The following is a 548,022-nucleotide window of genomic DNA, read 5'->3' as shown; positions in this document are numbered from 1 at the left end:
CCAGAAACTAAACATGTGGTTTTCCCTCTTCCTCTTCGTGGTAGCGTTGATGGCTTCTCGTTTCCCTTCAGGGCCACCCAGGAACTCAGGTGTCTATAAAACCTGGATATCTTTTAATTTGGTCTGATTTCATTTGATTTGGATTATTTTGTGTTGGCAGAGTGGCTCAGTAAGAAATACTCCTAACATCTTGGAGATTCCCACCCGGTTGTTCCCCCCCCCCCCCCCCCGCAGACCCACGGCTACCTGTTGGAAATGCCCTTATTCCCCCATGCTCTCTGCCAGGCTAAAACCGGCTCCCAGGCTAGATCAGCTTTTTTCTTGCCTATGCTACTAGAATTTTGGGGGACCCGTTTGTTGATTTGGGGGCTTTTGTTGAAGACACGGTCCGCACCAAAAGCCTGACCCACATGGCGAAAGCTGAGATTTTAGCTGAGGTAAATTTTGTTTGTCCAGGAATGCCTGACATTCAATGTTCACAACCCCGTTTGGCCCAAGAGTTATTTTAGTGGACGCACTGTAATAGACTTGAGCCACACAATTGGACATAGACTTTTAAAATGGGCGCTTGCAATTCAAAGCCAGATCCGTTATCACCCCTGGGCTGCCTCTTACAAAATCTTTATAAATTGGGACTATCCGATACAATCTGTCCCAACCGGCTAATTTCTCTATTCCCTAAGATTTAGCCTCGATACGATCTTGACAATGGGGTGTGATGGCCACCAGAGGGAAGCCTTGAGTTTACCGCCCTCCAAGACCTAGAAAATGTTTGTCACCGGGGACAAATGGACAGAGCTCTCCTGTGTCCTTCGTTTTTGGGCACTGCGCTCTTGCCCCTCCCTCAGTAGCCAGTGTCTTCCGGCACCGGTTTTGGTCGCTAGGATCTCGACGCCTCCAGATTCCCGGCCATCTGGGAATTGGGATCCAGATAGTTCAGCCTTGACCACGCAGCCAAAAGCACTGGCCACTCCCCCACTCCCTGTTACCCTCACTACCCAACCCCCTCCTGCGGGGCAGCACTCTCCACATTCTCAGTTCCCACCCTCACCAACTCCCTCCCTAGCCAAACCAGAAGTTCAAGGTCATCTTTCCCCTTACCCACCTCCTACCTCCTACTCCACGTCTCTCTACCCTTCTACCCCTTCTACGCACTGGGTTAACTCCTCCCAATCCTCCCCCCCATCTCTTCCCATATCAGATACCACCATATTCCTGCCCTTCTCTGGCATTCTTAAAGTACATGTTCCCTTTTCTCTTCCAGATCTCTCTCAAATAGAAAAGCGGCTGGGTTCCTTTTCTGCTAATCCTTCTGCTTATATTAAAGAGTTTTGCTCTCTGCCCCAGGCCTAGGATCTATCCTGGCCTGCCGACTACGTCATCCAAGCTTCTACTCTCACTCCCGAGGAGTGAAACAGAATTCAGGCAGCAGCTAGACAGTATGCAGACCAGATTCATCCGGTAGACAGTATGGTCCCTGTGGGGGAAGTGGCTGTGCCTGCCACAGAACCACACTGGGACTACCAGCTTGGTCAAAGCGCCGACAGAGGTGGGGCATCATGGTACGTTGACTTCTTCAGGGTATGGAAATGGTCTCAAAAAAAGTAGTTAATTTCAACAAACTTTGAGTGATCACACAGCTAGCTGACAAAAACCCAGCCATCTTTTAAAATCGATTACAAGAGGCCATGGTCCCATATACCAAGCTGGACCCAGCCTCCCCAGTGGGAGCCACGGTCCTGGCTACCCATTTTATTTCTCAGTCAGCACCAGATATTAGGAAAAAAAGTTTTAAAAAGCTGAGAAAGGTCCCCAAACTCCTATATGGGAATTGGTGAAAATGGCCTTTAAAGTTTTTAGTGCCCTACAAGAGACAGCTGAGTCTTCCCGGCAGACAAGGCTGCAACAGGTGACAAAGCTCTAGGCTCAAGCTGTAGCAGCTGCTCTGAGACCACTGGGACCCCTAGAAGAGGAACAAGGAAAGTCAACCACAGGTTCCATCCAGGTGGAGCTCAGCCTACGTCAACCTCGCCGGCAAGCTGCTTCAAATGTGGTCTAAATGGCCGTTTGGCACGATATTGCCCTCGGCCTCTGTCACCTATGAGGCCATGCCCTATCTGCCAGCAACCTGGACACTGGAAATCACAATGCCCCCATGCAGGCTCGTCCTCTATGTCACACCATGGAGGTCCAGCCCCACCAACAGAGGCAAGTGAGACTGTGTCAGCCTTCGAACTTCTCGGCCTTGCAGAGGATTGATGCGGCCCAGACTTGGTGAGTCCCATAAACCTCTCTGAGCCTAGGGTAATGCTACAGGTAGTGAGTCCATTGCTTTTATTTTGGACACAGGAGCTGCCTACTCTGTTTTAACATCTCACTCGGGCCCTACGTTCCCCTCACCACTTTCAGTTATGGGGGTACATGGGACCCTTCTTCCCCCATTTAAAATTTTGCCACTGCCCTGCTTTCTTGCAGGACAATTTTTCTCTCATTCTTCTCTAGTTATACCTGCTTGCCCTGCACCTCTACTGGGTCAAGACAGTCTTTGCCGCTTCGGGGCCACACTAACTTCGGCTCCCCCACACTCTCCTGAGTCACACTTTCTTCTCATTTTAGCAGCCTCACAGGTTCCCACCCCAGACTGTCCTGTCCCTACCCTGATCCAGTAGAACCCCAAATATGGGACATTCTACTCCTGTGATCCATCGCTACTTACCACCAGCCAGTCTTGGTTCACCCTAAAGACCCTTTGTTCCTCCCTTCCAGACCCAAGTTTCCTATTTCTGAATCCCACCTCTGAGGCCTTAAGCCTATTATATACCACCTGTCTCCTACCTCAAGGACTTTTAGTTCCTATCCACTCACCCTGCAACACTCCAATTCTTCCCTTGTGTAAGCCCTCTGGTGCTTACTGCTGGGTTCAAGACCTCTGCCTCATAAATGAGACAGCTATTCCAGTTCACCCCCTGGTTAATAACCCATGTAATCTCCTGTCTAACGTCCCTCCTGCCACCTCCTACTTTACTGTTCTGGACCTAAAAGATGCCTTCTTCACTGTCCCTTTACACCCTGACCCACACTTCCTCTTTGCCTTCACCTGGGAGGACCTGACTCCCGGTCCTCCAGACAGCTTACATGGACTGTTCTCCCTCAGGGTTTTTGGGACAGCCTTCATTTCTTTGGCCAAGCTCTGGCTCGAGAGCTCTCAAACTTTGACGCAGGTTCTAGAGTGCTGTTCCAATACATTGACAACCTGCTTCTTGACAGCCCTACATTGTCTCTGTCCCAACAGGCCACCTCAGCTCTCCTGAACTTCCTCGGACCCCTGGGATATTGAGTCTCACCAATTAAGGCTCAGCTGTGCTCTTCTACATTGGTAAATCTGGATGTTCAACTTAGCCTGGGGTCTAAGACCCTCACCTCTGGTAGGGTCCAGGCCCTGCGGGATTTACAACCTCCAACCACAGGGGCTCAAATCCTCTCATTTTGGGACCTGCTAGGGTTTTTTTGCCACTGGATCCCTAACTTTTCCATTATAGCCAAACCTTCTTACCCGGCAGCCAGAGAGACCCCCACTGAGCCTCTCACCCACCCGGCCTTCGTCCGTCCCCACTTCTCTCCCCTGTGAGATGCCCCTCTAACAGCCCCTGCTCTTGCTGCAGCCGCCAGGGATCCTGCAGCATTTTTTTAATTTTTCCATTACACTGTAGAGGCTTCAACCTCACCCTGACTGGGTCTTCTGGAGCAGCCACTTACAGACCCCCAACTCACCCTGTTTGTTGATGGAAGCTCCCTTATAGATAAATCAGGAAACCGCCAGGCAGCGTATGCAGTGGTCACTTCCACTAACACGGTCAAAGCGACCGCCTGCCAATGGGAACCTCCTCACAAAAGGCCAAATTAGTTGCCTTGACTAGAGCACTCCAAATAGCCGAGGGCCAACGGGCTCATATCTGTACTGACTCTAAATATGCCTTCTTAACAGCCCATACTCACTCTGCACTCGAAGGAAAGGGGCTTCCTTACTACCAAGGGCACTCCCATAGTTAACAGACCCCTTATAGCCAACCTCTTGGAAGCCCTCCAGCTCCCTACAGAAGTAGCCATTATGCACTATGGGGGGGGGGGGGACACCAGTCCTCCAAGGACCCAGTGGCCTTGGGCAATGCCAAGGCTGACTCAGTGGCCCGGGGGCCTCCAACACCTTTGATTCTATAGAACATAATCTTGTTCTTGACTCCCTCCTATCAGCCCTGTTACCAACCAGAAGAGAGGGACGAGCTCATAAAGGGGGAGGGGGGCACAGAAACAAAGGGTGGATGGTTCTACTTAAATAACCATCTCATCCTTCCTCAAGACCAGGCATTGTCGATCATTTCAGACATCCACCAGACCTTACACATAGGCCCCAAAGCTTTGTTCTGCTTCTTGGAGCCCCTCCTTGACCCCACCCATCTCCGAGATCGTATTTCACAGGTTCACTCCTGCCAGACAAGTGCCAAGGCCAATCCACAGGGGGCTCTCCATATAGATCAGTCTCTGTATCCACTTCATGGACACCAACCGAGCCAAGATTGGCAGGTCGATTTCACCCATATGCCTACTCATAAAAAACTCTGTTATCTCCTAACATTTGTGGACACTTTTACAGGGTGGATAGAAGCGTTTCCAGCCTCCAGGGAAACAGCAGATGTGGTGGCTCATATGGTATGATATGGTACTCTGGACCACATCATTCCTTGGCGTGGCATCCCACGGACCATCCAGATGGACAATGGGTCAGCCTTCACTTCCAGGGAAATTCCACACCCCCTACTATTCACAATCCTCGGGAAAGGTGGAGAGGGCCAATGGGCTCATCAAACAACAGCTAATCAAGCTCTCCATTGAACTCAGGTTATCTTGACCCTCCCTTCTCCCCAGTGCCCTTACTTGCCTCAGAAACACCCCACATTCCCTTATGGCCTGAGCCCTTTTGAGCTGCTTTATGGCAGGCCCTTTTTCCTTAACCATCACCTCCCAGTCCAAACTCCTCCACTGGCAGTATACCTCCCTTCTGAGGTCCCTTTTCCATTCACACGCTGACAGCTGTCTCCCTGCCCCCACACCAGTGGACCCTAGTGCCCCTGAACCTGCCCTGCTCTCCCCAGGGGACAGAGTACTCCTCAAACAGCTAGTTCCTAGGTCTCTTGAACCTGGATGGACAGGACCTCACACGGTAATCCTCACCACCCCCTTGGCTGCCAAGCTCCTGGGACACCCATGCTGGTACCAGCTCTCCTGGCTCAAGTGGGTCCCTACTCAAGACACTTGGTCTATCCAGCAGTTAGGACCTTCCACCCTCTGGTTTTCCAAGATGCTACAATGAAGGGCCTACCTGCTCCTTAGCCTGGCACACTCATCTCTGGTGATACAAACAAGATGGGTAGTAAGAATATTTTTTCTCCTAGACACTTGCCTTCTCATGTCCCTCAAGAAACAGTGGAGATTTAGTGAACTTTTTTTTATCGGAGAGACTTTTTTTTCTTTTTCCTTTTCTTTTCTTTTCTTTCTTTCTTTTATTATTTATTATGTATACAATAGTCTATCTGTGTGTATGCCGAAGGCCAGAAGAGGGCAACAGACCTTATTACAGATGGTTGTGAGCCACCATGTGGTTGCTGGGAATTGAACTCAGGACCTTTGGAAAAGCAGGCAATGCTCTTAACCTCTGAGCCATCAGAGGCTGGAGAGAAGGAGAGCTGGAAATACAGAGTGCAAGACCTTCATGTGGTGGGTGAGTCTTCTCCCTCAGATAGATAGAAACTTATTCTTGAAGACTCTCAGCCGCGCAGTGGCTTTAATCCCAGAACTTTAATCCCAGAGGCAGGGGGATCTCTGTAAGTTCAAGGCCAGCCTGGTCTACGTGAGCTAGTTCCAGGACAGGCTCCAAAGCTACAGAGAAACCCTGTCTCAATAAACCGGACAGAACATTGTATACATAATAAATAAATAAATAAATAAATAAATAAATAAATAAATATTTTTTAAAAAAGAAAAAATATAGATGATCCCTTAAAAAAAAAAACATAAGCGGTTGTTATCTGACCCTAGGATTCTGTACCAGGAACTGAGGTTAGAAGTTCTTGCAAGATGTTAATTGATTAAGGAATTTCGCCAGTTTCGCAGTCTTGCCTGTTATCAACTGGGCCCTGCGATAGAAGCTGCCTAGTGTTTAGATCCCTCTGAGTCTAAAAGACTTTGATTGAGGCCGGGCGGTGGTGGCGCACGCCTTTAATCCCAGCACTCGGGAGGCAGAGGCAGGCAGATCTCTGGGAGTTCGAGACCAGCCTGGTCTACAGAGCTAGTTCCAGGACAGGCTCCAAAGCTACAGAGAAACCCTGTCTCGAAAAAAACCAAAAAAAAAAAAGACTTTGATTCAACAAACAAGACATCTGTGCCTCCGACCTTGAGTATTATCAGTGAAAAGTCTAGCTTGCAACCCAGGAACAAAGAAACTCAGTCTAGCTAATTGTCCTCAACAATTAAACAGGCTTCTATGTTTCTCACCATTTCATGGAACAAAATCTAAAGTATAAAGGTGTACCTTATTCACCAGAAGTACACAGGAAAGAAGGAAGTCATCCTCCTGTCAATTTACAGGAACAACAGATGAGGAACACCTGCCAACAGCATGGGAAGAATCCCACGGCTACTGTGGGGAGGATCATGGTGTCATACAAGAAATTTATAGGCGGAATCAATCGTGTCTTATTTATGACTTTACCCTGCACCAGACAAGAGCTTGGGCTGACTTATGAATATCAGTTGTCATCTACTGTGTATTCTTGCGGACTTCCGCACTGAGCAGTGCCCTTGGCCAAGAGAGCCATGGCCAAGAGAGAGGCACCTGCGGGGTATTGGGGCCACATTCCTGCCCTAAAACAAGGCCTTGTGTGTGATGTGGGAGGACAGTGAGGCTGTAAACTCAGTCAGCAGTCCTAGCGAGGAGTCTGCTTCCCTTTTGAGGACGGACGGCATTAATCATTCTGAACCCCTGAAACTGTGTCCCTACAATGAAGGAAGACCTTATAGTGCTAGTATCTGCTCTGGGTTCAGCTGTGGCCCTGATTATTCTGAGTTTGTGACTCCATGTACCCATGAGTAAATGGTCTCTGTGGATGGATCTGGTTACGTTCAGAGTATATGAAACTAGATCAGGGCAGGCCCCAAATCTAACATAGTGTCCTCGTAAGCAGAGGAAACACAAGGCAGCAAGCTCAGTTGTCAGCACTTGACTAACACGCCTGAAGCCCTAGGTTTGAACTCATGTACTAAGTCAGTGTGCTAGTTGCTTCTCAGTTGCTGTGATGAGACACCATGACCAAAGCAACTTTAAAAAGAAAGCATTTAATTTAGGCTTTCACAGCCCCGAAAGCGCAGAGTCTACGACCATTGTGGGGAGCATGGGAGCAGCCAGGCAGACATGGGTTTGGAGAAGTAGCTGAGAGCTTACATCTGATCCACAGGCACTGGGAATGGTGTGGGACTTAGAAACCTCAAAGCCCACCCCTAGTGACACTTCCTCCATCAAGGCCAGGCCTCCTAATCCTTCCCAAATAGTTCCACCAACTAGGGATCAAGCGTCCAAATATCGGAGCCTGTGGAGTCCACTTCCCTTCAAACCACCACACCTAGGCCCTGCACGTTCCTGTCAACCCAGCACTTAGGTAGTAGGAGCAGGTCAGATCTTCAAGGTCATTCTCAACTACACAGTGAGTCTGAGGTCAGCCTGGCCACAGGCAGAGATACAGGGCAGACTCAGGTGACAATGGGGACCATCCTGAGAGTAAGCAAGCCAAGGCAGTTGAGGAACATTGGGATGGCATTCTTGGTGGTCAACTGACTACATCTGGACTTAAGGAAAACCCCCAAGCGGGACACACCTGTGAGGGATTTTTACTTAATTTCACGTGGGAAGGTCCACTTCTAATCTGGATCTTTGAGGTGGAAAGAAACACCTTTAATACAGGACTTTTGAGGTAGAAAGACCTGCCTCGTGTATCTTAGTTTGGGTTTCTATTGCTCTGAAGAAACACCATGATCATGGAAACTTTTTGTTTTTTGTTTTTTTGAGACAGGGTTTCTCTGTAGCTTTGGAGCCTGCCCTGGAACTAGCTCTTGTAGACCAGGCTAGCCTCAAACTCACAGAGATCTGCCTGCCTCTGCCTCCAAAGTGCTGGGATTAAAGGCGTGTGCCACCACCGCCCAGCCTGATCATGGAAACTTAAAAAAAATTATTTATTTATTTTATTTATTTATTTATATTTTGTATAGTGTTCTGCCTGTATATATTCCTGCAGGCCAGAAGGGGGCACCAAATCTCATTACAGATGGTTGTGAGTCACCATGTGGTTGCTGGGAATTGAACTCAGGACCTCTGGAAGGTCAGTCAGAGCTTTTAACTTCTGTGCCATCTCTCCAGCCCCGGCCCCATGATGACTCTTTTTTTTTTTTTATTTTAAGTGCATTGGTGTTTTGCCTACATGTATGTCTTTGTGAGGGTTCTCTGGACGAGCAGTTAGTGCTCTTAACCCCTGAGCCATCTCTAGAGCCCTCCCCCATGACAAGTCTTATAAGGGAAAACATTTAATTAGGGCTGGCTGACATTCAGAGGATCAGTTTATTAGCATCACTGTGGAGAGCATGACATGGTCCTGGAGAAGTAGCTGAGAGTTCTACAACCCAATCAGCAGGAAGAGAGAGACACTGGGCTTGACCTGGGTGTCTGATACCTCAACGCCCCCCTAGTGACACACTTTCTCCAACAAGGTCACATCTCCTAATAGTGCCATTCACTGTGGGCCTATGGGGTTATCTTCAATCAAAGCACCACATTCCACTCCCTGTATCCCGTGGACTTATAGCATATCATAGTCCAAGTTCAAAAGTTCCCATAGTCTATCACAGTATCAACACTATTCAAATGTCCAAAGTTCAAAGCCTCTGTTGAAGACTAGCTTTCACAAGACTTGTACATTCCAGGATAGGAGCACTAGGATTAGAATTATTAGGCAAAAGGAACAAAGATAGGAGAAATAAGAGAGAGAAACACACAACAGCGTTGGGAGGGGCAGTCAGTGGATACTGAATCTGCCTTGTTTATTTTCTACACACATATATTTCACTCCAGAAGGGGAGGGGGGAATTAACAGACTTCATTAACTTGATATGAATTCTCTTGAATTCTCTGACCTTTGGTCCAGGTGGAGAAGATCCACCTCTATACTCAAAAGACTAATTAACTACACCCTAGGTCAGAATCTCTCGTTTGTAGCCACACCTGTTGTCAACAACTTTGAGAGAGCAAAAATAAACTCAAATTCTCTGACCTCCGGTCAAGGTGGGACAGGCTCACAGCTCTGTGGGCCCTCACGAGTCTCTTCTGAGACTCATGTAATTTCTTAACTGTAACCCTTGTAAAGTCAAAATGGGAAAGCAGAGCACATACTTCCAACACACACGGCTCAGGATGTACATTACCACTCCAGAAGGGAGCAGAGGGAGCATAGTGAGGAAATACTGGACCAAAGCAAGACTGAAAACCAGCTGGGCAAACTCCAAACTCTGCATCTCCGTGTCTGATGTCAAAATGCTCTTCAGAGGGGGGCTGGAGAGATGGCTCAGTGGTTAAGAGCACTGACTGCTCTTCCAGAGGACCCAGGTTCAGTTTTCAACACCCACATGGCAGCTCACAGCTGTCTGAAGATCCAGTTGCAAGGGATCTGAAACCTTCACACCAATGCACATAAAATGAAAGTTAAATAAACCATAAAAGTATTTTTAAAAATTCTCTTCAGAGAACCAACTCCTTTAGCTTTGAGGACTGCTACACACTGCTCTGTATTGAGCTGCTTTCATGTCTTGTAGGTAGCTTTCCTTGATAGGAATCCCATGGCTCTGGCATCTCTACCATCTTAGGGTCTCCAAGGCAATCTAGGCTTCACCTTCTAACTTTACACAATGGCCTCTGTGAGCCTCTAGGAAAGGACACCTTACGCTGTAGGAGGAGGCAGTCTGCTTGTTTGTCCCAGCCGCCCGCCTAGCTGAGCCCTGAAATAACCACACAGAAACTGTATAAATTAAATCACTGCTTGAACCATTAGCTCTAGCTTATTATTGGCGAACTCTTACATCTTAATTTAACCCATTTCTATTAATCTGTATATTGCCACGTGGCAGTGGCTTACCAGCAAAGATTCAGCATGTCTGACTCTGGCTGCTCTATGGCGTCCCTCTGAGTCTGCCCTTCTTTCTCCCAGCATTCAATTCTGTCTTTCCTGCCTTCCTAAGTTATGCCCTATCAACAGGCCAAGGCAGTTTCTTTATTCATTAATGGTAATTACAGCACACAGAGGGGTCTCCCACATCACCTCCCCTTTTCTGTTTAAATAAAAAGAAAGGCTTTAACTTTAACACAGAAAAAATATATATAACAAAAGAAGTATCAAGCAAGAATTACAGTTACAATATTTCTATTTACTTTATCTTTTTTTTAAAATATTTATTTATTATGTATACAATATTCTGTGTGTATGCCTGCAGGCCAGAAGAGGGCACCAGACCCCATTACAGATGGTTGTGAGCTGGTTGCTGGGAATTGAACTCAGGCCTTTGGAAGAGCAAGCAATGCTCTTAACCTCTGAGCCATCTCTCCAGCCCCTACTTTATCTTTTATTATAACCAAGGAAAACTATAATTATAACTGTAAATTCTTCAATTCCATTAAAGACTCCAGAAGGATATAATATTACCTAAGTAAATAGGAAGTACGTTGTAAGCAACTTCCAAAACTCTAGAATTGACAGAGACATCTTGCTGCCTGGACAGTCACCCAAAGTTCTTCTGTACCATTGACACATCCATCTTCAGCCTACAGGCCCATAGTATCCAGCAGACTTATCCATGAAGCAGGAAATTTCAAAGACAGGTCTGCCTTTATTGGCAGTTTGCCAGTCAGTTTCTTCTGTATCCTTCAGAATGTCCTGCAGACTGTTTCATGAAGCAGGAACCTGAAGGATCATCTCACTTTTAGGCAAGTTCAGCAGTCATTTCTCTGTGGGTCCTGCATGTCCAGTGAAGCAGTCCAGGCAAGAGCAGTTTCTTGCCCATTTGGCTAACCAACTCCATAAGGAGCCTCTTCAATGCCCATTATCCTTTTGAAGTAGGTTGGTGCTTCCAGGAGCAGATGTGTCTCATTGTCATGAAAAGTCCTAAATTTTTTAAACATTTAAATGCCATATTCTGAAGGTCTCTGAAAGATTTGAATAATACCTATCTAACTGAAATATATCTCTATATATCTAGAAAACCTAACTAACATGACTATAATCTTGACTATTATAGATGACTATCTATTAACATATATTTCTTAATTGTACATTCACATTTTAAATGAACTATACTATCATAATACCTTAATCAAGAGCAGAAAAATACATACATATATATATATATATATATATATATATATATATATCAAAATTGACCTTAAATTTGTATCAATAGAGCAAGGTCCATACCAATGTAAATATCTATAGCATATCCCCCTTTAAATATAAACAAACAATTATAAACAATATTTGGGAATATGGGTGTAGTTATTTCTCTCCAAACTGCTTCCTGCTATTTGGGGGTCTTTTTTTAAGATTTATTTATTTTGTGTACAGTATTCTGCCTGCATGCCAGAAGAGGGTACCAGATCTCATTACAGATGGTTGTGAGCCACCATGTGGAAGCTGGTAATTGAACTCAGGACCTCTGAAAAAGCAGCCAGTGCCCTTAACCCAAGATACCTTTATAATATACATGCTGGTTTAGCTTAGCAGCCCATACAATGAAATGCCTCTCTGTACTTAGCTGTCTCACAGTCGAAAAATCCAAAGAAAACACAATAATATACATAATCCAGACTCTCTGTGAATTTTCCTTTTTTTTTTTTTTTTTTTTTTTTTTTTTTTTTGGTTTTTCGAGACAGGGTTTCTCTGTAGCTTTGGTGCCTGTCCTGGAACTAGCTCTTGTAGACCAGGCTGGCCTCGAACTCCCAGAGATCCGCCTGCCTCTGCCTCCCAAGTGCTGGGATTAAAGGTGTGCGCCACCACCGCCCGGCCCTGAATTTTTTATTTTCATTTGGCTTATTTTTCTTTACTCCTTTTACTCTATGACTATCTGTACTGTCTCTTTAAAGACTTTATCTTCTTTAAACATTAACCTTATTTTATGACTCTCTATACTCTTTTTCTTCTCTCTCCCAAGCCTATGTACATCTATCCAACACTGTGACTCATTTAGAGGTCTTTTATGTCTGAATCTGTCCTCTTGTGAATTTCTAATTCTTTACTGCTCAGGAGTACTTCTTAAAATACTAACCACTTCTTAAAAACTTAAGTGGCACCATTAGTAGGGTTTATACAGCACTGCCTGCTTGCTCTGCACAGTCTAAAACTTAGGCGGCATCATTCCTATGATATATATGGTAGTTCCTGCTTGCTGTGCACAGTCCAGTATGGCAGAGTTGCTTGCATCATTGAGCCGCAGACACCACCCCACTTTCAGGCACACAGCTGGTCCATGCTGCCATCAAGCAAGCTGCAGCAGTCTGCTCACAAACACCATCCAAATTTCTTTCTCCCAAAAGAGCCAGAGGTCATGCTGGCAGCATAAAGTCCAGAAAGTCGGCATTTTATTTTTTTATTTTTATTTATTTATTTATTTATTTATTTATTTATTTATTTTTCGAGGCAAGGTTTCTCTGTGGTTTTGGAGCCTGTCCTGGAACCAGCTCTTGTAGACCAGGCTGGTCTCGAACTCACAGAGATCCGCCTGCCTCTGCCTCCTGAGTGCTGGGATTACAGGCGTGCGCCACCACCGCCCGGCCGAAAGTCGGCATTTTAAAATGGCTGCAGCTTTTTTCCTGCTATGGTTGAATCAGGAAAATCTCTCTCAAAGGAGCGATGCCTCTGCTTTATTCTAGCAAACAGAGCCCACCCATGAAAATGATGCTACCAAACCATGCTTAACTCTGTTCTTTTGTGTCTAGGATTACTTTTTTTTTTTGAACTTTTTTTTTTTATTTAACTTTATTATGTTCATTGGTGTGAAGGTGTCAGATCTCATGGAAGTGCATTTTCAGACAGTTGTGAGCTGCCACGTGGGTGCTGGGAATCGAACCCGGGTCCTCTGGAAGAGCAATCAGTGCTCTTAACCGCTGAGCCATCTCTCCAGCCCCTCTAGGATTACTTTTAAAGCTTTCTCAGGTTTTTCTGTGGATTTAGTTACCCACGCTGGAACTGTATTAATTAAATCACTGCTTGGACCATTACCTCTAGCTTATTATTGGCTAACTCTTACATCTTAATTTAACCCATTTCTATTAATCTGTATATCACTACGTGGCAATGGCTTACTAGCAAAGATTCAGCATGTCTGATTCTAGCTGCTCCATGGCGTCTCTCTGACTCCACGGCCCTTCCTTCTCCCAGAATTCAGTTCTGTCTTCCCTGCCTACTTAAGATCTGCCCTATTAACAGGCCAAGGCAGTGTCTTTATTCATTAATGGCAATTACAGCACACAGAGGGGACTCCTACATCAACATTCCTGACACATGCCTGTCCTCAGCAGCTTTCCTTAGTCTTGGAAGGAGATTCCATAACCTCTATCTTGCATCCTTGGCTCTAAAGCCAGAACTACATGGCTGAAGCTGCCAAGTTCTGCTGCTTTCTAGGGCTAGAACATGGTCCCCTCATTCAAATACATTTTCACAATTTCTCTGTATTTCATAGTTTCATTCAGTGCCTAAGCTTGGCTGTTCTGAAACTCGATCTGTAGACCAGGCTGGCTGTCAACCCTGAAATCTGCCTGCTCTGCCCCCCTAGTATTGGGATTAAAGGTGTGCTCTGCACCCCCTAGTATTGGGATTAAAGGTGTGCACTATTACTACCCAACTCTAAAATTTCTTTAATTCCTTTTCACAAGTTGGGAGATTAGCTGAGAGGGATCTTGCCCTGAGGTCACCACTCCCTTTATTCCTGTTAGGATCAGGCTTCTCTTTAATTTATCTCCTTTAGCACAGGACTTCGTTCCATTGTACTTCCTGGAGCCCCTTTCCCCCTCAAGCTATACATTTTTTATTCTTCCTTCCTTGGCTTGCTCCTTTTCATTACAAATCTCCACAAGTATGGCCACTAATAACCAAGCATCACGGTCAATACTAGGCTGGCTAGAATCAACTCTGCCAAAGCCATTAATCCATGGCTCTTCCATTTAGCCACAGGCAGATTTTTGGGACAAGGGCAGAAAACAACTCTATTCTTCACTGAAATATCACAAGATTGGTCTCTAGGCCACATACTAATACTCTTTTCCTCTGAAACCTCTTGAGCCAGGTCCCCACAGCTCAAATTACCTTTAGTACCACTGTCTTCCATGCTCCTACTAGTATGGCCCATTCAACCCCCCTTAAAAAGCTCAACTTCTTTTCTAGTCCAAAGTGCAAAGTGTTCCACATTCTTTCAGAAAGAAGTATGGTCCTGCTTATCACAACAGTACCCCACTCCCTGGTACCAAGTTCTGCTAAGTTTGGATTTCTGGTGCCGTGAAGAGTCACCATGACCACAGCAATACTTATACAGAAAGACTGGCTTGCAGCTCAGAAGTTTGGTCCAATATCAACATGGAAGAAGGAAGTTTTTTCTCTTTACCTGTTGTAGCAAGGAGCGGGCAAATCCACATCCTGCCACCTGGCTAGCTTAACCCCTGAAATAACCTCACAGAAATTGTATTAATTAAAACACTGCCTGGCCCATTATATCTAGCCTCTTCTTGGCTAATTTTTACATCTTGATTCAACCCATTTTTAGTAATCTGTGTATCATCACATGATTGTGGCTTACCGGCAAGAGTCTAACCTATGTCCATCTCAGGCAGGAGAATCATGGTGTCAGCCACACTTCCTTCTTCCTCTCAGAATTCTGTTCTGTATACTACGTCCACCTAAGGGCTGTCCCATCAAAAGGCCAAGGCAGTTTTCTTTATTCAACCAACACATAGAAAGAAGACCCTCCTACACCATTTACCTGTTTGCTCTGACTCTTCCTGACAAGTCCATTACTTCATGGGCCTTAGAACCTACTTCTTTGTGATTCTGTGGGAAAACTGAAGACCAGCTGAGACATTCAGCCTTGTGGACTGAGGAATTGCTGGATTCTTGGCCTTGCCATTCCTAGGCAGCCATTGTTGGATTAGCTGGACCTCGCCCTGTAAGCCATTCTAATAAATCTCCTTTTTATATGTATAGAGATTCATTCTGTAAGTTCTGTAACTCTAGAGAACCCTGAATAATAATACAACCACTGTACCTCCAGAAGCCAGGGGAGACAAGGGGAGCTCTTTCTCAACCCCTCTGAAGGCACTGACTCCACCAGCACCCCCATTGCACTTACAGACCCCAGAATAGTCAGGCAACAAAGCAGTTTGTTAGTCTCTCATCCCGGAACTTAGGTCATCCCCAGGAAACCAAACACTCTGCAATTTCCACAGAAAGACTTGGGTTTTGGAGTTCTAATGGGTTAACAGTCCAAGGCCAGCATGAGCACAAGGGATTCTGTCTGCCCTGCTAAAGGTCGGTGACATACTGGAAAGAGGCCTGAGGTGTGTTGCAGAGTCTGGACGCTGAAGCATAGCCATGCAGAGCTGAGGGTCATGGGAGAGGGGCCAGTTACAACTCATTATCTACAGGTTTGTGTGGAGGTATGTATATTTATCTTTGAAATAACTGCAGGGCTTTGCTTGTTTGGGGACAGGGTTTCCCTGTATTGCTCAGGACTGGATCATATTCCTAGGCTTGCACCCATGTTGCCTCAGCCTCCCAGATTTTGGGATTAGGGACATAAGCCACCATGCCTGGCTCAGCAGACTGTTAAAAGAGGTGAAATTTGAAGTCACTATGACCAAAGTAGTATCATCTTGTCCCTACTCCATTCTGTGTCTGCCTACTCACCTCTCAGCCCTCACACCCCTCAACAGCCATGTCTGCCTCTGAAACATTCTTGGGATTGTCTATGACATGATTTTTTTTGGCATTATTAACCCAAATCATTAACATTTGTATAAACTAAAATAATTGATAAAGGTATAGATCAAAATTCATTACCAGGCTGTGTTTGAAATAACTACCAAGTTCTACCCAAATAAATACTACTAGACAATTGTGGTTGCTCTGGTCCTGGTCTGAAATTGATATCACTGTGGTCTATGGCCTATGGTACATGCTGTACCACTGAACTTTCTCTACTTTTGGTCACAGGTCAAAATAAAGGCCTCCTTGTACTCTTAATTGTCTTTCATAAGAGTGGTGGTCTGCAACAATTTCATGTGGATTGTTTCAAAATTCTGCAATAATAAAATTAGCTTGTTTTGTGTATTTGGATTTTTTTTTTTTTTTTTGGTTTTTCGAGACAGGGTTTCTCTGTGGTTTTGGAGCCTGTCCTGGAACTAGCTCTTGTAGACCAGGCTGGCCTTGAACTCCCAGAGATCCGCCTGCCTCTGCCTCCTGAGTGCTGGGATTAAAGGCGTGCGCCACCACCGCCCGGCCATGTATTTGGAATTTCTTTTTTTTTTAAATATTTATTTATTTATTATGGATATAATATTCTGTTTGCATATATGCCTGCTAGAAGAGGACACCAGACCTCATTACAGATGGTTGTGAGCCACCATGTGGTTGCTGGGAATCGAACTCGGGTCCTTTGGAAGAGCACGCAATGCTCTTAACCGCTGAGCCATCTCTCCAGCCCCTGTATTTGGAATTTCTAAAGCCTTTTCTTGATGGCAGAAGTCACAAAATAATCCCACACTAGTTCAGAATTATGAATGATAAAGGTTTACTTATTTAGGGGAAGCTTACAGATCACCCTCCTAGATAACAGTCCTCTGCACAGGGAACAGAAACCGAGTCTAGCAGCCGGAAGCGACAACTGGAATCAAGAGAGCAAGAACATGCTTTACAGCCACATTTACAGTATAAGAGACCCCGCCCAAGTGGGCTGGTATCTTAAATGCTATTGGCTGAGGGAGCGGAATGTGCTCCTACAGCACCTCCCCCTTTTGTTTTCCTGGTGAAAAGCAATAGGTGTGTGCTGGCAGGTGATCCCACCTACTACAGTTGGCACATTAGGAATGTCCTTTGGTTGGTCTGTTGATGGGGGTTGCCTGGGTAGTCTCAGTCTGTGGTCTCTTTCAGAACCACGTATCGCCTCAGGGTAAACCACTGAGACTCAGGCCTCTATTGAGATGTTGGGCTGGGTGCCACACTGCCCAGGGTGAAGAGCTGAGTCCTGATAACCCAGCTGTCACTGCAGCCCCTGTGTGGAGACCCAGAGCTCTGTATGCCTGTCTTGGACATCAGCCTCCAGTTCTGAACGCTTGGAGTGTAAACCTCTAATTCTCAAGAATTAGAGCCACAATTTTTGGGTTTGGGAACACACATGGGCCGCTGGAAACTCTAACACTAAGAGAGTCATCTTCTGTCCATCTGAGAGTTTGTCCAGCCAAAGCAAAAGCGCCCCAGGCAGCCACTAGCAAAGGCACTTTTACATTCTTCTCCAGGGGTCCCTCTGCCTCCCCCAGTGGGAATGGGGACTTTCTGGAGGGGCTCTGTTCTGTATCACACAAGACAGTCATGGGTGGCTTTTCAGCAAGTTGTCAGGTTCTTGGCCCAAGGCTCTTGCTTTCATTGTCTCCAATAAGGGAGGTGTCTAAGCCCAAAGTTGAGCGGCATCTGTTGGGGTCCGACCTTGATGGGGTTTGCACATTCCAGGGTAGGGCCATGAAGCTTAGGAATATTAGGTAGAAGAAAAGTGTAGAAGAAAAGTGAATACTAAATTCTCACACTTTTATTTTCCATATGCCTTATATACCCCACCCAAAAGGGGGGAGGCAAAAGACTTTTTTACCAAGGTACAAAGAAGACACAGAGCAATTAACTCTTCAATACCCAAAACATTGTAAGTATTCTGCTGTTTAGGTGGGATCTGCAGCAACTACACCTTAGGCCAAGCACCCTGTAGGCAGCCACACCCTGGGTTGAACCTCTTCTCATAACCTTGAAGGAGCAAAAATAGCCCTGAACTCTCTGACCTTTGTTCAGGTAGGAGGAATCCACAACCCTAGGTTCTGACTGGAAGCAAAACAAAGGGCTTAGAGGGTCCTCCAGCACCTCTAGGAGAGTCCCCGGCACCACACCCTCCCCTAAGGCTTGTTTCTCCAGGGGCTGAGGAGCGACTGAGAATATCTCAGTTACTTTTCTATTGCTAGAACATGGCGTATAAAGGAACAGTTTTACGGGACATATGGGTTCCAGAGGGATGGAGCTTACGATGTTAGAGCCAGGACACAGAGCTGCGGGCTCACATCTTGATGTGACAGCAGGAGGCAGAGAGCACTGTGGATGGAATGGGCTTTTAAAACCTCAAAGTTGCCCCCCCTCCCCCGGTGACCTGCCTCCTCCAAAAGGCCACACTTCCTACTCCTTCCCAGACAGGTCCAACAACCGGGGCCAGGTATTCAAACATAGGAGCCCATGGAGACCATTCTCATCCAAACCCCCAGAGAGGAGGGAGGAGCTCACCAAGGAAAGACAGCAAGGAGCAGAGTAAGGCACAAAGCAGCTCCAGAGAACTGGGGAAGAGTTGGAGAGCTGCAGGGAGGAATGGGAACTTAGATCAGTTGCTAGAAGCCCTGCTTGCCATTCCCAGCACCGCAGAAAGCCAGGCGTGGTGGCACACACGTGTATTCCCAGCACCTAAGACATAAGCAAGGGGGGGATGGGGTGGGGGGGTGGGGAGGGTGGGGGAGTGGGGGGGGTGGAGAGGTGGCTCAGCACACAGACATATGTGCAGGCAGAACACCAGTGCACATGAAATAAAAATATGTTTTTAAATAAGACATATGCAGGAGAATCAAAAGCGCAAGGTCATCCTCACTGCTGTGGAGGTTTGAATGAGAATGCCCCCACAGGCTCACGTGTTTGAATCTGAAGAGCCCTGGAATGAGGGGGGAAAAGTGTACGCTTGTGGCCTCTATGCATATTTCTGGGTATATTAGGACTGATAACCACCTTGACCCTCTGCCCTGCATTCTGCCAGGCAGGGAAAAGACAATTTAAAGGAACGCATGACTATGTAAACGTTTTTTTTTTTTCCGAGACAAGGTTTCTCCTTAGCTTTTGGTTCCAGTCCTGGAACTAGCTCTTGTAGACCAGGCTGGCCTTGAACTCACAGAGATCCACCTGTCTCTGCCTCACGAGTGCTGGGATCAAAGGCGTGCACCACCACCGCCCAGCCTACGTAAACATTTTTAACTAACACTTTGTAAACAGAGGTAAGTCCCGGATCTCTGCCTCCCTGAAGCAGCAAAACCAACTCCATTTTGTGCTAGGCCCCAAGATGGGTATCAGCAGAGCAGGAAGTTCCCTAGACTGGAGCCCAGCTGCCCCAGGTTGATCAGCAGAGTGAAAATTTCCTAGACTGGAGTCAATCAGAGAGTCCACCCACACCCCTTATGCCCACAACAACAGATTTGGAGGGGGGTGTTGTTTTTTGTTTTTTGCCTTTATAAACCCTGCCTAGGAATCTTGGGAGGGACACCTCCTCTGACCCCCCACTGTGTTGATGTGCAAGAGGAGGTCCCTATCGCGATTTGTACTACAGGATTAAACCTTGCATTTGCATTTTTGTGAGTCTGTGTCTCTGGTGGTCTTTTTGGAGTCTCTGCAACTTGGGCACTACATGCCCATCTCAGAGGTGCCCACAGAGTGCTAGCTAAGAGATGCCTGAAAAACCATAAATTCCAATTTGTACTCTCTGCCTCCTGTATAACGTTTGACTATAAGAAGGAATTTGTAGCCCTCCCTCGTGGCTACAGGGTCAAATAATTCTTGGTAGTCCTAGTTAGGACTACTAGTTAGTTAGAAGCCTTTCTGTCCCCGCGGTGTTTTTGAATAAAGATGTTTCTGTTTCTGGTTTTTTTTTTTTTTTTTTTTTTTTTTGGTTTTTCGAGACAGGGTTTCTCTGTGGTTTTTTGGAGCCTGTCCTGGAACCAGCTCTTGTAGACCAGGCTGGTCTCGAACTCACAGAGTTCTGCCTGCCTCTGCCTCCCAAGAGCTGGGATTAAAGGCGTGCGCCACCACCGCTCGGCTCTGTTTCTGGTTTTATAGACTTCTGTGGTCTGTCCCGTTATTTACACAATTCCAGGACCCAAGAAACGCTTGATCTCCCCACCCTTGCTAGAACGTAAAGCTTTGGGTTGGGGGGGCACGACTGTGAGATTCCCCGAGTGTGGTTATTCACTATCAGTAACTACCGCCAGTAACCTAGGTGGACCTCCAGGTGGTGGGTTGGTGATCTCCATTTGCATCCTAGAGACCTGTAGACAGCAGTACCTGTAGACTCCCTGATGTCTTTCAGGTCCTTCTGAGGGTGGCCTCGGCCGGTCTAGGTCCTGGACACTGTCCAAGGTGCTGGGAGTCCAGACCTAGAGACTTGCACCTCTTAGAGCTCTCCGTCTCCTTGGACCGCTGTGGTTGGTGCACTCTGGGGAACCCTGGTGAGAATTCGAGTGAGATTCCGAATGCCGTGGGCGCGCCGAAGGCTGTAGTGGCCTCTCGGAAGGCAAACTAGGCTGGCGCCAACGGGCGGGGAATTCGCGCTAGGCAGAGCACTAGGGGCAAAGGGGCGGCGCCGGGCCCGTGATTCCTCACCGGAGCGGCAGAGACTGCGGGGCAGCGCGGACGCAAGGGCACTGCAGGTGCGAACCAGAGGCTTTCAGGCTCCTGGCGGCGGTACGGGGCTGGGAAAGGGATGCAAGTCCCAGGCTGTGATGTGAGGACTAGAATGCGCGATGCGGGTCTCAGGGACACCAAGAGTCCCCAGGGACCGGGATGCAAGGTTTTACTGGTCAGGGTGCCACGGGCCAAGGGTCCTAGAGGGGAGACCCGCGGAGCTTCAGATGCCGGTTCGCTGTGCGCCGATCCTGCTAAGGGAGCTGGGTCGGGTTGTGCATGGCCCCTGAGGTCACATTGCCGGAATGGTGCCGGCGTCCAGATGCGCCGGCGCCCAGTTGCCACTTCCTCCCTTTTCCAAGTTTCAGTTTCGGGTTCAGCCCGACCCTGCAGCGCCGACGCTTATCAACTCTAGGGCTGTGGGCCACTCGGTCTGCCCTGCTCCCCAGCACTCAGGCAACCCTCGCCCGGCCCAACCCCGCCAGCGAGCTCAAAGCGGTCCCGGGTCGGCAGCTCCGCCCCGGAATCCGCCCTCGCCAACTGCAGCCAGAACTTTTGGTAGTCAGGCGCTGCCTGGGGCGCTGATCTTCCTCCGGGTCAAGGCTGGGGTCAGGAGGCTGGGGAGGCTCCCTGTCGCTGGAGTCGCAGCTAGCAGTGAGCGGTGAGAACGCGATTGTCCGACTGATCGGTCCAAACCCATCTGCTTTTCTTAGTCTAGTCTCATGGCGAAGAACCCAGGAAGAGCCTCTTGCTGGCTGAGTGGAGAGGCTTTGATGCTGGCCGCTGGCTTCTGCGGGGCTGTCGCTAGTCTTAGCTGAAGCCCTAAGGTGCTTTGGAGTTTCCTGAGCAGCACTGGAGAACTGACTTTAGGTGTTTTGACTCAGGATTCACCACCCCCAAAATGTGGTAGGAGATAACATACCACCCCAAAATACACTTCTAAGACGTGGTTTCAGATCTGAGAAATTCATGGTTTGAGAAGCAGAACTTTTCTTTCCTTTTTTTTTCTTCTTGGCTTTTCGAGACCGGGTTTCTCTGTGTTTCCCTGACTGTCCTGGAACTCACTCTGTAGACTAGGCTGATCTCAAAGTTAGAGATCTGCCTGCTTTTGCCTCTGGAGTGCTGGGATTAAAAGCCTTTGATGCCCACTACTGACCACTACCTCCGGGCGAGAAGCCGAAGGACAGCAGGTTGGGGCAGACAGCATTGGTTACCTGTGGAAACCCTTGCACAGCACCAACACCTTGTCTAGCTCCAACCCCTCAGCACCCTGTGGTCCCAGCCCCAAGCCTCTGCTTTTTCCTGTAGTTCTGGTTGGCCATAAAAGCTCCAGCCTGAATTCTTCTCCACTCTTAGTTTGTGGGATTCCCTCAAACATAAACATACATAGTTGCTTTTATTTTTATTTTTTGAGACAGTGTTTTGCTATGTAGCTTTAGAGCCTGTCCTGGAAGTTGCCCTGTAGACCAGGCTGGCTTGGACCTCATAGTCTCTGCTGCCTCCAGAGGGCTGGTGTAAAAGGCACGCCCCTACCCCACTCCCCACCCCCACGCAAACACAGTTGCAGTCTTTGGTTGCTTTTTTTTTTTTTTTTTTTGGTTTTTCGAGACAGGGTTTCTCTGTGGCTTTGGAGCCTGTCCTGGAACTAGCTCTTGTAGACCAGGCTGGTCTCGAACTCACAGAGATCCGCCTGCCTCTGCCTCCCGAGTGCTGGGATTAAAGGCGTGCGCCACCACCGCCCGGCTTCTTTGGTTGCTTTTTTGTTTGTTTTGTAAAGCTAGCCTGGCCTGGCCTTGAACTCACAGAGATCCACCTGCTTGTGCTTCCCTAGTGCTGGGATAAAGACCTGTGCCAGCACCGCCCGGCTTGTTTTGGTTTTAAGGTAGAGTCCTCTCTAACCCTGTCAGGCCTTGAACTACTAATTGTCCCATCTCTACCTCCCAGGGACTGGGGTTACCAGGACATTGCACTATGTCCAATTTTGTGCACCCCCTATTTAGTGTATAGGCTAAACAAAGCATCTAGAATCGCAGGTCTAACTGTGATCTAGGCAAAGGTGGCTGCCAGGACAGGGGCTGGGAGGAGGGAGGGGCCAGCAGCAAGCCCAGGAGGGAGCAGTGGAGTTGGAGCCCACAGGGTTGGCACCTGCCCCTTCAGGGTGGACAATGGCAGCCATCCCTGAGGAGTGACAGTAATTGTGTGCTTGGATTTCTTCCCTTGAGCCACAGGCTCCCGGGTCAAGGACAAGAGCAGAGAGGTTGGTCCCCATCCCTCCCTGGAGTGGCCTGGAATCAGGGTTCCCATCCTATCCCTGGCCTGGACCACCCGTGTCCTGATTTGCCCTGGTTTGGTGCCCTTTGCTAGGAGCCCTGAGCAGACCTGGGCTGGCCTCGTGCTTCCCAAACTGCTCTCCAGCAAGGCCTCCACCATCATCTTCAGTTGCCTTGGGGTGGGGGCTGGGGGGCGTGAAGGACACAGCAGCAGGGCAGACTTTCTCAGGTGGCTGCCAGCCTGTCCTTAGGTCAGGGTCCTCAGCTGGCTGGGGCTCTGCAGAGTGCACTTTCCTCCAGTCCCCTTTCTCTTCACAGCCTCTTTTGAGCTTCCTTCAGCTTTAGTGGTGGACAGTGAAGCGGGGGAGGGGCAGCAGGGGGTTGGGACTTCCTGTTTGAGGGAGGAGCTGGAATGGGAGGTCTGGGGCTGGGTTTCGTTTACTCAGAACCTTCCTGGTCCCAATCACTTCACTTTCTTAGAAAATGAAACTGAAGTGGGCGGGAGTCACGTGACAACATTGAGCTTTATATTGTGCTGCCTAAGCCTCACTTATCTCTGTCCTGCAGGGCTGTGGATAACAGCATGGAGTGTCCTCACTGCAGGCATGTGTCCCGAGAGGAGTCACCCAGGTTCTGTAGCCAGTGTGGAAAGAAACTGTCTCCTACAGCTCCCGTACAAGGTGAGGTGGGGAGAGCACAGTGGGACTCCAGGATGGAGTAGGGTCCCTTCCTTCTCCGGTGGGCACTAGTGGCTGAGCTTTCTTGAGAACTTGTGTTTTCCTCAGAGTTGGCTGCTCTGGTTCCGGCTATAGTTGCCTACCACTTTAAAAGAAAAGTTGGTTTTGTTTTCAGTTCTTGTTGAGAGCCTTTGCCAGGAAGGAGCAGCCACTGTTGAGACAGGGACCCTGAGGATGGAAGCCTTGTCCAGCACTACGTGGTGAGGGGTTGGAGGGGGGTGTTCAAAGTTCGGGGTGACCGTGAAGTATCACCAAACTTGTGAGTCACAACCTGTGCCCACCTATCCTCAATAAGCCGATTAAAGGAACCAAATTGCAAGTGGAAAGCAGAGGGGCTGGAGAGATGGCTCAGCAGTTGAGGGCACTGGCTGCTTTTGCATAGGAACCAGGCTGGGTTCCCAGAACCCACAAAGTGGCTACAGCCTCCGGTGACTCCTGTTCCAGAAGATCTGATGGCCTCCACAGGGTCCACTGATCTCCACAGGGACCAGGCACACCTGTGACAAACAGACATACATGCAGGCAAAACATTCATACAAAAATGTATAATTTTATGCCATGTGTTGGTGGCTCACGACTTTAATCCCAGCACTTAGCAGGTAGAGGCAGGTGGATCTCTGAGTTACAGGTCAGCCTGATCGACAGAGATAGTTTCAGGATAGTTAGGGCTGTTATACCAAGAAACCCTGTTTCAGAAAACCAAAAACTAAACAAACAATACACACATGCACACACACACACACACACATTTTAAAAAATGTTTAAAGAGAAAATAAAGAGGCAGAAAAAGGAGATTCATTCAATGTGTCCACACCGGTAAAAGGGAACTTACCCAGTTACATAGTCAGAACCTGAGCCCTGTGCAGCTTGGGCCTGTGGTTCAGATCTTGCTGGCTTCAGTGTGGAGGGAACCTCGGGGTGCTGCTGTGGCTCCTTGGAGGAGTCCCTGCTCACAGGTTTGCAGTTGGCTGTTAGAGCTAAATATTATCATGAAGGTGAGGGACAAGTTCACATTTATCTTCTGTGATCTGGTGGTCTCCTGTTCTTTGTTCTTTTATTTTGGGTGAACATATTGACAGAATATGCGAGCAACCAATGCATTTGCCAGGAGAATGGGGGTAAGATGTGTCTGAGAGCAAGGGTGTGTGGCATTTCTGCAACATGCCAGCAGGTCTTCTCATGCTTGACTCCTTGCCAGGCTGTCCTGGCAGGTGGGGAGTGTGGCAGAGAGAAAGGTGCAGGAAGTTTTGTCTGCCCAGGTAGAAAGGGCAGCTGACCCTGGCTTGGTCACTGACCTTACGCCCTCACACAGGGCTGTGACTGTTTACCAGATTGGAAAATGAAACCAACATATACACAGTTTAGGGCAAAGTGCTAGCTAGGGTGCAGGAAGGCTGGGGTCATCCTCAGCACAGCGTGCCTAGAAAGAAGGAAACAGAAACAGAAACAGCTCCCTTCCTCCTAGCTAGCTCAGGCTTCCAGGGCTGGGGCAGCCTGGACGGACATGACAGTGAGGGACTCGTAGCTGGCTTGATCCCGGGGCTGAGATAACAGTGCTTTCTGTCCAGAGGCTCTTAAATGTTTGAGCTTGGAGGGGGAGCTATGGATGAAGATGGGGTTCCTGTGGGGTCCCTAATGGTGCAGAGATGTCTTTGTGAGGGTAAGGGCTTCAAGTGCTGTGTATCTGCGGTTGTCTATGTGCTGCAGGGATGTGGGTGTCCTGTGAGATTCCACACCTCCCCTCTCCCGAGTCCCCAGGCCCCTAGTAGGATACTGGAATAGTGGATAGCTCCCTTGATGGTAGGAGTGAACTGCTGGGCAGTGAGGACTTTTTTTGCTGTTGTTTTTAGTTTATTTACTTTTATTTCATTTGCATTGGCATTTTGCCTGCATGTGTTTGTTTATGTGAGGGTGTCAGATCTTGGAGTCAGAGACTTGTGAGCTGCAATGTGGGTGCTGGGAATTTAACCCGGGTTCTCTGGAAGAGCAGTCCGCGCTCCTAACCATTGAGCCATCTCTCCAGTTCAAACAATAGTTTCTTGGGGGGGGGGGAGTTTGAGACAGGGTTTCTCTGTGTAGTTCTGAAGCCTGATCTGGAACTCGCTCTGTAGACCAGACTGGCCCCATACTCACAGAGATCCTCCTGCCTCTGCCTCTCAAGTGCTGAGATTAAAGACATGTACCACCACTGCCCGGCAGTAAGGTTTTTATTTTGTGCATTTTCCATGTTTTCATGAAGGGCATATGCCTGTCCTGCCTCTGGGTCCCTGGATGGGTCAGGATCTCCACCTATAGGTAGCATAGGTGGGGTGAGTCCTTCTCCAAGGAGAGCACACGGTGGATACTGACAAACCTGCCAGACTTTCCAGGCATGGACTGAAGGAGGTCAGTCTGGGGACATCCTGCAGATAGATTCCCCCATGAGGGACTGGAGGGCAGATGTTTGCCCAGTGTGGGTGGGGCCAAGCAGTTAGTATTTGTTCCCCTGGCCTGAAACACAGGTGAACTAGGCTTTGGGGAACAATTGTGACCGAACAGTTCCAGCTTCATGACTTGACAGTTTGTCCCATATTGTGACCACCCACGTTCCCGGGGATGACATCCTTAGTGACCTCCTGCAGGACTTTCCCATTGTCCTAAGTGCCTCCCCCTTTAGCCACCGCCTCCCCTGTGTCTGTGGGCTGCTCACCCTTAGGACCTCTTAAGTCCCTCTGGAGTCACAGTGTCACCCTTTCCCCTCTGAGCCATGGCACTGCAGCTTTAGCCCAAGTGCGGGTGCCCAGATGCCAGCTGGCGGCTGACCCAGGAGCCTGTGGCTGGCGAGTGACCCACTGCCTAGCCTGTCCGCTGAACCTTGCTGGGCTGGCAGCAGGGCTGACCGAGAACAAATGCATCTTGTGCACCATTTTAACCCTTTCTGCTGTCGTGGTTTGGGGTTGTTCATGAGGCCTGTGCGGCCCTCACTCTCCTTCCCCCTAACTGTTGGGACCATTTGGAGTCCTGGCCTCCAGCTGCTCTTCCCTGCTAGAGATCTTTACTTTCCTTCTGATTTGAGTTACTGAAAGCTGTGTCAAATTTGTTTACCAGCTCTGCTTCACAAGCATGTGTTGCCTTGGTCTTGAGGATCAGAGGGTGCGGTTTTCACCTGTTGGCCCACCTGACTGTTGGGTATATAAGCTTCCAGGGTGCTATTGCATAAAGGGCTTCTTACTAGTGACTAGAGGTCTGTGTTTCTGTCTGTGGTTTCAGTCTCCAGCCCCTTGCCCAGTTCATGAACTGTATGTTAGCGCGTAGAGTGCAGACAGGCGTCATGCACTGCACCTAACCAGACTTTCTCAAGGAGAGTCAGCTTGTTGGGGTCCAGCCTGCCCCTTGATCTCTGCTGCTGGGGTGGGGGCAGAGGTTTCCTATGATTCAGCCGCTTGGGAGAAAGAGCAAGGATGACTGTAGCCTGTGCAAGAGAGGCGCAGCCAAATTGTAGGGCTAACATATTCACCAGATCTGAATTGATATAAAAGTTCTTTTGGTTTTGGTTTTCAAGACAGGGTTTCTTGTGTGATAACATTAGCTGTCCTGGAACTCGCTCTGTAGACCAGGCTGGCCTCGAACTCACAGAGATCCGCCTGCCTCTGCCTCCCGAGTGCTGGGATTAAAGGCCGATAGTGCTCCTGGCGGCTGGGACGTGGCTCAAGCAGTTTCCCGACACCCACATGAAGCTTACAACCATTCCTAAGTCCAGGTTCAGGGGACCCATCAATCTCTTCTAACCTCTGAGGGCACCAAATATGAATGTGGTGTGCAGACATACACGCAGGCAAAATATTCATACACACACAAATAAATTGAAAAAAGTTAGGAAAAAGAAAGTTTTTTTTTTTTTTTTTTTTTAAATATTTATTTATTTATTATGTATACAATATTATGTCTGTATGTATGTCTGCAGGTCAGAAGAGGACACCAGACCCCATTACAGATGGTTGTGAGCCACCATGTGGTTGCTGGGAATTGAACTCAGGACCTTTGGAAGAGCAGGCAATGCTCTTAACCTCTGAGCCATCTCTCCAGCCCCCAGGAAAAAGAAAGTTATAGGGGAGAGAAATAGAAAAAGCGAGTTCTCAGAGATTGTGCCCGAGAGGGGATGGGGTGACTTCAGGACTGTTAGAAGTCACCTGGCCTTGCTCTGAAGCTATCTGTGTGGGGTCATGTGAATAAATCAAAGGCCACTGTCCTGTTGGGTAGTAATTTTTACACCAGCGCGTGCCCTGCTGAGACTGGCCCTTAGCAGTGGGCTCTGCTGCTCGGCCGGCCTGTGCATCAGGCTGTGAGCGCCCCCCCGGTAGTCACAGGGGGGAGATTTTGCTTTTGGTTTTGCCTTTTTGTCTCTATAGCCTGGAACACCTGTCCCCCTTCCCAAAGTTCTGAAGCTTGTTGGAAGCAGGGCAAGGCCTGCGGTCCAACCCCACCCGTGGTGCTGTGAGTGGCCTGGAGGGTTCCCTAGTTTGAGTGTAGCTTCAACTGTCAAGAGGTAGTGTTGTGGAGAAAGGGCTCTCCCAGGCTCTGCTCGGTGCTGCTATTTCTGAACCCAGCTCCTGGCCTTCCAGTTGTCATACAGAAACACAGGTGGTGGTGCCAAATGGCCTTCCTCCTAGAAGGACACCTAATACCATCAAGTCCCCTCCTGTGCTCTGACCTGAGTCCTGTCACTCTGAGTTCTGAACTGGCAGGCTCACAAGTAGGCAGCATAATACACAGCACTGGGCCTCTCAGTAATGGGCCTGGGCACCTCTGGTCCCTAGAGACAGATGCTGGCTGCAAAGCTCATTTCCCGTTTCACCCTCCATGCCTTCTCCAGTGCTGAATTTACTGCTAGGTGGTGTCTGGGTTAAGGCCACAGCACAGCCCCTGGCATCCATAAATCCAAAGAGTCTGGAATGTTTTGGTAGAAGTTCCATCCATTCCCAAGTGCCTTACCTCTGGGAGTTCCCTCAATCCAGACACCACCCCCAAAAAAGCCCACTTAACAATGACCCCGGCTCCTCTCTGCTTTGCTGGAAAGACCTCCGGGAGGATTGGTATCCATTAAACCTGGGCTTTTCCTAATTCAGTTTGATTTGGTCTGATTCAGATTATTGCATCAGCAGAGAGGTTTATTGGTGGCAGAAACTTTTCAGGTAGGTGCTGGGCAGTGGGAATTGCTGAGCAAGGCTCTGGTTGGAAGAACTGGATCAGGGAAGACTAGCATCTTTTGGGTGAAGGTTCCTTGTGTTCCTTTGACTTTCAACTGCCTGAGTTTTACTTGAGAAGGTTGGCTACTATTCTTCTCACTGGCATCCATAGCCCCTGCCCCGCCCCTAGCTCAGCAGAGGTTTGGGGTTCAGGTGTGGGGTTTCCTGCTCCTTTCTCATCCACAGCTTTGCTCCCAGGCTGATGGCTGAATGGGCAGGTGGGTTTACAGCTGGATCTGCTGGCCTCTCAGGAATAGGAGGCCAGGGCCCTCCCATGTGCTTGCCTATTGGTCCTCCTTGTCTCTTAGGTTAGAGAGATGCCAGGTGTAGCTGGTCAGGCTAGCAGGGGTGGGGGAGGTGGGAGACACATTCATCCTGCTCTGTGGGACCATGAGTCAGCAGCTGTGAGAAAGTAGGAGCTGCTCTGTGTGGACTGCAGTCTCTGCAGCGTTTCCCCTTACTTGTATGTGTGAGCATGTGTGTGACTTTGTAAATGTATGTGTGCATAAGTATATGTCTGTATGTACACACATGTATATGTATGATGTGTCTTTGTAAATGTATGTGTGCATGTATCTATCTGCATGTGTATGTATGCACACGTAAATGTATGTTTATGTCTTTGTAAATGTGTTTGAGTTCATGTATATGTCTAAGCATGTGTGTATGCACATGTATATGTATTTATGTATGTGTCTTTGTAATGTATGTGTACAATACATCTGCCAATGTGTACATATGTACATGTATATATGTGTGTGTATGTATGCATGCATATGTTAGAGAAAGAACCTTTTTAGGACTAAAAGGGGGAAATGTTCGGATAATCTGTACACTGTGTGAAGATGTGTCTCGGTGTTACCTCACCTGCTTAAGGCACCTTTGACTGGTTGACTAGCTCAACGACTTTTAGCTATCGGGGCCAGCAGGATACGAACGGGGGTCCCTGATAAACCTATGGAGAGGAATGAAAGGAGACAAAAGACACGAGAAATGACGGCAAGACAGGATTTCTGATTAAGCCGTCCAGTTTATTTTTTCCTCTGAAGCTGTTATTTAGCAACCGGGCAAAAGGAGGGAAAGGAAAGGTATCAGGGAGAAGGGAAGGGTGTCAAGAAGCTCTTGTCTGCTGGAATTCAGGTCCGGAAATGTCTCTAGCTGATAAGTAAATATTGGGGTCTGTGATTGTTGACTAACAAAGGAAAATGCTAATGAGTTCCGGAGCCAGGTGCTTGCAGGTCTCTGTTAGGAGATAAGACTGTGGGTTGATTTCCTAGACCCTGCAGAGCTTAATATGGCTGTAAACAAAATGCAGATCTCAAAATACAGGTCTGCATGTGGACGGCAGTGAGCAGACAGTGTGAGGAGAAGGGGATTGGTAGGGGCTCAGGGAGGAAGTGGATCCACAGGAGCATGGGGCCTTGGAAGCCGGGCTAAGAGAAGGTCCCAGGCACCATGTGGTGTGAGGCAGAGCCAGAGCTCAGAGACAGCCAGGTTTGAAAGCAAACATTGTAGGTAAAATTCAGACTCAGGTTTGATGTTTGAAGTGAGTGTGTGGGACACAGCTCTGGACCCGTGCATATCTGATGTCACCATCACTGAGACACGTGACTGGGCATTGCTGGCCTGAGGACCCCTCAGAGGTCATGTGTGGATTATATTTAGGTGCAGCCATGTCCTTGACCTCTGCCAAAGCAGAGAGTAAAACAAAACAAGTGAGTGGCTGGGTGACACAGGGAGACAGGACTCATTCGAGGAGAGAAAGACAAGGGCCTGTGCAGTTATTGTCACAGAATTTGGGGGCTTTGAAGCTGCCTAACCTGTGTGTGTGGATGTGGGTGGGGCTTCTCTGAGGAGGCAGTGGGAGTCCTCAGAATTAGACATTGATACTGGTGTCCTCCTTGTTCACCACATCTCTGTCCTTGGATGTGGGTACTGTTTTCAGTTTGCCCTGCAGCTTGCAGTTGGACGGGAATGCTATCGGAGATAAATCACTGATCAAAGGGTGCAGTGGGTTCAAGACCAGCCTGGTCTACAGAGCTAGTTCCAGGACAGGCTCCAAAGCCACAGAGAAACCCTGTCTCAAAACCAAAAAAAAAAAAAAAAAAAAAAAAGGGTGTAGTGGGAGGTGGCTGCTTGTTGGTCCTGGCCTCCCAGTCACAGAATAATCACACAGAAACTGTACTTTTTAAATAACTGCTTAGCCCATTAGCTCTAGCTTCTTATTGGCTAACTCTCACATTAATTTAACCAATCTCCATTAACCTGTGTATTGCCACATGGCAGTGGCTTACTGGCAAAGTTTCAGCATGTCTGACTCTGGTAGCAGCTCCATGGCATCTCTCTGACTCTGCTCTTCTCTCTCCCAGCATTCAGCTTAGTCTTTCCCCACCTAGTTCTGTTCTTCCCTGCCAAAGGCTCAAAGTAGTTCTTTATTCATTAACCAATAAAAGCAACACATAGAGAGGACTTCCCACACTAAAAGGGATCCTTATTTACTCATAGGTCACATGGAGGCTGGACTCCATGCATGGTTCCTTGGGCATTTTGTGGGTGGTCTGGCTAGTGGTGCTGAAGCTTCTGAGTGTCACCAAGCAAGATATGCAAGGCAGGGAACTCCAAGCTATTGCTCAGAAAGGTGCTTGCAGTAGGGTCACCACCTAAATGAAGAGTGGGTGCGTTTGGTGGGGGAAGGGGAACAAATCATGCTGCGGGCATCCTGCATGCACTGGGAATCCACTGGTGTAGACATTGGGAGTGGGTGGGCATCCAGGCCATACAGTTTTGTTTTGTTTTTCCATCCTATTTGCCCCCTGGTGATGGAGGAAGGTCATTGGTTAATTAATAAAGAAACTGCTTGGCCCTGATAGTTTAGAACATAGGTGGGTGGAGTAAACAGAACAGAATGCTGGGAGGAAGAGGAAGTGAGTTCAGACGCCATGCTCCCCTCTCCCAGGCAGACGCAATGAAGCTCCAACCTAGGATGGACATAGGCTAGAATCTTCCTGGTAAGCGCACCTTGGTGCTACACACATTAATAGAAATGGGCCAGGCAGTGTTTAAATGAATACAGTTTGTGTGTTGTTATTTCGGGGTATAAGCTAGCCAGGCGGCCAGGAGCCAGGCTGTGGGAAGAGGCCCGCAGCTCTTACTTCAGAGATTCAGGTTCTGCAATCTCTGGTCCTGCCCTATAAATCTGGGAGCAGATAGAACACACAAGGTCTCAGAGAAGGTGGCTCTCAGGGGATATTGGTGGGGGCAAGGGGTCCTGTTTGCCCTCCCTGGAACTTGCTGCTCTTCCCTGGTGTGATCATACCTTCACTTGCCCCAACAGATTCTGAGAACAATGATTTCTCATTCTCAGAGGGGAAGACTGAGCAGGGGGAAGAGCGGAAAGAGGAGGAGTCCCCAGGCTCCAGCAAGGAGCTGGAGAACCCAGAGGAGTCTGATGCCTCCTGGACCATCCAAATGGTGAGCGAGTTACACCTGCTTTGACTGTCTAGATGCTTCTCGCACCCTCTGCTCTGCCTCAAGCTGTTTCCTGATGTGACCTCCTTGGTTCCTGGGGGTGGTTACCTCTCAGTCACTAAACAAAAGAACCAGTGAGTTCTGATCTTATCAGAGGACAGAAGAGATGACACAGGAGTAAACCCTAGACTCTAGGGTGTGAATACACTCAGAAGAATAGATGTGTGATCTCCTCACAGGGAAAGGAAGAAGTCCAAACCAAAGGCTGTCTATCTGTCACCAGAATGAGTCTTAAAATAACTAGAAAGCCTCAGTATGACAGCACACAGGAAGTGCAGCCTGGGAAAACTGTGGCCTGGGTGTGGCGGTGGCGCTTACCTGTGAGCTCAACTCTCCGAAGGCAGAGGCAGGAAGATGGAGCGTTCAAGGCCAGTCTTGCCAGCCTGGGCCACTGTGAGACTCTGTCTCAACCTCCTCTAAACCAGGTGCCTGTAGCAGCTGTGTGTGGTGATGCCTGTCATGCTGTCATTCCAGTGTTTGGAAAGAGACAGGACGCTGAGTCCAGATCAGCCCCAGCTACATAGTAACAGAAAAGACTTTGTATCAGCATCAAACCAAGCCAAAGGGGCAGTTAGTCTGTATTTATGAATTAGAGGGAAGAAAGTAGCTGAAGGAATCATTGTCAAACACTTGGCAAATTTGTTTTTAAAAACTCAATTTTAAGCTGTGTGTGGCTGCACACCTTTTATTCCAGCACTGGAGAGGCAGACACAGGCAGATCTCTGAGGTCAAGGCCAGCCTGATTGACAGGGCAAGTTCCAGGAGAGCAAGAGCTGCAAAGTGAGACCTTGTCTCAAAAAACAAAACAAAAAAAAAAAAATCCCAGCACCCACATGGTGGCTCACAATTGTCTGTAACTCTGTTTCTAGGGAATTGGATACCTCTTCTGGTCTCCATGGGCACAAGGCATACATGTAGCACACATACATGCATGCAGTAAAAACACCCAATACATAAAATAGTAGTAAAAATAACAATAGTCATAATAAATTAAAATGTAAAACCAACAAAAACCAGACTCCCAGAGGGAATGTTGAAGTGGTCCATGAGCAGACGGCCACACACGAGGAATTCTTCATTGTGTAACAGGCAGTTTCTAGCCAGAAAGCACAGAGTCGCAAAGACAATAGGATGGACTCTCCAAAATGAGAGAGAACAGTGAAGCTGTTCTAGAGAAATCCCTGTGCTGGAGGTGCAGCATAGGGCAGAGAGCAGTCCAGCCAGTATGCACAAGAGCCTGGATTCGAACCAGCACCACAGACAGTGCGCATTATCAACACCCCAGTGGATAGTTCCCGGATACCAACTATGAAGTAGGTGCCTCTCAGGAAGAGGGGTTGGTGTTGCCTCTGACTAGGTAAGGGGAGGGACATGATCTGGTTGGAGCTGCATCTTTCAGCTGATGAGAACGGGAACCTATTCGAGAGAGGTGGTGACCAACAGCACCATGACTGCTGAATCTCACGGAATTGGTCACTCTAAGATGGACGGGGGGCTGGAGAGAAGAATCTGCTTAGCAGTTAAGAGCCCTTGCTGTTCTTCCCAAAGACCCATCACCTACATCCGCCAGCTCACAACCACTTGGAACTCTTGCTCCAGGGGATCTGTGGCCCTTTTCTGGCCTCTGCAGTCACCTGCACACATCCCCCCCATAGGGATGGATATGCAGAATAAAAAACAAGCAAATATTTAAAAAAAAAATGCTTAAAAAGCACGAACGCTAGCACAAGTGCCTGCAATGCATGGACCAGGTGGAAAGCATGCACGTGGTTGCTAGTGGGGTCGGCTGGTGAATGGCTCGTGGGGCTTTCTGTGTGTGTTCCTACAACCCGTGGTCCTCCATTTGCAAGTGCGTTTTAAAGCTTGGCTGTCAGTGCTTCCTAAGTCCTGTGATGCTTCAGCGCTGGGCTCTGAGGCAGGTACCAGCAGAGATGGATTGATCTTTCCATGCTGGGGGTGGGCAGATCTTGTGGAGCCAGTGGGTGGCATGAGGTGCTCCACCTGCCCCCCCCCCCCCCCGCAACTCTGCCCAGTCTCAGAAAGCTCCTCCTGGAGAGATGCTCAAGATTACGGCTGCAGGGTTTTAAACGGCTACATTGCGATTTTCCTAGTTTCTTCTCCCTGTCTTCTCAGTCAAGGACCATTCAGAAACATTGTACTCATTAAAAAATCTGGAATTTTAATTATTTTTAGGGGGTAGGGGTGGCGGCTGGTAGTTCAAGACAGGGTTTCTCTGTGTAGCTTTGAAGCCTGTCCTGGAGCTTGCTCTGTAGACCAGGCTGGCCTGTGACTCACAGAGATCCATCTGTCTTCGCCTTCTGAGGGCTGGAATTAAAGGTGTGCTCCACCACTACCTAGTAGACTTTTAATTCTTAATTCAGCTTGGTTTGGTGTGCTATGACGGCAGCGGAGAGATTTAATATCAGGAAGGGAAACCTTTTGGCAACCGGTTTCAACTCTGTCTTTTCTTTTCTTTTTTTTTTTTTTTTTTTGGTTTTTCAAGACAGGGTTTCTCTGTGGCTTTGGAGCCTGTCCTGGAACTAGCTCTGTAGACCAGGCTGGTCTCGAACTCACAGAGATCTACCTGCCTCTGCCTCCCGAGCGCTGGGATTAAAGGCGTGCGCCACCATCACTCGGCCCGACTCTGTCTTTTCTGTGTGTAGCTTCTTCGTCCTAACAGGGTGCTCACTGCTAACTTTCCGCTTCCTCTCGGGCGAGCGGGTTTGTGCATCTTGCAGGAAGAGAAGGCACCAGGTGCCAGGTGCGTTGTGTGGAAGAGCCCTGCTAGCTCTTCCTCCCACGCTGCTCGATGTGAGGTGCTGCTCGATGTGAGGTGCTGGGTGCTGACTGCAGGGGAGGTATTCCATCTGTGTCTGCTGAGAGGCCAGGCTCTGGAGACCTGGCTCGGGTCTTTCTTTGGTGACCTACCTGTCTAGTATCCCTGAAGTATTCCATCGAAGCAGACGAAAGCCCCTGGGACCAGGCCCCAAGCTTGTTTACACTGGACATTGCCTGCCCATCAGTGCACCACGCAGACTTGTTCTGAACACCCTCAGAGCCCTTCCTTAGTGTCCCTGCACCTTCCGCCATTGGTGCCAGACTCTCAGAGATGCTGGAGAGCTGGGTTGGTCCCTGAAGGAAGTGGCCTTCCTGGGCTTTTTCCGAGGTGGAAGCTCCTTTGGATCTTGCAGGAGCAGAGCAGGAGATAACCCTCCCCTGTTTGAGAGGCGTCATATCTCAACAGGAAGTGGACCCTGGGATTTTTGTAGATGCTTCAGGGGACACAGCTGGTGGCCCAGAAGGTGCTCAGTGCCCTCCCAGAAAGAGGAAGAAGAAGGAAACAGCCGGGTTTGAGGTCGTGGATGCTGAGCAGGTAGCTTGAGCACACAGTTGTTGAATCACACCCCCATGACCTCCAGCATTTGGATGCTGAGTCGCTTCCACACTCTGAGTGCCTGTCTCAGACAGCTGAGGACGGCTGAGGAGCTGAGCCGCCCCTGGGTGTGGCAGTGCAGACTTACTTAGGGTGTGACTGCCGAGAGGGGCTGTTGACCAGGCGGGGTCATTGCTTGGGCTCAGCTCTGGGAGGGGGCAGTTCTGAGCTAAGGTGTCTGAAGTCAGGGACCAGATGCCATGAGGGGCCTACTGTACTATGTGTCTGTAGGAGTCTGACATTTGTGTCATCAGCCGAACGGGACTTAGGTAAGGAGACAACATCAAGTTTATTTGACCATTTGAACTTTTGGAAATTTTTTGGTTACAAACCACTGAGTAGCCAGCCGGCACTGGTTGAAGGGACTTGGTTGCTCACATCACTGGTACTCTGGGGTGAGACTTGCTCCAGATGCTCAGGACAACGGGTTTATGTGTGGCTCTGTCTGCTGTCTGCGACTCCTGGTGTTGGATGCCTCTTAGTCTCCCAATATTTGTGATTAGCCACCCTGAACCCGTTCTGCACTGTTCAGGGAACGAGTGAACGCTTCTTATGGTGGCCTCTCCAGAAGGAAAAAAAAAAGCTTCTTTCAAACCTCATGAGCTGTGATGGGTTTGGGAGCCTGACCCTTGATGGAGCAGCATCCCAAGGAATAGGAATCAGTGTTGTAAGCTCATAACCTACAAGGACTCATCCCAAAGCAAGAGCAGAGCCCCGTTCCCCACAGCACATGGCTGAGAGCAGAGAGATGTCAGAGCATGGATGTAACCCAAAACTGCTTGTTCCTTTCCCACCGCCCAGACTCAAATAATCACACAAAACTATATTAATTGCAACACTGTTTGGCAAGTGACTTAGACAAGTCCATACGTAGCTCTTACATCTTAAATTAACCCATTTCTGTTAATCTGTGTATCAGCATGAGGCTGTAGCCTACAGGTAAGGTTCCAGGTTACAGCATCTGTCTCCTTCGGCAGCTACGTGGCTTCTCTCTGACCCCGCCAACTCTCCATATCTGTTCCAGCCTGTCTATATTCTGCCCTGTCATAGGGGAAAGCAGCTTTATTCATTAACCAATAAGAGGAACAAATACTGAAGGACATCCCACATCACAGGGAGGTGGAGAGGGGACAGTGGACACACACTCTCCTGTAGAGTGCTTCCAAGACCTCTCCATTGATAATTGGTCGATGCCACCTTGTCTGTACCCTCGACAACTCTAGACCTGCTGTGTTCTATCTGTCTGCCTCTACGATGACCCTAGGACATAGGGACATCTGTCTCCACTTAACGAGAAAGAAAACTGAGGCATATGGTGGGTTAGTAAAGCATCTAGGGTCACCTGACCAGACTGTCACGAGCTGGGCGAGAACTGAGGTCCTCAAATTGCACCCAGATACCACTGTGTCCTTACTCAGACAAGGCATGACTAGGGCTGGAACAGCATGGCGCCTTCGCTGGGTCGCTCACAGCATGTGGCTGTCAGTGGGGACTGCAGGCAGCTCTGTGGCCGGATGACCAGGATTCACTGCTGCCTGTGTCCCCTTGGATACCTGGCCCCCTGTGCCTCAGGGCTAACATTTGTCTTAGGGACACCACTTGGTGGCAGTGTCCCACCTGCAGACCCTTCCTCTTGTAGACACTTGAGTACCAGGACTCACCCTCACAGATGTGCCATCTGTACAATTGAGGAAAGCCATCTTCGAAAGGCTGGTCAGGCGTGCGACCTCTGACTCTGGAGGAGCCTAGCCCAGAACAAGCCTCTGGTGGTGCCAGTTTGCTCAAAGGGAGGACTGCAAAGATGGCAGAGCAGAGAAGGTGGTTGGTGGAAAACAAAAGCCGGGACGCGGTCTTGTCTCTGAGGCTTGCCTCACGGGTTTTGCAGTCAAAGGCAGGCCTTGGCTTCATGACTTCCTGCTCCCCCAGAGGCAAAGTTCTGATCGAGCATGGCCCAAAGAACCTTTCTAGCTCATGTTCTTCTTTGTTGTCATCTTCTTCTGGTTTATAATTATTTTATGTGCATTGGTGTTTACCTGCAAGTATGTCTGTCTGTATGAGTGTGTCAGACCCCTTGCAACTGGAGTTACAGACACTTGTGAGTCACCCTGTGGGTGCTGAGAATTGAACCTGGGTCCTGTGGAGGAGCAGCCAGTGCTCCTAACCACCGAGCCATCTCTCCAGCCCAACCTGTCGTCTTGCATACCTCAGCCAACCATGAAATGGAAGATCTGGAGTCGAGTGTATCTCCACAAATGGTCCCAACAACATCTGGGGCCAACAGGACCCAAGCGGGGAAGGTCTGATTCAGTCATGGCGGGGTAAAGGAAAGTAGGGTAAGGAGGAGTGGACTCAGGAAAGGTATCAAAGATGAAGCCTGCTCCAGGCTTCCAACTTTGGACATGGCAGAAAGTGAAGGGGCAAGAAGAACATGGGAAGCCAGAATAGTGTTCCACACCTGTTTCTCCTTTAAATTTATTCTCTGAAAACTTTTTTCCCCTCCAAACTCCCTCTGTAGTTTGACTCAGTATGACCTTGAACTTCTGGTCCTCCTGCCACCAACTTCCAAGGGATGTAACTGCTGTGCCCAGGCTGCGGGTGCCGGGGACTGAAGCCAGGACCGATACTCCATTGACTGAGCTACATCTCCAGACCTGCTTCCTGTTTAGTAGCTCACAGTCGAGGATGCTGGTTCTCAGGCCAAGAATTCGCTCTTTGTAGTACCTGAGGTGCAGGCTCACTGGGGATTCTGGGGACTCACCCGGGTGCAGATGCACCCCGGTTTTTGTTTCCTTTTTACCCAGCTAGTGTAATTCACTGTCCAGCTGGACTATGCTAGGCCCTTGTCTCTTATTGTTGGGGTTCAAGGCGTCCTGAGTCACCTGATGCAGGGTCTCCGTCAATCTTCCAGGGCTTCAAGTCCTGAAACTGGGGTCCTGACAAGCAAAGTTCCTCAGGTTCTGGCCAAGTTACCGAGGTGGGAAGCCTTGCCTGGGTTAGCCAGGGAATCGCTGCTTCTCCCTCTCGTCCGTAAATTCACTGCCATTTTGTGCCGTGAGATGCCAAAGTGTCATGTGTGGAGAGCCTGTGAATGTTGCTAATCTCCAAGAGAGTCCCCAGGTGTATCCTATCAGAAGTGAGTCCAAGGGAGGCTAAGGCTCTGGCTAAGTGTATGGCCCTGCCTGTCACTTCTTGTCTCCATCCCCGTCCCTTTGTTCAGTTAGTATCTGCTCAAGCTAAAGATGTTTACCCAGTGGTTAGGAGCACTTGTTCTTGCAAAGGACCCATGTTCGATTCCCAGCACCCATGTGGAGGCTCACCTCCTTCTCTGACACCAGCACACATGTAGGCAGAATTCTCATACACAAAATAGGAATACAAAGAAGGTGTCAGTGCGATAGGTCTAAGGCGTGGTTTGGACCCCCAGCTCCACCTGCTTGAGGTTTTGGACAGAAACCTGGAGGGGAAGAGCTGGGGTATGGAGTCTAAGGGTAAACAAACATCTATCTGTTTAGAGTAAAAAGAAGAGGAAGAAGAAAAACCAGGGCACCACTTCCTCAGAGGTGGGTTCCTTGCCTTCCATGTCTTCTGGCCTCTGGAGTCTGGATATGCCTTCAAGCCTTGGATCCCAGGACTCAACCTTGGCCCAGAACCAAGTCCAGCAGGCTGGTGTGGGTAGCCAGCCTGGCCAGTCACAGCGCACGGTGACTATGCCAATGGAGAACGGCTGTGTGCATGCTGCAGGCAGCAGCCTCCCTCTGCAGGGTCACAGTGGGACAGGCACAGACAGTGGCATCGGAGGTGGGACTCAGAGGAACCCTGATCCCAGTAACCACACAGAAGTTAAGGGCCTCAGCACTTCTAAAGCTTCAGTGAACAAGGACCTGCCTCAAGAGGGGCACTGTGGCCCAGCTCCTTCTGCCTGCAAAGGCCCCTCTAAGGTTACCCATGCTGTCCAGAGTGCCCCATTGCCTGAATCTAAGGGGCAGAAGTCTGGACACAAGGAAGAAGGGCCTGTGGCTGCAGAGCTGGCTGCCTCAGAGGTGAGCTGCTGGGCGTGGTGGCATGGGAGTGGGGGGTGTCCTGCTCCCTGGACAGGGCAGGCAGGGCTCCCCTCTGAGTTACTCACCTTGTGGCTGGTACTGACTGAAGCCACAGACTCAGTGTTCGTTTTATCACTATGACTTAGGGTTTGGGTGATCCGTTTCTTCCAGCCAATTGATGCTACAGTCGAGGCAGCCAATCCAGAGGATGGGAGAGAAAAAAGAGACAATGGTCAGAAACAGAAACCATCCCCTGTGAGTCCTGCTGCCGCCAAGCACCAACACCAGGTATAGGCTTGACTTGCCAAGAGGTGTCCAGTATGCAGGGCTCCTGTCTGTCTGCCCTGGAGGTCCTTCCTCAGCCCGCCATCTCTCGATGGCTGCCCAGTGTTAATGGTGATGTCGTGTGGGAGGCAGAGCCTGTCTCCATGGAACTCCTATGCTAGACAGAGGCGGGAAGGAAAAAGTTCCCTGAGGAAACAAAGGTCTGATAAGGGTCCTGAGAGAAGGCAGATCCCTCCTCTTGGGTGGCTGGGTGAGACCTGAGGAGATGCTGTGGGAATAGAATCCAGGAGTGAGGGTTTAGCCACAGACACGGAAGGCATGACAGGGAATGGCATGAGCCCAGGCCCTAAGGTAGAATGTGGTGAGCCTGTTCTCAGAGAAAAGGGAAGTTGGGGAGGGATAGAAAGGCTGTGGACAAGGTTGAAGAGGGGATCCTGCAGGCCATGGTCAGCTGACCAGAAGACTGCCCAGTTCTGAGCAAGGACGGCTGTGGCCCCGGCTGCTGTGAGACCTGTCTTAAGCACTGGGATTTAATTGTTTGCTCTAGGAAGCGAAAGGCAAGATGGCTGATACTGGGAGGAACAGGGGTGAGATTGCGAACACCCCGGCAGAAGACCAGAAGAAGCCAGAAGAGAACAGAAATTACGCAGCTGCTTTGAAAAACCAAAAGGAGCAGAGAAACCAAAAGGCTGCTGCACCAGAGGCTGCAGTGAGGTGGGACGTGGCCTCCTGCAGCGCCTGTGTTACAGCTTTGCCAGAGCCATGCAGCTCCTGTTTTGCCCAGCCTGCATCTCTTCTCAGTGCCTTTGGCACGTTCATTTTTGGGAGGACAGCCCTGGGTGGGCCCACCCGGGACACCAGTCCCAAACCTCTTTCCTGTTGGTCCCTGGGTGCCTCACAGTCAGTGTGACCCTAAGGAGCTCTCCTGGATGACTCCTAACCCACCCCACCCCCTCGATCACTAGCACATTGGAGCTGAATGTTCTCCTTACTAGATGGGAAGCGGAGGCAGCCTGCTGGGGGCGCTGTGTCTGAGTCTGAATGCCTGGTACTTAGGGGTGTTGACATACATCAGAGAAATAAGCATGGTGTGTGTGCGTGTATGTGCACTTGTGCATGGGTGCTTATTATTCCTGATGTGTGCACGCACCCCAGCAGCTAGTGTTTCCTTCTCACTCTTCCCAGAACACTTAGCCCAGAGGATGGAGTCACCGTGTACTTCCACGCCATTGTCTCCCGTGACTTCTCATTCAATCCTGACAACCACAGAGTGTGTGTCAGAGGGGGAGAGGGGCTCGGGAAGAAACCCTGGACTGATGCTTGCGAGATGAACTACACCAAGTGAGTGTGTGGGGGGGGGTGGTGCTGTCCTCGTCAGTAGTCATGTGACCAAAGCAGTTGGGCGCACTTTCTTCTTCCTTTTCTTCCTTTGCTTTTTTTTTTTTTTCTTCTCCTGTTTTGGTTTGTTTGAAATAGAGTCTCACTTTGTAGTCCTGACTGCTTGGACTCATAGTAATCCTCCTGCCTCCTACCATGATTGGAAAATGAGTGGGGTTTTTTTTTTTGGTTTATTTTAACGTATTCTGTTTATTTTACCTTATTCAGTGTTCTGTATGAATGTCTGCTAGCAGGCCAGATGGGGCCACCAGATCTCACTAAAGATGGTTGTGAGTCACCATATGGTTGCTGGGAATTGAACTCAGAACTTCTGGAAGAGCAGCCAGTGCTCTTAACTTCTGAGCCATCTCTCCAGCCTGTTTGTTTTTTGAGACAGGGTTTCTCTCTGTAGCACTGGCTTTCCTGGAACTCGCTCTGCAGACCAGTTGGCTTTGAACTCACAGATCAGCTAGCCTCTTCCTCATGAAAGCTAGAATTAAAGGCATGAACTACCCCTGCTGAGACTGAAGGAATGCTTCAGACACATTCTCCTGCATGCATCCCCCTCCCTCGCATCTTAGTGTGGCTCCTTTGTCTGGGCTCTGGCAGGAAATCGTGTCCTGTTGTAAAAGCACTGTAGCCTCGGGGCTGGGCTTCACAACGTGTCCTCTGGTAAATGACACATTATGTTACTCCACAGAGACCTTCATCAGCTCGGGTCTCTCGTCGAGGGCAGCATGGTCATTCCCAGGCAGAGCCTGAACAAACACATCCCTTATAAGTATGTCATTCACCATGGTGGAAGTAGCAAGGATTCCGGAGACTACGAATTTATCTATGAGGAGTCAAAGAAGAAAGGCGAGCATGTGAACCGCAGTCTGTTGGTGGATTCTGCCTGCTTGGGCACTGGAGGAGGTAAGCCATCAAGTGGCCTGAGTGGGTCAGCCCAGCTCCTGGGTCTCTGGGTCCTCTGCTTGGCACTGCTGTCTTTGCCTGGATGCTGAGTAAAGCTGCCTTCGGGAGTGGGTTTGACTCAACCTTTTACTGTGTGAAGAGACCTGGGAAAGTCTCCCATCAGGGAGCTGGATGGAAGGCGCTGTATCAAGGGTTGGTTGTGTGGAAGGTGATTGAGGGTGGGGCAGGAGGGGCAGAGGTCTGCTTTGACAGTGACATTTAAAGCGTCTTTTCCATGTTCACGATCTGTCTTCATTCACGTACGCTGCTTATGTAACTCCATTTGGCTGGGGCATTTGGAAGGGCACCTTCATCCCCCTGTGTTCTGCTGTTCGCTGGCCTTGTCCTCCTGGGCTCACAGCGTGATGTCCTTCCATGGAAGGGCCATAGAACTATTGAGGACCTGCACAGGCACCTGCCACAGTTACCTCTTGTCCCTCTGTCAGAGGCAGAGCCCTGAAAGGGTTACTTTCCTCTGTGTGTGTGTGTGTGTGTGTGTGTGTGTGTGTGTGTGTGTGTGGTTTAGCTGCTGAAGCAGCTCCAGACCTGTGAGGGGCGGGTGGACTCCTGCCCCTCTTCAGACCGTCCTCCTGCCTTTGCTCAGTGTGGACTTGGTTTTTTCCTGGTACTGAGGGTGGAACCCAGGCTCTCAGCATTGACACAACTTTAGAAGTATTTTAATACATTGATTTGTACATGTGTGTAGTTTCTGCGGGCTTGTTGCTGCTCCCTTTGTGCGATCCCTGTTTCCCAGCAGGGGTAGGAAGACATGGAGGCCACAACACAGACTCCAAGAGATTCCAATGCAGAATTTATTTATTGTAAAAAACGTCGGGGCTTTCCTGGAGTTAGGGAAATTAAGCTGCGGCGGGAATGGTTCTGGTTGGTCCCTTTCAAACTGACGGTCGCTGCTGGTATGTGATTGGCTAGGAGCACGTCATCAGTTACTGCACTTTTGGTCCTCTGATAGGCTGTCCTAGCCAATTTCACTTCCTCACTGCGAGTTTGCATGTGCTTGCTCGTGCTTGCGCTGTTGCCCTGCATCACGTGCGAGTGTGTGTGCGTGTGCGTGTGCACGTGCCATGGCGTGCTTGTGGAGGTCAGAGGACAACCTTCTCAGCTGTGTCAGCAGGGACTCAACTGTCCCACAGCTCCCGTGATTTTGTTTTGGAGACAGGGTGTCTGTAACAGTCCTGCCCATTCTGGAACTTGCTTTGTAGAGCAGGCTGGCCTCGAACTCACTGAGATCTGCCAGTCTGTGCCTCCCAAGTGCTGGGATTGAAGGCGTGTGTCACTACCACCCGCCTTTCCCATCATTTTTTTAAGGCCAGGATTTGACTTGTTACCCATGTTGGTCTTTAAAAATTTTAAAGAGAGATTTATTTTTTATTGTATGTTTATGTGTGGGTACCTATATAGTATTTGTAAAAGGAAAATGACCAAGGTCATCAGAGCTAAATCAGGCAATGTGAACCCGGTATTCCTCAGATACCTTAGGATTAATAACCAAGAAGAAGGGTTAGGTCCCCAGAAACCTCAACCTTGGCTCTTTTGAGGTGCTGGCTCAGACCTCGATTGGCTTTGCCAAGTCCATTTGGACAAGGACCACAGAAGTAAACTTCCCTTTGTCCTCTCATCAGGGCCTCTGAGAAAGTTTCTTATCATGTCTAAACCCAAGGCTAGCAAGCTCCCTGTGATCTACATCCCAGGGCGTTATACATGCTAACAGCCCTCTCCCTCTGATCGATATACCAGGGTGTTATACATGCTAACAGCCCTCTCCCAGTGATCCCTCCCAGGGTGTTAGACGTGCTTAGCTAGCATTCTCCCAGTGATTCATCCCAGGGCTTTGTACATTCTAAAAGCCTTCTATCAGTGATCCATCCCAGCCTCTTAGACATGCCAACAGCATGCTACCAGTGATCTACACCCCATGGCATTATACATGCTAACAGCCCGCTCCCAGTGATCCCTCCCAGGGTGTTATACACACTAATAGCACACTAACAGCCCCGGCTGCACAGGCACTCCTTGTCCGAGCTGATAGAGCCTGATAGAGTGGGCTGATGACCTGGGCTTTCCTTTCTTCCTGCCTCGGGCTGCTCCCCCGACATTCCTGCCTTCCAGGGGAGGCCAGGCCTCAGGGATTTGGAGCTCGCCCACATGGGTGTCATTGTCCCCACAGACTGGCATCAGTATGACGACATAATCTGCATGAAACCTCCTGGGAAGATCCAGAAATTTTTTGATTCCTTCACTGATGGCACAAGAAAGGACCTGGTGAGAGGGAAGAAGACTGCCGCTGCGGTCATGCTGGACCGCATCCTCAGTGTCCTCCATCCCTGGAGTGCCATCAACCTACAGAGCTTCATGACCCAGTTCCTGCAGTTTTACTCCGTGGTCCGAGTGCCTATGGTCCATGAAGGGCAGGATAGGCGGCCATGGTCCAGTCTGCAATACGAAGAGAAAGAGGTACCCATTCCCACTGTCACCAGCAGCTCTGGAGTAGACAGGCAGTGTCTCTTGACCAACTAGAGGCTAGGTGACCCCTGGACTCAGTGGGCCAAGTACGGATGGGGGCAGGACGACGTCACGACATCTTTCTGAAAGGTTCCTCTGTGCCCTACCCTCAGCATGGTCCTGTGCTCTCCCAGAAGGGGTGGGCTCCTCGTTACACCTTACACTGGTGTGGCTGTCCATAGGATGCCTCCTCCTGTACCTCCACCCTGAAGGGCTAGAGACTGAGCATCTGTGCTTCAGTGGTAAAGCCCAGGAGAGAGGCAAGTGAAGCCCTCCCTGGTACTGGTTCCTTGGTCCCTGCCACGGTGCCCCAGTCCCTGGCACAGTGCCCAGCAGCTGAATGTCCCCTGCAGAGCTCACACATATTTCCCTCCTGGTACCAGGTGAAGGCGCACCTGTGGGAGCATGTGAAAACCCTCTTGGCACCTTTCCTGGAAGGGAAGAGCGGGGACTCTCTGCCTGCCGACTGCCCTGTGAAGAGTGGAATGAAGCTGGGCCTGACCGTCCTTTTCATGGTGGAAGAAGTTGGCTTTGTTGTCCTTAAAAATGACCTGGACACGCTGTGCTACCTCCTCACCCCAAGCACTGGCTCACCAGAAGCTCTTCACAGTGACCTGAGCCCCATCCTCAGCAAACCTCAAAAGTATTTCCTCTTCATTTCTATTTTATGTGTACAGGTGTTTCACATGCACATATGTTTGTATATCGTGTGCATGCCTGGTGCCTACGGAGGCCAGAAGGTGTTAGAGACAGGTGTGAGCCAACCTGTGGCTACCGCAAACAACCTGGGCTCTTCAGGAACATCTCTCCAGCCTCCGCACCATTTCTGTTTTGTGTTTGTTTGTTTTATGACAGTTTCACTACGTAGCCCAGGCTGCCCAGACTCGTGAGATTTCTGCCCTCAGCTTGCCGAGTGCTAGATTTGGGGCATGAGCCCCATACCTGCTCATGGAGCTGAGGGTCGAGGTGCCTGTCTGTGGTCCCTGGTATGTGGCAGGCCAATGTGGGAGAATCCTCCTGAGCCCATGAATTTGAAGCCAAACTGGGCATCTTGTAGTAAAGGAACACGCAGAGTGCTTCTGTACACGTGTCTTAGCATCTGTGGAAGCCCCAGGGATGTGTTCCCTCCAGCTCTGCCTGTGCCACACAGATTAGAAAGTGTGTTCTCACTATAGGGTCACAGTGAGTTTGGAGGTGACCTCTTTGCACCCAGTGACCTTGCCTTGTGGCTGGTGTGGTTTAGCAGCTCTTACTGGACACTGGCCTTTTGGCTTGATGTTTTAGACACCCAAGTGATTGATTCAGTTTGTGAAGATACTCCTCAGCTGTGTGGTGTAGACGAGATGACTCTGGCAGGAATCTGCTGTGGGGAGTCGTGAGGGTCCGCAGCTTGGGGCTGGGATTCCATATCTTTATTGTGACCCATCTCTTGGTGTGAACCCTGTCCAGCCACACAGAGTTCCCTGTTCTGTGCAGATGGTGGTCATGGACCACTGGGCCACCTTCCCCTCACTGACACCTCCGTTCCCTTCTAGATGGCGTGAATACTTGGTAAACCTATGCTGCAGGTGCATAGCCGAGGGTTTGAACAACTGGCTGGGCATCTTACCCATCCTGCACTACTGCATGCAACTGTCCCCACCCAGGAGGGTCTCTAAGAGCCAGTCCGAGGACACCTGGGCAGGCCTTGAAGGAATCTGCTTCGCACAGTTTCGGGAGAAAGCATCCACTAGGTGAGTTGAATAGCCACACTTACTATGCCAATTCCAGACCCTGAGGCGGTTGACTCTGGGCAGTCAGTCCCCTGCTCCTATTGGAGTTATTTCTGCTTTTTATTTACTAGGGGCTTCGATAACCATGCTTCTAACTCTGCCTAATTCTTTCGTGTGTATACATGTAGCTCGGAGGGCAGCCTCCAGTACTCATCCTTCCTTCTGGGTCTCTGCTCTTTTTTTCTGACTATGTATGCCCAGATGACTGACACATTAATTGTGGGTTATTTTCCTGTCTGGTCTGAATGTCCCATGTCCTCACAGGACCGCTGGGGTCACACATGCTGCTACTATGTGTCTTTTGTACGTGTCTGAACTCAGGTCCTCATGTGCACAGGAAGCATTTTTACACAAGCCATCTCCTCGTCCCTGCCTCGCCCAGGTACCTCCAACAGACAGCGCTGCTAGAGAGAAGGCTCTGTTGCCGGCCTAAGTAGACCAATACTGGGAACGTATTTCCACACAGGGCCTTCCCTCTGATAAGAAAGTCTTACCAGAAGTTCTGTAGAAAACTTAGATTCTAGGAGTGAAATCAGTACTTTTCCTTTTTTCTTTCCTTTCTTCCTTCCTTCTCCCACCTCCTCCCTCTCCTCCTTCCCCTACTTCCTCTTCTCCATCTCCCTTCCTCTCATTGCCTCCCTTCTCCTTATACTGGAGAGGGAACCCTAAGTAGACTGGCGAGCTGTGGGCACACTCAGGGCGCCTTCCCCTCGGCCGCACCACAGTTTGTTATGAACTCTGAGGGCCGGGGCTGCAAGAGCAGCGTGGCTCTGTGTCCAGCACCACAGCACTGCCGCCCCTAACATTTCCCCTGTCACCTCCACCATGTCCCCAGATGGCTGTCTTGTGACTCACGCTCAGGGTTGTCCGCTGGCTTGAACAGCTGGCTGATGGTGACATTCTGCAGTTTAGTGACATCTGAGGCCATGATTGTGGATCTGCGGAGGTCGTCGATGTGTACAGACCGCCACAGCCCTGTGAGGAACACAGTCACTGGAGCCCTCTGTAGCCTAGCTGTGCCCTTACGTCATTACAAGCCACATATGCCAGCCTGGCTCCTATGTCCATTTGTTTATGCCTATGTTTATTTGTTTATGCCTGAGCAAGTGTTCTCCCCTGGACCTCTACCCAGGTGCATGTGTGCCATGGGAACAGGCACATTTCAGCATCACGGTGCACTGCATTGTAACCCATCACGGTGCACTGCATTGCAACCCATATTGCAGAGTCTATTGCGATGGTTCATTTCCCCTCTGCTGTTATCAGACCACCTCGCTGCATCACGGGGGGCATTTCAGGCCAATAGGACTTCATTGTTCCTCCAGGAAAGGCTCATTCCTCAATGCTGGTGGTGGCAGGGAGGATTTCCAAGGCTAGAGTTTGATCCAAGGTTTGAGGAAAACTGTCAGCTAGTCGGGGCCAGCAGGAAATCCCTACCTGTAACCTACAAGAGTCTCATGAATTGAGTGAACAGATTCTTAGGGAAACCCCTGTGTGGTCAGGGTTGTAGGTAGCTCAGAGAGTGACAAGCAGCACCTGTCCTCTGTGGGAGTTGACCATTGAAAATACTGGAAAGTAGTACCATGGTCAGGCTTGGAGCAAGTCCTGTGTGCCCTGCCGTGATGCGCAGGTGGGCCTAGAGGAGGCTGCTATCTTTCTGAGAACTTTAGGAAGAAGAGTGGTGTGTGTGCTGGGGGGTGTCATGGTGAACCCTGGCCTCTGGAGGGGCAGGTGTGGGGTCTGGGAGTCTCGGAGAGACAGGAAGACAGAAGTGAGGACCGTGAGCATCCTACAGTGTGGGGGGACAGTAAAGAGGGGGCAGTTGAGAGCTAAGACAGTGGCTGGATGAGACCCCACTGCAGGCTGGGCAGAGAAACAGGGATGAGCCGATCTCTCTGGGACCTCAGATCTGAGCTTCTGCCAACTGAAGCCCTACAAAATTTTCAACTCCATCCAGCTCTGCCACTGCTCTCAGTGTGGGATGAAGGGGAGTCCGTCGGGGTCTGGAGGGAAAAGTCCGGCAGCCACCCCGCCCTTGCAATCCCTCCCTGCCCTCGCTGTCATTCTACTCCTGACCAACTTTTGTTTCCTGTGGGCGATCACAAACCTCAAATCAGATTGTGCAGCTCCTGCTTCTGTCCCCTCCATGTCAGTTCTGACTGCTGCAGCCTCACCACACCTGTGCTGTCTCCTCAGGAGCGGGGTTCTCCAGTTCATGCAGTCTAAGATGGCCCTGCTGCAGGTGAATGACTTCCTCTTCCGCTCCTGGTTCAGCCTGGTCCCGCTGGAAAGCTTGACTTCTTACTTGGAAAACTCGACAGAATACTTGAGTCTTGTGCCTGCCCGTGTCCTGGATTGTTTTCAAGGGGTTTCATACCGGCTTCGAGGGCTGGGGAGGATCTCCGACAAAAACCTAGAGGTGTGTTGTGGGGATCAGACCAGCAAGTGGTGTCTGAGCAAGAACAGGTTAACCCCTAAGGTGCTGGGAGTGGCCTGTGGGAGAGGGCTCACTTCATGTGTGGGTCTCACCCTCAGGGCCATGAGCAATGAGGGGGTGGGGAAGGACTGAGAGTGAGAGAGAGATTTATCTAGAGGTGGGGAGGTTTATGTAGCCAGGTGTGCTGAGGCTTTTTTAGACAGACGTGGTGACATTTCCTATACAGGCAAAGGCTGACTGGCCTACGTCTACTCTACTTCAGTAAATAGAACTTGGGAAAGTCAATAGCTTTTCTCAGTTCTATTTTAAGTATTTTACAGTTGTGCTGGGCAGAACTACAAGGCAGTTAGGGTGTGAGGTTGTTCCATAGCTGCTGTCTTCCATCCTTCCTACACGGCTTTAGATATAGAGACTTGTGGATGTTGGCCTGGGAAGATGATCATTTGGTAAAAGTGCTTGCCATACTAGCTTGAGGATCTGAGTTCAATCCCCGGAACCACCAAGAAATGCAGGTCACTGTGGCCTGCCCTTTACTCCCCAGGGGGAGTGGTGATGGGCAGATCCTCACAAGCCAGCCTAGTCCAATTGTGATCTCCAAGCCAGTGAGAGAAACTGCCTCAAAACAGGGTAAACAGCTCCCTAAAAGAGCACAGTCTCCACACATGTGTGCATGTGGTCATGTTCAGAAGACAGCAGTGGGAATTCTGTGCCGTGAATTTAATCATGAGAAGCTATTCTTCCCAAGAGCAGCCATGTTGATGGAAGGAAAGACGAAGCCAGTGCTCGTGTGCTCACAGGGAAAAACGAAGCCAGTGTTTGTGTGCACAAAGGGAAAGACGAAGTCAGTGCTCGTGTGCTCACAGGGAAAGACGAAGCCAGTGCTCATGTGCTCACAGGTGTTTCTGGCTCACTCACAGCGTGATCACACTTCTTCTATTGTCCTAGGATGTCAAGCAGGTCTTTACAACGCTGATTCACCTTGTGGACATTTATGAGACCACGTAAGTAGGAAGGCCAACAGCAGCCTTGGCTTCCACACAGCTCTGGGCGGCATGGTGGCTGCCTCCGGTGGCCTCATCTTCCCACACGTGCTGTCTCCGTGGGGAGGTGGAAACTAAGCCATGCTTTCCATGCTATTAGATGACTTGTCCAGCTTCAGGTCTGAGATTTTACCCATGGTCCCTTGCTACATCCCTTCACTGTACCTGTTACATCCGAGTCTGCCTTTAGCAAATCAGATCACAAGACAAATCAAACGTATTACTGTTTCCCTGGCTATGACCAGCACCTGACAAAGGCTGCTGGAGAAGGGTCTGTTGTAACTCAGTGTCGGGCACAGTCTATATTGTTGGGGAGCACAGTCCACACGGGGGGGGGGGGGGGGGGGGTACAGGGGAAGCCCTGGCGGCAGGAGTGTCAAGCAGGGCTTACATTGCATCTGAAGTCAGGAAGTGGAGAGAGAGGAGCCCTCGTGGTCAGCTCCCTTCCTACCTTTTCTTTAGTCTGCAGCTGCCATGAGCTGCAGTCCCAGGAATGTGAGGTATGTGAGGTGCTGGTCCGACCCCCGGGTCCTCCCACAGTGCAGCATGTGTTTTGACTTGACTGCTGAGCTTTATCCCCAGTCCCCCCCCTTTGTCCTTTTGCAGTACTGAGGACTGAACCCAGAGCCTCGGGTGCTAGGCAGTCAGATCTCTACTCACTCTGGCACAAACCCCTCACAGAGGACTTGCTTTTATTTTCTTTTTTACTTTAACCCCCCGCCCTTCTCATTTGTCAATTATTTCAATGATTTCTCCACCTCTCTTTGCGGATAGGATTCTTGGGGAGACACTGTTACAGACCTTCTTACCTGAGTGTCTGACTCTCCATGAAACTGTCTGCAATATCACAGCCTATGTAAAGTTCTATGAGGTTCCTGCCCTGTCTGCCGAGCTTGTCTGTAAAATGCTTCAACTCAAACCTGCAGGGGTAAGTGAGATTCGCACATCTGAATACACAGTACAGCCTGGGATCCTGTACTGGAGGGCATGGGCTTCCTGCAGACAGTGCAGCCTGGGATGCTGTACTGGAGGGCATGGGCTTCCTGCAGACAGTGCAGCCTGGGATGCTGTACTGGAGGGCATGGGCTTCCTGCAAACAGTGCAGCCTGGGATGCTGTATTGGAGGGCATGGGCTTCCTGCAGACAGTGCAGCCTGGGAGACTATATTGGAGAACCCAGCTTCCTGCAGACAGTGCAGCCTGAGAGACTGTATTGGAGAACCCAGCTTCCTGCAGACAGTGCAGCCTGGGAGAGACTGACATACAGACAAAGACACAGAGACAGCACCATGGGCATGGGTGTGGAAATCAGGACACCTTGTGAGAGTCAGTTCTCTCCTTCCCCCACGTGGGTCCTGGGGATCAAACTCAGGTCATCAGACTCGAGGGTGACCTCAGATTCTGTAATCCCTTTCTCGCATGCCCACAGGCTGCCACAGAGGGGCTGGTTGCTACAGATAATGAAGACTTGCTGACAAACATCTTCCAGGGGGTCCTGAGCACCACAAGAAACTGTCTGCGCAGCGTGTTTAAAAAAAGCATCTTCTGTACCAGTCTAGACACTCTCCGCTTTACCTATCCTGAGGAGATGGCGGTAAGGCTTCCTGGGAGCTGTGAAGCTGCCAAAGGCACATGGGTGTGGACATAAGGGACGGGGAGCCATCACTACCATCCCAAGAGCTGTGACCATGGCCTGAAGCCTAGCCACTGTGCTCCTTCTGTAGAGAAGGATCTTCTCAATCCGTGGCCATGTTTCTGTTCTTCACACTGTCATGTCTGTTTGAAACTTTTCAGGATAAATATTAGGGGACTCCCTTCTCCAAAGAGTAGTCACACAACTGGGAGGGTGGTGGTGACTTCATGGGCCAGAGTGGGTCATGTTGCCGACTCTCCGCCAGCACAATTTACCAGTGACACGAAGAGCTGAGAGCCCCACCATTCTTGAGGCTTGGTGCCCTTGCCCTTCACACTGCCATAATGGTTTGCCCCTTTCTTACTGCTCTTGAGACAAGGTCTTCCTGTGGTGTCCAGGCCAGCCCTGAACTCCTGGACTTCAATAGCCCTCCTGCCTCAGTTTCTCAAGTACCTAGGACCACAGACCTGTAACACCGCACCTGCTTGTCCACCTTATTTGTCCATGCTGTGGCATTAAGTCATTGCTGACGTTGTCACTTTTTGATTGTGCAGCTGTGGCGACGGCTGGTGGAAATCGACTTCCCCAGGAAGTATGGCTGGAAGGGGTCGCTGCTGGGAGACTTGGAAGGGAGGCTCAAGCAGGTACCTGAGGCCGGGGCACTCTTTCTGGGAGATGAAAGAACATAGAGGAGACCAGGCACCTTACATCCCTAATTGTTCTGTGTGGTTCACTTGAGGGCAAGGCTGATAATGGTGGGGAGGCAGGGGGTCAGCCATGAGTTTGGACATGTGTTCTGACTTGGTCTTTGTCTTTTGACTTCAGAAGAAAGTCGAAGGTCTTGTGTGATGCCCTTAGAAGAACAGGGACATGATGGGGACCCCAATCATATACGGGGAAGCACACAAGCAGACACCGCTCTGGCCACTTATGGAAATAGCATCAAGGGGGAAAAAACGCGCAGAAAAATGCTCTTTAGTGTCTAGCGACACTTAAGAAATGGCCACACTTAAGAGCTGGCAACACGGAAAGCCAACTTTACATAATAGGAATGCTTCCTATAAAACTGTCAGATAGATGTTAGGAAACCACAAGAGGAGGAAAATGGCTTATTTTTTTAAAAATTACCTGTCCTGCTTTCACAAGCTCCAGTGCTGGTGTTTTGTTTTAGTGTTTTTGAGGTGTGTGTGTTGTTTTTGCTTATTGTGGGTTTTTGTTGTTGTTTTTGTTTTTTCAAGAAAGGATTTCTCTATAGCTTTGGAGCCTATCGTCGAACTTGTTCTGTACATCAGGCCGGCTCCTAACTTAAGAGAGATCTACCTGCCTCTGTCTCCCAAGTGTTGGGATTTTTTTTTAATTTTTTATGATTTATTTATCTTTATTTTATGTGCATTGGTGTGAAGGTGTCAGATCCCCTCTAACTGGATTTTCAGACAGTTGTGAGCTGCCATGTGGGTGCTGGGAATTGAACCCGGGTCCTCTAGAAGAGCAGTCAGTGCTCTCAACCGCTGAGCCATTTCTCCAGCCCCGGGATTTTTTTTTTTTTCAGACTAAAACAAAAGGCTTTTTAATTTTTAAAATTTGTGGCAGGTTCTCACTCTGTGTCCCAGGCCAGTCCCAAGCTCCCAGCAATCCTCTTGCCTTGGGCTCTCTAGTGCTAGGACCAGAGGCATGAGCCACCATGCCTAGCTACAGAATCTGTTTTCATTAGTTCCTTGGATAGTGCGGTCCTTGTAGACGTGCTTAGTGCCTGTGCAGAGAAGCTCAAATCACGGGGTGGTGAAGACTCCTGGTTTTTCCCTGGCGTGTAGTAGTGAGGAACCCCACAGCCTTTACGTCTCCCTCCTTGAGCACACACAGCCCTCACGCCTCCCTCTCTGTCCGCAGGAGCAGCCCCGTTTTCAGATCTCCATCTTCTGTAGCAGTCAGTGGCAGGACCGTGGACTCCATGACAGCGTGGCCAGGAGCTTTGAGAAGTGTGTCATTGAAGCCGTGAGCTCTGCTTGCCAGGTCACTAGCCTTTCCTTGTGGGCTCACAGGGGTTTTCTGATATGGCCTCCCAAAGGCTGCTGAAGCCTGCTTGTTCTGAGACCCTACCAGAGCCATGTGCTGAGATCCAGAGTTCTCATCCAACTCCTTGAGAAGCAGTGTGGCTTCCTGTTTCCTGGGCGGTTAAATGCCATGCAACGCCACAATTCCTAGGCTAGGTGTGGTGGCACACACCCCTAACCCCAGTACTCGGGAGACAGAAGCTGGTGGGTCTCTGAGTTCAAGACCAGCCTGGTCTATGTAGTGAGTCAGACCAGCCAGGGTTACATGGTGAGAACCTCCCAGCTGCTCACACAGCCTCGCCCAGCATCTCATAGGCTGAGCCCCAGTCACCCCTGTGAGCACTGCTGCTGGTGGGCTTTAGTTTCTGTTCATCTTCCTGTGCTCTGACGGAGACTGAGAAAAAGATGCGCTTGGGAGAGGCACACTCAGCGTCCTGCTCCCTCTCGCTTCTGCAGGGTCAGCTCTAGCGAGGCCCTTCTTCCATTTGCTTCCCTTCTGAGGTAAAGGCCCCTGCTGAGTGGCCTGAGCACCGTGTCAGAGCTCTGCAGGTCACGTGTGTGATGAGAGGGCTCAACACATGTTAAGCTTTCTCCTATTAACGTTTTATTATGTTAGAGTATTGCGCCCTCTGTGTGTGTATGTGTGTGTGTGTGTGTGTGTTGGGCACGTGCATGGAGAACAGAGGACATCTTTTTTCGGGGGCTCATTTTCTCTTTCCACCACAAGGGTCCCAAGAATTGAGTCACGTTGATTGGTTTGGTACTAGCACCTTCACCCTCTGTGACATCTCTCTGTCCAGAAATAGCACAATTTCTATGACATATTTTTCCTTTTGTGAAGTGCTGAACATTGAACCAGGACTTTACAGACGCTAGGCAAGCTCTTAGCCACTGATTCATACCCCAGTGCGCATTTTTCCTGGTTTTTTGTTTTTTGAGACAGAATTGCTATGTGTAGTTTTAGGGCCTCTCCTAGGAGCCCTGTAGACTAGGGTGGCCTTGAACTCACAAAGATCCAACTGCTTCTGCCTCCCTTGCCGAGTGCTGGAAGTAAAGGCATGCACCACCACCACCTGGTGCATTTTCCTTAAAGGCTCTGTGAACCAGTTTGAATTGATTTAAAACATTATTGACAGAATAACTTTAAAAAGAAAAACTATAATATAAAAAGTTTGCAATTAAAAAAACCCCACAAAACCTCTCTGCAATGAAGCAACCCCAAAGACTGTAGAACTCAGAGAACTTGTCTTCAGTAAGAAGGGAATGGGATGGAAAGCTGCCGCTCTTCCCATGGGAGTGGCTATGCGCAGTCTCAGTATTTTCTGTGTAATGGAGACTGAACTCCTTTCCCAATGCTAGGATTACTGTTGTGTACACACCAAGATTTCACGATTCTCTTATTTTAAAACAAACTAAAACGACATTATTACATGTTATTTTTATTACTCACTTTCTTTATAGTCTCAGACCAGTGTCCTTGAGGGGCTCTCCTGTCAAGATCTGCAGAAATTTGGTACTCTCTTGTCTGCTGTGATAACCAAGTCCTGGCCTAAGCACAACGGGGAGGCTGTGTCGGACATGGATGGGATCCTCAAATACCTGCTCACGTGGCCAGATGTGAGGCAACTCTTCAAACTGTGTGGTATGTGCTGGCAGCTGTGGGGAGCGTGGGGAGGGTGCCCTCTTGGCCTCTGGGAGCAGAACAGGACAGAAGAACAGACCTGACATCCGGCTGGTCTGTGCTGATGTGGGAAGCAGCTAGGATGGTGCGACCAGGACCACGACAGGCATGGGTGTCTTGACAACTAAAGTCCAAGCTGACTGCGAGCTGCTGTGTCCTAGCTGCTCTGCTGCCATCCTGTGCCTGGCACTGCCCCCGATAGTCTAGTGCCTTAGCCTCCAGGAGAAGGGATGTGAAGTGCAGCGTAGACACTGACGGGCTTTGCTCTGCAGATGCCCAGAGCAGCAAGAATTATAGTTGGCTGGGGAGATGGCCCACGGGTACAGGGCCTGCTGAGTGGGGAGATGGCCCACGGGTGCAGGGCCTGCTGAGTGGGGAGATGACCCACGGGTGCAGGGCCTGCTGAGTGGGGAGATGGCCCACGGGTGCAGGGCCTGCTGAGTGGGGAGATGGCCCACGGGTGCAGGGCCTGCTGAGTGGGGAGATGACCCACGGGTGCAGGGCCTGCTGAGTGGGGAGATGGCCCACGGGTACAGGGCCTGCTGAGTGGGGAGATGGCCCACGGGTGCAGGGCCTGCTGAGTGGGGAGATGGCCCACGGGTGCAGGGCCTGCTGAGTGGGGAGATGGCCCACGGGTGCAGGGCCTGCTGAGTGGGGAGATGGCCCACGGGTACAGGGCCTGCTGAGTGGGGAGATGGCCCACGGGTGCAGGGCCTGCTGAGTGGGGAGATGGCTCACGGGTACAGGGCCTGCTGAGTGGGGAGATGGCTCACGGGTACAGGGCCTGCTGAGTGGGGAGATGGCCCACGGGTACAGGGCCTGCTGAGTGGGGAGATGGCCCACGGGTGCAGGGCCTGCTGAGTGGGGAGATGGCCCACGGGTACAGGGCCTGCTGAGTGGGGAGATGGCCCACGGGTGCAGGGCCTGCTGAGTGGGGAGATGGCCCACGGGTGCAGGGCCTGCTGAGTGGGGAGATGACCCACGGGTGCAGGGCCTGCTGAGTGGGGAGATGGCCCACGGGTGCAGGGCCTGCTGAGTGGGGAGATGGCCCACGGGTGCAGGGCCTGCTGAGTGGGGAGATGACCCACGGGTGCAGGGCCTGCTGAGTGGGGAGATGGCCCACGGGTGCAGGGCCTGCTGAGTGGGGAGATGGCCCACGGGTGCAGGGCCTGCTGAGTGGGGAGATGGCTCACGGGTGCAGGGCCTGCTGAGTGGGGAGATGGCCCACGGGTACAGGGCCTGCTGAGTGGGGAGATGGCCCACGGGTACAGGGCCTGCTGAGTGGGGAGATGGCCCACGGGTACAGGGCCTGCTGAGTGGGGAGATGGCCCACGGGTACAGGGCCTGCTGAGTGGGGAGATGGCCCACGGGTACAGGGCCTGCTGAGTGGGGAGATGTCCCACGGGTGCAGGGCCTGCTGAGTGGGGAGATGGCCCACGGGTACAGGGCCTGCTGAGTGGGGAGATGGCCCACGGGTGCAGGGCCTGCTGAGTGGGGAGATGGCTCACGGGTACAGGGCCTGCTGAGTGGGGAGATGGCCCACGGGTGCAGGGCCTGCTGAGTGGGGAGATGGCCCACGGGTACAGGGCCTGCTGAGTGGGGAGATGGCCCACGGGTACAGGGCCTGCTGAGTGGGGAGATGGCCCACGGGTACAGGGCCTGCTGAGTGGGGAGATGGCCATACACGAGCATCGGGGATGCCTTGTGGGAATCGAAGGGGTCAGGAGACCTGGGCTCTGAACTATGTGCTCTCCCTCTCATCAGGAAGCAACGAGAAAATCTTAGACAACATCACGGGGGAAGGCAGGCAGCTGATGGCCACGGCTGTGTCTGTGTTCCAAAAGGCTGCAGAGGAACTTGAGGATGGCGCCATCATGATCGGACAGCTGGAGTTGATCCTTGAGCACAAGCGTCAGTTTGTTGACATCTGGAACTTAAGTAAGTATGAAGTTGAGATACCGGGCAGCAGAATAGCGTCCAGAGGGAAGAAACTAGGGTATGGCATTTTGTGGGCAGGGTGTGTTCCTGGGCATTGTAACCGCCAGCAGTTCTTGTCAGCACATTGAGAAGCTGTGGTTTATATCTGAGGAGTGTCATGAGCAAGCAGTGGAATGATGGCTGCCAAGTACGTGAATCCACTGTCCTCACAGGCTGGCTGAGCAGGCGTCTTCCTGGTCCCTCCACTGTCCTCACAGGCTGGCTGAGCAGGCGCCTTCCTGGTCCCTCCACTGTCCTCACAGGCTGGCTGAGCAGGACTCTTCCTGGTCCCTCCACTGTCCTCACAGGCTGGCTAAGCAGGCGTCTTCCTGGTCCCTCGTCCTTGCCCAACTGCAGTGTGTGCAGAGCGAGGCAGCAGAAAGCGCTTACATGGAAGACAAGCAGGATTGTGTGAGCGGGTAATTTACTTTTCAGATAGAGTACGGCTGCCACGCCAAGAGAAGGCCTGCGATCTGGAGGACTTGCTGGCCAGGAGAAAGGATGATCTGCTGTTCCTCAAGCGAGAGAATAGACACGTGGAGAGCCTCCTGAGGCAGTTTGGGAGAGTGAAACACCTGGTGGAAGGTGCGCACCCAGGAGTGGTACTGAAGAAGTGTGGGGTCTCAGTGAGGGGCAGAGGAAGTGCAGTGTGATGACGGAGCACAGTAGCAGAGCTGGTGGCGCTTAAAAACAATTTTTAAAAATTTGCATGATATGGGGACGTAAGCATATGTATTTGCGCATGCATGTCAAGGCCTTGGGTAGATACTGGGAGTCACTCTTGAGACCTCTTTCCCTTTATTAATTTTGTTGTTGTTGTTTATTTTTGAGACAGGGCTTGTCTGGGTAACAGCCCTGGCTGTCCTGGAACTCATTTGTTGACAAGCTGAAAGAGATCCCCCTGCCTCTGCCTCTGCGGTGCTGGGACTGAAGCCCTGGACCACCACCACCCTCTCTCACCTCACTCAGTGGGACAGGTCTCTCAGTCAAACCCAGAGCTTGCTGCTGTGTCTAGCCTTGCCAGCCAGTTTGCTCTGGGGATTCTTCCATCCCAGTTTCTCCAGACTAGAAATACAGCCAGGCTGCCTTACCCACCTGACATTTATATGGGTTCCAGTGATCAAAAATTTTTAATCCAAACTCACTTGCCTTTGCCAGAGGGAATCCACATCACCTCTGTATTCCATGTCTGCAAGCATCTCTAACTTTTATGTCCTAGAACTATCCGCTGACACCCATCACAGGTTGTGACTCTCCTGAGATGGGCACCTCATCCTCATTATCACTAGATGAGTGAGCAGCCCTGGGCTCTCCCTTAACTCTGCTGGTTTCATCTGTACCTTTTCCTAAATATGTTCCCATATATATCCCTGCCCTCTGGCCCTGACTCTGCATCTGGCAGCCACAGCTTAGCTACCCTCCTGAGAAAGAGGCAGGCGCTCCCTGTCTGAGCGAGTGCGTGTCTGTCTGCCCTAGTTCCAGTGCACTGCCTGGCTGGGAACAGAGGGACATTGTAAGTCACTGCCTTAGGAACGATGCTGTACTCTGGGCTGTGTCTCTGCTGCAGCTGGGATGCCTGGGACTGTCCTGGTTACTGCTTCTCTGTGTGTGACATGTTTGCCCTCACTGGATGCTCTGTAGGTCAGGCTACCCTCAGATTCACAGAGATCCATCTGCCTCTGTCTCCTGAATTCTAGAATGAAAAGTATGTGTCTGGGCTGTTTCAGATTTAGAGATAAAATTCCTATTTTATAATTTGTTGGGCTTTAGAAGGGAGTGAGAGAGAGTAGGTGCCTGTTTCCCAACTGACCCTTTACCCAGAGTTTACAGTGTTTTCCTCTTTGAGAAAACTGACAACAAAACCAAGGTGGGAGGGAGGAAAGATGTGCATGTTCCACAGAGAAAATGAACCAAGTGGCTGTATCTGAGTTTCTTAGAGAAGCGACCAGGGAACGGGCTAAGGCTGTGTCTGTAGTCGAGCCTTTGTCTAATGCTGCAAGGCGGTAGGATCTGTCCCCAGTGACAAACAGAGGCCTAGTTCCCCATCCTGGGGCATGTCCACAATCCCAGACATTAGGATGCTGAGGCAGGGGGATAATTAGCTGAAGGCCAGCCTGGCTACATATTCAGACCTTCTTTCCCTTACTGAGAAAGAGAAGTGATGCCTGGCAGTGGTGGCGAGAGGCTGGGGCAGGTGGATCTCTGAGTTCAAGGCCAGTCTGGTCTTCAGGGTGAGTTCTAAGACTGCCAGGGTGACACAGAAACCTGTCTCAAAAAGAGAGAATGGGTGTGTGTGATCAAAGAGAAATTATATGCTACTATCATCGGAGGCTTAACATCCAACCTTTCATTCCTGTTTCCGTAGTGGAGTTTGGATATATTGAGGCAATACACTCTCAAGACCTCAGCAATAAGAGACTCAATGAAGCACTGATAAACCTACCTCACTCGTCTCCACACAAAAGGAAGACTCATTACTCCCTGAGCCCTGAGATCCGAGAAATTGCAAGCAAGATAGACTCCCTGAAAGACAGCCACATCTTCCAAGTCTTCTGGCAAGAGACAGCAGAGGCACTTAGTTCTCTGACTCAGGACCCCAGAAAGTTGAAATTATCGCTCTCAGAAGCCTGTGAATGCCTGTACCACCCCTGCTATGAGAAATTCTACATTTTCTATGAGAACCTCAAGTCAGGAGAGATCACCTTTGCTGAAGTTGACGACATCTTCAGGGACTTTGTAGATAAATATGGTGACCTGACTGTTGACCTAAACTTCATGTGCACTGTGGAACCCCAAGAGCAAAAAGGTTGGATCCCAGAGCGTGTGGCGCAGATCAAGGAATACCATAGCCTAAACCAGGCCGTCAGCTCTGCCAAGGTCATTGTTCAGGTCCGAAGCACTTTGGGCGTGACCGGTGACTTCAGTGTTCTTGACACGTTGTTAAACTTCGTAAGTTGTTTGCTGGCTCTCCTGAGGGGCGAGGACCAACTTGAATGAATGTTCTTGAGAGCTAGGGGGTTTCTTTCTGGCCTGTGGTGGGGTGGGTGTTGGTGATGGTGGAGCAGATGGAGAGGGTGGGTGATGGTGGAGCTGATGGATGGTGATGGTGATGGTGGAGCAGATGGATTGTGATGGTGATGGTGATGGTGGACCAGATGGATGGTGATGGTGATGGTGATGGTGATGGTGATGGTGATGGTGGAGCAGATGGACAGTGATGGTGATGGTGATGGTGATGGTGATGGTGATGGTGGAGCAGATGGACAGTGATGGTGATGGTGATGGTGGAGCTGATGGATGGTGATGGTGATGGTGGAGCAGATGGACGGTGATCGTGATGGTGATGGTGATGGTGGAGCAGATGGATGGTGATGGTGATGGTGATGGTGATGGTGGAGCTGATGGATGGTGATGGTGATGGTGGAGCAGATGGATGGTGATGGTGATGGTGGAGCAGATGGACGGTGATGGTGATGGTGGAGCAGATGGATGGTGATGGTGATGGTGGAGCAGATGGATGGTGATGGTGATGGTGGAGCAGATGGATGTTGATGGTTGATGGTGATGGTGGAGCAGATGGATGGTGATGGTGATGGTGATGGTGGAGCAGATGGACGGTGATGGTGATGGTGATGGTGGTGCAGAAGGTATGCAAAGCTTTCTTCCTGACTAACGTGGGAACTCCTGAGCTAGTCAGTTTCAGGCCATTCATTAGAGGATCAGCAGTTCAACAAGAGGAGGCCACGGTCTTCTTTTTTATTACTATGGAGATTATAAATACTCATTTCTCCCCTTTTCAACTCTCCTTTCTCTGTCAAACTCATGGCCTCTCTTTTGCCATGTTCTTTAACAACGGCTCTGATCATGGAAGGAAGGACGGACAGCTGTCCCAGTTGTAACTGCATCAGCTCTAGGGCAGCAGCAAGGGACACATCACCCCTGGCAGAGCTGAGATGGGACGTCTTTAGTTTCCATTTTGAGACAGTTTTTCTGTGTCCTGGCTGTTGCTATGTAGACCAGGCTGCCTTGAACTGACAGAAGAGATTCACTTGTCTCTGCCTCCAATTTCTGAAATAAGGTCTGCACCACCCCAGTCGCCTTTCGGCCTGTTGCTGGACCAGTAAAATAGAAGTATGTATGTAGAGAGAGAGAGAGATCTGGTTGTGCTAGGGAGAGGCACAGATTTCAAAGCCCATGTAATCTTTGCTGTAAAATGGGAGGTTTGAAACAAACAAGGAGGTGGAGGAACAAGGGCTACTTTGACCATGGAGGAGAGGGTCCTGTTGTTCTCCATTAAATGAGTCTTAGTCTTGCTGTGTGGGGTGGCTACCTGAAGACTAGGCTTGGCCAACCAGAACCAGTGCATGCTAAACTTCATCATCCAGGCAGATTCCTTCGAGGACTTTCGCCATGAGGAGCTGAAGCAGATCAGCCTAGAGTTCATTCGGGCCAAGAAGCTGCTCCAAGACATCAGCGAGCCACGACGCCACTGCCTAGAGGAACTCTCTCGGCAGAAGGAACTTGTGGACTGGCTGCATGAGGCCCTGGAAGGTATGGCCGGCCCCTTAGGCTTGACAGGGTCCTGCAGGTGGCACCTATGGTTCTCTATGAGGCTCTGATACTTAAGGAAATATATCCCCTGGGTCGACTGCTGTACAAAGGCCAGGAAAGTTGCTCCTTGCCTTGTCTAGGCAAACGGGCAGTGGCTATCTCATTCACTGGGGTTTATTTCACTCAGACAACGTCCCTCAGGCTCTTGTGTAGAAACTTTCCTTTGTCATTTCCTGCATGGTATTACTGCTGGCTGGGAATAGCTGAAGGTCATTCAAAATTTTATTTTCATTTTTTAGCAATTATTTGGTTTGTAATAATGTTTTCTTCATGTATGTATGTGTGCCAAATATGTGCCTGGTGCCTCTGTAGATCCAAAGAGGGTGCCATGTCCTCTAGAACTGAAATTTAAATAGGTTGAAAGCCACAAGGTAGGTTTTGGAAAAGAAACCTGGATCCCTTATAAGACCAATAATTGCTCTTAACCATGAGCCATCTCTCCGGCTTCCCCTCCCCACTTAACCTTTTCTTCCAGAAGACAGGACTTGCACAGAGAGATTTTCTATACTTGCTCATGAAGGTTTTCCATGTGTACCTGTTGAGTGGGCAGGAGCCTATGGAGGGTTGTCTCAGTTTCTCTCATTGTCAGCGTCTTCTTTTCCAGCAGAGCCCAGGTCTCTACGTTTGTGTGGTTTAAGTGACGTGGTGTAGTAGATTCAAGGCTATAAGGTGCACAGCAAGCCTAGCATAATGCCTGGGACACTGTTGTCTGATAAAGGGTAGCTATCAGTCAACAGATTTGCGATTATGTTCCATGTTCTTAGCAAAAGCAGAAAGTGGGTCAAACAATACATTACCTTGGTGCTCAATTATAGCTTCACTTAGGATTTCTGCCCCAAACTCAGCATGATCACGTGCTGACCTCCCCTCTTTCCTCTCAAGACATCAATGAACTCAAGGTGTTTGTGGACCTGGCCTCCATCTCAGCGGGGGAGAACGACATCGAGGTGGACCGGGTGGCCTGTTTCCATGACGCCGTGCAGGGCTACGCCTCCCTGCTGTACAAGATGGACTTGAGCGCAGATTTCTATGAGTTTGTGGATCATCTGCAGGAGCTCTGGAGGGCCCTGGACAATGACCAGCACCTGCCCAGTAAGCTGGTGAGTCGACTCGGGATCCAGTGCAAATATGTTGAGTGACGGGGCCTTGATGAACAAGACAGAGCACAGGGAAAACCGTGGGTGTGGGGCAGGGTGCGGGGCAACTGTACCCCAGCAAGAGCAGAGGTGGGGCCACAAGAAAATGGCTTCTCACTCCAGCCTGTTGCCTGCTTCTGTCCCAATAGCAAGATTCTGCCAGAAATTTGGAGTGGCTGAAGACAGTGAAGGAAAGCCACGGGTCTGTGGAGCTCTCGTCTCTGTCCCTGGCCACAGCAATCAACAACAGGGGCATCTATGTTATTAGGGCACCCAAAGGTGGTCAGAAGGTGAGCTGCCCAATCCTGGTGCAGTTTTGCATGGCCCTGTGGTCTTGTTATAAACTCACGGACTTGCACCAGAAGCTAACTTTCTAATGTGTGCTGCCTCCCAGATTTCCCCAGACACCGTCCTACACCTCCTCCTCCCGGAGAATCATGGTGCCCAGGAGGGGCTGCGCAGCTACTCCACAGAAGAGCTGAGGGAGCTGTTAAATAAGCTCATGCTCATGTCTGGGAAGAGAGACCACAGCAGCAGCACAGAGGTGGAGAAGTTCTCAGAGGTGAGCATTTGGGTTTGTGCCGCTGCCCCACTGGGTGGCTCTGGCCTCAAGCTGGCCCAGGTGCTTTCCTTACTGAGCTGTAGAAATGTCTGGATTGACACAGAGCTTTGCTCTGATACCCAGAGGGTGGTGCTGATGGCTCTGTATCTGAAGCAGGGCAGACCCAAGAGCAACAGGTCCTCATCAAGAGCCTCAGGAGGAGCTGTCATGAGCTGTGGAGATGAGGTGACCTTCCGACAGTTCTAGAAAGAAACCATCACTTTGCTTCCTGTATGAACTGGCAACTCTGTTGTGCGGCTGTTGAGGTGGTGGGATCTTGAGTTTGAGGCCTGCCTGGGAACATGAGACCCTGCTTTTACACACATAGTCACGACACACACGCATAGTCACGACACCCCCCCACACACACGCTTACAAGTGTGCACAGTCCATACATTAACATCCTTTTCTTTCCCTGGATGTGGTGGCACACACCTTTAATCCCAGTGCTCAGGAGGCGGAGATGGGGATCAGTTCAGTCAGTTTCCATAGGGAACTCATGGACAGTCAGAGCTACATAGTGAGAGTTGCCTCAAAAAAGCAGAAAGAGTGGCTAGAGAGATGGCTCAGAGGTTAAGAGCACTGACTGCTCTTCCAGAGGTCCTGAGTTCAATTCCCAGCAACCACATGGTGGCTCACAGCCATCTATAATGAGACCTGGTGCCCCCTTCTGGCATGCAAGCATACATGGAAGGAATGTTGTATATATAATAAAGAAATTTTCAAAAAAAAAAAAAAGCAGAAAGAGAAAAAGAAAAAAAGGAAGGCCTCTTTTTCAGCTGACCATGTAACTATGGAAGGAAGAGCTGTGTGTGATGGATATTAGGAAGATTTTTGTGAAAATTGTGCTCCAGTGAGACAGTGACCTGAGTCTAAGATCTTGGACTTGTAAAAGCAGCAGGTTTTGTAGGTTAGTGCGTTGGTAGGTGTGTGTAGGTTAGTGTTTTGATGGGTGTGTGTAGGTTAGTGTGTGGGTGTGTATGTTAGTATGTGGGCAGGTGTGTGTAGATGAGTGTGTCTTCCCTGCAGCCCTGTGCTATGCCTTAACCTCATGGCTCCCTTCCCCCAGGTCTTCAGCAGCATGCAGCGGCTTGTGCATGCCTTCATAAACCTGCACTGCGCGGGAAACATGCTGTTCAGGTCTTGGACTGCTGAGGTCTACTGCTGCCCCAGGAGGGGCATCTCCATCTGTATGGACTTTGGCTTGGAGCTGGTGAGCCAGTTGGCAGAGAGTGGTGACGTCATCGAGCTCCTGGGAGCGCTCTGCAGGCAGATGGAGGACTTCCTAGACCACTGGAAAATAGTAGTCGCCCAGAAGAGAGCCAAACACTTTTACCTCAACTTCTACACAGCTGAGCAGCTGGTCTACCTGAGCAGCGAGCTCAGGAAACCCAGACCCAGCGAAGCTGCCCTCATGATGCTGTCTGTCATCAAAGGCGAATGCACCGTCCATGACATCTTAGAAGTCACCAGTTCCTGTGAAAGAGATGCTACCAGACACTGCCTGAGGGAGGTGGTGGAAAAGCTGCCTCAGCAGCTACTTTCTGAGTCCAGCTTAATGGGCAAGCTTCGGGTTATCATGGAGCAATCCACAGAGTGCATGAGTGCCTTCCTGCCCAACTGTCTGGACCTGGATGCCCTGGGTAGATGCCTGGCTCAGCTGGCCACACTGCGTGACTGTCCTGTGGAGCGGCCACTCCCCAAAGGCCTGCAGGTTGGCCAGCCTAACCTGGTGTTGTGTGGCCACTCTGAGGTGTTGCTGGCCGCACTGGCCATCTATATGCAGGCCCCCAGGCAGCCTCTGCCCACCTTTGATGAGGTGTTGGTCTGCACCCCGGGGACCACAGTCGAGGAGGTGGAGCTATTCCTGCGACGCTGCCTCACGCTGGGCTCCCAGGAGCACAAGCTCTACAGCTTGCTGTTCGCGGACCAGCTGAGCTATGAAGTGGGCTGCCGGGCCGAGGAGCTCTTCCAGAGCCTGTGCGCACAGCGCCACCGTGAAGACTACCAGTTGGTGATGATCTGTGATGCTGCCCGGGAGCACTGCTACCTCCCCTCCACCTTCAGCCAGCACAAAGTCCCCCTGGTGCCCCAGGCCCCACTGCCGGACATCCAGGCCTACCTGGAGAACCATTATCAGGTCCCGAAGCAGACCCTGTCGGCAGCGGCTGTATTCAGAGACCGGATGTGTGTCGGGATCGTGACCTCTGAAAGAGCTGGTGTTGGTAATGAAAGAGTCTGGGGGTGGAGAGGGCCCCTCTACCAGACACTGCCCAATGACGCTTCCTTTTCCGGCAGGGACACTGAGATGAAGCCCTTCTTCAGGGGTCTGCCCCTCCTTAGCTGTAGACCAGTTTCCCTTCTCGCCTAGCTGTGAAAACTGGCAATTCCTGAGAGCCCATTCCCTCTGCTCAGGAGCCTTTCTGCAGTTTTACTTCCTCTGCAAACCCCTGGCCCCTTACGTCCAAGTCGGTTGTGGTTGAGCAGAAACTCTGATCGTCCTTTGGTTGTTGTCTCTTCCTTCATCCCGTCCACTCTTCCCTGAATCACTGTCCTGCTGGGAGAGTTTGTTCCTCCACGCTCTTGCTCTTGCCTTCACTGACTTAGGTGCACCAGCAGTAGCCAGGACAAGGCAAAGTTGGTCAATGGCGGTAGACAGGGAACCCGGAGACTCTAAGGACATGAAGCCAGTTGGCAGCGATGGTGCAGTGCATGCGTTTTGAGTTAAACAGAGAGTAGCTTCCACGACATCTCCATATTGTCTTCCTCTCCGTCTGGAGACTTGGGGTCTGATTTGCACATGTTCCCCTTGCAGGAAAGTCACTCTACGTGAACAGATTGCACAAAAACCTGAAAATAAAACTAAAGGACAAAACGGCGCCCCTGAAAACTATTCGCTTGACGGACCCTCACGTGGACGAGAGCTGGGTCCTGAGCTCCCTCCTGCCGTTCCTGGAGGACTCTCAGAAGCAGCCTATGATAGTCCACATTGATGTCAGCACTTCAGTAAGTGTCTGACATCACCTGCCAGTGACTGACACGGGCAGGAGACATGGTTCCTCTCTCCACACACAGTCCTGATCTACGTCATCCTGTCAAGGCTATACCCTCACAGTCCTATGTCTCCTGCAGGTCCAGACTGGGATTCCAGTCTTTCTTTTCAAACTCCTCATTCTGCAGTACCTAATGGATACAAGTGGGAAAATGTGGCTTCGGAACCCGTGCCATTTATATGTGGTTGAAATCTCACAAGAGCCCTCAGCACAGCCAAAGAGATCTTCTAAACTGGTGAGTACCAGAAAAACAAACACAAAGGTTTGCTGTGTTGATGCACAACTCATCCTGGTTTGTTTCTTGTCAACTTGATACAAGCTTGAGTTATCTGAGAAGGGGGATCCACAGTTGAGAAAATCCCTCCATAAGATTGTCTGTAGTCAAGGCAAGTCTGTAGGCCATTTTCTCTTTTTTAATTATTTAACTATTTTTAAAATTGTTTTTATTAAACTATATATTTTTCTCTACTTCCCTTCCTTACTTCCCCTCCCTTTCTACCTTTTCCCATGATCTCCATGCTCCCAATTTACTCAGGAGATCTTGTCTTTTTCTACTTCCTATGTAGATTAGATTCATGTATGTCCCTCTTAGGGTACTTTTTGTTGTCTAGAGATTGTGAATTGTTGGCCAATTTTTCTTTGCTTTATGTCTAAAAGCCACTTAGGTACATCTGATATTTGTCTTTCTAGGTCTGGGTTACCTCACTCAATATGTTTTCTAGATCCATCCATTTGCCTGCAAATTTCAAGATATCATTTTTTCCTGCTGTGTAGTACTCCATTATATAAAAGTACCACGTGATCTTTATCCACTCTTTGGTGGTGGTGTATTTAGGTTGTCTCTGGGTTCTGGCAATGACAAATAATGCTGCTATCAACATAGTCAAACACATGTCCTTGTGGTATGATTGAGCATCTTTTGGGTATATACCTAAAAGGGGTATTGCTGGTTCTTGAGGAAGGTTGTTTCCTAAATTTCTGAGAAATCATCACAGTGACATCCAAAGAGGTTGTAGGGCTGGACAGATGGCTCAGTGGTTAAGAGCATTGCCTGCTCTTCCAAAGGTCGTGAGTTCAATTCCCTGCAAGCACATGGTGGCTCACAACCATCTCTAATGAGGCCTGGTGCCCTCTTCTGGCCTGCAGGCATATACACAGACAGAATATTGTGTACATAATAAATAAACAAATCTTAAAAAAAAAAAATTAAAAAACAAAAAACAAAACCAAAGGTGTTGTACCTTTTTGTATTCCCAGCAGCAATGCAGAAGTGTTCCCTTTTCCCCACAACCTCTCCAGCTCAAGTTGTCATCACTGTTTTTGATCTTGGCCATTCTTACAGGTGTAACATGGAATCTCAGAGTTGTTTTCAGTTGCATTTCTCTGATTACTAAGGATGTTGAGCATTTTTTTAAGTGGCTTTTAACCATTTTAGATCCTCTGTTAAGAGTTGTCTGTTTAGGTTTGTACCTCATTTTTTATTAGATTATTTTTATTTTGATGAAAAATTTTTTTAGTTCTTTGTATATTTTGGAGGCAGCCCTATGTCCCATGTGGTCTTGGTGAAGATCTTTTACCATTCTGTAGGCTGCCATTTTGTCCTGTTTTAGAGAAGCTTCTTAGTTTCAGGAGGTCCTATTTATTATTTGTTTTTCTCAGTGTCCGTGCTGTTGATGTTATATTTAGGAAGTGGTCATCTGCGAGTGCAGGGCATTTTCTTAATTAATGATTGATGTAGCTGGGCCCAGTCCGTGAGCGAGTGGGGAGAGTCCCACCTTAGGCCTGTGGTTCTGGATGGCACAAGAAAGCAGGCTGAGCAAACCCTGGAGAACAAACCAGCAGGCAGTGTCCTCCCTAGGTGCTGCTTCAGTTCCTGCCTCCATCTTCCTGTCTGAGTTCCTGCTCTAACTTTCCTCTGTAATGGAGAGAGCTGGAAGATGAAATAAGCCCTTTCCTGACCAAGTATCGTTAGGTCAAGGGGTTTTATATCAGCAATATAAATTCTAATTGGGCCAAAAGTTGGTACCAGGTTCGTGAAACATTTCTGTGACAGGCCTGCCCATGTGCTCTGAAGAAAATTATGGTGACATGTGAACTCGAGTCACTGAGTGCTCAGAGCTCAGTAGACTATTTTCTGGGAGCTTGTAAGATTAGCATGCAGAGCCGGGCGGTGGTGGCGCACGCCTTTAATCCCAGCACTTGGGAGGTAGAGGTAGGCGGATCTCTGTGAGTTCGAGACCAGCCTGGTCTACAAGAGCTAGTTCCAGGACAGGTTCCAAAAAACCACAGAGAAACCCTGTCTCGAAAAACCAAAAAAAAAAGATTAGCATGCAGAGAGTAACACAGACGGTAGAGACCTGACTTGTGCTGTATAGAGGGAAGTAAAGACGCATCAGGGATGTCTGAGTGATGTCTTGATGTAAGCAGCTGTGGTTCTGGTCAGCAGGGACTGAAGAATTGTAAGAAAATGCTTCCTTGGTAAGGATGTGTCTTTAATCCTGTTCTCTAAAACAGCAGCAGGCAAAAGATGCCAGCCTGTGGAGACAGGGGAAATGCTTAAATCCCATGTAGACTTGGAAAGGTAAAACACAAAGGCACTTTTTGTTGCTGTGGTTGGTTTTTTTGTTTTTTATGTGCATTGGTGTTTTGCCATGGATGTCAGGTCCCCTGGAACTGAAGTTACAGACAGTTGTGAGATGCCAGCTCGGTGCTGGGAATTGAACCTGGGTCCTCTGGACAAGCAGTGAGTGAGTGTCTCTCCAGCCCCAATGCAAAGGCAGTTTTTTTTTTTTTTTTTTGGTTTTTCGAGACAGGGTTTCTCTGTGGTTTTGGAGCCTGTCCTGGAACTAGCTCTTGTAGACCAGGCTGGTCTCGAACTCACAGAGATCCGCCTGCCTCTGTCTCCCAAGTGCTGGGATTAAAGGCGTGTGCCACTACCGCCCGGCTGCAAAGGCAGTTTTTAACAAACTCACTGACAATGTGTTTCCTCTTTGCAGAATGCACGTGCAGCTCTGTCCAGGTTTCTTGACATCTTCCCCAAAGTTACCTGCCGTCCTCCCAAGGAAGTGATTACCATGGAACTGAATCCCAACAGGAGCCACAGGGAACCAGGAATGGACCCAGGGGAGTTCAGCAGTGAAGCGTTCCAAAGACCATACCAGTATTTAAAACGGTTCCATCAAAACCAGAACCTGGACACATTTCAGTTCGAAGAAGGCTCCGTGGAAGGCTCCCCTGAGGAGTGCCTGCAGCACTTCCTGATTTACTGTGGCGTGGTCAACCCTTCCTGGGCAGAGCTCCGGAACTTCGCTTGGTTTCTGAACTGTCAGCTCAAGGACTGTGAGGCTTCTGTCTTCTGCAACCCGGATTTTACTGGAGACACACTCAGGGGCTTCAAGCACTTCGTGGTAACCTTCATGATCTTAATGGCGAGAGATTTTGCCACTCCGACTCTCCACACTTCAGACCAAAGCCCCGGTAACCATATGGTCACCATGGATGGAGTTGCTGAAGAAGACCTAGCTCCCTTCTCTCTTCGAAAGAGATGGGAGTCAGAGCCCCATCCCTATGTTTTCTTCAATGATGACCGCATGACCATGACATTCATAGGTTTTCACTTGCAGCCCAACAACAATGGCTATGTTGATGCCATCAATCCCTCAAATGGGAAGGTCATCAAGAAGGATGTCATGACGAAAGAACTATTTGATGGGCTGAAGCTTCAGAGAGTGCCCTTCAATATCAACTTTGACAACCTGCCCAGACATGAGAAGCTTGAAAGACTCTGCCTGGCCCTGGGGATTGAGTGGCCCATTGACCCTGATGAAACGTACGAACTCACAACAGACAATATGCTTAAGATCCTGGCCATTGAGATGCGGTTTCGATGTGGGATTCCAGTTATCATCATGGGAGAGACAGGCTGTGGGAAAACCAGGCTCATCAAATTCCTTAGTGATCTCAAGCGTGGTACTGTTGAAGCAGAAACTCTGAAGTTGGTGAAGGTTCATGGAGGGACAACTCCATCCATGATCTATTCCAAGGTCAAGGATGCTGAGCGCATAGCCTTCTTCAATAAAGTCCAACACGAGCTGGACACCATCTTGTTCTTTGACGAAGCCAACACAACGGAAGCTGTGAGCTGTATCAAAGAGGTCCTGTGTGACAGAGCAGTGGACGGTGAGCGCCTAAAGGCGGACTCTGGCCTGCATGTCATTGCTGCTTGCAACCCTTACCGGAAGCACTCCCAGGAGATGATCCTCCGCCTGGAGTCAGCAGGTTTGGGATACAAGGTGAGTGCAGAGGAGACTGCAGAGAGACTGGGCTCCATCCCGCTGCGGCAGCTGGTCTACCGCGTCCACGCTCTGCCTCCAAGCCTCATTCCTCTGGTGTGGGACTTTGGACAGCTGAATGACTATGCTGAAAATCTCTACATCCGGCAGATCGTGCAGAGAGTGGACTTTGTCACGGAAGTCCACACTTCTGTGATTGTGGATGTACTCTCCGCCTCTCAGAGGTTCATGAGGAAGAGGGAGAATGAATGTGGTTTCGTCAGCCTCCGGGATGTGGAGCGCTGTGTCAAAGTTTTCAGATGGTTTCATGACCACAGCGAGATGCTCTTAAACAAGCTGCATGACTTTCTCCACGAAGCCAGTGACAGCAAACATACCTTTGAGAGAGATCCTGTTCTCTGGTCCCTGGTAATGGCCATAGGTGTGTGTTACCATGCCTCTTTAGAAGAGAAAGCATCCTACCGCAGAGCCATTGGCAGGTGCTTTCCAGAACCATACGATGACAGCAAGGTCATTCTTGATGAGATCACACTTGTACAAGATCTTTTTCTGAAGGGGGCACCCATTAGGACAAACATAGCCAGGAACTTGGCTTTGAAGGAGAATGTCTTCATGATGGTAATCTGCATAGAGCTTAAGATCCCCCTCTTCCTGGTGGGGAAGCCCGGCAGTTCCAAATCCCTTGCCAAGATCATTGTAGCGGATGCCATGCAAGGGCAGTCTGCCTTCTCCGATCTCTTCCGCCGCCTGAAACAGGTCCACCTGGTGTCGTTCCAGTGCAGCCCCCACTCCACCCCACAAGGAATCATCGGCACCTTCAGACAGTGTGCTCGCTTCCAGCAAGGCAAGGACCTACAGCAGTATGTCTCTGTGGTGGTGCTGGATGAGGTCGGACTGGCAGAAGACTCACCCAGAATGCCTCTGAAGACGCTGCACCCCCTGCTGGAAGATGGGTGCATTGACGATGATCCTGCCCCCTACAAAAAAGTGGGCTTTGTTGGCATTTCCAACTGGGCTCTGGATCCTGCCAAGATGAACCGGGGCATTTTTGTGTCACGAGGCAGTCCCAGTGAGAAAGAGCTCATCGAGAGCGCTGAGGGCATCTGCTCTTCGGACAGGCTGGTTCAGGACAGAATCCGAGGGTATTTCGCACCCTTTGCCAAGGCCTATGAAACAGTGTGTCAGACCCAGGACAAGGAATTCTTTGGGCTTCGTGACTATTACAGCCTCATCAAGATGGTCTTCGCCAAAGCCAAAGCTTCCACTCAGGGGCTTTCCCCACAAGACATCGCTCATGCTGTCCTCCGGAACTTCAGTGGGAAGGACAACATCCAGGCACTGGACATCTTTACAGCCAGTCTTCCCGGGGCCAGGTACAAGGAAGACGTCAGCACTGTGGAACTGATCAAGCAGAACATTCACAGCGGTCTTCAGGCTTCCAGCAAGGGGCTAGATGGGGCCGAGTCCCGTTACTTGCTGGTGCTGACCAGGAACTATGTGGCCCTGCAGATCCTGCAGCAGACGCTCTTTGGTGAGGGCCAGCAACCGGAGATCATCTTTGGCTCCAGCTTTCCCCAGGACCAGGAATACACCCAGATCTGCAGGAACATCAACCGGGTGAAGATCTGCATGGAGACGGGAAAGATGGTGGTGCTGCTGAACCTGCAGAACCTGTATGAGAGCCTGTATGATGCTCTCAACCAGTACTATGTCTACCTTGGGGGCCAGAAGTACGTGGACCTTGGCCTGGGTACGCATCGAGTCAAATGTCGAGTCCACACTGACTTCCGCCTCATCGTCATTGAGGAGAAAGATGTGGTGTACCAACAGTTCCCTGTGCCCCTCATCAACCGGCTGGAGAAGCACTACCTGGACATCAACACCGTGCTGGAGGGGTGGCAGAAGGGCATTGTGCGTGAGCTGCAACAGTGGGCCTGTGATTTTGCAGATGTGAAAGCAGACCAGCTCATTGCCAGGCACAAGTACAGTCCTGCAGACGCGTTCATCGGCTACCACTCTGATGCCTGCGCCTCCGTGGTGCTGCAGGCCGTGGAGAGGCAGGGCCCCAGGGACGTGACTGAGGAGCTGTACCGCAAGGTGTCTGAAGAGGCCAAGCTCATCCTGCTGGATTGTGCGACACCAGATGCTGTGGTCCGGCTGCGTGGTTCCACACTGGGCTCATTCACTGCGGAGCAGCTGTCGCGGGACTATTACTCCAAGCAACAACACAACTCCTTCGCAGACTTCCTCCAGGCCCACCTGCGCATGGCCCATCTGGAGGGCCAGGCTGTCTTCACAGAGGTGACCATCTTCCCACAGCCTCACACTCTGCTCTGTCATCCAAGGGTCCTAGATTCCTAGGGTCAGGAACTAAACCCAGATTTACACCAAACTGCAGGGTGACTTATAGGTAGTATGGGTATGCTGACCCTTGGCTCCCCATTATGTTCTGAGCACAGTGGGTAAGTTCAGTGTCCCTGGCCTCACACTGTTCTCTTGTAGGTCAATGTGTGTGGAGCTTAGAAAGGCGGTGTTCAAACAGGGTCAGCACCACAGGAAGTCTACTGTGCACGCGATGAGAGGACAGATGTGGCTTTCTTTAAGAGGCACCCCTAGGGCTGGCTGGGCACATGCAAGGACAAAGGGTCTGAGATTGAAAACCTCTGCGAGAATTCACTGGTAGAGCTTGAGGCTCCAAGCTGTGAGTTTTGTGTCCTGAGGTTGAGATGATCAGAAAGCTCCTTCAGGGGTCCTCAGTGGCTCTGCTAAGGAACTCGATCCTTCCTGCCAAGAGCAACACTGCAGGTGAATGTCGAGAAGGGCTGTGGCAATGGGACAACAGTGAGGCAGAGACCATCATGGAAGCAGGTCAGTTAACAGCTTCAGGATCAGGATAGTCCCTACACTCAGGAGGCAGAAGCAGGCAGATCTCTGATTTTCAGGCCGTCCTGGCCTACCAATGTGTTTAAGGACAGCCAGGGGCACACAGAGAACCCTTGTCTTGAAAAAGAAACAAGCAAACAAATGAAGAAATGGCTGGGTGGTTGGAGAGATTGTTCAATGGTGAGGAGCACTGGGTTCTCTTCCAAAGGACCTGGGTTCAATTCCCAGAACCCACATGGCAGCTCACAACCAGCTGTCACTCTAGTTCCAGGGGATTCAGTACCTCCTTCTGACCCCTGCAGCGACCAGACATACAAGGGGTGCACAGAAATACATGCAAGGAAAATACCCATGCACAAGGAGAGAGAGAGAGACAGACAGACAGGCAATGGTTGGGTACAGACCACAGGCTAATTACTGACTTCATGGAGGGGCAGTGGGCATGGGCATCTGCTGACAGGGCACTCCCAGAGCCCTCCTCACCCTCCTCACTTCCGCAGGCTTTGATTAGCAACACAGGAAGTTTAGGAAGGAGCATCAGGTTTGGATGTGAGGGAATCAGAAGCTCAGGGATCAGGCAAGGAAGTGAGAACTGGGGGCTCAAGTTTCAGCACAGCCTAAGGGATATTTGAGTTTGCGGTGTGGGCATGGCCCACTGAGAACTGCCCTGACAGGAGGAAGAGGCCAGAGGCTAACACCATCTGACAGCAGGATGTCTGTCCTGTGTAGGAAGTGACATTTGTGCTGGGTCCTAAAGAAATCTGAGACTCTCCCAGAAGGGTCCAAACAGGAAGGAGACCAAGCACCTGTCAGGGCACTTCTCTCGGGTGCTGTGAACCCTGTAGCTCCTCGTACCTCACCTGTCTTGTCTCTGGAGAGTCTCTGGGCCTGTGTTCCTCCTGGAAACACATATGCCCACCATGGTGGGGTTCACACTCACGTGTCTGGGCTCTAACAGCAGACGGCCTCCCCTTTGGCTTCTGGCCAACAGTTCGCCCCCTCTTTGCAGATTACGACCTTCTCCAGACTGCTGACCAGTACGGACTGTCAAGACTTGGAGTCTGAGCTGAGAGGACTGGCCTCAAGGCCTGCGGTCCTGTCGCTGCAGCAGTTCGACACTGAATACTCCTTCCTTAAGGAAGTCCGGTGAGGGCCCTGCTAGCTCCACTCTCAGGGACCCAGCCTGGCCTGGTGCCATGGCGGGGCTGTAGTAACTGGCACTGGCCAGTGAACTGAGGGTGGGGGCTTCAGTCTGCAGTGTCACGCCTAGGACTCCCGCTCGGCCTCTCTGTCTCCACTCCTCTAGTCCTCGCATAGAGCTTCCCAGCCTGGTCCTCTGTCTCCCAGGAAGCCTTGCTGGCCATTTGGAATTCTGCTGAGTCATCTGCTTACCTCACCAGGGCATCTCTGCATGCCTTTTCTGTGTGGCCCTGGCCTCACCCTCCATCAGGGAATTCCTTTATCCATATGCCGGGACAGGGAACTCACCTGGTAATTCCCTTTCTCCTCCAGCTCTTGCTTAATGAACCCAGCCAGGCGTAAAATCCTTGTCATCCAGACGGACTTTGACGATGGCGACCACGGCGCCCAGCTTGTAGCCTCTGCCAAGTATGTTTTCAGGGTTGTCTAGAAGAAACAACACAGGGAAGCAACACTCCCTCACAACCTCAGAAGAATCTCTCTCTGAAGCACTGCAGTGCCACGAGAAACAGGAATTAACAAGAAAATCCTGTGCAGCAGACGACTATATAAATAAATGAAAACAGCTGGAGGTCTAGGGACTAGTGCATTCCCGTGAGCAAGAGGACCTGAGTTCAATCCCCAGCGCCCACGTAAAGTCTGGGTGTAGCAATGCACACTTGCCGTACCGGTGCTGGGGAGACAGAGCAGATGATCCCTGGGCAAGCTTAGCCTACTCAGAGAGCCCGTGTCCTAGTGAGACTGTCTTGAAATCTCTCCTAAGGACTGATACGTGAGGTTGATCCCTAGGTTCCATGCTCGTGCACACACATGCATGCACATCCACACACACTGCGGGGAGAGCAAAATTGTAAACACAAGTGTAAACAGTAGGCCTTTAATGGGATGTTTAGCAATGGCCTTGAACGACGTTTGCGGTCACTCTAGCCATGGTTTCCAAATGAAATGAATTTATTGTAAGTTCAAAGCAGTAACTGAAGAGACTGTGGGGGGTGATGTGGAAATGGGGTGTGTGTTATGTTTATGGTTTGTACATGTGTATAATGTGTGAGTGTAGTGTGTGGTTCCTGAATGTGTGTGTATTTGGCTCTCTCTTTTTTGATATTTTCAGGGTTTTTTTTTTTGATATTTTGACATGGTTTTTCAATGTGACAACGTAGGCTGTCCTCAAACTTCCTTTGTAGACCGAGCTGACCTCAAATTCATAGAGATCTGCCTGCCTCTGCTTCCCCAGAGCTGGGATTAAAGGTGTGCACCACCACTGCCCAGCAACCTCAATTATGTTCATAAACCAGGTCTCCATCACTGAGCTACAACAGCCCTCTTTTTAATTTTTAAAATAATCATTTTGATTTTGAGGGCATATGTATGTATATGAACCTGGTACCTCCAGAGGCCAAATGACGGCATTGACTCTCCTGGAGCTGGAGTTGCAGGCAGCAGTAAGCCGCCATGTGGGTGCTGAGCATCAAACCTGGGTCCTCTGGGAGAGCAGCAAGTGCTCTTAACTGCTGAGCCAGCTCTCCAGCCTCTTTTTACTTTTCATTCTGCACCGGGTCTCACAGAGTTGTCCAGGCTAGCCTTGGACTTATAGTCCTCATGATTCAGTCTCCTGAGCAGTGTGACCAGCCTGTGCTACCAGGCCCTGCTTCTAAAGTGTGTGTGTGTGTGTGTCCTCTTCAACACTGTGCGCAGGGCTCCTTCGCCTGTGTCACAGCAAAGCAAAGAGTTGAGAGCACACGATTCTATGCAGGAAAGGAAGGGCACTCCTGAGCAGAGGATTCTGGGAAGAGGGGAAGTGAGCCCAAATCATCATGAGGTTGTGAAGTGCATTTTAATCTCCTGACACTGACTGAGATTGCCCGTCAGCTCCCAGGGCACGTGCCAGCTCCTAACACACGTTTGCTTGCCTGGCACTGATTTGTTTGGCTTTTTAAACAGGTATTCCACCATCAATGAAATCAACAAAACTCAAGGAACGAAGGACTTGGTCTTCATTTATTTCATCACGAAACTTTCCCGAGTGGGAAGTGGTACATCGTACGTGGGGTTCCATGGAGGTAGGACCACAGTACCCCAGGACAAGGTTCTCAACAGTGGGTCACATGTCAGATATCCCGCAGATCACATATTTATTTACCTTACGAGTCAAAACAGTAGCATGCTTATAGTTATGAATAGCAATGAAATCATTTTACGGTTGGGGTCACTATAACATGAAGATCTGTATTAAGGAGTCGCCACGTCAGGAAGGTTGAGAGCCACTGCTCTAGTGTGTGTTCCTTTATATAGTATTTGAGGTGTGGTCCTGTGTCTGGAAGTAGAATCTGAATCCCAGCAATACTTGTAAGTCACCGTTAGGTTTCTTAACCAGTTACCGAAGCATTATTTTTGGCCAGATATGGTGATTGCATACACTTCTATCCTAGATTTCTAGCTTTTCTCTCATTTCCTGTCAGTTTTCTGCACTGACTCTGGGAGAAATCAGAGTCCCCTGCTCTCTCCTGCTTTAAGACATGTCTATTCCCGAAATGGGAATAAGCAATGGATATTTTCATAGATAATGGAGAGCAGACCTCGCCAGTGCCTCACACGCCTTTACTAATGATGACGAGGTGGCTGCATTGGCACCCATGGACCCTTTACTAATGATGACGAGGTGGCTGCATTGGCACCCATGGGCCCTTTACTAATGATGACGAGGTGACTGTGGTGTCACCCATGGACCCTTTACTAATGATGACGAGGTGGCTGTGGTGTCACCCATGGACCCTTTACTAATGATGACGAGGTGGCTGTGGTGTCACCCATGGACCCTTTACTAATGATGACGAGGTGGCTGTGGTGTCACCCATGGGCCCTTTACTAATAATGACGAGGTGGCTGCATTGGCACCCATGGGCCCTTTACTAATGATGACGAGGTGGCTGCATTGGCACCCATGGACCCTTTACTAATGATGACGAGGTGGCTGCATTGGCACCCATGGGCCCTTTACTAATGGTGACGAGGTGACTGTGGTGTCACCCATGGGCCCTTTACTAATGGTGACGAGGTGGCTGCGGTCAGATATGCATGAGGAGTCCCGAGCTCACCATGGCACTTTGCAAAAGCTTACTTAACATTTAAAGAGTGCTTAGGTTGATCTTGTCCACAGATCTTGTAGTTTCTCCCATGTCTAGGAACTTAGACGTTGGGGTACTGATGACCCCATCTGCTGAATGTAATTAAAACTTGGGGTGAAGCGCGATTAAGAGTGTCGACTGCTGGTGCAGAGGACCTGGATGTGATTCCTAGCACCCACACAGCATCAGAGCCGTCTCTATCTCCAGTTCCAAGGGATCTGACAACCTCGTCTGACCTGCAAGGCACACACATGGTGTCCATATCTACTTGTTGGCAAATAATCAATACATAAAAATCAGTTAATCAATCTTCCAATAATATTTGTGTTAGCCCAGGTGGACAGAACAGGAGGTAAAGGCACTTGCTGTGAATCTTAACATTCTGAGTTCGATCCCCAGGCTCCACACAGTGCTATGGCACATGCGGCACACACGTACACATACACATGCACAGAAAAGTAATAATAAAATAAACAAATGGACATAGGAGCCAGGCTGGCATATGTGGCTTGTAATGACGTAAGGGCACAGCTAGGCTACAGAGGGCTCCAGTGACTGTGTTCCTCACAGGGCTGTGGCGGTCTGTACACATCGACGACCTCCGCAGATCCACAATCATGGCCTCAGATGTCACTAAACTGCAGAATGTCACCATCAGCCAGCTGTTCAAGCCAGCGGACAACCCTGAGCGTGAGTCACAAGACAGCCATCTGGGGACATGGTGGAGGTGACAGGGGAAACGTTAGGGGCGGCAGTACTGTGGTGCTGGACGCAGAGCCACGCTGCTCTTGCAGCCCCGGCCCTCAGAGTTCATAACAAACTGTGGTGCGGCCGAGGGGAAGGCGCCCTGAGTGTGCCCACAGCTCGCCAGTCTACTTAGGGTTCCTTTGCCAGCCCTTAGAGGCCTTGCCAGGCTAGGGAGCACCTGGGCAAGAGTTGGAGCTGATAGACAGGCACATGTTCCCTTTACTAGGGCCACCACTACAGATAGGGGCAGGGAAGCCGGGCAAGTCCCAGACCATGTGACACACCCCATTCTGGTCCTCATGGTAACTGGAGCATGTTTGCCTTGCCTTTTGTCTAACAGATGAACCAGAGGAGGCGATGGAGACAGAGACCAGCGAGTCAGGGGAAATGGCAGAGGAAAGAATGGAAGTGGAAGGTCCAGAGGAGCCGGAGATGGTATCTGACCCGGGAGGCTATGTTGTGAGTATTGCTTTTCCCATTGGCTAAGGGAGCTGCACCTTTGACCTCTCTCCTGGGAGTTATAAGAACCCTGTAGTTATGACTGGGGGAGGGTTAGCCTGGACCCTGTCCTCCTTCCACAGTGGATGTGTCAGTGAATCATTCCCTTCACTAAGTTAGTTCTGTCCCATTCCTCATCCCTGGCTCGCTTGCTAATGTTGGTCATGGAGGGATATGGCTGGTAGGCTGTAGTGCAACTTTTGCCATAATGACCACCAACTGGGGCCACATGGTTGCCAACACAAAACCATCATTTCACATGGGTGCCCCTGCCTTTGTCCAGACTGGAACTGGCAACTAGAAGCCTGTTCTCTTCCTGGGTGTGCACAGGTCCTGGACACCACCAGACTGCTGCGGAGCTGTGTGCAGAGTGCAGTGGGGATGCTCAGGGACCAGAATGAGAGCTGCGCACGCAGCACGAGGAGAGTCACCATTCTTCTTGGCCTCTTAAATGAAGACAACGCACGCAGTGGTGAGTGAGCTCTGCACCCTAGTGCCGCACCTTCCATCTCATGTGGAGAGGGTGACCTTTCAGGCTTCTTGGACTTGGCAGGAGCAGCAGACAATGGTAGAACCCATGGTAATTGGTCAGATTATGTAATAGAACTTTCCCGGCCAAAGGGTGGGCAGCTTTTCTCGTGGGTAAGGAGGGTCAAAAACTATGATGGGCCCTACCACCATGTGTGCATGAATTCATCAAGTCAGTTCCCATCATCTTCACAGCCTCCTTTTTGCGGGAATCTAAGATGCGCCTCCATGCTCTCCTAAAGAAGCAAGAAGAGAACCAGACTCCCACTCAAAAGCAGTGGGTCACCAGGGAGGCTGCCAATCAGGATGCCCTCCAGGAGGCAGGCACCTTCAGGTACAAGGGTAAAAGCTGCAGGGAGCCCTTTGTAGCTCTCCAGTGATGTAGTCTGCTGGTGTGACTCTAGTGATGTAGTCTGCTGGTGTGACTCTCAGTGATGCACTCCTGCTGGTGTGATCTAGTGATGCACTCCTGCTGGTGTGACTCTCAGTGATGCACTCCTGCTGGTGTGATCTAGTGACGCACTCCTGCTGGTGTGACTCTAGTGATGCACTCCTGCTGGTGTGACTCTCAGTGATGCACTCCTGCTGGTGTGACCTAGTGATGCACTCCTGCTGGTGTGACTCTAGTGATGTACCCCTGCTGGTGTGACTCTAGTGATGCACTCCTGCTGGTGTGACTCTAGTGACGCACTCCTGCTGGTGTGATCTAGTGATGCACTCCTGCTGGTGTGATCTAGTGATGCACTCCTGCTGGTGTGATCTAGTGATGCACTCCTGCTGGTGTGATCTAGTGATGCACTCCTGCTGGTGTGACTCTAGTGACGCACTCCTGCTGGTGTGATCTAGTGATGCACTCCTGCTGGCGTGATCTAGTGATGCACTCCTGCTGGTGTGACTCTAGTGACGCACTCCTGCTGGTGTGACTCTAGTGATGCACTCCTGCTGGTGTGACTCTAGTGATGCACTCCTGCTGGTGTGACTCTCAGTGATGCACTCCTGCTGGTGTGATCTAGTGATGCACTCCTGCTGGTGTGACTCTCAGTGATGCACTCCTGCTGGTGTGACTCTAGTGACGCACTCCTGCTGGTGTGATCTAGTGATGCACTCCTGCTGGTGTGACTCTAGTGACGCTCTCCTGCTGGTGTGACTCTCAGTGACGCACTCCTGCTGGTGTGATCTAGTGATGCACTCCTGCTGATGTGACTCTAGTGACGCACTCCTGCTGGTGTGACTCTCAGTGATGCACTCCTGCTGGTGTGATCTACTGACGCACTCCTGCTGGTGTGACTCTCAGTGATGCACTCCTGCTGGTGTGACTCTCAGTGATGCACTCCTGCTGGTGTGACTCTAGTGATGCACTCCTGCTGGTGTGACTCTCAGTGATGCACTCCTGCTGGTGTGATCTAGTGATGCACTCCTGCTGGTGTGACTCTAGTGACGCTCTCCTGCTGGTGTGACTCTCAGTGACGCACTCCTGCTGGTGTGATCTAGTGATGCACTCCTGCTGGTGTGACTCTAGTGACGCTCTCCTGCTGGTGTGACTCTCAGTGACGCACTCCTGCTGGTGTGACTCTAGTGATGCACTCCTGCTGGTGTGACTCTAGTGACGCACTCCTGCTGGTGTGATCTAGTGACGCACTCCTGTTGGTGTGACTCTCATTGACGCACTCCTGCTGGTGTGACTCTAGTGATGCACTCCTGCTGGTGTGATCTAGTGATGCACTCCTGCTGGTGTGACTCTAGTGACGCACTCCTGCTGGTGTGATCTAGTGATGCACTCCTGCTGGCGTGATCTAGTGATGCACTCCTGCTGGTGTGACTCTAGTGACGCACTCCTGCTGGTGTGACTCTAGTGATGCACTCCTGCTGGTGTGACTCTAGTGATGCACTCCTGCTGGTGTGACTCTCAGTGATGCACTCCTGCTGGTGTGATCTAGTGATGCACTCCTGCTGGTGTGACTCTCAGTGATGCACTCCTGCTGGTGTGACTCTAGTGACGCACTCCTGCTGGTGTGATCTAGTGATGCACTCCTGCTGGTGTGACTCTAGTGACGCTCTCCTGCTGGTGTGACTCTCAGTGACGCACTCCTGCTGGTGTGATCTAGTGATGCACTCCTGCTGATGTGACTCTAGTGACGCACTCCTGCTGGTGTGACTCTCAGTGATGCACTCCTGCTGGTGTGATCTACTGACGCACTCCTGCTGGTGTGACTCTCAGTGATGCACTCCTGCTGGTGTGACTCTCAGTGATGCACTCCTGCTGGTGTGACTCTAGTGATGCACTCCTGCTGGTGTGACTCTCAGTGATGCACTCCTGCTGGTGTGATCTAGTGATGCACTCCTGCTGGTGTGACTCTAGTGACGCTCTCCTGCTGGTGTGACTCTCAGTGACGCACTCCTGCTGGTGTGATCTAGTGATGCACTCCTGCTGGTGTGACTCTAGTGACGCTCTCCTGCTGGTGTGACTCTCAGTGACGCACTCCTGCTGGTGTGACTCTAGTGATGCACTCCTGCTGGTGTGACTCTAGTGACGCACTCCTGCTGGTGTGATCTAGTGACGCACTCCTGTTGGTGTGACTCTCATTGACGCACTCCTGCTGGTGTGACTCTAGTGATGCACTCCTGCTGGTGTGACTCTAGTGATGTAGTCTGCTGGTGTGACTCTCAGTGATGCACTCCTGCTGGTGTGACTCTAGTGACGCACTCCTGCTGGTGTGAATCTCAGTGATGCACTCCTGCTGGTGTGATCTAGTGATGCACTCCTGCTGGTGTGACTCTCAGTGATGCACTCCTGCTGGTGTGACTCTAGTGACGCACTCCTGCTGGTGTGACTCTCAGTGATGCACTCCTGCTGGTGTGATCTAGTGATGCACTCCTGCTGGTGTGATCTAGTGATGCACTCCTGCTGGTGTGATCTAGTGACACACTCCTGCTGGTGTGACTCTAGTGACGCACTCCTGCTGGTGTGACTCTAGTGATGCACTCCTGCTCGTGTGACTCAAGGGAGGTCTTTGTCCACTGTGACAACTGTTTCCTTCCTCAGCAGGTTTTAATCTCTTCTCTTCACATTCTCTGTATTAGATGCTAACACTAGATACCAGTCTACAACATTACTTAATAACTGTTTTCCTATAATCTTCAAATCAATTTTTGTCTTGGGATGGTGCTGGAGTCTTGGTTCATGGTATGATGATGCTTGCCACTGATTCATATTATAGTCCTCAGCAGATCAGCAGCGCAGAGTGATGTAGTTAACAACATGCTGTTAACCATGTAACCCGTGCTGTTAACCATGTAACCCATGCTGTTAACCATGTAACCCGTGCGGTTAAACATGTAACTCGTGCTGTTAACCATGTAACCCATGCCGTTAACCATGTATCCCATGCTGCTAACTATGTGACCTATGCTGCTAACAGTTGAGAGATCACCAACCACCTTCCCCATTCTTGAAAATACTGGCAAGCTACTGTTATTCCAGCTTTCATGTGGGAACCTCAGGACGAGAATGCAGAGGCAGCAGTAGTGCGTGTCGTGAGTACCCTAACCATATTGGGTTTCCTCTGCCCCGGTTGCAGGCATACCCTTTGGAAACGGATTCAAAATATGGTCACCCCCTTCCTGGCCAGCATGATATCTTACATGGACAGAGATGGCAACCTGGAGCTATTGGCTCAGTCAGATTCTCCAGCCTGGGCCCAAGATCTTTGGATGTTTATTTTCAGAGACATTAAGTTCCTGAACATCCCTCTTGTGGTAAACAACACAGGGTGAGTGGAAGCCTTGCTTTTATGGAGGGGAAGTTGAAAACAGAGCAGCACCGTGCTCTCTCCCCAAGCTAGTGCTGGTACCCTGTGCACCTGCTCAGTGCATCCTGGAGCATCACAGCAGCAGACAATGCTCACAGAAACCCTGAGAGGTCCTGGTCACTCTGCTGTTCCATCTGCCTACTCTGAGGGCACATGTGACGTTCAGCTCACCAGGTTCTATTGTGCACACAGATGCTGAGGTGGCAGAACCTCTGCTTTGCCTTTCCTGTGCTTCTCCCTTCCCCATGGCCTGACCTGTGGGGCTTGGACTCACAAAAACTTTGGCTCCAAAATGTAGACTATAAAGAAATACATAAAGAAGGGGATATTAAAAATTGTGTGGGTACCATGTGTTTGGGTGCCCATAGAGCCCCAAAGAGAGTATTGGATCCCTGGAGCAGGAGTTACAGACAATTGTGAGCCACTGAATGTGGGTAACAGGAACAGATCAGAGCTCAGGTAGAGATGGTTCCGTAGTTAAGCACCCTTAACTACTGAACCATCTCTCCAGTAATGGAATTCTGAACTGCTGGTGGGAGCACTTGATTAGAGTACAGCGTGCTGCTGATGTTCATGTAAGAAAGCTTCAAGCTTATGGTCAGACCTCTGCACAGGAGGAGTAGGGAAGGTGGAGGCTTCAGAGACTTGGTTCTGCCACAGAATTTTGGGCAACTAACTTGGCTCTTGCTGCCACTTTTCTTCTGTCTGTAAACAAGGGTTTTCCTTGAGTTCATATATAGCAGATTCCCTGACCTGGAAACCTACCTGGAGCTATCCACGAGACCTTAAACAGTAGTCTTTTAATTTTTTTTTAATTTTAAGAATTTATTGTGTGTGTGTGTGTGTATGCCCATATGTGCACAGGCATGTGCATTAGCACAGCGTATCTTCCTCATTCAGGGCAGACCTCTTGTTTTTATTTGTGTGTGTCTGTCTATATCTGTTTACATGGTTGTCATGGAGACCAGAAGAGCCCTTGGAGCTGGAGCTGCAGGCAGACATCATCCATGATGTGGGTGCTGGGAACTGAACTCAGGTCCTCTGGAAGAGCAACATCTGCTTTTAACTGCTGAGCCATCTCTCCCACGAATCCCTGCTTTTCTGAGAAGTTCTCTCATCTTGAAGCTTAGTATTTGGCTAGAGTGGCTGCACAGCCAACACCAGGGTCACTCCTCATCTCTGCCTCCCTGTCCTGGGATTTCAAGTGGATGCAACTGCACTCACCTTTTTTAAAGAGGGTGCTAGGGGTCCAAACACAGGACCTCATGCTTGCACACCCTGACTTGACTGAGACATCTCCCATCCCTAACATGTCTTCTCCTGCTCCTTGTCGTATGAGCTGCTGCCCAGGACCTCACCCATGTAGACAAGTGACCCATCACAGCCGTGCCCCAGTGATAGCTTCTCTCTCTCAGGACTGAAGGCTGCATTGTGCACACTACCTCATGGCTCAAGTAACAACTCACAAACCTCCCTCTCGCTCGCCTTGCTGCAGGTCCTCCATCCTGGTACAGAGCCACATGAACCTGCCCAAGGACGCCTGCAATGCTGTGCCTTTTAGCTGGAGGATCAGGGACTACCTGGAGGAGCTCTGGATGCAGGCTCAGTATATCACAGACACAGAGGGTGAGCTACCCCACAGCAGACTCAAGGCAATGCACAAACATTAACCTGCTCAGCCAGGCACAGGCAGCACACACCTTTAATCCCAGCACTTGAGAGGAAGAGTGGGCGGATCTCTGTGAGTTCGAGGCTAGCCTGGTCTATTTGAGCTAGTTCCTGGACAGGCTCAGAAGCTACAGAGAAACCCTGTCTCAAAAAAAAAAAAAAAAAAAAAGAATTTACCTGCTCAAGATAGGGCAATTATGGAGGTTTCAGTTTTAACACTCTGGTAGTAGAACAGCCCCCAGAATGGTGTTTGAAAACTTCTGTTGCAGAGCTGACGAGGTGGCTCAGTGGGCGTAGGCATCTGGCACCAAGCTCCAGATAATCTGAATTCAATCCTTGATATCTGCATGTCAGGAGGACGGAGCTGATTGGTACAAGTTGTCCTTTGACCTCCACACATGTGCTGTGATACATGAATACATGTGCATGCACACATACATGCACAAATACATGTAACCAGAAATCAAAATTCTGCTGAAAGCAGAAGTCTCCATCCAGGGCCATAAGTCTATAGGTGACGTGACAGGGTAAATCCTTTCGTCACTGTTTGGAAGCATGACAAATGGGCCATGTTACCTCAGGGAAGAGTTTGCTTCCAGGACTAGGAAGGATTTTCTCACCTGGGCTCCTGGACAACTCAGGAAATGTCCCCATTGTAGTAATATGAGCGGCGGGGCTGTGTCCCCAGCACCCCGGCTGCCTGGCTAGTTTATGCCCTGAAATAATTACATGGACACTGTATTTTTTTAAACACTGCTTGGCCCATTTCTATCTAGCCTCTTCTTGGCTAACTCTCGCACCTGGACTAGCCCATTTCTACTGTAGCCCACGAGGTGGCTTACCAGGGAGATTCTAGCCTACGTCCATCCTGGGTCAGAGGTTCATCACATGTGTCTGCCCAGGAGCAGGGAGCATGGTGTCTCTGCTCCAGAGCAGAGCTGTTGAGTCTGAGCTCACTTCCTCTTCCTCCCAGCATTCTGTTCTGTTTACTCCTCCCACCTATGTTTTAACGTGTGAGGGCCAGCCACGCAGTCTCTTTATTGCTTAACCAATGAAATCAACAGATTGATATATGACACTCCCACATCAGCCCATCATGGAATTTATCAGAGCAGAGCATCCTCCTCCATGTGGAGCCATCAGGTCCTCCACGTCACACAGCACCTTGCTGTCAAACATTAGGGATCTGGCCATTTTCCTGAAGACAGACCCTCTGCCCCTGCTGGTTCTGAGCAGCTGCGAGCAGAGTCGTGATGGAGGAAGGTCATTGGTTAAATAAAAAGAAACTGCTTGGCCCTCATTGGTTAGAAGATAGGTGGGAGGCGTAAACAGAACAAAACGCTGGGAGGAAGAGGAAGTGAGCTCAGACTCCACAGCTCTCCTCTCGGGAGCATATGCCTCAGAGAGATGCCATGCTCCCAGCTCCCAGGCAGACGCACGCTATGAAGCTCCGACCCAGGATGGACATAGCCTAGAATCTTCCCGGTAAGCGCACCTAGCTGTGCTACATAGAATATTAGAAATGGGCTAGTCCAGGTGCGAGAATTAGCCTAGAAGAGGCTACATAGAAATGGGCCAAGCAGTGATTAAATGAATACAGTTTGTGTGTTGTTATTTCGGGCATAAGCTAGCCATGCAGCCAGGGTGCTGGGGACGCAGCCCCACCGCCCCTATTTACTACAAAATGTAACGGCGTAAATGAATGCAGACAGAGTGTAAAAATATATATATCTATAGCTTTAATGTAGAAATAGACTTACAGAACCACAGTTCCTGAGGAGACCAGGAAAGCAGAAGCTAAGGCTGGGAGCACTGCTTGCCAAATTTATAGGCAGACATTAGCCCGAGGCGAACACGCCCCCCAAGGGGCGGGACTTATCCCTACAGAGTTGAGGGAAGCAGAGTGATTGTTGGTGTGGCCCCTGACCCCAGCCCCAGGACCAACCTCTGCTAACCCACCTATAACTCTAGACAGACTACAGACGGGGTGTCGCCCATGTTTTCTCCCTGGGCTAGCTTGGCTGTTCGTGACCCAGCCTTAACACTGCTTCTGCCTCTATGTTTTCCCTGGCTTCTGGACAGCGGCCAGGCAGCCAGCGCCACTCTGGGCTCCAGTTCAGCACAGCCACCCCTGCAGCCTGGGTCTCATGGCTCCTTCTTGGGGCAGTGACCTCTTTCTTCCCTAGACTCAGGGTTTCACCCGCTGATGCCACCCTCTGCCTTCTCCTGTAGGGTTATCTAAGAAGTTCGTGGAAATCTTCCAGAAGACTCCCTTGGGCAGGTTTCTGGCTCAGCTCCCTGTGGCACAGCAGCAGGATCTCCTGCAGAGCTACTCGAAGGACTTCCTGCTTTTGACCATGAAAGTGGCTTCAAGGAAGGAGTTAAAGGTAGGTATGGGTGATATGGACAGGAGCCCATTCTCACCTCGGCCAGTGTTGCCAGATTAGGACACCGTTAGAGCTATGGGACACTCAGGATCAAACCCCCAGCCTCCACTGTGTCTTCTAGAGGCAACTTTGTATCACTTGAAGGAGTTCTAAGATCTCTCCATAGCTGCCCTTATAGTGGCAAACATCTATAATCCTAGATAATCTATAATCCCTCCACTACAGAGATAGAGGCAGGAGGAACAGTAGTTGAAGACCAAAGCAAGTTCAGGAGCAGCCTAGGGTACAGGAAACCAATAGTAACAGTAATAATAAAAATAATAATTATAATAAATACAAAAATAAAATTCACTGGATTGATGCATTTGACTGCCCCAAACCTTCAAACCTCATTGCGTAGGTATAAATTTGGGAACATACTATAACCTGTAGGGTCAGAGGTTAATGCAGTTCTTCCTAGAATCATTATGGATCAAGCCTTGTTCGATTTGTGAGACTTAATAAACCACCTGCTGATAGAATAAATGTAGATGTCGGGATGGAATGCAGTGTCTAAGACCTTAAAAGAGAAATGGGGGAGCCAGGTGGTGGTGACACCCCTTTAATTCCAGCACCTGGGAGGCAGGGGCTGGGGGATCTCTGCAGTTTGAGATCAGCCTTGGTCTACACAGTGAGTTCCAGGACAGCAAGGGATACATAGAGAAGAAAAAAGAAAATGCCCTACAGACTTGCCTCCAGCCTGATCTTGCAGAGGTGTTTTCTCAACTGAGGCTCCCTCCTCTCCAATGACTCTAGCTGTGTCTAGTTGGCATAAGACTAGTGGGCATACCAGTTTCGAGTGCCATTGAGCAAAATGACCATAAAACTCCACCAGAAAGCAGCCAGGAAATCATCGTCCTGAAGAGACATGAGCTAACAGATTAGATCAACTTTTTTTAAAAACTTGCTTTAGAATGCTTACGATCTTCCACAGAAAAGCATGTCTTCATCATGTACAACTCTGTACTGAAATGCTTTTGTCTCCAGTTGCTGCAGATGGCCCTGTGGTCCTGTCTCCATGAGCTCCAAGTGACTTCAGGAACGCCTGAGGAAGGGCTCTCCTTGCCCTGGGTGCACCTTGCCTACCAGCACTTCAGGACGCGGCTGCAGAACTTCTCTAGAGTGCTGACTATCCAGCCCCGGGTCCTGAGAAGTCTCAGTGAAGCTGCACAGAAGCCGAGCTGGGCTGGGAGTGAAATGGTAGGGGTCCCCCCGGGGAGGGCCAGCTGGGCCTGCCCTCGGTGAGCGCATCCCATCCACCCTGTGAGCAGAGGGCTTATGGAGCCCTGTCCCCATAGGAGGTTCTTTATGGGCCCATCTGCAGTGTGATGGAGGAATAGTTGACAAGCCTGGGCCCACAACACACTGGGAATAAGGATGCAGGAATGTGTTGAATGGTGGTGATGGAGAAGAGGACCCTGCTGGGCAACTGCCAGTTCTCCTTGTTCCAGACACTAGATGCGCTTGCAGCAATGGCCTGTGTTGAAGTCCTGACGGGAGACATCCTGAAGCCGAGTCCCAAGGCCTGGTTACAGATGGTGAAGAATCTGGCCACGCCGCTGGAGCTTGTCTGTTCCAGAGAGTATTTGCGGGGCTGTGGGAACACAACCAGAAACACCGTCCAGGAGGTCAGGTGAGCAGCAAGAGCCTGCTCAGTGCACTCCGTGCTCACCCTGGGACCTTCCAAATCCTACAGCCTGCTGAGAGGGTGGGCAGAGAGACCTCATTGACCTGTCCTTGTGTTGAGTTTGCAGGACCACTGTGTGTTGAGGTATGGAACATGGCTTGGGTCTCCCATGGCCCTGGTGTGGGCAAGAGTGGGGCACTGTCTGGAACAGTGCTGTGCAGGGAAAGAGCCCTCGGACCACCTCACCTCTAGCTCCAGCCTCTGTTCAGCCGTGCTCTCTCCTCCTGTATCTCTGGCTCCCTGTCAGAGCTCATGGCTAACTCCTTCTTTGACAGAGCCCTGTGGAACCGCATTTTCTCCATTGCGCTCTTTGTGGAGCATGTTCTCCTGGAGACTGAAAGCCAGATTCCCGAGCTGAGTCAGCTGGTAACCCAGCATGTCTTCTTACTAGACAAGGTGAGTGCTGGGCTTCAGTAAGGTCTGCCCGACTCTGAGCAGTCTCCACACATGTGGACATGCACAGGTGACAGCTGAGGTTGTCTGTCCTCCAGGCTCCAAACACATGTAGACATGCACAGGTGACAGCTGAGGTTGTCTATCCTCCAGGCTCCACACATGTGGACATGCACAGGTGACAGCTGAGGTTGTCTGTCCTCCAGGCTCCACACATGTGGACATGCATATATAAGCACAGTCACAGAAACTAAGAAGACTCTTGGAGAGCAGTTCCACCAAACCTGATAATCCGAGTTATCTGAGTTTATACAGATAGAAAAATAAAATACTGTAATGATTTTTGGTTTTAATTTTTAAAGGCATTTTAAATGTGAGATTGTTTTTTTCTTTGGTTTTTTTTTTTTAAGATTTATTTATTTATTATGTATACAACATTCTGCCTCAATGTATGCCTGCACGCCAGAGGAGGGCACCAGATCTCAGTACAGATGGTTGTGAGCCACCATGTGGTTGCTGGGAATTGAACTCAGGACCTCTGGAAGAGCAGTCAGTGCTCTTAACCTCTGAGCCATCTCTCCAGCCCTTTTTTTTTTTTTTTTTTTTTTTTTTTTGAGGCATGGTCTCACTATGTATCTCTGGGTGTCTTAGAACTCACTATGAAGACCTGGCTGGCCTTGAACTCACCAAGATCTGCCTGCTTTTGCCTCCCAAGTGCTGGAATTAAAGGCAAGCACTACCATGTCTGATCATACTTAATTTATATTTTATGTGCATGGCTTTTCTGTTTTGCCTGCATGCATGTCTGTTTACCATGTGTATGCCTAATACCCAAGGAAGCCAGAGAGAGTGTCAGGTCCTTGGAACTGGAAATACAGGTGGTTGAGATTCAAACCACTGCTCTTAAATGCCAAAACACTTCTCGAGCCCACAAAACTCTCTGAACTTGCTAAGAGAAGCATCACAGGAGCCTAGTGTTGTAGGCGCGCTATAGTCAGGACGGGACTGCATGTCATCAGTCACTGAGACCATGGTGTTGAGTCTCAGGCCCCCTCACTGCTCACTATTGCCCTTCTCCCTCAGTGTCTTGAAGAGAACTCGGACCTCAAGACCCACAGGCCATTTATGGCTGTAATGAAGATGCTTTGTGAATGCAAGGACAAAGCCAGCAAGACATTCAGCAGGTGAGCTGTGCAGGACAAGACTCCAAGAGCGAGCTCTTCTACACCAGCACTTGGGGTGGAAGTGAGCGCTCCTTCCAGGCAGTTTTTCTGCTCTGCAACTGATTGTCTTCTTGGTTGTAGGTTTGGTATTCAGCCTTGTCACATCTGCCTGGGAGATGCACAGGACCCTGTCTGTCTGCCTTGCGATCACATATGTTGTCTACCCTGCATCAAAACCTGGCTCGTCCCGGGGCAAATGATATGCCCCTACTGCTTAACTGACTTGTCAGACCAGTTCTCACCAACTGTTTCCCGGGAACACAGGTAAGACGCCCTTTCTCCTAAGCTTCCTTCCTCTCTTTTTCCTATGCGGTCTCTGGAGAAGCCAATCTTCCTTTGGTCAGCTTTCCCTAGGTCCAAGGGCTGGCTTCAGAGAACTCTCAGAAGCAAGCCTTCCTGGACATCTGCCTCAAAATTCCTTTCCCAAATAAGACAGGCACAAACATGGAGCCAGCAAACATAGAGGAAATAAACCAGAAAATCATAAATAATGTGCTTGAGAGAAAATCAAGCATGTAGTTGTGGCTCGGCATCTTTTAGTGGGGAGGGTTGGAGCAATGCTGGGGATGGAACCCAGGGACTCATGCAGGCTCAGCAGGTGCCCGGCCTCTGACCCATACCCCAGCCCTTCGTCTGCCCTCCTTGTATGTATGTGTTCATGTGGTCGGGTGTCCATGTGGGTGTCAATGAATGTGAACATATGTGCATATAGAAACATCAGATTATTATCTTGATCGCTCTCTACCTTGACTTTTGGGACCAGCACCTCCCTAACCCTGCCCTGATCCTCATCTGTACTCTTGTTATTCTCTGACGGAGGATGAAGGCAGATGTAGCCCAGCTTTCTGGAGATGGACAAGCAGAGGCCTCAGCAGCCCAGACCCTGTTACCCTCTCCTCCTCCTCCACACTCTAGGACACCCAGGGGTCCAAACACTAACAGTCTTCCTAGAAGCAATATTGACACTGTTGCAGTCTGAATATCATTCTTATCATTGTAACTTTGATTCCAAACAAAAAAGCTAGCCTAGTTTTAAACCTAGCAGAAGGCTGATATAGAAGAATGGCCATGAATTCAAGGTCAAACAAGCATTAAGGCAAAATATTATACAATCTCACTCTGCCTGGAAGGGTTGGGAACAGACTCTCACAGACATCCCTGTGTCTTGAAGAGTTGGGAACACACTCTCACAGACATCCCTGTCTGGAAGGGTTGGGAACACACTCTCACAGACATCCCTGTGTCTTGAAGAGTTGGGAACACACTCTCACAGACATCCCTGTCTGGAAGGGTTGGGAACACACTCTCACAGACATCCCTGTCTGGAAGGGTTGGGAACACACTCTTACAAGTAATTCTTCACAACCCCCCCTTCCCCTCCCCCCCCTCCCGCCTAGCAAAGGCATCAAGAAGCATGCCCAGTTCCGGAACATGTGTAACAGCTTCTTCGTGGACCTGGTCTCCACCATGTGCTTCAAAGATGACACCCCTCCTCAGGATAGCGTGATTGACAGCCTGTTGTCCTTGCTCTTCATTCAAAAGGAACTGGGGAGAGACGCTTCCCAAAGTGAGTTGTCTGCTTCCCATAAATGTAAAACCCAGATTTCAGCTCAGCTGTGTACCATGATGTGCACCACAGCCCCTTCTCTGGTTGCAGAGCATCGTGAACACACAAAGTCTCTGTCTCCATTTGACGATGTCGTCGACAAGACTCCTGTCATCCGCTCTGTGCTCCTAAAACTGCTTCTCAAGTACAGGTCAGTGGCCCTCATCTGGATCTTTGATTCCCTTGGCCTTTTGTGACTGTGTCTTGGCTAATTACAGCTGGAAACTGTTATGGTCCGGAGAAGCTGCTTCTGTGTGAGCAAACCCAGCTCACTTGAAGGCTGTGTGCTTATAGTGAGCAGGGAACTGGAACTGAATCCAGCAGCCAAGGGACAACGCAGGCTTTTACATCTGTATATATAGTACATGTGACCACACCCAAAGTGAATCAGTATCTTAAAGACTATTGGCTCAAGGCGTTCCCACAGTACCCACAGGCCATGGAAGGGCCCAGCAGCAAGTGATACTTATGAAGAAGCCAGGGTGTGCTTCTGGCCCCAGCTCCTATAACCTAACTGTGGGACACGTGGCTTGCTGTCCCCCACTTCCTGTGCTCCACTGAATGTGGCTATGTACGTAGATCAGACGGAGTAGGATACATCCCTTCCTCTGTGCCAGATGTGCTGAGTCAGGGCTGCAGCTATCCAAGTGGCCACATGGTCCCAAGCCCCAACTCTTTCTAGAATCCTATCAGGGCACTCCCAGCCTTTTGGGTGCCTGCAGTGCGTCCTTAAGGCTGCTGTAGACAGTCTGGAGTCGTAGTCCTGGTTCTCTTCACCACTGAGCACACAGAGCTGTGGAAATACAAGTTTCATGCATTTGCTTTCCTACGCCATGACCCTTAAGGGTAAGAACCACTGTTCTGTGGGGCCAGAAGCGCTCATGGACCCCAGCGGCACAGCAGAGCACAGGGGTCACCTTAGAGTCACGTGGAGTTACTCTGAGTTAGGAACCAGCTGCTTGTTTCAGGTTGGTGGAAGAGCAGCTTCAGGAGCACAGAGCTGGGCCCACGGGCATTTTCCTGAGAACAGAGTGATCCTGTCTCAGCTAAACACTATGGTATTTGCTGCCAATAATACAGTTTAAATATTAAGTCAGAATTTAAATTTTAGACATTATGTATCCTCTACCACAAGCTGATCCACTTTCTGTGCAGATCCATGATGATATTAATTAATGACTCTATATTATGGGGTATTTTTTCCAGGGCATTCTACAATAAAAATGTACCAATAGTGCAAGAGTTTACAAATGACCAGTGCTTGGTGTCACAAATCATGTGTACTGTCCCCCCTCACCCAAAGACTCCAGGAATTAGGGATGCAGTTAGACAGAGTGCTTGTTTGGTGCATACTAGGTCTGGGGTTAGAGCTTACAGAGGGTGGGGTATGGGTTTCCCATAAACTGACATAAGCAGGAACCCTGTGTCTCTTTCCACAGCTTCCATGAGGTGAAGGATTACATCCAGAACTACTTGACCCAGATAGAGAACAGAGCATTCCCAACAGAAGATAAAACAGAGCTGTACCTGCTCTTTATCAACTGCCTGGAGGTATGACGGCTGTCTGTAAATGGAGCTTTCTCTCCTGCCTGCTCGTTCCCAAATAACCTTTAAGAGGCTTATATTAATTATAAATATTTAGCCGATGGATCAGGCTCACTACTAACTAGCTCTTAAAGTTCAATTAACCCATTTCTATTAATCTGTAATTGCCAGGCTTACCAGTACTCTGGCATCTTGCTCCTTGGGCATCTGCTGGCGTCTCTCGGACTCTGCCCTTCTCCTGTATCTCTGCTTGGATTTCCCACCTCACTCTATCCGGCTTGCCAACGGCCAAAGCAGCTTTCTTTACCAGGCAACGAGCGCAACACATATCCACAGCGTACAGAAAGACATCCCAAAGCAGCTGTCCCTGCATTTCTTTTGAAAACTGTGACCCACGCAGTTAATTCAGAGAAAGCATTTCTGAAAGCCAACAGGATGCCACTCTAGTCAGTACAACAGAGATGCGTCCTTCTGTGTGACTGCCCTCTACAGTGGGGGTACAGTCATGAGTTGCCTGATGGTCTGTCAGTACTTCCTATCCCTCAGGGGCCACTGTGGGGCGATAGCACTTAGTGATGTCCAAGCCGTCTTCATTCTGTAAGTGACTCTGAAGTTTGCGCAGCTGAGTTCCAGTGATGTATTTCCCAGGCGGTGACGCATGCACTGCCACTCACTACAAAGGACAAAAGCACCTCAGCCCGGAGTGTAGCACAGAACTGGCCGTGGTTCCCCTCAGCTCATCACTATGGACACTTTCTACCATCCCCATATTAATTTCACCTTTCCCCTTGTAAGTTTGCTTGCTCTCACCCATCTTGCTCTGACACAGACAGGAAGGCTACTTTTCCATGAGTCCCAAAAAGGTGCACTGCTGCTCTCCATGCGACTGCCTTTCCCACGCTCTACACGGGGCTTTGTGATGCAGACTGACGCCCTGCTCTCTGTATCCCTCACCCCTCAGGACTCCATCCATGAGAAGACAAGTGCAGGCTGTAGAAGTCACAAGCGGGACCTGAGAGAGGAAGGCCATTTCCTTAGGACATACTCCCCCGGAAGGCGAGGCCCAGAGCCTGCCAGCACAGCTTCGGTGGAGTACCTGCAGCAGGTGGCCAGAGTCCGCCTCTGCCTTGACCTGGCTGCTGACTTCCTCTCGGAGCTTCAGGGAGGCTCAGGCAAGTGTGCTCTACAGAGATGCTCGACCTCAGAAGTTCGGGATCTATGGAAACCTGTTCTTAGGATATTGCTGTCCTCTTCCACAAACCCTGTCCTCTGTGTTCTTCCACCAGGGGGTTGTAAAGAGCAGTCTCGGGGCCTCTGGCTGGCTTTCTGATGTCCTCCCACCGTCCTTCACCTGCTCTCTCCCCAACCCCACAGAGCTGTCTGAAGATAAGCACTGCTTCCTGAAGCATGTTGAGCAGTTCTGCACCCGCGTCCAGAATGATTGGCACCGTGTGTACCTGGTGAGGAAACTCGCAAGTCAGCGAGGGATGGAATTCGTGCAGAGCTTCTCCACCCAGGGCCATCCATGCCAGTGGGTGTTTCCCAGGGGTGTCATCGAACAGCAGGTGAGGAGCAGGGTCTTGGGCGTGAAGGGCAAGCATCTCACAGCCCTGTTTGCAGCAGACTCTGGCTGGACTGTGCTGATCACCTGAACCCTCCCCATCCAGATGGGAAATGGGCATTGCCTCTGCTTCAGCATGAGTTAAACCACCCTACAGCAGGGGATATTGGTGTGTGTGTGCGTGCGTGTGTGTGTGCGTGCGTGTATGTGAAGTTCTGGTGTGTTCAGGTTTGATTTCTCATGTAGCTGGATACAGAGAAGGTAAATGAATGTTTCTGCCCTGACAGAAAACTGTGTCCTTTCTAGCTCTGGCAGCTGGAAGAGAACAGGAAGGCAGAGCTAAGAGCGATGACTAAGAGCTTAGAGCCTGAGACACAAGGCTCTAAGGTCTCACTCTTGTGCCTTTCCTGGAGCACAGAAGTCAGTCCTCACTGTAATATGGCACTAACAATCCTGGTCTTCTTATTTTTATTATCATCATATTCATTCCCACTGGGGCTTAGAAGTGACAAACTTTTTGTCACCTGGGCTCGATGCAATGCTGCGAGTGGATAAAGCAAGCAGCTACAAAGTCCGCACAGGCCCCACCCAGACATCCAGGCTAGAGAAGACTCAGATAACTCCAAAGAGAGTCAGCAGGGGTCCCTCTTCAGCCACCTCCATGTTTCGGGGGACCATCTGGTGTTTTTGTCTGTCTAGAGTTCTTTGCAAAATACCTCTCATTATCCCACTGTGATTAACCCTCTGTACTTCTGGGATTTCAGAAGGACGACCCGAGCCAAATGGACCGGTACCTAGTACATGGTGACGAATACAAGGCTCTTCGTGATGCAGTGGGCAAAGCTGTGCTCCAGTGCAAGACTTTGGACATTGGGGCTGCTCTGACGGTAAGATGCGTCTGGACTTCTCTCTGGTACCCTGGATATTAGGGCTGACTGACGGTAAGATGCATCTGGACTTCTCTCTGATACCCTGGATATTAGGGCTGACTGACTGTAAGATGCGTCTGGACTTCTCTCTGGTTCCAGGAGGGACTCCCTGGAGGCCTGCATCTTCCTGCACATATGTCAAACAATAGACTGTGCAACTGAGCAGCCCCTAGAGTGACACTGCACTAGCAATCAGATGGCTGCCTCCTGCCCTACAAGGGAAGCCTATGGCTGGAACGTGTGTAGTGACACTTGAGCTGGCCTGGCGGTACCGAGACTCTGGTGAGCAGCTGCTCCAGGCTCACTCAGGACTGAAGGAGGCTGGCACTCCTCACAAAGTTCCTCTGGAGAGTCGTGGCTCACACATGCTCCTGACTGCTCTGAGGATGATGCCAGGGTTTTATTCCTACCTTCAAACTGTTCTCTCTCTGCCTGTGTCTCTGCTCACTCTGCCATTGTGTTGAGAAGGGAAATCAGACACTGTCTCTGCTTAGGAAACAGTCACCAAGGGGACAAATGCTGGCTGTCTAGCAATGTGCGTGAACCACGAAACCCCAAAGCTGTGGCCAGAAGATGCTCCCCTTCCTCAGATATGTTCAGGGTCAAGGGCCTGAGAAGAGCTATGTGACCTCTGAACCTCACTTGAGGTCTTTGTCTTTGCAGGCCTGCGGAAGCCCCGAAGCCCAGCAGAGGGCCTACTTACTGCTGGCCTTGTACAGAGAGGTGGCTTCTATGTACCATTCCCGCAACACCACCCTCCATCCAAAACCAGAGGTGAGCAGTCCAGCACAGCAGGGCTTTGTGTCTGCAACCTCATCTCTGAGAGGGATTTCTGAATTAAAGTCACAAACACAAATTAGGCCCATAATTCTCTATGATAGAGGTTTTCAACCTTACTAGATGGACGACCTATTTTCACTTTAACCCAAAGCTTGCAGAATTACAACTAAAATTGAGTTCAAAACTATAAGATAACATGGAACTGTTTCTATGTGAGGTCTCTTCTCTGAGGAACTGTCCTTCAACTGTGATCGTTCATCCACAGTTACCTTGATGTTTGCTATTAAAATGTGGATGATAAGGCACAAACCATGAAATTTCAGTGTTGTTCTGTGTTTTCTGCAGTCCTTGGGATGGCACTGTGCATGCTGGGTCTGTGCAGATCACAGCATCTCAGTGGGTCTGTTTTTTTTGTTTCTGTTTTTGAGCCAGGCCATCCTCAAACTCATGAACCTCCTTCCTCTCCTTCCATGTCCAGGGACTACACATGTGCATTATCACACCCATGTACAATGTTGGGGCATGTTGTTTCTTTGCTTTTTGATACAAGGTATCATGGAGTCTGAGCTAGTTTTAAACTTGAACTTCTGATTCTCCTACTTCTGCCTCCCAAAGGCTCACACGTGTACACTGTGCCCAGCCCTACAATGTTGTTTTGAAACATGTTAATGTTAAAACATCTTCCTCATCAGCAATGCGAGGCTATGAAGGAATTCATTGAGGAAAGCAAGATCCTTTCCGCTCCTGACATTGGCTGCTTTGCCAAGTCGCTAGTGGATAATGCTCTGCCCCTGCTGCGGACCAGCTCTGCTCACAGCAGCCTGGAAGGAACAGTGACTGAAATGGCCGTCCATGCTGCAATCATATTCTTGTGCGGACAAAACAGAGTCTTGGCGCCCCTGAGGAACTTGGCCTTCGATCCGGCCAACATGGCAGTAAGATCACTTCAGTTTTCCCTCTGTATCTTCAGGGCTTCGTCCCTGTGGACAGCAAACCTGTGGACTTGGGAACTATCAAACCCATGTGTTTTATTTTAATCCATCTGCCCACAGTGGGGGTGGTACCTTGGCTTCCCTCTGCTGTCTCCCCGAGACTTCTGAGCATTGTAGTATTCAGATTAGGCTGAAATAAGTGATACAGTCTGGGTAGTCCAACTGTGGCGGTCTTCACACTGGAGAGGCTGCGAGCTCCAGAGCTGCTCAGTTCATGAGGCCTCTGTAGTCCCAACCTGACACTGAAGGCCCAGAGGATTCCTGGGGAGACACTGATGTCGTTTACAGATGGCAGCAGTAGCAACAGGCAGATGAACTCTTCAATAACACATAAGCAGTAGATGAACTTGCCAGCACGATGGGAAGGGAAACAGCCAAAGAACAAAGCTTTCCCAGGACCTCCTCTCACATGGAAAGATGCCACTCACATTTCGTGTGGCTGTTCCCAGTTCAAATAACCTCATTATGAAAATCCCTCATTTGAATGCCCAGCGGTTTATCTCTTAGCTGATTCCAGATCCATCAGACTGAAGCCAAGATTAGCCACCACAGGCATCCCTGATAAATAGTTTTAGGCTGACAAATCAAGGCCTTCCTTGCTCTGGCCCATAGTTCTAAGGCCACATTGTCACTTATCCTGACCTGTCCTGATTTGGTCTTTCAGAATGCTTTCCTCCCAACAATGCCTGAAGACCTGCTGGTTCAAGCCAGGAGCTGGACGGGTCTGGAAGGTGTCCATTGGTACAGTAAGTGTTGGCATTGTGCTCCTCTGAGCACAGATGATCAGCCTGTGACTACACAGGCCTTGGGTTATGCTTGGGGTCCACAGTTGCCTTTGGTGATCTGCAGGACAACAGGGTTATACAGGATCCAAGATCTGCTTGCCATGTGGGCCTTACCCTCTTACATCTGAGTCCAGGCAAGGGGCCTTTTCATCGTACTTTCCAGAACATTCCATTTGGGAGAAGGGAATTGAAACATTGTGAAACTCATACAAAGACAGCATAATACAGCAGTTTCTGACCCAAAGATAGCTCTTCTGATGTACAGAACTGGAAGGCAAGTCACGTGACAAAAGGCTTTGTGTGAATTTTGATGTTGCTTTGAATAAATAATCTTTTAAAGTATTTGTAACGTTGTGGCCAATAACAATAATAAATTCGAAGAAAAGAAAGGAGGAAAATACTACCCACCATACTGCCAAGTTAACTACATATGAATCAGGAATCTAATTTCTCTTGGTTTCTAAAACTAAAGTCAGACATTTCTCACTACCACATGCATAATAGCACAGGGCACATGTCAGACGCGGGCTTACAATACACCGGGTAGTTCAGTTCCTACAGACACTCTGAGGTCGTATTATCCTTGGTCAGGATCAGAAGGGCATAGTGGGCCCCAGTGGGTCATGTGGCCCCTTACTAGCTAATGTGTGTCCTATTCTTTTAACAGATTGTCCCAATGGCCATCCGTGCTCTGTAGGAGAGGTGAGTTTTGGTGTTTGGCTGGGTGGAAGGTCAAAATATGCTTCCCCGTTCTGAGAATAGGTGGGGGGAATGAAACCTTGCCCTCTGGTGAACCACAGGCTTGCTCTGAGGACCACTCAGGGAATTCCAATAAGACTGACTGCTGAGGGCTGTTCTCCCATGGTCTTCATGCAGCACCGTGGACAGTCAGTCTCCATTGGGGGCCTGCTCTATGGTTTTCAGGATAGTCAGCAGCATTCTTGGCATCTGTGCAGTACAGTGCCAACACCTTCGGGAAGTGGGACAAGCTACAATGTTTCCAGACGTTGTCTCAGGGTCATGGACCCCAAAGGGCTGCTGATTGGCAGTCATGGCCTCCTCAGACCACACAACAGGGGTCACTGTACAGAATGGGAAAGACATCCAGGAGTAGGGCCATGGAGGAGAACAAATGTAATTGTCACCCGGGGAAATCCATGTCCATCAAGGCCCTGTGTGTGCTGAATGCCAGGGCTACCAGGTATTGGTGAGACACGTTCATTAAAGACGAGACGTGGAGGGAAAATCCAGAAGCAATTGCTCACCTTTTCTCAGATTCATGTACTTGCTTGTCCGTGAAATGTGGCAGAAAGAGGCTCTTCCCCAGGCTGCTCTGGGCTATGGAGAGCTACGGCTGCTTTAGTATGCTATGGGCCATGTCTTGTAGAACATATGCACACCACCTAAGTTGTTGTTGTTTTTTTTTTTTTTGATTTTTCGAGACTGGGTTTCTCTGTAGCTTTTTGGTTCCTGTCCTGGAACTAGCTCTTGTAGACCAGGCTGGCCTTGAACTCACAGAGATCCTCCTGCCTCTGCCTCCCAAGTGCTGGGATTAAAGGCGTGCGCCACCACCGCCCGGCCTAATTTTTTTCTGATTTTCCAAGACAGGGTTTTTCTGGTTTTCCTGAAACTCATTTTGTAGACCAGGCTGGCCTCCCAAGTGGTGGGATTAAAGGTATGTGCCACCACTGCTCAGTTCCTTCTAACTTTTTTAAGGGGTTAAGAAATATTAGGCTAATAAATATTATGGTTGTATTTTAAAAAAATAAAATAAAAATCTTCCCAGGCAGTGGAGGCGCACACCTTTAATACCAGCACTTGGGAGGTAGAGGCAGGTGGATCTCTGTGAGTTTAAGGCCAGCCTGATCTACAGAGCGAATGCCAGGACAGGCAGTAGAGGTACACACAGAAACCCTGTTTCAAAAAAACAAACAAACAAGAAAAACCCCAAACAAATAAATAAATAAAAATCTCCCATGTATATAAAAAATCATGCTGGAAACAAGTAACAGCCTGTATCCTGGTGTTAGTCAGTGAAACCCTAGGCTGAGTGCATACATCCAGGAAAGGGATAAAAAGCTGGATATGAGAAAGCAAAATGTGCTCAGGGTTTCCTAGCAGGTGCCAGTCCATTTGGGATTCAAACTTAAGTCTACTTTTGATAAAAAGTCTGCATTTGCCCACGGTTAACATATTACATAGTGTCCACCTTGTCCCCATATCACACCCCCGATATATACACACACAGATGAAGCAACCCCAGTGACCTCCTAAGGCTGAGCAGGGTTGCTACACAGCGGCAGTCATGCATGAAACATTACTGTTCACTCTAGTGCGGCAAGCCAATGGAGCAGAGCTTCTGTCCGGACTGCCGAGTTCCGATTGGAGGCCTTAATCACAGGCCGAATCCGGGCTTCCATCCTACCAGGTACGTGAGCTGCTCCTCCTCGTAACTGGCCCTGGGCTTCAGGACTGTTTCTACTCTTTCTCCTAAACTGTCACTCACTTGTGACAGTATCATACGTCTGGATCTATGTCATGCTCGCCACCAGGGCCAAGGTCCCTGTCATCAGGAAACCATAAGGTGCTGTCACTGGTCTTAAACACAGAGGGCCTGCACACTAATACTTGCTAATACAGACATGCTCTGTGGGTCCTTGGGCTTACTCGTTGTAGAGGTTTGTGTCTGTAAGCAGATGTCCTGATTCAGGACAGTAGCTCCAACCAACTGGAACAGGATCTGCCTGTCTCAGCACACGCTGCCTGACTTACACTGGAAACTATCCTAGTTCTCTCTCATCCCCTTCCCACCCACCTGTAGTTTGGGGGTTTAGTTTGGCTTTTATTTTATATTGTTTTGTTTTGCTTTTAACATAAGATCTCATACTTGGCAGTCCTGGTACTTGCTATGTGGCCCAGGCCTGTCTCAGCCTCTTGAGACAAGGAAATGTCACCACACCTGACTTGTTTTTGTTTTTCAAGATGAAGGACACATAATTGGACTTGTCCAATACTACCATGCCCTGGTCTGGGCGAGGGCTGAGTTTTAGGACACCCACACCACATTCTAAAACCCTTTATGAAAGTTGTCCCTTCTATAAGGGGGCACAGGAATTAAGAAGAATGACACCTTTCCCGTATGCTTGGCATCATCTAGATCGTCCACAGTGCCTGTCACAGTATGAGCGTTGTAGAAAGACTTGTCCTAGTGCACTGTTATGGAACAGGGACAAGAAAGCAAAGCTGCCTGGCTTTGGTTTATTGTTGCTTGGCTTTGAAGGGACAGAGGGTCTGTTCCAGCAGATGTCACAGTCTAAATAGCAGTCTGCTCCCCAGCTTCTGACGCAGTGCAGCTGGTCACACCCTTAGGATTGGTTGGTGGGGCTGATGCAGTCCATATATTCTGGTCCATCTGTGTGGTCAAAGCTTACAATACTCCAGCTGCTCATCTCCAAGACCTAGCAGAGTTCTCCACATGCAATATCTTTGCAACTGAGTGCACACACTGCATCTGCCACCCTCTACACATGATGTGAAATGGTCTGCAGACCTCGGATCCCAGGTTACGACTGGGGAAATGAGAAGAACGTGGAAAATACAAGCATGGGCACAAAATGTCCCCACTCCAGCTGCCCAGAGATGACGCCTGCTTCTGACCTGACGCCTTCTCAGGGATCAGCAGCCGTGGCCATTTCCTGTACCAATTTAAACAGGGTCCTGGGGTAGTCGGCCATCCAGAAGGCAGGTCTGAAAAGAAAATGATGCATAGGCAGGTGTCCCAGGCTAGAAAAAGGATTTTCAATGTTGTTTCCTCGGAGCATGGAGCCCTATCTCCCAGTCCTGAGGGTCTGAGATGCCCCTGTAGCTAGGAAGAGCAGCCTCTTTTAATCTCTCCCTTGTCTCTTCTCTTCCAGTATTAATGAGGACAGAACACAGACCGGCCACGTGCTGGGCGACCCACAGCCCAGTGGTGAAGCGGTGGCATGTGACCGAGGGCTGTCCCCAGTGGTCTTCATTCTTACCCGGCTACTCACTCACTTGGCTATGCTTGTGGGAGCCACTCAGAATCCCCAGGTACTTGTGATCAGCTGCTACACAGGGGAGGATCCTGCTGTTGTTTCCAGTCAGCCCTTTGCTCACCAGGGTCTGTGAAGTATGAGTGTGTTGTTGGTACCCAATCTGCCAGGTAAAAGAAACCTAACGTCTCCTAGCCTTCTCCACCACAGCATGGACTGGGATGAGTGCTTGTCAGATTATATAATATCCATTTCTTTGCTTTTCTCCAGACAGAGTCACTCTGTAGCCCTGGCTGTCCTAGAACTCACTCTGTAGACCAGGCTGGCCTCAAAATCATAGAGATCTGTCTATCTCTGCCTCCCAAGTGCTGGGATTATTAATGGCCTGCACAACCACTGCCCAGCAGAATTTTATTTTTTATTAATATTTTTTTCACAGTGCTCCAGAAGTCATAGTTCTATTACTGAAGCCCAGTTTATTTGAACTGATACCAACAATTTTCTACATTTCTGAGACTAGAGGTCAGCTGTACAGACATGTCAGCACAGATTCACTTTCCAAGTGCAGCATGGGGAAGCTACGGTCATCTGTGCTACAACTCCCTCACTGTAGCATTAGCCAAGAGGAGGGAAGTTCAAGGTTGAGGCCATCTACTCTCAGACAACACCACAGGCTGCTTTACCTGTTTGTTCCACCTTTGCTGATACATCACGCAGAAGCCATGCTGGTGTCCTTCTCCTCCTGGACTCTCCTGAGCTCACCACCTCCTCTTACACGAAGTGTTCTGAACTTTTGTTTTGTTACTCACAGGCCCTGATCAGAATCATTAAGCCTCAGGTCCAGGACCCACAAGGCTTCCTGCAGCAGCACATCCAGAGAAACCTGGAACAGCTAAACAAGATGCTGGGCAGGAGTGCAGACGAGACCACACATGTGGTACACCTCATCCTGCGCTGTTTGCTCCAGGAACGGCACCCCACGTTTGGCCAGGGTAAGCAAAGGGGCAAAGGCTAAGCTGGGCTGAGGGGTCACTTCCCATGGCTCCTGAGCGAGTAAACTAAACTTGAGCTAAGCACGGTAACCTGGAACCCTAGTACTTGGGAAGCTGAGGCAGGAGGATTGTTGTGAATTCGAGACCAGTATGGGCTTCACAGTAAACTTCTTTAATAAACAGAGAGGGGATGGGAGAAAAGCATAAACTCTTACTGGGGCAGAGAGGCTGCTCTGTTCCCCCATCCATCCACATACCTAACAAGGACCTCTGACCTCTGCTTCTCAGGACTGTTTACCGCAAGTAAAACCCACTGTATTGGAGACACATGTCCTCCAAAGCAGGCGATGTGTGTCCAAGAGTCAGTCACTGTCCTTGCTTCTGCTCATTACTAAAAATTCCATGGCTGTGCGCAAGCCACAGAGTTGACAGCTCACTGTTTCCACGTACACAGCGCACTCAAGACAAAGCAAGCACTGCTCCCTGAGCTGATGCGTCTGCCTCAGCCTCAAAGTCTACTAGGAAAGGCAGTAAATGTCACTGCAGATGGCATTATTTGTTTTTTTTTATTTTGTTTTGATTTTTTTTTTTTTTCAGTTTTTTGAGACAGGGTTTCTCTGTAGCTTTGAAGCCTGTCCTGGAACTAGCTCTTGTAGACCAGGCTGGTCTCAAAGCCACAGAGATACACTGCCTGTGCCTCCTAAGTGCTGGGATTAAAGGCGTGCGCCACCACTGCCCGGCCTCACTGTGCTACTTTATAATAAGGCAGCGACAATAAAAAGTGCCACCTGCAAACAGAGCACTCATTTCTCTGGGCCTCCCTCCCAGTCAGCATTGCAGGGAATTTGTTCCATGGGTTTTAGTTGTCCTGTGATTTCACACAAATGACGGAGTCCTAGAAGGCTCCACCACTCAGGATCTGCACCACCTTCATGGGTCCTGCCTGCTCTGCCTGGTGGTCTGAGGGGTAGTAGCTGGAGTAGCTAACGGTGGCACTGGCCTCTGTCACTGTTCCTGGGCTTGTGATTTTTAGGTTCTGTCCTTAGTACTCTTGTTCAAATGGCTTTGTGGTGGCAGCAATCAGTCAGAGGACATGTCTGAGGTTGAAATGCTGTCACAAAGGTGGGAACAGCAGAGACTGCGTCCGGGACAGTTCACATCCTTAGGGAACTCAGGAAAGGGCTTACTTCCCCCACATAGGACTTTCTAGTGGCAGTTACTTTGTGCTTGCTGTATGCAGGCTGCTACGGCTCTTGTTCTAGAGCAACCCACACGTTCTTATGTTATTTGTAGATGTGTTAAATTTTAATGCAGAACTGTCCACCAAAGCATCCAGAAACAACTGGGAGAAGCATCTTGAAGCTCTAATTCTGCCTGAATTGGAGGTGAGCTGTGACGGTCACTCAGCACTTCTCTAGGATAGGTAGGGGTCTCCCACATATCTGTCGAGCAATCCTTGCCCATCATCCCTGGGGAAGAGCTGCAGGAGCCTCTACCAAGGTTCAAATTTCAGTGTCCTCATCCTCCAGCTTGTTTATAGTAACTGTAGACAGCAGCATCTGAGGGTGGGAACCAGACATTCTATCCTGTAGAGACCTGCTGGGATGCATAGTAGTCGAGGATGAATAACCCTTCTGTCAGAGAGGAGCAATGCACAGCACAAATAAAGTGAGGAAAGAAAAGCAACAGGTGTGGTCCTCTTCGTCCCTGTGCACAGGGAGGGAACCCCTACAACAGGTACTGTTGGATCACAGCAGAAACCAACAACGGGACAGGCAAGACAAGGAGGGCAGCCACAGTGAGTTACTAAGTGTCCCAGCCTGTGTGCCTCAGTTGGAAAATTCTGTGCCATTTTCTTCACCCAGCATCTTGACCAAACCTTGGGAGCTGTAAATGCTCTTATCAGCCAAGATGAGCGCATCAGCTCCAACCCCGTGGCCAAAATCATATACAGGGACCCAGCAACCTTCCTGCCTCACTTGCCCCAAAAGAGTGTAGTTCATTGCTCGGAGATTTGGAGCTGCAGGAAGAAGATCACAGTGGAGTACCTGCGGCATATTGTGGAACAGAAAAACGGCAAAGAAACGGTGCCTGTCCTCTGGCGCTTTCTCCAGAAGGTACAAGTGATGCCCAGGTGACCTAGCGTTTTCTGTGCAAATGATTCCCAGGAACGAACAAGCCCTGAACCTTTGTTCAGAATAGTGGTTCGTAGGGTGGAGTTATGAGCAGCCTCCGGTGCTGTGGCTCTTTTAGAACATGAACAGCAGGAGACTCAAGGAGAGAGGGAGGTCTACAGCCCTGGCTTGCAGTCTCAGGCGGTCTGAAGCAGAGTCACACGTAAACTAGGTACAAGTTGGTCAGTGGTCACCTGAAGAGAACTTGAGGGCCAGGAGACTACTTGGCCACTCAGCAACAACACTGAAGGTACAGGTCTTGAGCCATGTCTCCTCCTCGTAGCTTGGAGCAGGTGACCATCTGAAGAGCCTGCTGACTGCAAATATTATTAGTATGTAAAACCTTCCTCCCAATCTGGAGACCTTTTAGGCACAAACTGAAGTGGGGATGTGGGCTGGAAGCAGGGTGAAGAGCTATGAGATGCAGCAATCCTGTCTAAGACCCAGAAACACTCGCAGTTCCTGTACCCACTGGGGTCCTTGAGCATAGTGGGTTTCCCCGAGAACCAGTGTTTGCAGATAGCAAGTGACTCAGAAACTTCTGGTGTTCACAGAAGAAATGTCCTCATGTCAAGGCTGTGACTTCTCTTGGGTAGTTTTCTTTGGTTGAGGAAGCTGGGGTTTGAAGCTTTGGAACAATAGCCAGTACTAACTTTCTCTTCTCTAATTTAATAATGATAACTATTAAACATAATAATATACATAGGTAAAGGGGCCTGTGGGACATTTCTATAGATGCACACAGAACACAGTGGTGAAGCCCCCTTTGCCAACCTTTCTACCTCCTCCATCTGCTGCTCCACAGATGGGCTGAGAAAGCGGTTACCCGATCAAATCCCCGTCTTTCTGTCCACATGGAGCGCTCTGAGGTGGTCCCTGGAGATCAGTGGAGTAGAGCAGTGATTGCCATCCTTCCTCTAAGTCAACTTCCCTTAGCCCGTACATATGAGTATCTGGTGCTTATCTTTCTGTATCTGACTTATTTCATTTAATAAAGTGACCTCCTGGGGCAGGAGAGATGAATCAGTCATTGAGAGCACTGGTTGCTCTTCCACAAGATCTGAGTTCAATTCCCAGCACCCATATGGCGGCTGACAACCATCTATAGTGGGATGTGACAACATCTACTGGTGTGCAGACAGCATGCACAGAGCACTCATGTACATAAAATACATAAATCTTAAAAACAAATAAATGTAAAGTGACCTCTAAGCCAACTGTATCCATTTTTGTGCTGATGGCAGGACCGTATCCATCCTATGCTCGGAGGCTGCCTGTCAACCTCGAGACATACACCACACGTTCTCTGCCCATTCATCTGCTGACAGGCATCTGGGCTGAGGCTGTCTTAGCTGATGTGTGTGCTCATGTGACCTCATTTCTGTGAGTGCAGAACCAGAAGAAAGGATGGACTGTGTGGTGATTAATGTTTAATTTTTGAGGATGCTCCATACTTTTTGCCATGATAGCTGTTCATATTTTTACTCTACTAGCAATGCTAATCCCTTTTCTGCACATCCTGGCCAGCATCTGTCCCTTGCTGTTTTCTCACTCACCTGCTGACTGGGTGAGATGGTTTTCCACCTGACTGGTGCATTTGGATTCCTGTCCAGAAACCACTCCTTAACCAGCATGTTTCCCTGTTTCTTCTGGAAGTTTTGGGTCCTACAGTTAGGTATTTCGTCTATCCTGGGTTGATGTTTTACTGGATGAGACAGGATGCAGTCTTGATGGCAGCTCTGTCCTGTTGGATTTTGGCACACAGGTTTGGCTCTGGGTGGGCTGTGTGTAGAACAGTGTAACCCTGCAAGCCATTTGTGGGTACTTAGTGAAAGAATGGGGTGTCCCTTACTTGTATTTAAATTCTAGGGTACATAACTATGTAAGATGAAACATTGACCAGATTGGATCAGCAGCACCAATCCCCCACAAAGAATACGTGTCTGACAGTATTTCTTAGATTAATCAGAGGCATCACTATTACCCATCTTCCTTTCTGCAGGAAGCAGAACTGAGGCTGGTGAAATTCTTGCCTGAGATCTTGGCCTTGCAAAGAGATCTAGTGAAACGATTCCAGAACGTTTCTGAAGCAGAGCACAGTTCCATACGAAGTTTTATTGGCAGTCACCAATCAGGTATGTCTCTGCCCAAGCTCTAAGAAGAAATCAGGAGGGGGCTGGAGAGATGGCTCAGAGGTTAAGAGCACTGGCTGCTCTTCCAGAGGTCATGAGTTCAATTCCCAGCAACCACATGGTGGCTCACAACCATCTGTACTGAGATCTGGCGCCCTGCTCTGGCGTGCGGGCATACATCAAGGTAGAATGTTGTATACATAATAAATAAATAAATCTTAAAAAAAAAAAAAGAAGAAGAAGAAGAAGAAGAAGAAGAAGAAGAAGAAGAAGAAGAAGAAATCAGGACCCTCTGTTTACAGAGGAAGGGACGAGGGCTCTGTTACAGGTGCCATGTGTCTTGAGCTTTCAGCATGAGGTGAGGAGACACGAATTCCAGCCAGCTCGGCTGCAGCAGGACAGCACAGAGTTGGTTCTATCCAGAGATCAGAACTTGTACTGTGTGGATCAGAACTAAGCTGTACTGTTGTCATGGTTCTCACCAAATGCTTTACTCAACAGATGGGCTGAGAAAGCTGTACCATGATCGGATCACTGTCTTCCTGTCCACCTGGAACGCACTGAGGCGGTCACTGGAGACCAATGGTGAGTGTCCTTCTCCCCCAGCAGAGTGTCACACAGGATGTGCTGCGCACCCTGCTCTGCATGGAGCTCTGTTACGCCAGCACCACGCAAGCTCTCTAGGTATCTCCATTTGGAGCCTGTCTTAGTTGGAGTGACAATTGCTGTGATGAAACAGGATGACCAAAAGCAAGTTGAGGCAAAAGGGGTTCATGTGGTTTACTTCTTCCTCAGTACTGCTCATCATCAAAGGAAGTCAAGACAGGAACTTAAGCAGGGCAGAGACCCAGAGGCAGAGCTGATGCAGAGGCCATGGAGGGCTGCTGCTTTACTGCCCTGCTCCCCAAAGCTTCCTTGGCCTTCTTTCTTATTCAATCCAGGACAACCATCCCAAATATGACAGCACCCACAATGGGCTGGGCTCTCCTCCATCCATCACTAATTAAGAAAATGACCTACAGCTGGATCTTATGGAGGCATTTTCTTAATCGAGGCTCCCTCTGGGAATCCAGCTGGTGTCAAGTTGACATAAGACTAGCCAGTACAGGATCTGAGAAGTATGATGGCATTAGAGCCTCCCTCTTCTTGAATCCAAAAACTGGGTTTCAAGAGAACTGGAATCACTGAAAACTTGCCAGCACATCTGGTAGAGGCAAGACCTTAATACCAGGTTCTTAATACCAGCAGTGTGTCAGCTGTTGGGACTGTATCTGTGAGCCTCTTTCCCTCACCTTGATCAAACAGCATGGAGCAAGCCCTATCTGGTTGCTAAGGAATAACCCTGTCATTTCCAGGTGAGATCAAGCTACCAAAAGATTACTGCAGCTCCGACTTGGATCTGGATGTTGAATTTGAGGTCATCCTTCCACGGCGACGGGGCCTGGGCCTCTGTGCAACTGCCTTGGTCAGCTACTTGATTAGCCTGCACAATCAAATGGTCAACACGGTGCAGAAGTTCTCCACGGAAAACAGCAGGTGTGTGCCCAAGTCAACAGAACTTGGTGCTTGTCCAGCCCTAGGCTTCTGAGCCCCTGCCAACTTCTGCTCTTCCATGGCAGACCCTCCCTTAGCCCCTCTCTCCAGAGTCCTGCGCAGACATACTGATTTCCCCTGCTCAGTTCACAGAGCCCGAAGCAGGGGTGTCTGCATGTGTCTGCTTTTGATATCAATCATGTGTCTTGTGTCCCTCAGCTATTCTGTAGATACCTCTGAGGTTACTGACCTGCATGTCATCCACTACGACGTGGAACGGGACCTGATTCCACTGATTGTCTCCAACTGCCAGTATCAAGTGCAGCAAGGTGGAGAAACCTCACAAGAGTTTGACCTGGAGAAGATCCAGCGGCAGATCAGCAGCCGCTTCCTCCAGGGCAAGCCCAGGCTGACCCTGCAGGTAGGCTGAGCCTCTGCTAGTTATATGCTTGGTGTGTCTGTCATGAGTAAGGGACCCTTATTCATGTTTTGAGGGACACCACAGTGCACTATGCCAGCCACAGTCTCTTCTGCTTCATCTCCTTGCCACCCAAAGCATGCATGGTCACAGCTCCATCAGCCTTCCTCCTGTGGTGATCTCAAGGCCTTTGGTACCACCCTCTGAAACTCAGTCTCCCAAAGGCATCCTCTGGTCTCAGTGGACTTAGCCTTCAGTTTTTCTGACATAGTTAAGGACATTACCAAAGAACTCTGCCACTGTTGCGCTGGTCCTCAGCACTCTGTGCCCGGGTACCAGTGTGCCTTCTGTGTCCTCATCCATTAACTGCCATCGCCTGTCATTTTAGCCATCTCTCCTGGCTCCCTGGATCCTCTCTGTATTTGATGCCCAGCATGGCATCCTACTGCCTCCCTTCACCTGGCACAGAAGGCCCTATGGCCTGCCTCCAGCTCAGATTTCCAGTTACCTTAACTCTATTAATTGCCTGCCCTCAGACATAGGATTCCTGCCACCAAGGAACACAGTGGCAGAGCCACATCTCTGTTCCTGATCTGGAGAGCTGGTGATCCAGTCTGGTCAGATACATTACTCTTGTGCGTTTATCCGTGTCCATAGACATCCATTAGTTTACCATGGAGTGTACAGTTAGGCTGTGACTTGGAGCCCAGAGTGTTTCTGATTCACTCTGACAGCTGTGCTGTCCAGAAGAGTGACCTCCTTGTCCGAGCTCTAGACGTAACAGTTACTGAAGAGCTGGTAAATGGGCTGTCCTCCTGCGCATGGTCCTCTGGGGCCCCGTGCATACTCAGTGTCGTGCAGCATCTATGTGGCTGTATCCCTGAGGCCACTGCAGCAAGGCTGGCACCTACTGTGTCACTGCTTCCAAAGACAGCATCTTCAGCAGACTTCCTGCAGCAATGCCGCCTTTCCCAGAAACACCCTGAGTAGCGGGGTCCCGCTGCTGAGGTACTGGGGGACCACTGTGGATTTCACCTCTAAGAACTTCTCTCTTCCAATTTAGGGAATACCCACCCTGGTGTACAGACATGACTGGAACTACGAGCATCTCTTCACGACCATCAAGAACAAAACGGCACAGGTGCTCTTGACAGCCCTTGTCCTTCTCTGGGAGGCTCTATCCACTCCAGATACCTCCAGCCTCATCCTGTGTCCACTGTGAGCACTAGCGGCTCAGTGTCTTTTCAAGAACCCCAGGACTCCTGTAAGCTGGGCTTACTACACAGGAAGCAGGGCAGCAGTTCACCAAGCTTTTCTGTTCTGTTTACACAGTCATCATGAGGAGCAGATTTCTAGTAACATATCACAGCTGTGTGCGCTGAGGCTAAACAGCCAGAGAACTTAAATGTGTCCCTGCTCATTCCTAGCAAGTCTGAGAGGGAGCTGAATGGCTTCCTCATAGGATTGTTTCTGTCTTGTTGATCTTGTTTGTTTTTCGAGGCAGGGTTTCTTGGTACAGGCTTAGCTGTGCTGGAACTAGCTCTGTAGACCAGGCTAGCCTCGAATTCACAGAGATTCATCTGCCTCCTCAGTGTTGGGAATAAAGGTGTGCACTAGCACCGCCTGGCTATAAGCTTTGTCTGAGGTTCAGTGAGTTTGTCTCCATTACTGTGGAGTCTGTAGTGCTGCCTGCACTTAGTGTGCACCAAGAATCAGCCATGTGCTTTCTACTCAGCCTGTCCCAGCTGTACCTTGACCTGTGACAAAGGTATACTCTTCCCTGTTGGTGAGAAACAATATGTCTACCACAACACAAACCTTGCGTTTTGTTCCCCAGAGCCCACTCACCAACTCAGCCATCAGTGCCATCAGAGGGCAGCTGCAGTCCTACAGCGATGCCTGTGAAGCCCTGTCTGTCGTAGAAGTCACCCTGGGTTTCCTGAGTACAGCTAGTGGGGATCCTGGCATGGACCTGACTGTGTACATTCAAGATGTCCTACAGATGGGCGATCAGACAGCGCAGATCTTAAAGGTAAGCACCAGTGCTGAGCCTGAAGGAATATCCCAGGAATCCCAGTACCCTGGAGGGTGAAGCAGGAAGATTGCCAGTTCCAGGTCAGCCTGGGCTACAGAGTGAGTTCCAAGTCATAGTATGCTACTAAGCAAGACCTCAAAGCAGAGAGGGGAAGGCCCATTGGAAGGCGTTGCATGGAAAATCACATGACCCTCCCAGAAGCTCCAGATTCCTACCTAATTCCACCATACATCCATGTCAGAAACCCAGAAAGGGGAACATCAAGAGCGTTCCTCACACAACCAGTCCAGCATGGACACAGCACACTCGAGAAGGAGACTGACCATCCAGGCTGTCACCATCTGTGAGCAGTGCAGATCTGCACAATGTGTGATGTCACAACTCTCTGCGGCAGAACTTGGGGACTGTGAGGGGTGGGTCAGCTCCTTTGTGGATGTGACCGTCTCATGACAAGGGAAACAGAATGAGTTCAAGACAGAAGTGGGGGGACGTGCCTATGGTGTGCACTTAGACTCCTTAGTGCACAGGGGTGACACATTGGGGCTTTGGCCTTCCACCGAGGTTCTGCTTTGCTTTCAGGCCTTAAACAGATGTCAGCTGAGACACATCATCGCCCTCTGGCAGCTCCTATCTGCACATAAGTCAGAACAGCGCCTGCGACTGAACAAAGTGAGTCCCACCTCTGCTTTCTGCTGTGGAGGGAGCAGCGAGCACCCAGGTCTTCCCAGGTCTTACTGTACGGCTTGTTGATCCTTCAGGAGCCGTTTCGGGAAATTGACATCAAGTACAAAGAGAACCTCAGTCCGCAGCACACAAGGCTCCTCAGCACATTCCTGAATGAGGCAGGCTTGGACACCTTCCTCCTGGAGCTCCACGAGATGATCGTGCTGAAACTCAGGGGCCCCCAGGCTGAGAGCGGCTTCAACCCCAATTGGAGGTAATGGCCTTGTACAGCTGCTGGCAGAATGCCCTGCTGTCCAGTGGCTTCCCCTAGACGTGAAGATACTCCCAAGACCCTTTTCTGCTAATTTTCCTTGCCTTTGCTATTTTGTACCTTTGGTTTGTTTTCAGATTTTTAAGACAGGATTTCTCTGGGTAGCTCTGGGTGTCCTAGAATGCTAGAGTTCTGTAGACCAGGCTAGACCCAAACTCAGAGATCCATGTGCCTCTGCCTACAGAGATCTGGGATTGGAGTGTGTGTCCCCCCCATTTCCAGGCATCCTTGGTTTTAATTTCTTGCGTTCTCTCTTTGGTTTTAGTCCCTTGATTAAAACAAAGCAGGAGGTTCCTGAAATGCCCAGCAGGTTTGCTTGTTGCACACGCTTGGGGACTTGTGTTTAGATCCCTGGAACCCATATTAAAATCTGGGTGTGGCTGCCTATGCCTGCAGCTCCAGCACTGGGGATGTGGGAGGGGAACAGGAGGACCCTGGGAACTTGCTGGCCAGCTGGAAAGAAAGTAAGTTCCAGGCTCAGTAAGAGACCCTGTCTCAAGAAATAAGGGGGGAAGTGAGAAAGTAAGACACACAATGCCGTCCTCTGACCACTGAACACACATGCACAGACATGTGCACACATTTACATACCACACAAAGGCAGGCAAACAGGAAGGAAGGCTGGGTTGTAGCTCATCGGTGGACTGTTTGCCCAGGATGCACAGAGCCCTGGGTTCATCCCTCAGTGCTACAGAGATGGAGCATGGTAACACACACCTACAATCCTGGCACTCGGGAGTTAGAAGCAGAAAAATCAGAAGTTCAAGGTCATCGTCAGCTACACAGCAGTTTGGGGCCAATGTGAACCACGTGGAAACGACAAACTCATATATTTCCCTTATATCAAGTACTCTTATTATGTCACACAAATATTCACTCTAGAGTTGGTAAAAAGCCAGACCAGTGTGTACAGGCTACAGAACACACTGAGCCATCTCTTCCAAGCATGTCAATACATGGGTCCAACACCAGTGTCTCCTCTTATCTGACACCCTGATCTGGAGACACACAGTGGCTGGGCACATTTTACACTCATCATCCATTTGTGAATGATGCCCTTGATCGTTTTTGCTTAACTGGGGACTGTTTATCTCTATTAAATTTTTATTGTATGTGTATGCTGTTTTGCCTGCATACGAGCCTGTGCATGACTTTAATGCCTGATTCCCTGGGAAGGTCAGAGAATTCTTATCCCCTGGAACTGGAGTTACAGAGATGTGACAAACTCTCTCTTATTCCTTGCTTTCACAGCCTCAGGGACACGCTAGTGAGTTACATGGAGACTAAAGACAGCGATGTCCTTCCAGAAGTGGAATCCCAGTTCCCAGAGGAGATCCTCATGTCCAGCTGCCTCTCAGTGTGGAAAGCGGCTGCCACACGAAAACAGGACCGTCAAGCGAGGTAGAGCAGCTCAGCCTTCAAACCTGGCTGGAGAGGAAGGTCCTCCCTACCTCCCTTCATAGCTCCCAACACAGGCTGTGCCTCTGCGTGAAGAAAACTGGGGGGCACTGCACTGGATTCCAGGCTTACACACACCATACAAGCTTTAGAGAGCCGAGCTGCTTCTGGAACACGCGCCTATCCCAAAACTTCCTCATGTGTGATGATACAAAATTGCCAATCAACTGCCTCTTGTACATTCCAGAAGTACAAAAAAGAGACCACATTCAGGTCATAACCAACTCTGACCCTCTGAAGACTGCCGGCCTCTTCCCTCGTAGTTCATGGCCAACACTTAACTGCAGAGAGAGTTAAAAAGCACAGGAGCAGTCATTTTTTCCTATTCTATTCTATGTGTACAAAAAAGAATTTATTCTTTCTGCGCATGTATAAGAATAAATGTACATGTACAATACGTACAGAAAGAAAACATTTATTCTTCTTTCTGTACATTTATTCTTCCTTCAAGTCCCTTAAGTTTTAAGTGCTACACACATATTTCTTGGTTTCTAAGAAGTATGAAAATTGCCACACTAGCACAAGGAAATCCAAGGTGCTTGTACAAGCTGTAAGGCCATATGAACAAGAGCTAACACTGACTCCACCATGAGCCACTGCCAAATTGCAAAGGGACAAAGTCAAACACTCACTGAGAACACTGGACTGGGGCAAAGGATGATGAATGAACTGGAGAGCAGGGACGATGGTGGCTGCTGGGGTACTTGCCTCCCATACACAGTGTCCTGGGTTCTCTCCCCAGCACTGCAAATGGGAAAGGGGACGAGGGAAAATGTTTTACAAGCCTTGGTCAGAGGTATCTGGGGGCTGGGACTATGGCTCAGTGGTGGAGCCCTTTTCTAACAAACCTGGTACCCTGGAGTTCAATTGCTAGCACGGTTGAAAAGAAAGCTATTCGGGAGATACTGTGGAGAGTTACTGACTGTGTAGCTGTCCAGTAAGGATTCAACATGACCTCTGCTTCCCTGAGCACAAACCAGTTAAAGAGAAGGCGGGAAAAGAGCCCACCCTGACCTCCTGCTGTCTTTCTCACTGGACTTGATGCCTCTTTGTGTCAAAATCTGCTCTGCTTCCCCTGATCCCTCTGGACTAATCCTATTCCTGGCATGCACCACATAAGAACAGCCGGTGTTCACAGCTGGAGGTCATTCCTTTCACAAAGACAGTAACTTGAACTCAAGGGCCCATGTGCTCTGAGCTGCAGAAATACAGACTGGTGGTCAGGAGCACATCCATGGGCACAGACCACCATCAAAGGTGAATCTGGACCACACCCTGTCCTGAACAACCTGCAGTAACTCATTTCAGACTGTGTTCACAGGAACAGTGATAATCTTACTCCAAACTATGAAGTGCACATGTCCCCAGATGTCTGTATTCCAAGTTTCCTGCTGAATAGATGTTTCAGGGTACAGGGCTCATTGAACTTCCCAACTTGACCTTGGATCTCCACTGATACCTCAGATTGGGGTTTAACTCGCCCTGGCCAACAGAGGGCAGCTAAGCCCCACACTGTTTCTTGCTGTGAAGGCCTTTTTTGGCTTCGACCTAGCTAGGCATTTTTTTTGTCATGAAGAATTTTAATTAAGATGTTTCATTTTGTATGCTATGCTTTAAAGCCTTAACTGTCTGTACAAAATGCTGTATGTACTGTCCATGAGCAAAATACACAGATAGCCTGGCAAAAGTGAACTGCCCTATTTTTGTCAGGCCCATTTTAATAAACTTGAGCTCTACTGCTGAGAGTCCTTCTTGTGCCGGGAAGATGGCTCAGTGAGGAAGGACACTCGCTGCCAAGCCTGATGACTCCAGCTGGGACCCTTGTCAGAGAAGGAAGGAACTGGTAACTTCAGTATACACACGTGTACACACACACACACACACACACACAAATTAATTTTTGAATGTTTCAATTCCTGATGGCAGAGTTTACATCTACAGCACACAGACCTTGGCCAGGTTTTTCGAAATGGTTTTGGGTTTCTGTGAATTTCCCCTGCTGTAGTATCCAGTAGGGTTCAGAACAGAAAACCTACAGTCTAGGACATGGGGTGATATTTTTTTCCTCGGAGTAAAAGGACTGCAGGACTCCTGTTTATGGCAGAGACCGCACTGCTGTTCTGGTCTCAGAGCATTCTGCTAGAGGAAACCTCACTGGACAGCTACCAGAAATGGAGATGAGCCCTGACTTCAATGAATCGGGCTTTGGATGAGGAAGATCCATGAGGAATAGCAAATATGGACAGGAAAAGACAAGCAGGAGTTCAGATTCTGTGCCTTCCATAAGCCATGCTAAGATTTGCCATTTATTAACTGAAATAGCCATGAGCTACTTCAGCTAAGAGAAAATTCCAGTGTTCTCACCTTGAAGAGGACTCGAGTGACCCAAGTCTGGGTATCCCCAGCCCACCAGTGGATGAGTAGCAACACTGTAAATGAAGACTGGTTGTTGCTTTCCTGGCTGCCCAGACCCGAATAATCACAGAAACTATATCAATTACAACAGTGCTTGGCCAATGGTTCAAGTGTATTCCTAGCTAGTTAGTTAATTCCTAGCTAGTTAATCTTAAATTAACCCTTTCCACTCATCTATGTACTGCCATGATGGCCTACCAGTAAGGTTCCAGCATCCTTCTACTTAGGCTGCTACAGGGCCTACTCTCCCCCTCTCTCCCTCTCTTAAGACTTCCCATCTGACTTAACTCTGCTAAGCCATTGGCTGAAACAGCTTTATTCATTAGCTAATAAAAGCAACACATATACAGAAACATCCTGAATCAGAACATCTCTCATGTGGCCCTGGACAGACGTGAGCAAATATCTATTCACCCCAGAAGAGACACTGAGAAAAGACCACAGTAATTACTGCAACATGTCTACCTTAGGGGCAGACGCATGGGTGCATCACTGAAATACTCAGCCGGGCTTGAGTAACAAGGTATCAAAGCCCTGCACCCCAAGGCTCACAGCTGTCTCTACAAGTGTCTGCTCCCCCAGCAATTGCATATATAACCTCGGGGACAAGTCTATAGGTCTTGGGACTCTGTGCTTTAAGAGCCCAGTGGGTTTCCCCTGAGCCCCCAGTGCCCTTCAGGAGCCAGTGTTCAGTTAGGAGGGAACAGCTCCACAACAGGTGGATAAAGTGTTGAAGGTCAGGCTGCAGAAGCAGCTGCGCCCAGAGGGGTGCTCAGTGGGCAGGAGACGCAAGGCCCTGGTTCTATACCAAGCAGGCAGAGAATAACATGTGTATAGCATTCTGCACTTTCTGCTCCCTCAGCTTGCTAAGTCAACCTGGGCGCGAGCATTCAGGATCCACACACAACTAGAAAAGGAGCACGAGGAATGCGCCTTTCTCCAGACAGCAACACCGGCAACTCACACCCTCTCTGTAGGCACGCTGCACAGCACACTAGTGTTTCATCTGGGCTAGAGTGGCGGGGGGGGGGGGGAGCGCAGCCTCTACAGCGGGGGTGGGGGGAGCAGGGTTCAGTCCCTACAGTGGAGTGGGGGACGGGGCGCAGCCCCTACAGTGGGGTCTCTTGCTCAGGTGCTGCTCCTGCTGGGCTTCCTTCCCACACAGAGGGACCCAGATCGGTGCTCCTTTCAGTCAGCACCTCAGCCACGACCTCCGCAGAACCCACAGCTGCTGCCCCATCTCCCCTGGCAAGGGTGGCTCCCAAACACCACATGCTTTCCCCGGCCACTCTAACAAAGCCAGGCTGGTGTACCTGAGTACTGGTGCTGGCCCTCCGGCCTGCCATTTGACCTCTCCACCCTGCAGCTTCCGCCTCTGCAAAACGCCTTCTGTGGGAAGAGAAGACAGGGCGGGTAAATAAAGCATAGTGCCTGTGCTCAGTGAGTCTGGAGGAACCGGGCTTTCTCTCCCCTGGAAACTGCTTTCAAGGTCCTGCCAGTTGTGTTAGAGGAAGCCTTTCCCCAATCACAGACTCAAGTTTGGTCTAACCTCATCTTTTCTATTTCCCTCGTGAAAGGTATCTTCAGACTACACGACTTAGGTGTACACGTCTGAACTCCCCTGGTGACGGTCAGCCCATGTCACCCCAACCTCAGCTGCTGCCTCACACGCCACCGCACTCCTACCCTGGGACATTTGTGCCTGTTGTCCCCCCTGTCTGCCACACTCAATCCCTCTCCTTTTATGAATTCTGGTCCTCTCATCCCCCACTACCCTCTCTCATCCCTTCCTCCCCAACTGAAACCCATCTCCCCAGCAAGTCTTCTCCTACTTGCCCGTGTCTTTTGTGTGTGGCTGCTTGCATGAGAGGGGGTAGGAGGTTATTTACTGAATCACGGGCAACTTAACAGTGGCCATGCCACTGAAGAAAATGACAATCCATGCCCAAGTCCACGGAGGAGTGGGGCAACCTTCAGGTCCCCTAAGTATCACTTCACACAGGCCACCCCACCTCCAGTTCCAAGTCTTCCCGAGTGTATTTACTATTGTCCCGCACACCAGCACAGCACAGTGGCAATGCCCTCCCATCTTCTTGTTCCAGCTCATCGCCAGCATCTACCACAACGCAGGAAGAGCAATGAGGAAGCACTGACCTGAGAAATAAAACAGGGACCGTCTATATCCAAAGGAAGTGCCTTAGATTTGCTCAGGTTCACCAGACCATAACTAAGCACGAAGTCCCAAGCCCAGCCCTTCCAGTTGGCACCTGCTTACATAGGCTCTTTAACTTGTCTTAAGGAAAACCAACAAAACTGCAGTCCAGAGCCGGAGAGATGATTCAGGAACTAAGGTGTGCACTGCTGTTTCACAGGACCCAAGTTCAAGTCCTAGCACCCATGCCAGGAGGCTCAGTCTCCTGTGACTCCAGCTCCAGGCTCTGGCTCCTTTGGACTCCACAGGCACCTGCACTCATGGCAGACTTCCCCAAATAAAAATAAATCTGTAAAAATCTCCAGTCTGCTGAGCTCATATCATGAAGAGGGAGGGACACACATTACATACGGTTCCGTGTCCTGAACCAACAGAATGGACATTTGGGTGAAAGACTCTGTACCAGACACAGGAAGCTTATACCCTCAAGTGCCCATCCCGTGGAGAATTAATGGGGCAGAGAAGTGAGGTTAGGAATAGAAAAACTACAGCTCTGCACCAAATCGTCAGGCATTAGGCAATTTTGGTTTGTTTTGGGTTGACTCCCTGGGGTGGCTACTCTTGGTTTTCATCTTGACTCTATCTGGAATCAACTAAAACCCAGGCAGCTGGGGAGATCTGTGAGAGATTTCCTTGACTGGATTATCCAAGGTCCAGAGACCCACCCTAAATCTGGACCACACCTTCTGGTGACAGCCTACATAAAAGGACAGAGAGGAAGGAAGTTATTGTGTTTGCTTGCTAACCCTCACTCTCCAGGGTCAGTTCTGAATCTCCTTTGTGTATTTTCATTTTATCTGCTCTGTTCCCCTAGAGAACCCTGACCATTCACACCCTGGTCTGGGTCAGCTATTTATGCCAACTCTGGCACAGGACAGCTTCCCTTGCTGCTCTCAGAGACCCCTGTAAGCCCTGCCCCTAGTGACCTCCTGAGGCCAGGCTCCATCCCTGACTGTTCTGCCCTGACCCCTCCAGAGGAAGAGCCTGAGGACTTCCGAAGGCAAGGCCCCTCCCCAGACTTCTCTAACAACCATTCCCAGCTCCTCTAGGGGGGAGAGAGAGTGGCCAGGCCCCTCCCTACAGAAAAATAAAAATCCAACCAATCCCAAAATCGTGATTGAAAGGAGTACCAACTTTACCTTGAACCTATATTTGCAAAATGGCGTTACAGCAGCTAAGCTGGGGTCTTTCAGTGATAGCCTCCCACGCCCCCAGAACCTCCTTATAAACCCTGTCTTCTGCTCATATCTCTGTTGCTTTTTACTGGAGCAGAGGCAGCTGCCCTCCTGAGTTTTCCCCCCCTTCCAATAAATCTCTTACGCGAGACTAGTTGTATAGTGTGACTCTGTGGTATTCCTTGGCTCCTGAAAGCCCAGGCTACCCCACTGCAAGTGTTATAGTTCTGCTCAGCCGCCCCCCTCGCCCGTATGCCTGTCGCTGTGGCTCCCTAAAACAGCGTCAAACACTTGCATTGGGGCGCATTGCCCTCTCCCCCATGGAGCAGTCATTCCCCTCAGACCTGTAACACTTACAGTCTGCAAGAGCGTTTTATGTATTTGTTTTTTCAAGACAGGGTTTCCCTGCGTAGCCCTGGCTGTCCTGGAACTCACTCTGTAAACCAGGCTGGTCTGAACTCAAGAGATCCCCCTGCCTCTGCCTCCCCAGCGCTGGAATTAAAGGTGTGGGCCACCCTGGCCCGAGAACCTCGCATTCCTTGATCTTCTGAATTGTTATTTCGGCCTGAGGGCGCCTCGCAGCCGACATAGCTGGGGAGAATCTACAGCAAAGGTGTCCCCTCCTCCTTTCCTCTAAAGGTTACAGAGAGGCGGTCTGCTCAGCGAGCTGTGCCCGGGCGCAAGTGCGGACCTGATGCAGAGGAACCGCGGCCAGAGTGCGGCCAACGCTGGCCTGGAGGGCGGAGGCGCGGAGAGCGCAGCGCGAGCACGCGAGCGGCGACCACGGTAGGGACAGAGGCCTGAGGCGCCCCGACGGCCGGCGCTGCGGGGACAGCGGCCCCTAGCGGCGGCCACCACAGCTGACGCGACGAACGCGGCGACGAAGACTAACCGGTCCGTGAGGGGCGCTCCGGAAGTGACGTCACGAAAGGCGATAGGGCCCAACCATGGCGCTAGAGCCCGCAGCACGGCCACCGGAGGAAACCCTGTTGCTCTGGGAACGGTAATGGAGTCGGGGCCCGCACGGGGGTGGCTTCTCCAATGACTTTCCGGCCTCACAGCCCCTGTGCAGCTTTGAAACCGAACACCCGGCTGCACCGCAGGCCTGGCCCTGGCCGCCACGCTGCCGGAAGTTGCCTCCTGCCTTTGTGGGCGCGGCCTGCGTTTCCGGTCCGCAGGTCGGGACGTGGAGCGCTTTCCTCTTTCATCCTGGCTTGATGGGCAGAAAGGAGATTGGGGTGGACTGGAGGGCGGCAGCCCGGAGGGTCGGGCTGTCCCGATGGTCCTGAGCTCGTTTCGATGTTTGTGCCCCGCTAGGGAACAAGCCCGGCTGAAGACGCGCGTGGTGGCCCGGGACACGGAGGCCTGGCAGCGGGACCCCACCTTCTCGGGCCTGCAGAGGGTCGGGGGCCTGGACGTGTCCTTCGTAAACGGAGAGAGCTCCCGGGCCTGCGCTTCCCTGGTGGTGCTGAGCTACCCAGAGCTCGAGGTAACCGCTTTCGTAGGCTGCGCACCCAAGGGTACTGGATCCCGAGACAGCGATCAGAACCTGGGTGCCGTTTTGTAAACTTTTTCTTCTCCACCTCCGCGCCCTTTGAGTTTTTTAGAATCTTTTTTAATTTTTGATGCTAAAGCCGACCCAGGACCTCGAACATGCTAAGGGATCAATAAACTTCCATTTCATTTATAGAATTTAATGTGTAGGTTGGAGTGTATTTTTAAAAGGCTAAAGCCTCAGGAAATAGTGTAACTTTGAAGAATCAGTGGACAGAGGGTTGGTGGGATGGTCAGCGGCTAAGTGGGAACACCATTCTTGCAGAGGATCCAGCTTCAGTTCCAGCTCCCACATCAGGCTGCCCCCAACTACACTTAACTCCAGCTCCAGAAGATCTAAAAGGACTTCTGGCCCCTGTGGGCTCTAGCATGTTTGTGGTGTATAAAAACTCCCACAGGCCCACACATACCTACACAAATTAAAAACATAGCTTGAGGATCAACAGACAATTCTAAGTCTGGGTGTCCTGGGTTGCTCCCTCAGTGGCCCACAGCATGCACCTCAGGTTGCCCAAGCAGGAAGTCTCAGCCTTCCTAGGGTGAAGAAGGCTCGTTAGAGTAAGTACTGTCTAAACTGGGCTCTAAAGTTGGAGCCAGCCAGGTGAGGATCACTCTAGGAGAGCAGGCATGAAAGGCTATCAGAACCCTGCTGGGGGATTTAAAGCCCTGAGGAACAGCGTTTAGAAGTGACTGAGGGCGGTGGTGGAAGGTGAACTAACAGGGTCACATCAAGCAGGGAACAGCACAAAACAGGCCTTGACGTCCAATTAGCAATGTGAACTTTATTAGCCTTCATCCCACAACACTGGAGTTGTGTCTCTGTGCCCTTTGACAGTCTCTGTCTGATAGACCAGAACGCGTCAGGCTGGGTAGCGTGTAAACAAGAGTGTTTCTCAGAGTTGTGAAGGCTGTAAGTTCTAGGTCAAGGAATCAAGTGAGACTGAGGTCTGGTGAGACCTCTGGATTCACATAGGCCCTTCTCCCTGTGTCCTCCCAATGCTTCCCACTTAATTCAGTCACCTTGTAGGTTAAAACTTAAAACCATAGCAACCCTGACCATAGCAGCTCCGACATACTGAAGTGAACTTAGCCTGTCCCCTCTCCAGAGTGTAAATTCTGATGCCATCACTTGCGTCTCTACATAGATCATGTGTGTGCACGTGTGAGCAGTCAGCCTGTGGTTCATCGGATCATGTTTGTGCACACATGAGCAGTCAGCCCGTGGTTCATCAGATCCTGTGTACATAGATCATGTGTGTGCACGCATGAGCAGTCAGCCTGTGGTTCATCCACACTCAGCATCTCAGGAAGCCTTGGCCACACCCCAGCCTTAGCAGTCCCATCACCTCTCCTCCAGAAGCCACAGACTCTTCCTGACTCTGGCTTTGTGCCTTCCCCTGATGACCTCTAAGTTTCAGCTCAACACAAATGCAGAGTGCCTGCCGCGCTTGGAGTGGGGTGTGTAGTGAGAAGGACCTGGGGCTCATGTCCCTATGGGTCCCTGACTGTTCTCTAGGAGTGCGGGGTAAGAGCAGAGACACCAGCACTAGGTGGCTCCTGTGGATACTCTGGGTCTCTGTCCCCACCCTACCCCTTGGGCCTCTTTCTCCGTCTGACCTCGTGAGAAAGATTGTCCTGGTTAGTTTTTATCGTCACCTCAACACAATCTAGTGTCACCTTGCAAGGTAGAAGAATTGCTTCAATCAGATTGACCTGTGGCCATGTCTGTAAGAGATTGTCTTGACCGATTATTGAGGTGAGGGCCCAGCCCACTGTGGGCAGCACTATCCCTAGGCAGATGGGCCTGGACTGAAAAGAGCTGAATGAGCCAGGAAGCAGCATCCTCCATGACTCTGCTTCAGTTCACACTTGAGTTCCCTGTGCCTGAGCATCCAGTTAGCATTTGCTTCTTGTAGTCTTAAGTCAGGGAAGGGTATTGGAAGAGTGTGGCCGGGTGGTTCCCAGTTGCTTGACTATGGCTCACCTGGAAGTTTGTGGGGCTGTTGATTGCATAGGCACGCTCCTGAAGGATGTAGATCCATGGTTACCTGAGCACATCAGTTACTTAGACATGACAGAACTACTTAAGGATTTATTTTGCTCATGGTTTGAGGTTCAGTCCCCTGTGACAGGAGCATGAGGCTGCTTGTTCACAGTAAGCAAGAAGCAGAGAAAATGGAATGTTGTTGTTTAGCGCTCGCTCTCTATTCGGTTCCGGACCCAGACCATGGAATGGTGCCACCCACTTTCAGGGTGGATTTTTCTTCATGAGTTGCTCCTCACCGAAAACATTCTCACAGATGTACCCAGAGGTTGTCTCCTGCATGATATTTTATTATTATTTATGTGTGTGTGTACTTTGTCTATGTGTATGGTCTGAACTATGTGCACCCCTGATGTCCACGGAGGCCTGACATCCATGGAAGTCAGAAGAGGGTGTTTGATTCCTGGAACTGGAGTTATAGAACATTGTGGTTGTGAGCCTCCATGTGGGTGCTGAGAGTTGAACCCAGGACCTCTGGAAGAGCGGCCAGTGCTCAGAGCCGTTAAGCTATCTCTCCAGCCCCTCGTAAGGAATTCTAAATCTAACCAGAGTTGATCATCACACTAAAGCTGAGCATGGTTTGCATGGGGTGTAGCTGCTGTCTAGGACCAGGATGATGTGTGGGGTGGAGGAAATGGTCTAAACTCAGGGTATGGGGCTGGAGAGATTGTTCAGCGGTTAAGAGCACTTGCTTTTACAGACGACCTGGGCTCAGTACTCAGCACCCACATGGCATCTCACAGCTGTCTGTAACTCCATTTCTAGGGGATTCCATGGCCCTCTCTGGCCTTCATGGGCACCACACACATGATATGTTTATAGACATGCACACAAAACACTCATACAATAAATATATATTTAAAATTAGATTAGAATGATAGTGAAAGCCTCAAAACTCACTGACTCGCACGCTTTCCCGAGGAGTTTTGTAAAATGTAAAGAGTATCGCACTAATGCTGCTAAACACAGTTCCAGAGCCACAGCCCATTTCCTGGGGAAAGCCGTCCCCACAGTCGGTTTCCCATAAGCAAAGCTTGGTTGGAGAATTAACAGTCCACCTTTACAGTCAGGAATTCTTTACTTAGTGTTCTTGACAGGTAGCAGCCTTATGGGACAGCCCCCACATACACAGCTGGCCTTCTGTAGCCAGCCTGTCCTTTTCCACAGGAAGAAGAGACCTCTCTGTCATTCGCTCATCGTCCACACAGCACACATAGAAGGAAGGTGCCTTCCCCGCCCTTCTACTCTTGGCTCCTTCCTGTTTGCTGTATCCTGAAGACCACCGTAGCTTATGCTGCCTCATTTGCTGGTGGCCCCTAGTGATGCTGTCAGCAGGGTCCATCTTCTGCACCTCGAACCTGGAGCTAAACACAGTCCAGCAATTAGAGTCCACCCCAGTGCAATTAGGCTCGTGAATCCATCTCAGATCAACACGTATTTGTCAAAGTGCAGCTTAAGACACTGATAGCGGCCAGGCAGTGGTAGCTCAAAGCTTTAATCCCAGCACTTGGGAGGTAGAGACAGGTGGATCTCTGAGTTTGAGGCCAGCCTGGTCTACAGAGCAAGTTCCAGGACAGTCTCCAAAGCTACAGAGAAACCCTGTCACACACCCCCAAAAAGGCACACTGTTAGCATTTTCTCTTAATTATTTTTCGATATTACACTATAGTTACAAATTTTCCTCTTTCCTTGTCCTCCCTCCAGGCCATCCCATCCCTCTTTTCCGCTCTCTGTATAATGTTAGGTTTTATGTGTATGATTCAGGGTTTGCCCATGGGTGTGCTCTTCCCTGGAGAAGACTCTCCTGCTCTCAGTGCTCCTCAGTTGCCTGCAGTTCTTTGTCTAGGGTTGAGGCCACAGCTTTCCCCATCCAATTTAGCGTGTCCGTTGGTGTCGTTCATGTTCAGGTCACTTAGGCAGCCATGATGGTGAGAATTCAGGGCTCCAGCTTCTGGCATTTCTAGGAGACACAGTCTCACAGCAGATGCCTTGTTCCTCTGACTCTTACAGTCTTCCCACCCCTTCTTCCATGGTGGTTTCGGAGCCTTTGGCACATGTAGGCGGAGACTGCTAATTGGTTTCCCAGTCGCCTGGATGCAAATAACCACACAGAAACAGTATTAATTGCAACACTGTTTGGCCAATAGTTCATGCATATTTCTAGCTAAGTCTTATATCTTAAATTAACCCATTTCTACTCATCTGTGAATCACCGTGAGGGTGTGGCCTATCAGTAAAGTTCTGACAGATACCTGGCATCCTTCTTTCTCCTTCAGCAATTACATGGCGTCTCCCTCATTCTGCCTACTTTCTCTCTATATCTCTGTTCGGATTTCCTGCCTGGCTTTATTCTACCAAGTCATTGGCCAAAAGAGCTTCAATAATCAATGGTAATAAAACATATTCATAGCATACAGAGTGGAATCCCACATGAGGTACAAGAGCGTGTTGCAGGTCCCAGAGCCCTAGGTGCAAGAGCGTGTTGTAGGTCCCAGAGCTCTAGGTGCAGGAGCGTGTTGTAGGTCCCAGAGCCCTAGGTGCAGGAGCGTGTTGTAGGTCCCAGAGCCCTAGGTGCAGGAGCGTGTTGTAGGTCCCAGAGCCCTAGGTGCAGGAGCGTGTTGTAGGTCCCAGAGCTCTAGGTGCAGGAGTGTGTTGTAGGTCCCAGAGCTCTAGGTGCAGGAGCGTGTTGTAGGTCCCAGAGCCCTAGGTGCAGGAGCGCGGTGCAGATGTATCTGTTGGTTGGGACTGGGATTGTGATCAGTTGTGCTTTTCTATCGTGGTCTCCATCTGTTGCTGGCTGAGTCAGAATCTGAGTGAATGCCTCACTTGGAGCCATTGTTGAAAATGTTAGGAGTCCAAGCCCCATCACCCACCAATAGCCAGTTCTCTAGGTGCACTTGGGTCCATGGGAATTGTGATCTGGACGTTCTCATCAAGAGCCTGGGCTGTGGAAGGTTCTGGAGAACATGGACACAGTAGGAGTGGGTCTCCAGGGCAGGCCAGTGAGTCTTTGTCACCTTGTGCTGTGTGCAGAGCCCTATCCTGAGCCGCATAGTGCTCCGTTGGGTTTTAGCTGGCTGCCTTCTGGTGCCCATAGGGGCTTTTAGTTTGGAAACTAGTATTTTTGCTAGAGAAGACCTAAGAAAGGGAGTTGCCCTTTATGAAGCGCTCTGGGGTCTCCCGTTTCTTCATAGAATGCACAAGGGCCACTGTCCTGAGTGCCCTACAGCGATGTATCGGGTTCAGTCTGTTTGTCTTCCTGAGCCCCCACTCTCTGGGGCTCTTGTTTTTGCGGCTTCCCTGACTCTGCAGGCTCCTGTCCTACTTGCCTGGCCTTTCCCCATGGTCCTTCTGAGGTGAACAGCCCAGGTCCACAGCCTACTCTCCCGGAGCCTTCTACTCTGAGCCTCCAACATCCATGCAGGTGGTCAGCTCACGCTGACAAGGAATGAGTCAGGAGTATGAGGGGAGGTAGGCCTGAGGCTGGCCATCACCTCAGCCAAGCTCCTGAAAGAGATGAGACGGGGGTGATGGTGCTCCTCATCCACACTACAGCCTACAGGTGTTCCCGTGTACACTAGGTCATGGTGCTCCTCATCCACACTACAGCCTACAGGTGTTCCCGTGTACACTAGGTCATGGTGCTCCTCATCCACACTACAGCCTACAGGTGTTCCCGTGTACACTAGGTCATGGGGGTCCTCATCCACACTACGGCCTACAGGTGTTCCCATGTACACTAGGTCATGGTGCTCCTCATCCACACTATGGCCTACAGGTGTTCCCGTGTACACTAGGTCATGGTGCTCCTCATCCACACTACAGCCTACAGGTGTTCCTGTGTGCACTAGGTCATGGGGGTCCTCATCCACACTACAGCCTACAGGTGTTCCCGTATGCACTAGGTCATGGTGCTCCTCATCCACACTACAGCCTACAGGTGTTCCCGTGTACACTAGGTCATGGGGCTCCTCATCCACACTACAGCCTACAGGTGTTCCCGTGTGCACTAGGTCATGGGGGTCCTCATACACACTACAGCCTACAGGTGTTCCTGTATGCACTAGGTCATGGTGCTCCTCATCCACACTACAGCCTACAGGTGTTCCCATGTACACTAGGTCATGGGGCTCCTCATCCACACTACGGCCTACAGGTGTTCCCGTGTGCACTAGGTCATGGGGGTCCTCATCCATGCCAGGTCCCAAGCAAGTACCTGTAGGATGAAATTTAAGTTGACTCCTCGCCACCCAGTTGCAGGTGAATCATTTTGTCCCAACTTTCAAACCTGGTCTCATTCTGGCCACAGGTGAGGCTGCCATGGGAGCCATGGGTAGGAGGCAGAGGGATGAAGTGGAACAGGTGGTTGTACCCAGTGTCCAACCTGTATCTATGGGCCTTGCTGTCAGGTGGTGTATGAGGACAGCCGCATGGTTCGCCTGAAGGCCCCCTATGTGTCAGGCTTCCTGGCTTTCCGAGAGGTACCCTTCCTGGTGGAGTTGGTACAGCGGCTGCAGGAGAAGGAGCCAGACTTCATGCCCCAGGTAGGTGCTTCCTAAGGTCAGAGAACCCCTTGGCTTGTGCGTGGTGGTGGTGGTGGTGGTGGTGGTGGTGGTGGTGGTGGTCGTGTAGGGTCCCCTCAGGCCACTGCCTCCCATAGAAGGAGAGAATGAGAGCCATCTGTTGTCATCTGCCCTTCTTGCTGCCCTGGCAACAGCCCGGCTGACTGACTCCTCTGTGACTCTGTAGGTCCTTCTTGTGGATGGAAACGGGGGTACTTCACCAACGAGGTAATCCTGAAGGAGGGTCAGAGAGGGTGCTGTGGGAGAGTAGGGGGTTTCCCCCAGAAGAGCCCTGCTGTCACCCACCTGCTTGCCTCCACAGTGCCCTACACTGGCCCATTCCCAGTACCTCTTCTAGGTTGACCTAGTGACCTAGTGACCTAGTGACCGTAGAGTCACAGGACTGAGCTCAGGTTAGCTCCGTTCCCACACTAGCAGGACTGAGCTCAGGTTAGCTCCGTTCCCACACCAGCAGGACTGAGCTCAGGTTAGCTCCGTTCCCACACTAGCAGGACTGAGCTCAGGTTAGCTCCGTTCCCACACTAGCAGGACTGAGCTCAGGTTAGCTCCGTTCCCACACTAGCAGGACTGAGCTCAGGTTAGCTCCGTTCCCACACCAGCAGGACTGAGCTCAGGTTAGCTCCGTTCCCACACCAGCAGGACTGAACTCAGGTTAGCTCCGTTCCCACACTAGCAGGACTGAGCTCAGGTTAGCTCCGTTCCCACACCAGTAGGACTGAGCTCAGGTTAGCTCCGTTCCCACACTAGCAGGACTGAGCTCAGGTTAGCTCCGTTCCCACACTAGCAGGACTGAGCTCAGGTTAGCTCCGTTCCCACACCAGCAGGACTGAGCTCAGGTTAGCTCCGTTCCCACACCAGCAGGACTGAGCTCAGGTTAGCTCCGTTCCCACACCAGCAGGACTGAGCTCAGGTTAGCTCCGTTCCCACACCAGCAGGACTGAGCTCAGGTTAGCTCCGTTCCCACACCAGCAGGACTGAGCTCAGGTTAGCTCCGTTCCCACACCAGCAGGACTGAGCTCAGGTTAGCTCCGTTCCCACACCAGCAGGACTGAGCTCAGGTTAGCTCCGTTCCCACACCAGCAGGACTGAGCTCAGGTTAGCTCCGTTCCCACACCAGCAGGACTGAGCTCAGGTTAGCTCCGTTCCCACACCAGCAGGACTGAGCTCAGGTTAGCTCCATTCCCACACCAGCAGGACTGAACTCAGGTTAGCTCCGTTCCCACACCAGCCCTGAGCTGCCAGTCAGGCTTTGTCCCTGCCCTTGCCAGCGCACTGTGGCCTGAAGAAGGTTACAGTAGCACTCCCAAGTGGGGCATGAAGAAGGGATTGCCTTCCTAACCGGCAGGTCTGGCTAGAAACCATGGACCCAGAGCCAAAAGATAGATCCATGCTAATCTAGACACCAATTCTAGGCCAAACAACTGTTAGAGATTACAATAAACTAGTCCCACACCAGCTCAGAATGGAGTATAATAAAGGTCCCTTATTTAGGGGTAGACTCACAGATCAGCCACTTAAGCCAGCCATTCAGGGTCTATGTCCCCAGTCACTGCTGTCCAGGCCACCTGACAGGACCCAGACCATAGGGGAGAGGCACAGAGGCCTGAGAAGAGCAGCAGATGGAAGAGGGTGAAGGGTTAGGAGAATGTGCCCTAGTTACCTGTCGGAGGAAGGAGCCTTCCTTCACCCCATCCTTAGCACCCATGTGATCAGAACAGAGCCTCTCATTCATAGTCCGGTCAGCTTGGCTCCCACTCAAGAGTCTGTGTGTTTGGATGAGAGATTCTGGTTGGTTCTCCATCTCATCCCCACCATCCAGCTCACTTCCTTGGTCCCTTGCAGGCTTTGGAGTGGCCTGCCACCTTGGTGTCCTTACAGATCTGCCCTGCATTGGGGTAGCAAAGAAGCTCCTGCAGGTGGATGGGCTAGAAAACAATTCCCTGCACAAGGAGAAGGTGAGGAGGGCCTCGGATTCCTGGGAGTCAAACGGTGTGCCCGTTAGCCCTGGGGATCATGCCCAGGGCTTGGCCACCTCCTGGGGGCACTCAGCACTCGCCTGGCCTGTTAGCACAGTCCTCACATCCCCGTTACCAGCGTACATGGAACCTCATGCCATGACCTTGGCACAGTTGACAACATACTCAGTGCTGCCTCTGAGGTGTAAACTTGTTACTCCTAGACACAATGAGGCCCTCTTCTCACTGCTTAGATTCTTAAATGAGTTTGCTGGACTGGAGAGATGGCTCAGTGGTTAAAAATATGTACTGCTTGGGCTGGGCAATGGTGGCACACTCCTCTAACCCCAGCAACCAGGAAGCAGAGGCAGCTGGCTCTCTGTGAGTTTGAGACTAGCCCGGTCTACAGAGTGATTTCCAGGACAGCCAAGGATACACAGAGAAACTGTATGTGTGTGTGTGTGTGTGTGTGTGTGTGTGAGAGAGAGAGAGAGAGAGAGAGAGAGAGAGAGAACAAAACAAAATGTACTGCTCTTGCAGAGGCCCCAAAGTTGGGTCCCCAGCACCTGTGTTGCTTAGCTGACAACCACATGTACCTCCAGCTCCAGGCAGTCTGATGCCTCTACGGGCACCTGCGCTCACGTGCACACACACAAACACCCCACACAGACACACACCCTAAAGAATGGCGCTGGCCTTCAGCCATTTCAGAAGGGATGGTGGGTTTGGGGATGGCTCAGACAGTGAAGTGCTTGTCTCAAACAAACACTTGAGATTGATTCCTGTTAGCCACGTGCAGAGTGCTGAGCCTGTGGCCCCTGCTTGTTATCCCAGCACCAGAGAGGTAGAGAAGGGAGGCTCCTTGGTGAGCTCCAGGCCAACAGAGACTCCTCAGAGGAGGAAAACGATGTTCCTAAGGACGACATACTCGAGCCCACCTGCACTTTTGTTAGGAATTTGTTTGGTTTTGATTTTTCTCTGTGTAGTCTGACTATACTGGAACTTGCTTTGTGAACTAGGCTGGCCTCGAACTCACAGAGATTCAACTGCCTCTGCTTTCCTTAACTCCGAGTGCTGGGATTAAAAGTGTGTGCCACTACCATTTGGCTGTTTGTTTTTGAGACAGGGTCTCAATGTGTAGCTGAGTCTGGACTTGAACTCACAGAGGTCTGTTCCTCTGCCTCTCTAGTGTGCAATATCAAGCCTGTTATTCACCCTTTTAAAGGGATATTTTTATAATTTTTTCTCCATTTCCCAGATTGTACTCCTTCAGGCTGGGGGAGACACGTTTCCTCTGATGGGCAACTCTGGTACTGTCCTGGGAATGGTGAGTGGCCCAAAGGCTGTGCCCTGTCCAGACTCGATGTCCACTAGCCACAAGGCAGCTCCTGCACACGTGTTTTTGTGCGCTGGACCCCATCCTCTGCATGTCCTGCACCAACCAGGGTACACTGACTGTGTCACGTCCTCCTCTGGCTACACTCACCCCGTGTGCCACCTGGAGATGCCTGCCCCCTGTGAGCTCTTTCCTGCCGCCCAGGACATACTCAGAACCTCCGCCCTGAGACTGGTCCTGCTCCACAGGAATGCACCCCAGCCATGCTTGACCTCCCTCCACCCACAGGCGCTGAAGAGCCATGACCACAGCACCAAGCCCCTCTATGTCTCTGTGGGCCACAGAATAAGTCTGGAGGTCGCTGTGCGTCTGACCCACCACTGCTGTAGGTTCCGGATCCCAGAGCCCATACGCCAGGTATGGGGACTGGGAGTGGGGGGTTGACACTGCCACCCAGTCTCACCTGGGGTGGGTCTCTGCAGGGATCTGAGGACAGGTCCGTAAGCCCCTAGCTAGAGAGCCTAGTGGAGCTAACTGGGCACTGAAGGCAAGAGTGTAGAGCAGAGGTTGTTTCCCTTGGGAATTCTTGCCACTTTGTGCCTGCTTCTGCCTTGCTGAGCCTCCTGCACCTGGCACAGCAGTGCAAAGAAAGAGCAGCTTGTCTTCCAAAGCCAGCACATCCCAGGCAGGACCAGTGGGGAGCAGCCCTTAGCCAGAGGCTCTCACAGCGCCCTCTGCCGCTGCACTGAAGAGGCTTGTGCTGGTGACAAGGACACCAATTAGGATGGACCCCAGGGCATGGCTCTGCCAGGTACTTGACACCCATGCTACTGTCGGGGCCCCAGAGGCTCAGCACTCTGATAGCCGGTCATCTCAGGCTGCAGGAGAGCAACATGCAGGTCACCTTCTGTGTTACCCATCACGTACCAGTGCCTGCTCAACAGTGGCCCGTAGTTGAGGACCCAGGAAAAGCTCCAGCCTTTTCTTTTTCTGGGTTTTTTGAGACAGGGTTTCTCTGTGTAGTTTTGGCTGTCCTGGAACTAGCTCTGTAGATCAGGCTGGCCTTGAACTCACAGAGATCTGCCTGTCCCTGCCTCCCAAGTGCTCGGATTAAAGGTGTGCGCCACCACCACCTGTCTGGAAAAGCCACTTTTTAGAGTAGGACAGTCTGGGCTCTGGAAAGACACTAGCAAAAGTCCCGGGTCGGGAGGAATTTGATGTTCAAGCAACTCAGCCAGAGGCAGGAGGCAGGAAGCCTTACCAACAAGGGACTCCGAGGAGCTACTGTCTCCCTCAGCTATAAGACAGTTTTTCAGGCCACAGCTCTGCACATTCAGGAGGCTGTGAGGTCTTTGCGAGGTGTGAAGGAGGCCATGCAGCAGACTGCAGACTGGACTCTGCTCTGAGGGAGAGCAGCCGAGCTGCAGATGCATAGGATGGCCTCTAGGGGGTAGCAGCAAGCTATGTCACCTGTGGTGCTCAACCCTGCTCCTGGAAAGGCTGCCCATACGTGGCCTCTGAGAATGAGTGAGCTGTTGGCATTCCCCAGGAAGGACCCTCTTTAACCTAGCTCACCCCAGCCCTCCCTCATCTAGGGTGTTACTTTGGTTACAGGTGCAATGATCTCTCAAACCCGTGAGTTCTGTCCCTAGTCCCAGAAAGCTTTTCCCCTTCCATCTCTGTGGTCTGAAGAGAGAAAGCCACTGAAACCCTCCCTTAGGACACACAGCCCTGTGTTATGCAGTCCCAGACCTGCTTTGCCAGCCTCAGGTTTTGACCATGCTTTTCCCCCAGTTACAGTGGTTTCTGCCCTAGCAGGTAAGGGGTGAGCCTCCTGCAAAGCTCCTTGAGTACTGGAAGCCAGAGCATGCCGAGCACAGGAGCCTGCCCAACCCTGGGTGCACATGGAGCAAACACATGGCTGCCTACCGTGGGGGCCCAGACTGGTGGGGGAAGGGAACAAGCCCAGCAAGACTGGCTGTGGCTCTTGGCTTCTCTTCTTTCCATTGGCCTCTCAACAGGGCTCCCCTCCCTACAATTCCACCTCCCCAAAGTTCTCCAAGAAAGGTTCAGTGCTAGTCTCTGGGGCCTGCCTTCCCTCTGCTCTAGTCCATACCCAGACTCTGCTGCGACCCAGTAGGGCTGTTGGTTTCAGGCTTTGCTGTGTTCCTTGTTTCCCAGAGTTCCACTGTAACTCTGGTCCATCCTGTGCCATCAGGATGTCCCACTGCCCACGGCCTACTTCCCTTAGCTGAAGAGGCGCTGTCTTCAGGATTAGCTGTTGCTATCTGTGGGTCATGTGGTCCCAAAGCTAAGCTAAACCCATCTGAGCTGGGATCAGGGACGAGTGTATATTCAGGCCTGAGTTCCACTGTATCCCCACACCTGTGGCCCACAGTCCTTTTTTATTATGGTAACTTGTCAGATGATCTGGAGATGGGCAGGTGTCACAGATGACACCCATCAGAGGGACAGACAGAGAAGACAGACACCTGGACTGTGAGTCAGAGAAGAGGGTTTAGCAGCATAGAGAAGCAGAGGCTGTGGACCCAGGGTTCACCGGTCAGTCAGCTGATGCAGGGAGGAGCCAGGACCCTCAGCCCACAGGGTCTCAGCATTTCTGCCAGCTGCACACTGGTGGGGCTGATGTCCCCACAGGACATGACGGGCCTGTATGGGCTGCCTCTGGAAGGGCATGAAGTGCTCCCAGCAGTTGGGGATGGGGAGATGTGCCCAGGGCCTGGCCACAGTTCTGTGTGTCTTCCAGGCTGACATCCGCTCCCGAGAGTACATCCGAAGGACTCTAGGACACCCTGGGTCTCAAGCACAAAGGCAGGAGAGGTGAGCGTGGGAAGGATGTCCGCGGTGTCCTGTGTGAGCCCCGCCTGCCCTTGATGAGACCAGGACTGGCAGGGGACATAGGAAGAGGTCCCGTGAAGGAAAATAGACCTCAAACCTAGTGGGAACCCTTGAGAAACCCCACTCGTGGCCCGGCTGGCCCAAGGCCACCTCGAAGCACGGCTGCTGTCCTAGTTAGGGTTTCTATTGCTGTGAAGAAACACCATTCCAAAAGCAAGTTGGGAGGAGAGGGTTTATTTGGCTTACACTTCACTGTCACTGTTCCTGGTTGGAGGAAGTCACAGCAGGGGAGAAACTGCTTCAGCGGGAGGGGAGCTGCTTACAGGCTTGCTCATCATGGCTTACTCAGCCTGCTTTCTTACAGAACCCAGGACCACCAGCTAAAATGGGCTGGGTCCTCTCCCGTCAATCACTAATTAAGAAAATGTCCCACAGCCAGATCTTCAGGGAGCATTTTCTCAGTCGAGGCTGTTGACATGAACCATTCAGCTGCCTAGCCTCTTCTGGTCCACTCCATCTGTCCAGGGGTGCAGGCCAGGTCTCCTCAGAAAGGATATGGTCTCTAGCGTCAGACATGTTCTCACACATGGCTGTCTCCCCCTCGCAGAAGCTCTGTCCTTCAGCCTCAGCTGTGGACACAGGGCTGTCGTGAATTCTTTACACAAACTACTATTACTAGAACAGACCTCAGGGAAGCCTTGTCAAGAAACAGGTACTGTGGTTCCATTTCATGGGTTCGGAAACTGAGGCACAGGGCATCAGCCACAGAGCATAGTGCATCTGGCAGCTTCAGTTTTGGTCCCTGCCTCCGGTGCTCCTCACTCCCAGGTGGCAGCGGCTCTGTCTTGTGTGGTGCGTGAGTAGTTAAGGATGCCCCCTCATGCTCATTCCCCTGTATCTGGTGGCTGTTCCTGAGCCCATGAAGCACTTTGAGACTGAGGGAATGGGCAGCTGGGCCAACTCCCAGCTTCACAGTTGAGCTCGGCCAGCCTGAGGGCAGAGTGGACCTGTCCAGCTGACAACTGTCTGCCCTTCAGGAAGGGAACTTCGGACACGCCTGGCTTTTTATGTTACCTCTTTCTTGGTGTCATTACCAGGAGCCAGAAGGACCAGGGGCCAAAGGCATGCCCCAAAGGTAGTCCAGGATCACCTGCCGACCAAGGCAGGCCCCCCAAGGACTGTGACAGAGGCCCCAGCACGGACCCCAAAGATCCCCATCCAGGCTTCCAGGAGCAGCCAAAAGCTCAGCAGTCAGAAGGAACTGGGCATCATGAAGACTCAGACCTCTGGCCTCCTCCAGCCTGGTTACAGTCGCCACCCTGAGAAGATGATCTTTAGGAGCTGTGGGAACCTCACCCACAGCCACAGGTCGAGCACCAGGCCCCCCTGCCAGAGGCAACAACAGCCGAATCCCCAGAAGGACACAGCAGGCATAGTCTACCTTGGGCCATGGCTGCCCAGCCGCCTCCATCACTAGCTGGTCAGTGTGGTCACCATGCTCCAGCAGGACAACATTTCAGACCAGGAAACACACACAGAGTATACAGGAGCTCCAGGTACCCAGAGGTCCTGAGATTGTCAGCCTGTGCCAGCACCTGCAGCTCTGACCGTCCCCCTGGAATACAGACCTGGTTCTGACTTGGCTCTGACTTCCGCTGCCATCCTGGCCACAGACTGTCCTTCAGTAGGCATAGCCAGACTGCAACCCCCAAGGTGCCTGTCCTTAAGCCTGGAGCTGAGCTTGAGGGACCTGCAGTGGGAAAGCCTCAAACCTGGAGCAGGCTCAAGAGTGGGTGTTGGGGAGTCAGCTCCGCAGAGGGTGCCAGATGGGAAGCCGGTTGAGGCCCATGGTGAGAAAGCCCCAGGCTCAGCTCCTCACTCCTCTTCCTGCCACCCTCTCACCAGAGGGAGCGTCAAAATTCCATCCCACCAAGAAAGCAGGTCTGTTCCTAGGCTGGGCCTGGAGTGGTGACTGCGGCAGGCCACAGAGGAGGCTGACGAGAAGCTCAGCTCCAGCACCCTGTTCTCCCACACACACTCTCCAGGTTCACTAGAGTGGCAGCTGAGGTGGGACACAGAGGTGACATACCTGTAACATGTCCTCTGCCTGCACCCTAATCCCCAGACTTCCTGGAGGAGAGGTGGTGGGCTAGGCTAGCTGCCAAATTCTACACCCGTAGGGGGTCAGTGGTGGAGGAAGGACAGCAGGGCTAGCTCTCCTGTCACAGCCAGTCCCATTTAGATTCAGCTGGGCCGCTGAGTCTCCCTTCTAAACCAGGTAGTAGTGACTGTCAAGATCCCTTGGGGGTAGGGCTGCTGGTTCCCACTCCCTGGGATTTTGGTTTGGGACACTGGGGAAGATACATGTGGTCCTGTCACCCAGTCAGTTCCCAGTAAATTAGGTGTGTGGCAGAGAGAGGCAACCTCCCCACCACACACCTGATGTAAGAACCTCAGGGACACCCATGGTGTCTGAGCAGGAAGTTAATCCCTATGGTGCCCACATCCCCCACCTTCTTTAGGGGGCTTGTGGGAAGGGAAGTGTATGCTTAACGAGGGAATCCCCCCCAGCTGTGGCCTCACTCTACCTACTGCTGAGTCAGAGTCCCAGGCTAGTACCTTGGATCTAACAGAGTGCCCCAGACTGGCAGGTTTCCAAGAGGTGCAGCCCCCACTGGCCCTCCCCTATCACTCACAAACACTGTACACATACATGCTTGCACACTCACACATATACGCATGCACATACACTCGTTCCCTGGCTTTCCTGTGGAAGCCAAGAGCTGGAGAGCCTGCAGCTGGCCCCACCATCTGTCTTCCTAATTTCTCCCTCCTCAAGCCTTGTCAAGACAGAGTTGTGGAGGGGAGTATTTTTTTTTGGGGGGGGAGTTGGAAACAAAAGGTTGGGGTTAAACTGTAGTGGCCAGAGTCCTCATGAAGAGCTTAGATGTTGAGCGGGGAACAAGGCCTGGCCAGCCTCCCATGCAGCTGGAAGGTGCCACAGGACAGGTGGGTGAGGGCTTCACACAGGGTCCAACACACAGATCCTCGGGTGAGGAAAAGCTGTTAGCTTAGAGAAGTTGGCTCCAGAGGCCAAGGCCATCAGTCTTTAAGGCCAGCCTTACAGATAACGAGAAAAACAACTTTAAAGAGTCCTCAATCCACACCTCACTTGAGCAGGCAGTCCCTCCCACTCCTGTGAGCCACCAGAGTATGGCTGGGAACCCAGTCTGGCCACCCCTGTCTCATCTGTTCCACTCCAGCAGGAGACCTTCCCGGGGACACACAGAAGTCACACACCTGCCCAGGACCCTGACACCACTCAGGCCCTCTTCTCTGTCACGGTGGCCATTTTCCCGGGGAGGGTGGCTCTCCAGGCTGCCAGTGCAAACACACAGTGAGGTGCAGGGCGGAGCCTGAAGGCAGCTTATAGGTAACTTTTGTGTGCTTTGTTCTGAGAGAAGATCCTTTTGGCTCAGTCATTAAATACAGCTTGTTGACTTCTGCAATATTCAATCCGGGTGTGCGCAGCTGTCTGTGTGGGCCCAGCCAGTGGGGAGCTTGAGACCGGAGGACCACCAGCCTGACCACACTGGCCAACAAAAAGAGGATTCGTTGTCTCATGCAGCTATTGCCTCTTTTGCCCCAAAGCATTTTCATTGTTATAAGGGAGCCCTGTGAGGGACCTCCAGTCCCCACCCTTCCCCACGAGAATCTGCCAGCCCAGCCAGCCCACTTGGTGTGTATAGGTCTGCCTGTTTCCAGGCTCCTAGGTGGGGTGCCACGTGTCCCAGTTCACTCCTCCTTGTGACTGCGCACTATTCTGTGGGGTTGTGCATCAACTCCCAGATGCTTTCCTTGTGCCTGTTTCAGGGACGCTAGATGCTGAGCTCCTTTGTGACTGTTTCCATTCTTGTGGGTACATACCTAGGAGGGACAGTGCCGGGTCCTGAGGTGGCCCTGTGCTTCACTTTATAAGAAACCCACCACCCCTAGGGGCAAAGGGCATAGCCCCGCACCTTCGGGCACTTGTTACTGTGTCTTTGGACTCTGGCCACCCAGGGAGTTGGAGGGGACCTCATGGGAATTTACTTGCCTTCTCCTAGTGATGAATGACTTCAGCGCCTTTTGTCCACTTTCTGGCTGTGTGTGCATCCTGGGATAAATGTCTGTTCACATCCTTAGTCTGTTGCTGTGTTGCTGTGTGTGTGTGTAATTGGGCTATTTGTAGTTGACTTTCAAGTTCTGGATTTTAGCGATGGGAACGTGTGTATCAAGGAATTAGTCTCGAATCTGCTTCATTGCTGATTTCTTTTTATACCCTGAGGTTACTAGAAACAGACCCACTTTGAGTCCTGCCTTTGGCAACCTCTGTTGTCTGGCCGGCCACAGCCAGCATGGGGTGGGTGGTTCTTTGGTGGCCTCCTAGAATGACCCAGGAGCTGTTCCTCACCGAGGACCCGCATGAGTCCCAAAATTGAAAGGAGGCTGCCACCACCTCTGCGTCACAGTCTTTTCTGCTTGTCCGCAAACCACCAGCATGGCCCTTGCAGATGCTGCTAGGAGTGGTGCTGCTCTCCCATGGAGCAAAAGTGTAGGGGCTCAGGACACCGTGTCGTTATCGGGGCCTGCGACAGGGTTGGGGTTTGGGGTGGGATGTGCCACGAAGATGCTGGAGCTGAGTGCACTGGGGAGCAGCCAGGCTTGGGGGTAGTGCGGGGCCACTGTACGCTTGGTGTTCGGGCAGTGCTGTGCTGCCCTGCACATCAGTGGCAATGGTGTGGGGCCCTAGCCCTCCAACCCCCACTCCGGCCCACAGTTTGCCAGGCTGAGCTGCTACAGGGGCCAGGGGGGTCCAAACTGAAGGAGTAGGGTAGGCGGAGCATGGGCTGTGGGCCAGTCTGGGGTGGGGTGGCCAGACACCAGTGCTTGAGGGCAGGGGGCCCTAAGTACTGTGGCGTCTCGGCTTCTTCCCACAGAACCTTAAAAATAGGGCCGTGGTGATGTCCATCTCAGCAGATCACAGCTCTCAAGAGCTAAGATATTCTTGAACCTCTTAATAATTCAAGTCCGATCCAAATAGATTTTCATTTTCATCTGCAGCTTCTGTGCCCCTTCCCAGCATCCTCACCTCTGTCCAGCAGCTGGGAGAAGAGGCTTCCAGGAGGAGGTAACCTAGCCCGGCCTCAGGGTCGCTAAGGACCCCAGCCATCCCATCCCTTGTGGCAACAGGAATAGTGAACACTGTCAGAACCAGAGTGGCCAGCTCTGGGGAGAGAAGCCCAAGCCATCACTACCTACAAATCGGGCAGGACAGGCAGGGAACCTTGACCTTCCTCAACACCTTACTAGGACCACTTGCTGTCTCTTGGCCGTTGGGGAGCTCACCTGCTCCCTAGACCCCATCGGCTGCTACCCAGGCCTCTGGGAACATTGTTGTATCTCCTCAGAGGAATCCTTGACGGGCTTTCTCTGGGGCTGCGACCTGGTGCGTACAACTATCTGACAGGGCTGCAGCCCAAGGCCTCTGCTCTCACACGCTGAGTGTGCCTGGTCGAGGTGGGTTTAGTGTCTCCAGAGTCAGTAGGGTGTCAGTCTACATGTCAGCTAAGGATCTGGTATCAGAAGTGAGGAGCATTGGGGGCTGGAGAGATGGCTCACAGGTTAAGAGCACTGACTGCTCTTCCAGAGGACCTGAGTTCAATTCCTAGCAACCACATGGTGGCTCACAACCATCTGTAATGGGGTCTGGTTCCCTCTTCTGGCGTGCGGGCATACATGGAGGCTGAACACTGTGTACATAATAAATAAATTAATTAATTAAAAAAAAAAAAAGAAGTGAGGAGCATCACCCACCCCAACAGCAGCCCAGCCCAGCAACCCTGCCACACCACCCTGACTAGGTCCAGCAAGGAATTTTATCTAATTATTAATTAAAGGCAGAGACACAGAATAAGAGGCACCACTGACATGCAGATGAATGGCCCAAGGGGTTGTCAGCTGGGTGTCACAGAGGTGATGGAGTGGGACTCTTCCCCACCCCCACACACAGAGCAGGCACCCGTGGTACCAGGTCCCTAAGGGCTCCTGGGAAATGGGAAGGGAAAGTGCAGGGGTCCAGACTCCAGGCAGAGGGACCCGGAGCAGGTTCTGATAGAGAGGGCTGTGCAGGGGTCCAGACTCCAGGCAGAGGGACCCGGAGCAGGTTCTGATAGAGAGGGCTGTGCAGGGGTCCAGACTCCAGGCAGAGGGACCCGGAGCAGGTTCTGATAGAGAGGGCTGTGCAGGGGTCCAGACTCCAGGCAGAGGGACCCGGAGCAGGTTCTGATAGAGAGGGCTGTGCAGGGGTCCAGACTCCAGGCAGAGGGACCCGGAGCAGGTTCTGATAGAGAGGGCTGTGCAGGGGTCCAGACTCCAGGCAGAGGGACCCGGAGCAGGTTCTGATGGAGAGGGCTGTGCAGGGGTCCAGACTCCAGGCAGAGGGACCCGGAGCAGGTTCTGATGGAGAGGGCTGTGCAGGGGTCCAGACTCCAGGCAGAGGGACCCGGAGCAGGTTCTGATGGAGAGGGCTGTGCAGGGGTCCAGACTCCAGGCAGAGGGACCCGGAGCAGGTTCTGATGGAGAGGGCTGTGCAGGGGTCCAGACTCCAGGCAGAGGGACCCGGAGCAGGTTCTGATGGAGAGGGCTGTGCAGGGGTCCAGACTCCAGGCAGAGGGACCCGGAGCAGGTTCTGATGGAGAGGGCTGTGCAGGGGTCCAGACTCCAGGCAGAGGGACCCGGAGCAGGTTCTGATGGAGAGGGCTGTGCAGGGGTCCAGACTCCAGGCAGAGGGACCCGGAGCAGGTTCTGATGGAGAGCTGTGCAGGGGTCCAGACTCCAGGCAGAGGGACCCGGAGCAGGTTCTGATAGAGAGGGCTGTGCAGGGGTCCAGACTCCAGGCAGAGGGACCCGGAGCAGGTTCTGATGGAGAGGGCTGTGCAGGGGTCCAGACTCCAGGCAGAGGGACCCGGAGCAGGTTCTGATGGAGAGGGCTGTGCAGGGGTCCAGACTCCAGGCAGAGGGACCCGGAGCAGGTTCTGATGGAGAGGGCTGTGCAGGGGTCCAGACTCCAGGCAGAGGGACCCGGAGCAGGTTCTGATGGAGAGGGCTGTGCAGGGGTCCAGACTCCAGGCAGAGGGACCCGGAGCAGGTTCTGATGGAGAGGGCTGTGCAGGGGTCCAGACTCCAGGCAGAGGGACCCGGAGCAGGTTCTGATGGAGAGGGCTGTGCAGGGGTCCAGACTCCAGGCAGAGGGACCCGGAGCAGGTTCTGATGGAGAGGGCTGTGCAGGGGTCCAGACTCCAGGCAGAGGGACCCGGAGCAGGTTCTGATGGAGAGGGCTGTGCAGGGGTCCAGACTCCAGGCAGAGGGACCCGGAGCAGGTTCTGATGGAGAGGGCTGTGCAGGGGTCCAGACTCCAGGCAGAGGGACCCGGAGCAGGTTCTGATGGAGAGCTGTGAATATAGTCTGGGCTTGGGTTGGGTTTTGTTTTGCTTTGAACAAGGTCTCACCTGGAGCCTCTGATCTTTGTGCCCCACCCCCCACCCTGCCTCCTAGCGGTGGGGTTACAGGTCTGAGCCACCCCACTAGAGCTGGGATCAAAGCCAGGCTCTGCATGCCAAACACGACCAACCAAACTACATCCCCAGCTTTGGGTTTTGTTTTTACTCCTTTAAATTTCATTCACAGTGTTTTTCTAATCAAAAGCCGTAAGCCTGCGCCGTTCAGGCAGTCAGACAGTTCTGTAAGGCTTGCCCTGAAAAGCTGGTGCCTCCTTGCCTGGGTCTCTCTCAGAGGCAAACTGTTATTCTAGCATGTTCTTTGGTTATTTACTTCATTCTTTAAAAAGTATGCTTGAATTCTGGGTGCCTGTGTGTGGGTATGTGCGTGTAAGCACAGCACTTCAGGAGCTAGAAGAGCGCGTCACATCAGAATTACAGACTGCTGGGCGCCACGAGTGAGCCCGTTCTGAACTCGGCAGCAAGCCCTTGAGCGCTCGTATCCTGGGTCTTTACCCCTAAAGACCATGCAAACATTGTTCCTTTCTTCCCTCCAGATGTTAGAAGTTGCCCATTGACTTCTTGCTACTGCAGTTGGTGTCTGTTCTTATGTTAGCCATTGCTCGTGTGCCCATGAGTGTGCATGCACACCTGTGCACTCCCACACACTCATTGTCTTACCTGTTACAGCTTCCTGTTTCTCCTGCTTCCTAGTTGCCTTGTTTAAGGGAGGAGCTGGTTTAGTTTCTCCACAGCTGTTACTAATTCCTCCCTTATCCCAGCAATGGAAGCCAAGGGTGTACATCTCCTTCAGGGGCGTTAGCATCAGAAGGTCGTGTGTGAGCTCGACTTTTTGGCACTTCTGGTGGCCATTCTCCGGGACAACCTAGTGGCCCACCGTCCTAGATTTATGTAGTTGCCTGGCACTAAGGTGATGGTGGGAGTGATTTCTTATTAATAAAGAAACTGCCTAGACCCATTTGATAGGCCAACCCTTAGATAGGCGGAGTAAACAGAACAGAATGCTGAGAGAAAGAAGCTGAATCAGGAGTCACCATGATTCTCCCACTCCAGGCAGACGCAGGTTAAGATCTTTCCTGGTAAGCCAGCTCGTGGGCTACACAGATTATTAGAAATGGGCTAGTCCAGGTGCGAGAGTTAGCCGAGAAAAGGCTAGATATAATGGGCCAAGCGGTGTTTAAAAGAATACAGTGTCCGTGTAATTATTTCGAGTAAAGCTAGCTGGGTGGCGGGACACAGCCCGCCGCTCCTATGCCAACACTAAGGTCACTTGTGTGCTTCATGAATGACAAAAGCAAGCAGGGACCATGCCCAACTTTCCGTTGTAGAACATGTGTGGCTGGTGCGCTCTCTCTCTCTCTCTCTCTCTCTCTCTCTCTCTCTTCCTCTCTCTCCCAATCCCCTCCTCCCCTCCTCTTTTATATTTTCAGCTGCCATGACACAAGCTGCTTTGAGGACACCATCGTGGAAATGTCTCTTCCACCCTTCAAGACTAGATGGCAGCACCCCGACTGTCACCACTGTAACCTCCTGAGACCCTGAGAGAGAGCCCTAGCCCACCTGGCTTCAGTCTCCTGTCCCCCAGAAACTGTGTGACACAGGGAATCTGATCCAAGGTTATCTGTTTGCTGAAACAGATAAGTGGTCCAGAGCTGTGCTTCCTCCCAGGCCCACCCACATCTCTGTTTGCTGAAACAGATAAGTGGTCCAGAGCTGTCCTTCCTCCCAGGCCCACCCATCTCTCTTGCCTTGTACCCTCCTCCTATGCCTGGGGATTTCTCATCATGACTCCGGGGTACAGATCTGTACCCCATAAATCCTCCATCTCACCAAAGTCCACATTTCAGTGCTACACAAGACCCACCCTTTCCACCCCAGAAGATGCCCCTGATGGCCTCTCTGCGGGGAATCTGGAAGGAGGCTCTTTGTTAAACTAGCATGAGTTTTTGTACCAGCAGGTGGTGTGTGACTCAGTGGGAGAGCACTTGCCTAGCATGGGTTTGATCCCCAGCCCTCACCCATACACCAAAACAGTTGCTGCAGTGCAGGAGCTTTGTCTGTAAGGTCCATGAACACCGTGATGTCAGGGGTCTGGGACGACCTGTCCCATGTCAGCTAGGTGAACACCGTGATGTCAGGGGTCTGGGACAACCTGTCCCATGTCAGCTAGGTGAACACCGTGATGTCAGGGGTCTGGGACGACCTGTCCCATGTCAGCTGGGTGAACACCGTGATGTCAGGTGTCTGGGACAACCTGTCCCATGTCAGCTAGGTGAACACCGTGATGTCAGGTGTCTAGGACAACCTGTCCCTTGTCAGCTAGGTGAACACCGTGATGTCAGGGGTCTGGGACAACTTGTCCCATGTCAGCTAGGTGAACACCGTGATGTCAGGGGTCTGGGACAACTTGTCCCTTGTCAGCTAGGTGAACACCGTGATGTCAGGGGTCTGGGACAACTTGTCCCATGTCAGCTAGGTGAACACCTTGATGTCAGGGGTCTGGGACAACCTGTCCCATGTCAGCTAGGTGAACACCGTGTTGTCAGGGGTCTGGGACGACCTGTCCCATGTCAGCTAGGTGAACACCGTGATGTCAGATGTTTGGGACTACCTGTCCCATGTCAGCTAGGTGAACACCATGATGTCAGGTGTCTGGGACGACCTGTCCCATGTCAGCTAGGTGAACGCTGTGATGTCAGATGTTTGGGACAACCTGTCCCATGTCAGCTAGGTTCTCCCAGAAATTTTGTGGAGCTGAGGTCAGCTTTCATAACTATGACAAAATACTGGAGAGACTCAAGTTAAAGAAAAAAAAAAGGTTTGCTGCTTTAATCCCAGCACTCAGGAGGCAGAGGCAGGTGGATCTCAAGTTTGAAGCCAACGTGGTTTACAAAGCAAGTTCCAGAACAGCTAGGGCTACACAGAGAAACCCTGTCTCAAAAAAAAACAAAAGTGTGGGGGGGTGCTAGGTTGATTCTGGCTCATGGCCATGGGTACCAGTGGTTTTGGAGCCCATAGGGAGGCAACATGTCTTAGGAGCTAAGGCTGCTATCATGATACCCAGAAAGTAAGAGAGTAAGGGGACAGGGTCATATGGTCCTGTGGGCTCCTTCAGGGTCATACAACCCCAATGCCTTAGGTAGGCCTCACCTCCTAAATGTTCCACCACCTTCCCACAGTGCCAGAGAAGGCAGGAAGCCTTCAACCCTTGGTCTCCAAGACCCTAGGAAAGCATGTGACCTTTGAGGAGATGCTGTCCTGGGGCTGAAGCCAAGGCTAGGGTCCCAGCGATGGGGTAGGGGACTGTTCTGTCTGAAGCTCTATCCCCCACTTCTGGCTCTCATGCCCTAGGGCCCTGGCACTGCAGCAGACAGAGCAAGGTCTTGCTTATGGGCTTCCCTCCCTCTAGGTCAACTGTTCTCAACCCGTGGGTCTCGGCCCCTTTGGGAGGTCGAACAAGAGTATCACAGGGTCACACAGCAGATAGTCTGCATATCGGATATTTACATTACAGTTCATACCAGTAGCAAAATCACAGTTACGAAGCAACAACAAAAATAACTTTATGGCCGGGTGGTGGTGGCGCACGCCTTTAATCCCAGCACTCGGGAGGCAGAGGCAGGCGGATCTCTGTGAGTTCGAGACCAGCCTGGTCTACAGAGCGAGTACCAGGACAGGCTCCAAAGCCACAGAGAAACCCTGTCTCGAAAAACCAAAAAAATAATAATAATAATAACTTTATGGTTGAGGAACTGTCGTAAAGGGTCCCAGCATTGGGAAGGCTGAGCACCTCTGTCCCCGCAGACTCCTCTCCAAAGGGTGCTAAGAGGAACAGTGGGCTGGAGTCACGCACAGTCCACCTGTGTGCGGTCATACTCCAGGTTCCCCGTGATGGACTCTAGGCAAAAAGGAAGCCGGGCCTGACGGCTCATGGGGGCAGAGTTGACCCTCTATGGGCTGACCACTTTGTTAGGCTTGGCTCTCCGACTCTCCACCAGGCTTCTTCCATGTGGGGACTCAGTGGCTCCGACAGCCCACACTTCTTCCCTATTTGCTGACCCCAGGCAGATGAGAGCCTCTATCCTGCCGGCCACAGCAGAAGCCCCTAGCACTGCCGGCTGGTGGTTCAGCCTGAGCCATCAGAAGCCAGCCAGAACCAGTTGCTGGATACACCTTCACTCATCTTGGGAGGAAGAAGATCAAAGCTCTCTTTCCAAAAGTGGGTACCTGGTGTGCAGAGTCTGAGGCCTTGGGATCTCGTGCAGCGTGGTCTCCAGGGTCCTAGGAAAACACCATCCTATCTCCCAGACAGTTCTTCCTCTGCGGGCGGGAACAGTATGATTAAGGCTCCATTATTAACTTGCCAATCTTATTTCTGGGGCACAGCAGCTAACAGCTTAGGGGACCCACTTGGCATATAACGAGGTCTCCATGACAAATTACTTGGGTATCAATTAAGTATCTAGGGAAATGTCAAGCAGGATCCATCATGCTGGCAGGACAGGGAGAGCCAATTAACCTGAAGCAGCCAATCCAATCCGGATTCCGCTTCCAGCAGGGCTGGGAATGAAGCAGAGGCTCCTGCAGGGGCCTAGAGGGGGCAGAGCCTTACCGCCATCCCTTCCTGACACGGGCTCTGCCCCTCTACTCATACCACAACCACCTGCCTTTCTGAAAGGGTCACAGTTGAGGGGTCCAGTGCTTGGGTTAGAACATTACTGGGGAGAGACACAGCCGGATGTCCATTGCAGGAAGCATAGGGGTGACAACAGCCTTGGCAAAGGGAGCAAATCACCCCTAAGATAAAGGGGTGGATGGACCCCAGAAACACAGCACCGGGGGCAGGTACTGCCAAGGATGGGCTGCGGCACACTTGGCACATGGGCCCATGGGCAGTTGGCAGCTATCAGTGGAACCCTCGTTCTGCCTCCAGTAACCTATGAGGCTCTGAGGTGGTTTCTGAGGCTTCCTGGGCCTGCTTTTCTCATCTGTGATACGGGAACAAACGTGACCCCCTGCAACTAGAACTAAATGTGGTTCCCTCCCTTGCTCTCAGATGCAGGATTGGCCCTGACTCCTGAAGGAAGTGCGTAAGCCACAGAGATGGAGGGCTCAGGGCTGTGGCGTCTGTGTAATCACCGCCTGTACCTGTGAGGGTTTGGCTTTGCTATCAGAAGAGACCCTCTCGCTGCCCACTCATAGAGCCGCTGCCCACACTGACCCACCACACCCCATGGCTTTGTCCAAGAGTCCCGGGCAACTCCCTCCCTGGTTTACTCAGCAACCAGTGATTGGCAGCTGCCACTTCCCAGCCCCCCAGCCTCATGCCTATTCATGACACTGACATATGGCACCTCGGTGGGGGGCTGGAGGGAGCTGCTCGTCGGGAGAGTGCAGCATGTCCCCATTCGAGCCCCACTGAAGCAAAACAAATGCAAGATGCGAGGAGAGCAGAGGCGGCCTGGAGGCGTGTGCGTGCCTGCCTGTGTGTGCCTCTGTGTCTGCACACTCGCCCTGCAGGGACGCTGCCAGGAGGATACAGGGTGAAGCGGGAGGCAGCAAAGACTAGGGCTTCAGAGCCTGCTGGTGCCTCCAGTTGTGGGGTCCTGAAGAATCAGGCTGTCCATTCACTGCCCGAGACAGGCTTGTACAAGCCATTTCTTTCTCTTACACTGGACACTGGGCTCCAGACCATGGACAGGCCAGATGTCTGCAGCCCCACAGATGAGCAGATCTTTGGGAATGTTCCTTTTGTAATCGATCATGGCGATCTTAACATCAAATCAGTTCAGAGGGCCCCAGGCTCAACCAGCCACAGGTGTATCCTGTTTCTATCTGTTCACTGTTTGCTTACTGGCAAAGGGTCTCCCCCGTAGTCTGTGACCTGCAACTCAGCCTCCCAGCTACACATGTGCACCACTGTGCTCTGGAGGTGTCATGGCCCCATGACCCCCAAAGGCCTTCTTCAAGCCTGGCTCGCCTTCCATGCTCCCAAGGCTGGAGAAGTCACAGTTGAGCCAAAAGTTGGGCTTTCAAGCATCCTTAGCAGGGATGAGGCTGAGGGCTCCTTTTCCCAACTGGGTGGGTGTCACCTGGCAACGCAGCTGGGTCCAGGAGCTGCAGCCACTACCCCTCAGGAGGTTCAGAACAGACTCTCCCAACCCTGCCCTGCCACCGGCCCCCACTGGTAAGAAAAAGCCAGGGTGAGGTTTGAGAGACCAGAGTGGCCTGAGCCTCCAAATGGAGACACTTGGGTGAACTCAGGCTATGAACTTGCCTGCAGCTGTGGAGAAGGCTCTGGGCCTCTGGACCCTCCCCACAGCATAAGCTCACACTTTGGGCAGCTTTCTTGAGGAGGAGCTTGGCTGCAGCCTGGGAGAGATGCCTCCATGCTGTGGGCCTGCCTCAGGAAGCTGGAGAGTTTCAGGGTGCTGCCCATCAACTTCCTCTCCAGAGCTGCAGATCCTGCAGACACTCCTGCCTCAGCCTTGGCAGGCCATCTGAGTGTCTTGACCTGCCTGACCTCACTGTGGAAGAGGTAGCCCAGCAGTGTTTGGGGAGCCACAGCCCCTGCCCTGACAGGCAGCTCTCAGGTTCGCCTGGGCACTGGGCCGACTATGTTTCAGGCACCACCGTGCCTCGAGGCATCTGCTGCCACCATCTCGGGGCAGATGGCTGCCAGTGAGCTAAGTGTGTGCGGGGGAAGGGGTGCCATAGGAACCCCTTCCCGCAGGGAGCCTGGGGGCGGGAGAGGCAGGCACCCGCTGGAGCGAGCAAGCAGCAGACCACATCCAAAGGAGGGGCCAGGACCACATGGACTCTGGTGGGATGAAGCCAATGAGCTTGTGGGACCCTTACCCATCCTTGGAGGACAGGTGGGAGGCAGGGCATATAGAGCAGGGTTGGCCTGTCTCATCACGCCTGGCTGGGTGGTCTTGGGTCCCCAGTGCCTGAAGGAAAACCATCTGCAGACATCTACCAGCTCCCAGACACTAAGCTTCAGTAGGATGCAGGTGTCACTGGCACACAGACACTTGTCTCTTGGGGAGGGGGGGCGGTACAGTGAGGACACACTGGCATACCCTACCAGGCTGGTCCAAGGCTCTGAGGCTGGGTGTTGTGCTGTGTTAGCTGAGGTCACTGTACAAGGCAGGATTCCTCACCAGCTGTCCACAGCCACACTGGTGGCAACCGGAACCACAGAGTGAGGGTCTGGTTAGGATTCTGGGCAGGAAACCAGCTGGGGTCAGAGGTCATCCCCCATTCTGTCTGTCCCCAAAGCCAAGTCTGCTGCACCCAGGACTTACAGAGGGAGATCCCGGAACCCCATTTCTCAAGGATGGGATAAACAGAGTTCATCCTGGGAAACTGGAAAAGCAGGTCCCCGAGGGGCATTAGGACCTGAGTGAGCAGGAACAGCCCAAAGCCACCAGCAGTCCTGCAGGCCCAAGTTCTACGACTACAGCCCAAATGTGTGTCCTGGAGACAGCTCTTTACTCCTACAGTCCTCCGTGAGTGGTTGTGTAGCTGTTGCCCCCCCAAGACCGAGCTGAGGAGGTCTGGGTGGCACCTGGGCCTGAGCTGCCCAATGCAAGGCTGGGGTGGGCAGCTGGCCTGCTCCATGCCAGCCCTAGTGTATGAACACTGTAGATGTCCCCCAGCGATGCTGCCTGGTGCCCCCAGAAGCCGAGGAGGGCGGCATGTGGATCCTCCACTCCTCCCCTTCCCTCTGGGCCTAAGGTGGCCACTCCTCGCTGGCCACATGCTCTCCAGCTCTTATCCATCCTCCCGCATGACTCAGCCCGGCTGTTACTCAGCCTCCCTTTTGCTGGCAGCTGCCTTTTTTTTTTCCCTTCTTCTTCTTCTTTTCCAAAGTATAATACTGCCACTGAGACAAGACAGGGTGTCTCTCACAGCACTTGCCTCTGCCTACGAGTGACCAGGAGTGGCCCTGGCTCATAATGACTAAGGTGGACAATGAACAAACACTGGGTCTAATTACCTGGGCACTAGAGACCTGGTCACCTCCAGAACAGGTGCAGGCCTCATCTGTGCCACCAGACTCCACAATCTCTGGGCCATCCTTCACCGGCCTTCCCAACTGCCTCATGATTCAAGGACCCAACATGTCCTTGATGTCATGGAGTGAGCATCAAGAGGTCAGAGTCTCTCTTGGAAAAGGAGAGGCCCAGAGGCCCAGTTTTCAAGGGGCAAGCAGAATCGAGAGTGTGTCCTGGAGAGGCGGGAGAGAGATGCTGCTGCCCATGGCTGCACTGGAGGGCTAATGAAGTAGCCTGGCCCTCCCTGAGGTTCCTGTATCCTGCAGGCTCCAGGCAGGGTGGAGTGGCCCTGATAGGAATGGTTCTATCCTGTACCGGGGCCCACAGGGCAGAGTAGTGAACAGAAGAGTGAAAGGGGCGGGGCACTTGAGCTTACCTTCCCTGTTGGCATCTCTTTTAATGATGCTTCAACAAGATGAGGCAGGAACAGCAAGAGGTGCACATACATCATACTCCAGCTGCAACTCTGCATCTGGGAGGGTCACAGCTGAGAGCATTTGCATTTAGGGAAGAAGAATCGGTCCGAACCAAGAGGGGACCTGGGGAGGAGAAAGGGGAAGAGCTTACAGTGGGCATCAAGGGACTGTCAGGCTTCTGTGACCTCAGAGAGTGGTCTGCTGGCAGGAGGGATGGGACACTTCTGCCTCCTGGACAGGGGATCCAGTATCCAAGGTGCAGAAAAAATAGGACCCTGGTGAATGGTGCTTTTATGGGACCTCATGGAAGATGGTGGATGCCTCTGTCTGGGGAACTACAAACTGACATGGGATTCAAATAACTAAGGGGGAAAGATGGTCTCACAGCCCAGTGTGGGCTGAGGCAGCCAACTCTGCCCAGCCCAAACCTTTCTTATCACCTGCAGTCCCTTCTCAGCCCCTCCCTCCTCTCCTGCTCTGTGCCTGTGTCTCATGCAAGGGCCTGGACTGTAGCCTCAGAAAGTTATGTCTGTCCAGAACCAATGACTGGGACCTTACATAGATAAGAGTCTACAGATGTCACCAACTTACATGCCTCAAAGACATGTTTCCCACCACTGGGCATGGACCCAGCAGCCCACATTTGCTGTCCTAAGAGTCAGGGCATTCTGCTTCATTGTTTCAGTGATGATCTGATAGGTGGGGAACTGAGAGGTGGGGAGGGTCAGCTACTAGCATTGTAGCTGCAAGGGAGTCAGGGAAGAGGAGTCCCCATATATGCCTACTGAAGGAAGGTGAGACCTTTTACTAACAAGGTAGCTGACACCTTTCACTCAAAAAGAAGAAAAGAAGCCAGATGTGGTGGCACACACCTTTAATCCCAGCACTTGAGAGGCAGAGACAGGCGGATCTCTGTGAGTTCAAGGGCAGCCTTGTCTACACAGTGAGTTCCAGGACAGCCAGGGCTACACAGAGAAACCCTGTCTCAAAAAACAAAACACAAAAGAGACACAGAAGGGAGGCCCTGGGAAGGCAGAAGCACTGGTGTACAAACAATATGAACCAAGGTCACCATCATCCCAGAAGCTGGAGCAGGACCTGGGATGGGTTTTGAAGGACCTATACCTCTGGTATCTTGATTTTGGACGTCTGGTCCCTAGAAATGTGAAGGAATTATTTCCTCAGGCACACATAGCCCTCCTTCTTCCTTTTCCTAGGCCAGGCTTACCAACATGACCTTAGAAACTAAGTATGAAATGGAGCGGTGGTGAGAGCAGACACACTTTGGGGTTGTCCACAACCCGCAGACCAGCTGTCTGTCCCTGCATGTGTCCCCATGACATACTTCTTGCTGACCTCCTAACTTGTAGAAGTGGAAACACCTGCTCCAACTTCCCAGCTCAGTCCATCTTTGCACGCACCCTCAAACCCAGACGTTTGCTAAGGATTTTGGCTGCCAAAGTCCTCTGTGGGGGAAGGGAGTAACAACCACCTTCCTCTTTGTGGGGTCCCACTTTCTCAGGTGGGACTGAGAACGCCGGCTCCCTTGCAGCTATAGTATCAGTAGCTGACAGTCTCACTGCTCAGTTCCCTGTCTCTCAGAAGTGGTCATTACCTAAGCAATGGAGCTGAGGACTATGGCTTTCAAGACAACAGATGTAAGCTGTTGGGTCCATGCCCAGTGGTAGAAGATACATGTTTGGAGCATGGCTCTTGGCTGTGTGGCCTCCAAGACCACCTCTATGCTTCTTTGGCTGAGTCAGCGTCCAAATGTCTTGCAGATCCTTTCCCATAAAGTCAGCCCAAATGAGTTCTGTTACTTATGGAGTGTGTAGGCTGAGGGGTGTCCTGGACATGGCTCTCAGCTCTGTCCGTTGGAGAAGGAGGTCTTGCCCAGAGACCTGCTCTTGAGTTCCCTGCCTTGCCAACCTGGCCAGATGGGAGGCCTCCTGGGAATGTGGCTGAGCAGCAGGTCTCAGAGTCAGCCTAGACTGGGAACACTGCAGGTCAGGACACTCCATGACCAACCAGGGAGCATGGGGCCTCTCCCACCACAGTCCCTGGCCCAGATGGTCCCCCTGCCCTCACACTGCCCTAGCCCCCTGGGCCTTCTCAGGGTTCAGGCCTCCCTCTTTCTGTCCATCCTCCTTCTCTGTGCTACCCCCCCCTTCTTAGAAATGAAGTCATCTAGAAAAATAATCCAAAATTAGAAAGGAAAAAAAACCCAAGAAAGTGGGATTTTTTTTCCCCCTTCAAACATTTGGTAAGACACCTCCCACACGGATGAGTGTCCACAGGGGCCTGTTTTGGTCCAAGGGAGACTGTGCCTCAGGCTGTGTGAGGCCGGGGCCTCTGGGCCCCATGATAGGGGTGTGTATGGGACCTCTTCTTTGCACCTGGCAATGGTCAGTCACCAATATCTGATCTTGGGAACCCTGCCCCTCTCCCAGAGCTGTAATCTGTGGGCAGAGGCCCAAGGCCAGAGATGGGAAGAGAGCCCCATGGGTGCCAGGCCAGGGAGTGGCCTTAGCTCCTAGGTGGCTCCCTGCCTCCTGTCTCTCCCTCTTCCCACCAGCCCACGCCCTGCTGCAGAGTTCTCGTTTGTTTATTTATAATTTATACTCAGCCTGCTTCCAAGAACGCTCTGAGGCCCTTGCTGAAAAGCTGTTTCCTGGCTCCTCTGTGCTGCTGTCGGGCCTGGCTGCAAGCTGTGCACACTGTCATCGCTCTCGAGCTGACTGCTCAGCAAGCCTTCCAGGGCCTCTGGACGGACAGATGTGGCCCCAGATGCAGTCTTCCCTGGCTTCAGGGTGCAGCATCCAAAGCCCAGGATGCCTTCTCTCCTGCCGAGACCCTTCCCCAGTCCCCAGTGAGAGTGGGGTTCTGCCACCTGATGGAGGCTGCCCCCCAAGACCGTGCCCTTTCCTGCATATACTACTGTCGGTAATGGGTGAGGGTGGCGGTCAGGATGATGCTCCTGCCATAGGTGCTCCTAGGAACTGACCATGGATGTCAGGTGAGAAAGGAATTTCAGGAAGGAAAGGCTGGAAGAAGCCACACCCTTGACCCTTGACCCAGAGCTGTGAACAGACAGTAAAGACTGTTTTCAGGACTTGGATGACAAGATGGTCAGGAAGTGGGGAAGGAGCCAGCCCAGTGAGGATGTGTATGGGGACAGCTGCATTTGGCAGTTGTGAATATAGCTTTGGAGATCAGGGAAGCACCTCTGAAGAGCCAGACAGTCCCCAACCCCAAGGGTTGGAGATAAGAAGTTCCATTCTTAATTTGGGGGTTCCTTGTTAAATTGCCAAAGCTAGTCACCCGACACACTTGGGACTGTAGATGGCACACACGACCCAGATAGGAAACCAACAACAGACAAGGTAAGATACCACCAAAGTCCACCTTGGTGAACCAGTGAGTTTTATTGGGGTTGCCGACAGGAATATGGGTGAGGCTCACTTACAGCAGCAGAGACAACTCCAAGACAGCTGCATCACCAAAACCACCCCAGCATGAGTGACAGCTCACAAGAGCTGGGGACCTGAAGCACACTGCACGGCCTGTGGGCAGCTCAGCAGGTTGGAGAGCATCCTTCCCAGGTAGACCAGTTAGCCTGAGCTTCTTGCAGGCAGCACACTGGTCTCTGCTTTTTCCAGGCAGGTGGACTCATCTTCCCAGCCTAGTGAATCCGTCCTGTTTCAGGGACTTCCTGAGCTTAAGGAGCTTTCTGCAGGATGGGCTGTTTTTACCTCCTCTTAGTATCCTGTTGCCTCACCCGTGAACATCCTGTGTCTTAATGAGTTTCCCTCCAAGATGCCATCAGATCCCATTTGTGAGAATGCCCAAGAGGAAGTGCTCTTGGATCCTAGGCCATTTCCTGGCAATACAGCCAAAGCTGACTCGAGGGAAAGAAACATCGTGCCCTCAGGAGGTTGAGGCCAGGGGGCAGCCAGGCTAGGTTGTTCCCATGACAACACAGGCCAGCCAGAGGACTCCTCAGAACCAAATCCTTAATCTTTCAACTTTTCCAGCTGCTTTGGGACCCCTTGCACGTCTTACTTCTGGATATAGAGATCAGCCTTGGTCCTGGGCTGGCCTTTCCTCCCTGGCTTCTTGGGGTGCCCTTGTCAGTACAGAGGCCTCCCCCTCACTACCTGTCTCTTCCTATCACAGGCTTACTCCTCTGCCAGATCTGTAGCTCTGCATTTGGCAGAGCAGGGCAAAGTCACTGCCAGCCACGGAATATGCAATGGGCTGCCCCTTCCTCCCCCATCCTTGAGTCCACATCCGTAGCGGTGACCAATGCCAGCTCCTCCCTCCTTTGGCTTAAGACACAGCCTGGAAGACAGGAAGGCCTGGCAGGGCAAGGCTGTGGGAATGGCCCTTGGGAGACTGGTGACAAGACAAGGTGCCATCTGGGGCATGCCAGGGATATTCCGCCACTTGGTGGGCCCACTGCAGAGAGTGGCCTTTCCCAGGTGCTGGCTCTGCTCGCCACCAAGCTCCACGGTGCCACACAGATGTCCTGGCTGTGGGAGTTGAAGCATACCAGCTGTCCATTCCTGTCCACGAGGCTCCATGCCAGAACACGGGAGTCGGCCAGACCCTACGACAGAGTCCAAGAACCTCAGATTCTAGGTCTGAGGGAGGCAGGGGCAGGTGGACATGAGTGATCCAAGCCTGATCCTGACAGAAATGCCTTTGGGAGCATCTTCTGCCAGAGTGGCCTATGCTGTGCCCACAAGGTCAGTGAGCATATGGCTGTCCTGGCTGCCCAAGCCACATGGCTACAAAGAACTCCTCTCAGTGCTTAGCCCCACAGGGAAGCCGTGTGTCCGGATGTTTGGACACAATGTTGGGCAGTCCCAGAACCTTGTCTGGCTTCCTGCCTGGGCCTGTGATCCTCCAGACACAGCTAGCAGCCCTGAAGCCATATTTCACACTTACTAGCAGTGTGGCCTGAGCCAGGAACATGTGTCCTCTTTTGTAACATGCTAGTCATATAAACCAGAGGCCACTGAGAGCCACATAGAGCAAGAGATGTGGTGGTTTGAGTGAGAACAGCCCCCAGAGGCTCGTCTATTTGAATGATTGATTCCCAGATGGTAAACTGTTTAGGAAGGATTAGGAAGGGAGCCTGGTTGGAGGAGGTCGCCCCATCTTGTTCTCTTCACCCATGTTTATGGGTCAGACTTAAGCTCTCAGATACTGCCCCTCCACCATGCCTTGCTCCCCGCCATGATGGTCACGGACTCACCTTCTGAAAATGGAAGCAAGCCCCCCAATTAAATGAGTTCTTTTTCAAGTTACCCTAGTCATTGTCTGTCCAGCAACTGAACGGTAACTGAGACAGATGTGACGCTCAGCCTAGACCTCCTCACCGGATGTGCTTTGTGCTGACCACACCCACAGAAATGGCCTTCTGTACTACTTACAAAGACCCACCTCCTCCTTCCCGAGCCTGGTGCACATCTGGCCTCCTCCAGCCAGTATGGCACCTGTCTTAGTGTGTTCCCTCCGAGAGGGGCCGCATGGATGAACTGCCATCTTTAGGCAGAAGTATCTGATGCATGGTTAATAAAAACTCAGACACTGAAATTGGGGTTCAACCTGAAGATCCAAAGAGCAAAGCAGCCAGCCACTGACTCTTACCTCAACCTCAGTCCAAAATGGCGATCCTGCCTCCAGGAATCTCAGAATGAAATTGACCTGAGAACTGTCTCCTCCCATTTTATGTTTCTCTCTAGGACTGGGATTAAAGGCATGCAACACTACCGCCTGGTTTCAATGGCAAAGTAGTGTGACTACTGGGATTAAATATATGTGTTATTGCTGCCTGGTCTATAAGGCTGGTCAATGTGGCTGTTTTGCTTTTCTGATCCTCAGGCAGGTTTTATTTATTAGAATACAACTGAAATGCCACTACAAGAATCCTAACCTGGGGTGGAAGGGTAGGACTGCTTGAGGTGCCTGGGCCTCATACATGAATTGGCTTTCCTTTCCAGAGACAGCTCTCCTGCTACCATGACAGCAGTCCTAGCATCCAGCGCTCCTGTCTTGATCAGCCTCTTCACCTCTTTCCAGGAAAAGAGTAAGTCTATGTTTACGGAGCATGTGCGTCGTCCCCGTGGTCCTCGCCTTCAGAGTCAAGATGTCAACTAAGTTGGATGGTGAGAAGACCAACAGAGAAAAAGAAAAACATGGCAGGGGAAATGATGGGGGTGGGGCACAGCTTTAAATGGGCGATCCCTACTCTAAAGAGGAGCAATTTAAGGTGGTCCTGAAAGTGAGTCACAGGATATCAGGCCAAATAACTAAGCCTTAAGTTCTGAGGCAGGGTGGAGCAGGGAGGTGAGAAAGCAGAGGCAGGAGGTAAGGGTCCTAGCTGTCACCGACGGGGACAAGAGAAGGGGCCGGGCCGGGCCTGGCTTGGCGGCTGCCACCACTGAAGAGGCTGAAGGAGACAAAGCAGGAGGCAGGGAGACCCTGGCTCAGGGCCTACGGTAGTGGCTGGGGGCGGTGGCCGAGCAGGTGGGAGGCGGGCAGTTCTGGACCTAGGGAGGGAGGAGGCGTCGCAGGCCCGGGCTGGAGGGAACGACCGCCTCGCCAAACCCCCAAAACAGACGGCTCCCTGCAGCGCACACACCCCGTGCACACACCAGGGCTGCTCCGGTCCTCGGCGAGAGGCGCCTGCGCGGCACAGCCAAGCCCGAGGCACTCGCGTCCGGACAGGAAGTCCCGCCCCACGGCTCCGCCACTCGGCGCAGGCCGCCAGTGTGCGAGGCCAACCTCTCGCGAATCCTGCGGCTCCGCCAATCAGCACTCGGCTGACCGCGTTGCCGTGACAACCGGCTCTTTTTCCCCCTCCAACCCCTCCCTCCCCCAGAGGCCTCGTCGTCCTACGTTCGAGTCCCGCCTGCGTGTGTCCTTCTGCCACCAGGACCCACGGGCACCCAGACAGCGATCCCACGTCCGCCTTTCCGGGACTCCGACTCCGCGCCTGCTCCCTTCCAACCCCGGCCGACGTCCTGCGGTGGAGGGGGTGGCTTGAGCTCTCCCTGTGGGTTGGGAAGCCAGGCCCAGCGTGCCAACGTCGACCGGAGGACAGTGACCGTGGAAGTGTCCAGGAGGGAGTCTCACCGCACAGTTGGCTGGGGAATTTGGTTTAAAATAAGGTTTAAGTTGCATAACACGCGTTTGGTGTAGATAACTTGAAGAAACACTTGAAAATATAAAAGTCCTTGACCTATGCCATATCGAACCATAGCGTCCTGGTTGTAGTTTTTTGTTTTATTTGTTTATTAATCTATTAGCAACTTCAGTCATCTGGGAAGAGAAAACATTGAGGGATTGCCTCCATTGCTTTACCTGTAAGCAAGTCTGTGGGGACGATTTTCTTAGTTATTGATTAACGTGAAAGACCCTACAGACCCCCTCCTCAAAACCCACAGCTAGCATGCTCCCGGGGGAACGTCCTGTTTGTTTTAAACAAATCTCCGGATCAGCAGCCAGCCTGCTCCCGTTAGAACATCCCAGGTGCCTGAGAGAACAGGAGATAGAGATAGGAAGACTGCAAGGCAAGATGTCAATAAGATAGGATGTCAACAAAGCAGGTTAGCTATAAGATAGGAACAGGATGATTGTTGCCAGGCATCCATACTGAGAGAGGAAACCTTTCATGCTCCCCGCCGCATTCCGATAACCACGCTTTTGCTTCTGTAAACTTGCTTTTTGCTCTTCCCTATAAAAAGCCCGCCCTCCAGTTGGCAGGTGCCCAAATCTTCCGAGAGATCTTGTTGCCCACAGGTACCTGTGTCTACTCAATAAACCTCTTGCAATTTGCATCCGTGCGGTCTCGGCCTGTTCCTTGGCATTGGGGAGGTCTCCTCCCGAAAAGAGGTCCTCGTCGAGGGTCTTTCACATGGAAGGACCCAGCTATTCCTGGGCAGGTGGTTCTAGGTGATAGAAGAAATCAAACTAGCCAGGCAGGGGTGGCACACACCTTTAATCCCAGCAATCGGGAGGCAGAGGCTGACAGATCTCTGTGAGTTCAAGGCCAGCTTGGTCTACAGAGCGAGTTCCAGGACAGCTAGGGCTACACAGAGAAACACTGTCTCAAAAATTAAAAATAGGGCTGGAGAGTAGGCCTAAGTTCAGGCATTCAAAGGGTCTTACGTCTGCCGGTCCCCACAGCCATGTGTCCGGCGGGACAAAGAGAGCCTCTGTCGCCACCCCACAGGCTCAGGAATCCTGCTTCCAGATGCCTCCACCCCCAGACAGAGCTTGCACTGTTCCCCCAAAATGCCTTCTTCCCAAATCACTTCCCACTTCTCTGTTTAAAACCATCCAGTGGCCTCCCCTACCATCCAGGAAAGCCAGTCTCTCTGTCCACACTGCCCATTGCTGTCCAGCCACAGTCTGGGGACTTAAGACAGGTCACTGATTCGCACGCCACACTGTGAACCTTGTGTCTCAGCTGGAGGAAATTAGACTGTAAGAACTGGACTTGGGAGAGTTCCAGGAAGACACACATGCTGCCATCAAGCCTTTTGGCTTCTGTTGAGAGTCAGGAGAGAATTGCAGCTGAAGCGCATAGTGCAGTGGCCACCCGTGAAGAGTGTTCACACTCTGTGTGCTGATCTCACTCCCTCTACTTCAGTCACAGTGGACTTGCCCGATGCCAGCATCCAGAGACGTTATTATTTTTTTTTTTTTTTGGATTTTTCGAGACAGGGTTTCTCTGTAGCTTTTGGTTCCTGTCCTGGAACTAGCTCTGTAGACCAGGCTGGCCGTGAACTCACAGAGATCCGCCTACCTCTGCCTCCCGAGTGCTGGGATTAAAGGCGTGCGCCACCACCGCCCGGCCCAGAGACGTTATTACCTCCAGGCCAGCTGCCAGTCCACATGGTCTGCCCATGGCTGCCCCTTAGCTCTACCCCATTGCATTTTCTCTTACTCATGCTGCTGGTACCTGTCTGGTTCTGACTCTATGCTGGCCAGTCCTGGTGCCTGGAGCCCTGCTGCTGGTTCCTGTCTGGTTCTGACTGCATGCTGGCCGGTCCGATGTCTGGAGCCCTGCTGCTGGTTCCTGTCTGGTTCTGACTTCATGCTGGCCGGTCCCGGTGCCTGGAGCTGGTACAGAGTGCTAGTTAGTTTTCTTGTTAGCCTGGTGTAATCAGGAGACACCGGGGAACGGGGCGGGAGCCTCAGTTGAGGGATTGTCTATAGCGGTTTAGCCTGTGGCCATTTCTGTGAGGAACTGTCCTGATTGTTGATTGCTATGGGAGGCCCCTGCTTACTGTGGGCTGTGCCCTCTCGGGGCAGGCAGGCCTGAGTTATATAAAGAACAGTGGTTGAGCACACCAGAGGAAGCAAGACAATGAGCAGCATTCCTCCATGGCCTCTGCTTCAGTTTCTATCCTATTCCAGAGCCTGCCCAAACTTCACTCATGGATGGACTGGATCCTGTGAGGTGACATAAACCCTCTTCAAGTTGCTTTTAGTCTTGGTGTTTATGACAGCAACAGAAAAGCAAACCAGGATACGCAGGGACTGAGTAGATGGCCCCTACCTTCTCTCCTCGCCTCCCCTTCCAGGTCAGACAACAATGGCAGCGCGGGGGCCATGCCAGCATGGCCTCTTTGCTCAGGAACACAAGTTGCCCTAAGGCCAGTAACCAAAAGTGGGTACTCAGCAGGGTCTCCCCTGTAGGGATACCCTGGAAAGAGCTCCTGGTGGGGACTCCTATTTTTTTTTTTTTTTTTGGTTTTTCGAGACAGGGTTTCTCTGTGGTTTTGGAGCCTGTCCTGGAACTAGCTCTTGTAGACCAGGCTGATCTCGAACTCACAGAGATCCGCCTGCCTCTGCTTCCCGAGTGCTGGGATGGGACTCCTATTTTTTGTAAGATTTGTTTTATTATTTTTAATTATGTGTAGGTGTGTGTGTGTCGCGTGTGGGTATGGACATGTGAGTGCCTTCCATTCTGTCTCTATGATCAGTGCAGTCCTGTGCTCCCCGGCCCCGCCTCCTCTCCTCCCTCTCCACATCCTGCCTCTGTCTTCCCACCACTGCGTCCAGATGACACATCAGTGCCTCCTGCTCCTTCTCAGGCCACTTAGACATCCTCGGTCAGCAATCCCACACTTTCTGCTGTGGGCATGGATGCTTGTATGACTGCAGAAGAGAGAGGGCAGCCTAGCAGCCACCGCCCCACCCCCCACCCCTACCCCTGCTTCCACTGTCAGCAACCTGGCTGCAAAGCTGTGGAGAACCAAGAAGCAAGAGCTCAACTCTGCCTGCCTTGTCCACCGCAGTCCGGCTCTTCTCCCACCACAGACATCCCTAGCTGGAGCAGGGCCCGCCGGCCACTCTGCATCGCCGCTTATGCTCCACGTGCTTCAGCCTTTACTCTTAAGGTAGAAGGACCTCAGCCCCTGACTAACCTGAACTACCACAGCCAGTGGGTGGCTTGGCCGTGGGATTAATCCCCACAGTTCTGGAAGTTTACTGACCGCTGACAGCATTGCTCTGTCCTGCCAGTATTAGGTGGCATTTGTCCCAAGTGCTGAGGCCACAGTCGTAAGGCACCACACATGGCCTGTTCATGTTCTTTTCTCTTACGGAAACGTCAGCCACGTTGAATTTAGAGCTCACTCCAATCCCATTCAACCTCCTCTTCACCCAATCCTGTTTCCACGGAAGCCCCCATTGACGGGTTCTGTGTGGACATGGATTTGGGGCAGACACTATTCAACCCAGTAGGCTCTGTCAACACGTAGTGGAAGTCCCATGTCCTGTGAGGAGGAGATGCCACACGCTGGACACCCCATCTACACCTGCTGTTCTGGGCAGCAGGTGTATCGGCGTAGAGCGATGTCGTTTACCAGTTAAAAATGGGAGCATGCATCAGCAGCCCTGACTCCAGTGTGCCTCTTTTTCCTTCTTAACCCTATACAACTTTCCTCTCCGTGCTCTGCCTTGCCTCGTCTCTCCCAGGGCATCTTGGGAACTATAGTCCCTTCTAAGTTCTAAGCATGGACAGACTCTGTTCTTGTCACCCTTCCTCTGGTCTGGACCCCTGGAGGCAAAAGAATCAGCGAAGCCATCGGGGGCTTTCCTCAACAGTCAGTCTGGCCTGGGAGTTACCCTGCTCCCATCATGTGCCAAAGAAACCAGCTCTTTTCCCAGGAGCATTTCTGTGGGTTTTTTCCCCTGCTTTCTGCATCTGTGCTGACATTCTGGGATTCTTAGAGAACCAATTCTGAAGAGCAAACTCAGGAGCCAAGAATCTTCAAGCCAGAACAAACTGCTATGAGAACAAACAGCCAGGGCCTCAGCCCACTGAGTTCACAGTGTGGGTGGGCAGCTCCTGCTGGCCAACCCCAGCTCCACTGGGAGAGGCTCCCCCTGGAAGGAGTGGAGTACACCGAGAGCGGGGGCAGGGGCCCGCGGGGTTGACTCAGGCAATGAATTTCTTGGACCTGACACCAAAAGCATGGGCAATGTGAGAAAACGCAGACGGAGCATCATCAAAATACAAAACTCTCAGTGTCTCCGGACACGAGAGCGTGGAAGGTGACACACACAGGAGCGCGGAGCATGCTGACAGTTGTAGAGGCCCTGACTGAGTTTCCTCTATCACGGTCTTGGACAGACTCAGCATCAACAAATGACTGAGTTCAAAGTCGGATAAAGGCTGGCTAGAGAGATAGCACTGGCAGCTCTTTCAGAGGAACGGAGTTCAGTTCCCAGCACCCACATCAGGCAGCTCACAACCACGCTTAACTCTTTTCTCTCTGTGTGAGAGAGAGACAGAGACACAGAGAAACCAAAAAAAAAAATCTTTTTTTGAAAAGATACTTATTTCTCCAAGGGGTGCCAAGTATGTTGAATACTGGACGCACCATGATCCCATTTGGCCTCATCCATGTTTATACATCAAGAAAATGTGCAAATGGCCAAAAAGCACAGGGAGAGTCTGGCTGTCGCTGGTCACCAGGGGAAACATTAACAGGACCACAGGAGGAGCCGCCGTGTCACACCCACTAGGACAGTTACAATGTCACAAGCCTGAATAACAAGTGTTAATGAGGGTGAGCCAGGGCCCCTTCTGGCCTGGGCCATGACACACTAACAGCCTGGATTGTCTCCGGGACCCACATATTAAAGGAATTTTAAGAGAAATCCGTCCAAACTCCCTGTGGCATGCACTACCAGAACGCAAACAAAACAAGTAAATAAAATAAAAGGTTCTTTTTTTTTTTTCAAGGGTAGGGCTGGGTGGAGGGGTGTGTTTGCTGTGTAAGCATAAGGGTGAGCTGCATGAAAGCTGGGTATGGCCATATGTACCCTAACCCCAGCCTTGGCAGCCCCCCAAGAGCTAAACATAGAATCACCGCAAGATCCAATAACCCTGCTTCTGAGAATGTATACAAGAGGATCAGAAGCGGAGAGTCAAGGGGATCTTGTTTGCCAATAGTCTGTTTCTAAAGATTGTTTGTTTATAATGTGTACGTGTGTGAGCCTTTGTGAGTTTTTATACTGTGTACATACAGAAGACAGCAGAGGCCAGAAGGGGATGTCAGATCCCCTGGAACAGGAGTTACAGACAGTTGTGAGCGGCCCTGTGGGTGATGGACGCCAAACGCAGTTCCTCTGGAAGAGCAGCCGGTGCTGTTAATCACTAAGCCATCTCTCCAGCGCCCGCGCCCATACTTATCCACATCATTCTCAGTAGTCAAAAGATCCATCAACAGCTACGGTGTGGGAAAGCAAAAATAAAAACCAGTTTCACCTCACAAAGGAAGGCAACCCTGCCACGTGCTGCAACAGCAAGGAAGAAATTGTTACGCCATGAGGGAGGGAGTCCATCATCAGAGACAAGCACCGTGTGCCTTTACTTTTGTGAGGGGTCTACAGCAGGCAGACGCCTAGAAACAGGTAGATTTGGGCCACAGGGCTGGAGATGCAGTTCAGTGGTTAGAGCATTTGGCTAGAATGGCTAAGGCCCCAGGTTCCCTCCTCAGCATCATACACACACACACACACACACACACACACACACACACACACACACCAGCACTCATGGGAGGCAAAGGCGGAGGTTGAGTAGAGAATGGAACCTTTTGCATAATGGGTGCAAAGCCTCTGCTTGTAGTCAAGAAAAGCTCTGAATATAGTCAATGGCAAGGACTATTCAACATTGTAAAGTCCATAGCATTGGATGCGCACTCGAAACAGCAAACTTAGTTATACATTTACAACAACATTGTGTGTGTGTGTGTATATATACACATAAATACATACATATATACATAGAGCACTCAGGAGGCTGAGGTGGGAGGGTCAGCGAGTTCTAACTCAGCCCTAGCTAAAGTGATACCCCATCTCAACACTAGACTTCCAGAGAGGGGTGGGGGCTGGGGCTGGCCAGACAGTTTATCAGGCAAAGGCACTGACAACATGAATTCGATCCCCAGGACCCACAGAATTGAAGGAGCGAACTGAACTCCACACACTAAGTGGCATGCACTGCCCTATGTAAAAGGAGGGGCTAGAGTTATGGCTCAGGGCTCAAGAGTACTTGCTATGTAAGCCTCAGGACTCAAGTTCAAATCTGCAAAACCCACAGGAAAGTGGGTACGGCCATGTGAACCTGTCACCCCAGGATAGAGGAGAATGGCTGCTCTTGGTATTTGCTGAACTTCTGGTTCAGTGAGAGACCCTCTCTGAAGAGAGTGAGACCAAGAGCTGCAGAAGACAATAGACATTCTCCTCTGGTCTCTGCATCCTGTCACACTTACACACACACACACACACACACACACAGAGAGAGAGAGAGAGAGAGAGAGAGAGAGAGAGAGAGAAAGACCCCTCACGTGTACTTTCTATGAAAAGTCCCTTAAGAGTCTTGATGCTGAAGACTGCCTGGATAAGACTTTCGCGGTCACCCACCTCTTCTGCCCCTGCCCTGCCCCAGCTCACTGGAGTCCCAGCTCACTGGGCAGCAGCACCTCTAGGCAGAACCCCAGCTCCACCCACCAGCACTGTTCTGTGCTGAGATCAGGCTCCCTTCTGAAGCCAATTTTCTGCACAGTGAAAATGTTTTCTTTGTGCCCACTTGAGCAGATGGCCCCCCACCTTGGCCTGAATTGAGAAGCGCAGAAATCAAACGGGGGACAGACGGCCTCCTTGGCACTGTCTTATGGGCACAGAGTGTACACACGCACACCGTCCCCCACCTCCCTGCCAGCGGCTTCCACTTGTTCCATGCTGGATCTGGTCCAGGTGCCTGAGCTGAGCCTCCAAACTTGGCTCCTTTTCTGCCTGGCGGCCCCGAACCCCACCAGAGCTCTTTGCTTAGGTGTCCGCTTGTCACAGGTGCAGAGGTGGTGATTCTAGAAGGAATGGATGGATTTGCTGTCCCAGCCCCTGCCCCTTCCTGAACGAGAGACCACCTAATGGACCAGGATGGTGGGACAGCACCTGGGCTCTTCTCACACGTCTCTCTGTGTGGGAACTTAGAAGCTTAAAGGCCTACCGCTGGCGTTCAGAAAAATGAACTCCTAGGTGGTTGGAAAAGAGGAGTCTGGACAGCAGGCTTGGAGAAGGACACTGGGACCCTCAGGAAAGGTGCCGTGTTGAAAGGGTTTGCCTGCTGGGGCAGGTTCCTCTGAGAAACACTGCTGTCCAGTGGACTGGGGAGGCTGAGCCCAAACCTCCAAGGAGAGCCAAGTATCCATGGGCACCATTCAGTCCTGCCCCATCACTATAAACCAGAGCCAGGATGAAGGAGCTCACTGTTCACTTCCCAGAGGGACTGGGTCAGTCTCAGAAGGTGCAAAGATCTTTCTCAGGGAGACAAGAGACAAAATGATTTCCAGATCTTTAGAATCACGCTGGTGCGTGGTGGCATACCCCTTTAATCCCAACATCTGGGAGGCAGAGGCAGGGGAATCTTTGTGAGTTGGAGGCCAGTCTGGTAAAGCCATCCAGGACTACATACTGAGACCTTTTAAAAAGGAAAACAAAATTCTTCTTAGCTGGGGCCTCATGCCTGTAAGCCAAGTGCTTGATAAACCACCATAGTGACTTCTAAGCCAGCCTGTCTCAGAACAATTCAGTAGAAACATTTCTAGGACCTTCTGTCAAAGGCAACCCGTGCTGGTGTCCTTTGCTTCCCGCTGCTGTGATAAGCACCATGATCAAAAGCGATCTGGGCAGGAGAGGGTTCTTCTGGCTTACAGGTTACAGCTCATCAGGAGAAACCAAGGCAGGAGCAGGAGAGCAGGAGCCAAGGACGTGTGCTGCTTACAGGTCTCTTAGGTCTGTTGGCACAGCTTGCTCAGCCTTTTGTTTTGTTTTGCTTTTTGAGACAGGGTTCTCTCTGTAGCCCTGGCTGTCCTAGAACTCACAGAGATCTGCCTGCCTCTGCCTCCTGAGTGCTGGGATTAAAGGCGTGCACCACCACCCAGCATGCTCAAGCCTTTCTTATACAGCTCAGAACCACCAGCTCAGAGGTGACACCATCCACAATGAGCTGGGCTCTTTCACATCAATCAGAAACTAAGAAAATGTCCCTCAAGCTGAGCGGTGGTGGCACACACTTTAATTCCTGCACCCAGGAGGCAGAGGCAGGCGGATCTTTGTGAGTTTGAGGCCAGAGTGCAGAGCAAGTACCAGGACAAGCCAGGGTCATATGGAGAAATTCTGTCTTGAAAAAAACAAACAAGAAAAGAAATATAAAAGAGAAAAGAAAAAAAGAAAAAAGAAAATGCCCTATAGACATATCTACAGGCCAATCTAATGGAGGCATTTTCTCAGCAGAGGTTCCCTCTTCCCAGAAGGATGCTATGTATCAAACTGACAAAACAAAACAAAGCTAACCGGCACAGGCGGTGAGTGTGGATGGAGCTGGTGGCACTTCGGGGACTGGGCTGGGTGGCTCGGCAAAGGCGGATCATCCTGCTCCTGTGGGTAGTGTTTCCAGGAGCTAGGGCTGTAGGGACCACCAGAGTGCGGGATGCAGTATGGGGACAGTTCACCATCCAGGGCCAGGGGAATGCGCGTGTTCCTCAGGCTTCACCAACAGAGAGAAACACTGGGACAGACCACCCAGGTGCCTTGTGGGACGAGACAAGGCAGCAAACGAGTCAGGGCTCCTGTACCCAGACTGCGATGGCATGAGGCTGAGTGCCTAACCCTAAACATGCGTGCTTGCCTGAGCACTGAAGGCTTAACACGGGCAGTGGGGCTGTGAGAGCCAGACTCACACTAGACCAGCAAGATGGGGCAGACTGCTTCCAGCTATTCCTCTCCCACTCTCCAGGTATTGGTCTAGCCTCCTCTGCTGCCCAGAATCTGATGCACATCCAGACAGGAGGTGAAGAAACAAGAGACCCAAAGACTGAGATTCTGAGGTCCTGCACGGGGAGGTGACTCTCAGGAGCTGGCCAGGAGCCGAGAACTTCGTGAGATGCCTGAAACTGACTCCCTTGGGATGTGGGGGTGTAAGGTCCTGCAGCCAGACCTCCGGAGGACTCAAACACAAGCCTCTCCTCCATTGACATGATGAAATAAAAACTAGGTAGTCTAATTACACAAAGGCAAGAAGTTAGGCAGTGGTGGCACACGCCTTTAATTCCAGCACTCAGGAGGCAAAGACAGGTGGATTTCTGTGAGTTCAAGGCCAGCCTGGTCTACCTAGAGAGTTCTAAACCAGTCAGATCTACACAGTGAGACCCTGTCTCAAACCCAAAACCAAAAGAAAACAAAAACAAAAGCAAGAAATTTACTCTGACTACAGTTTGGGAGGCTGAAAGTCCAAACATGTGGGACTGTGTCCCATGGTTGGGAGGACCCCGGTGGTAGCTGGACAAGAGGGAAAAATCACTATACCAACAGGACCCACTGTCTGGGACAGCACAGTCCCTTCCCAGAGCACCACCCCAGTGACCTCAGGACCTTTCCTAGACTCCACCTCCTAAAGTTCCAATCTCTCCACAACACTGAAGACCAAAGCTCCCGGCTCAAACCACACTCAAGTGTGAGCATCTCCAGGTTGGCACCAACTCTTATTTCTTCTGGGGTTTTCAGAATCCTGGGAGGGACCGGCTCATGGAAACAGCCAATGGGATAAGGGGAAACAGCATCCTGCCTTCCCAGAGCTGACAGCCTTAATGGGAGGAATCCCAGGAGGGCTCTAGGTGTGACAGTGAAGGGAGAGGGAGGGAGGGACCCAGCTACGCGTCCCTGCCTCATCAGCCAGCCCCCAGCACGTGCCTCCTCGTCCCTGTGAGCTGAGTCCTGTCGGCTGGTCCTGGTCAGGATGGAGCACTGCACTGGAGTCAGGACATCCTGGTTCTACTTCCAGCCCTAAAGCTGCGCAGCCTCTCTGGACCTCAATCATCTGATAGGTAGGGATGTCATGGTGTCAACTGTTGATGTGACAAAATATGGTATCACCTGGGAGTCTCGGCAGGGGACTGTGTGGATTAGGTTGGCATGTGGGCATGCCTGTGAGGGATTTGGGTAAACTGAGGTAGATATGCCTACTCTGTGGAACTATTTTGCAGGGCAGACCCTAGTGTGAGTTCAAAGGAAGAGGGTGCTGGGCACAAGCTCTCTGCTTCTTTAAGATTTCTCTTTATCACCTGTGATGTGTACTTTGTGTTTGTGCTGTGTGTGCAGTGCTGGTTGAGGCCAGAAGAGGATAAAGACCCCATGAAACGAGTTACAGATGGTTGTGACCCACCGTGGGGCGCTGGGAATTGAACCTGGGTCCTCTACAAGAGCAGCCACTGTTCTTAACCACGGTGCCAGCTCTCCAGGCCCCGCTTTGACTTCTTGACTATGAATTCAACATTACCAGCTGCCTAAGCTCCTGCCCCTGTGAGTACCTGTAGGAATGTATTACATCCTGGAACTGTGAGCTAAGATACTCCCAGGTGCTTTTATCAGAGTATTGTATTACAGCAACCAAAAAGAAGCCAAGACATACAGAGTTAGCTTAGATGCTCTTTAAAGCTCCATCGGTCATCTCCCAGAGGGGTTAGAAGAAAGGCCAGCTGCTCCAGCAAGTCTGTTGGGCTGCCTTGCATGGAGCCATTTGGTGAGCTGGGTGAGGATAGGGTAGTCCTCACTGGGAGGCATGGATGCCCCAGGCTTGTGGAGAGGTGGAAACTCAGCTCAGTTAAAATGGGAAATGGGAACGAGAGAAAACATGAAGTGGCCCAAGCTGTTTTGGAAACCACTGTTGTACGAAAACTCTGAGCCCAAGAAGTGTGTGCAACAAGGAGTTCAGCTGTGCCCACTAAAGACCATCTCAGCTGGGCTTGGTGACCACCCACACACAGAGGGGCTGAAGGGTCACAGGATGCTCACCTATGTACCCGTGGCTCTCTGCCACCTGTTGTATATAACTCTGCTCCAATTACAGGTGGTCTTGGGGAAGGCTCAAGTAAATAGCCCAGGAAAGACTAGAGGGACGGCCCATTCGTGTGGCTATGGAGAAAGCCTGCACCTCTGCTGGCTAGATTTTCCAGTGTGGCTTTTGGGTAGGTGCCCACATTCCAATAACCCCTCACCCCTGCTAATAAGCTCATTGGCTCCCCAGGGTGAACTTTGGAGGACTTACGATCAGTGTGTTGTTGAGGCCTGAGGAAGAGGGGTGGATCACATCTCCTGGGAAGGAACTTAGCTGCACAGGCTATCTCTAGTGGGTAATGAACCCCCATCTCCAAAAGTGTGCAAGACAAAAGAGCTTTCTGTATTCCAGAGGCTCCTGGGACTCCCTCTGGCTATGGGACCCTGAGCCCCTGGACCTCCAGCTGGACATTACACAGGCCTGTGCTGTTTTAACCTTCCAGTCAGGATACCACTTGCCAGTGTGCCAAGATCAGGTTTGACAGCTGTGGAAAGTTTGTTTCTAGGCTGTGGGGTTTTGTGGTTGATGTTTCTGAGACAGTGTCTCACTATGTAGCTCTGGCTGGACCAAAACTCCTTCTGTAGACCAGGCTGGCCTCAAACTCACAGAAGTCTGCCTGCCTCTGCACACCTAGCTTGTTTCTAGTTTTGAATGCATGTTTACAAAGGCATTAGGTAGGAGGCAAAAGTAGGTAGATCTCTGAGTTCAAGGCCAGCCTAATCTACAGAGTGAGTTCAAAGACAGTCAGGACTACAGAGAAACTCTGTCTCAAAACAAAACAAAAAAAGGCATTAGGGATGACCCATAGTGTGGCCTAGAGCTGCTCCAACCGGGTATGACCCTCCCTGTATACCTTGTAAGAGAAGACTGTGCCCACCACAGGCACCCTAAAGGCCTCCACTTTCTGTTTGTTTTTTTTTTTTTTGTTTGTTTGTTTGTTTTGTTTTGCTTTTGTTTTTTGATACTGGGTTTCTCTGTAGCTTTAGAGCCTGTCCTGGAACTAGCTCTTGTAGACCAGGCAGGCCTCGAACTCAGAGATCCGCCTGCTTCTGCCTCCCGAGTGCTGGGATTAAAGGCATGCGCCACCACTGCCCGGCTCGGCCTCCACTTTCTGTAGACTAAAGTAACACCTCTCTAGAGAGCCAGGGAGGGCCGTCCGCTTGGCATGCCATCAGGACAGACTCCCTCCCTCCATGTCTCCCTCACAATGGCTTGCACCAAATCACTGCTTCTGTGTCCTGGCCAGGGATTATAGGCACTGGCAGGAAACCCTGGGGAAAGCCAGCGAGTAGCCAGAGTGGCCAGTCCCTTCTGCGAACACAGTGTGTATCTGTGTAGGCATGGGGAGGGGGCAAGCAGATGACTCTTTTGGCTTCCATGGCCTCTGGCCTCAGGTAGTTAAGTATTCTAGGATCTATAATGTCAGGATACATGGACCGTTCAAAGCTCTGCATCTACCCAGAGTCAGGTTTTCAGGAATGGCCACTCTTCCCTAGGTTCAGGGCTCCCAAAGTCACTCACTCCCTTTATTTTGTGGATAAGAAAACACGCTAGCTGGGAACTTCAGATGCACACATGGGATTCATCCATTAGCGGGATATGGCAGAAGAAAGCAGAATCAATTCCAGGCCTGACTTCCTACCTGTATGCAGCAGGGATGGTGACCATGAATGGGGAGCCTAAGTTACTGGGTGCCCAGGCCCAGGGTAGTCATTTGTGGAGGCTCTCTGCCTCTGTGTCAGCTGCCTCCGAGAGACTCAGAGCCCTCACCCCAACATCCCAGGGGTTCTAGGGCTGTAGAGGGGCACAGAGTGATGCTAACACAGGCTGGAATCCCTCTCTTATAGATGAGGGTCACGTGTCCTGACTGACAACATTGGCAAGTTTTAGCAGGGCAGTCAAAGAACGGCTGGAAAGATGACTCAGTGGGTTAAGAGCTTGTTGCGCAAACATGAAGTCTTGAGTTCAGATCCCAGAACCCACGTAAATAGCCAGGCACAGTGGTGGCTGTAACCCCAGAGCTGGGGCAGGAGCAGAGGCAGGCAGATCCAGGATCTCATTGACCATCCAGTCAAGCTGAATTGGTAGTCTCCAGCTTCCGTGGGAGAACTTGCCGCTAAAAATAAGGTAGTGCAGGGGTGGGGGTGGGGGATGGAAAGATGACTCAGGAGTTAAGATCACTGACTGCTCTTGCAGAGGACCTTTAGCTCTCAGCATCCACACAGTGGCTGGCAACTTCGCTGTAACGCCAGTGCAGGGGAATCCGATGCATCCTCCTAGCCTCGAAGGCACACACACACACACACACACACACACACACGCAGGCAAGACACCCATATGTAAAGTGCAAACAAATCTTAAGAAAGAAAAAGGTGGAGAGGCATCGAGGAAGACACCAGTGTTGAGCTCTGGCCTTGGCAAGCACACGCATTGACCCCCATATGTTTCTGCAAACACACAGCCAAAGAGAGAGAGTCCAGGGAGACCACAGTCTTTCTTCACTCTTTACTGTGTAAAAATAAACTCAACAATTCATGTCATCTCAGCAAGAAAATGGGGGGGGAAAAAAAGCAAGGGTACCAGTATAAATAGTGCACTTTCAGAATGGCTGATGGTGGTGGTATACCCCTTTGATACTCAAAAGGCTGCAGATTGTATGAAAAATGTACAGCTTTGGTTAGCAAATAATGAAAAAGTAAGATACATCGATTCTTTCATATTTTACAGTATGTACATTGTAACAATATCAACTCTAGGGGGGGTTGCTCTTTTTGGCAAATAAGACAAAATTGGGACTCTAAGTATTGGGCTTTTGTTTCTCCTCAATGACTTGTTCCCCTTTGAACAGATTGCACATAAGTCCACTGCGTACAGAAGCAATACAATTCCCATCGTCAGCTGAGTAAGTTTACACGTTGTGTTTTAGATGAAATCATGATCACTTTCAGCCACACTCGGGTTACTAAGGACGTGATGCCCTTGTGTTTGCCAGAGTAGCCCAAGTGTCTTTTAGCAAGCTCAGAATTGGTATCCAAATCCTCATCCCGTCCCACATAACCAGTCAGCTCCAAGACAAAGAACCCACCATCAAAGGCTTTTTTTTTTTAAACCTCCTGGTCCCCAGCACACCCTCGAGACCCAGTGGCCCCTTATCAGAGCTCATTGGAATGACTGTGAACCTCAGGCCCGCCTCTCCTGCCCACATGACAACCCCTTGGTCTCAGGTCCCAGGGCTGGTGACAAAGTGATCTTTGCAGTCTTAGAAAAGAAGTTGGGAATCTACAAAAGGAAAAGAAAGCATACAAAAATGTATCTCTTTCTGCCAAAATACACGCTTTCAGTCCTACATTTTGGTGGAGCCTGAAAGTATTTCCAAGGGAGATATAGGTTGAGATAATTTATAAGTTTGTCCTATTCTTTCATAAAAATACTCTTGTTTGGTAATAAACTTTTTTCTTCTACAGTAAGAGAAATAATACTGTGTTATCAAAAGCAAGAAGGCTTACAATTCAAGTGGGCTCTCAGCCCCCTAGGGCCTGGGAGCCTCCGTGGCAGCTCTCCCACCCTAATGCCCAGGGTGCTGTCGGACACCATCGGCAGAAGCAAACACTGTCTCGACAGTGCGTTTTATCTCTTATTTTATAAAATGGCTTACCTGAGAGAGGCATGTATTATTCAGTGCAAGAGGGAACATCAATCAGATTACGGAGTCGATGGAAAGCATGTGGATCAGATTTGCGGCTGTCATTACCTTTCTCAGGGCCAGCAAAGTGCCAAGTGTGAACACAGTGACGGAGGGGAGGGGCTTGGCACAGACTCCAGTTAGGGGCAGGGCAAGAGCTAGGTGTCAGCTTCTGTCCCTGGCACCGTGGGTGCCGCATGGGAGAGGGGAGCTGGGAGATGAAGGGGTAGAGGCATAAGCATTGGGGTGTGCTCTGCCCTCTAGGCCGGGGCAGAGGATGGCTTGTGGTCCTGAACGGACAGCTCCCACCCCACCCATCTGGGTGCAGGTGGTCTGGGGTCCGCATTGGCAGGGGCTGGGGCTGGTGGCAGGGGTTGGCAGGAGTGCACCGGGCACAGCCGGCTCTGGGCCTTGCCTGGTGGTGGCTCCCAGACGGCTATAAAGTAAGGGTGGGGCTCAATCTGGTCTGGAAAGTTGATTCCAAGCTCACACTCTCGCTCTCTCCCACCATGGGTACCATTCAGACTTGTTCTCAACCTAGATGTTAGAGATGCTTCTTGCTATGTCTGGGGAGAAGGAGAGGAGAGAGAGATTGATCTCTCTCGTGACCTCCCCCAAACCCCTGGCTTGCTTACCCAGCCGTTTTTTTTTTTCAGTAACTACGTGGGTGATCACAGGACACTGGGTGGCACTTAGCACACAACACAGAACCAGAGAAGTCCATGCAGGCAAGGGAACACGCACTGGACCAAGGGAGCAAGGAACACACCACCCTGAAGAACATGCAAACACAGAAGATCCCCACAGATCCAAGGATGCCACAACCCGAAGGGCGCTGAGGAAGCACAGGAATGCAAGAAAAAGCCACTGCCGGACGACGCGTGGCACACCGCCTAATTCGCTCGCTCGGAGAGCGGTGCGCCACAGGGCAGTGACCGGGAACCGTGCAGACACCCACAAGAACAGTGACACTGACGGCACAGACGACACGGATGCACTAGGTTCAGACACAACAAAGACCTGTGTGGAAGGAGGAGACAGCAGGGACAAGCCCTGCTCCTGTTGAGGAAGCGACTGCAGCTGCAGACGAGCCAGGCAGTGCTGCGTAGGTTTCTAGAAAGACTTGCCCGCCTTTTGCTAGTCAGGCTACTGGAGACATAGTCCAGGTGTCCTTGGGCGTGTGCCCACAAAATGGGGAAACAAAGCAGGGTCCACCCCACCTGGACACAGCCTCCTCAGCGTTCGCTGTCATTCAACAGACGCGTGTGCACAGACACATTTTGTTCCCCTCCTCAGAAGGAGGTATGCATGCTGCTTCCATTAAGGAAAAGCCACAGGCCCGGTGGCAGGTTGGGGCTGCCACAGGGCTTGTGCCCCATGAGATGCAGGCGTGGATGGCAGGCCCCACCGTGGCCAGCAGGCTCCACCTGAGGGGTGTCTGAGCCCCTGGCCCCCGAGAGGGGTCTGAGCTAGCTCACCTGGGCCTGGGTGTGCTGGGAGGGGTATGGCTGTGAAAAATGCCATGGGAAGACATTCCCATAGACTGTGGGTCAGGTCTCAGTGCCCTCTGGAGTGAGATCAAGCACATGAGACTCCCCACTTGAAGCCCCTGGTCTCTCTACCAGAGGGAGGAGGGAGGGTGCCGAGGCCCCGTGTCCTGGGACTCTATGGGACACTCCCTTCTCATAACCACTGGGCTGAAGTAGCACAGCTTTGTAGGCCTAGAGGGAATAACAGGTCCCAGTCTTGAGTGATAGAAGGAGGCAGGAAGGCCAAGGGTAAGGTGCAGACCTGGGACAGAGCTGCTGAGTGGCCCACTCTACCCTCAGATGCAGAGAGCAGACAACCTGACTCGGGCTGGGGAGGGAAATGACGGCATCTAGGTGGTACCAGGACCACCAGCCTCCGATTTTCAGAGAATCCACTTATCCCAAATAAAAATTCCTGTGGCAAGGCCTCCCCAGCCTTAGCAGACTATTATAAGACTTACATCAAGAGCGGGCTATGTCACTCCCAAAGAGGTCTGCAAATGAGGATAAATGTCTGCGCTGAGAGAAATACCAGCCCCAAGACACACAAGCAGCTGACCCATCAGGAACGTACAAAAACCACAAAGAAAGGAGGGAACTCTCATTTTAAAAGAAAAGCCTCCCCTACACACACACACACACACACACACACACACACACACACACTCACACACACACTCACTCTCTCTCTCACCTAACTCTGCATTGTCAAAGCTGATGCTACCTGCTTTAGCTAGGCATGCCCGGGAGATAGTAGGGCTCCTAGGGAGAATGGGGGTGTCCTTAGGGCCAAAGAAGAGCCGGGACGGCTTCATGTGCACGGAGAGAACAAACCAGGCTGAGTGAGTGTGCGTGTGCAGGGGCCATGGCCTTGAGTCATTCCTGGGGGGAGGGGAGAAGAGACGATGGGTCATCACCGCACAAGCAGGGTGGGCAGGTGTGGGGCTGGGGGCTCAGCCTTAGCCTGAAGCCTTCAGTTGATCTGGCGACAAGCCTCGAATGTCCACTTGGTGGCTCCACCAAAGATCTCAATCTGGGACTCAGTCCAGGCGATGACGTTGCCGGAGAGGGCCTTGCTGCTGCAGGTGGCCAGGTTGTAGACCTCCCCGGGGGTCAGCTTGCGGTCCCAGATGTTGAAATGGGCCAGCTCACCCACAAACGCTTGGGTGGCGTCAAACCCTCCGCCTAGAGTGTCCTTTGGAGAAGAGTGGGGGATGGGAGAGAAGAAGGCGTTAGCTGGGTGATCCAGGAGTCTAACTGGGCAGCCCACTGCTAGGAATGAACCTGGGTATCCATGCCTCCCTCCACCCCATGCACTTAGTACTGTTTGTGCTCCTGCACCTGGATCTTCAAGACATTGTACATGTCCCTCCCTGAGAGGAGCCCTGGGAAAGGATCGGTGCCAGCCCACTCTGGATATGGGTTGTACCCCCTGCAAGCCTTGAGAGATATCACTTTTCACACAGTCAGTCCTCTGGGCAATAATGAGTGTGGGGGAGGGGGACGGTCAATGATCCTCTCAAACACCCTATCTACTGAAAGATGTCCCAACAGGAATGGAAGACTTGACTTCCTGTCCCTTCATCTCCCTCCCAGGTGCCGGTGCCCAGTGGGAGATGAACCACTTCACAGGAGCTAAATTATTCATCGCTAAAAGTGGAACTGGGCTTCCCATGCCAAAGAGGCCTGCTGCTGCAGTCTCCAAGAGCGCTGGGACCTGGGCCCACTCCCACGGAGCTTCCTCAAGCCTGCCGGGAGCACACACTCCCCCCGCCCCTCATCCTCTGCCCAGGTCAGTACCTGCTCCTGGCCCAGGACCAGCACACCCTGTGGTTTGATGGGGTGATAGGGAGCCAGGTTCTCTCCATTGCCACCCTGGGTACCGTCCTGATAGGCCTCCCAGACCCCATCGCGGGTGGTCCAGGTGACGCAGATGTGGTGCCATTTGCCGTCATTGATTACAAAGGGCAGCTTGGCCACCTAGGGAAGAGGACGACATGCATTATGGTGGCCACAGCCCAGTGCTACCCAGAGCCGAGGACTCTCACAACTTCCATTGCGATACTCCTCAACCCACTTTACAATTCTCGTTGGGCTATTAGGGAGCTCTTACAGCAGCATCACCACTGCAGATGTCCTCGGCATCTGCCAACCCCACTCATGGATGGACGGGCAATGGAATCCCATCAGAAACCAACAGGGTAACCAAGGAGCCCTTGAGACCCATCTGGACACACGCCACCTCACTCCTCCTCCCGCCCCCTCTTAGCTAGCCTGAAAACAAGCCACTAACAGCGTGTGTCCCTGGTAGCTAAGTTCACTACTACGGCCTCCCCACTGGGTCTCTTTCTCAGCAGTCCACTCCCAATTACTAGGTCCTCTGGTCTACACTGCCTGCCATCAGCCCCTGCAGAGAACCCGAGAGAGGCTGTAAGAATGGCTCGGACTTGTCTGAGCGGCATTTCAGACCCTCATCCACCCCAGACAGGGGGACAGTGCGTGACAAGTCCCATCCCACAAGGCCAAGGAACGTGCCGTGCATTCTAGGGTCTTTTGATCCTGTTCCCAGCCAGGTCTGAGTCATTCTCTCTACTGGTGCTGGAGTAGAGAGGAGGGGGTAAAAACAGGTAGCTAACTCCACTAACCCAGAGGGGCAGGGTGGAGCGCAGCTCGCTGGAGAGAAAACCGCCCTCTCCTGGTGGGAGGGGGCTGACCTCTTCCCGAGAGCAGGGCCAAAGTGAGACAGATCTAGACAAAGTGAGAGACTCTAGGCCGGCTTCACCCTCCAGAGAACCTAGTCACCAAATATGGAAAACTCCAGCCAGTCGCCCAGCCAGTGGAGGAGGAGCCAGAATATCAGCAGGACAGACTAGAACATTCCCAGGGCTGTCCTCTACCACCCTTCCTTCCTCCCCTCCTCCAGCTAAGTCCTCTTTCTGGAACATTCCGGCTCTCCTTGTTTTCCATTGAGAGCAGGTGAAGATGTTCCTCCCCATTTCTGATCGGCCTCAGCCTCCTCCTCCTCCCTCGGTCTTGCTGGGCAGACATTGTTTTCAGAGCCACAGCCTTGATAAGCACTCCACACCCCAAGATCTAGAAGGCCTGCCGTTGTCCACTAACTCTGGTGGGGTGTGGACACACAGCTCTGATGACATCCCAGGGTCCTGGTTGGGCCTCACCCTGCTGCCCTGGTCCTGCAGGATGGTGGTATTACCTTGTCATTAATGAGAATCTCCATGGGGTTGTTACCCCATTCAATGAGGACCAGCTCGTTGGCCTGCCCAGGCACAGCGTAAGAGAAGGGCGTGCCCACTCCAGGCGCTGCGCTGGACTTGAGCCACATGCACACGGTGAAGGCGTACATCTCCGGCAGGCTCTTCTTCACCTTGGCGTACATGTAGTTGGTCCGCAGCGGGAATGTCAGCTGGAATTTGTCTCCGGGGCGATTGTCTTTCTGACCTAGGGAGGACAAGATGAGTCCTGCCATCTTGACCAAGTGCTTATGGTACGAGTTGTGTTTGGTCCCCCCGTCAAGTCCCGTGGTGCAGAAAGGGCCAGCTGGCAAAAGAGCTGACCCAAGATATCTGCACTCTGGGCCCGGCCAGCTCTTGTTGCCACATGGTGGCATCTCTTGGGGAGGCAAGGGTAGGGAAAGAGCACAGGACAGGCTGCGAACCTGCCTCTGGACTGCAGAGTGGGCATGGAGAAGGCACTGGGCCTGCTTCAGGGCACACTGGCTGAAAGACTGAGAAGGTGTGGCTGCAGGGGAGGAAGGAACCAGGCTAGCTCCCTGCTGAGCATCCCCCGTGGGGGCCGACCTGATTTAGACAGGGACGGTGTTTAGGACCTCTTGATTATGTTGGGTTTTTCAATCTCCAGCAAAGACAGCCATCCCCTCCTGCCTGCCCCTTCTCTGAAGCCAGGACATGCTACATCCAGGCACACTGGACCTTCGCACAACTCCCTCAGACGGAGCTGCAGCTCCCCCGAGGATGCTGCCTGGAGTCCACTGAGGGAGGCAGGGCAGCAGGGGAAGTCACCCTCCTTTGGATCAGAGACCCCGGGGTGATGCTTTGAGGGGGTCACAGCCTCTGATGAGCTTCCTGGAAACTCAGGCCCCGTGCCTGGTTCCCCCATCCAGTTTCTTGACTGCTAACCAGTATCCTCTGGAAATGTCTTAACTCTCACCCCCACCTCTACACCTCCTGTGGCTGGCCCTGGGCCTGCTGTGACTGGCTCCCAGGAAAACAGGTCCTGTTGAGAAGTGGGTACTCACCCTTTTAGAGCCAAGGGATGCACCTGCCCTGCCAGCTCCTGGCTTTACCCCTGCCCCAGAGCCCAGGAAGAATCTGGTACCCAAATTAAGAGTGACTTCTAGAAAGCAGAGGGTCCAGGCCAGAAACACCCCAAAGCCAAGAGAACAAGCGAGCAGGGTCAGAGCAGGGTCAGTCCTGACTGCAGATCCCTCCCAAATCAGGCTCGTAGTTTGGGGGGTAAGGAGTACTGGCCTCTCTCAGAAGTGTTTTCTTTTCCTGAATCTCCCACCCCTCCCTTCTTAGGTCTCTTTTCCTTGATGTTTTTTCAGTTACATAACACGCCTTAAGATGGCACTGTTTAAATCCAGCCGGCACATTTTGCAGTCCGAGCAGGGTCACGTGTCCCTGCTCTGAGCTGGGTGCCCCCCTCCCCCTTTTACAACCTTGTTTGATTTCTGCGACTCCAGGGCACAACTAATCAGTACACCCAGGCAGGTGCTAGGGGCGGTCTGAGTTCACGACCAGGGCAAACTCAGCGGCATGAAAGATGGGTCACTGGAAAAAGAAAATCGAAAGAGGGGGCTCAAGGTGGAGAAAGGGACCTGGACCAGGACACCAGGGGCACTGGGCAACTGGGAGGAAAGACACTCAATGCCCCAAGAGGGCGGGTGTCCAGTCTTTGCAGGCGATACGTTCCAGCTGAAGCAAGGCTTTCTGAACACTAAGGAAAGCTTGGGCCAGACACAGCTACTGTGCAAAGTTACTGAAGATTAAACAAATCAGACTTGAAAAAAAATCCTGTGAGTGTCCTGACTGCACTGTGCAATCCGTTCTTAAGCTCCGCTGCTTCTCCAGGACACTACGCGGGAAGCTCTGACTGGGGAGGCTTACAGTGTGGGTCCGGGACCAGAGGCCAGGGCAGGGAGCGGGACCCTGGCCATGTCCCTAGAGGGAGCCGAGAGCATGCAGCATGTCCCCCTGAGCCCTTACCTTTCTCCAGCTCGCTGATCCGCTGATGCAGGGAGGTCAAGGCGCTCTCGATCTTGACCCTCTCCTCTGTGTCGTTCTTGGGGCCCCCTTTGCCCTCCTCCAGAGTGTTCACCCTAGACAGCACCTGCCGCTCCAGGTCATCGATCTTACTCTGCAGCAGATCCTTGAGGCTGTTGGTCTGGCTGGAAGAATTGAGGCGGCTGTACTGCTGCGGGGGCACAAGGGCAGGGGAAAACCACACCGTTAGGCATGCAGCCCGGACCGTGAGCGAAGGCCCGCGGCGCGGTCCCTGGGACGATTGCGGGGGCGGCCTGGCGGGGAGCTCCAGCGAGAGGCCGCCCTCGGCGACCCGCAGGGTCCGAGAAGCGACGGTCCGGCATCGCGCGCCGAAGAGACAAGGAAGGGGGTGGCGGGGGCGGATCGGGTCGGGATGGGGGTGGGCGAGGGCAGGAGGGCGCACAACGCGGAAGGGAGGGGGGACCGCAGCTCACGCGGACCTCGAGGTTCTCCAGTCGGGTTTTGAGAGATTGCAAAGTTTGCCCGAGTTGGCTGAGCGTCTCCGCGGCCGGCGTCCGGGACAGGTCGCCCATCGTGTTCTTGCCCGAGCCAGGCTGCTTGCGGCCGCCGCCCGACCTGGCTTCGCCGGGACCTGCGTCCAGGGTGCTCTGGCTCTCGCAGCGGCCAAGCTTGGTGGTCAGCTCCCTGATGGTCTCCTTCTGGCTGAGGATGGTCTCCTTCTGCTGCAGCACGGTCTCACGGAGCTGCAGCACGTTGCTCCGAAGCTCCTCCGCGCCGCCCGCGGCCACGGACGCGGCACACATGTCGGCGTCCACCGGCACCGATGTGCAGATAAAGCGGGTCGGCCCGAAATCCTGGGCCCAACTGCCCAGGAGGCAGAGGGCGAGCAGCGCACAGGTGCGCGCGGTGCGGCCGACCAGCATGGCTGCGGACACCTGGAGCACCGAGTCCGCTCGGCTCCAGTAGGGTTCGGGCTGGGACCGGGTTCGGGCTGGCTGGGGCAGTCGCTCGGCAGGCGGCCCGCGCTCTGGGCACCGATCTTCTCAGCCGTACGGTCTTCTCAGCCGCGCTCCTCGGCCCCCACTGCCGCCTGCGCTGCGGAGCCCGCGCCTTTTATGCAGCCGCGGGAGGGGCCTCGGCGCCGCCGACGTCAGTGGGGGAGGAATCCCGCTTTAATTGTGTGCGGACGGGCCCCGCGGCGCCGCGGGGGTCGCACGGGAGCGCGGCTGGAGCTACTTCAGCCCTCCCTCTCTCATCCCTCCCGGATTCGCCGCCGCCCCCTCCCACCGCCTCTGTACGCACGCCCCCGCCAGGGCCCGCGCCGCTTCCCCGAAGGCTCCCAGAACACGGCCAATGGGGAGATCAACCGTGGACCTGGATTAGATGCTGAGGCACCTACTCGGTGCTACTAATCTCCGACGGGGCTCGAAAGAGAAGAAAGGCTACCAAGATAAGCTCAAATCGCTGGGTCGCCCTGAATGCTCGCCAGGTTCAGGTTCTGCGCGCTTGGAGCCCTTTTCTCCCCAAGTCGTCAACCTCGGTGTGCCCAGCGTGCAGCTCGCCGAGGTTCGAGAAAAGGGGTAGCGAGGCCGCTCCACGGCTCATAGACGTCCGTTTGGGGCTGAAAGCCACGGAACACCCTGGGTCTGGGAACTCCCACGCCCTGGATCCCCGCCCTCCTGCATTCCCCTTTTCCCAATTCCTCCCGCCCCAGAAGAAGACCCCCCCCCCCATGCACTCATCAGGACTGGTGCCTTCTCGCATCTGCGGATCGAAACCTTCCTGCCTTCAAAGCAAGCCTAGTTCCGGGCAGGTGGTGCCTCAGAAGCTGGCTCGAAAGGGGCCACGGCGGGAGCTCCTTCCCTTAGAGTGAGGATGCGCTCTGGGCGTGTCCGTGTGTCCCTTTGTATGTCTATGTGTGTTGGGCTTCGTTCCACATGAACTCTGCCTAGCCTATTCCTCGCGCTCCGGGACTTCGGGGGAGGGGCCCCAGAGGTGGGCAGCGACTTCTTCGCATCTCTGATCGTTTTCTTATAGACACTAGACACCCCGACCAAGCCACCCCTATACCTACGCCTCTTTTTTTTTTTTCTTCTGGATAGCGGCACCGCCTGGCAGGGATTCCAGTCCAGGTTCCAGTGCCTTTGGGGACTATGGACAAGGGTCTGGGCTGCATCGTGTGCCCCAAGTCAGAACCAGAATTGGGCCTGGGAACTCATTTCAAGCTCCAATTATGTAGAAAGAGTAACTAAGGCAGGGAGAACACAAATCAGGTTTTAAAAGACTGAAAGAGCTCCAGCTACCAGCTGGCCTGGTTGGCCCCGCAGACCGCCCCCCATCTTTTCCAATAAGCCGTCGACTGGTTGCCCCACAGGCTTTTACAGGGCGCTGGTCCAGACAAGGTCCCGACCGTGAGTCCGGGATCCACAGGCAGCCCTCGGACAGTAGATCCCAGAAGTGGGCAGTGGGCATCGCCGGCGGTGAGAGTAGAAGCCAGATTGACAGAGAAGCCATTATCCAGGTCTTCTCTGACGCCTCCTCCAAGCCCCAAGCTCCAGGGGCGCCCCACTGCCTACGTTCCACATCTTCGCATTTAACCATCCGGAGTCCGGGCTGCGAGCCTCCGTGGCCCCTGCATGCCCGATGCATCATCGCTAGACCGCCGCTTCCGGGCGCCAGAGGGACCCCTCGGCCCGCACGCGGCCGTCCTGGGCTTGGTGCAAGGAGAGAGTGCGTGGCTCCCGCTCCCACGTGTCCACTGCCCTGCACCGAGCACAGGAATCCGCAGCGCCTCGCGCCCGGGCGCCCCCTAAATGCCCTCCTTGGGACCCAGGATTAGCCTCGTGCCTCTCTGGGCGGGACGTGCAACGGAGCCACACTAGCTGAGGAGGAACTCCGGAGGAATAACCAGGGGCGCTGCGCTGCTTGGAGATTAGCCCCCTATTCCCAGCCTAGTGCGGAGGGACGCGGGGACCCCGCGCAGGCTTAGCGCTTCGGCCCGGAGGCGCCTCCCCCACGCGTCTGACACGAAGCAGTTCCCGGCCCGGCCCTGCGGCGAGGCTATCCCCGCTCTGAGTGCGTGGGCGCGGGAGACTAGCCTGGCCCTTCCTCTGCAGGTGTGTAGAGGGAGCTGGAGTACTTAGCTCGATTTTGTGTCTTGAGGCCCAGGAGCGGACTGGGACTCCGATTTTTACCATCCTGGAGACCTCAGCGGCTTGGTACTTTTACACTTAGGTACTGAGGATGCGTAACCTTTTGACAGAGGATGATGGGAGCGGGTGGCTCAGAGGGTAGAAAGAGTCCCGGGCCTGTGACCAGGGGCGACAATACCTTTGGGATCTACGGAGCCTAGGCTAGGGAAGACAGCTAAGGGCACAGTCCACTGGGCCACCTTTGCGAAGTGTTCTGTCCACTTGGAGGCGCTATGCGGACCCCTACTGGAACAACCCAGCGCAGGTGGGCAACCACACTATAAGAGGCTTCTTTAAATCCTTTCCGGCCGTTCTCAGGATCCTGGGTAGGGAGAATCCACCCTGGTCGTTACAAAGTTGGCTCTGCTTCCCATTGTTCTGACTGTCTAGAAGCCCAGGGGGGCCGGGGAAAGGAAAAGGAAGTGTCTCTTACCCAAAAACCATCCGAGGGGAACCCAAGGAGCTCCTTACACAAAGACAGTTATTTCTCTCTGCCTGGCCCGGGTACCACATCCCAGAGCTTGGAATTGAGGTGAGAAGAGGTGGAGTAAATACCCCTGCGTGGGTCTGTGGACACAGTGCCACACCTGGGGCTGGGAAACCCTGGAGCTTAGCACAGCCTTACAGAGTGGTCCCATGCCCATGCAAAGCCCAGAGATAATAACGGCAGGAGAACAGAATGAGATGTATAAAATAATTAGGAAGTGATGCATTTAGAATCCTTAATTTCCACTATAATTATTTAATTGTAATTTTTATGTAATTTAAGCCTTCGTGATGGCTGGGTTAACCAACTTGCAAACTTCCTGAAGATTGAACAGCCGCCTGGCCTGGGCTCAGCACACCACGGAGGGAGGGAGCAGTTCTCACACGGCGTGGGCGGGGGTGGGGGGTGGGGGTGGCAGGTAAATTTTGTTTGCAAGCTGATGAAGCTGAAGGCTGGTGCTAGGGTGGAAAAGGTGGGTGTACTCAGGAGGACTCCACAAGGAAATCACACAGTATTATGAGGGCATCAATGCCTGGCAGGGCCTTTCCCCAGAGGAGAGTGGGAGCTCACACAGGGGTGGGCTCAAGCCCCTTCTTACAGCTTGGCTCCAGCAGTGCCAGACAGGGCACCAGCCTCCCCCAACCCCTGCCTCTGAGCCCTGCTAGCATGAAGATCCGTGCACCTCACACTTTAGAAAAAGCTATCCCCGCTGGGGAGAACCTGGGAGAGACTGAGTGGGTGGAGAGAGGCCTATTTCCCCCTTTCCAAGAAGAGAATCACAGAGTCTCACTGACTATGGAGACTCAGGGAAACTCATCACAGAGCCATGTGCAAACCTCCTGGGGGACCTGCCATAGCGTGCTGGCATCCATCTTGGGTGGTGAGTGGCTGTTTTTTTTTTTCCTTGCCCCCTATGCCTGTGTTGTTCCGGGCTGACTCTTTTCAGCCCTGATGCTGGCTGTGTTTTGTTTCTCCCCCTGAGCGGTGTGGGTGCCACTGGTACTTCCTATGTGACAGCATTCCCCAAACAAGGTTGGGGGACAGTATCCACAGACAGCCACCTGCGGGCTTCTTACTACCACAGGGACCAGCCTTAAGGACATAGCCATATGTGTCATATGAAACTTCCCCATAAATCACCTAGTGACCAAGGGGAGGGCGGTGGTGCTCAGACAGCAGAAAGCCTCACAGGCCTCTGAGTCACAGCCTCAGCCCACTTGCACCCCAGAGTCATTCTCCGCCCACCAGCCCTGTGACTTGCAAAAGACCTGCTCCCTGGCTGGGCTGGGAAAAGTCTTTCTGTCTGTCCCCTCCTTGGACATGTCTGTGGCCGTCACCCTATCTTATAATCAAGAAGTTAAACTCCTGCTGGGTGGCGGTGGCGGCGGCACACACCTTTAATCCCAACATCAGGAGGCAGAGGCAGGTGGAACAGAGCTCTGAGTTCAATGCCAGCCTGGTCTACAGGGTGAGTTTCAGGACAGCCAGGGCTACACAGACAAACCATATCTGGAAAAATCAAGTGGGGAGGTGTTGGGGAGAGGTTGGTTGTACTTTTGATACTTTTTAATTTAAAAAAAAATGTTGAGAAAAGGAGAAGAGAATATTTATTATTGGGCTGGAGTTGCTCAGAAGCTGAGAGCATGTTTTTCTCTTCCAGAGAACTTGAGTTTGGTTCCAAGCACAGATGGCAAGTGGCTCACAGTCGCATGGAACCCCAGTCCCAGGAGATCCGTGACCTTTGACCCCCATGGGCACCTGTAGCCATGTGTGTACAGGAACACACACACACTGAAATCTAGTGGTGAGCATTCCTCCCTGCTGAGCCCCTTACAAGACCCTGGTTGTCCTTTTTCAAGACCTCCTTCTGGATTTGCTCACGTGTCTGGTTAAGGCTTTGGCTACTGTCCTCACCATGAAGAGATGCACCAGAGGAGGTCTGGTGGGAATGTGATGGCCATCAAGCCCTAACTCCGTTCCAGTTAGGAGTCCTTGTCAGGGAAATGAAAGAGCTTGGTGTAGTAAATAGGGGTGGCAGGGCTGCGTCCCCAGCACCCCAGCTGCCTGGCTAGCTTATGCCCAAAATAACAACACACAAACTGTATTCATTTAATCACTGTTTGGCCCATTTCTATCTAGCCCTTACTGGCTAATTCTGATATCCCGATCAACCCATTTCTAATAAACTGTAGCACCGGTCTTACCGGGAAGATTCTAGCCTATGTCCATCCTGGGTCAGAGCTTCATAGCATGCGTCTGCCTGGGAGCGGGGCATGGCGTCTCTCTGAGGTGTCTGCTCCCGAGAGCAGAGCTGTGGAGTCTGAGCTCACTTCCTCTTCCTCCCAGCGTTCTGTTCTGTTTACTCCTCCCACCTATCTTCTAACCAATAAAATGGGCCAAGGCAGTTCCTTTATTAGCCAATGACCTTCCTCCATCAGCTTGGTGGGAATCGGGGCCCAGCACATCCCTAGCCACTGTGCAGGTAAGTGGGTGAGGCTGGCGGGGACTCTGGGCTCCAGAGCATCTCGCTCGTCTTCTCCATCTGAAGCTGGCCTTGCTCACTGCACCCACTGCCAAAATACAAGGGAGCGGGCCCTGCTGCTCTGGGGACCGAGTTGTCACAGGCAACTCACTCCCCTCCACTTTCTGAGGCCTCCTTCCTTTTGAGCCAGCCAGGAAGCTACTGGCCCAATCCTGCTGGGGACAGGGACCTGCATGGTCTCTCAGCCAGCCCTCCCCTCCCTGTCCTGCTCTGGGGCTGAACCCAGCTTAGGAGAGCTTGCACTGGTGACTTGTTTGTTGTCCCAGTAAGCATTCATTTGCAGGTGGGAATATGAAGCAGCCCAGCTCTTCCAAGCAGGGCTTTCAGATGCCAGCGAGATCTTGGGCACTTAGCGCAGTGTAAACATTCCTAGTGTTTGCTCTCAGCTTGGCAGACATTTTCCAGAGTGGTTGCTGAGGGCAGGCAAGGTGCCAGAGCCGGTGATGAACAGAATACCGACCCCCATCTCCGAGAGCTGTCTATCCAGTGCAGTAGGCAGATAAAGCACACTTTCCTCCCCGAGCCCCTGGGCACAGGTCAGGGCTACCATAGAGAAGTAGTGTCTGCTGACCAGGTGACATTGGAGCAAGGTCTGGAAGAGTGTGGGAGGCACAGAAGTAGTTTGTATGATCAACACAGGAACTGCATGTGTAGGTCAGTGGCAGGACGCTCGCCTGGCATGCACAAGGCCCTGGGTTCAATCCCCAATATCACACGCTCACAGACAACATTCAGCATCATGAACAGTGTAAGCAAGTGTGGCAGGGTGTTTACCTTGTCAGTCATGAAATGCTAAACGGGTGTCATATGGGGATGTGGTAGAAACAGACAGACAGACTTTAGGTAGATAGGGAGCCTGGCTGAGTGTCCGTCCACCTCTGAGCAATGGCAGTGGTGTGCTCTGTGTCTGGCATGCTCTGAGGTCCCAGACGAAAGGACTTAAGGGGCAACAGAGACCATGAGATTCCACTTCATGAAGGCTGTAGCAGAGGTCAGAGAACATTGGAACTTGAGGACATCTTAGGGAATTAATGATAGCCCAAGACATTTGGCTTTGGCTTGGGTTTTGAGCAAGAAGGATGGTAGGTAGAGGGAAGTTTCTGTCCCACCTGGTCCGGCAGCCGTTCAGTCCCAAATAAACACACAGAGGTTTATATTGATTATAAACTGTGTGACCTATTGCTCAGACTTATTACTAACTAGCTCTTAGAACTTAAACTAACCCATAATTCTTGACTATGTTTAGCTATGTGGTTTGGTTACATTTTCTCAGTAAGGCATTCTCATCTTGCTTTCTCTGCATCTGGCTGGTGATTCACTCTCTGCCTTTCCTCTTCCCAGAATGTATATTTCCTGCCTGGCTACTGGCCAATCAGTGTTTTACTAAACTAATATGAGTGACAAATCTTTACAGTGTACAAGAGCATTGCCCCACAGCAAAGGATAGACATTAAACTGAGAGAGCTTGGGCTGTCTTCCTCTTGGGGGAGTGAAGCATTGATGCTGCCCACAGGGGAGAGAAGGAAGGCATTGACTGGGTGAGCCTAGAGGAAGAGAGTCCATGAGTCCTTACCCCAGAGTCCCACCCTCCCTTGGTGTCGTATAGCAAAGCATCACAAGCTATGCTGGGCCCAAATACTCTGCAGGTGTTGGGGACATGAGGCGACCCTGCAGCCTGAGAATAAAGGTACAGCCAAGTCATGAGGAAAGTCACCTGGAAGAATGTGGTGTTAAAGAGAAAGCAGGAAGCTGGGCAGTGGTGATGCACGCCTTTAATCCCAGCACTTGGGAGGCAGGGACAGGCAGATCTCTGTGAGTTCAAGGCCAGCTTGGTCCAGGACTTACACCAAAGCTACACAGAAACCCTGTCTTGAAAAACCAAAAGTGAAAATAAAAGTAAATTAAAAAAACTAAATAAAGAGAACACAGGGGAAATCCAGCATTCAAAGGGTTCTAGTCTCTGCATTAAAAACTAATAAGAACCTCAACAATGAGTACACTGCCAGGCATTTGTACGGTGCTTTCTGAACTTCAACATGCCCTACATGGTTCACCTTGCAGCTCTTCTGACACTAAGCTCATAAATGCAAATGAGAGTGGCCTGGAGGAGCCATGTGGAGCCCCGCCCACATTCACTCTGTCCTAGAGATGAGATGCTCCTCTCCACTAACGGCATCTGGCTGGCCTGAAGGGTACCGGAGGGGCCCCGCCAGCTCGCTGTGTCCTTGCGCATCAATTTCACCATCTGCCAAACACCGGGAGAGAGCATATGAAATATAAAATGAGTGGAGGCATAAAAGTGTTTCAGAATAAAAATGGTATGTACCGGCGAGGGATTACAGCGACTGCAAGGTCTCTGTATGGACACCATCACTCATGCCTAGGAAAGGAAAAGCGTGGGCTCCTTCTAGCGGGAAGCAGCAGCTCTCACGCCTGTTCGCTGGGGGACGGGGTGGCCACTGGTTGACTTAGGACAGAGTAGTAGTTGGGGTGAAGTCCAAGGCCTCACAGGGGCCATTCACAGCACTAGGGGAATGACACGCATCTGAGTAAAGGCACAGCTCAAATAGACTGGATCCCATGCCTATGTGGGTCCTTCTTCTTGCTGCTCAAGGGACCTAGGAAGTAGCACAGCTGGTGGGCCCCTAGATGTATTTTGCCCATTTTTCGAATGAGGCAGTTGAGTAAACGTGCAAAGGAACAGGATTCCAGGAAAGCAGGAGCTGGCCACCAAATCTGATCATTCATCCGCTTACCGGATGAGCAGCCGTCAGGGGCCTGCTGCGTGCCAGGAACTCTCCTGAACCCTGGAGACACAGCGAGGTTTCTGGCTATTTTTTGTTTTAATTGATGGATACAATTTTCTTGGTTTTAAGTTTCTCTTCAGAGCACTTCGCTCAAGACATTGGCATCCACTGCCCGTAATTACCAGGAGATGTCTGTAAGAAGGCTCGGCGATAGGTCCGAAGCCAGAATCCAACGGCCCTGCCCAGAGTCCCCAGATCAAGATTTTTTATGGTGTTCTCCTTGGGCTCTTTGCCAGACTCTACCCCGAGTAAAAATGTCAAAAAAATGATACGATGGGAACTCTGTTCAAAGTGAAGCCGACGGCAAGCTGGAGCAGTGGGAGGGGAGAGGAGTACCGTGGATAAGCCCTGCGGTCTCTTCAGTTTCAGCTTGACTCTGGGTAGGATGTGAATTGAATCTGATGGAGGTGGAGAGGCACTCAGTGGCATGCGGGTGTCAACGAATCACTGTGGTTACTGCATGATGGTATGTTGTCGGCTCAACAGGGTCTCCATGCCAGGTTGTGCAGAAGGAGCGGAGAGACGGAGGAGACCGGCCCGCCATCCAAGCTGGGTGTCCCACATCTCTGCGCCTCCTGCTGACTCGGTGTCTAGCTCTCTCAGGCCCTGAGGGTCTCTCATCACTATCTTTCCTGGGAACTCGTGCAGATGAAGAGGAGCTCCTGCGGTGGGGAGTAGGGTCATCCTCAAAAATCCCCAAGTGGAGGGTAGAAAAATGGGAAACCTTAAGCTGCTTAAATAGCTGGAAAGAACGGGAGAGAAAAGGGAACGGGTCCTTGGTGGTGGTGGTGTGTTTAGGTCCCCAAGTCCTTTCTTGGGGGTAATTTTTGTTTCTGCTCTGACTGGAAAGACTTCACAGCAGAAACCTGTAGATACCTGGCAGCGGGCTAGCCTCAGCCACGTCACCTACTTTCTCTTGGACCCTCCTTAGGTCTCTTGTCATGCTGCAACATGGTGAGACACAAATCCCCAGCCCATTGTGCCCCTTCTTGCCACGGAGAGTCTCCAAGTGCTGCCCACCAGGAGAACACAGAATGGCGCTGCTCATACTCGGTGTGCAGGGAGAACCTGCCACTGCCGCCCCTTACTTACCTCAAGAAGGAAGTAGGCTAAACCAGAGGGGACTACAGCGTGCGAAGACCTGAAGGATGGAGGAGGCCCTTCCTGAAGCCCCCATCATTTCCCCAGGCTGTGGCCTCCTCCTGAAAAGGCAGCTTGGAGCTCCCAACTTCTCTGCATAGCCACACACCTTCCTGCAAGTGTTCTGGCGGGAGAGGGTGTCCACGTCTCTGACAGGCTTGGAGGACCAGGACTCTCCACAGGAATAAGCTACAGTTGCCCCAGGGTGTCCATTTTTTTTTAAATTTTTTATTGTTTTTATTGAGCTATATATTTCTCCCCTCCCCTCTCTTGCTCCCACCTCCCCTTCCACCCTCTTCCATGATCCCCATGCTCCCAGTTTACTCAGGAGATCTTGTCTTTTTCTCCTTCCTATGTAGATCCGTGTATGTCTCTCTTAGGATCCTCTTTTTGTCTAGGTTCTCTGGAGTTGTGGGCTGTAGGTTGGTTTTTCTTTGCTTTATGTCTAAAAGCCACTTATGAGTGAGAACATATGATATTTGTCTTTCTGGGTTTGGGTTACCTCACTCAATATGATGTTTTCTAGCTCCATATGTTGATTTCTCAGAAAATTAGGAATCAACCTTCCTCAAGACCCAGTAACCACTTTTGGGTATATATCCAAAGGATGCTCAATCATGCCACAAGGACATGTGCTCAACTGTGTTCATAGCAGCCTTGTTTGTCATAGCCAGAACCTGGAAACAACCTAAATTGTCCTTAAATTTTTATTTAATTTTGAGACAGGGTCTCACTACATATCCCTGACTAGCCTGGCACAGAATTGGTTATGTAGGCGAACTGTCCTTAAACTCATAGAAATCTGCCTGCTTCTGCCTCCCAAGTGCCGGGACTAGGTGTGCCCACCACACCTACCTTGCACTTTTGTCCTTTCAGTAGGCATCTGACACCCTAACAAAGTGACCTGTGGCCCCTTCCCAGTTCCTTTAGTATCTTGGGGTGGAGACAAAGGATGGTCTTGTCTGGACCTGCAAACAGACTCTAGTGCCAATAGAGCCTGGCCTTGGGCATGGGGGCCCAGGGCTGGGTATATAATGTACCAGGAAGCTGAAGCCCACTGTAGTAGCTCTGGTCTCAAAACCTTGAACAAGTCACTTCAACTTGGGAGCTTTTTATCTCTGAGAGGTACTATTTTCACTTCCAAGTAGAGGAACCAGAGAAGCCATATCTGAGTTGGAAAGGCCAGAGCACAGGGTGCTGATTTGGGGGCCAAGGGCCAAGAAGGGGCCTGTCCTCCTACTGTTCCGGGAGGCCTCCTGGCCCAAGCCTACCTGTTATCCTGGGAGGCTTTTGCAGACCCAGTGCCTGCAGAGGCCAGGGTGCAGCTCCTCCCAGGCCATGTTGTCCTGGCTGGGCTGGAGGAAGAACTAGAGAGGCTGTTGCTGGGAGGACAGTGATCTGGCCACCAGGAAGTTTGCTTTCTCCTGCTCAGAACCTGGCACCTGCACCCTTCTACCCAGGCATGGACCCTGCTCTCATGAAGGCCAAGAGTCCCTGTGGAGAAGGGTCATGGGTGTGATGCCCAGCTGGATACATTAGGTCACTCACACTCATGGCCCCTTCGAGTAGGTTCTGCTGAGAGTGACAGGAGCCAAGCCCATGGCCAGGGGGAACTGCTGCATTTTGCTGCAGTATCTGCTTGGAGTCTTAAATCCTCTTCTGTGCTCTCTCTTCTCTCTCTCTCTCTTTCTCTCTCTCTCTCTCTCTCCTCTCCCCCCCCAGCTCTCTCTCTTATTTTCACCCTCCCCCCCCCAGTACACACACCTCTTCCTTTATCGTTTCCCTTCTCTGCATACATCTTTCTCTCTCCCTCCCCTTTACCCCCTCCCTGCCCTGTTTCCCGACACCCTGGGCATCACCCTGCTCTATTTGGTTCTGTGAAGTCATCGCCTTCTTCCTGTGACTGCCATTGGAACCGACAACAATGAAAAGCGCCCGTTTTACACCCACTGGCCCAGCAGCTCTACAGAGGCGCAGAGCTTTGATGCCAATAATTAATTTGGCTCCATATTGCATAACGTCCTAAAAAGCTTTCTGGGGTGAGCTCCTGTGGGCCGGACACTGCAGTCTCATCAATATTGCACCACACGGGCACTACTCTGGTGTGGTTTCATTAAAAATTTAATTTGTGGTTTAGATCTACAGCGTTCTCCTTAAAAGGATGGAAGGGAGGCAGACAAGGGGAGGAACAGCTTTCAGATTGGGGGTGAGTAGGTGTGGGCGAGAGGAATCCCATGCCCCAGGGGAGGGGGCCTTCCTAGCTGGCAGGAGAGGCTACCCCTGTCTCATTGGCAAGTGTGTGCTGCCTGCTGCTGCTGCTGCAGGCTGGGTGATTAGACCATTCATAGAAAATATTTCTTCACGGTTCTTTCTATTTTTTTCTCTCTTTCTTTCTTTCTTTCTTTTTTTTTTTTCACTAGAGGGCTGCTCCTGGGAACCCAGGTTCTGGAGGAGGGCCAGGTGGCAGGGATGGCATTTTCCTCTGGAGACTGTGTCCTCTGTGACCCTCCAGATCCGAAGAGAGAGCCACAGCCCTGTACCCATGCTCCTGGCTGTGTGCCCTCGGAAAGGTTCTACATCTCTGAGTTCAGGGCACCCCACTACCCTGTAAATTGAACAAAGTGACTCTAAGGACAATGGCAGCTCAGCCCACGATCACCATCACCCTGGTGTGGCCATGGGTAGGCATGGGGTGACAGAACAGAAGACACCCACAGGAGAATGTTCAGAGGCTATAAGGTGGCTCATCTCATGTGGTCTCACACCCCTTGATGCTAGCCCAGGACCCCCACTCTGCTTGGTTCTGTTCTTTCCCGTTAGGGAAGAGGAACCATTTTGAGAGCTCAGGTTCTGGGGATAGGGAATGGAGATAAAGGCGGGGTGGGGGTAGCAAGCATAGGGGGACACTAGGGGACTTAATGAAGCTGTTTGGACTCTGCCCTGGGGACTCCCAGTCCAGTCAATTGTTTCCTTTCAGGAAGCGGGAATTTGCGCATCCCCGCCATCTTCTGATATTGTTCCAGAGTGATTAAGTTAAGCCTCCCGGGGCCAGCTGGGGGAGGACAATTGCTTTGCGGAATTGATCTGCTGCTGAAGCATTTAGCAGCTCATCCACCCTCAGATGCGCCCACCTTTTGAGGCCACTGCGTGGGTGCCCTCCCCTCCCCTCACTGTCCTTCCTCTCAACCCTCCCCTCCCCCCTCACTGCCCCACACAAAGGCTCCTATCTGGCACTAGTACTCAAGTCTCTTGTCACATATCAGAGGCCCTGAGACAGGGACACAGGCAACCTGGCCTTGGTACATGCTCGCTACCCACGGTCTCAGGCTGTGCAGACACCAGCTGAGGGTTGGCAGGGTACTGGGATCAGGAAAGGCACAGGAAAAAACCAATCTAGCCCTGGCCCAGGGGCTCCTGGCTCCTCTCTATCTGCAAATCCTCTGCTTCCTAATCACCAGGACAAGACACAGCCTTCTGTCAGTGCTGGCTTTAGAAAACCTGCATGAGCTGGGGTGACCGGGGCGGGGGAGTGGGTGGTGGAGCTCTGGGACCCATAGGCTGAGGCTGGGCCACTTAGGGAGTGAGCAGGTGCCAGACCATGGATCCTTCTAGATGCAAGATCTGCCCAGGATAATAAAAGACTTGGCCTTGTGGGTGAATTCCGATGAGAGAGTACTCTTAGTCATTGGGTGTGCTTTCCTGAGGAAACATGGGACTAGGGCCATGGGTGCAGCAGGCTTGGGTGTCTGCCTCTCCTCGTGCTCTCTTTGGCTTTGAGCCCCGTGCATCTCTCTCAGGCTGGGGCCCATCCTCCTCGCCTGCTCCACATCCTCAGACAAACACGCTGTTCTTAGAATGCTGTTTCGGGGCCAAAGCTGTGTTTTCCCTCCTTTGAGGAATTCAAGCACTGCCTGGGCTCTGGCAGCCCTAACAAGTCCGGCTTTGCTTCCCTCCTTAACAGGCCAGCTGAAGAGTCAAGCAATGCGAAGGAAGAGAAATTTCTTCTCTGTGGCCACATCGGGAAGAAGACCAAAGAGGCCCTTCAGTGTTCCAGGTCCCCTGCCCAAAGCCGTCGTTGGGGTTCTGACGTGAGGCTTAGGTTTGAATAGAAGCCAGAAGGATGCTGAGCCGTCTTGGGGCAGGTGCGGCCCTGCCCATCACTGACCCATCCTTATCTCTGCCCCGGTCTCTATTGCAAAGCTGTCTGACAAGTTGTCAGAACTGTGTAGGGTCATTTCCCAAGTGACAAGACCGTCTTCTGGCTGGCACCAGGCTCCAACCTTTCCCCTTTCCCAGCCAGAGATTCCCAGGGAAATTCCAGCTTCTTGGAGACCATTGTTTTGTAGCCCAAGAGCCGAATGGAGCAGTGCTGGAATATCTCATATCTTCGTCCCACCGCGATGGTCACGATACAGGGTTCTCTGCAGGCTCCCTGTGGCTGGTAAGGGAACAGAAGGAAGAGGATTCTCAGAGCAGCCCCACTGTGGGACCATTGCACACTGGCACGCCCTGTTCTTACTACGTAGCCCTGGCTGGCCTGTGGCTAAGTGGTTTTTTGTTTGTTTGTTTGTTTTTGTCTCTTTTTAATTTATAATTTAAACTCTACATTAGCTGCCTTAGTCATTTTTTTAAAGTCCAGTTCCATTGTCATGCAACCACCACCTCCATCCCTCTCAGGAACCCCATGAAACACCGACTTCTCACATCCATTCCCTAGCCCCCCCCCCCCCCCCCCCCCCCCCCCCGGCAGCTCCCATTCACTTCCTGGCTCTACAACGCTTACTGCTTCAGGGTCTCTGTGCAGCAGTCCACGCAGTACCCGTACACACCCACCTTTGACCTAGGGTAAATCCTCTCACGGGTGGGTGGGCCAGCCCTGGCTGTCACAGCAGTGACTGGCAGCCTCTGTTTGTTTCTCTTATGTGCACATTCTAAAGCAAACACGCTGGGCCACACAGTCCACCTGCTCAGCCCAGATGCATACGCGAAAGCTGCCTGGGACTCAGGATCTCATTCTGGGTCCCAGCCTCTCTGGCCTGAGTCTGCTGGCTCCTGGAGCCATGCTCTCTCCTGCCCAATTTTCTGAGCCTATTCACTGCCAAGCGTTTCCTGAAATCTGCCGGGAAGGGGAGCGTGGTGACGGGCACACCAAGCAGTGTCATTGCCCTTGGGAGGCAGGTGGGTCCCCTATGTGGCCAATTCTCCATCTCTTAAGACACCAGCTGAGGATCCGGTAGTCTACTTCAGTTATGAAATTAACTCCTTAGAGTCACTGTCGATCCCGAAGCTCCAGGCTTCCGTCCCTCAACAAGACTAACTCTCACATCAAGTTCAAATCCACAGACATCATTTGTGCTTGACCAGACTGTCAATCATAGAGCCTTGAACCCCCACTCAGCTTTGACAAGCGAATGGCTCCAGAGCTCCAGAAAACACTGGGCTGGTTGGTTTCCAAGGTCGTTGCTCAGGTGAGGGGCACCTAGCTCCTAGGTAGCCTCTCTTGTACCTGATATGGCTACCAACCCAGAAGCTCCAGAACCCATTATTTTGGGTCTTATGGGCGCTCCATTATATAGCTGGTGAAATCATTCCTGTGTCCTTCAATCCCTTTGGATGGCACTGAGTTACAAGAAGTCTCTTCTGGCCGAGGCTTTTCACATCTTCTAGGTGGCCCCTGCATCACTGAGGGGTTGCCCACTGACTGCGTGACCTAGGAGAGAACAAGAAGGCAAGCTTGCAGCTGGTCTCGAGTTTCTGCACCTGGCTGTGGCAGCCAGGACCATAACAGACCAGGGGTCCCCGACACTCATCGTCTGCTGCTTCCCAGATGCCTTTCCAACTAGGTCCTCTGATGGAACAGGGTCATTTGTCTATGTGTTACTTTCATTGGTTAATAAAGAAACTGCCTTGGCTTTTGATAGGACAGAAAATTAGATAGGCAGAGTAGACAGAACAGAATGCTGGGAGAAAGAAGCCTAGTCAGACAGACGCTATAGCTCTCCTCTCCAAGATGGACGCAGGTTAAGATCCTTCCCGGTAAGACACCACCTCGTGGTGTTACACAGATTAATAGAAATGGCTTAGTCAAGATGTGAGAATTAGCCAGTAAGAGGCTAGAGCTAATGGGCCAAGCAGCGTTTAAAAGAATACAATTTGTGTGTTGTTATTTCAGGTATAAAGCTAGCCATGCGGGCGGTCGGCTGGGCTCCAGGAATGCAGCCCGCTGCTCCTCACTATAGTCCTCATTGGTGTGAGCCAGCCCCAAGCGGTTTCTGTTCTGCCAACATCCACAGCCTGGTGGCGGAAGCCATTCAAGCTATTATAGACCTGCATATCAGTGGGGTGGTGCCTTGGCTGAGAGTTCAGGCAAAGAAGAGTGATATGGTTGTGTGTGTGGTGTGTGGAGGGCACAGGACTCCTTTGTGGACACCTTAAAGTGTAAGCGTTCAAGGCTATGTGTAGTAGTGCGTGCCCTTAATATCAGCTCTTGGGATGCAGAGATAGGTGGATAGATCTCTGGGTGTGAGTTTGAGGCCAGCCTGATCTACATAGCAAGTTCCAGGGCAGCCACAGTTACACGGTGATCTCTGTCTTTACAAAAAATAAACAGAAGGTTAGGAGCACCTACGACCCCTCTCCCAAGTCCTGGTTTGAGTCCTGGCAGATTCTCTGCTGTGAGCCCATGTATCTTATCATTTCTGAAGTTAGTGGGCACAGGACAGGTAGAGAGCTACCCAGGAAGCACAATCCACTATTGCACAAGATGGATTCTTCACCAGCCTTGGTTGGGCCACCTGCAGTGTCCACACGGTACCACGGCCACAACACAGTCTAGCCGGCAGCTTATGCCACCCGTTCAGCCCCCACAGCCTCTCCTTCAGCCCCCAGCTGCCTTTCTGCCCTCCACAGAGCTAAGTGTCTGCTCTTGAGTCTCCAGCTTCCAGGATTCCTGTGGTCAAGACCCCAGCTGTTTTCGATTGTCTCTGAAGTGTTTTGCTACTGGGAAGCCTCAAGTCACTCCACAGAGAGACATAAATGAAGGCAATAACTTGGCCGTCGGAGGCTTTGCACAGCATTTTCACCCCAGCACCTTGGCGCACTGCAAGGCAGCACTCAGCCAAGACGGGGAGGGAGGGGAATCTCCTGCTCTGTGTCTGCCTCAGACGACTCTGTGCTCCACAACAGGGGCCAGTGGCAGAGGGGGTCAGGCTGGCCTCGAGCATACAACACAGACCTTGGGAGGAAGCCAAGAGATCACTGAGAAGTGCTGGACCCCACACCCTATTTCCTTTGACTCTACCTGGTCACAGGCATGCAGATAAGGGCATCTGTCAGGAACCATTTCCCCCCAAAAATATTGCAGGGACCATTGTCCTGGGGAGTTTGCAGAGAGCCCCACACCCCAATGGTATTAAGAACTGTTTGTTGGCAGAGCCTACCCCACACCCAACTATCTTGAGAGCTATCTGTTAGCGGAACCCGCCCCACATTCCAACTATCTAGAGAACTAGGTGTGTCAACTTGCGACTTCCTGACCGAGGAATCGTGACCTGACCAATCGTAACCTCCTGGCCGACTCGCGACCGGCTGGAACCACCGCTGCAAGATTCCTTCCAGGCCATGCCCCTGCCCCCATCTCATCCCCAAATTCCTCATCCAGGGGCTATATAAGCTGCAACCATGACGCTAATAAACGGAGGCTTTGACAAGAACTCTGCTTGGCCTCCTTCCTTTCTCCCACCCATGTCTTTTTAGATAGTGCCTCTCCGGGACCCTGGAATAACCAGCCAGGCGAGTTACAACCCCTAGACTAACTAACTCGCCAAGACGGTCTACAGGCATCCAGGTATGTCTGGGCCAAGGAGAGGCAGCACCCTTTAGAGTGAGCTGCAGCAGACTTCACCACCCTGTCCCCAGTGACCAAGGTGGAGATAGATGCCCATGGCCTTGGCTCCTGGGAGCTACTCTCAGAGCAACCAGCACCCAAGCCCTCAGCCAAATCATGTCAAGATTGTCCCTCAGAAGCGGTGAGGTCCCATGGGCAGAAGGTTTCTCCTGCTACCCTGGAAGTCTAACCTCGCCCTAGGGCAAAGGGACTAAAACCCTGCCTGGTTACAGACCTCAGTGGGGAAGTGTAACTTTGAAGATTTTCTGCTCTGCAGTAGCACAGACAACTGGGGACAACCGAAACGGTACAGGCATTCACCAAAGACCCTCAGCTGTGACCTTGTGGAGCTGAGCAGGGTGACGTGCTTGGGTATTTCCCAGTAGGCTACAGGGAGCCTCTGAGCTGCAGACAAGACAGTGATCTGGAAGCATCCATGGGAAGCTGCCAAGGGGGAAGGGGGTCAATTCAGAGAGGACTCTGCAGGAAGGAGGGAAGAACTAATGAGGGAGGTGCTGGAGCCATGAAGGAGGGGTCTCTAGGGGGAGGGTCATATTTAGGACTGAGGGGGCCACATCTTCTGTGTCTAAGGGTTTGTTCCACCTCTGTGTTCCATAAGAACAGAGTAGGGAGAAGCAGAAATTAGGGCGGTTGAGGAGGTCCCCACGCAGGGTGAATGTTTCCCCTTCCCCATCTCTATCTGTGCTAAACAGGAAGGTTCTGTACCATTCTCCTGTCTCCTGCTGTCCAGTTGAAGTCTGCTGAGGATCCAAGCCCCAGGAGCTGGAAGGTAGGTCAGGCTGAACCAGAGCCAGCCAGCCCAAGCCACTCTGACCCAGCCACCTTCCCTGAGGCCAGAAGACAGACTCTCAGCTCCCTTCACAGCCTGCATAATTGGGTTTTACACAGGCCCGCGGGCTAACCCCAACCTATGTGTCCCAGGGCCCATCTTCCCTGCCTGCCTGTGTGCTTGACGGTCTGCGACCTCCAGGCCTCCCAACCTTCAACTTTATCAACCACCCAGATTTAACCCAGGGCAGGCTGGCACAGGGGAGTTAAGCTAGGAGTCAGGTACCTGCATGGTTAGTTCCTTCCCATTCTGCCAACCTCCAGGAATAGGAAAGGGCATCTCAAGGCAATGGTACCCCATATGGTACCCTGAACATCTGAGCCATTCCTGGGGAGCCAGAGCCTGTGTAAGCATTGACTGGACACTGTCCCTGGTGCAAGTGAGGAGGAACCAGGGATCTCCGGGGATGGACCCTTCACTTTCAGGATGGCAAACACAAACAGTACTTACTGCAAGATACAGAGGCTCCTGGGGGATGAACTCGGTGGGTACCTCAGGCACTGGCCTGGTGCCAGATGAGACTGTATGTCTGTCTGTCCATCCTCTGCCCTCTGGCCAATAGGACAGAAAGACAAGAAGGACAGTATATCCTTGAGTTTAGCAGTGTCTGGGAGACACGGACTATTAGGGTTCCCATTTTCAGCCCAAACTCTGAAGCCAAGAATGGCAAAGGGGCTTGCCCTGGATCCCAGATCTGTCCCTGGGTGCAGGATCTCCCTCATTGTCCTGTCCTCAGCAAGTCCCTTCCTCCGCCCTTCCCCCTGCTCCATCTGCGCTGGAGGCCTCATTCAGGCTCCAGGTGAGGGGATGCTCATTAGATTTGTATTCGGAGATTTCACGGAGGGAGTGGGGTGGGAAGGGGATGTAAGGTTCCCAGCCGCGTCCCTCAGCAGGCCATCCCTCTGGCATCTTCACCAGCTGTCTTCCCTGGCTCAGCGGGTAACAAAGTGTGTGCTTATTCCGCTCCTGACAGGTTCCAGCTTGTTTTTCCAGACCTTGCCAGTGGGGGCCCGCCAGGGAAGCAGGTGCTGTCTTTAATAGGGATGGCTCACCCTGTGCTACGCAGGCTGGGAGGGGCCACCCTGCCTTATTTCTGGTGACCCAGGCCCATCTCTCTGAAGGGGGAGCCTCCATGGCTGGCAGGGGATGCAGGTAACACTGTTTTTAAAATGAGGGCAGAGTGACCCGACCGAGGAAGGAGGTTTGGGAGATCCGGAGGGTGTAACATCAAGCTGCTGTTCTTCACCTGCCCCGCCCCACTGGAAACCCCTTGCCCTCCCAGGGGCCCCAGGCTTTGGCTGCAGCACTGCTTCTGCTAGGTGACACTCTCACAAGCACGAAAGCATGAGGCCTGCCCTGCAAGGCTGTATGAATAATAGAACTGAAATCAGCCCCAGATAAAAATAGATCTTCTTCTTGATAAATATTTCAAGGACCATCTTTAGGATATACAGATCCCCTGACTGAGGAGCTGAGGCAAACCCTGTCATCAAACCCAAGGAACATAGGGAAGGCTTAGAGCCAGTTCAGCTGTTGGGTTGGGTGTCGAGGCTCCTGCCTCACATCCACCCACTCGCAGTGACGCGTGCAGCAGATAACGCACACGGTGGCGGCGGCAGAATGCGTTGCCAGCAACAGCTTTGGGGTTGTGGGCCATGTTAGTCACCTGTGAATTGTGTAGAGGCAAATCAATTACAAAATGCCGTCGGCTGACGAGGCTTGGAGTTTAGAAAAGTTGCTTCCTGTGTCTCTGCTATGTGGTAAGACTTCCACCACAACGAGCGGAAGCCAGGGGGCTTGGGGACCCCAGTGGACAGCGAGAGAACCTGGGTTGGAAGGCAGGGGTCAATGGACTTTAAAGTGGAGGCCCTTTGCAGAAAACTTTGCAAACACAAAACAGTCTTGAAGGTCTGCATTAATTAGGATGTGTGATGTAAACAAGATAAATGATTTTGAATAATCCACAGAAATGTCACAAAGCCTTGACCCCTGCGCTAGACACAGGGGGTCCTTTGAGAAGAGGGAAAATGTCCCCACCAGATTGGCCTATGGTGTAATTTTTAAATGGGTAATTGGCTTGAGAGGGCCCAGCTCATTGTGGGTGGTGCTCCTCCTGGGTAGGTTGGTCCTGGGGTGTGGAAGAAAGCAAAATGAGCAGGCCCAGGCCAGTAAGCAGGACTCCTCCAGGGCCTCAAGGACTGCTCCTTCCTCCAGGTTCCGACCCTGTTTGAATGTCTTCCCTGACTTCCCTTAGCAGTGACCTGAGAGTTTTAAACCCAAACCAGCCCCTTTCCCCTTATGTTGTTTATGGTCATTAACGAGCCCTGGAAGATGGGCAGGCAGGAAGTGCTGGACACTGCCTGGCATGCAGACCTCTTCACGGTGATCCTCATTTGTAGCCCCAGGGGAAAGATGGAGTAGCTTTATTTGACAGACCAAAAGCCAGATGTTTCTTTTTATCCCACCTCAGTGGACATGGCTGCTTTCTGAGTTTCACCGTGCCACCCAAAAATGACAAGAGGAAGAAAGATGCCAGAAAGTCAGTCAAGAAAGACAGACCCAGTAAATAAGTCTAGGGCCAATGTCAACAAAACAAAACAAAACAAACCCAACCCAAAGGCAAAGTTCAGGACAAGCTCGTCAACCAAGTCCCAAAGCTACTTATGACAAACTCTGTAAGGAAGTTCCTAACTATGAGCTTATTATTCCAGCTGTGGTCTCTGAATGACAGAAGAATCTGGTTCTTTGGCCAGAGAAACCCTTCAGGGACAGATGCGGGATGGATGTGTGAATGGATGATGGATGGGTGGGTGCTGGGTAGATGGATGCCTGGTAGGGGATGAATTAGTGGTGGGTATCTGGGTCAATGAGGAAATGGATAGCAGTTGGATGGGCGGGCAGGTGGACGGATCGGTGTGTGGATGGCAGATGTCCGGTGGTGGTGGGTAGATAGTCAATACATGGATGATGGGTGGATAGGGGATAAGCGGGTGGGTAGGTAGACAGGCCAATGGATAGATAGGTGTAGGTGGGTGGGTGGGTGGATGGATGGATGGATAGATGGGTTGTAGGTGGATGTGGTGAAGAATGAGTGGGTGTTTGAAACATGATTAATAAGCACTCAGAGAGAAATTGGGGTTCAACCTGAAGACCTGAAAAGCGAAACAGCCAGCCACTGAGTCTTAACTTTGACCTCAGTCTGAAATGGCGATCCTGCCTGTCTGAGAGCTGTCTCTCCCCACCCTTCACTTTATATTCCTCTCTAGGCCTTGGAGTAAAGGCATGCACCACCCAATTTCTATGGCAACTAGTGTGGCTATTGGGATTGAAGGTGAGTGTCATTGTGGCTATTGGGATTAAAGGTGTGTGTTCCCCTAACCCGATCTGTATGGCTGACCAGTGGGACTGTTTTACTCTTAGATCTTCAGGCAGTCTTTGTTTATTAAAATACAATTGAAATGCCACTACAGTGGTGGATGGGTAGGTGGGTGGATACATAGGTAGGTAGATAGAAGGGTGGGTAGAAAGATGGGTATGTAGATAGGTCAATGGATTTATGGGTATGTGGACAAATGGGTGGGTGGTGGATGGATTGATATAGACGGTAGGTAGATGGGTCAGCGTGGAAGGATGGGTAGAGGGATGGACGGTGGTTGTGTAGGCACATGGGTGGGTGGTGGATGGATTGATATAGATGGTGGGTAGATGGATCAGCGTGGAAGGATGGGTAGAGGGATGGACGGTGGTTGTGTAGGCACATGGGTGGGTGGTGGATGGATTGATATAGACGGTGGGTAGATGGGTCAGCGTGGAAGGATGGGTAGAGGGATGGACGGTGGTTGTGTAGGCACATGGGTGGGTGGATTATAGGTGGGTGAATCGATGGGAAAGATTGAACTTATAGAACAGGTGAGGTGAGGAGGATGGTCAGTGGTAGGTCAAGGAGGAGAAGCCTGGCATTGCCCACTTGGCCTAGCTCCAGAGGTTCTGAAGACAGACTGTGGTGGCACCAGTGTCTTGCTCATCTATCGCAAGGAAGAAGTCTCATCACCAAGGCAACTTATGGCATTTATATTTCAGAGGGTGAGTGGGTCACCATCATGGAAGGTAGCAGCAGGCAGGCAGGCGTGGTGCTAGCTGAGAGCTTACGCTCTACATGAGAGAGAACTGAGAAGAGTGTAGGCTTCTGAGATCTCAGTGTTCACTCCCAAGCACACTCCTACGGTAAGGTCACACCTCCTAATCCTTCCCAAACAATTCCGTCAATTGTGGGGCAAGTGTTCAAGCCTCTCGGTCTATAGGGACCACTCTCTTGAAAACATCACAATTGGTAAGCTAGGAGTAGCTCAGGATGCTCCTAACACAAAGGTGGATGCTTGACAGGTCAACAGAACTCTGTTCACCAATGTCTCCTCAGCACCCACAGAGGCTCTACTGCGGTGGGGGAGGGGGAACAAGAGATTCTAAGACAAAAATGGCAGAGAGGATATGGAAAAAAGATCCTGCTATATCTACATTTGTTTTAGGTTTTTTTTTTTTTTGGATGTATGTAAGAGAAAAAAATCATGAAACGCTTTCATTTCTCTGTGACTGAGCATACTCTTAAAATATTAAAGTATCGCTGAATAATTGATTAGACTAACCTCAGTGGGGCCAATCAGCCATTTGGCAGGGTTACTTTAAACTTTTAGGGGCTTTTAGCCCCCCTGGCTCCTAACCTTCCTCTTGTCTGCTTCACTCAGGGCTGAGCAGACAGTTTACTCCTCTGAGCTTGTGATGTCACAGTGTTGCTATTGAGCTGTGGGGTGGCTGCCTGGGGCTGGATTCAGAGAAAGGAAAGCCCTGGCATGCCCATGTCTGAAGGAACGGTGAAAGGGAGGGAGGTCCATGACACTGTAGGCGTCAGGGAGAGGGCTTTGCGAGTCTCAGCTCCACTTACGTCTCTGGGCTGTGAGATGGTGGTTCTGCCTGCCCCGATGATGATTGTAGTCTGGTGAAATGACGGTGTGATTGTGCTAGGACCTCAGGTGAGCTGGGTGTAAAACTTGCCTGGTGGGTTGTAGGATTCCTACCTTTCTATGCCTCCATTTCCTCGTTTATAAGCTAGGGGTAAGACAGTGCACGCCCAGACGTTCTCAGGCAGTGTCTGAGGTGAAGGCCCTAAGCCCACACCCGTGTGCTCACAAACAGCTCCGAGAGGCTCTGAAGTGAGAAGCAATTATATAGAGCCTGGGGGTGTGCAGTGATGTACTCGCTCCAGCATGGTGGGGCCCAGGGTTCCAAAACACCACGGGGGAAACTGCACAGAAGTCTACAGACAGTGCTTGTGTGGAGAGCCACAGCTTCCTAAACGGAGCAGACTCCGGGAGATACTGATACATCCGGCTGCCCACAGCCGTGGTATGAAAGGTGGAAATAACTCAAATAGTTAATGAACGGATAAACAAAGTGTGGTCTCGCCATGCAATGAAAAGTGTCCAGCTTGAAAAAGGAACGGCGCTCTGGTACGTGATATGACACAGATGTTGCTTCACACCCTAAGACCTGTGAATGGTAAGTGACCTGGGCCAGACTCAGAAGGGCAAATAATCATGAGAGGTCCCCAGAATTCCCAAAATTTAAGACTGATGGGTTGGAGAGGAGGCTCAGGGGTTGCCATGGAAACGTGAAGACCCAAATTCTGAGAACCAACAAAGCTGAGTTCAGTCCTGGGAACACATGTAGGAGCGGAAGCAGATAATGGACCCCCAAAAGTTATCCATCCTCTGGCCTCCACACACATACCATGGCATGAATGCCCCCAGTATATACTCATACACAATTAAAAACAAATTGAGACCCTGTCTCAAAATGGAAGGTGAGACTGAGCCCTGGAGGCTGTTCTCACCGTGTGACCACATTCACATACATGAACGGGTCTTCACACACAGCATACAGAGGGGCAGAGCGGGAGCAGGAGGGAGCGGAAAAGAACACAAAACACAGGACTGCCAGGGACTGGTGGGGGTGGCCACACAGAGGGCAAGTGCATTTAGTGCCTGAATGGGGTAAGGAGACAAGGTTTATGTTGTGGATGCTTTACCATGATTAAAAGTGATAATTAAATGACAGAGCCTTCAAAGGCACATGATGGCAGGGTCCTATTGGGTGATAGGATGACATCACAGAGGCCCTGTTAGATGATACAGTGACATCACAAAGGCCCTGCTGGATGATAGGATGACATCACAGAGACTCTCCTGAATGATACGATGACATCACAGAGGCTATGCTGGATAATACGATGACATCACAGAGACCCTGTTAGATGATACAATGGCATCACAGAAGTCTTGTTGGATGATGTAATGATATCACAGAGGTTCTGCTGGATATTGCAATGGTATCACAGGCTCTGCTGGATGGTACGATGACATCACAGAGGCTCTGTTGGATGATAGGATGATGTCACAGAGGCTCTGCTGGATGATAATGATGACATCACAGAGGCTCTGCTGGATGGTACGATGACATCACAGAGCTGGGTTTCCTCCGCAGGACTTTGTGACTCACCCAACATGTGACCTGGATCAAAGCCCTCATTTTCACAAACCTCCATGACCTGTCCCCTTCCCCTCTACTTAAAATAGCATAGCTAGGGTCTGCCTTTTCCAGGGACTTTGGGAGACAGAGACTGGGGAAATCAGCTGAAGCATGGGGATGGGGTTGGGGTTGATGCTCTCACACTGAGAGTCATTGATTGTGTGGGTTCAGCCCAGCTAAGGGGAGCTCAAGTTGCTGCAAGATTGAGCCTTCTTTGAAGTCACATAGTGTGTTTATAAAGGTTTTAAAAAATCATTTGTGTTTGTTTGTGCCTGTGTTACGTGTGTTCAGGTGCCCTCAGAGGCCAGAAGAGGGTGTCAGATCTGTTAGAGCTGAAGTCACAGGCGGTTATGAGCTGCCCAGTGTGGGTGCTGGGGACCAAACTTGAGTCCTCTGGAAGAACAACCATGGCTCTGAACTATCTCTCATGCCCAAAATAAAGGGACCTGGGGGAAAACCAAACACTACTCCTCTGCTGAAGGAGCTCAGCAATAAAATGACTCCTAAGGACATTCCGCTGCACTCATGGGTCAGCGCCTTGCTCAGCCATCATCAGAGAAGCTTCCTCCTGCAGCGGATGGGAACAAAAGCAGAGAGCCACTGTCAGATGATGCACAGAGTGAGAGACCTTGGCGCACTCAGTCGGGGCTCAGGGAACTGTGGAAGAGGAGGCAGAAAGAGCGAAGAGTCAGCAGGGCTGAGGGGCACCAAGAAATCAAGGCCTTCTAGACACTACAGAGCCCATGTACGAATAAACCCACAGAGACTGAAGCAGCACACACAGGGTCTGCCCAGGTCTGCACCAGATGGGGTCCTAGAGGCGGAAGGTGAGGACACATGCCCCGAGCCTTAACACAGACATTAGCTTCAGTTGGTAGCCACTTGCAAATGAAAAATTTAGTTTTCTCCAAGAGAGCCTTACTGGGTAAACAAACCACTCTTAGGGATAGGCCCCAAGCCCAGCGGTGGATAGCCACAGAAAACAAAAATGGTATCTTTGGAGGGTTGTTTGTCTCCTAATGGTAAGTCATAAATCAGAGCTCCTTTCTTCCTTCCTCCCTTCCTCCCTTCTTTCCTCCTTCCCTCCTTTTTTCCTTCCAGGGAGGGTCTCACTGTGTAGCTCTGGCTAGCCTGAAATCCTATCTGAACCAGGCCAGCTTAAGTTTCAGAAAATCTGCCTGCCTTTGCCTGCCTTCATCTCAAGCAGGAATGCTGGGATCAAAGGTGTGAGCCACCATATCAGCCTTTACCTGTATGGTCTGCACCTGCTAGGATGGGGCCCATCCACATGAGCTGCTCTTCTTGGTAGCCACTGAAATAAATGTAAATCTCATCTAAAAAAACAAACAAACAAACAAACAAAAAAAAAAACCCAAAAACCGAAACACATCTTCAAGGCAACAGACAATGTTTGATCTAACAACTGGGTCTCTCTGGGCAGTGATGGTACACCTTTAATCCCAGCACTTGGGAGGCAGAGGCAGATGGATTTCTGAGTTCGAGGCCATCTTGGTCTACAAAGCAAGTTCCAGGACAGGCTCCAAAAACTAGAGAAACCTTGTCTTAAAAAACTAAAACAGGGGCTGGAGAGATGGCTCAGTGGTTAAGAGCATTGCCTGCTCTTCCAAAGGTCCTGAGTTCAATTTCCAGCAACCACATGGTGGCTCACAACCATCTGTAATGAGGTCTGGTGCCCTCTTCTGGCCTGCAGGCATACATGTAGACAGACTATTGTATACATAATAAATAAATAAATAAAATATTTAAAAAAAAAACTAAAACAATGAAAAAAAAAGAAAAGACAAAACAAGACTGGATCTCATGGCTTGGATAAGTTGGCACCCAAATTAGCCATCGCAGGGGTACACTCAGCATTCCTCCTCAGTAGTGCCCACGAGCATGCCACCCTGCTCCTGGATTGACCCTTGGTAAGGCGAGGAGAATTCCATCCAAAGGAAAAGGTCAGAAAGCCAGAAACTGACCTGTGACCCCTATGCTGAAGATGGCTTCTCCACCAGCTGAGATTAAACACGAGGAGCTGAGGGACTGCGGCCTCCAGAGAATAAGGAAGGTCCTGAACCCAGGGGCTTTGCGGGACTTCTGCAAGTCTGTCCCCTCTGAGGGACAGTCCCTGGCCCCTGCTGTGGCTACTTCTGATGAACAGCCTTAATAGCAGGCTTGGAAAGAGGCCCAGAAATCTGAAATTCTGTAACGATCAGAGATCATTTGGGTCCAACTCCCGGGAACTTCACGATGCTAAAATAGAGCTGGTCCGGTTCATCCCTGAGGTATGTGGCTGAGATACTCAGATCTTAATTCTGAATGCCGCGAGTCCCTGCTGGCCCCACTCCCGTCCCTTCTAAAGGGCGAGGATGCCGGACTTGCTTTCTAACCTTTGGTATTTACCCGCTGCAGTCAGCTCACTGGTCCTAGCGCAGATTCGCTCAAGAAAATGCTGTGTCCTTTTCAGAGAGCTGTCATTTATAACAAACTGCCACCGTGTCCCTCATTCCTGCCCCCAGTGAGCCCTTCAGGGGTTCTGCTGGAGGCTGCGCTCTGAGGATGAGCTCTGGAGCCTGGGGTAATGTCACCCACTCCTCTCTCGGGTGCTGCGTGAATTCTCCTGGGGAGACACGGATGAATGTCCTCACCCCAGATGGGCTCCAATGACAAGCCAAAGCAAGATTTCACTAAGGTCCTATTGGTGAAACCAATGACCTTATTGGGTTTGTGTATGGAGCACAGGTGAGGGGTTACTTATAGGGGCATGGGTGACCCCCAAACAACTGCATCACCGCAAAGTCCCTCCCATCATGGAGTCCCCTTTTCAATGAACCTTCCACTTGCCCAGTGTCTCCAAAGATCAGACTGTCACTGCTCTCTGGATGATGGGGAGGAGGGGGTGTCTTTGGCTGGTGAGAGAAGTGACTAGAAGCCCAGGCGAGGGTCTCCATTTCCATCAGCATAGACTTGGCCACTGTGGCATTCTGCTTTAGCTGTCACGGCTATGAGCAAAGCTGAGGGTGGCATCTTGCAATGCCCAGAGGTCAAAGGGCCATATAATACCAGGCCAGAAGTCCCCTAGATCTGGAGCTGGTTCCGTGCTCTGGGGATACCTAAGAGAACAGGCATCCCACCTCTGTCTGCAGGCTTCCATTACTTGGCAGAACAATGAACAAGGGAGGGGAGGACACTTAGACCCATGGGCTTGAATTAAGTTCCCCCCTCAGTCGAGTCCTCATCCAGAGGGAGGAGGTAATATCACAAGAAAACAAAAGAGGGGCAAAGAAGCCCCGTGTCCTTCCTGGTGTTGCAAGTGACCGGGTCTTAAGCACAGACCTCTCTCACCTTGGCTGGTCACTGCAGGCCGCTCTTTACAAAGTTGCTATTGGGTAACCCAGGCTCTCCATACCCTTCTGTCTCCACCTCTCCTAGTCTTGTCATCAAAGGAGAAAGCGGGGCCTCAAAGGTCAATCTCTCCCATTCAGAGGCCCCGAAGACACAGCTCACCCTCTGTGCCTCTCTCTAGGCATCTTTATCTTTTTGTAAGCTTATCTATTTGTTGGTAACCTTTTTGTTTATTTGAGACTTAAAAAAAAAAAAAAGATCAGCCAGGTGGAGGTGGCCACGCCTTTAATCCCAGTACTCGGGAGGCAGAGAGAGGTAGATTTACCTCTGTGAGTTTGAGGCCAGCCTGGTCTACAGAACTAGTTCCAGGACAGACAGGGGTACACAGAGAAACTTTGTCTTGAAAACCAAAAACCAGCCGGGCGGTGGTGGCGCATGCCTTTAATCCCAGCACTCGGGAGGCAGAGGCAGGCGGATCTCTGTGAGTTCGAGACCAGCCTGGTCTACAAGAGCTAGTTCCAGGACAGGCTCCAAAAACCACAGAGAAACCCTGTCTCGAAAAACCAAAAAAAAAAAAAAAAAAAAAAAAAAAAAAGAAAACCAAACCAAACAACCACAGTGAAAAGGTGGGGGGCACCATGCCCAGAAGATCTGATTTTTATAGCCTCTTAGGGTTGTTGGGAATGTTTTATAGCTCATGATATAGTTCGACATATTACGTCTGACAGAGAACATGGAAGAGTCAGTACTATAAATTGAGAACTGCCAAGTCACAACACAGACTGCTTAACTCTGTCTCAGAGAGAGCTGTGGGAGACCTGGCCTGACTCAGACTATGGGATTAGCTCTAAAGACGCAGGCTTGTTTCTTAACAGACTCCAGTGCAGCTTGACCTCAAATTCCTGTCTTCCTGACCTGCTTTCCGGGTGCTAATACCATAACACTGACCGTGGTCTTCTAAGGCTGTGGTTTGCTGATTTCATTGACGTCACTGCTAGGGGTTTGGTATGCCTGATACATTCTTGGGGCTGGCTCTCCAGATATGATTTTAATATTCCCATGTACTCTACAGGGTGGCTCCTTTTCTACTCTCAGGAATAAGCCATAGGTAGTCTGTGCTGCCTCAGCAGATGGAGGTCCACCCTCCAGGCACAGCCATTTTACACCCTCAAAGTGGATGAAAAAGCTGCTTATAAAATGAGTCTCGAGTAGGTAACCTTTAGTCCCAGCACTGGGGAGGCAGAGGTAGGGAGATCTCTGAGTTAGGGGCCAGCTCGGTCTACAGAGTTCCAGGATAGCTAGGGCTACACAGAGAAACCCTGTCTTGTTGTAGGGAAGAGGCCCCCTAGCTTGTCCTGGCCGCCCGGCTAACTTACACCTGAAATAACTACACAGAAACTGTATTAATTAAAACAGTGCTTGGCCATTAGCTCTAACTTCTTATTGTCTAACTTACATATTAGAGAGTTGGGATAGCCTGATCTCAGCAATCATCTGAATCACTGCTTCATAGGACACAGAGTAACAGAACTGGGATAGCCTAAGCTCGGCAGTCATATGAACCACTGCTTCACAGGACACAGAGTAACAGAGTTGGGATAGCCTGAGCTCAGCAGTCATCTGAACCGTTTCTTAGGACACAGAGTAACAGAGTTGGGATAGCCTGAGCTCAGCAGTCATCTGAACCACTGCTTCACAGGACACAGAGTAACTGAGAGTTGGGATAGCCTGAGCTCGGCAGTCATCTAATTATTTTCTGGCAAAACCTTATTGGTTCTAGAGCAGAATTTCTGCTTTGACCAGAAATTCATTTGTTCACTCATCTATGAATACACTCACCGATCCTCTCCTCATTCAACCACCCTTTTTGACCATCCTTCAATCCATCCATCCATCCATTCATCCATCCATCCATCCATCCATCCATCCATCCATCCATCACCTACTCCCATTCAACCATCCTTCAATCCATCCATCCATCACTTACCCATCCATCCATCCATCCATCCCCTACTCAGCCATCCATCCACACATCCCATCGACCTATCCACCCACCCACCTGCCCATTCATCTCTTTACCTACTCCTTTGCCCATGCACCCACTCACCTATCCCCCATCTGCTGAGCCACCTACCCACACACTAAGCATTTTAACTACCCACTTACCCCCATCTATTACACACACACACACACACACACACACACACACACACACACACACCTTCCATGTTCATGCTAAATCCTCCCCGCAGGTCCACCGCCAAATGCTGGAGACGAGACGTGGCCCTGGCTTTCAAGGGGCTCCCACTCTAGGATGTACCGTGTGCTATCATGGAAACTCAATTTCTCCTGCAAAATTCAGTCACCTTCTTCCCCCTAAAAACAGTCTGGAGACAGGCAAACACCAGGGCACCTGACGCCAGATTCCTTGGGCTGGTTTTGCAGTGTTGTGCCGGCTGGAACACGGACTGCCGAGATTCTGCCAGTATCACTGCAAGTGATGCCCGAGCAACCAGGGAGGGGAGCCAGGTCTCTCTGTGAGGTGGCACAGCTTCCCTTGATGGATGCATGGGTCTAAATGTCACCAAGGCTCCTGATCTATAGCCTGTATTCCCTGTGCTCTGCATCAGACCTCACTCTCAGAGTGAACTGAAAGCTGCTACTTTAGAACGAGAGAACAAGGAAGATGTGAGGGGTTCAGGCTGGGCAGTGCTCAGCTCTTGGAGGGGCAGCACACAGTGGCCACCCTGCCCTTTAGAGCTCAGGGACTGGGGAGTCGGCTCATGAGGAACCTGAATGGCAATGCTACTCCTGAGATGTGCAGCCTGACATGGGGTCTGGTCTGTAGGGAGTCATCAATCCTGGAGCCAGAGAAAAAAGAGGAGACCCTCACATACATCGCCTTACTTAAGCATCTTACAACAGACCCTGAAGAAACAGTGCCTGACGCTCAGGCCAGGTGGGCTATTCCAAAGTGGCCCAGATTGTTGGGGGATAGAACTGGTCCTGGATTCACATCAGGACTCCTTCCCAAGCCTTCTTCCCCTCCATCCAGCCAGTGACGCCCCTCGTCTTGGCACTCAAAGCTCCAGGTTTAGCTGTCAGACCGTGGAAGGGCCTGAATCCAGCCTCTCCACTGGGATCCAGATTACAGGCCAGGGCTGAGAGTCACCTGCAGAGGGAATTCAACTGCGAATATCAGTGCTCAGGAACAGTGGGGAGGAGCCAGGGCTCCAGGAATGTCAGCCATGGGGATGGGGCTGTTCTCCAAAGACAACTGCAGTCCCTTAGGTCCCCAAGCACAGGCTTGGGGAGTGCTCTGGCCAAAATGTAAGAGCAGAGCTAGGCTGGCCGCAGGTGATAGCACCATCAAGCACTGCCCAGGAACCGGAATGGAAGGTCGGAGGAGGAAATGCAAGGTCCGAGGAGCGTTGGCCAGCACAGCAGGGAGGTGGTCAGAAAAACCAAGGATAGAGTCCCAGTCCTGGTTATACCTCCACCCACCCTGTTGTCATCCAAAGTCCGTGACACACCGATGTGTTTGTGTCGTAAGGTTTTGGTGAGTAAGAATATGAGGATGACAGTCCTTCCCCGACTCAGGTCCTGTTGAGACTGGGTCATCTCAAGGTGCTACGGAAGAGTCTTCCTCCAAGCTCTCATGCATGTAGATAGTGCTTCAGGATCAGTGAGGACATCCAGCCACATGGACCTTTGCAGCAAGAATGTCTAACCTTTCGGCTTTTCAGAGATACATTGTCAGTTCAAGAGGTTGCAACTAAATGGAGAGACACAGAGAGAGACAAAGAGAAAAGAAGAAGAAGAAGAAGAAGAAGAAGAAGAAGAAGAAGAAGAAGAGGAGGAGGAGGAGGAGGAGGGAGAGGGAGGAGGAGGAGGAGGAGGAGGAGGAGGAGGAGGAAAATTGTAAAATGTTTAAATCAATTTTGTGGTTTGTAATGGGCCTCATTCGTAGCTACCCTTGGGTGCAGGCAGCATGGGCCATGGATCTGACACCCCTGTGATCATCTCAGGACCCATTAACTAGTGTCCTCAGAGCCAGCCAGCCCAAGGGCCAGAATAAGAGAGCGTCAAGTGGACAGTGGTGCCAGGGCTCTGTCCTGTCAGCTTGGCTGCTACCAGTTAGAAGTGCGTCATTCAGGGCAATGGTCACACAGACACAGGCAGCAGGAGTGAGGCACACCAGGCCTGCGTCAGCTCTCCCACCGTGACGAATGCTCACTGGGCACTTACTTTATGCCGGGGGCCGGGCCAAGCATGACAGAACGTGTATTATACACATTAAAACATTTGTATGTGCTGGGCGGTGGTAACACACGCCTTTAATCCCAGTACTCGGGAGGCAGAGACAGGTGAATCTATGTAGGTTTGAGGACAGCTTTGTCTACAGGTGAGTTCCAGGACAGGCTCCAAAGCTACAGAGAAACCCTGTCTTGAAACAAACAAATAAACAACCCTACCAAAACCCCTCGTGTTCTCTTCTAGATATAGCTATTCCAGTTAGGCTCAGCATGACTCAGAGAAGGTGAGTAAGCTGCTCAAGGACACACAGCCTGTGCTGAGTCAGCAAAGCTGATGGCCGAGCAAGGACTGCGGGCAGGATTCAGCGACTCAGGGCTGTTGGGTCAAGGCCTCCGTGAGTTCTGCATCACTGGCCATTCCGAAGAGCCTCTGAGGCCTGGAGCTCATATCCTGTCTCCTGCTAGGCTGGCCCTGGCCCTCCCTTGGAAGTACAGAGGTTTCAAGGGCGCAGCGGGGGGGAGGGGGGAGCCGAAAGTCCCATCCCAGCTGCTGCCCCCCCAACTCTTTCCCACTCTTTGCTCATCTGGTTTCCCAGATGTTTCCACACCATCAGCACCCAAACACGTCCCACCTGCTCCGTTCCAACTTTCCTGCAGACTGTCAGCCGGGACAGCCTGTTCTCCAGAGCATGTGCACTTGGCAGCCCTCTGGCTGCATCTGCAGATGTAGCCACGTGAGGTGGGCTGCGAGGGAAGGGGAGACAGGGAGACTTTGACTGCAAGGTCATAGTGTTGCTTGAGTCACTCTGACAGCGACTTCGTGAGCACACACCTTTAATCCCAGCACTTGGGAGGAGAGGCAGGTGGATCTCTGTGAGTTTGAGGCCAGCCCGATCTACAGGGCGAGTTCCAGGGTAGTCAAGGTTACACAGAAAAACTTTGTCTCGAAAACAATCCCTAAAATTTATGTGTGTGTGTGTGTGTGTGAGCACATGTAAGTGTGTATATCCTCGAAGTTCAGAAGAAGGCATTGGATCCCCTAGAGCCAGGGTTACAGGTGCTGGTGGGCCACCAGGCATGGGTTGCTGGGAACTGAACCCAGGCTCTCTAGAAGGGCAGCAAGTGCTCTTAACCACCGAGCCATCTCTCCAGCCCACAGTTGGCTCTTGAATCACTTCTGAGGATTCGGTCCAGTGGTCAAGCATGCTCCCCGCCAGCCTGCTCATTTTCCACACCTCCCTTCTCCTGCTCCCCATCCTCCCTCCCTCCCTTCTCCTGCTCCCCATCCTCCCTCCCTTCTTTCTCCTGCTCACGCAGCCATCCTGCCTCTGTCTCTGTGACCACGCTGACTGTAGGGACAGGCAAGAGTGGAGTCCTACAGAGGCTCTTCCTTGCACGTCTGGCTTATTTCACTCAGCACACTCAGATTCAGCCTGTCTCAGCCTGTAGGACTCCCTTCCCGTTCAAGGCTGGACAGCGCCCTGCTGTGTAGATAGGCCAGGCTGTGGCTTCTCCAGTCACCTGTAGAAGGCTGTTTGGGCTGTTTTGGTTGCTGTGAAGATTGTCATGCAAATATGTGTCCTGGAAGCTGGGGAAGCCAGGCTGCTGGAGACAGGGAGGGGAAGGTGGGGAGTGAGCAAGAGGAGGAGGGAGGATGGGGAGAGGGAAAGGCTGGGAAGAATAGGAAAGATGGGGATAAGGGAGGAAGATGGAGAGGAGGGAAGGTAGGGAGGGGGAGAAGAAGGAAAGGAGGGAGGATGGGGAGCAGGAGAAGGAAGGGAGGATGGGGAGCAGGAAGAGGAAGGGAGGGAGGAGGGCGAGCAGGAGGAGAGCTGTTGAAGGAGCAGAGTTGGAGTGAGAAGCAGGGATGGAAAATAGGGTTGTCATGAGACCTGTGACATCTGTCACTGTTTTCAAAATCCCTGTGTTGCCACATACTCTCCCCTCCCTCACTCAACCACTTCCCTGAGGCCCAGGACCATGATTTCCCCGGAACCTTCTCAAGGAGGCAGACAGATTTAAGGAGACCTCTAAGAGCTGTGAAGAGACAACAGGACCCCGAGTCCAGAACTGCTTCTGTGTCGTTAAAAAATATGGCTCCTCCGGGCTCTGGCGGAAAGAGACAGACGGTAGCACAAGGGGACAAACCCACTGACTGAAAGTGAACAGTGTCCTGGGTATGGTGGCACACTGGGGGCAGCAATTCTGCCACCTAGAAAGCTAAGGCAGGAGGATTGCAGGGTTGAGACCAGTTTGGGCTACATAAAGCAAGATTCATAATACACACATCCATACACATCCATATCCCATATAGTATATATATGCTTTGTGAAGTAGAACATTCTTCATCTGTCAGCTACTCTGTGTAACAAATAGCCCCACCTGAGAGGCTGCTCCCACAAGCATGATTAGCCTTTCTTAGCTGTTGACATAATATTGATGCATTGCCCATCAGCTCCACTCACAGGAGTAGGGTTGTGTCCACACATCAGGATACCTGAGTCAGGCAATCAGCTCAGCTTCACTGTAGGTGGGGTCCCCGTCCTTCTCCTGAAGGTGACAGCAGAGGCATCTTGTAGGTTGCACCGATTGCTGTGTTAGGGTCCTCAGTCCCAGGACAGGGGGCAGGGACACAGTGAAGAAGAAGGGACAACTGGACTGCCTTCTGGAATGTTCCAGAGGAAGCTGAGTGCCCCTTGCTCCCCCTTCCTGGAAAGCAGCATTGCTTTTCACACTCTTTGGTTCCGGACTTCATCTCCCACATCCTGCGATCGTCGCTGATAAACACAGGACACAAACAAGTCCACCCTGAATGAGGTAACCTCAGGCGGAATAGAAGCTGCATCTTAAGTGTCTCTTCCTCCTCAGTCTCCCTGGGGAGCAAGAGCGTCTGTCTGGGGCTGGTGGGTATTAACAGAGCTCCACAGGCTTGAGTGGAAACTCAAGTGTTTGTGGGGAGACTAAGCTAAGCTGCCGGTGCCCAGGCTGCCGGTGCCCAGGTTGTGGCTATGGGCTGCCTCCACTTCTAGACTTGCTCTTTCAGGGTGTGTATGCGTGTGTGTGTGTGTGTGTGTGTGTGTGTGTGTGTGTGTATGGTGTGCATGCACTAGTGATTTTGCGTCCTTTATGTTAGAGAGTGCTGCAAGGTCTCCTTGCTCCCGAATTTTGGATTACTGAAGAATATTCTGCTTACTTGTGTATGGACACTGCAAGCCTGTTTATCAAATTTTCACACGCTGTGTGATCTCCCATCTTGACTCTGAGTAGGATTTGTATGTCCCCAGATGAAGGTGAAAACCAAGAGGCCGCTTCACTCACAGGAGGTGGTGCAGCTTCTCAGGGCTTAACACACACTTAATACAGATGCAGAAGACAAAGGGTTGCTTTCAGCTTAAAGCCTTTAAGCCGAAGGAGCTTGGGAGATGGCTCAGAGGGCAGGAGCACTTGTCATGCAAGCTTGAGACATGAGTACAAGTCCTCAGAACCCACGGAAGATCTGGATGTGTGGTGTGGACATCTCTACATCTCTAATGCTGCGACAGGGTGGAATCAGACTCTGTCTCCAACAGAGAGGGAGCTGAGGTGGTCCTCTGACACACACACACACACACACACACACACACTCTATGCTTGACTACATGAAAATCTGCTTATGCTGGATAGTTTCATGCCAACTTGACACAAGCTAAAGTCATCTGAGAAGAAGAAATCTCAATTAAGAAAATGCCTTTATAAGATCGGGCTGTGGGAAACTGGAGTATTTTTCTTAATTAGTGACTGATGGGGAGGGCCCAGCCTGTTGCGGGTGGTGCCATCCCTGGGCTGGTGGTCCTAGGTTCTATAAGAAAGCAGGCTAAGGGGGACTGTAGCACAAGTAATAAAAGCCCAGAGGCAGATATTGAGGTTCAACCTGAAGGTCAGAAAAGCAAGACAGCCAGCCACTGGCTCTTACCTCTATCTCAGTCTGAAATGGTGATTCTGCCTCCAGGAATCTCAGAATGAGACTGTGTGAGAGCTGTCTCCTCCTGTTTTATAGTCCTCTCTAGTTCTGGGATTAAAGGAGTGCACCACTACTGTCTGGTTACTATGGCAAACTAGTGTGGCTACTGGGATTAAAAGTGTGTGTCACCACTGCCTGGTCTGTGAGACAGACAAGTGGGGCTGTTTTATTCTCTGATCTTCAGGTAAACTTTATTTATTAAAATACAGATGAAATCACTACAGGGGACCAAGCCAGTAAGCCGCTCCCCTCCATGGCCTCTGCATCAGCTCTTGCCTCCAGTTCCTGCCCTGTTTGAGTTCCTGTTCTGACTTCCTTCAGTGGTGGACTACAGACTTGGAAGCATAAGCCAAATAGCCAGCTTCCTCCCTGACTTGCTCTTGGTCATGGTGTCTTATCAAAACCACCTCAACTAGGACACTGCTCCGGTTTTGTTAAGGAGTCCTGACCTGAGGGGTGTGTGACTGTCATGGTAACAGGATTGGATTCTGGAACTCTTCTCCTTTGCCAGGCATGGCTGCTGTTGGGGACACACAAGTCCATTTAAGGGACAGTCAGAGACCAGTGTGCCATGCAGTGATTCTCAACTGGGTCATCTGGAAAAGTCCATGACAAGAAGGGAGTTTTCTTAGTCTCCTTTCTGTGGCCATGATAAAATTCCTTGACAAAACCGGCTTACAGGAGAAAGGGTTTATTTTGTTCACAGTGTGAGGGTACAGGAGAAAGGGTTTATTTTGTTCACAGTGTGAGGGTACAGGAGAAAGGGTTTATTTTGTTCACAGTGTGAGGGTACAGGAGAAAGGGTTTATTTTGTTCACAGTGTGAGGGTACAGGAGAAAGGGTTTATTTTGTTCACAGTGTGAAGGTACAGGAGAAAGGGTTTATTTTGTTCACAGTGTGAGGGTACAGGAGAAAGGGTTTATTTTGTTCACAGTGTGAGGGTACAGGAGAAAGGGTTTATTTTGTTCACAGTGTGAGGGTACAGTCCGTCGTGGCAGGGAAGTCATAGCACAACTTGGAACTCGAGGCAGCTTGTCACCTTGCACCTGTACTTGGGCAGGAGGCAGAGGGAGACAAATGCTGGGTCTCGACAGATCCCTTCTTTTTTTGCAGTCTATAAAAGGCAAACAATGCGGCTCCCCTATTAGGGTGGCTCTTCCCATCTCAGTTAACCTACCAGACATAATCCCTAATGCATGCCCAAAGGCTAACCTAGTCTACGGGTTCCCTCAAAGGCAATCCTAGAGGGGTGTCTCCTAGGAGATCCTAAAGCCTGTCAAATTGACCATCAACATGAACCATTGCAAAGGTGGCCTTGGCATCTAGTGAGCTGAGCTCACAGCTGCCCTCAACATAGAGATCATCCCGTGTGCTTTTCTGCCCTGTGAGAACACATGCTCCACCCCTTGGAAGGACACTGTGATTAAGGCATCATCCTAAAAATCTAGACTCCCACTAAGCATCGAACCTGCCTAAACTCAATCCACAGCCGTGAAAAATACATTTCTGTTCTATAAGCTACCAGTCTGTGGTGTTTGCTATAGCTCCATGAAAGAGAAGAAGGTTATAGCATGGATGAATACTGGAAAAGATAGGAAATAAGCCAGACCCCAAGGACAAACGCCCTGTGATTGGTCCCTCCCCAAAATAGTCGTCTCCAGGGACAGGAAGTCAAGTGCGGTGCAATGGATGGGCAGTTGGTGTTGACTGGGGATGGCTTCAGCTGGGGAGGAGGAAGCAGAGTGGGTCGTGGTGATGGCTGCCCAACGCCGATGTGCTGAGATCACCGAGCTGTGGTTGGGAAAGCGGATACACTGGGAAATTTTATGTTATAGATTTTCATTTTAGAAAACGCCACAATGCACAAAGGAATAATAAAGTGTCTTTTCCCTTGGTCCTGACAGACTGATCAGGACAACTCACAGGGAGAGGCTTTATTCTGCCCACAGTCCATCATGGTGGGAAGTTGGCCAGAAAGAGCCTGATGCAGGGGCCAGGCGGTGGTGGATCCCAACACTCAGGAGGCAGAGGCAGGTGGATCTCTGTGAGTTCGAAGCCAACCTGGTCTACAAGAGCTAGGTCCAGGACAGGCTCCAAAGCTACAGAGAAACCCTGTCTTAAACGTCTCCCCCTGCCCACCCACCCCTCTGCTTGTTCAAAACCCCAGTCCTGGGTGGTTTAGTCTTTGCCTCTGACAGACTGGCTCTAAGTTGGGTGTCTCCCTTCTTGAGCAGCTCCCAGCGCTCAGGGGAAGCCATCTGCAGTTGATTGTAAGGATATTATGGAAGATGCGGACAAAGAGAAGCACGGGACAGGGTTGGGGGAGGATGGGGTGTTCCTCCGCAGGAGTGTTCCTTGGGAGCTCCGCCCACTCAGCACTCCATGGGAAGCTCTGCTCCAGCCCTGCCCTTTGTGGATGGAGTCTTCTAATGCAGCTAGACTGGGAGGGGCATCCATGCAGGGCCTGCCTGTCTAGATTCTTCCCAGCGTTCCTGGAGCATTTCTGCCTCCTGCTTCTGGGGTAAAACCTTCTGGAGTGACACGGACCCAGCACCTACTCTTAGATGAGTAGGGCTGAATTATGAGCCAGGAGCTGTGGATACGAACCCCCAAATGTCTATCTTCCACCAAAAGCCTGGATCCTACCGTTGAGATCCCTGCCCCCAGGACGCACCTCAACTCTTGCACTGGCGACTAATGTTCAACAGGAGTTTTGTAGGAGACATGGTCATTGCAGGTACCCCCCCCCCATCTGAACAACTCCCATTCTTAGCTGGTACTAGCTGTCCATCTCTTTAAATCTGAACTCCTTGTTACAAACCACGGTTCTGATGTGGCAGGTGTGAGTGGGGAACACCTTGAAGCCTCTGTCTCCAGTAGGCAGCAGGATGCCCACCAGCGACCTGGGTCTCACATCGGTCGAACCAGGAGCATGGATGACTCTCTGTTTATACAGTTTCCTAGGTGCCATCCCAGCTCATCAGCCATTTTGTTTCCATCCCCATTCCGGGCTGCCTCTTGTCCCTTCCAGTCAGTCTTGGCCACCACATTTTACCTTGGTGTATAGCACTAAACGCTGACTCAGATTTCATGAACTCAGATGCTCGAGCTTCCAAAAGATTGTCACAATTGGGCTTGTTGACTGTTGACATTCACCCCTAAAAGGAGGGGATGAACGAGTGACAGTACCCTTTGAACCACTGCTCCCAACTGGTGGTAAACAGTTCTTCCCAAAGTGGACAGATGGCTTTTGAATCTCGTGAAGAGTTAGAGCAATGCCTCTCAGCCTTCCTAATGCTGTGAGCCTTTAACACACAGCTCATGTCATTGTGACCCCCAACCAGAAAATTATTTCGTTGCTACTTTTTAATTTTGCTACTATTATGAATTGCAATATAAACATCTGATATGCAGTATAAGATCCAAAATCCAAATCACACTCAAATGAAAGGATGTATGTGTGTGTGCATGCATGTACATATGTGTGTTTAGGAAGTAGATTCCTTTGGCAATAGTTTTCACTCGAAGAATGTTTTAAATTAATTTTCTCACTTTTATGCTGCATTGGTGTTTTGCCATGGGTGTCAGGTTCCTGGAACTGGAATTACAAAGAGTTGTGAGCTGCTATGTGGGTGCTGGGAATTGAACCCAGGTCCTCTGGAAGAGCAGCCAGGGCTCTTAATCACTGAGCCATCTCTCCGGCCCTCACTTGAAGAATTTTAAACCTATCCTGGCTGTACAGCTGTGCTCCTCGTTGCTACCAGCCACCGTGAGAGGCGTGCCCCGGGAGAAGGCAGAATGTTCAGTTTCACTCTTGACATGTCCCTCTGATTAAAATGTGGAGAAGAGAAAATATGGGCGGAAGAGGGAGAGTTATAGGGTGGGGAGTAATGGCTGCAACTATGGCGAAAATTGAGAACACAAATTACATTTACAAATTTCTCCCCAGATGACAAGACACCCAGCCTGAAAGGAATGGCACCGGGGAAGGTGGCCGGCTTGAATAATTCATGAAGGCGGGAATCTGGACTGGGCACAGAGTGTTCCCATGGCAAGGGCCTGAAGGAGCGAGCTGCTGCGAAGATGGGTTTTCTCTGCAACCTGCTCATTCTCTGCAGCCATCAGACACAGCCTGTGGTGAGACAGGCAGACCAGACGAGACTCAGCCTCAGCAGCTGGGCTGTCTGTAGCCAGCCACTAAGCAGCTCCACTGTAAATGGTAATTCCAGACAGAAATGGAAAGTTTTGTTCTCTTTAATTTTTTTTTTCCTTTTGCTTTCTGATATTTGCCTTCTGCGGGAGGAGAACCGTGATCCAGGTGGCTGACTGCTGGCAAGCACAGGGTCCCAAAATCCCTCTTGGTTATATCCTGTGGTGGCTGTACATTGTGTAACAAGTACCTTCTAATTTTTGGGGGGTCTGAGCTAAGGAGACGGTTCGGTGGTAAAGTGCTTGCCACGCAAGCATGATGACCTGAGTTCAAGCCCCAGAACACACACACAGATGCCAAGGTGATGCATGCTCGTAACCTCAGTACCAGGGAGGCAGAGACAGCTGGGGCTCAGGGACCTGCTGGTGAGCTCCGGACGAATGAGGGACTCTATCTCAAAGGAGCTGGACAGCCTCATTGGACACGATACCTGAGGCTTCCTCTGGCTGCTACATGCACACACACATATATGTATACCCGCATACATGCGTATATGCACACACACACACCCTCAAACAATTCCTAGAGGGCTCGGCATGCGCTAACCCGTAGCTCTGGCCCCTAGTCCCTTTACACCTGTTGTGTATACTACACTTCCTGTTTGCTGTGGAGATGCTGGGACTCCCAGACTTTCCTAAGGAGATGGGTACCACTTTTACTTATTAAAAAAACCCGGATTTTAAAACGATGTAAAATAATAAGACTTCCTGACCCTTGATCTGAGGAGGTAGGATGACACCAAGTCCTCCTGCCGCATTGTCTGCAAGTTGAAGTGACCCTTTTGGAAGCGATGTGTCTACTTTTAAAAGTTTTATTTTTTGTAGCTCAAAGGCAGACACAAAGGACCCCCCTTATGCTTGTTGCTTGTGGAATTGAATTTGCCTTATTTTAGGTTTCCATGGCTATGATAAAACACTGATCCAAAGCAACTTGGGCAAGAAAGGGTTTATTTGGCTCACATATCCTGGGCCACAATCCACTGAAGGCAGCCAAGGTGGGAACTCAAGGATGCTGAGATAACTAAGGTGTTGGAATCACCAAGTGCTGTACTGAACTACTTTGTGTCTGCTAAATGACTTTCCTTGAAATTGGAGGGTGACTGTCCCAGCACTCGGCATATCTTAACTAATATAAAGTGTCAGGTCCAAAAGAAACTCTGGACAAATGACCGACCGTGGTACTCTCTCTGCATCACGAATACCTGTTATGGAGTCCGTACTGGCATCCCAGCTCTTCTCACCCGCCCTGATCCTAACCGTCTCCAGCTAGCGGGCTTCTCTTTTCCCAGCTTCTTATTCCTGTCATTTTGCTATGCATCCCCTTTTCTCTCTCTCCTGGTCTTCCTGTCTTGTTCCCTGTCCTCCTCGTGGACTTCTCTCTCTCTCCTGGTCTTCCTGTCTTGTTCCCTGTCCTCCTCGTGGACTTCTCTCTCTCTCCTGGTCTTCCTGTCTTGCTCCCTGTCCTCCTCGTGGACTTTTCTCTCTCTCCTGGTCTTCCTGTCTTGTTCCCTGTCCTCCTCGTGGACTTTTCTCTCTCTCCTGGTCTTCCTGTCTTGTTCCCTGTCCTCCTTGTGGACTTTTCTCTCTCTCTCCTGGTCTTCCTGTCTTGCTCCCTGTCCTCCTCGTGGACGTTCAGTCTGCCTGTCATTTTGCTATGCATCCCCTTTTCTCTCTCTCTCCTGGTCTTCCTGTCTTGTTCCCTGTCCTCCTCGTGGACTTTTCTCTCTCTCTCCTGGTCTTCCTGTCTTGCTCCCTGTCCTCCTCGTGGACGTTCAGTCTGTTGATCATGTTTCATATACTACTTTCGCTCCCTGCTCTGGATTCTTCTAGATGCCGCTGACTGTACTCTCCCTCATATCTACAGCACAAATCTTCCCCTCAACCATGCTGTGGAGTGGTCACGTCCTCACTGACACAAGGAAGTGATCAGAGGTAGATGACGGCAAGGATGCTCCCCTGCTCCATGTCACCCGCCTGTCATGTGATGAGACAAAGTTGGTCTTTCGGTATTCACGTTATGATGGCTCGTGTTGGTTGATACCCAGGAAGAGAGAAGCTCAGCTGAGGAATTACCTCCATCTGATTGGCCTGTGGGCGTGTCTGTCTGGGCTGTCTAAGAAAGACAGCTGAACATGAGCCCGGAGACAGCATTCCTTCGTTTTGGCTTCAGCCTCCTTTCTTGAGGATGGATTATAACCTGTAAGGTAAAATAAACCCTTTCCTCCCCGAGTTGCTTTAGGTCATGGTGTTTCTATAGCGACAGAAAGCAAGCTAGGATACATGTCACCATGACAGAAAGCCAAGGATAGCATTGAGCTTCTGATCGCCCTATTTCCATTTCCCAAGTGCTAGGATTATAGGCATGTACTGTTGTGTCCGATTTATGCTGGGGTTCAGGCCTAAGGCTTCATGTACTCAAGGCAAGCCCTCCGTCATCCAAGCAACATCCCTAGCACCCACTCCTTCACCCTTTTCATTTGCAGTGCTGGGAACTGATCCTAGGGCCTCACATATGCTAGACATGCTCTGACCCCTGAGTAACAGCCTGAGCCTGTGTCATGTTTTCTTTTCTCCTAATGTGGTGTCCTAGGTCTGTGGTTCAACCTCCAGGGACCTGGCGAGGAAGGAGGCCCTGTCGGGGTCAGCGAAAAGCACCTTGACTCACGGGGCCTTGTCTGTCTAAGTCTATGTGGATGTATGTACACAAATGCACATAGAGTCTGGGAGAAGGCATCAGACCCTCAGAGCTGGAGTTGCAGGAGTCTGCATGGCACCCAGCTTGTTTCATGAATGCTGGGATTACACGACCCGTGCAGTTAACTAAAGAGCGATCTCTCCAGCTTCCCTGCTCTCTCCCTCCCTCTCCCCTTTTCCTTCCTTCCTTCCTTCCCTCCCTCCCTCCCTCCCTCCCTCCTTCCTTCCTTCCTCTTTCTTTATTTCTCTTTTTCTTCTTTCTTTGTTTCTTTCTTTTTGTTTTTGTTTTTCAAGACAAGGTTTCTCTGTGTAACAGTCCTGGCTGTCACAGAACTTGCACTGTAGACCAGACTGGCCTGGAACTCACTAAGATCTGCCTGCCTCTACCTCCCAAGTGCTGTGATTAAAGGAGTGTGCCATCACCGCCTGGCTCCCTCCCTCTTTAAAAAAATTTGAGAGGACTGGAGAGATGGCTCCCAGATTGAGAGCACTGACTGCTCTTCCAGAGGCTCCAGACATAAATATCGTTACGTTTTTAGGGGGTGGTAGGGAGAGAGGAGACAGACACACCAGGCTTGGCAGTCTGTTTTCCACTGAAGGTGATGCCAGACCTGTCACCCACTTCCCTTCCTCTTCTCACTTTGCTGTCAACAGAGCATCTGACCTGCAGGGGGAGGTGGCTTGGATTCTGCTAAAAACGGTAATGATGCCCAGACGAAAGCAAAGCACCTTGTATCTATTTTGGTTTCTTTTAAACTAAGCATAGATTTCTCTGGAAAGCCCTGGAGCTGGCTGGTATCCGGTACGGAAAACAAGAGCTCAGCGAAGCACCAGGTCTGCTCGACTTTCCTGACCTCCAGTCTTGCTCCTGATTCTTGATGACAAAACACATTCTCTGCCCTTGATTGATTTGGCAGAGCATCTGCAATATTGGAGAATGACTTGGCCTGGCCCGCCTGCAGGCCTGCGCACAGTGTCTTTGCTGGGATGGCCTTCTGCCTTGAGAAAACGGTCCTAGTTGCAGCAGGCCCCTGCCAAGCTAAGTGTGCCGAAAGGACAGCCACACCAGTTCCTTGTGGGAAGGCTGCTTGTCTGAGCCTCTTACCCAGACCTGCCCTGCAGGCACTGCAGGCCCTGTGGGCCCTCTTCTCTTTCCTGTTGACTGCTATTATGCATGACCAGCATCCCAGGGTCCTGTATTTGTCCTCTTGCTCACTTCACTGTATCTTTGGCATCATCAGGTTGTCAAGGACTCCAAGGACATGTGTGTGTGTGTGTTTGTGTTTCTGTGTATGTCTGTATGTGTTTGTGTGTGTACAGGTTTCTGTGTGTGTCAGGTATAGATGCTAGAGGCCAGAGGACAATGATAGATGTTGTTCCTTAGGTGCCTTTGCCCTGTTTTTGAGATAGGGTCTCTCACTGGCCAGTAGCTTGACAAATAGGCTATGCTGGCTGGCCTTCAAGCCTCAGGGATTTGCCTGTCTCTACCACCCCAAGCCCTAGGATTATATTGATGTATCTCTTCTCCTGCCAGCCCCCTTTTCTGAGACAGGGCCTCATTGTATGGCTCTGCCTGGCCTGGAACTCACTGTGTAAACCAACCGGGCCTTGAACTCACGGAATGTGCTGAGATTAAAGGCATGTGCTACTGTGCACAGCACATTTAAAACAAAACAAGACACAGAACACGCATATTGCTGGGGTTCAAACTCAGGCTCTCATGCTTGCAGGAGAAGCTCTTTGCTGACTGAGCTATATCCTTAGCCCAGCAGTCAATGTTTTAGGCTGGTGAGGGGTGTGTGGTCTACCACCATATTGCAGGATGAGGTCCCGCTCCAACTGTCTGGCAGGTCAGCGCTATTTCTGCTAGTTTGAGGTCAGAGCTGGGTCTCCAAGCCCTTCCTCTCTTTCTGCTTGAGTCTCATCCTGATACTGTCTGTCAGCTCTTGGTTTCTGAGGCACCCGGTTTGTAAACACCTTTATTCATGTAGGCAGGGAGTGTAATAGACAGGGGTGGGGTGGGAGGTTGTCCTCAAGCCCCATCTCCATGTTCATAGCTTGGTTCAGAGCAGATTTTACACAACTCTGGCAATGTATAGCGTACGTTTTCGTGATTGGATGGTTTCAGCGAGCAGCTTTATGGAAGCGGGTGTCCTTGCTGAGGAATGATGTAGGAGATGCTGAAATGGGAACCGAAGGCCCAAGTGGCCAGCTGATCACATGCCATGGAGACCGGACTGCCCTGGCAGAAATGTCAACCGTTTAGTTTTCTTTAGGTTGTCATTTGCTGCAGAGGCGCCCTGCCTTCTGAGAGCCTGGCAGGGCTTGTCTGAGACTGAATAGCACCTGGGACACACGGAAGATGGTTTCTTTTAAATGAAATAATCTAGCAGATTCTTCGACTTTCAGGTTGGAAGCCAGGCTGTCAACTTCTTCCTGATTTTTCCGTGAATCACAGATTACAGTCTGCACATGGGGGGGGGGGGGGAGACTGAGGGGCGGGGCCTTGCCAGCACCTGCAGGAATGGATGGGGCAGGAAGTGGTGGTGCACCGGGGAATTGGATGCTTTCATTCTTTTGTTTTTTGTTTATGTTTTCCTTTTTCTTTTTTTCCTGAGACAGAATCTCTTGTATCCTATGTTGGTCTTGAATTTTTCCTATAGCCAAGGATGGCTTTAAACTTCTGAACCTTCTGCCTCCGCCTCTCAAAGGCTGGAATTGCATAATAAACTACCACACTTATTTCCGTGTTGTGTGTTGCTGTATGTGTGGTGTGGATGTGTATTGTGTGTGTGATGTATGTGTATCGTGTGTATGGGTGGTATATGTGTTGTGTATTCGTGATGTCTCTGGTGTGTGGTGTGTGTGTATGTGGTGTGTGGGATGAAGCTCAGTTGTTGGAGGAAGCTTTGGAGAGAGTATTGTCTCCTGTCCATAGCTCTGACTGGCTTGCCTGAGTAAAAATTCCAAACCCCCAATTCTCTGTCTTCTTACGTCCCATGATTCAGGGGTCTAGGGCACCCCAAGTCTCTGTCTTCTTACATCCCATGGTTCAGGGGTCTAGGGCACCCCAAGTCTCTGTCTTCTTACGTCCCATGGTTCAGGGGTCTAGGGCAGTAGGTTCCTTTGCTACCTGATCTCTCATTTATTTTATTTTATTATTTTTTTTTTGTATAAGTTCACATTTTCTATGTGTGTGTGAGAGCGTGTGTGTAGGCTAGAGGTCAGTCTCGGGTGTTGTCCCTAAAGATGTGCCCACCTAGATTTTGTTTTTCAAGATTATTTGTGTGTGTGTGTGTGTGTGTGTGTGTCTGTGTGTATCTCACATGTGTGGGTACCCACAGTGGCCAGAAGAGTGTGTCAGATAGCCTGGAGATGGAGTTACCTGTTGTTGGGGGAGGCTGCTTGTTGGTTTCCAGGTGCCCGGCTAGCTTAGACCTGAAATAATCACACAGAAACTGTATTAATCAAATCACTGCTTGGGGCCGGGCGGTGGTGGCGCACGCCTTTAATCCCAGCACTCGGGAGGCAGAGGCAGGTGGATCTCTGTGAGTTCGAGACCAGCCTGGTCTACAAGAGCTAGTTCCAGGACAGGCTCCAAAACCACAGAGAAACCCTGTCTCAAAAAAAAAAAAAATCACTGCTTGGCCCATTAGCTCTAGTTTCTTCTTCTTCTTCTTCTTTTTTTTTTTTTTTTTTTGCTTTTTTGAGACAGGGTTTCTCTGTGGCTTTGGAGCCTGTCCTGGAACTAGCTCTTGTAGACCAGGCTGGTCTCGAACTCACAGAGATCCACCTGGCTCTGCCTCCCGAGTGCTGGGATTAAAGGCGTGCGCCACCATTGCCCGGCTAGCTCTAGCTTCTTATTGGATAACTCTTGTATTAATTCAACCCATTTCTATTCATCTGTATAGTGCCCTGTGGCTGTGGCTCACCGGGTAAAGTGGTAAAGTTCCCAACATCTGTCTTCAGGGGCTCCATGTCTTCTCTCTAACTCTGCCTTCCTCCTCCCATGCAATAGGCCAAATCATTAACCAATAAAAGCAACACATAGACAGAAGGATCTCCCACACCAACCTGCAGTTGTGTGCAGCCTGATATGGTGCTGGGAACTGAGCTCTGGTTCTCTACAAAAAGATCAAGTGCTCTTAACTGGTGAGCTATGGCTCTATTCACACCTAGTTTTTTGTATATAGAGTCTCTCACTGGCTTAAAACTTGGTAATTTGGCTAGGCATGCCGTGTGTGTGTATGTGTGTGTGTGTGTGTGTGTGTGTGTGTTTACATGAGTGAGTGTTGGTGCATGCATGCCATGGCACATTGTGAGCTCAGAGAACAACCTTGGGCATTAGTCCTTGACTTCCATCTTGATACCAGGGCCTTTTACCATCCACCACTGCATATAGCACCTTGTTATTCTCCCCTGTGTACATTAGGTTCATTGGCCTTCCAGTCTTCACCTCCTACTTTATGGTATGAATTGTTGCATGATTAACAAAAGCCTGGAGACAGATATTGGGGTTCAAACTTAAGACCCGAAAAGCAAAGCAGCCAGCCACTGGCTCTTACCTCTATCTCAGTCCAAAATGGTGATCCTGCTTCCAGGAATCTCAGAATGAGACTTTATGTGAGAGCTGTCTCCTCCTGTTTTATAATCCCCTCTAGGGCTGGGATTAAAGGCGTGCACCACTACCACCAGTTTCTGTGGCAAACTAGTGTGGCTACTGGGATTAAAGGTGTGTGTCACCTCTGCCTGGTCTGTGAGGCTGACCAGTGGGGCTGTTTTACTCTCTGATCTTCAGGCAAGCTTTGTTTATTAAAATATAAGTGAAATGCCACTACAGTGAGCACTGGGGTTACAGGCATGCACTATTACATCTGCCTTTGCATGCGTGCAGGGATCTGACTCAGTGGAGCAAGTGCTTTTCTCACTGAGTCATCTCCTCACTCAACACCACCTGATTCAGGATCCTGAACGCTGCTTCTGACGCTTGTACAGCCAATATGTCACCTACGGCTATTTCACTAGTCTATTGCTGTTTTCTTTTAGAATATCCAAAAGTTTGTGGGTTTCTCACAGTCTCACTCTTTACAGGTGAAGGAATAGATGAAACAGGTTTTCCAGGTCACAGAGGAACAAGAGGGCTAATACCACTGCTTTTCTCTAGCCGTGGCTTTCCGCAAAATGGCTGCAGGAGAGATCTCTGCTGCCCAAGGCTGGAGGAAGCATGTGGGTATGGCACCTGTGAGTGTCATGACTACAAAATAGGATAGAGGGACAAGGTGGTGACAGGCGGTGTGATTTCTGGGAGTCCTGAAGTCTCTGCTGGTGATGATCGGGACACTCTGTTGCCATGTATTGTTCCGAGATTAAGAGAAGAGGATTCTATGAGATACAGTAACCATATGGATTCTTGGGATAATGCAACAGGAAACACTTCCGATGTGCTGGTGAGAAAGATCTGGGATTGCAGCATGGACTCTCAGACTGAAAGGAACTCAGATGCTACCAGTACCAGGACTGTGGTAGGGACATGTTGTGTCCAACCATGGATCTACTCTGAGGAGTGCTGTCTGCAGGAGACTAACCTAAGTCATACGCTTGGCAGACTGCATTGGAGTTATTTATGGGACCAGTCAGTGCTAATGGGACTCAGGGGCAGCTTGTTAGGTTTTAGGCATCTTTGCTGTTTTTCATGACAGGGTTTCTCTGTGTAGCTTCGGAGCCTGTCCTGGCACTCACTCTTTAGACCAGGCTGGCCTTGAATTCAACAGAGGTCTGCCTGCCTCTGCCTGGGCACTGCCTGGCAAATCTTTTCTCCCCCATTTTATTCCAAGACAAAGGTTCCTCTGTGAAATGATCCTGACTGCCTTGGAACTTGACTTATAGACCAGGGTGGCTTTGAACTCGTGGAGATCCTACCACCTCTGCTTCCCCGGTTTTGGGATTAAAGGAGAGCGCCACACCTAGCTGGGGACTTTTTTTCCCTTTAAAAAGCAGGTTGTGGTACATATCTTTAATGGTAGGCAGAGACAGGTGGATCTCTGTGAGTTTGAGGCCAACCTAGTCAACAGATTGAGTTCCAGGACAGGTACCAAAGTTACAAAGAAACCCTGTCTGGAAAAACAAATAAACAAACAAAACCCCCAAAAACAAAAACAAAGAAAAAAGAAAAAAGAAAAAAGACAGGGTCTTACTCTTTACCCTGAGCATCTTCACAGCTAATTTTGTCCCTTCGGTACTACCCTTTAACATTACCGTTACAGTTTAGGATCCTTAGACTGAGGTAACACAGCTTGAAATTGGTAACACTGACTCCAACAGGGTTTCCTCCAACACCAAAGCTGATGGCAGATGGGAGACGGGCCCCTCTGCCCGTCTGAACTGTAGCTAAAGGTTAAGAGTGTCTCAATAGCAGCCTGGCTCCGCAAGGCTGACACCACATGCCACATTTAGTTTATATTCCCCATTGCACCAGCACAGTTCCCAGGATTTGTCAATAACCGAGATTTACTGAATTGAAACAGAGACGTAATGCATAAGGCTTGCTTCAGTGAACAGACACCGCAGTTTCGGTCGTTTGCACATGAAGCTGTAGCGAAATAAGAATAAACTGCCCAGAAAAAGGTAGATCAGACAAAAAATTCATAATCGATGAAAACTTTCCCCTTTAAAAGAAATATTAAAAAGAAAACTCCAACAGTCTTATGTGTCTACTATCAACGGTTTTTTTTTTGAGACTTTTTTTTCCAAACCACCTTTTAAAATCAGGACGAAACAGAGTGGTCTCTTTAACATAAAGGAACATAGCTTTGTTTGTAGTAGCGAAAGCTTTTAAAGATAACTGAACGGACATAGTTTCAATCGCAGGATTGATTTTTGTAACACAAGTCCACTGAGCTAGCAGAGATCAACTAAGGAGAAAGGACGTGGTAACCCCGGTAACGAAGTGGGGGGAGGGGTGGACGAAACTCTGAGCTCCCCGTTTTCTCTTGGGTAGAGCGGAGAGAACGCTTGAAGAGGTTTGGTTTATTGGACACGCCGTAGACAGCGGTGCATGCTGGGCCTTGGCAATATGGCGTCCTCCTTGACGCGCTGATGAGAGGAGTTTCACTGTTGCTCCAAAGCAGAGGGCAAAACTCCCCTGACCTAATAAACCCAGTTTTTCCGTGTGGACCGCAGGCCCGTGTCGCGCGTGTCTCGGGACTCGTTCCCGGGCGGTAGAGAACCACGAAGCCGAGGACCAGGACCGGCCAGGCCGCGCGGACCCGGGGCTGAGGAGCCGGCTGCGGACGGGCATGATGGGCCGGTCCTGGCTCAGGTTGCAGCCCCTCAGGCGAGTGCGGGATCCGCAGGGCTGAGAGCCGGTGGACGAGCCCCGAAGTCCCCCAGACTCGATTCCCCGAGGCCTCAGCCGGGTCAGCGCAGTCGGAGAACCCGCGCCGCGAGCGCCCGGTGGCGGCGTTGGAGGCCGAGAGCAGGGTCACCCCAGGCCTGAAGTCGCTCCCGCCGTGACAGTCCGGCTCCGAGCCCTTCCGGAAACCCACGACCTTCGGAGCTGCGGCTGGCTTGGGACTGGGGCGCGCGTGTGACCGCGCAGCTCTCGGGCTGCGGGGTGGGTGACCACCGGCTCTGCACCCCCACCCCGCCCCCTGCGACTTCCCGCTCAGAGTTGGAGATAAAGATCCCCGAGTGTTATTTTGCCTGGATAGGATCTTCGAACACTCTCCCACCATTTCCTTCCCCAACTCCTCGTTTTCCTGTATTTTATTTCACCAGTTCTGGTACACACTAGTTTTTAAGGCTGGAGGTTCTTGAGCGCTTGCTGCCAAGGACTCCCCTTCCCCCTCCCCCCCTGATGGAGTCGGAGATGCTGCAATCGCCTCTTATGGGACTCGGGGAAGAAGATGAGGCCGACCTTACAGATTGGAACCTGCCTTTGGCTTTTATGAAAAAAAGACATTGTGAGAAAATTGAAGGCTCCAAATCTTTAGCGCAGAGCTGGAGGATGAAGGATCGGGTGAGTGGATTCCCGTGGCATCTTTTGGACTTGGTAGTTTTTCCAACTAAGAAAGTTTCTGAGCAAGAAAAGCTTTGAGAAAATGCTGGTACCTCGAAGCCACATGTTGCACGTTAACTAAAACCCAAAAACTATCCCAGACTCCGGTTTTGGTTGAAAACAGATACGGCTGGTATGGCTAGACGTTACTCACCCGGTGTCGTTAGCCCAAACGAAGTTTTAATTTAGGAAAAAAAGCAGATTAGGAACAATTGTACTACACATGCTTATGCTTAGTAGCACTTAGAGGAAAGACAATTTGGGAAATAATACTTGAACCCATGCGCTTAGTAATCTCATTTTTAAAATAACTAGGCTGTTTGGTACAATGTGCTGGGAAGCAAGGTTGCTGGAAATGTTTAACCGATAACAAATTCAGCAAAGTTATTTGAAAGTTGCAGCAGGCTTCATCCCAGTTCTATAAGGAATTTGTCTGGAAGGGGGACCTCCCCCCAAGTATGTGAATTCTTGTTGCTGTAACTTGGAGACGGAATATCTTCAGTGGAAATTACGGCGTTTGGTGTATGAGAGGTGGGAACCAGGGTTCAGGTTTTAGGCATTTCTCATGGTGTTGGGGTGTCATGAGCTGTTAGTATCAGAGAAGACAGCCAGCCCAGAGAAGCTTGCCCTCCAGTCTATTTCCTGGTCTAACAAAAGGGTGGTTTTGTCTGTGTGCGCTCACTTTGTTTTTTAAAGTTGTTTACTTCTTCCAGGTTTCTTTCATTCATGTGAACTTTTCAGTATAAAAGAGGAAATTGGTGTTATAACGTCCCATTTGTTTGTGGTGTCTGTGTATGTTTACAGGAGGCCGCTGTTTTAAAAAGGTGTGTGCTGTTGAACACTCAACACAGTTCTAGCAGTTGTTGATTTGGCCGAATTTTAGGAGGATATAAAAATTCAGTCAAAAACAGTTTAGGTTGGGCATAGTAAGACACATCCATATTCCCAGCACTCTGCAGGCTGAGGCAGGAGGATCACAGTCAGTTCCAGAGTAGCCTGCACTACAGAGTGTAAATCCTGTCTCAAACAGGAAAAATAAAAGCAGTATAAGTTATAAAACTGATGGTGAGAGAGACTGCATAAAGTCTGTTTTATGGACATCTCTAGTACTAACAAAATAAAAATTTTTTTGTTGCAATGTATATATAAAAATAAATTTGTTTTAAGCAACTCTATTTTTTCCCCCCATTCTAGTTGGTGGAGTTCTTTCTCATTGAAAAAAATTTTTTTCTGTTCTTTTGAAAAGTGGTTTCTTTGATCACATAAACATGCACTAAAAATGTCTGAAACACATTAATGGGTGTCTTTTGACAATTTATTTTTGGGATGCTGGGTATTGAACCCTGGTCCTCTGGATGGGCTGCCAGCGCTCCTTACTGCTGAGCCATCTCTTCAGTCCCCATGAAAACTTTATTTTATTTTATTTTCCAAGACAGGATTTTGATGTGTGTGTAACTTTGACTGTCCTGGAACTCGCTCTGTAGACCAGGCTGGCCTTGAACTCACAGAGATCCACCTGCCTCTGCCTCCTAAGTGCTGGGATTAAAAGGCGTGTGCCACCACTATTTCCCGGCTACACTATTAATTTAACGTTGACATTGCTTTGTAGTCCAGGCTGGCTTGCCACGTAGTCAGGAATGACCTTGACTTTCTGATCTAGGGGTTACAGGTGTGCCCCATCATGTCCAGTTTTATGTGGTGCTAGGGAGTTTTGTGCTTGCTTAGCCACACTCTACAGAGTGTGTTACATCTCCAACCCTATTGTTGAAGTGTTTGTGTGTGTGTTGTTTTGCTGGGTGATGTAGTAAGAAGGATTGCTTGTTGGTTCCTAGCTGCTCGGCTAGCTTAGACTTGAAATAATCACACAGAAACTATATTATTCAAAACACTGCTTGGCCCATTAGCTCTAGCTTCTTATTGGTTAACTCTTACGTCTTAATTTAACCCATCTCCATTTATCTGTATATCGCAACATGGCAGTGGCTTACCAGCAAAGTTTGGGCATGTCTGACTGTGGCCGCAGCTCCATGTCCTCTCTCTCCGACTCCGCCCTTCTTCCTGCGAGTATTCAGCCCAGCCTTCTCCGCCTACCTAAGTTCTGCCTTGCTATAGGTCCAAAGCAGTTTCTTTATTCATTAACCAATAAAAGCAACACATAGAAGGAACTCCCATACCAGAGTGGTGCCTTTTAATCCCAGCATCCAGGAGCCAGTGGAAGGCTGATCTCTGAGTTCGAGGCCAGCCTGGTTTACAGAGAAACCCTGTCTGGGGTGGGGGGTGGGGGAATGTAAGTTTTTAGTAACTGCTGAGTTTCTATTTAGAAGATCAGGGAAGAAAATTTGCTGCCTCTGGCCTTTTCACATTGTTCAGTGAAGAGGAAAATCATCACCTAATGTTTTCAGTCAGTTTGAGAGACTTTGGCGCCACAGGGTCTCCCTGGGTAGAGGCTGCAAAATCAAATGATCACAAGATTGGAAGGTGGAAGCCAGGCGGTGGTTGCACAAGTCTTTAACCCCAGCACTCAGGAGGCAGAGGTAGGCAGAGCTCTGTGAGTTTGAGGCCAGCCTGGTCTACAAAGCCAGTTTCAGGACAGCCAGGGCTGTTACATAGAGAAACCCTGTCTGTGCTGAAAGGTGACGCGAATGAATGAATCTGGCCAGGTTTCAGAAGCGTGGGTCAGGCTCCGAGATGAGTGCAGCGGGTTGTCTGATGTAGCGTCTGGTAGCTTTTCCTCAGGTGCGTGGAGGTCACAGTCGATGAGGCATTTGGGCCTTAGTGAGCTCTTGTGCGTGCTTTCTTTGGGAAGCCAGAAAGTTCTTTTCTTTTCTAGACGGTCCTTGTTTTATGGTTGTGGCTGCTGCGTTACCCAGGCTGACATTGAACTTGCAGCGGTCTTCTTGCTTTAGCTCCCTTGATGCTAGAATGACAGATGTGCATCACCATGGCTAACTTTTTTTTTTTTTAAAGATTTATTTATTTATTTTATGTATAGAGTGCTCTGCTTGTATCCCTGCTTGCCAGAAGAGGGCTTCAGGTCTGATCCCATTATAGATGGTTCTGAGCCACCATGTGGTTGCTGGGAATGAAACTCTGGTCCTCTGGAAGGGCAGTCAGTGCCTTTTTCTTCTTTCTTTCTTTCTTTCTTTCTCTCTCTCTCTCTCTCTCTCTCTCTCCCTTCCTCCTTCCTTTCCTCCCTCCCTCCTTCCCTCCCCCTCCCTCCCTCTCTCCCTCCCTCTCTTCCTCCCTGTCCTGGAACTTGCTTTGTAGACCAGGCTGGCCTTGAACTCACAGAGATCCACCCACCTCTGCTTCCCGAGTGCTGGAATTAAAAGTTTATGCCACCACTGCCTGGCCCAGTCAATGCTTTTAATGACTGAACCATTTCTCCATCCCCTCTTTAAAAATGTTTTGAAGATAGGCTCTCATTGTGTTGCCCTGGCTGGCCTGATAACTCTGTAGACCTGGCTGGCCTTGAACTCCCACAGATCTACCTGTCTCTGCTTTTCACTGGGGTTAAAGGTGTGAGCCCAGTATGTCTGTCTTTTTAATTAATTAACTCATTTTTATATGTAAGCCTTTCAGTTTAAAATGTTGATCCTAATTCAGAGATTTTAAAGCAAAGCCTTCCAATACCAAAATCCATAAAAACCCTTTGGGGGAAGGTTTACCCAGTGAATTATCCATGTGTGATCTGGCAGTAATGGCCACTACTCTTAGCAGTCTGAGTCAGTCTGCCCTGATGCATGGGGGGTGGCCTTCTGAGAGCCCGGTCTTACACCTTCCTAAGAATGAGGTGCAGCTCTGTGTGCTTTAAAGACTTATTTTATGTCTATGGATGTTTTGTCTGCATGTATGTCTGCACACCAGAAGAGGGTGTCATATCCCATGGGACTAGTTAAAGATGGTTGTGAGCTGCCATGTGGGTTCTGGGAATTGACTTCTGGAAAAACAGCTAGTGCTCTTAACCACTGAGCCATCTCTCCAGTCCCTGATTTTATTTTTAAAGTGTATTGTATTAATGATTACTTATTAGTGTCCTATCTAGATTCCTAAAATTGGTACCAAAGGTGACTGCCAACTCTTTAGAGGTTTTTGCCGTCCAGTCACAATGCAGCCCATCCTCAGTCCAAGCTCTGCACCCCTTGTTTTCAATGAGGCTTGGTTTTTAAGTTCCCTGGTAACATTTTTTTTAGAAAGTTTGTTTTTACATGAGTGCTCTGTCTGCATGTGCACCTGCAGGCCAGAGGAGGGCACCAGATCCCATTACAGATGGTTGGGAGCTGCCTTGCGGGTGCTGGAATCTGAACTCGGACCTCTGGAAGAGCAGCCAGTGCTTGTTTCTTTCATTTTTCTAAACATATTTTTTTTCTTTCAAATTTTTATATTTTTTATGTGCATTGGTGTTTTATCTGCATGTCTGTGTGAGGGAGTCAGGTCCACTGGAACTTGAGTTACTGACAATTGTTAGCTGCCAGTGCTCTTAACTGCTGAGCCATCTCTCCAGCCATTCCCCCTCCCAACATTTTAATTTACTAAGATACTTTAGTTAAATTGTTGTTTGGGTAAATCTGTGTATAGGGAATGCTATCTATCTATCTATCTATCTATCTATCTATCAGTAGTGTTTGTGGAATACAATTATTAAGTAACTAGACACACACATGAATTAGAATTTAACATGTGTCATTCATGGACTGGTGGCAGAAGAGGCGTGTATTGGTCTCCTGTTGTGTTTTACTGTTGTACTTAATAGTTCTTACAAGGAGGCTGGAGAGATGGCTCAGCTGACTGCACCTCCCGAGGACCCCAGTTCAATTCCTAGCACCCACCTGGCAGCTTACAACTCTCTGTAACTCTAGTTTTCAGGAAATCCAACATCTTCACACAGACATGTGTGCAGTGCACATAAAATAAAAATAATAAAAAGTGGTTCTTACAATGTTCATTTTCCTGATGGGCAGTGGATGGGTGGGATCCTTGGTCTCAGATGGCTCTTGTGACTGGCGTATATGTGGGATGGAACCTGGGAAGTCTGAGAACTGGTGTCCTGAAGGAGGCATTGTTGCTCAGACCTGGGTATGTGAGTGCAGGAGTGTGCACTCGTGGCTGGCGTGGGCTGCACAAGTGAATGACTGGATTTCAGGCCAACCTGGATTCAAAAAAAAAGAAAGAGAAAAGAAAAGAAAAAAAGAAATCATTGACATGTATGCTGTGCCTATGTAGTGATACACACCGTCTAATGCATGTCGGGCTGTTGACCTGTGGCCCACAGGTGTAACTGCAGCAGGAGGTCCCTTGTGGTTCCCTCTGCCTTGCCTTGTTCACTTCCTAGAGCATCCCAGGCAGGCTCTGTTACTCCATGGGGGCTGCTGCTTCTGCTCATCCTTTGTTACTCAGTCTAAACGTCCTCCTCGTCCTCAGCCTATGTGACCCCTGCACACTTGACACAGTTGACCCCTCTGTGCACTTGGTTGGCCATCACTTGCTTTTGGATCTTCATGAAAGCCTGTTTTTTCCTCTTGGGTTGCTGGTGGCGGCTCCAGAGACTTCTTTGTTGCTTGGCACCTCAGTGGGGAGTGTTGTGAACTGATCTTGTCTGATTGGTGGTTTGAGTTCTGTCACATGTCCTGATCTCCCTACACTACGACTCAGTTGCCTCATTGCCTACTTTATCTTGGCCACAGTATTTTCCACCACTCAGTTGGTTGCAGAAGCAGCAAATGCATAGTTTAATTCTCTCTTTTTATCCTGCCTGGTTGCATCAGGAGGACCTGCGAATCACCTCACAGCCTGTCTTACATTAGACTGCCCTGCTTGGTCTGCCCTACTACAGTCCTGGTCCAGGCAGCTCTGTATCTTGTCTGGGTGATGGCAGTTACATGCTGGTTGGTTTCCAAGCATATCCACACACACCTCCTCTGCCCTGACCTCCCCCTTTTTAAGATTTATTATTTTTTTATGTACATCGGGTTTTGCCTGCATATATGTCTATATGAGGATGCTAGATCCCCCTGGAACTGGAGGCACAGTTAATTGTGAATGCCATGTGGGTTCTGAGAATTGAACCCAGGTCCTGTGGAAGAGCAGCCAGTGCTCCTAACCACTGAACCATCTCTCCAGCCCCTGGCCTGACTGTGTGCACAGTGGTCCAGGGCCCTGCTGAGGCTGAGGCTCTGCTGCTTTCTTCCTGGTACTCTTTGTGTTGGTTCCTACAGTGGTAGTGCAGAGTCCAGCCCAGCTCTTGAAGCCTTTGTGGACTGCCTGCCTGTTCTTCAGGAGTGATGCTTGGGATATTCTTCCCGCTGATCTTTGACCCGTAATTGTTCTCTCTCACGTCTTGGGCACTTTCTCAAAGAGGCTATCTGGATTGCTCAGTCTCAAGCAGCAACCCAAAATTCATGGCTATTTGGGGTCACCGTCTCTCTGATACTCTTCTCCACACTTCTTCAACCCGATGAAAGTAAACTTTTATCATAAAGCAGTGAGTTTGTCTTACCTTAGCAGTGCTAGGCGCATAGAAGGGACCCAGTAAATGTCCTGATGGAAGAGAGTAAGTAGTTTATCAAGGACTTCACATAGCTCTCTCTCCTAAGGCTCCGCTGCGCTGATAGTTACCTAGGGATTATTGTCTTCATGCTCTTGGTGAGGATACTGGGGCCCTAAGTCAGTGGCCTGCCTGAAGTCATACAAATGACGTGGCAGCAACGGAGTGAAGAAATGCTTGAAAAACAAAGCCCATTTCTGACAAAAGCAAGACTGAACCACATCATAACCTTCCCATGCTGGTTCCAGGGCAGCTCCCAGCAAGACTCCAAGGGTAGCTTGGTGCTGACGTCCTAGGAAGTGACAGGAGCTGTATGTGAAGTAGCATCGAGGGCAGTTCAGGAGCTGTAGCTTTCTACTGTGAGGCCAGGGCTTTCTCACCATAATGGAGGATGTCGTTGGCCTGGCACTGTGGTACAGGAGAGGAGGAAACTGTGGCATCTTAGCAGGGGCCCAGATGGAGCCACCTGAACCAGTGCTGCTGTCTGTTGTTCGCATTCTTTGCTGAGCATGTTAAAAGAATCCTGGTTTCACTTGAGAAGCAAGTATTTTTCCTTGGTAAAGCAAGAGACGTGATAATTTTGATTTAAGTTTAAATTCTTGAGCCTTTGCATATTAACTGTCTTTTTATTTTTGGAGACAAGGTTTCTCTGTGTAGCCCTGGCTGCCCTGGAACTTGCTCTGTGGCTTCCGAGGTTCATCTGCCTCTGCTTCCCGAGTGCTGGGATTAAAGGCGTACGCAACCACCACCCAGCTGTTAGCTCTTATGTGTCATATCAGACAAGTGTCTGCTTGGCAGGACAGGCCCAGAGGCCGTAGTTGGGGGTGCTGGTGGCCTTGTGGAGATGGCTGTGTGGAGGGGAATGATGACCAGGTGGAAGTGGGCCCTATGGCCAAAAAAGTGGCCATGTGTGTGTGTAGCCTGGTGGCCATAAGGGGTAGTGGTGGCTAGCTGGATGGCTGTTCTCTGACCAAGGAGGGCCTATTGGCTCTGTGTGTGTGTGTGTGTGTGTGTGTGTGTGTGTGTAGGGCAGGGGTTCAGCTGTCAGTGGTGAGGGGACAGGGACATAGCTCAACCCTGTTACTCCAAGTAGCCTGAGGCATTCCTCTAACCTTACTTAGGCCAAACTGGGATTTGTGGCTTCTATGCTGAAAAAAAAATTCACTGAAAAGGACTTTGGGAGTAGTCATTAAGGTGAAGTAGAGTGGAAGAGCTCCTGGAAGATGATTTAATACAGGTTCAAGCTTGGGTTCAGAGAGAGGAGCTCAGGAGAAAGCGAGACATACCCGAGGACATGGGTGTGCCTCTCAGAGAAGAGTTGGAAGCTGGACATGGTGGCACACACCTTTAATCCCAGCACTCTTCAGGCAGAGGCTGTCGGATCTCTGGATTCGAGGCCAACCTGATCTACAAAGTGAGTTCCAGGACAGACAGAACTACACAGAGAAACCCTGTCTTGAAAAACCAAAAATCAACCAACCAAAAAGAGTCAGAGAAAGTAAGTCATACCCCCAAATGGGCTCCTCATGGCTGAGTCATAATTAATTCACAACATCAGCCTTCTTGGTACCCCCCCCCCCTTTTGATAAGTGAGATAAGTAGGGTGGCTCTGGAAATGACTTGGATAGAATTAAAGTCTGATAAGGTAAAACCAAGAGCCATTGGGGTTGTGCAAGGAATTTCATTCGTATCCTTTCCCTGTAAGTGGGATTTTGGATGAGATTCCTAGAAAATTACAGGTTTATTGCTGGGAAGGGAGAAGGGCCATCAGCAGTTAGTTGTACTGGAATTCTTCCTGGCCTGATTCCTGAGTGAGGGTTTTCTCTCCCTTCCTCATGTTCCCAAGAGTTTCCCTGCCTTCCTGCTCTGCCTTTGTGGAAGGGCTGGGTCTATGAACACTGTGCCCTCTTTGGGTGTTAGGCCTGTGTAGTTGGAAGACATAATGTATTCTTGAAAATGGACCAAGTGAGCTGTCATTTTAAGGACAGCATCTGACAGTGTTTGTTGCCAGTGAGAAGATTTGAGCTTTCAAATGAAGATTAGAGTCTGAGAAACCTCTGAGCAGTTGGCAGATCCTAGAGTGCTCTAATGAGAGCATGTGCATTTTTTTTTTTTTTTTGGCTACTGTAGAATGGACTATGTCAACATTTGAAACATGTTATTCAGTGAACCAATAAGCCAGTGAGGGCTTGAGTGTGGGGTGTAGTGTCACAGAGGCTGTAGCCTCTGATGGATTCAACTCTTCTCAGAATACCACTTAGCAGCTGCTGTCTGTTCCTGGCATGTCTGGATCCTCCTGCCCTCTCTGGCTCTAGGTCTTTGTCCTGGGAAGGAGGTAGACACACTGTTAGAATGTATCTGTCCTCCCTGAAGCTGCCGGGTAAAGAAATTTACAAGAATGGAGAGCCTAGCCACTTGTCTCACTAGCAGTTTTGAAAATATACGTATTTTTCATAGAATGTTAGTTGCTTGAATAAATAATGAGTTTATAATTACTTTTAAATTAATTCATAATATATTGCATTTTAAAATGTTTTACCCTTTAATGCAGAAAGTGCTGATAAATGTAACTCATTAAAAAAAACCTCTTTGGGGGCCTCAGAGACTCTTTTTTCATAAAGGGGGCTACTAGCAAAATTTGAAAGATGTGTGGTCAGGAGGAGGACTAGGGAAGTCAGGCGGTGGCTTAGCTGACATTAGAGGAGGCCAAAAGACCTCGTCTGCTACCCACTCTAATATTCATTCATTCATAGACAGGGTTTCTCTGGTAGTCCTGGCTGTCCTGGAACTCCCAGATCCGCCTGCCTCAAAGGTGTGCACCACCACTGCCCAGCTCTCATTCTAATATCTTTTCACAAGGAGCCTTTGGGGTCTCTGAATTGGTGCTGGGGTGTGCTTTGCTTGTGAAGCATATGTGCTTGGGCAGTCACTGCCTGGCATGTAGCCTCGTAGCCATCCATGCCAAGGTCTCGCTCCCGTAGCTGTGTGTGTGTGTGTGTGTCAAATGGCATAACTTACTCAGGAGGATCTTGTTCTTTGAGGAGACCACAGTCGGCCGTCTCTGGGCAGGAGTCGGCCCTGTTAGCTGCCTTCAGTCCTTTCAGAAAGGTTCAGTGTTCACTTGAGCTGTACTCTGCCCCCTGAGCCTGCTACCCAAGATGATAGAAGACACCTAGTTACGCTGCACTGGTGCGTGTCAGTGGTGATGTTTAGGGATGAGAGTGACTTTATGTCACAAAAGTCACCCGTGTTGAGCCCTGTGTATGAGACAGGAAGGAACCTTTCACATTGACCAGCTGCTCCTGCATGGAAGCTGGGGATCTCACACCCAGATTTGTAGCTGAGGTGACAGCAGAGGTGGCCGGCTGTGTGGAGGGGGCCAGTGGGGGGGGGATCTCGGTGAGACTGAGACCTGAGTCCTTGAGGGTGGCAAATGAAGTAACTACGGCAGAGTGGAGGATGCTTGTGACTTCAGCTGACCTGGGGGAGGTAGAGTCAGGGAATCTGACTGGGATGTGGGGGTTAAATTCAGGCTTGTCAGGCATGTGTTGATTCCAGCGGTCAGGCCCTCTCTTTTTTTTTGGCATTGGAAACCATGAGATTGCCCCTGAGTGTCTCATGCAAATCTCAGGAGTCAGAGTATCATCCACTAGAGCTAAAAAAAAAATCTGCTTTAAAAAAACGTGCCATGTTTATTTTCAACAGTGTGCTGTGAAAGAGTCCCAAAATGGATGGAAGCGTTTCCTTCGTTTCCTCCTCTTTCTCACCTGGTAGGTTTCTGAACTGGAGTCAGCAGTGCTTCAGGCTGTCCGCTCACCCTCCTGCTACTCCAGACGTTAGGATAGCGTTTTGGATGTCAGTGATACTTGTTTCAGTAGAGCAGAAACTTGACATCTTTTTAAAGTCTAATTAAATAAATGGGAATGCCATTTCGATAACTTTTTGGCATTATATATTAATGCTGTAACATGTTCTTAAGCCCTGAGCCTGTCAGGCTCTGGGTGGTTTCACTGCAGGGAACTTGATGCCGTTAGAGGTGGAATAGGAAGCAGCTCATAGCTCACGGGAGACAGCCGCTTTTAACTGGTGTTCATTTTCAGTACTTTTTTCAGATGTCTTTTGTTCTCAGCTAATACCATTTTGTATTTTTAAATTTTGGCATAGACTTACAAAATAGGAGATCAGTGTGGTGAGCTCCCACATACTTTACCTCAGACTCGGCTGTTTCCTTTTCCCATGTACCTGGGGGTTCTGTTTATGTTCCCTTTACTCCCGTGTTTCTCCTAAGAACAAGGATGCTCTCTTTTGTGACCACAGCTGTAAGACCCAGAGCATTTGTCAGGTTTGGGTGAGAATGGCTCCTACATGTAGGCTCTGTTTGAGTATTTGGTCCCCAGATGGAACTGTTTGGAAAGGACTTGAGAATATAGCGCTGCTGGAGGAGGTGTGTCCCTGAAGTGGGCCAAGTTGTCCTGGTCACAGCGTTATGTCACGGTGTTAGAACAGTAACCAGGACATAGCATCACTTGCAGTTGACATGCAGTCTCTGGCTTGTCCCAGGAATTCTCCTTTATTAGTGATTTCTGTCCCTCCCCAGTCCTGGCTTTCTCACAGAGTGAGTGAATTCAAGATTACAGTACTCTTTGTAGCATACAAAGGAGCTTTTATTAGAATTTCCCCACTTTGGATTTTTTTTTCTTTTAAAAAAGTTTTAATTTATTTTTACTTATTTAGTTGTTTTTTACTGCGGTAAGATTTTTGCTATGTTTAGACACACAGTAACGTTAAGAACATTCACAGCCAGGCATGGTGGTGCACTTCTTTAATCCCAGCTTTCTGGAGGCAGTGGCAGGTGGATCTCTGTGTGTTCGAGGCCAGCCTGGTCTGCAAAGTGGGCTCCAGGACAAAGAATCCTGCCTTGAGCTCCCCTTTCCCCAGCACACACACACAAAGAACATTCACACTGTTGTGTGTGATCATCGTTAGCTAACTGTAGCAAATATCAGAAACGTCACTTAGGAAGAGAAGAGTTTTTGTAGACTCGTGGCTTCTGGCCTCTCAGTCTGTCATCCATAGCAGCATGGGATGTCTGGACACACGTGGGAGCCAAACTCCTTACCCTCTGGGCCCTGAGCGGGTGTAGGGCCTGATGTCTGCTATCTTGCAAGTGCGAGGCCATACCCTCGCTGACCAGAAGACTTCTCATTAGAGTCTGCTTCTTAAAATCTGCCGTCTCCTCCAAGTGCCAAGTGGAGGAGCAGATCTTTGCCATGCGGGCCTTGGAAGGACCTGAAGAGCCATTACCACCCCCACCTCTAGATCTCTTTGTTCCTCTCCCAGCCTAAAGTCTGTAGTGTTTTCTTCTCTTCCAGCCCTGGGGACCTCTGCTGGTCCTGCCCTCTGCCCTTTTGTCTGTGTTGCTGTGCTGCCCAGGCCGGTGACTGAAGCCATCCGTCTGCCTCTCCAGCTGCAGCCTCCTGAGGACCACCGTGCGCACTTCTGTGCTTGCCTTCGCCCCTGTCTATGAATTTGTTGACCTTGACATTTCTAAAGACTGCCTTTTATAGTGTTTTCGCTTTGTCCTCGTCTGCTTATGCTCAGCTTGAGGCTGTGTTAAGGGTGAGGTGGGCCTCTCTCAGTATGTATTTAGTAGAAGGCCCATGGTGTTGCTCTGTCTTGTTCTTCTGACTTGACTGCTTTTTTACATGTTACTGTGATTTTGGTTTTTCTGGTTTGTCGAGCGCCCCTCCACATTGTTCCTCTGCTGTTTTGCTGAGTGGTGTGGAACCTTTCCTCTCCTGCACAGCTGCAGGTTCCACATGTGCCCTGCCCACTCCTTGTTCGGTCTCAGAGTCTCCGCCTTCCTCTCAGGTCCTAGTTTCCATGCTGGCTGTGCACTTGGAGGTCTGTGTCTTGCTGGTGTTTATTTTGTACTGACATCTAAGAGGGCCCCTCCTGTGCCCTTACCTCAGGGTGTAGGCTGCTCTTCCCTCCACGAGTGACGAGCTGCCTCCTGATTTTCATTCAGTTAGAGAGTCTGGAGTTGCCAGCGTGTACCAGTCAGGAAGACAGCCCATTAAGAAACTGCTCTTCACCTGTGGTTTGCTTCTCAGGTGTGCGTCTAGGTTAGAGGCTGACACCAGGGGCCTCTGCTGCTCTTCCCTTGTCTTTTGAGACGGGGTCTCTCGCTGAACCTGGAGTTCACTGATTGGCTTGACTGCCTGGACAGTGGCCCCCAGGATTCAGCTGTCTGCCTTCCTAGTGCTGGGGTTACAGATGTAACCTGCTTTTTTATGTGAGTGCTGGGGTGTCTGATCAGACCTCATGCTTGTGAGGAAAGTGCTGGTTTTACCTGCTGAGCTGCCTTAGCCCCTTGACCTTGTTTTTTTTTTTTTTTTTTTTAGCAGATACATACAATGAAACACATAAACTGGAACTGTGAGCTTGTGCTATTAGAAAATAAGTATGAGGTTGTCGAGAATTTATGAGAAATCATTGTTTCTAAACATGTCGGCACCATTTCCATGTTTCACCTGGACTTGAGCCTAGCATTGTGTGGCCTTGAGGACCACGCACCTTATTTGAGATGTCCCTGGAAAGGCATCCTTGTCAAAAGTGACATGGCAGTGATGGAAGCATCTTGCGTACTGGGCACTTGAATGGGGTTGATGTGTTGTACAGGAGTCTGTGCCTTGTCCCGCGTTAGCAAAGCAGTGTGGCTGTGGAGAGGAGACTGCATAGGCCGAGTGGCTGGGGTGCTGTGCAGGAGAGGCAGTGAATCCTCACACAGGTGACAGTTAGCATTGAATGATTCAGCTCATGTTCATCAAGGGCCCTCTGGATACTAGGTCCTCCTAATTGTTGGGGATACATTGGTGACCAATTCCTGCTTTTGTTTTGTTTTGTTTTGCTTTTGAGACGATGCCTTCCTCTAGCCCAGGCTGGTCTCAAACTCACTGTAGTCCTCCTGCCTCAGTCTCCTAACTGCTGGGATTACAGGTATATACTGTCATACTTAGCCGTATTTATTTATTCATTTATTTGGGGACAGAGATTCATGGCATAGTCCTTTCTAGCTTGGAACTTTCTTCTAGCTGGCCTTGAACTCATGACAGTGCTCTTGCTTCTGCCTCTTCAGTGTTTGAATTCTAAGTATATGCTATCATACTGACTTTGTTTTGTGGTGTTGGGGATGAATGCAGTCCTCCTGCCTGCCAGCCTGGCTCTCTTCCTTTGAACTGCCCCAGCCAGGAAGTCATATTTGAACAGCATTCACTAGTTTATTGCAGCGGACAGTTGATCCAATACAGGTGGCAGGACATGGGGGTGAGGAAAGGCCTCTTCCCTCCTTCGTTCCTTCCTCCGTCCCTCCCTCCGTCCCTCCCTCTGTCTCTCCCTCCCTTTTCCTTGACCCCTTTCAAAGAGAGACTCTGAGTCTGCAGTGAGACAATAATAACCAAGCCAGTGATGAGAGGGGAAGATGCAGGCTGAGGGTGAGTCAGGGTCCTCCCTGGCTGTCGTGCTGCTTTCCTGGGGCCTCTTGGGAGACATTGTCCTGTGTCAGGCTGCTCTCTCTCCCCTGGCCACCCTTGTTATTCTGTTTTCTGTCACTGCACAGTCACCACTCGGTACTCCACCGTGGATTTGTTCTATGTGACAAGTGAGTTATACACAGAATAGGACTCGGTGTTCACTCTGGATCCCCAGTTGTTGCAGAGCGAGGAAAGGCTGTAGGTGGTCGGTAACCATTTGTGGAGCAAGTGGACAGGGAAGGAGAGAACCACGGGGCCTGTAAGTTTGGAGAAGGCAGGACTGAGCTAACAGGCAGGTTTCGTGTGTCTGCAGAATCTGGATTTATTTCACCTTCGGGAAAATTAAGGAAGGTTTTATTGTGTGTGCCTGTGTTGGGTGTGGTCCCCCACCCCCCTTCAGCTCTTTGAGCAGTGGTCTTACTGTGTAGTTGAAGCTGGTCTGGAATTGTCAGTTTCCTTGTCTTAGCCTCCTGGGTGGTAGGAGTGCTCCAGCATGCCTGATCTGAAAGTGATTCCTCTGGGTTCAGATTGGGTTGTGAGATTCCTGTGCATGAGACTATTCAAGTACTTTACACATAATGTGTGTATATATATGCATATTATTTGTATTCATTTTTGTATGTGGGGTGTGTATGTGTGTGTTGTATATATACGTATGTGTGAGGGCTTCTCTGTGTGCTGTATTTGGGAGAATTTTGTGAATGAGGGAGCTGAGGACTAGGGCAAAGCTGGTGGCATTTTGAGCTGGGGAGAAGCCAGTAACACAATTGGCTCCAGAACCCCTGAACAAGGGCGTGGCACTTGTCAGCTGGGCGTAGAGGGTGGCCTCTAGCATGCAGGCTTCTAGCCGCATATAAGAGAACAGGATGCTATGGATCCTGAGAGTGGGAAGGAAGTTTCCTTAGAGAGTTGTTTCCTGGCACTTGTTGGCAGCAGTGACTAACAGTGGCACACTTCTGTCCCCTGGTCTCTGTCCCTCATCCATCCTTGCGGCTGTTACGGGAGTCAGCGGGGGCCTTCATAGCTCACTGTACTGTGTGCAAGAGTGCTTCCTTGTAAAGCTTATCCTTGTTGGGCAGTGGTGGCGCACACTTTCAATACCAGCACTTAGGAGGCAGAGGCAGGAGGATCTCTAAGGTCAAGGCCTGCCTGGTATACAGAATGAGTTCCAAGACACCCAGGACAAACAAATCCTGTCTCAAAAAACCAAGGTGGGGAAAAAGTTTATCTTTAAGATCCTTCTTTCTTCTGCCCCCATTATCAATGGACAAAAACCAAATCTTTTTTTTTTTTTTTTTGAGACAAGGTTTCTCTGTGTAACAGCCCTGGCTGTCCTGGAACTCATTTTGTAGACCAGACTGGCCTCGAACTCACAGAGATCTGCTGGGATTAAAGGCGTGCGCCACCACCACTGGGCTAAAATAAATCTTAAAAAAGTAAAGAAAGAGGAAGCAAAGAAAAAAAAAGACATAATGATAAAAAATACAGGTATGTTGAGATGGTTCAGGGTTAGGAGTGCTTACTGCTTGTCCAGAGGACCTGAGTCTGGATTCCAGCCCCCACACTGGGTGACTCACAGCTGCTTGTAACTCCAGCTCCAGGAGATCGACGTCTTCTTCTGGCCATCCGCATACAGCACTTGTGCTCCCCCTACACCAATACAAAAGGAAAGACGCACAGAAACAAGTTAACTCAGACTCCATCCAAACTGTCACAGTTGATGTTCACCTGGCATGGGTGTTGCTAAGCCCAGGTCTTCTGTTCTTTGCTGCTGCACGTGTCCAGAACATGCTGTGTGTTGGCGCTTCATTGTTGAGCTTTCCAACAATGGGTTTGTGGTCTACATGGCCTCTCGGTCTATCTTCAAGACTTGGCACCACAGAATCATTTTGTGGTGGTTTGCTTCTTCTATAGCTCCTTTCCTGAGGTGGCCATTAGTGGGTTGGCAGTGTGACCATCTCCCCTCAAGGACTGAGAATGGTCATTACCGTGTGTCAGGTCCTTCAGCTCTTTCACAGCTGAGAAAGTGGAGGCAGGAGATTAGTGAATGGTTTGCCAGCGGTCATGTAAATTGTGGCTGTCTGAGCACCCACCATAGTGCCAGCAGTGACCTGGGAGTTTGCAGCTCCAGGACTCCTCAGACATGCTCTATCTTTCCTGGTTTATTGATCTTCATAAGTGCCCTCAGTTGTGGAAATGAAGACGGTGCAGAACCTACGACTCGGGGAGGAAGTGGAAAGGACCTTTGCACACTGGCTTGGTGCTGGATGAGACAGGAACTTGACCTGCATAGTGCCAGTCTTAACATGGGGCACAGCCAGGAGCCTGTGAGGGATTTTAAAAGGAGTTAGGTAGGGTCATGGGAGAGATGTGGGTGGCTGGGATGTAGAGAACCCTAGGCAGCTGGGAAGTGCTGTCCAGACTCACAGGAGGAAGGCTTTTACAAGTATAATGTGGGTGATGCTTTTGAATGGATTATTAAAAAAGGAAGCCTTTAAAGCTGGACACCGGTGGCCCACGCCCTTAATTCCAGCATTCTGGAGGCAGAAGCAATCAATCAGAGCTCTGTGAGTTTGAGGTTACAGTGCAAGTCACAGTGAGAGCCTGGTCTACTGAGCGAGTCTGAGTTCCAGGATGGCCAGGCTACACTGAGAAGCCCTGTCTCCGAAACAAACAAATAAACAAAACAACCCAAACAAAGACAGGAAACATTTTAAGGAAATGCTCAGTTTTTAAGTTCTGTCTTGAGATTAAATTCTCTTCGTGGGCTCTCTTGGTTGCAGAGAATCTCCCCAATAGAACCCTGAGCATCTGTGTTTAGTAAAGACCTTGCATACATCACAAGTTCTGGGTGAAGGCCACAAACTCCTCCCATAGGCTGAGACTCATGGTCGGGGTCTGCAAGTGAGGGTGAAGTGAAGAAACACCAAATGACCACTCCATCTTTGGGGAGATGTGCGAGAGAGAACAGCCAGAGGTGTCTGCAAGAGTCCTTAGCAGCCATGGTTACAGCCGATTGCCCATTGCCAGAACAGTCTCTCAGGAGTGGAGAAACTAGCAAGGAGAAAAGCAGGGGCAGGGGTGGGAGGGAGATCTTGCTGCATAAAAGAGCAGATTATAATCTGAAACAGTCTAGGAGCTAGCATAGTGGGGGAGTCTAGTCTGGGGGCTTTGCTTTTCATAGCAGGTGCATGTCACTGGTTCTAGGAGCCCTGGAGATTGTTAGCTTTGGGCTTTGATGCATATTACAGGTCTATGCCCAGCAAAGAGGCCTTTCTGGCCGGTGGAAACCCATTCCACAGGTTCTTGAGGAGCCCTGACTGTTGGCTTTTATGTTTCCATCAGCTATCCAAGCTGAGCCAAACTCTCATTTTGGGGTTATTGCCACCTTTTAGGGAATTGGAGTTCTCTTTTGTCATGAGTGTCCTAATTTCCCTGTGTGTTCCTCTCTACCACTGCCAACCTAGGATGCTACTTTCCTGGATTAAGAGGACATGTGCTCTTGTTTTGGGTTTCTTTCACCTGTCTCCCCCTCTCCCTCCCTCCCTCTCTCTCTCTCTCTCTCTCTCTCTCTCTCTCTCTCTGTGTGTGTGTGTGTGTGTGTGTAGTAAACCAAGGCTGCATAGAGGCAGCCACATCAGCAGCAGTTTCTTCCCATTGAGTGGCAGAGAGCCAGCAGACCAAGTTTCAAGCTGTGCTGCGCAGAAGCCCTAGGACTTCTGGGAGCCCTGTGTTGTGTCTTATCCATTTCAGCACGTGGCTTTCTTGTCCATCTGGTTCCTCCTTATCAAGACAATCTTGATGGGTTTTTCTGAGAATAAAGAGGCTTTAAATCTTAAGGATGGACTTTGGTGTCTTGGCTGATGTTGGTCTACGTTGTGGCTCTTTGGTTGGCTAGGTGTCTTCTTTGTTCTCGTGTCTGCAGAGTGGGTCTCAGATCACCTAACTTGAATGGGACAGTTGTGGAGGACCTGGTACTGCTTGACACAGACCAGGGCCAATAAATGATGTCATCTTACTATTCTGAGGGCTTTTATTATCTTGAGCCTTTTTGTATTTTTGTCTACGTGCTCAGTGTGGCAAAGGTAATGGCCCATTCTATTTTTGGGTGGTGGCTGAGATAATGTAAGTGACTGAGTAAGCTGGAGGGACAGAGCAGGCCCCACCCCCTGTCAAGGCATACTATGCCTGTGTGAGGGACACGAGTTGGTGGCTCCCCTCCTAGTAGGAATACCAAGCTGGATAGTTTAGGTTTGTGCCCCCCCCCCCCCCCCAGTCCCTGTCCTTTCTGGCCTAGGGCAGGAGTCCTGAGATCCAGCTCTATTAAAGTGTGTCGAATGGATGCTAATAAGCATTATAAACTTGTGACATAGTCCCCATAAGCCGGTGTGTGAACATTACACAGTGAATTGATTCTTGCAGATCATCATGGAAGTATTAGCCAATAATAGCTTTCACTGGGAGTAGGGCGGAGGCTCGCTGTGTAGCCCAGGCTGTCCTCACAGTTGTGATCCTTCTGCTTTAGCTAGGATTGTAGGCATGTGCCCCCATGTTCATTAAAACACTCTTGAGGGCAGGTATGGTGGTTTTGCTTTTAATACTAGAACTCAGCAAGTGGATTTCTGTGAGTCTGAGGCTAGTCTGTATAGTGAGTTCCAGTGAGACCCTGCCTCAGAAACAAAACAAAACAACCCCCCATAGTCTGAGTCTGCCAAACCAGATAGCGAGATTGTTATTGTTTCTTTTATCTACAAAGGTGAATTTTTTTTTTTAACTCTGGTCTGCGAGGTCTTGTGTTTGATAGTTACTGTGAGAAATGTTTAAACGTGCGTGTGTTCCTGAGCGTGCATGTGGAAGCCAGAAGTCGATGTTGGGTGTCTTCCTTGGTTGCCCTTTACTACTTTTTGGAGCCAGGCTCTCACACTGAACCTGGAGCCCACCGATTCATGCCAGGTTTTTTCTGGGATCTTAACTCAGGTCTTCGTTTTTGTCCAGCTGGCGTTTTAGCAACTGAACCATCTCCTCAGCTTCTGACCCAGGTTTCTAGAAGCCTCGAGGACATCTGGCCCAGCTCTCTTATTGAGTGGGGTCTTGGTGCCAACCTGGGAGCTGGGGCTTGGCCCTGACCACTGGATCCTAGAATTGGGTCTGGAGCCACATTGCCTAAAACCTGGGTTTGGGTCTTTGTTTCCTCACCCTGATTGCTGGGCTCCTTCATTGCCCTTTGCAGCAACTCCTTTTTCTGTAACAGAACCTATGACCTTGTTCCAGAAATTTGATTTGATTCACATCATTTGAATGTAAATTTGAGCCTCTCCTTGGTTTTGCCAGGGACTGTGGTGAAGGTGTCCAGTGATGTCCATGTGATCAGTGGCTAGATGAGTTATTTTTCTCATTACTGGGATAAAATCGCTGAAAAAGGAACTTAAGGAAGAAAGGTTTTGATTTGGCTCATAGGTTGAAGGCACACAGTTTGAGGGCACAGGCATAGTGGGGAAGACATATCTGCCGAGTGTGAGGCGGCTGATTGCGTTCCACAGCCAGGGAGCAGAGACCAGTGCTGGTACGTCACCTGCTTTCTGTCTGTTTTCTGTCCAGAGCCATAGGTCAGTGCTGTACACAACCAAAGTCATCTTCTCTCCCTCCCTGGAGCCCTTCACACACACACCTAGAACTGTGTCCCCTATTGATTGTAGATCCAGTCAAGTTGACAGTGACAACATCACAGCGGTGTTTGTCGCTGTGCTGCTCTGTGCACCACTGCCGTTGGGAAGCCCAAGGTGTGCTTGGAACTCACAAATCCCTAGGACTTTTGGTCCTGAAGAGCAGAGCTGCAGTTAGCTCTTTGTTAGTGTGAGTTCTGATGTCTGTGTGGAATGAGCTCTGTTGTGTCTATGTAATAGCTATAGTAGGGCCGTGCTAATGTCTTGATTGTTGGCTCTCCTGATTTCAGATAGCAGACTAGTTGGTAATCTGTTTATTACTGGGAATTACCAATCATTTTCACTCAGTTACATATCTGAGAAAGAAAGTCCAGCCAGATTGCCCCTGATGAGAAAGAATTTTGAGTCAAGTAGATTATAGTTGATTCTGTAGATTGTTTTCCTTCATTTGGTGACTTATGCATAGGGATGTGTTTTGAAAGTAGTATGAATATTTTCATAAGTGAAATGACTTTATGCAATTGTTTTTATACAATTGTGAGCCTAAATCTAGGAATAATGAATCTAAGGAAATATGAAAACTGTTTTTTATCCCGGTCCTTTATAGGAGTGTTTATTGCAGCATTCCTTCTCTTGGTTTTTCTTGAATTCCAATAACCTGCTACCCTTTCCCAGAGACGGCATTATTTAAATATGGTGCATTAGGTGGCAGCCTCTGTTCAGTGGTGGGGACAGCGAGGGCTGCGTGTTCCTGTGCGTCTGGGCACTTCCCAGACAAACAAGACTCAGAAGAGACTGCGTCTTCATGCATGAAGCAGCTGCTTGCCTATGGAAGAGTTTGTGGAAAGATAATTAATTAAGGGTAGGAAATAGAGATGAGAGAATAGTATTTGCGAAGCTTTATGTTTTCCTGTGCTGTAGGTTGTTGTTTGTTTTTGTCAAACATAGGCTAAAGAGCCTAGCAGATACTGGGTGAGTACTCGGCCCCTCACACCCCAGCCCCTAGGATTGCCTTAATATTTATTAGTTATGAAAGAAAAGGCTGCCTTAGACCTGGCCCTTGGTTACTTCCTGACCGTCTCAGACTTAGGACACCGTGTCTCAGACCTGGCCCTTGGTTACTTCCTGACTGTCTCAGACTTATGACACCGTGTCTCTAGACCTGGCCCTTGGTTACTTCCTGACCGTCTCAGACTTATGACACCGTGTCTCTAGACCTGGCCCTTGGTTACTTCCTGACCGTCTCAGACTTAGGACACCGTGTCTCTAGACCTGGCCCTTGGTTACTTCCTGACCGTCTCAGACTTAGGACACCGTGTCTCTAGACCTGGCCCTTGGTTACTTCCTGACCGTCTCAGACTTATGACGCCGTGTCTCTAGACTAGACCTGGCCCTTGGTTACTTCCTGACCGTCTCAGACTTAGGACACCGTGTCTCTAGACCTGGCCCTTGGTTACTTCCTGACCGTCTCAGACTTAGGACACCGTGTCTCTAGACCTGGCCCTTGGTTACTTCCTGACAGTCTCAGACTTATGACACCGCGTCTCTAGACCTGGCCCTTGGTTACTTCCTGACTGTCTTTCGACACTATGTCTTTCACTTACCACCATGACCCTGCTGCGGTTGTTATGGGACTTGCGTGACACCAGAGCTGCACAGTGGCAGCTTCTACCCCTCCATCTTTCTCTGTGGATAGTGTATTTCTTAACTCTTTATATTTTAAGCCCTACAATAATGTTAATAATTTATTATTAAACAGTTTATTAATTTTTAAACATTTAAAAACTCAGAAAGTGCCTTTTGTATTTCCTGTGTATTTCTGTGTTCAGGTTTCTTCTCTTTGTGTAGCTGAATTTGAATTTGAAGAGCTCTCAGGCCTGCCGTAGCACTCTGCAGCTGCTGTGGCTGGAGATGTCTTTGCCCTGCTTTCTGCTCTCCTCTTTGCCATCTCCTCTCCTCCTCTCTCCCCTCCCTCTCTCCTTTTCTCTCTGTTTTTCAGTTGGTGTTTTGGTTAGGATCTTGATATGTAGCCTAAGCTGTCTTTGAATTCATGGCAGTCCCCTGATTTAGCCTCTCAAGTGCTGGGATTGCAGGTGCTCTTTTGTTTTTGTAAGTAGTTTTTGATTGGTAGATTGATTCTCTAATGAGCTGTTCTAGACTTTCTTGGACCTAACTTGCCCTCAGTGGGGTTTCACTCTCTTAAAAATTTATTTTTATTTTATGTGTTTAAATGTTTGCATGTATGTATATGCAAAGTACATGTATGTACAAGTGTACCTGATATCTGAGGAGGCCAAAAGAGAGTGTGGGCTCTCCCTGGATTTGGAGTTAATGTAGTTACCATGTGGGTGCTGGGAACTGAAGCAGGTCCTCTGCCGGAGCAGCCAGTGCTCTTAACTGCTGAGCCTTCTCTGCAACCTAGGGTTTCACTTTGTAGCCTATAGCTTACAGCAGTAAAGTTTAAGATGGTTTGGTGAGCCAGGTCTGGAAGATTCAGTTCCTGGTTCCCAGATGAGGAGTGGTGGGTCTAGAGTCCATGCTCTACCTTCCTCCAGAGAGGAAGTGCCTGTGGGAGGGCCGTGTGTGTGTGTGTGTGTGTGTGTGTGTGTGCGCGTGCGTGTGTGCGTGTGTGTGCGTGTGTGTGTGTGTGTGTGTTGGGAGAGGTCAGAGGAGAGGTGGAGTGATTGTTGAGCACTCAGGAGGGTTTATGCTTTAAGACCTAGACCCTCTCTGGAACCGTGGCAGCTCTGGCCTGGACCCCTCACCACAGCCGCAGAGTTTGGGGTTTGCTCCATCCTCAGGCTTAGTTAATTGTACAGCTCGTGCCTGCAGCCCCAGCCCCGCTAGGATTTGCCCCAGCTCCTTTCACTTACCTGCTTTGTTTTAGAGTAGGGCTGCTTTAGCCTTACTTGGTTTCTTTTTAAAAAATTATGAACCAACTATTTTCATATCAACCAGTATTTATAAAAGGAACATTTGTGAACCCGTGCCGTCCACAGGAAAGGAGCCATCTCAGCAGCCGGAGGTCCTTGATAGCATCCTGCCCTGACTTCCATCACCTCCTCCCTCGGGGGCAGTCACCACCTTACTTTCTTGAGGCACTTGCACCATGGGCATTGAGTAACTGTGTCAGCTCTTTTCCATGCATACCTTCCGTGTATGTATCCCAGTCACCTGCCCTGTGCTGAACATTGTAGTGTGAGAAGCAGAGTGGGCTCAGGGTGACTCGGTACTGGTTAACTGTGCTTGTTCCTTTATTTTAAAATGTCTTCTCCAGTCTTTTGCCCATTTTTCTATTTGTTGACTTTTTTTTGAAGTGGCTTTAGGAGCATTTACATTTTATTCCGTTATTGGTGAATGACTTTGCATACAGAGCTTGGCCCTTCTGTCTTCATGGGCCCTTCACAGTCTCAGTTTTAGTGAGAGTGTAGACAGAAGTTTCTGTTCAGCGTGGTCTCGCAGCTGTTCATTCCCAGAGAAACGCACAGAGGCTTACATTAATTATAAACTGTTTGGCCTATTTGTTCAAGCTTATTATTAACTAGCTCTTACAACTTAAATTAACCCATAATTCTATAATTCTTTTTTTTTTTTTTTTTTTTTTTGGTTCCTGTTCTGGAACTAGCTCTTCTAGACCAGGCTGGCCTCAAACTCAGAGATCCGCCTGCCTCTGCCTCCCGAGTGCTGGGATTAAAGGCATGCGCCACCACCACCCGGCTAACCCATAATTCTTATCTATGTTTAGCCATGTAGCTTGGTACGTTTGTAGTGAGCCGGACAGGATTGCCATTACAAGATGGCGCCGACATCCTGTCTTGTTGGAAATAAACAACTCCATATTTGGCTAAGCCTTTGGGAGCTGCGTCCCCTGCTTCCCGCAGGCACCGTGGATAAGGGTCCTTGGGCCTATCCCGATGGCACGGTGGATAAGGGTCCTTGGGCCTATCCCGATGCAGTCTGGTGTCAGCTGATGGTGGCCGCCAATCACAGGGCGACCCGTGTGCCAATTCCCTATATAAGCAGCTGCCTTAGTGCTGTCGGGGGCCCCTCGTTTCCTGCCCCTCGTTTCCCTCGTTTCCTGCCCCTCGCTTCCTGCCCCTCGTTTTCTGCCCCTTCGCTTCCTGCTCCCCTCAACCAAGGGCACTCCAGTAAAGCGTGATCTGAGAAGAATCCTTGTGTGGTGGTTGTTCTTTCTCGCTGGTCGAGAAGTCCGCCGCAACGTTTTCTACGTTTTCTCACTTGAGACATTCTCATCTTGCTTCTGCATATGGCAGGTGACTGCAGACTGCCTTTCCTCTTCCCATAATTCTCCTAGTCTGGTGCCCTGCCTGTACTTCCTGCCTGGCTACTGGCCAGTCAGTGTCTTTTTTTTTTTTTTTTTTTTTTTTTTGGTTTTTCGAGACAGGGTTTCTCTGTGGTTTTGGAGCCTGTCCTGGAACTAGCTCTTGTAGACCAGGCTGGTCTCGAACTCACAGAGATCCGCCTGCCTCTGCCTCCCGAGTGCTGGGATTAAAGGCGTGCGCCACCACCGCCCGGCTAGTCAGTGTCTTTTTAAACCAAATACGAGTGACAAATCTTTACAGGGTACAAGAGCGCTATCCCACAGCAGTGAGGACGTGGACAGGTATGGTTCTTCCCTCCACCTTTGAAGGACTCTTTTCTTTCTGTATGTCCGAGGAGCTGCTTCTCCCTTCTGAGAGTGGCAGGGTCATTTCTGCATTGTCTTCCAGCTTTATAGTTTACCTTCCCTGTTGAAGTCATTTACACAGCCTGTGTAAGGTAGGGGTCTCATCCTTCTTGTGTCTCCTGATCCCTAGTTGTTTTAGTAATTTTTGCTGAAAAGTGTCCTTGCTCTTCCTGCAGTGTGCTTTCTGTGCTCCTGCAGGTGTGCGGGGATGGTTTCGTGATGCCCGTGTGTGTCGTGCGACTCCATGCTGACTGTGTGCAGACAGCCCCACTCCGGCTTTCCCTGGAAGCCTGGGCTGTTCTTGTTCTTGAACTCCGTGAACATTGCAGAAGAAACAGCTATATAGTCAGAGAAGCAGAGGCTGCTGCCTTAGGCTGAAATTGCCCTGGGCCTGTGACTCAGGGGGAGGGAGTGGGCATTGTGAACCATCTCTTGTATCGAGGTTGGATTGTTAGGTCTTTGATTCCCCTGAGTAGGTTGTAGGTTCCTTGCAGAGGAGTTGTCTATCTTCTATGGAAATTTATTTAGTCATACAATATAATCTTGGTAGTTTCCTAAACTATTTTAAAACATGTTTTTAAAAAATATGTCAACTCTTTAAAGTTTTAAAATATTTTTCAAGCTTCCACATATGTATATATTGTATGTTGAGTATATTCTCCCACACCTCTTCCCCCTTCTCTCCCTCTCACTTCCTCCCTCTCTCCCCCTCCCTCTCTCTCCTTCCCTTTCTCCCTCCCTCCCTGTACCCCTTCTCTCTCTGTTTTTTCCTCATTGCCCTCAACAGGTTTCAAAGCTGTTTTTCTTACTTTGCTGGCATATGAGAACACATTTGGTTTTGTGTGTTGTTTGCTGCAGCATTATTGGCACCTCCACCTGTACACAACCTGTGTGCATAGCTCTTGCCCCTCCCAGGTGTTGAGAGTGGGTAGAGCTGCTGGGGAGGTGAGGTTTGTGAGTGAACACATGCAAGTGGTTTCTTGTGGGTTTTCAATGGTATTATAGATCTACAAAGCAGATGGGTTGCTGACTGGCTCCCAGAACCAGCTTCTGCATTCATCTTGGGGGACATTTCCTATGTTCCCCATGGCTAGCCGGGGGCTGGGTCCAGCTTTTGCTTTTTTCTTCTTTTCTTTTTCTTTGTAAGATTTGTTTATTCATTTTTGGCTTTTTGAGATAGAGTTTCTTTGTGTAACCTTGGCTGTCCTGGAACTTGCTCTGAAGACCTTAAACACACAGAGATCTACCTGCCTCTGCCTCGCGAGTGCTGAGATTACCACTTCCAGGCTTTAAGATTTATTTATTTTTACTTTATGTTCATGAGTGTGTGCCTTCATGTAGTACGTGCTTGTACCAGATGTAGCACAAATAATAAAACCCAGAGACAGATATTGGCGTTCAAACTGGATATCAGAAAAGCAAAACAGCCAAGCCGTTTGTTCTTCTGATGTTGTATTTAGTTCTGGGAAGTTACTGCTTCAACTGTGTTCTGTATTTTCATATGGTGATGTGGTTGTCCACTTCAGATTATTTTGCTTTATATTTTGAATTAATTAATTAGTTATTTGAAAGTATTCTATTGTTGTGTTTTTAAGATGGGATTTCATTACATAGCCTGTGCTGGCCTCAATCCCAGGATCCTCTTGCCTTTGCATCCTGTGTATTGGGATTATCAGAAAGCACAGGCACACCCAGTCTGCTTTGTAATGTGTAGCATAGGTGAGAATTTCTAGGATACGTTTTGACTTCTTAATTGCTTGTTGAGGATGTCTGTGATTTCAGCAGGGTCCTCATCCTTGGCAGGTGCACTCCCGGCTAGGGCAGCTGTGGACAGCACTGTTACATGTGGATGGCGCCCCCTAGTGTTGGGGGTCAGCAGCTTGCTCTATAGACCACTGATACTGAAATTTGTCGCATGGACTTGTGCAAGATTAAGTTTTTAAATTCTGCACCCTCCTACAAAGTTGCTTTTGTCAGTGTTTCTGGCTTATGCTGTGTTTTGTCTGAGGCTGTGTTGTCAGGTTATACACTTACAGAGCCTCCTGGTCTCTTGGAGAGTTGGAGTCTGGGTCATTGGGAAGTGCCTGTCTTCACCGCTCTTTCCTTAGGGTGTCTCTGTCCTCATTAACACCAGGCACCACCCAGTTCCCCGTTTCCTGGGTTCGGGTTGCGTATTTTTCATCCCTTTATGTAGGTCAGGGTTTCTGTGTCCTTGTGCTCCATGTGTCTTCTGTAAACAGCTATCAGATTAAAAAACAACATGATCATTTTTATCTTTTTGATTTTTTTTTTTTTTGAGACAGGGTATCTCTTATATATCTTTGGCTGTCCTGGAATTTACTATGTAGATCAGGTTGGCCTCAAACTCAAATCCATTGGTCTCTGCCTCCAAAGTGCTTAAAGGGATTAAAGGTGTGTGTCATTACCTCCAGCTGAATTTTTTTTTTTTTTGGCCCTGGACCCCTGTGGACCAGGCTGGGATCACACTCAATAGATCTGCCTGCCTCTGCCTCCCAAGTGCTGGGCTCAAATATATGTGTCACCCATCACCACCCAGTAGTTTTTATTTTTTAATTGGAGCAATAAATCTTTTTATTTAACCCTAAATCTATCACCTTACTTGTATTTAAGAAAAATGTATTGAAAGTATCTACTCTTGTTCCGTTACTGTCCGAAGTAGCCTACTGCTGTCTCCTCTGACAGTTGTCCAGGTAGCACAGAGGGCCTGAGGAGTTACAGCACAAGGCTCAGAAGGAATTTCTTTTGTTTGTTTTGGTCTGGTGTCCCCCCCCCCCCCCCACTCTACTTCTTTTTGGCTTTCTAGATTTTGGTGGGATTCCTCATTTATGGAAGGGTTTTAGAATTTCCTCTTAAAGGGCTGATGTCAAGTTTATTACCCGGGAAATATCTTTGCTCAGTCCTCATTCTTGACGGTTATTTTTCCCCAACGTGGGGTGTCAGACTGATGTTCCTCACTGACTTGTGGATCCTATCTCAGGCCTTCTGTTGATGTTAGCTAGAAATGAAGGGCCTGCCTGGCTAGGCAGTTCTCTTCATGTTGGCTGCCTCTACTTCTCTCCACTGCTTTCAAGAAATTTCTTGTATTTTCTCTGGGTAGGGTCGGTATTTCTGACTATTTTACCTTTGAATTTACTGATTTTCTTGAGTCTGTGAATTATTGCCTTCATCAGTTTGAAAAACAAAAACAAAATAATCTGGGTTGGAGACGTAGCTGATTTAGTAGTTGTTAGGCCCAAATCTGTGAAGTCCCTCAAAAGCCAACAAGGATACCAAGTCCCTTATGAAAAAGCAAAGAGCCTTTATTTTATGCAGGTTTGCAAACTCAGTCTCTTTGCATGTCCAACGTATTGGAATAAATAGAGAGCCCCGAGCTCAGTTGGAGTTGGGTTTTTATAGTAGTAAAGGTGGGGGTGAGGGGTTTCTGAGGTTCAGAACCCCTGATTGGCTGACATTTGCCTAGGGGTGTCCTGGTGAGTGTGCACTGGCGAGTGATCCTATCTACAGCGGTTGGAACGTTAGGCAGTTCCTTTGGATGGTCTGTTCTTGGGTGGTGCTGGGTAATCTCAGCTTGTGGTTCTTCCTGCAACCAGGCATTGCTTCAGGGTAAACTACTGAGACGCAGGCCTCCATTAAACTTATCGATGGCTGGGTCCTACTCTGGCAGGTGATAATGGTTGGAAGTAAAGAACTTTGGGTGATCTGTTCATATTTAGCTTATCATGGCTGGCTCCTACAGTAGTGTTTGCCTAGGAAGCTTGAAGTGCTGGGTTTGAACCTTACCTGGAACACGGTGTGGTGGCGTATACCTAGGGTCTCAGCACTCAGGAAGTAGAGCCAGGAGAACCAAGAGTTCAGGATCATCGTTACAGGTCACATAGAACTAGGGATTAGCCTGCGTGCAGAAGACTCTGTCCCCAAACTCCCCACCCTGCCACCCAGATGTCCTCAGCCATTGTTTTTGAAGTTCTGGTTAGAAGTAAGCTTCCCTCTGCGCCTATTTCTGTGCGGCCTTTTCTTCTCTGCTCTGTTGTACTCTGTTGTACACGCCCTTTTCTGTGTCCAAGCTGCTGCTTGTTGTCGTCCGAATCTCTTCTAAATTCGAGATAATTTTCCCATTTTATTCAGTTTTTTTTTTATCATTTTTACAAATTCTGTTTATTACTAGTTTACTTAAAAACCATCCTGTTCCCTAGTTCTTTCAGATTGAGGGTGTGGGTGTGCACAGGCTTGTGGAGGCAGCGTTTGATTACCCGACAACTCTATCATCTGGCTTTTGGGTCTTCTGCTTGCTGCTTGTGTTGAACATCATCCCTGCAGTTATTTTATTCCTGTGCGCTGCTGCTTTTTCATATTTATTTATTTATTTATTTATTTATTTATTTATCCCTTCCTTCCTTCCTTCCTTCCTTCCTCCTCTTGAGACAAGGTCTTACTGTGTGGCTCCTGCCTCCTGAGTGCTGGCATTAGGTGTGCACCACTCCGCCCAGCTTGCTATTCTTCCTCTCTGTTTTTGTTGTAAATTATTTGTGTGAGTTTGGAAAGCCTGAAGAGGAGGTGTCTGTCTGCTTCTGCGGGCAGTTTATTTATCGCAGTCCGGGTCACTCTCTCAGTGACTCCTTTGCTGCTGTGTGGAGACACCGTGACCACAGCAGCTCTCAGCTCTCTTCCAGGAAAGCTCTCGTGTCAGGGGCTTAGTCCATATCGTCACGGGGAGATCGCACAGGCGGACAGTGCTGGAGAAGAAGCTGAGATTTCTAAGTCCTGATCCACGGGCAGCAGGAAGGAAAAGAGAGAGAGACTGGGCTTTTGAAACCTCAAAGCCCACCCCCAGTGACTTAATTCCTTCAACAAGGCCATACCCCCTAATCCTTCTCATCCTTTCAAATAGTTCTACTCCCTGGTGACTAAGCATTCAAATCTATGAGCTTAGATAGGCCATTCTTGTTCAAACCACCACAATCACCTTTCGTTGTTGTGTTGTTTTGAGACAGAATTTCTCTGCGTTAACAGTCCTGGCTTTCCTGGAACTTGCCTTGTAGAGACCTGCTTCTGCCTTCTGAGTGCTGTGCTACCACACCCAACAAAGGTTTATTTATATGTTTGTTTATCAGTGTGAATGTGTGCCAGGAGTGTGGGGACCTGAGAAGGCCAAGAAGAGGTGGTTGTGAGCCTTACCATCTCTTTTTTATTCAGGTTGGGATTCTAGCCCATGGAATAGTGCTGCCCACATTTAGGGAGTTGGGGTGGGGTGGCTCTTCCCACCTTAGTTAAACTTCTGGAGACACCCTCATGCCCAGAGGTGTGTTTCAGTGCCAATTCTAAATCTTGTTGAGATTAACCATGACATCGGGTAAGCACTCTACCGCTGAAATACAGACCCAGGCCTCTTTTTAGCTAGGGTCTAAGTCCAGGGCTGGCCTTGAATTTACTCCAGCCTAGGCAGGCCTTACAGTTGCCTCGGCTTTTCCAGTCGCTAGGCTCACAGGCTTGTGCCAGCAGGCTTGGCATTGGTCACGTTTTTAATAAGGAAGATGTTTGCTGCAGTCATCATTCCTGTGGATAACAAAACTTCCATCCACTTTGTTTCTTCCAGTTCCTGCTTGGGGATGCTAAGCCTGGGTCTGTGAATTGCCCTGACTGTCCCCTTCTTGGTGCGGCTGCGGGGTGAATGGAGAGTGTTGAAAAGGCAGCTGCGTGCAGAGAGGAGCCAGACCCTGACACAGGCTCCAGCCAGAAAAGGCATTAAATACCACCTTTGCTAAATTAGAAGTAACCAAAAAACATGTTTACTGAGTTAAAAGTGACTTAAAAATGTGGCTAATAACAGTTTTTTTTTTCAGTTCAGAATTCACAGTGTCCTTTCTTGCTGGTAAAGTTTTGTTGCTGACACTGGGCTACTCTTTAGCACTGCAGTCGGCTGAGGTCCAGCTTCCCACTCACCCCCTGTGAAGAAAGCTCCCCACTGTGTGTCTCCTTCCCAGTGCAGCAAGCTGCCACACCTGCCCGCTGTAGGCTGGTTCCTCCCAAACCCTGCCTTCACCTCCTCTCCTTTGATCTTGTCCTTTTGTGCCATTCCTACCCAGAGTGTCATCTTCGCTTCCTAGTTTGTTGCTCCATTCTTTTCATCTTTAAAAAAGTTAACAGAACCAAGAAATCAGTCTCATAGGTTTAAGAATCAAAGCCAGTGGTATTAAAACAGCGACAATGAAACAGTATTAGAGCGGCTCCAACTGTGAGGCGTCGTCAGGACGTCTCTGCTTCTTTAGGAAATGTTCACTGGTCGTCCTTCCGTGTTCCTGCACGCTTCCATTGTCCTCTTGGAGTAGTACTTTCTCATCAGGACTGCAGTCCGCAATATTGACATGGAGACACTGTTAATTCTGAAGCCTGTTAGCTTAGGCTTGTCCCACTAGCTCTTATAATTTATTAAGCTTTTCTCTTTCTTAACTAATCTACGTTCTGCCACATGACTTTGTATCGCATGGGTCCAGCCTCTACAGTGTCTCCCTGATGTCTCTCCATCTCTCTTCCCAGAGGTCTCCGTAGAGACCCCTCCTATTCTGTCCAGCCTAGTTTCTGGCCTTTCAGCTCTTTATTAAAGCAATCATATGACACATCATTACACAGTATAAGCAAATATTCCGTCACATCTTCCTGTCTGCCTACTCTTGGGATTGGGTCTAAAGCTTTGTGCATTGCAGGCGAGTTCTTTTTCCTGATTGTGTGTGTGCGCACCTGTACTCAGGACAACCGTGGTGTTAGTTCTCAGGTTTCTTGAGATCAGATGCTCTTGGTTTGGAGGGCTCTGATTGGTTAGGCAGGATGGCTAGTGTGCCCCACGGACCCACCTGTCCCTGATCTCCAGCACTGAGATTCCAAGTGCACACCACCACATCTGGCTTTTTACATGCTTTCTGGAGATTGGACTCAGAGCCGCATGCTTCCTGGTGGACATCTCCTCGGCACCTCTCCTTTTGCTGATGTTAATTATCAGTCCATGTTTAACCATTTACATCTGGTTTGGAGGGCACCTTAGAATGTATTAGGTGTGTGATGTTGGCACTGTTCCAGGAAGAAGTTGGAGGTCTAAGGATTAAAGGGATTTGCACAAGGCACAGTGTCCCCCTGAACTCTGCCTAGCTGCCCCTAAAGTGATGGGGTATTCTGGAAAATGGGGATTCCCTTATTTATGTTCTTTGTCCATTTCTGAGCAGAGCAGTGTGATCTTTTTCTTTTAAATTTTATTACATTTTATTTAGTTAAATGTTATTTAGTGTATAGCAATGGCGCAGGTGTGTGTAGCATGCATGTGTGTAGCAAGCTGTGAAGGTCGGAGGACAGCTCGTAAGAGTTGGTTTTCAGTTTTCTCCCTTCTGTCATATAGACCTTAGGGGTCAAACTCAGGTCACAGAGCTTGGCAGCATTGAGCCATCTCACCAGCCCCAAGCCGTGTGATCTTAATACTAGGTGTTCAGTGGACAGTAATCTTGGGGTTGAGGGGAAGGACCTTTCAGAGGATGGGTTCTGTTCTAACCTTGACCTCTTCAGCCCTTTGTCATTCCTATGGGTGAGAATTTGTAAGTGTGCTGATCAAGTTCATTGATGACAGAAATTGGAAAGTACAGGAACCAAGTGGGCACGAGCACCATGATTAACATGACTGAGAGTCTGAAGTGGCCGGAGTGTGGTGAAATGGAATGGCGTGTTGTGTTGGCAGTCCTGCGTGTAGTGCAGTGTGCTTCTCGACCTTCCTAATGCTGCAGCCTTAATACAGTTCCTCATGTTGTGACCCCAACCATACAATTATTATCGTCGCTACTTCATGAGTGTAACTTTGATACTGTTATCAATCGTAATGTAAATATCTGTGTTTTCTGCTGGTCTTAGGCCACCCTTGTAAAAGGACTCAACCTTCCAAAGGGATTGTGACCCACTGGTTGAGAACCACTGTAGTCTTCCTCCACCTGTTTCCCTCTTCCTCCTCTTTACTCTTGTTGCTTCCTTCTTCCTCTTTCTTTTCCCATCAGTTGTGCATAAACATTAAACAGCATGGAAAGCGCTGGGGAGCCCTGAGCTGAGTGTGAGCGGCCCGCACAGTGGACAGAGGCCCTGCTGCCCTGAGCTGAGTGTGAGCGGCCCACACAGTGGACAGAGGCCCTGCTGCACTGAGCTGAGTGTGAACGGACTGCACAGTGGACAGAGGCCCTGCTACACTGAGCTGAGTGTGAGCGGCCCACACAGTGGACAGAGGCCCTGCTGCACTGAGCTGAGTGTGAGCGGCCCGCACAGTGGACAGAGGCCCTGCTACACTGAGCTGAGTGTGAGCGGCCCACACAGTGGACAGAGGCCCTGCTGCACTGAGCTGAGTGTGAGCGGCCCGCACAGTGGACAGAGGCCCTGCTGCCCTGAGCTGAGTGTGAGCGGCCCGCACAGTGGACAGAGCCCTGCTGCCCTGAGCTGAGTGTGAGCGGCCCACACAGTGGACAGAGGCCCTGCTGCACTGAGCTGAGTGTGAACGGACTGCACAGTGGACAGAGGCCCTGCTACACTGAGCTGAGTGTGAGCGGCCCACACAGTGGACAGAGGCCCTGCTGCACTGAGCTGAGTGTGAGCGGCCCGCACAGTGGACAGAGGCCCTGCTACACTGAGCTGAGTGTGAGCGGCCCACACAGTGGACAGAGGCCCTGCTGCACTGAGCTGAGTGTGAGCGGCCCGCACAGTGGACAGAGGCCCTGCTGCCCTGAGCTGAGTGTGAGCGGCCCGCACAGTGGACAGAGGCCCTGCTGCCCTGAGCTGAGTGTGAGCGGCCCGCACAGTGGACAGAGGCCCTGCTGCACTGAGCTGAGTGTGAGCGGCCCGCACAGTGGACAGAGGCCCTGCTGCACTGAGCTGAGTGTGAGCGGCCCGCACAGTGGACAGAGGCCCTGCTGCACTGAGCTGAGTGTGAGCGGCCCGCACAGTGGACAGAGGCCCTGCTGCACTGAGCTGAGTGTGAGCGGCCCGCACAGTGGACAGAGGCCCTGCTGCACTGAGCTGAGTGTGAGCGGCCCGCACAGTGGACAGAGGCCCTGCTGCACTGAGCTGAGTGTGAGCGGCCCGCACAGTGGACAGAGGCCCTGCTGCTCTTGTCTCGCTTCTTCTGCACCCTGAAGCTGTGGGTGGAGAATCTCAGAACTGGGCCTCTTGAGGCTGTTTCCGAGAGGGCTGGAAATGATCCTGCACCAACTGGCAGAGAGCTGGGGAGGCTCTGGAAAGAGCTGCTGTTGCTCTCCTAACGATTAGGATCACATTTGGGGATGGCTTTTGAGGCTCCTTTGCAGACCCCTCAGTGGGGCGGACCTGGCTATTGTTAGTTAGAGCTTGTCCCAGGAGATAGACTGACTGGAGCACTGTAGAGGAGAGCATGGCTGACCCCCGGCTGCCTGGCTCTTGAATCACCCACACTTTCCTACAGAGCAGGCCACCACCGCTTACCACGATTGATGAGAGCTTCTCAAGAGGCTCTGCCACCAAATTGTTCCTCCCCTTCCCCCATGCAGTCCCTGGCTCCTTGGAGTTGCTTCTTTCCCATCACTGAGAATTTGGTCTTTGTGGGTCTGGTACCCTCACCTGCTCTGACCTCTGTTTCCTCTCTCCTGGTCACGATCCTTATATGTTTATGATGGCGACAGCGGGTAGATGGGGTAGTTTAAGTCTGTCTCTCTTTTTAATTTAGAAAATGCATCAAGGCTTTCACACATGTTTTCATGGTGCTGCCCCTGCCCGCTGGGTGCAGGTAGGCTAGAAGGAAGCTCTGGGTGGTCTCTTCCAGCAGGCCTCTGTGTCCCCTCGCCTGCAGGGTTCCTCTGTAGAACTGGGTGGTGGCTTTGGAAGATGCAGGCTGCGTCTCTCTTGGGGTTGTCCCTCCTGGAGTGCCTGGGCCCTTTCCTTCCTGGACATGGGGCCAGGTCCTCTTGGCGTGTTTATCTTTAGATTCTTAGTTGTTTTTTCTTTTCTTTTTTTTGAGACAGGGTTTCTCTGTGGTTTTGGAGCCTGTCCTGGAACTAGCTCTTGCAGACCAGGCTGGTCTCGAACTCACAGAGATCCGCCTGCCTCTGCCTCCCGAGTGCTGGGATTAAAGGCGTGCGCCACCACCGCCCGGCGATTCTTAGTTGTTTTTACCCGAGTGCTAGAGTCTTCCTCGGTCATGAAGGGGAATTGGTTAGCATCCTGTTTGTGCTTTAATGAGGTTTTACTTTTTGTTCATCGGGAGTTTCCTGAAAGCTACCGAAAACTACTCAGGAGGGCTGTGATCTGTAAACTTTTTCTTTGAATTTTTAAAGTCAGAACTCAGGGGAACTGAAGTAAAAAAGTAAGGAAACAGCCAACTTTAATAGGGTGAGTCCACACAGGAGAGGCTGCCGTTCAGGAACCTGTGTGCTCGTGGGGGTGGGCAGGGTGAGGAGGCTGGGGGGGGGGGTGCTGCCCTTGTGACAGCCCTTCCTTCAGCGTCCCAGTGAGCTGTTCCTCACTAGAGGCAGCTGACGGCGGCATTTGGCCTGTCACTGCTCTGTAGTTTTGGAAAATGGATGTCATCATTGTGCTGCTACTTTGATCTAGTATTTATTTAGAAAAAAAAATTTATCCTGAGAAAATGGGAATTATGTTCTGAACTTTGAATTAAATCAAGGCTTTGGTAGCTGGTGAGTCATGAAACTTTATTAAAACAAATGATCTCAGACATGTTGGGTATTTACTGACAAGTTGTTACCAAAGTCCAGACATTGAGAGTGAGCCACATGTCCTTTATATGGATCCATAAAATACCAAGCAGGCGTGAGGCCATGGTGGCTGGTTCTGCCTCCTTCTCAGCTCTGTCCACTCGCCAGGAACAGGTGCTGAAAGCCGAGGAAGGAAGCAAGACTGATGGTGGAAGAGCGGGTCTCATAGCAGCCGTCCCCCTGCAGCGCCTTAGCTCATTGCTGCTCCTGAACGTTCTGAAGCCCTGGAGCCATGTGTCTGCCAGGGCGCCTCGGGGCCTCACAAGCCAGTGCCCCTGGGTGTTATCCTTGGCAAGGTGCTCCTGTTCTTGGCACTTGGTGTTTTGTTTTTTGAGTGTATATGTATCTTATAACATTACATAGTTTAAGGGCAATTGTTTCTCCTCCCTCCCTCCCTCCCTCCCTCCCTCCCTCCCTCCCTCTCTTCCTCCCTCTCTTCCTCTCCCCCTCTCCCTCTTTCTTTCTCTCTCTTTCTTTCTTTCTTTCTTTCTTTCTTTCTTGTTTTTTAAGACAGGGTTTCCTCTGTGTTTCCCTGGCTGTCTTGAAACTCTCACTCTGTAGACCAGGCTGGTATTGAACTTACAGAGATCCATCTGTCTCTGCCTTCAGAGTGCTGGGATTAAAGATGTGTGCACCACCACCTTGCTTCAACTGTGTTTCTTACAATAAATTCTACTCAGGGCTGTTTGCATACGAGAGATTTTATGTGTGATTTTTGGATTGGATTTTAGAGCATTAGAATGACTGTAGGAGAACATCTGGTGAGCAGAGGTTTAAAGTTTGTAGTGTACTCCAGGTGTGGACACGGTCCACTGTCGTCCTCACACCAGCCTTCCTGCCTGGAGGCGTCTGAGGCCGGTCTCAGTTGAGACTGTGACCTGATGTTCTGGCATTGATCATGCCGTGCTGCTGTGTGTAGCGTGGCAGTGGCGCTCGGCACTCAGGCAGATGGCGGGCCTGGCGAGGACGTGCACAGCCTGGGAGGGCATAAATCCTCTGTTCCTGGCACGGGTTTAATTGTGTTGTTCGACTGGGAAGCCATACGTTACTTCTGCTTCACCCAGCCTGGTCTCCCTGCAGATCCAGTTCTACACAGGCCTATTTTTCTCCAAAACTGAGCCCGGGAGACAGAAATCCACACGTGACTTGTCACAGACCTTGCTAGATTGAGACCTGCTGAACTGATTGGCTGCCTCTGCCTGTCCAGGGCATCCCTCGTGTAGATGCTGTCACGGTCTCAGGTGGCGCACTGGGCTGCGTTGCCTTCGAGATGTCCAGGGCATCCCTCGTGTAGATGCTGTCACAGTCTCAGGTGGCGCACTGGGCAGCATTGCCTTCGAGATGTGCAGGGCATCCCTCGTGTAGGTGCTGTAATGGTCTCAGGTGGCGCACTGGGCAGCATTGCCTTCGAGATGTGCAGGGCATCCCTCGTGTAGGTGCTGTCACGGTCTCAGGTGGCGCACTGGGCTGCGTTGCCTTCTAGATGTGCAGGGTATCCCTCGTGTAGGTGCTGTCACGGTCTCAGGTGGCGCACTGGGCAGCATTGCCTTCGAGATGTGCAGGGCATCCCTCGTGTAGGTGCTGTCACGGTCTCAGGTGGCGCACTGGGCAGCGTTGCCTTCTAGATGTGCTTGTCTAATTTTTCAGCTTACTTTCTGTGTGACCAAATCTCAGCCCCGTTTTCCCTTTTCAGAAAGCATTAAGAATGAAGTTTCAGTCGGTGTGCACATGGTCCAGGGCGTTGCTTCAGGCTCTGAGCGGGGCCTGCAGGGAAGTTTGCAGGTGAGAGTTGCCCTTTCCTCGGTTCCCTTTCTCGTTCTCCTCCGGCCCTGTTTGTACTCGCATGTTCCTGTCTTAGGACACCTGGGCCTGTTCACAGACTGCAGGCTCCAGTGGAAGGGCTGTGCACTCTTTGGGGTCTGCCTGGAAGGTGTCTTCTGTTGACATTGATGTCCTCATGTCTCACCCCAGATCTTAGCCGTGGTAGCAGGCACAGTTGTGTGAAAGTCCTCAGCAGAATGCTGTCTTCCGAAATGTCTGTTGAAAGAAAAGATTAAGTTGTCAGAGACCGCTTCATCTGTTCCTAATCATCTTCATGGATTTAAAATAAGTGTCAGCTCTGTGGAGAGATGCATGTAGCAGTACACAGTGAGAGAGGGTCGGGACAGCAGCCGGTGACCGTGGTCAGGCCATGTGCACTGCCTGGTGTGCCTGGTCATTCCTGGCTGTGACTTGGCTTATGTAGCTCTCTCTCCAAGGCCTTAGTTTTCTGACAGTTTTTTTTTCAATTCTTCTCTAAGTGAGATTGGTAGCTTTGCCTCATGTGGAATTTTATTTATTTTATGTGTTTGGGTGTTTAGTCTGTCTGTACGTATGTACCACATCTGTACAATGTCTGTGGAGGCCAGTAGGGGGCATTGGATCACGGGGACTGGAGTTACAGATGGTTATGAGCCACCATGTGGGTGTTAGGAATTGAACCCAGGTCCTTTGAAAGAGCAGCCAGTGCTCTTAACTGTTGAGACATCTTTCTTGCCTGCTGGGGGTCCCTGCCCTGTACCGTGGAGACCACAAGCAGAAGTCTCATGTTCATTTGTCCCGCAGTGCTGGACGTTTTCATGTGTCAGCAATACTGATCGGAACTTTTATGTGGCCTTTGCTGAGGGCGTCTGGGACTGGAGTCTCCAGCATGCAGGGTTTGGTTTGGAAAGGTAAAGGCTGCTTCACTTACTCTGCCTCCGCCTGCAGGTTGTTTTTGTGGTTCTGGGCGCCTGTCCCAGCAACACTCTCACTGTTACTGCGGTCATCCTTGTGAGTAGGTTTGCTGTTGTGGTTTTAAATTTTTTCTTTTCAATGTATTCTTTTATGGACCATGATGTTTGTGTATGTACACTGGAGTGATTGAGGCACTTTGATAAACGCCTGCTATTCAAAGACACTTAAAATCTCTTTTGTGGGCTGGGATGCAGCTCAGTAGAATGCTTGCCTACTCTGTGGAAGGCTCTAGGTTTAAATAAATATTGTACAACAACAGCACAAAACCAGCAAACCCCCGGCGTTTTCTCAGTGTTCCCAAAGGGCGGGACATTCCCACCGCTGCCATCGCTGTACTGTGCAGCACATCTCCAAACTCGCTCCGTGGTGTTGTTGCCCACCAGTGTTGCACCAGCCCCTGTGGGCCTCTGCAGATTCTGACTGTTTACATGCCACGTTGAAGTGAGGTCGTGGTGTTTACCTTCCTGTGCTCGCCTTACCCATTTAGCATGATGCCCTGCAGGTTGCTGTGTTCTCGCACCTTGGTTTCCTTTTTGTAACTCTGCCATACCTGGTGTTTGTCCAGATCACATTTCCTTTGCCTGTTTGCCTGCTGTTGGACACTGAGGTCACTTCCATCTCTTGGCTGCTGAAAAATGCTGAGTGAGCATGGGAGTGTCACCAGGGACTTGGTGACAGCAGTGGGAGATGCTGGGTATCCCGCTTTGTGACTGTAATGATCTGAATGCCCTCCTACAAGCTGTCTGGCTATTGGCTAGTGCTGTCTGGCTGTAGCCATCCAGGAGCCACCCTTTCCTGGTGAGTAGGGGAGCTCTGCCGTGTCCTTTCTCTCTGTGGGTGTGAGAGCTTAGTCTTCTCAGGGTCTCCTTTGATAACAGAAACAAGCTCTGCTGCCACGGATCTGTATACTTAGGTTTGGGGGCTCGTGCGTTTGCTAAGCTCTCTTCCCACCATGAGGTCAGAATTCTGTTCTCTTACTGCTTGATAGTTGTTTTTATTGACAGGGTCTCTGGCCCTGGCTGGCCGACTGGCTGAGTTGGATTAGCTGTGTAGATCAGGCTGACTAGAACCCACAGAGATCCACTGCTTCTGTCTCCCAAATGCCAGGGAGCTTCACAGTTTTGCTGCTTATATTTAGCCCCTGAATCAGGTGACAGTGAGTCTCAGTGAGCCCAGGCCTTCCTTTTTTCGTGTGACATCCTTGTCACTCTCAGAAGTGTCCACCGGCTTGGAGGGTGAAGTACAGAGCCAGGCTGTGGTTAATAGCTGTAGTCTTTGCCTGTGGGTGAGGCCAAGGCCCAGCTTTGTTTGTGCCCGAGCAGATCCATGTGTCTTGCAGGGCCGTCGGTAGCGCCAGCCTGGCTTGGCTGTGTACTGAGTACATCTGTTTGCTCAGAGATGGTTCAGGTGGACACTTCACCTCTTCACATTTGCAAGTTTTTAAGTTTTTCTTGTAGAGGCCCTTCCTATCTTCTACTGGACAATTCCTAGAAATTTTACCTCTTTTGTTTGTTTTGTAGATTAGGAATATAGTGTTTGTCTACATATTTGTTTGGATTTCTGGAGACAGGCACAGTGTTCTAAAGATAATGGCAGTTTTCTCCTGTCATTTGACACCCCTCTCCCTTCTTTTCCTTTTCTTTCCTGCGAGTCTCTGTCAAACTCCCCGGGAATAGTGTTACCGAAGGAGGCCTCCATAACTGCTTCTCCTCTCGCGGGGAAAATGATCACTGTTTACTCTTTCCCTTTTTACCTTAGGGTCTTTCCAGCCCAGGCTGGCCTTGAGCTCGTGGTGGTCCTTCTGCCTCAGCCTCCCGAGGGCAAGGGTGACTGCACGCCACAGGTTCAGTTTTCACTATTGTGTAAGATTTTCTGCTAGGTATTTCTGGACTGTCTTCATCAGATTACAGAAGCCCTCCTTTCTTGCTGCAAGAGCTGTGTGATTGGGTTTGAGCTCTGTGGTTGTGCCCTTCACCCTCGCTGATGCAGTGCAGTGCGCGCATAGCTGGGCAGCGTGTGTGCAGGCCACAGGGCACGCTGTTCTTAATCATGGGCCTGGCCTGCGCTTAACCTGGCCCTTGGCAAAGGTTCTGCTGCACTACTAAAAGTTAGCTTCCTCCCTTCCAGAATCTCTCTAGTGTAGCAGTCCAGGTCCACCTTTTGACAGTTTATTATGTTTTAATAACAAGGCTGTGCTACTCTAGAACTAGGAGCTCGGAGAATTTTTTTTCTGTTTCTTCTGTCTTTAGACTTTTAGCAACATTTGTAGAACTTGCCATGTGGGTCTTGGTTTTTTCCTGTGGAATGATTTTTTTTTTAATAATTATGATTTGATTTTAAATGGCTATGGGAGGCTTCATGTCTACTATGCCTTCTTGAGTCAGTTTTGATTATGTTTCTCTAGAAATTTGTGCTTTTGTAGTATTAGCTAAAAAAGTTAGCGGCTGTAGCTGTTCAGCATATTTTTAAAAATCTGTATTATTTTGAAGCTTTAATTTATTTTGGTGTATGTGAGACAGGCTGTTTTTTGGTTTTTCGAGACAGGGTTTCTCTGTGGTTTTGGAGCCTGTCCTGGAAATAGCTCTTGTAGACCAGGCTGGTCTCGAGCTCGCAGAGATCCGCCTGCCCCTGACAGGCTGTTATGTATCCATACACACCTGCTTGGAACTTGATGATCTCTCTGCCGAGAGAGAAGGCTGGGGGATTGTGAGCGGAATCAGTAGAGAGACTTCTAGAGAGTCTTGGCCAGGGAACCATGGGGGCTTTGGCCTTTCTGTGCGTCTCCTTCTGCTTGGCCAGTTTCTGGTCTTGATTGCCTTCTTCAGGTTTGGTTCCACTCATTCTCAGCCATGGTCTCCTCTTGTGGTGTGTTGATAGCTGTCCATTCACTGCCAGGGCCAGGCAGCTGCCTGTTGTCCTACCTGGTTTTCTTTTTCTTTTTTTTTTTTTTTTTAGTTTTTCGAGACAGGGTTTCTCTGTGGCTTTGGAGCCTGTCCTGGAACTCGCTCTGTAGACCAGGCTGGTCTCGAACTCACAGAGATCCGCCTGCCTCTGCCTCCCGAGTGGAGTGCTGGGATTAAAGGCGTGCGCCACCATCGCCCGGCTACCTGGTTTTCTTTATCTCCTTTATCTCAGACCTTGAGGCCCAGAAGGCTGCTGCTGAAGCTGTGAGCAGCCTAGCAGTTGAGTGAGTGAGCTTGGACTCAGCTTTGCACCGTGAATCAGGGAGCAGGGTGGGTTTAGGCAGTGGTACCACAACAACAGAGAGTGGGGTGTGCACGCCAAGGCCTCCATAGTGCACAAGGACAGTGCTGAAGGTATGCTTTGAGAGGGCAAGGATTCTGAACCTTGTGTCTTCCTTGTGAACTTTTGGCTCCCAGTGCCTAGAGTCCCTTTGATCTGTAGCTGGTGACAGTGATGAATATTTGACATTGTCGTGATCTCTGTCAGCCTTGGGTGATCCTGGCGACCTGTGCAGTCTGTTAGCAATATGCGAGTAGCAGATAGAGTTGCGCCACAGGTTTGAAAGGTGACTCTGGAGAGTGTCAGCCTGCTGAGGCTTTTGTAAGGTCAGCAAGTACCACCTCCATGTTCAAACATGGGGACTTTTCTCTGTAACTTGAGCAGAAATAGCAGACTGTGCCAAGCTGGGACAGATTGACTACAGAAGCAAAGACAGAATGCCCGTTAAGACACGTTGTGAAGAGATTTGCGGAAAATGAGAAACAACCTTTCTTAACACAAAAAGTTTTTATTTGGCAAAATACATTTTTTTGAAAAAATGTCATTTATGTTCACAATAGACTATTTGTTAGTAATTTGAAATGAATTAGTAAAAGTGAAAAAAATCTTCATTTTAATTTCTACAATGGTGAATGCTGGTAGCAGTAATTTGTAGGTTTTAGGGGCCTGTATAGCTTTTTAAAATAAAAATTACTATTTTTATTTTATTGCTGGGACTGGAGAGATGGCTCAGCGGTTAAGAGCACTGACCCCTTCCAGAGGTCCTGAGTTCAGTTCCCAGCAGTTCACATAATGGCTCACAACCATCTGTAATGAGATCTGGTTGACATCCTCTTCTGGTGTATGTGTACATAATAAATAAAGACATCTTTTTAAACAAACAAACAAACAAAAAACCAAAAGAGCACTGGCTGCTCTTCCAGAGGTCCCTGGTTCAGTTCCCAGCACCCACATGGCAGCTCACAGCTGTCTCTAACCCAGTTCCAGAGGACCCGGCATCCTCTCCTCACACAGATGCACATGCAGGTGGAACACCAGTGCACATCAAAGAAAATAAATAAAAAGGAGTCATTAAAAATTGAAGAAGAAAAAGACCTTAAAAAAAGACATGCCATGCAGCTAGGTCAATGTGGTCACCCAAATGTTTGCCCAGACATTCAGTCTGCGCATCAGTGAGCTCCAGGGCAGCTAGAGCAGCTGCTCCAAAGCTGTGGGGCTTTGTTTGAGCCTTCATCTTATGCACTTATCATCACAGAAAACAGAACCGTGACAGCTAAAGCTAGAACATTAGTTTATATCTTCTGCTCATGTTCTCCCTGTATTCTGTCCCTCCGCCTCACCCAGCTCAGCCTTGCTTGTTCTCACCCACAGACACATCCATTTACTTTCATACACTATAGGTAGACTCCACAAGAGTGAGCACGTGTGTTTTATTTAATGTTGTTTGTTCTCAGACCATCTATAATTTTCACTGCTAATTTTGTGATTTGTTTTAAAGAGCTGAATAGTATCCATTTTATATGTTCCAGATTGTCTTTATTTGTCAGTTGATAGACAGTTAGGTTGGTTCCATTTCCTTGCTATAGTGAATAGCAAAAAATATGGGGCACAGATATGTCTGTGGTAGGTAGGGCCTGTGGAGTTCTGGGTATATGCCCAGGAGTGAAATAGCAGGTCATATGGTTAGTTGTATTTTGTAATTGTTTTGAGGAATCTCCAAACTGATTTCCATAGTGGTTGTATTAATTTTTACCCCACCCTCCTCTCCTCTGTTGTTGACTCTTTGTTGAGTGAGAACTGTACTGACCGAGGTGTTGATCTCAGTGTTGAATACTTTAAAACTTTTTTTTTTTCATTTGTGTTTCCTTGTTTGAGCTGTCTGTTCAGTTCTGTACAGTTGTTAAGGGCATAAGGGGTTGTTTAAGACCAGAAAGTTGATGAGAAATTCTGGTTCATGCAAGAGATGATGGTGCCTGGTGGTTGGTTTTATAGGTCTCTCTGTTTGGTTGGATATCGGCATTTTTGGCCCGCAGAGGCGGTCTTGTTTCTGTGTCATGTTGGTGGTTGCTGATGATTGAGGAGGTGTTTGTTTTGTAGAACCTTGTGCTTTCCTGAGGCAAATCTGGTCCATTGCAATGTCTCCCTTTTTCCTAAGATCAGAAATCTTAGAAACCTGGGATGCTGAGGGAAGAGATTGTCTGAGGATGGTGCACAGTGAACTGAAAATTGAAGATTTTAATTAAAAATATCTATCACCCAGTGGCTCTTTCCCCTTATTTCTCCAGTGTGGCGGCTCTAATAAACGGGCTGCACTGAGTTCCATGGTAACTCTGGTTGGGGGTGGGGTCTCCCCTGCAGCATGCGGATGCAGCCCCGTGCAGCAGCTCTCCTGTTACAGCCGCCCCGTTGCTGAAGTTTTGCCGTATGCAGCATATTTCAGAAGTCAGGCACTTGTGAGAACCTTCAGGAAGTGCTCAGGCAATGCATTGGCTGCTGTGTGTGCCTAAGGGGGCACAGGAAAAGAGAAGAAGGGGGAGAGAAGGGGCAGCAGGGCCAGGACGATGGAGGACACGGCCAGCACACACATCGGCAGCCTTCTCGTCTTTTCAGCCGCTCTGAGTGGCCTGTCTTGCTGCCTGGGTGTGAGAGGTGTCCACGAACACAGAGAAGCGTACTCCAACCTTAATTTTTGTTTTCTTTTACCTTCATAGGACCTATCAATCTCCCATTCTCAAATTGTTGTCTTGAGGTAGGCAAGGATTCAGTGTTTCTGCTGGTGCATTGGTTGGGATGCTGATGGATGTTCTGACTGTGTAAAAGAAAAACCTTACACCCCCATGTTTAGTTTTACTAAATAGAAATAAAGTCAAAGCCAGACAGATAGAAAGCCAAGCCTTTAGAAAACCCGAGGAAGAGAGAGGATCCCAAGTTTGTGCTCGCTTTGGGCTACACAGAGAGCTTGTCTTGGGGAAAGTCTGGCATTTCAGGACAATCAAGGGCGGTGCCCTAGTCCTTTCATGCCTCTTTGACTGGATGTGAGAACCCACGTGTGTCCCTTTGAGACAATGAACAGTCTTCTAAAGGAGTGGCAGGACAGATGACTATCTAGACTCCAGTGCTAGGTTGCTGGACTGTTGCTAAGAGGAGTGCATGTCTAACTCAGATGCGCTGTGGCCCGACGCTGGGGCTCCAATGCTCAGGGCCTCACGAAGGCCCTTCCTGCAGTGGCAGCTCTCCTAGGTCTTGGTGTGGGACGATCAGCAGACCCATCTGACCTGCTTTGTCTTCACTTCTTCACTGTGGGCCAGCAGCAGTTGGGGCACAGTGTTTGGGGGTTGCCTTGTCGGGGGCTTTGTGAGCTATAACTCCGACATTGCTCTTTTGGATTTAAGTTTCAGCCGGATGGTGTGGCTGTCACTCTTGTTTTCCCTGAAGCTGAGGACTGGGAAGTTCAGTGAAGCAGCCTGCACTGGGGTGACTGTGGGCTTTGCTTACATCTCCTGCCACGTCCTCGTTCTTCTACCTAGCTGGGCCGGCGGGTCATCAGCATCTGCCAGTGTGAAGACCGGAGGAGAAGCACATTTATCTTACTGGTTACACCGGTTTACACTAATTACAGTATTCTGTCTTGAATTTTCTCTACTCTTTCCACCTCAGCACCACAAGGCTCCATCTTTCTTTTTGTTTTCAGATATTTGCTTTCTTGTCTGAGCCTTAGAATTGGGGCACAGGCTGGGAGGGATGTGTCTGGGGTGGGGCCTTGGGGAGGGGCCTTCAGTGCTAAAGACGAGGATGCCCAGGCCTACATTCCACCACTTCCCGGCCATCCATGTGTTTCTCTTTCTTCACAGTTGGGTTGGTTGTTAGGAGCTCCCGTTTCAAACTCATCTTAGAGGAACCCCCAGCATTTTAATCTTGATAGCATTGCTACGATTGTCTTGTTTAAATGGACTTAAATGGAGGTTGGTATGGGAATTTGGGAGTTCAGCTGGACTTGGTCTCCTTGCACAGTTTCACTAAAGTGAATTATAATTCAGTCTTAAAAGATGAATGTGCTTGCATTTTAGAGCTGTTGTCTTTAGGCCCAGAGACTTTTGTCCTCTTGGCTCTTTGGGTGGCAGTGTAAAGGGCCACGTTACACTGAGCAGTCCTTATCCTGAGCTGGCTTTGTTTGGCTTTGTGTTTGGTTGGTTTGACACTGGAGGGAATTTTCAAGAAAGTGAAAATATAGCTCAGACTCCTGGGACCAAGTGTAAGATGAATACACTCAGAACAAATGAGCAGAAAAGTACCAAGCGTCCCGTGACCTGACACCGACCCTGTGTGGACAGTAAAGCCTCAGGCCTTGGCAAGGAGAGAAATGAGGAGGCTGAGTCTTGCTAAGAGGAGGGAAACATCAATCACAGCGTTTGGAAGGAAATGGGATGATGAGAAGGTAAGAGGGTGGAGATGGGATTGGGTGCCATGGTGGAAAGTCAGAGCCTAAACAAGGTTGCCTTTGGGAACCCTACAGTTGGAAGCAGTGATTATTTGGAGCTGATAAAAGCCACTTCCTAGATTCATCTGTGTGTAGCATGTGGCAGTAGATATTATTAATCAAAGGAAGCCAGGTGTCCTAACCAAGTTTGATAGTGCCATTTGATATAGGGGACCTGAAAGAGGAGTAAAGCTAAGTGCACTCCAAGAGGCATTCAAAAGACACAGAGGCCTCATCCTCGTGATGAACTGTAAGGGAGCCCAAGATAAGCACTTGTGCATACCCCCACCTGTCTCTCTGTGGTGGTGGTGGTGGTAGATTCTTGGGCCTTGAACATGCTAGTCAAATAATTCACCAATGAGTCACATTCTCAGTCCTTAGTTTTCTGAGGCAGGGCCTCACTGTGTAGCTTAGGCTGGTCTCAAACTTGCTATGTAGCCTGGGGTGGTGTACTCTTGATGTTCCTGCCCCAGTGTCCTAAGTACTGACATCATAGGCGTGCTCTGCTATGACATCATAGGCATGCTCCACCATGACATCATAGGCACGCTTCGCTATGGCATCATAGGCGTGCTCTGCTATGACATCATAGACATGCTCCACCATGACATCATAGGCATGCTCTGCTATGACATCATAGGCATGCTCTGCCATGACATCATAGGTGTGCTCTGCTATGACATCATAGGCGTGCTCTGCTATTCTTGGCTTGCGCTACTCTACAGATTTTTATTTGGGATGTGTGTGTGGTGTGTGTGTGTGTCAGAGGACATTCTCTATGTTGATCTTCAGGTGTCACCCATATTTTATCTATGTGTATTCATTCATTCATTCATTCATTCTTTATTAGCTGGGATATCTTACTGACATGGGACTGAGACTCAGCTCCACACCTCAGCTCCCTTGTGCTGGGTATAGACACTCCACCTGCCTGACTTTTCTGTGGATTCTGCTGAGTGAACTCCTGCTTGTACAGCACTTTCCTGACTGATCATTTCCTTAGCCCTTGAGCTTCTTTTGATGCTGTGTTCTTTCATTGCTTCTTACTTGCAGACAAAAAGGGAATTAGGACTAGAAGGTCACACAGCTTATCGGAGTGAGAATCCTCAATAACATTCTCGTTTGAAGATGCCGAGGAGTGTTGCTGTTCTGTGGGAGGCGCTGGCACGCTCTGTGTTCCTGGAGGTCCTTTACATTTCAGCTCTGTGGTCACGCACACTTGTTCAGCAGCTGTGTTTGATCAGTCACGGACAATGAGTCTGGGAGTTTGTGGATCTGCACATAATGTCTCATTCACCTCACAGGCTGGGAAGAGCTTTCCTGTGTGGTCCCAAGGATCAGTAAGGGGTGGGGGAACATGAGTGCTAGAGACCCCTGGACGGGGAGATAAACCAGCAGCTACTGCTGCCTTGGGAGGCATTTTGTCAGCTGCAGGAAGCCTAGAATCGTGTGCACTGCACAGCTCAGCAGCAGGGCGATGCTTTTGTCCATCCGCGTGCAGGAGTTTGCTGCTCCGCACTGTAGGTGGAGCCTGCTCTGCTCTCTCTGGTGGCACTGGGCTCCTGCACCAGACATGCTGCTGGTTTGCTGCATCCAGAAGCTTCCATTCCTGTACTTGGGTCTCCTTCACTGTACCTGCTTTTGTGGACATGGCTGAAGTGGTGACCTCCTTGAGCTGATGATGTCCTGAGTGGTTGCTCTGGACCCACTCCTTCCCACACTTAGGCATTGGGGTTTCTCTGATATGTGGGGAATGTAGGGACCGTAGAGGCGGCCAATTGTGCTGCCCTCTCGTCACATTTGCTGCATTTTATTATTATGTATTTTCTAAAGACAGCATCTGCTGTAGCAATCTGTGCTTGCTATGCTGAGGATGAGCTTGAATTTCTGATCCTTTTGCACCTACCTCTCATTGCTGGGATGACGTGTGTGCCATCATTCCCGGTGCTGGGTATTGACCCCAGCGTCTCTTATATACTAGCCTAGCCAAGTGTTCTTCCAGTTCAGCTGCATCCCCAGCTCTACACCATGTGTTATCATCATGAAAACATTTCATTCCACAAGAATAGTTTTACTTTTATCGGGACCATCTGACCTGTGGGCTTTGGTGAGTAAAATTGAAAATAATTTAAAATCTAATTTGTCTTTTTGTCAAGCAAAGAGAAACCTATCAAGGAAGTGTTAAAGTGGATAAGGAATGTCTGTACAGCCTTGGGTTTCCCAGAGCGTCAGGTGTAGTGGCAGGTGTGGTTTGTAATCAAGCATTAGCGTGAGCTAAGCGGGAAGCGGTAATTGCTAGGGTTGATGCCTCTGTTGAGGAGTTAAAGGAACGATGGGGAGAAAGTTGATTATTGTTTGTTGTACAGTTGTGGTGCTGGGCCTCCCGCCCCTGTATTCCGGACTTGATGATCCACTGAGGACACAGTGGGCTCAGCAGGGCTCAGGGTGGGTTATTGCACTAGGAGGATGCGGGGTAAAGCCAGCCGGGGAGCAGGTGTGTGTGGTGAGGCCTGCACAAACCAGCTCGCCCAGCGGAGTCACCCTTGATGGCACAGCTTCCCCAGCCATAAGGTGGACAACACATAGGAAGTGGTATCGCCCTAAAAGGCTCCTTAGAGACTTAACTGGGTGCTTGTCATGGGTATACCTCTGCCTGGCACGCACCATAACTCCCGGCTCCAGAAGGCAGGCAAGGGTGTCCACATAGTGTCTAGTTGGGGCCTGGTGAGCTGACTTTACAGTTAGGGGAGCAGAAGCCAGAGCACCTCTAAGCGGGAGTTCACAGACGCCTCCTTGAGCATCTGCTCGTCTGCCTTGTCCTTTGGGTCACTGTCTCACTCTAAGACATGGAGGGTAAAGGAATCAGAGGCTTAAACAAATGAGTGTGAGCCCGTGTGTCACCCCATCAGACAGTTACATTAACTCTCACGGATGTGTGGTAAGTCGTGTTCACTAAGAGAAGAAGCGGACATATTGGGTCAGGAAAGACTTACTTCTTTAGAAAGGTAATGGGGCTGGAACTGAACTTCCGAGCTTGCATTCCGTGCAGACATTAAACGCTGGCTGAGAGTTGCTTTAGTGAGAGCACCATTGAATTGTAATTAAATATTAAGAACCTATAAAATATATTTGCATTAAAAAGTGGTTAAAGTAATTTTCTCAGTCTTCATAAATTTAGATAATAGTCATTAAAGAAAATAATGAGCTAGTCTTTGGGTGGAAGAGGCAGAGATGCAGAAAATTGCCCCAGGAGCTAAGTTGCTAATGACAGTGTTCCCTGTGATTCTAGAATAAAATCCTGTGGGATTGGACACATTCTTCATGCCTGACTATGTGCTACCTGCTGCAACAGATATGTCACCATTAGGCCAGGGCAGTTAGCAGGTGTGCTGTGATGGCTCTTTGGGAGTTCTCCTGCCACTCTCAGCCAAGGTTCCCAGTCTGTCCCTGTGATGGCCCACTCATGGGTGTGTCCTAAGCAAAACACCAGCCGAGTGGGCGGCCTTTGAAAGCAGTCTTTTCAATATTAACCAGACTTGTGATCATTTTGCCTCACTCTCCTCAGTGCTGGTAATATGGTCTACCACACCTGGCCCAATGGCTTTAAAAAAAGCATTTGAGTGAAGTATTGCTGGTCCTGGTTAGTACAGTCTGTGGTCTTGTAATTCGGTCTATGTTTTGCTGATGCTGTCAGATGTTCTGGAGCTGGGGGTTGACAAGCAGGCGGAGTCACTAATCAAGCTTCGGTTTTTAGCTTGCAAATAGGAAAGACCAATCCCTTCTCTAATTTAAATTAAACCTCTAATTTAAGATGGTTAGAGAGGCATATACAGTTAATGGATAGTAGAAACCCGTGTATCTTTTCCCCCAGTTTCCTCAGCTTGAAAAACCACTGAGGCAGCCATGTGTGGTGGCACACAGCTGTTCTGTCAGCACTGAGAGTCTGAGCCATACAGCGAGACCTGTCTTAAACCAAAACCTTAAGCCAGAAGCTGTTTTTAGCATCCCAGCCCAGATGACATGGGCGCTGGCATTTCTCTACATGACCTCTCCTTGCTCTCAGTGTCTGGCAGTCCTGCTGTTTCAAGAGTGCTGTGTAGACAGTCACACGTACCTCACGTTTTGCTGTCGGTCTTTTTCACCCCAGAATTTCCCAGAGATTCATCCTCACTGTCCGCTATTTGTCCCTGTTTATTGGCAAGTCTTGTCTGTGGTGTGGATGGGTCGCCGTTGTGTAAGCACGTGTTCACTCGACGGCATCGGGCTGGGTCTCTTATGAATAAAGCAGCTGTGGATGCTTATATAGTCTTTTCTCTGAACGTGAGCGTTCATTTCTCTGTGGTAAATGCTCAGAAGTGCAGTAGCCTGGCCTGCTGGTGCATGTGAGGGAGGGCATGGTTCCCAGGAACCACTGCCCTGTCTTCCAGGGCCACTGCATGTTTGCAGATAGGCTCTCAGCACACAGAGCTGTGCGGTGTGGACTGTAGCTGCTGCTTTATGCTCTGTGTCCAGGATGCTCAAGCACTTGAGCATGTGTGTGTGCACGCTCTTGTGTGTGTGTGCACGCACACACGTGCATGTGTGTGTGTGTCTGCACTTTGTCAATCCTTGAGTTCACATTAGAAAACTCTTCCTGTCCTGTGAGGTGAATGAGGTCTTGTGTGTTTCTAGGGAATAGTGAGGCAGGCCCTGTGTGTGCTGCCCACTTGAGCTTTTCTCTTGGAAACCACCTGTTTGGATTTTGTTCTTTTTTTATGGATTTTGTCTTCTGCCTTTTCTTTTTCTTCTTTTTTTTTAAACAATGGATCATAATAAATTGTTGATATATAAAATGTGCTTTACCCTATGTCTTTATCTCTTAGGGCAGTCCATTTTGTCATGATTTTCTTTCATGGACTATTTATAGTACATTTTCAGTTCCCTTCCCCTGGAAATTTCCCCATTGTTTTAGATCTTGAGGTCATGATGCTGTTGTGAAGAATTTGAAGTTGATTCTCACGGTGGGATCTTGGGTTGTTTTGCTTTGCTTTTCATTTTGTCTGGCTGGGATTTGACACACTTTTATCTCTGGTGCCCGTTTCTCATGTGCTCTTCTGAGCATTTGCAGCTGCTAGAGTAGGGATGTGCAGAAGCATCGCTTCCTTTCTGGCCTGCAAAGTGGGCGTCACACAGCCTGAGATACGGGTGTAGTGCCGCATGCCCTACCTATCTCTGGACACCGGAGATGGTGTCATTGCTCTTGTATTCGTGCGAGAGTCACAATCTCTGGAGAGTGGGCTTTATATGTACCTTGTTTGAGGTCTGTATGTCTGTTTCTACTCAGGGACGTTATCTCTGCTCACCAGCACACGAGTGCTGTAGAGTCCAGGGTAGGTCACAAAGTGTATCAACTTTTCTGTAGAACAGTGGTTCTCAGCCTGTGGGTCATGACCCCTTGGGCTGAATGACCTTTTCATAGGGGTCACATATCAGATATCCTGCATATCAGATATTTACACTACCATTCATAACAGTAGTAAAATTACAGTTATGAAGTAGCAATGACAATCATTTTATGGTTGGGAGTCACCACAGCATGAGGAACTGTGTTAAAAGGTCGCAGTATTAAGAAGGCTAAGAACCGCTGCTTTAGAAGAATGGGTCTAGGGCAGGTGACCTGGCTTGGTTCAGGGCTCAGGAAGCAGGGAAGTAGATGGTGCAGTGAGGCTTGTTTTTGTTTGGGGATTATCAGCAGGTACCTGAGTGAGGAGAAGCCACCCAAGGAAGCCTCGGCATGTAAGCCAGTGACTGTGTGGATGTGTTTTCAAGAGGTCTTCTAGTTCTGGTGCTGTAGTAAAAACACCTTGACCAAAGCAACTTACCTTAGCTTACTTCTCTGTATTTCAGCCAATCAGGAAGAAGGCAGAAAGGCAGGAATCAAAGAGCAGAGAAAATAGACACATCTTTGCTTGCTTGCATCTGGCTTTCTCATCAGGACCTTCCCTAGAAGGGAATGGTACTGCCTACCATGGGTTGGGTCTTTCTACATCAATTAATAATCAAGACAGTCCCCCATAGGCCAACTTGATCTAGACAGTTTTTCAAATGATGTTCTCCCTCTTCTTAGGTGATTCTAGGCTGTGGAAAGTTGAGAAGTAAAAACTAACCATCATAGGTGTTTTATATGTAAGGAAGGTGATTAAGCTTTTGCTTCTTTTAAGGAGATGTTATATGCTATTACCAATAACAGGCTTTTAAAAACAAAATTAAAACCGATACCTTAAAACTGATGTTTGCCAAGTAACAAACATAGCTAACTGTTTAAAGCCAATTCCATTGCTGCACCTGCCCCATTCCAAGAGGGCATCTTCCAGCAGGACTTCACCTGCCTGGGTCAGTGGGAGGGTCCCAGGCTTGGCGTGGACCTAGAGGGTGAGGTTTCCTGCTGAGGACTTAAGGGTCGAGTTGCTTCCCCCTTTTGCTTAATGACTTTCCTCTCCATTTTTGTTTTTCCTCCTCTCCCTTCTTCCTTTTCCTTTCCCTCTCAACCTATTTTTACCTCCTTTGTCACAGTCTGCTGAGTAAAATGTGAAGCATTGGCTTCTGCTTCCTGAGTGTGTAGCAGAAGCTTGATTCACACCGTGCTGACAGGAAATCCTGTGTGACTTGCCCACACGCCGTGAAGCCTTCCCAGTGTCCACAGCTCACTAAAGAGGTCGACTCTGGTGTTGTGGGAAGGAGGGACTTGTGTATGTCACCCCAAACAGTGCTCAGAAGGCTGAAGAAGGGCCGGCAGCCAGTCTTCACTGTTTCAGAAACCCTGCCTTGTTTGTGTTGAAAAGTTTGTGAAAGAAAGATAACCAAAATGGATATATATCTCTGGATATAGGGTCGCAGAGACGCCTCAGTCAGTACAGTGTTTGTGGACCTGAACTTGATTCTAGCACCCATGTATAAAGTTGCTTGTAGTGATATATGTTATTATAATCCCAGAACTGGGTAGGCAGATCCCTGGGGCTTGCTGGCCAGCCAGTCTAGTCTTATTGGTGAGCTATAGGTCAAGAAAGGACACGTAAGGTTATCCTCTGGCCTCTAAATGCATGTGTGCATATTCATTTGCACACACAAACACATGCTCACGTGGACCCACACACGGACACACACAAATACATTCACACGTGCACTTTACACCCTCATGAATACACAGGGATTTTTAGATGCTTTTGAGACACTGTTTTAAATTGACTGTATCAGGGAAGATTGATTTCTTTCTTTCCTTCTAGAGCCAGGGTCTTGTGTGGCCTTAGCACTGCCATAGCAGTCTTCTTCCCGCCTCAGCCTGTCGAGTGCTTGGATTACAAGTATGCACCACCATGCCTGGTAGTAAACGCCTTTATGAATTTGCTTTTGTGGATCCTTCTTCAGCCCTTATTATGCTGTTCTTGCAGCCTCTGTTTGCACATGGGCATGGCAGACGTGCGGATCGAATAAGGCCTTCCAGTTTGTGTACCACATGATCACTTTGAGAAGTGACTTGATCATAGACCAGTAACCATGTTGAGAAGAAATGCACAGGAATGAGCAGGCCATGTATTTTGTCGTTCAAGTCTTCCAGTCTTTGTAACATCCAACCAAGTGTGTACTTCCCTGCATTTGTTAAATTCGGGGCCACAGAACTGATCATGTGCCAAGGTTTGCTGTCAGCTTGGCTTAGTGGGCCATAATCCCCAAAGGATATTCATGTGTGCTATCAGCTTTATCTCCAGAACTTTGGGAGAAATTGAACTGTTGCTGTTTTCTATTTCCTGTTTATAATCCTTCCCACCTTTGGCTCCATACTGTGGCAATTTCTCATTTGGAATTGCCTTTGAGTAACTCAGGCATGGATGGTGTTCTGACATTGTTTTACTAAGGTGAGATTCACTAAGCCATTGGTTTTATGTGGGTGGCAAAATCCACTCCTGGCAGGCTATACTGAAAGGATTGTGCACAGTGACAGTGCCTGGCTCTTCAAGCCTTAGGAAGAACCCTAGAAGCTGCGGCTCCTGGAGAGCCAGTGAATATTGACTTCCTGTTCAGTATCCTGATTTTAGTTTAGAGCCTGATTCCTAACCCACATTGGGAGGGAGAGGGATCCAGTCACATGCCACAGTCCACTAGGGAAGCCCAGCCATGGAGAGGAAGCTTAACTGGTTAGCCAGGAACTGCAGCTCACTGCCTCAACTTGGTTTCTTTCTCCTCCCCTTCCTTCCCCTCCCTTTCCTTCTCTCCTTCTTTTGTATATCTAGGCTTTTTCTGTGTAACAGTCCTGACTGTCTTGGAACTCACTCTGTAGACCAGGCTGGCCTTGAACTCACAGAGATCTGCCTCCTCTGTCTCCTGAGTGCTGGGATTAGAGCTATGCGCCACTACTGCCCAGCCCCCACTTGTTTCCTGATGAATGTCTTGAGTTCCTAATATGATGATGTCATCTCTGTTGTTATTTGATATTTTTATTTGGAAGCTTCATCCCAGAAGACACTGCTCTGCCTGGGACTGTCTCTATGGGGAACTCCCCGATGGCTGCCCCTGAGGCTTCTCTAATTGATTTCTGTTGGATACTTTGAGCATCTGGTTTGGCAATGTTCCTCTCTACTCTTTCTCTCCCTCTCTCCCTCTTTAGCCTGTTGTATACTTACCAGATCCACCCAGTAAACCCAAAGTATGGCTGTGCCCGTAGAGCAGCGGGCTAGCTGAACGTCCTGCCGCGAGCGCTCCTCATTGACCTCTAAAACATCTGTTCTGCCTTGATTATGGAAACCACTCTTTTGCGGTCTGGGTGCTGGTACCTTGGAGTCCCTTCATAAATCTTGTTGGCCCAGCCAGGGTGCTGCTCTGGAAGCAGCCTCCTTTGGCCACCTGAGATTCGTGTTGTTTTTCTGAATGTACCGTGGATGGCATAATACTGGATTATGAAGTGTGTGTGTGGGGGAACACATCTTGAGTGAATGATTGACTCTAAGGATAGTGTTGCTAATTCTAGTGTATTAGTCGTCCTAACGCTGTGGATGAGCAAGCAGCCTGACAGAAAAGGAGCCAGCCCTGTGAGGGGAACTCTCACAGGGCTGACATTCTCGGGTGAGGCCCCACCTCTAACAGCACAGCAAATACGAGTCAAGCCTTCAGTCAACAAACAAGCTATTTTCTGTGTCTTCCCAGCAGTAAAACTTGTGTGTGTTTACACGCACACTTGTGAAGGAAGACTTTGGCTACAGTGGTAAATCATTTTTATATCCCTTTTTAGAAGTAACGTGCTCATAGTTGGAAACTGGACAGCAGGTTTCCTGAAGGGCCAAGTGAAAAGCAGAAAAAGGAGTCCTTTCCTTCCAAACGGCTTGTGAGATCTTGTGCTTTTAATATTACATTGATGTGAGTGTGAATTAAGAGGGGCATTCTTTAGTAGGTTTAAATAATTATAATCTCTAGAATAAACTGACCTATAGTTTTTTTAAAAACTTATTTTGTATACAGTTCTTTATTTTGACTTTTAGAAAACAAATATCGTAAGGTTTTCTTATGTTGGAAGCAAACTCAGTCAGTAGTCTCTTGGGTGTTGTGCGTGGGAAGAGCCCAGGTGTGCCTTTGAGGCAGCAACTGAGCTTGCCACTGGCTAACTTTGATGCTGCGAATTTCCCTTTTGCCTTTTCTATTTAGCTAGAAATAGACTTTAAAATCAGTGTAATTTGAACAGAATTTGGCCTTTAAAGAAAAGCACACTTAAAATTAAGTTTGGATTCTGGCTCAGAGTAATAAACCAAGCTTATAAATTCCAGTATCCTTCTCTTTGTTTCCTATTCCCATTGAAGGAGCAGAAGGATTTGAAAACAAACCAGGGTCTCCCAAGCCCCTGCTGCGCTCCTGCTGTGGGAGGAGACTCAGGCCTGTTGCTTGCCTCTCTCCCCTCTGTCTGGATGGGAGTGGGGGCAGCCTGGCTTCTCCTTCCCCATTCCTTCTTCTCTTAGTTGTGCGCTCTAGTTTCTGACTTCCTTTATAAATTATGCATCCGTGTCGCCTCATCCCAGCTCAGGTTTCTCGACGCTCCAGATCCTAATGAAGACTCTTGGGAGTGGGTGGTTCTGTCCTCAGACAGGTGGGTGAACAGTGTTTTGTGACATCGGTGTTGACCTCAGGCTGGCTTTTGGTGTCTATTCACACCCTCAGCTGCTGAGGCAGGAGCTTCACTCAGTGCAGACCCAGACCTCACAGGTCAGGAGCGTCACTCACGAGTTTCTTCACTGCACGATGGTCAGTCATCTAGAGTTAGGCGTGGTAGCCTGTGAAGTTCCAGTCAAGCTGGCGGAGCAGCTGGTCACCCGCGCCTTCACACAGTGGATGGCTTTGCCAGTCAGCTAAGAAGGAAAACCTCAGCAAAGCCCTTGAAATACTGTCTTTGAACGGTAGCAGACATCAGTATGCTCCAGATACCGCGGTGATGCTCCCTTGTGCACACACGTTTTGGGGACTAGTCTGCGGGTGAAGTCATCTACTCAGTGGAGAGCTCTTAAACACACGCTATCATGAGATATGGTGTAGGGTTCCAAATTTCTGAAATTTGAGAAATTCTGAGTTTCAGAACATAGCCAGCGCCAGGAGACTGTAAAGGAAACCAAGTTTAATAACCACAGCTCCCCGTTTTCCACACCTAGAATGAAAGTTTCCCTAACTTTTGACTGGGACCTAATCCCAGGGGTGACTTCCAGGATGGCCCAGAAGAGACAGGTCGTGAGGCCTTTGGGATCCTGGCACAAGAGCTGCGTCTGGAGCGAGTACACTGTGCTTCCTCTGACTTGTTCTGGACAGACTGAAATGGACAGCTGGACGAAGAATACAGATTGGGAGGAACCACTGAAAATCTTACACAGTTCCTAACCTCCCTCCCTCCTTCTTTCGATTTTTTTGAGACAGTGTCTCTCTATAGTCCTGGACCTTGCTCTGTAGACCATGCTGCCTTGGAACCCACAGAGATCCTTCTGCCTCTGCCTCCAGAGTCAGGGACTAAAGGTGTGCACCACCACACCTGATTTATACAGTTTCTTGAAATGATACTCTTTTTGGTTTTTTTGAGGTACAGTCTCCTGTAGTCTAGGCTCTTCTGGAATTCACTACATAGCCCAGGCTCGCCTTGAACTCATGGCTTTCCTCCTGCCTCAGCATCCCAAGTGCTGAGATTGAAGGTCTGAGCCAGCTGGCCTGGATTTCAAAGTAACATTCTTTTCAAATTCAAAATTAAGCTCTGGAGACATAACTTTGCCATCTTATGTTATATTCCTTTCAGAAGAAGTATTTTAATATCCAAATGGCTATTTTATGCAATAGTCTGCAGTTTTTGGTACATTAAATTTGATAGCCCTTAGAGGAAAACATTTCTGTAATTGTACTAATAATCATTAAACTAGAATTTTTGGAATAAGGTTTCCATATACATCAAATAAAATACTGAAAAGATATTTTAGGTATAGTTGAACTTAAGAGTCTATACAGTCTATGCCAAAATGTTTAAAATTTGCAGAATGAGATACACTTGATTGGATTAATAATATTTAGTGGTAATCTGTTCAGATTTGGAATCAGTAGCTAGGCATTAGACTAAAATCCATTTTTCTAACTTATGTGTTAGCGTATTTGAGATTCTGTGTTATTTTTATAGAAAGCATACATCACGTGAGCAAGTACACTGATCCTAGTGCCCAGGCCAAGTCCTGCCGCTGCTTAGTTCTTGGGCAGGAGAGGGAAGCTGCCTCTAGAGTGTTGCAGTGAGTATAGGGTGCACCGTTGACAGTCGTGCTGGGCTGTGACCCAGGACTAAAGGAACACTGTGTTTTTATGAGTGTTTTTGTCTGAGGGACCCAAATCATAAGACTGTGTGTGTGTGCGTGCACTGAGTGTCTTCTCTATTGCCCTCCATCTTTTTTCTTTGAGATAGGGACTTCCCCAATATGGCTGTACTAGATGACCAGTGTGTAGAAATCCTCCTGTCTGCCTTCCCCAGGCTGGAGTTACAGGCACAAGCTTCAAACCTGCTGAACTTTGGCCTCCGTGAGTGCGCAGTAAACATTTTACTAACTGAGCCATAGCCCAGCTCTGGAGGAACGTTTCTCTTTTTGTAATTATTTACTGAGAACTATGATAAATAGTCAGATTGGGTGCTACATCGATGCTTTGGTTCCCTTCACTGTTCTTGGTGTGGGAAAGAACCAGGTGTGTCTAACATGGGACTTGCTGCCTTGGGAGTTGCGAGGGCCCACCCTTTTACTCTTCCCTTCCCTGTGCCCTTTCAGGTGAGCGTAAGTTACAGTTGAGATGCCTGTTAGCATCACGTAATGAGCAGGTGCCACTGCTGATGGCACGTGCAGAGCAATTCCAGACTCTGGCTGTCAGTCACTAAGCCAGCACCAGCCGGGTAATCTCGTCACTTCCTCTTTGGATGCACAGGGCTGCAGGGTGAGGTGTTGGGAGAGCAAGCTGCTAGGGCAGTTGCAGCTGAGCTCGTCCGCACAGGAGCCACTCTTCAGGAGTGCCATAGATAAGGGGCTTTCCTTTGGACTTCACTGGGCAGCAGGAGGTTAGTTTAAGGGCATAACAAGAAACCAGTGGGTAGAGTTCAGCCATGGGAATCGGCCTGTGGCAGTTCCCTTAGTCCTCTGGTAATGTGTTCTCAATGGCTGCCAGAAGCTCAGGACAACACAGAGCCCTTATCTAGACTGTGTTTTCTCATTTGTAAATGCCTGTTATGAGGTTATCTGGACTGTGTTTTCTCATTTGTAAATGCCTGTTATGAGGTTATCTAGACTGTGTTTTCTCATTTGTAAATGCTGTTAGAGGTTGTTTGTAAAGGAGAGGAGGTACAGAAAGTGTACCGACCACAGCGCAGCCGAACAGCGAAGCAGTCCTGTCACTCATGCGGGCTCCTTCACAGTTCTCTCCCTCCTTGTGAATGTGTGAGTGTGCCATGCCACAAGTCTAGAGGTTAGCACTTGACAGAAGTGATTCTCTTCCTTCTCCATGTGGGCCCTGGGGATCAAACATAGGTCTTGGACTTGACAGCAAGCACTTTCACCAACTGAGTTACCCCACCAGCCTCAGCCTTGTCTGGAAGGAGGGACACTCTGTGGCTTCCTTTGTCTTGTCTGATTGGCAGTTTGCTCTTCTGTGCTTGGGAACTGTCTGATAACACAGGCATCGTCAGCTGACTTAATGGAGGATCTGCACCTCTGGTACAGGATGGAGAGTTCCTGGTGGACTGCAGTCAGAGCTTGTGGGCTGTTTATTTCTCTTATTTCCCATGTACTGCTGTCTGACTCTCGATGGTTTTGAGTAAGGGACGCCTGGAGCAGGGAATCAGTCTTGTAATATTAGAGAACCTAAACTGTAGGGATTGCTGCGTCTGTGGAGAAGGAGGGCTGTGATGACTGAGCAAAACCATGACGTGGCAGCCTGGTCCAAGATCTGATTCCGTGCTTTACGGAAACCTTGTAACTTCCATTGTTACAGCAGCGGAGGAGGCTTAGAGCTGTCTCCCTACGATGGCAGAGATGTTTTCAGGGAGCTTCTCCTTTTAGACAGCCTGTCCTCAGGCTGAGTCTGCAGTAAAGTAATTGATCAGCTCTGTGGGGTTATTGATGGTGGTCACTTACATATTGGAAGCTAACTAGAAAATGCAGGTATTTTTACCCTTTGATTGATTTCACCTTTCCTCCTGACAGTGGGTAGAGAGCCTGTTTTCAGGTTTACAGCAAGATGATTCTGTACTGCTCTATGGAAGATGCTCTTGGAGGTGGGCGTGCCGGGAAAGAGGAAGGCTGGAACATTCTGTTCCCACAGACCTTTAGCATCTGTGCTGAACAAAGGACTGTTCTCTTGAAACACACGGCAGCCTCTAGAAGAGAGCTACTGCTGTCCATTGTGCTGCTTTGGGAGTGTTATTTCACAAGTCTTGCACAACCCAGCAAGACTTGATACAGAGAGAGACAGGAGGCACAGTCCATGAGAGAGGATGAGGCCCAGGCAGTGTACTAGGGTGTTTGTACACTCACAGGAGAACCAGTAAGGAGCATGTGTAGTTACATGTGTAATCCGTGAGAGAGGATGAGGTCCAGGCAGTGTACTAGGGTGTTTGTACACTCACAGGAGAACCAGTAAGGAGCATGTGTAGTTACATGTGTAATCCGTGAGAGAGGATGAGGTCCAGGCAGTGTACTAAGGTGTTTGCACACTCACAGGAGAACCAGTAAGGAGCATGTGTAGTTACATGTTTAGCAAACATGAGAAAATGGCCGGAAGCAGCTGTGGTGGGCAGTGGATCTGAGGAGGACAAGATGGTCTGGATGGGATACAGGGCTTCCTGGGTAGGAGACTGCAAAGTCTCCTTCACTTTCTGTGTCGCTGACAGAGTCGACAGGAAATTTGGCCAGTGGGGAGATGCTGTGCCTGTCTGAGAGGGGAGCATGTGAAAAGGTTGCTTCTTATCGCGTTTGGTTGAAATACTAGTGCAGTTTTAATTGAAATCCCAGCATGATTTAAACAGTGACCAAGGGGCTGGAGAGATAGGTTAGTGAATGAAAAGCACCTGCTGCTCTTTCAGAGGACTCGTTTAACTCAGGTTAACCTACATAGCTGCTAATAACCACCTGCAACTCCAATTCTAGGGGCTCATGTACTACATACACATGTAGTACAGTACATACATGCAGGTAAAACACCTATACATATAAAAATAAAAATTCAAGTGACTAAGTGATTAGTTTGGAAAGCAGGTTTAAATAGCTTAAATAACATTTTTGAAGAAAACCTGGCCTTCAGTTATTATGTAAGGTGTGTTGGTTCATCTTTATGTCAATTTAAGTGGATTTAGAATTGCCGTGGAAAGGCGCTCTGGGGTGTGTCTATGAAGATGTTTCCCAAAATGTTTAACTGAAGAGTGAAAACGCACCCTGAGTGTGGGGGGCACAATTCCCTGGGCTGGTTCCCCAGACTGAATAGAGAGAGAGAAAGGAAGCGAGGCATCAGAGTTCATTACTCTCTGCTTTCCAACTCTGGATGCCACATGACCAGCTGCTTTCTGCTTCTGCTGCCAGGATGGACTGTACCCTCAAACTGTGAGCAAGAATAAACCTTCCCTTCTTTAACTTTGTCAGGCGTTTGTCATAGCAATAAGAAAATGCCTAACTCACAAGGTGAAGGTTAGGTGCGCCAGCATGGTCCCTGTGTAGTGGAATGCTGGCCAGTGGATCACTTACCTGCTGGTAGTCCTGACGTGTGAGGTCAGGGAGAGGACTGGGCGGGACTGGGACAAATGACTGGTTGCTTTGAGGGGGAGAATCCTCACCTTGTCTCATTTGTCGGAATACTATCCAGATGAACTACAAGTAGGATGTGGGACAGAATCAAAGGCTAGACTAAAGCACGTGCTTACTCACTCAGCGCTCCGTCTGGGCCGTCTGCTTCCTTTAGATGCAGTGCAGCGAGGGGTGCCCAGGTCGTCCCTGAGACCCAAGGACAAAGTTAGAGAGTAGGCAAGGATGGAGATGGCGTGTCCGAGGCAGAGAGGACCAAGGCTTTGAATACCCGGAGGTAGAGGATGTCAGGTAACAGGGGGCGTGGCTCTCTCCCATGCCATCCGGGAAGCACAGCTTTGATGTGCAGCCTGCATCTAGGCAGGTTGTCCATGTGTACTTACACATACGTGCAGGACGTGACTGGAGCTCAGGGAGCATTGATGATGATTTGGAGTGAACACACTTGCAGACATTTCAGCTCGGATGCAGCGTGCTGGTGCTTCTAAGGATGGTGAGGACGAGAAGGGCCGGTGCTCTGTTTGAATGCACTTCCTCCTCTCCCCGCCTATCCCAGCTTTGTTTTTCCAAGATGGGGTCTCACTGTGCAGACCAGGCTCAAATTCTTACTCTTCCACACTGGGATTGGAGGTGTGTGCCACACTGTGCTTGCTGCAGGATCTTTATCTTAGGCTCCTGAGGTGTTTGTAGCACCTGTGAACAGTGATTGGCACACTGTGTGCGCTGGTGAAGGACATGGGCTAAGATTTGCTGGCTGGGTGGGGTTGCTTCTTAAAGTTGGAGCAGAGGGAAAGGAACAGGGGTGGGAGGAAGCATATCAGATGATGTTGGTCTGCCAGAAAGCAGAAGATACAAGGTGCTTGTATCCCAGCACTCAGAGTCAGAATCAGGCGGATCTCTGTGAATTTGGAGGCCAGCATGGTCTACATAGTGAGTTCCAGGACAGCCAGAACTATGTAGAGAGAGCTTGTCTCAAAAACAGACAAATAAAGCACTCAGACATCAGACAGTAGAGAAAAACATAGTAAAGGAATGTAATGTGGATAATGTGAGGCTAGCTAAGAAAATCACCGGAATCTGAATGAACATGATAGTATGCGTATCCTGTGCAGTGTTCAGCCATACTAATAAGAGCTAAGTCGTTCTGCCCTCGGCACTGCAGGAGCACAGGTAAGAATAGTGTATGGAGCTCTCAAGATGTGTTGTCGTCTGATCAGTTGATTCTGTGTCTGCAGATTCATTATAAGGAAGCTCCTGCATGCACCATTTTCTGCCCGTTGCCCAGGCCTCATAGGTGGGCTAACCTGGGGCATGGAAGCAGTCCAAGGGTGGCAGAGGGGGCTGTGCCAGCAGGAGGCACGTGCTCTTTGGGCGTCGCTAGAGTTTGCATTGAAACAGTGTTTCTTTTGTGCTTCCAGATGAAGACGGTCAGTGTGGCCTTGGTCCTGTGCCTGAACGTGGGCGTGGATCCTCCAGATGTGGTGAAGACCACGCCTTGTGCACGGCTGGAATGCTGGATTGGTAAGTGTCAGCCCCTCCCATGGGCACCTACCATGCAAACTGTTGATTTAGATGCACTGACCTTTATTTTATAGTAGAGAAAAATTTCAAGGAAACCTAATAAAATATTAGGCTTCTATATTTTTCCCTTTAAAATTTGTTGGTGTATGGCTGTGCCTATACATGGTATAGAATGGTAGGTATACACACTTTTGAAATATTGAACAGCTCATATTTGTACGCAAATATATTTATAGAAAAGGTAAATTGATCTTTTTTAAGCAAAGCATTATGCCATGTTTGATAGATGATAGTAGCCATATTCATGCTTCCAGTGTGCTAAGGATGGTTTACAGCAGTTCCCAGTTAATTAGCTCATTTAATCTCCATCTGAATCCCACACTAAAACATTTTATTGCATTTACATGTGTGCACATGCGTATATGCATGCAACAGTGTAGATGTGGAGGTCAAAGTAAAACGTGGGAGTCAGTTCTCTCCTCTCACCCTGTCGGTCCTGGAAATGGAACCAGGCTGTCAGGCTTGGTGGCAAGTGCCTTTGTCTCCCTGTGGAGCCATCTCACTAGCCCCTATCTGCTTTTGTTTGTTAGTTTGTTTTGTAACAAAATGCAAATATTTAATTTTTCAAAACAACTACTAATGAAAATAAATTATAGACAGCCTTCAACATTTGTACATTGTCTTCATATAACTACAATGGTGCTTTCAAAAGACATCTTGTAAAAGATATTTCATAGTACCATGTCGTAAAAATAGGACAACATTAATATATCTGAAATATTAGTCTGAAATATATCTCACAATGCTGGTATTTGAAGCTGAGGAAAATGATACAAAAGAAGAGTTTGCCCTGGGTTGTCCTGTGAGTATATGGCGGTGTTGGGAACCTCTGTAAAGTATGACTGTTCATTTTTGTCATACTGGGTGGTGGTGACACACATTTAATCCTAGCACAGGGCGGAGGCAGGTGGATCCATTCTGGTCTGTACAGTTAAGTTCTGGGCTGAGCAGCAGCCACCACCACCACTCTCTCCAGGAGCTTTTCACACCTCGGCTGCAGATGTTTCCCTCCCAGCCTCCGTCAGCCCCATTCAGGGTTTTCATTTCTGGGACAGGTGTTGTTATGTAGTCCAGGCTGGCCTCAACCTCAAGATCCTCTGCCTCTGAGTGCTGCATCACAGCTGGGCTAATCTGTTCAGAAGGACATACGCTTTTTCTAAACTGAGAGATGGAGCTGGTCTGGGCTGTTGTGACTTGACTACGTGGGATAAGAACAAAGAATGTTAATGACTTGCTTCAGCTGATGCTCAGAATCCATTATTCCATTGATGCCCTGGGTGGGGGGAGTCTCAAGTTGCAAGCAGGGCAGTGAACACTTCCCTGGCTCAGTGAGTTGCTTGGGAACTCTTCAGGGTTAGGTCCACTGGAAGGAGTCTCTCCTGAGATGAGATCACAGCTTACCCCTTGCGGGGAGTAGCTTGGGGACTGCAGTCAGGTGAGGCCCGTCCTCTGCAGCACGTCCTCTGGCTAGCTAGCACAGCCCTGACTGGGTCTCCCTTACCAGCCCTGGCTCTGTTTTGACTCTGAGGTCTGGCCGGAGGATTGCAGAATGCAGCTGCTGTACTCCGGCTGCAGTGCTCTGCAGGCCATGCTAGGTGTGCTGCGTGGGCTTCAGTTATCCCTGGCCATCATTTGCCATGTTTGACCCTGAACTGATACTTGCTTGTTAGCACTGGGGCATCCTTTGTGTGCTCTGTTCGCCAGAAAAGGTGCTTAGGGAACTGTCTTGCCAGTGTGGCCAGCCAGTGCTTTAGGTTTCAGGCATGGCCAGGCAGGCAGCTGGGGAGAGGATGGTTAGTTTGCATAGGGAGGTGCTTCTGAAGTCTTCGAGTAGGACTGACCTCCACCAGAAAGCTGGAAAGGCCTGTCTAGACTTAGGACTTGAGAGGCCATGTGCACACGACTGGAGGGAGGGAACAGAATTAGAACCCTGGGGGTGTGGAGAGGAAGGTGGGTGTCAGAACAGGGAAGGGCCCTGATCGTCAGGTTGGTTACAGTAGCCGGAAGAACATGGGTCTGTCAAGAGGTTATAGAGTTTGTAGGGCAGCTTGGCCAGTGAGGTAATGAGAGGCGGTGGAGGTGCTAGTCACAGTACCAGACTTCACTTGTACCATCCAAGCAGGTCACCGGTAAGACTGTGGGGAAGTGTCACTTAATGGCGCGGTGCCAGTTGCCATCCAGTGACTTTCAAATATGTGGCCTTGTAGAAGGCTACAAACTTGGCTTTTGTGTTTGGTCTCAGCATTTTGTGCTGTCGCTAGAAACCAACAGATTGTGTACTCATCAAGACCCTAGCTCCATTCATCCCAGCTTTACTCTGCCTGCTGAGCTGCTTTGAGCCTTGTCTCTTGTTGAGAGAGGAGCCAATGGTACCATCTCTCTCACAGCTCGGAGGGATTTACCGGGACCCTGGGCTCAGCTCCAGGCAGAGACTGGTGGCCCTTGGTGGGAGCTTACTTGACATGCCTCAACTCCAACCCCAGCATCCACACGCTATTTTAGTGTGTTTGTACTTCCATAACAAAATACAGGAGAATAGGCAATTAGTAAACATGGAGGTTTATGGCTCACAATTCTGTAGAATTAAAACTCAGATCCAGGTGGTGGCAGATGGTGTGCCTGGTGTCTGGTTTCTGTCTCTGAGATGATGTCTTGGTTACCGTCCTCACTTGGTGGGACAGGGCAAAAAGGTCTAGCTCCCTGTTTGCAGCCCCCCCCCTTTTTTTTTTACAAGGTCTCCATTTCTGGCCTTAGGTACTCTGCCCTTGTGATTTAATCCCTTCCTGCATGCTCTACCTCTTGACACTGTCAAGCTTGGGTCCACGTTCCAACAGAGGAATTTTTACATTATAGTATCAAGTGGGCCTCTTCCTGTGCAGTACCCCCTGGCTTTTTAGCACAACAAGGTACCAAGTGCCTTTTGTGCCCACCTGTGTGGCTGAAGGAGGGGCATAGCAAGTGTACCCCATTAGCCGTTTTGAGCCTGCTGACCTCTGGGATTGCTGTGCACTCAGGGCTGATGTCTGGCAGGTGTTAGGTAGTAGAATGCATGATGTTCTCATTCTGCTAACAAATTAGACCTTCAGTGTGTCGGGTAGTTGTTGAGGCATATCCCAGAGCTCTGCTGGAAGCTGGGAGTGTGGCTGTGGCCTTGTAGGAAGGGGGCTGAGCTGCCTGAGCTGGGCCTCAGAGAGAAGGGCTCTGGATGGAGCCTGAATACTAGACCTGTGCTCGTCGTTGTTGTTGTTTGTTTGCTTGTTTTTCGTTTTGGTTTGTTTGTACCACCTGAGCACGTGACGGAGTCAGTCCGGTCTCTGAGGAGAAAGTAAAAGACAGAGGCCTTCCTGTCACCTGTCGTCTGCAGATGGTAGGGCATGAGCTGCAAATGCCAAAGAGTGAAGGCTTCGCTGGCCGGTCCCCAGAAATTAAAAGCTCTTGGGGCTCTTGTTCTTCCCGCCCTTGTCCCCGTTCCTCTGCTTTAAAAATGCTGTTTGCCTTCTGGAAACGACTCCTGTCTCTTTTCAGAAAAGCAGGGAGAGGCCGTTTGGGTTTACGGCTGACATTAAATGCTATAGCAGTAATACTGAAAACAGTCCACTAAATGGTGTGCACCCTGTGCTTGTCTGACGGCAGGATGCAAAGCTGACTGCTGAATGGAAGCCAGGATGCTGGAACTGGGATGTGTGCCTGCAAGTGGGGAGTAGTTGGGTGCTAGCAGAGGTTTGTCAGAGTCATGGGGCTTCTGTTGACCCCAAAGAATTATTTGGGAGCACTTTGCCCCCGTTGCCCAGAGGCTGCAGATCAACTGAGACAATGCATCTATCTCAGTGCATCTGTCTGTTCTTGGCCTGGCTTTGTGGATTGCAGAGCACATGCACAGAGCCCGCTACCAACTGGGCAGACCAAACTGGAACCCCAGATCACAGCCCATCGCCGTGAGTATGGTGAAGGTCAGGTGGGCATTGTTCACCGCAGGACCGTGACCTACTTTGGGAAGGCCGAGCTTCGAGCTCCAGGTGAGGCTGGCAATCGGGGTTAGCTGTGACCAGTGGCTCTTTGGGCTGTGGCATATCTCAAGAGGCAGCTGGAGCCTCTGCTTTTGGAGACTGATGGTTTAGAACACTGTGTTCTTTGTCTTGTTGTGCTGGTGTCTTGAGGTAGTGTCCCTGCTCCCCTTTGAGAGAGGATAGCAGAGCCACTTGTAGTCTCCCCCCTCCCTCCTTTTCAGTGGATGCAAACCTGGAGGCTGTATTTTAAGCCATGGATCCCAGCCAAGCCCCCAAGTAGGCTGTAAAGTATTTCATCTGGTGTTGATCATAGCAGGATGTGATTTGTTCTGTAGGCACATGGGCTGTGAGGCTTTTAGGGAGGAAATGGCCAGCTGTGGGTGATAGTTTCTGCCCTAGAATCCTATCCACTCCGGGGCTGAGAGGTCCTACCACTAGCCAGTCCCTGGGGTGGACCTGCCCAGCTCTGCACAGCCTAGTGGCCAGGCTTTGCACTGAAACTCAGAGAGGAGACAGGCCCTGTACTGTGTTTGCCACTAATTATAAAATGGAGAGATGACATTATGATTAATAAGATACAATCTTCAAGAGCCATTCCTAATTTCAAAGTAGCCCTTTTGCTATTATGTATTTTCTCAATCAAAAATTAGTCTTTCAAGGTTACACAACTAATTAATGGAGGAATCCTTGAAAGGCACTCTCTGGTTTACACTCCATCCAGGAGGCAGTACTCTACTAATAAGTCAATTAGCAAATGCTCAAGTGTCTGCTAACTACAAGGCACAGAGAACTACAAAGCTTCTTTGAGCTGTGAGCTTTGTGTTACGTCTGCTTTTGTATTTCTGTTGTGGCACTGTCTCCATGCAGGAGGCTCAGTGTGTCCTACATACAGGAGTCTGCACCTAATCCAAGTGCACACTCAGGTTCAGACGGCTTTCCCCAAACTCACTGCACAAACCAGACCCAGAACATGGAACCAGAAGCCCAAGGGCAGCCACGTTCCAAGCCCCTAGCGCAGTTCTTGGCAGCATGTGTTCTTATTTGATACTCACCTGAGGGAGGGTGTCTGGAGCCCAGCAGTCTGCGGAGAGTCTTGCAGAGCCTTCCCAGAGTGCTGTGCTGTCAGGGATGACAGTGGTGGTCGGAGAATGTAGTTCTTTGGAAGGAAAGTCTAGCTGGGCTCCGCATCAAGGTAGGTGTGTGTGTGTGTGTGTGTGTGTGTGTGTGAGAGAGAGAGAGAGAGAGAGAGAGAGAAGGAGATAGTAAGTAAAGGGGAAGGAGAACAGAGATCTGCTGTTGCCTGACCAGCAGCACTGTCGGTGTCATACAGGCCCTTGGGCCCCGTCACCAGAGAGCTTCAACTATCCCGGGCTGGGAGGTGCCCAGCCACACTCCTTTCCATATCATGGTTAAGTGCTGTGAGATTCAGAGGGCTTATGCCGAGGATCTAAAGGGAAAACATTTAAATCCAAAAGCTTTACAGTGATGCCAGCTAGCATTTCCACCCCTCCCACTAGTGCCCCTTTATCACTTTCTTCCCAAAATGAAGCCACACAGGCTTTGGGAGATAGGGTTTGCTAAGAGCAGATTGCAGCTGTGAGCCTGCACCTGACACTGGCCTGGTACTCGGTGTTAGCATCTGCGGGCGATGTCACAGATTCTTCCTGTTCTCCTCACTGTTGGCTCTCTCTTCTACTCATTGCCATAATTTTAGGAGGAAATAAAACTAATTGACTGTAGGGATTTCTAGTAGATCAGAGGTGACACACTGTTGTGTGACAGCTTTTCCTGGAGAGATGCATGTGTGTGTGCAAACACACACACACACACACACACACACACACACACACACACACCTCTATTCATCCCTGATAAGGCACCCATGACAGACCAAAGTTAGATACCACCAAAGTCCAGCTTGGTGAATCAGTGAGTTTTATCGGGGTCACTTACAGGAGCAGAAACGACTCAAAGACAGCTGCATCTCCAAAGCCACCCAGCACGAGTGACAGCTCACAATGCTGGGGACCTGGAGCACACTGGGCAGCTCAGCAGGTTGAAGAGTGTCCTCCAGGTGGACCAGTTGGATTGAGCAGCCTCTTCAAGCAGCCCTGCTGATCTCTCCGTTTCAGGCTGCTTGGCTGGTCTTTGCTTCTAGGAAGCTGGGCTGTCTCGGCTTTCTTGTATGTGTAGTTTTTGCTTTTTTAGTTAGTTAGTTTGTTTTTTAGACAGGGCTTCTCTGTGTAACCCTGGCTGTCCTGGAAATCAGAGATCTGCCCGCATCTCCGCCTCTTGAGTGTGTATGAAAGGCACGTACGTGGTCATGCTTGGCTGTCTCAACTTTCTTAACGGCCTGGCCCTGAGAGGGACTTTGAGCACCTTGCTCTCAGGGGAGGAAGGGCCTCTTGAATCTGGTCAGTTTCAGAGCCTTAGAAGCTGTTTTGAGTTTTTACATTCTGTCTAAGGATATGCAATGTTTCAGTCTCAGAGAAACTGCTACACAGCACAGACTCACTTAGTTGGTCCCTCCCTGGGAATCAGCTGTGGAGGTCAGTAGGGAAAGAATGGGCAGTGGATAGGCTATAGGCTACCTGTGCTGCAGGCCCCTGATGCCTCTGCTCTATACTGTGGGGGCCGCTGGACTGAGGGGCGTCTGCAGCCTTAGTTGGGAAGAATAGGTATGGGGTTGAAGTTCAAGAGAGGAGGCCAGCCAGCTTCAGTCCTTCCTCCTCCTGGTAGACCAGACCTTAGGAACTAGTGCCCCTCGACTTTCCTGCCCTCCCTGCGCTGTGGCTTATCAGAACCACATGCACTGATAAGATGAGCCCTATCTTAACCAGACAGACCTATCTTTCCAAAGTAGAAATGGTTTTTTTCTTACCCACAGGCCTCCACGTTCATTGTTGCTGCTCAGTTAGTGTGGGCAGATGAACTTTGCTCTGTTCACCACAGACAGTGTGGCCTGATTCTGGAAAGGTTTTTCCATGTTAGTCTGCATAGGTGGCTTCTAACTGTAATCTGATTCAGGGCAGATGGTGGAGTTCCAGTCTAGCGTGTGCTAAGTCTTGGGTTTGCCCTGCAGCACCACGGGGACTGCCTGTGCGTCTGTAATCCTAGCACTGGGGAAGTGGAGGCAGGAGGCCAGACATTCAAGATGGCTGTGAGCTACCTAACAAGTTTTAGGACAGTGGAGGTCGAGACCCCACCGCATATCAGCGTTTCTGATTTGCAGGAATATAGTCGGCCTTGTGGTTTATGGTTGGGATCCTTGAGATTGTTTTCAGATTCTGGGATTGTCTGTCCATGGAGCTAAGAGATATGAAGACTGATGCCATGTCTTGTGGTGCTCAAACAGATTTCCCATAGCTCTTCAAGGGACAGTAGCAAGAACAGCCCCTCACTTGGTTTCACTTAGTGCCAGGGTCCTTCAGGGGTTTCCAGAATGGGAGGTCTAACACCCACGCTTGAGAAGTCCTCTGAAGATGTTGACATACTTGTGGGTTAAGTTCCCTTCCAGATACAGAACCTGTCACCAAGTTTTTTGATTAATCTTATTTAAAACAAAAAGTCTAACCTGAAGTATGCACACAGAGTCAAATAGTACTAAAGGTCCTGTTAGGAAAAGGCTGCTCCTGTTGGTTCTGTTCTTGACTGTGCTGTTCCCACAGTTGCAGGGCTCCCTGCTACTCTGCTGGAGTTTAGGATGAGCTTTTCTTGGTTTTTCTTATTGCAGTCAACTTCCCACCTGCTGTCAGCATGACCCGGACCCCCCCCACACCCGCTGCTGAGACCTGTCCTTGCGGATCTGCTGCTGTTTCAGGTGCCCCTTCTCATTCCCAGCTGGCACCTCGGTCCCTAGACTTGTTGCTCAGAAGGCCTAGTTGCACCACACACGCACACGCACACACACACGCACACACATGCACGCACGCACACACGCACGCACACACGCACACACACGCACACACACATGCACACGCACGCACACACGCATGCACACACACACGCACACACACACGCACACACACGCACACACACACGTACACACACACACGCACACACACGTACACACACGTACACCTCGCACGCCCTTCCCCCAGACTCACTTATTTTCTTCGTGGTTCACTTCCTAAGGGAAGGAACATGAAGCACACACTTTGTCTATGTTTACAAGGCCTCATTTGTTCCCCCAAACTCAAATATTAGATTGAACTCATTTTCGTGTGGAATTTTGGAGACATTGGTCTATTTTGTCTGGATTTTCAATGTTGTGGGGGAGCCCAGAGCTTTGTTGATCCTGGCAGGCTGTGACTGGGTTTCTCTTCTGGGTGTCCTTTGTCTTTGTCTTAGCCGTGTGGTTAGTGTGTGTCTGTGTGGGGCTTTCCTGGATTTATGCTGTTTGTGTCTCACGGAGCTCTTTGAATCCGTGTTTGTCTTTGATAAATTTGGGGAGATTTTCGTCATTATGCCTTTCAGTATGGGCATGGCAAGATGACAGGATGATGCCAGCCCTTTGTTGTCACCACAGGTCCACGTGGCCTTTCCTGGAATTCATTCATCCTCTACAAAGGCAATTCTGCATGCTTCTTCCAAGATTTTATAGTTGGTGGCCAAGAAAAGTGAAACAGAGTAGTTGCTGAGTGAGTTCCTGGGAAGGGGTGTGTGTCTGTGCAGAGTGGAGCAGAGGCAGGCTGGGCGCCCGGAGAACAGGGAGGCTGATGGAGCACTACAGTCGCTGCTGACATTTTCTTATACCGATTGTGAACATGACTGTAAGCAGGAAGGGCAAGATCTCCCCACTCGGGAAGAAGGTCTTTGCTGATGTCTGATGGAAAGCTACCTATCAGGGTGGCGTGGTCCCTTCGGAAGGATGGGGTCAGAAATGAGCCTGTCATTATTGGCTGTGACTTCAGACTGGTGTTGCCTAGGAACTTAGTTCCCAGGTCAGGGCCTGGCCAGCATGGTTGAGGGAGTGGAGAGTGATGGCTCATAGGACGCAGGCTTCTTGTCTTCTCTTGAAAGGATATTTTCTGTGGGAAACAGCACTAAAAGCCATGTTGAAGGTGTTAGTGTTGGGACCTGGGGATCCCCGAGTCTCTTTCCTAGAATCTGTGAAATTGGAAGTGTTGGTTCTCTTTGCCACCCCCCAACCCCACCCCTTGTCCACGGTTTCTCTGTGTAGCCCTGGCTGTCCTGGAACTTGCTCTGTAGATCAGGCTGGCCTCAAACTCACAGAAATGTACTAAAGTGCTGGGGTTAAAGGCATGTGCCGTGACTGCCTGTCTGTTTGGTTTTTGAGACAGGCTCTCATGTAGGCCAGGCTGGCCTCACACTTGCAGTGAAGCCAGAGATGACGTTACACTGGAATTCCAGGTAACCGCGCGTGTTCATGATTAATAATGTACTGGGGTTGACTTTAGGGCTTTGTACGTACTGGGCAAGCTCTCCACTACTACGCTATATCCCCAGCCCTAGAAACATTTAATAAAAATATAATATTAGTTGTCTTTGGAGCACCGTCCTCCAAGGCATGACATGGCTCTGGCCTCTTGAATTGCCAGCGCTGTGATTACTCAAAGGAAACTACGTAAGATTGAGACACTTTGTGTCATGTACAGGAGAGGGGTTTATGAGGCCACAGTCATCTTAAATGAAAAATTTATTTCTTTAATAATTTATTTTATTGGTGTTGTTTTGCCTGTGTATGTCTGTGTGATGATGTTGGATCCCTGGAACTGGGGTTACAGATGATTGTGAGCTGCCCAGATATTCTGGAAGAGCAGCCAGTGCTCTTAAGCTCTTAACTGCTTGTTCCAGCCCGAGACTGGATTGATTGATTGATTGAGCATTCATCCACCATCTATCCATCCATCCATCCATCCATCCATCCATGGTTTTTCGAGACAGGATTTCTCTCTAGCTTTGGAGCCTGTTCTGGAACTTGCTTTGTAGACCACGCTGACCTCAAACTCATAGAGATCCACCTGCCTCTGCCTCCCGAAAGCTGAGATTAAAGGTGTGTTTCACCACCACCCAGCCCAAGATTTATTTTTTATAATGAAAAGCCTTTTAATGATGTTTGTCTATAAACATGCGTTTGCTTCAGTGGTGCAGTTGTCTATGAGTTTCTGCAGTTCACCCCAAGGGGAACTAAGCTCTCTCTGGGCAGAGTAGTTGTTGTTGTTTTCTTGTTGTCTTTGTCCTGTCTGGACTGTGGGAACTTTATGTTCCCATAGAAACAGCTTGCTCAGCCTTTGACCTTTCTGATTGATGGTACTGCTGGAGCCTTCTGAAAGGGTGAAGTGACTGCTGTTCTTTCTTCCACATCTTTGCAGTTAAAACAAAATAAAACAAGAAGCAAAGATCCAGGTGGTGCTGGCACACACTTTTAATCCCAGCACCCCGCCAGGACTATACACAGAAACCCTGTCTTGACCCCCTTTCCTCCCCAGAAAAGTCCACTTCTAGCCCTTGCTGGCAGCCATGCTCACATCGTGGCTAATGGTGAGCCCTTGGATTGAGTCTCCCTCTCACCCTTGACAGAGCAAGTTCCAAAGATAGCAGAAAATTTTTGTGCCCTGAGCACTGGAAACGCTCTGGTTAGGGGGTTCCTTTCACATAATTATCCTAGGATTCATGTGCCCGGGAAGATGAACGAGGCTTGAGCATTGTGAAAGTGCGCGGTGCTTTGGGTGTAGGAATGGCAAGGCCACTCAGGAGCTTGGCGGGGCAAATGTGGCCAACTTCAATGCTTTTGACCTTGTGTACTGCTGAGGAACTGAGGATGACCTTGAACTTCTGATCTTTCCGCCTTTCTCCTCGGTGCTGAGATTTCAGGCCTACACCTCCATGCCTGTTTTTTTGTGGTGTTGAAGATGGAACCCAGGGCTTCATGCATGCTAGGCAAAGCATTCTACCCACTGAGAGCTATGTCTTCAGCCCGTTCTCACTAAATTTTTGGAGAGATCATTATTTTTCATCATATTCACGTTAAGACAGTGAATTTATCATATTTGGTTTTTAAAAAGATTATTGTATATATTATACATAGGAGTGTTTTGCTCCTATGTATGCCTGTCCTGCATGCATGCCTGTTGCAGGACGTCAGAAGGCATTGGCTTTTCTAGAACTGGAGCTATGGATGGTTGTAAACTGTGATGAGGGTGCTGGGAATGAACACAGGTCCTCTGCAGGAGCAGGTGCATTTAACTGCTGAGCTGTCTCTCTGGTTCAGGTTTGTCATATTTAAATGAACTAATAAAGATAGTTTTCCCTCTATGAATTAAATACTCCTTTTCTCTCTCATTTGCACATTCTCTTTGTAGCATAGGCTGGCCTTGAACTTGCGATTCTCCTGCCTGGCTCTTATATTCTAATTAGACAGATGCTCTTAGGGGCCATCAGATGTTTAAAGACTGGCAAGGGGTCCTGAGACAGACAGGTGTGAGAACTGCAGACTTAGGGTTGTTAGTGTAGAAGCTGCTCAGTGACTAAGCAGAAAACCAGGGGTCTCTGAGTATGTTTGTGCAAGTGATAATCTAGATGAAGATGATTGTGTGTCACTTTTGGCCCCTCCCTCCCTCCCTCCCTCCCTCCCTCCCTCCCAATATCCTCCCTCCCTCCCTCCCAATATCCTCCCTCCCTCCCTCCCTCCCTCCCTCCCTCCCTCCCTCCCAATATCCTCCCTCCCTCCCTCCCTCCCTCCCTCCCTCCCTCCCAATATCCTCCCTTCCTCCCAATATCCTCCCTCCCTCCCTCCCTCCCTCCCTCCCTCCCTCCCTCCTAATATCCTCCCTCTTTCCTTCCCTCCCCCCTTTTCCCTCCTTTCTTCTGTCTTTCTAATTCTGCACACAGGCGGATTGCACTTCTAATATGAAATCCCACTAGAAGCACAGCTGGGCCTCTGACAGTGAGCAGCAGCAGAGCAGAAGGATGGGCAGGAGGGCAGGTCCTGCAGTGGAGGAGTGGTTGCCCTGAAGCATTTAGTAAACAAGCAGGGATAGTCTTCTGGGCTGTGGAGCCGTCCACGGTGTTATCAGTTCTGCTTCTGGTTAAGTACAGATAAAACAGGCCTGGACGTGTGTCTTGCCAAAGGTGACTGTATTGTGGAAGGGGAAGCTCCATGCAAGAGCTTTTCCAAAAGAGGATGTGCTCATTTACTGAATTTTCCTTTTGTTGCTTCTACAGATCCTCTGTCTATGGGTCCTCAGAAAGCTCTGGAAACCATCGGTGCAAATCTGCAGAAACAGTATGAGAACTGGCAACCAAGGGTAAGCCCGCTGTGTTTGCCCTTCCTTCCTCAGTCATGGGTTCCTTGGTTTAAACCTGAATGAGAACCTTGGCGGCACATCAGATCATCCAGTAATTGCTGTTCCTCAAGGCCTCCTGTCACCGTCACCGTCAGCTCCTGTGCAGCCTTTTCATTGTGAAGTGCATGGTGCTGTGAGTGGTCTATACAGTGCTCTGTTTATTTGGTGAAACTTTCCTCTAGGGAACTTTTATAAAAGAGAAAGGGTTTTTAATTTTTCAAGACAGGATTTCTTTGTGTAGCCCTGGCTGTCCTGGAACTCACCCTGTAGATCAGGCTGGCCTTGAACTCAAGAGATCTGCCTGCTTCTGCCTCCCAAGTGCTGGGATTAAATAAAAGTGTGTGCCACCACCACCTGGCTAAGTGTTCTTTAAGATTTTAATTTTGCACAAAAAATGAACTTTCAATAATTTTTCTTCATCAACTGAGTAGAGCTTTCCTGCCTTAGATGCTGAGATGTAGGGGAGAGCACCTAGCACTCTGAGGGTGACACCTGTTATGTGTTTAGCCTTAATACAGAAGGTGAGAGTCAGCCACCAACTAATATGTCTTTGTTGTTATCTCTCTGTAGTTTTTATTTTTGAAGAAAACTGACACAGAGTTAACTGTGTCACGTTGCCTATAAGATCCTAAGCTGTTTGTCAACAACCCAAAGACCTCTTTCTGTTACCTTTCTCACTAACTGGTTTGAAGGTTTAGTAAGTTTAAGAGGAAATTAGAATTTGAGGTGTTGATTCTGGTGTGTGGAGGCAGTCGTGGCGAGCAGGTTGCCCTGGCCGTGCTCCTCTTGAGGATCTGACTAGCTGGCTTTCACCTTTAGCTGTAGGCGTGAGAGAAGCAAACGCTTGTCAGAACTGCACCTCTGAACCCTTGCCTGCCCTGCCCAGGCGTCTCTTGTCCATTCTTTACATTCTTCAGGAAGAGACTAGCCACAAATACACGTCTTCTGGTCTGTAGCAATGCTCTTGGGTAATTTATGCTGTAGCATTTGGTGGGGAGGTTCCTAATCATTTGGAGAGAGTTCTGAATCTTCGTGTTTTACATTTGAGCCTTTTTCCTTTTCAAGACAGGATCTCAGGTGTTTGCTTTTTGTCTTTCAAATGTGTTATTTCTGGTGGTTTATATACAAATCGCAGAGAGTGCAATGTATTTGGCAGTTGGGTTAGGATTGAGAGATTCCCTTAAAAGTAACTGAGATGCCAGTGTCCCAGTGAAAGAATGGTTTCCTTGAAGGCTTTGCAGGTGTTCATCATGCCAGTGCTGAAGGCAGCGTGGGTGGAGTGGCCTTGTTAGCTTCTGTGCAGTGCATGGAGAGGACCTGCCTTTGACTCTGCTGATCCGGCCTTTCCTGGGTCGTCTTTGCACCATTGCTTGCTTGTCTAGGATAGGGTGTATCAGACCACGACACTCAAACCTCCAGTTGTGTGTTTATAGTGTGTTAGTAGATGGCTTCAGATCTTCTGATGTTCCTGTGGAGCCTCTGCTCTCTAGTTGTTCTCTTAGAGAATTTGTCTACAAGGGGGTAATCATTCAGGTTACACATTAAGATTTCAGCGTATTAATAATGTTTATTCCATGAATGTGGTTTTTTTTTTTTGCCAGCTTTATTAGTCACATAGTTTGGCATGAAGTTTGGGTGTTAGCGAGTTTACACTAGCACACAGTGAACAGAATCTCCTAAAGTAGGAAACCAACCTTTCTTTCTTTCTTTCTTTTTTTTTTTTTTTTGGTTTTTCGAGACAGGGTTTCTTTCTTTCTTTCTTTCTTTCTTCAGGGTTTCTCTGTGTATCTCTGGTTGTCCTAGAATTCACTCTGTAGCCCAGGCTGGCCTTGAACTCACAGAGATCTGCTGACGTGGGTTACTTAGGTAATATTATATCCTTCTGGGGTCTTTGATGGAGTTCAAGACATATAGTTTCCCTAGGTATGATAAAAAAGTAAATTAGATATACTGTAACTGTAATTCTTGCTTGATACCTGTTTTGTTTTATGTAATTTTACTATGTTAAAGTTAAAACCTTCCTTTTTATTTAGATAGAAAGGGGACATGATGTGGGATTCCCCTCTGTATGCTGTGAATATGTTTTATTACCATTAATTAATAAAGAAGTTGCTTTGGCCCATGGCAGGACAGAATAGAGCCAGTCTGCTGGCGTTATAGGGAGAGAACAGGTGGAATCAAGGAGAGGCCATGTAGCTTCTAAAGGAGACAGACACTGGAACCTTCCCAGTAGGCTACAACCTTGTGGTGATACATAAATTAATAAAAAATGGGTTAATTTAAGATGTAAGAGCTAGCTAAAAACACTCCTAAGCTATTGGCCAGGCAGTGTTGTAATTAATATAGTTTCTGTCTGATTATTTGGGTCTGAGCATTCACGAAATGAATAAGCAGTTTTCACCTACAATCCGCTTGTCTCTGCCTCCCAAGTGTTGAGATTAAAGGCATGTGCCACCATATATAGCTTGTTTCTTTTTCTTAAATTATCTTTTGTGTATGGTGTTTTGCCTGCATGTGCTGCGCACCATGTGCATGTGGTGCCCTCTGAGCTCAGGTGGACTCGAGGGTACAGATGGTTGGGGGCTGCCATGTGAACCTGGCCAGTGCTCCTAACTGCTGAGCCATCTTTCCAGCACACTTTCAGTGTAAGTCTCTGTCCCGGAACAGATCTGTTCCAGTCACTTTTACATGCAATAAACGATCCAGACATGAGGACAGTACTGAGTCACGTGTGAGATGCGGCAGTGGAAGAGCTGCATTGAGACACTGGGTGCTGCCTTCCAGGGGTTTCGAGTTGGGGAGAACTGGTTAAAGGCAGCAAGTTTCAGACACAGACCTGAACAACGAATGGGTTTGTGGTGGAAATGGTTTCAGGACTCCAGGATGCTCAGGAGATGTCAGTGTAAGACACAAGTGGGCTCTAGTTGGGTTGTTGCACCCAGTGGAACTGCAGCTTAGCAAGAGGCTGTTTGTCTCTCCCTACATCCAGGATGCTCTCCTTCAGCCATAAATACTTGAATCCAGAACTGATGCATTCAGTTTTAGGTGTGGTAGAAAGAAGTGCCTCAGAGTTTCTTGATATATGCCATTGAGGGGACTCCTCCATTGTAGAAACAAGCCTAAAGTAATATTTGTCACCACGATGCCTCTGGCTGGAGAATGTCAAATGCAGGGATGGGCTGTAAGAGCTTGTAGTGCATCATCTGCTCCTCAGCTTAGATACTTCGTATGGGAGGAGGATCGAGAAGGAGGCCCGACTTCAATGCAGAGCCTCTCAGCAGTGCAGACTTCATGCCGCAGGCAGGAGTTCGCACAGAACAAGAGGTAATTACCCAGCTCAGATGTGTGGTGCAAGGTGCCTGGTCCCAGCTGTAAATCAGGATCCTTTGTAACGCTGCAGAGCTAAACACGCACCGCTTTAGTGCACTCTGCAGAGCTCTTGTGCCTCTGCAGTAATAAAGGGAGGTTGATGTGCCATCTGCAGCAAAACAATGGGGATGCTATTAAATCCCAGGACCTGATGGAAAGACCCTCGGTTCAGTTTTCCCTTCCTTTGTATGCCTCATCACACCGCTCGCAGAGGCCGGGCAGTCTGCAGTGAGGTCATTCCATTCATATCTGCTGAGATCCCAGGAGCCTCCACGTCGGCGTGGGTGGGAGTCGACGGCTGTGTTAATCTTCATAGCAGAAGGAGCCGAGAACTGACTGTAACCCGTAATGCCAGTGGTGCCTGGCCTATTGCCTGTGTCCTCGCTAGTGCCGAAGCTCCCACATTTCCTCCTGACTTTTCTGGCTGTGGTGATTCAAAATCAAATACTTGGGTAAAGGTGATTTTTGGTTCAGGAAAGAATTTAGAGAAACCACTGTGATTTCATTTCTAGAGGCTCCCGGGCTCTGTATTGGGCTGTATTTTCATGACCGGCTCATAGAGCCCTTTTCTAAATAACTTATCAGTTTGATACTGATGGAATATTTAGTTCTTGTTAAATTTAAGACTTTGCCTTATAACCATAGGTATATAAAATTAGTTTTGTGGGAGAGTGAGGGAAAAGCCAACTGTGTTTCAGAGGCTAGGAGCTTTGGTGCTCCTGGTGCAGTTGGCAGGGAGCTGAGGTGACCACTGAATGGACCCACTTGTCAGTGCAGGCATCCACCGAGGGGAGTGCTCTTTGCTATAGGAATAGACCCAACAGGAATTGGCCTCAGGCTCTGTGCAGCCACCTTGGGCTCCTAGGGACCGTATGCAGCCACCGTGGGCTCCTAGGGACCGTATGCAGCCACCGTGGGCTCCTAGGGACCGCATGCAGCCACCGTGGGCTCCTAGGGACCGTATGCAGCCACCGTGGGCTCCTAGGGACCGTATGCAGCCACCGTGGGCTCCTAGGGACCGTATGCAGCCACCGTGGGCTCCTAGGGACCGTATGCAGCCACCGTGGGCTCCTAGGGACCGTATGCAGCCACCGTGGGCTCCTAGGGACCGTATGCAGCCACCGTGGGCTCCTAGGGACCGTATGCAGCCACCGTGGGCTCCTAGGGACCGTATGCAGCCACCGTGGGCTCCTAGGGACCGTATGCAGCCACCGTGGGCTCCTAGGGACCGTATGCAGCCATGCTCTGTACTTCAGGCAGGTGTTAGGTCCCAGCTCCTTGTCGAGGCTTTCTTCCTGTGTCTGTCACAGTGGAGCTGTCTGTAGTCAACAGATGGCACATGCTCCTATCGATCCTCCTGCCAAGCAGTGGACTCTTCACCAAAACAAGGCTCCTGGGCTTGTTCTTCCTCCAAGAGCAGCCATCGCTACCTTGGTGATAGGGCTGTACCCTTGGACTGCACACATGCCTTGTGATCTGCTTTCTATGAACTGAGCGGATGAGATGGCCAGAGACAGCTATTTTCCTTCTTTTCTTTCTTCCTTCCAATTTTTTTAGTTAGTTTTTTGGTTTTGATTTTGGTTTTAGGTTTTTTTTTTTGGAAGTGTGCTTCTCTGTGTAGTAACCCTGGCTGTCCTGGAATTCTCTTTGTAGACCAGGGCGACCTCCAACTTAGAGATCTGCCTGCCTCTACCTCTCTAGTGCTGCACTTTTCTTTCTATGTTGGATTTACAGACTTGTCCTGTGGTGGTTTAGGTACAGGTGTTGTTTTCAGAGCCCAGTACTTGTGTATGTTGTGGGTTGCAGTTAGGGTTGCTGGGACCTGTCCTTCTGTGCCTCCTCCCTGAAGTGGGCTAGTTGCTGGTTGATGGGGAATGTGAAGAGTCACACATGGCGTGCTGCTCAGTGAACTGTGAGTGCTAGCTAGCCTTGGAGAAAGCTCTGTCGTGCCCTGCTGCCTGCACTCTCAGAGCCCCGAGGGTGGGCCTGAGCTTTCCTTGGACTGCTTCTCTTCTGCTCTGAGGGGCAGAATGGATGGGATAGTGCTAGAACTCCTTCCTGACCCCACCCTGGAATTCTGCGTTGGATTTACAGTGGGATGTGCTGGACACCGGTGCTGGCAGCAGTCGGTGTGTTCTGCCTTACTGGGGATCTTCAGAGTCAGGCATGGATGCATGGATAATCTGAGAAGAATGGAATGTGCTCTGGGCCTGGGAGGTGCTCGAGGATCATCGTGGAGTAGACTGATGTCTGTGGTGACCCCAGCTTGGGGACTCAGGTTTTGACTTGACAGTACTGCTCATCTGGACACAGTCCTGTCTTGGGGGCGTCGTCACCCCTAGCTGCTCTCATGCTCTCATGGCGTCCTCGGCCGGCAGCCTTCTCTCTTCTCAGCATGGCTTGATTCTCTGTGGAGCCAAAGGTTGGGCATCATCCACCTGTTTGTGTTTCTGTGACAAACTGCAAATGAGGACTCCTAGCCACAGGCAGAATTGTAGCTGGCTGACTCACTGTTGACATGATTCAAAATCGTGTGTGAAGCGCTTTGCCCTGTCCTCATTAAATTTGTAAGATGGTGGAGATATGTCTTCTGACTGTCGTAGGGTTAACCGTTGTGTTGTGATGGCTTCCCTTAGCTGTTTCCTGCCCAGATGTTAGTGATCATGCCCAGGACAAGTGTTTGATTGTGTTTTTGCTCTGGCATTAATCATGCTCCATCCTGCGTCTTTCCTCCTCGTCCTTTCTCTCTTCTTGCCTGACAGCTTTTCCATGGACTGTGCTCAGGGAGAACTCTTATGGATACTCTTCAGCTGAACGGCTTCTTAGTCAGCCCTGCCCACACACTTCCTGCCTTGCCCTGTCCCCAAAGGCCACGATGTTGCAACAGCCTTCTGGATATGGAACTAATACCTAAAAACCACTCTGCTAAAATCCTGAGCTGCTAATTGAATGTTTATTGTAGCTAATCAGAGAGCACACAGCTGCCGTCATTTGAGAGGAAGGTAGGCTGTGGAGCTCATGCTGCTTTCGGTGGTGCACAGAACAGGTCCCAGCCATTCTGGGGCTGCTCGGAAGGAAGGGAGCAATCCCCCCCGCCCCGCCCCCCTCTGCTGTATCAGGTCTGAGGATTTGCCCTTTGCCCTCTGCAGCATGCTGGCCTTTCTGTCTTTGCGCTGGTGCTGAGGGCAGGCGGGAGAACAGGCTGTGCAGACTGGTTTGGTCTGCACGGATGAACGTTGGCCTTCTCTGACCCCTTTCTCCAATCCTGCCATGTTTCTTCGTCATTCCTTTAAGATTGGAAGTGGGAATGGAAGCCGGCATGGACACGGTGGCACACCCCTTTAATCCAGCACTCAGGAGGCAGAGGCAGACACATCTCTGAGTTTGAGGCCAGTCTGGTCTACAGAGTGAGTCCAGGACAGCCTTGTCTTAAAAAAAAAAAAAAGACGAAAGAGAAGAAAGAGAAAGGCTAATTTGTGGCTAGTTGGCCCCAGTGCCAGGGAGACCTTGATGTTTAGCCCTCCTTCCTTGGACTCCGAGGTGCTGGTGCCTGAGCCACACTCGGAGGCTCCCATGGCCACCCAGGAGCTTTGTGCCTCAGAGACTCCCTGTGTGCTCATCCTGCTTCCCATCTTCTTGTCTCTGGTGTCCTGGAGATAGGCGCCTTCCCACCTCTGCTAAGGGCCTGCTCCAGGCCTGCTATTTTTGCAGTGGAAGAGGCCTTGATGTTTTTCCTCCCAAGCTCTAGAGCACCTCTCTCTTACCACTCTTCTACTGATGAAGTTACTGTCTCTGACTTCAGATTTGGACAAAGACACAGTGCTTGCTGAGGACTAAGACTGTAGCCCGTCCAGCCCTCTGACACCAGCGCATTTCTTCCTGGGGTGGGCTTCAGAAGTGAACCTTTGTCTGTGGTCACATGGCCCTGAAGAACAGGTGCCAGGGTACATACACCTGGAGGTGCTGACAGTCAGGAAGCAGAAGGCACTGAAGGCTGAGTTTGGGAGTGCCAAAGGGAGTCCCCATATGCTCACTGCATGCCGCTGTGAAGCTGTAAAATTGTCCCCAGCTGAACGAGAAAGTGCTGATGGGGGAGGTGAGTGGTGGATCATAGGGAATGCACTCTTCCTGTGCTGTCTGACTTCATGCTGTGGAGGTGTCTACACACCTGGGGGGTCACCATAGTGCTGGGCCAGCTATCTATGTGGAGATGTTTTAGAACTGGGATAAAATTAATATAATAAAAAACCTACATTTATTTATTTTGGGATGCGTGCAGATGGTTTCCTTAGTCACTTTCTACTTTATTTATTTATTTGATTTGTTTTGAGACAGGGTCTCCTGAATCTGGGAAGATATCTCAGTGCATAAGGTGCTCACTGTGCAAATGTGGTTCTGATTCGAAACTCCTAGAAGCCAAGTGAAAAGCTAGGTGTGGCTGTAAGAAGCAGAGACAGCAGGGTTGTGGGGGCTCAAGGGAATAAGGCAGAGGGTGACAGAGCAGAATGTCTGGCATCCTCCTCTGGTTTCTGTGTGTATGCATGGGTGCACACGGCACACTCATGTACACAGGTGCGCATGCTCACACACGTGCGTATACTCGCACCACACATGCACACAGTGCACAGTACACAAACTTCTGCTACTGTCTAAATGGTGCAGTAACCTGAAAACACTTTACCTTGCTGTGCGGCTTCACTGTCACAGGCTGTAGCTCGATGCAGCCAGCAGCCCGCCTCTGCTTCTCTGAGCTCTGTTTCTCCTGTGCTTTGTCTTATCTAGGCTCATGGTCTTCCAACTTGAAAATGTTTGCTTGGAAATTTTGGGAAACTTCTTGAAAAATACTCCTTTTAGGGTGAGACTGTGGGCAACAAATTATCCTTTGTCTGGAAAATGTTTCTATTTTGTTTCTGTTTAAGTTCTGAAAGATAATTTTGTTGTGTGTAGAATTTGGTGTACTTGACTGTTTTCTCAGTTTCAAGGTGTTTTCATCTGTAAACTCTGTCCTTTCTGGTGAAATGTTGGCTGTGAGTCTCAGTGTACTCTACCCTGAGCTGTATCCAATCCTTAGCATTGAAGAGTGCACTGACAACACCCTTCTTGGGCTCATTTCAAAGCTCTTTCCTTTGGTTTTTGTAAGCCAATACTGCTCATTTCCCGACTGCTCAGACCTGAATAATCACAGAAACTATATTAATCACAACACTGTTTGGCCAATGGCTTAGCGTATTCCTAGCTAGCTCTTTAGTTAAATTAACCCATTTCTATTAATCTATGTATTGCCATGGGGCTGTGGCCTACCAGTAAAGGTTCTGGGCGTCCTTCTGCTTCAGCAGCTACATGGTGTCCCCCTGGCTCTGCCTATTCTTTATCTATATCTCTTCCAACCTGGCTGTATTCTGTCTGCCATAGGCCAAGGCAGCTTTATTCATTAACCAATAAGAGCAACACATATATACAGAAGGACATCCCACATCAGTTTTTTTGAATTGGTAAGGTGTTGTTTTGTGTGGCTCATCCTATCTGCCCTCTTTGATCTTTTCATCAGTTCTGCTTCACACGTTGGTGCTGCCTCACCCTTCCCACCTCTTCTCTTTGGGGTGGAATTGGAATCTGAGAGACTTCCTCATGCACGTGTCTCTTACTTTCTGTTCAGTGTCTCTTCTGTCTGAGCTTCTGATCTGCCTTATAGCCTGTCTCCTCTCTGCTGCCTGCTAAGAGGTTTGCTCCTCCACTGAGTCACGTCCCTAGCCCTCACGAACACTTCTGAGGATGGGATACTGTTCACATTTAGTCTGACAGATGGCCTCAACACTGTTGTCATTGCCTTGTGGTGTATGGTTATGGCCATGAGGTACTCCTGTGGAGACTGAGTCCTGAGTTTCACTGTTAGCTTTAGAATCAGAGAGCAGGACACACAGAGGAGATGCCACTCCATTCATCTGTGCCCACAGCACAGCCCCAAGTGACAGGACACAGAGGGAAGCCAGCTCAGCATAGTGACACTTCTGGGCCTTTCAGGAAGTGACGGAGTGGTTAGGTAGCCCAAGGACCTTTTTTTTCTCTTACTTGTAAGGCCGATAATCATCTGAGCTTAGCTTTTATTGAGTAGCTTTTACTGAATACCATATGAGAAAGCATTTGTTCCCTTAGCAATACATAAAGTACTCCTCGCACAGCCCAAAGTGCCTTAGATCCTATTGAAAACCAGCGTGTATTTCATTGAAATTGTAGTCATACCTACAGACTTGGGGACAGTGTATAAAAATTTTCTTTAATGTCTTCACAGAACCCCTGTGCCATCCTATGGCTAACCCCTGGTTCCACTTCCCAGTTTGTTTTTCTATTCCTGAATGTTGCAGATTAATAATTTCTTGGGGGAGAAAGAAGTTTTGGTTGGTGATACAGGTGCTGCAAGGGACCCATCTGACTTCCTGTCTTGGAGTCAAGAAAGAGTCCAGGAAGCAGCGGTGGGACCTGGGCAGGCAGTTCTCACAGGTGTTGATAGGGGAGCCCCAGAATGCTCCTTGCTCCTGCCAGGCCCTAGCATAGCCATACTCACCCTCATGATACCCAGCTTCTTAGTGGACTGAGAAGAGCTGCACATTGCGACTGTCTCTAGAGTGGACTTCTTCAGGAAGGCCTGGGGTTTTCTCCTCAGGGGTCCTGTGTTTTCTCTTGACTTCCTGGCAGACCCTCTGCTGCTGCTGCTTCTGGGAAGGGCATCCACCTCCTCGCCTGTTTTTGTTGTGGCTATGTTCTTGTTGCTGCTACCATGGAGTGCTGGCTCTCCAGCACAGGGCTTGTATTTTGATTGTAGTATTGCTGAGGACCCTGTGTGTCACTCATGTCAGTTGAGCTGTTTTCTGTCGCTCTGTGTGTTGGTGGTTTTCCTCCCAAGCAGTTTTTAGATGCCATTTGCGTGTAGTGACACGCAGAGCTGGAGTGGGAGTGGTTAGCTTGATTGGTTTTGACAGTTGTGTGTGCCTGTTCCGTCAGCACTTGGAACAGACCACTAGAACCCACAGCAGTTCTCTCCTACCCTTTTTCCTTTCTCCTCCTGCTGATGTTGGGAACTGAATCCAAGGCCTTGCACATGGTGGGCCACCTCTAAGCCATGCTCCCAGCCTCACTGCCCTCCTTGGTCCTCCACTGTGCATCATACTGTTGGTTTTGCCCATCCTTGGCCTTCATACGGCGGCCAGTGGCTGTTTCTTGTGTCCTTGGCTCTCTGCTCAGCTCCTCTGGCTCCCTCCATAGCGCTGCCTGTGCCAGCAGTTCGTTCCTTCCTTTCTGCCGCTGTGTAGAATCTCCCTATGTGGATGAACCCGAATTCATTTATGTCCTCAGACGTGGATTTGGGTCGGTTCCTCTGTTTGGTGTTATGACTAAAGCCGCCGTTTGTGGAGAAGCCTTCGTGTGACTTACAATGTCGTTACTCTGTTTAGATAGCAGTGCTGCGTGAGACTGCAGGTCATGGGTGGCTGTATGTTTTTATTTGTGCTTTACAAGTCCCCTGAAATTAACAAAATGACAGCAATTCTGTTTCCCTTCTACAAAGTCAGGCTCCGAGGAGGAACCTTACCTAACCGTTCTCTCCTGCGGACTGGAGACATGAGAATATAAACACCCTTGATGTGTGGTTGTCTTTGAATGAACTCTTAGGTGGTGAATGGATGTCGTTTTCTCCTTAGGTGGGACTCGTCCTGTAGTGCATGGATGTGGGTCGTGTTTATCAGTGTCTTGCTCAGATGTGTGCCTTCAAATGGATGTGCAGTATAGAGAAGACCCAGATTAACTGCTTTTCCCCGTCACAGTGGGGAACTAGAAATAACTGGTGTCTCAAAACCTCTGCTCCATCCCTGCAGAGACACATAGAGAGACGGCCACTGTGACCACGCAGTGTTTGGGTGCAGAGAGACACATAGAGAGACGGCCACTGTGACCACGCAGTGTTTGGGTGCAGAGAGACACATAGAGAGACGGCCACTGTGACCACGCAGTGTTTGGGTGCAGAGAGACACATAGAGAGATGGCCACTGTGACCACGCAGTGTTTGGGTGCTTCTGTGCTTCTAGCCCAGTCCTGTTTAGATTTCACCTTGGCCCTCTTGGGTTTTCCAGCTCTCAGGGTCTGGATGGAATTCCTCAGTAACAGCGTAGCTCTGCACAGTGTAGCTGTCTTTACCAGAGTTACAGGCAACTTTCTGTGTCCTGGTGATGGACGGTGAGAAGTACCAGCTGCTGTAAGTGCTGGCACGAGGCACCGCTGTCTCATTGTGTCCCTGTTTGTTAGCACCAGTGTTGGGTTCTCTGCTCCAGGTGCTGCAATGCTTCCCCCCCTTACTTCCCTGTGCTTCTTCCCAGCCTTGCTGCTGCATTCCCACCTTGGTCCTCTAGGAAACACCTAGTAGGACGCAGAACCCAGGACCTCGGTGGCTAGGGACTGCAGGCTGTCACAAGCTTTCTGGACTAGAGGATGGGGTGTGTATACTAACATGGGTGGTTCATTGCAGAGTGCCTATTGTAGATTTACAGCGTTCTCTTCAGAGGACCTGGAAGCTTTCTGATAAAGTAGAAGATTCCTGTAAAAGTTTTAAGCCCAGAGCAGTGACAGTTTCAGTCAGCATCACACCTTTTTTCGTTTGTTTTTGTTTTTTGAGACAGGATTTCTCTCTGTAACAGTCCTGGCTATCCTGGAACTTGCTTTTTTACCAGCTGGCCACAAACTCATAGAGATTCACCTGTCTCTGCCTTCCAGGTGCTGGGATCAAAGGTGTGCGCCACCACCACCTGGCCCCAGCAATACATCTTAACAGAACAGAGAAGTTTAGCTTTTGTGAGCTGTGAGGCCTGTATTCCCTGTCTTGCCTGTTTCTGTTACTGGCAGAGGATGCAGTGGGGTTGCTTTGTGCCTGCTGTCACCCAGAGGGCTTCACTCTGCAGTCCTAACGGCTGAGTACTTGCTGGGTGCTGCTTCGCAGAGCCAACACTGTAGGAGCACAGGTGAGGGTCTGAAAACTGTCCTGGATATTGGGACTATCACCAGCAGGTCCCAATAGTTAACTGGATTGCATATATTTTTTTAAAAAATTATTTATTTGTGTATGTGTGTGTGTGTAACTTGTCCTCATGTATAAATACAAATCAATGCAGGTATCCTTGGAGACCAGAAGAGGCCCTTGCATTCCTCTGGAACTGGAGTTACAGGTGGCTATGATCTATCTGATGTGGGTGCTGGGAACCAAACTTGGCTCCTCTGCAAGCACAGTGTTTGCTCTTAACTGCTGAACCATCTCTCCATGCATGCCCTGGACTGGATTTAGAGTCACCATGGAAAGAAAGGTCTGGGTACACTTAGGTAATTGTTTCCAGAAAGGTTTAACTGAGAACGTAAGACCCACCCTGAATGTGTGAGACACCATACCATAGGCTGGGGTCCCAGACTGAATACAAAGAAAGAAAGGAGAAAGCTAGCTGGGTGTCTGCATTCTCTGTGCCCAGCTTCCTGCTCCTGTCACCATGTCCTTCCCTGTCATGTGTGTCCAGACTCCACACCCCTTTCCTTAGGCTGCTCTTGGTGGATATTTTGTCACAGTGTAGAAAAAGTAACTAGCAGCCTCCAATCCATGACTCAACCAACTATCTTTGTTGACCTGAAAGCTGTTCCATGGTTAGGGTAAGGAGGGGAGGCACATGTCTTGTTTCTAGTGACCCCCTTAAAGAAGAGATGTTTGTCCTGTGTCTTCTAGTGTTAAAATGTTACCATTTGGTATTGTCTGAAAGGTTATTTTCTACTGAAGTTAGTTGTGAAAATACATTATATCTTTATTATCTCTTTTTTTCTGGGGTTTGGAAAGACTTCCTCCCCTGTATCTAACCTGTTTGAGATATAAAGACTGGAGAGGAGAAAGAAGCTGGGGCAAATTACCAGTGTTTTGAAGACAAATGAGAAGCCTGGGTATGCACAGGTATAAACTGGGTGCCTTCAGTGCCACCACCCGGCTCAAAACACAGAAGAGGCAGAAGATCGACATTCTGCCACCTCATCCAATGCAGCAGAATATCACGATTCTTACCCAAAGCACAGCACCGTGCTAGGTGCTGCAAATTCTTGAGTGAGAGCAGAGGACCCTGCATACATGGACTTGCTTGGGCACAAGGTCCCTCAGGGTCATGGTTTGCTTTGGCCTCTAGAAGCAAAGCCAGATGTGGTCCCCACTACTAGTCCTGACAAAACAGCTTGGCAGAACCATCTGGGCATGTGGGAGGCAATCTGAGAGCAGCATTTTAGAATGAGAGGCAGTCACACAGTTGCCAGAAAGTTATACTGAATCACTGTCATGCCCATGATGAAATGCTTGATGGGACACTGTCTTGTTCACAGGGAAGGACTTGCACTGTTGGAACTACACATGTCATTGGAGCATTGCCTCCTCCATGATGCATTTCCTCACCAGCTCCCCACACCAGAGCTCCGGGGATCTGCACGCTCTCCTACGTGCCTGTTGGTCCACCCAGCACTGCCCTTTGCCTCCTGGTCCCAGAAAATAGAGGAGCTGCTGGTGTCAGGGAGGTGAAGAGCTGCTGTGCTCTGGGTTGCTGGTGTTGGGGAGGTGTTGTAATAGGAGCGGCGGGGCTGCGTCCCCAGCACCCTGGCCACCTGGCTAGCTTATGCTCCGAAATAACAACACACAAACTGTATTCTTTTAAACACTGCTTGGCCCATTTCTATCCAGCCTCTTCTAGGCTAATTCTTGCACCTGGACTAGCCCATTTCTAATTATCTGTGTAGCCCACGAGGTGGCTTACCAGGGAGATTCTAGCCTACGTCCATCCTGGGTCGGAGCTTCATCACGTGTGCCCGGGAGAGGGTAGCATGGCGTCTCTGCTCCAGAGAGCAGAGCTGTCGAGTCTGAGCTCACTTCCTCTTCCTCCCAGCATTCTGTTCTGTTTACTCTGCCTACCTAATTTTCTACCTATCAGGGCCAAGCAGTATCTTTATTGCTTAACCAATGAAATCAACAGATTGATATATGACACTCCCACATCAGGGAGGTGCTGGGGTGGGAGGAAGGCTGGACGGTACTCCTGCAAGTGGCAAGGACCAGGTAACCAGTGGGCTCCCTCTGCACTGTTGCTTCTTTGAATAAGAATTTATCCTGAAGCAGATTGTAAAGGAGGATGGGGTTAACAAAATCACCTTCCCTGACAGAACGTACTTACCAGACGGTTACCGGAGTCAGGTGCAGAATCCATAGTTGAGTTGCCAACCTTCTCACATTCTAGGTCTATTTAGGTCTTCTGACTTCTGAGCTGGGAGCAGGCCTTTCCCTGTTTGGAGTGCAACCTTCCCATCCATGCCCCTTGTGGTCTCAGTCTCTTGGGCCCAGGTGCAATTGTTGACAAGTGAGAGAGAGTTTGTGTCCTTTCAGGGACAGGTGTGAAGACCCTTCGCTAGTGTGCTAGTGTTTGGTCATCATGTCACAGGGATGATATGGTAGATAGGAACTGGCAGACCACTGCTGTGATTGGCTATGACAGTACGCATGCAGCCACGCTTCCTTTCTGCAGTGCCGTTGCAGTGACTACAGGAGCTGCCATTTGCCATGTGCTGTGAGCACAGTGTTTAGACGTGAGTCTGGAACCATGGGAGTCGGTGCCCATGTATGACATGGAAATATCACCTTGAAAACAGGTTTCAGGTTTGACTCCTAACCTGCTTTGTCCTCAGTGCAGATTTTACGCTGTGTGGAGCAGTGGACCCTGGTGATGCTGCCTCTGAGTGGAAGCTGGGGGATCAGGAGTTCAAGGGAGCCTGGGCTACAGGACCCAGTCTCAAATATATAAGCTTACAAAACTCTACACTGTGTACCAGGCCAGTGCTCCTTGTCCTCCCCTAGGCTCCAGCAGGCCTCGAGTGGTGTAAGTGGTCTATGTGGTGTGTGTTCCGCTGTGTGTTTGTGTGGTATGTATGTGAATGTGGTGTGGGTGTGGAGTGTGGGTGTGTGAATGGGAGTGTGTGTGGTATGTATATATGTATGTATGTGGGGTGGGTGTGTGTTGTCTGTCCATCTGTGTTGATGCTCAGTACTGATTGTTCCTCAGTGTGGTCCTCCCAGAACACCACTCTGTCCTCCCCCTTCTTCCTCTCAAGTGAGGGAGGTATCCTTGCTCTCTTGCTTTGCTCTCCCCTTGTTAGCTCTGTATGGAGCCAGAGGTTGGCATCCCAAGGAAGCACTCTGCCTTCTCCTGAGTGCTCTCTTTTCTTCCAGTTTGTCCAACTTGCTTTCTCTGGGCTGGACCTCTGGGGTCTCCCTCTGGCTGGTCCTCCCTTCCTTTCTCTCTTGCCCCTCCCCCAGAGCTCTTCCCCCTGTCTCCCTGATTCTTGGTAGCTAGATTTATGAATGTGAAGTGGGGATGCTCCTTCAGGGCCTTGGCAGGTCAGAAGGCTCTCTAATTGTTATTGGTTGTTTCTTCTTCCTTCCTTGAGGCATTTATCTAATTATTCTTTATCAGTAAAAACTTGAGAGTCAGATATGGGGTAAGAATCTGAATGATCAGAGAAGTGGTTGAGAAGTGATTTTTTTTTCTCCTGATTCAAAGTTAACTTTATTGACAGTCTGGGAATGCCAGAGTGCGATCAAACTATCCCACAACACTTCCTTGACAGCTGATGTTTCTGTTTGCCTCTCCGTCAATAGCTTCAAGGGATGTGTACAGTGACTTAACGGGCTAAGGGAGTGGCTGGGAGGGGCTTGCCCAATGGGAAGGGTCTTCATAGAGACCTTGAGAGCTCAAGGTGGAGGTGGAACCGGAGCTCTAGGTGCATTTGCCAAGCTTTCCACCCACCTCTCCACCCCTGCTCATTATTACTGCCCTGTGGTTTTCAGTTTTGCCTTTGCCCAGAGGAGCACCTCGCGTCACTCTTCATGGAGCCCGGTTGCAGAGGTGCTGCCGTGGTGCTAAGCAGCCTTTGGCTGAGTCCCAGTAACCGTTCCATTTGTATACTGCATCCATTCCTTCTTTTTAAGACAGGAACATTAGTAGGTTGATATATTGTTGCTTTTTTAAAAGGGCTGATACCACAAAAAAGGTTTTTGATCAGATACTTAATAATTAAGGAATCTTCGTTCAGATGCAGGCCTCGTGGAGGAAGTGGGGCTCTGAATTTTCCCTCCTGGCTGTGCTGAAATCTCCTCATGCTCGCTGTATGAAGGCGAGGTTTGGTTGAGGACTACAAGGAAAAGAGTAGCAGTGTAAATAAGTGAAGTCTGTCTCTTTGAAGTGAGCTTTCCAGAGCAACTCACTGCGGGGCCTGAACCCTCAGCACTGGGCTGCAGACAGGTTGTTTCCCTGGAGCTCATTGGCTAGCGAGGCTGACACTTTCTGATTCATGTCCCTCAAAGCCCGCCCGCCTGCCTGCCTGCCTTCCTTCCTTCCTTCCTTCCTTCCTTCCATAACCATTTTGATTATATTGCAAATTTGGGGAAATTACCTGTCTTGACTTTATTATTAGCATTCCAGAGAAGAATTCTAAGGGAGGAGATTGCTTGGAGACTCACTAAACTGTTGTAGGTTAGATACATAAATACTGTTTTTTTTTCCAGACAAATGATCTTATCAGCTGCTTGGCAAGGTACCATGACACCAGGTAGTACTTAGCAGATTTCCTCAGAGTCAAAGAAAATCCTTTTCACTGGGCACGGACACTGTGAGACTAGGAGTGGACATCTGTCCTGCCGTGCGTGGGCCTGCTGTCTGTCACCTTCGCTCCTCCAGCCTGTGCGGCTCAGGACCTGATGTTTTCCTCTGAACGTGGCTGGGAGATAGCCACTTGGGACTCTTGAAGCCTTCAGCCATACTCCTTTTGTTTTATCTTTTATTTTTTGTTTACATTATTTAACTGATATATAAAATATAAAAATTAAATGTATTATGAGGCACTATATGGCATAATGTTCTGTGTGGTTTTTTTTTTTTTTTTTGAGTCAGTTACTTACTACTATCTATAGTCCAGGCTAGCCTTGAACTTGAGATTTGACACTCAAACTCATGATTTTTAAGGTCTAACCTGCTATCCCTTGTCCCAAAAGTCCTACTGTTTATTTCATATTGTAAAACACAGTCCGGCTTTTAGAGGCCAAAGTCTCAACCGTGAGCTTCTGTAAAGTGAAATATATCTGCAGACTCCACCACCCCAAGACCCAAAGCGAGCACTCTTATGCAAGAGTCAGACTAGCTCAAACTGGAGTCCCGCAGACTGTGGCCTGGCGTCCTCAGCCCCACTCCTCCAGTTCTGACCCTCATAGGACGCATAGCTTCTATCTTAGGCTTAAGCCGACTGTACCCCATGCCTGTAGCCCTCTTTGGCAATGTCCCGCAGTCCTTGTATAGCTTATATCCTGGGGTCTTCCCTGCAGCTTAGGCTTCTGCTTAATACAATGACCTTCAGAGTCTGTAGGGACTCTGACCCTGTCACACCAAACCTGTCCTCAGCTGCTCTCCATAACCCCCACATTTTATATCTTCCATGTCTTCAAAACTAGTACGGGGCGGGGGGATTGGAGAGATGGCTCAGAAGTTCAGAGCAGTGGCTGCTCTTGCAGAGGTCCTGAGAGCAGGAGAGCCAGTCTTGTGCTGTCCCCTGCAGAGCCCCAGGTTTCCTTTAATGGTGCTGGTCTCTTGAGCAGGTCCATCTGCTTTGGTCCCTGCACTCTTTGTCTGAATCGTGAGGTTTGTCACACACCTTTCCCCCATCAGAAAGACCAGTCCATATTGAATCCATCTGTCATTGTTGGATTCGGCATCACCAAGGGTCTCACACAGAATGAAGCCAAGTTCCTTCCCGAGTCACTGCCCCCTCTGAAACTTGGTGAGCTGGGCGGACCTCCATTGCCTGTCTTTACTTCTGAGCAGCCCGCTGAGCTCTGCCCACAGCTCGCAGCTGATTTTCCACACAAAGTCCCAAACCATTCTACCTTCCTCACACAGAAGAGTTCCAGAGGCCCGAGAGCCGTTGGTCTATCACAGTAGTGACCTCACTTCTGGTGCCAATTTCTGCTTTTGTGTCATTTCTCATTGTTTTGGTAAAATTCTCTGACAAAAGCAACCTTTGCTCTCTGCTCTTGACTGTGGATGTGACGGGCTGTCCCAACCCCTGCTGTCCCGACTTCCTGTAGTGACTTTTTCTGTCTTAGATCTCTTTAGTAGGGTTTGTCTCAGCATCCGTGATAGGACTAAGGTTACCCACCCTGGATCCCCAGTTCCATAGCCAGAGCAAGACCCTTTCTTGTGGTTTCCTTTTTAATGGCAGACTTTCCTTTTTTTTTTTTTTTTTTTGTTTTGACTGATTGAAGAAATTGGCCTGGAACCCAGGGCTCAAGTGATACTCTTGCGGGGGCCTTCTGAGCAGTTGGGACTACAGCCACACACCCTCACACCAGCTGTTTGATTATCTGATAATCTCCGACATTGGCCCTTTGTGAGAGAGTGGCGCTTGAGTAAGACCAGCTCTGTAGGGTCATCTGTTTGAAGTGAGACAGATTCAGGGGACTGGAGAGATGGCTCAGAGGGTAAGAGCACTGGCTGCTCTTCCAGAGGTCTCCAGTTCAATTCCCAACAACTACATGGTGGCTCACAACCATCTGCAATGAGACCTGGTGTCTTCCTTTCCAGCAGTACATTGTATGCTCAATAAATAAATAAATCTTTAAAAAAAAAGATATGGAAGTGTCACTGGGGTTGGCTTTGAGGTTTTAAAGGCTCTTTGCTGTCTAGGGATCATGATGTAGCTCTCAGCTACTTCTCCAGCACCGAGCCTGCTGCCACACTCTTGCTATGATGGTCATGGATTCACCCTCAAACTATAAGCCAGCCCCAATTAAATGCTTTCTTTAGTACCTGATGGAAGCAGATGCGGAGATCCACAGCCAAGCACTGGGCTGAGCTCCTGGAATGCAGTTGAAGACAGGATGGAGGGATTATATGAGCAAGAGGGGTCAAGATCATGATGGGGAACCCCACAGAGACAGCTGACCTGAGCTTGTGGGAGCTCACGGACTCTGGGCCGGCAGCTAGGGATCTGGCATGGGACAAACCTAGGCCCTCTGCATCTAGGAGACAGTTGTGTAGCTTGGTCGTTTGTGGGACCCCTAGCACTGAGACTGTGACCTGTCCCTGGTGCATGAGCTGGCTCTTTGGAAGTTGTTCCTTATGTAGGATGCCTTGTTCAGTTTTGATGAGGGGAGGAGGAGCCTGGTCCTGCCTCAACTTGATATGCCATGGCTTTTTAATTCCCAGGGGAGACCTTACCCCATCTGAATGGAAATGGAGGAGGAGTGGATGGGGGGGGGCTAGAAGGGAGGTGGGGTGGAGAGAACAGGAGAGGAGCGAGGGGAAACTGTAGTTGGTGTGTAAAATAAACTAAAGAGAAAAAGTTACCTTGACCACGGTGTCTCTTTACAGCTATAGAATGTGAGCTTAGTCTGAATTCTTTGTTTTTGGGTCCCGGTGCTGGGAGTATAGGATCTTACATCCCACCACAAGAGTATAGCGGAGCTACTGGGAGCTGTCCGCGAAGTTGAATTTAGAGGAGAATGAAGGTACCTAAGTGCAGGAGGCTGTGGAGTGGCTCACACGAAGGTGATGCCCTCAACCCCACCTGCCTCCAGAGCACTGGGACCAGGACTCTCACCTGTAAGGGCCTTGGCAGCCTTGGCTCAATCACTTGTGAGGAATGGAGGCGCAGGGAGATGTGAGCTCTCGCCAGGCAGAGCCGGGAACCTGGTTTCACAGTTCTGGACATCCTCTGTGGTAGAAGTCAGCAGAGTAGGCAGGGCTGGGAGACACTTGAAAGTTGGGAGGTGCACGCCACTCACAGTGCTGTTCAGGCTGCGCGTGATGAGGTTGTCTCGTTGAGTGACTCTGCTGTCTTAGCGGTGGTATACTGCCATGTGCCGCCACGCTGCCTGACTCACACCGTGCTTTGACTGCCAGGAGCATTGCACTTTGCAAGCTCCCAGAACTTTTCCCTCCACATCTGAAATACTTCAGAGTAACTCTAAAACTGTATTTTCCCCTAACCATGGCACTTCTTCCACCCTGGGGACATTGTAGGTTTCACTTCAGGGGACTCTTCCATCTGTTTAAAGCATTTCAGCCTAACGGTGAACTTTCTGGTGTTCCTGACCTGTCCCCCAGCTTTACTGGGCCGGTCTCCTTTGCCTCTTGACATCTGCTCACACTTACAGTCTCTTTTTTGATGTCATTTTCTTTGGAAGCTGCTTCTGAATCCTGACTACTTTAAAAAAAAAAAATAACATCCAAACCAGGTGTGGTGGCTCATGCCTTTAATCCCAGCCTCAGAAGGTGGAGGCAGGAGAATCTTGGAGTTCTGGGCTAGCCTGGTCTACAGAATGATTTTCAGGAGAGCCAGGCCTACACAGAGACACCCTGTCTTAGAAAACTTTAAGCCCTAGGAAATCTGTCTGCTGCTTTGTTCCCCAGAGGTCCTGATCTTGTCCTCTAAGGAAATTGCCTTGCGTGGTAGTCTCTTCTTTATTGCTGTGAAGAGATGCCATTACCAAGACAACTTTTAAAAGAAAGCGTTTAATTGTGGGCTTGTTACAGAGTGTGAGTCCATGACAGTATGGTGGGAAGCAAGGTGGCAGGCAGGCATGGTGCTGGAGCAGTAGCTGAGAGGCAGAGAGAGCAAGACCTGGCCATAGCCATGGGCTTTTTGAAACCCTAAAGTCTCCCCCCCCCCCACCTCTCCTCCAATAGGAACACTTCCTATTCCTTCCCAAACAGTTCCACCATTTAGGGACCAAACATTCAAATATATATGGGGGGGGGGATGTCCATTCTCTTTCAAACCACCACACACTGGCCTGGAACTCACTGTGTACACTAGGCTGGCCTCAGATTCTTTAAGGATCTTCAAGGCTTCATCACTCATGCTGCCGTGCTCCTCCTTGTTTTTAGAGTCATGGTCTCTCACTGAACCTGGATCTTACTGATTTATCAAAACTAACTGGGCACTGAGCCCCAGGGATCCTCATGTCTTTACCTCCGAGATTTAGGATTGTAGGCATGAGCCACCATGGCTGGCTTTAAAAAACAGGTTCCAAGGATTCCGTGCTTGAACAGCAAGCTACACCATCTCCCCCAGCCAGCTGATGCCACTATAAGTGTGCATGCTTCCGCAGGTGAATGGGATGACTGAATTCCACTTGGGAATCTATACTAGATTTACCATGTTTCTGAATATTGAAAATTACTTAAAAATAGAAAGGGGTTTGGATGATTGGCTCAGTGGTAAAAGTGCTTGCACAAGAATGAGGCCCTAAGTTAGGATCACTAGCACCCTCTTCAGAAGCAGGGTGTGGTAGATAGTACAGGCCTGAAAACCCCCTGCTGGGAGACCGAGACAGTAGGAACCCAGAGTCTTGCCGGCCAACTAGTCTAGCTGCTAGTGAGTTCCAAGTCTAGTGAGAGACCCTGTCTCAATGAAAACGAGGTGGAGAATGTTCAAGAAAGACACGCAGTCAACCTCTGGTCTGCGTATGCACAGGCTCAAACATGCGTGCAGTCACAGAGGCGGCTGGTAAGCAGGGACTGTGCCCTCAGAGTGGATGGTTTCTCTCTTTCACGCTGTCTAGCGCAGGGAGTCAGACAAGCCTCCCAGAGCCACTACAGGATTAGGCGCTCATCTATTTTGTCAGTTTCTCCCTCTGCATGGATTAGAATCTTTCAGAGATGTTTTCTGTTGCCCGTGTTGTTGCTGCTGTCTCGTTGTGCATACGTTGTTGGTGTTTATGGTGGAGTGACTCTTTGAGGTGCTTCATCCAGCAGAGCTCTGTTCTCTCTGGTCACTCACAGGCCCCTGTTGATCACCCCTTTCCTACTTTTTTCCCCTGTGATTAAGAAATTTTTCAATGTGGGCTGGAATGTACTTCCTGGAGGGCAGAGTTGGGGCTGGAGGCAGGGGCGAGACAGTCGCGTGCTCTCTCCTTCAGTCTGAGCTTCATAGGAGGTTTCACAGTGGTAATCAGTTGTGTTCTTGTAAGGTTTTGTTTCGGTTTTTATCAATGCAGGCGGTAAGGCTGCTGTCCTAGTTTGGGTCTCTGTTGCTGTGTTCAAACACCAGAACCTAAACAACGTGGGGAGGAAAAGCTTTACACTTCCAAATCACTGTTGGCAGTTGAAGGAAGTCAGGGCAGGAATTCACACAGGGCTGGAAACTCAGGAGGAGTTGATGCCGAGGGCATGGGGAAGTGGTGTTTGCTGGCTAGCTTCCCATAAGCTGCACAGCCTGCTTTCTTATAGAACCCAGGACCACCAACCCAGGTGGTCCATCCACTGAGGGCTGAGCCCTCCCCAGCCAGTCACTAATTAAGAAAAATGCCCTACAGACTTGCCTACAGCAAGGTCTCATGGAAGTATTTTCTTAACTGAGCCTTCCTCCTTTGATGACCCTAGCTTGTGTCAAGTTGAGGTGAAACTAGCCAGCACAATGTCTTTATGGATATTCAAAATTGAGGATTTCTGTCATACTGTTTCTTTTGTTTCTAGTTTCTTACTTTTTGAGCCTGAACATTACTAATGTTCATTGTGGTAAAAATAACTTATTTACTAACTTGAATCCAGTTTAAGGCAGGTTGTGTTAAAGGATGTTGTGAAGGGTTTGACCCGTGGGAGTTTCAGTGCCTTCTCAGTGGATTGTCTGTTTGTCCGTCACTCAGTGTGGCACATTTGTCATCACTGCCCTGTGCTCTTCCCTTTTTTGACAGCTCCCCAATGTGTTGGGGTCAAATCTGCATTTATTGTCCAGGCAGGGTGGCAGCAAACCGGTGCTGGAGCCGCCCTGGCTGTCTGATGTCTCAGCCAGAGAAAGAGCCCAGGTGGCAGATGTCCTGGAGCTAACCCTCGCTCTCCTCGGTGACAAGTCAGACCATTTCTCTCTCTCCTTCTAGCTCTCAGCTGCTGCTCTGTGGACAGCTGAAGGCTCTGGCTTTCTGACCCTCCACTGTAGATGTTGCCATTAAATTATCTACTTCAAAACTTGTTCCAAATCTATACCCTTCTTCCTCCCTGGAGCTATCCCTGAGATCCCTGGACTGTTTGCTGAGTTTGGGATTTCTGTCCTGGTTCATGGCTGCATTCTTGGCCCTTCTCTCCTTCTTACAAATATCCATTCTTTGGCTTCTTGCCCTTCACTGTGCACAGGCTCCCTAAACGGAAATGTTTCTGATCCCCTGGACTCCTGGGACTGTGCCAGAGGAAGCTGCCTGTAGTAAGTGAAAGTCAGGTCTGCAACGGGAATCTGTCCGGCTGCCCAGTCACACCTGTGTGCCCTAGCCAGGCGCCACCTTTCTCTGTGTCTTACTAACAGTAGCCTCTGCCATCTGCTGTCTCAGCTGGGCGTCTGGGAAGGAATTAAGACCTTCCTTGGTCTTAATCGAGAGCACGAAAGAATATGGCTGTGCTGCCCTCCAACAGACACGTGGGTTACTGGATGACACTGGTCTGTGTTATATGTCATGTCCAAGGGGACTTTAGTGACCTAGCAGAGACCAGGTTCTTCTGTGATTTATGTGCCACCCTGAAGACCTGTAAGATCCCATGTCACACACATGAGGTGTGGCTGCTGTGGCTGTCACTATGCACACACACTTCTTTCAACCCAGCAAATGAGTTAAGTGGTCTCCCCAGGGCTGAGCTGTGTGCCTAACCCACTCCATGTGCTCCAAGGGCTGGTTGTTTATGGTGTCTCCAGTTTGTCGCGTGGTGTGGTCTGACTGCTGGAGTCGAGCCCATGCAGGTCAGAGGCTGACTTGGCACCCGCTTTGTTATATTTTTCAAAGGACCAGCTAATCTCAGTCAGGAAAATGTGGTCCACAGACACCAGAATTGAGTAACTGGTGTTGGTTTTGATTTAGAATCAGTAGCTCTTTAGGAGAAGAGCATCATTAAGAGCTGTCTCAGACCAGATAATAAGCAGAGTGCCTGTGCCATAGAGATACCAGCGTTATCTGGCCTAGTGGCTCCAGTAGCTCCTTGTACCCTGCTACCCTGATGACTGTGTCTCTTGTTGCGTGGTTTCTTTATATTGTGCATGGCCAGCTCTGACCCCAGACTGGTGGCAGTGGGCAGTGAGCAGCACATGTCAGCCCTGCTTCGACCGTGTGCCTGCTAACAGCAGGCTGTGGGGCAGTTGGGGGAGCCATGGAGGGGAGTGCAGTAACGTAGCTTAACCGACCCTTAACATAATACAAGACCAACAAGTATGGCATGGTTTGCTATACTTCTGAGAGGTTCGGTTTTATTTCATTTGTTTTATTGAGTACTGGATTAACTGGATATTAAGAAACAGTGTAGGGAGAATCTTTGCTGTTAGCACTGCAGAGAGACTAAGTTTACACAAACGATGGCTGTTTATTAAATGCTGGCAAGTGATTCGCATCCTACCTCACATCTGATGAGCCTGGCAGGTATTTAGACGAATATAGTAGGACACCCGGCTGGTCCAGACAAGTCCAGTCCTCATCCTTGGAGCCTATGAGTATCACCTATGGTGAAAGGTGTGCCTGGGTTGAGGTTCTTGAGATATGCTTACTGGGATCAACGTGGATTCACACTCAGAGTACAAGCTGAATTCATACTGCTGTCCTCTGCCACTGTGGGGCCATGTCTAGACTGGGGTGATGGTTCTGTTCCCAGGCTTGCTTTCCTCTTCTGCCTGTAGTGCCCTGTGTTGCTCATTGGCAAGGTGTGTGGCATCATTTGGAGGGTGTGGAGTGAAAGGGATTTGAGGTTCTTACTCTGTAGCCTATGCTGGACTCAAACTCTTAGGAATCCTCCTGTCTCAGTCTCCCAAGTGCTGAGATTTAGGTGTGAGTTGTTATGCTTGGCACGAATCATTTGTTTTCTTTTGTATCCCAGTTTGTGGCTCCTTCCCACGTTTTCAGTGTAGTGGTAGTAGTCATAGTAGTAATAGTAATGATTAGTATAATAATAATCTATAGAATTGGGGTGGCACGCAGGGCCTTGGGCATGCCGGATAAACATGAATTTATAAAATATTAATAGAGATTTCTATATCAACCTGCATAAAAAGTTATGCACAGAGTTGTGCTGTTCCTCATCCCCCTTTCCACCTGCCCTTGGTCTAATTACTTCAGGTTTATCTATCTTTCTTGTGTTTTAGTCATCTTTTTTCTTTGGATCATTTTTACAAAAAGACAGCCTGCCTCTGCCTCCCGAGTGCTGGGATTAAAGGCGTGCGTCACCACCACCCGGCGTATTTTTTTTTTTTAGTATAAAGTTTCCTTATATTTAGTATAAAACAGTTGACAGCGAACGGCCACTGCCATAGTTTTACCGTGAGCGGTTGTTTTGTCTTGCATGGCTTTGTTCCCATTCTCTGTATTCTTGGATGATAACTCCGTCTCCATGTGTGCACAGCTGCCTCAGGCTGTGGGCTCCTTTCTAGTAGTGATCAAAAGAGAAACCTCCTTGAGAACAGACTTTGGGGACTAGGGGTTAGGGGTCATTCCTCTCAGGATCATGGAGTCTGCCTTGGGAGTTTCTCTGGGACAAACACAGATTCAAACCTGTATGTCTCTTCATGACATCAGTGCTGAACAAGGTATGCCAGAGACCGCATGTCTTACTGAGTTGATACAAAACCAGGCTTGGTGGCACACACTTCGAATTCCACCACTCAATGTGGCAGAGGCAGGTGGATTCCAAGAGTTCCAGGCTGCTCAAGGCTACATAGTGAGACTCTATCAACAAAACAAGACGGAAATGCAGTTAATACAGAGATGTGATTTAGCGCAAATGTATTTTGAATGTCTCTTGCCTAGATGTGGTGCCAGCACTTGCCACACGAGAGCATAGCATATTTTCACAGCAGTCCCTCGAGTGCACTGTGGTGCCCAATTTGTAGGTTAGGGCAGATGGACCCATGTTTTGTGCTGTGGAGTGAAGAAGAGAACTGGGTTCACCATTCTGAATTCAGTTCATCTGCAGAGTTTTTCCTGCAGTGTGTCCATTGCCTAGAAAGTGTTCTTCGTGGCAAGGTTGAAAGACTTCGGATGAATGAGGCCATGTGTTTACCAAGGAAGAATTGGTCTTGCCTGGCTCCTACAGAGGCAGGCTGCCGCAGTCGAGACTAGACTGTTCTTGCTCCGGGTTCTTAAATGTAATTTATTTTAACCTTAAAAGCGGGGCCATGAGGGCTAACATCACATGGCTTATTGCACCTGCCAGTTCTAGTTAGTTCTGATGGCTGCTCCTCTGCCCTGTTAGCTCAGCAGAGAGGAACAGCCCATATCTTAGCCTCTGTCACCTAAGTTGCCTTTCTGTGGGCTGTTCCTGTGGACAAGGCCTGTGGTCTGCTTCTCCCGAAGACCTCAGGACGGGCGCTGTCTCTACAAGAGGCCTGTTTAGGGTAACTTCTTTGCCAGGTGGGACAAAGAAGTTTGGATCCTCAGTCTAGCCTTCCTTCAGAGCCACGTGGATCCCTGTGCAGCCTGTGCTTCCACAGCGTGGTGACTGTGTGTCACTCCCTGAGTGAGCATCTCAGTCCTTCATTCTGAGGAGTCAACCACTTTCTCTGCACGGCATCTGTGCTGTGTTTCCTTTGTGACTGTATCGTGGTTTCTGCACCGTTGGCACTGTACAGTTATTGATGGAGTGGGGGTGAGTGTCCATCTCTGTTGTCTTCCACACTCATTACCCGTGTCAGTGGTGCTAGGTCACTGGTGCACTCCTTGCTCATGCATGCTGAGGTCACATGCCATAGCACAGTCCCCAAATCACTGTTTTAGAAGAAAGGAAGGCAGAGGGCCAGTGTCTATCATGTTGGTGCCTCTTCAGAGTAGCCTGGAGGTGCAGGTGTGCCTTACTATGTTCATGCTGTAGCATGCAGCACAGCAGCTCAGAAATGGGGTCTGCACAGCCACATGGCTTACTGAAGCCGCATGGTCACCTGCTGTGTTCAGAGTAGGCAGGTCCTCTGCCCAGTGCCCAGTGCTTCCAGATCTGATGTCAAGTCACTATGTACAGTCCTCACTATGCTCTTGGCTCCTATTACTGAGTTCTGAAAGTTGTAATTTTATGGCGATGTAGATGTTTGGGATTTTCTGATACATAAACAAGGAGGGCATTCACTTTTCCCCAGTACGTGTAAGTCAGTGTGTTCAGAGAGACAGGGAATTCAGAAGGGTGTCCCAGATTGGAGGAATGTCTGGTGGAATCAGTGCTGGAAGATGACCCCAGCAGCTGACTCCTGAAGCCCCTGAAAGCACAAGATTGCAACCCAGGAGAGGCCAGTCTGTAGGAAAGGCACAGAAAGGGCAGAGGGCTGAGAGCTTGTGCCCACCACGAGAAAGAAGCAGGGTGATTGGGGTGCATTTGCTTCCAGGTATTAGATAGCCCCTGTGAGTGCTGACTCTGCCAAGCCCTGCTTGGAGGGTTTTTATATGTTAACTTCTTCACAGAGGCTGTGCTTTTTTGTGCCCTCCCCTCCCCCAGTGTCACAGAAGAGACCCAGGTAGTCTGCTAAGATCACAATTGCCATGGCTCCAAGTGTGTGCTCTCACACCCATTCTACCTGCTCTCCCTGGATCAACAGCAGCATCTGTGGTGACAGCATGGGATGTTTAAGCGGTTGGCAGTCAGGGTTCTACATGAGCTCTCTGCTTGCTTGGGTGTCGTCTCATGATAAGACGGCTGCCCCAGCTCCACACATTTCACCTGGCCACTGCTTGTTTGCTCCAGAAGCTTTACTTCTGGCCCTTGTGGGCATCCCTGGCCAGGCCTGAGACTGAGGGCTGGTCAGCCTTTCTTGAGAAGGACCAGGAAGGTACTAGGGTGATTCCCCAGCTAATTTGCTACCCTCATTTTGTTCTTCTCTTACAGCAGTGGCACAGATGGACTCAAGCTCAGCTATGGAAGCTGAAGTCAGCTGATGGCCCTAGCCATGCTGTAGTGGATAGTGGTGTGCATGGGCTGGAAGTGACCTCATGATGGCTAATAATGCAAAACACAAACACATGGCCTTTATGGGTCTCATCTATTGCAAGTCAATTAGGCACTCTGGATTTGTGCTAACAATAGCGCTCCCAGCGTTTCCAAACCTTTGTCAAATGTACCATGCGCCTAGAGCAGTCTGCAGCCTTCTTAAGGCTATAGGCTGACCTTATGAGTCAGTAAATATTCTTCTGTCCTCAGACAGCTACCAGCTGGTCAGGAAATGAACACAGGCGCTTTTATGTCCCCATTGGCAACATTATTCTCAGAGAAGCTGGATCTACACCTCTTAGTCTGTGATAAGTGATTTATTTACTCACAAGACAGTGTAATCCTGTGTGGAGAGGGCTCTGCTCTGGAGCAGTAGTCGGTACCAGGCTTGACTTCTAAGTCTTAACCACCCCCATGTGAGCCGAGCAGACCCGCTCTTTCTAGAGGTGGAGGAGCTGATGCGCAAATCTCAGCCTCGGTCGTCCATTAGCGGTCAGTTGCTGCTGACTTCCAGGACTCCGTCTGCCCATCAGGTATCAGCTGGGACCGAGAAGCCCTGGGTGTTTCCTAGGTGTGCTGTGCAGAGAAACCCAGGGTGCTTCTGGCAGTGCTGATTCCCTCACACACTCACACCGTCTTCTTGTGTGTAGTCCTGGAGCACCCCAGTAGCCGTGTGCATGCACAAAATGTGTTTCTGGAGTGTGATAATCCTTCTCAGTATTGCCTTGTCTCGGTGTTTGTTAGGTTTCTGTTGCTGTGATAAAATTCCATGACCAAAAAGCAGCCTGGGGAGGAAAGGTTTCATCTTACAGTTCTCAGAACATACTTCATTACTGAGGTACTCAAGGCGGGAAGGTGAGGCAGGAGCTGAAGCAGAAGCTGGGGAGGAGTGCAATGTACTGCTTGCTTCTCATCGCTTGCTCAGCCTGCTTTCTTATACAACTCAGGACCACTTTCCCAGGGTGGTACCACCCACAGTGGCTTGGGCCTCCTGTATCAACCATCAGTCAACAAAATGACAGATTCCCAGGCCAATTTGGTTGAGGCATTTTCTCAATTGAGGTTCTTTCTTTCCAGATGACTCTATGTTGTGTCAAGTTGACAGACAGCTACCCTGTGCAGTCTGCTTTTGCTAAAAGCACTTTAAAGCTTTTTACCTATCAGGACTCCTCCCTAAAATGTCTGGGCACACCCTGGAAAGTGCTTTCTGTAAGCAGATTTAGTCTGCCCATCTTTGTCTTCCCATTGCTCAGAGGCAGAAGCGGGGAAACATCTGGATGTCTGCTCATTTGCCTGTCATTTATGGTTGTAGATTTCTCTGCGTATATTTGTAAACCTTTCCTCTTGGGCCATTTCCCTGTGCCCATCCTCTGTCCTCAGCCTTCTGTCACCCACCTGTTTCCCATCTTCTCACCTGGCTCGCTCTGGAGCCAATTCCAGATGTCATGTCATTTCGTCTCTTTTCTAAAAATAATTGACTCCTTGTAGTAATGGGGCGGCAGGGCTTCGTTCCCAGCACCCCGGCCGCCTGCCCGGCTAGCTTATGCTCTGAAATAACAACACACAAACTGTATTCATTTAATCACTGCTTGGCCCTTCTGCCCTAGCCCTTACTGGCTAATTCTGATATCCCGATCAACCCATCTCTAATAATCGGTGAGCACCGGTCTTACCGGGAAGATTCTAGCCTAGTCCATCCTGGGTCGAGCTTCATCCCGGGAGCGGGGCATGGCGTCTCTCTCAGGCGTCTGCTGCTGAGAGGAGAGCTTTCGAGTCTCTGACCTCACTTCCTCTTCCTCCCAGCGTTCTGTCCTGTTTTCTCCTCCCACCTATCCTCTAACCAATAAAATGGGCCAGGGCAGTGCCTTTATTAGCCAATGACCTTCCTCCATCAACTCCTCAGTCGTGAACAGTCGATTTGTATAGGTCACAGACGAGGGCATCATTGATGGAATTGTGTACTCTGCTAATCTATCAGTCGGTCCATTGCATGTCCTGTCTGTCGGCTCTTTCCTAAGTGGACTGACTGAAGAAATGAGTTTCTGAGCATCCTGGAATTTAATGTGGTCTGGGTTTTGTTGACGCCTACTCCAGTGGTAAACCACACTGGCATCTGTTCCTGGGACTCCTCAGTATGGCAGGTGAACCTAGAGGTTTGTGCTGATTCTGGTGACCAGGGTGCTTCGGAAGTGGCATTGCAAGCTTCTTTTCATGAGTTGTCTTCTGCTTGTACTGTGAGAAGCTCCCAGCAGCCATTGCCTGGCTGCCACTCCCCTTGCGGTTAATCAGGGAATTTCCATACACTTCCTCTGATCTCATTGGATAGCTCCAAGTCACTGCATAAGAGGACAGCCAGCGTCAATACTTACTGTCCTTCATGTGCTAGTTTCGAAGTAATACTGGTTCTCACAGATAACCAGTAAGGGGTGTGGGCACATGTGTGGCCAAACTCTTCAGTGCTCAGAAACATTCTGCATTTGGGAATAATTGATGCTCACTGTGTCTTGCCACTTGCCAAAAACAGGAGTACCTGTTTTGTTTTTTAGTGGGATGTGGTGTTTAGAAAACTTAATCCAGGTCCCAAGGGTGTGCATTGTCCACCCTTAGCCCCTCTCTGTGCTTTAGAGATAAAATGCACTTTGAGCCCTTGCTGACTCAGGTTGAGGACTCCAAGATTTCTCCTTGACCCCGTGGTTCCGTGTTAAATGGAAGCTGTGCTCTCTCCTCCTCTGAGTGTCCAGGTGTTTCATGGACACCAGCAGCCCAGCTTCCATTTAACACGGAACTGCACTAATTTCAGAGATGATGGCAACTCCCACCAGTGGTCTTGAGAACTAACTGCTCCTTCAGTGCCTGCTTTCCCCCTGATGGCGGGCTCAGGTGCGGTCACTTTGCCCTGTGTCATGGGCCCTTGGGAGAGCGCTTTCTGTCTTCTCAGCAGCTATTTGGATGTGTAACCAAATCCATTTGTTTGAAAATGCTTGCAACTTAAAAATTATTTGGTGAGTGGAGAGACGGCTCAGTGGTTAAGCTTACTTGCTGCTCTTGTAGACGACCTGAGTTTGGTTCCTAACACCCACATGGCAGCTCACAGCCATCTGTTAGGTTCAGTTCCAGGGGATCTGATTCCCTCTTCTGACCTATGTGGGTGCCAGGCATGTATGTATGTACATTCAGGCAGGCAGTCATATGCATGAAATCTAAAAAAAATTAAAATTTCATTTTGTGTATGTATGTGATCTGAGTGTACTTGTGTGCACTGTGTGTGTGTGTGTGTGTGGAGTGCCCGTAGAAGCCATAGGAGTGCTTTGGATTCCCTGAAACTGGAGATACAGGTAGCTCTGAGCCATGCAGTGTGAATGCTCAGACCCAGGCTTAGGTCTCCTACAGAGCAGCAAGTGCCCTGAACTGTTTAGTCATCCCTCCAGCCCCTTGTCTACAACTTTTAAGGTCTTCTTTTAAAATGAAATTAACTTCATTTTATAGTTATGTGAAGTTTTCCTGATTTCAAGTTAAACAAGTCAAGGATGTCAGGGAAATCTGCCTGCTAATCCTGTTTCCTAGCCAACAACCCCCACACGTAATATTCCAGTAATGTGTGATATGTATGTAAGACTTGTACTTTTCTTTTTCCCCCCAAAAATTTCAAAGGAGTATTTTTCTTTTCTGTATTAATGGTGGGCATAATGCACATGATTTTCTTCTTAGTGATTTTTTGGGGGGGGGCCGGTAGGCACTCTATCTATCAGATTAGAAACCAAGGCCCACTTTGGAATGAAAGCTCTGTTCTTTACTCAAACTCAGAGCTCTTCCATTGTGGGCCATTGGTCTGCTGTGAAGGCGAACCCGCTCCTGCATGTGGGAATGAATGGTTGCAGGCCGTCCTTTATACTGCAGCCGGCAGTCCTGACGACCTAGCACACCGCAGGTGCTGCCTGCTGAAACTCCAGGGCAGGGCTAGCTGAGAAGGGTGTGTCCTGTGTCTGTAAGTCCTGTGTCGGTGCAGGGCCCCTGCCAGCAGGTCTGAGGAGCCGAAGGGAACCCTTTTCTTCAGGCGTGGAGTAGCCTGATGTGTAAGCTAAGATTTCTGTTTTTGGACCGTTGCCTCTTTTTCCAATCAAGGAAGGCAGACTTGTTGGTGAATAATGATAAGGGAAAGAGAGATGGTTTTACAAATCTCATGTGAAGCTGCTCTTCTGGGACAGACCCGTGGTGGAACCCGAAGGGTTGCCGCCTTCTCCCTTCTGCATCCGTGTGGCTGCTGCTAACCCACTGGATGGGTCTGCCAGGCTCACACAACTGAGACCCTCTGTGTGGCCCCATGCAGCGATGGCCTTTTCTTCCTTGTGGTAGAAATCCAGGTTGTTCTGGTTGTCAATGAAGGGAAATGAAGACATCTGGCTAAGGCTAGTGAAGTAATCTAAACTAGTGTCAGAAAGCCGTCCTGCTCCTCCAGCATGGTCCGCAGGAATGCCTAGAGTGAGCTCTACTGGCAAGATACTCATTGTACCCTCTCATACTCAGACCTCTGTACTCCACCTGGTCTTTCTTTTAAAAGGAAGTGAATGGAATTACAGGCTGCACCTGTGTGCACTGCCGAATGACGTTTGTACTAGAGACCCAGGGAAGTTGGCTCCTGATACCTGGGCAGACCCCGTAGATGCTCAACACTCAGCAGTGCGTTTGGACCACGTTTTGCTGTGGGAGTGGAAGGTGGAGGCTGTAATTTTCTTCTTACAAGCTCCTCTGGCCTGGTGTTTCGCCCTTCCTTCCTTCCTTCCTTCCTTCCTTCCTTCCTTCCTTCCTTCCACATTTGCTCTTCAAGCTTGGCCTTTCATGGTGCTGTGCAATCCCAAGGCTGCTCTGCTGTGCTGTTCTAATACATGTTAATTTTCTGTGTGGTTTGAGACCTTGTGAGGTATGACCTACCCTTTTGAAATTTGGTTAGTGTCACAATCTTCAAGTCATTTTTGACAACATGAGCCATGTCTGAATGATAGCCATGGCAGTCATACAGGTTCAGCTGGGAGGTCTCTGTTTCCAGTGAGTGGTGCTAGTCCCCGTGGCCAAAGTCCAGTCTGCCCTCCCATCCCATCCCATCCCATCCCATCCCATCCCATCCCATCCTGCTTATTGGATTTCCCAGTCCGTCCTCCCTCCCTCCCTCCCTCCCTCCCTCCCTCCCTCCCTCCCTCCCTCCTTCCCTCCTTCCCTTCCTTCCTGGTTCGTTAGCTCATGTAGTGTCTGAGGTGACAAGCATAAGACTGCACTGTGATAAGAGCAGGAACACAGATCCAGAGGGAGCATGGCATAGGCTGGAAGCCCCTGATGAAGGCTGGTGCGGTGAGTGACAGGTGCGGCCAACCACGAACTTTGTCAGAGCATTGTGAGTTTTCAAGTAGTCTTGGGATTCCCTGCACCAGAAGACAGGTCTGAGAAGATTGTGGGGGATGTTCTTGTTTCAACATGGGGATTGCATGTCTGGTGGACCAGAGGCGCAGAGCACAGGGGCGGACTGCATGGAAGTGGATAGATCATATAAGGTGTGATTGCCAGTCACAAGTTCCTTTTGTTCTGATTGGTCCTGCTTCTTTTCATTTGCACAACCCAAGAACCCTGTTAGGAGTCGACCCTGGTATGCCAGGGTGGTAAGCAGTAGACTGTAAGGCTGGAACCTGACTTTGGTCTTGAAATTGCCCTGCCACGTGATTCCTGTCTGTAATGCAGGGAGTGCCACCATTGTCTACCCTGTAGAGTGGCGGCAAGGGAAAAGGGATATTAGGAAGTGAACCCCAGAATGTGTCCTGAGAGTTGATGTTACCACTGGCTGCTCACCTGCCCAGGAGAAGCTCTGCCACCTGATAGGCTGGTCCTGTGCTGTTAGGTTTTCAGTGAGAAAGTTTTCAAGTTGAATGGTGGGTAGGTCACTGACCTCGGGCTGAGCTGCAGGCTTCTGTAGAGGTGGCTCTTTGCCATGGATGCACCTGCTTCTTTCCTCTCTAGCCCTCCCTCAGCATGCAGAGTGCAACAGAAGCTGTAACAAAGAGCAGAGGTGTGTCTAGAGGAGGAGCTGCACGTGTGTACACAGGGCGGCGGTGTGTCTAGAGGAGGAGCTGCACGTGTGTACACAGGGCGGAGGTGTGTCAAGAGAAGGAGCTATCACATGTATACACAGGGCGGAGGTGTGTCTAGAGAAGGAGCTGAACGTGTGTACACAGGGCGGAGGTGTGTCTAGAGAAGGAGCTATCACATGTATACACAGGGCGGAGGTGTGTCTAGAGAAGGAGCTATCACATGTATACACAGGGCGGAGGTGTGTCTAGAGAAGGAGCTATCACATGTATACACAGGGCGGAGGTGTGTCTAGAGAAGGAGCTGCACGTGTGTACACAGGGCGGAGGTGTGTCTAGAGGAGGATCTGCATGTGTGTACACAGGGCGGAGATGTGTCTAGAGGAGGATCTGCACGCATATACAAAGGGAGCAGAAGGGCATATCTGGTACTGTTGGAACCAAGATCTTTATCTGCAGTCATTTTGAATGAAGCACATAGACAGTGTGGACATTCCCCCAAAATGATGAATAATCTTGGAACTGGCCAGAGTGGCCTGCTCTTCTGAACTTAAGCAGTCTGAAGGCTGCTTCTAGTACTTCTAAAAACAGCTTAACTCTACCCTGCCCATTCAGAGTTCAGGAACTCGGGCTGCAGAGATGTCTGGCTAGGCCAAGCAAGTAGAAGGTCAGGTGGAGAGGAGGCTGTATGTAGAGACTGTTCTTTTGTTTTTTGGCCACCCAGACCTGAATAATCACACAAACTATAGTAATTACAACACTGTTTGAGCAATGGCCTAGGCATATTCCTAGCTAGGCCTTGCATCTTAAATTGACCCATTTTTATTATTTTATATTTTACCATGAGGCTCATGTTTTGTTACCTCTTACTTCTTGGGCTACTATATGGCACCTGCCTGACTCTGCTTCTTTCCACCTCTGCTTGGATTTTCCATCTTGCTATATTCTGCCCCGCCATAGGCCAAAGTAGCTTCTTTATTAGCGAATGGTAATAAAGCATATTCACAGCATACAGAGGGAATCCCATACCAGGAGGCAGCCCAGGGATGATGAAGATGCTGGTCCATGCTCTGTTGTTGTGATGAGATGTTTATTTGTCCAGCACCATTTCCCCACATCCCAGGATGCTGATTAAACTGTAGCAAGCTGGTACCAACCTTGTTCTTGTGGCTCTTGTCCCTCTCCAGCAGCCTGGGGTCATCTGGCCTCTGGCTGCTGTCCAGGCCGTTGTTCACATTGCAGAGACCCAAGGGGTTCATGGACAAAGTCAGCTAGCTTTTGTTTTGTGTTCTATGAAGGGATTGAAGTGAGAGGCTGGTCTTTTAGTGACAGTGTCAGGGAAAGGGGCACACAGAACAGCATATCCATGGAAGCCTTAACAGGAAATTAAAGTTCTAATGGGGTAGACGTAGTGCCTGAATTACACAAACCTGGGCTACATTCTTCCTGATAAAAGTTAACCCCGAGGTTTTATGAGGTCTGCTAGAGTACTCAGCTAATTGAAGGCAGAAGGTTGTTAATAAAGTAAATGTAGTCTAGACACACATTTAAGTGACGTGTATATCCAGAGACAGGATCTGAGGGGTGCCTGTCTGTCCTTCTCTCTGCCTGCCTGCCTGTCGTCTGTCTGTTCGTCTGTCCGTCTGTCTGTGGCTGTTACCTCGGAGGGTCATACCACAGGAGGTTAGAATCTACTTTGGGTAGATGAGTACAGGGTGAGACAAGAAATCTAGGAATTTGACCAGAGATTTGGTCTTGAAGGTTCACCCAGGAATTCTGTGTTGTGTGAGACTAAGGCCAAGGACAAGAAGGGCAAAGACCAAGAGAGGAGGAGCACAGCTCAGAGAGGAGCAGCAGCTAAGCAGCTCGAGGTCAGCTGTGCTGGTTAGCTTGTTGTCCTCTAGAAAGAGGGAACCTCAGATGAGAAGACACTTCTGTCACACTGGCCTACAGGCCCGTCTCGGTATTTTCTTGATTACTGTGGAAGGGCCCAGTCCACTGTGGTAGTCCTGGGCTGTGTAAGAAAGCAGGGTGAGAAGCAAGCCAGTAAGCAGTGTTAGTCCATGATCTCTGCTTCAGCTCTGCCTGCCAATTCCTGCCCTGAGCTCCTGTCTGACTTCCCTTCATGATGAACTGTGAGCTCTAGGAAGAAACAAACCCTTGGCCATGCTGCTTTCATAGCAACAGAAAGCAAAGTAGGGCAGCAGGAAAGCCAGATGAAGGACTCGTGGCCTGGAGCTGCAGTTGGTCAGGAAGACCTCTTTGGCCGAGTGCTGCTATGCTACATAGAAACAGCCGGAGGAGTGGCATGGTCAGAGCTGTGTCTGCAGGGTGCTGTGTAGCCCTTGCTTCATGTCCATGTTGGGAGGCTCTTTACCCACTGCCACCCCTCTGATCAACTCTGCTTGGCCATCATTTGATTTTTGCCTTTTGTTCTTTTCCCCTTACTCTCTACTCTTGAAGAGGTTTCTGCAGATTATGACCTGACCTGTGGAATGCATTGTAGGCCCTGCCCTTGTCTGGAAGAAAAAAAATGTCCTTATGGCTTTTTACCAGGTACCTGTTTCAAAGCTGCACTCTCCTGCCTGCTCCCTGAAGGCTTTCCTGGTTCTTCACCACAGACACACAATGTGACTCATAGCCATTGTCTGGCTACTTAGGGCTGGAGGGCTGAGATGGGGAAGGGGCTTGACTGGTGACTGTGTTGAATAGTGTGTGATCTGGGTTCTGTGGCACAAGTGTGGGGGCCTGTGCTTCATACACTGCCCATGTTGAGTCCATGGCCTTGGCGCAGAGATCAGCTGTCCAGGCAGTGTGTCCCCTGCAGAGGAACCTGGCAGTAGTGACAGAGGGCCTGCTTCATTGCTGCTCTCGAACGCAGCCACACTGGGTTGTTTAAGACAACCCTCAACAATAAGGAAATGTGGCTCTGAGCCCCCTGGGTTCAACCTCCCAAGTGCAAAGGCTAGTGCCGCTACTCCAGGTGGTTCATTTATTAGGAAGGAGGAAGGAAGGGAGAAAGGGAGAAGAAAGACAACACCTGGCAAAGATAGGGTCCATTCCCACAGTCCTAGTTGAACAGGACAGTGGTGGCAGAAGTCCTGTGGAGGAAGTAAGCATGTTGCAACTGCTGCACAGGGTTTCCTAGCCCAGCTTGAGGGTTTGTCAAGAGAACATTCAATGAGTGCAGCCTTGCTCTGTCTCTTCCCACTGTGGCTGTTTTAGGCTTATCACTGTATCCCGAGTTCATGAAGGGCTCACACAGCTGCCTCCTACACCATGGCAGCCTTGCCTTCCTACACGATGGTTGCCTGCTCTCTCAGCCTTGTGGGAGCAGGAGTCAGAGAGGACCTGCAGAACCCCATCCCAGGAACCCTTTCTGAATGTGGAGCTGCATGGTGTCACCCAGGAAGGTGATTGTCTAGAGACACCACTGGGGAGAAAGTAGAGTCCAGAGCCCCAGGCTTTCTTCCGATTGTCCTGAGTTACTCATTCTATATTCTTTTCCTCTCTTGCAGGTCCCAGAATCCCCATGACTGTTTTTATTATATCCTAAGAGTTGGCTTTTCAGGAGGACGCCTGGCACAACAGGCAGTGCTTTAGAAACTTGTTTTGTTGTTTTGTGTGCCCAGTGAGATTCCCCAAACCATTGAATGCTTCACCTGCCTGAAGTCTTTCACTCCAAAGAGCCATTATCCAGGCGTCCTCATTTTGAAATGAAACCTTACGTGGTGTGGTGACATTTAATTTACTGTTTCTCATTTCAAAGCCCTTAAAAATATTAATTAATTCCTGTCAACCCCCAGGAGGCACATTATTAATATCCAAAGTGCCTTTCATGCTGGTCCATTAATGTGTCCTCTCAGTGTGATAGGTTTGAAATGAGGTTGAAGCTTTTTTTCTTATTTTTAAATTTTTTTTTTCAATTGCACAAGATTAGACCTCGCTAGAGCCAAGGTCAGAAATGACGAATCCCTAATTTTATTAAGATCGTGGCGTGACTTCAGCTCTGTGGCTTTGGGTGTGCTTTTGGAGAATAACACGGCTGTTGAGGTGTAGTGTCTGGAGGCAATGGGTGAGTTTTCGGTAGAGCTGTGATGTTACAGATGCAGTGTGATAGCTGTGCAGAGTTCACAGAGGCAAGAAAATCTGCTGTGACAGAAAAGAAAGAGAGGTAGGCAGAAAGCCAGGAGTGCCCAGCATTTCCACGAGAGACGGAAGGTCCACGTGAATCTGGACTGGGTAGCAGATGGACATGGCTCCTGGACGGCTGGGCTGGTCTCATTCTGGAGTGTTCTCTTTACTTTCTTTGGAGTCTTGTCCTTCCTTCCTTCCTTCCTTCCCTCCCTCCCTCCCTCCCTTGCATTTTTGAGACAGGGTCTCTCTGTGTAGCCCTGACTGACTGTCCTGGAAGGCAGTCTGTAGACCAGGCTGGCCTTGAACTCACAAAGATCCATCGACCTCTGCAGCCCCCGTACCCCCACCCCCACCATGCTTGGCTTTATGCGGGGTTTATGCGGGGTATTTCTGTGGTTTGTCGCAAGGCACGTGATGGCCACTGATGCCGGTGTTTCAGCTGAGCTGGTGCCCTACCCTCCGTCCCATTGCTCAGAAAGCTGAAGTTCTGCACACTCCCTTCTCGGTCAGCTGCAGCTCATGGCTTTGGAAGCTGATTGAAGTGAGCGAGTCTGCTGTGAAGGAGCAGAGCGTGCACTGCCCGCTGAAGGGCAGACTCTGGGGTGGGGTGAGAACTGGTGACCTTAATGAGAGATGCTGGGAACCATGAGGCATTATGTCCTCTGGCTCCTTGTGAGAATATGCACTGTTTATGGCTGTGCTGTAAGACAAGACGTGGGCTGTGAGTGTACCCACTGCTGTGTGGGCAGTCATTGTTACAGATGGTAAGGAAGTGTGCTCCAAGAGCATGTGTTAATCCCACCAGGTGAGAAGAAGACTATTGCCACAATTTTAAGCCAGATTTGAAGTAAGCTTTAATTAAATACTGGCTAGGATGGTGGACTCTGGTCAGGCCCATTCCTGGGTTCCCAGAAAATGCCAACAAGTCCATTTTTGCTTGTAAAGGCAAATCTATAAAGATACATTTCTCACCAGGTCCAATCATGGACAAACATGCATCCTGACATACTTCCTGCCTGTGTATTCCCGCCTACATCCCATCAGGGGCAGGCATTCATCCTGACATAGTTCATGGCTATGTACCGTACACCTACAAGTGATCAAGCACATCTCTGTTCAATTGGGTCAGACACACTTCCTTAGGGGAGTGGAAACACGTGGCTTACAATCTTACATAAAACAGCCTCCAGCATCTCAGGAAGTGTCTGTACTTTTACAGGTGAGAGACATTTTGTTTTATGCATCTCTTAGGTACAGTAATTAAAACTTAAACCAAAACTTTAGTTCTCACATGTGGTCACGAGCAGTGATGGTGTCTGGGCCTTTTGGTGTCGTACAGAACGTACAGGGGATTTCAGCAAATGGAGGACTGAGCATATGCACGAAGGTCAATTAGCCTTTTATTCTTGTTTCCCAGTAAGATTTTGAGGGAAGAGAAAGCTGTTAAAGTGAGTGTTTGTAACCCCAGGGCTGGTGGGGAGGCACAGCCCCTGCTGCCACCACACCTTCTCTTCTGATGAGCAGATCCACCTTCTGGCAGCTTCCCTTCCTTTCCTGTTTGCTCGCCTCACATCTCCTCACTACGCTAAGAGTCTTCAATAAAGGAGAAAGAGGCCCCCTTTTCTGCATTTCTTCCTGGTAGAGTATTTCTCTTAGTTCTCATGCCCACCATGGACTACAAGCCTCTGTTGGCTGCACTTTGTATTAACAGCAGGAGGCGACTCTGCTGTTGGGACCTGGCCTCCTCCAGGGCTTGCAAACCTCTAAGATGACTGGAATTTGGTTTATGATTTCCCTGCTAGTTCTCTTGGTAGTAAATAGAAATGTTTCTGCTTTTCCTGTGTTTTCACAAAGAGAGTAAGTATCATTCAGAGCCCTTTTTGGCTACTCTTTGTCAGCTCCCAAAGAAATCCAGACAAATGGCTCCTGTGGTGTCTGTTAGCAGACCGAGCTGGTCACCACGCCCATTCAGTGCTGGTGGCCCCTGCCCTAAAACTCTCTAGTCCAGGCTTTTCTGTTCCTTTCCCCAGCTTCTCTGTCCTATATAACCCTGCCATCTCAGCCTTGTGCTCTCTTGGTTCTCTTGGTCCTCCGATCCTCTCTTGGTCTGCTTGCCTTTTCTTTTCACCTCCCCTCTACCTCTCCCTCTCCCTCTTCTTTCTTTTCTCAATCCAAAGGCTGAGAAGCTTTCTTACCCTTCTCAACTACTTCCTGTGTCTCTATATGTTCTGGGTCCTTCAAAACTGTTATGTTGATCTGGTCAGCTAGTAGCTCTGTCCTGACTCAAGGTCAGTTTTATCGGCAGTTTCAGGGGTGTCAGAGTCTGATCAGAATCCCACAACAGTGTTCAGAATTCAGTCTGTGTCTTAAGCAATATTACTCAGGGACACAATGAAACCCAGTGATTAGCTAAGAACAAGTCCACCATTCTTTTTTTTATTAGTTCTTAAAATTTTATTTATTTATACTTTATATGTGAGTGCTCTACATGTATGCCTGCAGGCCAGAAGAGGGCACCAGGTCTCATTAGAGATGGTTGTGAGCCACCATGTGGTTGCTGGGAATTGAACTCATCCCTGCTCTGAGCCATCTCTCCAGCCCCTGATTCAACCACTCTTAACTCTCCTGAGAGTGGAGGTCGTGCGTGGTAAACACTGGCTTTACCGCTGTACTCTAGCCTCTTTCCAGTCTTCTGCTGTGCAGGTTTGCAGCCAAGCACCATAACTGCCCTGTATCCAAGTGCTGTTTCCCACAGCACTTTACAGAGCTGTACTGACATTCACTTGGTGTCACTTTGATGTTCATCATTTTGATTCGTTCCTTCACTAATTATAATAATTAATGTCACTAGCAATCTGGTGTCACTGAACAACCTTGCTGTTGGTAGTGTGTCATCGCGCTGTAGAGAGAACCAGACACACCCGGTATTGAAGGGCACACACTGAATTGTAAGTCGTGCTCGCCCCACATTGTCTGTAGCTTGATTCAGTCATTTGTACACAGTGGATAGTAAGCGATGTCAGGTTTCTCAGACATCACCCTCTTCAGAGAGGCTCCAGAGAGTCCAGGCCCCAGCAGGCTATTTCAAGCATGGGGAAGATGTGGCTGGAGGTCTCCCAGGCAGTGATGCCCACCTGCCTAGGCCTACATCAGCATCCCTGCCCTCCTCCCTGTGCTTCTCTGAGTACCTCTTCCCACGGGGGCCTTGAGCCTGTGCTTGGGACCTTTTGCTGTGGGTTAGCTTTCCTGCAGGCCCTAGTGATACCACCCTGTTTTCTTTTATGAGCTACATTCTGGTCTTGAGTGAGGAAACCCTGAGAGGAGTTGCACTTAGTCATCTGCAGTAGTGACTTCAGCCTCCGTCATGGCTCCATACTGATGGAAGGGTAGCACGAATTCTAGTTGGTCTTAATACTAAAAACCCAGAGTCAGATATAGGGGTTAATGTTTAAGATCAGAGAAGCAGAGAGGCCAGACACTAGAGAATTCTTTTACTTCTACCAATGCTCAGACCAAAGGGATGATCCTGTCCTCAGACAGCATCTCCAGACTCCATCTGTCTCCACCAAACCTCAGACTGCTCCTGTCTCCTCCCTCCTTATATTTCTCTCTCCACTCAGCCATAGCACTCCTGTCTCCACCTCCCTAGTGCTAGGATTAAAGGATTGTGTGAGTGCTGTTTCTCTTTTAGACAGAAGCAGTCTTTAGCCCAGGGTGACCCTGAACTAGAGATCCGCCTGTGCCCAGGGATTAAAGGTGTGCGCCACCACTCCCTGGCCTCTAGTGGTTTAGCTCTGCACCCTGATCTTCAGGCAGGCTTTGTTAACACATGAACAAAATATCACTACAGGAAGTAGTTTGCTAAGTGATCTTGGGAGGACCGTGTAAGTCAGTGAGGCGCTGGCGGATTCTCATCTCAGAAACTCCAAGGGGCTTTTACTTTCAGGTGGTTTTGCTTGGTGCCTTTGTCTACGTCCACATGCTCCTTCTCCAGAGAGTCCACCCTGGGGCGGGAGAGGGGCTTCTTATGTAGTGAATCACCTCTGGCCATAGCTGTGAGTTGTCCTAGGAGGGAGCAGATGAGCGTGTTCCAGTGCCCAGAACCATGTCTCAGAAGGTTGCCTGTCCTCACAGATGTCCATAGGGGAGGCCAAGCATGGTCATCAGTGGGGGGCTGGACTCCGTTTCTGCTGTTCCTTTCATGTGTAACCTTTTCTCGCTAAAGGCTCGGTGACCTTCAGAACTTTCACGGTGTTCCCCGCTTCCTGTTCTAACCCTTACCATCTTTTCTGCTCTTCTCTCAGTGGGTGCTGGCCGACCCCTGCTGTGTCACGGTCACATCCTCCTCCACAAAGGCACTGGGTTCTTGTTTACCAGTGTGACCTCCTAAAAGGAGAGGGAGGAGCAGTTGCCCTCTTCTGTGGTGGTCTGAGGTTGGACTGCTGGTTCCACTCACCCCCGGGCAGAATGGAAGATAAGAAAGTAGAGAGTAGTTTGTTACACTTGTTACACGTCCTTTAGCAGAATAATAATAGCATTAGACTTTTCAGTAGGGCCTGTGACCTAGCCAGCCATAGGATTTGGGCCCAGTTAATGGAAACAAACATGGTTTTTGTCTTGTAGAGTGGATTTTAAATCCAATGAAAGACATAAGGTTCATAAATATAACATTCATGACAGTATTGTATCCCTGCATATTTTGCCAGGCGAGGTGCTGTTGTAGCTTGCAGGGTGCACAGCTGCGTCAAACTGCTGGTGACCGCCCTTGCTTTTCAGAATGCACAGCGCCTTCCTTTCCACTATGAGTGCTAGACAGCAGGGTGACGCAGCCACCTTGATCTCTCCATGCTCGGTGAGTAAGTGTTGCACCTTCAGCTGTAGGTGACCAAGAGTGACAGTCAGCTGCCTTCAGCAAGGGAGCAGGATACAAAATTAGCACACGAACCTCAGTAGCCTTCCTATATACCAAGAACAAACATAGTGGGAATGAGATCAAGGAAACAATCTCCTTTACCATAGATTAAAAAACAAAACCCAAACCATGGACTCCATCTAACCAAGGAAATGAAATCTAACTTGGTACAATGAAAGCTGTAAGAACTGAAGAATTTACCAGAAGATGGAAGGGCCTCCCATGCTGATGGATTGGTAGGATTAATATTGTGACAATTACCATCCTGCCTAAAAGCAATCTACATATTCAGTGCAACCCCCATCAAAATTCTATTGCAATTCTTCACAGAAATTAAAACACATATGGAAACACCAGGCAGGACCCAGGATAACCAAAACTTATCGTAAACAATAAAAATAAACGAGGTATTACCATCCATTGTGCTATTTTTTCTTAGAAATCAAACAGTACAAGTTTCCTGAGCTGCGTTATATGCAAACATATACATTACTTTTTAAGATCAATCATATGACCTTTCACTGTTTTTCTGGTGGGTTCTGCTGTAGTTTTAAGAGAGAACATGGTGTGCTCTAGTGTTCTGATGATCCTCTACTACCCCAGGCTCTGTTCACTGGGATTTTACCATTAAAAGTTAAGTGTAAGGCACAGAATAAATGGAGGGAACCAGAGACTCTGGCCCCACCATTGACTTCAACATCCTCGGTGCATTACCAGACTCATCTCTGCCCTGGTCCTCAGCTCGTTTCACCTACAAGCTAGCCCAGGTTTTAACAAATCAGCTGTTAGAAAAGTTTAACTCTCAGCTCTACTCCCGAGAAGCCCAGGTGTGTGGCTCAAACTCTGGTGTCTCTGTGCTGAGGTTCCCTGATCTGGGATCTTGAGCCCCAATCATATCATCATAATTAGACGCCCTGCAGGATTTGGGGTTTCTAGGAAGGTTGTCCCACACCAACTGTGGGGGTTTCCCTTTTCTGTGTTTTCTTAGTTTTCCTTGCACGTCTTTTCTGTCCTCTTTGTGGGTTTACATATCAGCTTGTTTAATTTCATAAATACCTTGCTAGATGTTTGCTGCGGTTGTATTGAATGTGGGGCTGGCTCTGGGAAAGCTTGAGTGTCTGCTGAGGTTGGTTCAAGTCCTATATCTCTGTTTCCCTGGTGTGCTGGCCAGTTCCCACGGTGAGGTTCCACATCGTTCCTCCTGAGCTATCTCCTAGCTGTTTAACTGTGGTTTTGTTACTGGGATTTTCTTAGTCATCTCTGTTGTTTGTGTTTGTAAAGACCTTGGTGTTCATTTCAGGACCTCATCCCTAGGTGTTCAGTGTCCACTGAGCAGTGGAAGAGGACTGTGTGGAGTCAGACACCGCTTCCGTCTCTTTATAACTTTGCCGTTGCTGCTGTGTGTGCTGCAGGCCCTTGCTTGAGTAAATTCTCTATGCTCCATGTTCTAGGAAGGTTTTCAGGGCAGTCTCTTCCTGAAGGGTCCCTTCTTGTGTTTGACTTGTATTGGCATGTAACGGCTGTCTTTAATTCATGTCCAGTGTTAATGTTGTTAGTGAAAACAGCCACATGACCACACTCTCTTCTAGCGGGTCCTCACTTTTTAATGCAAAAGCTTAGGGCCACCTGTGTCCTTAGCTGCTCCCTGTAGCTTAGCATCCAGGAGGAGGATCTCTCTGGCCCTTCCCAGTGTGTGACAAGTATCTCCTTTCTTTTTCTACCACAGGCTCGGTACAAGCAGAGCCTCGATCCCACTGTCGATGAAGTAAAGAAGCTTTGTACATCCCTGCGCCGGAACGCCAAGGAGGAGCGGGTCCTCTTTCACTACAATGGTCACGGGGTGCCCAGGCCCACGGTGAATGGAGAAGTCTGGGTCTTCAACAAGGTGGGCCTACCCTCAGCCTCCACTCTCCTTCCCTAGAAGGCGTGTCAGTTTGGGTGTCCCCTGAGGTCTCCTGCCTGTAGCTTTTGCTGGCTGAACCCTGGGTGTTTCACCCGTTCAGCTTTTGGAGAACAGTGACAGGTGACACGCCGCAGGCCAGCAGCCAGGGTGCCTGATTGAGGGTGATCAGGCAGAGGAGCCATTTCTTTTGGAGGATGTATTGACGTGGATTCCATTTGTATCATATATTCTAAATACGAGCAGGGTGGGGGAGGGGCTCACAGGCCACAACATACATTTGAGGTCAGAGGACCAACTTTCAGGAATCAGTTCCTTCCTTCTAGCATGTAGCTCCTGGGAACTGAACTCATGATGTCAGGCCTGACAGCAACCTACTAAACTATCTTGCTAGCAAAGTTAGAAGAAAAGGCAGATTTTAAAGGAATATGGTGTCATGGACCACCAGGAACTCTGGAACTCAGGAAAGGAGCCTGGAAGCCCTGGGAGCCCTGTGTGCCCTCCATCATCTCATGCCCTTCTCATCCTTTCTTCTACATTCTGACTTCAGGGCACAGAGGAATCCAAGCTTCCTATTCTCTGGTTGTGTCATATCAGATCATATCTGCAGACAGAATCATTTCAGAGAGGACGGGTTTATTTTAGCTTATTGAATATATACATAGCATTGTGTGTGTGGATGTGTGTGTATCTGTGTTTGGGGTATGTGTGTGCTTGTATGGTCTTAAGTGAGTGCATGTGGAGGTCAGAGGTCAGTGTGGAGAGTCTTCAGTTGCTCTCCCTCTTATTTTGCTGAGACAGGGTCTTTTCTGAATCTAGGCTTGCTGTTTTGGCTTGGTTGTCTGGCCAGGAAACCTCCAGAACCCTCCAGTTTCTGCCCCATGGTGCCGGGGATGTAGACACTCACCACTGTGTCAGACTTTTCCTGGGTACCAGAAATCTCTGTGTGCTTGTGCAGCAAGCACTTTATGCACCAAGCCATCTCCCTAGCTCCTGTTTTGGTTCATGCCATCGTAGCAGGTAACTTCTGGTAGCTGGAGTATCCAACTGCTCTGTGTTACATGGCACCACGTGGAAGCGCAGACCAGGGCCAGAAGTGGCACCAAGTTATAACCCTCAAACCCTACCCAGCGACCACAAGTCACTCAACCGTTCCCCATGTCCACCAGCTGGACACCAATATAGTTGTTGATTTTTTACTCTTTTCCTCTGCTCTTTGGGGGGGCCTACCGCCAACTCCCAGATAAATCACACACGGAGTCTTATTCCTTCTTATGGATGCCCCGCCTTGGCTTGGCCTATTTCTAGCCAGCTTTTCTTAAATTATCCCGTCTATATTTTGCCTCTGGGCTTTTACCTTTATGTATTTCTGTATACCCCTTTTTACTTCATATCAGTGGCTTGCTGTGTAGCTGGGTGCCTGGCCCTGGAATCTTCCCTGCTCCTTTCTTCGCTCCCTTCTTGGTCTTTCTTCCTAGATTTCTCCAGCCTTGCCTCTCTTTTCTTCTGCCTTGCTATTGGCCAATCAGCTCTTTATTAGACCATCAGGTGTTTTAGACAGGCAAAGTAACACAGCTTCACTGAGTTAAACAAATGCAGCATAAAAGAATGCAACACATCTTTGCATTATTAAACAAATGTTCCACAGAATAAACAAATGTAACTTATCTTAAAATAATATTCCACACCAGACTGATGTTGAAACACATGAGTCTCTTACAGACCTTTCAAAGTCAAACCATAGCATGGGTCCCAGTGGTTTTAAGTTGATGCACTGGGGCCATCCTGTGGGTGAAAATACAGGGGTCTTGATTCTTCCTTTTGGTAGATGTGGACTCCCTCAGTTGCAGACATTGGTTTGGACTTTGGTGGGTTAGGATTGGGCACAGGCATAGGGTTCCAGTCGTTTTTCTTGTTGGATTTGGACCCTTGCCCTGATCTACTGCATGTGCTTTTCCCTGTTTCCTGAAGATTCATCCTTGAGTAACCACCAGTGCTGCTAGGTGTCTGTCTGTCCCCTCCTCATTCCTCGTGTGCAGGGCAGCATCAGATGGGTCTTCTCTCTGTCCCCATGCCTCCTCCTCGCTGCGTTGGCTGTGTGTGGGAAAGGGACATTTGGTACAACTAAGATTTCCCTGGAACTTGTTGAATACGTGTGGGTGCTGCTGATAGCTAGCCACACAGCCTCTCTTCCTGGGTTGTTTCTTTTTGTCTTACATATTTGTTGGAACTCTGTATTCTAGGCAGACACTCTTCACCATCCTCTAAATTTATGGTTTGTTTTTTATTCTGTTTGTGGTTGCCTATGATGGACAGGGGTTGTTTATGCTGGACGGATCTCACTCGCTGTTCTCTCTGGAGACAGCAACATCTCACCTAAGCTTTCCTCAAAGTTTTGTGCCTGAATCAATTATAATTAGGTCTTTTTTTGACCCAGAACTTTTTTATGTGTATCATGAGGTGGGGGATCTGCGTTTGTCCTCACAGCCTGTGCTACTTCACCGTTCACGCCAGCTTTGACCTGGGCCAGGCTTCTTCAGCTTTGTTCTGTGCCCATCAGGTGTCTTGATTTTCAGTGCTTAGTGTAGGGGGACACAGGCACCCTTTGTTCTTGTTGGTGTTTTGGCTAATCTTGGCCTTTTGGTCTAATAAGAAAATACTGACTCCATTTGTTTGTTTCCATAAGGCGGCTTGTGGGACTGGAGGGATGGTTCTGCAGTTAGAGCACTTGCTTCTCTTCCAAAGGACCTGAGTTCAGTTCCTAGCATCCTCACTGCCCACTTCTGGACTCCACAGGCACCTACATAATCAATCTCTCTCTCTCTCTCTCTCTCTCTCTCTCTCTCTCTCTCTCTCTCCCCCCCCCCTCTCTCTCTCTCTCTCTCACACACACACACACACGTAAGAATAAAGTAAATCTTAAGAAAAAGAATACTTGTTGAAATATGTCATTTTTTTTTTTTACTGGGGTTTATGGGAAGGCTGATTTCCAAACTCAGTAGATTCTAAAGTTTGTCCGTATGTACTGCTGCTTTTCCTGATAGATGATGTCATTTGTAAATGGATGTTTTTATTTCTCCTTCTCTGGTTTGTGTCTTGTATGAATTGTACTTGTTTTGCAGTGCCGGCCTCTGAGAGAAGCAAGCAGTGATGGGGATACCTTGTCTCCTCTGTGAGGAATACCTTGTCCCTGTGAAAGGGGAGGATGGAAACATTTTGTTGTTTTTTTTTTTGAGACTGGGTTTTTCTGAGTAACAGCCCTGGCTGTCCTTGGAATTCTCTTTGTAGACCAGGCTAACCTCAAACTCAAAGAGATCCTCCTGCTTCTGCCTCCCAAGTGCTGGGATTAAAGTCGTGCACCGCTGCCTGGTGAAAACAGTTATTATCAGCTGAAGAACTTTGCTACTCAGGAATCAGGAGACGGTGTTGGTTGCTCCGAGGCATCTGTTGTGCTGTGTGTTGGGTTAAAAAGGTATAGTCCTGCTTGCTTCATTCTTAGTTCTGAGGAGATGCTGTCTCTGCTAGAGTCATTGTTTCTGTTGAGACTGGCAGAGTGCTTTTTCTCCTGAAGCCGACACAGCGCTGTGTGACAGCACCTGTTCTTGGTGGCCTGTTTGTCCCCAGTCATCTGCTTCACACATCGGTTTTCCCCAGCTTCTGTGCTCCCCGGTGAGATCTTCCTAGATTTTTCTTACTCTTGTCTTTGTCTGGCTTGAGTAATCAATACTCTGTGGCCTGAGAAAACGAATAGGAGATTTTCCTTCTGCATTTGTAAGACTTGAATCATTTGACTGCCCAGGGCTGGATTGTTGTGAAGTCTCTGGCTGCTGCTCTGGTTTTCATGGTTAGAACTGGGTGTTCATTTCTTCTGACCTTTCAACACAGCTTCTGAATTTGTTGGTACTTGATGCTCAGAATACCCCTTGCTACTGTGTTTGTCTAGGTAGGGTAGTGGTGTGTGTCTCTCGTTCTTGGGGCCAAGCTCACGGGCTTGCTTTCTGTTCTTAGTTGCTCTAATGAGAGGCACATGTGCCTTTATCTGTCCCAGAAGGGGGACAGAACAGTGACACCTCACATATGCTGTGTGTGCTCTGTGGGACGTAGTGTCCCCTGCACACTCCATTTAGACCTCATGACACTGGTAGCATGGGCGCTTTCTACCTAAGCACAGTATTGTTACGTTGCCGGGGCCTCACCACCGGTTCCACAGTCTGGTTTCATCAGTGCCCACACTCGCATCTCCCTGCAGCCACCCCACAGAATCTGCCAGGGCTCACGCCTGTGCCCACTCTCCAGGCTGGCTGGCCTCTGTCGCTGTGCTAGCCTTCTGGTCCCCACGTTCCCTCCTGACTTTGGCTGCTTTTTTAGTGAAGTTTTAACTTCAGGCTTTCTCTGGTAAGTTAGTACAGTCTGGCCAGTCTTCAGTGCCGCACGAAGGCCTTCGCTTGTGGAACGCTTTATTGACCAGACAACAGTGAGCTGTCTGGAGCCGCTCCTAGAGTCTGGCTTTGTCTGCAGTTGCCGGGATTGTGGAGGCTCTGTGGTTCTCTCTTACTAGCTCAGTCCTGCCTTACGCTAAGGTCCAGTGGTGTTGGGCAGTCTGTGCTTCCCACAGCCGTGTCTGCTGTAGTGTCGGTGCCGTGCTTCACCTCTCCACTGCTCTCTTCTTCCTTTCTCCTTCCCCCATCCTTTCCCCTCTCTTTTAACTCTGTCTTTTCTAGAAGGCGCTGTACTAGGTGTCTTCAGTATGCACGCGTCCTTTCAGAGCTGCCTCACTTGCCCGCTAGCCAGTTGCAGTCAAGGCTCTCCAAGTCCTATGGCTACACAGCTCAGTTGTCTCTCCCTTACCAGTAGGTAATTCTGCATTGTGTATTCAGCTCTGACAACCACTCAGTTCCTCCTGACTCTTTTCTGCACTACTGTTTATACTTCTGCTCAGGGATTATTTATTTTGAGACAGGTTTTCATGCAGCCTAGGCTGGCCTTGAACTCACGGGTCTTTAGGCTTCTGCTTCAGGAGTTGGGATTCCTAACGTTAGATATGGACTTACGTTTTCGTTCGTGATTGCTGGTGCACATGGTCAGAGTATATTTGGCTTTGTACTACAAGACTTTGTTGCGAGCTCTCTGCTCCCTTTGCATTCCCACCAGTACTGAGTGAAGACACCTTTGGTTCTCATTGTCTGCGTTGACACTGTCAACATCCTGGAATTTAGTCATTATGCAAAATGTGTACTGGAGTCTTGTTGCTGTTGAGTTTATAATTTCTGGTAGTCCTGATGTGTTCAGCATTTCTTCATATGCCTGATCATGGTCTGTTGTCTCCCTTGCTAAGATGTCTACTCAGGTCTGTTTTACCCTGCATTGTGGAAGCACAGCCTATGTGTGCTGAGCATCTGTTCCACATCCTGGGCTTGCCCACTTTAAAAACAGGAAGCTACTTGGCTTGTTGAGCTTTAATAATTCCTCATACGTTTTAGACATTAGTCCCTCATCAGGGAAGCATTTTGTAGTATTTTCAGTTTGTGGCTTGTCTTTATTAATAGTGGGTGTTGTTTTTATTCCTGAAGAGTTTAGAGCAGTCAGAGTGTCCAGGTTCTGATTCAGGTTCTTTGCCTCTTTGTGAGTTTGTGTCAGAATCAGAAGAGCAGGTTGAAGTGTGCCATCCACAGAGGTGCGGCTGTAGCTGAGGGCCGGTCCAAGTAGAGAGTCACTCATACAAGCATGTGGTCCTCTTAACAGTCGCCAAGTACACTTCACCATGAGAAGGACCACTAGGGGTGAAGTGAGGCACCTCCTGATGACAAGCAGGCATCGTGTGTGTCCACACTTAGTATCAGCCTGAAAACACATCAGAATGGACAGAAGAGAAGAAGGAAATACACCTGCTACCTACCCGGGTGTATGGATGCTGAAGATTGATAGTTAAAACCTTTTCAAAGGCCGGGCAGTGGTGGCGCATACCTTTAATCCCAGCACTGAGGAGGCAGAGGCAGGTGGATCTCTGTGAGTTCGAGGCCACCCTGGTCTACCAAGCGAATTCCAGGACAACCAGAGCTGTTACACAGAGAGGCCCTGTCTAAAAAACAAACAAACAAAAACAAAACAAAGCAAAAAAAAAACAAACCCAAAAACCTTTTTCAGAAAGAAAATTCCAAGTAGAACATAGTTTTTCCTATTTGAAAGGTTTGAATGGAAAGATCTGAGCAGCCATTGGTCTCCCTGACTGTTTAAGCAGTGCCGCAGCACTCACCAACACATGTAAACACACTCACTGTTGTGGCAAACTGTACCTGTAATTGTAGCACTCCGGAGTCTGAGACAAGAGGTTGATAAGTTTGAGACCAGCCTGGCCATGCCAAAGAACCTTAACCCTAACCCCCAATCATGTGGGCGCTGTGGTGGACTGCAGGAGGAAGCAGAGACGGAAGGTGTGACAAACCCTAACTTAACCAGGTGTCATTTTGACACCCATGTGCTTTCTGATCTTGAGTGTGCCAAATGCCAGCTCTGTCTCCTTTCGGTCTTCTGTAGTGTGTATCTGGTTCTCCATGGCAGCAAGGTCTTTGTGTTCTTAGATACCAGGTGCCTAGCATCTAAGAGGGCTCGTTTCCTGCCATCTAGGTGAACTAGTCAGTGTATAGTTGGTCATAAAAGCATATTAGTCTCTGGTGCAAATATCTTTTTTGTTTTTTCCACTGTGTTGTCCTGTTGATTGATCCTCTCATAGGTTTTCTATTTAAACGTGATTGTCCACCAGAGACAGACTAGTATTTGTCTAGGTCCAGATAACATGAAACCTCAGTCATACTATGCAGGCCTGTTGCCTTCAAATCTATTCCACATACCCCAGCGAAGCTAGTGCTATTATAAACAATACACTGTAGGGAAAGGAAATATTTAAAACACTTGGATCAAATTTGTCATAACTCCACTTTTCTCTGTAAGTTGCTGTCATCTGCCCCTACTTCGTCCCTTGACTTCTGCAGGAAATCAGGTTCAGCGCTTGATTGTCCTGGGCTTCCTGGTCTGTCAGGCAGTGCCACCACAGCATAGCCACTAGCAGTCCATGAGGTGCAGCACCCATCAGGGAGGAGAGTCGTGTGCTGTTTGAATACCCGTCTTGTCTTCTCAGCAGAGAAAGCCTTTTCCCACTCAGCACACCTTTTTGTCTGCTCTACAGGGCCAACATGACAGAAGCTGTTTCTGATCTTTGCTGTGCAGCGTAGAGCCAAGAGCCTTTCCTGCCTGCAGAGCTAGAGCCCCCTCACCTTGGAGGGCAGGCTGTCTGCTCACCTCTTCTCAGTGCCCTGAACACGGGACTTTTCATGGCTTTATGTTTAGTTTAGGATACCTTTAAAGGTTTGTTTTGTTGACATCCAGATTGTGCATCCTACCAGAAATGCTGTCAGAGGCTGGACCTGCTCTTCACAGTGTCTCTCACAGTATCTGACTGCTCTGGACATCTTGGAGACCACCCTAAAACCAAAGACTATTTCCTGCTAGTTACTGGTCTTTAAGTCAAGTTAAAGAAAAACCGCTGACTGTGTTGTGATAAATCAGGGTGATGCAGGGAAAGATAGATGGGCCCTCTAAGAGGAGCAGAGCCCAATTTAGCAGCCATAAGCAGTGAGCTCCCCTCCTTCCTAGGGACTCCTGCGGGAGGTGAGTCAGCCAAGTGGAGCCCTCTGCTGGGAGAGAAAGGTGTGCTTAGATCGTGAGGACAGCACAGCTTGCAGTGTTAGGAGGCAGAGCACTCTGAGCTGCAAGGATTAGAAAGGATAGAAAAGAGCCTTCACAGGTTGCTGGGGAAGGGGCATGGCCAGGCGGCTTCTGAGCTCCCATCCTCCTCTGCTTTTTGAGACAGCAAAGGACAAACATGGTGGTACACTGAAGTCCAGGCCCCAAGGTGAACCTGAGTGTTGAGGATGCAGTGGTGTACAGTGTGGTAGGCTGCAGATCAAGCTGAAGGGAGCTAAGGCCTGCTTGTGACCAGGATGGAGCAGGGGCTGGTGGCCATCTCTGCCTGGGTATGACGTGGGCCTGGGCTGTGAGCATGTACTTAGGAGAAGTCGGACAGGTGGTATTGGGTCCCCAGCAAGTGGCCTGAGGGAAGAGGGTGAGATCTGGGGATCGGGAAGATCCACAGAGATGTAATGGGGTCCGTGGAACAAAAGTAAGGGGGACCCTGTGTGAGCACATGTGATTTTATAAGTGGGAAGAAGCCTCTGCAAATGCCAGCACACCAGCATCCTCGATCTGCGAGAAGTCCATTTCTTCATCCATTGCCCAACTGATCACATTTCGTCATGGCTGCAGAAAACACTAAGCCAGAGAGGGAGGAGAAGCAAAAGTTAAATGTGGAGGAGGCTGGGGAGGGACCACCCAACGATGCTCTGAGATACAGTTAAATACGATGCTCTGAGATACAGTTAAATGTGGAGGAGGCTGGGGAGGGACCACCCAACGATGCTCTGAGATACAGTTAAATACGATGCTCTGAGATACAGTTAAATGTGGAGGAGGCTGGGGAGGGACCACCCAACGATGCTGTGAGATACAGTTAAATACGATGCTCTGAGATACAGTTAAATGTGGAGGAGGCTGGGGAGGGACCACCCAACGATGCTGTGAGATACAGTTAAATACGATGCTCTGAGATACAGTTAAATGTGGAGGAGGCTGGGGAGGGACCACCCAACGATGCTCTGAGATACAGTTCCCATCAGTCTGGACTTTGGGACTTTCACAGGGAAACTGATAAGTTTTCAGGGAAAGCTCTCAATAGCTGGGACTCTCCGACTGTTCCTGGATGCTCAGGAGCCAGCCGCAGGTGAGGATGGTCCAGAGATGCTGGGTATCGTGAAGTGATACTTGTAAGGCACACGTGGCTGTCAGTGACTTCCACACTGAGCTTCAGGGCCTTAGAGTCCTTAATGCTGAGGGCGTTTGCATTTTTGTTGTTATCATTGCCTTTGCCTTTCCTTTCTCATAGGTAAGGGACTGTACACTCCACGAGTAGCTACAGATACTGTTCTCAAGATTACACAAACACACACGCCCATACAGACACAAGCACATATAGTTTGTATGTTAGATTTTTACATGACATTGTCTCTATCAGGTAAATAGATGCTGCTCCTCTGGATGGAGCAGATAGGTAGCTACTGCTTCTGTTGAAAGACAGATCAGATCAGAGAGGTGTTTTTTGTTTTTGTTTTTTTTTTCATTTTTTTTTATTATTGAGAAAAGGAAGAAAAAAAAAACAAGTTTCCACCTCCTCCCAGCCTCCCATTTCCCTCCTCCTCCTCCCACCCTTCTCCCCTTCCTCCCATCCTTCTCCCCCTCCTCCCACTCCTCTCCCCCTCCCTCTCCAGTCCAAAGAGCAGTCAGGGTTCCCTGCCCTGTGGTAAGTCCTAGGTCCTCCCCCCTCTGTTCATATCTAGGAAGGTGAACATCCAAACTGGCTAGGCTCCCACAAAGCCAGCACATTGCGTAGGATCAAAACCCCGTGCCATTGTCCTTGGCTTCTCATCAGTCCTCATTGTTCGCCATGTTCAGAGAGTCCAGTTTTAACCCATGCTTTTTCAGTCACAGTCCAGCTGGCCTTGGTGAGCTCCCAGTAGATCAGCTCCACTGTCTCAATGGGTGGGTGCACCCCTCGTGGTCCCGACTTCTTTGCTCATGTTCTCCCTCCTTCTGCTCCTCATTGGGACCTTGGGAGCTCAGTCCAGTGCTCCAGTGTGGGTCTCTGTCTCTATCTCCATCCATCACCAGATGAAGGTTCTATGATGATATGCAAGATATTCGTCAGTATTGCTATAGGCTAGGGTCATTTCCGGTTCCCATTGATACAGGCTTTTTTTGTGTAGCCCTGGCTGAACTAGACTGGCCTTGAGCTCAGAGATCCGCGCTGTGGGGTGACGCTCTTGTACACTGTAAAGATCTGTCACTCATATTAGCTCAGTAAACAGTGCATGGCGTGGCTCAGTTGGTAGAGCACGCCCCACTCTGGGCACCAAGTGAAGCACAATTAATAAAAACTCAGAGAGAGAAATTGGGGTTCAACCTGAAGGTTTGAAAAGCAAAACAGACAGCCACTGGCTCTTACCTTTACCTCAGCCCAAATTGGCGATCCTGCCTCCAGGAATCTCAGAATGAGATTGACCTAGAGCTGTTTCCTCCCATTTTATAATCCTCTCTGTTTCTGGGATTAAGGGTGTATACCTCTATCGCCTGGTTTCTGTGGCAAACTAGTGTGGCTACTGGGATTAAAGGTGTGTGTCATTGCTGCCTGGTCTGTAGGGCTGGCCATTGTGGCTGTTTGCTTTTCTGATTCTCAGGCAGGTTTTATTTATTAAAATATGAGTGACATACCCCTCCAGATGTCCACCTGCCTCTGCCTCCTGAGTGCTGGGATTAAAAATGTGCACCACCATTGCCCCCGACTGATCATATAAGTTTTAAAATATGCATTTGTTGGAGAAAATTTATTTGTAACTTTTGTAATTCTATCACCCACACCAGATACCATTATCATTTGTTGAAATTGTTACTTTGAGGTAATGCAGAAGAGTCAAGATAAAAGCCTGAATCTTATTGTGAGGTTGACCATTCTTGCATTTGCTTACAGTAACAGAAAGTCTATAGCAAAAATTCTGCTTCTTGCCTGAAGGTGATGCGCCTTTAATCCCAGCACTCAGGAGGCAGAGGCAGGTGGATCTCTGTGAGTTCAAGGCCAGCCTGGTCTACAGAGTGAGTTCCAGGACAGCCAGGGCTGTTACACAGAGAAACCCTGCCTCAAAAAGCAAATAAATAAATAAGTCTGTTTCTTTAGAGAAAGCCTGGGAAACATCAGCATTTTCTCTTCTTTATAAATTTATAAAGAAATTCCCTGGTGCTGAAAGGTATACTTACCTTCATCCACATTTTAACAGCTTTTTAATAAAGCTGTTTCTAGAGCCACTAAAAACGACATTTGTGAGACACTTGATGCAGTATTCCTCTGACTGTTTGGAGGGAGCTGGAGGTTGGGTAGAGCCTGGGTGATGCAGCCTGCTTCACAGTCTCTCCTTGTTTCCATCAGGTGGACCCTCACTTCCCACCCCTTTCCACTTTGCGTCCTCCTCCCTCGCATTTGCTCACTGTTGCAGCTGGCCTTCCCGCTGTGCATCTCGGTCACGTGGGGCTGTGGGTCTACACTTTCCCCTCCTGATTACTTTTTGTTTGTTTTAATAAATGATGGCATCACTCATGTCTTAGATGACTTGCCTTTTGCATTCTCCTTTATGCCTATCTCTGCCTCCTGAGTGTCGCACCAAAGGCGGGCGCCACCATTGCCCGACTACTTTTATTTTCTTTAAAAAGAATCCTTCTGTCAGTATATTTGTACTGAATGTTTAAAAAAATGAAAAGGAGCAAGACAAACAGAAGTGCGTGTATTTTTGTCGATCCACGGAGTCTTCACTGTACTGTGTAAGACTGTCAGCTGACTAGACTCTGGACCAGCCTCCTGGCCATCTGCAGGCTGCCTAACACATGTTCTCATGCACATGCCAAAGCAAGCACCTGGGAATGCCACTTCAGCTGCTGCTTAGAGATTGGAGCTTTCTGGGGCTGGAGAGATGATGGCTCAATGGTTAAGAGTACTGACTGCTCTTCAGAAAACCCAGGTTTGATTCCCAGCACCAACATAATGGCTGACAATAGCTTGTAACTCCGTTTTCAGGGGATCTGACAACCTCTTCTGCCCTCTGTGGGTACTCCACACACACATAGACGTGCAGACAAAACACCTCACACATTAAAAAAGAAAAGAAAAGAAATTGGGCATTCTATAGCTAGGTATTTTCTTTAAGTAAATGTTCCATGTTTAAGAAATATCTGTTTGGGAACTTGAGAGATGGCTCAGAGGTTAAGAGCACTGACTGCTCTTCTAGAGGTCCTGAATTCAATTCCCAGCAACCACATGGTGGCTCACAACCATCTATGGTGGGATCTGGTGTCCTCTTCTGTGCATGCAGATAAACCAGTCATTAATAATAATAAAAAAGAAATGTCTGCTTGCTTGTGGATGGTAGCAGTCCATTTTCTGCAGCAGATCGGCGTTTTCATTCTTACAAAGGCCGCAGATGATGTAACAATCTCAAGTGAGACCAGGACCGGTGGTGAGCAAGGCTCAGCCAGAGTCTAGGGTGGTCTGAGCCTGCGTTGATGGAAAAGGGTCTGCCTTCAGCTCCAGGCTCGGTCTGTGAGGTGACAACAGCTTGGGGCAGGGAGCACATTCTGACTGCGGTGGAACCCAGCTCTGACAGCACTGGAGAGGAGATGTGCGTCGGTAACCCTGCTGTCCCTCTTAGGGCCCACTGGCAATTGGTCAGTGAGTAGGTCCTAGTCTGAGGCAGGAGAAGGCATTTATGAGCAACACGAAATGAGTAACTGCCAGAAATTTCAGGGAAGGAGGAGCTGCTCAGAGATGGGAGGCCTGTCGCTTGCCAGTAGCCGAGTGCAGCCTGACACCCAGCACAGAGAGGCCGGTGCCCTGCGCTCCCACAACAGAACTGTGATCTAGAGCGGGGGGTGCAGGGGAGGAGAAGGGACAGGGATAGCCAGGAAGTGACTTCTGATATCTCTGAGCACACAGCAGGTCAGTGAATTTATCACACAGCATGGGGGAGGTTTTAATGTTTCTTCACAAAGAGGACTGGGATGACGGATGAGTTAGTGTAGTGACTGATAGCCACATACTATACACAGTTGTTGAAATGCTACTCTGTGTTCCATGAGCACACACGGTGTTAGGTGAAGTTACATTTAAAGGGTAAAATAAACAATATTCTGCCGGGGGTGGGTAAGAACAATCTGTGTGTCGGTGTGCTTGTTGTCAGCCATGCTGTCCTAAGGACGGTCAGTAGGAGACTGACAGGGGAGGAGAGAAGCAGGTCCTGAAAGTTGACCTTCTGACTGGCAGTGCTCACTGTTATGGTGGTGCCACTGCGTGGCTTGGCTAGTTGATGCTTTGGTTTCTTCTGGTCACCAGTGGACACCACAGAGACGCTCTGAAGCTGTCCCTGCACATGCTGCCTGTCCTTAAACAGTGTCCTGCTCCTCTTCTGCACTCCAGCAGAGACACCACCGCCTCTGGTCTTCAGGCTGTTAGCTGGCCTCATCTGCTTTTCATTTCTCTCACAGTTGGTTAGTAGTGGGCTTATACATATTTTATTTTAATAATTTATTTAAGTTTATTTTATGTGCATTGGTGTGAAGGTGTGAGATCCCCTGAAACTGGAGTTACAGACAGTTGTGAGCTGCCGTGTAGGTGCTGGGAATTGAACTCCGGGTCCTCTGGAAGAGCAGCCAGTGCTTTTAACAGATGAGCCATCTCTCCAGCCCCCACATATTTTATTTTTTTGTGTGTTATGATTTAATAATACGATTTTCTATTACAAAAATTATTCCGTCTTTGGCCACCAGCATCAAGATGGCTCTGGTATCTGTTAGGCTGTGCAGTGTTTTCCTTGCCATCCCTTCCTTTGTTTTGTTTAGGGGGGGGTGTTTTTGGGTTGTTTTGTTTTGTTTTTGAGACAGGGTTTCTCTGTTGCTTTGGAGCCTGTCCTGGAACTCACTCTTGTAGACCAGGCTGGCCTCAAACTCACAGAGATCGGCCTGCCTCTGCCTCCTGATTGCTGGGATTAAAGGCATGCACCACCACTGCCCTCTTCCTCTCTTCTGATTACTTTAAGATACTTTGATTACTTTAAGATACTTTGATTCTCACAGTACACCACATGCAGTCTTTTTGATATGTTCCTCATTCTTTGAGTACCCTCTTTACAGCTCCTCATGCTGTAATCAACCCTGGTGTTAGACGTTTCCATACAGAACCTAGGTCCACCCAAGAATTGTACTTAGAAGCCAAGATGTGTGCTCTTGGTGTGTTTATCACGGTTGGGTGTCAGTGCTCTAGGTGTTTGTGGTGGCTAGAGTTGGGTAGAGTTTTGCAAGGGCTAACCTTTGCTAACCTGTATTTCTGCACTTGTGTAGAGAATCCAAACTTTAGCAAGCAAATGGGGAATGGGGTAGGGGCTGGAGCAGGCTGAGCTTGCAAGAATTCTGCTGATGTTCTTGAATGATCTATGCTCTTTATTGTATAGTGTGAATTTTGCAACAATTGAAAAGAACATGGGATTGGAGGATGCTGTTAGCTGATGCAGTGATGCTTGAAGATACGGACGGCTACGGAGTGGTTGCTATTGCAGGAGGAAGCAACTCTGCTTGTAGATTTATCACCTGTTCCCTGGCGTAGTGAAGCATGAGGAAAGGGACTGTATGGGAGATCCTGTCTGCGGAGAGCGAGAGCTGTTGACTGGCCGACTCAGGGGAACCAGGGGAGGAAGGAGGAAAGGAACAAAGGGTAGAAGAGAGCACATGGGAAAGAGGTGGACAGAGGCTGCAGCTGGCCTTGTGAGTCACCTGCTGTCTGGGCTGATTTCTGTGTCAGGCGGGAGCTCACCACACCCCCTGCCCCATAACTGCTTCTGCCATTATGACGCTGATGCCCCCATTCAGCCATGTGAAAAGGTCGATGGTGGCAGTCGTGATGGTGTTTCTGAGGCTTGATGCTGTGACCAAGCCTGGGAGAGCATCCTCTGTACACCACTGTCCATAGCCATACCTGGTAGAAGTTTCGGGAAGTGTGACGTGGTGGGATGTACCTATTCCAGCAGCCATATCTCAGAAGCTTGTGGGCCAGTGGCACCTGTCGGCCCAGCACTCCTTTCCTGTATGTCAGAGCCGTCGTTCCCCATGTGACCAGGTTTGCCTGTCCAGAGTACAGTGGCAGGGATGCGATGCCGCTGAGTTGTCCTACTTAGGACACGCAGTTCACACTCCTCCATCCCCTGCCTTCTCTGTCATCCCACTTCTTGGTGGCCTGTTGGTCACCTTTGCCTTCTGTGCTGATTGTTGTGGCAGTGCCAGGCGTAGGAGGTGTTTGGCATTGCCATCTGCTCCACAATTGCGGTCAGAACGTCACTCTTCCCAGAAGTCTTACCGCTGATGCAGTGCATGCATTTCCTGGCGCTCCCCTGGCTCTTGTGGGAAGGTTTCCCCAGCCATGGCTGCTGTGGTTGACACAGTCTACAGCCATAGTCTGATAAAGCAAGTGGACTCCCTCCTGCCATGTTCAATTATAATCTTTCAAAGAAAGTGGATTTGTTTTTTCCAAGACAAGTTTTCTCTGTGTCTCTCTAGCTGTCCTGGAACTAGCTCTGTAGACCATGCTGGCCTCGAACTCACAGAGATCACTGGGATTAAAGGCATGTGCCAATCAATACACCTGTCTGCGAAAATGGATTTTAGTGAATACGTATGTAAACCCATTTCTGGCTCTTTGATTTGGGCTTCTCTGCTCTCAGTATAGGTGGATGTGGAGCGGGCCTTCTGCTCGCAGCCCCTGGCTGGGTCCCAGTTTTGCTGTGCCCAGGGCTTCTGAATGCTGGACTGTGCCCCCCTGCCGTGGGAGCACTCCTGCCGTGGGAGCACTCCTGCCGTGGGAGCGCTCTAGGAGCAGAGGCATGTTCCCAACGAGCATGTGGCGTCTCTGATTTTTGTTCCCCTGGGTGCTGAGGCTGTGTTCGAAACTGCACTTGGACAGTTTCCAGTGCCTTAATTCTGGCCTGGAGCTTGACAAACCCCTGGTGATCTTTCCAGGACGGGTACTGGAAGCCCCATTTGCTTGTTAGTGAGGATTAGCTCTCAAAGGTCATTCTCTTCATGGTGATTTAATACAGTGGGTTCTACCTCCCTGGGGGATCACAGCCTTCTGAATCTGTCATCTCACTAAACCCTGCAGCTAATGGTTCTAATGAAACTGTCTCCCCTTCCAGCCAGGGAGGTTTTCCTTAGGGGTGTTTGGCAACATCTGGAGATCCTTCAGATGGTGAGGACTAAGTGATTCTGGCCTGGGTGTTTAAAGCCAGAGATGCTTACTGTGCATGGCACAGTGCACAGTGGTGGCACTGGATGGAGGTGGAGAAGTCACCGTGGCAAGTGACCCTAGAGCAGTTCTCTTTTAGACAGGCTTCAGGGCCTTCTCCCTGTTGTGTAACCCGTCTCTAGAGAGGCATGTTGATGTACTTAAGGCATCCACTCTGGGAGACACCTAAACGGACGGAATGCAATGAAAGTCCCTCGTAACTAAAGGTATAGGGCCAAGACCAATGTAGAAGTCCTTGGGCTCTTTGCCATGCTACCTTATGGGTGAGTACCAGCAAATAGAGAAGGCTCTTAGGATCTGCTAGGGTGGTCGCCTGTACCTTGTGTTATATCAGGAAAGAGGAAAGGGGCAGTTGTTAAGGGTTTTTCTAATGCATCTGGCCTTCATTATTTTAATAAGTCAACACTAATTAACTCGGTGATTTAAAAATCTAAATGTAACTTTGCAAATGTAAAAAGCAGATTTACTTTATTTCATGCTTGTTTGCTGTGTGTGCGTCCTGTGGGCTCACACCCGTAACACAGTATGGATGACATCAGCAGCTGCCCAGACTCTGTGAGCTGCATCCCCTTCCTGTTGGGGCCTGGGGTGTGTAGGATGTGCACAAACAGCTGGTTGCAGGCTGCCACCTTCTTGCTGCTGGTGTTGGGCTCTGCACGTTACAAGCCTGGGAGAGCTGGGGAGACCTTTGCTGCATCACAGATGAAGCCTTGCTCATACACTGCAGCCCAAGAGGGGCTTGAGGCCTGTCACTGCCATCCTAGAACATGCCCCCTTCCCCTCCCAGCAGCAGGAGGGCGTCCTGTCTTGTAAAGAGAACACTTACCTAGAAGGGGCAGCAGCTGTGATGTGCCGTCCCTGTCGCAGAGCGCATGGAATTCCTTCATCGTCGTGCTGTGCACAGCAGGGCTGCTTCACGCCCACGTTCTTTTTTGGCACATAAACCAGGGTCATGTTTTATGGGTAGGTGTGTGTATGGTATTTTAAAATTTACACTTCAAGAATCATTAGGAAGCTACCCATACCTTTCCACATGATTCTTTATAAGAACAAATTCAGCTTACAGTGAGGCGCAGCACTCTAGAGTGTGGAAGAATGAGCTCCGCTCTGCCTCTGCTTGTGTCTGGTTCATTTGTTTTTGTGAAACCTGGTCTTAGTGTCTGACTAGCCTGTTCTCAAGCTCCTGGGCACGTGCAGTCCTCCTGCCACAGACCACCCGCCTGCCTCCCTCTCCAGCGTGTCTGTTGATTGTTTTGTGTGAACTCTGTGAGCATCCAGGTGAGCTGCAGGTTAAACTTCTTTTTTTTTTTTTTTTGGTTTTTCGAGACAGGGTTTCTCTGTGGCTTTGGAGCCTGTCCTGGAACTAGCTCTGTAGACCAGGCTGGTCTCGAACTCACAGAGATCCGCCTGCCTCTGCCTCCCGAGTGCTGGGATTAAAGGCGTGCGCCACCATCGCCCGGCCAGGTTAAACTTCTTCATTTGAGGGTTTATGAAGTATAAGTAGAATTTTATTTGTCTCTGTGGGCCATTTGGGGCCTGGGCTCTGTCCTCCCTTGACTGCTGTCCTGTGTGTGACCAGAGACTGGCCAGGATCCACATCCCAAGGTGAGCATTGAGGACAACACTTGTAATTGGGATGTGGGATGTAGCTCTGGTCACATGTTCTTGGCCAGGTTCTGGTCTTAGCAGCAAAAGAAGCTGACATGTCCTCACCCAAGGTTCTCCTGCACAGTGGAAGGGCAGAAGATAGCTGTCAGGCCATAGTGGGTCACAGCGTCACTAGTGTTGTTTGTGGAAATGCTGGAGTTTCTGTAAGGACATGTGGAAGCTGGTAAAAGGGTGGGGCTTTTTGTGTCTTTGTTTTTGTTTTTGAGACAGGGTTTCTCTGTGTAGCACTGACTGTCCTGGAACTCACTCTGTAGACCAGGCTGACCTTAAAGTCACAGAGATCCCCCTGCCTCTGCCTCCCCAAGTGCTGGGATTAAGACATGTGCCGCCACCACCCAGCGATGGAGATTTTAAATTTGATCAGTACTGACTAATTGTCTTTCAAAGTTTTTTGATTAATTTCTGCTCCCACCAGCATTGAGTTAAACATATCTTTGTCATTATGAAGCATCATTTATCTTTTATCTTTCTTTCAATTCTACTGAAGAAAAGCAGAATTGTGTAGGTGGGTGGCTGTCATTCAGTTGATGCTGCACAGCTCGCTTCCCCACTCACCGCCATTGATGTTTCTTGTTACTCCATTTGCTGTGCATCTCATTCACCTGACTATTGCTTGTCTGCAGCAAAAGCTCACACACACCTTCTAAACATAAATTTCTTGTCAGCTCTGTTGTGACTCCTTCTTCCAAAGCTGCCAGTCAAAGTGTGTGTTTATATCTCCTGTTTCTTTCAAACCTCTAGATTTTGTGACTTGTTTAAGATGGTTTTTCTTACATCTCAGTAAATGAAAATATCCTGCTTTTACACTTTTAAATTCTTGCTGCTTTTTTGGGTACAGTGTGTGTGGGGCAATATCAGATGGTTAGTTAGATTCCAGCATTACCCATCGAATCATTCATTCTCTTTGCTGTTTCATTACAGTTATATATGTGGGTCTATTTCTGGGCCTTCTCTCTGTTGATTTGTTTGTCTCGCCCTCACTAATACCAGCCTGTAATTACATAAATTTATAGCCTATCTAATATCTGCTAGTGCGAATCTCTATTCATTATTCTTTATTAAACTCTTTCCCCCTAATTTTGTGCCGTTTCTCTTCTGCACTTACTTCAGAATCAGCTTGTCAAATTCCATTAGAGGAAAAGCCCCTCGGGCATCTTGATGGGGCTGGCATTGCTGTATAGAGCCATTGGCAGGAACCGGTGTCTTTAGAATCCTTCGGGGAGTGTTTATTTAGAGAGAACATTTCCAGGTGTTCTCTCAGAGTCCTGTGATTGTAAACAATCTGCCAAATGAGGACAGCGTGACAGGAGGAAGAGCCAGAGCCTGGATGGAGTGCTCCTCGCCAGAGCTGGCAGCACTCGTGTTGTCCTTGGGAGAAGGCTGTACCTGGCTCTCTGTTGTGTGGGGCAAGCTCCTGCTGGCCCTGGACACTCCTTCTCTGCAGGCCTTATTTGGCTGTCTTGTCTTGTGTTAACTGTAGTTAACTCCAGAGTTAGTGTTTGTGGCTTAGCTGCTAGGAACCAACTGTCTGGTTCACCACTTAACTGTTGATGTTCCAAGCAAGGGTGAGTAACTACAGGGTAGTTTTTTTGTTGTGGTGTTGGTTTGTTTTGTTTTGAAATAATTGCCTTAAAACATTGGCTTAAGAGAGGCTTTTAATTTTAAGCCTCTCATTAGACTAGAATTTTCTCTCCTGTCACCTCCTAGCAGTCAGGTAAACAGTACCCCTCAGTCACTTCGTGTCAGTATGTCACTGTTGTGTGATCAGCTCAGGGTCGCGCAGATGGGAGGAAGGGCTTCCAGAGTGGGTGTGAGTTCCCATTCACTGTCTCTGGGCGGGAGCTGTTGAATCCAGAGTATAAAGGCCGCTGGCATGGCGCGAACAGCTCCTGCCCTGTGGTATTGCTGGAGTTAGATGTCACAGCTGTGGAAGTGAAACTCGGTGTGTGCTTTTTTCTCTATATATAGTGAGGAGTGGCTGCTCACAACCAGACACTGCCCTGCTTCCTCCGGTGTCAGGTGCTAGTCAGCAGCCGGGGCTCTTGAAATGTCCGCATAACCATGTGACCTGTGCTTGTTTTCCAGAACTACACGCAGTACATCCCTCTGTCCATATATGACCTGCAGACATGGATGGGTAGCCCATCCATCTTTGTCTACGACTGCTCCAATGCTGGCCTCATCGTGAAGTCCTTCAAGCAGTTTGCACTGCAGCGGGAACAAGAGCTGGAGGTGAGGTAATCAAAGGCCAGCACCGTGAGTGCATGTGTGCATGCGTGGACGTGCATGTGTGTGCGTGTGGGGGTGTGCGGGCATGTTTGAGCCTGTGTGGATAAGGTGCTATAGGAAACTGGGAAGCTGGGTCTTTGTGTGACAGAAGGCTCACTGTTGAGGCTGAGGTGGGACGTTGGGTGAGAGCTGGGGAGGTGCTTCTTATGCCCAATGTGCGTGCCATTTTAATCTGAATGTTAGGGTGATATTAATAGGGTAGATCTGTACGTCACTGGTTTTCCTCTGAAGCTAGTGTTGAAAAACGGGCTCGTTTCTTCCATTCTAGTCTTGGTTTCCGCAGGTGTCCTTGGCTATTGTTCCATTCCCCCCCCATTAAGTTTTATGTCTTTTAACCCAAGCAACTAAATGGTAAAACCAAAGCAGCTGCCAGGTAGGTCCATTGTTGGGAATTGGAGTCTGGGAGCTGCTTGGATAATGAAGTGATGTTTTGCCCGGTTGTTTTAATTAATATTTGATGGTTAAATTAAACAGTGAGTTCTAAAGAGAAATTGAAGAGGCAGTTTCAATTAAGAGGCCTCCATCCAGTGGGCTGCACAGAGGCACTAGTGAAAGGCTTTGCCTCTGGGGGCTCATGAGTTCTGATTGGTTGCAGCACAGGAAGTTCTCAATCCAAGAACAAAAAAATCGCCTTCAGTATGTTTCCTCGAGCCTTTTTGGATTTATTCAGTTTCAACGTGTTATGTTTTTTGCATTTCGTCAGAGGAGAGTACTGAGGGAGTCAGCAACAGAATTTGAAATTCTGTTTAGTAAAACTTAAGGTTAACATATCTACTGTTTAATATTTTATATGTGTGAATTTAGCCCTGTGTAGAAGTGACTGATAAAATAATGCCCTTTCCCCTTCAGAGTGTAACTGAGAGCCACAACAGTGCTCCCAGGCCTCTTAGGAGGTTTGTTAGCCACCATCTCATCAGGTTTGGCCAGGCCAGGCCAGCTCACCAGCAGTGAATACCCCACTGCCAAGAGGCACTTTGTGTCTGTAGATTCCAAGTAAAATTATGTAAAGAATTTTGTTTTAATTTATAATGTCAAAAAAGGTACCAAAGACTCCTCCTGCCTGACTACCAAGTAGTCTGCCTGTTCCTGAGCTATAAGAAGCGGTCAGCCCATCCGGCTAGTTAATGAAATCACAGTGGTCAGGAACCTGCCCTCTTCCAGCAGAGGCACGGTTGCAGCTTCAGCACACTACAAAAGCCTGCTTTCCAGCGCCGTGGAGCTGCTGTCAGGACCACGCGTGTGCTTTGCAGCACCGTGGAGCTGCTGTCAGGACCACGCGTGTGCTTTCCAGCACCGTGGAGCTGCTCTGTGAGGTCCATGCGTGTGCTTTGCAGCGCCGTGGAGCTGCTGTCAGGACCACGCGTGTGCTTTCCAGCACCGTGGAGCTGCTCTGTCAGGACCACGCGTGTGCTTTCCAGCGCCGTGGAGCTGCTCTGTCAGGACCACGCGTGTGCTTTGCAGCGCCGTGGAGCTGCTCAGTCAGGACCACGCGTGTGCTTTGCAGCGCCGTGGAGCTGCTCTGTCAGGACCACGCGTGTGCTTTCCAGCGCCGTGGAGCTGCTGTCAGGACCACGCGTGTTCTCTGTGTGTTGCCAAGGGTTAATCAGCCACAAACACTGTTCACTTCGTTAACGTGCAGCACAGTGACTTGCATACATTATTTTTTAGAATTTTTTTTTAAAAAAAGAAACCAGTTTGAGTGGACTCATTCATCATGAAGGAGATCAAACAGAGGAAACAGTGGTACATGGAATGAGGTATCGTGTTAAGCCATGTGTTTCATAATTAGCTCAGCATTTATGTTTGTTCTCTTTGTAATTGCAGTGTAGCCTGAGCTTGCATTTCTCTTTCACACTTAATATTATTGGCCATTGTTCAGTCTCTTGCATAAACAGCGGAAGTTAGAATTTTAGAATTTTATAAAATTGACTCCCAGCTAATACCTTAGTGTTGGTTAGTCATTTCACTCTTACATAGAGAAACAATTGTATGTAAATTGTTAGGTTATCGTCTTGGTGTGTTCTCTTCTGACCTAGGTGTGGTGGCACATGCCTGTAGTCCCAGCACTGCACTAGGGAGGTGCAGACCAGAACCTCAGGCCTGTCTCTATGTGGAGCTTGTTTTCAGTAACTAAAGACCTAACCCAGCATGCTTCCCATCTCTGTGCTGGCCATTTTCTTTGTAAATTTGCAATATTTGTTGATACTTTTCATTGTGCAATATGTGAACTGATAGAAATTGTTCAGTAATTGGTTTGTGCCTGTTTTTGGAATGAAGTATTTTGCTGCTGTTCTGGTTTTCACTTGGATGGGAATGACAACCTCCCTGTCCTTGTGGCAGCCAAGATCCAATTGGGGAAAATGTCTGGAGTGTGTGGGGGAGGGCAGAAAAGCGTGAAAATGATTAACTATAACACTAAAAAGTAGCTGGGTGGACCAGAAGCCCCCAAATAATAAATGTAAACACACACATGAGTGACATAAATTTTAAGGGTTGATTATCTGCTTTCGTTTTCTGGTGGTGTAGTGCTTGCTCGGGGACCCTGGGGTTTGGTTGCTGTGTACTTGTCTCTCTCAGAGGAATTCTGGAGGTAAAGGAGAAGGCAGCTTCATAACAGCAAGCATGAGTTACTGCAGCAGACTGACACTTCCCATCAGAGCCAAGAAATGAGTATCTGCCACTCAAGAGCCTTTCTTATTTTTTATTATATCATGTGGTTTTGTAATTTGAAGAATTAAAGAAAGCCTTCAAGTCTCTCTGCTTTCACTGTTCTTTAAAATAAGTGCTTTAATTTTGACTAAAATAATTATGTCTCCTTTAAAAGTTAAAAGATTACATTTGTAAGATACCACCTTACACCTGTCAGAATGGCTAAAATCAAAAACACCAATGATAGCCTTTGCTGGAGAGGTTGTGGAGAAAGGGGTACACTCACCCATTGCTGGTGGGAATGCAAACTTGTGCAACCACTCTGGAAAGCAGTGTTTCGGTTTCTCAGGAAATTCGGGATCAACCTACCCCTGGATCCAGCAATACCACTCTTGGGAATATACCCAAGAGAGGCCCTATCATACAACAAAAGTATATGCTCAACTATGTTCATGGCAGCATTGTTTGTAATAGCCAGAACCTGGAAACAACCTAGATGCCCTTCAACGGAAGAATGGATGAAGAAAGTATGGAATATATACATATTAGAGTATTACTCAGCAGTAAAAAACAAGGACTTCTTGAATTTTGCATACAAATGGATGGAAATAGAAAACACTATCCTGAGTGAGGTAAGCCAGACCCAAAAAGAGGAACATGGGATGTACTCACTCATATTTGGTTTCTAGCCATAAATAAAGGACATTGAGCCTATAATTCATGTTCCTAGAGAAGCTAAATAAGGTGAATCCAAAGACTAACACATAGGCATCCTCAGGAATATTAACCTTCATCAGGCGATGAAAGGAGACAGAGACAGAGACCCACACGGGAGCACCGGACAGAAATCTCAAGGTCCAAATCAGGAGCAGAAGGAGACGGAGCACGAGCAAGGAACTCAGGACCACGAGGGGTGCACCCACACACTAAGACAATGGGGATGTTCTATTGGGATCTCACCAAGGCCAGCTGGCCTAGGTCTGAAAAAGCATGGGATAAATCCAGACTAGCTGAACATAGCGGACAATGAGGAATACTGAGAACTCAAGAACAATTGCAGTGGGTTTTTGATCCTACTGCACGTACTGGCTTTGTGGGAGCCTAGGCAGTTTGAATGCTCACCTTAGGAGACCTGGATAGAGGTGGGCAGTCCTTGGGCTTCCCACAGGTCAGGGAACCCTGATTGCTCTTCGAGCAGATGAGGGAGGGGGGGACTTGATCGGGGGAGGGGGAGGGAAATGGGAAGCGGTTGTGGGGACGAGGCAGAAATTCTTAATAAATAAATAAATAAAAAAAAAAAAAAAAAAAAAAAAAAAAAAGATTACATTTGTGATGCCTAAAGTAGCCCTTGGCTTTCCCTTCCCAGGCAGGGGCACTGCCGGCCTCTTTACAGCCTAGGTTGTTGGTACACGAGCTTCCTGCTCTTACACAATCCAGAAGCACAGCTGCCATTGGGGGCTTCCTCCTTAAGGATTAGAGGATCTGCAGGCCCAACAGTACAAACCTGTGATTTCAGTAACTCAGGAGGCCAAAGCAGGGGTGTTGCAAGTTCAAGGCCTGCCTGGACTACATGGTGGGTTCAGAGCCAGCCAGGGGGGAGTTAGGGAGACCCCTGTTGCAAAAAAAGGGGGGGGGGTAGATGGGCAAGCAAGGTGGCTCAGTGGATAAGATGCTTACCATCGAGCCCGACAGCACGTGTTTTGATTTCCAAACCCCACATGGTTGGAAGAAGTGAATTAGGAACCAGATGGAGGCCTGATAGTGGAGAGTCTGGTAGTTGTAATTAACCTTTATTTTTGTCTGATTGTGCATTCGAAAGAGAAACCTCTCAGCTGACGGGTCCTTGTTGCCAGCTTCTGCCTCTTTCTCTCTGTGCTGCTCAGTTGTAGTGCCATATATAACTTCTCTGTGGTTTGTGACCTTGGCTATATTTTTAATATACAGTTTTATTAATTCTTTAGAAATTTTATGTAATATCTTTTGATCATATTCACCACACCGCTCCTCCCTAACCTCCTCTCAGACCCATCCACCACTTACTTCCCTGTCTCCCTGCTCTTTTTAAATAGCCCACTGAATCCAGTTTGTCTTGCCCCCATACAAAGATGGTGTGAGGCCATCTTTTTCAATCAACTGGGGCCATACTCTTAAAGAAAATTGACTCTCCCACTCCCAGAAGCCGTTAACACACACACACCTGCTCCATTCTGTCTTGTTGAGTGGTTTGATCTTGTGTAGGTCGTGTGCAGGCAACCACAGCTGTTGTGAGTTCATCAGTGCAGTAGCCCTGTCATGTCCAGAGGACACTGTCTCTTTCAAGTCCTCCCTGGCTTCTGGCTCTATCAATCTTTCCACCTCCTGTAGGCAGAGGCTGCTCACACGATTCCTGTCCACTCAGACCCAAATAATCACACAGAAACTATATTAATTACAACACTGCTTGACCTATTATCTCAGGCTTGCATCTTAAATTATCCCATTTCTATTAATCTGTGTATTGGCACGAGGCTGTGGCTTACTGGTAAGGATCTGGTGGCTGTCTCCTTCGGCAGCTACATGGCCTCTCTTTGACTCTGCCCACTCTTGCTATATATCTCTGTTCGGATTTCCCCACCTGACTTTATCCTTTTAAGCCATTGGCCAAAACAGCTTTATTCATTATCCAATAAAAGCAGCACATACACAGAAGGACCTCCCACATCACCTCCTCTTCCTCTGTGGTCTCTGAGTGAAGTTAGTGATGTAGATGTCCCTTTTATGGTCAAGCACTCACTTCACTGATACTTGCTTTTGTTTTTGTTTGTGTGTGTGTTGTTTTGTTTTGTTTTGAGACAGAGTTTCTCTTTGTAGTCCTGGCTGTCCTGGGACTCTGTAGACCAGGCTGGCCTCAAACTCAACAGAGATCCGTCTACCCTGTCTCCCGAGTGCTGGGATTAAGTCGTGCACCACCACTGCCCAGCTGACACTTTTTTTTTTTTTTGCCTCCTGAGGGATTTATTTGCATGTCTCCTATACAACAAAACTTGGCTTTAAAAATATTAAGATATCACATATCCATGTCTACAGAGTTTATTTCTTTTTTTTTTTTTTTTTTTTGATTTTTTCGAGACAGGGTTTCTCCGTAGCTTTTGGTTCCTGTCCTGGAACTAGCTCTTGTAGACCAGGCTGGCCTCGAACTCACAGAGATCCGCCTGCCTCTGCCTCCCGAGTGCTGGGATTAAAGGCGTGCGCCACCACCGCCCGGCCCAGAGTTTATTTCTTAATCTGTGCTGATATACTTTCTCATATATATTTGTAGGTTAGAACGTCTGACCCTGCAGAGCCCATAGTTGGAGAGTTGAGAAGCACAGAATTTCTCTTTTTTTCCAGCTGACACTTTTTGCACTTTGATTACTTGTGCAGCTCTGTTACTATTCACAACACAAATAAACTTCTCTGATGAGGTGTGAGATCTGCACTTTTCTATGAGTGCACAGTTACAAATTGAGAAGCCACTTTGTGCTTCTAGTGCTGTGTCCGTTCGTAGATGGACAGTAATAGTCTTGCTGAATTAATGTTGTTAGCAGGTCTGTTCGAGTCGCAACAGCTGTGCTCAGTACCTTCCATGTTTAAGGCTCTGAGCTCCCTTTTCCTTTGCCTCTCGTCTTCCCAGCTGTGATTTCTGTCGCCCATGATTTTTCTTATATTCATCTTTTGTTCCCAGCTGTAGTCAAGTCTTGTGCTTGGTGTGTGGAAATTCTGAAAGATGGCAGACATTGCCAAGTATTGGGCTGGAGAGATTGCTCCTTCCCTTTGTATTAGAGGCTGGTACTTCCAGGCTCCAGGTTCCCTTGGCACTAGGTGTTCCTCACCTGCTCCTGCTGATGGCTGTCTGCAGCTCCAGACTCACCTCTCCCTTCTGGTTACTCGGCTTTGTTCTGCTAGTGCAGCCCAGGCACCAAGCCCGGAGGATGGATGACAGCAGTCTTCCTGGGCCTAGACATTTGCATTTGGAAAGCTGTAAGCAGTGAGAGCTCACGATTGGATCCTAGACAGATTACAGTTTATCTTTTTCACTAATAAGATCTCTAAGGCGAATGATTACTCCTTGAGTAGGGCCTGCGGGAACCAGCCTCCTTTTCATCTCTGGCACCCTCTGTTGATGTTTTATCCTCCTGACTGTGGCCTGCTCACCACAGCTTCAGGCTGTTCTTTGTCTCCAGGAGGAGGGAAGGGATAAGGGTAATGCTGCCTCCTCCTTCCTCTTTCATTAAAAAGTGAATGCGTGCTTTTCTCTGGAACCATGCCAAGGACTGGACAGATAAGGCGGGAATGGCCCCTCAGTTATCTCACAGGAACGGCAGCCACATTGCATGCACCATTCACTGCTCCTCCACTGTAACCCAGGCTACAGGCTATCTTTACCCTAACTTCCCTCTCATAACCTCCGCGGGCCACATGGTAGCTGTGCCTGGAATCCAGCAGGACTCAGGGAAGGAGTGTGTTCCTTCCTGATGTGCACCCATTGGTCTGTAAGCTAGAGCAACCTCGGTGCTGTGGTCTGCGTGTTATTTGCCATAGTTATAGCTGTGGTAGCTGCAGCTCTCACTGCTGAGACCATGGTGTAGCTGGTCTGAGATCCATGCAACAGTTCCTTTCTTGTTTTGGTAGGTGATTGAGACGTAGGGGGCAGCTATGGTTTGGATTGCAGAGACATACTGCACTCAGCTTTGTCCCAGAAGGCGTGGCACGTGGACAGCCCTGAGTGGACTTGGCCAGAGTTGAGGATGAAGAGAAGCACTGTCTTGTTGGAGGAGGAGCCTTGTCTGAGTTCAGCCCCAGTTCTGGGGCTTTTCTCCTCCGCTGTTGACACAGTGCAAGGCTTTTTCCTGTGTGCTGTGCTCTCGTCTGGCCATGTTGTGGAGTCCTGCAGCATCACTGGGTGTGGATGACCTGTCTTCTTTACTTTCCACTTGGACATCCTGGATGTGGAAAGAAGTGTTTGTTCTCATATGTTGGTCACTGTAATTAGGAGTTCTGACAAAAATATTTGATGTCATAATCATAAGGTTTTCTCAGTATATATCCTACAGACTGAAAAATTCCTATTTTAAAATCGAAGACTCCTTTGCTAAAGCTGTAGATGAGGCTGCAATGTGGCCAGTGTGGAGCCTGGGACACAGGCAGTTGACATGTCCACAATTAATGCGATGGTCTTCTGTGCCACCTGAGAGTTCTTTTTCTCTCTCACACGGGTTAGCCCAGGTTGGCCTCTCACCCATGGCGGATCTGACTGCCTCAGTTCCCTGATTGCTGGCATGATAGGTGGTAGTCAGTTTGAATGCCATGGATTTATCCTTAGGATACCTGTTAAAAATGAGTTTCCTGTTGGCTGTGTACTGGGCAAGTGGCGTGTGACAGTCGTGGCTTCAGCAAAGGGTTTGGTGGTTTGGGGTTGTGGGTTCAGTACTGTGGGCACACAAGCCATGCCTGTCTCTGTCCTGCAGGTTAACTTTCCGTGTCCTCCATCTTTTTTTCTGCTACCGTGGCATATCGTTTGTAGGCAGCAGGGAAGATGAGCCAGCATCTGTTATGTGCTGTCTATTTTCTTTAATTTATAAATGTTGTAATTTGTGGATTTTTAACAGGATACCGAGTATGTTTCTAAGTTATCTGTCTCCCCCAGGATAATTTTTCTCTTTTGGTCCATTTTGATCATTCTCTATTAGATTATGGTGATCTTACTGTTTCTCATATCTGTGAGGGAAGAGACAAATGTGGCTATTGCTGTGTGTCCAAGGCTGGGAGTTGCTCCCTAGAGACCTCGTCTGTATCCCTCAGATGAGTGGACTTCTGCTTGACACTCAGCTACTGCACAGAGGCACAGTGCAGGACCCTTGGGTCTTAGAGATTCTCAGGAGAGGACTCCTGAGGGCGAGGAGCAGAGAGCAGTGCTGTCCAGCACAGCACCTGTGGTTGGCCCTCTGCTGAAAGTGCTGGCTAATCAAGAAAATATCGCTCAAGTGGCTGTGTGTGGTCTGTCCAGCTGCTGAGCAGGGCCGTAGGTGGCATCAGTCCAGGGGGCCATGTCTAGAAGGGATGGTGCTTGAACTCAATAATAACAGCAGAAGGAGGTCATGTGTACCTCACATTCTTGAAGTAAGACAGTTTGCTTATGAATAGGGTGTACGATATAAGGAATAAAAAGAATTAAAGGTGAGAGCTGGGGGGATTTCTCAGTGAGAGAGTACTTCCAGTACAGTCCAGCAGGGTGTGAAGGTGAGCTTGTTGGGCAAGTTAGAAGGACACAACCTTTCTTTGAGCTCACACACTATGGTATTGGAGTTTGCATCAGGATGTGAGTGTGTGAGCGCGAGTTCTGCATTGGTTTCTGGAGTTCACAGTACTGGGGGACTCCCCTGGCTCTGTAAAGTGTAGGAAAGCTCCTGAATCTCCATAGCCAAAGCCACTGAGTATGTGAAGCTGGAGAAGCGAGGCCACGACCCCATGAAGTTCTGTGCAGTGTCAGCCCAAAAATGTGAGAGGGTTTGGGAGTGGCAAGAAAACCAATATTTGAAAGTCAGGTGGGGAAAATATATTTCCTGGAGATAGGGATGATCTGCTGATTGATGGCTTGCTGTGAGAGGCCCTGGGAGAAAGGGCTGAAGGGAGATCTTCCAACCTATACTTGGGCACTAGGAGCTTAGCAAGGGCATTTCAGTACAAGCAGTGGGAGTGGGAAATTCGGAGCCAGGCCTGTGAATTGTTCAGGCAGCAGAAGAAAACAGAGAAGCATCGGGTGCTGTAGGCTGTGGAGAGTGGGCTCTTTTTCTTTGCTGTCTTTTTGTCTCTTTGTTGTGAGGAGCACAACGGGCTGCATCCTGCCTCCCAGCTAGCTTAACCCCCTTGAAATAACCACACGGAAATCTGTATTAATTAAATCACCGCCTGGTCCATTAGTTCTAGCCTCTATTGGCGAGTTATCACATCTTGATTAACCCATCTCCATTAATGTGTATCGCCGCTTGACTGTGGCTTACCGGCATGAGTCTAGCCAGCCTCCGTCTCGGGAAGGAGAATCATGGCATCTGCCACACTTCCCCTCTTCCCAGCATTCTGTTTAGTCTACTCCGCCCACCTAAGTGCTGCCCTATCAAAAGGCCAAGGCAGTTTTCTTTATTCAACCAATGAAAGCAACACATAGAAAGAAGATCCTCCTACACCATCTTTTTATTTTTGTTACTTAGATTTTTAAAAATTTGTTTTAAGTATGCATTCTTGTAGCATATGTTTGTGCTGATGGAATAACCTAGCAGCAAGAAGGGGGACATGGAGATGTTATTTGTGAGGGTGGTCCTCAAATTGGTTTGAGAGGGAACTTCTGCCTGAACATGGGGAGGGAGTACAGACAGTGGTCACTGGAAAGGGAAAGGCGTCACCTGCCACTGGAGGAAGGTAAAAAGAGCCCAGACCACCATAGAGGGAAGGGGTGTACACACATGCACATTTAAGCACGGATGTTGTACACCCATAATGCACTGGTGCACACACATGTGCAGACACTCTCTGTGGTGCTGCAGCACTGCTGCCCGAGTCCATGCTTGTCCTAGCAGGTGGAGAGAGAGTGAGTGCGCATCAGGCTGGCTGGTGAGACTGTCCTTTGAGGACTGAGGAGAGCACCGACCTTCAGCTCTTCAGCTGCCACTGTGTCCCCCACTCACTGAGCTCCTATCACTCTCTGAAGGAAGTCAGCTCATACTGATAACTCAGAAGGGCTGCAGGTGATGATGGGCAGCAAGCATCCAAATCTTTACTAGATATTCAGCTCAGAGGCTACGCCGGAGGCTCTGCTGCTGCACAAGGTTTACAGCACCTTGCCAAAGAGAGATGGCCTCTGCCACCAGCTGACAGGGATGGAAGAGCCACACGGGTTAATCCAGGCTACAGGGGAACATACTGTGCTGAGAGGTGACTGTGGGCTCATTCCGATGATCAGAAAACAATGAAGAAGCTGTGAGTTCCAAGAAAGACCATGGCAGAAAAATGATGACTACCCTAAACTTAGAGTGTAGAAGTTGCCTGTGTGAGGAGAATCCGGGACTCCTAGACAGCATGAGACCTAGAATAAGTCACCAGGATGTTTCAGATCACCATGCCATTGCATTCAGAGGGCCAGTCCATCTTCTGGAGCCTGATCTGTGCTGCGGCCTCTGGGAGCTCTATGGAGGAGAGAGACATTTGTGATTGTGCGTGCTATGCTGGACCTCCCACAGAAGACCCTCTGCTACTGAGTGCCTCTGTGCAGTGAGATAAGGCTGGGCACCTCCCTCCTCGGGATCACAACGCTGGGTCTGGCCTCCAGCAGATGGCCAGCTCAGGATGGAGGGGGTGTTAAGTCGCCCCTCAGTGTCTATCTTCATATGCACTTGGCTGTGGAGCCTTACTCATTTCCTTCTCTTTAGTTTTTGATTCAATCCAGGCATGATTGGGAGTGGAATTTGCTTATCATTTCTAATTAACGTGTTCATTGAGTTGTAGAATGATTTGAGAGCATTTAGAAGCCAAAACTGCCAGCAGCTAAGTGGCTTTAAAATAATGGACGGTTCATTGGGGTAAACTCAGAATAATTGTGAGAAACCGTTGCAGAACAAGGCTCTAGGAGCCCTTGAAGGACATCACTGCATTGTTATCCTGCAGAAGTTGCTCTTCTGCTCCCTTGGCCAAAATTTTACAGTTCCTGGTGGATTCAAACCACTTGGTTAAGTTGTTATTGATGATTGGATGCACACATTGCTGCGACTCGTGTATGGGAATTCTACATCTGCTCTTTGATAGAGTGTGTCACCTGTTAGACATGAACACTAACGAGGCTGGGCAAGTAGCGTAGCTCCACTCAGCTCCCTCTGAGCTGCAGGCTGTCGAACATGATGCAGTGCCAAATAGAGAATCAAGGTTGTGTTTAGGTAAAACTAGTCAGAAAGGCACCTCTTGGGACTCTGGAACTCACCGGTGTCTCATTTTATTGTAAAGTTGTCATTCCGTGTGTGGGAAAGGGCAAAACCACTCTACGTTAGTGGTTATTTTAACAACAAGAAATGCAGGTGCTGCTCTGAAAATTGGTGCCTGACCTGGGAGGCTCCTGACCTTGCTCTGGAGCTGGAGCAAGTGCCTGCTTTGGAGCTGGTTGACTGAATTCATCCTAAGATTGTTCTGGAGCATTTGCCTCCTGGTTGTCCAGGAGAAACCCCCGGCTGTGCTGCTCCCGTAGTCCTTCAGGAGTCTGGTGCTGTCTAGATCGTTCACACCAATCCTGGCTGCCCAGAAATGAGCCTTCTGTGCATGCTGCCTTCTGAAGGATTATTTCCGTTCAAGGACCAATATCTTAGATAAAAATTAAAGCTAAGGTAATGTATGGGAAGAAACTCACATGTGTAAATGGATTTTTATTCCTATATTAGCAAATCTGAAAGGATTAGTCCTTGGTTAAATTCTTTGTCTTAAATTTTGAATGCCTCTTAGAAAAAAGCCACTGAGTCTAGCTATCCCCGAGGCAAAACTGTCGTGTGGGCTCAGTGCAGCTCACAGGTGCTGGGTTGACAGAAGTCATCTAAGGCTCGCGTCCTGTCTTCGAAGTGTGGTTCACCTGTGCCTGGGCCCAGGCCTTCCCTTGCTCAAAGACCATCTTCCCACAAGGGCTTTTGTAGCACAAATGATAAAAACCCAGAGACAAATAGTGGGGTTCAAACTGGATATCAGAAAAACAAAACAGCCAAGCCGCTAGAGAGTTCTTACCTCTACCAAGGCTCAGACAAACTGAGGTGATCCTGTCCTCAATGTGACTGCAGACTGCAGTGATCACCATACCTCAGACTGCAGACTGAGCCCTGAGCTCCTGTCTCCCCTCATCTATATTCCTCTCTAGTGCTGGATTAAAGGCGCGCACCACACTGCCTGGCCTGTGTGGCTGACTAGTGTGGCTGCTGGGATTAAAGGTGTGTGCACCACTGCCTGGCCTGTGTGGCTGCTGGGATTAAAGGTGTGTGCCACCATTGCCTGGCCTGTGTGGCTGACTAGTGTGGCTAGCTTTGCACTGTGATCTTTGGGCAAGCTTTATTTATTAAAACACAAATAAAATAACACTGTAGTCTTTCTTTTTCTTTTCTTTTTTTTATGAAAAAGAAAAGTGAGAAGTGACTTTCGACTGCGGGTCACTGGCCATTTCCTCCTAGAGAGGTTCTCATTTTCATCATTTGTTGCATCTGTCGTGTGTCCCTGACTGTTGGTATTTAGCAGTGCCTACTACAATACCAGTCTGCCAGCAGCTCCATACAGACATCCCTAAGGCTTTGATCCTCTGCCACCATCCTGGATCCTACCCAGGTGCAGAGGTCATCTTCCAGCTTTCTCCCAGTCCCTTTCTGCCAGACTGGGCATTGGAGAGCACTTAGAGCTCCACCTGCTCCCAAGTGCCCGTCCATGAGGCTGCAGTTAGTCTGCTGCCTCTGCAGGCTCCAGGGCCCTCACCTGACCCTGCGTGAGCAGATCTGTCCAGACCATTGTTCTGTAGAGCAGGGCGGATGTGACAGACCTGGAAAACAGTTTCTTGTGCAGTACTATGACTTTACCGTCTATTTTAGTTTATACAGCCAGAACCCTGTTTACACATGGCCTTGCTTTCCTTCTCTCTGTCTTAAGGAAACCTTGGTAATATTATTCACTGGATTCTGAGCTGTGCATTCAGTTCCCATGTGGCTGGGGTAGAGCTCAGCCATAGAGTGCTTGCCTAGCATTTGTGATACCCTGGGCTTGGTCCCCAGTAATGCAAAATATAAAGTATTTAAGGTGGCATATTTTATAGAATTTTTCACTTACCTAGAAACTGATGTTTTTATTGAATGACTTATATTATTTTGCAGTTGTGTATACAAGTGTCTGAATTTTGGCTTTGGGCTCAATGTTTCTATAGTGCATAGGCTTATTGGTAAAATACTCATCATTGGAGGAATTGAAGATGCCACTGATGATGTTACGGATGATCAGATGTTAACTTTGTGTGTCCAGGGGCTAGCACAGCTGTATGGATCTGATGTAAAAGGCACAGAGCCTACTGCTTGGAACCCTGGCATCAGGTGCCTCAGATAGACTTGAGGGTCTAGAGCAGTGCTACAGGGGTCACATGTCAGATATTTACATTGCGATTCATAGCAGGAACAGAAATACAGTTGTGAAGTAGCAATGAAATAATTTTCTTATGGTGGGGCAGGATCACCATAGATAGCATGAGAAACTGGATTAAAGGGTGTCAGCATTAGGAAGGTTGAGAACCACTTGTCTGAAAGAAGCAATGGGCCAAGAAAAGTCCTAAAACCAGACCCAAGCAGCCACATCAGTATATAGTTCAGGCTGACCTTAAACTCAAAGTGGTCCTCCTGCCTCACTCAGCCTCTTGAGTGCTAAGGTTACAGTCAGATGTTCCCTAATTGCTGACATTGTTTACAAATGGAGACAGAACTTAGCTCCTAAGAGCAGTGGCTAAGTAGATGAGCAGGTGCATGTAAGAGAGCGCTGAGAAGTCGGAGAGCCACACTGGAGAGGCGCACCCCTAGAGGGTCCTCAGTGAGGAGGGAGGGTAGCTGTGAGGCCGAGAATGGCACCTCTCTGACTCATCCCGCCCCCCTCAGTGCCCATCAGGATTGCCTATGTGGCCCTGTCTTTATGAAAAGCAATGGTGTCTTGTCTCATGGGGTTTATACACAAACTACGGAGTTGATTAAGTAACAACTTAGAAGCCCAGGAGGCTGAATGACCCTTGTTCTCAAATGATCTTATAAATAAAAAAATCTGCACCAGGGAGAAGGTTCTTTTGGGCATTAAAGTTCACCAACTCCTCAACCAAGATGGGCTGGGTTAATTGGGACTCCATAGTAGATAGCTTTTCATTATGGCCAAGTCAGCCCACAGAGTGCTGATGCAAGCTGCTGGGCCTATGTAGTCCATGTTGTCTGAGTTCCCTGTTATCTCAGGTACCTGTGTGTCATGCAGGCCCACTAATGAGACTTCGGGTGCCAGTAGCCTGCCTTCCCTCTGCTCCATGGTCTCCCCCTTGAGCTGCCTTTGCAGTGTGATGGATAGCTTTGGGGCCCACACTTCCGAGGCTCCAGGGATTTCTCTTCCTCGGGGCTGCACGCCTCTGAGCAGCTATCATCGTCTGCATCACACTCTTGCTTGAGGCAAGCCATTGCTCACAGCTGCTCTGCTTCTCTAGCTGGGCGCTTTGGGAAGCAAAATTGTTCTGAACTCATGTTCCGCACAGCACTGTCGTCAGGAACAGGCAGAGCACCGTGCACATGCAATCCCCATGTCACATTTGCAGGCCTTACTGGCCAAACGTGGGAATTAGGAATCTCATTATCTGGAAATGACAGCAGAGCCTGACAGATCAGATGCTGTCACGCGAATGTACCATGTGAAGCAGGAGGCAGGAGCCACAGTGCACACGAGACGTAGTTGCATCTAGTGTGTCCTGGCTCCTGCTGCTTTGTGGCACAGCAAGGCACAGAGTTCTCTGTGGCAGTGTGAGTAGCCAGTCCTGTCACTTGCCAATGTTTGAATGCACTAAATTATTTATTAAGAGGTTTTCACTTTGTCGACTGAACATGGAGCCTCATCCCTGTGTGTAACCCTAGCATTCAGGAGGACAGAGCAGGAAGAGTTGGGACTAGTCTGGGATACAGAGCAAGATGCCACCTCATACAAATAAAGGTGAACACTTTTTTGGCTTGGTTTTAAGTCAGCAAAGAGATAATGTACATTACTGAACTGTGCAGTAATATATATATATATATATATTTTTTTGAGTCTTCCATCTCAGCTTCCATGCAGCATGGCTTTGGTCCAGGGCTTTCACCTCACCAAACGTCACTGAGGGAAATACCAAACATGTCGTACTTTCTCTGCCTTAAAGAGGCCATGCTTAAATCTATCCAACCCTTTATCTCCTTTATAAAATAAGTACACATTTGTTTGCGGAACATAGAAAACTCGGGTGTACATAGAAAACCGTCACTCTAACCTGCCTTGCTGTGCACACACTCTGCCTCCTGCACACACTTCCTTCCGTCTCTGTAATTGTGGTCATCTTCTAGGCCATTAAACCCTCCAAAGTAATATGATGATGAATTAGGGACTGAGTGTTCAACCTAAACGGGTCAGCATGAAAGATTGGCCAGTGGACACTGACATCATCAAGGGGTGTGGAGGGTTTGTCAAGGTTCCACTTGGTGCTGTGTTTTCCTTTTTGATGCCCAGCGTTCTTTCCAGGAATGTCAGCTAAACCATTGTCTTTCTGTATCCTCCTGTAGGTAGCTGCAATTAACCCAAACCATCCACTTGCCCAGATGCCCTTGCCTCCGTCAATGAAAAACTGCATCCAGCTGGCAGCCTGTGAGGCACATGAACTCCTGCCCATGATCCCTGACCTCCCAGCTGACCTGTTCACATCCTGCCTCACCACTCCAATCAAGATTGCTCTGCGCTGGTAAGTGGTCTATAGTTTGGGTCCCCATCCCAGGGACCCAAGGCGTTATCCTGGTCACAGCAATGTGCCCAGTGTTTTGATATCTCAGCACCTGGGTGTTTGCCTGGATGTAGTCTGAAGGCGGATGGAGCCCTTTCCCTTGGGTCTGGTCACATGCAGTTTGCTGCTTTGTGGTGTCCAAGAGCAGCCCGTGCACATCTGTATTCACTAAGGGGAGAGCAGCCCGGGCACATCTGTATTCACTAAGGGGAGAGCAGCCTGTGCACATCTGTATTCACTAAGGGGAGGAGTCAGAGGTAGCTCCAAAGTTGGACTCGCCAGCAAGGTCCATTTATGGAGGAAGGTCTCTGTGAAAGAATCACTGCAGTTCTTGCTTGAAGTATAGTACCTGAGTTCATTCTTAGCAGTGAAAAGAGGCCCCTTTACCACCACACTTCTCTGAGTCCTGGGTCCTGGGGAATACTCCAAGGAAATGTATGTGGTGTACCAGACCCAGCCTGCATTTGAGAACACCGTGGCTGCTTGTGCACTCAACAAGTGGAGCATGTCCAGCTCGCCACACTGCACTACTCGTCTTTAGTACCAGCCCAGACTCACAGTTCCTGGTCCTTCCCCAAACTCAGGAACTATGTAGACCTAGGATTGTGGTAGCAGTGTGGTCATCCCCGGGACCCATCTGGCTAGCTTGAGGATGCAGGAGGAGAGTGGTCTCGCTGCCTTGTCTTCACACAAAGTCCAGGCTTCCTTCTCATGCCTATGAGGGACGTTGCCTTTCCTGGAAAGAGGTCCAGCAACTGTGTGCCCAAATCTAGGCCTGGGCATTCTCTTTCACACCTAGTGGCATAGCCTCACATGACTGGGCTAGGTACCCATGGAGCATAGGCATCCCTCAAACCTAGCTGTGTTGAAAGAGGCAGAATTAACCAAATGCAGGTGTAACTTACATAAGGGAGGAGGTAAGTGAGCTTGCAGGTAGCTAGAAGCAGTATAAGAAAGAGGGGCTAAGGGGTCTGCGAAGAAAGAAACTGGTTCTGTCTGGTTTGAAATGAAAGGTAGCACAGGTGTCACAAGGGCAGGTGGATGAGCTGCACTGGGAACACATGTGTAGCACAATCAATAAAAACCCAGAGCCAGATACTGGTGTTCAACGTGAAGGTCAGAAAGGCAAAACAACCAGCTGCTGGCTCTTATGTGTACCTCAGTTTGAAATGGCGATCCTGCATCCAGGAATCTCAGAATGAGACAGTGTGAGAGAGCTGTCTCCTCCTGTCCTCCCTCTCTAGGGCTGAGATTAAAGGTGTGCACCACTACTGCCCAGTTTCTATGGCAAACTAGGGTGGCTACTTGGATTAAAGGTGTGTGTCACCACTGCCTGATCTATAAGGCTGATCAGTGTGGCTGTTTTACTCTCTGATCTTCAGGCAAGCTTTATTTATTAAAATACAAATAAAATATCATAACACACATGGGTCAACATTCCAGGGGAGGCAGAAGAGACAGAGGAAGGCACAAGGCTTATATGGCCAAGGGCTGGAAGGCCTGTGTGTCAGGACCACGTGGAGTCTGAACAGCTCCTGCACCAGATGAAATATATTCTGGCAGAATATGCTTTACTCAGAGCATTATTGCTCACGGCCATTCCCATTACCAGTCTATGAGAGCACTGTTGTTTTTCTGTCTGAACTCGGTGTCTGGTCACTGGGAGTTTTAAGAGTGAGTACCCCAGAACATGCTACTTCAGCTGGTCTTGAGGGAGGCCAGGCTGAGCGCTGTCGGCAGATGTGCAGACAGACACGCTACCTCTGACATCTGATCTTCCAGTAGAGGAGAGGGGACGTGGCCTGAAAGATTCTTTTTAAATAGGTGCTCTATGCAAGACAAAGATACTGTTAACATTTTAAGGCAATTCACGACCAAAGACTAAGTACATTCATGGCACCAGAAGCTGCTGAGTTCCAAGGGTCAGATGTATTCCTCTAGGCTGTGAATAACCAAGTGTTCTTACAGCAGCTGGCAGTGGAAGTGGAGTGCCTCCCATGTAGGGTTGGAGAGGAGCAGAGTACCCAGACAGGTGCGTCCTGCCAGACCACCTAGAAGAAGGAACAGGTCAGCCCCAGCAGAAGGGAAAGCTCCAGAGGAGGTAGTCGTGACAGAGGGTGGGCTTTGTTAGGCTGTAGGAGCATTGAATAACTTCATCAGATAAGACTCTGGGGACAGCCCAAAGAGCAAGTGTAGGAAATTACTGGAGAGTTATCTGTAAGAAGTCTATTCTGGATCCAGGAAACCTCAGACAGGAGAGCTGGGGAGTCTCAAGGGAGAGGCAGAAGTAGCCATGGAGCCAAGCATGCGGCTCTGGGGTCCACTGTGCCCTGGCAACTCTGACATACTGCCACTCCAAGCTTCCTGCTTGCTCTACTAGATAAGATCACTCCTACTGGGAATCACACCTATTGGCTTTCCTCCGTGATACGGGGTCATCTTCTTACAGATAACTCTCCAGCAAATGTCAGTTATTTGGCTTATTGATTCTCAGTCTTTACTTCTATGCTGAACCTCAAAAACTGCTCCTTCACCCCAGAGTTATGGAGATAACGGTAGGCCAATTCAGAGTAGTCCTCATACGATATCAGAGAGGATAGGAGTGGAACAGGCCCCGCGCTTAGGTCAGAAGCCCCAGCTCTGTTGGTGTTGCAGCATGAAAGATCCAGGGACAGGACGCAGACATGGCTGCACTTAGGTAAAACAGTATTTACAAAAATAATCACTGGGCCAGGTTTGATCTGTAAACCGTAGTTTGCCAGTTTCTGCTGCAGAAACACGAAACCAGAAGCTGGCTAAAAATGATAGCCATATCATCTGTGATGCACACGACCTAGGAGAGAGAGGTCAGGACACACACACACCATACACCCCATACACCCGTTCCCGCGATCATATTGAAAGCTGCCGTCTTCACTATATGAGCAAGGTTGCTAAAGAATGCCTGATAAACAGCGTGGATGGCGCTGAGCTTCGCATGTACAGAGCTTGCTTGCGTCTGTCGGCGGGTCTGTTGATCAGCCTTACTTTGAAGGTGTAAATCACAAACAATCCCACACCAGTTTGGAATTATGATTAATAGAATGGTTATTTATTTAAAGGGGCAAAAACTTACAGATCACCGTCCCAGACAACAACAGCCCTCTGCACAATCAGAGTCTAGTCGCCAGAAGCAAGAGAGAGAGGAGAGAGAAGTGGCCCCCCTTTTAAAGGGAGAGAGACCACACCCCAATGGGCTGGGATCTCAACGGCTATTGGCTGAAGGAGCAGAAGGAGCTCCCGTAACATTACTTGATGAAGAAGCACTTGTTGGAAGATGTTGTTTTGGTTTTTTATTTTCTTTTTTGCCTCAGTCTTATTTTCAGTAATTCTTAAGTGAACGATTGTAATTTTCTCTGTAAGTAATTGCCTCACCCCCTTCCCATATGCATCAATATAGTACAAGAATCCGAAGTACACGCTTTTTTCCTTTGGCTGTTTTCTGTTTCTTTGATTGAGTAGCATAATACCATTTTGAATATACTGTGGACATGTTTCTGTGGTGCTGGAAGTTCTAACGCCAAGTTAGTCCGTTTTCCCTGAGACAAGCTGTACGGGAGATTGATGCTGACTACACCACGCAGCATGCGGTTCTCCTGTCAGTTAGTGGAAATGGCAGCTTTGTTTGGAATTGGAGTGAGGTCAAGAGTCCCTTCCTTCCAGTGAGGCCGCTGACTTTGTGGAACGAGGCGCTAGTGATGCAGTGTTGAAGATGCTGCAGCAGGCCAGTTGTGCTCTCCTCCCCCCTCCCGACACCGCCCCGGTGCATGCTGTGTAAGAAAGGCGTGAGTGCTTGGCCGTCACGTGGACTCGGACACTGCAGTGCGTTTTGTGTTGTTTCTCGAGGACGATGCCCAGAATCTGTAGGAGTTGTGGTTTTGATGGTAGAGACCATCTGTCCTCTGAACAATCTTCTGAAGTTGTGCGGCTTTGCTAGAGGGCAGACTTCCCGTGTCCCCATTAAGTGCTGTGGCCTTGTTCAGGCTCTGTGGTGTCTGAATGAGAACACCCACTGTAGCCTCATATGCTTGCTTACTTCATTCACAGCTGGTAGAACCATGTGGGAAGGAGTGGGAGGCGTGGTTTTGTTAGAGGAGGTGTGTCACTGAGGCTATGATGTGGGATTTCCCTCTGTATGCTGTGATTTCCACTAATGAATAAAGAAACTGCTGTGGACCTATAGGAGGGCAGAACTTAGCTAGTGGGAAAGGCTAGGCTGTATGCCATGAGAAAGAGGGTGAAGTTAGAGGGTCATCATGAAGCCACTGCCTCTGGAGACAGCCGCACTGAAACTTCGCTGGTAGGCCATGACCTCATGGTAATGCACAGATTAATAGAAATGGGTTAAATTAATATGTAAGAATTAGCCAATAAGAAGCTAGAGCTAGTGGGCCAGGCAGTGATTTAAATACTGTGGTTTCCGTGTGATTATTTTGGGTCTAAGGTAGCCAGGTGCTGGGAACCAACAAGTGGCCCCCTTACTACAGGGTCCTTAGGTTTCGAAAGCCCAGGACATTCTCATTTAGCTCTCTTTGCAGTGCAGTTGTGAATATGTGTGTGAGATCTTAGCTACCGCTGCAGCGCCACGCTTGCCTGCTTCTGCTGTGCTCTCTCTCAGGATGGTCATGGATTCTGGAACCTGAGCCCAAATTTTCATTAATAAATTGCCTTGGTCATGGTGCTTCAGTCATAGCAACTGAGAATTAACTAAGACTCTGTGTGTGTGTGTGTGTGTGTGTGTGTGTGTGTGGTGTGTGTGTGTGTGTGTGTATGTGTGTGTGTGTGTGTGTGTGTGTGTGTGTGGTGTGTGTGTGTGGTGTGGTGTGTGTGTGTGTGTGTGTGTGTGGTGTGTGTGTGTGGTGTGTGTGTGGTGTGTGTGTGTATGTGTGTGTGTGTGTGGTGTGTGTGCGCGCGCGCCATGTAACGTGACTGCTGAGACTGAACTCGGGTCTTCTGGAAGAGCAGTGTATGTTCTCTTCCACTGAGCGAGCCATCTCTCCAGCCCTTTCTTTGAAAAAAGAAAAAAATAATAATCCTTGCATGGCAGAGACTGAGAAGCAAAAGGATTGCTGAGGCTGAGGCCAGCTTATGTCTATATGGTGAGATCCTATTTCAAAAAATAAAAGAAAGATGGTATCTTAAAGTTGTCTTGATTTGCATTTCCCTGATCACTAAGGAAGTTGAGCATGACCTTAAGTGTCTTTTGGCCATTTGAACTTCTTCTGTTGAGAATTCTCTGTTTAGCTCTGTGCCCCATTTTATAATTGGGTTGATTAGCTTTTTACAGTCTAGTTTCTTGAGTTCTTTATATATATTTTGGAGATCAGACCTTTGTCAGTTGCGAGGTTGGTGAAGATCTTCTCCCAGCAAGTAGGTTGCCTTTTTGTCTTAGTGACAGTGTCCTTTGCTTTACAGAAGCTTCTTAGTCTCAGGAGGTCCCATTTATTCAATGAGGCCCTTAATGTCTGTGCTGCTGGGGTTATACGTAGGAAGTGGTCTCCTGTGCCCATGTGTTGTAGAGTACTTCCCACTTTCTCTTCTATCAGGTTCAGTGTGTTCGGACTGACATTGAGGTCTTTAATCCATTTGGACTTGAGTTTTGTGCATGGTGATAGATATGGATCTATTTTCATTCTTCTACAGATTGACATTCAGTTTTGCCAGCACAGTTTGTTGAAGATGCTCTCTTTTTTCCATTGTATACTTTTAGCTCCTTTACCGAAAATCAGGTGTTCATAGGTTTGTGGGTTAAAGTCCGAGTCAGAATGGCTAAAATCAAAAACACCAATGATAGCCTTTGCTGGAGAGGTTGTGGAGAAAGGGGTACACTCATCCATTGCTGGTGGGAATGCAAACTTGTGCAACCACTTTGGAAAGCAGTGTGGCGGTTTCTCAGGAAATTCGGGATCAACCTACCCCTGGACCCAGCAATACCACTCTTGGGAATATACCCAAGAGAGGCCCTATCATACAACAAGAGTATATGCTCAACTATGTTCATAGCAGCATTGTTTGTAATAGCCAGGACCTGGAAACAACTTAGATGCCCCTCAATGGAAGAATGGATGAAGAAAGTATGGAATATATACATATTAGAGTACTACTCAGCAGTAAAAAAACAATGACTTCTTGAACTTTGCATGCAAATGGACGGAAATAGAAAACACTATCCTGAGTGAGGTAAGCCAGACCCAAAAAAGAGGAACATGGGATGTACTCACTCATATTTGGTTTCTAACCATAAATAAAGGACATCGAGCCTATAATTCGTGATCCTAGGGAAGCTAAATAAGAAGGTGAACCCAAAGAAAAACATATAGGCATCCTCCTGGATATTAACCTTCATCAGGCGATGAAAGGAGACAGAGACAGAGACCCACATTGGAGCACCGGACTGAAATCCCAAGCTCCAAATCAGTAGAAGGAGAGAGAGCACGAGCAAGGAACTCAGGACCGCGAGGGGTGCACCCACACACTGAGACAATGGGGATGTTCTATCGGGAACTCACCAAGGCCAGCTGGCCTGGGTCTGAAAAAGCATGGGATAAAACCGGACTTGCTGAACATAGCGGACAGTGAGGACTACTGAGAACTCAAGAATAATGGCAATGGTTTTTGATCCTACTGCACGTACTGGCTTTGTGGGAGCCTAGGCTGTTTGGATGTTCACCTTACTAGACCTGGATGGAGGTGGGTGGTCCTTGGACTTCCCACAGGGCAGGGAACCCTGATTGCTCTTAGGGCTGAAGAGGGAGGGAGACTTGATTTGGGGAGGGGGAGGGAAATGGGAGGCAGTGGCAGGGAGCAGGCAGAAATCTTTAATAAATAAATAAATAAATAAATAAATAAATAAATAAATAAATAAATTTTTTAAGAAATCAAAGAAAAACAAAAGTACAACATAGCCCAGTTCTGTTCGTTTGACTGACCTTGAAAGATTATACTTATCCTTTGACCTTGGTCCTGAAGCGCGTGACTTGCAGTCTTCCTGTGAAGAATTGGCTTCACCATGTGCAAACCAGCTCTCTTCTGGTCCTACACAGATTCCAACTGGCTTTCGAGTGCCATCGTGCTACCTAAACTCTACAGTTTTTTTCACATGCCCACTTAGAGAATGTTTCTCTGACACTCAGCCATACCCTTAGCACCCCAGTCTCCACTTGCATTCAGTAAGGTGAAAATGACACATTCTTATGATGAGAACAAAGTGCTACGGAAGGTCTGACTTTGGTATAAGAAAAAATTAAATTGCACAGAGTGGCCTGGATCGCTGACTCCCCCAGTGAGCCTGAGCTGCAGGTGCCATAGGGGGCAGTAAAGCTGATGGAGTCTAGAGCTGGAGACAAGGTAGAGAAGAGGCAGACAGGGTGAAGGTGGTCTTCAGGGCGGAGCCAAGGGCAGGCTGACAGGCGTGTGCCTCCGTTCATGGAGCTGCCTTGCTGTGTGGCTCAGAAAGAGAAGGTGAGCGTGACAGGTGTGAATTACTCAGAAGACAGTTAGGAGAGCAGGAAGGTGAACTGCCATTGTAGCCATGGCTCTGGGAGTAGGAGAAAAGGGAAAGGCAAGAACAAAGAAAGACATGGGCTGTGAAGATCCCTGCCAAAGAAACCAGATGTATCTAACCATGCTAGAGGTGAGCAGCTCTGAGGCGTGCAGCTGAGTGTGCAGAAGGATGCAGGAAGGAGCAAACAAACAACAAAGAGTGGCCCCTAGAAAACGTACTCAGATGACAGAGTGAGCTCTGAGACAAGAGCGAACGTGAGTGGCAGTCGGTCTTTATGGGACCAAGTCATGAGGTGTAGCCAAGCCTCAAGACTCATCAGTACAGAAGATACAGAGACTGGGAGTCAAAGGACTGAGAAGACAAACAGAGCTAGCAGAGTCACAGTGTCGTTGAAGGGAGCAAAACAAAGTGCTTCACTGTGGAAAAGGAGCAAAAAGGCATGAGGGTACTATCGTCTTGACAGTGGGACCTTGGCACTTAAAGTGAGACCTAAGCCAGGATCAAGTTCAGAACACTCCCAGTAGATAGAAAATTGCAGCACAAAAGAGGATTTTAATAATTGGGTTAATCACTCAGATCTGATCTGCACATACAACTAACTGTCTGCCCAACAAAGAGTATACGTTGTTTTCAAGCATGGATGGGCCATTCACAAAACCACCTCTTAGACTGTGAAAGAGACATCAGGAAGCCCAGAGGCTCTCCCTCATGTTCTCTTTGCTCTCTGACCACACAGCATAATTGGAACTCAATAATGAAAGGGAGAGACATGCCCTGTGGTGATGGTTCTTATCCTGTATCTGAAACCCTAGTTTAAAAAGTTAATGCCAAAAAATACCTAGAAAGAGAATGGTTTGGGTTAGAGAAGAAATACCTTCTGATTTATTTTTAGTTTTTTGTTGTTGATGTTGATACAGAACATCTCTGTGCCTTGGTCTAGCCTGGAACTTGCTATCCTGCCTTAGCCTCCTGCATGCTGAGGCTACAGCAGTGTGCCATCAGGCATGCGACTTGAAATACTTCCGGGTGATCAGAACTCAGGCACCAACGACGAGATGCAGCTCAGGCCTGTAGTCCAGAAATGAAGACTGGAAAAGAAAAGGGTCAGGGGAGGGTGCAGTGAGTTCTGTCACCATTCAGGAAAAGACTGCTGGTCCTCATACCGAGGTCAAAAAACAGAAGACGCTATGATGTCAGAACCAGACGGGGACTATGAGGTGGGGTGCGCCTACCCTAGGGATGGCAGATTTATTCGCAGTGTGAGGACCCATAGTGAAGTGCAGATTGCACAAGTGGTTCATCTCGAGGAAAGCAAGGGGTGTAGCATAATGGAGGTCAATCATAGCTGCTACGAATACACATGACACAGCTGGACCACCCCCGGCAGACCTCTTCAGCATACCACGAAGATCAGGGAACACTGCTGCTGACTTTGGGCTTGGTTGTAAGGCAGGCTGAACATTGTCTCTGAACTCTGAACCCAGGGAGGCTCACCATTACTTCCTGTTCAGCATCACACGGGAGGACAAACACTGCAGGAAGGCTTGGGTGGGGGCAGTCACACATGTTGCCCAAAAAGGAATTAGAGTGGTATTTACAGATAGCACAGTTATACATGTGGGAAGACAGTGGGAGCCCTGGAGCTAACAGTCTACCATAGCAGGGCCCCAGGACCTGGGAGAATAACTCCCCATCAGTTGGAGTCAAAGATACATTTGTATATTCTATTTTTTCTAACCACTACCTAGTTTCCATTAACATTCTAAAGTACATGGGAGTACATAGGACGGTGCATAAAGAGCTAAGCTCACAAAGCTAAAACATCACAGAGATGACTGAGGAGGTAAAGGTGGAGACCCAGCTTTGTGCATTTATGTTTGTATGAGACAGGTCCACACTCTCTGGCTTAGACTGGCCTGAAGTTAGTGGCCATCCCCCTGCCTCAGCCTCCCACATCCAGCCAAGATTTGGTAATTTTAAATGTTAGTTCTTTTCAACTTTTAACTATAGGCTGAGTGCTGTCCCAGTCCAAATCTTGGCTTTAAAACTTACGAAAGCACAAAGGGTATAGTCAGGACAGTTTAGGAAAGAAAGGCTTGGTGCTTTAACACTCAGTGTAAAGCTACCATTACGTGACTGTGATACCCATTATGTGACTGCAGATTGGTTTTGAACAAAGACGCCTAGATAATTTGATGCGAAGGACTGTTTTTCAAGAAATGTTGGTGTAAGTTGCATATAGAGGAAAAACAACCAAAGAAAGAAAGAAGCTTGCACCCTAGTTATACGATGAAGAAAAATTGACACTGCTTTTATTCTGTATGCGAGAGAGAACTAGAAAGCTAGATGCCATGGGGTTTTGTGACCTCTCAAATGTGACACCAGCAGCACACCACCCTTTAAGATTGAAATCATTGGTTCCAGCAGCTGCTGACAGACCCCTCCAAGAGCAGTTCCGCCACCGCAGTTGTAAAGATTATGTTGTGTTTATATTATTTTAAACCAGGAAGACTAGCTGGTAACCAGATGAAACAAAGGCAAAGCAGAAGCAGAGCTACTGGGTCCTACACACTCACATAATGCTGTCTACAGGTGGTGTGGGGGCATGCGGGGCAATGGGAGACTGTGGGGGACCACAGAAGTATAGTAGTCCCTGCTGCAAACTGCAGTCTTCAGCCGGTGTATTTATTGTGTGCAAATTGTCCCTCATTAAAGTTGATTTTAGTATTTTTAAATGCAAAATGTTGAGTGAAAAAAATAGCAAATAGTATTAAATGATTTATAGCACGGTACTTTTTAATAAATTAAACACAGATACTGTAGAGTAGCAGCCACTTAGGTATCTGCATATACCTGAGTGAAAGCACAGGATACATGTTGGAGATGTGGAGGGGCACAGGAGAGTGCTCCGATTTGAGACTTTTCGGCATCCAGAAGCAGGGATTGGTACAAGTGAGCTGTTGGGGTCTGGGGGTGTAGGGGAGCAAGGTACAAACAGAGGAGGTGGCCTGGACTGTGAACAGTTTTCATGGCCACCCACACATGTGAAATAGTAGGCAGAACAATGACAGCATTTTTAAAGACACGCTTTCCATTTCCATTCACAGCTGTCACAAGGCCCAACGTAGTCCACATTAGGGAAGCAAGCAGTGGTGGCTGTGATACCATTGCTTAAAGTAGTCACTGCACTGACCCAATTTTAGGCACCTAGGTTCTTTGCAAAACATGCTCTTTCCCCACAAAGATCTGTAGTAAGTGGATGTTTCTATCTACAGAACAGTAGTTTCTTTTGATTTCTGGCTCCTGATTTGAAGCTTGTCTGTCTTGTAATTTTCTGCTGGCTCACACTCCTCCCTGTGTTAATCTCACATGGAGCACGTCATCAGGAGTGCTCTCAGTGGGCAGCTCATTGCATCTGGAGTCTCCGTCAGGGCTGACCGCACCAGCACCTACAGTTGTATGAAGATGGCTGAGGGGCAGCTTGTGAACAGAGCACGCTCTCAACATAGTGTGTTCAGAAGAGAATCAAGGTTGCATGCAGTTTAGCTCACAACAGGGCTCTCACAGTGCTGCCGTAGTGTATGCTTCTGGAGATCCGCTCCCTCCCTGCCTCCCACCTTCCTTACTAGCATCAGACAATGGTGGAAGAGCAACTTATTGTCTGCGGTTAGGATGCCAGCCATCATCACCTTGTTTCAAATTAGTTCTGGTGCTTGTTGGAAATTGTGCCTGCAAAGCATCCAAATGATCCCATATTTATAGAGCAATTGCTTCTGGGCTGCTTACTTGCCAATTTGTGTCTTCAGACTGCACTTGCAGGCACTTTAATGTCAGTCTGACTACTTGTGTGATTTATGTGCACATAGTATGCCTGGGTCGACAACTTTGATCAGCGATATTGCTGTGTTTCATTAAAGCTTACTGGTCCATACAGCTGTGTACTTAATGATGGACACTCATGAGCTCTGTCAGTGAATGGTGGTACTTTTGGGTGGTGGGCCGCAGAAGCAGTCTCATTTCCTCTCACCTACGTTGTGATGAGGTGCCTCTCCTCTCCCATGACATCTTTGGCGTGTAGGACCTGTGCAGATGGTAGCACAGCCCTGTGCCGTTGTTTACAGTTTTCTGAATGAGTCCTGAGGACAATTAGCCCGTTTTCCTGACTTCTTACTATTCATGCTACTGCTGTCTATTTTCTCGACACAGGACAGGTTTCCGTAGGCTTCACAAGTCGCTTCCATCACCATGTGGCTGGGTTGTCACAGCAGGCACTGGCTTTTGCTTTTTGTTAACCTTTGTCTCCATTGTTGGCAGTGTTGCAGTTAGCAGTGAGTGTGCAGAAGAGGGTTTATGATCCAAGTGGCTTTCTGCTGAGAACAGGGACCTAAAGGGAGAGCAACACGCTTCCGTTAGTGCTGTGACAGTAAGAAGGGAGTGGAGCACAGCATCTGCTCTGTCGGGGCCTCCTGTGATAGGTGAGGTTGCTCTGGACAGAGAAGGTGGAGGAGGGAGTCCTGGCCATAGGCCTGAAGTCAGGCTTAGAGGATAGAACAGCCCAGTGCAGCAGGGCCTTTGAGCATCAGAGAGCAGACATGGTCTCCAGGACATGAGAAACAGGATCAGGTTCCTGAGTGAACAGCCATGTGACAGCTGCCATGTGGAGTGACTAAAATATATCACATGCATACCTTTGTATATTCACCCACGTTCCTTCTGGAGGCGGGAATCCCAAGGTGAAGGTCTCAGCAGGCGTGTGTGCAGTGAGTCCAGGTGAGGCGCTGTCTGGAGAGGTGAGAGCAGTGTCTGCATGGTGGAGTGGGCCTGGCTGGATCACTGCCGTCCTCTCAGGACAGAGCTGCTCTGAAGGCCCATTCTGAGTACCTCACACCAGATCTTAGCCCCGTTGGACAGTTCAGGGCAGTATGTATATTCAGACCATAATAGTCTTCCAGGAAATTAAAACTAATTGGGAGAGCAGGGCGTGGGCCTGGGTCAGTGTGGCATGGGCTCTGCTAAGGAATGAGAGCTCAGTGCTTATAAGGTGAGGGTCTGGATAGTTTATATTATTAGTTTCTTTCTATAAAGATAAAGTCATCAATTACAAATCATTCTTTAAAAAGCCATGCTGCTGTGCCATTGGCTCAAAGCAGCTGGAGCCCTCTGTCCACTTCAAACTCAGGAGACTCGATGCTGGAAGAGTTGGAAGAGGCAGTAACCATCTCGGCCACTGTCACAGGCATGACAAGGACTGCTTAGGCATCATACACAGTGCAGGGCAGAAAACGATTTCTTCCATCTGTCTCCCAAGTAAATAAACCAGGAAAAGAGAAAGAAGAAATAGAACAAATAAATGAAATGAAAATTTTAAGATGTTGCTGGCCCTGGGGGAGGGTGCTCCAGGTAGGTCTGGGTACCAGTCCCAGACTGTAACTGCCCTGTGGGAATGTGCTTTCCCCATAGGTCTGTTTGGGACTGTCCCTGGAATCCCAGCGTAAGAACACGGGAGAAGGCCAGAACAGAGATGAGAGATGGTTGCTCCCAGGCATCCCAGCATGTTTATCTCATAGTACTTATGGCTGAAGGACCTTAGGGAGCCTCCCAATAGTGGGGCCCTCGATCATGTACTCCGAGCCAGAGTTGGTACCTGTCCGTGATCATTTTTATGTATGAGTTCCTGCACATGTGCACATGTCTTTGTGTGTGAGCGTGTACATGCCTGTATGTGTACTGAATCCTGAGCTTCATGCATGCTAGAAGTGTACTCTACCAACATGCTAGATCATCAGCCCTAATGCTGATTGCTAAATACAGACCTTTGCCCTCCCCAGATATCAAAAACTGTTAATCAGTTTCCTGAGGACCTCGTTGGACTGAGATCCTGGCTGTTCCCCAGGTCTGTCCCTTCTCTGGGGTGCCTGGCTTTCCCCCCGAGATGGACATAGTGTAAATGTGGCTCCCACCAGGTCTTAGCAACTGCCCCTCTGCCTGCCCACCATTCTCCTGCTTCAAACCTCTGAGGCCACATTGTTAGCCAAAGACTCGATATCTCATTTCCTGGGCCTCAAGTGTTCCCTGTTTCTTCATTAGTGAGGAGCAAGTGCATGAAAGAAACTAATGTGTTTGATTTTTATTATATACCAAATTAAGGCTTTTTTGTTTAATCTCTATAATTCTGGTTTCAAATGTCTGTTATTCTCATGAGTTAAAACAGCTGGATATGAGAAGTTAACTACTGAGTTCTTGTTGGCCAGTGTCAAAGCTGGGATTTGAACCCAAGACTCTCTGGACTTGTAAGTCCTGGTTTTCACTACCACTCTGCCTCAATAATTTCATCCTCGCTCTTGGGTACATGCCATTCCTAGTGAGCAGAGCCCAGAGGATCTGCCACCCATCTCTCCTGTCAGGGGTAGTGGCATTTTGAGCCTGACAGCTGGCTATAAGGTCACCTGGCTGGGCTCCTTTATGACTCCTGATGTTGCAGCTTCACCGCAGTTTGTCAGCAGCGCCCCCAGGGGACTGCTGGAGGTACTTCATGTAAGAGGTGCCGCAGTCCAGCAGTGGGTTTTAGGTTTTAATGTGTGTGCTAGTGGGGAGCAGTGTATTCTGTGAGTGCGGGGGGAAGCAGTCATTTAAAGCGTCTCTTCCTTTTATGGGCCACTCTTTCTTTTTCTTTCTCACTCCCATGCCAGTTGTTAGCTTTGATGCTTAGTGGAAGGCACCTCCCTTTATTTTGTTTGGTGCCTATCCCTCCTTCCAAGGTAAGCCACTGGGGCTAACCTCACTGGCCAGCTGCTGCTGACCAGAGTTGGAATTGAGCGCAGAGTGAGTATTGTGGCCTCTGCCAGCCGGGTTCTGCTGTTTGTTCCATTGTGTTGCAAAGCCCTCAGGCCACTGGCTGCTCCTGGTGGCCAGCGTGGTAGGGCTGCCCTTGCATGGTGCTGTCCTGCTGTTCTGACCTATCAAGGGTCTGTTAGAAACAGCCCACATCTGTGTGTGTCTCTGAGAGTTAGCGTGTGCCATTCTTCCCCTTGGTAAGGATGACTCTTCGCTTCTCAGCAGTGGAGAGGCACATGACTGCCCAGGGAGCACTGTGGAGTGGGGGTTGTGAGGTCTTTGTCAGCCTCTATGTATTAATTGCATAAAACCCTATCATTTACAAGGTGCTTCCCGCATGGTCTAATGCATCTTTGCTAATAACCAGGGCCAGTCAAAACAGCCATCCGTCGGGATGCACGAGCATGTGATTGATTGGGGACCAGGTGTTAACATGCAGCTGCCCAGTGTTGCAACTTCATTTGAAGCTGAGCACACTAGGTGCCCGCCCCTGCCTGCTTCCCCAGAGCCAGCTGATAGTCTCCCTAGAGCTCACAGGCCTCTCAGTGTGGGCTGAGCGAGGCTGCCCCTCACAGTGCTGTGATAGAGCTAAGCCGTTCTCTAAAGTGTGGCTTTCCTCACTCACTCTCTCACACACTTGGCATCCAGTCCCTTTGTCCAGGCTTACCTGTTCTTACATGGGGCCACGTCTTCCTTTCCTTTCTTTTCTTTGCTATGGCAAGCCTTTACACTGTCTTTGTCTGTGACTGGTTTTGCTCTTGTGTTTTGTGGATGAGATGTGCATGTGCCATTGGTGCATATGTCAGGGAGCAGCCATTCTCTCAACACGTGGGTCCTGGGGATCAAACTCTGTGTTCAGCTTGGTCACAGATCTCTTTGCCACCTCTTCCACCCCCAGTCCTCTTCCTTTGGCTCTGGTTTTTGACTTGTGCTGCATCTTGAAGGGCTTGTTGCTGAAAACCAAAGAGGGATGATGTAGGAATAGAGACGTGACAGACAGAAAATCTGGGATCAGGTGGGCTGTGCTTGCCCTGTTTTAGGACACCCACTACACAGCCTAGAAACACGGTGCTTTTATTACATACAGCAGCCCTTAGCTAGTCTCAGTGAGAGGTCTCAGTTGGGAGCAGTCTCAGGATGCAGTCATATTGAAGGAGGAAGATGTGGTTGCTAGATTTTGTACACACTGTTGACATCCACACATGGCCTGACCTGGGAAGGCTTTGCCAGTTCCCACGGGTCTGATGCTTGTGCCCACAGTGTGCAGTCACTCAGGCCTCCTCGGCTCCTCACACACTCATCTAAGGCCCCTGCTCCCCGCAGGTTTATTCCTCATCACCTGTTTCTCTGCCTCGGTCCCAGTTTAAGGTTTACTGCTCAGAGAGGGCCCTGCTCTTCCCGCTGAGCAGCGATTCCTCTACCTGCAGTTTGCACCTGAGCCGCAAGCAAGGCATGGGCCGTGTGAGGAGGGCAGCGGACACGCACCACTCCTCAGCTCCAGTGGTCTACATGTGTGCACACGCCATTGTGCGGGTACAGAGGGAGCCTCCTTTTCCCTCACCACACAGCGTTCCAAGAGCAAGCAGTGGGAAGGAACCTGGAAGAATGAGTCCTGTCTCTGTGGTTGTCTGTCTGTCTTTCCTGCTCACGCACTACACAACTCAACTAAGCAGAACTTGTATGGCTTTGTATTGTGTTTCCAGGGTTTCCAGGCTAAAAACGACCATTCTTTAGTACTGCCTGGTACTTTAGTTTCAAGATTAGTATTCCATCATATTTATAGACAGAATTATTTAAGTATTTGCCCAGTAGTGTAAAATTGTTATGTTTCTGTGAGTCAAGTCTCTTGCTCCTCTTCCCAAACCACACCACTTCTCCTTATTCTAGATTATTCTCCACTCGTGTTTCCAGAATGGGGTTAGCATTTGTAGACCCTTGTTCTAGATTATTCTCCACACACATTTCCAGAATGGGACTAGCATGTCAGAGAGTGCAGACCCTTGTTCTAGATTATGCTCCACACGTGTTTCCAGAATGTTACTGGTATGTAGATCTTGACTTTGTTGCTCCTAAGCTGGAAGGTTGAACTGCCCCATGTTCCACGTACAAATATGTCATGTCAGCACACTCTGGCCTTCTTTTCAAAGAGTCGGTGTCCCATTGCAGATTGTGATAGACTCTATTCTGTGGGCCATGTATAAGCTGAGGTTTTATGGGTACAGTGATCACTGTGAGAAAGGCCTGCCTCCCTACCAGTATGCTCATCTGCTTCCAGAAGCCTCTGCACTTAGTGGAATACACCTGATGCTGAAGCCACAGACAAGGAGCACAGTAGAGGAAATGTTATCAGCCTCCCACCTGCTGGAGGGGACAAGACAGATGTCTGTCACACCTGCTGGAGGCACAACAGAATCTATATTTAAGTTTAATTGGAAACTCGTCTGAACTCATTTCCTGCTCCCAGGACATCAGGGATTGACTGCTTGTCACAAAACTTTCTCACCTCCCAGCCAAGGGCTTCTGCTGCTGGAGAAAGGAACACACAGGCAGCCAGCGGAGAGCCCAGACTCATGTCCATCGCCTGTCTAGCCATGACTGCAGGTCTTATTTACTGAAGGAAGCTTGCTCTCTGATAAAAAGCTTCCTTTGCCTCTGGCTGGACTTCCCTACAATATCCTAAACTGGCTATATTATAATCATGTCCATCTGCTTCTCTTAAGGCAGTATACTAAAGGTCATAAAGCAACCGAATGTCTGGCACCTACCAACTGCATAGCTGATGAATGGTCCATTTAGAAGAGGTTAAATCTGTGTTAGAGATGTTAATGTTCAGATGTGTTCTGAGCACTTAGTTTGCCTTTAGTGGGGAGAGCCTAGGTACTAGAGGAATGGGCAAGAAAGGCCTATGTGTAAAGTTAGAGGTGGGTTCTCACCTGGGCCTGTCACTTAGCCATTTGCTGGGTTCTTTAGGCCCCGCCTGAACATCTACTTTCTCTGCTAGAGGCAGGCAGGCAGGCAGGCAGTCCAGCTTCTGCACTCTGACCTGAAGGCACTTCAGAGCCATTGCAGCGGACATGCTAGGATAGATGCCTTCATGGTAGGCGACTTATGCATAGATGCTTTAGGATGTGAGTGCTTTAGAGATAGAAGACGAAGGGCTGACATCTTTGGTTGCCCTGAGCTGGAGGGGAGGTGCTAACAGAGGTAGGTGGAGACATGAATGCTTCCTTCTTGCTTGAGTTCTTTTTTATTTTATTTTTTTTTAAATATTTATTTATTTATTTATTATGTATACAATATTCTGTCTGTATGCCTGAAGGCCAGAAGAGGGCGCCAGACCTCTTTACAGATAGTTGTGAGCCACCATGTGGTTGCTGGGAATTGAACTCAGGACCTTTGGAAGAGCAGGCAATGCTCTTAACCACTGAGCCATCTCTCCAGCCCCCTTGAGTTCTTTTTTAAATGACAAATGTTTTCATTAACTTTTAATTGTTAAAACACTGTTTTGTATTTGACCACACATCTGGGTCCTGCCTTTTGCCTCTGCTCTAACACAAGTCATCACCCTCCCTTTGCTTCTGTGTGGTTCACTTTTTGTATGATTGTTAGGAGTTAAACCTGAATCAGTCCAAAAGTCACTGGGAAATTTTCAAGTTGTTAATGAGAGGCTGAAGATGTTGCCCAGTGGTGGAGCATGCTTGAATGAATGCTTGAGTTCTGACCCCATTCCCCTCCCCTATTCCTACCATAAATTGACAAGAGCAATGTCTAGGTTTAAATTATATTGGACTGTTTCAAAAAGGGCCCTGCTTACAGATGCTTGAGCCAGGGCCTCAGCATGTAGCCCAAGCTGTTGTGCTTCTTGATCCTCTTACATCAGCCTCCCAAGTCCTGGGGTTATAGGTATGTATCACTCTGCCTGGCTTGATAATTCTGAGTTGGTGGCTCTTTCTCTCCTGGGAACTCAGAGCCGCTGGGAAAAGGAAACAAAAACAAAAACAAAATAGTGTTTTGTGGGAGACCCACATGAAGGCTAGCCCGAGATTAAAATGTGAGGTAAACTCTGAATGGATGGGGGCTGGGACCACCCCTCTGACCGTGTCCCAGCTTCAGCACTCGGGGGTTTCCTTGCAGACAAAACATTAGCAAAGGAAGGGAGAGCAATCTGTCTGTGTTTCCTAACCTGATCTTTGCAAGTGCCAGCCCTTCCTGTACGTGGGGACAAGTGTGTGGTCCCGCCCTACTTCAAATCCTCCCAGACACTTTCCTTTCTCACTGGAGTTTTGGGTGAGAGTCTGCCACTCTGGGCCACGGGTGCAGCAGTTTCCGAGTCCGTGGTGACATCCGCACAGTCCCTGTCTTCGGGCCCCTCGTGCTGTGCAGCTCTTAGTGTGTCTCTGGCCTCTCTTGGCTGCCGCCGAATGGTAAGTGGTGGGAGCATGGGCTGCTTGGTGCCCTTCTGTCCAGTGATCGCCAATCTCCTGCTGGTGACACTCCTAGAAGAGCTGGGTGTGATGCTTCTTAATACAGAAAGAACAGATCGGGCAGAAAGGAAAGTGGTGTGGATGGTCATGACAGATGTATGCTCTGAGTAGCTGGTTCTCTGGAATTTAAAAGAATCTTGTGTTTTTAAAACAGGTTTAGAGTCCATCCTAAACTTCTACCATAAAGCCGCCCTACCTCCTAGACAGAGGGAGATCAAGTGCACTTACAGGGCCTGTGCCTGTCTGCTGTTGACTCTGCTTTCTTTCTGGCACAGTGTTGTGATTTCCAGGGCATGGTGGCTGCTGTGGCATGGCCATTCCTCACCAGTGTGCAGTCAGGAAGCCTTGCCCTACGCGGGGGCCTCTGACTGCATTTCCTACAGTATCTGCCTCTGTTTCTGGTCTGTGTCCATGAGCAGTGTGCACATACTCCCTGCGACTTGTTTACTATGCATAAGTCAGTCTGAGGAGCAAGGAGCCTGAAGCTGTCACAGACTGGGGGCAGTTCTGTGAAGGGACTCCTCTGCCCTGCCATGTGGGCGAGATGTGTTCCATGTTTCCTCACCTGAAGAAGGTGCATCCATAGGAAGGGGTGTTGCTTTCTTCTTCCAAGCCGGTGGCAGCTGTTGACAGCCTCAGGAAAAACGTGTTGTGGGTGGGGCAGAGGGGGTGCCCCTTTGAAAGTTTGCACCCTGAGCTGTAGAAGCTTGTGTAGAACCCAAGACGGCTTTCCTCCTGTCAGCTGCTGTGTGCTTGTGTGCAGTGCCTTTTCTTTTTATGAACCATTTGAAACAGCAGTGAGAAAATGGCTCAGTGACAGACATGGTGCCTCAAGGAGCAGCATCCTCGCTGCCTGCTGCTTCCCAGCTATCGTGTCTCTCATGAAAGGAAAGGTATGGGCTCAGGGCCCAAGACCAAGATCTCGGCACAGAAGAGGTTTAGTTACCCCAGAGGGACAGAGGGCAAGGACAAAGACAAAGAGATAGAGGACCAGGGAGAAGGGCAAGAGAACAAGGGAGAGGAGCAGGGGTATCCGCGCAGGACAAAGGACTGACTGGATAGAAAGGAGACAGACGTGACCCATAGGTAAAGGGGAACCCCCCCCCCCCTGTGCTAGGATGAGGTGTTTTATTGGGCATGTTAATTAGGTGAGCCCAAGGAGGCCGCTGATTTACTGGACTTGATAGTCAGCCTCAGTTGGAGGAAATGTCCCAGTAAGGGATTGGACCTTGGTGGCTGGCGTTGGGGATGTAACTTGGTGGCTCTTCCGCAAGGCAGAGGGGATGGCCTGCCAGAGCCGAGCCGTGCTCGCCACACTCGAGCTGGCCAGAGTTCCTCCCCTTATTAGTGAAAGGATTCATTTTTCTTTTAGTTCTCCTGGTTCTGCAGCAGAGAAAGCTTCTGAGGTAACAGGCTCCTTTCTTACGTGTGACTAATCCTGGCTCCAGGCCTAGAAGCTGCCAATGGGAAGCCATTCTGTACAGTCAGAAGTGAATCCTGAAGTTTGTAAGTTAGCATCAAAGGGAAAGAGTAAGAAAGCTTAGAGTTCTTACTTGGGTCTTACTCTGTACCCGGATTGGTCTTCACCCACTGTAACCTAGACTGGCACTGAACTGGCAACAGTCCTTGTGCCCCAGCCTTCTGAGAGCTTGTGTTACAGGAGCAATCCACCCTACCCAACGGGCTGGCATTATCTATTTATTCATTTGCATACTTAATATATAGTGACCTTTTGTCTACAAGTATGTCCAGTGCACCTCTTGTGTGCCTAGTGTCCCTGGATGGTTGGGAGCTGCCGTGTGGGTGCTAAGAGTCAAGCAGCAGGTTCTCTTAGTCATCTTTCTCGCTAGGCTTTCCCTTCTAGTCTGTCATTGTGACGTCCAGAGACACAGCTTTACTGTGCTGTCCTCAACAGCCTGAAGAGAGCTCATGGGTGAGGAGGAGACCATATTAAGAGTGAGTGGCTGTGAGCTTCTCAGAAAGTAAGACGTACCCAAGTGTGGCAGTGCTGCAGGCTCTCGAGGGAGACTTGGACAGCTGTCAGCATTAGCCACATCTACCACTTAGTGCTCTGAGGTTGCTAAGGAACCTTTTGTTTCCCTTCTCTTTTATTTGATATGTAGGGCAGTTTGGTAATGCCTTGCATGGAATTCTAACCTAACAAGGTGGAATCGGGAGCCACTAGGGTTGCACAGGTGCTTAGTGCTGTCCTTTCCTCATAAGTGGGCTTTCTAGTCTTCGCAAATGTCAGGTTTGCAGCTGCTGCGGGGACCGGCCTCAGCAGCTGGCAATGGTGCTGGAGCTTTGCTGCTCTGTTGGTGAGTGCCTTCAACTGGACTTAAAGTGAGGAGCCCCTTTCCCTGCTCATGCCCCCCAGATTATCCTGTTTTTCCATTTGCCTCATTTTTGTAACAGTATTTCTGTGAGTGGAATTGGGGAAGGGTTTTATAGACAAAGGAGAGCTGCAGTAGCAGAAACAAAGACCGAAAATGAATCCCAGTTCCTTGTGAGGTAGAAAATAGAAAAGGGATTGGTTAGCCTCAGGTCACTTCTGGTGCAAGGATTAAAGCGGCTGGAACCTGATTGTTGGTGGCAGGCTGCAGCTGGCCTGCTGGGGGAAGCGGTGTCTCCTCTGGCCATTCCTGGAAGGCGGGATAAACAGCGCAGTTTCTGGCTGCTGTGTAGGTGCTGCCGTGGATCTTAGTCTGATTTGTGTCACCGCCTCGTCCAAAACAGAGGAGTCCGCTCAGCTGGTGTGCTGGCTTAACAGTTTGGGCTTCAGCAGACGTTTTACTTTTGTTTGTGTTTATTTTTCTTTTGAAGACAACACACCTCACAGGTTTGTGTCAGTACACTTCCTGTGTGTCTTTCACTGCTGCCCTCTTAACTCAGTATCATCCACAGCTGGCTTCCACATACCCCTTGATGACCACTCTTCTTCTGGAGCTGAGCTGAGATCATTTCTGCCCGCACATTTAAATGTCCGTTTGGCTGGGTATAAAATTCTGGTTCTAAGTTACTTTACTTCAGTAAGCTAAACATACGTGCCTCCATGCCCCTCCTGCCTCCTGCTTATTCTGCTTTTCTCTTTGAAAGTGGTCAGTTTCTGACAACCTCCCTATTTGTTGTTTTCAATATTTTCTCTGTTGTTTTTTGGTTTGGCTTGGTTTGGTTTCCTTGTTGAAATTTACCTCACTATGGTGCCCAGGCTGGCTTTGAGCTCCTGAGCAACAGCTGGAACGTCAGGTACCTGCCGCTGTGGCCCGCTGTCCTCAGACTCTTCGCCCTGGTGTCCTCCATCTACGGAGTAGGTGATGCCTCTTAGCTCATGGTGAGAGGTACAATCACAGGGCAGAGTGGCAGCCTCCAATAGAGAACACGGAGCAACTTCAACTACTTGCCTATTTTATTTCATTTAATATTTTAGACAGGCTTTCACTCTGTAGCCCAGGCTGGTCTTGAACTTGAAATGATCTTCCTGCCTCAGCCTCCCAAGTCTTTGGTTTACAAACTTGAGTCACCACACCCGGCCAGTTTTATGGATTGTTTGAGTCTTTTTTTTTTTTTAAGGTAGTCTTTCTATGTAGCCCTGGCTGTCCTGGAATTTGGTATGTAGACTAGACTGGCCTCATACTCACAGAGATCTGCCTGCCTCTGACTCCTAGGTGCTGAGATTAAAGGTGTGCGCCACCATCCCCAGCACTGAGTCATTTTGTTTCTTCTTGGCCCTCATTATCTAGGAACACCCTCCCATAGAAGCCAGTAGTATGAAAGGTGAGACCAGTGTTAGTCCTGGTGCAGCGAGCTGATGTTTTCTCTGGCTGTGACTTTATGCTACCCATTTTGGAAGTGCAAAGTGCTGCTTCTGCTCCCTACCTGTGAGCAGCGCCAGCTCAGTTGGGTGGGAGTAGGCAGGAGGATTGGGCTGAGCTCCCCAGCAGCTTGTTTGTGGGGCTGACCTCTTTGGCTGTGTTCCTAGTTCCAGAGTGTCACTCTTGATCCTGGAATACAGTTTGTGACTCAGGCAGGATCCCTCTGGGTGTTCGTCAAAAGCCCCGGGGCTTCTCAGGGCCTCGAATTGGTGAAGCGTGGCCTTGCTCTGCCTTCTTGGGGCAAGAGACGCTGCTCACCCCAATTAATACGTCCAGCCTCATGTTGCCACAGGGATCTTTGCACTCACATCCTGTCAGGAGTTCATGAGTCAGCTAGTGCTAGAGAAAGCTTTGGCTTCCTCCAGTCTGAGGTGATTGCTTGCAATTTCCTGGCAGCCTTCAGTGCTGATCTCTGATCCTCACCCAAGGGAGACGGCCCCCGCTGTCCCCATCTGTTGTGTGAATGTGCAGCCCAACAGGTGACTCATCCTTTGCCACGGTTATAGCACTTCCAGTTTCTCTTGTCTTTGTTCTTTGGAATTATCAAGTGGTTGTTTTTAATATTTTATCTGGAATTTATTATTGCTTTTGACAAAAGAATTAGTTGGATACAAATGATCCTGTCATTACTGGATCTATTAGCTGGGCTCCAGACATCCCAGTCAATAAATCCATTATGGATGAGAAGACAAAACAATGAGGAGTGCAGCTCACTAGGGCTCAGACCCCAAAATGTGTCCTCTGTTGTTGGTCATGGTCACCCAGCAGGAGAGAGACACTGTTGGAGCTGTTGGTCATGCTCACCCAGAGGCGCTGTCGGAGCTGTTGGTCATGCTCACCCAGAGATGCTGTTGGAGCTGTTGGTTATGCTCACCCAGAGACGCTGTTGGAGCTGTTGCTCATGCTCACCCAGAGACGCTGTCGGAGCTGTTGCTCATGCTCACCCAGAGACGCTGTTGGAGCTGTTGGTCATGCTCACCCAGCAGGAGAGAGGCGCTGTTGGAGCTGTGTGCATCTGTGCTGACTCTAAGGATATAAGGTGTCTATAGAGGGGGCTGAGCAGAGCTCTTGTTAGGTCGGCAGAAGGATCTAGCTACTCAGGGCCCAGCCACCAGCCTAACTAGATTCGGCATTCTAGCTCCGTATACTCAAAGGGGCTGTCCCTACTGTCAGAGAAATGTGACCCCAGGTTTATTTGTTTTACTCTTTGATTCGCAAAACACTGACTGCAACAGCTCTACCAAAACACAAATTTTCTCCCACTGCTTGAGTTGAGCCTTGTTTCTTGAGGCAGAGAGCGTGGCTGGGCAGCTGTGTTCCGTGTCCTGGGCAGGAGCCATTTACTTGGCACATACAGTCTGTCTGTTATCTTGTCTTCCTGTTTTTGTATCTTTCTGTTCTTCAGTCCTCTCACCCATAAAGGGTTTTCTTCCTTGTCTCCCAGTTGTGGCCTGATCTTTGTACTGAGCACATTGAATATTGGTGATATGTGTACATACATTTCACAAATGACCTGGTGAGCCCGTGCAAGGTGCAGACATCATAAATGGAAAATAGGCACAAACTGCAGACTGTCTTAACTCCTGCGTGAGAGAAGTAGTGAGTGGCCTGTAGCACAAGCATGTGGGCCGTTGTCAGTGTGTCAGAGTTGGAAGCAAGTCTGCAGAATGCACTGAAAATTGTAAGTGGAGTCATCCTGGACTGGGGCCGTCTCGTGTGCTGTGTTCCTGCTGCAGCTTTCGAAGCTCTAGTCTTAAACATAGACAGTTCAGGCGTTTTACATTTCTCCCACTGAAAACACTCAGCTGCCTTTTTCTTCAGTGCTGTCATTGATCCTGTTCCGCTATGTGCTCTATAGCTCTAACAGGAGGGGAAAAAGATGGCTTCTTGCCTTCTGTCAGCACACACAAATTAGACAAAGCCCTGCCACTTCCATTCTTGCTTTCTGAGGGTGGATTCGTCCACAGATGAGAAGTCTCTCAGCTCTGGCTCCTTTGACTTTTGATGATTAAAATGGTATAATTGAATCCATGTTCCTTTGTCTTCTGTAAGCAGCGTTTGTGTGCCTTGAAGCCATGCATCCACTCCCCAGCACTACTCCCCGCCCCCTCACTCTTTTAAGAAGGAAGAAAAGCAGGGTGGGGGAGTCCAGCCCACTCCAGCAGTTCTTAGCTGAAGCCTTGCTCTGAGTCTCAGCTCCTCGCTACTCTCCAGGGACAAGGCTCCATTGACTGCTGCCGCCCCTTTTCTCCTGCTGCTGGTTCCAGATGCTGTTCTGTAGTCCTACAGCCTTGGCAGACTGGCAGTGAGGCTTGCTTCTTTTGACGAGGTTTCTCTGTGTAGCTCTGGTTGTCCTGTAACTCGCTCTGTAAACCAGGCTGGCCTCAAACTCACAGAGATCCACCTTCCTCTGCTTCCTGAGTGTTAGGATTTAAGGTGTGAGCCACCACAGCCAGCTGAGGCTTGCTTCTTAAACCTAAAAGATGCCTGATCTGTATTTGTTTAAACGTGATTTTTACCACTGGACGGTTCTCATATTCAGGGTTCCATTCATGCCTCTCTTGTCCTCTCCTTTCTCTGCAGGTTTTGCATGCAGAAGTGTGTTAGTCTGGTGCCTGGAGTCACACTGGATTTGATAGAAAAGTAAGTAAGATTTGAGCCCTGTTGGCTTCCTGGGTGTGCGTGTCTTCCTCTTCCTGCTCGTGTCCTCAGAAGTCCTCACGTCAGTGTGGGGTTCTCCCCTTTCATGTGGATCTGTCCTTTGTTCTCTGATTGAAGCTCTGCTCATGATAGTTACACAAGGGCTTGGTGTTAGAGGTACTAGCATGGGGCCATATTAAAAGAAATGATAAGAAGCTCTCTTCCTGTGAATGTTTAAAATACTGCAGACTGTGATGATCCAGAACACAGGGCTGCCCACACGGTCTGTCTGAAACAGCTAGACTCTAGTTCCACTCTGACCTCGTTGCCTTTAACTTCAGGTTGGTCTTCAGTGTGCTGTGTCTTACCTCCAGCCAAGTTACTGTCGCGGGCAAACCCATTCCAGAAACAGCCAGGGTGTTCACAGTGTGAGAACCTGTATTCTCTCTTGCTCAAAGCCTGCTAAGGTCACTGAGAAGTATGTCTCTCTCCTGTTCTGATTTCTCTGCTTCTGAAATAGTAGTATCTCATGCCTCTAACCTTGGCCTGTGTTTGACTCCTCTCTACTCATCCCGACCTCTATCAGAAGTATGAAAAACTTGGGGAGGTTTTGGAACCCCACATTTTCCAAAATTACTAGATGAATGTTTTTCCAAGTTGGGATACACAGGAGTATGTGTATGAAAATATCCAAGGCCCGAATTTGTTAAGGTAATGAGAAAAGCAAGTGTCCTCCGTGAGTCTCCCTAGGAAAGTGCTTTCCATGCACGTGAGGGCACCCACTCCAGACCCTGCCCAGGGCAGAGCTGCATGCACACCACTGGCACCCACCTCCCATGCCATAGTAAGTGAAAACTGCAGTCGGATTTGTTTTCCATGTGTCATAAACACTGGGCACAAAGGCATGAAGAAGCATGAGACTTGGGGTTGAGGGTGTGGACACAGTTGTAGTAATAAGAGCGGCAGGGCTGCGTCCCCGGCACCTGGCCGCCCACATGGCTAGGAGCTGCGGTGGGCTGCGTTCCCACCCAGCTCTGCACGGCTAGCTTTACCCAAAATAATTACACGGAAACTGTATTCTTTTAAACACCACTTGGCCCATTATATCTAGCCTTTTCTCGGCTAACTCTCGCACCTGGACTAGCCCATTTCTAATAATCTGTTTAGCCCACGAGCTGGCTTACCAGGAATGATCTTAACCTGCTTCTGCCTGGAGTGGGAGAATCATGGCGACTCACTGACTCAACTTCTTTCTCCCAGCCTTATGTTCTGTTTACTCCGCCTACCTAATTTTTTAACCTATGAGGGCCAAGCAGTTTTTTTATTGCTTAACCAATGAAATCAACAGATAGAAAGATGACCCTCCTTCATCATTTCCCCTTTTTCTGTTTAAACAAAAAAGAAAGGCTTTAACTTTAACATAGTAAAATTACATATAGCAAAACAGTTATTAAGCAAGAATCACAGTTACAATATTTATATCTATTTTATCTTCTATCATAACTAAGGAAAACTATAACTATCTATTCATTCTTCAACTCCATCAAAGACTCCAGAAGGATATAATATTACCTAAGTAAACAAGAACTAAGAAACTTCAAACTCTAGAAATGACAGAGACATCTCGCTGCCTGGACAGTCACCCAAAGTTCTTTTGTACCCTTGGGGCATCCATCTTCAGCCTTCAGGCACATAGTATCCAGCAGACATTTTCATCAAGCAAGAAATTCCAAAGACAGTTCAGTCACTTTCTGCTGTGTTCTGCAGAATGTCTCGCAGACTCTTTCATGAGTCAGGAACCCCGAAAGACCATCTCACCTTTAGGCAAGTTTAGCAGTCCTCTCTCTGCGGGTGTTTTGTGTCCAGTTTATGCATCAGTCCAGGCAAGAGCAGTTTCTTGCCCAAATGGCTATCAAACTCCATAAGGATCCTCTTCGATGCCCATCTTCCTCTTGAAGTAGATTGGTGCCGCCAGGAGCAGATATGTCTCATTGTCATGAAAAGTCCTAAGTTATTAAAACATTAAATGCCATATTCTGCAGTCTTTGAAAGATATGAAGAATGCCTATCTGAAATATATCTCTATATATATAGAAAATCTAAGTAACATGACTACAAACTTGACTATTATTTATGATTATTCATCAACAACCTATATTTCCTAATTATACATTTTAAAAATGAACTACACAATCACAACACCTTATTCAAGATCAGAAATACATATACATATAACAAAATTGACCTTAAAATCCATACCAATGCAAATTATTCATACCTATATCATTTCCCCCTTTAAATGTAAAAGAACATTTATAAACAATATTTTGGGAACATGGGCGCAGTTTTTTCTCTCCAAACTGCTTCCTGCTGAATGGGGACGTCGTTAATTAGGTCTTTCATGGTATAACCTGTGTGCTAGTTTCATCTCAGTTGGCAGTTGAGCGAAGCAATTTTCTGAAGATGTTCACAGCAACTTTTCGGGAGGTCGTGGTCTATCATACCAAATTGGGATAGAAGAAATCCACAGGGTCTGGTCCTCTGTGAAAACAAAAGAAGACCCTTTCCAAAGCATCATATCCTTAGACCCAAATTCTGAAGCCATAATACCCTTATATCCATTCTGGTTTAGCTTGGTAGCCCATGTAATGAAATGTCTCTCTGTACTTAGCTCCTTCATAGTCAAAAATTTTAAAGAAAACACAATGTACATAATCCAGACTCTCTGTGAATTTTCCATTTTTACGTGGCTTATTTTTCTTTATTTCTTTTAATCTACAACTATCTGTACTCTGTCTCTTTAAAGACTTTACCTTTTTTTTTAAAACCATTAACTTTATTCTCTATATTGTTTTCTTCTCTCTCTCAAGCCTATGTACACTCATCCAACAATGTGGTCTTTTATGTCTGAATCTGTTTTATTGTGAGTCTGTAACATTTTTTTTTATTATCCAGGAGCATTTCTTAAAATGTTAAGCACTTCTTAAAAACTTAAGTTGCGCCACATAGGGGTAATATGGTACCGTCTGTTTCCTGCTGAGTCTAAACCTTAAGTGCGCTATTATTATGGTAATTACGGCAGTTCCTGCCTGAGGTCAGCACAGTTCAGCAAGGAGCAGCTGCTCCTGCCTCAGATCCATTGGTGCCCCTGAGCTGAGCACAGTTCCAGGCACACAGCAAGTCCACATTGGAGTCACACTCAGCAGTTTAATTTTGAGACTGAGCGTGCAGCATAGAAACTCTTTTTATCCAAGTTACAACCAAATCTGATACGCAGAGCACTGCGCAGTCTGAAAACATGTCTATTCCGCCATGCTCTTCTGCCTGCCTAAGCCTGATTCTGCCGTCTGCCCAGGTGCAGGCAGGGAGCGCTGAGAGCAGTCTCCTTCCTATCCCAAGCTCCCAAGCGGGAACACAAACATCCAGTCCCATAAAATCCATTGAAATGCTTTAAAGCCAGAGTTTGCACTGGCGGCACAGTCCCAAGAAGCCGCAGTTTAAAATGACACAGCTTTTTTTTCTGCTGCTGTTGTCGAATCAGGAAACCTCTCTACAGCATGTCACCAACAAACAGCAAAAATCTGTATTAAATTCTTTCTCCCTTATTTTTAAGCCCTCTCAGGTTTTTAAGAGGATTTAGTCCATCACGTAGGGTGCCACTCTGTTGAAATAAGAGCGGCAGGGCTGCGTTCCCGGCACCCGGCCGCCCACATGGCTAGGAGCTGCAGCAGATTATAAGAAATGGGCTAGTCCAGGTGCGAGAGCTAGCCTAGAAGAGGCTAGATAGAAATGGGCCAAGCGGTGTTTAAAAGAATACAGTTTCCGTGTAATTATTTCGGGTAAAGCTAGCCGTGGGGGCGGCCGGGTGCCGGGGACGCAGCCCGCCGGTCCTACTTCAATAGTCAGTGGACACAAGGCCCTGGGCTTGATTCCCCAGCATTGTCCAGTAAAGAAGAAAAACAGCTACTTCAGCTGAACAGCAAAGTTGTAAGCAGAGACTGCTCACTTGTCTCCCAGCCACCCAGACCCGAATAATCACACAGAAACTGTATTAATTAGAACACTGTTTGGCCAATGGCTCAAGCATATTCCTGGCTAACTCTTACATCTTAAATTAACCCATTTCTATTAATTTGTGTATTGCCACAAGACCGTGATTTACGTGTAAGGTTCCAGTGTCTCTCTCTCCTTTGGCAACTATATGGCATCTCTTTGACTCCACCTACTCTCTCTATATATATCTCTTCCAGCCTGGCTATATTCTCCCCTGCCATGGGCCAAAGCAGCTTCTTTATTAACTAATGGTAATAAAACATATTCAGAGCATACAGAGAGAATCCCACATACAAGGGTAACTTGAAACAGGAGAAGGAGCAACAATACCATGGAATTCTGACTCTTTCCATATATAAAAATTACAGAGTGTATATATTTTTATTGCAAAAAATGCAGCATGTAAAATACATCTATACCTCACTAATAGTCATCAAAATACAACGAAGACCACTACATGCAATTTGAGGCTAGTGTTTCCTTTTGGGTTTTGAATTGCCATCTAAGCTTAAGGGTATATCCATTCACAGTGGATGACATGGAAAAGTAGTGGCTGCCAGCAGGGCACATGGGAGGTTCAGAAATCCCTTGCCAAGCAGGGCTGAGTCTTAACAGAGCAGTTTGGAAACCAAAGCACAGTGCACGGCAGAGTGGGGCTGTTGGTAGACAGTAGGTCTGGGTGGTGGTGCTTCATTTAGGAGTTAAGCAAGCTGCCCTTAGCCAGACACAGGTCAGTTGGCCTGGTACAGACGCAGTAGAAAGAGGTAGAGCCTCTGGTGTCACCCGTGCCTTCTCAATTATGGTATGACAAACTGTGCTGGCTTCCTTACCTGATTCGTGTGTAAGAATGTGACCTAGGAGCACATTTGCTGATTTTCTTAGCTCTGTAAGTGGTGATGGAACCCACAGATGGATGGTGACCCGTGCGCACACACCCCTTTCTGTCTGTGTGTTCTTACTGCTCACAAATGTTAAATACTTGTCATCAGGGACCACAGTGATGCTGCTGCTCAGACCAAGGAGCAGGGCAACAGACAAGGGCTGGGCAATGCTGGTTCACATGATCTCCACAAAGTTCAGTTGTCCCTTTCTCGGACTGTGGGAGACAGGTTATGCTCTCCCCGGAAAGTCTTCATGGTGTGTCCCCACCCTTGGCTCAGGTCGTTTCTGGGGCCTCAAAGTCATGCTAGACCTCTTGCCAGGGCTGGTGTACAGGAAGGATGGTGTGACCCCGCGGACGTCAGTGACCTGTGACACAGCCACTGTGTTCCTGGGACTTCACTCTTGAGAAGTGAAACCCGAGGCTCGAGCTATGGCTCAGTGGTTAAGAGCACTTGCTGCTCCTGCAGAGGACCCAGGTTTGTTTCCCAGCATTCATAAGGCAGCTCACAAGTGTCTGTAACTCCAGTTCCAGGGGATCAGATGCCTTATTTTGACCTCCACAGGCTCCTGCTCGCGTGTGGTGCACATACAAACAAGCAGGCACACACATATGCACATAAAATAAAATAAATATTTTTTGAAAACGAAAGGAAAAATGAAACCTACAGAATAATCCACATGGAGTTACATGAGGACCAGAAACTGCTGTCAGCAGGAAAAGAGAAGATGTGACTCACACAGCACAGGTGGTTGCAGAAGCCAGTCTCTGTAGTGATGAGGCTAGCAGGCCTACTTTACATCCCGCACGGCTAGCTTTACACTCGAAATAACAACACAAAAATTGTATTCTTTTAAACACTGCCTGGCCCATTATATCTAGCCTCTTCTTGGCTAACTCTCATATCTTGCTTAACCCATTTCTAATAATCTGTGTAGCACCACAAGGTGGTGGCTTACCGGGAAGAATTCTAGCCTACATCCGTCTCTGGTCGGAGCTTCATCGCATCTGCCTCACTGCCTTCTACCCATCATCCTCTTCTGTTTACTCCACCTACCTAATTTTCTGTCCTATCAGAGGGCCAAGGCAGTTTCTTTATTAACCAATGAGAGTAACACATAGACAGATGACCCTCCTCCATCAAGTCTCCAAGAGTGGCATTCTGTAAAACACAGACCTGTGGGATGGGAGGAAGTAGGTGAGGACTGTGGAGAACACCCGAGGGACTAATAAGGAAGTGTCCTGCCCGTGGCCCCAGAGATGCCTTCGTATGTTAAAGCCATAGACTTCACACCAAAGGAAGTCATTTAGGTATGTAACACACACACCAATGGAGTTAATGTAAATGTGGGGTCAGGTAGCAGTGCACTAGGAGGGTACTGCCCAGAATCTCTGGGGCCATAGAGTTGGCAACCACTGTGAACAAAATGACCAGACAAGAAACAGCACCCAGGGAAGATCAAGGGCTGAGAGAAGTGGTTTCTTCCGCTTCATGGGCAAGTCATTTCCTATTCACTATTAGAACTTGCCATTGAGGACTGGCAAGCAGTGGTGGGCATCCTTCCGCCCAGGAAGAAAAGACCAGCGCTTCTACCAGACATCACTTTCCCAGATGGGACCTCACACCCTCGCACTTCTGCTTTTCCCAACCAGCAGGGTCAGCCGTGATTAAAAGTTGATGCCAAAGACTAGGTGTGGTGTTTGTTTATTTGTTTTTTTGTGTGTAGTTCTTGCATATATGTATATGTGCCCTGTGGGTGCTATGAGCAAACCTCAGGTCCTCTGGAAGAGCAGCAAGTGCTTTTAACCACTGAGACATCTCTCCAGCACTTGGGTTTTTTGTTTGGTTGTTTGTTTGGTTGGTTGGTTGGTTGTTTTTCACACAGGGTTTCTCTGTGTAGCTTTGGAGCCTGTCCTGGAACTTGCTCTGTAGACCAACTGTGCTATGATTAAAGTGATTAAAGGCGTGCGCTACCACCACCTGGCCGTTAGTTTGTTTGTTTGTTTGTTGAGTTAAGGAAGATGTAGTGTGTTGTCACTAGGGTGGGCATGTTTCTGAATGAGTCTGGGAGGAGCGGTGGCGAGAGAACACGGGACTCCACCATGCAGTGTTGAGAGCTTGGGAATGCAGCTCTAGTTGTGAAGTTTAAAAGCAGAAATGCTGGTTTCCGAGAAGACTGCGTGGCAGAGAACGTGCTGAGGTTGATTTAACAGTCTTAGTGTTGCAGTCGTCATTGTGCCGTGGTTAAGGTGTTGGCTTGGGTCTGAGTCACAAAGAGCAGTCTATTTCAGTTGAAACGGACACAAAGCAACATTTGCCACTCGAAACCATATCGCTGCTCTCCCTTGTAGCTTGACAAGGGTTAAATTGAGTGTGAATGGGTGAATCATATTTTTATTTTTATGCCAGGACAAATTACAAACTTGAGAATTACACCACCCTCAGAGAAAACCTGATGCAGAGCCCCAGAACTCACCGGCTACATTCAATCGAGTTCTGAGATGATGTGTTTTTCACCTTTGCTTGAGGGATGCTGCCATTTTAAAGAAAGTTTTAGACTTTTTTTCTATTATGTTACAGTATTGTAAGAAGGTTTGATTTCAGACAAATTGAAACACGTTGCTCTGAGTGGTCCTGCACAATCCTCATTTCATCCTCTCTGTTAGTATCTTGACGTCTCCTCAAAACTTCCCCAGTTTCTGTGCAGTGCCTGTACCTGTGTGGCGCTCTACCTCCTCCTAGTCCATCCCACCCTCCTTGCTGGTCCACTTGATGCCAGCGCTGCGCTTATGCGCCTCTGAGTTTTCACAGAACTCAAGCTTTGGCCTAGCTCTCCATAGTCACAGCCTCTGACTGCCCTCCCACCGTGAACAGGCAGCAAAACAGAGCTGTCTGCAACCACGCAGCAGGGTGTAGAGCAGAACCAGGCTTTTGTTTTTGTCCCTATGTTTTAATTTGTGTACAGGCTTACATCCTGTATTAGGCCATTTTGAAGTTTCTAACATATAGTAGTACTATGGAGACTGGAGGCACAGCTCGGTGGTCAGGCACTTCCCTAGCATGGACAAGGCCATGGGCTCTACACCACTACAACACACACTGCCACAGAGCAGAACATAGAAAGAAAAGAGGTTTTGTTAGCTTACCATTATGGAGATACAAGGTCATGGAGCCACATCTGCTGAGGTCTTGCTAGAAGAGTCCTAGGCAATGCAGTGATTGACATGATAAGATGGGGTGAGTATGTGTATGGTGACTGTTTGTGTCTTCTTCCCCTGACCTCATCTAATCCTTAACCCCTCCAGCGGCCCCCTGGTCTGCACAGGGGCTGAGGTCACTCCTTGAAACTTTGGAGGATGCACTCTCGGCATATCCAAGCCATAGAACACCCTTTCTTCAGGATGTGAAAGATAAGGGGAGATGTAGCACAGAGTGGAAGGACACGAGGCCATGGGGCCCTAGGACATGCTGTCAGTGGGAACTGCTCTCCTGCTGCTGTTGCTGCTGGACACGGTGCTCTAAGAAGCGAGTGTCTTCATGGTTATCCTGGAGGCCACAGCCTGCTGGTTTCCCATGGGTCATGGCCCCTTGCTTTATCATGCATCTGCACACAAGCTGTACAGGCAGAATGTTGGGACCTGTTGTCTGAGGGTGAGTCTCCAAGAGTGTACTTGTCACCAGCATGCCACTGGGCAGCATGCCCTGGCACAGGAGCCCAGGGACACTTTTCTGGAAGTAGGGCCCAAGAGCCAAGATCCTTTATCCCAATGCTGAGAGCCTGAGCAGGCTCCACTGTGCTTGGTCCACTCCCCAGCTCCAGCTCCACAGGAAGGACAGTCTCTGCGGGCCAGGCTTGCACGCGCCACAACACAGTGCCAGCTGAGCCAGGTTGGCTCCAGAGCCCCAGAACATTTAAAAAGCCCTTTAATATTCTGTCTCTTTAAAACTTTGTTGAAATGAAGTGATCATAGAATAGTTACTTGCTTCTCTGTTGCATGGTCAGCACTTAAATTGGTTCAGGTCTGTTTCGAAGTACCCATGACTCCTGTCGCCTCAGAGCCCTCTCATCCAGGTACGAGCAGCAGATGGGCTTGTGCGGTGTATCCAGAGATGCGTGTTCACCCCAGCTGCCTTCCTGGCTCACTCAAAAACCCCAAGGAGCAAAAGCCCAGCCTCCCCACCCAGGCAGCATGAGTGTTCTCTTAAAAAATGTATAAATAGCTGATGGTTTGAGAATCATGGAATATTTCAAAATATATAAATTTTTGAGTAGTTGAGAGATTTTAATAAAAACATTTGCTCGATATTGACAAAGCTGTCAGGGGAGTTGCTGGGTGAGGTTTGTGTAATTGGCTGGGTGACATACATGGTCACGTGCCCCTGCTCACTGTGGCTAGTCTTTCGCAGAGAGTTGGAGCTCTGAGTTTTCCAAATCTCATTTGCATTAAAGCTGACAGGGAATCCATCATCATTTTGACTCGGGCTGATGGACTCCTCCTGGGTGGTTATGGTACAGCGTCTACCCCTTGTGCTTTCTCCAGGGACAGTGTGGCCTTGGTGCAGAGCTTGGAAGCCTCCTGTGAGTTCTTGTGTGTGCTGACCTTGGATCCGAATTAATTGGTGGGCTAGACTGTTTCAGTTACAGTTATCAGAGCAAACAGTGGTGGCTGTCTGTTCAGTTCCTTGATTCCAGTCCATTTTCTCCGTAGCTGCTCATTATTCTGAACAAAATCCTGAGCTCTGTGGATTAGTGAGAGACTGGAGAGGAAAGCCCTGAGCGTCAGTGCTCTAAGGAAACCCCAGTGAGCCCTAGCGAGGCAGGGTGTGAGGATCTGGAGTTACGAGAGCTTACCGGGATAAACAGATGCTAGCAGACTTGTAGCTGCACATAAGCACAACATTAGCGGGGCTTCAGTTAGAGCTGCAATTGATTGTTCTGGCTTTTCAAGGATTCTAAACATTCGTTTGTATACAGTCTTATTCTTTCGTTTGGCTCACCATGTGGAAGCCTTTCTGCTAATCACACCTGTGTCACACTATGAGTGACTTTGGTTCTGGTCCACCCAGCCAGTATGACGAGTCTGCACAGATGGGCTGAGAACACAGGCATTTGTTTCCTCGTGATAAAAGATCCCCAAGGGAGCCGGGCGGTGGTGGCGCACGCCTTTAATCCCAGCACTCGGGAGGCAGAGGCAGGCGGATCTCTGTGAGTTCGAGGCCAGCCTGGTCTACAAGAGCTAGTTCCAGGACAGGCACCAAAGCTACAGAGAAACCCTGTCTCGAAAAACCAAAAAAAAAAAAAAAAAAAGATCCCCAAGGGGAATGGACATCTCTCCTGGCACACATGTCCTTTGTCCATGTGTCCTGCCTGCCACTCCTACTTCTTTCTCACACCCACCACCGGTGTTGTGCACAGGCCTCCCCGGGGGGAAGCATTTCACTGAGCTTTCAGCTGTGGCCCATGAGAATCGTAGCAGCCACTGCAGGTGAGAGCCCTGAAGTCCCGCCGGCCTTTGGTGCTCTTAGGAAGCCGACTGGCTTGTTCTTTCTCATTTGCTGTGGGGGGTGGAAGCTAGGACCTCATGTACACCATACCATGGAGCTGCGCCCCGGCACCGGGGTGTGGTTGTTGCCACCTGGTTTTCTTTCCATCTTCGTGAGATTGGGTCTGACAATACTTCTGCTGTCAGCCAGTTAGAAACCCACCCTGAGTTGTGTTGTTATCTGTCTTTGTTGTCACTAGAGAAGGGACTGAGCTCCGCACTGTGGACTTGCTGGGTGGATATGGTGGGGACCAGGGTCAGTTTTCAGAGGTTGCCTTATTGCTATGCTCCAGATACGGTTCCTCAAGACACCAAGGTAGCCTTAGCAATTACCTGCAGGTGCCACACGCCTCATGTGGGTGTTTCGTTACCTTTAGTATCTTAAAGCTAGGGAAGGTATCTGTTTTCCAGTGTCTGCTGTGTCTGGGAGGAAGAGCGAACTCCCTTGAGCCCCCTCCGTGCTTCTAATTATCCTTGCTCACCTATCGCCTGATGAATATGCCTGTTGCTGCTGCAATGCATATTTATATTCCGAATCCTTTGAGAGAGTGGCAATAAGATCCATGCTTGCAAATTAAGGGACATTTTTCAGCTCTGAAACAAAGTAATGAAACGCTTAAACAGTGCTGGAAATATTAGGGTTCTCGGAAAGCTCCAGGGATCCTACAGATGTTGAACCTGCTCCAAGAGGCGGTTAGTTAGTATTCTGATCACTAGAGGCACAAAGTGTACAAAAAATTATTCATGATTAGCATCGATTGTGTAAACACGTACTCTAAAGAGCTAACGGGCATGTCTGGAGCAGCACAGCTGCCGCTGGTGCTCCTGCTGCTTCAGAGGCTGCAGGACCATCTACCTCCAGGTGCCCGCTGCCCTAGCGTGGACTTGATTCTGGATTTGAAACCACGTAGCTTTCATCACATTCTAAAATAGCACTTGCTGAGCACCCCTATATGCCCAGTCCTGTGTGGAGGGCTTTGTATATTATCCCCTTCCCTTTTCTTGTTGGAGGTTTTTTGTTGTTATGTTTGTTTGTTTGCTTGTTCAAGTAGTCAGTCCTGGCCATCCTGGAACTCACTCCATAGATGGGGTGGCCTTGAACCAGATCTGCCTGACTCCTTAGTGCTGGAATTAAAGGCGTGTACCACCACCACCCGGCTATATCACCTTCCTAAAGGGCCCTTTGAGGGCAAATTTTGTCATCCACCTTTCAAGAGCCAAGAAAATGGAACTGCAGAGTGGGTGTGCCTAGCAGTCTGCTGCAGTGGGCATCTGAGCCATGCCATACCCTTCCCTCAGCATCCTCAATTAGGACAGGCGTGGGGACCATGACTGCCCGGGTAGACTCATAATACGGATAGTTTTAAAAGGTAAGCATTAAAAGATACAGGCTTGGTTTTAAAAGTATGTTTCTTTCCGGTGTAGTTATAACAGCTGTTTATAGTGAACAGTCAGCAGTTGATCAGCATGCATGGATCACCAGTCCCTGAGAAATCGGCCCTTGGTCAGCATGGTCAGGACATGATCCTCTGAGTAGCCTCACTGGATCGGGAGAACAAATGCCCAGGGCCTGCACAGAGAGTTGGAACACTAACAGGCAGAAAACTGGATCTCCGCCTGCCAACCCGAGCCCTCACCCACACATCCAGTCACCTGCCCCTCGCCTCATCTCCAGGTGGTCACCTGAGCCTGGCACCTTTTACTCACACTCCTGTCAAGGCAACACCTCTGCCTACAAGGAGTTCCATGGTTTGTTCTGATGGGCGAGCTCAGAAAGAAACTCAGCTGTGCAGCAACATCACAGATGAGTCTTGGAGAAAGGATGTCAGGACTCAGAGGCTGCCATGGGGCACCTGCATACAACATGCACCGCTTCCTTTTTCTTCACAGAGGGGCCTCAGCACCGTGCCTGTCAGTCTCTCTGTGGCACTGACTTCATTTCTGCCCAGCTCAGAGTTTTGGTCCTAAGGAAACCAGGTGTGCTGGGAGCCAAGATTTCTCATTGAATATAGCTGCCAGGCAGAGCACAGTCAGCCACAGTGAGACAGAACTTGTGCCTCACCTGAACGCTTGACCCACCTTTCTGGTGGCAACTTCTGTTTAACTAAGGGCTGACTCCTGAGCATAGCTGTTGCCTGGCAAGCTGCCTGTCACTGCAGTCACATGTCTGGGAAAGCTGGCCTCTCGGCTGATTCCTGTGCCAGATGCGCACACATCCCCTTTGTCTCCGTGCCTTTGTCTGTACTCAGTGCTGTTACCTCCGGCATTAACATTGGGTTACACCACCACATGCAGACCTCCTGACATTCCTTCCTGTCCCTCAGAGCTCCCGTCTGAGCTCGTTTCTCTTTACCTCTGGTGCACATCTACTGGGGAAATTCTATCTGTCTGAAGATGCCATAATTTCCCCGTATTTGTTTGCATGGTTTTAGATCAACATTACCAGGAGACTGTCAATAAAATACCCGGAGTTAACTGTGATTTCATGAACCACTGCTACCAGCAGGGTGGGTCCACAGTGCTCTTATCTCACCCCACCCCTCCTGATCCCCAAGCCCAGGCCACCTTGGGCCTGCCTTCCCATGTGCTGGAGTTGGCTTTTCCAGAATGTCGTGGAAGTGGAACCCTTGGAAGTGTGTTTGTGTGGGTTCTTTGAAACTCTGACAGACTTGGTGTACTGGTGCTACGTTCCTTACTACAAGCGGGGTCCTGTTGTGTGTCAGTTTGCTTCACCTGATGGTGGGTCATTTTGGTTGTTATACAGCAGTCAGTCATCTGTGGTCACATGTGGAAATGCTGTTTGTTTCCCCTGTGTGTGAGATGGCTGGTGGAGTGGTGGGTGTGCGTTTAATACTAAAAAAGAAGTTACCAGGCTGGCTTCTATCATGTGGACCATCTTTGCAGGTATGAGGGACTACCATTCTGGATCCGCGTCCACTCCTAGTGTCCTGCGTTTTCTGAGTCAGCGGTTCCAGAGGACATATACCGTCTGGTGTCAGGATTTGAACTTAAATTGACTGGAGCACCTTCATGTGTCGGTGCTGTTGGCTTATGTTCCTGAGGGAAATGGGTGTGCCTTCAAGTCTCTGGCCAGTTCTTAAATTGTGTTTGTCTTCAAGTGTGTTGGGTGTCAGTAGTCAGAGCCCTGTATTGTTAACAAGTTTGAAAAGTCTGTACCTTGTGTTTTTGTCTTCAAAGCAGTCCTTCAAAGGGAAGCTTTTCATTCTGATGAGATCTGATCTCACAGATTTTTCTTCTATGGTTTGTGATTCTGTGTCCCACTTAAAAAGGCTTTGCCTGACTCTTCCAGGGCTGTTGACCTTTTTCCCTAGAAGTTTTACAGCTTTAACTTTTGTTTAAGTTTATGCTTCAGCTTAGAATGTTTTTGTATGTTGTGTACAGTACTGTTCAAAGTTCTTTTTCCGTCATGGCAGGGGAGCTGTGGATCTGTCTGTCCTGCCTGAGCCACCGTCTCCATCAATGTACTTAAGGCTTGCTTGTTTCGTTTTGTTTTAACTAGGGAAGCTGCAAGTATTTAAATTTCGTTTTAGTATTTTAGGGGCTGGAGAGATGGCTCAGAAGTTAAGAGCACTGGTTATTCTTCCAGGGATCCTGAGTTCGATTCCCAGCAGCCAAGCCACATAGTGGCTCCTAACCATCTACAATGAGATCTGGCGCCCCATTCTGGCCTGCAGACACACATGCAGGCAACGCTGTGTACATAGAAGAGAAATCTTTTTCAAAGTGCTCTTACCTAAACTGTGCTGTTGTTTGGCTGGGGGTCATTGTTGTCCAGACCATGAACATAGCATGCTTTGGTTATTCGTTTTTTGTTTTGAGACAGGGCATGTATATATTCATATCCCTGTCTGACCTGAAACTTACTGTGTAGACCAGATGGGCCATGGCCTCACATAGATCTTCCTGCCTCTGCCTGCTGCGTGCTGGGTTTGAAGGCGTGTGCTACTACCACGCCCAGCAGTATACCTATTTGAAACACTCATCTCTGGGTGCTTTGTAGTTAGTTTTCTTCTTCCCTTTTCCCCTGTGGGTTCCTTAAGTGCCTAGTGCCATCAAGCACTAATAACCCGTGATTGTGGGAAGTGCAGAGCTCTTGGGTGGAGTGGTCTGGTCTGGGTGAGTCCAGGGGAATGTTTTCTTAGCCCGAAGAAATAAAAGACCAATAATTTGAAGTCATGTGAAGGCTGAGGAGAGCCCGTGGCTTCTTTGTCTGGTTCTGGTCCAGTACGTGCCCTGAGAGGGCTGAAGTACAGAAGAGGAAGCTTCCTGTCAGCAGTGTCCTGCACACCCAGGAGGTCGGTCTCATTGCACGTGCAAGGACATGCCCATGTGTTGACAGAGTCCCAAAGAAATCACAGAGTCCTACATTAATCATAAACTGATTGGCCTGGTAGCTCAGGCTTCTTATTAATTAATTCTTATAACATACAAGCCCATAATTCTTGTCTGTATTAGCTACATCTTGCTTCCTCTGCATCTGGTTCCCAACTGCAGACTGTGTTTCTCTCTTCCCAGCATTTTCGTTGCCCCACCTCTACTTCCTGCCTGGCTACTGGCCAATCAGCATTTTATTAAAAATAATACAAGAGACAGGATAAAAGACCATTGTCCCACAGCACCCATGTATGATGGGTGTTTCCCACACGTGGAAAGCCAGAGTCAGTGTTCAGTGGATTCATTAGTCACTCTCCGCTTTATTCTTTGAGACAGTTCTTGACTGGAGCTCCCCATTCCGGTTGACTAGCTGGGATCTGTCTCCTCTTCCCCAGCAAAGGAGTTACAGATGGGCACTGCTGTACCTGGTTTTTATATGGGTGCTGGGGGATCCAAACTCAGGACTTCGTGTGTGTAAAGCAGTTGCTTTGCCCCTTGAGACAGCTCCCCGCCCACTCGTGTGTGGTGGTGAACTGACCTTGAGTCCCAGGAGTTTGGGCGTCACAGCAGTGGCTGGACTACGTGCCCCTGGTGCCTCACTTGCCTGGAGTCTGTACAAACAGCGATCGTACTCATCTGCTGGGGCAGATCGCAGGTGGGATTCCCAGAGCAGAGCGGGAGCTTGACACAGGCCTGGGCTTCACCATGCTGTCCTCTGGCCTGCCCTGCCTGGACTGGCGGTGTCCGGTTATTTACAGAGGTGTTCGCTGTGCACTGTTGTAGTTGTTTTGCAGACTCCATAAGATACAGTTATGTCATCTGCGAGTGCATACAGTTTTACTTCTTCTTTCCAATTTTTGCATCTCTTATTTCTTTTTCATATTTTGTTGAACTGTCTAGTGCCTTTAGGACAGTATTAAATGGAAACAGTGGAGCTGGGCATCCAAGCTCTGCTCTTAAGGGTCAGTGAAGGAGAAACATTTTGTGTCGTGTTGTTAAGCACAGCGAGCTGTTGGTGTCCCGTGGCTAGCCACTGTCTGGTGGGAAAGTTCCCTTGCCATCACAGATTGATGCTGGAATTTGTTACACACTTTCCCTGCGTCTGTTGAGGTGGCAGAGGAAAGCTGTGATTGCTAAGGTTTGATTATCCCCTTTGTTCTTTTAGTGTGTACATTGCTGTTGAATGTTCAGACAGATCTTGGGCTGCTCTGACTGACCGACCGTCAGCCTGTGGTAGCCTTTTGTACATTGCTCTGTTCCATTGAGATTTTTGAGGATTTGTACACTTACTCTTCATTCTTGGGGTACAGCCACAGCTCAGTATCCTCAGCCTGGACTGGCCCTTCCAAGAGTTCCTGCCTTGCCTGCTCTCTGCTGCCTGCTGCCGTGCTTGTCTTGTGTTTAATTGGTTGTTTGGGTTTGGGTGGGGAGGAGATGTCTTTGACCTAGACTTCAATGTGGCCTTCCCTTGAATAGCTTTCTCTCACTGGTTGTAAGGTTTCTTGTCTGGACTTGGACGGTTGTTCCTTGATGTGTTCATATGTGCATTCTTTGTGGTTGTTCTGCTCTGTGTCTCTGTCATTTCCTGGCCTGGGTGCTGTGGGCTGAATTGTGTGCACTATGGTAACAGCTTTTCAGTGTCTGTCTGTTTGCTGGGGCGAGGGTGGTGCCAGTACAGCAGTGGACACCAGAGCTCCTGAGACTGTCCATGGATCACAGTGGAAACCGCGGATTCCTGACCATTTGGCATTTGTGAATGACTAGTGTGTGTGCACTGTGTATGAGGAGCTCAGGCGACATAGAATACAACTGGGTTGTGGGAAGGGATGTCAGGGCATGTGGTTTGTGGTCTGATTTGGCTTAGGAGAATGTTAACTTAGGAAAAATATTTTTACAAGTATCATAAACACCCATTGTCCATCAAATTAGCTCCAGGCTTCAGGCTCTGCCCTTTAGCTCTGAGTCATTAGGGGAGATGTGTATGCAACCTGTGTCCTAGCTTCAGTGCAGTGCTCTTGGTGGGGCTCTGTGTGGTTCTGTACACTGCGCACAGCTCTGAAGATGCAGCCATTATGTACTGACCCTCGTTTTCAAAGAAATTGCTGGGTTCACCTCCTGTGGTCTTTGTAATGGATCATTTGCAGTAAGCGAGCCTACAAGGTTCTCCGCACAACACAGTCACTGTGGCCATTGAAAAATGAGGATGCACCGTGCCATAGCTAGTTGACTTCATCTGTCTGTGTTAAAATACCTTCCCCCTTTAGAAACTGCCTTTCTTTCCTCAAAAACAAGAGGAGTTTTATTTTCCTTTCTTGTGTAGGGACTATATTTTTAGCGGATAGCTCATTAAACACAAGTAAGCAAAAAGGAATTTTAAAAACACCCATACCCCTGCCCTGCCAAGACACCGTTGGAGCTGTGTGTGTTGTGGGCTGTTTCTTGTGTCGTGGGCGTTTGTGACCAGCATGCAGTGTGTCTTTACACAGTGCCTCTGTGTGTTGCAGGTTGTTTGCTATTGTGCATACTGAGCTGGCCACAGGGATGTGTGCCAGCGTTTCTAGTGGACTTCGGATGGTGGGACTTGTACCATTTTGTTACCTTCTTTCTGTGTCCTCACTCTGTGGGAAAAAGATTGTCTCTGGTGTGATGGTGCCATCGTCCTGGAAGCCAGGGTAATGCTGAAGATTTTGTGCACACAGAGCTTTGTGATCAATCAGTAGTGATTCCGGCATTGGCCCACCAAACACACATGGGCACATGAGCTTGGTGCATTTGTGCCAAGCATGAAGACAGCCTGGACAGCATCACTGTTAAGATATAGAGGCACCACATCCTATGGGGCATTGGAGAAGGCAGCAGAGACCTCTGCAGGCCCTGGAGGATGGAAGGAGGTACCAGAGGAAGGTGTTTGGAGAGGTTACAAACCCGAGCTGTGTGGTAAGGGACTCTGTCTGGACAGTCCTGAGTGCACGGGGTGCCCAGCAGTAAGGATGCGATGTTGACATGTGGAAGTGCTGATGGTGAGTGGAATAGTTTAGGGCGGTTAATGAGTTAGCCCCTGCATTGGTCGGTTGTCCTGCGGTCGTTTTCTGTGGCCGTGAGAAAATACCGTGACAAAAGCAGCTAAGGGTGTAAAGGCTTTATTATCTCACAGTTACAGGTACAGCTTCTCATCTCAGGGAAGTCAGGCAGCAGCGGCTTGAAGCAGCTGGTCACATCCGGTCAAGAGCAGAGAGTGCATGATGCCCCTTCTCCTTTATACAATCTGGGACCCAAATTCAGGGAGTGGCACCATCTGCTTTTAGGATAAGGTGGTCCCCCACAGACTTGTCCCAGACCCACCTGATCTAGACAGTTTCTCACCACAGCTCAAGGTGAGGCTCGGGTGTGGGACAAGTCAACAGTTAAAGGTGGGCATCACAGGTGGTCACCTGAGGCAAGGAGGAAACTGGGGTCTTCAGTTTCAGTGGCCCAGCCTCTGCAGCGCTCCCTCTTGGGATGGTCCAGGTTTCTGTTCTTCCACGTTTCTTAGCATGAAAGCATTTCTGGGGTGCCCAGAGAAGAGTGAGGCTCACTCCAAGAGCCGAGACAGACCCTGAGGACATAGCTGAAGAATAGCACTGAGCCTGACTCCTTCCCTGTCCCCATCTGCAGCTGCCACAGTTACAGTTCTACCCACTGGGCGATGGGGAGTCTTCGGAATGAGTGGGAGCTGCTGCTGTTTTTGAGTTCCATGACTCAGGTTTGTGGGCTGCTGAGATTATGCAGTGTGCTTAGCATTCTGCCAAAAACTCTAAGGAGATTGATACATATCGAGGAAAGAAAGTCATTGCCCATAGGAATGTGTTATCTAGTTACACAGGAAATCAGCCTAGAGAAGCAGTGGTGGGTAATAAAAAGAACTCAGGAAAGGGCTTGGAAGAGTGCAGAAACTGTTCAGAGATAGGGGTGTGTGTGTGTCTGTGTGTGTGTGTATGTGTGTGTGTGTGTGTCAGGAGTGCAGGGACTGTTCAGAGGTGTGTGTGTGTGTGTCAGGAGTGCAGGGACTGTTCAGAGGTGTGTGTGTGTGTGTGTGTGTGTGTGTGTGTGTGTGTGTGTGTGTCAGGAGTGCAGGGACTGTTCAGAGGTGTGTGTGTGTGTCAGGAGTGCAGGGACTATTCAGAGGTGTGTGTGTGTGTGTGTGTGTGTGTGTGTGTGTGTGTGTGTATGAAGAGTCCGGGGACTATTCAGAGGTGGGTGGGTGTCGGGGAGAGCAGGAACTGTTCAGAAGTGGATCTGGTTTTGCAGGAGCTCTACTAAGTTGCCATGTCCAGGGCATCTTGAGCTCCACAGCATAGATGGAACTGCTTCTACACTATGTAGGAATTGACCCCACTGACCAAGAAGGGACGTGGGCAGCATAAACAAGCAGAAGCCAATGCTGCTGTTCCCAGCACTATGCCATCTGGCATTGGGCCAGTCTGAGGAAGCATGGACCAGATTGGCAACAGATTTACAAGATCAGCCATCAACTTGGTCAGATATTGACAGTTTTGAGGCCACAAAGGGATTTTCTCTTTCAGTGCATTGGACAGAAGTCTTTAACCTGTCCCCCAGAAGCCTGGCTGTTCCCGTGGAGTGTGCCCAACCAAAGCTGGGAAGCCCACTCTTCACAGCTGCAGGTGCCTGATGTCATTGAGATTTTAAGTAGAGGCACTCAAGGCCCCTATGGGAAAGACATCAGAGGACTTGGCAGCATTCTAGCTGACACAGGGAGCCCTCCCCCGACAAGATGTGAATTAGAAGGGCTTGGATGGGGACAGCCTTCCTTCCCATCAGGCGGAAGCAGATTGTCACAGGAACTCTGTGCCGCACTTGGGCTAAGGCTGGGGAGCACAAGTGTGAGTAGGGCTCGTAGAGAGGGTCCTTGCTGAAGAGAAGTTAGCAGTTCTGCTCTAAGCTCCTCTTGAGCTCAGGCTGTGAAGAAAGATGTAAAGAATGAAGAACAGCCCACCGCGTGTGAGGCAGGAGAGTCACTGTAGTTGCTCACTGATCTGAGCAGGCTGATAGCCCTGAATGGCAAGGTTTTATGAGGTTAGGGCAGCATTCCCAAACTGAGTCAGGATCCCACAGAGCAGATCAGGAAAGGGTGTTGGTACCTGACTTTCCAGGGGTAGGAGGGCCAATGGTAAGGGCTGTCAGAGATCTGTTGCTTCTAAGGTCAGGAGCACTAAGGGGAACTTTGCTGCTGGCTGCCCTGTGGTTTTCCCGGATTTGAAGGAAGAGGAGTACTGTGGAGCACAAAGGAAGCTGTAGGGTCATGAGGTCTTGGCTGATTTTTTTTTTTTTCCAAGGCCAGAAAGATGTGGGCATCATCAGCTTGCTATAAGCCCTACCTCCTGTATCCCAGGTCTACTTGTTCCTGGTCCTCAGACCTTGTGAGGCAGGTGGTGAGCCAGGCTGTGATCAGTTGTTCACCACTCTTTCTCAAAGTCAAGAACACCCTCAGGACAGCTTAGAATGAAAAGAGCACCTTCCTGGGAGGTGATCCATGGCAGTAGTCCCAAGTCAGTGGTTGGGTCTAGCTAGTTGTGAAACTTGGTATTGAAATAAACCAGACCTCAGTGAGCTCAGACAGCTGGCCCGAAACCACAGGGCAGTTACTAGCCAGATTCAAGCCCGTGTTTGTCTGACGCCAGAGTTCAGACTGGCTGCTTACCCTGTATATCCCTCAACATTGCTCGTCAGTTTGTAAAGACCTCTCATGACTGAGGCCCGATCTGTGAGTGTGCTCTTCCCACAGTCCATGACTCTGTGCTGCCCCAAGTGAGAAACAGACAGGAAGGGCAGGTGCTAGTGAGACACAAGTTGGCAGGGCACTCATAGGAATGAGGCCAAAGGAGGTGGAAGTCATCCGGACATTCAGACACTGAACATGTACTTAGAAATGTCTCCTCGGTAAGGTTTGGATGACCAGTGATGTAACAGGGGTCTGTCTGTCGCCTAAGTGGAAAAGGGTGGCTCCGGAGCAGAGTGGTGGACAGAGTCATCTCATGAGTGACTGCAGAGATGGTGGTAAGGGCCATCAGGGGTGTGGGGTGAAGAAAGAGCGGCCCAAGAGAAATGTGGCAGACTGCCATCCCAGAACCCGCCCCACTCTGAGGTCGTCATATCCGTGGCAGTGGAGACACTAAAATGTGGTCACTTTGTGGCAGCAGGTGCTGAACAGGGGTAGCCTGGGTGTTGAAGTCAAGGGAGATGAGTCCTGGCCGGAAACAGACAGCTGCAGGGGAGTGTAATGTATTCAGGAAGATGGGAATAAACCTTGTGCCTGCAGCAACAGCGGGAGGGAGAGCTGAGGAGGCGGCACGCCCCTGCCAAGGAGATATCTGGCTGCCGCTGTGTCTGCTGTGCAAGTGTGACCTGTTTTATTTTAGTCCCGTGTCGCACATAAGGTTAGTTGTCGTGACTCAGAGCCGAGACACAGGATGCAGAAGTTGCCCAGCCTCAGCACAGCTGGGACTAGAGTTGGCTTCTCATCTTTCAATCCTGTGATCACTTTCCACATAAAGTTTGTCCTTGATTAGCACCAAGGAGTTAAATTTTGAAAGAGCCCCTGTGCTTGTCAATGGACTTTCTAGGACCTAGAGACGCTTCTGAAGTGGGGTGGGGTCTCTGGTGGGATGTTACAGCTACTTGTTTCCCTCTGGGTCCAGCTGTAGCCTGTGACGATCCAGATGGCTTCCCAGCTTCCCTGTCAGCTCTAGAGGACAAGGAGAACTGGTGTTGGCTCACTCTGCCATTGTCATCCCAGAAGGACCTGTCTGCAAATGAGCTAGAAGCCACACCAGTGCTTACCCACTGGACAATCGGTCCATCAATCAATCGACCAATCAGTGTGATGATTTTTAGATCTATCTGCAACAGTTGGGCAGATGCCTATATTTTTATGATGATCTCAGGGAAGATAGGGGCTTTTTCAGGATGCTATGGAATTTTAGTGCTGACTGTCACACATTAGAGTTTTGTTTTGTTTTTAAATACAAATAACCCAGACCCAAACACAGGCTCTGTTCTCAGTGGCTATTCAGTGACCAAGGCTAGGGTAGTGACACTTGCTGGCAGCTTCTCACTGCTGAGAGCACAGCTTCTGTTCACATCCCCAGAAACTGTACCCAGGAAAACAGCCTGATCTGTGGTAGCCTCACTTGACTCAAGGCGTGTGGGCTTATCAGTAACCACCCAGGCTTGGCAACAGACCGTGGTAGGTCCCTTAGGTTCTGTAGACTCTGTACATCTCCCAAGAAAACTGCCCACTGCACTAGGGTCCAGCCCCCCATGCTGTCTCCTTAGAGCTCACCTTCCTAGGTCCACCCAAGGCTGAAGATAAACAAGCAAAGAACTGGGAGCGAGTCTCCAGTGTTCCCTGCGGTTCAAGTGGGGTGGAGCCTCCATTCTCCGTTTGGATAACAGGAAGTGCACACCCTACCTGGCATTTGGAGGTTTTCCTGCTGCTCTCTGTTTTGTGTGATCTTGGCTGTGCCCTTGACTTGTTCCTTTATTATTATAAAGCATTTGTTGAGATGTCAAAAAAAAATCACTATGAAGCATCTAGTAGCCAGTTTCTCTGTAGTTGTCCTATAATTTACTTTGTTTTGGTCACATAGCCCATTTCTAACTTGCCACAGTCTTAATAAAACCACACTCTGCCTTAGTACGTCCTGTACTAAATACATCTCCTTAATAAGTTTCTGGATTAGAATTAACTGGTGGCCAAGCACAGTGGCACACGCCATTAATCCCAGCACTCGGGATGCAGAGGCAGATGGGGCCCTATGAGTTCAAGGACAGCCTGGTCTACAGAGGGAGTTCCAGACAGCCAGGGCTACATAGTGAGATCCTGTCTCAAGGGAAAGGGGGTGTTGACTGCTGTCTGGGAAGCTTCGCACTGAGTTAGAAGACAAGGTTGTATATGTTCCCAGTGTGATTGCTCTATTTCCCCAAATGTTGCCATAGTTTCTCTGACCCTTCCCTGAATGGTGTGACCCGGGGGCGGGGGGGGGGGGGTTCTTTAAGTGTGTGCTTGACGCCTATAGTGGGGCAGGGAGTGACACAGTAGATCCCTTGCTGGAGACTGCACACTGTGGATGCTTGGTGGCCACTTACCTCTGGTGTTCGCTCATCTAAAGGAGGCTCTCCTGACCCAGCCTGCTTATACCTAGGACTGTATGGAAGCTCAAGGCCTAAGAGTTCACTGGAAGAGAATGCTTTGGTGCTGAGCAGGCTGACCTGGGGTCAGGGTATTCACATTTGCCCAAAGAGGACATCTGACCTTTCCTCCCAGTTTCTTCCAGGTACTCTGTTTTTTTAGTGCAGCGGCTAAGCCACACTGACTGTTGTAGGGTAGGGCTCACCATACCAGGAAGACCAGCTGAGGTTGGGGGAGAGGGCGGTCTGTAAGTCCCATGGTGTCAGTCACACCGAAGCTGAGCTCGGTAGCTAGCCATTTCTCTGCTGGGACTCTAGTAAAGCCTCTATCACTAGGCTCAGGTGACCTGTGTTGGCAACTGGAGAGAACTGGCTGACTGTCACTAAAGCTCCGTGAAGACAAGGAGTATTTGTACAGATGGTATTATTGGAGGAAAGGCTCACTCTGCCTAGTTGTGTTATGTAGCTCGCCTGGCCCTGCTCCTCTCTGTTCCTGAGTTTTTGAGCTGTTCTTACTGACAGTACCATCAAATGGGTGACTATAATGGGAATTATTAATCTGTTCCACCTTATAAATAGCAAATCACACTCTAGTCTCTAAACCAAATCACTGTGAACATTTTCCTTCTGGGAGGAAGAAAAGAGTTTCTAGTCAGATATAATTAAACTTGCTACCTGGTGGGTAAAGTTAAGCCTGCGGCAGAGCAGAAGATGTAGGGCATGCCTGCCCGCACCTTAGGGCTTTGAACTGCTCTGGCCTGCAGTGGACTCATCCGTGTCCTAGGCATGCAGGACGCAGTCTGCTTGCTCCTGGATTGGCGCTCGGTGCAGCTTTCCTCCACCTCCTTTCCATAGTGCACACCCCTGCCCTCCATGCCCTGCCTGGAGTGTGCACGTGTGCATGGCCAGACTCTCTGTGCATGCACTTGACGTTTGCTCCTCGCCTGTCCCTCCCACGGAGTGGCACTCTTCGTGGTAGCAGGTCTAGGTCTTCAGGACCAACTCAAAGGCTACGCGGTAAGTAAGCTGTACAGGGTAGGCCTTTGTTCCTCTGCCCTTCTGCAGCAGTGGATCCCTTGACCATGAGATGTGTGTCTTTGAGCCTAGCTGGGCTTGTGCTGCATGTGTGGAACAGTACAGCTGTATGCTGCCAGCTGTGCTTGGTCCATACCTGTAAGGGCAACAAGAAAAGTGTTGGTGTGTGTCTTCCTGGAGGGCAAAGCGTAGGAGCTACTTAGGGTGAGCCTACATAGTGACTGTCTTGTCTCCTTGAAGGAGATGTGCGTGAACTCTGGGAATGTCAGGGACTCCAGAAAAACCTCCCAGCCACAGCCCAGCCTGTTCTTTCCTCTCCATCAAGATCTGTTCCCACATCTGACTCCCTTGCCTGTTTCAGTAGCCATGGCAGCACTAATGCAGACGCCATCTTGTCTAGGATTCCTGGCCGGCTGAATGACCGGAGAACCCCTCTGGGTGAGCTGAACTGGATCTTCACAGCCATCACAGACACCATCGCCTGGAATGTGCTCCCTCGGGGTGAGAGACACCACCATCAAACAGTATCACTGGTCCCCTCCAATGAAGAAGCTCACGGGCACTGAAAAACAGGAAGGAGAGCAAAAGAGCCTCAGGAGGGTTGGGTGTGGTGATGTCATGCAGGGACCAAGGGTCAAGTGCTTAGGACCAGGGCAGGTGGCAAGCTCCACGTCAGCCCTGCTCGTCCCTCAGCAATGTTTTCCCAGCAGGCCCAGGGCTCCACTTCCTTAATAAGTGTTGACATTGTCCTTATCCGTTGAAACCAGAATTCTTGCTATAAAACGTGTGTACTTTGTTCATAGGTTGGTTGGGATTTGTGTTTTTGATCATATGTAGACTGATATGTGCGTGTGTGTGTGTGTATTGCCAATGACACGTGTGTGTCAGTCTCAACTTGTCTGTGATAATTTTTGATGGAGGAAAGCTTTTGTGCTTGGCTTCCAGTGCTGGACACAAATCACTGAAGATTCCTTGTTTTTTTTTTATCTGCCTTCAGATCTCTTCCAAAAGCTCTTCCGACAGGACCTGCTGGTGGCAAGTTTGTTTAGAAATTTTTTATTGGCAGAAAGAATCATGAGGTCGTATAACTGCACTCCAGTGAGCAGCCCACGACTCCCACCAACATACATGCATGCCATGTGGTAAGTCCATCCAGCAGTTCTCTTGTGCTTGGGACCCTCCTCATGTGCCTGTCGCTGTAGTAGGGTGGGCTTCCTGGAACCTCAGTGTCCTGGTCTGGTGAAGGGTGGCACCAGCCTTGGGGAAGGAAGGAAACTCTAGGAGGACAGGGTGGGCTGTGGACCCACACTCGCCAGCGGGTGGAGCTGTTGTGAAAGGCTGTAAACTGCTGGAGGAAGCAGTGACTGGGGCTGGCCTTGAGTCCTCTTCCTGCCCAGCCCCCACTTCCTGTCCTCACACTGCTGGTGCCCTGTAGCCTTGGCTCCGCTGTCCAGGAACTTGCTCTGTAGACCATGCTGGCCTCAAACTCCCACCTCCCTTCTTAGACTGTGAACCACAGTAGGGGTCCTCTGGCCTATTTGAATCTTATACTGAAAAAGAAATTGCCCCAAATTTATTAAGTGAATACGAGATTTCTCAAAAATGTAAAGCCATGTGTGACACACACATACACTGACACACACATACACTGACACACACATACTCTGTGACACACACATACACTGTGACACACACATACTCTGTGACACACACATACACTGTGACACACACATACGCTGACACACACATACGCTGACGCACACATACGCTGTGACGCACACATACGCTGTGACGCACACATACTCTGTGACACACACATACACTGTGACACACACACATACGCTGACACACACATACGCTGTGACACACACATACACTGACGCACACATACGCTGTGACGCACACATACGCTGTGACGCACACATACGCTGTGATGCACACATACGCTGTGACGCACACATACGCTGTGACACACACATACACTGACACACACATACACTGACACACACATACGCCGTGACGCACACATACGCTGTGACACACACATGTGCACATACACTGACGCACACATACGCTGTGATGCACACATACACTGTGACGCACACATACACTGTGACACACACATACTCTGTGACACACACATACACTGTGACGCACACATACGCTGTGACACACACATACGCTGTGACACACACATACACTGACACACACATACGCTGTGACACACACTGTGACACACACATACACTGACGCACACATACGCTGTGACACACATACGCTGACGCACACATACGCTGTGACACACATACGCTGTGACACACACATACACTGACGCACACATACGCTGTGACACACACATACACTGACGCACACATACACTGTGACACACATACGCTGACACACACATACGCTGTGACACACACATACACTGACGCACACATACACTGTGACACACATATACGCTGACGCACACATACGCTGTGACACACACATACACTGACGCACACATACGCTGTGATGCACACATACGCTGTGACGCACACATACACTGTGACGCACACATACTCTGTGACACACACATACACTGTGACGCACACATACACTGACGCACACATACGCTGTGACACACACATACGCTGTGACACACATACACTGACACACACATACGCTGTGACACACACTGTGACACACACATACACTGACGCACACATACGCTGTGACACACATACGCTGACGCACACATACGCTGTGACACACATACGCTGTGACACACACATACACTGACGCACACATACACTGTGACGCACACATACACCGTGACACACACATACGCTGTGACGCACACATACGCTGACGCACACATACGCCGTGACGCACACATACGCCGTGACGCACACATATGCACTGACGCACACATACGCTGTGACGCACACATACACTGACGCTGACGCACACATACACTGATGCACACATACGCCGTGACACACACAGACGCCGTGATGCACACAGACGCCATGACGCACACTGTGACACACACTGTAGTCTTTATCACTGCTCATCATTCTGTTACTGTAGTCATAACAGTAAAAGTTAATACAGCATGGAGCTGGAGAGAAGGTTCACAGCCACCTGTAACTCCACTCCAGTTCCATGGGAGTCAGCACCCTTCTCTGGCCTCTTCAGGCACTGCACACACATGGTGCACATACATACACGCAGACAAAACACTCATACACATAAAATTAAAATAAATTTTTTTTTTGTTGTTTTTTTGAGACAGGGTTTCTCTGTGGTTTTGGAGCATGTCCTTGGAACTAGCTCTTATAGACCAGGCTGGCCTCAAACTCACAGAGATCTGCCTGCCTCTGCCTCCCAATAAAATAAAATTTAAAATAATAATTTTGAACACATCTGAAGACATTTGATGTGGCTTTCTGTATTGTCGACTTTTCGTTGCTTTTTAAGAAGATTTATTTATGTATCTTATGTATATGGGTGTTTTGTCTATATATATGTCTGCACACCAGAAGAGGGTATCAGATCCCTCAAGACTGCAGTTACAGATGAGTTGCCATGTGAGTACTGGGAATTGAACTCAGGACCTCTGGAAGAGTAGCCAATACTCTTAACTGCTGAGCCATCTCTCTAGCTCCTAAGATTTATTTTACTTTTATTTTGTTGAAACAGGGTCCCATCGTATAGTCCAGGCTGGCCTCACTCACAAACATCTGCTGTTTTTACCTTACATGTGCTGGGATTAAAGATGCAGGCCATAGCACCTGGTTTAACTGCCATTATTTAGCAGAATAGCCTACTTAATGAGTTTATAGGGAAAAAAGTTACACTGCCGGTTATGGCTTCAGAGCTTTCTGTCCATGGTCTCTTGGCTGCCTTGCCTCTGGGTATGTTTTGAGGCAGCACTTCCTGGCAGGAGCACATGATGGAGCAAACTGTTCACTGGCAGCCTGCTGGGAAGCACCGAGGGGAAGGGGAGAGCTGGATCCCAGAGTCCCCTTCCTGGGCATGCCCAGTGCTCTGACATCTTCCCTCTAGGCACCACCTCCCACGAGTGCCTGGGAGCCTTGGGGGACACTCCACATCCAACTGCAGCGCTCTTCACACAAGTGGAGCTCGTGGATTCAAAATGAAAGGACAAAAATGAGTCTTCACCCCAAAGACCTTTGTACGGTGTTGCAAAGTCGGATTTTTTAGCAGACACACATCGGCTTTTACCACCGCCAGGAACCCAGAGGAGCAAGTTGTTTGTAAACTTACCCACCCAGAACCAGAAACTAAGTATTTGCTGGGGCAAAACCAAAGTGAGTGGTGTCCAGCCCTCATGGACTGTAAGCAGCGGTCACTTTGGAAGGATGGTCTGCATCCTTCCAAAGTGTGGATAGTGTAACATTGAAACTAAGCCTGGAAGTGGACTGCTGAGAAGTAGCTGGCTGTCCGTCACAGAGGGCACACCCACCTGGTTCATTTCCCATTTTGCTGTGCATGGCAGAGGGGAGGGCAGAGCACTCTCTAAGAAGCCTATGGAATGTGTAAATGGCCCTTTGGGGCACAGATACAGTGAGTGTTTGGGAGAGAACACATCCTCAGAATAGCTGACTTCCTTACATCTTGTTTCCTCTGAGCCAGAATTTTTGTAAAAATGTTATTATAAGAATCCAAAGCCAGGTTGGTGGCACATGCCTTTAATCTCAGCACTCAGGAGGTAGAAACAGGTGAATCTCTGTGAGTTTGAGCCAACCTGGTCTATAGAGTGAGTTCCGGGGCAGCCAAGACCGAGAAACCCTATCTCGAAGAAACAAAACAAACAAAAAGAAACCAAAAGAATGGCTGGGGAGATGGCTCAATGATGAAGTGCCAAGCGGGTATGGCGACTGCCCTGCCATTCCAGTCTCTAAAGGTGGAGGTGCCAAGCGGTCCCTGTTAGAGACCTTGTGCAGAGACTGATGTGGAAGATCCCTGACACCAGCCTCGTCCTCCACATTCACACTGCGCGGGTACCAGAGAGGCCAAAGGGAAAGGAGCAGGTGGAGCAGGATGACAATCTCCCACAGCAGTTTTCTCAATGCTGACCACCCTGGGGAATGAACTTCACAGGTCAGATGGGAGGCAGGGGTCCTTTGAGAAGGGGCCCTAGGAACCACAGTTGTCTGCATGCAGCTGGGCAAGGAAGCCTTTCTCCTCTGGGACCACAGCCGTGGCATGCTGGGCATCTCTGGTGTAAGAATGCCCACCTTAACAAGTTCCCTGTAGATGAGAAGACGTAGTTCAGTATCTGCCTACAGGGTTAGCGTGCCGGCTTCACATACCTTGTTCCATTCACTGGAAAGAATCCTGTGGCTCATGCCATGCTAAGAGGAGGGAGTCTGGTACCTCCTTCCACCAACCCCCAGCTGGATTGTGTTCTCAGTGTGTCAAGATGGAGTTGATGAGGAAAGACATGGGTTCTGTGGTAGAGGGAGAATATGGCTCTGCCCGCCAGGAAGCCTGGAGCCACCTTCTCATAGACAGGGAGGGCATCCCTTTAGGGCCAGTGTCTCATCGTCTGTAGTGGGTCCTTTCCCAATCCAGACCCACACAGTCAACATAGGCCATTGATAGGGCCGTGAAGAACAACGTAATCAATCATGAGACCTCACTGTGAGAGTAAAGAATGGAAAATTCATAGCAAACAGGATGTCCTTTACAAGTGGGCAGTTTGGGGCCGGGCAGTGGTGGTGCATGCCTTTAATCCCAGCACTCAGGAGGCAGAGGCAGGCAGATCTCTGTGAGTTTGAGGCCAGCCTGGTTTACAGAGTGAGTTCCAGGACAGACTCCAAAGCTATGAGAAACCCTGTCTCGAAAAACCAAAATAAATAAATAAATAAATATTTAAAAAAAAAACCACAAGTGGGCAGTTCAAAGAGTAAAGGAATGATTGTGTTGAAACAGAGTCTGCAGAGAAGGGAAGTGTTCTGTCTCGAAACCCACATAGGCCTCTGCCAGTGGGTATGCTGTTAGCGAGAGGCTGCCTCCTAGCATCTCTGCACAGAAGTACAGGGTCAGAAAAGAGCTGAGTAAGTCTTCATGGCCTATAGCTGCACAGTGGGGCTGCCACTCTTGCTTACTAAAAGCTTCGTGTATCTCTGTATCCTCCAGACTCAAGCCCACTGTGAACTAGAGAGCCCAGCATCCTCTTAGGAGGCTCCACATGGCTTTTGTACAGCTCTGCCAGCAAAGAAGTGGAGGCTCCATCCAGACGAGCATGTAGCCCCATCATTGGCAGCTGACCCTGTTTTTCTGGTCAAATGACACAGCTCCTGCCATACCCAGGGGTGGGTCAGGTCATGGTAGTGGGAAGGGACTTTGGAACTCTTGTTCAAGTCAAGGAGTATCTTGCAAGAGAGAAACATTTGCTGCTGGTTGAAGATTCACTACTGGAGGCTGTGGGAGGGAAGCAGCAGGGTCTTGTAGGACAGGGAGTAGCACATAGCATGGCTGCCTCCTGAGGCTACCAGAAGAGACAGTGTGTCAACCCCAGAGCCCACATGCCAGTTCCTTATTCCTTTTTCAGCCAGCTCTACGCTCTTGCCAGATAGAAGCCCAGCATTCTTCCTTCCAGCTGGATGTTGGGGGTGCCCAGGAGTTGACAATGCCTGTTGTGGAAACTGGCCAATCATCTTGGTGTTTCCTTCACTTAATGCCCAGCACCAGAGCCACTGATTTGGGGCCTCACCCTTGACTGTAACGTTGCTGGTTATGGTCCCTGACTCTGACCCCTGCCCAGCCAGCTTGCTCCTACTCAGTGCCTCACTGCCATCTTCCACTTCTCTTTGTAACTTCCTGCAGCTCCTGTGCCCCACCCTCTCTTCCCTGTCTTCCCCACCAGTACCTTTCTCTGCCCAGTCCACTTTGCCCTGAACTAGCTGTGGTCCACCCAAACAGCCGAGTTCCACAGGTCTAAGAAGATACAGACTGTGACTGATGAGGGACTCTGAAAGTCTGGTGGTGTCTCTGTCCAAGCTTTCCTGACAAAACTGCAAGTGGAGGATAGCCCGCCCCAGTACCGTGGAGGATAGCCCACCTTAGTACAGTGGAGGATAGCCCACCTTAGTACAGTGGAGGATAGCCCACCTTAGTACAGTGGAGGATAGCCCACCTTAGTACAGTGGAGGATAGCCCGCCCCAGTACCGTGGAGGATAGCCCACCCCAGTACCGTGGAGGATAGCCCACCCCAGTACCGTGGAGGATAGCCCGCCTTAGTACAGTGGAGGATAGCCCGCCCCAGTACCGTGGAGGATAGCCCACCCCAGTACCGTGGAGGATAGCCCACCTTAGTACAGTGGAGGATAGCCCGCCCCAGTACCGTGGAGGATAGCCCACCTTAGTACAGTGGAGGATAGCCTGCCTTAGTACAGTGGAGGATAGCCCACCTTAGTACAGTGGAGGATAGCCCACCCCAGTACCGTGGAGGATAGCCCACCCCAGTACCGTGGAGGATAGCCCTACCTTAGTACAGTGGAGGATAGCCCGCCTTAGTACAGTGGAGGATAGCCCACCTTAGTACAGTGGAGGATAGCCCGCCCCAGTACCGTGGAGGATAGCCCACCCCAGTACCGTGGAGGATAGCCCACCCCAGTACCGTGGAGGATAGCCCGCCTTAGTACAGTGGAGGATAGCCCGCCCCAGTACCGTGGAGGATAGCCCACCCCAGTACCGTGGAGGATAGCCCACCTTAGTACAGTGGAGGATAGCCCGCCCCAGTACCGTGGAGGATAGCCCACCTTAGTACAGTGGAGGATAGCCCGCCTTAGTACAGTGGAGGATAGCCCACCTTAGTACAGTGGAGGATAGCCCACCCCAGTACCGTGGAGGATAGCCCGCCCCAGTACCGTGGAGGATAGCCCACCTTAGTACAGTGGAGGATAGCCCGCCCCAGTACCGTGGAGGATAGCCCGCCCCAGTACCGTGGAGGATAGCCCGCCCCAGTACCGTGGAGGATAGCCCACCTTAGTACAGTGGAGGATAGCCCACCTTAGTACAGTGGAGGATAGCCCGCCCCAGTACCGTGGAGGATAGCCCACCCCAGTACCGTGGAGGATAGCCCGCCCCAGTACCGTGGAGGATAGCCTACCCCAGTACCGTGGGGAAAGAGTCATCTCTCTCATAGTGTTATATAAAATAGACGTTAAATAACACATTAAGTGACACTGCATGTGTCCACGGTACAACTGTTTTCCATGCCACAGTCTCTGCCATACAGAAAAAGGCTGAAGAGAGTCACAGCAGGCTTCAGACAGGATAGCGGTGACACTCACCTCTTAAAAACTGTTGGAGATTCCTTTGAAATTAGAGGCCTCTTTAGAGATTTCCTATTCCTTTGAAACAGTAAGTGCTTTGTTTTTGAAATTGAATCATTATAGTTAAGGCATTATTTGTCATCATATAAAACTTAGAAACAAACATAAAAATAATTGGGCATTCCTCTGCATGTTGAAAGCATAAATAGCAGATTCCCCAGAGTTTGGTACATGTACTTGATCTCATGTGATACTTTCAAACGATGTGGAAAGGGCTCATTAAAATCTCAAGTTGGCTGTTAATTCGTGTCCATTAGACAGAGTTCTGCACGTGGACTGCACAGCCAATGAAACACCCAGCCATAAAGGGGATTTCACTGTGAGGGTAGCTGCAGACCCACTGCACTCCATGCAGTGGGCTGGTGCATCCTGGAGGAGTGTAAAGCAGTCCATACCAAAGCAAGTGAGCAAATGCGGACACAGTAAGGATCAGGGTCTGCGGTGCTCCTGGTCTCCATGGCATTTGTTCTCTGCAAGAAGAGCCTAGCCCTCCACCCAGCAAAATGACAGCAACAGGGAGACACATTCAAAAGAAAAGCTCTGGGGCAAGGTCTGCCAACTTCATGAGCTGCTCCAGGCTGGGCATCCATTGTAGGAAGTGGGCTGGGGTGCTCCTTTCTCATTCTTCCTCAGCCCGTGCATGGCTGACCCTTCAGATCTATTGGGCCTCCGTTTCCTGTCCTGTAGACGCTTCCAGACCCCATGCTAAGGTGGTGTTGGAGGGAGGGAGCTGCTTGTTCATCCTGGCCGCCCAGAAACTGTATTAATTAAATCACTGCTTGACCCATAAGTTCTAGCTTCTTATTAGCTAACTCTTACATCTTAATTTAACCCATCTCCATTATTCTGTGCATCACCACAAGGGCATGGCCTACCAGCAAAGTTTCAGCATGTCTATCTTTGGTTGCTCCATGGCGTCTCTCTGACTCCACCCTCTTTCTCCCAGCATTCAGTCCAGTCCTCCCCACCTACCTAAGTTCTGCCGTATCAACAGGCCAAGGCAGTTTCTTTATTCATTAATGGTAATCACAGCACACAGAGGGGACTCCCACATCAAGGTGGTCAGGGCAGTGCTCCTACTCCCCTTTCTTCTGCTCCTGCTCTTCTGCTGAATTTGCTGAGATGTCAGCTTCTGTTTTCTGTTGCTTAAGGTAGGGACTGCAGTGATCAAAACTGGTAGGTGGGAGCCTGCCGCAGAGGTCTCTGCTTAGTGTCTGATAAATCAGGACCACTCCACTCAGGAGGAGCAGCATCAAGTGACTTTTTTTTGCCTGTTGCCTTTTGAGCTGTTGGGGGTTGAACTTGGGATCTTGCACTTGTTAGACGGTATCCAGAGTGTTGAGTTGGCTCCCCAGAAGGTGAACTTAGGAGAACTCATCTGAACTTCTGGGGCCCAGGGGACATCGCTGGATCAGAGGGAGCTGGGGTATCAGGAGGGAGTGCCCCACAGAAAGCACGCCTGTCCCACTCGGGGTCTGTGGCTGGGCAAGGAGTCAGGGCAGGAACTATTGGGAACTCAGAGATGTACTGGGCAGTGGTGATGAGGGTCCAGAGTGTGACAGGACTTGGTGACTGAGTATATTGTAGCTGCCAGCATCTTAGGGGAAGTCAGTGAACAGCTGGAAACTGAGTCTAGATTCAGGAGGGACTTAGGATACTAACTTGAGAGGTGGCATTCGAATAAGGGAGAAAATGGCTGCTATTTGTTTACTTAGCACCTGTAAATGTTCCCCGAAATCTAGCACACATGGTCTCACTGATCCTCATCACACTTTTGATGCACATGCTTTCCTTAACTGTGCATCTAAGAAGCTGAGGGTCTAAAAGTCTGTGACTTATCCAAAGGCACACAGTGCCTGCTGGCTGAGCGACAGTGTCATTCTACCTAAGCCTCTGCTCCCCCAGGCCTGCATTGCTCAGTTCTGCAGGAAGGTGGGATGGCTGCCCGAGAAGAGGATCTCAGAAAGCAGACAGCAGCTCTTGAAGAAGTGATCTGGGGTCGGGGTTATGAAGAGAAATGGGACCTGGCTCGGGCTGCATCCTCCTGGTGAATGCTGGCCCAAGGTTCTCTTCATTCGGGAGGCAAGGGAGACAGTGTTCCAAGGAGCACTCAGTGTTGATGGACACTGATGCCCAAGGTGTCCCGCAAACTCATCATCTGAGCACCCCATTTAATTCTCCAATTCACTTGGGTGCCTGTGTATCCTAAATGTGGATATTGGGTGCAAATGTTATTTAACTGACTCAGGTGTGAGCTGGGACCCCGTGGCAGTAAATCTCCCATGGAACCTAAGAGAGGAGAGAGGAAGAGGAAGAGGGTAGTGACCAGTTGAAGCTTGGGGACTCAGTTGTCTTTGGAGCATGGATGTAATGCGCCTTTCCAGCCGAGGAAGTGCACAGCCAGGACCAGAAGGGCTGCAGGCTGTAGGCATGGCAAGAGCAGGTCCCGTGACCCAGTCTCAGCAAACAGCCCCAATGTAAATTAACCCCACCATAGAAACCAGTCAGACCATCCAATTTTTAGTTAAGTAACCCCAAATCCATGTTTTCATGTGTCATTACCTGTCTTATGATGAGATCTAATGCAGTTTTGTAAAAACATTTGAGGTCCAAACTAACCTAATCCATATACAGACTACATACAGCTCACAGTCTGCCTGTCAAACTAACCAATCCATATACAGACTACATACAGCTCACAGTCTGCCTGTCAAACTAACCAATCCATATACAGACTACATACAGCTCACAGTCTGCCTGTCAAACTAACCAAATCCATATACAGACTACATACAGCTCACAGTCTGCCTGTCAAACTAACCAAATCCATATACAGACTACATACAGCTCAGTCTGCCTGTCAAAAGCCAGAGTGAATTCCGGGCACAGGCTTCAGGAGCTCCTAACCTCAGCACAGCCACCATCCCTAACATTACGTGGCTGGGTGCAGTGATGAGGAGTCCTCAGGGCTCTGACCCTTCTTCCTGAGCCCATGCTGTCTGGACAGTGTCTGAAGGTCCTTTTCAATTTGAAATCTTGTGCCCAGTGTCCTGGCTCCTGGCTCTATGAGAAGTACCAAAGAAGTGCATTCGAAGGGTTCTTGTGACAGAATCCAATGAGACGTGACTTCAGGGAGGAGAGAATTTATGCCTCTGACACGTGTTCTCTGGGGAGGGCTCAGTAATGACAGTGCTATCGTGAGCTGAGTGGGGAAGTAAACACTAGTCAGTCTCATTCTGTGCTGGGAGCTACATGGGGAAGCCACTGTGACCAGACTCCGGGAGGGACTGCTTGGACCTGGGGACAGGCTGATGCTTTTAACTGCTAGGTCCAGTGCAGCAAAGATACACTAGAGCAGGGCTTAGCGGCCTCCTGGGTTTTGTGGGGGCACAGCAGCTCCAGGGGCCAGAGGAATGAGCCTGACCTCAGCAGAGAGCTGTCTCACTGGTCTCTGCTTGGCTCCACTGCCCCATCCCATCTCTCCCAGATGTCTCCTTGCCACCAAAACAGTTGAGAAACTAAGTCACCAAGTAACCCCAACCTTCAGAGGAGCTGGTTGAATGGTTCCCCGTGCCTTATGTCTAAGTAACCCCACTTCAGAGGAGCTAGTTGAATGGTTCCCCGTGCCTTATGTCTAAGTAACCCCAACCTTCAGAGGAGCTGGTTGAATGGTTCCCCGTGCCTTATTCTAAGTAACCCCACTTCAGAGGAGCTAGTTGAATGGTTCCCCGTGCCTTATGTCTAAGTAACCCCAACCTTCAGAGGAGCTGGTTGAATGGTTCCCCGTGCCTTATGTCTAAGTAACCCCAACCTTCAGAGGAGCTGGTTGAATGGTTCCCCGTGCCTTATGTCTAAGTAACCCCACTTCAGAGGAGCTGGTCGAATGGTTCCCCGTGCCTTATGTCTAAGTAACCCCAACCTTCAGAGGAGCTGGTTGAATGGTTCCCCGTGCCTTATTCTAAGTAACCCCACTTCAGAGGAGCTGGTTGAATGGTTCCCCGTGCCTTATGTCTAAGTGCTGCTCTTTTTTAACATGCATTAGTGTTTTGCCTGCGTGTATGTCTGTGTGCAGGTGTCAGGACCCCTGTAACAGGATTTACAGACAGTTGTAAGCCACCATGTGGATGCTGGGAATTGAACCCGGGTCCTCTGGAAGAGCAGTCAGTTTAACCTCCAAGCCATCTCTCCAACTCTCTATTCTAACAGTTAGTGAAATTTAGTCTTCTTGCCTGTTGCCTCCTGGGCCCATTGTGGCTTGCTGGCCAGGCTAACCTTGGATGGTTTTCCAGTTTGGCATGTTACTTGACAAAATTGTTCCCTGAATATTAGATGTTCCTTGTACCATGAATGAATGAATGAATGAATGGGCCATTTCAGAAAGGCTGTCCTCTTCCCTTGGGTGTCAGGGGCTTTGCTGATCTTTCTCATGTGTCTCAGGCCTGAGGGAGGAAGGACGGTGACTGTTACCTCCTTTTTGCCCCCTTGTTGGGCCTTGGGCATCTTAGTTGTGTGTGTTTCCCAGAGTCTAGCCTCTGCCCTGCTTCACCCCGGCACATGTGTGCTGGGATAGGTTCTCAGCATTTATCACTAAGAAACACTGCAACCTGAGGCATCTGCTTGTGGGTCTGTTGTTCCAGAATCTCCCTGTATGCTAAACTGGGAGCTCATACCAGCATAGCATTCACCACCTAAGCTCCCTGGAGTCCGAACTGGGAATGAGCCCAGTGTTCTGAGCACCAGATAACGTTCTGGAAAAGCCTAGAATAGCATGACACAGTTGGGCTGGGTGTTGTATGAGAGGGTCATCCTACCCAAGCTGTAGATTGACATGTGAGGTCTTGAGTCACAAGCCCCCACCCCAAGGGACAGCTTTGTTTGGATTAAACTGAATGAAAAGCCAGGCCAGACAGACACGGTCCAGATAGGCGAGGAAGAAGGTAGCCGCTCCCTCTCGTCGGTGCCTTTGTTTCCATGAGTCTTCCACAGCGCGTTTATGCCCAGGGAAGAGAAGACTTTTACCCTGTAGGTGTGGCGTGTAGAGCACAGCCCCCTTTGAGAGACCATCGTGGTCTTCACCTGCCTCCAGAAGGAGCTGGGCATCCAGACTCCCAGAATCCAGCAGCTTTGCACACTGGCCTTTGTCTCTCCTGTAGTTTTGGGCCATGGCTCACTCCTGTAGAGATACCTCGCCGTACCTCTCCCCAGCTCCAGGGCATAGGAAGGCCCGTGGGCAGGCTCATCACCACGTCTACCCCTTTGTGATATCTGGCCCTCTTGGAGGCTGGGCATGTAGACCTATCGTCATTGGCCTGTCCTAACCCAAATCTGCCCCTTGAAAGGGGTGAGGAAAAGAGATGGAGCGTCACGCCCACCTCTGAGGTCCAAGTCACTGCAGAGCTGAGCTCCTTCCAGACCTTGGCTGCGACTCACCACTGAAGGATGCTGTGGACTCTGGGCTCTGCCGTCTGCCACCCCAGGTGATAAAACTCTTCCCATAGTGCTCAGGGCTTGTGTTCCTTCACAAATAGATGGCAGCACACGCATCCCCAGGGAACTCATAGGAAAGGTAAGCAGGAAGGAGCCTTTGGAGTAAATAATTTAAAATCCGGTTATTATATTCTTGAGTTGTGATGGAGAGGGAACAAAGCTACCAAAAACTGGGGTTAGAGCATAAGTAATGTACATTTACACTCTGCTTCAGGCGGGGGAAGCAGACGATGAAATACGCAGAGCCCATTTCCTGTTTAATTTTTGATGCAAAGCCATCAGGGAGTCATTCTCCTTCACTCTCAATTTCAGGGGTCCTGAAACCTTGCATTTCTCTGTGGTAATAACCTGTGTTTTCTGCTCTGATTGATCAGTGCAGATGGAGCCCACACTGGCTCGCAGCCCACTGCCTAGGCGCATGCCATCCTAGGCTAGTTTCCTGAAAACCCAGGCTCTTCCCGGCGGTGACTCAACCGGCAGCTTAGAAAGTCCCTCATCACTCCTTACTGTGTAAGGAGGGAGGCCAATTCAGATCAACTGGGCTCATCCTGTTACCCCTCCTGCCTGTGCCAGATCACCTCAGTTCTGCTACTCTCCTCAGAGTCTACAGAGCCTCCCTGTGGGAAGCCAGTGCAGACACCTCCCTACTCTTCCCAACCTCTGATCCTCCCTGGGTAACAACAGAGAGCTGCTGTGTCCAGGTGCTACATGGCAGGCTGGCGTGCCCGGGTGACACACACAGGAGAGCTGGCGTGCCCGGGTGACACACAGGAGAGCTGGCGTGCCCGGGTGACACACACAGGAGAGCTGGCGTGCCCGGGTGACACACACAGGAGAGCTGGCGTGCCCGGGTGACACACAGGAGAGCTGGCGTGCCCGGGTGACACACACAGGAGAGCTGGCGTGCCCGGGTGACACACACAGGAGAGCTGGCGTGCCCGGGTGACACACACAGGAGAGCTGGCGTGCCCGGGTGACACACACAGGAGAGCTGGCGTGCCCGGGTGACACACACAGGAGAGCTGGCGTGCCCTAGTGACACACAGGAGAGCTGGCGTGCCCGGGTGACACACACAGGAGAGCTGGCGTGCCCGGGTGACACACAGAGAACCAGTGTACAGCACCGCAGCTGTTGTCACAGGGTTTTATAGACTGCTTTTCCACTTGTCCGTAGCTGAGAATCCCAAATTAAGACTGCAGATTTGGCTGACGGTTAGCTGAGAAAATACAGCCAACTCTAATCAGCTGGTGCTTGTGCTCATCAGAGGGCAGTTGTTCTGCTAAGGACGAGACTGTTACATAATTTTACAGCGAATAGAAAATGCTGAAGTCATCTGGCCTGGCCCAGGGAGAGTGCCCAGGTCACCCCCCATGCTCTGTGCTTCTGGAAGTGTTTCTCTCCAGTGCCTCTCAGCCCAGGGGCTGGCGCAGGACTGAGGCACCTCTGCTCCGTCTGCCAGTGGCCCTGTGTGTTCTCAGTCGGGCTGCTTCTCTTTGATGTCACAAACAGACTTTGTGGCCCTCGCAGGTACTCTGTGCTGCCTTTAGCTAAGCACGGCTCCCTCTGCCGACTCTGTCTTAGTCCATCAGTTTCCACCAAGCCTTTCATGCAAGAAAACAAAGCGTGGAGCCCATTTTCTGGTGAGGGAACTGGGTGATGGGTTCAGTTCTCCCAGAGGTAGGGGTTAGGTGGGGCCACAGGGTCGACTGTGCGGGTTAGAATGCATTTGCCTCCAGTGTGATGATGGCACAGCAGGCATGTCAGTTTAGACACAAACACGTAGACGTGTGTGCCTTACCTTTCTGCTTGGTTCCAAAAATGTCACGTTAGCCAGCTGCCAGACACACACTGCCTACTTCCCATTTCCATTTCCCCCTAATTTCTACCCTTTCTTCTAACTCCTGAAATTGAAACTTTCCAATGGATTAAATTCAAGGCATTTTTACAGAATTTAATTGCAATAATTGACTTTGCTGCTGTCTCAACAAAGAATGGATGTCTTCCCCGATGCTGCCGAGCATTCGCTTGCCTGCGGTCGGGGGTTTATTGAACATATGGGAGCTATTTATTGCCCAAAGTTGGAGCCACTTTTGATTATCTCCTGATTGCCTCTTAATTTCATCAGCAGGGAAGGGCTGCATGGGAGTGAGGTTGGGGGGCAGTGTATACAGAGGGGGCCAGCGTGGGGGTTGGGATGTAAAAGGAGTCACTTTCTCACCTTAAATCTATCCTTTCCTTCTGAATTTTAAATGTCTCCATTCTTGCTTGGTTCTTTATTAAGACATAGAGAAAATGTGCCCCCTTACCTACCAGCATGCGGTCTCATTAGTCTAAATAAAAATAACAAGAATCTCCAGGTCTCCCAGGAAATTACCAGGGAGAAGAGATTGCTATTCCAGAAACAAAAGCTGCCTTACTGATCATCTCTGATTTCACAGGAGCGCATTTCTCCAAGTCGGGAGGGGCCTGGTGAAGTCTGTGCGTTTCTGACTGGTCCTCACTTGGCCCACAGCTCAGCCAAGGCCTTTTCCTTATCTCAGGGTCCATAGGGACCCCATGAGGATGGTGTCACCATTTTTTACTCCATGGATTGTGAGTCTGGCTACTGGAGAAACAAGCCCAAGTAGAACTATATAGACCCAGACCTGTTGAGTGACCGCTCTATGAGCCCCCTCTTCAGGTGGGGATCAAGGAGGGCAGGGTTAAAGCCAGCCCTGTGGTACATTCTTACCCCATTGTCTTTAACCCAACTCAGCTCTGGGCAAAGGTTGCTTTCATTTTTCTCTGAAAATGCACGTTAAAGGCCTGCAGTTTGAAGTGCCCACAAGCAGTCTGGCTTTGCTCCCTTCTAATGGTGGGGCACAGCAGGAGCCTTGGAAAGGCTGGCAGAGTGAGTCGTGACTGTTAGCGTGGCACTCCTGAAGCCACAGGGGGCCAGGGTCTGGGATTGTAAGAGGATGCTTAGTAAGACCGTGCGAAAGCTTGGGACTCAAGGAACTGGCTGGGAAGTATTGGGTATTTCAGACATGCTTGTCCAGTGCTAGAGTCACCAAGAAGGTAAGTTTGTTTGGAATGTTTAGAATGGCACTTGAGGGAGAAAGAAGAGCACACATACAGGGAAGACAAACTGAGAGAGAAGCATGCTAGCCCCGAAGAGACAGCCGTCGGAGGTGCTAGAAGTGGAAGACCAGGAGGAGCTTCTTCTTGTCCCAGAGGACACTTGGCGTGCAGGACAAAGCATTGTGACAGGGAAGCCATTTCCAGAGTTGCTTGTGCGGCCACCCTGGGCTGTCGCACAATGTAGGCAGTGTACTATTGCTAAGAAGTGTGACCATCTACACCAGGGGACGATTAAGTAAGGGACACCTGGGGTTCCACTGTGACCACTCTCAATGCCTCTCAACTGATCCCTGGTCTGGCAAGGCTGCCCTGTGGTCTCGTCCTGAAATCCTTGGGTCCACATGCACCCCACTGTGATCACAGGACTCACAGGATCTGCGGCTGTCACCCTAGTCATGACATGCTTGACTCCCTTTGTCCACCCTACCCAGGCCTCCAGCCACTGCTCCTCTCCATTGCCCACATGGCTGGCTGTTGCAGAGAGATGGGAAACCCCAAACTGCAAGTCAGAATAAATCCTTCCTCCCCAGAATTGTTTCTTGTTAGATGTTTGGTCATAGGACTGACAAAAGCAGCTGGTAACTCAGTAAAGAGGAAAGAGCGCAGGTTGGGTCCTCAGCTCCTGCAGTTCTGTGGGAAGCTGTGGGAAGCCGCTCCAGCAGAGGGGAGGCCTGCCTACACGACAGGTAGGCCAGATACTCTGGTCAGCCTTGTTATCACTGGGGCAGCCAGGGTGAGCCTGGATTCCTAGAACTGTGCACAGAGTGAACCGGGGCTGTGATACAGTACACACTACTAGAACTTTCCTTTGTGACCAAGGGCCAGCACTTCTGGGGTGACCAAGTAACTCAGGAAGATGAATAGGACCATGCCAGTGAGGGTTCATGTTGGTTTCTTGTCTCTGCACTCACGGGGAGACTGCTGTCAGGCTTTCCTCTAAGTTAAAACTGTAATAAGAAATCAATAAAATTATACTCAGTTACATACCCAGGCCAAGATAAAACCTGTCTTTGCACTCTCTTGTCTGTAGCCCCAGTCCACACTCCTGTCCTGTCCTGCTCTCCAGTCCTCTGAAAGTATGGGGGAGGGGCACCTGGCAAAGAGCCTTATGTAAGTGCAGCCAGCCTGCTCCCAGACACTGAGTCCCCATGTCCCCCAATGATGTAAGAGGATGTGTTTATGAAGCTGCATCAATCGCCTGCAGTGTCTGAGCACAAGACATGTTGTCAGGGATATGCTGCCCAGTGTCAGAGTAGTGCCCAGTGCCACAAGAGGTTAAGGATGGCCAAGCCTTTTTCAGTCAGTGTAGGGTCACCAACATAGCCCTTGCCTTCTGTGCCCAGGCCAGGTCCCAGCCATGAAGACAAGAGGATGGTGGGGCCTGGCCATCCTCACTGTCCAGGGTGTAAGGCAAGTTGGCACCACCTGCCTCCTGGGACAGCAGGTCCACGGCCAGGCCACCCGCCCCAGCCCTGCCCTGCTGACTGGGCTTTTCTAACAAAGCGCCTTTATCTGACCATGCCGTCCCATCAGCTACCACAGGAACCCCAGCTGTCTGGAGCAAGCAGCCTGTATGTTAGGGATGGTCATAATGGAGTCGGGAAGCCCTGTAGGGGATCAAGAGTTCTGCCGTCCTTTCCTCTTCTTTCTGAATAGGAGCTTGTCACACTAGGCAGCTAGAGTAAGCCACGGTGCCCAGTCACCTCCACTTTTCTCTAGGCTTCCTGGGTGATTCTGTCAAAGACCCCCATGCAGCCCTTCTTGGCTGAAAGGTGTTTGTCCCCATTGGCCTTGTGGTTCTTCCCCGCGAAGGCCTGGTGCAAGGCTGCTTCACTAACCCCGTGGGTGCCCTCTGTTCTCTCCCCAGGCAGGCCTGGGATCTTGCCGTGGACATTTGCCTGTCTCAGCTGCCAACCATCATCGAGGAGGGCACTGCCTTCAGGGTGAGTCCCCACTTCAGGGAGATCCCTCCGTAGAGGACCCTGCAGACACCTGGGCTTCACGTAGCACCCAGAACTCTGGGTGTCAGGGATTTAGCTTTTCACCTACCTAGAAAAATGGTACAGCTTCAGCTTACAGTTTTCAAGATCGGGTCAGCCAGGGACTCAAGTTAGGTTTTAAAATGGTTGACCTTTTCAGGGAGAGGTGAGGTTTGAGACAGGGTTTCTCCGGCTGTCCTGGAACTAGCTCTTAGGCCAGGCTGGCCTTGAGCTCACAGAGATCCGCCTGCCTCTGCCTCCACCACTGCCTGGCCTGAACTTGCAGTCTTAAGGAACAGCCACAACGTCCGAGTGATTGCATTGTTACTGACTGCCCTGAGTGCATGGGGAGCTTTCTTTAGAGGGCTTCTTGGGCTCAAAAATAAATTAGCTGTAGGTACGAGGTGCTTCTGGTGAACTGAAAATGTAAATCTGACTTGTGGGAAATATCATAGGTCCTCACGTATCACTGTAGATGATTATGTACAGACAGTAAGAAGAGTAGGTGTTCTCCTGGTGTGCGGCACGAGAGGGGATTTCCCTCATTTCCATCAGAGCCGTACACTTGCTTTAACCTGGACTTTTGAAGGCTGTTTTATGCTGTGCACAAATTAGTTTTCTCCATTCGACTTCTCTCCTCCCCCGTAAGGAGCTTGTTTCCTGCTGGAGCCTGTTCGCAGGGATTGGTCTAGGGGCTCCTGGTGCTTAGGGGCGCATCTCAGTCTCAGACCACGCAGGGGAAAGTTGAGCAGCTGCATGGGCTGCTCCTGGTCCTCCTTGTGGCTTGTATAGTGGGTGACACTGCCCAGAGCCCTCTTAGCTTCTCAGAGACCCTTTGGGTTTTGCTTTGCGGAGCATTTGCTGTGAGTGAAGCTCCAGGTCTGACTAAAGCCCTGTCCCTGACCTCAAGAACACAGCACAGCACCAGTTAGAAGTCAGGGACCTAGATTAGGGAATGCACAGGAACACATTCATGAAGCTATGATGACTTAAGGCCTGGGGTGGGGGTGTTTGGGCTGTCAACAACACAGGGGCCACCTCACACTACTTAAGAGGCCATTGGACTTCAGGGCCAAGAGCCAGGCAGTGTTTCTGTGGGTCAGTGAGACAACCTCCCCGAGCTTTGGTTTCCTCACTTCAGTGTTGTTGCTTGAGGCAGGCTTCTCTACGTAGCCCTGATTATCCTAGAACTCACTACGTAGACCATATTGGCACTGAATTCACAGAGACCTGCTTGTCTCTGCCTCCTGAGTATTGGATTAAAGGCATGTATACCAACATACCCAGCTGGTGCCCTCTTTTTTAAAAGGGGATTCTGGAGAAACCCAATTCCAGGGGCTATGTTTGATGGCTAAATGAATTAGCATTCTTACAGTGCTTAGGACAGAATCCACAAATTTGTTAGGACCTCGTGTTCTTACATGAGTTAGCATTCTTACAGTGGCTAGGACAGAACTCACACATTTGTTAGGACCTCGTGTTCTTACAGAGAAAACTAGCCACTGACAAGTGAACAGTGTGTGTCACCTTCTGTCAGCTAAGCAGGGCTATGTCGAGGAGCCTGCTCCATAATCAAGCCTGGGCCCGTGGACGCACTAGCGCACTGCACTCCTGGTGTCTGTAGGCTACGCTAGCTCCCCGGATGTGCCCTGAGGTTGAAATGATGGGGCAAAGGTTTTTAAGGAAAATCTCCTGGTCTCTTTTGTCAATATTGTTGTACTCTTTTTTGCTTATTTGGGGAGAGGGAGATAACATTTTATTAGAGAAGCTTTTATGCCTGGAGCAAAGTTGGAAGGACTCTAAAGCCAGCAGCCGTGCTCCCTCCACTGAGTTCTATGGTAGCTTTCATGGCAGCTGCCTTCCCCTCTGTTCCTTACCCTGCGTGCATACTGAAATAGCTCTAGTGCTTTCCCAGGAGGGACAGGGACTCTTGGTACAGCTGGATGTCTGGAAAACCCCATCAAAATGTCAGTCTTGCTGGATGGTTGTGGCGTACACCTTTAATCCCCGCACTCAGGAGGCAAAGGGAGGTGGATCTCTAAACTCAAGGCCAATCTTGTCTACAGAGCAAGTTCCAAGATAGCCAGGGCTACACAGAGAAATCCTGTCTCAAAAACAAACAAAAATAAAGCAAAGACTTAAGTGTTTTTGTCTTCAGATCCTGGCTTCCCTCTGCTTAGGAGCTGAGAACTGAGCTCCTAGGATAGCACACTGTGTTGTGTTCCTCTCAGACTGAGCGCTTCTGTTCTAAGGCCAGGTGCCTGCCAGGGTCTCACTACGTTAACCTCTAACCTAGTGGATCAGTAAACTGCATTAAGGGAACATTGGGTGTCAGGTGCAGGGGCAACTGACCTGGACCATGCTTGAGCTTTTTTATTTTAACTTTCCACCTCTTTGGCTGTACAGACTACATGTAGAAAGCCCTCTGTTGTAAACACCAGTTTAACACTCTCATACCCAGCCCCCATATCCAGCAGTCACACGGCTCCTTCCCTCTGCAGCCACTCGCCTATCTGCTGCCATGCTAGAATACTGCACGGCATGTGCTCTTTGTGTCTGACTGTGTCTGCTCAACAGTGTCCTTTTGACATGCCTAACGGTGTCTGCTAGCTACAAAATGGTTTTCCATCCCATGGCCAGTGTGTTTTGAGTGTCAGTCTGTGATCCTCACGGTCAGTGCTGGCTGGCCCAGGCCCAGTGACTGTGCAGCTTGAGACAGAGGGAAGCAAGTCATCCTGACCTGTCCATTTAAAGTGCTGCTATTGTAAGATTTTACTTGTTTTTTTTATCATGTTAGACATGATATTTACCTTCACTTCTGGAATTTGGGGACAAGTACTCTCCCAGTGTTTCCTCTAAATTTTGGGTTCACTACAAAAAACCCTCACTGACGATGTTCTGGCTACTGCCCACCTGTGTGTGTGCTTGGGCAGCCCAATGCTGTCTGCTGGGGTGATCGTAGGACAGGACCAAGCTGCATGTGGGTTTAGTAGATGCTATTGGATAGCTGTCCACAGTGTCTTTGGCTCATAGCCCTTCTGCAGTGCAGGATCTGGCTCCAAGGGAATGGTGACATCACGTGTCCCCAGTGCTACCAGCACGGTTTCCTGTTCTCTAGCAGACCTGTCTTTTATAAGTCTTTCTGCTGCGCTAGAGTGGTTCTGTCCCTGTCCTTTGTCTCACTGTAAATATCTCTTATTCTGTAGACTGTATTTTCATGTTTTACCCTTTTTTTTCTTGTTGAAGAGACATCTTTTGTTTATTAAAATTTTGTTGATGGTTAGGGTCTTTGTTGTCCTGTCTAAGGTCATCTTGACTCACCTGAGGCAAGCACCCCTGAATGCTGCTGTCCCCCCTTCTAGAGCTTTGGGTTGTCCATGTGATGCCCAATCTGAGAGCCATCATGCTGGACCCGGTGACTGTGTCTGAGCTGCTTCTGGCTCCTCTGCTGTGTCCAGGCACCACAGTCACAGTTTTGATTCTGAGCATTTATTTAATTTATTTATTACAAATGTTGCCAAAGCTGCTAGTCTGTTCTCCCACCATGTCCTTTCCCCAATTTCCCCAATTCCTTTTGACCTTTTGTGTTTCCATGCCAATATTATAGTGACTGTTCATTTCCTCAGAGAACCTGCAGGACTTTGGCTGAGGTGGAGAATACTGACATTTGTGTAACACTGAATCAGCACCACTAAATTCTGGGTTTTTTTTTTCACCCTTTAGTCAGACTTTCTATTGTTGTAAAGAGATACCATGACTACAGCAGTTCTTATAAAGGCAACTTTCAAAATATAAAAATTTAACTGGGCTTAGCTTAGCATTTAGAGATTTAGTCCATTAACATCATGGAGAGAAGTGTGGCAGCCGGCAGACAGACATGATGCTGGAGAAGGAACTGAGAGTTCTGCATCTTAATCCAAGGATGACAGGAAGTGGTCTGAGTCACTGGGGGTAGCTTGAGCATATGAGACCTCAAAGCCTGCCCTCCCCAACAGTGACGTACTTCCTCTAACAATGTGGCACCTCCCACTAGCACTCAAGCACATGAGTCTGTGGGGCATACTTATTCACACCACCACAACTATGACAGTTGGCCTACAGTTCAGTGCACTCATCTTAAAACCTTGTTTTCAGACTGAAAGGAAACCTATTGCACACGTCTGTCCTCAGAATCAACCATTAAAAGTGATGAGTTTTAACTAGTAAGGAATTAAAACCACGTTCAAATTGGTGTTTATCAGGATAGGGAGCAAGGACAGGAAGAGGGTAACAGACAACAGGAAACCTGGAATAGCAGCTGAAATAGAGATCCTTCTTAAGGCTCTAGTTTTTTTACAGGGGTGGTAACTTTGACTACTGAGCAGATCACCATCAGCTCTTACTGAGCAGACTCAAGAGGCAAAGATACCCAGGCTCAGGTCATTAGCCCCAGTAAAGGGAGAGCAGAGGAGGACAGTGGCCAGCCTGGTAACAGCAACCATGCCGTAAATCTGGCTGGATTAGCTCCTTTCAGTGAGCAGGACTCTTCAGCTCCTGGCTGACTCTCTCACTTTTGGTTCTGTGCTCATGGGCCTATTTTAGACCTACAGCAGATCACCCTATTTGCCATTTATCCTGGAAGATGGGGCTTGCAGTTACAGCTATGCCTTGCCTTGATCCCTCAGTCTTCCCTGGTTGTTCCCTTCTGGTCTGCTGGCAAGGTCAGCTGAGAGCCTTGGCTCAGAGGCCAGCTCTGAACCTCATGTAGGCCACCTGTGCAGCCCTCGTGCTGTGTGCTTGTCCCCGTGTCTCCCCTTGGCTTTAGCCCGACAGCTAGCAGAGGTGTGCCTTTCTTCTCCGGTCAAGTTTAAGTGAAGGAGTTGGGGGTTGTTTGTTTGTTTTCTGATTGTCTGTTTGTAGAAAGAGTCTTGCTGTGTAACCCTGGCTGACCTGGAGCTCACTGTGTAAAGCAGGCTGGCATCTCCTGCCTCTGCTTCCCCAATGCTGAGATCACAAGCACACCCCACCTCGCCTGGCTCCATCAAGAATTAGTGTCTCTTTGTTTGAAGCAGTCACTCCGCCAGTGGACAGTGTGAAAAATCCATAAACATGGCCGACCGGAGAGGGGGTGTGATTCTCATTCCCAGGCGAGCACCAGGATCTTGGGTTTTAAAAACGGTTGGTGAATACTGCCTACTTGATAATGGAAACCATGTAGGGAGCTCCACACTCCAGCTTCTTGTGTAAGCTGAGCTCACAGAGCCCCGTGCCTTCCTGAGCGGCAGGTGAGCCTAGGAACCTGGGTGCCCGGACCCTGACAGAGTTGTCGGGGAAGCTGTGCTACAGGTCAGAGACAAAGCTGCTTCCTCCAACTCCGGGGCTCACAGTTACACCTCTGATGAGTGCTGCCAGCTCCCCAGGGAAAGGGAAGTGGTACCTGACAACAAGACACTGCTGGATTTTGAGCTATGTCTGGCCCATGGAAAGCAGTTCTTTATGGCAGTGAGGTGATATGTAGAACGGAAGACTGTACTGGCTGCTAGCCTCTTGCTTCCCAGTCTCTTCCAATCCTGTTGTCCCCTGTCTTTCCCAGGCCACGCCTTTCCTGTGGGTTGCACGTCATTGCTGGTAACCCTAGTGTGGGGACAAAGAGACCTTGGTGACTCACTCCAGCCTCTCTAGTGGCCCTCATGACTCTGACTCCATCAGCTTTCATGCTGGCCATAGTTAGGGCTGGGTCCTTGGTGCTTACGATGTGCCGCCTTTGCCCCTTTGCCTCCTCATCCCACACCCCTGCAGCTGTCCTTCGGCGGGGTCTGAGAAGCTACAACACAGCATAACTACATACATGTCTTCGGCTCCTTCTCCCTCACAGGTGTCTGTGTATACTCTCAGAAACAAGGGCGGAGGAGAGAGCACCCGCTTCTCACCTCCAGCCCAGCACGGCCTTGCAGCATGCCCTCCCCTTCTCTTCCCCTGCAGCGACAGCCCTCCCACCATGTCCCCCACTCTACTGTCCTTTTCCAGCAGCTTCCACCGTCCTCCCCCCTCTACCTGCTTGTCCTGGTCTGTTCTTCCACCACACTCAACCCAAGTCTCTTCTTCCCTTTGCAGCCACCTCCTCCCACAGTGTGTCTGCACTGGTTCCCTCTTCTCTGTCCTTTCTCCTGTCTTTTTTGTTCACGCCAGCTGTGCTTTGCTGTGTCCAAGACAGTTGTTAATATTTAGGATGACCTCTGTGTCCCTGAAGGAAATCCTCAGGTGGATCATAGTCTTAGCCTTGCTTGATTCATCTCAGGTTCAACACTGCTGAGCGCATCACTGACCTGGCTTCCCGAGCTCCACACGGTCTTGCTTTCTCCCCACGACCATTCTCTTCACAGCTTTCTTGGCAGGTTCCACCTGTCTCCTTGACCTCTAAGTGTTAGAAGCCCAATTCCATCCTGGGTCCCTTCTCTATAGCTCAACTTCCAAAAATAACCAGGCCAAATGTGGTGTTGCTCACCTGTAATTTCATCTCTCAGGAAGCTGAGGAGGGACAAGTGAGCTCCAGGCTAGTGTAGGCAGAGAGACCCTGTCTTTCAGAATAATAGTCGTAGTAGCGCTATAATAAAGGAGTGGTGGTGCCAGAGAGGTGGCTCAGTGTCACGATGCCCAGCGTTCTTGCAGATAGCATGTGCTGCTCTTGGAGAAGACTTGGGGCCAATTCCTAACGCCAGCATTGGGATGGCTCACAGCCGCCTGTAACTGGAGCTCAGGAGATCCAGTGACCTCCATAGGTACCAGTGTTCACATGAACATACACACAGACACATGCGTAATTAAAAAATCTTTTAAAAAGAAGAAATGAAATCTGTGCCAATAGCTATAGAGTCATCTCTCTGACTAAGAGGCAGCTACTCGTGTGTCTTTGCTCAGGGGCGTGGTAGACAGCACACACACTGTGCACTAGGCTTCCTCTCGTCACCAGCTCCCCACTTACTGACAGGATCATGTCATCCAAGTGCTCAGGCCACAAGACCCAGACTTCCTTTCTCCTGTCCAGGCTGTTGACAAAGCCTGTAAGACCTGTTCCCACCAGCTCTGCCCCTCATGGTCACTGCCTTGTCAGGCCTGAGGGGTGAAGGTGGTGTAAGGAAACCGGCCTCACTAACCAGCTCTTTGCTTCTCCTATAGCACAGCCCGTTCTTTGCTGAGCAGCTGACAGCATTCCAGGTGTGGCTCACGATGGGCGTGGAAAACAGAAGCCCCCCAGAGCAGCTGCCCATTGTCCTACAGGTCAGTCACTTCCCACAGGCCTAGACTGTCTGAGGCATCTGTCCTGTGTGCGTCCTAGGCACAAGAGGGTCTGGGCAGTAGTGATCCCCCCCCACGGGGGCTGTGCTTCAGTCAGATGGCCCATCAGTGCCTCACATCTGATCTGAAGTCAATAGATGCTTGCTTACTCCCAGTGGCCTTTTCTTGGCAAAGCCATTGAATTCCCTTCTTCCTCCCCCATTAAATATAAACTGGGATAGGTCACCATGCCCCCACCCCCTGCTTACAAGTCAGGAACTGATGAAATGCTGCTGCCAACAAGCTTTGCTTTGGGGCAGGCTCTTAGCATCACTACCTTCTTCTGTTTGGAAGGACATGAGATACGAATTTGTCCTGTGAGAGACGGGTGAGGCCACCAAGCAAATCCTAACTGGGCCACAGCACTCATTCTCCTGACCAGCACCAAAGCCTCACAGACGGGCCAGGTGCCATCAGCCTTCCCGTGACAGGGACCCATAAGAAGCAGTACCTTCTGGGGGTGTCTGTCATTCACGTGCTGACAAGTCTGGTTGTGGGGAACCCGTTTACTGCTTGCTGACTTTTGGTTACTAAAATGGCATGGGATGGGAATATGAATCATGGATTTGTCATCACAGGTGGGTAGATAACAGGTCACCAAGTTTGTGTCTGTGAGAGAAACTGGTGAGCTGGGTTGTGACTAAGAAAAGCCAGACCAGACACCGAGGACTTGTGACTTACTGTGATTCCAGAAAATACTACTTATCACGTAGTAGGGGAGGGGCAGCTCTGTCAGAACTGTGGAAGTCATGAGAGGGTACCAGCTTGGAAGGGTAGGGAGCCTGGAGGGATAGAGGTCAGGCTGCCCTCCACATGGGAGGGACAGACCTTGCCAAGGGCCACTGATAGGGCCATCACTCTCCAGAGCTCTTACCAAATTACTTCCCTCTAGAAAACCGCGCTGTGTGTCTGATTTCCACCTGTCCAAGAACATTGGTCTTGCTTCCTTCCAAGAAGGGCTTGTGCTTGCTCATTAGGGCTGCTAACCACATTGTGATGGACGACCATCCATCTTCACTGGGCCAAATGCTCAGAGCAACTGCAGCTCAAAAATCCCCCCCCATAGAACACAGTGAACCTTCCTGCCCAGAGTCTCTCCCACAGGGCAGCCAACCTAACAGCCTCCATGGCTCACATACCCCTTCTAGAGCCCCAGGAATCCGAGCTGGCAAGAAAGAGGCAAGAAAGAAGAGTACACGTACATGTAAAATGGTAACCATGGTCTGTTCCTGCTGAAGTAGGGACCTTGAAAGAATGACATGGGTCAGACTGGAGGGAGTTGTATTGTTACTTCTTTTCTGACATTATGAAAATAATTATCACTGCTCCTTTTATGTATGTCTAGATTAGTTTTAAGACTGTCCTGGGGGGCTGGAGAGATGGCTCAGAGGTTAAGAGCATTGCCTGCTCTTCCAAAGGTCCTGAGTTCAATTCCCAGCAACCACATGGTGGCTCACAACCATCTGTAATGAGGTCTGGTGCCCTCTTCTGGCCTGCAGGCATACACACAGAATATTGTATACATAATAAATAAATAAATATTAAAAAAAAAAGACTGTCCTGGGATTGCAAAGTGATCTTTAAGCTATAGCAAATGTTTTCCAAACAGAGTAACAACAACAGTAACAGTCGCAGGACAAAGCCTGGATCACTGAGATGCCCACCTGATGCCAGGAAATGGCAGCAAAATGCTGGGGTCTCCTTTCAGGTCACCTGGGTCACCACACAGCTCTCTCCAACCTGCCTCACTGTGGCAGCAGAGCAGAGCAAAGTGGTCCTCCCCACAGCAGGCTGCGGTGCCAGGCCTTAATCCAGCTCTTTGGGGTCTGGCAAACAGTCCTTTTGTAAATGGCTTTATCGACTCGTTCCATTTACAGCCCGCACTCTCACAGGGAAAGGGGAGACCTCTAGAGCCCATCTGATGCCAGGCATGGGGAAATGGCTGCGGGAAGAGCATTAGCATTGTCCATGTGGTCGTTAGGAAGATGAAAGCAGTGGGTCCTCCACCAGGCGCACGGCTCTGTCTCCCCGGCCAGGCCCAGCCAGACTCAGGGAGCCTGATGAACAGAGCTAGGAAAGGAAAAGAAAAAAGGTAAAGGCTAGGAGTCACAAGGGAGTTCCAGCTCCATGAGGCCCACCCTGGCCTCACTCTTGGTTACTCTCCTTGCTTTGCCCTGAAAACCTTTATTTTTCCAAAGCTAGAACTGGCTTTTCACAAGCTATCCTCCAGCGCCTTGGCAGGGCTAGAGACATCAGGAAGGGAGAAAGTGTCATGATCCAGGCTGCATGGATTCTCTTCAGGTGCCTGCCACTCCCATAAAGCCAGGGTGAATTCTCCCCGCAGCAGCTGAGAGGCACTAGCTGATGGTGTGCAGGAGCGCCGAGAGGTTCCATCAGGCTGTTGAGAAACGGTAGCATGGACCTGGGCCTCGCCCACTGACCTCGGCTTCCTTTCTGCCTTTTAACAATGAAATCAACAGAAAGGAGAGAATTTCTTTTAACTGCTACTTCCTCCAAATTGGCACAACTGACATCTATGTCTACTGTCAGCTTTCAAAAAGCAGTCCCAAAGTGTGGGTCTTTCTGATTGTGTTGTGGCCCCTCCATGACTACCATCCCTGCCTCGGGGTAGGTGGGCCGAGGAACCCCAGACAGAAGAAAGAAAGTCAGCATTAAACAAGAAAGGCAAGAATGAATTCATGGGGCAGAGTTACTCTCTTACATGCTGCTACAAAATCCTGAGCATTTTCACCCAGAGTGTGTTTGCCGTCAGTGCATCTATGTCAAATACAGGAAGTGCGGGGCTGTGTCAGGAGCCAAGCTTCTGCTGTATGTTGTGCCTCCTACTGGAGGGAGGTCCTTGTCTCCCAGAGCCTCAGTTTCTCTTCATGTCTCAGGCACCATGAAGCAAACGCGGTCACCTTGACAGACCCTGTTCTTGCAGGCACGTTTGCCCTTTGGGCCCACTTGCCACAGATGGACAGGAACCCAGGACCGGATGCTCCGTCTCTGTCATCTGTGATAGTGTGAAACAGGAGTTTGGTTCTTGGATATTTTTTAATTTTTAAGAGAAGGTTTATTTATTTTATGTGCCTGGGTGTTTTGCCAGCATGCATGTCTATGCAACATGCACACTGCCCACGGAGGCCAGAAGAGGTTGTCAGATCTTCTGGAACTGGAGTTGCAGATGGTTGTGAACCACCATGTAGGTTCTTGGAATTGAACCCAGGTCTTCTGCAAGAACAGCTGGTGCTCTTAACTGCCAAGCCAAATCTTTAGTGCCCCCCACCAACACCCTTTCTAATTTTTTGAAGTACAAATACACATCCTAAAAAGCCAGTCATTTATATTCTTAAAATAATTTTAATTCATGTTGGACCTCAGCTTTTTAAAGCTAGAAATCAATAAAAGAAACAGGAAATGTGTATTTGAGGGAGAAAAGCCAAGTAGTATTGGACATTGTTCTCATAGTCTCCAGTGATGATCCTCATTGTCACGTAAGACGACAGTGGACAGTGTTGCCCATGAGCAGTCACTGTTAGCGGACTTTGGTCCTGAGGGTGGTTTTGACCTTGTACTGAGCATTAATAAATCAGAGCAAAGAGATGTTGGGTGCTTCACCAGTGGGAACCGTGGTGCTGCCTCTTAGACAGAGGTCGTTAGTCAAGGGCACTGTGGTAATGTCATGCAGATGTTATAACCTATAATTTTACTTCTGAGATTTATCCCCAGGAGAAAAAAATTGTGAAACTGCAAAGATTGCAGAGTTAGGGTATTGTCATAGCATTGTGATAGCTAGCATTGGGGGAACCGTTCTAACAAACTGGACATTTATACAGAGGTCATGCTGTGCTGCCCTCGGGAGAGACACCGCCGTGGGCATCTCAGGATGGGGCGCCATCCTCACCACACATCATCAGTTGAGAAAGGAAGTAGGAATAGAATGTGCCACCTGGTTCAGACTCACCCTGGCGAGGGTATGCATAGAGAACGGTGCCCCCGGTGCTGATCCTGTTGAGAGCACAGTGGACCGTGCAGGCGGCATATTTTACTTGGGTAATGAAGAAGTGTTTTTACAGCCTGTCTAAAGCATGGACTCCACGGCAGCATCTGAAGAAAGAACCATCGGACACGGGGAAGTTGTCTTGTTGGACCCCTCCTGGGCTGCCCGCCCACACTGGAGCTTTCTTAGAGAGGTGGTCATCGCTGTCATTTTGTTATGGTTCAATCTCTCTCTTGCTTTTCCAGGTGCTGCTGAGCCAGGTGCACCGGCTGAGGGCCTTGGACTTGTTGGGACGCTTTTTGGACTTGGGTCCCTGGGCGGTGAGCTTGGTGCGTGCTTTCTGCCTTCCTTGGGGGAAGGGAGGCAAAGATTAAGCCCGATGAGATACTCTGTAAATTCCAAACCAGAACCAGCAAAAGTCATGTAAGCCTGGGTGAGCACCTCTCTCCCTGGTGCTTTGGGGCTTTTGCCATTGGTCCCCATCATTGTTGGACTTTGCAGAAGCCAGGAGCCACAGGCAGGTGGGCATGTACCCTCCATGGCCTTTTTCCTCCCATGAAACCCACACCCTCACATTGTTGCAGGTGATTTAGGTACAGTTCTGAACCATTCTTTGCTGTGGAATAATCCCTTTGACACTGTGAAGAATTGTCGCTGTGATTGGTTTAATAAACAAGCTGACTGGCCAATAGATGAACAGGATAAGGTTAGGCAGGGGAGCCAGAATGGGAGAATGCCAGGAGGAAGAAGGGCAGATTCAGGATGGAGAACGAGTTGGATACACAAAATGGAATAGAGATAAAAGCCACAAGCCTCAGGGCAGCACATGGATTAATAGAAATGGGTTAAGTTGTAAGAGCTAGTTAGTAACAAGCCTGAGCTGTCGGCCAAGCATCTGTAATCAATATAAAGCCTCTGTGTGGTTATTTGGGAACAGGTAGTCAGGACAGGAAACTTCCACCTACAATTCTTCTGGGTCCTCATTCTGTAAAACTGAAGTAGAACCAAATAGTGATCCATGTTTCCAACAAATAAGCCATAAGGAAACCAAAGAGAGCTGGGGGAGCCTACAGACCAAAGAGCCTTCAGCCTTCTGCAGTGGGGAGAGCTTATTGGGCTGTTTTTGCAAGTAAAGGTTTAGGGCTAAAAGGACGTCTCTGTGGGTAAAGTGCCTGTGAGCAAGCATCAGGACCTGAGTTCAGATACACAGCACCTATGGAAAAGCTGGTGCAGAGGCAGGTGGATGGTCCCTGGAAATCACTGGCGGCCAGTCTACCCTTACCAGCAGGCTCCTGTATGCGGCGTAATAACCAGGCTAGCTTAATATGAAACATCAAATTTTAATGAAGGGATAGCTTACAACACCAGGGATCTAGCAATGGGCAGGAAATACAAAAGGGACCGGCAGGGCTCACGCCCGCCAGATTTATACATAAACATTAGCCCGAGGCGAACACGCCATCCCATTGGGCTGGGCTTACCCTACACGCTCCATGTTTAGTACAAAACCATCTCAGAAAATAAGGTGAGGTGGTAGAGGAAAACTCCCCAAGACAACCTCTGTTTGTCTTGCTCTGCGCACAAAAAGTGTTCCAGCATACAAATGTACACACACACTTACAATAAATTAAATAAATGAAGTTTAAACCAATACTGATAGAACAACTAGACATTTCATATGAATTGGTTATCTTACGTTATGAACAGTAGCTGCCCGCTGTAAGTGGCACACAGTGAAATCGCCCACATAAGGTCTGCTGCAGAGTGCTATGGGGTGAACAGGTCAGCAGCTTCATGTTTTCATTAATTAGATATTGTCAACAGAGTGATGGATTGCAGGCTAACAGTGAGGGAGGAAGGGGAAGAGCCTAAAAATAGGAAGAACAATATTTGAAGAAGGAAAAAGTTTAAAATTGAACAGAAGAATTCAACAGTGGTTCCTCCAAGCTTGGTCCTAAAAGGGGGGGGGGGGGCAGGGGTGCAGGAATGCTTGCAACCTGAGGAGTGAAGTGAGGCAAACCAGCGTCACTCGAAAGAGATCACTGGGCTGTGCTGACGCTGTCTTTTACCGCCAGGCCCTGTCGGTGGGCATCTTCCCCTATGTGCTGAAGCTGCTCCAGAGTTCAGCCCGAGAGCTGCGGCCGCTCCTGGTCTTCATCTGGGCCAAAATCCTCGCTGTGGACAGTGTGAGTAACTTCCACTCCGCCCCAAGGGCGGGAAGCAGGGCTCTGCCTGTGGACCTCAAGCTACCTCACCTGAGAAACCCCAGGTCTAGGTGTGCTTCCTCCTGATCTTCCAGAATGCATGCCTTTAGTCTGTGACTGTCCTCCTCCTCTCGTACTCTCCCCCAACCAAAACCCGCCCGAGTCTCTACCAGCTGCTCAGTCGCTTGTCTGTCTTCTGTGTGTCCCTGTCACCTGCACTCTGACCGTACCTGGACCATTCTTCAGCCCCTTTCCTGTGTTTCTGACAACTGCAGCAAATGGCCCTGGGCCCAAACCTGCCTCCTCACCACAGCCCTGTCCTGCCACAGTCTTCTTTCCTTGTTTTTAACGTACTAGCACTGGCCTCAAAGCCCAGCCCACCACCATCCTGTCTGTACCCATCCTGCCTGTAGCCTTGGATGGACCGTTAATGGTCCTTTCTTTACAGGTGACTTCCCAGTCCCAACACTTTCCAGTTGTATCATCCACAGTTCCTTACAAACCCTGGCCCTGCAGCCATTTGTGTTCTCCACAAAAATTCGATGGAGCCTATTCCCAGAGCTTTGTGCTAAGGTCTGTAGGTGACAAAGAGGTTAGCAATCCCTATCCTTGACCTCAGAAGACTCACTACCCTTCGGGGACACAGGCACAGACAGCTTTAAGAAAGAAAACATTGTGGGGGCCAAAGTTTCACCATATAGGAGTGGGAGTCACTGACCATGAGCGTGACATGAAGTGGTCAGTCAGCCCAGGCATTCTGCATGTGACGGAGGACTGGAGGCAACACGTTGAGCAAGCAAGGGGCAGTAGAAAGGGCAGAGGACTGTGAGGAGGACAGAGGATGGGGCTGTGGGGCGGAGAACTCTGGTGTGTGAAGTAGCTCATAGGAAGAGGGCACGGGGAAGAAGGTCCTCCCTGAAGGAGAGGGTTTGAGGTGGGGGCAGAGGACGGGCCATGAGGAGAACCCATTCCCTGCTCCACCAGCAGCCAAGAGAGGCGACATCTCGTCCAAACCCCTCCAGCCTGCCTGGCAATAGAGCTATAGCAGAAGACAGGCTACCCTGAGCACTCGGGATTCGTCTCAGCTCGTGGCCATGGCCTGTGAGGTCCTTGGGTGCAGATGTGGAGCAGGTGCAGGAACCTAGGCAGAGCCTGTGGGAACTCCTCCAGATATGCTGGCATCAAAGACAAGTGCCACCCTCTGCAGGGAAGGCCTTCATGGTTTCAGAAGGTACACACTGTGGTTCCCAGATGAGGTCGGAACCACCTTGGCAGGGACCATGGAGAACAAATGGCGCTGATATGATATGTGTTCAGGCTGTTTGAGGGGCTGGCTGGCGAGGAGGGAGGCTAAGAGGCATTAATTGTCATCAACTTTTGCTTATCTGCTTGCTTTTGAGATGGCCTAGAACAGATCTGTGGGTCGAGACCCCTTTGGGGGGGAGGGGTTGAAAGACCCTTTCACAGGGGTCACCTAGGACTACCGGAAAACACAGGTATTTATATTATGATTCATAACAATAGCAAAATTACAGTTATGAAGTAGCAACAGGAATAATTTTATGGTTGGGGGTCACCACAACATGAGGAACTGTGTTAAAGGGTCGCAGCGTTAGGACAACTGAGAACACTGGTCTAGAAGAATCAAGTCTGTTTGTAGCCTGATTCCAGCTGACTTCTGTGCCTGTCGTCATGGGTGTGTGTATGTGTGAAACACTCACAAGGACTGTGTAGGAAAAACCGTGTTCCTACCTCAGTCTCATGAAACAGAGGGACTCTGCAGCTCAGAACGGAAAACACGGGAGTGAGTGTGTCGTGTGGAAAACAGCAATGAGTGTGACATTTTCTGACTTGTGACAGGCAGAGTGATGGCCTGGGTCTGGTTACTGCGGGTCAGGGAAGGGAGGTCCTGGTTTGCAATGTCACAGGCTGTTCTTGTTCCTCTGAGCCCGTGGAGAATAGAGTAGGTGGCCAAGGATAACCTGGACTTCCTGATCTCCTGCTGTCTCCCAGATGCAGAATTATAGGCGTGTGCAGTGATGGGAATAGAGGGAGGGGGATCCTGCCCACAAGGAAAGCCAAAAGCCAGCCTTCCACCACCTACGCCACATCCCTAGCCTCTCCCCAGGGCTCTTTATTCCTGATCACCAAAGCTGAGACCTGGGCTCCTCCTTGTTCTGCCACTGTGCCTTGTTCTGCTCCGCTGAGATCCACTGTCCGCCTTCCACCCTGGACCTTGTTCAGCCATATTCTCTGTGCCACTTTTCCCCACCAACAGCTAGCCTGGAGACTAAGTGCACATCCTACACTGTACCCACTGTCCTTCCTGCCAGCATGTCACTCCACACAGTCACTTTGTCTCGTCACTCCCTTGGCCCTGGCGTTTCTAACGACAGATCCCTGGGCCCCTTCCAGCCCTTCCCACACTCAGCTTCAGACTCAGCTGAGCACTGTGCTGGCCCTCGTGCTTGTCTTCCTGCTGAGCTCATGGTCAGCGTCCGTGTGGCGCCAGGCTGTATGTGAGCATATTTTTTTTTTTTTTTAAGGAAAGCACACTTGCTTCTCTCACAGCCCGTCTCCATTGCCTGTTCTCTGTGTGGCTGAGCCTTGAATTTTACTGGCGTTTGCTCCCTCACCTTGTGCAGCCAACGGCTGGTTACTTCTCAGTTCTGAGATGTTACTGTAGGCTCTTGGACTATCTCCACAGACACCAGCCGGCCTAGCCAGGACCCGAGTGCCCTACTGAGCAGCTGCCATGCTGTTGCTGAGTCATGCCTCCCGCCTTGGCTCCTCCAGGCATGGCTGGTGGGTGTGCTCCTGTGTGCTCTATAATACCCTGATATTACCTATCTGAACCACGTAGTCACCATTCTGTCTGCATGGTAGCTTGGCCCCGGCGCTGGGTGTAGAAGTTAAAGGGCTGAGGTGAATCCTGCTGCCCGTTTGTTCAAGTACCCCCTCCTCACTCCCCTGGGGCGTCCACCTCCTGTGCCAGGACCAGGACCTGGAAAGCTCCTTTGTGATTTCAGTGGAAAGGGGTCCCTCAGAGAGCAGCTTGATAAACCGGAAGCTTGTCTTCGTGGCTCACAGAGCCCATACTTTGTGACCATTTCTCTTTTACCTGTATTCCGGTGCACTGAAGGGCCAAGTGACATAAACAGAGGAACTCCCTTTGAAATGCCTTCCCTTCGACCCCATGATCTTCATCTCTATGTCAGCATGCTTAACATTGGCAGTACTTGGTGGAGAGGCTCCTGGGAGTCTGCCATGGAGCAAAGCCAGAGCAAAGCAGCAAGGGCAGAAATGGTCACAGAGCGTGGGCGTGTCACTGTGGGCAGACTCCGAGATGTGGAGAGTCCCTCTTCTAGCTACACCTTCTGCCAGTGCCGCATGAACTCCTGTGGACCAGTTTAGTTGTAATGGTTACCGGTTTGGGGTTTTGGGTTCGTTTTCAGTATTTTTGTGCCTACGTTTAAGTCTTAGGAAGAGTCAGATCTGAAATCTGGTAGCATTTTCTCAACAGTGCTTCCCATGATATGGTCACTGGAGTTACAGTTGGCCACCATGCTCCAGTGGGTGGAGAACGGTGGAGAACAGTGTTTCCGCTACTCTCAGTTCCTATTTATCTCCTGGACACAGTGCTTTCTTTGCCCCAGAGGCTGCACTTGGCTGTGAGCACGAACGCTACAGCATTTTGAGCAGACGCACAGCCTTGATTCACATTTGCACCATGCTGACGGTGGTGTGCACGGTACCAGGCTTAGCTGGAAAGGCCCTTCCTGCAATGTTCTCGCACTGCCTGCGGGCGCCAGGGACCACCCTGTGAGTTAATTTCCTAGCCAGCTTATTACACCTGTTTCTCTAACAGCAGTCGCCTGGCTGAGGAAAGTTTCCTCCTTTTCCCTTCTTCAAATGACCTTGGCCATAATTCCCAGAGACAAAAATCCCACGAGGGCTTAAGCAGCCACTCCCCTCCTCACCTCTGGCCTTGCCATCTAATGGCCTCCCTGCTCAAGTGACATCTGCTACCTGCCAAGCTCAAAGTACCCCAACTAATTCCAAGTTTGCCGCTGTGAGGGTCCATCGGCCCTCTACATACATACATAGCACTCTACAGATGATGTGACCTATGAGCCGTCAGTACATAATAGTCCCCAGGTGAGATGCCCTGTGGTCTGTAACACATAGCACTCTACAGGTGAGATGACCTGTGGCCTATAACACATGGCATTCCCCAGATAGGGTATCCTATGTTTTCTGGCATTTTTGGAGAGAAGGATAATGCCTGCTCAGGCTAGACTCTGCTAAAAGCGCATGAGGAGTCTTCTGCCCTGTGCTAGAGAGCCCAAGCACAGGGCAGAAGTCATCCAGCCCTTAAGGTGGGTTTGGAGCTCAGAGATGGCTGCTCCTCAAAAAGACCCAAATTTTCTGTTCCCAGCACCCTGTTAAATAGCTCACAACCACCTGTAGCTCCAGCTCCAAGGGATCGCATACACTCCTCTGGCCTCCCACATACATATGACAACTGTATGTGTGCACACAGACACAAATAATAAAAATCTTGGGGAAAAAAAGTGTGGGCAGAAGAAAAGTGGGTGATGCTATGAAGAACGATATAAAGAGTTATGTTCCCTTTGAACATATATTGCAGGGACCCCACAGGGACAGCTGGCTCAGAGTCTCTCCCTATGCCTTGTTATGCTACCTTTAACACTGTTGTCAAATGACCAGGCAGGTGACAAACCGGGAAATAAGACCTATAATGAGAAGAAAGTCTATCCGTGGAAGTGTGTTCAAAGCTGTTGCAGATGTCAGGCCTGGCAGACAAGCACATAGGACAGAGACGGGCATCGGCTCCACACATCAGAACAGTCACCAGGCAAAGGTCTGGAAATGAGACACAGGAAACTCTGGGGTGGTCAGCGGTGAGTTCAGTCTCACAGGAGAAAGCGGTGATGGGAAGGGAAAGTTCATGGAGCCGTGCAGCAGCCAAAGAGGGTTCCACTTGTTGTCTTTGACCCTTTGAGGGCATAGAAATATTTGAAAAAGTAATGACTGGAAGTTTTTTCATTTCCAGTGAAAACTGTAAACCACAGATCAGTCAGCTCCGCACACCCCCACCTCGGGAAATGACCCAGTGGCTGCAGGAGGGCAGCCGGTGGGCAAAGCCTGGGGCCATAGCACACCTCAGGCCAAGGTGGGCCGCTGGAAAAAGCTGGCCCTGGGCAACATCCTCTGAGCTCTGAAGAAAACTGGTGTCTGGAGGATGGAGGCAACCAGAGATGTAAAGGCACACTGTGATCCCTGGCCACCAGACTGGAGCACAGGACAGTGCGAGGGAGGCCCAGGGGGAGTGCCGCGTGGATGGCTGGGGTTTCCTTCCCCTGATCCTGAGATCTCATTCAGAGAGATAGTCGTCTGAGCGTTCCTAACAGGCGTATCCTGGAAATTACAGCTGCCGGGAGCAGAACTCCTGGTAACTCCCATGGTTGGGAGAAGAGAGATTAGAGGAGTCCTCCTGCTTGGTTCTCACACTTTGAAGTAAAGGTGTTGAGCTGGGCTTGCTCAGGGGTTGAGGCGCTGGCCTTGATTCCTAGCTCTCCCAAAAGAAACACAACATTCTGTAATGTTTAATCCACAAGGATTAAAGATATCTGTCTTATTAGGGTTACTATTGCTGTGCTGGAACACCATGACCAAAAGTAAGATGTGGGAGAAAGGGTTTACTTGGCTTACCTCCCGCATCAGTGAAGGAGGGTAGGCCAGGAATCTGGAGGCAGGGCCGATGCAGAGGCCATGGAGAGGTGCTGCCTACTGACTTGCTCATCATGGCTTGCTCAGCCTGCTTTCTAAGGAGCCCAGGACCTTCAAATCAGGGATGGCCCTCCCCCATCAATCACTAATTATGAAAAATGCCCTACAGGCTTGCCCACAGCTGACCTTATGGAAGCATTTCCATAATTGAGGTTCCCTCCTCTCAGATGACTTTAGCTTATGTCAGATTGACATAAAACTATCCAACACGACAGCCCAGGGAAGATAATATGAGATCTTATGCACACATACATGATACCAAGAAAGTAAGGGAGGAGAATGACCAGACACTCAGGGAAAGGTGAGCTGTGCTAGATCAGTAGCTCAGGCATGCACAGGCTAAACACCACAGTTAAAGCAAAGGAGAAACGCATGGCTAAATCTGATTGGCAGCTTAATTGGATTAAGAAATGCCTAGAGCCAGGAGTGGTGGCAGACAGTGGTAATCCCTGCACTTGAAAGGCAGAGGCAGGGAGATCTTTATCTATATACACAGTTCCAGGACAGCCAGTGCTTTCCCGAACAAAAGAACACCCAGGACAATGGTGAGGCTCATCTTTGACTGTATCTTCAAACGTATTTCTAAAACGGAGTAACTGGGGGAGAAAAACCTCCCCTTAGTGTGGGCTGCAGAGTGATCTAGAGGAGCTCCAACAAGAGAAGGGTGAGGAGAAAGCCAGCTGAGCTCCCTTCCTTCCAACAGCCAGCCCTCCCTCCACAGTGGGCTGCCCTGGCTCTTCCTCCCTCAGGTCTCACAGCACAGCAGTAAGAAAGGTAACCAATGCAGGAGGTTCCAGACTAGGTTAGAAGTAAGGAGAGCTGCGTGCTGCCTACAAGATAGTAGATTTCCTATAGGTTGGAAGTCACAGCTAGGAAAGGCTATGCCAGGCTGCAGCGGAGCCACAGAAGGCTGTTGGGCAGGGTCATAGCCAGTGTTGCGTGGTGAAGAAAGTCTCTAATACCAAAGCAGAGCCCATGGAGAGAACATATCGGGTAGGAGTGTAGCTCCCTATCAGAGCCAGAATTACATTGGAGGCTTGAGTGTTGACTCAGTAGTGAACAGAATAAGTAGAAGAAAGGAATCAGGAACTGGAGAAAGATGGAACGCTGTCCGCTGATCCCCGACTAGGGTGTGCCTTCTCCAGTGACAGACCCCATCCCGGGCTGAGCACACCGTAGCCAGTTAGACATTAGATGACACAGTGTGCTCTTAGCTGCCGTGGGTGGCGCTCTAAATCAGTGTGTGTGTGTAAGCATGCCGAGGCCAGATGTCGACTTCAGGTGTTTTATTCTGTCACTGCCATCGCTCACTAACCCGGAAGCTCACCAATTGGCTGTACTAGCTGTCCAGCAAGCCCCACGATTCTCCTCACATACACACCCCTGTGGTGTGTGCTGGGATCACACATACACAGTGTCACACCCAGATCCTCGTGTGAGTGCTGGGGCCTGAATTCGGGTCCTCACGCCCATGTGGAAGCTAGCACTCTATTAAGCTGTCATCTCCAAATAAACATTAAAATAGAAAATGTGTACAATAAACGTGTAATATATATATTATAATATATAATGTAAGTAATACATTTGCCTAGTTTTATAAATATGTATAATTTAATGTGATATACATGTAATTCTAGCTGTGTGAACCTTTATGTTAAAATATGAAGTGTAATTTAAATAAGCTTCTCAAAGAAGAATGTTTTTTTGCTTGTTCGTTTGTTTTTGATGCTGAGTCTTACGAGGTAGCCTGGGACTCACTACATAGCCCAGGCTGCACTCAAAAAGAGGAAGTCTTTAAAAATATTTTTTTATTCAAACAAAGCTGAAGTCTTTGGAACACAGCTAAGCAATGCTGGGGCTCCCTGGCTGCATACGTTAGGAAAGAGGGAGCCTCAGGAAGAGGCAGGACAGTGAAAAAATGGCCAATTCCTGTGGAGAACCTATACTGCCGCTTGAAACACAGTGATAAAATTGAGGCGTTTTTACCCAGACTGGGAAGGTTACACAGAAAGAAGGTTCTAGAATCTGGACCAGCAGGTGATACCACTGATGGTTCTGAAAGGATGGGAGGTAAACATTGGGAATGACCTTGACAGACAGGCTTGTTCCTGACTGACCTGGAAGACTTCGGAAGGAGAAACAGATGATCTCAGTGGCTTTATGGCTCTTAGAGAGTACCACAAATCCAGATGGTTTCCATGGAGAACTCTCCCAAACATTAAGGAAGAGGCATATGGGTAGCAGCACGCCCCTTTCTGTATCACTTCATGAGATCACAAACGAGGCAAACAACACAAGACAACTGTAGACCTCATGACTATAGATACCAAAGTCCTGAGGAGAAACAACACAAGACAACTGTAGACCTCATGACTATAGATACCAAGTCCTGAGGAGAAAACTCGGAAGAACACCAGCATGTAGGCTGGGGATGCAGCTCAGTTGCCAGAGTGCTTGCGGTGGAAGCATGGAGACGTGAATTGATCCCCAGCCCCCACATAAAAGCTGGGTGCTTCTGTAGCACTCAGCACAGAGAGGGGCAGAGAACTGGAGCTCTGTCCAATCAGTCTAGCCAGTTAGTGGGCTCCAGGCTGAGGAGAAGCCATCTTTCAAAAAAAAAAAAAAATGGAATCGCCAAGGAGGACACCTGATGCAGGGCGGCCTTCCACATTCACTGTCGTGCTCTCTCTCTCTCTCTCTCTCTCTCTCTCTCTCTCTCTCTGTCTCCCTGTCTCAACCCCCCCCCCTTCTTCCCTCCCTAACTTCCTCCTTCTCCGATAGAAACCCTTCAGGGTTGTAAAGGTGTTTAATAGCTGTGAAGGTGAGTTTTAATTGCCGACTTGACAATCTAAAATAGTGGTTCTCCGCCTGTGGCTCACAACTTGTATCCTGGGGTCATATCTCCTGTATCCTGTATATCAGATATTTACATTATGACTCATAAGTAACAAAATTATAGTTATGAAGTAGCAGAAAAATAATGTTATGGTTGGGAGTCAACAAAACATGAGGAACTGTTTTAAAGGTGGGAACATTAGGAAGGCTGAGAACCACTGGTCTAAAATCAACTGAGAAGAGTCTCAATGAGAGAATGTCTAGATCAGGTTGGCCTGTGGGCATGTCTGTAAGGGAGTGTCTAGATCAGGTTGGCCTGTGGGCGTGTCTAAAGGGGGTGTCTTGCTTACATTGATTGCTGTGGGACAGCACAGCCCACTTTGTGCAGCACCGTTCTCTGGGGTTGAGTCCTGTACTGTGTAAGAATGGAGACTGCTCCCGATGGATGATAACAGGACTGTCGCTTCAGTTCCCCCAGTGATGGGCCGTAACCCGGGATTATAAACCAAACAGAATCCTCTCCTTGATTTGCTTTTGTCAGGGTGTTTGATCACAGCAGCGGGAATGCACTAAGGCAGCAGTCAGAGTGAGCGACTGACCGTATCGACCCAAGGAGACAGCTTGAATACTCAGGGAAACACACAGTAAATCATTTTAAAAATGTTCACCTGGACTGTAGCAGTGCACACCTTTAATCCCAGCACTCTGGAGGCAGAGGCAGGTGGATCTGCAGAGATCCAGGGGAGCCACGGCTACGGAGAGAAACCCTGTCTCAAAATTAAAAAAAAAAAAAAAAAAAAAAAAAGGTGAAATGAGAAAAGAATAAAAACTAGTAATGGAGGGAGCCTTGACGGGCAGAACCCTGCCTGCAGGAAATGCACAGGGCCGGGCACCCACTCTCACGTCTTCATTGTTGCACTGGGAATTCTCCACTGTGCAAAGCACAAAGAGGAAACAAGACCTCCGGGTGAACAGGGGAGGTATTACTGTCTTTGTTCAAACAATGTGTGGTAATCTGATTGAGTCGATTTTAAACTTCTGCAGAACTTATAAGAATATTACTAAGTCTGTTGGTTATAGGATTAATACACAGGAAAGTCAATTGATTGATGTCTTAATATTATTAATCGACAGAAGTTGAAATTAAAATAAAGATGTCATAACATAGGAAATAACAGAGCCAAATTCTGACAAAAGATAACAAAAGATATATTCATCAAACACCACAAGTCCCAGTGACAAGGAATTAGGAAACACCTAAGTCAACAGAAGACAGTCCTTGTCTAAGACCCGGACTCCAAAATCCATATGGAAATGGGCAAAGGACCCACAATGACCAAAACAACCTTGAAATAGAACAACTCTTCTGTATTTCTATAAACAACTCAACTTCAAGACGTGCTCTAAATCCACAGTACTGAAAAGCTAGCATGGCATCAACGAGGCTGACAGTGTGGAGAGCAGGGCTGCAGGTCCCCACACAGGAGCGCACTGGTGCCCAGCAGAGGCTCCAGCAGGTGGAAGAGCAGCACTGCAGGTCCCCACACAGAGGAGCGCACTGGTGCCCAGCAGAGGCTCCAGCAGGTGTGGAGCAGCGCTGCAGGTCCCCACACAGAGGAGCGCACTGGCGCCCAGCAGAGGCTCCAGCAGGTGTGGAGAGCAGGGCTGCAGGTCCCCACACAGGAGCGCACTGGTGCCCAGCAGAGGCTCCAGCAGGTGGGGAGAGCAGGTCGTCTTCTCGAGAGTCGCACATTTGGGACAGCTGGACATTCATATGCCGAAAAGTGAACCATAGTTTAAAATTACACCAAAATGGATCCTAGACCAAGTGTAAACCTCAATACGATAAAACTTGTAGAAGAATGCATAAGAGAAAACTTGTGACCACTGGTGAAACTGAGATTTCACACCAAACCACAAAGAAACTTCATGGGTGGTCCTCAGGGAGACAGGAGTGTCTAAGTCTGCAGACAGGCCACGGTGGAGAGGAATGGCTCCAGATCATGGGTCTGCATGCAACAAGGCCTTTTCTTTAAAAGATCAGAGAACAGCTTGCAGGCATTAGGTGTTTGTTTTCTCTGTCATGTTGGTCCCAGGGATCAAACTCAAGTTCTCAGGTTTGGCTCGAAGTACCCAAGTCCAGCAGCTCCACTCTGAGTTCTTGTTTATATCACGAATATTTATTGTAGCTTTCTTAGAGTCGCGGGGTGAGGGGGGCATGCTGGCCTTTTAGAACATGGCAGTGCTCGGTCCCTCGAGTACTGGATGGAGCTACAGGAGCAGGCCAGCACATCTAGCTCTAAATAGCTTTGTTTTGATAGTTTAATGTTGGAAGTAGTCTAAACAGGCATACACGCTAGTCAGAGATTTAAAAAAGCACACACACACATATGCTCACCCCAACATACCCATGCCTCTTGAAAGACGCTGCTGATGGAGCTGTGCACTGTACGGTTCCATGTCTTTAGAATGCAGAAGGCATGTGCTTGTCTGTAGTCAGGAAAGGCAGACCAGGGGGCTGCTTGGGGGCGAGGGAGGGGAGGGATGAGATTTTTTGTTGTTGTTGTTTGTTTGTTTTTCGAGACAGGGTTTCTCTGTGGTTTTGGAGCCTGTCCTGGAACTGGCTCTTGTAGACCAGGCTGGTCTCGAACTCACAGAGATCCGCCTGTCTCTGCCTTCCAAGTGCTGGGATTAAAGGTGTGTGCCACCACCGCCCGGCAAGGGATGGGATTTATAAGGGACGTGAACCTGGAAGGGGCTAAATCCGGCCTTTGATGGTGGGGTTTGGGTTCTGAGCCTTAAGTCTGCGCCATGCCTTTGCATCCTGTACCCCAGTGGTATAGCTGAAGCATACAGGAACCTGCACTGGTTGCTTCCTCCTCGATTTCCAAACAAACAAAATGTGGGCTTGCTTCAGGCACGTGCTGCAAGACAACCTAACACTGCCCTGGAATTTACTCTAGACCAGAGGCCAGGACACACAGCTGAATATGAGCATGGCACTGTTCCTGAGAAAATCACTGAGTTAGGAAGAAAATGGCCTTTTCACTAAGAATGTCTCTCTCGGGGTTGCACGTGTATGGAGAAGCCAGAGGTCAATCTTGGGTTAAAGTTAGACCAGAGTTCCCCACACTGTTACGTCATATGCGTTCTACTGTCCCCTCACCCCTCTCAGCTCCTTCCCTCCCAATCTTGTGGGTCCTTTCTTGTTTCCTGACACTCCAACAACCCTAAAAATCTGAAAACTCAGATCCACGTGTGAGAGAAGACATGCCTGCTTGGTTTTAATAAGTTCCCCAAGTTGTTGTTATCATCTGTCTCTACTAATTAACAAGAACAGGGAGGGAGGCGGTTAATTAAGACTGGGGTAAGAGGCTTCCAGCTAATTGAGGGTTTTTTCATAGACAGAATTAATGTGCAATTCAGGCAGACCTTCCAAATTATAGTTAATAAAGTTTTATTTATAGCACCACTGGGGAACATCAAGGGCATGATATCAAGGAATGTGGGAAAACAATCTGAGTTGGTATTGATGGGATAATCCAAAGTGGGGCACACAAAGAGGATTACTCTGTGCACACTGCCCACTCCTCAGGAAGGACTTTCATGGAAAAAGACAGCCAGGAAGGAGCGGGATTTTCTTTCTTCAGCCCCTTGACCTGTGTGTCCTTTGCAGTCTCCAAACATGTCTGCTTCTTCTAAGTCAATCTGATGAGGTCAGCCTCACCACCACCCTTTCCCCACACTCCCCTCATGGACAAGAAGCTCGACTGAAAGTTCAGGCTCAGCTTTCTCCCTGTAGTTGCTGCCTCTTCCCGAGTTCTGGCACCCTGGAGCAGCCACACTGGTTCTGCTGTCCCACTGCAGGGCTGTGGGACACACACGCCCCTCCTGAGCCCACCCCCTTGTCCAGACCTGTGCTTCCTGCCTGTTAAACTTTGCTTTGGGAGGTGGCTCTAGATTTATAGAAAGCTGAGGTGATAGTGGGTTCTGTCCCCTTAACCCCCACCCCAGTCTCCTACATAAGGGGCACCTAGAGGGCATTTGTCACAATGGGACCTGTGTAGAAGCCTGACCACCAACTGCCCCCATCCAGGCACCCGTCTCACGTCAGCTCCTCTGTGCAGACCCCATGTGGGGTCTCCTCTTGTGGGGGATTCAACTCCTCCACACCCTACCCTGTCTGTCCATCAGCCCTCCTCACCTCTTGATGCCCAAGGCAGCATGAGGAGTGCCGCTCAGGTCTGCACACCTGCATGTCCTTCTCGGGACTCCCAGGTTTTGGGTGCCCTTCTCACGCATGCCTTACTGCTGGTGTTACCAGGTTTCTCCCTGCAGAGCCCCTACACCCCAGCCCCCGCTTTGCTGTGCTATGGAGTAGTCTGTGATGGGCCGGGCTTTGCAGCAAACATCGTTTGTTTCTTTATTCACTTCCATTTTGTTTAGGATCTGAATGTGGGTATGGAGGGGTTGTTTGTTTTCATTATTTATTTAGACTTTATTAGTCACCTTTCACTGCTGTGATTGAGCACCAGGGCCAAGATGACTTAAGGACAAAGAGCTTATTCCAATGGGGGGTGTGCGCAGAGAAGGCCAAAACGAGAGATCACATCCTCAAGTGTAAGTGTGGATCAGAGACAATCACTGAAAGTGGGCAAGGCTAAGCACTCTACACCACCTGTGCGACTCTGACACTCCCAGCACAGCTATTCCACATCACAGTTTGTGATGACCCCTGAGGTAGCCCCCGACCACATGGGGGCCCACGATGTGTGCTGCCCTAGGGAGAAACTTCATCATGTGGATCGTGGGCCCTAGTCATAACCACGCTGAAAAGGTACCTTCACATAGCCTTCTGTCTTACCAGTGAGACAGCACCCAGAACCCAGTTACATAGCATAGTCATGCTGACTAGTTGCACACAGCATCGGTTCCTGCAAATGTGCGTCCCTAGTGCTTCCCTTCCCCCATTGGTTTCTGCAGACGACAACCTATGCTCAAGTCATAGTCGACTCTCAAAGCAACAAAAGTGTGTGAATATGAGGCCATGGCAGGGAGAGAGGAGAGGACATTTGTTCAGTTTTTCCTGTGAGCATGGCCCTGGCTGTCCACCAGCTGTGATTGTTTAGGTCAGCGACAGCAAGGATGACATCTTCGTTCTGCCCAGTCTCAGCTAGAAGATGCCCAGAAGGCTTCTAGGAACATGGCTTCCTCATGGTGAAGGGAGATCAGAAAAACTCAGATCCACCCCCCGAACACAGAGGACTTACAAAAGAAGTCTGGTGGTTTGAATGAAAATGTCCCCTTGAGATCACTGTCCTGTGAGTGTAGCCAAGAAGTGTGGCCAACCCCCACCATACTTTCTGTCAGTCACATAGAAAGGAGAGCTTCCCTGTGGAAGGCAGAGCCTGGGAGGAGCGGGTGCCCCTCCCCATAGGGGAGGCTGAGTAACAGTGAAGCGGGGACTGGCAGCAGCATGCCGGGGAACTCCAGTGGGTGGGGGACGAGAAGGACAAGATGAATGTCCTCCTTCAAAAGGATGCTGTTCTCACCTCTGGGCACCGTCAGGTTACTGGTACCAGCTGTGAATAATCTTGATTTCAAGGTGGGTGAGATGGCTCAGTGGGCAAAAGTGCTTCTTTTGAGACCACACAAAGGCAGAGTGAGAAAACCGGCTCTACGGGGGTGCCCTGGCACGAGTGCACACTCTCATCATCATTGTTGTCGTCCTCAGTGGGCAGAAGGACAGGGGTCTGAGTTCGAGGGCAACCTTGTCTACATAGCAAGTTTCAGGCCAGACATAGCTGCATAGTGAGACTGTCTTAAAAGAAAAAAAAAGAAGAAAACTCTTGACCTCAGCAGCAGGTGGGGAGACCTCTGTAGCCCAGCTCTATGGGACCCTTGGGGGCAGTGTAAGGTCTACATAACAGAAATCATTCAAGGTGTTGTAAGTTCTAGGGAGCAAGTGCATTCCAGCCCCAGTTCTCTGTGTGGTGGTATAAGTTTATGTCTAGGAAGCCCAAAGGGTCTGTTAATACTAATAAAATAACTTAGTGAGGTAGAAGGCTTAATATGCAGAAGCCAAAGGAGCAACCGTTAGAGGAGCAGACAGGAAAGAGCAGCTGTGTATGATGGGGTCATAAATCCAAGAATAATCTAAGCTGAGATGGGAAAAGCTGCCACAACAGCACCTTAAAACATTCCTGAGAGACACAAAATCAACTTGAGCAAATAAAAACCTACCCTGCTCTTTCACAGAAGGATTCCGTGTCATAAACACGTCAGTGTTCTCCTGGTTAATTTATAACTTTAATATAATCCCAGTCAGATTGCCAATGGGCTTTTTTTTCTGGAAGTAGACAAACATCCTCAGCTTCACGTGCAGAGATGAGTAGGAAGAGGCAGGGAATCCTGGGCAGGAAGATGAGTCATAGAGACCCTGTCCTCCCACATACCACACTGATGAAGAATGGGTTGTACCAAGCTGCAGACAGACACATGGACTGGAGTCTTGCAGAAGCGACCCCAGTGGATTCGGTGGATGATAGTGACAGCACCTCAGGTTTGCAGTCCTGCACCTGTGATGGTAGAAAAGCCAGGGGCTGCAGTAGTTTGGATCTTGAGTGGCTCCCAAAAGTACTGGGAAAGACCTGGAGTTAGTGGGAAGTAGCTGAGACCATAAGAGGTGGGGCTGGTGGGAGGTATAGATCATGGCAGTGTGTCTTAAAAGGGCATAGTGGAGCCTCCGTCCTTCCCTCCTCCTTTGTGTCCTTGCTGCCATGAGTGAGCAGCTTCTTCATATATTCCCCACCTGATGAACAGCCCCACCTCGGCCCCAGAGGCAGCCAGAGACCTAAACCATACTTAGAATAAACCAGCCTTCCTTCCTTCTTAAACAAGGTTTCTCTGTGTAGCCCTGGCTGTCCTGAAACCGATTCTGTAGATCAGGCTGGTCTTGAAATCAGTGGTCCTCCTGCCTCTGCCTCCAGAGTGCTGGGATTAAAGCCTTGTGCGCCACACCTTTCCGTCTGTAAATTGAGTGTTTAAGTATTGTATCACTGTGACAGAAAACTGAGACAAGAGATTGATTTGCACACCTTGAATTCAAGTTAAAGAGATACCTTCTTTTAACTTGGATTCAAGTTAAAGAGATACCTTCTTTACACAGAAACAAGCCTGTAGAAGCATTAGAAAAGAAGCAAGACAAATTCAGTTTTAACCTGGGGCGATTGAACTTTTCAAACTACAATTCCAAATTGAGATGTCTTTGGAAGAAACTTACTTGAATACAAATAAATTTTAATAGAGAAATGTTTAAAACATAAAGGGCTCCTAGAAACACATGCACGCGCGCATGCACCAACAGTTCCGAAGGCAAGTGGTCAAACTGAAAGCAGCAGTTCACTGTCAGCTCGGTACAGGGGCTGAAGAGGTGGCTCAGTGGTTATGTTCTTTTTTTTTTTTTTTTTTTAATTTATTTATTTATTAAGGATTTCTGCCTCGTCCCCACAACCGCTTCCCATTTCCCTCCCCCTCCCCCGATCAATTCCCCCTCCCTCATCTGCTCGAAGAGCAATCAGGGTTCCCTGACCTGTGGGAAGCCCAAGGACTGCCCACCTCTATCCAGGTCTCGTAAGGTGAGCATCCAAACTGCCTAGGCTCCCACAAAGCCAGTACGTGCAGTAGGATCAAAAACCCACTGCAATTGTTCTTGAATTCTCAGTATTCCTCATTGTCCGCTATGTTCAGCTAGTCCGGATTTATCCCATGTTTTTTCAGACCTAGGCCAGCTGGCCTTGGTGAGATCCCAATAGAACATCCCCATTGTCTTAGTGTGTGGTTGCACCCCTCGTGGTAGTGGTTATGTTCTTACGGAGGATCTGACACCCTCTTCTAACCTCAAGCACTGCACCACATGGTGTTCAGGCATGCATGAGGCATGACCCATACATAAATCTTTTAAAAAGAAAAGTTGATGCAAATGGTTGTTGACAATGTGAGGTTGCTGTTTCTTCTGAGTGCACAGCAAGGCTGCCTGTACAGTGACCTTTTCTTTGCTTATCAGATGGCCAGAGTTGATGCAGCTCACAGCATGCTGTGCTGCAGAAAGCGCCTAGTGCTTGAAGCTAAGACCCTTTCCTTTGATCTGGCAGTCTGCCTTGGGATTCACTCTATAGCTCTGCAAGCCCACACAGGAAATGACTTACTATAAGTTCATTGTTTGTAGCTTTGTTTGACCAGAGATGGCTCGGCTGGGAAGTCCAGGCATGCATAGGAGGCTGGTCACGATGCCTGCAAGGGATATATATTGTCAGGGACTGTAAAAAGAGCAAGGAGCCCTCTATGGGGAAAGTAAGGGTGTGGGGTCAGATTATCATACTATACCCTATAGGTACACACGAGACAGCCTAAGGAAGGTGTCCCCTGGGGACCTCACTATAGAAAAGCCAGGTCCTTGACTTTGCACAGAAAAGTATTTCAGAAGCTGGGCGGTGGTGGCGCAAGCCTTTAATCCCAGCACTCGGGAGGCAGAGGCAGGCGGATCTCTGTGAGTTCGAGACCAGCCTGGTCTACAAGAGGTAGTTCCAGGACAGGCTTCAAAACTTCAAAACCACAGAGAAACCCTGTCTCGAAAAAACAAAAAAAAAAAAAAAAAAGAAAAGGATTTCAGGAGGGGCCAGTATGAAACAGCCGGGGCTTATTTAAAAACATTTTAATATCTATTTAAGCACCAATTTAGTAGGAAGAAAAGTACTCAGGGAATTAATAAGACATACCCAAGAACCTGTTAGAGGGCTTCTCAGAGTCCTAGCTATGTGTATTAGCAGTAGCCAAGTTACAACCCAAAGTGTTGCTAAGAATGTCTCTGTTCTCATCTTTGAGAAGTGGGATGGTACACTCCAGAGTGCCTGGATAGGTTGTAATCTGGCCAGATAAAACCATAGGTCACAAGGTTGCACAAGAGAATTGAGGTGGAGCTTTGGATGTAAGCAGGGTTTCCTTGTGAGGCTCCTAGCTTACTGTGGGTTTCCAGCTAGGAAGAGCGAAGTCCATACAACACTTAGCCGTCAGCAGGACCCATTGCCATGTTAGCATTGCTACAGATGTCTCCACAGCAAATGCTGCAAACCATGCAGAGGTCTTGACTCCCTACTGGCAGAGGCTTCAGGGAGCACACCTTTCCCTTACAATGGTTCCATGATTTTCCTTGCCTGTCCTGCATCATGTAGCAATAAAAGTTTTATAAAGAAAAAAAGAAAAGCAAGACCCAGGCATCCTGGCATTGACCTTTTGGTTTAGGGAAATTAGCGGAGTGTGTAAATTCGTATTTGCTTATGTGTCTGTAACAAAAGCACATGTGAGAAACAGAAGACCACTGCACACATAGTGGCAGGGGAGCCTTCATTGGCTAAAATTTTGATTGGACTTTATCCTGGGGTGCAAATACAAAAGTGTAGAGAAAGGGGTGCAACACACTCCTTCCACATCCATGCTAGGCACAGCATCGTAGTCCCCCCTCCTTTCGTGCTGAGCCTTCAGCTTGTGGGGACCGCATAGCTCAGGTCTCCTGCATCCTGAAGAACAGTGAAATACCACTGTGCTTCTGCATCTCCAGGTTCTGTTGGTGCTGTGCCCAAGGTGTACAGGTGACTCATTTCCTCCTCCTGTCTCCAGATTCCCTGCAGCTTCCTCGCGCTGTGCTAATCGCCCACCAAGGCCACTCTCCACAGCAGTTTTCTCTTACTGGAAACATCATCCCTTCCAAATGTCATATGCCTGCTTCTCATGAAAAGGAAGAGACTGCATTGTGGGCTGAGTCACCTCCAGCATCCCTGCAGTTCTCTGTGGTCACACTGGAAAGCACAGGGCCTTGCAGTCTCCCGTGGGTCCCCTGTGCTGCCCCACACCTCCCCTGTGAGACTTGGTAATGCTGTCTTAAGTACACTTCTTATACTCTGCAGCCAAGTCAGGTCTCTCCTGGAGAAGGGAACTCCCTCCACAGCTGGTCCAGGACTTGCTCCCTCAGCAGTGCCCGCTGCAGCTCTACAGTCCGACCAGCAGCTTCACCTTCCCTCTCTCCCCACCTTCCTTTCCCCTGAGGTACAGACTTACAGAGGCGGTCCCCCAAGAAAAGCTCATTTTCCTGCTTCCCCTGATCCCCTTCCTTCTTCCTCTAGCCTTAGTAAGTTATCACTGCTCCTGGTGTGGGGAAGGCACTGCTTAGCAGAGTCTGGGCTTCCAGAGTGCAGCGTGGTCAGAGCCCCCACATACTCCACACAAGTGTGAGCTGTCATTGACTTTCCTTCCCTTCTAGGCTGTAGCCTTGCTTTCTTTCCAACTCAAAAAGGCTGTTGGCCTCATAAAGAGAAAACAGGTTAAAGGATTTGCTCCTCGCCCTTTGCAAGTGGAGCTGCTGGGGGAGAGACGCCCTCCATGCAGTGGAAACCAATATACACGTGACGCCCATGAGCACTGGCAATGAGAGCAGACGTGCGAAGAGCAGCCATTACTGCAGTGGCGTGACAAGCTTATCAAAACAGAAATCTTTTAATATATGCCTCATAATCGCCAGACTCCGCTTTTGAAGGCTTATTAAAGTGATCCTTTCAGATCTCCTGACTTGGAGGCTCGCACTCAGAATTAGTAGGATATGAATTAATGACAGTTTATTACTCTCAGATGAGCTGAGCTTAAGGAGCTTCCTGTAAATGTGTGGGCTTTGATTTGACTTGTCAGAGCTCTGATGTGAAAACAAAGGAAGGTGTCTCTCCTCCCTGAACTGCGCCGCCGCCGCTGCTGCTGCTGCTGCAGACGTGGGCAGTCTCCTGGTCTATATAAGGATGGCGGGTCCAGGCTTCCAGCTTGTTAACTCCGATAAAGCTGGGACATCGTTAAAGCAGGGTGTGTGACTTGATGAACTGAAGCTGGGGTCAGACGTGCAGCTCAGCCAGCCACCCCGTCTTGTCTCATTCCGCCCTGCAGAGCCAGGCCAGTGTCCATCTGATGATGGGCTCACTCATCGCCATCATCACCACACCACCGAGAGGAATTCTCCTGCGCCCCCGACAAAGGGAGGGTCATGCGGCATTCGCACAGAGCCCCCAGCAGAGCCCGTGTGCATGGCCCCTGCCTCTGAGAAGGGCTCAGGACCAGGAAAGTTCTGGAAAGTCAGGAGGGCCCTAAAGCAGCCCGTGGCATCCTTGTTCTCATCCTCAGCTCTTAAGCTCCAGTCTGGGTTCCTTTAGGGCCTCTGAGCCAGAACAGCTTTTGGGAGCTGGTGAGAAGGAGGCCATCACTCTGGGCACAGGTTCCAGCAGACCTGACCGTCTCCATGTAGACATCTCCCTGGGCACAGGTTCCAGCAGACCTGACCGTCTCCATGTAGACATCTCCCTGGGCACAGGTTCCAGGAGACCTGACCATCTCTCTCCATGTAGACATCTCCCTGAGCACAGGTTCCAGGAGACCTGACCGTCTCCATGTAGACATCTCCCTGGGCACAGGTTCCAGCAGACCTGACCGTCTCTCTTCGTGTATACGAATGCCGTGCTTCGTTTCCCGGCTGTCCAGACCTGGATAACCGCACAGAGACTGTATTAATTACAACACTGCTTGGCCAATGGCTTACGCATATTGCTGACTTGCTCATATCTTAAATTAACCCATTTCTATTATTCTGTGTATCACCACGGGGCTGTGGCCTGCCGGTAAGGTTCCTAAGGTTCCGGCGTGTCCTCTTGTGGCAGCCACATGGGCGTCCCTTTGACTCCACCTACTCTCTCTATATCTCTTCTAGCCTGGCTATATTCTGCCCTGCCATAGACTGAAGCAGTGTTTTTATTAACCGACGGTAATAAAACATTCACAGCATACAGAGGGGCATCCCACATCACCTCCGTGATTACCCTACATTCCTGGGCCACACGACTCTGAACTATTTCACCTTGCATCACTCAAGCACAGAATTCTAAGTAAGCTGTGCCTTACCGAGAGGATGCAGAGCCTGACCTAAAACCATTCCATCTCTTCTTTCTTACTCCTGGTGCCTCCCACAACATCCTCCTCAACTTCTGAATGTCTAAGTCCAGATCATGTTTCCATGAAGAACCCGAACCCCCAAATCAACCAGCCTAGTGAGAATTAGGGCCAGCTTCAGAGCTGAGGCCATGCCCTCCACGGTCCCCATGGTGGTCACACCCATGCCATGAACTGCTAAGGCCTCGCCCTCCTTACTCACCTCGAGGAGCTTTTGTACCACCAGTACCCACATGAACTCACCTCTGCTCAAGTTCCAGGCTTCTGTGTTTGTCTTCCCGAGCGGTTCTGCCTGTGTCTGCATCTCCAGTGCGGCACACTCCATCATGCACCCCTGCCCTCCTGTCCCCTCCGTCCCCTCCGTCCCCTTCGTCCCCTTCAATGCATTTCTTTTTTTTTTTCTTTTTTGGTTTTTCGAGACAGGGTTTCTCTATGGTTTTGGAGCCTGTCCTGGAACTAGCTCTTGTAGACCAGGCTGGTCTCGAACTCACAGAGATCTGCCTGCCTCGGCCTCCCGAGTGCTGGGATTAAAGGCGTGCGCCACCACCGCCCGGCCCTTCAATGCATTTCTTAGGTCTCTGGGATGTCCCCATCCATCCTTCTGTCTGTGCTGCGCGTGGTCCCACCTCTGCCCCAACCAATACAGCCTGTAGAGGGAGGGGTTAGGAGGGGTCGCGGCAACAGGAGCAGTCAGGAAGCAGAGAAGGGGCAGAGTGCTGCTGCTGAGCTCACGTCCTTCTTAAGTGACCCAGGACCCCAGTCCGTGGAGTGGTCCCACACGCATTAGGGAAGCCCCAGGACCCCAGTCCATGGAGTGGCCCCACACGTGTTAGGGGAGCTCCAGGACCCCAGTCCATGGAGTGACCCCCACACACGTTAGGGAAGCCCCAGTCTGTGAAATAGCCCCACACACGTTAGGGAAGGGTCTTCCTACCTCAGTTGGCCCAACTGTGAACTCCGTTGAAGACCTGCCCAGAGGTTTGTACATATATAGTTCTAAGTCCTGTCGGGTTATCAGTATTAACAGTGTTGCTGGCCGCTGACCTTGGACCTGTGATCTGGCAACACTGTCCCTTGCTCAGCTTCTGCTGGCTCTTCAGTGCCTCCTGTCACCTGGTCTCCTACCTCTTCTTACTCACATTCTAGGACTGGCCTTAGTTCCCCTTCTATTCCTCCTTCCTCCCCATCTTTCCCTCTCCCTTTCTCCTCCCTAATTCTGCTTGACTGCCCTCCAGGAAGCATCACCCTCCTGCTTCCTGTGGCTTCTCAGGTGCTGGCAGCAGATACCGCTGTCTGCCCCAGCAGCAGGCAGCAGGGCTTGACTGACTGTCTCTAGAACAGAGCCATTGTCGGTGTGCTCAAGTGTGTGGCACGCGGTGACCACAAGATGGAATTGTGTTCGCAGGAAGGAGTAGCTGAGTTAGAAAAGACTGCATAACCGGTGGCTTCTTACGTTAGTCCTTGAGTCTTAGAGCTCTTTCTTTGCTTAGGAACGGGGGTCTCTACGAGGCTCAGTTAACATATTGTATGGCATGAATCCAACAGAAACCCCAAAAGCTTCAGCAGGTACTAGCACTACAGAAAGGACTGCTGTCGAGTATCCTCATGTGGAAAGCAAGAGGAGGGGAACCTGAGATGAAGCAGAGAAACTTGAGAGGAAGAGAACAGTCTGAGACAGGAGAGGAAGAGGGCAGTCAGGAAGGAAAGAAGGCAGGCATGCCCTGACAGGAGGTGAACCTGAGAGGAAGGAGTCTGAGGCCAGGCAGGGGGTGTCTGAGATGAGGGGAGGAACGTGAGAAGAAGTGGGGGACAAAGGATCTCAGCAAAAACTGGAACCCAAAAGACCAAGAGCTCCAGGTGGGCGTCCACTCTGTCACCTGCAGTGTTGCACACTCGTACACTCTTAAAGTCAGTTGTGCAAGCGAAACACTCAAATACATAAAAATAGAAAAATAAATTAAAAACTGCCCAAATATCTTCATTTCTGCCAGGCTGGGGAACCTGGGCAGAAGCAGAAGTCTGGGGGGAGGGAGTCCAGACTGAGCGCAGAGGGAGGAGGACAGGGTGCAGAGCACAGCCCTAACGCAGCCACCAGCAGCGGTAGCAGAAGGTGCTTTTCAGGGTGGTGGTTTGCTTTCTTCTTCGGAGAAGTCCAGCCTTTTCCCCAAGGGCAACAACTGTGAAGGTCAAATTTGAACTAAACTAAAATCACCGCTCTTATGCCCTCTCCATGACCCCCATAGTTCTCCATGTTCCCCCAAGTTCCCAAAACGAGTTGAACTCCTCCCTGGGTATGACTGATGAGGGTATGATTGATGACAGCCACTAACCACATGATTAGTGACAGCTACTAACCACATGCCTCAACCTCACCATAACCAGTCAGGTTAAATGTCAGCTACCTCAAGACCCTCTGACAAGGCCATGACCCACTTGTGGTTTTCCCTCTCCAAACTCTAACCTGTAAATGCTCAGTGCCGCTCTCCTCCACCCGTGGACTGAGCTTGGGCGAGTAGTAAACCCCTTGTGTTTGCATCAAAGACCGCTCTGTGGTGGTCTTGTTTGGGGGTCTGGTGACATGGGCACAACACAGGCAGAGCTTTTTCCCGAGTGAAAACTGAAGTTACAAGGAAAGGTACATAATAATGTCTTCCCAGCATATTTGCACACCCTGCTTCGTAAGACGCCATGACACATCCCGCCAGCTCCTGTACTCACGGCCTCTCTTCTGTCTCCTTTTCCCTCCAGTCATGCCAGGCCGACCTCGTGAAGGACAACGGTCACAAGTACTTCCTTTCCGTCTTGGCAGACCCATACATGCCAGTAAGGACTGAGCCATACTTCCCTCAGGCAGCATGGGATTTGTCTCCGCTTGCACACTGTGGGTTACAGTTCCTCTCTGAGGGCCAGGTGCTCTACACGGTTACACGTGAATGGCCACTTAGTGCGCACATGGCACACTGCTCCATTTCCTCCTGCCTCAAGTGAAAATGTGGTCTTCCTGCGACAGTCGGTCTCTGCCCAGCAGTGGCATCTCCATTACCTAGAGCCTGCATCCTGAATAGACGGACAGATGGATGAATAGCTGTTATGTCTGTGATATGGTGCCTCAGGTGCCCTGAAGGTCCCTTAATGGGACAAGATTTACTAAATCTTGTCCCATTACTAAATGGGACATTGCTTTACTGAAGGAAAGAAGAAATTGTTTGAAAGTTTGAATTTTATACATACTTTTTATTAAATTGTTTAAAAGTAGATAGCATGAATAGGACATAAGTAGTTTTCTCATGATATTTTACTATCAGTTTCTTTAGCCTCCCTCTGGCTGCTCAGCACAGCCATGTAGACAGAGCAGCCGTGCACAGCTGCTCCTTCATGCGCCCTCTTCCCAGAGTGTGCGTGCAGCGCCACGTCTGCACTTAGGTGATGCCTCTGAGAGGAACTTGCGTGTCTGAATTCTTCCTCTGGCTGTTTTAACTCACCTCCAGCACAGAGCTGAGGACTCCAGGGAAGGGGAAGAGCGCTGAGGATGGCTGGATAGGGCAGTTTCTTTACTCATGCCCATTAGCCAGTTTGTTTTCTTCAGAAACAGCTTTCTGCTGCTTCAAGAAAACACTGCCTTTACCTGTCCTGAAATAAACAGGCAGATCTTGGGGAAGCACAGAGGAGAAGAGCCCCTCCCCCGGGAGAAAACGCTGGAGGTGTTGACTCAGGGCAGGCACCACCAGGAGAGAAAGAAGCAAAGACGTGAAATGGGGGGGGGGGTGAGGGAGGCTGCTCTTGCTGACGTCATCCCAGAGTGCTGCAGGGGGAGGAGGGCAGAGTCTGAACAGACTGGAGCTTGGAGACCTGAAGAAAGAAATGAACAGCGAGCCCTTCCCAGACACAGCACAGTCAAAGTAACGAGAGTACCAGGATCATAAGGAAAACCCCCAAAGCCACCAGAACCCAGAAAGGGCAGACAGCAGCTGCAGTGATGGCAAAGGATTGTGTGTGGCCCTTCCAGCAACTGCTGCATGGAGTTCCCTGCTAAGTTATGCTGTATGGGGAAGGGGAAGTACAGACACTTTATAACAAAGAATGATGGCTTGGCACTCTAGCACCTGGAAGGTAGTGGCCTGGTCTCTGTTACAGTGAACTCAGACGTTGCCATAGGAAAGCAGCAACAAGCAAGGGCAATGGCCAGAATGCTGGTGCTGCCAAGGTAACCGTTAATTAGCAGGGCTAGAGGTAAGAAGGGATGTTGGGTGAAGAGACTCCAAGAGCCTGGCAGCAGTCCCAGAGGAATTCGGGATTAGACTCTCGATGTGCATGTGAAAAGGTGAGGCACCGTGAAGAAGTCTTACAGGCTATTGATCTGTCCAGTAGGAGACCAGAATTGAAGCAAAGATTGCTACATTCAGCCAGGTGTGATGGCGCACACCTTTAATCCCAGCACTCGGAGGTAGAGGCAGGCGGATCTCTATGTGTTCAAGGCCAGCCTGGCCTACAAATTGAGCTTCACGACAGCCAGAGTTGTTATACAGAGAAACCCAGTCTTGCAAAACCAAAAAAGAAAAGAGTAGACAGCATGAAGATGGACCTTTCAGACCAATGAGCACCACCAACCATGTTAACTGCTGTGACAGAGGACAGTAGAGCGACCTGGGCGTGTTCTGTGGCATTAGCTTCCAAGGGAGAAGCCAGTCTGTCCTCAGCACAAAGGCCAGTGCACGCTGCAGACGGCAGGTGCGCAGTCCTTGGAGACAGGTGAGTCTCTGGGAAGGGGCACAACCATGGTGCATTTTGTTTTCCAGGCTGAACATAGGACCATGACGGCCTTCATTCTTGCTGTAATCGTCAACAGCTACACAACAGGGCAAGTAAGTGTCATAGCAGCTCCAGCCTAAGCTCCAGGAATGGCAGAAACGTGACTTGTCTCAAACGTATTCTGGCGCAGGGTGCCAGCACTTTGTTTAATCTGAATGAGACAATGTAGTGTAGTGTGGTTGAGCCCCAGCCCTGGGTAAGAGGGCAGAGGACCACTTCTCTGTGTCCTGTGTCCAGGAAGCCTGCCTGCAGGGGAACCTGATCGCCATCTGCCTGGAGCAACTCAGTGACCCACACCCCTTACTGCGCCAGTGGGTGGCCATTTGCCTGGGAAGGATCTGGCAGAATTTCGACTCTGCGAGGTGGTGTGGGGTGAGAGACAGCGCTCACGAGAAGCTCTACAGCCTCCTCTCCGACCCCATCCCTGAGGTAAGCTGTCCTTGAGAAAAGTAGCTTCCAAGTTGGGTCAAAGTACGTACGATACGTGCTCTACACCTAGTCCTCCAGGGTTCTGTTTGTAAAGAGGTCATGTAGGACCGGTGTGCAGAAGTCTGCACCCAGAATCTCTAGGGCCATGCACAGATTCCCAAGATAGGCTATTGAGATCTTGCTACAGAGGCACACATTTAACTTTTCATTCATAGTGAGCCAACTCTGTATGCAGTAGGGTATCTCTGCAAGCTGGCACAGCCTCACCTAGGTCTAAGAGAAAAACATGAACCATTCTGTACTGCACATCCTGTGGACCTGGGCAGAGAGACAGACAGACATACCAGTCAGGGCCTTGTGCCTCATGGTTTGGCGCAAGCTAAAGAAGGTGTTGGCACTGCCTTTTCCCTACAGACCAAGACCGTCTGCTGCCAGTTCAGTGTCCAATATGTTCTGGACTCTCCGGCCCCAGTGAGCACCCACCCACCTCCTTGCTTGCTGAGCCAGCTTAGAGCCTATAAGGGTCCCAGGTGCAGGTATCTGAGCCCTGGCTCCTACAAGTGTCTTCACATCTGGGGGTTGAGATTTGAACCTAGCAGCCTGGTGCCGCATTGCTATGGCCACTCATCCCACAACCCCATGTTCAAACTTTCTGGAAGGGTGCTCAGGGAAGTGTATTTACTTATTTTCCAAGTTGTTCTCAAAAGGGTTTAAGGACACCAAGCATAAAAATTTAGAGAACAGGGGCTGGAGAGATGGCTCAGCGGTTAAGAGCATTGCCTACTCTTCCAAAGGTCCTGAGTTCAATTCCCAGCAACCACGTGGTGGCTCACAACCATCTGTAATGAGGTCTGGTGCCCTCTTCTGGCCTGCAGGCATACACACAGACAGAACATTGTATACATAATAAATAAATAAATACTTAAAAAACATTCAGAGAATATGATCTTGAGAACGCAAGGACCCAAAAAGCTGGAGGAGGGTCAAGGCTAGCAGAGGCAGATCCATGTACCTTACAGAGATCGCCGTGAGTTGTCCTGAGCCTCCCCTGATCCACAGTCACCAGGGAAGCAGTTATTCCTTGTCTGGAGTCAGCTGGGCCCCCTGGGAACTGCTCAGTCTAAGTCATCTGTAGGCTCAAACATAATGGAAACTAGAGAATCTGTGCTGTGCCCCGACTGTGGACAACAGTGTCTGAGATGGGAGAAGGGTGTCGTTCCCAGCTCAGGAGCAGCCTTTGGAACAGGCTGGGTGCACACCCAGGTTTTGTCACTCTGAACCGGTCTTCACATTCAGTGGGTGGAAAACCCGACAGGTCCTCAGGGGCAGGTTGAATGCAACTGTTTGTTAATCCATCTGCTCCATGAGCCAAAAATGCTGTTGCCTTCCAGCACACAGCTGTGTGGTCCTGGCAGCCTGCTCGCTTTGTCACGCAGCAGGGAGACCACAGTGGACATGGGCCGTCCCACAGGGTGACTCGAGACTGGTACTTCTGCTGTGCCCATATGACTAGATCAGCAACATAAGTAGAGTGTGGACCTCTCTGCTGAGGGAGAAGAGACACGGCAGGCAGCTGCGGCAGCAGAAGTATTGCTTGGAGCCGTGAAGACCCAGGAAATAGTGAGGCCTTGTCAGGGCCTTGGCTTCTCAGCTAAGAAAGTACAGGGAGAAGGAAGCAGAGGGGCTCCAATGCCATGCAGAATAGCGAGGGAAATGCGGCTAATCCCTGGTTAGGGCAGCAAGTGGGGGTCTTTGGGCTGGGGCATCTGGTCTGGAACTTCCCTCTGGCTTGCTTCCGACTAATCACAAAGCTGAGCATCTGGTTCTTTCCCCTGAATTGCTGATGCACGTGGCATGTCGCCTCCCATGTCCTGTGTGTTTCTGGCCTGGCCCTTTCCTGGAAACACAGTTGTCTGTGGCAGACCCAGGGAGTTCCTTCATTCTGGGAGGGTAGGACATCATCCCGGGTCAGTAGAATATTTATCACACAGGTGGAAAAAACATTTTTGTAGAAGGGAGACCAAGTTATAGGCTGTTTGGATCCTGTGGGGAATAGGAGACCCTGCTATGGTTTTCAGAAATGATCACTGTGTATTTGTTAATAAGCGAAGGGTTCAAGAAGCAGCCATGAGGGACTGTCCACTAGGGTGACAGTGCAGCCCTGGCTGTAGCTTTAAGGGCAATTCTGAATTGCTCAGTGTACATATCATGTCAGATTTTGGCTAACTCCTTAAGAAATCAGTGCCATCTATCCCCAAACATTCCAGGGACATCTGTCTTGTCTCAGGCCCTCTTGTGGCCTTGGAGAACCCTGAGAAAGTTAGATCTCAACCTCTCTGTGGTCACCCCAAGAGGTAGAATATTTCTTTGCAGAAAAACCTAAAATGAACTTGTCAGGAAATCTTGAAATTGTCCAGGGAGGAAGCTCATACCGTAGCAAGAGGCCCCCTCCTGTCTCCACATCTGGGGTCTGTTGGGGACAGCCGCAGGACTGCACAGCCACAAAAGAGCAATATTGACTATGTGAGCCACCAAGACCACCTCCAGCTGCTCGGCACCTTCAGAACTGCTGACAGGCAGCTCCCATGTCCACCCACGTCTGCAGTGAAATGGTCTAGTGAGTTTTTCTTAGTGTCGCGGGTGTTGTTTCTGAACTAGAAGACAGGGACTTGCTTTTCTCTATCTGCGGTGCTTGGCACCTCTGAGATTGAGCCGCTACCTGTGTGAGTCATAATGCAGACTGTAGGGATTTTGGGGTGCAGAGACTTATCTCTGGAGATGGCAAGCTCCTCGCCTGGGGCCTGGGAGCCATGCGCCTTCCTACTCTAACGCAGTCTGCACCTCGTGCAGCCTCTGGCCTTCTCACTCTCTGTCTCAACCCTGACTGTTCCACGGCCGTCTTTCTCTTCTGGGGAGGCCAGGATGGTTTGCTCATGGTCGAGCTGGGATTCCTCCAGCCCAGTGCAGAATGTAAAGAGGAGGACTCTTGTTTCTCCAAGGTTAGCTTCTTTTCATGTGACCTTGGGGTCTGAGCCGAGCTGAGGTCCCTGGGTACCATGGCCGGCCTAGTATTGTTTCCCTCACTGCCTCTGTCCCCTGGGGACTTTACCCTTTCTGGTTTCCAGTTAGCTTCTCTGTCTCAAAATGGACCCACACATTCTCCACTTGCCACAACCTCCCCTCCGTGGCTTAGTCCAGCCCACCTTCCCCCCATCGGCTCTGGGCCAGTCTTCTCCAGAACAATCAAAAGTCCACCGTGCATGCCAGTCTGTAGACTCCAGAGGAAACTGCTCCCTCCCCTACAGCCTGGTCATCCCTGAGCTGGGGCTATGCTGTCTCCACCGCTGGCTCCTGGGCTGCCCACACACACCCTTCCTGCTTATCAATACCAGTGTAGCTTTGGGCGCGGAGCATCGTACGGTAAGTGTCTGTGAAATTGAATTGAGCTGACTTATGTGAACTGAATTGAATCAGCTTGCAGACAGCTTCAGCAGAAATGCAGATGGCAGATAGACCAGCCGTGGGTGTGACTGATTGCCTGTCTCCTGCCCTGTAGGTTCGATGTGCGGCTGTGTTTGCCCTTGGCACCTTTGTGGGAAACTCTGCTGAGAGGACCGACCACTCTACCACCATCGACCACAACGTGGCCATGATGCTGGCCCAGCTGATCAATGACGGGAGCCCCATGGTCCGGAAGGTATGTGGGTGCCAGCTCAGTAGCTGAAGTAGGGGCCTACGAGCTGAGCCAGCCCAGAGGATCTCAAATCCGCCTGTGTGTGCTAGTTCATCTTTTCAGAGTGTGCCCTCATTGCTCATGTCTGTTCCCCTGAGGGCACTGAGCTGACCAGGTCTCTAGTCTTCACACAGCAGCCTTCTCCTCACCCGGGCACCGGCATGTGGCACTGGGTCTCTGCAGAACAGAGACAGGTCTGTGCAGTGTGTCCCCTGTCTTCTCTGCTCCCTAAGGTTCACACCTCCATAAAAAGATGTTCCACATCCTCCTGAGCCGGCAAGGGCGTTTGAGGGAAATGCTCTGACTTCCTGACCTGGTGAACCTGGGGCTGCTCTTAGAGCAGACTGCCCGCGGTGACCATGGGCGCCTGTTGTCCGTGAGAGCCACTGGGCTTCTTGCTCAGCGTTCCTTTTCTTTTGGTTGTTTTGAGACAGGGTTTTTTTGTGTAGCCTTGGCTTTCCTGGAACTCAGAGATCCTCCTGCCTCAGCATCGGAGGATGTGGAAGGGGTAACTCCAAGCCTCTGTCCTGAGCGATGTGACCTATGGGTCCCTGGGCACAGCTGAGGTCTGAGTGCAGAGCAGAGCAGCTCAGCATCACATCTCATGGTGAGCCGAGCTTTGGAAGACATACACGGCATGGTGAGCTGTTGGAAAAACCAGTGTGGAGCTAGGAGAGATGGGAGGAGCAGAGAGAGAGAGAGAGAGAGAGAGAGAGAGAGAGAGAGAAAGAGAGAGAGAGAACACACCCAAGGAGACCTGGCAGCCCTGTCTGCAGCCCGCTGGTCAGCTCAGGGCAGCCTCAAGGGTCTCTGACAGACCTCGGTTTTCTGCAAACATCTTTCTCTCTACAGAGTGGTGCTGGTGTCCACAAGTCTACATTCTGTTTCATTTCCTTTTGACTGTCAGTCTCTAAGCATTTAAGTTGTGGTGCTATATCATCATAAACTACATGTAAATCCTGTCTCCCCAGACTCTGGCATTTAGGCCTAGGTGTCATGTTTTAATTCAAGGACTTTTCTCATTCCCTCATATGGACTAGAACCTACTATAGCTGAGGAAGCTTCTTGCTCGCTGTAAAGAATGCTTCAGCTAGTCAGCTGTGCCCACCAGTCTCTGGAGCAGGATCAAAAATGGCAGTTTTGGCCAGAGTCACAAGCCTAATTTTAAATCCGTCAGGGGTGTGGAGTTCACACTGTGGCTTCAGAAAGCCTTGGGGTGGTAATTCCTGCCTAGCAATGAGTGAACAGACTGGGGCAAGTGTGCCTGGCAGCTGGGGGCACCACTTGCCAGCCACTGGCCTGCTGCCTTCACAGCCCCAGACTTCCTTGATTCCCCCTCCTGGTCGTGATGCCAAGTGAGCCTTGCCCTGACCCTCATTTCCCAGAGTCACATTAGGGTTAGCTTCAGACCTGCTGTCCTGCGGGTTCCTGCCGCCATAGACATGATTGTCCCTTCTCCCTCTCAACAGGAGCTGGTGGTGGCTCTGAGTCACCTTGTAGTTCAATATGAGAGCAATTTCTGCACTGTGGCCCTGCAGTTCATGGAAGAGGAAAAGAACTACCCCTTGCCTTCTCCCGCAGCCACAGGTATAGCTCACGGTAGCCCAGGACCTGCTTCCTGGCCTTCACCAAACCTGTCAGTGGTCTGGGTTGGGCCGGGTCTGAGCATGGCTTTCTGGTACTGCTTGGGTGGTCCCTGGTACTCCTGTTGTCTCAGGCCTTTGGAAGAATACAGGTGCGGGGAAAGGGCTGTGCTGACCCTCTTTTTTCCTTCCTTCTTACCTTTCTTGGAATTTAAATTTGGGGACATCTTGGAAGATGGCAACCTCTGCCGTGGGACATGCTGAAAAGAACATTAGCCGTCTTCCTGTGATGAGTAACTGCTTCACGTTGTTGTTGGCTTCATGTTTCCATGACTCACATTAGGAAGCTCATTTGTCCTTTTCGCTGGAGGATGCAGTCATCTTCCACGTTTCTCTTCATCACCCTCCCTCCAGATCACAGCCGGGATCGTGAGCAATGGCAGAGCCTTCTTCCTTTCAGCCAGGGTACTGGGCATCACTGTGATGCTGCCTAGGCCACCGAATACCTGGAATGGCCTCACAGCTACTACTGCCCTTCTGGTTCATGCTGTCTTGTGATTTAATCCTTACATGGCTACAAATAGTACCTTTGTCCCACTGAGTCCTGCACATCAGGAGAGTATCATGAAGGCCCTTCCACACTCAGTCTTGTACCAGTAACACTAACTGTTCCTGTTGCCATGGCTGCAGGCATCCACATGCCCCCATCCTGAAACTTATTGCTAACTCTTTCTTTTCTTTTTTTTTCCTAGAGGGGGGGAGCTTGACCCCAGTTCGAGACAGCCCGTGCACCCCCAGACTCCGTTCAGTGAGCTCATATGGGAATATCCGAGCCGTCACCACAGCTAGGAACCTGAACAAGTCCTTGCAGAATCTGAGCTTGACAGAAGAGTGTAAGATGCCAGAAACCAGTATTTGGGGTGGGAAGGTTCAGCGTGCTTTACCAGACGTTACTCTTAAGATGCTACTGTGCCCCTCGGCCCCGCCCTCCAGAACATGGGCCCCGATGTTCTGTGTGGCAGCCACCATGACAACTGGCCACCTGTTCCTGGCTCAGCACCGAGAGCAGTCAGGGTCACAATATAGACTTTACAGTTGTACCAGGGCTTGACTTGTTCCAGGGAAAGGAGTCTACCGGTTGGTGCACACACGTGTCCATTAGTATGCCCGGTGTGTGTATGTGCCCATTGTGAAGAAAGCTCATGTTTCGATCAGACAGGCCATTAACTGTAAGGCCCTGACCTATTGCCTGTCATTTTCTGGCCAGCGGGCAGCTCAGTGGCCTTCTCCCCTGGGAACCTCAGCACCAGCAGTAGCGCCAGCAGCACCTTGGGAAGCCCTGAGAACGATGAGTACATCCTGTCCTTTGAGACCATCGACAAGATGCGGCGTGTGAGCTCCTACTCGGCGCTCAACTCCCTCATAGGTGAGTCCCCATTCTTACCCTTCTTCCTGCTGCTTGCGTGTCTTCCCAAAACAGCACGTGTCTTTATTTGGTCAGATAAATGAACCAGAACTGTCTCCATTGGATGCGAAAGAATAGAAATTGTCTGGAGCTTGAAAAAGTGAGAACATTTTGCAATGGAATATTTTACAGGCTGGTCCAGGGATCTGTGAGCTTGCTGGCTTTGTCGGGCAGGAAAGTCTAGACAAGTCCATCTGCCTTTCTTTGCGTTTCTCGAGTGTGCTAGACCTGGCAGTGTGGAGCCCTGGCTTCCAGCAAAAGATGAAGTGGGGTGCACCAGGTTTCTGGTGGGCAAAGCCAGCGGTGCCATTCTCTGCCCCTAGTACCCAGGGCAGCCTCACAGTGAGCAGTGGGAGGTCAGAGCACAGGGTGTCACTCACCCTGAAGCGACCTCAATGCCCACCTGCTACAACTCCACCAAGCCTAGCAGCTTGACCCTTCACTGCCTAGAAATTGGGGTTTAATGGCCATTGTTCTCATTCTGCCACGAATGGTAACATCTGGACTTCACTGACGTCACAAAGGAAATGAGAATTAGCTACTGAGTTTTCTTGCTATGCACCTGTGCTCATTCTCAGACTGTGGAATTGAATTGTAAGCCCTAAGCAGACCACACTTCTCTTGTACTTCATCTTACTGAGACCCTGTGTGACATGCACAGCGTAGCCTGGGGCCCTGGAATCTTCCTTAGGCTCAAGGGCTAGGAGCCAGGGCCTTGTCGTGAAGCAGCTCAGCCTGCCTCTTGCTCTCTAATCAGTGAATAGCAGCTTTGCCTTCAGTTTTGATCTTGGAGATGGAAGGGTTAAGGAATCCTGTTTTGTTGGGAGCCGTAACAGATGGTGCAGAGCAGCTCCTATAGAGAAGCCAGCCCAGCTATGTCTACTTCACCCTTCCCCACCTACCCTCTCAGAAGTTGGTATCTGTGTGGTAACACCTCATACTGGTGTGTGTGCGTGTGTGTGTATGTGTGTGCGTGTGTGTGTAAAAAGTTTTATCTATATATCAATTCAAATCTTGGAAAACTGCATAGCAGTACAGCTGGAGAGATGGTTCAGCAGTTAAGAGCACTGGCTGCTCCTGCACCTGCAGAGGACCTGGGTTTCATTCCCAGCTCCCCAGAAGTGGCTTGTAGCTGTCTGTAGCTCCAGTTCCAGGGGATCTAATACCGTCTTCTGGCCATGGCAGGCACCAGGTACACCCACGGTACACGGATACACATGAGGAGGGAGTTTCCAAGTGAGGAGAGTTTAGGAAGGAAATAAAACAGCAACCTTCCTCCCTGCCAGCCTTGTCCCCGTTCAGTGTGGTGCCGCACACATGCACACGCAGACCTCAGCGCTTACAGCGTGGTTAAGATTCATAACTTGCAGAATCCCGTTACTGGCAACCCTTGCCTGTTTAAAGTCGATTTCTTCTTTCATTTCAACCAAAGAACAGCAATCTTAGTCCCTTTCTCCGAATATTGCAAAAGAAGTTTTCAAAACCTTGGCAACCTAGAGCCTGTCCTTACACCTGTCCTCACAAAAGCAGCTTCCTTCCAGGTACCCTGTTCTGCTCCCCTCCCAACTCTGCTCAGAGTGCTCAAGGTGACCTGCTGTCTGGCCCTGTGGTCACTGACACAGCAGGGCCTGGGGCAGAGGCAGAGGCAGCACGGATCTCCACTCCACCCAGCTCTTTGGTTTTTGGAGTCAGGGTTTCTCTGGGGCTTTGGAGCCTGTAATGGAACTCACTCTGTAGACCAGGCTGCCCTCGAACTCAGAGCGCTGGGATTAAAGGCGTGCGCCACCACCGCCCACCCCCATGTGGATCTTTAACCTCACCACTCCTCTTGTTCTCAGTCAGTCGTGGTCTGAGGACCTCATAGTCGCTCTTCTGTTTCTGGGCCCCTCTTTCCCTGTGCATGTACCTTTGGTCTCAACACTGCACCATGGGAAGTTCTTGCATGCCAAGTGAGGCTGCCCTTCCTGGAAAGTCCAGGCAGGAACTGGAGAGCCCCTCAATGAGGATCTTAGCTGGGCATCTCTGCAGTGTGCTCCCCGGACTAACTCTACCCCCTGTGAGACTTGATGCCCCCTCTGCTGCTCTGTTCTCCCTTCCGCAGAGCTCAGAGCTCTTGGTGGGGCAGTGTCCCCACTTGGCAAAGGATCTCTGTTGTTTCTGTGCTATACCTGACCCAGCTGCATTGAGGCTCATGGCTGCCATTTTTATTATCAACTTTCTGAAGAGCTATATTTTTCTTTAAAAATTTTATTACTGGGGCTGGAGAGATGGCTCAGAGGTTAAGGGCACTGACTGCTCTTCCTGAGGTCCTGAGTTCAATTCCCAGCAACCACATGGTGGCTCACAACCATCTGTAATGAGATCTGGTGCCCTCTCTGGCGAGTAAGCATATATGAAGACAGAACACTGTATACATAATAAATAAAAATATTAAAAAAAAAAATTATTACTATTGACTACGTTTATGGTGTTGGCCACGGCATACATGTGCAGCTAGGACGGCTTTCTGGAGTCGGTGCTCTCCTTCCACTTTCACCCAGACTCCGGGGCTTGCACTCAGCTTCTCAGTCTGTGCCACAAGCACTTTCTGCTGACTTAGCCATCCTGCTGGCCCTAGAGCTGTTTCTTGCTGATGTGTATACAGTTGCAGCCTTGCCTGTCCTCCCCGTCCACCTAGTTCCCTGTGTCCCTGATGCCTGCCCATGGGAGCAGGTCAGCACAGAGTGGGCCAACTGTACAGCTCCTCCTTACCCCTTGGCAGTAATGCCCACTGTGCACAAAGCCCAGGCCCACACCACTTTGAACTCTGTCCACAAATGCCCTCCTCATTCCCTGCCAAAGCCCCAACCCCAGTAAGGAGGGTAGTGGCACTGTGTTTACTCTCCCTGCTTCCTTGTCACCTGCACCTTCATCAGAGACACATGCCAAAAGAATTTCGGTCTGGAGGCTTGAGAGGAAGGGGTATGGTCTCACTTCAAAGGCACTGGGAGCCTCAGAGGACAGGACCAGGGTTTTTACAACTCTGCTGAGCAGTGACATTTTATAGCATATTGAAAATGCATCACCATGGCAACAGATCCGAGGCAGAGCTGATACTGAAGTGAGGACAGAGGAGTCACAGACCTGCAGGGCTGCCCTCACCTCAGTGCGGCCCAGAGCCCTGCTCGTGTGTGTTCCTATGGGAGCCAGCAACTCTGCAACCTAAGCCTAGAGCCCGCGGTGGAGCAGGGGACAGAATGACTCCAGGGAGAAGGCAGCAGCCCGGAGCGAGCTGTCTCCCGCCCCAAAGACCCTCAGGCCCTGTGAGTACTGGTCAGTCAGCACGAAGGTGACAGTCAGCCATTAGCCTGCTTCCCTGCTTTCCCCTGCTTCCCTCTTGTCAGAGTCAGGAAGCACAGAGATTTTACATCCCAGCCCATAGCAGTGATGGAGTGAGGTTGCCCCGAAAGGTAGAGTTCACTGGTATCTGCCTTGACCGGAAGGGATCCAACAGGGACTTGCTGAAGGAAGTTGAGTGCTGGGAATGTAGCTCAGTGGTAGCACACCCACCGAGCGGACAGGCCCTGCTTTGGTCCCCAGGTTTTGAACGGAGGCCCAACACCTATGAATTTGATTCTTCTCTCCAGAAAAGCCTTGGTTAAAGCCAAGCTTGGTGGCTTGTACAAGGACGCTGAGGGTCAACTGAAAAAGCCATGCAAATACTCCAGGTGCCACTGAAGCCAACAGTCACAGCCACACAGGTTGGGGAGGCCAGAGCCGTGGGTCATCATAACCCCTCCAAGGGCTCCATCCGGCCAGCAGCGTAGACTCGGGAGGGAAGATGTCACCGAATTTGCTCTGAAGCACCGGGGCAGGGGGCACACACACACATACCACCACCATCACTCTAGCCTTGGGACCTGCGTTTCTGAAGACTGTCAGAATGGCCATTCCCAGGTCACACTGCAGCCTCATGCCCAGTGGAGCCCCTCTCACCAACAAACTCTGGCTCGGAGAGATGACCCTCCATCATCTGCTGCTTAGAAAGCTGTGGCCATTGCCCTAAAAATCAATCCTAAAACATCACGGTCTTTTATTACTTCTAGTCTAGACATGAAAATGAATCCTTGGCCTTCCAGGGCTCAGCGAGTGGCAAGCTGTAGGGCAAGGCCCAACCACTGCTGCTCTGCTCTGCGGCAGGACCCAGTGTCCCACGGTCCCCATGGAGCCTGGTCCCTGTGTGAGGGTGGCAGGCTGTGTTTTGAGGATAGCAGATGTTAAAACAGGGCAGGAGCCAGAGAAAGTCACTCCTGGCAAACCAAGGGAAGATGTTTGTGATCACGGCTTCGCTTTCCACCAGGAAAATTGTGCTCTCGTCACGGTCCCAGTGGTAAAGTTTGTCTCCCTGTTGTGTCCTGAGTCAAGATCTAGAAAGTCAACCCAGTAACTGAAAAGTTGTTTTAAAGTAAATGTAGTATCTACAAATGTCTCCCTTCCTCTGTGTCCTGCACACTGTTTGGCCTTTCTGGCAGTGTTCTATGGTTCCTGGTTCTGAACAACCCCCCCACAGGAGTCTGCGTCTGTCAGCCCAGCACATGAGGCCAAGACTCTGGGACCCCACCTGTGCCTTGCTACCCTGTTCAATTTACGGACTCCAGCTGTGCCTGCATGTTCAGTCACTAAACCAACAGATGGGCAACGTAGAAGTCTCATTTGTCATGCCTGCCCTCCCCTCCCGCTGCCGGCATTGCATCTACCCATCCCCTTCCCAGGCTGTGACGGGGTCTGCCATCTGAGTCACACAGGTTTGCATCAGCATCACGATCCTTTCTCAGCTGTGTCACATGGCCGCTGAGCTTTGCAGGAAGCTGCTTCTGATGTGTCAGTCCCTGGAGGACGAGGCGGCCTGTGAGCACTTGCTGCCAGCTGGAGAGGGGCTGCCGCTCCGTCAGGGGGCCAGTTCCCCATTTCTCTCAGGTGAAGCTTCATGCAAAACACATGACATCTTTTCCTTCTTGAATGTCATTCTCTAGAGTACACCTCTTCTCCTCTCAAAAAGGCACAGAGATAAAATTGGTGCCTGGCAACCCCGTACCCCAGAGCTGGAAGTCAGATGTGACGGTGTTTGCCCAGAGAAGTCCTGGGCTGACTGCACTAGATTCCATAGACTTCAGTTGTAAATCTTGCCTGCTGTTTGGTTGGATCTGCTGATTCTAAGCTATGGCCACATGAGAAAGCGAGCGTGTAGCGAGCAGGCTGCTTTCATTGGTTTGTTCCTGCCACTGGTCAGCCCAGGCTAGTGGGCTTGTATGTTGTCTCATTTCATCACTTCCAGGTTTACCACAGCCTAGGTCCCCTGCACATGCGCCTCCCACAACTGTGAACAGAGCCAGTACTGAAGGCCTTAGGAACTACTGAGTGTGTGCCGTGCCCACAATGCTCCTGTAGGACATTCTGTCTCTGTAGTCATGATCTGTCACCTTAAAGAGTTGCCTGTCTCAGAGGCTGATGACATAGCTTAATGGTTGAGTACTTACTACTCTTGCATGAGACCTGGGTCCAATTCCCAGCACCCACACAACAGGTCACAACCACATGCAGCTCCAGTTCTAGGGGATCTGATGCCTCTTCTGACCTCTGTGGGTTCTTGCATTCACATGGTACATATACATACCCATTTTAAAAATTAAATACTTTTGAAATGCCTTCAGTGATGGGCAGTAACATTTTAGTTGCCTAAGCAGAGAAGCCATGTGTTCAGGAGCTGAGAGGCTTCTGCAGCCTCTTGGTGAGTGGATATACATGACTGCCATGGCTCAGTGTTCACCCTGCACAGCCCAGGATCGATGGTTGATTAATCACTGATAAGTGGGTGTAGGCCCAGCAGTCATCCGGGATGCACTCCTGTGTTGAAGTCATGCACTCAGTCCACCTCGTGACTTTGAACTTGAGTGTATTCATGAACCCCATTCTCACTGCGTGACACTGTGTCCTCTGGCAGAGTTGGCTAAGGAAGGGACATGGGGTCAGGGCTTGTTTGAAATCTTCCTTCAATCTCCCTTGCTGATACTGAATAATGTTCAGATCCACCCTAAAATACACGATGGCGCTGTCTGTGACTGTCTCCCACATCCACTCCCTACCCTAGAATACAGACAGGGTGGCGCTGTCTGTGACCTTCTACCATCCACTCCCTACCCTAGAATACAGGGTGGCACTGACTGTGGCCTTCTACCATCCACTCCCTACCCTAGAATACAGGGTAGCGCTGTCTGTGACTGTCTCCCATCCACTCCCTACCCTAGAATACAGGGTGGCGCTGTCTGTGACTGTCTCCCATCCACTCCCGACCCTAGAATACAGGGTAGCGCTGTCTGTGACTGTCTCCCATCCACTCCCGACCCTAGAATACAGACAGGGTGGCCTAGGGATTTAGAACAGTGCTGGTATATGGAGTGGACAGGAGGAGCCCAACAACTCACAGGCACAAGTCCACATGTAGAGTGTGCTGTGGACAGAACCTCGCACCCCACATAAACTGTGTACTGTACTGCAGGACACGGTGTCATCTAGGAATCTAGAGCATGAGAGGAAAGATGCGTGGGAACTGGGTAGCCTTCTCCAGCCCACAAGTCATCCAGGTGCAGACCCTGACTGCTTTTAGCCATTGTCCTTTAGAAAGACCCATCCTCAAAAGGTGTAGCCTTGCCAGGCATAGTGGTGAACGCCTTTAATCCCAGCACATGGAAGACAGAAGCAGGAGGCTCTCTGTAAATTCCAAGTCAGCCTAATCCACATAGTAAGTCCCAAGCCAGCCAAGATACAAGATACGTAGTGAGACCCTCTTTCCAAAAAAAGGGAAAAACAAAAGATGAAACCTGGGTAATGAAACCTGTTTACTGCTGGAATATTTTTGACATTTATCTCGGGGGGGGGGGGGAGTGTGAGATGCATGTGGCAGTCAGAGGAAGTCAGTTCTCCATTCTACCACATGGGTTCTGGGAACTGAACTCGGGTCAAGCGTCTCTTTACCTGAAGCCATCAACAGAGCAACAAATGGGGAAACTCTTGTAATCCCAGCTCCAGTGCTCCCTCTTGACAGCATGGGGCATTCAGAAAACAAGCTACCTCACCAACCTTTGTATGCATGGGGACCTACTTGCTACTAAGGAATCTCTTGTTTCTCTTTCCTAGGAGTTTCTTTTAATAGTGTTTACACTCAAATCTGGAGAGTCTTACTACATCTAGCTGCTGATCCCTATCCAGATGTTTCTGATTTGGCCATGAAAGTCCTCAACAGCATTGCTTACAAGGTACGTGCCTGAGAAATTGTCACTAAAGCTCTCATATGTCTGCTCCTGTCGTGAATAGTCAACAAGGAGCTCCACGGGCATCCAGGCTTACCCCATAGTTTGAAAAAATAAATAGAAGCTGGTGGTGGTTGCACACCTTTAATCTCAGCATTTGCGAGGCAGAGGCAGGCCCATCTCTTGAGTTTGAAGCCAGTCTGGTCTACAGATCAAGCTCTAGGACAACCAGGGCTACACAGAGAAACCCTATCTCAAAAAAAAAAACAAAAACAAAAAATGGATGGGTGGATGATGGATGAATATTAGGTAGGTAGGTAGGACTTTGAGCAAGCATTGTGAGTCTAGAGCTTCGTAATATATCCTGAACTTTGCTTGCAGTGTAGCCTCAGATGTAAATGTTTTCCATGATCTCCATGTCTGTGAGATCTGTAGTGATTTCCTCTCCTCCAGCTCCAGTTCTGGGCTCTTGTGCTCACTTTTTTCTGTCCTGTTTTTTATTTCCCACTTGACTTAGCTGTTCTTGTTTTGGGTTTTTTTGTTCTCATTCCTCAAGTAGAAAAGCATGGTCTTCTTTGGGGATTATTGCTTCCTCCCTTAGCAGCCCTGGGGATCTGACCTAATCCTTTCCTATGCACTTTCCCAGCCTTGAGGGTGCTCATCCAACTCACTGACCTGCCTTGTGGCCTTGGAAACACCCTTCTCCCCTGCACTCTACCCTGCAAGTCCCCTCTCCTCTTCCCTCCACCTCCTCCCTGGATCTTGGTTGGTTATAGCACTGGGCTCGGTGGGGTTCCCCTTCTCTGCTGCAGGTGGGTACTGGCTGGAAGCCACTTGCCCCATAAGCTGGGATAGTTGTTCTGCAACTCAGAGGCGTCCCTGGCCACTGTACATGTAGTTTCTGAAAAGAGTTGTTAGTGTTTTTCTAATTGTTTATTTAAGTTAGACAGTTCAGGTCTCATAAGTAGAACAAACTAGAAGTCATTCATTATGAATAAAAACTTCTATAACTTTTTCATAAAATTTTGAACATGCAGAAAAGTTGCAAGGAGCATAGAGGAAACACCACCCTACCTGGTATTCAGTCCTCAGCTGACCCCGTCATACTGGGGACTTGTGCTAGGTGGAAAGGGACCAGGATTATCCCCAGTGGGGTCTGGAGGCCGAGTGGGCCTCTGCAGCAGCCGCCCCTGCTCTGTTCGCCATGCTCCCTTGGCTGCAGATGCACCTGTGCATCTAGTCCTGCCTTCTCCTTGGCTGATTGACAGTTGACTCACTGAATCCAGCTGCTGCCTTTTCAGCCCCTTTTTGTCTCACACGTGATAGTAACAGCCTCCTTGTGCCCAGCTTTGGAAGACTGTAGTGATCAGCCTCATCCTCTGTTAAAGTAGCACTGTGAATACCACAGAGTGTATTCTGGGTTTCAGACTCAAGCTGAGGTCACACTTATGGATATCCTAAGCATAGACTTGTTGGTCCAGGGGTAAATTTCACTGCTTTCCGGCTCGGTGATTCTGGCTTATTACCAAAGTATGGAGCATGCCCAGCCTGGGGCAGCCTGACTTGTTCAGTTCAAACTAACTTGCCCGTCTCCAGGGGAGATATAGCCTCACTCACTTTCTAACCTGGCACTGCCTTTCACTGTGAACTTCAGCCCAGCTCACTCCCTTGATTATGTGTGACCCACTGCAGAGACCCCACCCTCAGTGGACAGTACACCCAGTGTGCCAGTACCAGTTACTGGCATAATGAAAAACTGCAGGTTTTATTGTTTAATAAAAATTAAAGTAAATTATTGTTTAAATAATAAATTATTGCTTTAAATAAATAAAATTATTGTTTAATAGAAAATTAAACAGTTATTATAGTATGTATTTGTGGTATGCTATGGTTTGAGGCCAAAGGAATTCAGGCAAGAGGAAAATAGGAAACAAGAAGGGAAAGGGAGAAGGTGGGAGTCTGGCTGGAGGAAGGACTTCCCTGGTCTGCCTGCAGGAGCTCGTCTGCCTGCTGTGTCTTAGGGAAGGTCGTCCCTACCACTCCTGTGGACATTCTAGCATCTCCCGCCTAGTACAGTCTCAGGTCGGGTCCTTATTACATTTTTATTTGGGGTGTGTGTGTGCGTGCGTGTGTCCTTGTGTGTGTCTGTGTCCATACCACAGCACTTGGGGAGATCAGACAATGGGAGTTGGTTCTCCCTTTCTACTATGTGGGTCCCTCAAGCTTGGGTTCTTTAAAATTATTAAGTCAGGCAATGGTGGTACATGCTTTTAATTCAGGAGGCAGAGGCAGGCGGATCTCTGAGTTCAAAGCCAGCCTGGTCTGCAGAGCAAGTTTACACAGAGAAACTGTCTCATATATATATATATATATATATATATATATATATATATATATATATATATATATATCTCCCCGTGGACACTAAGCCTCTGTAGTTTATGCTCAAAGTTTGTAGGCAGTTCCATTCCCTCGTTACAGTTCTCTGGCACAGAGGTGTTTGGTGGCTTATTCTGTGCTGGTGGAGATGTGAGGCCGCTTCCTGACCATGACCGTGCCCACACAAGCTGCGCAGGTTGAGCCTATGTCTGGGGTGTATGGGTCATGGCCAGTCAGGGCCAGTCAGGGCCAGTCTGCGTTTCTCTTTCAGTGCATTGATGGATTTGCCCTTACAGGTACTGTGCCTGGATTATTTAACACTGTAATCTTGGTGCCTGATACTGAATTTCGCACCTGTAAGTTCAGTTCTGCAGACACCCTTGCTGTTAAACAGTGTCTTTCAAGGGCCTCCTAGGCTTGACTCTGAGGTTGTTTCATAAATGCAGCTCTGAGCCGGGAGCCCACATGCTCCACTGTAAAGTAATGTGCGTCCTGCCTACCGACTGCCATATTAGCACACTACAGTCACCTTAGAAAACAGTCTCGCACTCTCAAGACAGCAGTCTGCGGGGAAGCCCAAACCCCCAGCAGAGCAGCATTTGGCCTCTGTATCTGTTCTGCTATAGTGACAGATCCCAGTGTGCACAAGCTACCAGCTGGAGGTACACCACAGCCGGGTGTGTGTGCGTGTGTGTGTTTGCGCGTGTGTGTGTTTAGAATAAGCAATACTGAAGAATTTGGGAACATAAACATTATGGAAATTCTTTTTTGTGTCTTAATTTTAATTTTAAAAGATGCCTGCTTCTCTAGAAGCCAAAGAGATTGTATTTCACTTCCTAAAGTAATGAACCTATTTTGCATTATTTAACTCTGAAGCCAAATTTTGCTCATCAGAGTCAAAATAGCCTTATTACTGTGGAATGCCCCCTAGAATTCTACATTCAAATATAGAAGCCGCTACTAGCTGTGTCTGAAAAAACCCACACTGCTTGACAGCCATAGCCTGATTTCACATTCGTGTTTCTCCTTCCGGGAGCTCTGAAGCCACACAGAGGGAGGAGGAGGAGGTAATGCCCTAAGGAGCCATCCATGGCCCCATCGGCTCCTTTTCTCTGCCCTCTCCTGTGATTTCACGGAAGTGTAGTGGCACAGCCTCTAGGTCCCTCCAGGAGCCACACCGTCAGCAAGACATGTGCAGGCCAGGCGCTCTGGAAACCGAACACTAACCCTTAACGAGGGTAAAGTGTCAGAGCTCAAGCAGATGGAGACTGATTCTCAGAGGGGAGGGGCATATGCAGAAGCCCTGAAAGAAATTCCCCCGGGTTCTTAGTGGGGTGCTTACTAGCACACCCCAATTCATAGGTCTATCCCCAGAACCCATACAACTAGGAGTGGCTGTGCAAACCCGACATCCCAGCACTAGGGAAATGGAGGATGGGCAATCAGAAGTCTAAAGTCATCCTCAGCTAGCTAGCAAGTTCAAAGCCAGCCTGAGACACAAAAAATAGCTCAAATAAAAATGAGAGCATTGTTCGATTAAACATGTAACCTAGCCTCTCGGGTGGGAGGAGGAGAGCCATGAGTTTGAGGCCAGCTTGAGCGCAAAGTCAGACCATCTGTTCTGTCGCCCAACTTCCCTTTGCCACACAGTGCCCTGCCCTCGCCAGGCAGCCCTCGCCAGGCAGCCCTCCGTGTTCAGGAGTGCCAGTCCCAGACCAGTGAGGCTTGGTGGGGACATTCACTGCCAAGTTTCTGAGGTTCCCGTCTGTTTGGCTCTGACTTCCAGCATACTTGTGACATTCTAGTTGGACAGCTGTGACAGCGCTGAGCCATGGGTGAGACTGGCTCCTGCGTCCCAGGATAGGAGCCCAGGTGCAGTTGGGATGCTCAGGCACCTCTAGCTCCCATCTCTGTTCCCAGTTCAGATTTAGCTTCCTGATTGTTCCTGGCCTGGAGTTAACTTGGCCAGTAGCATTTGTCTCTGAAAAGCTGCTTGGCTCTGTGACCTCACCTCTACCTCTCCCCTCTGCTTCTCTTCATCCTCTGTGCCCAGATGGGAGTGGGTGCTCAGCCCTTCCTGATGGTGTGTTCATGTCCTAGTGATTCTGTGCAGATTGCATGCCTGGTGACAGTCACAGTTGGGAAGAGTTCCCTGTCTCCCAGTGTGCCATTCACTTTCGTCTGTGTCCCAAGCCCAAACTCTATAAGTATATATCTATAAGATATTCCATTAAACTTGCCTGTCAGTTAGTCACTGCATGTCAGGGTCCCTGGAGGAAGGACTGTACCCCAAGCCTCTTCCGGCCCAACGTTCTCAGTCCTCACAGCCACGTCCCTAAGGGATGCTCTGTTCACACTCCTCACCTGGCCCCACACCTGCCATGGCCAGTGCTGAGGAAACACGAGTAAACTACACGGATGCAGCCGCAAGACACCACCAGCTCCCGGCCCTGACCTGGCCCTGCAGGCCTCTCTTCTTGCAGGGCTCTGAACATGATACAAAGTGAGTCTCGTGGCAGCAGCCATGGGTAGAGGCAGGCTTCTGCAGCAGGCCAACCTGGAACTCCTAGCTCCCTTTCTGGCTCCTGTGGCACCCATTCCTGTGTTATGAGTGGGGAGAGCCCCGTGGACTTTTCAGAAACGACCTAAAGCCTCTGTCCCCATCATCTCCTCCTGTTTCTCTAGACATTCTCAGAAGGCACATTTTATTTGTAAAGATTTATTTATTATGTATACAACGTTCTGCCTCGATGTATGCCCTCACGCCAGAAGAGGGCTCCAGAATCTCAGTACAGATGGTTGTGAGCCACCATGTGGTTGCTGGGAATTGAACTAAGGACCTCGGGAAGAGCAGCCAGTACTCTTAGCCACTGAGCCATCTCTCCAGCCCCCAGAAGGCACATTTTAAATTCAGAGTCTACACTTAAATACCTTTTTCTTGCAGACTTAAGTAAGGAACCGTGTGACTGTCAGGCTAGGGTGTTGGCCGAGGTTTCTCTTACCCGGTCCTTGCAGCCGTGGAGTCCCAGAGAAGTACACAGAGTCCTACGCTAATCATAAACTGATTGGCCTAGTAGCTCAGGCTTCTTATTAATTGATTCCTATAACTTACGTTAGCCCATAATTCTTGTCTGTGTTAGCCACGTGGCTTGGCACCTTTTTTGGCGAGGCAGTCACATCTTGCTTCCTCTGTTGCTAGGTCACAACTGCAGACTGCGCTTCCCTCTTCCCAGCTTTCTCATTGCCCCGCCTCTACTTCCTGCCTGGCTACTTGGCCATTCAGCATTTTATTGAAATACAATTGAGAGGGTACAGACCATTGTCCTATAGCACAAGGGGACAGGGCAGGGATGCTGTTGAGTTGCCTGGGAAGGCTACATAGCAAGCAAGTGTTCATGAAGCGTGTGTGTGCTCTTGCGGTGTAACAGTGAGGTGCTTCATGTAAAGACTGCCTTCAGCTCTAGTTTGCTACTTCTGTTAGAAAGCCAAGGATTATCTGGGAGAAGGATGTTGTCTGTATAAACACTTCCTGTCTGATGGCTGTATTATAGGGACAGTGTTCCTGATAATGAGTGAACATTTAGAAATGTTGGGCCTGGGCAGTGACCACCAGACCAGAGCTCTTTCTGGTCAAAGTGGTCAGCATCACCTGCTCTTTGTGAAGCTGTCCCAGTTCTCTGAAGAGCGGGTGGATCCCACCTACCATGCAGTCTGCTCAGCCCTTTCCCTAGTCCTTGCCTGCCCTGGATCCTCAGAGTATGTGAGGATTAAGGAAGAAGATGAGACAGGGTGATGGTGTCTCCTGTGACATGCTAAGTCTGTGCTCAGTCACCAAGCTGCACCCAACCCTGTGATGAGGGCTCAAGACAGTTACACCAAGTCAGGAGTGGTCTGATTTGAGGAAACAAACTCCGTGTGTCGTCATCCTACCTCTCCAGCCCCTTGGCTTTCATGAACCCCTTTGAGGAATGCAGGACATTGGTGAGTGCCCAGCAGCCACAGTTCCAGACTGTCTGGTGACTCCACACTCTAGGTGGACAGCACTTCCTGACCCTCATGGCTCTGAGATGAGAGGCCCACAGGGTGGGCAGGTGCTAAGTACTGGCCCAGGGTGGCCTGGGTGCAGGGGAGGAGCCTCGAGCCTTCCCATTCCACTCCCAGAGCTCTCTGCAGGAATTATTTTCCAGCCCTGAGCCAAAGACTCAAAGCCGCACTTGGTCCTAGGTGTCGCCTTAGGTCTCACCTGGGGAGCTTTCCTCCACAGAACAAACACTTTCTCCTTTTGGAAGCTACACCAAGCAGCCATGGCTCTCACAGGAATCTGAAGCCTCATAGCCTCAGATAGATGAAAGATCGTTCCTTCTGACCTCCTGTGTCACTCCTTTGTTCCTGTAGGCCACCATGAATGCCCGGCCCCAACGAATCCTCGACACATCCTCTCTCACCCAGTCGGCCCCAGCCAGCCCAACTAACAAGGGCATGCATATCCACCAAGTGGGGTAAGTGGCTTGCCAAGCCCCGTCCACTCTGGTGGGGTCCCAGCTGCTACATCACATCCCTTGCCTTCCTCCCTTCTCTCTTAGCACTTCTCCACCCCCTCCACCCTCCCTTCTCCCTCCTGAAACACAGGTGCGCATGGTGCCCCTTTCACTTTGTTTGCACACAGCATGACAGGAAACCTTAATGGTGTCTGGTTTCTATGGCCTTTGGAAGTTTTTCAGAGGACCTGGGTTCTCTATAGGTGGGCAACGGGGTTGGGTCTACACCAGTTTCTGCTCAGGACACACCAGCTGTGGATTGCGTTATCTTGTCCTCACTGCCTCGGCTCATTGTGTCCAGTGAAGGATGCCAGGGAGCATCCAGCAGGACCAGCTTCAGCCAGGGGCAGGCCAGGCAGTGGCACATTCCTGGGAAGAGGGCCTGGGATCTCATCTCTGCATTGTGATCCCTCAGTAGAGCATGCTGTCTGCTCTTTCACAGGGGCTCCCCACCAGCATCTAGCACCAGCAGCTGCAGCCTGACCAATGATGTGCCCAAGCAGACTGTCAGCCGTGACCTCCCCTCCAGCCGCCCTGGTACTGCAGGCCCCACAGGGGCACAGTACACCCCTCACTCCCACCAGTTTCCTCGAACACGGAAGATGTTCGACAAAGGCCCTGATCAGGTACAAAGATATGAGCTGCTTTGAGCCCCTCGTGCCCTGTGAGCTCCCAGCGTCAGAACAGGGTGCTGAGAACTTAACTTTCCTGAAATTCCTTAGCTTGGGATCATTCTGTCCCTGGAGCTTTGTGCCAGCTACTGCCTTTGAGACCCTTGGAGACTCAGTGGCACCCCGGTCCAACACCCCCCTATCTGCAGGTCTGGTCTTCCTGCAGCTCCTTCTCCTAGGTTGACTCCTCTGGACCATTCCATGAGTCACAATGAGCATGTAGAGTTAATTTCCCTTTTCCCCTTTGTGGGCGAATAGCATCTATCTCCACTTGGTGTGGCCACTGTTCTGCGGTGTTTGTTCTGAATGGCTTTTTTGGTTTTTTTCTGTGAGCATTCTGTTACTCTGCACAAGCAGGCACACACTCTGCCTTTTAACTAAGCTGGAAAGAATGGTTCAGGAGAGAGGAGTGTGCTGCTGCCCCAGCCTCCGAGAGCCACAGAGATGAGCCTCATCCTCTCAGCTGCTGCGCAGTGGGGGGATGTTCAGGGTGACACTCAGCAGCAGAGGAAGGGGCCACAGCTTAGAGCCGTCCCACACACCTGGAACCCCAGCACTCAGAATGCTGGGTAGGAAGACCACTGCTATACACTGCAGGGGAGAAGAGCATAGTGACCTTTGTCAGCTAGATGTCTTTTCGGGTGTAAGGAGAGGAGTGCCAGGCCCACTGGCATGAGATGGGAAGATTGGGTACACAGTGAGACCCTGTCTCAAACAAAGCTAAAATCGGTCTAGGAGCAATGAGACTAACGCGTTTCCTCGTGATTCTGCTCTTTTGCAAACACCCCAGACCACAGATGATGCAGACGATGCAGCCGGACACAAAAGCTTCATGTGTGCCACCATACAGACTGGGTTCTGCGACTGGAGCGCCCGGTACTTCGCCCAGCCAGTCATGAAGGTGAGTGTGAGTTCTTGGCCGCAACCCCAAGCTGAAGCTGAAGTCCTTCAACCTGAAGCTGAAGTCCTCATGCTGCCTTCTCTTTGCCCCTGTCCCTGTCCCTGGTGCTGATCCTTGTTCCTAAAAGTTCCTTTCTAGTGACACAAAACCCAATCTTAACCCCATCTCTGGCTGCCGGGGTCTGTTAGCCCACCTGTGACCTGAGCAGGTAGGCCAGGATTGGCAGGGGTGTGGGTAGGGGAGCTCAGTCACACTCATCCTTACCTTTGTTTCCGTGGCTTCTGTCACACCCTGCTAGCTGTGGAGGGTGACACCGAAGTGCTGTCATAGAACAGGTGGTGACAGTTAAGACAGAAGAGCCCACTGGTGGCGGTGGTGCATGCTTCTAATCCCAGCACTCGGGAGTCAGAGGCAGGATGATCTCTGTGGGCCAGCCTGGTCTACAGAGTGAGTTCTAGGACAACCAGGGCTACACAGAGAAACCCTGTCCTAAACAAGGCTTAAGGGACCAAAAGAAGAGCCAAAGTGGCCGGCTTTGGTTTCTTCCTGTCTTCCCAAAGAAAGCACGGGCAGAAATCTGCTTGTCTGGGACCTGCCAGTGTCACGTGTCTCCTTGTCTAACTCCCTGTGGAAGAGTGTGTTCAGAACTGTCCTTGGACCATGCCTGGTGACAACGGGGACTTACCCTGCCAAGATCCCTTCTGATCTTAATCTGCCTCAGCTGTAGTGCAAGATGTTTCAAGACTACAGATTTGTGCCCAAGCTAATGAATGGCCCCAAACCAACAGCATCTACACTGGGTCAGCCCCTGAGTCTGTCTCCATGTCAGAGCTGCAGAAATGGGCTTTTAGGTTTGTCTGTAGGCCTGAAGCAGGCTCTCTGAATTTTTTCTCCTTCCTGTATATTGACAACTGAGAACTGAGAGCCACAGCTTATTCTTACTTGTATGTCGAGCTAGATGCCCAAGTAAGTTCTCTGAAAAGCATTCAAAACAGCCATTAGAGTATAAAATGGCCGGGCTTCCTATGTCTTGAGCCACCCTTCCCTCCAAACTAATCATTGCTTTGTTAAGATGATATATAAAAATCAAATATATATGATCTCTATGAGTCCTTTAAAGGCAAAAATTGAGATACACTTAAATGTCTAACAGAGACTGGACAGTTAAAAATTCTGAAATAGGGTTGAGGGCATAGTGACAGGGCACACGCCTCTCTTTCCCGGGACTCTGGGTTCCATGGAGAAGCACTGTAAAAATAAAATAAAAATAAAACCTCCTCAGGGCTGGGCCAGGATGTGGCTCAGTGATGGACAGCTTGCCTGTTGTACTAGAAGCCACAAGTTTCATCTCAGGATCACCAAAAAATAAAATAATAATAAATAAAAAGTCTTGAAACATCTGATTAGAAATTATTGAAACTATGAAACAAGTCTTTTTCTTTTGGTTTTGGTTTTTTTGGATTTTCAAGACAAGGGTTTCTCTGTGTGACCCTGGCTGTCCTGGAACTCACTCTGTAGACCAGGCTGGCCTCAAACTCAGGAGATCCACCTGCCTTTGCCTCCCGAGTGCTGGGATTAAAGGCGTGTGCTATTGCTACTCTGCCCAGCTAAGCAAGTATTTTTTGGTTTTTGTTTTTGTTGGTTGGTTGGTTGGTTGGTTGGTTTGGTTTTGGTTTTTTTTTTGAGACAGGGTTTCGCTGTAGCTTTGGAGCCTGTCCTGGAACTAGCTCTTACAGACCATACTGGCCTCAAACTCACAGAGATCCTCCCGCCTCTACCTTCTGAATGCTGGGATTAAAGGCGTGCACCACCACTGCCTGGTGTAAGTATTTTTTTTACAATTAAATCTGAAAGTTAATTAGTAACAGCCAGGTGTGGTGGTACATGCCCATAATAATCCCAGCACTCAGGAGGTTGAGGAGGGAGGATTGTGACTTCAGAGTCAGCCTGGACTGTATTTTGAGACCCTATCGTAAAACAAAACAGACCAAAAAGTTTGTCGCATAAGAAAATGCTTATGACAGAATGTTTTAGACAAATACCAAGAGCTGGACCTCTAGAGGAACAGTAGTTCTGTAGGCCATTATGGCCCACATGCTCATGTGAAATCCTAGAAGGGAATTCTGTGGCCTCGGACACCTCGGTAGTATGGCACTGTGTAGTACCAAGTATGAAGGGTTGGGGTGTAAAGAAATGAGCTTGCTGATCTTCCTCGTGTGGGGATCAAGCTGTAGGAACGAGCACAGGTCCGTAGCTGCCCACACAGCAGGGGAGCACGCCCTTCTGATCTGTGAGAAGAAGGGTGCATGCCCTGGACGTGTGTGGTAAAGATCCCACAATGGGGCACTCAGACACTGCAGGCCATTGAGAACTTTACCAGCATTTGGTTTCCTGATATATTCCATGCTCATGGCAGATAAGGTTGGAAAATGCAGACACAGACCCCTGCTTCCCTCCACCATGCTGGCAGCGGCTGGCAGGAATGGTGACTTCTTGGGACACTAGTGAGAGGCTGTTCTTGAAGGCCTTAAAAACTGCTTCTTTTCTGTCATCCTTGTGTGCTGAAAGGAAGGGCACAGGTGATTCAGAATGCACTCCCACTAGACTTAAAACTGAGCTCAGTGTGTTCCAAAGGACCGTCATAGAGTGAGCAGCCATCCCTCGGTACAGGCGGTGGGTGAGAGTCCTCAAAGGCCGGCTGTCCTCAGCTCACCTAGACTCCAGTGCCTCCGTACTCCTCTGCAGTACAGGGGTGGGGGGCACTCCTGGGATGAGCTGGACTCAGTGGGCTTGCCAGATGAAGAGATTTGCTACACAATCACTGACATCTCTGTCAGAAGCAACTAGAAATTGAGATGCAATATCAGTGGCATTCGCAAATAACACTACAAAACAGAAATACTGAGTGTAAATTTTTTGATACTGAAAATTATAATACTGTAAAAGAAATAAGAGAGGCCATGTTCACAGGTGGGAAGGCTCAGTGGTGTGCAGGTGCTGGGCCTCCCGAAATGGCCACTTAAATCAGCGCAGCCCTGATCAAAGTCCCAGGGAAACTGTTTTGGCAAAAATGATGAGCTTTAAATATGGAGAGAAGCAGTGAAACTCCAAAAACTAGAAATTCTGCAATAGAGCAAAGCTGCAGGGCTCACACTGTCCAATGTCAAGACTGTCCAGTTAGTAATCAGGATGTGTATGGACCTGGAACATGGACAGACACATAGATCAGTAGGGTAGAATAAAGAGAGACAGCCACACAGGCAGGTTCCATTGATTTTCAGCCAAGGCATGAAAACAGTTCAGTTCAGCAGAGACATTTCAAAGAAACACCTTACCAACAGAGTGGATTGTGTTCCTACATGTAAAACCCCAAACTACAAATCTTTGGGTTACACGGAGCCATTAATAAGATACAGAAACCCCACAAGTCATACAAGAAAACAAGATGATGAGTTGGACTTCATCAAATAGATACTCTGGCAGCTCTCATGGCTGTCCTCAGCTGCACAGCACATTTGAACCCAGACTGTGTACACGAACTCTGTGTCTTAGTTGGGATTTTTATTGCTGCGATGCTACACCATGACCAAAACCAACTTGGGAAGGGTTAGTTAACTTTGAAAGTGATCTTCTGAGAGAAGGAAAGAGGGCCTCCACACAGAAGTGTGTGCCATGCTGTGCTGAGTGCAGTGTTCTCTGTGGTCTATGGATCTGCCTCTCTAGAACAGGCAAAAGCACGGGGTCAGAAGACAGGGGAGCCTGCAGCCAAAAGGCAGACTTGACAAGGGGAAGGGGCATGTAAACATGTTGGTGGCACTCCAGACTGCTCTGTCCAAAGTGCTGGCAATTATACGACCAACCATTTGCCTAATCCCAAGCCACACCTAAAGAGGGTAAACTGACTTTAGAGAGGGGACACTTCCTCCCCTGGTGCTCAGGTAGTCAGAGGGCACACTGTAGGTGTGGGCTCTGATTAGTGCTGCAGAGACCATTGCCTGCTTGAATGAGCCCTGGGGAGAGGGTGAGGGATCCCGTTAAGGCTGGGAAGTGGTGATAGTAGCCAGTGGGAAACAAAAACGGGCCTCCCATCCTCGCCGCATGGGAGGTCTTAGGGCCAGTGTCAGCACCTTTCCGTGGGGTCCTCACCACTTCTGCCTTAGCCCAAGCCTTTTTTCAGTCTTAATAGTAATACTCCTTTGACACACCCTGATCCTTATTAATTCCCAAGGCACCAAAAGTAAGACTAGCCGGAAGACCCGTACTCTACACAGACCTGCGTCTGTGACATGTCTTGCCTCCTGTGCTCGAGAGAGGCTGAACCTCAGCTTTCAGCTCCCTCTCAGCTGCCTGCACCCCTACAGAAGGCTTCGGAGCTGTAATTGATCTTTCTGAGAAGCCAAGAGGTGCTGAACTGGCTTGTCAGGACACTAATAGTGTTATACTGTGAAGCAGGCCATATCCCTCTGGGACAATGGTTCTCAACCTGTGGGTCACCACCGTTTTGGGGGCCGAATGACCCTTTCAAAGGGGTCACATATCAGATATTTATGATTTATAACAATAGCAAAATTGCAGTTATGAAGTAGCAATGAAATAATTTTATGGTTGGGGTCACCACAATGAGGAACTGTATTAAAGGGTCACGGCATTAGGAAGGTTAGGAACACTGCTCTAGAAGCTGTTTGGAGAGAGGATCCCAAAAGCCAGGCTCTGGATGCTTGTTTACCAAAAGGCAATATTATTATGCCCAGAGATGAATAGAGAGAAAGCGAGGGGTAATGCCCAGGAAGGGGACAGTCTGCTGTCCAGTCTCATCCGGTCACTCCACCGATGGCTGGTTACCCGCAGTGGCACCATGCCTGTACCTTTTCACAGTGTACTGCTTCCCTCCTCTCTCTGGGCCGTCCTCTGCTTTCTGCTGCCTCTCACAAGTATAGCAGCTCTGAGAGAAGGCTCACTTCTGAGACAGCCCCTCCCTGCCCCTCACCCCCAGGAGACAGAGTCCAGGGCCAGGCTCTGTTACCAGTGACAGTGCAAGTGCCAGACTGCCTGACACCCTCCAGGCTTCCGTGTGCCTGGGTCTCCCCCGTGTGTCCCCTCCAGGCTTCCGTGTGCCTGGGTCCCCCCGTGTGTCTCCTCCAGGCCTTGCTTGTCTCTGTCCTGGAGTCTGCCCTGGGTTCACCCCATGTGCAGCACCAGTGCAGTCTCAGAGAGCCGAGCTGCACCAGGGCCTAGAGTCCACCCCTCAAGTCCCTCTTCCTCTCCAGGCACCTTTTAGACCTCTCCTGATCTGCTCCCAGAGAACCTGGGTCTCACCAAAGTGCATCTCCTGCGCACTGAGAGCTATCTGAAGCTGCTCACTATCACTCCATGTCTTCTCTAGTAAGCTCTGCATTGTCATGAAATGTCACGCGTGGTTCTCATTTCACATTTGCTGCTGGGGGGCCATTTTTAAGCCACTAACCATTCTCAGGGAGGCAGTGACATCTCCCTGTGTCCAGGTGGGTGTCCTCCTGTGGCAGATGATTTTGCTGTTGTTGTTTGTGTGCCTCTGCAACTTTTGAGAAGAAAAAGAAGGGTGCATAGCAATAAAACACTGAAAAAGAAACACGGTCCTGCCTGGGGTCTTCTTCCTGGTGCTATCTTCCTCAGGACGCAACTGTTTCCTGGCTGGCCCAGACAGGTCCTCTCTGTGTCTCATCCTGCAGGGAGGAGGGCCTTATCCTGTTCATTGATTGTCTCAGTGTTTGGGGAATATAAAACTATCGCAGCCTCCCAAGAGAATCAGTCAGTGAGGTTTATCCTCAAGTGCAGCTGTCAAAGCCAGCACCTCTGCCTCTGCATGCTGGAGGCATTTCCCTTGTTGGGAATCTCAGGACCCCACTCTACAGCATCATCTCCCCCACCCAGCCTTTAGCCCAGACTAAAGGATCCAGACCTCCAGTTCTCAGAGAGTAATGTCATTTGTTTGTTATTTTCCCTGAGATGTGGACCACTCTGTAGCCCAGGCTGTCCTGGAATTCACCAAATAAACCATACTGCTTCAAACTCATGGAGCACCACCTGCCTTAGCCCCAGTTTGGAAATCATGGGCATACAGCACCATGCCCAGCTCAGCAGTGACTGTCTTCTAGTTGCTGAGCCTAAACTTGGGTTTTCTGTCCTTACAGATCCCTGAAGAGCATGACCTGGAGAGTCAGATCCGCAAGGAGCGTGAGTGGCGGTTCCTGAGGAACACTAGAGTCAGAAAGCAGGCCCAGCAGGTCATCCAGAAGGGTAAGTGCACAGTGCCCCAGAGGAGCAGGTCTTCTGCCAGATAGATTCAGCCCCCAAGGCACCGTGTGTGCTGCCCTTGCAGACCAGCACACTGACTGATAGAGGCAGCTGGGACAGTGTAGTAATAAGAGCAGTGGGGCTGCGTCCCCAGCACCCCACTGCCCACAAGGCTAGCTTTACCTGAAATAATTACACAGAAACTGTATTCATTTAAACACTGCTTGGCCCATTTCTATCTAGCCTCTTCTAGGCTAATTCTCACATATTAATTTGGCCCATTTCTAATCATCTATGTTTACCGGGAAGATTCTAGCCTACGTCCATCCTGGGTCAGTGCTGAATCGCATCTGCCTCAGAGAGCAGAGCTCTCGCGTCCGCCCTGGAGATGGGAGCATGTCATCTCTGTCTGAGGCGTCTTACCTCACTTCCTCTTCCTCCCAGCATTCTGTTCTGTTTACTCCACCCACCTATCTTCTAAGCTATGAGCCCAAGCAGTTTGTTTATTACTTAACCAATGAAATCAACAGATTGATATATGACACTCCCACATCAGGACAGGGGTGGCATGGGGGAAGAGGAGGCCACCTCATGGGGAAGGCTTCTCCTAAAGGACATTCCTGCCCTGGGCTCTCATAGAGGCAAGTCCCGACTAGCTAGTAACCTTCAGAGAAGTATCAGCTCTGCTCTTTGGCATTTCCAGAAGGGGGTGCAGGCCCTTTTCAGGCCCTGGGAGCCCACATCTCACTAACCACCCGGAATGTCCTTGAAGTGACCACTGGCTCCATTTCTCTAAAGCTCAACAGCTGTGCCCTCACCAGACCTTTCCCAGACTTGACAGCATGCCGTGTTTGCCCCCTTCCAGCCTCATGGAGACAGTGTTACTGATTAGCCAAGGACAGTATGGTGCTGCTGTGGAACCCAGGAGCAAGCTCCTGTCGGAAGGTTGTGCAGTGTGTCCCCCAGACCTGGAGCATGCAGGGAACAGGATCATCCCAACTGTGGCAGGAATGAGGGCCATATTACCTCACCCTAAGGCCAGGGTTCTTCATCTACTCTGTTAAGGAGTATAGAGCAAGGCTGCAGTTCCACGGCTCTGATTGCATGAGAAGGAGAGGTGGAGGCCACTTCATGTCTCCAAGTAGTTTTTCTCATAGAAGCAGCCATGGCTGAGGGTCAGTGTGGTCAGTCTGTGGCCTTCTCCCGGTTCCACAAGTCACAGTTTTGATCATACCTCCCTATCCTCTGAAATTTAGAAAATAATGACCAGTTTTATTAAATTAGGACTGAGCCTCAGAAGACAGACTGTCCCTCCCACTGAAACAGAGGGCCATGCCAGCTTCAGCCCCAGGCCTGCCTCATTGAGTACCTCATTTCCTGCATATCGATGCTTGTGTCCCCGGATCTAAGATGCAGGCCCTTGGGTACCTGTGGCCCTGACACAGTCCCTGCTCCTGCTCTTGGCTCCTCATGGCTCCTGTAGGTGCTAGGGTCTCCTAACTCTGTGTGCAGCGGGTACACACTGTCCACGGCGCCTTCCTAGATAGCACCAGCCCTCTCAGAACCCATGTCCACTGCACTCCCTAGACAGTGTTTCCTTAGGACCCCAGGACTCCAGGCCATGGCAGCTAGGGCAGGCTGATTTCTTGATGCGAGTTTGGAAACTAGTTCAGAAACCAGGCCCACACAGTAAGATGTCTGGGGGGCCTCTTGGTCCAGCTGCAGAGTCAACATTGCCTGGCATTTCTATTCAGAACTGAGGCGTGCATTAGAATACAAAGACAGGTGGGGCTGGGAGATGGCCACACGAGCATGAGGACTGAGTGTGAGCCCAGAGCCCACATAATAGAAGGCTGGGTCCTGCGCTACGTGTCTGTACTTCCGCCACTGTCGAGGCAGACATTGCTGGCTGGCCAGCCTAGCCTAATTGGTGAGCCACTGCCTCAGAGACAGGGTCGGTAGCTGCTGAAGTGGGCCGCAGTGCGTTCTTCCGGTCACCCAGGCTGTGTCTAGATTCAGCACAAGCTTTTCCTTGTTGGACAGCTGAGTTGAGTGTGTGCTGGGAAAGGTGTCAGAAGAGAGGTAGGAAATGATGCCCGCAGACTGGCTGGCACTGACTGCAGAAGTGCGAATCAGGCCAGGAGATGGGAACTGGGAAAGACCCGTTGGCATTCTTCAAGGCCCTGATCATCATTGGCTTTTCCTAAGACCTGGTGACCTGGGCCAGCTGCCACACATTGCTGTTTGCGTGAGTATTTCATCTTCTAGTGCTCAGGACTTCACCATCCTACCAGAGGCCTCAACAAGAAAAACATAGCTAAAGAATGAGGGTACCCCAGGCTAGAGACGCGTGTACCACTGCAAACCTAGGCACCTCCTCCTCCAGCAACACTGCCTTCAGCCATATCCCCAAAGGAACCAAAGGGTAGACGCAGTGTGCAGAGCAGCCCACCTGGCTGAATGGTGTGATTCTTTCAGGGCCACCATCCTAGAGTCCCCTATATAGCAAGGGCACAGACAAGGGGAAAGAGCCTAGCTCAGAGCTACCCACGAGCTGGTGTCTGCCTCTCCATAGGCTCATGTAAGGGCCTTCTGGCTAGACCAGAAAGCTTTCCTCTGTCCACCCAAGAGCTATGACCACTGGCTAAAAAGATGTGTGGTCCCTGAAGCACCCTCCTGGATACCCAGAGGTCCATGCAGGTATCTGGGGCCAAGGCAGAAGGTGCTGTCTTGGTGCTGAAGCTCTGAAATAGTGTGTACTCTGAGGAGACTTTACTGCTCTCCGTACCATGTCCAGCAGAGTCCAGCTGCCTGGACTCCGCATCCTTAGCTGCTTTCTGTCTCTTGAAAAACAAGGAGGGTGTATATTTTTGACTAATGTGTGGGGCCTGGTAAGAAAACCTGTCCTGTGTCCTTCACCCTTGTGATTTCTTGGCTAGCTGCTTTCCAGACTGAAGACCCTGGGCCTTAGCTGGGTCATGAGTGGTGGTAACCACACACTCCTTCATCCTGAAATCCTAGCACTCTCTTCCAACTCAAGTTCTTCTACTCTGCATATTGCTATGAATAGTATAGGAAGCATTGGTCAAATGTATGTCAGTGTCTGCCTCCACCAGGCACTGTGAGACAGCACCAAGCATTTGGATGCACTGAGTTAAAGCCCCCTTTTCCTTTTCCTCAGCGTGTGCTGTCAGCCCTTCTCTCTGGTCCCTGCTTCCCCCTACTTCAGCTCTAGTAAGGCCATGTCAGTGTTGCTGGAGATGAGAACTTGGCTCCGTTATCTCTTGCAGGCATCAGCAGACTGGATGATCAGATCTTTCTGAACAGGAACCCTGGCGTCCCCGCTGTGGTCAAATTCCACCCCTTCACACCATGCATAGCTGTCGCCGACAAGGACAGCATCTGGTAGGCACAGCTTCAGTTCACCCTGCTGTCTTCCCCTCCCCATGGCACCCAATTCTAGACTCACTTGGGCTGCACAGGAGCACATGGGTGACCGAGGAACCCTGAGAGAGAATGGAATTTAAAATGTATCGCAGGTTCTGACCTGGTGTAATGAGGAAACTGCCCACTGTCGCAGGTTCATAGTTTATAAAATGTCTATAGATCTCCTTCCCCAACCCCCTTTCTTTTGTTTTTTAAGTTGTGGTAAACTGTGTGTGACAGGAAACCGGGCATTTTAACCATTTGCTGTCAGTGCACATGCATGCTGTGAAGGCCACCACCACCTCCAGAATGTTCTCCATGCCCCGTACCCAAACCACACAATGGGCACCAGTCCCTCCCCTCAGGTGCCATCAGCACCATCTTTTCCTTGCCTTTAGGGACCTCCTGAGAGTGGACTCCTGCGGTGTCTGTCCCTTGTGACTGTTTTCTTTCTCTTTTATCTCACTGCTCGCTCAGACTGTAGCATTTGTCAGCATTTCCTCCTTCTGGGGCCTGGTGATACTCTGTTGTGAGGCTCTCCCACACTCGCGGCTGTGCAGGGTGCTTAGGTGGCTCCCTTGAGTGCTGGTGTGGACGTACCTGTCGTCCTAGGTCCCTGTGTTCAGTTCCCAAGGAATGTGCGGGTTGGAATGCTGTGCCGGTCTTTGCTGGGGACCACACTGTACCTCCCACCAGTAGCACACAAGCTCCTCACGCTCACTGGCCCGTTCCTCCCACCGGGGTTTGGGTTTCCTTAGTGACTGTCTTTCTGTCATCGCCCTTCTTTCAAGCTTTTGGGACTGGGAGAAAGGAGAGAAGCTGGACTACTTCCACAATGGCAACCCTCGGTACACCAGGGTCACCGCCATGGAGTACCTGAATGGCCAGGACTGCTCCTTGCTGCTGACAGCCACAGGTGAGTCGGACTGGTGTGGCCCTAGGCCTGAGGGGCATCTTTTTTCTGTTTCTCCCTTTTTCATAAAACACTGCTCACCAAGGTTCCCATCATTCTGAAGTGTGACATTTGTGAGGGAAAGGGCTTGAATACAAGGCAAGATGTTGGTCAGGGCTCTAGGACCATCTTTCCACCAAGTGTTCCTGGCCCTTCCATGACCTGGAAATGCCACATCAGCCTCTAACCTCCTAACCTTCATGGGGGATCCACATGGGTCCCCCAGATAACACATGAAAGCCAAGGAGGACATCCTAGGCCATAATGTTCACAAGGGCCCATGCTGCTCCCAACCTTTGGCTTCATGAGCTCCCCTCCTCCCATGACCATGCAGAGGGATTACGGCTCCCAGGCCGGGTCTGTCCATCTTTGCAGGCCAGCTTCCTCTTCCAAAGGTGGCTGAGGAGGGGTGTTTCAGACACAGGAGCGGCTCTCACTCTGTTTTCTTGTTTGGTTTTCCACCTGAAGTAATCATCGTCTCATGCTCACTTTTGAACAGTAGTCTCTGGGTCACTTCCCTAGCTTGGTGGTAGGTGTACTTTTGTTGTTACTTTGTGTTGTGTTCCCTTATTTAAGACATCCTCACATGTAGCCCAGTCCAGCCTCAAGCCCACTCTATAGCCAGCGATGACCTTGAACTCTGACCCTCTTGCCTCTTTCTCCCAAATTCAGGGATTACAGCCGAGTGTACCCTGCCCCATGCATTAACACACTGCTGTGACCTGACCCAGGGCTTCCCCAGCCACAGCTGTTTTAGCCCTCTGACAACACAGGTCCTGGATCGGGGACCGTTTGGTGGTAGAGGGCTTGCCTGGCATTACAAGCCCCACATAAACTACGGAAAGAGAATCACACCAGCACCATGACCTCCTGCTGGTGAGAAGCTGCTGTCAGGTCGGAAGGTGGTGGCAAGGCTAATAGAGGGGCCCTGAGCCCACAGTCCCAGGCTTCTCCGTCCTCATCCTGGGCCTGGACTTGGTTTCTACACCACTTGAGACCACTGATAATCCCTGTATATGACTTACAAATATATGGCTTATGTTCACACTTCAAAGGGGAAACTACTCCCGGAAATTAATCTGACAGCCGTACAGTCCAGCCCTGAGTGATGCAGTGACACCAAGGGACTCAGATAGCAACTGGAGGTGGCACAGGTGGGCCTCCAGTCCAGTAGCCCAGCACGCAGCAGGCTGCCGCATCCACATCCACTGCTAGGGAAGGCCAGGGAGTGGCTGCTGGCTTCCTGCAGAGCTGGTCACAGCTGCGGTCATGCTCATCCAGCTCGACCAGTGTGCAGAAACTCAGCGGTCACCGGGATCAGAGCCCGGAGGAGCTGTTGGGATGTGGTCACCGGAAGGGTCCTTTGTGACGAGTCCCACGGCTCTTGTGTTGAGGCACATTGGAGACCCGTGTCTGCCGAGCTGCTGGAGTCTAGGCTTTCATGATCTGGAAGACAGTTTAGTCCCTGCTCCTTAGTGGTATAGGCTGCCTGTTCCCAGGACTTTGGGAACATTGCTTACACCCAAGCGTCCCCTTCAGTGTCAACACGGTCGGCATCAGTTAGGGTGCTGAGCGTGAGTGCCTTCATCTTGTTTTCTTGTTTGTTTTGTTGTTGTGAGTGTCCATCTCCTGTTTCAGTGAAGACATACGGCCCTAAAAGTCTGTCTAGCCAGAGTCACCTCAGGACCCTCAGCACCAGTGCTGTCCAGGAGCGACCTATACACAGTGGGGCTGCAGACCCTCAGGGCACAGCTAGGCCTTCAGGAGAGGTCAGGGTCAGACTGAGATTCTCAAGGCACCAAGGGGGAGGAAGTAGAGAGAAGAGGAGGAAAACGAAGGGGAACAACATCAAAGTGCTGGAGTCCTTTGACTCAAGAGAGACGCTGTGGAAGGGCCTCCTCCTTTCTAAGCCTCTAAAAGCAAGGCAGACGGGGGTCTCACGTGTTTTGGTCTGGTGAGCCAAGCAACTGTCCTCTCTAACCTTAGGTCAGGCTGATAAGTGTGCAGAACACCAAGGGCAGTGTGGACAAGGATGAAGGCCCCAAAGATTTGTCCTCTGGAAAACTAAGTCTCACACACTGAGGGACTGGACCAGACAGGAAGAGTGAGGAAGTGATCCGGCTCTCACCCAGCTTCCATCTCTAAGAGAGAGCGGGACATGCTGCTGCTGGCTCTGGGAAGAAGTGGCCATGCAGCCAAGCCACTGACCTGTGGCCTGTAGTTTCCAGTGCTGGGGTCTACCATGGACCCATCTCCCTGTACAGCTCTCTCTCCTGGTCACCCACATCAGCACAGCAGGGCCAGGCATCCAGAACCCTGCATCTGTGTCTTAGAGATAGGGTGGACACACCTCTAGGGTATGGGCTCATACTGTTTTTCTCCTTCCCTAGACGATGGTGCCATCAGGGTCTGGAAAAATTTTGCTGATTTGGAAAAGAATCCAGAGATGGTTACTGCATGGCAGGGGCTCTCAGACATGCTGCCAACAACACGAGGTGGGTCAGCTCGTAGACACACTACTGGGGAAGGCCATCCAGATGGTCAGCTCGTAGACACGCTACTGGTAGTATCAGGTGGGCCTTTGGCTCCTCGGGAGAAGGCCATCCAGAACTGTGGAAGACATTTCTGATGCCTCCAGGATACCCATTTTGAGTTTCCAAAAGCATCCTGTGATCTCCCCTGGAAACCACAAGAATAGGTAACACTCCAGGATTCCAATGCTCTCAGTTTGCCCGAGTTGTAGGCAGCCCTGCACATGGCCACATATGGCTTAGGAAAGCACGGCTGCTGGCTGTGCACGAAGGCAACATGGCGACCTCCTTGTGTGTGCTTCTTCCTGTCTCGGGGAGAAGTCCGGCCACACTCCCACCTGCCTGGGCTGGTGAGACCTGTGGTCTCCTTGTAGAAGTCTAAGCTGACTGAGATGAGGAATGAGTGAAGCCCAGAGGGTGCTCAGGGAGTCAGGCTTCAGGAGGTGTCCTCTCCGTAGGCAGGTGCCTCCTGCAGCACTGACAACCGGGGTGACCTAGCTCCTACCCCATGGCTTCTGCTGAGTTAACATTCCATGGTAACTGCATGTGCTCTACCAGGAGCTTGAGCTTACATCTGTTGCCTTAGGTACCTTGGGTATAGAGGCTTGCTTTGTAAACACTGTGCTTGATGGAGGTCCATGCCCATGTGGAGAGAGGGACCTTTGGAGAATTCCTAAGAGCTGAGTCAAGTTGCCCACTGGCCATCCTCCTGCCTCAGTCCCTCAGTAGCCAGGATGACGGGCACATGTCACTGCACTTAGCTGAGAGCTCATTTCCCTGTGTCTGTCTGCTTTTCATCTCCATTTTGGTAGTCAGGACATTCTCCTCGGTGTCTTACTCAGTGCTAGCATACAGGCGGCCTTGGCCTGTATAGAATCCCTGCTTTTCCTAAGAACTAGGACCTTGATGTCTGACTTGGCCTGGAGGCCACTGAAAGGTGATATGCTAAAGCTGTATTTGGTGGACAGAGATTCTGAGTCTTGTGACACAGTTCCTGGGGTGGAGTGTGTAAGGTCCTAGGAGAGCACGGTGCTCATCTGAATGTTATTGCACCAGCCTTGCCTTACGTGAGTGAGAGGGATGCCCAGGATGGCCCATCCTGTCCCTGTTTCTCCAGGAGCTGGCATGGTGGTAGACTGGGAGCAAGAGACTGGTCTGCTCATGAGCTCAGGAGACGTACGCATCGTCCGAATCTGGGACACTGATCGTGAGACGAAAGTGCAGGTAACACTCCAGCCCTGCTTCATAGCCCAGTTCCCATGATACCACAGAGTAGACCTTGTCCCTGCTTCATAGCACCAGACGCCTGAGCTCCCACAGTAGATCTCATCCCTGTCATAGCCCAGAAGCCCGAACTAACACTCCAGCCCTGCTTCATAGCCCAGACACCCGAGCTAACACTCCAGCCCTGCTTCATAGCCCAGACGCCCGAGCTAACACTCCAGCCCTGCTTCATAGCACCAGACGCCCGAGCTAACACTCCAGCCCTGCTTCATAGCCCAGACGCCCGAGCTAACACTCCAGCCCTGCTTCATAGCACCAGACGCCCGAGCTCCCAGAGTAGACCTCGTCCCTGTCATAGCATAGATGCCCGAGCTCCCACAGAGTAGACCTCGTCCCTGTCATAGCACAGTTCCCATGATCCCAGAGTAGACCACGTCCCTGTCATAGTATAGACACCCGTGATCCCACAGAGTAGACCTCGTCCCTGTCATAGCACAGTTCCCATGATCCCACAGAGTAGACCTCGTCCCTGTCATAGCACAGTTCCCGTGATCCCACAGAGTAGACCTCATCCCTGTCATAGTATAGGCGCCCGTGATCCCACAGAGTAGACCTCGTCCCTGTCATAGCACAGACACCCGTGATCCCACAGAGTAGACCTCGTCCCTGTCATAGTATAGATGCCCGTGATCCCACAGAGTAGACCTCGTCCCTGTCAAAGAGAACCAAGACAAGCGCACTCGGTGACTGCTGCCCAGCTGTTTGTCTGCAGGGAGACAGACAGGAGATGGCATCTTGCTGGCAGGCGACAAGCTAATCTCCTCTGGCTGCACAGTGATTACGGCTTTTGACCCTTTGACCCTGCATTACAGTGTAATTAAGCCTGTGCTGATCCAAATATTGTTTCTCTGTGCAGATTAGGGAATATCAGAAATCAGTCGGGTGAAATATCTTAAATGAGAACAGCTAATTGTTTGACCGTCTGCTTCCTTACCCTGTGGTGCTGGGCACAGAAGGCAGGGCTTCGTGTGTGCCAAATATCTCCCCGGGCTGCCGCTGGGTTAGAACTCAGCCCCTCACTTAAACCATCTTTCATTTTCAAGATTGTTTGTTTGTTTTTGAGACATAATATTACTATGTAGACCAATCTGGCTCCAAATTTTCCATTTTAATAGAGTGCATTGGTTTTGCCTCTGATACCAGGACTTCTTTGCCAGAGTCCAGTTGTACCTATGTCCTTTGGATCCAAGGCAAAATCACAGCTACTGAAAGGACATCACGTAGGTAGCCAAGGGATAGCTGTATCCCGGTGTCAGAGCCTGTCCTCAGTGTTCTCCAGCCTGCCCTGCCAAGGTGGGGCCTGGACAGCTGTGGGCATCTCTGCAGAGCAAAGGGCAGAGGCCGGCAGGAATGATAAGAATAGGCATGATTTGAGGCCTGTCCTTCCATGGTCTCCTCAAGCCCCACAATGCCACCAAACAGTTGAAGTAAAACACTGTCTTCCAGGGTCTCTGCTCATATGGGGAGATAGTGCCTGATTGTTCCTACTTCTGGGGGGCTGTGTGGGACCCTTGGGGTCCCTGCAGGTACAGTGCCTCTTTGGGTGTCATTACATCGCTGCAAAGGAGGGAACGTGGCTCTTTCACAGCTCCCCACCCCCACTCCCATGAGTTCCTCTTGGGCTCCCCCGTCTTTCCCTCTGAGGCCCATTCCCAGCTCCCGTTCCTTCTTGCTCCCATTCATCACCCCCCTGCCCTTCTGCAGTATTTACAACACCAAGGGGAGCAGAGAAGCAGTTCCTCAGCTCTTCCCTGACTAATTAGGGGTTTGAAGAGAGCGCTAACGAGACTCCCTCCCTGCCAAAATGTGCTTGTCTTTCTTTTCAGGAAAGGGGGATGTTGCTGGAAAGTTTAATTGGCACTGAGAGCAAGGCATCCCCACAGTTCTCTTCCCGACTGTGCCCAGGCCCGGGCTCACAGGCTCTGCTCTGGCCTATAGGCACTCAAGCTGATGGGGCATGCCTGCTGCCCTGCAGCCCTGCTCCTCTGGCCTCTGCTAGCCTTGTAGGGAGAGACCTGTTCTTAGCCTGAGGGAAGTGGGTGTGGCCAGCTGGAGGCCCCTCCTCCCTCCTCACCGCTCTTTTTGGGCTTAGGACATTCCCACGGGTGCCGACAGCTGTGTGACAAGTCTGTCCTGTGACTCCCACCGCTCGCTCATTGTGGCTGGCCTGGGCGATGGCTCCATCCGGGTCTACGACAGGAGGATGGCACTCAGTGAATGGTAACCGCCACACCTCCCCTCTCCTCAGTGCTGCTCAAGCTCCTTCCAGATGGCAGAGGCCACCCCACTGCCAGCGAAGGGTCAGCAGTTCACAGTGGCGCTCTGACCACAGAGATGCTTCATGGGCCAGCCTTCACCCTCCTCTGCCGGGCTTGTGGGTCCATTCTTCATCCTTGCCCGGCACCCAGTCATCTCGCAGCCCTGTGTCCTGCCTCCCAGAGAGACCTCCACACAAGCTGACCCCACAGAGACAGAGGAACAGTGTGGCCTTCTCACTAAGCTGCCGTCTAAGGCAGGGCTAGTAGGCCTTCCTCAGCCCAAAATGGCACCCAGACTTGAAGGCAGACTGGGGAATTGGAGGCTGGACGGATGAGGGGAGTGACCTAGTACAGCCTAGCTAGTGGCTCCAACCTGAGTTTCCTTCTGGGCTCTGCCCAGGGACAGGGCCAGGGCCAGTTTACACCCACTTCTCCTAGCCCTCCCTGAGCAGTGTGGGAAGAGAGACTGGGCTGGGCCAGTCCTGACTGCACCTTCCTCCTCTAGCCGAGTCATGACTTACCGGGAGCACACAGCCTGGGTGGTCAAGGCCTACCTGCAGAAGCACCCTGAGGGCCACATCGTGAGTGTGAGGTAAGGAGCAGCAATGCAGAAGACATTTGCTGGGAAAACATTATTTTCCCTCCGTTTAAATATGTCCTTGATATTCAAACAGCTAGGGGCTGTGGCATTTCAGGGCAGTAATTGACTCTGCTCTGCAAGTGGCCAGAAAGGTCAGTGTACAGAGCAAGAGGGTGCGTGTGTGTGTGTGTGTGCATGCGTGTGTATGTGTGTGCACGTGTGCGTGCGTGTGCACACACACGCACCAGGAAGTCTGAGCTGAGCTGAATAAGATGAGCAGGCAGGTGTGTCCCTCCTGTATGCACAAGGGTAGCGGGTCAACACGCACCTGGCAACACGTCCCCAGCAGGCTGGCTGCCCCAGCAGACTGCCTTGTCGCCAGCCAGCCTCTGCACATAAATCCAGCCTGCCACTCAGTAAATACCTTGCTGAGAGCCGCGCATCTTTATCTGCCTGTTAAAGAGACAGCAAAGCGTGATTTACTATTGCGAAGCCACATCCTTCAGAGTGATGCTCTTCCCCCGTCTATAGCATAAGCCTGGGTGGGGCAGCCTGGCCTCCCTATGGGCCTGGGCATCCACCAGGCTCCCTCTGCCCTCATGGGCTCCACTTCATCAACTCCAGCCTCTGTGGCACTCAGCTCCTGCCCTTGCTCGTAGCCTTTTCTCTGACCCTGCTGTGTCCTGCTTTGAGTGAGCACAGCAGCTATCTTTGGTATCAGTCCTGGCTTTTCCAGCTTAGGAGGGGGTAGCTTGATAGGAGCCCTGACTGCCATAGCCAGTAGGATAGCAGGATGGGGGCTGTGAGCACCACCTGGGAGGCCCTTGGTAGGGGCCCTGGGAGTCTACATGGCTTTGGCCTTACCAGCACGACACTTCACATGGCAAGCGCCACCGTCCCCGGGGCCCCAGGAGTGTACCTAGTCCCACAGCGAGCCTGACTGTGGCCTCCTTCACAGCGTCAATGGAGATGTGCGCTTCTTTGACCCTCGGATGCCCGAGTCCGTGAATGTGATGCAGATCGTGAAGGGACTGACAGCCCTCGACATCCATCCCCAAGCAAACCTGATCGCCTGGTAGGTACCCTGCCTCCATGCAGCCCCTGCGTCTGAGCAGAGTACCCTGTCAGCGCGCACAACGCTTGAGCTCTGTCCTCACGGTGCCTTTGGAGGAGGACGACTTAGAGGTGTAACTGTGCTACCGTGAAATAAAAGCAGGGACTCTCCAGGTACCTTCTCTAGCTGTGAGAGCAAACACCCGCCCTCAAGGCTTCTCTGGGGACAGACCTCCCTTACTGAGAGTAACAGAGGAGTAGCCTCTTCCTACCTCAGGGTGACATACAGGTGGACCTCCTGGCCTGTGTCCCATTGCTGCAGCCCCCTTGGCCTGTCTTCCTCCCAACCACAGGAAGACAGAGGCTAATGTTCTGGCATCTCTCCCTCCACAGTGGCTCCATGAACCAGTTCACAGCCATCTACAACGGAAACGGGGAGCTAATCAACAACATCAAGTACTACGATGGGTTCATGGGTCAGCGAGTCGGGGCCATCAGCTGCTTGGCTTTCCACCCACACTGGGTACCTGCTGCCTTCACTCACGGGTTCTGGGGAGGTGGGAGAGGAGTCCAGTGGTGGAAACCCTTCCCAGCTCAGGAATATAAAGAGCTGAGATAAGCCTGGGTTCTCCAGAAAACCATGCCCTGACCCCTAGGAACCAAACTCAGTTCTTAATGCGCAGGTAAGAATAGACAGCGCAGAGGGAGACGCAGCTGGTGTCCCTGGGCCCCTTTCCATAGCTGGAGTCACTCATGTGGACTGTTAGGTTGGTTAGGATTTTGCAGAGTGCATTTCACTCTGCTGAAGTGCACAGCATCAGATTCCAGAACTGTCCCAGTGGGGCGATCCTGAAAAGAAGCTGCAGGGAATTGTGGGTAGTATGCAAATTGCCTGTAATTGAATTTGGATGATACATCATCCTGCTAGAATCCGGCAGTTAATGGCCTTCATTCCTGTGCCTGTGTGGAGTTCAGAGGGGTTATGGTAGTTTGTGCCTCCCGGCTAGAGCTGGACACAGCATACAAGCAGCCTGCTCCCTTCCCCTCACCCCACACTGTAGCTCCCATCGTAGCTGAGACCTGGCTCATGCCTTCGCTCGTTTGCTCTCTCCGCAGCCTCACCTGGCAGTAGGAAGCAACGACTACTACATCTCTGTGTATTCGGTGGAGAAGCGCGTCAGATAGCGGCACCCGGGACTCCCGCCAGGCTGCAGCCACCCTCTGCTGTACATAGTGAACCAAACCGCACTGCTTGGGTTGCAGTGCCCACCCACCTACCCGCCCTGCAAACCCTGGCCGACTGAGGAGGGGGCTCGCACTTCTTCCTGTCTGTCCTCACTGTAATGTACAAGTCCAGAGCAGGGGAGGGTTTGACGCTGCTTCCTGTCAAGAACCAGCACCCAGGCCCCAAGGACCTCAGGATGTGTCTCAGTGCATCGTGGTCCTTCTGTCCTGCTTCCTTCTGAGGTTTTACAAAGGATACATTGGTTTTTCCATGCGGTCAAAGCATTAGTCGCAGGACAGGTGGAGCCCTGTAGAAAAGCTGCAGGAGCCATGCCCAGCCCCACTGTCCTCTCAGCAGTGTGGACAGGAACCCCTCAGAGTAGGCTGGGCAATGCTGGGAAATGGAAGAAAGTGACTGAGGGAGGAGAGGGGAGGCCTCTCCTGCTACCCAGTGTGGAAGTCTGAACCTAGCCCTCCTAGGGCACTGAGGCAGCCCAACACACCCACCTCATCACGGGGTACATTATGCTGGTGTGAGAAAGGGGCCCCCTTCCTGCACAGCTAGTCTCCGAGGTCACAGGCAAGGGCTGTTGTGACTCTGCACAGACAAGGCAGATGTGTAGAATTAGCTGTTGCCTGCACCTGACGTGCTTCTCTCCCGTAGGGCAGTAGCCGTGGCCACAGCCACACAGGGCACACACGCATGCAGCCACACAACCTCCCCATCCATGCCCAAGCACATGTGGGTGCCCTGGTCTTCCTATCTGTGCGCACTTAGGGTGCACACACGTGCAGGCTCACAGTCTCCCCTCCTGCACAGGTGTGGGCACTGTGGCCCCCTGCAGGTGTCGTCATGCTGACCTCACGCTCGTCACACACGGTTCAGAGGCTGCACTGGACCCCAGAGGCGTGTGAGCAGCAGCAGCCCTGTCGATGGTGTAATCTGTGATGTGGAAGAGCTTCTCAGCAGTGTCTTTGTGCACACACAAGTGAGGGCCGTGGACATTGCAGCCCTGCGTGGAGCACAGCACTGCTGAGGAGCTGCACACAAATGGGCACTGCACAGTAATGATGTTTTAAAAAGCATTTTCCGTTTTCCCTGGGAATCAGGATCTTTCAGAGGAGGACAAAGTGGCGTAATCAGTTCTGCCAATAGGAGTCCAATGTCCAGGCTGGAACAGTCAGGGCAGAGGCTGGGTCCCTGCGCTGTGCTCTGTTTTAGTCGAGAGCATCGTCCATGTGAAAGGATCTCTGCAGGCAGTGCTGGGCTGAACACAGGGCCAGGTGGGGCCGGACAACAGGACAGAAGGGGCTCCGGAGGAAGACAGCAGCCTGGAGTTGGGAAGGCCTTAGAACCACCCGACACAACCAGTAGCCCACCTGCCCAGTTCTGCAGAGTGCTCCAGTGGGGGACACGCCGGGACCTTCCAGCAGCTGAACTCCAAATGTGGTCCAGCTCAGTCCCTGTCTAACTGGGGGTTCTGTCTTGACAGCACGGGGCCTCCCTTCCCTGGTGGAGCTGCAGAGCTTGCATCTTGCCCAGGGGCTGGGCCTTCACTGGTCTGATGGGAAAACTCAATCATGAAGCTAACCAAGGCTGGAGAGAGCACTGGCCTAGAGTTCATTGTCTCTGCTCATTTCTCCAAAAGGAGAGCTGAGAGGACTGACCAGACATGGAGCTGCAGGGAGGCTCAAAGCAGTGACAAGCAGCAAAGTGTTAATAAAGAATAAAGCCGTGAGAAGAGACTGTGCCCCTGAGAGCCGAGAGTGGGAGGGGCTGGGCCCCAAAGAGTGTGCAGTCATAGCTTTGCATTCCCTGGTCCCCTGGGGTGGGGTGGGAGTCTTGCCCATGACGGCTGTAAGTGCATGCCCCAGGACAGGGCCACTGCACTAGCCCTCCTGAGCCTGGGTAAAACGGAAGAGGTGGTGGTTGCCATGGATACCTTGCGGCATCGTGACTGGGGTTTCTCTGCTAGCTCAGGCTTGTCATTAATAAGGTTGCCTGCATTTACACAGACCAGCTTCACATGTTCGTTCGTGCCCATTTTTCTGTTAACATTGCTGCCTCTCTGGGCAAGACCACGTAGTGCAGAGGGCGGGTAGGTGAGCGGTGTACAGCCAGTCCTGGGGAAGAGAGGCCGCCGGCTGTGTGGTCCTGTGAGGGGCCAGCAGCAAACTAGCTATGGGTCCAAAGGCCCAGCGCTCCTCCAGGCCAGACACCCCAGCCCTCAAGCAAGTGTGAGGGCATAATCTGCCCACTGCATACTCCTGTGTCCCCATCCTCCAAAGATGGCTCATGGAGGCCAGAGGAATTGGCCTTCTGGATCATACTGATTTGATTACTGGTCTGGTCAGAACCCACGTGTTTACAGAAAGCAGACTGGCACCTCAGATGTGGAGGGCAACGAGGATGACCTCAGAAGGCCATGGAGGAGGAGGACCGGGCCCAAAGGACTGCCATGTCTCTCCCAACCCATATGTTGAGACTCTGATCCCTCCCTCACAGCACTTCACAGGCCATCAGTGACAGCTGTCCCTGTGGGAAGAGAACAGGACCCAGACCCACCGGGAAGGCAATGTGCAGGCACAGGGAGACATCCTGTCTCAGGAGGAGAAGTCTGGACACACCCAGGCTTGAGACTTTGCCCTCCTAAGACTGCTTACCCAGTGTCAGGCGTTGTCAGTATTGACGGCCATAGTGGCCTGGTATGCTAATGTTGCTAGCACTTCCAATCAGCATCCTGCCCTTGGCGCTCGCTCCGGCCTTCCATCCACCCATGTCCCTTAGAAGTCGGGCAGTAATTGCAGGTGGTATGGTACCCGGGAAGTGTCTGTGGATTTTGTGTGGAAGAGCCTTTAACATGATGCAGCCAACAGCATCCTGTGGTCCTGGCGCCAGCCAGAGCTGGGTCTGTGCTTCCTTGGCTAGGAGAAAGAACCTCTGTCCACAGCTGGCCTGCCATGGCCTCCCTGTCCAGTGACCCTCAGACACCACTGCTCTGCGACCACCCGAACCCAGGACTCTGTGCCCCGACCTGCCCTGCTCCCTCCTTTAAAAAGGAGCCTTACTCATCATCCCAATGCTGCCTGGGCCTAAGACTAGACCCCACACTGGGAAGATGATGGTTCAGTCCATGAGTGCCCTGCACACCGTGACATGGGCCACAAGAGTGGTGAGCTGGGCAAGAGCCGTGAGAACATGTCACCTGTGTCCTGGCGTGAATCGAAGGGCCTACACACTCTACCCACCCTCTTCTGAAGTTGTCCATGTTACCATGAGATAGGCCCTCCAAGGTGACAGGAAAGTCTGCTCCATCCCAGCCCGCACCCCTCCCTCACATGGCAGGACTATAGCAAATTCAAAGCAGACCAAGGCTCCACTAGAGTTTCAGGGACCCGAAGTTACCATGACAGCCCCTAAATACCCTCAAGCCTGGTGTACCTGCTGGGCCCAAGAGTCCAAAATCCCCGGGGGTTCAGCATTGTTGACAATCAAGTGCCCCTCATATGTAGCCAGGAAGGCTACCAACACCTGGACAAGCAGAACTGACAAATCGGGGAGGGCAAAGCAGCGTACGATTTTACAGCCCTTCTCTAGTAGTGCTGGGCATCCAGCTCTCAAGAGGGAGTGTGTAGAAGCCTTTACCCAGGAGGCAGGCTCAGGGTGACTGACCATAGAGACAGGATCTACAGTCTCAGACCTAAGGGGCTAGAACTCCCTGCAGAGCACTGAGGGTTCTGACGCCTGGTGGGGGCAGGGCAGAGAGAGGTGATTCTTGGGGTTTGCCTCACAGACTCATCCCTCTGCCTGCAGGCTGAGCCCCAATCCTTTGCAGAATAGTATGAATAAGCCGGGCGATGGTGGCGCACGCCTTTAATCCCAGCACTCGGGAGGCAGAGGCAGGCGGATCTCTGAGTTCGAGACCAGCCTGGTCTACAGAGCGAGTTCCAGGACAGGCTCCAAAGCCACAGAGAAACCCTGTCTCAAAAAAAAAAAAAAAAAAAAAAAGAATAGTATGAATAAGGAGGTATCACCAGCTGCCTCATCCACAGAGGACAGAGGGACAGCTGCTCAGCCTCAGGAAGCTGCTGCCCCGGGCCACCTGTATCACAGTAGGGATGAGATAAAATCATCCCAATCACTGTCAAAAGCCCACTGTGAGCTGGGTGGTAGTGGCAAAGAGGCCAGCCTGGTCTACAGAGTAAGTTTTAGGACAGCCAAGGTTACACAGAAAGACCTTGTTTGGAGGGGGGAGAGCGGGGGGGGGGGGTGGTGGCACTGTCTTGTATGAGTCAGGCTAACACCTGTGGATGGAGAAGAGGCCAGCAGCCCTGTCCTCACGGGAGACAAGGTGTCCCAGAGAGCTTACACTATCAGGGAAGGGTCTAAGTGGCTGCATACAGGACAGGAAGGCCCAGAGTAGTCCCGTGCTGTGGCATGAGCTGCCAAGGGAGAGGAGGTCTACGGGCTGGGATGGCCCTCTCCCCCAGTTTCCCAATGATGCTCTTCTGTGACCTCAGCCATCCGCAGGTCCCACCCTGTAGCCTCCCCTTCCCTATTCTGGCTCTGCAGAGGAAGAAGCCAGCCAGCGTCCGGAACACACATTGTGTGTATTTGTTTTTCTACTTAATGAAAGTGGTTGGGAGGGGAGCAAGTGACACAGCAACAAAGCAACCTGAAAAGAAGATTAAGAAGCCAGTTTCACTTACAACAATGAGATTTTCAGAAATGAAAAGGATTGGAGATTGGTATAAAATTATTACAAAACATTCAAGAACCCCGAAGACCGGAGTAGATGGGAAGATGTCCCATATCCATGGATCATAAGAGCTAACGTTGGCTGGGGTGACTCGTGGGTAAGAGAGGTGTGCCCGCATCACGGGACCCCAAGCAAGACCACCACAGAGCCAGTTTCTGATGCAAACACACTGGGGTTTATTGATTACAAGTTAGCTAACGCCTCACTCCAACACAGCGGGTGGGGGAAAAACAGGCCTGAGCCCTCAAGGTAAGGGGTTTTTAAAGGGAAAAACCACAGGCAAGGTGACACAAACTTTGGCCTTTTGGGATTGGGAAAAAGTATACAACTTTTTTATTTATTTATTTATTTATTTGGTTTTTCGAGACAGGGTTTCTCTGTGGTTTTTGGAGCCTGTCCTGGAACTAGCTCTTGTAGACCAGGCTGGTCTTGAACTCACAGCAATCCGCCTGCCTCTGCCTCCCAAGTGCTGGGATTAAAGGCGTGCACCACCACCGCCCAGCTCAACTTTTTTTTTTAAAGATTTATTTATTTATTTATTATGTATACAGCATTCTGCCTGCGTGTATGCCTGCACACCAGAAGAGGGCACCAGATTTCATCATGAGCCACCATGTGGTTGCTGGGAATTGAACTCAGGACCTCTGGGAAAGCAGCCAGTGCTCTTAACCTCTGAGCCATCTCTCCAGCCCCCTAAAGTATACAACTTTTAATTGGTTGGGTTAAAGGGAAACTTTTAAAACAGCGGTCAATCAGATCCCTAAAGGATGTTCAGAGCAAGTAGATGTAAGCAGATGCTGTCTGGATATCCTGGTGGGTCAGGGTAACCAGGGCAGGCACAGTTTCTTGGGAATGTTTATGACTTTGCTGGGTGACATTCACCCCCCTAGTTAGGTCCTGTCAAAATGGAGTTGGTTCTGCTCCTTCAAGAGCACCTACCAAGCTGTACATGGCACACATCGGTAGTCCCAGAATTCCTATGGTGAGATAGCAGAAACCAGAAACTCTCAGAAGGTCATGGGCCAGCAAGTAGCGAACAAGACACTGGGGCGGGTGTGTGTGTGTGTGTGTGTGTGTGTGTGTGTGTGTGTGTGAAGACCACACCTAAGGTTGTCCTCTGACTTCGGCTATCACACGTCTGTACCCATAGTCACATGGAAGTGCACATGCTAGCCCACAAGTGATAAGAAAGTTTTCAATAGAGCAATCAGCCCACAGGGCTGGAGAGGGTGTAGCAGTAAGAACACATTCTGCTCTTGCTCTTCAATCCCAGTTGTGTCCGAAGGCTAACAGCTGCCTGTGGCAAGCTCCAGCGGAGCCCTGTCTTCATTGCTTTTCCTTGTATGCAGATACTGACACACATAATCAGAAATAAATCTTTGTAGAAGGTTCTTTTTCTTTCTCTGTAGCCTTGGAGCCTGTCCTGGAACTTGCTCTGTAGGCCTCAAACTCACAGAGATTCACCTGCCTCTGCCTCCTGAGTGCTGGGATTAAAGGTGTGCGCCACCACCACCTGGCTTTAAAAGTTGTTTTTTTTTTTTTTTTTTTTTTTTTTTAGTTTTTCGAGACAGGGTTTCACTGTGGTTTTGGAGCCTGTCCTGGAACTAGCTCTTGTAGACCAGGCTGACCTCGAACTCACAGAGATCCGCCTGCCTCTGCCTCCCAAGTGCTGGGATTAAAGGCGTGCGCCACCACCGCCCGGCGGCTTTAAAAGTTTTAAAAGCAGAAAATCTCCTTACATTGAAGAACTATCAAGCCCCCAAACAACCAGAACAAAAATGAGGAATTAGAAGATTAGCATTTCTCAATTGAATATTTGTTACAAAATTGCAGTATGCAAAACGTGTTGCTGGAATACAAGTCAGAGTTACAGACCAGTGGACTAGGACAGGGACAAGACCGTTGAGCGGGTGACGAACAGTCTTCAGGCTGGGTGTGGTGGCTCAGGGACAAGACCGTTCAGCAGGTGACGAACAGTCTTCAGGCTGCGTGTGGTGGCTCATGTCACTCAACAGGATGAAGAAGGAGGCCTGCCATAGTTTTCAGGCCACCCTGGTCAGAGTGTGAGACCCTGTCTAAACAAAGATGACAGAACCCAGACAGGATATCAATGCCCGTGATCCCTGGCTTCAAGAAGATTGCGAAGGTCATAGAAGACAATATCCACAGAATTGAACAGGATGTTTGTAAATCATGTCTCTGATATGGACTTACTAGCCAGGATACATTATAAAGACCTAATAACCCTATAAGTTAAAAAAAGAAACCAGTAGAGGACTCGATTAGAAATCTCTCCAAAGAACACAACAAGTGACTGGCCAGCACCTGGAAGATGTCATGAGATGATGCAGCCAACCTGCTGGGAGGCCCCATCTCCTACCCGCCAACCTGGCTTTTTTTTTTTTTTCTTTTTGGTTTTTCGAGACAGGGTTTCTCTGTAGCTTTAGAGCCTGTCCTGGAACTAGCTCTTGTAGACCAGACTGGCCTCGAACTCACAGAGATCCATCTGCCTCTGCCTCTGCCTCCCAAGTGCTGGGATTAAAGGCGTGCGCCACCACTGCCTGGCTTCAAGGTTCAGCCTATTAAGGCTGGCACCAGACACTGAACCCACTCAGTATCCAGAATCATGAGAAACATGTTTACGGCTTTTATTAATGTTATTTGCTTATTATTTGTTTAGAGCGTATGTGGGCCTGCGCATGTGTGGGCATACACATGCCATGGAGGTCAGAGGGCAAACTGTGGGAGCCTGTTCTCGCTCTCTACCATGTGGGGCCCAGGGATTCAGCTCAAGTGCTCTACCCGCATGAGCCATCCCTCCACACTGGGCCGTTATTCTTTGTTATCCATCTCACACGGGCAGCGTTAGGTATGGTTGTTAGGGCTTTGGTTTGGTTTAGTTTTGGTATATGAGACAGGATCTCACTATGTAGCCCAGTCTAATCTGAAGCTCTTAATCCTCCTGCCTTGCCCTTCTGAGTTCTGGGTTTACAGGTGTGACATCACACTTTATCCCCGTGAGATGCAGTTAGCCAGGGATGAAGTATGGCCCTTCCATGCCAGCCAAGATTTTCCCTTAAATGGCATCTGATCCACCCAGGTGAGTGACCAAAGGCTGTATCCTTCTCATATCCTGGCCCTCACAGCTACCAGAGCCCTAGTCAGGACCTGACCCCTCTGCCCAAGCCTGTCGTCCCCTGCCCTACTCCACACTGACCCACACTGTCATGTCTGATAGCCACACTTCTGGAATCAGATCAGATACCACTTCCTCGGGGACGTCTGCCCTGACTATCGGCCCCCAGATCCCTCCACCTTATCCCCATCACGCTGCCCCATGTCTCCCAAGCCAGAGCAGGGCCACCAAGGATGGGTGCCAGATGAGTCCGTCCGTGAGTGAGCCGTTGATGGACAAACGCGTGAATGAGGGAGCGGGTAAGCACAGCATGGAGGTTATGGCTGCACAGCGGCCATTCAGATGCCTGTCCTGCAGTGCCACCATGTGGTCACCACAGGGGTTGCCACTGCCCAGGCCAACAGGTACAAAACATCCCCGGAGAAACAGGTTCCTGCCTTATTCCTCCACTATTCTCAATCCTTCAAAGATAATGTGTGTGTGTGGGGGGGGGGGAATTGTTTTCAAAAACCTATGTGCAATGCCCTGCGCGGCAGCATCTCCTACTCTCCAAGTTCCCAAAGTATCAAAGGGGGACTTTCTTCTCTTCCTCCAGGAGCTCCCCTCAGGCAGCCCTTCCTCCCCAGAATTTCCTCTAGAAGGCCCAGCAAGGTATATCCAAGCGACCCCTCACTGCTGGTGATGCAAACAGGTCTCTCCAGCACCAACCCTGAGCTGAGGTTTCCTGGCTTCTTACTGATCCCACAGTGTTCCATGGCCTTGTCTCATAGTCTCTGCTCCCAGTGTCACTGCCTCCTTGGTCTGAGCTTCAGGGGTCACTGGAAGCCTTGCACAGCCTTCTGGCGCTTCAGCCTGTAACTCACCAATGCCTGCCCGTGTTCTGCCGGTAGCTCACCAGTAGAAGCTGCATCTGACCCCTGAGTGTG

At 49.9% G+C, this 548,022-nt stretch overlaps 4 protein-coding genes and 1 long non-coding RNA gene across 8 annotated transcripts; 4 read left to right on the top strand and 1 right to left on the bottom strand.

The window, feature by feature from the left end:
- Positions 1-21,437: 21,437 nt before the first annotated feature.
- Positions 21,438-117,330, top strand: LOC121436100 (E3 ubiquitin-protein ligase RNF213-like). The gene is made up of 68 exons (XM_041635758.1): positions 21,438-21,477; positions 23,654-23,766; positions 32,383-32,519; positions 39,522-40,022; positions 40,221-40,337; positions 40,882-41,048; positions 41,529-41,675; positions 42,412-42,626; positions 44,851-45,137; positions 45,569-45,828; positions 46,721-46,918; positions 49,154-49,376; positions 50,340-50,395; positions 51,209-51,362; positions 51,863-52,027; positions 52,621-52,710; positions 53,954-54,076; positions 55,579-55,759; positions 57,563-57,736; positions 58,211-58,360; positions 60,141-60,724; positions 62,161-62,326; positions 63,269-63,486; positions 63,672-63,812; positions 63,917-64,084; positions 65,193-66,348; positions 66,939-67,129; positions 67,256-67,411; positions 70,173-73,769; positions 75,361-75,497; positions 75,864-75,959; positions 77,493-77,611; positions 79,247-79,366; positions 79,773-79,874; positions 80,226-80,393; positions 80,645-80,783; positions 84,028-84,219; positions 85,754-85,884; positions 88,159-88,313; positions 89,340-89,552; positions 89,804-89,985; positions 90,315-90,435; positions 91,516-91,616; positions 91,737-91,919; positions 93,053-93,222; positions 93,313-93,412; positions 94,701-94,812; positions 95,768-95,978; positions 96,181-96,371; positions 97,132-97,254; positions 97,960-98,070; positions 98,769-99,011; positions 99,733-99,814; positions 100,521-100,555; positions 102,187-102,281; positions 103,768-103,927; positions 104,681-104,861; positions 106,155-106,246; positions 106,727-106,978; positions 109,038-109,170; positions 109,669-109,752; positions 110,523-110,703; positions 110,920-111,121; positions 112,182-112,259; positions 112,956-113,150; positions 113,733-113,822; positions 113,912-114,090; positions 115,399-117,330. Exons 2-68 carry the CDS (start codon positions 23,670-23,672, stop codon positions 115,550-115,552), a joined length of 15,432 nt encoding a protein of 5,143 aa, XP_041491692.1. The 5' UTR covers positions 21,438-21,477; positions 23,654-23,669; the 3' UTR covers positions 115,553-117,330.
- A 5,002-nt stretch (positions 117,331-122,332) lies between these two features.
- LOC121436099 (endonuclease V-like) lies at positions 122,333-139,552 on the top strand. The gene is given in 10 exon segments (XM_041635757.1): positions 122,333-122,410; positions 122,725-122,896; positions 129,415-129,549; positions 129,755-129,775; positions 129,777-129,795; positions 131,431-131,543; positions 132,802-132,870; positions 133,168-133,296; positions 135,647-135,720; positions 136,836-139,552. Coding segments are annotated over 10 exon segments (1,014 nt in total). The 5' UTR covers positions 122,333-122,354; the 3' UTR covers positions 137,062-139,552.
- A 33,138-nt stretch (positions 139,553-172,690) lies between these two features.
- Positions 172,691-181,816, bottom strand: Nptx1 (neuronal pentraxin 1). Its single transcript, XM_041635755.1, has 5 exons — positions 181,155-181,816; positions 180,658-180,865; positions 178,626-178,870; positions 177,212-177,391; positions 172,691-176,606 (listed from the first exon to the last, which is right to left on the bottom strand). Exons 1-5 carry the CDS (start codon positions 181,596-181,598, stop codon positions 176,385-176,387), a joined length of 1,299 nt encoding a protein of 432 aa, XP_041491689.1. The 5' UTR covers positions 181,599-181,816; the 3' UTR covers positions 172,691-176,384.
- Positions 181,817-182,375: 559 nt separating this feature from the next.
- Positions 182,376-191,155, top strand: LOC121436097. Of its 2 annotated transcripts, none has more exons than XR_005972648.1 (4): positions 182,376-183,791; positions 186,014-186,157; positions 190,189-190,369; positions 190,634-191,155. It is a non-coding gene; the product is annotated as an uncharacterized LOC121436097 (long non-coding RNA). The 2 variants fall into 2 exon arrangements; XR_005972647.1 differs by having other exon boundaries at positions 190,189-190,508; positions 190,891-191,155.
- Positions 191,156-231,685: 40,530 nt separating this feature from the next.
- On the top strand, positions 231,686-540,946 carry Rptor (regulatory associated protein of MTOR complex 1). 3 transcript variants are annotated; one of them, XM_041635817.1, is made up of 34 exons: positions 231,686-232,683; positions 295,154-295,256; positions 307,511-307,593; positions 352,879-353,037; positions 372,803-372,949; positions 388,996-389,171; positions 414,527-414,586; positions 439,078-439,178; positions 439,675-439,819; positions 457,508-457,583; positions 464,775-464,876; positions 469,182-469,265; positions 471,012-471,122; positions 494,574-494,648; positions 496,622-496,687; positions 496,872-497,063; positions 500,620-500,760; positions 502,266-502,383; positions 503,132-503,272; positions 503,647-503,805; positions 511,018-511,136; positions 517,905-518,008; positions 518,490-518,673; positions 519,509-519,619; positions 525,790-525,895; positions 529,183-529,297; positions 530,110-530,234; positions 532,661-532,765; positions 533,919-534,025; positions 536,178-536,305; positions 536,849-536,935; positions 537,882-537,998; positions 538,370-538,499; positions 539,093-540,946. In XM_041635817.1, the coding sequence occupies exons 1-34, from the start codon at positions 232,522-232,524 to the stop codon at positions 539,159-539,161; spliced, it is 4,008 nt and encodes a 1,335-aa protein (XP_041491751.1). In that variant the 5' UTR covers positions 231,686-232,521; the 3' UTR covers positions 539,162-540,946. The 3 variants fall into 3 exon arrangements, with proteins under 3 accessions (XP_041491751.1, XP_041491752.1, XP_041491753.1); XM_041635818.1 differs by lacking the exon at positions 464,775-464,876; XM_041635819.1 differs by lacking the exons at positions 352,879-353,037; positions 372,803-372,949 and having other exon boundaries at positions 231,687-232,683.
- The last annotated feature ends 7,076 nt before the right edge of the window (positions 540,947-548,022 follow it).

Source organism: Microtus oregoni, unplaced genomic scaffold, assembly GCF_018167655.1.
Source record: "Microtus oregoni isolate MIOR12 unplaced genomic scaffold, Mior012 000048F_ref0000485, whole genome shotgun sequence".
Lineage (NCBI taxonomy): Eukaryota > Metazoa > Chordata > Mammalia > Rodentia > Cricetidae > Microtus > Microtus oregoni.
Note: the sequence above shows the minus strand (reverse complement) of the source record. Positions and strands in the feature narration are given on the sequence as shown.

Bases quoted from the DNA above. Each gene is read 5' to 3' on its own strand.
- LOC121436100 (XM_041635758.1), top strand. From the start codon at position 23,670: ATGGAGTGTCCTCACTGCAGGCATGTGTCCCGAGAGGAGTCACCCAGG. The intron at 23,767-32,382 runs GTGAGGTGGGGA...TTGCCCCAACAG, and splicing joins TCCTACAGCTCCCGTACAAG to ATTCTGAGAACAATGATTTC. The intron at 98,071-98,768 runs GTGAGCAGTCCA...CTTCCTCATCAG, and splicing joins CCCTCCATCCAAAACCAGAG to CAATGCGAGGCTATGAAGGA.
- Rptor (XM_041635817.1), top strand. From the start codon at position 232,522: ATGGAGTCGGAGATGCTGCAATCGCCTCTTATGGGACTCGGGGAAGAA. The intron at 372,950-388,995 runs GTGAGGTAATCA...ATCCTCCTGTAG, and splicing joins AGCGGGAACAAGAGCTGGAG to GTAGCTGCAATTAACCCAAA. The intron at 529,298-530,109 runs GTAGGCACAGCT...CCTTCTTTCAAG, and splicing joins GCCGACAAGGACAGCATCTG to CTTTTGGGACTGGGAGAAAG.
- Nptx1 (XM_041635755.1), bottom strand. From the start codon at position 181,598: ATGCTGGTCGGCCGCACCGCGCGCACCTGTGCGCTGCTCGCCCTCTGC. The intron at 178,871-180,657 runs GTAAGGGCTCAG...TGTCCTCCCTAG, and splicing joins GATCAGCGAGCTGGAGAAAG to GTCAGAAAGACAATCGCCCC. The intron at 177,392-178,625 runs GTAATACCACCA...CCTCTTCCCTAG, and splicing joins AGATTCTCATTAATGACAAG to GTGGCCAAGCTGCCCTTTGT.